Source organism: Hydractinia symbiolongicarpus, chromosome 7, assembly GCF_029227915.1.
Source record: "Hydractinia symbiolongicarpus strain clone_291-10 chromosome 7, HSymV2.1, whole genome shotgun sequence".
Classification (NCBI taxonomy): Eukaryota; Metazoa; Cnidaria; class Hydrozoa; order Anthoathecata; family Hydractiniidae; genus Hydractinia; species Hydractinia symbiolongicarpus.
In genome coordinates, this window is record NC_079881.1 from 3558022 (window position 1) to 4096799 (window position 538778).

General features: G+C 33.5%; 31 protein-coding genes across 47 annotated transcripts; 11 read left to right on the plus strand and 20 right to left on the minus strand.

Moving 5' to 3' along the window:
- Positions 1–274: 274 nt before the first annotated feature.
- LOC130649283 (zinc metalloproteinase nas-14-like) lies at positions 275–10187 on the minus strand. Its single transcript, XM_057455538.1, has 14 exons — positions 10063–10187; positions 9837–9955; positions 6683–6754; positions 6430–6483; positions 5934–6089; positions 5442–5577; positions 5043–5125; positions 4800–4904; positions 4174–4220; positions 2730–3300; positions 2588–2662; positions 1408–1802; positions 984–1092; positions 275–605 (listed from the first exon to the last, which is right to left on the minus strand). Exons 2-14 carry the CDS (start codon positions 9931–9933, stop codon positions 517–519), a joined length of 1989 nt encoding a protein of 662 aa, XP_057311521.1. The 5' UTR covers positions 9934–9955; positions 10063–10187; the 3' UTR covers positions 275–516.
- Positions 10188–15064: 4877 nt separating this feature from the next.
- LOC130649210 (uncharacterized) lies at positions 15065–28213 on the minus strand. 2 transcript variants are annotated; one of them, XM_057455457.1, is made up of 13 exons: positions 28052–28213; positions 27464–27706; positions 25873–26162; positions 23903–24072; positions 23174–23354; positions 21796–21991; positions 20985–21341; positions 19451–19529; positions 18419–18465; positions 17659–17910; positions 16358–16410; positions 16264–16291; positions 15065–15691 (listed from the first exon to the last, which is right to left on the minus strand). In XM_057455457.1, exons 1-13 carry the CDS (start codon positions 28113–28115, stop codon positions 15567–15569), a joined length of 2085 nt encoding a protein of 694 aa, XP_057311440.1. In that variant the 5' UTR covers positions 28116–28213; the 3' UTR covers positions 15065–15566. The 2 variants fall into 2 exon arrangements, with proteins under 2 accessions (XP_057311440.1, XP_057311441.1); XM_057455458.1 differs by lacking the exon at positions 16264–16291 and having other exon boundaries at positions 15572–15691.
- Positions 28214–52228: 24015 nt separating this feature from the next.
- On the plus strand, positions 52229–57591 carry LOC130649041 (alpha-(1,3)-fucosyltransferase C-like). The gene is made up of 2 exons (XM_057455236.1): positions 52229–52369; positions 55888–57591. The coding sequence occupies exon 2, from the start codon at positions 55907–55909 to the stop codon at positions 57062–57064; it is 1158 nt and encodes a 385-aa protein (XP_057311219.1). The 5' UTR covers positions 52229–52369; positions 55888–55906; the 3' UTR covers positions 57065–57591.
- A 109-nt stretch (positions 57592–57700) lies between these two features.
- Positions 57701–59167, plus strand: LOC130649043 (4-galactosyl-N-acetylglucosaminide 3-alpha-L-fucosyltransferase FUT6-like). Its single transcript, XM_057455237.1, has one exon. It carries the CDS (start codon positions 57840–57842, stop codon positions 58995–58997), a length of 1158 nt encoding a protein of 385 aa, XP_057311220.1. The 5' UTR covers positions 57701–57839; the 3' UTR covers positions 58998–59167.
- Positions 59168–85684: 26517 nt separating this feature from the next.
- On the minus strand, positions 85685–100847 carry LOC130648799 (splicing factor U2AF 65 kDa subunit-like). Its single transcript, XM_057454899.1, has 13 exons — positions 100695–100847; positions 98009–98165; positions 97383–97453; positions 91704–91837; positions 90603–90719; positions 89943–89999; positions 89430–89487; positions 88844–88947; positions 87747–87869; positions 87412–87501; positions 86814–86922; positions 86115–86218; positions 85685–85948 (listed from the first exon to the last, which is right to left on the minus strand). The coding sequence occupies exons 1-13, from the start codon at positions 100756–100758 to the stop codon at positions 85814–85816; spliced, it is 1323 nt and encodes a 440-aa protein (XP_057310882.1). The 5' UTR covers positions 100759–100847; the 3' UTR covers positions 85685–85813.
- Positions 100848–107195: 6348 nt separating this feature from the next.
- Positions 107196–109317, minus strand: LOC130649282 (uncharacterized). The gene is made up of 2 exons (XM_057455536.1): positions 109049–109317; positions 107196–108976 (listed from the first exon to the last, which is right to left on the minus strand). Exons 1-2 carry the CDS (start codon positions 109097–109099, stop codon positions 107771–107773), a joined length of 1257 nt encoding a protein of 418 aa, XP_057311519.1. The 5' UTR covers positions 109100–109317; the 3' UTR covers positions 107196–107770.
- Positions 109318–113163: 3846 nt separating this feature from the next.
- On the minus strand, positions 113164–114681 carry LOC130649249 (alpha-2C adrenergic receptor-like). Its single transcript, XM_057455506.1, has one exon. It carries the CDS (start codon positions 114594–114596, stop codon positions 113589–113591), a length of 1008 nt encoding a protein of 335 aa, XP_057311489.1. The 5' UTR covers positions 114597–114681; the 3' UTR covers positions 113164–113588.
- A 2523-nt stretch (positions 114682–117204) lies between these two features.
- Positions 117205–118026, minus strand: LOC130649296 (proteinase-activated receptor 1-like). The gene has a single exon (XM_057455554.1). It carries the CDS (start codon positions 118024–118026, stop codon positions 117205–117207), a length of 822 nt encoding a protein of 273 aa, XP_057311537.1.
- A 3057-nt stretch (positions 118027–121083) lies between these two features.
- On the minus strand, positions 121084–121761 carry LOC130649297 (proteinase-activated receptor 1-like). The gene has a single exon (XM_057455555.1). It carries the CDS (start codon positions 121759–121761, stop codon positions 121084–121086), a length of 678 nt encoding a protein of 225 aa, XP_057311538.1.
- A 3150-nt stretch (positions 121762–124911) lies between these two features.
- Positions 124912–125595, minus strand: LOC130649298 (proteinase-activated receptor 1-like). Its single transcript, XM_057455556.1, has one exon. The coding sequence runs from the start codon at positions 125593–125595 to the stop codon at positions 124912–124914; it is 684 nt and encodes a 227-aa protein (XP_057311539.1).
- A 2593-nt stretch (positions 125596–128188) lies between these two features.
- On the minus strand, positions 128189–128875 carry LOC130649301 (alpha-2C adrenergic receptor-like). The gene has a single exon (XM_057455561.1). It carries the CDS (start codon positions 128873–128875, stop codon positions 128189–128191), a length of 687 nt encoding a protein of 228 aa, XP_057311544.1.
- A 6830-nt stretch (positions 128876–135705) lies between these two features.
- Positions 135706–146247, minus strand: LOC130649055 (arf-GAP with dual PH domain-containing protein 1-like). Its single transcript, XM_057455248.1, has 11 exons — positions 146156–146247; positions 142509–142611; positions 142128–142267; positions 141608–141699; positions 140996–141084; positions 139780–139892; positions 139498–139659; positions 138890–138973; positions 138558–138620; positions 138158–138229; positions 135706–137398 (listed from the first exon to the last, which is right to left on the minus strand). The coding sequence occupies exons 2-11, from the start codon at positions 142591–142593 to the stop codon at positions 137090–137092; spliced, it is 1209 nt and encodes a 402-aa protein (XP_057311231.1). The 5' UTR covers positions 142594–142611; positions 146156–146247; the 3' UTR covers positions 135706–137089.
- Positions 146248–156836: 10589 nt separating this feature from the next.
- On the minus strand, positions 156837–160300 carry LOC130649201 (aminoacyl tRNA synthase complex-interacting multifunctional protein 2-like). Its single transcript, XM_057455447.1, has 5 exons — positions 160094–160300; positions 158599–158745; positions 157877–158168; positions 157509–157675; positions 156837–157120 (listed from the first exon to the last, which is right to left on the minus strand). Exons 1-5 carry the CDS (start codon positions 160205–160207, stop codon positions 156875–156877), a joined length of 966 nt encoding a protein of 321 aa, XP_057311430.1. The 5' UTR covers positions 160208–160300; the 3' UTR covers positions 156837–156874.
- Positions 160301–161032: 732 nt separating this feature from the next.
- LOC130648416 (dynein axonemal heavy chain 3-like) lies at positions 161033–217838 on the minus strand. 2 transcript variants are annotated; one of them, XM_057454467.1, is made up of 85 exons: positions 217763–217838; positions 217163–217258; positions 215860–216128; positions 215403–215517; positions 215019–215250; positions 214426–214501; positions 213574–213693; positions 213308–213433; positions 208904–209099; positions 207809–207862; positions 207284–207412; positions 206496–206632; positions 206088–206193; positions 205678–205856; positions 204948–205132; positions 204490–204613; positions 203337–203403; positions 202294–202380; positions 201336–201480; positions 200767–200978; positions 199757–199848; positions 199551–199665; positions 199298–199468; positions 198702–198827; positions 198175–198311; positions 197511–197712; positions 196633–196764; positions 196234–196423; positions 195712–195910; positions 195461–195569; positions 195081–195200; positions 194306–194476; positions 193820–193911; positions 192981–193182; positions 192324–192476; positions 192085–192162; positions 191602–191658; positions 191066–191284; positions 190411–190542; positions 188941–189055; positions 188004–188149; positions 187706–187867; positions 187030–187155; positions 186279–186436; positions 185764–185844; positions 185574–185694; positions 185358–185420; positions 184055–184240; positions 183447–183883; positions 182816–182943; positions 182365–182489; positions 181750–181935; positions 181345–181512; positions 180421–180554; positions 179461–179746; positions 178580–178747; positions 177931–178148; positions 177539–177650; positions 177225–177320; positions 176673–176851; positions 176282–176363; positions 175470–175671; positions 174548–174651; positions 174365–174463; positions 173897–174001; positions 172615–172752; positions 171950–171997; positions 171694–171774; positions 171108–171269; positions 170448–170608; positions 170124–170281; positions 169115–169214; positions 168909–168960; positions 168048–168254; positions 166663–166870; positions 166238–166344; positions 165951–166094; positions 165657–165820; positions 165074–165227; positions 164572–164829; positions 164024–164160; positions 163587–163675; positions 162739–162860; positions 162006–162095; positions 161033–161356 (listed from the first exon to the last, which is right to left on the minus strand). In XM_057454467.1, exons 1-85 carry the CDS (start codon positions 217781–217783, stop codon positions 161150–161152), a joined length of 12147 nt encoding a protein of 4048 aa, XP_057310450.1. In that variant the 5' UTR covers positions 217784–217838; the 3' UTR covers positions 161033–161149. The 2 variants fall into 2 exon arrangements, with proteins under 2 accessions (XP_057310450.1, XP_057310449.1); XM_057454466.1 differs by having other exon boundaries at positions 213574–213729.
- An 8070-nt stretch (positions 217839–225908) lies between these two features.
- Positions 225909–228188, plus strand: LOC130649187 (ATP-dependent DNA helicase RecQ-like). Its single transcript, XM_057455429.1, has 2 exons — positions 225909–226617; positions 226928–228188. Exons 1-2 carry the CDS (start codon positions 226088–226090, stop codon positions 227964–227966), a joined length of 1569 nt encoding a protein of 522 aa, XP_057311412.1. The 5' UTR covers positions 225909–226087; the 3' UTR covers positions 227967–228188.
- A 1624-nt stretch (positions 228189–229812) lies between these two features.
- On the minus strand, positions 229813–235821 carry LOC130649574 (DNA polymerase delta subunit 2-like). Its single transcript, XM_057455875.1, has 10 exons — positions 235055–235821; positions 234837–234960; positions 233967–234096; positions 233734–233839; positions 232898–232987; positions 231918–231998; positions 231301–231458; positions 231103–231230; positions 230742–230843; positions 229813–230009 (listed from the first exon to the last, which is right to left on the minus strand). The coding sequence occupies exons 1-10, from the start codon at positions 235340–235342 to the stop codon at positions 229885–229887; spliced, it is 1332 nt and encodes a 443-aa protein (XP_057311858.1). The 5' UTR covers positions 235343–235821; the 3' UTR covers positions 229813–229884.
- Positions 235822–236805: 984 nt separating this feature from the next.
- On the minus strand, positions 236806–241563 carry LOC130649576 (nuclear pore glycoprotein p62-like). The gene is made up of 4 exons (XM_057455877.1): positions 240830–241563; positions 238355–238495; positions 237394–237606; positions 236806–237099 (listed from the first exon to the last, which is right to left on the minus strand). The coding sequence occupies exons 1-4, from the start codon at positions 241520–241522 to the stop codon at positions 236881–236883; spliced, it is 1266 nt and encodes a 421-aa protein (XP_057311860.1). The 5' UTR covers positions 241523–241563; the 3' UTR covers positions 236806–236880.
- A 5011-nt stretch (positions 241564–246574) lies between these two features.
- LOC130649575 (integrator complex subunit 15-like) lies at positions 246575–253025 on the minus strand. The gene is made up of 7 exons (XM_057455876.1): positions 252798–253025; positions 251802–252187; positions 249300–249561; positions 248200–248649; positions 247864–247950; positions 247493–247532; positions 246575–247061 (listed from the first exon to the last, which is right to left on the minus strand). Exons 1-7 carry the CDS (start codon positions 252823–252825, stop codon positions 247031–247033), a joined length of 1284 nt encoding a protein of 427 aa, XP_057311859.1. The 5' UTR covers positions 252826–253025; the 3' UTR covers positions 246575–247030.
- A 302-nt stretch (positions 253026–253327) lies between these two features.
- On the minus strand, positions 253328–269333 carry LOC130649573 (uncharacterized). 8 transcript variants are annotated; one of them, XM_057455870.1, is made up of 14 exons: positions 269246–269333; positions 266016–266123; positions 262655–262729; positions 261862–261924; positions 260595–260740; positions 260078–260141; positions 259758–259907; positions 259525–259657; positions 257622–257768; positions 257373–257491; positions 255898–256041; positions 255220–255279; positions 254643–254800; positions 254129–254342 (listed from the first exon to the last, which is right to left on the minus strand). In XM_057455870.1, the coding sequence occupies exons 2-14, from the start codon at positions 266049–266051 to the stop codon at positions 254213–254215; spliced, it is 1425 nt and encodes a 474-aa protein (XP_057311853.1). In that variant the 5' UTR covers positions 266052–266123; positions 269246–269333; the 3' UTR covers positions 254129–254212. The 8 variants fall into 8 exon arrangements, 5 of the variants coding, with proteins under 5 accessions (XP_057311856.1, XP_057311854.1, XP_057311853.1 ...); XR_008983069.1 differs by lacking the exons at positions 254129–254342; positions 269246–269333 and adding an exon at positions 253328–254108 and having other exon boundaries at positions 254713–254800; positions 255201–255279; positions 266016–266193; XR_008983067.1 differs by lacking the exons at positions 254129–254342; positions 269246–269333 and adding an exon at positions 253334–254108 and having other exon boundaries at positions 255201–255279; positions 266016–266192.
- A 142-nt stretch (positions 269334–269475) lies between these two features.
- Positions 269476–275554, plus strand: LOC130649577 (GPN-loop GTPase 1-like). Its single transcript, XM_057455878.1, has 7 exons — positions 269476–269618; positions 269758–269897; positions 272335–272573; positions 272895–273114; positions 273614–273767; positions 274319–274408; positions 275152–275554. The coding sequence occupies exons 2-7, from the start codon at positions 269766–269768 to the stop codon at positions 275358–275360; spliced, it is 1044 nt and encodes a 347-aa protein (XP_057311861.1). The 5' UTR covers positions 269476–269618; positions 269758–269765; the 3' UTR covers positions 275361–275554.
- Positions 275555–281318: 5764 nt separating this feature from the next.
- Positions 281319–300742, minus strand: LOC130648832 (formin-J-like). Its single transcript, XM_057454935.1, has 26 exons — positions 300241–300742; positions 298933–299174; positions 298162–298316; positions 297460–297540; positions 297277–297368; positions 296740–296809; positions 296303–296465; positions 296105–296175; positions 295799–295950; positions 295637–295720; positions 294418–294489; positions 294202–294345; positions 293630–294132; positions 293282–293357; positions 293016–293078; positions 292485–292612; positions 291189–291254; positions 290838–290924; positions 290421–290489; positions 290254–290340; positions 289744–289873; positions 288821–288873; positions 288434–288508; positions 287281–287445; positions 286667–286723; positions 281319–285419 (listed from the first exon to the last, which is right to left on the minus strand). Exons 1-26 carry the CDS (start codon positions 300575–300577, stop codon positions 282138–282140), a joined length of 6504 nt encoding a protein of 2167 aa, XP_057310918.1. The 5' UTR covers positions 300578–300742; the 3' UTR covers positions 281319–282137.
- A 286-nt stretch (positions 300743–301028) lies between these two features.
- On the plus strand, positions 301029–304541 carry LOC130648833 (NHP2-like protein 1). The gene is made up of 3 exons (XM_057454936.1): positions 301029–301188; positions 303763–303984; positions 304307–304541. The coding sequence occupies exons 1-3, from the start codon at positions 301186–301188 to the stop codon at positions 304463–304465; spliced, it is 384 nt and encodes a 127-aa protein (XP_057310919.1). The 5' UTR covers positions 301029–301185; the 3' UTR covers positions 304466–304541.
- A 4150-nt stretch (positions 304542–308691) lies between these two features.
- LOC130648837 (SUMO-conjugating enzyme UBC9-B-like) lies at positions 308692–316929 on the plus strand. The gene is made up of 6 exons (XM_057454939.1): positions 308692–308854; positions 310488–310551; positions 313817–313836; positions 315212–315284; positions 315860–316049; positions 316521–316929. The coding sequence occupies exons 1-6, from the start codon at positions 308789–308791 to the stop codon at positions 316582–316584; spliced, it is 477 nt and encodes a 158-aa protein (XP_057310922.1). The 5' UTR covers positions 308692–308788; the 3' UTR covers positions 316585–316929.
- A 1888-nt stretch (positions 316930–318817) lies between these two features.
- Positions 318818–334251, plus strand: LOC130648836 (nucleosome-remodeling factor subunit BPTF-like). Its single transcript, XM_057454938.1, has 17 exons — positions 318818–320020; positions 321325–321497; positions 321662–321775; positions 322907–323281; positions 324692–325336; positions 326188–328506; positions 328996–329166; positions 329295–329428; positions 329702–329899; positions 330124–330337; positions 330662–330746; positions 330917–331181; positions 331552–331766; positions 332014–332190; positions 332446–332641; positions 333672–333756; positions 333984–334251. The coding sequence occupies exons 1-17, from the start codon at positions 318948–318950 to the stop codon at positions 334184–334186; spliced, it is 6642 nt and encodes a 2213-aa protein (XP_057310921.1). The 5' UTR covers positions 318818–318947; the 3' UTR covers positions 334187–334251.
- A 1432-nt stretch (positions 334252–335683) lies between these two features.
- On the minus strand, positions 335684–369978 carry LOC130648834 (serine/threonine-protein kinase SMG1-like). The gene is made up of 71 exons (XM_057454937.1): positions 369513–369978; positions 369083–369222; positions 368715–368773; positions 368295–368372; positions 367163–367244; positions 366228–366275; positions 366086–366134; positions 365916–365992; positions 365731–365803; positions 365281–365378; positions 364525–364613; positions 364246–364330; positions 363673–363745; positions 362884–363035; positions 362329–362507; positions 361810–361927; positions 361028–361383; positions 360418–360533; positions 360030–360225; positions 359320–359505; positions 358451–358592; positions 358240–358360; positions 358040–358147; positions 357703–357824; positions 357455–357619; positions 356896–357050; positions 356542–356710; positions 355815–355945; positions 355058–355375; positions 354550–354712; positions 353256–354124; positions 352997–353168; positions 352474–352665; positions 352021–352171; positions 351578–351754; positions 351149–351470; positions 350898–351009; positions 350469–350639; positions 350203–350337; positions 350029–350123; positions 349534–349632; positions 349145–349304; positions 348816–348905; positions 348361–348461; positions 348110–348263; positions 347591–347710; positions 346944–347212; positions 346482–346655; positions 346007–346106; positions 345623–345868; positions 344832–345056; positions 344363–344555; positions 343673–344167; positions 343221–343393; positions 342963–343071; positions 342341–342612; positions 341890–341999; positions 341435–341507; positions 341133–341225; positions 340608–340784; positions 340334–340458; positions 340113–340191; positions 339743–339871; positions 339069–339167; positions 338652–338751; positions 338171–338279; positions 337899–337978; positions 337474–337653; positions 336838–336894; positions 336517–336623; positions 335684–336157 (listed from the first exon to the last, which is right to left on the minus strand). The coding sequence occupies exons 1-71, from the start codon at positions 369853–369855 to the stop codon at positions 336080–336082; spliced, it is 11163 nt and encodes a 3720-aa protein (XP_057310920.1). The 5' UTR covers positions 369856–369978; the 3' UTR covers positions 335684–336079.
- An 8581-nt stretch (positions 369979–378559) lies between these two features.
- LOC130648987 (sorting nexin-8-like) lies at positions 378560–383470 on the minus strand. The gene is made up of 10 exons (XM_057455158.1): positions 383323–383470; positions 383123–383237; positions 382918–383039; positions 382751–382831; positions 381826–381946; positions 381705–381744; positions 381368–381500; positions 380826–380894; positions 379671–379964; positions 378560–379498 (listed from the first exon to the last, which is right to left on the minus strand). The coding sequence occupies exons 1-10, from the start codon at positions 383419–383421 to the stop codon at positions 379361–379363; spliced, it is 1212 nt and encodes a 403-aa protein (XP_057311141.1). The 5' UTR covers positions 383422–383470; the 3' UTR covers positions 378560–379360.
- Positions 383471–391115: 7645 nt separating this feature from the next.
- On the minus strand, positions 391116–449539 carry LOC130649471 (zinc finger ZZ-type and EF-hand domain-containing protein 1-like). Of its 3 annotated transcripts, none has more exons than XM_057455749.1 (79): positions 449428–449539; positions 448121–448151; positions 447380–447458; positions 443706–443787; positions 443007–443078; positions 442352–442411; positions 441388–441487; positions 440865–440929; positions 440311–440543; positions 440098–440163; positions 439423–439569; positions 439292–439344; positions 438982–439060; positions 438540–438671; positions 437840–437956; positions 437660–437766; positions 435706–435786; positions 434635–434733; positions 434239–434330; positions 430468–430529; positions 430253–430339; positions 429690–429755; positions 428770–428812; positions 428445–428564; positions 427993–428097; positions 427736–427783; positions 427593–427663; positions 427069–427225; positions 426674–426779; positions 426419–426597; positions 425942–426007; positions 425228–425381; positions 424640–424704; positions 424402–424458; positions 424042–424266; positions 423235–423302; positions 422076–422157; positions 421390–421470; positions 421182–421293; positions 420438–420571; positions 419892–419980; positions 419062–419183; positions 418706–418788; positions 418525–418609; positions 418041–418114; positions 417656–417742; positions 417176–417264; positions 416977–417085; positions 415873–416054; positions 414618–414748; positions 414104–414446; positions 413719–413832; positions 413555–413601; positions 413346–413471; positions 413143–413229; positions 412282–413063; positions 411657–411815; positions 411334–411449; positions 408744–408867; positions 408090–408384; positions 407658–407848; positions 407252–407425; positions 406710–406810; positions 406058–406123; positions 405009–405189; positions 402388–402483; positions 401823–401996; positions 400799–400930; positions 400383–400435; positions 399447–399559; positions 398633–398720; positions 398384–398443; positions 397364–397480; positions 393798–393913; positions 393645–393721; positions 393419–393490; positions 392492–392602; positions 392369–392394; positions 391116–391883 (listed from the first exon to the last, which is right to left on the minus strand). In XM_057455749.1, exons 1-79 carry the CDS (start codon positions 449482–449484, stop codon positions 391718–391720), a joined length of 9198 nt encoding a protein of 3065 aa, XP_057311732.1. In that variant the 5' UTR covers positions 449485–449539; the 3' UTR covers positions 391116–391717. The 3 variants fall into 3 exon arrangements, with proteins under 3 accessions (XP_057311732.1, XP_057311731.1, XP_057311733.1); XM_057455748.1 differs by having other exon boundaries at positions 412282–413066; XM_057455750.1 differs by lacking the exons at positions 447380–447458; positions 448121–448151; positions 449428–449539 and adding an exon at positions 446844–447350 and having other exon boundaries at positions 412282–413066.
- Positions 449540–461460: 11921 nt separating this feature from the next.
- On the plus strand, positions 461461–493871 carry LOC130648370 (hemicentin-1-like). 5 transcript variants are annotated; one of them, XM_057454400.1, is made up of 17 exons: positions 461461–461698; positions 471700–471775; positions 474391–474645; positions 474898–475161; positions 475407–475703; positions 478143–478403; positions 478834–479088; positions 479800–480069; positions 480879–481163; positions 481321–481596; positions 482194–482484; positions 482907–483010; positions 483508–483688; positions 488169–488277; positions 490065–490240; positions 490693–490836; positions 492303–493871. In XM_057454400.1, exons 1-17 carry the CDS (start codon positions 461663–461665, stop codon positions 492488–492490), a joined length of 3468 nt encoding a protein of 1155 aa, XP_057310383.1. In that variant the 5' UTR covers positions 461461–461662; the 3' UTR covers positions 492491–493871. The 5 variants fall into 5 exon arrangements, with proteins under 5 accessions (XP_057310383.1, XP_057310384.1, XP_057310382.1 ...); XM_057454401.1 differs by lacking the exons at positions 461461–461698; positions 471700–471775 and adding an exon at positions 471784–473270 and having other exon boundaries at positions 490693–490849; XM_057454399.1 differs by lacking the exons at positions 461461–461698; positions 471700–471775 and adding an exon at positions 471784–473270.
- A 965-nt stretch (positions 493872–494836) lies between these two features.
- On the plus strand, positions 494837–495340 carry LOC130649311 (uncharacterized). The gene has a single exon (XM_057455570.1). It carries the CDS (start codon positions 494837–494839, stop codon positions 495338–495340), a length of 504 nt encoding a protein of 167 aa, XP_057311553.1.
- A 20949-nt stretch (positions 495341–516289) lies between these two features.
- LOC130648953 (uncharacterized) lies at positions 516290–520612 on the plus strand. Its single transcript, XM_057455099.1, has 6 exons — positions 516290–516428; positions 517353–517388; positions 517885–518037; positions 518521–518745; positions 519689–519790; positions 519952–520612. Exons 1-6 carry the CDS (start codon positions 516341–516343, stop codon positions 520068–520070), a joined length of 723 nt encoding a protein of 240 aa, XP_057311082.1. The 5' UTR covers positions 516290–516340; the 3' UTR covers positions 520071–520612.
- Positions 520613–522170: 1558 nt separating this feature from the next.
- LOC130648954 (uncharacterized) lies at positions 522171–532775 on the plus strand. Of its 2 annotated transcripts, XR_008982984.1 has the most exons (5): positions 522198–522273; positions 522848–522894; positions 528442–528488; positions 531470–531555; positions 531632–532775. XR_008982984.1 is itself a non-coding variant. In XM_057455100.1 (4 exons), exons 3-4 carry the CDS (start codon positions 531513–531515, stop codon positions 531952–531954), a joined length of 366 nt encoding a protein of 121 aa, XP_057311083.1. In that variant the 5' UTR covers positions 522171–522273; positions 522848–522894; positions 531470–531512; the 3' UTR covers positions 531955–532775. The 2 variants fall into 2 exon arrangements, 1 of the variants encoding a protein (XP_057311083.1); XM_057455100.1 differs by lacking the exon at positions 528442–528488 and having other exon boundaries at positions 522171–522273.
- Positions 532776–538778: the final 6003 nt, after the last annotated feature.

Genomic DNA, 538778 nt, shown 5'->3' on the forward strand with positions numbered 1-538778 from the left:
TCTAATGACATCCTTTCAAAGCAATAGATGCATGAATACCAATAATTGTTAGTGAAAATATGTACACGTTTTTCCTTTATGAGAGTTTTATTTATACGAATACCAAGACTGGAATTTCAGAATAAAATCAATTTTCTATTGCAAGAACAATAGAAAAGTAAGAACCAGAATTGGAATTTTGATATTCTGATTAAAAAACCTCTGATAAATTGTGCTTGAAGCTTTTTTTATAGATACTACCCCTTTTGTTTCAACATTTCCGATCATTGATTGTGGTAAATCTTTAAAAATCACAATACCTTTATAACTCGTCCTAATCTTAAAAAATCAATCTGCAAATCAAATTTTACCACCACTCCCAAAATAAGACCCTAGTATAATAACAAAAAAACCATGAGGTTCTCAGTATCAGTGCTTTCTAAAGACCTTGTTTGAAATCCAAAAAGTCAGCTGTGTATAAAGAGGACTCAAGTATTATTTACCGCTGAAAAAAATGCAAGCCACGCCGTTTCCTCACTATCCAAGCTTTACAAGCTCATCGCGTACTGTGTGAAGTTTAGATTGAATATGTTGCAGTCTCTCTTTTAAAGCTTCTCTTTTTAGTCCTAAAACAATGCATCAAACGGCGTTTAAGTCAAAGCAGATGTACCTTCCATATTGTTACACAATTTTCCGATATGACAACTTACAATTGCATTGTTTTTAAAGGATAAATTCGAACTTGAACGTGAAAATAGAACTTATTATAATTTCTAAAAAAGCTTATAATAATTCCTTTTCTTTTAACTTCTTATAACTCGACTTCACCGAGGGGCAACCAAAGCCACGTATAGCTAACAACATAATTTCATAGCATAGGAACTAATTATTGAATAGATACGATTAACTTAATTTGGTTTGAAATTTCGGATAAAAATAAAAACGCAAATTTCTTACTGACGTGTAGGTAATGATATCAAATTGGTAAAATGAGAATTACATACCTTTACTATATGATATCTCGTCGTTACTTTGAGCAGAACAGGATCCTGTTGACAGTTTGAAGTTGTCCACATCAATAGTGTCACTGCCTTTTATTGTTTTAATGCCAGCCTGAAAGTAAAGTTATTTTCAAAGATTTGTACAGCTACGAGCGTATCTTTTAACGGGAAATTTAATGGAAAATAAAATAAATATGGTACAACAGAGTGGTTCAATATTAAGACTAACGAATAAAAAATATATAACTGAAGAAGTTAGTAAATATTTTCGCACTACCAATACACAATTGTTGATATATAATTTCTAGTAGCATAACGGTTGTAGGTGATGTCATTAAATCATTAAGAAACGGTAAGGTATTCTTTTTTATGTTTGAATACTTGAGTAAAATTTGGAGCCGCAAGAATATCTACTCTGTTTACTCACCGAGAAGAACCTTGCACAATTTGAATGGAACTCCACATGATGTGTCTTAAACTCTGCAGTTTGCTTCAAGTCCATGGTAACAAAAACACGTTGATAATCGACCATTCTGAAACACCGTGCGCTCAAGGCAACTTCCACTGATGTTATTGGTTGTTTTTGTACACCACGTCGTCGATACGAAAATGAAACGCAATACTTTTTATCACTGCATTCTTTCCACGTGCATGTGCACTTTAATGCTGCAAAATTTGACCTTCTAACGAACGCGTATAAAAGAACCCTTCCATTTCTAGGACTTCTTTTAACACATGTTCTTCCTTTTTTTCTTCTCCACCATCCACCCAAAGATCGGACATACTTTATACACCTTGAGGAGGGTGAGTAAGTTACGTAACCTACGAAGAAGTTACTGAAGCCGTTTAGGTTCTAGCTAACCTGTCAACTAATTGAAATAACCATGCAGAAGAAAACACGTTAATACTTTGAATCACCCAATTGCTACATTATACGATACTGCCAAGGCACCATATAAGGAATTATAAAGAAATAAAATTCTATAAAATTGACATTAAATTTCAAATTTTGCTATTTTTCAAGAAAAATATATTTTTATTTCAACCCTTTTCATAATAAGTTTTTTTTATATAAATAGAGTGAGGTGGGGTAGGGAGAAGGTGGATTAGAAAACCTAAAATAGCATTTGAATATCTTAAGGTATGTCGATAAAACTTGGCAAGGATATAGTATAGCAGAAAAGAAACCAATTATTGGTGTTATAAATTTGCTGATGAAAGCAATTTTGCTGCAAAGTTATCATTAAGTTTGGAAGACAATTTTCCGTCCCTGACCGTCGATTGAATGTGCATTTGTTTGATGTTTCCAAGAATACAACCCTTTATAATGTTATTCTTCGTGGAGATACAGAGTGAGAGTAAACGAATGTTCAAGGTATTCCAAGAATCTTTTATAGAAAGTTGCCAAATAGAAAAATTCAAATTCTCCAATTTCCATCCCTGTAAAAGTAAGTTCGTGTTGGAAGGTTCAAATATCTATCGACCGACCGTTGGGCTTGCAAGACACTGGACCACTTTAGATAACAGCCTAAGGAATCGCAGTATCCGTTGGGTTAACTTTTATTATTTAGATATTTTTTTAAAGAAGGACTTGAATGAACACTTACTGTTACTCTGTCCAACAATTTTCCGAAATTGGTATAATCTACATCTCCGCCAGCGTATATTTTCGTAATCGCAATCTAAATTTAATTTATTAATTATATTTTATCGTATCAGTCTTGTGAAACTTTATATGCGCTCACTTACTTTCCAATACAACTGCAGTTGAAGGGAAAATTGTTTTTGCTGTTGTTGTTGTTGTTGTTGTTTTTGTTGTTGTTGATGTTGTTGTTGTTGATGATGGTTTTGGAGTCGGAGTAGTTTCAGCAGATGTTGTCTTTGGTGTTGTGGAGGTGGCAGCAGATGTTGTCTTTGGTGCTGTAGAGGTGGCAGCAGATGTTGTCTTTGGTGTTGTGGAGGTGGAAGCAGATGTTGTCTTTGGTGCTGTAGAGGTGAAAGCAGATGTTGTCTTTGGTGTTGTGGAGGTGGAAGCAGATGTTGTCTTTGGCGTTGTGGAGGTGGAAGCAGATGTTGTCTTTGGTGTTGTGGAGGTGGAAGCAGATGTTTTCTTTGGCGTTGTGATGGTTATAGTACTTGTAGAAGGTGTTGTTTTGGAAGCCAAACAATTGTAAAACGTATTGATTTGCAGTATATCGATTGCCGATAGTGCGTCGCGTTGCCCAATGTGTACTCCATTTTTTAATGGTGTTATTGTGTCCTTACCGTTCCGTGAGAAATATGTTCGACCATAATGCATTACTGATCCATAATCATATGGCTGAGGGAGAAAAAAAAGTTACTACAATCAAAAATAACAGAAATATAACACGATGTACTCCACATAATAATAGTCCGTCGTTCGCATGTGCTCGCTTAGTTCTAATTTTAGGATTTATTTCTATTCTAGTCATGATGTTCTATTCTAGTCATAATGTTCCGTTCTCATTTTTAAATAATCTCAGTCGCTTGTTGCAAGAAAAAGATCACTAGTTTTTCCTTATACAAAATACATTTTTCAGCACTTACATCCCAAATTACCGATGGCATTATATTTAAATTGAGGAGTACAATAACTGCCCTTATTATAGCGGGACAGCAAAACATGTTATTTAAATTATAAGCTTCATTTTTTCAACGGAAACTCAATGGATGTTTGCTCCTTTACGCATTTCAAAATGTTCTGTCAAGAATATATCAGTTGTGTAAGGTGCTCGACTACAGCGGAAGTTGCGTGAAACTTCATAATCTTGAATTCCAAGATTCTAAGGCCTAAAAAACCTTGACAAACGAGCGATCAATGTTACATTGTCTCTTTGACGTAAGGTCTAACATGTCTACATCACTCTATATTCATAATCAAAAATGTTAGCTTTAAATTACTTATATTATAAATATTTTATAATTTTGGGTATAATCCTCGCTTCTCAAAAAGTAAATGGTGAAAAAAGCGATGGTATAAAACATATATTGTGAGGCGGTAGGGATAATTTCTGTACCAAATGTTTTAAATTTATAAAATAAAAAAGAAGAATACAACAAGTGATTAATAAGAAAATAATATTTAAAAAAATGATAAATAGTGGCAAAACAGAGGTTCAATGTATTTCTTTATTCTTATTGCAATTGCTGAAAAAATAAAAATGCGACTAACTGCGTTGAATGATTGTGTCTCTACTTTGTCAAAATTACCAACAGCACCTATGATAGATAAAAAGCACGATATGTAATCACTTTGATACAGCCTTCTTTACTTATACTAACAATACAACGCCGCTGCCGAGTCAATTTCGTGCTAAAGGATGCACACATCTTCTGCTGCGCTGTATTATTACCGCATTTGAAGAAATATGATGCAACATAAATTTGATGTTTTGTTTTAACTCTATATATGGAATTAAGGCACCAGTTATATTTGCATATTTGTCAAATTTTTAATTCGTGTGGTATATTTCAAGTGTATTTATTTCTAAAACTAACATATCCTCAATTACTCGAAATACTCAGTTAGTCAGTATCTATTGCGTTCAAAGTCGTAGGAAACTAATTTCAACTGATCTCACACAAAAGGGACTTTAAATGGACCAACAATGCAACAGTTAGTGTGCCAAAGTGCTTCTCTATTAGTTATCATTTCCGAATGTAAATAGATTTCTCTCTCCTAGATTTCTCTTTACTTAGACATGACATATTTGTGTCAGACAAATTACTTGTAAACAGGGTTAGCATATACACGTATCAACATTACAGCATAATCTTTATAAATTATAATTTGCTTACCTTTTTGTATATTTTCCTTGTTAATTATGATGTAACTATCTCGATCACTTCTCTGATGTTCATGATAGAAACCCATGGCATGCATCATTTCATGCAATACAGTACCTTAAAAAAGATAATCATGAAATGCCAAGTTTTTAGTAACTTTTAAAATAAAGACAATTCCAATTTAACATCGCAGAATCTTTCGTCGTTAACTTATTAAATTACAAATATTAAAAAGCACCAAAATGCGATAAATACCATCGTTATTCAGCACACACCCATCAGCTAAATGTATCGGCTGCGGTTGTGGAGCAACGGCTTTTCCCACATAGCTTGAACAGCTGAAAAAAATTATTTCATTGGTAAACTTTAGAATTCCGATTGGAAATTGAAATAAAAAAGTACTTTTGACTTTCTGACTAACTAGTGGTATAGTCTTAAAAAATACACAGAAACTCCCCCTGTAAAATGTAACGCAATGCCAAACGGGGATCGAACTGTAGTGCATCCATTTGCTTAAAAACGCTTTTGGCCTTAAATACGACAAAGTTAATTCAGTGCATCTCTGAGCTTCATTACGACGTTAAGGACTACATATAAAGCAAGTTAGGTGGATGACACACAAACAAATAAAATTGTAAGTTCAAATAGTTTTACCCAGTGGAGTTAGTAAACAAAACATATTCAGCCTCTGTTGTTCGTGGTCTCCATTCGTTATCATTACATGTCATCAGATTATTCATTTGAGCAATGAAATTTAAAATTCTTTTGAACTTTAGTGTTCCAGGTACAACTTAATAAAAAACAAAAGAAAAAACATGAGAAGAAAAAATCTTAATCTACCTTTAAGAATATGCTTTCTGTAAAGTAATTCAAAGAATTATCTGGCGCTCTTCAAAGATTTGAATCAGCTTCTTTATGGCAGTTTTAAGTTAATTTTTATCACACTTATTTCAACACCAATTACTTTATATTGATTAAAGTAAATTCCAATTGGTTATATTTTCTCCTGACTACGAATCTTAAATATCACTGTCCTTCTATAGACTATTTCTGGCATGCCAACAAAAATACTGAAATTTACTTGACGTGCGTGAATATTCTCAAAAAATTGAATTTGACTTAAAAATAGTTAAGACAACATCTTACTTGAACTATCAATCACGTACGGTATGATTAGTTCACCATTGGCTGTTTTTGGCCATGGTATGATATTTACACCAACGTCTCTTGTCACTTCGTCGTCACTATCGTCATTGTCGTCATCTTTGTCTCCATTAAATTTCTCTTCTTTGTGTGTGTAACCTTCAAGCGGAGGTTTTGTTTATTAAGGTAGAGTTCGTTCAACGGGTTATTTTAGCTGCCAAAAATAGTGCTGATTTAATTTCAGCTAGGAAGTTATTTTTTCATGTAGAATGCCTTGAATATATTTAGTCATTTATAATATAAGTTTTGCATCAAAAATCCAGAGCAGAACATATTTTGTCAAGGGTGTAATATTGACCCACTTAAATAAGAAATTTAACCATGAAAGCACACAAAGATTGATACAACGCTAATATTTTCTATATTTCGAAATACCCCCTGATAATTTAAGTCAACTGTTAGAATTCAAAAAGGCCTTTCATGTTTTTTGAATACTTGCCATTTTGCTTGTTTATCCAGTACTCATTGTTTGTATCAGGAGTATTTTCATTGTCTAAATAAAATAAAACATAAGGAAAACGTAGTTTTTTTCTTAAACAAAATCAATAAATAAAAAGGTTTAATCGCGAAAAAAATATTAGGTGTGGCAGTTTTATTGGCGCCAAAAATAAGATTTTGCTGATGCAAATCTTACTTTAATTACTAAAATAAATATATGGATAATGAGCAGTTCTTTGAATCAAAAGACTAACCATTTGATGTTAGATCAAGCTTGATATCCTTCACATCATCTTGGATGCTGTACAACAAACTACTTAAGTCATCTAAGAGGGAAACGAAAAATGTCATAGACAATAAATTAAGGAATTACCTTATTTAATCTTATAATTTACCATTAGCTCTATTTCACCAACAACTGGCTTTATGTATTTTCAGTACCAAAATCTCGGTCCAAAAACACTAAAAAAACTGAAGTTTGCAACTTCACCTTCATCTTGTATTGTTTATAAATATAAATTTTTTTAATAATGAATATTAATTATTTACATATTAGTTCTGTCGAAATGGCCCAGTTGCTTAGCTCGTTGCACTCAGAAACAATGATGTAATATAATGCTGGTGTGGAAATGCCATTTTTTTAAAATAAAAATTTGCGTACGAAACCTCCTTGATGACGTTGCAATTTCCAATTTAGTTAGTCAGTTACGAGTTCGAAACCAAAACTATCCTCACAGGCAAGATTGTAGGTCTGTTTTTTTTTCAAGGTTAGCTTATATCATAGCCCTGGTGTGATATCTTAATTCGGTTCTTATTAAAATGAGTATTTTACTTTGTCATTTATGTTGTAGTATATTGGTAACGCAAACGTGTTTGTTTCAGCGGTGGAAGTTCTCGAAATAACTCATGGGTCTAAACTTTACCATAATTTTCTTTCATTTTATATTTCATTTCATTTTATATCAATTTTTATCCTTAAGAAATATTCAAGACTTTTAGCCTGTATCAATAGATTAAACTGGCCAGGATCGCTTCACTGGCTCAATTGCCGAAACTATTTTTTACGCTACTTTATTATATGCATATTGTATATTGCAAATATGTGCATGCACACTGTTTAAATTGGACGGTTCTAAATTGGTGGAAACCGGCAAACAGGCTCAAGTTGCTTCCATGTGGGCAGCTCATTACGCATGTATTTATGTAGCATTGTTATATGTTGCGAGGACTGTAGCAAATCAAATAGAACAGCAAAACTTAATCGAGATAATTCAGGATTATAAAAGACGGTGATATATGGGATAAAAAACAAAACAAAATTGATATAAGGCTACTATCTAGCAAAATCCCTTGACAGAAGGCAATATCAGTAATATTTGTATCTGTGTAATTAAAATTTGAACAATTTATATTGGCTCAGTAGGGAGTACATACAGTTTCAGCAGAAAATTTGTAAATCAAAAATAAACAAAAGAATAAATATTAAGGATAAACACTTGACACCCCACTTTAATACGGCACTAATTAAAAATATCGTTTAGAATGCAACATTATTTCCTTTTAGTGACTTAAACTTCTCAACTCACACGCTTTCACCTGCAAAGTAGGAATTTGAGAGGTGTTTATATCAGGCGAGATGGCCCGGTTGACGGAGATCTCCCAATTTCCTAAAACTTGAAGACATTATTCATAGAAATAACTGGTTCTTATTTAAAAAAACGTGTACTTTGACCCTTTGTAGTTCTAAAAAAGTTAATGTGTGGTAATTTGTTGCTATTTTCTTATGCTGAGGAAAGTTGTTTATATTGTTGCGTGTCGCTGAGTAGTGTGATAAACGATCTCAGACATAGCATTTGTCTATAAACCCAAAAAAGTTTTCAGAATTTTGGTTTGAATTTTGCCTGAATCAAAGTTAAGTTTGATAAAAAAAATTCTACCGTACACACTTGCTTTCAATATTCAAAAAACAAAAATCAAAGAGCATCAAAAGAATTTTTTATTATAATAAAAGTCATTTACTAAATGTGCACCACATACTTGAATATTGTGTTACTTTGGACTATAGTATCCTTTCTGGTAAGCGTTTGTAACTTAATGCGGTATTGACCAAAGTACTTTTGTTAGACACGCCCCCATTCTCTCACCCAAAATAAGCCCCTCTGGTTTCTAATTTTATTTTCACCCTAATAGAAACTCTCATTCCCCACAAAAAAATGTATAAAAGCCCTTGGACTTATTCTCAAGAAGTCGAAATAACCGTTGAAAATGATAGTCACAAGTCGGTGATTTGTATGATAAGTACGATGTATTCTTTTCTAGATAGTTTTGACGAGTACCTGAATAAAAGCCTTTAGGGACTGCCGCAAGCTAGTGATGATAAAAACAATTGATTACTGACGAACTCCTGTGCTCTGTTAGCAATAATTGCCGCTGAAACTTTTTCATGATCGGCAGAACTGAGTCATGTGGATATAATAAAACTGTGATTTAATTAGTTTTATTATCAATTTCTAATTGCCGAGATTTTATGTTTTCGTACCTAAGGCGCCGTAAATCGCCTTGTGGGATGCGGCTCTCAGCGAACAATATAGCTAATTTCAATTGTCATCCTACACAGATCTCCATGTTTGCAGCTAAGATTTCACAAATAACAGTGCAAATTAATGACGCAAATTTGTGGGCGTGAAAAACTTTTGTTTATTTATTTTTTCACAGTTAAAACCTTCGGCTCCGAAACAATCAAAAAAACGAAAAACCTATGTTTGTAAATCGACCACATTTGGTTAGTGAGGGGTATTTCTGACCACCTGTTGTCGCTCCGACAAAAAAAGTTGGGAAAGAAAGTACTCGTGTGCGTCTATTTTGACATCTCAATCTTGAGTGATCGAAAGTTATAGCTAATACATGACATGTTGTGACGACAATAAGCATACTTCGGAGTCTAAGGGTTAAAGTTCTTTGCATTCAATAAGGCTTTGATTATAAACAAAATGAATGTTTTTAATTTTCTGAAAAAATTAATAATTTCACGACATAGAAAAAGTCTACTGAAACTGTGACTCTCTCAATCATACATTTTTTACAGAACATTTTCGAATCGCCGTGAATTTAACATGTACTGGAGCTTCATATAATTGCACTACAAGACCTGAGAGGTTTATATATGATGTTGAAACAACAGTAAAAGCATCCCCAAAAAAGTGGCATATCTCTCAAAAGAGCTTCTACATTCTAGCACTTTTCTAGCTTTTAGCTTTAGCTATCGAGGTTCAAAGTCCAATTGCTCCACCGCGACAAAAAATTAAAGATGGTATCTTAATTTCAAAATCGCGTATTTCAGTTCAAATTATTGTTAGACAGCACGGTGTTAATGTTCGCAAACTAAAGTATCGAATAATACAACCATACCTTCTCCTATGTCTTTTTCAAGCTCGTCGTAAACCGTTTTCGCCCTGATTTGCCACCCAACCAAACACGTTACCAAAAACACCGCAACTATTTTCATACCGGCAGTGAATTACAATTTTCTAAAAGGAAAACATTGTCATTAGATAATCCATTACATAAACAGTGATCCATCAAGGAATGTATATATGTATGTCTGAGTGACATTAAAACGCTTAAAACCGCTTACTGAAATACACACATATCCACAATACCACTATAAAGCAAAAAGCTTTATCAAAGTTCAAACTGAAATGTAGATTTCAATGTAAATTATTTTTACGATCATTTCAATTTAGTTTTCATTACAATGACAAATCTCTGTTATTGAAACGAACCTCCTTTGTGCTTACTACCTTATTAAAAATATTGCATCTTTGAAAAGAAGTTTCTTGAACTTTGTACAGTTTTACTCTAGAGGAAAAAAAATTGTAAGTTATTTCTTTTTACTATTGTGCCGCAAGATATCTAATTATTAGCAACATCGGGCTTAGGAAATATTCAAGCTAATTCTGTGATAAAAATTTTTTTTTTTGAAGGATATTATTGCAAGGATTGAATAGTGACTGAGATGCGTAGGCAGAAATATACTTTATATGTGGTGTTGTCAGCACATTCAGAGCCGTCTACTAACGGCCAATTGGCTCCTGTAGCGGGCAAGGAATTTAGAGCAATGCTATACGCATCTCTGGCGGGTAATGTAACATAATTACAGTCGGAGGAGAAGAATAGCCAGCCATTAGAATGGAATTTCAAAAGACGTGTTAAAACTTCCTGTTACTTACTTACTATGCTACTAGTGACTGAAGTACAAAAAAAAATCTTTTGTCCAGTTAAATTTCGTGTCGATGTAAATTAACTAGCTTTTTAACTCTTTGTCGCGGATCCTTTTTACTATATATGCACAGAGTATAAGTAAAATGGCAAAGAAGTTGAAAGGCATTATAGTGGCTATAAAGCTGACCTTATAGCAGTGATCTTGGTCAAAATATGTTCAGACAAGATAACTACTTTCGTAGTTCATCACCACAAGAAATTGCGTATACTATTTTTTATCAGATTAGAAGTCTAAACATTTATAATGTGCTAATTATTGCTGACTTGACCATGGCCATCTTCAACAAATTTTGGGGCCTTCGAATGGGACTAGCAACTTTTCAACTCTGTCTTCCTGGCCTATCTTCACGAGGCTCCATTTTTACTAATGACCAATTCAAGTGCTTCGCGGCCTCAACAGGTCAATTTGGTTTGGAAGTGATGGTGTGAAGTTTGTAGATCTGCTTTCAATCATTTTTTCGTACTTTCTATCCTCTAGGATTATTTAGTTTCTGTATGTTTTCACATCTAAAGGTGAATATTTTATCACGTTTTTTAGCCATGTATACACCTTAAACAAACCAATTTCAAGTTTTTAGCTAGCTAGAAACGTAGATTTTGAGGCAAAATTTTTAAGGCAGCTAGCTATAGCTAGCTTTATTTATTCCTATTCTTTTAAAGTTTTTATTCAGTTTAGTATATTGTTATTTATTTTTATGTTAAAGTTGTTACCTACCTAGCTACCTCCTTTTTAGCTACATACCTCTAGCTAATAAGTGAAAGTACAGCCAAAAATGCAGTTTGGCTGCAACACAATTCTTATGTTAAGCAGTTAGGCAGCTAGCTACTATTTTGCAGCACAAATTTTCATAGCAGTGCTATAAAAAATTGTGCGGCAAAATAAAATTCCCGATAATTTTTGATTTCCGCCAGTGAAGGCAGAATCTTTAAAATCTCCCGAGGCGATAGAGAGATAGAGAGATGAGACAGCGCAGCCAGGCTGGACGCCCGAAACTTGTCCAGGCTAAAGATTTTTTTTCTGAGAACGAGGCTAAAATGAGTTTTAAGCCAATAAGAATCCTAACAGTGCAACAGATTGTTTTATTATCCAATAAAGAATACTTTATAATAAAGTTTACATGCTATCCAAAGTTAAAGCTTGTGCAGTGTAGCATAATGGAGATCGTCTTTTAATGCGCCATCTTTGATGTTACGTCATTTCTTTCTGTAAAATTTTTCATGCACGTAGACTAAAGCTATATTCAGTAGAACTAATTAATTATTCATGAATTTTATTTTTTATTTATTGAGTTGTATTTTAACATTGCAGGTTAGTTAAGGCCAGGATACACTTGTATAATATCATTAAAAGTATTCTATAATACAGTTATAATTTTTCTACACTATACTTATAATTTGTTAAAATATCGTTATAAATTTCATTTAATTTTATAACATCGTTGCCACAACAACGCTAGCAGATAATAGATCAATTGTCACACAAACAAAAGGCATTCGAAACCAGATCACCAACAATATTATTAAAATCAAACTCGTTGGATTTTATTCAAATATTATAGCCATGCAGCAAATTATGAGGTTATGACGCACATGTCAGGTGTTGAAATTATACATATTATAGCTATATTATAAGAAGTTATAAGAAATTATAACTCTATTTTAAACATATTTTAAGAAATTGCATTGATATTATAAGTTATATTTCAGTGATATTGTACAAGTGTATCAGGCTCTTTACAATAATAATTGAGAATACTCATTGATTTGTTTACCCCATAATTCTTCGTTTTCAGGATCAACTTCAAATTTTAAAATCTTTTAGGCTAATGGCGGAAATCTTCAAGACCCTGGGCTTCTTGTTTTAACTGAACATGATAACGACAGGCAGGTTCCTGAATTTTCTAAACCGAAGTTTTGTTTTTTTTTAAAAAATTGTGTTAGCTAGCTACCAATACTCATGTGCAGTAGGATTTACCTGTAGTAAGCGCTAAGTCCAGTGTCACGATTAATTTTTTAATGTTAACTGAAACTTATTCCGCAAAATATAATAATATCGACTAATAGTTTTTGCTATCACGTAAACTGTGCTTTTATTTTGGCTACAGCAGTTTGATATATTGTCATCTATTTTTATGTTGAAGTTGTTGGTTGGTCCACCCCGGATTTGCAACACGATTTACCTGCACTAATCGGCCAACCTGGTCTCATTCACGATTAATTCAAAAATATCCACAACAATTTATTCTGCAAAGTAAACAATGCTGAACAACCCTATTTGCTTTGACAAAGTAACATTGTTTCATCACAAGGTTTAGGAATGAGGTTTAGAATTTCAAAATGAAAACAAAGTGAATGAGAAAGAAAAGTCTAACTTTTTGTGCTCAATATTTAATGTAAACATTAAATATCTTATTATTCAGTATAATATTGAATACAATAAATAAAATAAAATGCTGAAATATACTGAAACAGAGTGAAACAGAGTGAAGAAACTAACGAGTGGCACCAAACTCTAAAAAAATTCTTAATTGTTATGTGCAATTTCATTTACGCGAGTGTGAACTGCATTCTTTCATGCGCAACGAATAGATTTTTTGTATTCTCGATATTCGAACAAAAGACTGTGAACTCACCTTAAAGCTAACGAAAAATTGGTTGCCAAAAATTAGTTCCCAAATTACAACCCCTAAAACGGTATTGCTTTAAAGTTACAACAACGTCGGCAAAAAAAACCTGGCCTGTGTGTTATTACAGGGATTGCAATTGCGAATATATAAACAGAAATTTGGATCTGATTCGGGTTTTCTTTTGGATCTTGTTTGGAATTTTCGGTCAAGAGAGAAAATCAACTTACCCGTATGCAAGCATCAACGTTTTGAACATTACAAAAATTAAAAATTTATTCGGTTGCTACTTCTATCCTTAATTAATTCTTAAACAAGAAGCCCTGGGGGCTCTAAGAATTTCCGCTCGCTACCAAAATATTTGATGACAACCCGCTAATTCGTTGTGTTATCGTGCGAAACATTCGAAGAGGTTTGGTGCTTGAAGCTCTGAAGATAAAACACACAAGTGACATTACATCTTACAACAAACGCAAACAAAACGAAACGTGTCATAATAAACTCACACTTTAAAAAAAATTGCGAACAAAAATTATAGCCTATCATACATGGTTGAAAGTCTTCCGATTGAAACGTTTATGCTCTTAAACGGAATTTAGTTGACAAAAAACAAAATCTTGATGCCACCATCATGTTCAGCATACTTTTTTTATTAACTGTGCGAAATTTTGTCGAAAATAAAGTAGTTTTAATTTTTGGACCAATTTTGGCCTAAAATGACGTTTAAAGTGGCCAAAAATAGAAATTTTGATGTCACCATCATGTTCAGCATATTTTTTTTGTGATCTGTGCGAAATTTTGTCGAAAATAAAGTAGTTTTAATTTTTGGACCAATTTTGGCCTAAAATGACATTTAAAGTGGCCAAAAATAGAAATTTTGATGTCACCATCATGTTCAGCATACTTTTTTGTTAACTGTGCCAAATTTTGTGAAAAATAAAGTAGTTTTAATTTTTGAACCAATTTTGGCCTAAAATGACATTTAGGTAACAAAAAATCTGAGGAACGTGAAATCCCAGGGTCGATTTTTTCTCAAAAAATGCTCCAAAAGAAAAAACGACGGTTTTAAAGAATTTCCTACGCCTTCGGGCGCGGAAATTCAATAAGTGACTTTAAAGTAATTGTTCAAAAAAAATGCAATGATCCGTTATAAAATACGATACCGTTTTAAATATGGTAGATCAATTGCGGAGAAGGCTAATAAAAAAATGAACACAGCAACAAAGTGTATATTTTAAATTATTTGTGGTTCGTATAAAACGAATTTAACGTTATTTGCGTCTTTTCATTGGGTTTATTTAAGGACCACTTCTTTTGCACCACAAAAGAAGATTTTCATGAATCTTACTATGGCTACCTAGAAAATAGGCGCGTTTATTATCGTTATTTTACCAACTTATAATTTCTTCGCACGCTCGCTATATATTTTTCACAAGTTACAAGATAACTTTTTTAACTTCGAGCAATACACGTAAACGTAGAGAAGAAATTGAACGAAGAAGAAACATTCTCGGAAAACGAAATTGTTAGTAAATTTGTCAAAATAAATGATCTACTAAAGAGAGGGAAGAGGAAAAAGAAATGTCAATTAAATAAAACAGAAAAAAAAGAAGTGAAGAAATGGAACTAACTTAAAATCAATATTGTCAATTGAAGAATTTCTTTCATCAATGGCTCCAGTTCCTCTTTTAGTACGCACTTATAAGTGGGTTCTGAAAATGACTACATCGATTCTTCCCCGCCCTAAACTTGTAGTGCCAGTGGCTTTTTAATATAAGTAACATTTAAAATATTTACGATATTTATAAAATGGCTAAGTAAAATGGTTCACCTGTTAAAAATCCTGTCGAAGATCAAAAGGATTATTGAAAAAATAGTTCAGTAAACTGCAGAAAATACAAATTGAAACTTTATAGGAATGTTAGTACGTAGGACTAAGAAAAGGTCAGTCACTTTTTTACAACAACTTATTGGCTCGTTTTTTGACCCCTTTTCTTTGGAAACAAGTATAACCGTCATAGAAAAAAACATCACATTCCAATATTCATATCACAATAATTTAAAAAGCAACCACATTGGAACAATGTAAATCATTGTTGGAGTTGATGTAACCATAAAATCCGTTCCCACAATTCAATTCATTGTTCTTTCTCCAACACAATGTAGCCTCAACCTCTTGATGAGAATTGGAGAATAACGAAGCAATTTTCGTGTTCTGAGATCTTAAATGTTTTTATTCGTCCGGCATGGTGCAAAGTTGCTGTTGCAAACCAATCCAATAAGTTCCAGTTACAGCAGCAGGGCAATATTTTTTAAGTTCTGCACAAGATGAAAATGCTAGCACTTCTGATGATCCAACTAAAATAGATTAATTACTAAAACGATATTAAAGGACCAATAAAATTAACGATTAACAATTATGCGTAATATCATAACACGCTTCATGTTAATCCAACTTGTTGGTTTCAAAATATTGGGTTAGGGGTGGTAAGGGTGATTTAAGATGACATTTTGTAAGAGCAGAGTACGCCATAAAAGAAAGCCATTGGTAGAAATGAAAACTAGCATCAAAAAGTTTTCCATCACGTCAATCTGAGAACATTTCAGCGACCAATATAAATCAGTAGGATTGGTTTGTTGAAAATTTATCCACAGCAGTTACCTTTACCATTTAAAACAATTCAGAAAACGAGAAATAAGAATCACCAAAAATCAGTATACTTTGATCACACAATATTTTGCAACAACGTTTATATGAAAACTCCTAAAGTGGAGTTTCAAATAATTTTTCATGAAACGTTACCGAGTTAATGTTATGACGCTGAACGTTCCATCGGTAAGCCAGATATCAAAATAACAGTAGGATGGATTTCTGCTGATTATTCAACGGGTTTTTAATCATCTAATATAGTTTATTCTCAAATACCTACCTACAGATTTGCAGTCGCCGTTTGGGTACTAAATAAAAGGTATATTATTTAGATATGTGCATTGCTGAATTTAAAAAAAAAAAAAAATTCATACCCAAACAATTATGTGTTGTTGTTCAGCATCGTGGTACAATCCAAGTGGTGTAACTAAAATGATGGTCACAATTAGTAGTATCAACCCTATTATACCTAATATTCTTTGGCTCTTGTAACTCTGGGAAGGGGGGAGGGAGAAGGGCGTAAAGTATCCGCAGGCTGATACTTGCATCAAAAACCTGAAACAGTTGTAGAATGTCTTATCCCAGGGAAAAAATAAAGGCGTCATATCGATCAATAATCACGACACATTAAAGTTACGATGTTTTTTCTTGGTTGATCTGTGAGTCAAAGACTAGAAATAGTAACTGGCTTCCCTATTCAAGCCGTCCAGTTTATTGGGATGATGCCTATTACTTTTTTACTATTAGATACCGCTCACGGACCTTTCGATATGATATACTGTTACTTTGCATACTTATGTTTTGCAAAGGCAGTGAGAACAGGGCCTTAATGATGAAACTCTGAAACAGTATCGCCAGTTATTTTACAATTAAAACTAACACAGTCGAAAGATGCCGTACTTTTCTAGTCGATCAACAAGTTGTTCTGACTGAAAAGAAAATGTTTGAAAGGGTTTTTTTGCAATGCATATATTTTCACAATTTGAGGGTGCATATGCAATATTTGAATATACACAACAAAAAATCCATTTTGAACTATTCTAGTTCGATTTATTTAGCCAAGAAGATGTCATTCTGCAATTCTATCTTTCTTGTAAAACATAATCCGAAGAAGCAATAACAAAATTTATCGAAACATTCGAAAGTTGCCAATCTCAGGTTCAAATGACATTCAAAAAGTGTTTGAGAAAATATTAAATAACATACAGAATATATCAAAATAGCAGCAAATATGAAAATTAAGCAGATGATTAAGCGCTGCGTAAATGATTGATTTGTGGTGTCTAAATATAGAAGTGAATATGTTTCCTGTTGTTAAATAATGAAAGATGATTAAATATGATATAATGACAAGCTGGGGTTTAGATAATTAATCTCCGTAGTTGAGCAATTGGTTTCCGCCCACTTCTTTCTTTTTTCGGTACTAATGTAGGTCACAGTAAATTTTTTGTACACCGCTGTTAAATCTCAAAAATCAAGTGACAAAAAATTGACACCAAATTTTTGTCACCTTATTGTTGCACAAATGCCATAAAAGGAATTGCATAAAGTTAATCATTTCACGATTACTTGGAGTAGTTCCATCTAAAAAGTGCTAAATCAACAAAAAATAATCCTTGTGTTAAATGGAAATGAACTAAAAAGACGTTATGATTTTTAAATAAAAAATTCATACCTGTGTACACGTCACTTCCAACTTCAAATTTTTCTTCAGTCTTGCTTACATTTAAAAGACTTCTGTTGTATGATTTAGCTAGCACAAGGTTTCCAGCGCCTTCCAATTTTGACCAATAATTTGGCGACAAGTAGAATGACTTATATTTGTCCTTTGAACGGAACCCAACGTAACGGCGTTCCTTGCTGAAACCAATGGTTATCCTTCTTTTCTTGTCATAACCTAGTACGCTTGCAAACAATGGTGGCAAGGCTAAATACAAATAAAAGTGGTGTTTAATGCACAAATTTTGCAGCCTAGTAGGTTTAGTAAAAAAGTTCTTGAAGTGGCTTGGATAATCTAAAGTAGCGGTTAATTAAAATCCTGGTAATATTGCCATTCACTTTGGAAGTTTTTGATCGACCAAAGTTTAGGTTGATGAATAACATGGACACATTAACACAGTTAATAAAAGCTTGTGGAAAATAAGAGAAGATATTTTTGGAAAAAAGAAATAAACTATTGGCCTTCTTCGAATGAGTAAAATATTGAATTGTATATATAACCACTTTATTGACGATATGGATTGTGAAAAAAGTATTTAAAACGGAATTGTCACATGTTTTCCAAACATTAAAAAAACAGTGATGCAGGTTTTTTGAAATGTAATATTTCTGTGATGTCAAGTCTAAAATATCTTTAGCAGAACTAATTTTCTTGCAAATATGTCAGAAATTGCTTTCTTATTGGATGCCCATGTTATTCCCTGTACTTTACTTACGCGTGACTCGATAGATTTCCTTCTTGTATATGATGCATCGATAAAACCTAAAAAGGTATATACACATAAAATACGTTCATGTAACATCAATCATACAGGTTGTATAGTTAACCACATTCTATATCCATAGTGTTATTAGTTAAGTCAAATATATCAAAATTGAAAAGCAAGATATATGCCATAACTGTAATATTATAGCTATATTATAAGAAACTAAAGAAATCATAAAGGGCCTGATACACTTGTACAATATCACTGAAATAAATTAATATAATTTCTTAAAATATGTTTAAAATTTGGTTATAATTTGAATAAAATCAAACGAGTTTGATTTTAATAATACTTATAGGTGAATATTTATCATAGCACATCTCTATTTCATTCTAAACAGAGAATGTTGAGAATGAAATAGAGATGTGCTATGATAAATATACACCTATGTATAAACACCATCCGGACGAAGTATCTGAGTTCATCACTAACATATTCCCGCACGTAGTGCAGTGGGTTCATCTGCGGCTCCCAGTACTGGGTACCGTGGATCTAATCCCGCTCACTGCCAGGCAGTATGTTAGTGATGAACAACGTGGTTCTTCTACGATATTTAATAATATTGTTGGTGATCTGGTTTCGAATGCCTTTTGTTTGTGTGACAATAGATCTATTATCTGCCTTCGTTGTTGTGGCAACGATGTTATGAAATTAAATGAAATTTTACCGAGATTATAATAAATTATAAGTATATTGTAGAAAAATTATAACTGTATTATAGAATATATTTAATGATATTATACAAGTGTATCCTGGCCTGCATGAAATTCTAAACGCAGAATTGTTTACATTTTAGAAAGCGTTAAAGGTTATTTTAAAAAACAGAAAATGTTTCATTTTTGGTAAACCTATTTCAACAGACCTTTTTAAATGAAACATATGTGTTGGATTTTTATTTCTTTTTAACTTTTTACCGGACAACCAATAGTTCTCTCTCTCTCTCTCTATCAACACATAATGAATTGCAGTAAAAAATAATACCTATTATTGACGTAATTACACACGAAGAATTCGTGGCCATTCCACAATAGAGATACATCGTCAATTTGCGTTTTCTTATCTAAAAAAACAGGGGAAATTTGGCGTTACATATTCTAATTTAAATGTTAGTAAAGCTAACCTTATTGAACTGTTAGCAGTCAAAAGGACGATGCGCCCTCCATCAAGGTAATTAACCTTTAACTGCGAATAACCGGAAGCATAATGAATGTAAAAAATTATTTTTTCCAACACCATTAAAGCTCGATTTCCACTGTGGTTTAAGTGTGTTTTAAGTATGTTTTTAATAACAACTTAAAGTTAAAGCATAATGGCAACGTGCTCCTGTTTTTGCTTTTAAAACACAGTAGGAATGCTCAGGTTTTATTTTAATTTTTAAAACACATTTAAACCCTTCAGGTTTTATATTTAAACCCAAGTTAAACCACAGTGGGAACCAAGCCTAAGAAATCATATGATGCAATACTATTATTTGCTGATTTGGCAATCTGTACAACTAAGTCAATCCCTCTACTGAATAAGACGCATGCGTTATTGATTGACAGGCAGCACTTTGAGGGCATTATTAACTGATAGCTATTTTCATCGGTTTATACGGGAAATTTGCAGCGCTGATTAGCTAAAAAGCCTCAACGATGGACTTTATACAGCACGGTTTAACTTTTACTAACATAGCAACCATAATGTTAGCTATAACTGCAAACAAATAACATTGCCGGAGAACTGCTAAAACATACCTAGCTACACATATACAAACTCAAAAATCAAAATTGCAGTAAATCTAAAAATTTCAACTCCATGTTCAATGGTGCATTAATAGAAAAATGTGCTTTTGATGGAAACATTCACAAGCACAATGAGCAATAAGCACACAGCAATGGTTTTTCGAATATTTTGTTTTCTTTTGATACATGTATTTAAAAACCTGGTATCTCTACAACCTTGCCACAAATAAATCTTTAGAAAATAAACTTGGATTCTACAACTCCAAACAAAATGACTGTCTGTTAATAAATACAATAAACTGTTTGATCTATCTCTATCCGAGGAAGATTAGCGTATCTCACAAGTTCGGTCTATAATATTGACCTTGGTTAATATTTCTCGGTATAGACAAGCAAAACAGTTTATATTGTATTGAACCCGAAATGAAAAAGCGTATGTGGAAGTGATTCAAGCACTTTCTTCAGTAATATTTCTGCGTACCAAAAGAATTTCCAAAATAACGATCTTTTTACAGCGCTAAACAATAACCCCTTTTAATCTTTAAAAAAATTTGTGTAAATGAAGATAATAGTCGAGGTAAGATATGAGAAAAGAAAAGAACACATCTTATTTTTGTTCATGGCGTGGACAATATTAGCTTTATCACATGTTACTTAAAAAGGATTTTGCCAAACCATTCTAATTAATTCTAAATGTGAATTAAAGCACATTGAAAACCTAAGTACTAAGTACAAAGGAAATAAACCAGCCAATCACATATCGGTAACATATATGTAAATTTTCATCATACCTATAACTTTTTTTACGTTGTGTTTCAGCCCGAAACTTTTTGTGTACTGTCTCGCGAATGGAACTTGGACATAAGTAGATTTAACTTTGTCTCCTTTGCTACCTGCTATTTTAACGTATGTTCCGCCGTCTAGCCAACGCAGAGCTGTCGTCTCCCCAGACAGACGTTTCTGATGATTACATTCTTGCTTTCCTAATAAGCCTGAGCGGATTTTGTAGGAGCAAGATCCAGAAGAAGCCATCAGATTGTAGGGTATATGCTTAAAGATGGTACAACGGTCGTTTCTCATGCTCATCATTCCATGTCCATTGTTATAACTAGCACATAACGCATAATTTGCTTTGAAAAGAAGAAAGCCTAGATGCAAAAAGAATAACGTAATTATCAGTAATTTCCTTCAACCATCAGGGTTAGAGTCCGGGTTAGGGTATAAAAAGGGCGGAAGGAAGAGGAGGAGGGAGAGGAGGAGGGAGAGGGGAGAGGGGGGGAGATTAGGATAACAACAAGTACATAAGATAACACCGAAAAATTTAAATGTGTTATGTAAAAATGTGGTAAGAACTGTCAGTTAATAACAGCTTTAATGAAATGCTTGAAATGGGTCATGGATTTAAATTGAATAGTAAAATGCAGCAAAAACGACAAGACTGTTTAAAATCACCTTGATTTTCACAACACCTTGGAAATATCCTCGAAACGCAAACTTATTTTTGGCTGCTTACTAAAAAGTGCCACATCATTTTTAGGTGGCACTCGAGGTGATTCACCCTCATAGCTGTCGAATATATACGTCAAACGGGATCAGTCTTACCTTTGACATTTTTTGAAATGGATGTTTTGTATTCTTGATGAATGGAATAAGTCATGCTCAAGTTATTTCTGAAACCAGTATAAAAAATATCAGCCAATACAGTAGTTCTCTTTGAACCTTCTCCACCCATGTTTACACCACTGTGACGATACCGCACCCGAATGCATATCTGGCTATACATAAACAGCCTCCAATACTAAAAATATAATTTATACCAAATTATGTAAAGACAATGAATTCATTTCACATCATTGGATAAGACTTTTCATTGTGGATAAACATATATCCGTTATATATTAACTGAGAGATGTAACTTCATAAAACCATACCAATGGATTATAAACTGTTTTTCGGTCACTGCGGGATAAGTTAGTGACCGTGATGGCACAAGTTAGTGACCTAACTTGTGGCATCACGGACCAAACACAGAGAGGTCGATGAAAACTACCAAAATTGCTGTTTACTAAGATTATTAGTACCTAGTAGATTGATGAAAAAGCTAAATGAAATTAAATGAAATAATATGCAGCCAAAGTTGAAGGTTCCTTCAAATCACAACATGTCTGCTTTAAAACCATCTCTTTTGACATCAGTAAAGTTTCGATCAAGTGAGGAAAAATAATTACCAATTTGTTTTTCGGTGTGAAATTTAACGATAAAATTGATGAAATTATCACTAGCTTTAAAACATTAGTACAACTTTTTTAGCTTGCCCCTATAGAAAAATATAAAGAAAAGCCAAATACCTTGTTATACGTGTTTGTACGTGTTTACATCAGGCAAATTATTTTACCATTAAATTTGCCGAAATAAATTCACGTACACTACAAATAGCTTTTCGTTTATAAACTAATGTATTCGTATGCTTTTTTTTTCGTAAAAATATTTGACAATAAAATGTTTTTTTTAGCTAGACATTGTTTTATTGTTGCAAATAACGTTATTATGATTTATTTGAAAACTTTCTCATTTGTGCACAGTAAATCCACCATGAAATGTTCTCGATTTATACACATATAATATTCATGTATTAATAGTCGTATCTTTAAAGCTGAATTTCCAGTCAAGAGCAAAACGGAACGTGATGGAACAAGAAAAATACCTAAATTTGATTGGCTATCTGCTAATTTTTCTTTTTTTTTTATAATTTTTTATGTTCCTGTGTGCAAGAAAAGTTGAAAAGATTTAAACTGTCAGTCTGAAATGGAACGAATTGGAATGGAAATGTTCTTCAACAAATCTTATTCCAAAATGAACATTGTTCGTCCAGGTCCCTGCTATTTCGTTTTTGAGCGAGAATTCACATTCAATTTTCACCAGAGCTGTCAAACCTGTGAACTTTTCCTATTAGAGCAAAGAACAGTGAAAATAAGAATACCTTAACATGGATGTGAGTTGATTGTATATCCAAACTTGTTTCTGGTATGCATGTATTTGTATGCTGAGTGTCTACTTCGTATGGCTCTAAATAAACTTCATTGTAAAGCGAAATCGACACATCTTCCACATTTTTGTTGCATCCCCGTGTGGTAGTAAGTTCTATGTCAACCACGAAATCTCTGTGTAAGCAAATATATAAACACATCAAAAGCTGTGTGCACTTAAGTACACCAAGTTATGATTATTTGAAAAATAACGAAAGATAACAACCTGCACTATTTATGGGCCTGAATCCTATGTTTTATATAGCAAGAGAGTTGTCAAATTTATTGAGAAAAAGTGATGCAAAAATAAGTTCATTTGGTTTTACAAAAAATCAGTGAACACGAATGGAGTCCTAAAATCTTTAAACAAAAACCTGTAGAACTGCATTCACCCATTCAACTTTTTACTATATTTATGATTCTTTGTAATTTTGTTTCGGTATTTTCAGGAAAACTGTTGATAACAACCAATTTTCAATGCTATCCAAAAGTCTAGCAAATATATGTAAAAAATAAGCCATGTTGTTTCAAGGAGTAAAAGATTTTGGCGATTAATGATTTTGCCTAGCAATTTTGTATATTTGCTTTCATTGGATCCCACCATAACGTAAAGGATAACTCAATTTTACTACTATTATATATGTCTAACTTTGTAAAAGATTCATGCAAAGAAAAAAACATACTCTGAATCCACATCAAATTCTCCATTGCTGGCCTCAGCACTAACAAGACAAGAATATGATGGACGAGATATATTATACTGAACACTTGTATCAACGATGACCATAGCGTTGTTTTCTCTTATTGTAGCTATCCAGAATGAGTTGCTGTTATGATTATCATTATCAACGATCTGAAAAACAAAATAGAACTCAAAATGAAAGGGAAGAAACGGCTTTATCAATATTGGAATCTGTTTGCCTAGGTGGTCAGAAAAACTAAGTTGCGCCCTCAACTACTGCCTTCGTTTTTCAAAACAAATGCTTAAAATGAATATCGTTGATTTATTATAAGCGCATTTTAAGGCATCACTAAAGTATTTTTTAAATATGAGACAAAATAATAAGCGAACAAGCCCGATTAACCATGTTAGTACTCATGTTAAATCTTTTAAAGTCAATAAGGCTTCTTGCTTTTAAAGTATGAACCTTGTCAGCAATCTCGTCTTATATCGAATATAGTGGATGGATATACAACATCTTTTGAAAGATATTTCGACCAACGAAACCCCTAGAATGTCACGAAACGGACTAAGTAAACTATGCAACTTGAGTTCCAAAGTTTTCACGAATAACTTTTTTAACATGTTGTGACAACCTATGTCGTAACAAACCCAAGAATGAAACCTCTGCAATAGACTTCAGCTACACATGGCTCTATTTTGTAAGACTTCAGACATCGTTAAAAAATTTTGAAAATCTTTGCAAAATATAAGTTGAACAAACAAGATTTATCTTAATGAATAGTAAATCATGTAAGAGCAACATGAAAATGTAATAAATATGTTACGTAGCTTTACAAGTAGTTTATTGCCAATAAATTCTGCTGCCATTTTACTGTGAATTAAATTTTTATATCTACTTTTTTTAATTACTACCGTAATTTTTCCAATTTAGTGTGGCCGAAAAAATAATTATTTTAGACATGCGCAGTAATAATAAGTGGAGATAAATTACTGTCATATCATCAACTCAAGCCCGCACAAATAATAGAGGGAAATTACTGCACAAAATTAGAGTAAAATATAATAAAATTTTTGGGTAGAGGAAGCTTACAACACCATTTCACTTGACACCGAGATGTTAAAAAGATTTTTTGATGTCTGCGGCAATAATTCTACAGGCAAAGGTAAAGTTCAAAATGGACCCTTTTATAAAAGACGCATGGGAAATACTTAGGACGGTCCTTTTTATTGTAAATTTATGTGGTAGCCGCACTAAATAAGAGGAAACTTGAAAATTTTCAACACTTTACCCGTAATATTATTTAGAGGACAAAAAATTATTTAAAATTCAAAATAGCTATCCGTGTGTTCAATTCCTTTGTAGGCAAACCTAACGAAGCAACTTTCAATAGATTCTTTCGTTACCTTTCTTCGCTTTGCTCCCAACATGCTTTCCACAAAGCAATATATTTTAAATATATATTTTGAATAACCATACCAGCGCTCGAAAGAAAGAAGTTTTCAAGTATTTATACTTATGACAAATCCCCTCAGCAATAATTTCTGAATTATCAAAACAATGAGATTCAAAACTGACAAAAATAGTGGAATAATATAATCACCCAAAGTTGATAAGTTCCAGGTCTTAAATCGTTTTTCAATTTGATACTCAATGCAGTTACAAGGTCAGAAACAATAACTCGCATCTCAAATCACTATTGTCACAAAAAATCCGAATGTCATAGTGTAACCACCTCATTGGGAGATTCGAGGTTAGTCTCCTACAGTTAAGAGTACTTCGACAAAGTAGAACTTTGGAGACAAAAAAAGGAAATACCAAGGACAATATCGCAAAGTAATGAAACTTACTAGGAAGGCTGTTATTAAAGATTATACCAGCGTTTTTGATTACAAAATCGCCAGTTTTAAATTCCCCTTCCATATGCAGAATACAGGAGAGGATTTCTCCAGCTTTATAAGTAATCTTACCTGAACGTCACTGTAGTAATGCGGATTCAACATTTCAACATTTGTTTCTCCAATTTCTTCTGAGATTTTGTATGTTTGCTTGGTTGCTGGATGCTTAATTTCAGTACTTGTTGCGTATTTAAATCTTACCGATCGTGACGCATTATAAGGTACATTCATGTCTTCAAACGCAAAATAAATAATTTTGTCGTTTCCTCTCTTTTGTAGAAAGGTAGACACGAAAATTCTGAGATTACCTCCAGGTCTTGCATTACTCTTTATCGTCGATAAAGAAGTATAAACGGGTATAACTGAAAGAGAAGTATAATTTTTTTTTGCTTAAAAACCTACCCAATAAAAAACTGTTCCTTTTCTCCAGCGACAGGTGTTACATATCAATTATACGAACACGAGAGTTTTGAAAAACACTTCTGTTAGATTGTTTATTTTTTTGATGTTCTTTAGTGTTATATTTCCATTGTTTAAGTTGACGCACTCGAGAACTTTAATAATAGACTTCTTGCTACTAATGCTACATCCATTTAGATTTCGCTTTCATTTGAGATTTTTAATCCTACCCTGTTTAATTTATAAAACTTCCTTTTAAGAATTAAGAATTAATTTATCTTGCAACAACCTCAATAGTTTCGATAGTTCATATTTCGGTTCGGGAATATTCTCAATCGGCCTTTGATAAAGGGGAGAGCGATCTGAAAAACAGGGTGAAGGAAGAAGGTTGGTAAAACGCTCCCACCCTTAAAAATTGACGAAGGACACATTCTATTAGCAAATAACTTGAAGTCAAATATATGTTTCCGTCAGTTAAATACAACATCACGTTATACCAATTTTTTTACACTATCCATAGTCCAACTAAAATGATATAAAGGCACGAAATTTAACCCTTACAAAGGGCGACCCGATTAAGGTTAGGTTAGACTAACAGATAATGATGAAGGTTTTACATAGTTGGTATTTATAGAAAATGTTTTTGTGCAAGATTTAAAAAGTATGGACTCCTCTTTTACTGCTTTATTTTGAAAGTAACAGACATGCTTGCCCTTCGTCTTTTTCCAAAAATTATTTGAGGCTTTAAAGAAAACTAAAGATAAGTAACTCTTTACAATGAGTACAGTAGATGCTCTTAGGAGAACTCGCGCAAATTTTTAAAGATATATATCTCGAGGGGAAACCAAGAAACAAAAACATCCATATAGGCGTTGTTCTGTATGAGCAATAGCACGCTGCACGTTGAGTATGAAATCACAATCTCTATTCTTCTATAGCTTTACTTTTTCCCAAAACAATTTTTGGTATAGAGACTGAAATTGACCTTTTAATTTCCCGTTTAATTTGAACGAAAAATATGGAAAGAAAAATATAATAAACTGCCATTGTTTTTGTGTGACAAAAGCAAGAAGTATTCTTGTTGCATTGATAGGTATTACCAAATAAAAATTGTAATTTTAATTACCCGTCACCTTAAAAGCATGGAATTCCATCATTTCGAATACAAAACAAAACAACGTGCACAACTCCTATTTTCTAAAGTCGATTTTTTTTTAATTTTGTGTAGCTTCTCAAACACAAATTAATATTTTTTTATACTTACAATTATAAACATTAGTTTGGTACTGTAGATCAGGACTAAAACTTCTTAACCTTGTGGACCCACACCAACAATAACCATCCTCACGAAACGTGCAACTGTTTATCTGGAACGATTTTTTAATCTTTTCATCATAACACATAAGAGCACATTGCAGTCTGCTTGTATAGCCAGAGCTCTTAATCCCTTTATTATCTGAATAACTAGAATAACCATTCGGATAATTGAAATCAATTTGTACATCACCTGTCAAATACAAAACACATTTCTTAATAAATCGATTTCTACAAGACCGTAATGTACTGCTTACTGCTTAGACAAAAATAGTTTGACGAAAGAAAAAAGGTGTTTAGAGCTCACTGAAGAAACAAATCTTATAGTAGCCAACTAGTGCAAAAGTGTAAATGTTTTCGTTATTTTTAATTAGATGTATTTTACGGTGAAGATAGTGCGTTTTGTTATTACACAAACAGTAAACCATTGTAAATTTGCTCTTTAAACTTCGCAGAATCATACAGAGTGTATAAAGTAGGTCAAAATTTTAGGATTCTTTTAAGAAAAAAAACATTGTAAGAAGAACTTAAAACTTACCAAGTATTCCCACCGGTCTTCCAATTAGCACACAGACCAAAAACTTGACTCCAATTGTCATCATTTTTATTTTTAACCTGACAAAAAATACTTAACTTTTAAAAAATAAATTATTTCCTTCCTTAACCTTTTTAGACATCAATAAACGACGATCTTTTACGAAAATATTTAGACAATAATTGATTTTTTTTTACTCTATTAATATTTTATAGTAGCAATTGAATTTTTTGAACCATTAAAATATGATTGGGCTGAACCATTTTAATGCTGTTAATATTTCAATAGGTGTTGACCTTACTTAGCTAACTAAGTCTTTTACAAACTAATTTTTACTATTTTCATCTGTATTTATTCAACAGAACAGTCATTGATAGCAGTTCCTTGTATATATGCGCATATAAACTGACGATCTTAACCTGTGTAAATATTCAGAAAATGAAATAAAAATAAAACAAACCTGTTGTAGGGGAGAAACTAAAAAAAAATTGTGTTTCATTTAACAGCCATCTCTCTTCAACCCTTCTCTATATACAACTCTTCAAAACAAACGTGTTTTTTTCAAGAAATACTGAACGGAATATGAATCCTTCATGTACGAAGCTAAGTGTTTATTCTTCACTTTAGTAATAACCTTTTAATGAAGGAGGATAGCTAGACAAACGTTTAGCCAAAATTCAACTGTATATTTTCGGTATTGATAAAGTGTCCCTTTAAATATACTCGGTCTATTATACCGCGTTTTGTAAGTAAAAACGGCGGTCTTGAAAAACTCGTTCCTTTAAAAACTTAAAAGTTTTTGTAAAAAAGCCAGTTATGGCTATGGTTATCGTATGTAACAGTTATATCAAAACAGCTTTAGCAATCTACCATCTTATTTCTATTTAGGTTTCAGGAGCTGCTCTAAACATGCCATGGAGGGTATAGCTATAGCTAGCTATACCCTCGAGGAGGCTAACCACATAGAATTTAAATCACTATTGCTTGCCAATGAAGAAATCTCTCTGGGAACAATCAGTTCTGGCTTGCTAGTATTTAGACCACATTCAAGTGATGTAAGCTCTAAACTGAACTTCTGTCATATTAGACAATAAAAATATGCACTGAGAAATTAATTACCAAAAATTTCACACACTTTTCATCTCAAACACACGTTTTACAAACTCAGTATAGAGGTAGAAAACCTTGATCAGCTATACAGCTTTAGAAAACCAGAACAGCATTACCAGGACCGTTGTATGGAAGTGTCGAATAACCATGTTTTTAACACAAACATGTATGTGTATCCCAGCTACTGATTTTTTTTACGGTACAGTTTTTACGATTAACGGTGAAGTTACTTATCGATATACACCAGACATATTGGGTTTTATTATGTTTTGGATAAAAGTGTTGTCTTGAAAGATCCATTTTTAATCAGTGCTAGCTAGATCGACCTATACAAAAATTTTTAAGATACCTATGCACAAAATACCAACACATGAACAGTTTTAAATTGACATGGAATTGGATTGATAATGTTTTTTCTTGAAAGTTGATTCCCATGTTTTTTGAGTGTGCGTGTGTTTTTCAAGAGTCTTGTCTCAGTAAAAAACTCTCTCTATGTTCTTATTGTGTTCTTATTTTTCAGCTATTCTCAGCGTAATTGTTTTTAAGTTTAAGTATTATTTGACATAGGAAAAACAGGGGATTATAATGTCAGTTTAATATCAAAATTGACTGGACACTTTTTCTACAAAATCTATTTGTTTATATGTTATGTTATGGCTTAGTAACATTTGTTGGTCCACAACAACAGGTTACTAAAAAGCTATCTAACTCTGCTTGGCTAAGAGAAAGCTTACTGATATATTTATCAAAATCTTCCAGCTTATTTAGTACTGCTAATAAACTTACATTATATGTGATAAAAATCCTTTCCTACCTATGGCTCAAAATAAAATACTTTTTATCATTGACATTTGTTTACATTTTTCTGACAGGGCCTCGCTTAAATATATTTTCACGACGATTTCGGTGTAATTTTCCGAGCAAATTGCAAAATCGTTTTAAAGAGTCAAAATTATGCTAACACGTGCAGTTAATTATTACAAAATATATACTTTTGCGAACATTTATCAACCCTGATTGGGCGAAATAACAGTCGAAACATTTTCTTTGACATGATTGGATCAGAGGAAACAATCCAGCTTCGGGAACTTTAAACGTTCATGAATGCACCACCTGCTTCAGGGACGCGTCTACTACAATAGCTTGAATAGCCTTTGTTGTTTTTCTCTTTTAATAATATCTCTATGAACGCATAGACTTTGTTTCTTATGCCGCTATCAGCTTGGATGGTAACACTGATCCGTCGTTATTATGGTCCTGATCAGGAGAAATAGGTTATACAGGTTTGTATATAATTCATTATAGATTTTTTGTTGGTTAATTTTAACAGAACATATTGAAGTTAATCAGGAGAGGGGAAGATGGCTAAATTACTTAATTGAAGGCAAATTATAATTGGTTGGTGAATTGCACCTGATTGGTTACGAGAACACTAATCTAGATTGACAACAAAGTGCGTGTGGAAAACAAAATCATGTAACAGAATACATATATAGAAATAGGACTCGACTATGAAATGGTAACAAGTTAAGTAAAGACGCACAAGGTACCTGCTGCCGTCTTGTCTAGACGAAAAAAAAATAAGATACGAGCCTACTAAGGACGTAAGTAGGAAAAATTAAAAGAAAAACAAACAAGCAAACAAACAAGCAAACAAAGGAAAAGAACGCGAAGGAAGAGCGCAACGTAAAACTGTTACCATTCCGTTATATTATTATTCCACCTCTGGAAAGCGAAGAAATGTTGTTATATCATTCAGGGGCGGATAAAGGATTTTTTTCTCCTTAGGCAGATTTGCGAAACGAAGCCAAAATTTTTACTACGCAAAAATTACGCGTGTTAAAATCAGATGGGGGTCTTGGGGGGGGGGGGGTGTTGTAAGACCCCTAAGTGGGGTCTGGGGCGAGGTCTCGGAAGCTTTAGCTTATTTACCTATTTCAGCACTTCAAAATGCAACAGACAGGACCTTTACAAGTCTATTTCTTACATTTTATTTGGAAAAAACAATCATAAAATCCTTAAATCAAAGCCAAATAAATGTTTTCAGAAGAATTAAGGCTAAAATTAGCTAACCAGCAAAACTTCTTCTTTCTTCCACATCCAGAAATTTTTTTTGCAAGTTATGGGTGAATATAATAGCTCTTAGAGGCTATAAATTTTTGGAAACTAAATTAAGTAAAAAAGACATATAATTCTTATAGTTCGGTAATGCAAAACAGTATATATTACTAATAACATATTTTCACATTTAATCTATTCAAAACATTTAATAACATGAAAGAGGAGGCCTGAAAGAAAAATAAGCAAAAAACAACATCACAAAATACATATTTGTAATTTTAGATCATAGTAACAACAACATAAACAACAACAGATAAATACAATAAAATAAAAATGGCAAGATTATATAGCTACTTAAAAACAATCTTACAACACAACAACCTACAAAAACGAAAGAATAAACACTGATTTAGCACAACATTCAGTCAAAAAATATTTAGCCTTTTAGCCTAAAAACAAGAAAAAAACTCTGTTTTTATTTTTTGGTAACAATTTCTGGCTCTTAAAATGTTAAATCAAACTTGAAAATACCTTTTAGCTGTTATGCGAAAATTACTATAAATACTTGAAATTTTTAACAAAACAAAATTATTCAAGAACAGAAATCGTTAACTACATTATTACACGTTTTTGTGTCCATCTGGATAGGGTTGTAATAAGTATAATATGCTAAGTCATGTTCGCCATGTTGGTAGAACCACAAACATTTTTCAAGTCTATCAGCAAGACAACTTCTTTAGTGAAAATGTGAAAAACTTTTGTCATGTCATCCATTAAATAAAGCCATGCCTTTTTCTTATTCGAATTGTATATAATTAGCACTATTTCCAGGAATTTTTTGATACGAGGTTCGAGATTTTACACCAAAACATTTTTAAGTCTTGTCAAAGTCTTCCTCCCAAAACTAGTGTTCTTTTCTTGGCCTCGTGGCATGTTAAAAAATCATTTGGAAAGTGTCTACTGCCAGAAGCTACAAAAGTAAACATAAAAAGTTGTTACGAAGTCAACAAATTGTTATATACATTACACCTTTACCAGCTACAAAGAATAACTAGCTGGCTAGCTATTCGATTTATTGTGATGTTATGAAATGTCTTGTTACTCAAGTAAAAAAAAACCCAAGAAAACATAAAGCTCTTTTAAATTTGACACAAAGCTTTTTTAAATTTGTTGAAAGTGAAGCTATAAACAGTTTCATGCCCACACTTGCTAGCATGGCAATAGAAAACAATTGTGTATCTTACTCTAAGATCAATGGAATAAAAAATAAACAGATGTACCTGAAAGCGTAGTCATCAAGTTAATGCTAATCCTTAGGCGAGTGCCGAATTCGCCAATGTGTGAATCCGCCCCTGTCATTTGCCATCTAAAAAGTAGCATTTAAGCAGAAGAAAAATTCAGATTATTAACTCTAAACTCCCAAGTTTTACTCAGGAAAGTGACAAACTGGTGTTAAACAATTCGTCTATACGTGGTCATCCTCACTTAAAAAGTCTTATAATATGATATCAAAAATAACTTCTAAGGCTGGCTGTTTTATTGTATATTAAATAAATTATTAGGTTAAATCATGGAGGTTCCGTGGTTAAATTGTCGACAGCGATTTTTATTTGCAAATATATAATGCTATTAAAAATATGCAAAACCATTAATGCCCAGCTGTTTTTGATATAGATTCTGATATGTCAAATTAAGCATGATTTATTTAAAAGCCATAAAATATATTTCGACTAACCATCATATATGAACCATGTTTCAATAATTTAAAAAGCTTTCTTCGAAGATATCAATATTGAGTTTCGCTTATACGAAAGCTTAGACGCAAACGAATGTGTCAGAGCATATTCCTTAAATTCTAATCCACTTTAGAGCACACTCCAAATTAAAACAAATAAAGCTGACTTGGCCACATTTTATTCTCTTAAAAAATTCAAGAATTAATTAAATTTAGTAGGGTGAGTGAGGCCGTTCGCGTTCGAAACAAAGCATTTTCTTATAATTTTGGAAGGAGATCTGATGAGGTAGTTAAATTCATTAAAACAATTGTTATTACATATCTACATATCGCCTCATTTGTATTCAGGATAGTGATTTTTTCTTGTTAGTAAATAAAACAATTAATTTTACCCGCTTTTTTCTCACTTACTAAAAGAAAAAGCGAAAGTTCCGAATGTAAAAAAAGCCAAAATGTTTCTGTGAAGAAAGTTGCAAAGTGGATTTTATAAACAAAAAAAGAATTTCACTCCCGTTAGAATAACAGAACTGTAAAACTTTATTCATTACGTCATTGCAAAAAGAAAGTTTACAGGGGAAGGCTCTTCCTATTTCCGTACACCCTAACATGTGGCGCTACATGTGATAATGTATATCCGTTTGCCGTCCTTAGTTGTGGCGATGGCTATCGGCGCTCTTGCAACTTAAGGTTAAGTTGGTAAATTACCAACTTAACCATCTTCCAGACGACCTGTTTGCAATCACCATGACAACAGACAACACCAATTTTGAGTATACTGAAGCTGACGAAAAGTTAGTCACTAAATTAGTCTCCAAATTTCAACCACTAAAACGGTAAACTTCAAAAAGTTATTACAAACAATGGCGAGTGTTATTTTGTGTGTTATTTCAACAATTACAAATGCAAGTACATTAACTGAAATTTGGATCTGGTTTGTTATTTTTCGTCACAAACAGAATTGTGTGAAAGAAGTCAACATAGCTGACTTATCCTGTCCTTATGCAAACGAAATTTTTGGGGAGTAGCCTGTTAAAAATTAGGTTGTTATTTCTATGGAATCTTAAATAGTTCTTATATAAGTGACTTTTTAATAATTGTTCAAAAAATGCAGCAATACAGTGATCAAATGTACATTTACAACATGGTTTAGCAAAGGCTGATAATATATGATGAACGAATACACCTGAAAGTGAATATTTCAGATTATTTTTGTGGTTTCTATGGAACGAGCCTTTTATATCGTGTTTGTGTATTCTTTGCGTATTCTTCGTAGAATGCGCGTCTTTTTATTAAAATTCTTTGACTATGGCTACCTAGGAAAAAAGGCGCGTTTATTATTATCATTTTATCAATTTATAATTTCTTCGCACGTTCGCCATATATTTTTCACAAGTTACAAGATAACATTTTTAACTTCAAGCTTTATGCGTAAACGCAGAGAAGAAAATGAAAGAAGAAGAAACATTCTCTAAAAAAGGAAGTTGTTAGTAATTTTGTGTTCAAAATAAATGATGTACTAAAGACACGGAAAAGGAAAAATATTATAATTAAATTTAACAGAAATAAAAGAACTGATGAAAATGAAACTAAATTAGAATCAATGTGGTCATTTGATTAATATTTTTTATCAATGGCTCCAGCTGCTCTTTAGCATCCACTGTATTTTTTCTTTCTTGTTAGAACCAGTTGTGTAAAATTAAAAGCTGAACAAGACAAGGAAGAAGCTGAACAGAGGCAGCGAATTAAGTCTTGCAACTAAATTAGGTTTAATTTTACGATTTTCTATACAATGGTTCATAAACAAAAGGTCTATCATTAAAAATTGTAGGTTATCAATTTTGTCGATAATATTTCTTATATCTTGAAAAACTTTTAAAATCCTATGCATTCTCATTCACCACTCCAAAAGGTGCACTGTGCCGAACTGAACCATAAAATATTTACTGCGTTCGACTTGACACAACTTTTAAAACTAACGCCTCGTCACGGTCTGACTCAACTGTTTAAACCAATTGCCTAGCGGGACCGAAGCATCGTTATACGGTTGTAAAATGACTTATTTAGCCATAGATTGTTTTTTAAAACAGCTGCCATCTTGGAAATTTCAAAAAGATTCAGTTTGATCCGACTTCGCTCGACTCTTGTACAACGGCGTGCCAAGCCGAGCCGAGCCGAGCCAACATGTGATTAATATATATGAGCACAGCTTATACAATCGGCCTTATCAACATAGCTGTTATTTCCTTAGGTCATTTATTTAGAAAGGTAACATGTAGTATTCGTCATTTCTCTTTTCTCTTTGTTCATTGGTTGGGAATTATGGTTTAATAATTTATATGTAAGAAAAGGCTGGACAAAATTTCTCATCAAGTTAATTTGAGGCGCCTTTTGTGAAATAATATACTATCATTTTTAAATTTGTTATTCTCGAATCTATGCCCTAATTATTATTAATAGCGAATTATTTATTCCTGGCAACAGCCACAAAATACATATGAAAATTAACGGCAAAAAACAAAAAAAACGAGGTTCATTTTAAACTATTTATTTTGCATATTGTATTTTTGCTAAGGCTTTGAATTCGTAGTCAGGTTGATTGTTAATTTTGCTGTCATTATGGATAAATCTGATATCAAAGAGATTAAGTAGTACGAGGGTGATAAAAACTTAAATATTCCCATGGTATGTAGTGTACAAGTGTAGGACGTAGGGATACATACCTGCAAGAAAGATAAAGTAGAATCTCATTTCATGTTTTCAAATTTCCAATGAGAAATCCAGGGGGAATAATCATGCGCAAAGATGGTAAAGATAGGCTTTTTCATTCCATATTAAATAAATTTATTGTCATAGCTACAAGCATTTAAACATTTATAAACATTCGTTACAACTATCGACATTTTATCTTTTCTTAACTATTTTTTAAGACAGAAAAAGGATTTGCTCTTCAGCAGAAGAACAATCATTTATTTTAAAAAAACGTGTCAAACTTAAAAAGATTCTCTGTGTGGAAGTACATAAAAGCAATTTATTTTCAATTTAATTTAATTTTCGCAGATAGTGAAAAACCAATGAGCTTATCCGTTTACATATAATAAACCAATCAGAACACATAATTGTAACGAAAGAACAATAAAACTTTAAGGAAACAATCTTTTCAGCCACGCGTGAAAAAAGATTCTGTGTAAGGAGGTAGCCGCGTTAAAATTCAGACTAGTTCTAATATGACTTACAACATTATGAGACAAGACTGATCTTGCAAAAGTACGCTGGTACGTACAGTAATTAGAAGCCTAAGTCGACAAGATATGGCTGGAGTTCAATTTTGGGTATTGATGGTGGTATTAACAGCTGCAGTAACAGGTTAATATTCTTAAATTTTATAAATTTGTTCGAAATAATAAAAAATAAAAAGTAGTAATCTTATTAGCCGAGAGCCGACGTTGCACGTCGGTTGTAACACTAATGAATAAATCTCCATCTTCCCTTCTCCATTAAATAATTTCTGTCACAAATGAGTTCAGCTGTTGACCTGGACAAAAACACGATCAAAAATATACCACTTCCCATTTACTTGAGTAGAAAGAAGAAATAATTTTCGGACAAAATGGCCCAGCACATTTTCGTATTCCACAACACGCTTTTAATTTATTGTGACTATTACCGTTCAAAGGATATCAAATCTCGTCCCTAAATACTTCAACATATAGCTTTATCACACATATGGCACATGCAACAATCTGTTATAAAGAAACTATGGTGATATCAGTTCTCAACCTTGTGCCCAGGGCAACTTGTATCTTTTCTGACCCTGGGACGGTGATACAAACTTAACCTGGAGGAGGCCTCGTCACGTGACCCTCCAATACACAGTTTTTCTGTGTGTAATATTTAATGAGATTTGTCTCAATTAACCAACGTTTCATATATAACCCTGCGGAGCTAAGCGAGCTCGGCGTTTTACATCACAGATACGTGTGGCGAGTTTGTTGCTCGCATATAGCACTTCCTTAGTTCTCTAAGGTGCAAATATGGTTACATGATTTTCAAATGGTCGTGTCAGTCTAGGTGCCTGACTGAAAGTAGCTAGGCAGAAATTCAACTTCATAACTTCACTTTTTTTATTCATTTTGGATGAACTTTAGAATTCCCATTTACTGTAAGTTCATATCTGTGTCTACATTAATGCTTTTATATGATGACCAAGGTTTTGCCGTACGAATCCCAAAGTTGCTTTTTTATTATTTTTTTGCACAAAGTTTATTTAAACAATAGTTAACTGAAACTGAATTCATATATGGTGGACTCACTGATGGCAGTTATATTGGGTGAAAAAGGCTGTAAAAAAGTTTTTACTTTAGAAGTCTTTTTTTCTTTTACATTTTGTCGCCATAACATTTCCAAAAAGCCACCCATTACTGATAAATTCTGCTTTTTCTTTTCTTAATGACATGTTCTTAAAGTGCCTTACAGCTTTTTTATTTTTAACTCAACAAGCTCGCATTTTATTGCACACACAGATATACAAAAACAACGTTTTTTTGGTCCAAAACATAAATAATTCAAACATTTTATCAAAACCATTATGCTGGTTTGAAAATTGAAAACGACAAGTCCACGTGTGATCTGTTTTGTCGATTCAATGTATCACTGCCTTAATAGTTTAGAACGTATTGGTATATGACTTTTCCAACAGCAAAGTATTGCTACCTTAAAAGAAAATATGTTTGGGGAATAATGATATATTTGAGGAAATTATTTTGGGGAATAATTTTGGGCCAAAATTAATTCCATAAAGTCACACTTTTTAGAGCTTATCAAAATTCTGCTTCTGTTTAAAAATCGATTTTTTATTGATATATACATCTATTTATTGTTATCATTCTGCTTGGAAAATATTTAAAATGCCAAATTAGCTGAACGTGGAGATTAATTCCTTATTCTCATAAGGGCATCCTATCATAAAAATATATCAGCAAAAAGATATTCTTTGCAACTGAATTTTTCGTTTACTGGCATAATTTTAGGTTGAATCTTATCTGACCTATTTCTGAGGTTAGACTAGCTTTTAAAATCTTATGACTGTATCTTAGTCAAAATTGATATGCTATCAAAAACGGCTTATCGGAGTCTCTGAAAAGGGCTAAATTCTGAAACTCAGAAAGTATGATGATAATAGAACTATTTTTGGCTCAATTTCATCAAACCAATCTAAAACCATATAATAAAAAATTTCAAGTCAATATTTTAATAATCACTGCAGTTATGGGATTTATATACTATATACTCGGTTTAGACTTTTTTTTGTTATTTTCTTATGTTCATTGCTTTGTATTAAAACTGTTGAGACAATATATCACAGTGTTCAATATTTACCACTATCTTCAGTACATCCTGGATTTAACCATATGCTAGATTGAGCGCTCAATCAAAGTGTGACTTAAAATTTGATTGAGTTCGATTTTCCGAAATATCTTCATAGCGTGTTAAAAAAGGCCTAGCAAGAATCAGTTTAAGAAAATCTTCCTAGGCTCATTTTATAACAGAAGCTGATGAAAAATAACGAGATTGTAAAACGTTGGAGCTCGTAAAAGCCGATTTTTTTCGTTTTTCGATACATTTTTAAAGAGAAATATCTGCTGACTCAGCAGTTTTGTGTTAAGTTAAAATCATTTTATTATGTATAGGTCTATATTTCTAGGAAATAGTAAAAAAAATGGCATAAATAAAACACTGAGTAAATAATTCAGCTATTTGGACAGCTAAAAAAGGGTTACTGCCACCTTAAATTGCTATTGTGTCAACGTTCCTTTGATATCCAATCGCATTTCACTGGATTTTAACATAAAAACATTACGTTATTCTTCAGCACACCGTTTGTTTATATGCAAAAGCGTGATTTTTAGACAAAACACGAGTAGTCTGAATATGTTGTGTTGTTTTCTCTTTCAGGGGAAAAGCGAGTTTTCATCACAACATTTAAATAACTTGTTTTCTAACTTCTGTATGAGGCAGACAGGGGCAGAATTAGAATTTTTATTGACTGGTGTAAAAAAGCCTCCAAAAGCCTTCCCCGGCTGTCGGGAGGTAATTTTACAACTGGGGGTTTAAACGGCTAAAATAGCTTAACATCATCTCTCAGTAGTAGGTGAAAAGTGGTTATTTTAGTTTTTCAGCTGACAAATATTATATTTTTGAACGTTTTTTGTACAACTTGAGTAATTAAAATGTTGTTTTTAACAATTTTGTTGTCATGCCTCATAACTTTTAGGGAATTTATATACGGGGACATTTAAACAACAGATAATAATATACAAGATTTATTTCTTATTTTTTCAAGACTGATACACTTTTAATCGTCGTTCAGGATATCTAACATTTTAAGTCTTTTTGGATATTTTATTGCCAGCATATCGATTATGTCATCTAAATATATTTTCATCTCGTTGTGGATATTTAGCAACACCAAGCCATTAAATTGACCCTGAAGAAAAGTTTCAAAATTATAATTAAATGCACCTAATGTGGTGATTTACAATCCAAACAGAAACTCAATAAATTAATTGGCAAGATACACGACAAGATTAAAAATGTCACATTCTCCTTAATACGCAACGTTATATTGTAGAAACATACCTGGGCCATCGAGTTTTTGAATATGTCTTTACTCGTTGTAGCCTTGATATAGATCTCTCACAGGAACATGTCGTTACTGGCACTATGTCAAGAATATGTAAAATCTTGAAGATATTTGGGTACAACATAAAAATCTGTGCAGCTAATGCATTATTAATTATTTCTAACAAAAAAAGCTGAATGTTTACTTGCAATGTATAGAACTTTCTCTTTTAAAAACACAAGGAATAAATTACTTCTTACCTCTTAAACCTTTGCCATTTAATTTCATTGTTGCTGACGTTTTGTCTTTTTACATAGTGGTTGGACTTGTTTGCAAGTATCGTTTTCAATAAAAACAGGTATATACAAAGTGTTTTGGCTCAAATTACCCAGATGGCATTTTTCTCATTTTTGACCACATAATGGTTACACATTTGCTCGTAGATTCTGTACTTTCTCTTCGGGTAATCAATCGATTATTAAAACTTCCATGGATGTTATCTATATCATGAGGGTATATGGTTTTAACCCTATTCGGTCCGGGGGGGGCGGATTCAGCCCCCCCCCCCCTGACGGTTTTTTTTAATAATTCCTTATTTCCTTATTGCTATGTTATATGGCTATGAAACTTTTTGAGTTTCAATATTTATCAATTAGACACCTGCATGCCAAATTTTTAGGTCCCATACCTTTCAGAGGCTTTGATATTGGCCATTACTCGATACTACCCCTAAAAATCTCTATGAAATCCTTATAATATGGAAAATTTAATAACTTGTGTTAGGATTATCCTTAGAACTTAAAACTTGCAACACGACTTTGTTTAATTAAGAAGAATCATTTTGCATAATTTGGACACATGATTAATTCGATTTCCCGATTTTGTCGGATTTTACCCGAAAATTTGGAAAAACCGGATTTTCGGACAATTTTTGGCAATTTTTTATGCGATCCACGTAAAAACCGGAAAATATGTTATAAATACCTTTCATTTAGCTTTCAGAAACTTCAAACAGAATGCAAAAATTTGCTCTGGAACAAAAGTAATTAAATTTTAAGCAGATAGTGGCATTTTCAACAAATTTGAAGCTTCTGATGACGTCACAGAAAATGTGCTGACGCAAGCAAAAATTCATTGCTGCCATTTTGTTCCTTTTATGATGTACTATAACGTGCAAAGTTTTATTCAATTTGAACAACCCTATAAAAAGTTATTGAGGGGGGGGGCGGATACCCCCCCCCCCCCCCCCCCCGGTCATAGTATGTTTGTAAAACCCCGGACCGAATAGGGTTAATATTTTTCCCAATAACTGTTGCAAGAGGGAGCATTTTCATTAAAGAGCAGAATCTTGTGTTTTTAAGATTATAAATGGCTTCCTTGATGACACATGACTTCCTATCTCGGTTTTTATTTCTTGTAAATTCATCAGCAACATTATGAGGAAATATTGATGCAAAAAGTCCTCTTTCATTACGAGAGAAGTTCTCCATAATCTTTTTGTCAACATGTCTATGTGAAGCATAAAAGTTTGAATGTAAACGCAGCTCAATCGCAGGTCAATACGCACAAAGTAATGAATCAAAAAATGTTTAAGATCAAAATAGCAAAATATGTTGAAGTAGTATAAGGTAACAAAAATGTTTTTATTATTTTTTATGCTACAGAACGTACTAAACAAATTGAAATTTTACGTTGTGAGTACAGATAAAGAAAGTAAAGGTTTATGGAAAAAATGTTGAAGCTACCAAACTGCGCGTTCGATTTGTTGTTGTATGTTTCCGGTTTGTATATTTATTCAATTTGGTGCCACATCATCATTACAAACTTCATCGTTCGAAGCTGGTAGTGTTTTGTGATTTTGTGGAAAGAGGACTCAAAACATAAAAAATATTGTTGTTGGTCATGATAGATATTTCTTAGGTTCAGAGAAGTTGAACGAAGTTTATAAAATGCTGTTATTATTACAGTACGTAAAGTATTCTTGGTTATCTTACGTGAAAGATCTGATTTTTGATGTTTACTGTTAAGTACATCCAAAACCAACTTTTTTTATCCTGTACAGCTATGAAGATTTTCTAAAAATGTTGTTAAGAAATTATACAGATACTTAGTTATGAAATATAGTTATTTATTTGTTAATATAGTAGTTACCTTAGTAGATTTTAGGATTTAGAAATCTATAATATTTTTTCCTTCGCTTAAAATTTATTTTCTGGCTGCCACAAAATAGTTTTTGTTCGCCTCTCCTTTAACATACCGATTGTTTTCTCGACTAATAAAATTTACTAAGGTGTTTTCACATGAGGCGATCTCGCCCATTAACCGGACTGGCTCGGTTAGGCGAGCTGATATTTTGTTACTTTCATATGAGGCGAGCTGGCCCGGTTAGGGGGACTGAAGAAAATTACGAAAGTTTGTTTATACATTTTATATCACGTTCTAAAGCAAATTTGAATTTGAAAGCAATTCTTTAAAAAATATAATCCATTAGAATGGATCAAGAAACACATACAAAAATAAAAATGTGTTCATATGACAACCGAGCAAGCTCGCCTTGCCGAGACATCGCTTGTTTTTACCTAGTTTTTCTTATTAGTCGGTGGCCGTGGAAAACACTGCTTATACAGTACTACATGCGGCTCGTTACTGGCAGTGGTTATTAAAACGGTAAACGATTAAACGTTTATGTAACGTTTCTTTTCTAACGTTATTAAGACAAACACAGATTTAACGTTTAAAAAACGTTGTGAAAAAAACGTTTTTTGCACGTCACTAAATAACGTATTTTTAACGTTATGAGTGTGACGTTAAAAAAGCGGTATAAGATTGAACGTTTATGTAACATCTGTTGTGTAACGTCATTTACACTAACTCAAATTAAACGTTGTGGAAACGTTCTTAAAAAAACGTTTTCTAAATGTCACTGTTATGTATTTCTAAGGTTATTAGTGTGACGTTATAAAAACGGTATACGTTTAGACGTTTTTTTTGTAACGTTATTTTAAAGTTTATTGTAAAGAAACCAAATTTTACGTTTTTAAGTAACGCTAATACAAAAGCGTCGTTTGCATAGTAGTGTTGAAGAAGTGCTAATTTTAGCCCCCAGGGAGTAACATATTTAACAAAACACGCGTGGTGCGGTAGCCCATTGTTTTACTGCGAGCAACTTGTCTGTTGTCCCATTCACAACATCGCTTCCAGAACTCTGTCTCTTTTACTTGTGCCTGGGTAGTCAAAAGAGAAAAAGAATCCGGGGACGAGGTTGATGACAATCAGCCATTGCGAGCTATGAGCGCGAATGGTTTAATTTTGTGAGCACATGGTCTAGTGGGCTATAATCATGGCGGAAAGAGGTAGAGGTGGAAAGATGTATATATTTTATGTTATGTAAATGTACGTCAGGGTACGGTAATTTTATAAATAGTTTAGGATAGGAAAATTTCGTTGCAGGAACGATCACAACAAAAAAAAGAAACAATTTCTTATTATATATAAGATGTGTAGCTAGCTAGCTATGTAGCTAGCTAAGGTTTGAATATATATAAAACTGCTTCTTAATTTTTTAAAAATAGCTTGGGTAAGTGTTGTAATGACCGACCATCAAAAAAGGTTTCTTTCTTGAATTTATGATGACTTGGCTTTCATGTCAGTGTTGTAATGATCTGCATGCTTAGCCTGTCGTACAAAGTCAGTGTTTTTCTTGAAATATTGATGACTTGGCTTTCATGTCAGTGTTGCAATGGTCTGCATGCTTAGCCTGAGGTACAAATTGTTTCCTTAATTTATTCTAGTTTTCGTCCTTTCCAGACCGATGTGGAGAAGGTGAATAAAAAAGCAACACTATTAAAAACCTCAAAAAAAATTATTATTTATTATAATTTATTAATATTTAAGTAATATTGATATTTTTTATGTGTTCGACAATGATTAACGTCGTTTGTATTTCGCTGATTTTAATTTTAATAAATGTATATATTTATATTCTGTTGTTTTTTTAACTTGCTTTCCCGCGAAATTCACTTAATGACGTTGTTTAAACGTTTCTTAAATCACCATATAAGGTAACGTAATCGTTACAAATGGAACGTTATTTGAACGCCCTGAAAAAAGTAATTATTGAATGTGCAAGCGGGACGTTATTTATCGGTAATTGAACCAACAGAATAATGTTATTTAAACGTTTATTTCGAACGTCATTTGAACGTTACATGCGGAACGTTATTTAAACGTCCTAAAAAAAGTGGTTATTGAATGTGCAAACAGTACGTTATTTGACCGTTAATTAAACGATCAAAATGACGTCTTTTGAACGTTAAAAAACGTTCTTGTGCCCACTGGGGTACCATTTTGCGTGACAGACAGACAGAAGTATACGGGTATTAAAATATAGATATTATAATATACTAGTCGTTGCCCGTGGAAAAATCCACGGGTTCGCCCGTCCTTTATATTTACCCAACGCAACAAAGCGGATAAAAATACATCGCATTTGATATTCGTGTTTCCGTGACATCATTTTATAACTCAGCGGGGAGTCCGTGCAGAGACAGACAGACGACGGCTATTATTATAGAGATAGTCGTTGCCCGTGGAAAAATCCACGGGTTCGCCCGTCCTTTATATTTACCCGTCGCAACAAAGCGGATAAAAATATATCGCATTTGATATTCGTGTTTCCGTAACATCGTTTTCTAACTCAGCGGGGGGTCCGCGCAGAGACAGACAGACGACGGCTATTATTATAGAGATTATAATATATGCGTGAGAACAATAAAAGCATAAAAATACTTCAAAAGAATAACATTATTATCAAATTTTATTGTTGTGTGTTTATCGTTGTTTTGACAAAATAAGCGTTATTTGTAGCACTCTCATGGGTTATACTGTTTTGAATAATTCCTTGCAATTTAAATTTTCTTTAGAACATCATTCATCATCATCATTCTCGGCTTAACGTCCGTGATATAAAATGTATAAACAAACTTTTGTGACTTTCTTCAGCCGCCTAACCGGGCCAGCTCGCCTCATATGAAAGTAACAAAATATCAGCCCGCCTAACCGAGCCAGCCCGGTTAACCCGTCCATCTCGCCTCATATGAACAGCCCCTAAAACCGACACGCGCCACATTTTAAAAGGTCTCACGGATGATTTCAATAGAAGCAAAAAAGTGCAACCTCCTGAGCCCGTCTGTTCCTATTTTTCGCTCCTTTCTCAGCTTGATTTGTTATTATTTTGTTCTTGATACAGCAAGAACACAACATAAAATGGGTTTTGTTCAAATTTCTCAGGAATTTTTATTTATATTAAAAAATTTGGTGTTGTCAATTCAACTTTATAACTGTGTTTACTAACAATAACGCAAATATCGATGTTATTTAGCAGTTTAAATAAAAAATCACACGCAAAAACATCTACGAATAAGTAAGAATTCATATCCTGCGATTGTTTTGATTCTGTGGCAAAATTTAGAGTCGGGTTGTTCTTTGGGACCGTTTACGCACGAGCCTCATCCCAGGAGAGAATCAGCATATTTTCATCCCGGAGTGAGTGATCACATCCCAGGATGAAACATTAATTTCGCTAACTTTACGTATGATAATTTGAAGTGATTTTTTTTAATTTGTGAGTACAAAAAGCAAACGAGAAACGCACGTTCTCGTATGAAATTTACTTTAACTTTTCATTGAAATAAAATAAGAAACTTTGAAGATATATACAAACCGGTCAAACAATTTTTGCGGCCCTTTTACTTTTAAAATTATGTTCAAAGAATGTAAAAAAGTGTACATTCAGCATTCTTATCCCGGGATAAAAAAATTATTGTATTTATCGTGTTTTTTTTTCTGATTTCATCCTAGGAAGAAATAAATCAGAGTGTTTATATGCATCATCCCGGGATGATATTTCGCGTGTAAACTGCCCCTTAGTTTTGAAAGTAATCATTTGAGAGCTTAATGCTGCTGTTATTTTGTTCCCTTTTTGCGATCGATGCTAATGCTCTTATAAAATTTTTCTTGTAAACAAAATGAATCTTGAAGCGAGAACGCACAAATATTCACTGTTTATGGTGATGAGATAAAAAGAATTAATTCTCATGAATGTACACAACAGATGTTTGCGAAAGAAAAATTTTTAAACGAACACACAAAACGTTTGTAACGGCATTAACTTTTTTTCAGATTCCATTGATGTCTTCTTGTCAAAGAGCAACGGGATTGATCAAGAGAATTGCGGTTCTGACCCCTTACCTGCCTGCAAAACGCTGGAGTATGTCCTCCAAAACGAGAACGCAATATTAGAACTAACGATTAAATTAGATGGAGGAGAGAATATGTTAAATCCTTATACATACTTCGTGAACAAATCATTTCACCTGGACAAAAATATCACTATAAGAAAAGCCGGAAATGCTCGTCCAGCTATTGTCATGCAATCGGAGAATCCCTACTCTGAATATTTATTTACCAGTAGTTGTGAAAAAGCGCGCACGTTGGAAGTGGATGGCATTCGATTTAACCAAACTTCATTAATTAGTATCATGCGTAATGCAATCGTAAAGATAACGAACTGTCTTTTTCACAACGCGTCTTTCTTTGTGCAAACCAATCCCTCAGCTCTAGAAGAAAAATACGTTGTAGTCCAAATTTCTAATTGCAAATTTAATAACTCGTTTTTACGACTTTATAATACGGAACTGAAAATAGAGATAATTAATAGCAGCATGCATGGGGGAGACGGAAGAATGGATTTCCTAATTGCAAGTTTCAAAGAAATTGATTTTAAAATGTCAAATTGTATATTCAGAAATGGCGGTGGTTTGGGCTTTAATCGTGATTTACTATCACCTTTTTACTCCAGCCAAAATATAATTATAATGAATTCGCGATTTATTAGCGAAGTGCATAACAATCGTGTAAATGCAATATGGATCTCCACTTGCCCTTCTTTATTCGTTGTTATACGTTATTGTGAATTTAAAGGCTACAATGATGCCGCCATCAAGATAAGTACAGCCAATTCAGTTACTATAACACATTCAAATTTTACAAATAACCATGGTTTCTCAAGAGGACCTGTGAGTATAACGAACAGCAATCTCACTATCATGAATAGTATTTTCTTGAATAATACGGGGAGGGATGGAGGAGCAATTTATTGGGCTGCTGCCCTTAAATCACTTTTAATAAAGAATTCCATGTTTATCTCGAATACAGCGTTTTCTGGAGGAAGTATATATGCGAAGGGTGATGCTCTTATTCCCGATTACGGTGTTGAATTACGAAATGTTTTCTTAACAGGGAGATCCGAATTGTCCCATCATTCTAGTATTCTCATATTTGCGTCAACTGGTATATTCTTGCGTAATGTCAGTATGGTAGTTCAGACAACCTCCCCGAATTGGCCAGTAACTGGGTTTTCGTGCAACGAAATATGTGTCAACAAAATGAAACGATCAAATGCAAGTTATGACTTTACATACACGTGTCCAGAGAACTACCACATTGAACCAATTTTTGTGGATAATCCCGGAGAGAAGGTGTTATCCAAAATTAGTTGCATCAGATGCAAAAGGAAAACCTACACAGAACAAAAAGGAAGTATGAGAATTGTTCGCACAGAAAATTTTTCAATAGCTACAAAATTTGACCTCAAATGTCAAAAATGTCCCTTGGGCGCAAATTGCGATGAACAAATAATTAGTCGGGGAAACTTTTGGGGCTATAAGTCAACCGCAAATCATGGCCTAATATTTTTGCCTTGTCCCTCGCTGTATTGTTGTTCAGCTCATGGCACAAAATGCATCTCGTATAATACATGTAACGGTAATAGAAATGGATTTTTATGTGGATCATGCATGGATGGGTACAGAGTAAATTATTTTGACGGTAAATGTGTTACAAAGTCGAGTTGTTGGAAGAACAGATTCTGGCTGCTTTATATTCTCTATGTAAGCCTTTGCATAATTTTATTGTTATATTACAAAGATATCTTTCTGTTTGCGTTAAAATACTATAAAAACTACAAAGATAAAAGAAATAAAAAAGATACGTTAACGGATCCCTTGATTTGCAAATTTGAAAACAGAGTATCGCAATACGAAGATGAATGCGACGATCTCGATTCAGTCATTGACTCAAGTGATGTTACGAATGTCACTTGTAGGCATAGCGAAAATATAATGGAATCGTGCGACCATCCTGTCGGTAAATCTGCTAACTGTTCTGATTCAGATGGTAAATATCTCGCAAATCCGAACATAACCAGAAATATTACCGGCATGATAACAATTATATTTTTCTTTTACCAAATCGAGACTTTGTTACGAATCAAGCAATGCGATAAGAAAAATCCGAACTTTTTGGACGACATTAGAAAGGCAGTTTCCTCGGTCTTCAATTTGCAATTTATGGTAACAAAGTTTTCAAAAATATGCCCGCGTGAAGATCTTACAAGTATTGGCAAAGAAATCGTTCAAAGTTCTACTGTTCCAGCAGCCATGACATTACTTTTGCTCTTTCTAAGTGCTAAAACACTTTATTTAGCACTGACAAAGAAAAAGAAAGAATCCTTTCAATCCATAGAAAATGCTAAACCAGTTCAAGTAAAGATCAAATTGTGTATAATGAAGCTTGCGTTGCTAGGTTTTACTGGTATTTCAGCATTCTGCTTGAAGATGATGAATTGTGTCAATATAAATGAAACACATCATTTGTACATACAAGGTGATGTTGTTTGTTATTCATAGTGGCAATATCTTATCATGGTGTTCTTTTCCGTCTGGATTGACTCATTTCCGTTATCAACATTTTTGTCAGTGAGAATGTTGACGAAAAAAACTGTATTCGTTACTCAATTTTATAGTTGCTTCTTCTGTCCTCCATACGCCACTTATCAGTACATATTGAAAAGAAACACCAGTTTTAACTTTGCCTTCACCGAACTTCCTGTCGAGAACAAGGAAAAGGATAGCATCTTGGAGCTGTTTACTAAACCATATCGAAAAAGTACGTCTGAAGAGAGTGTCATAAACTGGGAAGCTGTTGTATTGATTCGACGTCTAATCTTGTCTGCCTTGTGTATATGCATCATCAACCCAGTATTCAGAATGCTCGCTACCTTCCCCACACTTCTGGTTTCCTTATTGCATCACTGGTACTAAATTCCATTTTATAACAGCATGTTAAATAGAATGGAAGCAGCGTCACTATCACTTTTAATGCTTTTCAATATTTTTGATTTAATATGGGCGCTGGATTATCTGTACGACCTGTCAAACTTGCCAGGTTTTGAGTTGATTAATTCAGTTTTTACTTGGATTCGAAATATCATTCTATTACTACCACCATTTGTAATCCTTGGTATTTTACTACTTGGTGTCGTTAAAAAGCTTGTCGCGCCAATAAGGAATTACAGAAATACAACTGACGATGAAAATCAATAAAAGATGGATAATTAAAATAATCAGAGTGATATGGTTTTGAACATGACATAAAAGGGAAGAATTTTTCAAGGGAAGAAAATTATTTTTCGCAAATTACTCTGAAAAAATTCACACTCATATTTTATCAGGAATTTATTGTAATTTATATAAATGTCTTTCAACACTGTCCTCACAATTTTGGTATACTATGTGTCGAAACTCAGTTAGCATGTAGATATTTATTTAATCATGTTATGTCCAAACTGCGTTGAAATGTTTCGCATGAAGTATTAACTAAAGGGTTAATTCCACGCATAATATTTTGGTCAAGTAATTTGAATTGGTTATTACACAAAAACGCACCAACTTTTTTATGCTCAAGTAAGCAGACTTTTCTTCCTTTTCCTAATCTACCACCGTCGTTGAAAATAAATGTTACAAAGAATTCAGAAGTATTATAGCTAAATACACGTGTCAACTGCCTATTGTTGTCTTTTTTATTCCCGATGTTTAAATAAAATGGCCAAATTGATGTCATTACTTAACGCTTTAATGAAACAAACAATACATTTTGTATTGTATAGTTGATTTTGTTTAATTTTTTTGCTCTTTTTTATTTAAGTTACTGTACTTTCCGAAGCTTTCCGACATCCAGTCCAATTCAAGTTCAGTTTTTACATTATTGCATTATTAGCTAGCGATTTTTACGCATTCTGATTGGAAAAAAATATTTTCTTTTCTGGATTTTAAATAAGTTCAAATATTTTTACTCATTCTTGAACAAGATGAAAAAGGAAATTTTTCGAGACAAAAATTAAAAATTCCAATGTACATGCTTAAAAGTTTTCTGCTCAAACACTTCCGAATAGAACTTCGCGTGGAGTCAGCCCTTAACGCGTATATTCAGAATGTGTTTCTCTCGAAATCTTTTAGTAACAGACTCCAAAAATGCGTTAGAATCACTAAGTATATTTTCCAAGTGATAACGTTAAGCATTGAAATCCAACATAGTTGGCAGGGTTTTAATACTGGGTGAAACTTCAATATGTTTTTTAATTAACGAATTTATTTTTTGATGTTAACATTGTTTATGAATTTTTATTGTAAAGCTTTTCGGTTTTAATTTCAAGTATCGTAGTTATTTTATTAAGCGCAAGCAGGGTTTTTTATTGTAACACTTTTTAATTTGACTTAAACGTCCTCAGGACACGCAATAATAGCAGTAATTTATTACGGAAGTGTACATCCTGTGTATATATTCATAATAAATAAATAAATAAACCATGTTTTTTTCATGAAATTTCGAACCAAACTAAAATTCACTTATTTATTTTGATAACGCCTTACCCTGTATAAGCGAGACAAAAATTATCAATTTCCACCTAAAAATAAATTCCTGTAAAAATACTTTCCATGCTCTCAAATAATCCTCTTGTCCCGAGTGAGTTTAAATGTTATTTGGAATTTTGAGGGGATTACGGTAGCGAACAATATATAACATTATGTAAGAAAAACAGCATGTAACTTCGTAACAGTAATAATTCACTCACAACATTTTCTTATGTGTATTCAAATAAAAGCAGAATAAAAATTAACAAAAAAAATTGTTTAAAAAAACAATTTATAGACACTCATTTTAAAGTGATCACATTTTTGAGCACGGGTCAACTCTGCATTGTTTTTCCAAAAACCGAAATTCCAATTGTTTCGCGCAAAGAATCTTTCCTCTAAGCATATCGGATAGGAAATTTAACAACCTTGTCCCAAGGCCTCTTCTACGCCTATGATATTCTGAATGGTTCCCGTCAGAGAATATCATGGCCGTAGTAAAGTCCTGGGGACGAGGTTGGGAAATTTAATTCTCTTTCATATCGACTTGTATTTTGGTACCTTAAAGTTAAATGATAACTATGGCTATTTCCCTTTGCTGCGACGCCATTCCGCGTTCTTTGAAGTCAATAGGTTAAATTAAATGCAGTTTTTCAGACAGTGAAGTTTTTCTCGTTTACCTTTACTGGTTTTGTCATCTCTTGCAACTAGGAAGTGAACACTTACGTATAATGCCCGCTCATGTGACTTGCATTGCATGTTCTGTATTTCTTAGGTGTAACGAGAAAGGAAATGGAGTGAGACTCCTATTAAGCGGCCTCAACGTTTCTTCCCAAATTGGATTTGTATCTTCTACAACCTGCTTTGAAGAATTAGGGTAAAACGAGATAGATCGAAATGTATGTTACGAGGCTGGTTTTTAGAGAATATTTTTTAAATATGCTATTTCTTTGCTTAAAAAGTTAAACAAACTTAAAAGTTTGTAAAACTTATACTTTTACATTGCCTTAGAAAAGCAAAAAGCTTTAAGGCCAGAAACATCCTATCTTTATTTTAAAAATTTTAAAAAAAAAAACTTCTGAGGTCAATTTTTTTGCCTATATACCAGCAACTGTCTTCTGTATCATCAAGCGTTGTGTAAATCAAAGACAACACCCCTCACATCGCTTTTTTGGGTTGTCGGAACACATAATCAACGTATCGGTTCTTAGTAGCCTTTCTCGTTATTTTGTAGCATTTAAGAGTATGAATAGATGTAGGAATGCGGTAAAATATTACCTACATGTGGACTAGCCCGTAATACAAAATCTCCTTCAATATTCAACCGTTATGTTTAAATATAAGCTTGAATTTTTTTAAGCGCAGAAAGACTGATAAAACAAGAGTTTTAAGAAAATATAAAAGTTGGGAATACTCTACTAAACTGCGAAAAGTGCTGCTTTTATAACATTTGCATGGTGTACTAAATGTGCTAAGAATTTGAAAGTTTCTCGTAGTACACTATATTAGTCCCTTTGGCACTTTGGCAAGCAGTGTAAACCGACGCTAACAATTTTGTTTTGTCATTTAAATTTTAATGTTATTACTTTTTTATTATTATTATTATTATATATATTTTTTAGCGGCTTTTTAGCGGGAGAACGCGGGTTTTCATCGTTGGAAACCCGCGTTTCCATATTGAAAACCCTGGATATGCATTAAAAACCAAGGTTTTTATTTGATTCCCAGGTTTTAATGAAAAAATGTGACAGATGGCTGCCATATAAATTATTATTTAAGGCGTCTTTTCGCGCGTCTTTGTTAACAATATGTCTTGCTTAGCCATACTGTGCATCATAAAAAACATTTGTGTCGCATAAATATAAATTTCAAAACAATGCTTCTATTGTTATAGTGCTGTATTTCTTTTTCTTAGGACTATGTAAACTATAGTCAAAATTCAACAATCCTGGACGCACTACCAATATAGAAGAACTCAATATCTAACTTGACCTGCGGCGATAGGAAAATTCAATATGGTATCCATGCTGCGTTGTTAATTCTTCGTAAGTTCTAAAATTTATTTTTCCTAGCGAATTAAAAAATTACTGTTGCTGTGTATTTTTATTGTTGAACATGTCTTCTGTTGTGGTGTGAAAAGAAGAGAACACGTCAGACGTATCACCTGACTATAGCTAGCTTAGTTATAGTTAGCTAGGTATCACTTATCCATGATCAATCAATCATTAGACAATTCTACAGCTTATTATGTAAAACTAGCCGTACCTTAGCTGCACGTAACTACACTTTTCTTTTTATATAATAAGATACAGACATCAATGACTAAAAAATTTGTTTCCATAGATTACTTTGGTCTAAAAAGTGATCTAAAGAAGTATTTTATTGCCTCTTATTAATTTGTAACAAATTTCCCTTTGTTCTCACACGGTTCATTTATCTGGTGATTATATATGTTCGTGCCGTCTTGTGTGTCCTGTGCCGTCTATTGTACTCGTCCAAGGGTGGCCTTATCGTCGACTTAGCTTCTGCTATTAGGTAAGGTCTCCCTTCAAAAATAGTTTGCTTGTTTTTTCTCTTCATATTAAAATTTATTTAATTATTTGAACTGTACAGCTATTTTTGATTAATAAAATTATCTTATCTTATTTTATCTTATCTTAAGAATACAAGGTGGTTAGTAGGGCAATGAACTTCAGTGTGACTATAAAATAAGGTAAAATAAAAAGGACGGGTAAGGAAAAGAGAGGGAAATAATGAAAATTATAAGACAACATAGCTATATTTACGAGGGTGCCGATGAGCTGATACGCCGTAAAAAGTGCGTTTTCGGGCGAGTTCGGCGTTTTTAAAAAAATTCAAGTATTCGCCTGAAAAAACCCGCATAGACCCGAACAATGCCCGAAAGAAAAAAAAACAGACACTAATATATGATTCAAAAAAACTATAAAAATTAAAATAAACTTACTATGTCGTAGCGAAGTTCTTGGAAGAACTGTTTTTGATGTTTTTTGAAGAAGTTTACTTATAAATAACTTTTATATAAACTTTATTAACTCCTTTCTCATCAAGCGCCTTCTTCCCAACCATCGTCCGCATGGTTTGTTACAAGGAACTGCATTTCAGGAATGTTCCGGGCGAGTTCGGGAAAGTGCGGGCGGTTTTGGGGGACAACCGCCAATTTTATTTGAAAAGTCGCAAGAGCTCGTCCGTATATGTGCGGGCGTTTGCGGCTTATCGGCACCCTCTTCTATATTTCATGAGAGTGCCAACTCGCCTGAAACGCCGCAAAAACCACAGGTGCTGTCAGACTACTTCCGAAATTTTTAAAAAAACTTAAAATTTCGCCGCCTGGAAGAAACCTGTTTTAACCCAAAACAACATTTTGTAAACATTTATTTCCACATATATAGCTATAACTTATTCTTTTAATGTCGAGCAGTGGTAGTGGAAGACTGTTTTTTATATCATTTATTATATAGCTGTAATAAAATCCCACAAATAATAATAAGACAATAATAATAAAACAAAATAGCACCTTCCTTCTTCTTTACAAAATTTAATTCGGGCACTTTTGGGCAGGTCCAGACCAGGTTTTTCCGGGCGGTTACAGACAAAATCCCTGAATAAAAACCCGAAAAAATACTAGCAGCACCCACGTTTTCGGTGAATCGTCACCCTCGTTATATTCCACTCAAAAAACAGTTATATATCTAGTTGTATGAAATAAGACATTATGAATAAAAACAAAATTGAGGTAGGTATGGCTAGCTAAATTAAGGTATATAGAGCTATACTAGGTTGGGTCCAATTGATTTCCGCACAGGAAAATAAAAAGTTGCCAATTTGAAAGTGATGCGTAATTCGACATACGAAATTTTAAATTGTAAGTATATACTATAATGTGAAACATATCAAAAACAGGGAAACTATAACAAACGACAGGGAGACTACAGGGAAACCGTACAGATACAGGGAAGCAGTATGAAACTGGAAAACATGAGAAACAAGCACTATAGGAAACGACCAGAAAGCATGGTGTGTAAAATCAATCATGTTGGTCACATTCGAACAGTTGTTGTTGTCATTGCAACTTAAAGTCATTGCTTCGCTCTTGTTCATTCCTGGTCCCTCGTTGGCCCCGTACTTACATGAAAATCTAAGAAGTTTTGTGAAAATTCAGGACCACAAGTTCAAACGATAAAAATTAAAAAGCTGTTCATTAAAACTTTATTAATTATATTTATTATTATATCTTACATTTTTATTTTGTGCGCTAATAGTGAAAACATATATTGTGAACTATACAGCGACACGACACATAGAATGATGGTAACCGTGCTGTGATAATAATGTAAACAAATTAGCGAAAAGTGTTGTTTATCAAAATTTGAATAAAGTTCCTCAAATGAATGCGACGTATTAGCATCAATGTGAAATAAGTTTACTGACGTAGTGATTTTCAAGTTTTACGACTTCATAATAACAATTGCATAAATATTACGGTACCCGAATTTTTCCTGTTTCCTAGTCGTTTCCTCGTTTCCCTATCATTTCCACTCGACTTCCCAGTCTCGTGATTGTTTACCCTCGTTTCCAGCCCGTTTTACTCCGTTTCCAAGCTATTTTCCCCAGTTTCTTCATAGTTTCCTCTTCAAGTATTTGTTGTTTCTTGATATAATTTGCGAGAATATCTCCCATGAAAATTTCTTAATTAAATTTAAAATTCTTTTAATGTGAATATCTTAAGAACAAAAAGAGCTTATAAAAAAAATTAAAATAAACAATATAAGTCCATCATCAATTTATACCCTGGGTTCCCTTTAAGTTACAGAAACAGAGAATTTACACCATTACTTCTTTTAACTGCTTGAGCTAGATATATAGGTGTCTTTCCCACTTTTGAATATGTAAATAACATTAACATAACGTTTAGCGACAGAAGGAGAGACGACACAGGAAAAGTGCTGACATGATCCAAATTTTGCATGTTGATTTTGTTTCTTTCATAATGTAGTGTAAGTGTCCCAAGTTTGATTTACATAATTTGGAAAAGTCTATCAAAAAATTTTTGGTGCCAAGATTTTGATTTAAGATTCACTATACTCGCTATAACCAGCCATAAACGAAAAAAGTATATATAGCAGAACATAATATATACTTTGTATGTATTTTTCATAAGAACAGTTCGGTTCTTAAAACAATTTCGTTTGTTTAAGTTGAATCAAATCAGGAAATACCATTATATGTACCCTATAGGATTAAATCTTACAGGGTTATTTTTCTGCCAGACTTCTGCATTTTTGCATATTTGACCAATATTTGCAAAAATACAGTTGCACAAAAATTTCCTACATATGAATGTGTCCCAGAAAAAAAATTTCCGTTCTTAATTTCTTGCAAATAATCTTGAAAAATCCTTGAAAACCGTGTTTTTATTTTGGTTTATAGTTACTGAGCAAAGTTTCATACACATCTGTCTTTTCATTAATTTCGTTGGATTGGTAATTACTATTGTTTTCATACTGTGTACACCTTAGATCACAATTTTGCTTTTCTATTTTAGGAATTTACAGAAAAAAGCCATGAATAGGAGAAAATCAATGTGTCTATTGTTCGGGTTGATCATATTTGTCTCAGTATACAATCACCTTGACCATTTAGTTGATACATTTTACTATTTAAAAAATGAGTTTTGTTTTGAAGGCGATGAAATTTTTCCTACGGAATTTCCTCCCAAATCAACTCAGAAGACAAACACAACTCGTGTTTTACTTTACACAAACTTTTTCAACGATAAATATTGGCCGTATTTCCAAAATAGTTATCACTTTAACCCCAAGTGTGGATGTAACTTTACAAAATTCGAACTTGTGCACGATAGAACAACATTTTTAGAATGTGACATTATTATATTTCATGGAAGAAACATGCCTTGTGTAAAGACTCTCACAAAACTACACAAACAAAGAAGGCCGCAACAACTTTGGGCATATTTCATTCTGGAGAATCCAACGTACGATGATTATGTAAAGCCGGTAGAAAAATTCTTTAACATGTCAATAAGTTACCGTTTGGATTCAGATGTGTATTATCCATACAGGAGACACTTCCCTCGCAAACAGCCTGTTATTAGCACTGAAATGATAAATTATGCTAAAGGGAAAACCAAGCAAGTAGCCTGGCTTGTGAGTAGTTGTGGAAGAATGCGGGACCAGTTGGCACATAAACTGATCAATTACGGTATAAAAGTCGAAGTACATGGAAAGTGTGCCAAGCAATTTAAATACCAGTTCAACTGTGCATCTAAACAGTGTGATAGAGAACTTGGAGATTTTAAATTTTATCTTGCTGCTGAGAACACCTTATGTAATGATTACATCACGGAGAAATATTGGGAAAGGGGAATTAATAATAACGCAATACCTATAGTTTTTGGAGGTTCCAATTACTCGAATCCAAATCTAGTAATACCTGGTTCATTTATTGATGCAATGAGTTTAAATAGTGTCAAGGATTTAGCAGAGTACATTAAGGAAGTTGACAATGATGATGATAAGTTTAATTCCTACTTTGAGTGGAAGAAATATTGGGGTTTTGAACATCCCAATGGTTGTGATCATTTTTATCAGCAACTGTGTGAAAGAATGCACACAAGACGAGACAGAACACTTTCTTCTTATATCAATCATGATGAGTGTAAAGCAAAGACAATTTTTTTCAAATCCTGGATCAACAGATAAATCACTTTTAGTTTTTCTGTTTATTGTTTTAAATTTTACCAATTATATTTTTATGTTCCTATGATCTTTTTAAATTTATTTTTCGTATTTTAATATTTTTATTTATCTATAAATTTTTGAAGTTCTACATTGATATACGATTACAATTTTTTATAGAATTTGGACGTCGTTTAGTTTAGCACAGGGATCTATATAATATGGTGATTAATAAATTTTATAACATTTGGCGAGGATTTAAAAAATGTTTTTTTAAAAAAAATGAGAATAAACGTATATAAATATATATAAACACAAGATTAAAACATTTTTCTTTTCTTAATTAAAAAAAACCTATTTTTTAAAAAATTTTTGCGAACGGTAAATTGTATTAAATTTGGCGGATATTTAATTTAGCGAATTTCGCCGAATTTAATCCTCGCCAAAATTTATCCACTTAAGGTAGTCCCTTGAGATAATGTAATGTGTATGTGTTGTGAAGGATGGTAAATAAAAATACAATTTTTCTGACTCCATTGTTAGCATGTGAACATATTCCGTTTTTATGCTTTTTGGCGTTCGTTGATTTAATTGTACTAAAGTAGTAATGAAGTTATTATACTGTAATTTTTTTTCTCCCTTCCATGTTTTGTCTACAGATAGGTCACTTTACATTTGGTACACAGATAGCTTTTTACACCAACATCCTTCTTGTATTTAAAATAGAAGTAAGGTGAATAAAAATTTAGGGATACATATTAAATCACTTTGTTTCTTCATTTTCAGCACACCCAAAATAATGAACAGAAGAAAGGTCAACTTCTTGTTAGTGGTTTTTGTTGTGTCGGTAACTTTACACATATATTTTGACCGTGTTACTGACGTCTTCAACTATCTGAAAGATGAGATTTGTTTTGAATGGAAAGAAAAATTTCCTACGGAATTCACTCAAGTTGCTTCAACTTCATCCAAGGAATCAACTCTCGTTTTATTTTACACAAAATGTTTTTCCGACAAGTGTGTACCACACTATCACACTAGCTATGAATATAACCCTAAATGTAATTGCAATTTTAAAAGGTTTGAATTAATATATAATCCAGATAGATTTTTAGAAAGTGACATTGTTATATTTCATGGACGAAACATGCCGTGTTTGCGTACACTCAGGAAACTTCATAAACAGCGCAAGCCGAATCAACTGTGGGCGTATTTCATCATGGAGAATCCTACCTATCACACCAAATTGAAATCATTCGAAAAATATTTTAACATGTGGATTAGCTACCGGTTAACTTCAGACGTATACGTTCCATATCGCAGACATTTCCGACTAAACTCAGCGTCGGCAATACCCAAACTAAATTACGCCCTCAACAAAACAAGGCAAGTAGCTTGGCTAGTAAGTTCCTGTGGGAAATTACGCGAGGAGCTTGCGCACAAACTGATAAAATATGGTATAAAAATTGAAGTGGTTGGAAAGTGTGCAAAACATTTTAAGTTTCAGTTACAATGTAACAAACATGATTGCAAAGAAGAATTGAAATCGTTTAAATTTTATTTCGCTGCCGAGAACACATTGTGCGATGATTACGTGACTGAAAAATACTGGCGCAAAGGCTTTGATTACAACGCAATACCTATAGTTTTTGGAGGTGCAAATTACTCAAATCCAAAATTAGTAATACCTGGCTCATTTATTGATGCAATGAGTTTTAATAGTGTCAAGGATTTAGCAGAGTACATCAAAGAAGTTGACAATGATGATGATAAGTTTAATTCCTACTTTGAGTGGAAGAAATATTGGGGTTTTGAACATCCCAATGGTTGTGATCCTTTTTATCAGCAACTGTGTGAAAGAATGCACACAAGACGAGACAGAACACTTTCTTCTTACATAAATCATGATGAGTGTAAAGCAAAGACAATTTTTTTCAAATCCTGGATCAACAGATAACATGCACCGTTTGTACTGTTTTGGCCAAATCTAGACGCACTCTTTTTTGTTTTCAATTTCTTAAACTTGTAGTTGCATCATATTGAGTAGAAACTTGTCTTTAATATAAATATTGTTATTTAGAAGACTTTTTTATTTTAATATAATTTGGAGAAGATTTTTTATGTTTTTTTGTGTGTTTTTTTCTTTGTTTTGTCTTTTTTTACACGTTTTATGTTTTGTTACTTATGCAATAGCAGCGAGTATATGATATATTTTTAATTTACGTTTTCTGCACAGATTAAAAGTGAACCAGAACTAAATATCGCCTATTTTATGTGTGGAATTGAACCGCTGCGAAATTTTACAATAGAAATAGGATTAAGCGCGATGTGTTTTACCGAACGGACAGGCTTATTACATTAAGAACTAAAAGTCTCTTTAAACAAATTTTAAAAAAATTCCAAAACTAATTTTACAAAATTTCCTAAAATTGTTCATGACGACATCCATATTTTTTTGACGTATGGCTACCCTGATGTTTCACAATTCTGCTTGAGTAAGAACGTTCGACGGGGTGCAATCCTTTAGCCGAATTTAGCGAACGTCGTTATTCGTAATTTCAGCTGAAACAAAAACATTTCAGACGGATCTCTTGGATAATATTCCTGTAATCTTTCCGCAAATAACCAGGGCTGTTATTGAATCTAAAATGCCATTATAACCATAGTAACAACCCCGTCCAAGTAGATTTCTTACTTCGTGCTAACAGACTAGCTAGAATGTACGAAATAACGAAGCACGAAATATATACGACATATATACGAATAAATATATACGACTCCTATTTCTATTTTGCATTTAAGTATAAGAAGTATAAAAAAGAACTTCATGTTCTAAATTTTTGTCAAATTTAGAACATGAATTTAAATTAATGTGTTTAACAGAGATAGTGTCGTGAAGATAATTAGTCAAATTCTCTTTACAGTTTGCCAAATTACTCCTTAAAACATCAAATTAGAGATAAAAGTGTTGGAGCCATGTTGAAATAATCTCTTTAATAATAGCCGTATTCTGTCTGTTCAAAAGGGTTACTGCGTCCCGTAACGGAAACACGAATTGTGATATATAAAGGACGGGCGACCCCGTGGATTTTTCCACGGGTTAACGACTAGTCTCTTTTCTAATAGCCGCATTTTGTCTGTTTCTGTGCGGACCCCCCGCTCAGTTAGAAAATCGTGCTACGGAAACACGAATATCAAAATCGATATATTTTTATCCACTTTGTTGCGACGGGTAAGTATAAAGGACGGGCGAACCCGTGGATTTTTCCACGGACTAGTCAATAAAAGTTACCAAAAACATTATTATTAATGCTGTATACAGGAAACCTGCTGGCGATTATAAACCATTTCATAACTACTTAAAAGATTTACTCAGACCTGCTGTTCTGAATACTAAACCAACCTATAGTATAGGTGACTAGAACCTAAACTTCTTATATCACGAAACAAATGCAAAAGTTAAAAAATTTATTTATTTTATTTTCGAAAGAAGTTTTTTACCTGGTTAACAAGTCAACTACAGTAACATAAAACAAGTGCAGGTATCATAAAGACTGATACCTCGGACCATTTTCCAATTTTTGTGATGACGCGATCTCAGAAAGTGAACTGTAAATCAGACTCGCAAATAAGATATAAAAGAAATATAAATGACAAAACATTTGCAATTTTCAAAGAAAAAATTAAGTAGCGTAGATTGGTCATATATCAAAAACATAAGTGATGCAAACATAGCCTACAACAAATTTATTAAATTTTTTCTCTCATTATATGATCTTATTCTATACAAAATCTAAATCTTTACTAAATCCGTGGATGACAAGAGGGCTCATAAAGTCGTCAAAGCGGAAACAAAAATTTTACGATAAATTCCTTAAAAAGAGAACTATGTTGAACGAGGATAATTATAAAGCATATAAAACCTTATTCGAATCTATTAAACTAAAATCAAAGAAACAACACTATGCAGATCGTCTAAAACAGTATCAATTTCACATTAAACAACATGGCAAATTTTAAAAGAAGTTATTGGGAATAAAAAGACAGTAAGTTCATTCCAAAGAGACTGATTTCAAATGGTGAAGAAATAACAGACGCTAAAACAATAGATGAAAATTTCAATAAATTCTTCGTTAATGTCGGACCTAAACTTGCATCAGCAATTCCAAACACACAGCGAAAATTTGATGCGTATATAAACAGAAATCAAGAAAACATGAAGCAAGAAACTTTGACTGATAAACTGTTGCTTTCCTCTATCTTAAAACTAAGAAAAGTCCAGGATATGACAATATCAGTTCAAATGTAGTTAAGAACTGTCAAGATCAATTTTTTCGTTTATCTCTAAAAGAAGGTATTTTTCCTGAGCAGCTAAAAATAGCACGAGTATCTCCAATTTTTAAAACTGGAGACGACTCGTTACTCACAAATTTTCGACCAATATCTGTACTGCCCTGTTTCTTAAAATTACTTGAACGAATTATGTACAATAGATTTTATAAATTTCTTTTAGGGCATAACATTTTATATGAAAAACAGTTTGGATTTCAACATGCATATGCTACTGAACATTGTCCAATCATATAATGAAAATAAATATACCATAGGTGTATTCATAGATTTATCAAAAGCCTTTGAAACCGTAGATCACGAAATTCTAATAAAAAAACTAGAATCTTATGGTATCAGAAACATATCACTCCATTGTTGGTATTCTTTGTAGAGTTGAATCTATTTTGAACCAGATGTGTTTAAAAAACATATACTTCTCACTAATTCACTCGTACATAAACTATGCAAACATTGCATGGGCAAGTACACACAGGACCAAATTAAAATCAATTTTGAGCAAACAAAAACAAGCAACTAGGATAATTTACCACCAGGATCATGGCACTCACTCAAGGCATTTATTGAAAGATTTAAAGGCGCTTAACGTTTATCAAATAAATGTCTATCAACACTTAATCTACATGTTTAAATATAAAAATATGTTAGCACTACAAACATTCCACAACAGTTTTGAGCAATTTTCCGACTAGATTGCGTGAAAATAATCTAAGGCAACTAAAAATTGTTACGCAGCGAACTAGTTTTGCTAAATCTGAAAGAGGACCACGTCTATGGAATAACTTTTTAGACAGAGATTTGAAAAAGTTAACATCATTATGTGTTTTTAAGCATTGTGTGAAAAAGTTTATTGCGAAATTTGAAAGCGAAGTTACTTTCTTTTAAACAATAACAAGGAATAATAACTTTCTACTCTAATGAAACTTATGGTGGGGCTTAGTGATAAAGCAAAATTGCTTTCTGGCAAGCTTCAGTCAGTCTTTTAAATTTTTTCGTATGATTTATGATCTTTATTTTACTAACTGATGTAAGTATATATCTTCTATTTACTTTTAAATATACATGATTGGTTATTTTTTCGAAATAGTGAAACGGCATCACCTGGCCAGTAATTTGCAGTTGTGAAGTTGTACAGTGGAAGACGTGTAGACAAACAATCCGCAACACTACCCGGAAAAGTCAAAAAATCGTTAAATTTGGGCGTGCTGACCTCAGCAAAAATTAGCGCACTTTGGATCTGGCCAAATAAACTAACATACTAAGCCCGTTGTGAACAAACATTGACCAGTGAACTGTGACTAGTTCAAAGTGTATGTTACTTAGATAGAAACGATGTTTTCAATTGCTTGTGGTCACAAGCTTTGAAAATTCCACACCCTTTGCAGTAATTTATAGTGCGTGTAACTTTTCTCTACATTCTGTGCATCTTAAAATGTACCTTTAGATGTATTAATGGAGTTATAACACATTTAACAAAACCAATAATCGCTAAAGTGATTTTATATACATTCCAATATATGTTTCATATCACACTAAACGGGATGATTAAACAAGAAATGAATAGTGTCCGCGAGTCATAAATCTCAAACTACTTTCGCTTCAGTGATGAAATTTAGTATAGTTGCCCTGTGTCCTGCATTAATTAGCATAATTTTCAAAACTTTGTACCCATCAAGATTTTTCAAAGAAATACATAAACAACTTTTTCAGCTCTTTCATATAAAGCAACTTGTTTTTTCGCAGGGAATGAGATTTAACCCTTAGACACGTGGATTAAAAAATCAGTGACATTGAAATAAATTCATTGATCAAAAATGACGTCATATCTGCAAGAACTTTTGCTATTTTAACGATATAGATAAACAGACCCGTTTTTCCAGAAATATTAACGCTTGTGTTGTTAGACGTGGTACCTATGTACGACATTTTTTAGGCAAGAAAAACAATATATTGACGCCATTGTGATAAAAATGACGTCATTACGCTGGATTATTATTTTCTTTGAATCTGTCCTGTGTTTTATCCCTAGTACCCTTGGACTTCCCTAGTAACCACCTGGTGACCAACATATATGTAATTTGATAAATAACATCAGTGTGCAATACGCCTGATGTAAATCAGATTATATGAATAAAATCACAGAAAATTTAGTACTGGATTCTTACAACCTTATCGCCGAGGCAGATTATTTTCTTACTATAGTAGTCGCTTGCAACTACCATGAACAGAATTATATGATCACTATCTGAAGAGGTTGGGTGGGCACTATTAATATTTCTTCAATTTTATTTATAATATATAAATGATTATAATACCAAGCATAGATGGTAAAAAATCAAAAGATTAAAATATGAGAGAAGCTTTTCGTAAAAACTATTTACATTATCAGTCTCTATGTACAACTAAATTCTTACAATAAAATCAACCAACTTTTAAACTTTGAACCATCCATGATTATTCGGCTTGGGAGTATTTCACGATTAATTACTTAAATTTAAGTAATCCCGTTGCCAAAAAATGACAATGACTAGTGATCTAACTGATCAGTTTGCATAGAGTAATAAAAGTGTTATTCTTTTATGTAAATGATTATTAACCAATTTTAATTCACAAGAAACTAAGTTGATTAATACTGGACAAAATCACCAACCTCGAATTTACCTGCAAGTCAAGGAAGAATATCTCGTGAGTGACAGGACAAACTTTTTCCTGTTTATCATAAAACCTAAAATGTTGAAGCGAGAAAATCCCTTGACTGAATCACTTTCTCGCAAGAGTTACCAAAGATCAGCATATTGTCTAAGAATAGCTATACTTATTATGATATTCTCCTGATTACAGCTAGATTTTTAGCAGTTTTGTAAAAACCTTTAGTGCTGGACTCAGCACAAAACATTCCTTCCATAACAAACGAACGTATATGTGAGGTTGGGTTCAAAGGTATACTGAAACATGCACCTTCAAGTCGATTTCTCACATATAATCACTGGCTGTAAAATATCTCTGATATAATATATGGCTTTCTTTTTAAAGTGCTTGTATGGGAAAAAGTAATTCATACCTTTCAAATCTATAACAAGTCCAAAATTCCAATTTTTTTCTGGAAAAAAACACATTGCTTAAATTCTCCTTGCACGCTTTGAAATTTTTTGATTGCATTCTTTTGCAACATTTCCTGTATCTCAACATAACAGGTGATCTTTTTTCAGATCACCTCCTTGCGCCAGATCCTTAGGCTTGTCTTTTAATCACGATGGAACTGAACTTGGGTTCATTACACAATTGAGTGCGTTTGTCCAAGCAAAAGTACAGTTTTATTCAATTAACTGCTGTGCACCATGTATTTACAGCTGGGAATGGTCACTCTTTCCCACTTTGTGGTTATTGACGTTTTCCACTGCAAGCCACAACTTTTACAGTGGGCCTATTACGTCCAAGGTATTATTCATAACACACACACCAAAAGTTATGGTGACAACATACGTTTTACCTTATATCGTACCTATTTTAGCTAAGTAAAATCCTTTTGATTAATATACATCTTTGATAAATAAGGACGTTTAACTTATGGTAATAAAACCATTATCTGGAGAAGTTGCAGAAGAATATACACATTGAAATGTGTGAAGAAGCAAGTTTTCTACATAAATTGTTGTTCGGACCATCTTGGACCTACTTTATTATCATTTAAGAAAAAATCGATCCTGGAAAAAATATTTGGGAAAATATGATAAGAAGGACATTTTAGGCCTTTTCCACTAACCCTAATACCTTTTTATAGTTTTTTGAGCATATAACAACTTTAACATGAAGCTTAGGAGAAAGCAAAGTCAAAAACGAAAAAAATGGCAAGACATACATTGTGTATTAATTCGTTGTTATAATTCTTGATGGGACTAATTTAGACAGTTGTGTTGATGGAGAAATGACATCTCACATTGACATGGCCTAGCGTCAAGGACGTTGCCAGCTTACAAAGGTCAAGAAAGGTGATAGTTTTGCAAAATGTAACCTGTGCTTACAACTTTTAATTAGGGTATAATTAGTTTATAATAAAAATTTGTCTGTACAGGAGGTAATGAGACAAGTTTTAGTTCTAATTGCAGTGCACCGAAATGTATCAATTGCGTTACACCAGCGAAAATGTGGTTTGGTAAAGGTATGGAAAATGTTACAACTTTGTGCGCTCTTAACTTTCTTCACGTCTGGTAATGTTGTACTATATGGTTTGTAATTGTCACTATATAAAAGTTGCAAAAAATTTAAAGAAGTTTGACAGTGACGATGCATTATTAATGTGGATATATACAAATACTGAATTTTATTAAACGTCCGGTAATTCGGACAGCAGGACTCAAAAGGATTTCCTGTGTAGAGACAAACGTCCCAACTAGATAAATAATGGGCTTAGTTAGTTTTTAAATTATTTCTTTCTTTTGTTATATGGTTAAAACAAAGAATAGTTAACCGTCTGACTTTGGGAAGCAGGCAATACGGGTTTGCACGCATTCTGATTGGCTTACATAAGACAGAAAATGGTAGCCTTAAAATAAAAACAAGGACGAAAACCAAGTTTTCAAGAAGCATTGGAAATAACGTTATGTCTTATTCCTGCATTCCTGTAAAAAAATATTTTATACGAAAGAAAAAACAACAATTTCCAAGGATTATCAATTAATATTTTGTGAAAAAGTTTTTTCAACAATTTTAACTACATTAACTACCTTGCGATAATCAATAAACGCGTGATCGCAAATATCATCATTATACCGACCTAACAGGCGCGGTCGGCATTTAGACTTCGGGCAATATATTGCGGAACATCCCGGGGTAACTTGTATTAGCATCAGATGAAAAGCTGCAGTCAATGGTGTTTATAATATTTTGTAAAATTCAATCTTATCACTATTTTTATAATATATTATTTTCCTGAACATTACGGCAAGTTGCTAGCAAATGAAATTATAATTACGAGTGCTCACCCAAATAGCTACTACAGGTTCTATTGATAGTGTTATCAGTGAGAGCTCGCTGTGAAGGGGATCCTGGTGCATTCACAACTTTCATTTGAGCTACTTAAGCCGTATTGCGGCATCAATCATATTACCATACTCAATGTTAAGTAGAATGGATTGATTTAAGCAAGTTTCAAAAGACTTGATCAAATTTAGCCTTAAAACAGAAATCAGGTCAAAGAAAAACAGCTAAACGTAGTTTAATAAGAAATGAATCCAAAGAAACTACAACCGCCCTAAAGCTGTTTTTATTGCTGTTGTAATAACATCAACTTTTCCGATGTTAAAGTTCAAAGTTAGCGATATTTTCGGGTAATGTTATCAAAAGTGATAGAAATAGCGTTTATTGTATTGGAAAACAATAGGGAATTTAATAGATTAGTGGAGATTCCTTTCCTATTTCTATCCTCCTAGATGTTATTTTAATTTATTATTTTTAATTATTTATAAGTCTTTCTATCTACCTTAATTTGACCAGGATACATGCATAGTTTCAGCATTGCAATGCTTTGTTCGCATTATGAAAGGCTACTTTCGTTTCAATACATATGTAGGTGTATATTTATAATTAGATTATTTTACAAAGGGAAGTGGTGCAGGCGAAACTCATATGTTTCTATTGTTAACACACCTCTATTTTCGTTTCCTCAAAAACGTTTTCTTGACAAATTAAACTATGTAAAATAACATATATAAAAATTAGTTTCACACTTTATCAAAAATATGAAATGCAATACCTTAAACCGTTTTCTCTGTATGTTTTAATAGTTGATAGAAGTTGGTACAAGTCCAGTGTCCTAATAAAAAATGTAGACTCTAGTATGGCAATACATTTGTGCCTTAGTAGTAAAAGAAATGTTTTGTGGGTTTTCATTGTAAAATTTTTGTGCATAGCAATTTTTCTATGTAAAGACAATTCAACTTTGTCTTGGAGTTCACACTTACAACATCCTATTTTCACAATCTCCTTATGAAGGAAAATGTTAAGGAAGAAGTTTGACTTGCAGTTCGATGTTTTATCTTTGTTTTTTGTCTTTGTATTACTTGTGCAAACTAGTCTATTATAAGAATATACATTATAAGAAAATTCTAGACAAGACTATCTTAAGGTTATGCTCATCTTGAAATTTTGCTTGCATGTTTATCAACTTTCGTCTTTTTATTTTTTTTAACTCATATAAACTTGTATTCTATCATGGATTTCAAATATTTTTTCTTAGGTTTCTTTTAAAAGCTGTTTGTCTGTCAGTTGAATTATGCTGCAGGTTAGACAACGCTTTTTACACGAGTTTGCCAAAAGTTAAGAGCATTCATGTAAAAAAACACTACTCATATATAAAAAAGCATGTACCTACTCCTCGTAATTCTGACAGTATGTAGTCGAAGTTGCTGAGCAAAGCATAAATCGCTTTTTTCATAATATAACAATTTTGAGAGAAAAAGCTTTCGCCTTTCCATCTAAGAAGGAAGTAATTACTCGAAATAAGTTAGTTAAGCACATTAGCACAGTGTTTATAAACTTTTACGAAACGTGATGTTTTTGTGTGAGTTAACTGGCGAATCGCCTTTTTTACTTTCCTTGTGTTAATCAGAACCCGGAAACTACGACAAGAAGTTGGGAAACTAAGACAAGAAGTTGGGAAACTAAGACAGCAGGTTGGTATTTAAGACTATTTGTGAAAAATGACATCCATAATGGTAATCGTTCTCTCCACTGTGCTTGACAGAGATCCCTGCAAGGAAAGTATAGAATAAGAACTTGATAGATAGATGACAAGTGGCTTGGGAATATTGCTAGATTCACAGTATTAGCCCTGTTGGAGTTCGAGTAACCCGGTCAGTGGTTGTGGGCGATCTGTCCTACCCCCTGTAACTTCTGAACTACTGCCTTATTTTTAACTGTTTTTTTTTTTTGCTTCCACAACCTTAGACATGTAAATATAAACCTTGCAGTTAAATAATATTGCAAAGCCAAAACAAGGTGTAATATCAAGAAAAAACAGTATGGGCATATTTTACGCCTATGTGCGTAATATAGCGTGCTAGGGCGCAAAGGGGCAAAAGAAGGGTGTGACTTACAGAAATCGAGATACAAAAATTATTGGTAACATAAATTAATGGTAACATAGCGAAAACTGTATCCATAGTAACAAAGAAAATTATAAACATATGGCTCCCACATTTGCCGCGTAGTTGCCAACCTGAGTGTTAGCGATGTAATTTTAATTTTAGCACTTAACGCAATTGAGATTAAAACTCAGCAACTGATAGTTTAAAATGAATCTTCTGAGGCAATCGAAAATCACAGACCAAAAACCCGAAGGGTAAATATAGAGGAAGGGTAGAATCGCGGGTAAGCAATAAACAGATAATTACAGGATTTTAACATCCTCGTCCCCAGAGTTTGTTGTATATGTCAAAGCCGCGAGCGCGTACGTCTAGATGTCAAAAAGGCAAAAGCCCCTGGGGACGAGGTTGGCATTTTGAAACGCGTAAATAAATTAGCAATGCATTTTAGACAATTAATAATTGTGCTGACAAAGAAATGACATTTGATATTGATGTGACCTCGTGCCACGGTTACTGCCAGCTAAAAAAAAGTTGCTGAAGACTAGACTGCAGGAATAAAAACTGTGCCAAACATTTATAATTACAGTAATTGACTTGTAATGAGTTTTTAAACATATGTCTTTACGGGAGGTTATCAGACAAGTTCTAATTGCAGTGCATTAAATGTATTAACTGTGTAACAACAGCGAAAAAATGGTTTGGTAGCGGCTTATAGCTAATGCTACAACTTTGGGCTCTTATCTTTTTTTTGACATAGCTAATGTGATATATATTTTTTTAGTTTTGTTTAAACCGTCTGGTAATGTTAGAACTATTGAGAATGACAACATTTTTGTGCTCCATCTTTTGTCTTTTATTGTGTTGCATCTTTGTGACAAATGTAGAACTACATTATTATCTCGACAACAATAAGTCGAACTTCCAGCGACTCGAACTGGTTTTAATTCCCTCTGAACCTTCGCTAATACTATCTAATAAAAAGCACTCAATAATCCGAGCACCTGATAAGTGGAACATTCGATAAGTCGAGTTATTCTTTTAGGTCACTTGGTAGTTTGAGTTATCAAGAGTACATCTTCATCCCCAGGGTTCTTTGAGCCCTGAATGCCCTGGGAACGAATTTGATCAGGGGTATACTGCATTGTAAATGAAGTGCTCACCATGTCACGCATAAGGGTTTGCCATTTTCAGTACGAGATCTTTCCCCGATCGGGTGACTGTCCCCCGATCGGGGTAAATCACCCGATTGAGTGAGTGCGCAACCACCCGATCGGGAGAGACTTACCTGAATCGGGTAAGTATTTTTCTTGCTTAAAATTGCTTTTTAAAAGGGCAAGCCGCTGGCCAAAAGTGCAATATAATTTTTGTTTACATTAAGTCCTAAACTTATTTTGCGCCGTTTCACCATTTAAAAAAGAATTCACCGTGCTGTTCTAATGCTATTGATGATTTCTTGAGTTGAATTAACTACGGGAGGGGGGACATATTACATTAGTTTTAAGAAATATTTTTTTACTTTGCATAATTTTACTCTCGATTCCTAGATAATTCTAATCTGGTGTTTGTATAACACCCGTATTCTGTCTGCCACACTGAGTGATGTTGAAATAGCGATGCTTCGACGGGCGAAAATCTTAGGACCGTCAGACCTGCGGACTCTTATACGTCTTTCTGTGAGCCAAAAAGGTAGGGCGGATATTTTCACGGCCTAAGAACTGTAGTAAGAAAACAACAGAAAGCTCCTAAAATAACAAACGCTTAAAGAACGCAGAAAAAATTGGCAAACCGGAGAGTTAGTTATGTTGTAGGGTTCTATGATTTTCAAAAGGAAAATGATTTGTAATATCTTAATATTTTGTAATATCTGTAAAAGTTTACTGTATGTGAAAGCATATAGAACCCTACTATAGATAGAGAAAATATGCAAACAATGTAAACATAATTCCCTGAATTACTTTCGTCGTTGTTTAGTGTTTCAATCTATCGATCAAACTCTTCCTTTTTAGTAGAAATATTTTGCACCTTCCTTGTATAAAGTATCAATTTCTTTACGTAAAAATCGTAATACGTTGCCTTGGAGACAACCACCTCGAAATAGTGGTTATGTTACGTCTTATAAACAATTCACTTATACAGGAAAACACGAAGGAAAGAAATTAGGCTTGCGTTTCGATGTGTCGTACTTCCCTCTACAATTACATGCGCAGACAATATCTATTTTTATAGCTTAAGAATCTCATTCTGTCAGTATGCAGATAAAATTTCTTAACAAAGCAAAAATTCCTTTTTTATGTAACAATTTGTTAGAAATATTGTCTCCGGCGTCTAAGAAGGAACTTACAAATTGAAAAATCCACTAACGTCGTCCATTATTGTACCCTCACATCTCTAGTGTGCTTGGTGGAATTCCCGACATGAATTTTCTTGATAGGCGAAGCAAGTTTTAAGTGAGCCTTTAGGCATGAGACATTTTGACAGTGAATAAAAATAATATTGTGATGAGATAATTCCCCGCTTGTTGAATCATCAACTTCCTTATATGTTAGCTTTCTTGGCTTATCACATAACATCTTGTTTTATTTAGGCACTTTGTGAAATTCTTGATCAGCAAATTTAATTTCCATTAGAAATGTTTGATCCTTTTGCTAAATTACTTAAAACTGTTAAATTAAAGAACTGTTTTTGCTTAAAGGAGAGACGAACAGAAAACTTCTTTTGTGGCAGCCACAAAATAATTTTTAAGCGAGGAAGCAAAAATTAAGAAACTTTTAAATCCCAAAATCTTATAAAATAACTACTTTAACTACACACACATAACTATGTTTCATGACTGAATATCCATATTCCCTCCAAGCAACAATTTTACAAAGTTTTCATGGCTGTTTGTATCAAGATATATATATATAAAATTGTGCAACTTCACACACCACAAACAAAGACCATGTGAAACCAAATTCTTCTTGAAGTTGAAAAAGAAGATCTGACGTTTGGGTTATTATAGCAACCTCTGCTCTTGGCATAGGAGTTTATGCACCATTATCAAACAAATGTACCATATAATATACAGCTAGCTATACTTTATTCCCTAATTTATTTATTAGTATTTTGTCCCAAATGTTTGTTAAAAGATATCTCTTGACACATGTGGCATTTTCAGAAAAGTTGGTTGTCACTGTTGTGTTTGTGCATCTTTAAGCCAAACGCATCTAGCCAGTTAGTCAGCTTACACACTACAGAGTTTCATCTGTACGAAGTTTTTCTTAACTTTTTAGCATATGAAAACAAAAATAAAATTTTCCGTTTTTTTAAAATTAAGCATTGTGTCCCAACAAAAGGTCGCAGGACAGGATGTACGTCGCACTATTCCATTTGAGTTGTCGTCTTTTTCACCATCAGTTAGGAAACAAAAGTAATGTTTAAAAATTTTGAACAGCTTTGATAAATTTGTAAACGATGCAAGGAAGTCAAAAATAACGAAACGCCACGTGATGAGAATCTATTGGTTAATTTTCATAAATTATGCTGAGACGGCATAACGTTTTCCGCCTACTGAGAAAACTTTCTTCATATTGCAAGCTAAATTACCAACTTTCTGAGCTCCTGAATAAGCGCACTCGAAATCTCGATGGGCAGGAAAATAATTATTAACCTTTAAATGAAATAGATTTATTACAATATAGTGTTTCGACAAGCCAACATCTAGCCCTAAAGGCCTTAGGGCTAGATCTTGAAAATCATGAAAAAAAGCTTAAATTATTGTGAAAACAATTATCTGTTGATAACAGAGCCTAGCATTCATCACAATTCCACGTCTGTATTCCCGGAAAAGAAAGTAGTAGGCGTACGAGTAACAAGTTTCGTTGCCAAAAATATCGCAAAGGTAAACAAACAATGCGTTGGCACCATTCACATTGCGTATAATTACTACACACGACTTAATTAATGCGTCTACCAATTCGACAAGAAACAGGTGGGTTTCAACTTCCCTTTGAAACTCTGCAGAAACAAATACGCAAGGAAACCAAAATTTTCCTCTCACCAGAAAATTGGTCAGCATTTATTAAAGGCTGCGAGTTTTTGAAATGTCATATTAACAGAACTTCACTGCCGCATCAAGACGTTTGCCAAATTTGAAGAAGCTCAGTCATGGGAGAAATTGCAAGAAGAGACAGTCTAACGTTAAATAAAACGAAATATTTAAAGCAAGTTGAACATTATGAAGACACACTTTACAATCCAATGTAAGTGATATCCTTTACAACAAAATTGATGGCAGACAACATTCTTTTTACTTCTTTCATATATACAGACATGTACTTTTTATAATAGAGTAAAAGGTAAAGGAAGTTCAATACCGTATTTTGTGGCCAGCCATAATCGTGGAAATGCTTTTTACAAAATTTCCAGAAGGAACATTTCGTTAGACAATTCAGTGAGTTAGCCTTAAGAACATAAGTAACTTTAGATATAGACACATACATCTATATTATGATACCCGTATACATATGTCTGTCTGTCTTTCACGAAAAATAGTAACCGCAGTAGCAACACACACAAAATGCGATAAATCATGTGTGGACCTGTGGATTTATCCACGGGCCACCGACTAGTAAATCAAAATGTTGGATTTATTTAAAAATGGCTGCTTTTTAAACTACTTGAGAGACAACTGTTTGTGAAAACGTGTTTAATCATTATTCTGCTACCTGACTTCTTTTGCACATCCAAATATGTAAAACATTCTGTCGAAAAAACCTATAAGAACATGCCACACGTCTGCCCCACTTTGACTACAATCAATCCAATATACAACAATCAAAGTCTCTTCTTCTATGAAAATGTATCAACTGTCGTATTAATAAACCCTTAGACCCCGCGTAACAGAAATGTCCGGGCAAAGCCTCCCTAAAGTAGGACCGCAATGAACCATCTAGACACCAATCATGTCTCAATTTCCGAAGGCTAATTATTTTTTGACTAGAAAAAGCGTCTTTTATAAAACAGTTTCGTTCTCTGAGGGTTAAGAAATAAATCTCCTAACTTTTAACAGCAGAAGAACATGTTACCTTTTCTTTGTCACGAAAACTGGTAGACGAGTTTTTTGTACTTTCAGTTTAAGTGAAAACGTCTTATAAGAGGAATCTAAAATACTCTCACATTCTCTCTTAACTTAACTTTCTTTGCGTCAGCATCCCTTCAGAAATGAAAAATTAATTGCTCACTTAATAAACAAACGCTGATGACGAACAATACCAATTAAACAATTTTAATTAATCTTTGCATACCTCTGACTAATTGAAAGTCTTAATTTGTATAAGTCCCATCTTTTCCATGTTGTTTTGTGTCAAATCTTTGTTACTAAACCAATGTTTTGCAGGCGTCGGAATACGTTGGTTTGATTGAGTTTTTTTCTGTGCCATGGTTTTCAATTGTAGCGTTCAAACGTAACATTGCAGACATTAGATTACCTCATCTTTTTGGAGATGTGTTGTCAATCAACCCTTTAAACGCCTAGAATATAACGTGTTGTGTATGTAATTGAGAACAAGTATATCGCAGGCTTTCATTTAGCGTTTTGTGAATTAAAGTAATATTCCTGACCAGTATGTTAACATACACTGAAGCAAAAAAAAGATTAAATAAGTGTCTAAAAGTATTTATCTTTTAGGCCCATCTCAGACTGCTACAAACAACCGTGGAAGGCGTTGGGAGCATGGTTTCTTGGTCCACGTGCAGAAAACAAAGAGGTGTTTAACCGCCTCATAACCCAAATCATTGGCTGGTATTCGGAATGCAGAGAGGGGCAGAATCTTAACGAAACTTCTTATATTGACGAGACGGTAAAAGCCTCAAGAGAATACAAGAGTGAAATCCAAGATACTGAAAATCAACTGAAGATTATGTTTAACGAGTTGAAAGGATCCGTCCCATTTTTTAGCTCAAAGTATCAGGTACTGTGTCCACTTTTTTATTTTTCTGTAACATGATAAAACAAGGGAAAAAACAACATGTTGGTGCCCTAACTTGTAAAGAAATACAGCAGAGCTATCTATAGCGAATATATCTCTAAAAAAGTTGCTCCTTTTCCTGAATGTGAAAATTCTCTTTCTGAAAGTTCAAAAAAACGAACATTGTTCTTTGCTTATTGGTCCCCAAATATTTTAATAAGTAATATTGATCTGCATAATATGGTATAAAATCATATCCAATTAAAATGTGGTCCCAATGTTTTCAAATTTGTAGGAATGTGCCGTGCAAGAAAATGCACAAAAATGTTATGAATTTATCTCTTGAATGTCCTTTTTACTTGATATTGCAGAAACATATGATTTTGGAACAATGGTTTGTAAATAATTGTGTCGTGTAACAAATACACAAAATGCTTATGTATAACTTTTAAAGAAATTTCTACTTGATATTGCAGGGACATATGAATTGGGAAAATACAATGCCCTCAATACTTGGATACTTCTCTGGGATGCTCTGGAATCCAAACAACGTCGATTCTACAGTCTCTCCAGTCACAACAAAATATGAGATTGATGTTGGGCAACATTTATGTCAGCTTATGAACTTTGAAAATACGAGTAAAATCAGCCCATGGGCTCATATTACCTCCTGTGGCTCTATAGCTAATACGGAAGCTATGTGGGCTGCAAGAAATTTAAAATTTCATCCATTAGCTGTTCATGCAGTTGTTACTGGCAACAATGCAGGAGAATTAGCAAGTAAGTGGCGCACAATCTTTAAAAGATTTTAATTACTTGAAGAGACAGAAATAAAGTAGTTGTACAACGTAACTTCATAAATTCAATCTCTTTGTTTATTTTAAAAGCTTTATACACTTTGTAAAAATATAGGTAAAATTTAAACAGCGATATAACACTGGCCAAGTTTTAAAATGTTTTCTCAAAACGAACAAACTTAAATATATACTCACGCTTTCTGACCAAGAAGGAAGACTTTTTTTAAATCCTTTAACATCAATTTTATGTTTCTAGAGGGTGCGAACACTCCTGTATATCTTCCAGAGTTAGACGCACGCATTCCATTAAATCAATGTACAAAATGGCAACTGCTTAATCTTGACGTGGATACTGCATGTAGTATATCTGATGACGTCTGCAGATATTGCGGATTAACAGATAACATGTTGTTGAATGAAAAACTTGAGGTAGTTTATCAACGACATTTTGACTTGATTATTTTATACTAGTTTGTCAGGCCTGTGGGAACCAACTCGTGGGTAATCAAGACCACTATCTTCGAAAATAATATTGTCTAAGCCAGTCAGGAAGACATTTAAAGTAGATTTTTATAGTTTTCTTTATTTTCCTTTTTGTGGTTACATTATTATAATTATTTTCACAGAATGAATCTGTTATCAACATTGGATTGGTAGAATTTATATTAAACCATGGCATATCAAAGCTACCTGTTATATGTGCACCTTCAACAAGTCATTACTCATGGCCAAAAAGTGCAACAGCTCTTGGGATGGGCGTTCAGAGCGTTTTATCTGTTAAAATTGACAGAAATGCAAGACAGAGTGTCAAAGGTATCAGCCTGAAATTTTTGAATAATATTAGATTAATTTATTAGGATTGAAAGTGTTATTAAGATGTAACTCCGTCTCAAAAAGTTGCGTTTTCATAACTTCATAACGTCCCAATATAAAAAGAAAACTAACAAGCCCTGGAGACGAGGTTGATCTAGATAGTACTTAGACGATGGATTTCGACAAACCGCCGCACGCAATAACTCCTGTGGACTAAGTTGTGATAATAACTGCTCCTCCAAAATTTTTAAAGCAACCGAAAAAGTTCTGATAGATTTACCATACACACTTGATATCAGTTTCATAAAATTTGTTTGTTTGTCATAGGACTTAATGAATCTGCGTTTTTAATAATTGTATTTTTTCTGAAGATTTGGACGATAAACTGAACTCGTGCTTGGGAGAAAAAAGAGCAGTGCTCATGGTCGTAGTTGTCATTGGTACGACGAACGAAGGAGCCATAGATCCTCTTCAAGATATCGTCAATTTGAGAGATCGATACCGAGGAAAGGTGGGCACTAGTTGTTATTTTATGTGTCCATTTTGTTCCCGTGGCTTTCTAGCTATGAAAAAGGAAATTGTGTTTATAAGACGGCGGTGTTTTTAGCATAAAAGTGGTGGTGCTTATATGAGAATAAGGAGGCTTGTATGAGGGCGATGTCGTTTATTAGAAGGCAGATTTTATAACAGACTGGTGTTTGTTATAGACCGGAATTCATTATGGACCGATGTGTATTATAGACCGGTGTTTATTAGCGAAAATACAATAACTTCTTTCTTTAGGGCTTGAATTTTTCCATCCATGTTGACGCTGCATGGGGCGGATATTTCCAAACAATGCTTCGTCCATCAGCATGCGGAAAAAGGTCTGTCTATGTGGCAAGCGATGAGGGTTATGTGGCGGCACTCCCTCTCTCACGATACTCAATTACACAACTTCAAGCTATGAAGTATGCAGACACTGGTAGGTGAAATTTAGTTGTTACTTCCTCTAACCAAGCTATTATATAGCTGTATGAATATGTCCACGATTTAAAAAATTTCCCTTTTTCCTTTATTTGTTTAAAATAACAGACAGATGAAATTCCATGTAAAATGTATTTGCTCAAACATTAAGATATGTACTTAAACATTAGTACAATTATATTATTGTAACCGCTTACATTTTGTACTTATTGTGTATTTGTGGATTTGAGTAAATGCTAGGGCGCTTTATCTCAAGGAGGTTGTCATGTAAACTCCTCGAGACCTCTTTAACTAAATATCGCTTGAAGTTGCATACAATGGTATTTGACAGAATAGCATTTCTTCATTTACTTTGATTTAGTTTAAGAATTATATCCTTATTTTTTAGTCACCATTGATCCACACAAATCAGGACTTTGTTTATATCCAGCTGGCGCTCTCTGTTACAGAAATGGAACAATGAAAGGTTTTATCACTCTAAAAGCACCTGAGGTATTTCATGGAGACGCCGATATTTCAGTTGGCGTGTTTGGATTGGAAGGGTCGAAACCTGGGGCAGCTGCAGCAGGTGTTATGCTATCTCACAGGGTAAGAAGACGTTTAGAGCGTACTTAGCTATCTGAAGTAGCGTAACAAAGAATAGGATGTAACGTCATTGCATCATCAATGATACCAAAACTGATAGATCTAACGTGCATGAAATTGTCTGGTACCTGTCAAAAATACTTTGCGTCTGGGCCATCCAAAAGAGAAGTTAGAGGATAAGAAGGAGGATCAGTCCAAATTGACAAATGCGGACTCGGGGAAGCGCATGTGTTTAGGCATATATAAACACTCTTTCCATAACATTTTCTAGGATATGCAATAATGAAAATGCAATAAGAAAAATGCCAGGACTAAAGGATGCAGTATTTAAAAAATTTTTTTTGGCTCTTCCGACCCCTTTGGAGAAGGTTAAAAGATTGAATAAATAAACATAGTTGAAAATCAACTCTTTGTTTTTTGTGATTTCTAAGACTTATATTCACAGGTAATTGGACTTGATCAAATGGGATATGGCAGAATTCTTGGACAATGTCAACTTGGAGCTAAATTATTCTACTGCATGTGGATGACAGTTGCTCAGGATTATGATGATTTTGTGTGTGTCAATTTCGTCGATCTTCCACAGCTACCAAAAGACTTACCACAAACAGAGAAAGAACATAAGGAGTTCATTAGAACAAGAATCTTAGAAAGAGATAATCGCGAATTAGCTACTGTAAGTGTTTTTGCATGATTAAAAAAAAAGGATTTCGTTTATTTTAAGGTTAAAAAGTTTCTCGGCAGAAAATTTCGTGATTTTTTTCCAATCAATGCAAAAATAATAGTCGAGAAAAAGGGAGAGAAACTTTTCAGGTAGAAATATTTCGCGAGAAAGAAATGCAAATTTCTGGTATGAGACCATACTATTTTGCAAATTTTGTGATTTTTTTTTTATTCTTGAGTTAAAAAAAAAACTCTCGCGATCAGTAAATATGGAATACGTCTCAATAAGGAGTGATAAGCGTAAACTGTAAATTTTTTAGCAATTTGATAATATATTGCACGATCTTTTTATCGCCTCTTTCATCGTGAACTTCTGCCTTATTTTTCATTTGGGACGGTCCCAAACACAAATTTCGCAAGAAGAGTCAAAAATCGCGAAATTTTCTGTCCACGAAACTTTCTTACCTTGAAATGTTTCATGGTCGTTTAGCTTTGACTATGTACCATAATCACGTTAAAATATAGTACATGCAGTGACAAAATGCGACCTTTCATATAAGTTTATATACTTGTTTGTTCTACCAACAACAGGACTACCATGCTATGAAGTATCTATCCATTATTGGTCCAGATTGTTTAGTAAATTCATTCGTGGTCAACATTGCTGGAAATTCTGTTAATTTAGAAGCTCTCAACCAATTACAGAAAGATATTTTCAACGAAACGAACGGTAAGTGTGTAAAACTGAAATCTTAAGATGGCTCATAACTTCGTTTCAGGTCCCTTTTCTTTTCTTAATGTTGAGCAACTAAGAAAAATAGAAACTCCACCCCTCTACTGTGAATGGTTATATAATCCAAAATTTCCAGCTTCATTCCGTCCTTTTTCAGCAAGATTTTTCCACACCTCTGGTTTGCTGACAAGACGGTTCCATAAAAAACGATGCAGGAAAGGTTGAGCTTGGATTTCATGGCATCTCAACCCGCTATTTTTCGCGTCTGATATCCAAAAAAAAAAGTTCATACATCTTCAACAACCTAAGCAAACTGAGAAACCTGGACATATTAATTGAAAATATACTTAAAGTTTTTGCTTCTCTAGGACTTTCTGTTGCTATCACACTTAAGTTACTGACCGATAGCCTTGTGGTAGAGTGTTCGCTTTCAGTGCGGGAGGTCTTGGGTTCAAACCCCGGCCGAGTCATGCCAGAGACTATAAAAGTGTGAATCTATCCTTTCTGCTTAGCGCTCAGCATGAGAATAGGATTGATACCTTAGACGGTTGTCTAGTTGAACGATTGCTGTGCTTTCACGACTTTCGTAGCTCAAATGGGAGCTTTAAATGCGCTAGGACCCCCTTCGCAGGACCCTCGTTGATAGCAGTACCAATAGGAACTGAAGAGGCTATCCTGGGTAAATAATAGTAATAATAATAATAATAACTTCCGCAAAAATTGAATAAACTTATTAGCAAAATGGATTGGCTTAAAAACTTAAACACAAGCTTCGTGAATATTTTCTTTTAAAGAAAATTAAACAATATCAAGGAAAATTATGTAGGAGTTACTTTTAAATATAATTTTTTTTCAAAACACTTTTTACAGTAACAGTTGGGCAACCAGCAAAACGAGTTCCACTTTTTCTGACAACATCAGTGATCAATCCTGACACGTACGGAGAAGCAGCTGAACAACTGAAAAATCGATTAAACATTACAGTAAATGGTGACGTAAATTTCTTACGAAATACTTGTATGAATCCATTCCAGTGCAGTGACAAGGTGACCGAGACTGGCAAACACTTTAGAAATATCGTCATGAATTGCATTGGCGGTGTAAGTAGCTAGTACATTATCAACTTTTATCAACTTGAATATTTTTATTAACAACGTCTATCTATGCCTGTTTGGTTTTTCATGTGTCCGCGACACACAAAAAACCAAACAGGCTAACCTTTGTGAAATAACATAGAAGGAAGAGTGTGCGGATTGATGATGATAAACGGGGTATTTTTAGCAACCGTTACAAGAATCACTGCAGCGCTGTTTGTAAAGTACAACTGCGAAAAAAACAATTCTAGTCAGTTCGAGTACTATCAGAATTCCACTCTATGCATGGAAAGCCTCACCAGTTATTTAAATTGGACATGTTTCTTTCTTCAACATCTACAATGTGTATATATTCATAGTTTTCATCACCTTACAAAGACATATACTTCCAAATTTTACAATTCGCGCAAATTTTTCTTAACATTACAGACACTTTTAATTTAGCTGGAGGTCGGTGGTTTTGGTGATCCAGCAGTGTATCACACATTCGTTGTGTGTGGACGAATGAACAAATATGGAAAAATCTTTCTGGATTACATCCCTTCATTTACTAGTGCAGGCAAACAATATCATGTAATTTTAACGATGACATGTGTCACAGACACGGATCGTGACTTTTTTAGGTACGGACGAAAATATCCTTTTATATTATTTGTGTTACTTCATTGCTGGTTGTTGCAAATCCTATAAGAAATTGTAGAATTAAAAAAACGCTTGGGAAAATCCTGGAATTTAATTCTATTGAAGATTTGTTTTATTCTTTTATCATATTGGCAATACTAAATACTAGTCGTGTGCCTCGCTACTGCTGTTACCTTTTACCGTGACAGACGTATACGGGTATTATAATATAGGCTAGTCGGTAGTCGGTGGATAAAACCATGAGTTCGCCCGAATTTCATATATAGCATTTCGTGTTTCCGTAACATGATTTTTTCTCGCCCGTGAAACAATCCACGAAATTCGCCGTCCCAATTATTTCGCGCACTGTTATTTCGCAAAACATGCAATGATCGTCCCAGGAAAAATACCGCAGAAAATCAGTAAATACTACACATTTTCCTTTTTTTATACCACAGTTTATCGGAAGTGGTGTTACGCCGATTTCTCGTAAAATTTATATATTTGCGCATTTTTGCGGCGTGTTTAGTGTTAAGAAAGAAGCTTGTAAATAGCGTTTAAATAAGCTAAATTTGATATTTTCTTACACTTTTTATTCAGTTAAAAACATATTAAGAACTATTTCAGGATAAAATAAGCAAATCCAGTTTCAGACAGGAAATAAAATATATAAAGTAAATTCCTAATTCATGTTAAGAAAAAATTCACTTACAAAATCTTTCTAAAATTTATTGCTCTCTTCTTCTTATCAAAAACTTGCTTTTGTTAATTTTATTAAAAAGGCGCGAATAATTAAGCCTTTTTTAAGGAAATAGGCAACGCAAAGTTAATTGTCCGTAACTTTGACCGTGCACGTATTCATAATAAAAAAACTTCATCGAGGGAACAAAAACTAACTACTAATGACTTTTGTATAAGAATTTTTAAATTGAACAAAAGCTTTTGTTAAAACCACAAAAAAGAAAAAATAATTATATTTCGCATATCGTGTTCCGTAGCACAACTTTTTCTCGTTGGTTGTGGATTTTCCAGAACCAACTCCAGATCTTTTTCCTATTGCGCCGTAACCCATTGAAAAAAGGGTAATATACACAAGTTTTTGTTGTTTTTGCAGACCTACATTTTCTTGTTGAATTCAGATCTTTAATATATGATTTTAGGACTGCACAAAAGTTTAGTCAATCTACATTTTTCGTCAAAACAAAAACCCCATTAAGGATGAAAAGTTTCTTACGAAGTTCGAAAAGTTGCATCATGGAAGTGTTTCAAGGTAGTTGCAACTTTTTTTTACATCTTCTTCTTCTTCTTCTTCTTCTTCTTTTTCTTCTTTTTCTTCTTCTTCTTATTTGTTTAATATTGTTGTTATTGTTTTTTATAATTGAAATGCACTATATTTTATTGCTAACTTTTTATCGTCATAGAAAAACCTTGCGGAAACAAACTATTCGACATTGACATGACGGTTGATGAAGTGTTTAGATACAATCACTTGGAAAGTTTACAAGCTAGTAAATACATTGAGTATCCTGACCAGCAGGCCTACTTCTTGTATGGTGACACAAAACAAGCATTTATTTCACATGTACCAAGCAAATCACCTGACTTTCACCAGGTTTGTGTTGATTTTTTACTGTCTTAAGAATTTGTAACCTTTCAAGAAATGGACATTCTACTAAGTTTTGAGATTTTTCATGAACGGAATTAATCAAATTAGCCATATAACTTTAGCAAGATTAAACAAGCCAGATAACTGTCATTACAGCTAGACGCTCCAACCTAACCTATTTGAACGATCAAATAAATTTATTACTCCATGGACTGAGTATCTTTTCTCTGTTTTGTTTGCTCTCGTAAAACTCACAAGACTTTCTATTCTCGTAAAATTAGCGGCATCACATATTGGATATTAGCAATCCTATTTCAGTTATATTTTTAGCTGGTGATATATTTTTACAGTTCGTCAAATATTGGCAAAATTGTGACTAAGTTATCATGAATATCTTTAGTGTTTTGTTTAATAATGTCCGAAAACTCTTAAAAGGATTGTTACGTTTTTGTAGTTGTTTCTCTTGTCGCTGTTGTGCTGTTTTTTTGTTTTTTGTTGTCGTCGTCATCATTGTTGGCGTTGCCGACCTTTTCGACGTTGTTGTATTTTTTTGTCGCTGTTGTCGTTTTGTCGCTATTGTCGTTTTTGTTGTTGTTGTTGTCGTCGTCATCATTGTTGGTGTTGCCGACCTTTTCGACGTTCTTGTATTTTTTTGTCGCTATTGTCGTTTTTGTCGCTATTGTTGTTGTTGTTGTTGTTGTTGTTGTTGTTGTCGTCACCGTTATTATCGTTATTTTTGTTCTTATTGTTGTGCTTTCAGTTTAGCACAATTCTTTACATTCTCTTACCGGCATTGATTGTTTCACTAATAGGTAATTGAACTTGATGAGGTACCACACAGCGTTACAACAGAAATGTTAGACCTTGGCGTAATCATCAACATCCGAAAAGTATCTGGACGTCCATTGAAAATAAGAGGTTCTATTTCTGACCCATTACATCATAATAGTTACACTGTTTCATACATGGGCATGCAAAAGACACCTTGTCAAACAAGTATATCGTTTGCACGAAAAAATGCAAAACTTTGGTTTGATGGCAATATTTAAATTTAAACACCTGATTGTTTCGAGCAGAGAATTTCCGCAACAGCTTATCCATCAAGTGCGTACTTTACAAAGGAAATCCTCTTCATCCCAAGCCTATTTGCTTTTCAATTGAGTAATGCTTTATTGAAACGAAAAAAGGTTGATAGGATCAAGTTTTAAATTATCAAGGATATAGCTAATATACTCTATATTTATGTTTATTTACATTTATCATAATAATTATTTGTATACATTACTATTAATTTACAATTGTTATAAGATTTTGTCAATATTTTTCTAAGGGCTGGCCTACATTAGGAAAAAATAGACATTAGCGTATGCCGTAAATATAAACCGTAATTATTACAGCGCAGTGTAAATCCTTATAAGAACGTGTGATATAAACGAGGTAAGTATTATGTTGTCTTGCTTAACTCTTATTCTTAAATAGAGGTTTGCGCAAGAGGTTTTAAAGATTATAAATGATGAGATAAACTGTGTGTATACTGCAGAACCGCTAAGCCAAACATGCAGACAACTAAAACATTTCTCTAAAATGCTCAGAAAGTATTTTGTTTTTGTTTTTGAAAAAGCGAATGTTCGTAATAATTAGCGGTTGTATAATAGGTATCATTACTTAGTGATCGAGGGTATGTAGTTTATTTTATTTTTAATTTATTTTTTAATGCTGAAAATAGAAATAAAAAGGGTAGATATATATCAAGAATGTTTTATTTTATATGTGAATAAAAAATAAGAGAAAAAATGTGATTCATGGTTTTCCAAATGACCTGCATTCGTTGTTTGTCTCAATACAATTTTTAAAACATAATTTTTTTAAAATAAATTTTAAATAAATCTTAAATGCAACCAAATTAGTTGGAATAATTATTTTCATTTTGTATGAATCTCAACTTACACTATATTTTCGAATATACTATTTGGGGTACTAATGGCAGCCTTTTCCAAATAAAAGTCAAACCAGCTATCATGAAATGAATGAAAGGAAATAGTCACATAAATTTTTGCTGATGTCGGCATTTTTTAACGTCATCACAACATTTAAATTTGTCTACAATTGTTAAGCCTGCTTAAAATCCATTTGTCTTAAGATTATAAAGTTTCTGATAGAGAAATAGTTAATTAACATCCGTAACTTCCGTTTTTTTGTTGTTTTTTCAACCGGAAGTTGTTATAAGTATAAAGAGCTAATCACAATCCAAAAGAAAGTTGTTATACTTTACCGATAAAAAGTCTCACAGAAATATAAGGGGTAGTTTTGAACATTGGCTCATAACTGGTGGTATTGGAATGTTTGACATCTGATATCTGATCAATAAGTTAAAAAACTCATTTGTGCAGTTATGAACCATAGCGCAAAAATGTTAAAGAAAATAGCAGGGAGAAAATATAAATACATTAATTTTTGCGCGGGTTGGTATAGCACGCATTTAATTTCTTGTGTCCTCCACACGTGTTCCACACCTCTCAATGTATCGCACATTTTTCGAAATCAAGTGTTTTAACTTGTTACAATACAAGATTGTATGGCTAGGTACACCATCATTAAACTGAGTCGTAGTTGAGATCTGATTAATGTTGTAACTTTTTATCTTTCTTTTCATGTATATCCTGCCTTGTTTTCTTATCACAAATCTTGCTGACACTTTAACTATGATACCTGACTAACGAGAACAGCTTGAAGATATACCTTCTTTACACGAAATCAGTATAAGAAAAGTCAGACTTAGAAAACTAAATTTTTAAGAACTTTTATGAAACTTTAGCTGGCTGAGAGAATCTCTGGCATAAAGAAACTTATACATAGAAAGTGCCGAGATGTACATTTTTTTCTTTTCAAACCTCTATGGTTTTACAAAAGGCCACTTTGAACACGTAAAAATACGGGTGATAATACTAGAGGTATTGAGCTTTGCATATAAATGTACACTTAATAATAACACTCGCCAAATTTAGTTAGAAATTACAAAATTTTGGCGACATGTTTTTTTAAAAGAATACCGAAATGCTAACCCGGCTGGTCAATATTATTATTTTAATTGTTTTAAACAATACCTCTATTGCTTTTGACCTAAGATCTCTGTCAGACATTCTTATAAAATCAGACATAAGCGCGTAATTCTTTTACTGATTAAACATTTTAACTGACTTCTTTTGTTGTTTGTGCTATGAATTTACATAGCCTCAGAAGAACTGGTCTGTTACGGTTCCGTGCCAAGCCTGTCCCCTTTTGTTATACTAAAACTTTCCAGCGGTCGTTCGTGCGCAGCCACGTTGATAAGAAAGACCCAAAAAAGTAGATTTTTCACATATAGGCAGTAAATACCACAAAGCTAAACGTTTGTTACGTCTTTAGATAAAATGACAGGCTGTACAAAACATTTCTGAATGAGCAAAAATACACGGTGAAAATAATAAAGCACTCGGAAGCACATACACATATTTCGCACTTTTGTATATAAGTTACGACAGTTCGCTACGAAAGTACATATCAGGGTCGTAATATGACGTTACCACAACTCGATTAGCGAACTTGCGACCGGCAAGCGCCTCGCTAGCTGTTTTAGCTTCGGATGAAGACGTATATTCTATGAAGATCTGAAAAAAGAAAGAATTTAACCATCAAGAAAATATATGATGGCGACTAAGACGAAAAGAAACAACGACAACGAAAAGCGACGGTGACAACAAAAACGAACAAAACGGCCAAAAACATGGAAACAACTTTTTTCTGTGCGTAATACGAGATAAAAACAAGAAATACCTTTCCAACTCCACTGACATTAAACTCTTGGCTAGGTCGTGGTATTTGGAGACTGCGAATTCGACCATATTTCGAACACTCCTCACGAATGTCGTCGTATATTTCTTTAAAAAAAAGATGTTTAATTGCGACGTAAACATTGCTGTAGAATGATATTAAATATTAAAATACAGTACTATCTCAATAAAGACATAACACACCTAAAAACACGGCCCTAGTAAAAGTAACATATTTGCAAGTATTAAAGGGAGTTTCCCTGGCAAGTAATATAACCACATAGGACAAAATATATACAATAACTTTTTAGGTTTTAAACAAAAAAAAATTCTTCTTCCAGCCAATCGAAGGGAAAAGAAAACGAGAAACCAAAAGGGAAATTCAAAATTTCTGATTTCGCGGAAGCAGTTGGATCAAAACTTATACTCATACGACAAAAAGTGCCAAAAAAACAATTTTAGTATACTAGTCGTTAGCCCGTGGAAAATCCACGGGTTCGCCTATCCTTTTTATACCGCATTGCGTGCTTCTCGCTACTTGCACAGCTAAGCTACCATTTTGCGTGACAGACAGACAGACGGACGGACAGACGTATACGGGTATTATAATATAGATATTTCTTCCTTGTAAAGGATAAGTATAAGGCTTTGAAAGGACTAAATTTTCTTCGGTTTGTGAACGAATATAATAAAGAATAAATACCGTCATAATCTTCGTCATCAATCAGTTCTTCTGCTGTTACCATATTCATCAAACATAAAATATTGGTCGCTGTCACTTCTTTGTTCATATCAAAACCAGGTATTGTTAACTAGCACGTGAAAGAAAGACATGAAATTATAGGTTGGTCGTTACAATACCAACAATCTGATAAAAAACAGACATATTTTTCCATTTTCGCCTGACCACGACATAACAAAACGTAGACAGACGTGACAATGTTCGATCGACACGTTTGAGTTTAATTAGAAATACTAAACACCACAATACCAACCCCCCCCCCCAAAAAAAAAAAATAAGGTTTCTCCAAAATTCACGACTCTCTTTTCTCTGATACAAATTATTTTCTGGTCTATTACATCAAATTTAAACGCAGACATCGAGTTTAAACGGATACATCGAATTCAAACATATACACCGAGTTTAACCAGATACATCAAGTTTAAACGGTTAGATAAGTTTAAAAAGGTATATCAAGTTGAAACTTGCAGATTGTCGAGTTTTTATATAAAAAACAAGAAGTTTTATTCTCTATAATACAATTTTTAAGATCAGTTAGCAAACTTAGAAGACAAAATACCTGAGCAGGCATTGTTTTGGATCCAACACTTGCTCGCTGGACTACTAGTTTTTTGTCACCAAGTTGCATACCGTTCATTCCTGCAATTGCCTATAAGAACAAAAAGGTTAAAAAAGGACTGCGATGATCGTGAAGAAAACACAGACAACTTTACCTTGCGTTACTTATTTAATAAAAACATTTCAAGATTTTTGTTTAATCGGTCAGAAACAACCAGGACAAAAAAAAACATTCTCAAACGGTGACAACAGGATGAAAATGCTGTAATGGGACAGCAACATAAAATCTACATCAGTCGAGAGAGAAAAACTTGAAATTATAGATGACTAGCTTACCACATCAGTAATACCAATATCGACGTATTCGCAAAATGCATAACCTTTAGATAAACCGGTTGCAGAGTCTTTGACAAGATTAAAAGCACGCAATTCTCCAAATGTGGATAACAATTCTTTCACCTATGCATAAAGATGTTGTCGTGTAGCGATACACAAAATAACATCTTTGTTATTGCTGTTTTTAGTTTTACCAAAGGTTAACCCTATTCGGTCCGGGGGGGGCGGATTCCGCACCCCCTGACGGTTTTTTTTTAATAACTCCTTATTGCTTTCTTATATGGCTATGATACTTACTGAGTTTCAACATTTATCTATTAGACACCTGCATGCTAAATTTTTAGGTCCCATACTTTTTAGAGGCTTTGATATTGGCCATTACTCGAAACTACCCCTAAAATCTCTATGAAATCCTTATAATGGGGAAAATATAATAACTCCTGTTAGGATTATCCTTAGAACTTGAAACTTGCAACACAACTTTGTTTTATCAAGAAGAATTATTTTGAATAATTTTGACACGTGACTATTTCGATTTCCCGATTTTGTCGGATTTTACCCGAAAGTCGGAAAAAAACGGATTTTCGGACAATTTTTGGCAATTTTTTATTCGATCCATGTGAAAACCGGAAGATATGATAAAAAAAATTTTTTTAGCTTTGAGAAACTTCAAACAGAATGTAAAAATTCGTTCTAGAACAAAAGTAATTATATTTTAAGCAGATAGTGGCATTTTTAACAATTTTCAAGCTTCTGATGACGTCACAGAAAATGTGCTGACGCAAGCAAAAATTTATTGCCGTCATTTTGTTCCTTTTATGACGTACTATAAGTGTGCCAAGTTTGATTCAATTTGAACAATCCTATGAAAAGTTATTGAGGGGGGGCGGAATCCGCCCCCCCCCCCCCCCCCCCGGTCATAGTATGTTCGAAAAACCCCGGACCGAATAGGGTTAAGAAACGCATAAATATATATGACCAAAAACAAAGATGGGTAAAAACGTTGACATTCAGGTCCATTATAAACAAGAAGAGCCTATTCAAAATGTGCAAAACGTTACACAGAAAAGAGAGAACTTAGAAAAAACACGCCATACCTGATCTTCATTTAAGTAATTTGGTAAGCCACCAATAAATACTTTGTTTATCGTGTCCGGAACAACTGTTGATACCACGCCTGGGATGTGCGTTGCCTGGGTTTCTATAGAAAAACAAAACCTAATAAAATCACTTAAAAGGGAGGGCCATATATACACCCCTATTTACTGATCTTGATGTTGCTGAAACCCTCCTTATGTTGGCAAAGATATTTTATTTTTATGCGAAACAAATGCTACAATGAGATAAATGGATGTGTACAGGTTCGCCAAATAACAAAAAGATAAAGACTATTTTCCATCCCTTTCAAAGTGACTATAAAGTAAATTGTCGAGCCTGATGACTACCCTGACGTACCAACAAAACTTATTGCTGGGGCTGACTTGGAGCTTGTAAAAACACATTTTTTAAAAAACTTATTATTATTTATTATTATTTTATTTCTTCCTTATAAACAGTAACAAAATTATCCAGAGTGCTTAAAAAATCATGCTATGAGATTTTTTCATTCCACAAACGTTAGAACAAAATATCCTGCCACTACACTATCCACCCTTGTAAACAGCTCTAAAGAAGTGAGTTTACCTGAAATTCCTGGTATTGGTTGATAGTCCTTTGGACGTCTTATTTTTAAAGCTTGACCCTAAAAATAAAAAAATAAAAATTCTTAACTGTACGTTTTCCCGTCTTAGTAAGAAGTGAAAAAAGAGGAGCACAGTAATCCTTTTAGTCTCTCATCACATACTTTTGGCTGTTACATCAAACTTGCTCTATACTACGCATTAGTTTGTAACATTGCTGTGTCATGACTAAGAAATATTATACATATATCTAGTATATATCATCAGTGTTTTTACATTAAATTTTGGTGAACATTTGTGAGTTACATACATGCAGAAAACTCGAAGCATTTGTTTTATATATATTTATTTATACTATTATACATTATTTCATCCAAAGGCAAATTGTCACCCAACTTTTCAAAATTGTGGTAATTTTGGGGGACTATTGTTTAAATTTTGTATTCTTTTATAAGCTACAGAAGAGTATAAATATATCCAAATATTAGCATAGTAATTAAAAAGTTAAGACACTTGCCTGCAACATTATTCCATCAAACGCCATCGCTAAAGTAGTCTCCTCAACTGATCGAAACTAAATTAAAAGAGAGAAGCAGTCAATAGTATTGTTTTCTGTAGTTCAATTTCCAAGCTACAAACAAAATTTGGAGCATATGCAAGCCTGTATAGACAGCCAGAGTTTCATGCTCGTCAAAGAGCCTAAAAGAATGATCACTTTTTTTGATTTAACCTTATCAACTTAAATAATCAAAAGCTTAACCAGTAATGAAGAATTTCATAAGAAATAAAAATTTAAAAAAGAATGGCATTTGCCACAAAGTTAATTTGAGTTCCTCCTTTGTTATGATTTTGGCAGCAGCATTCCGTTTTTTACTTGATGTGGGTGAAATTTCTCTCTATTTCATGCATTTTTTGACATGTCCCCAATTTTTATCATGGGTGCAAATTTAACTCCATTTTTTTATTAAACCTACCTGTCAGTTGCTGACAAACTTTGATAGCGCAAACTTGATTATATAGAACTTATCATGTCAGCATTTGTCCTCACACTTAAAATTTTTTCGCTAACAGATTACATTTATGATCAGCAGTAAAAAATATATATATCCGGATACTAAATAACTGAATATTTTAAAAATCCAATATATGGTTAAACAAAAGAAGCTCGTTTACTCACCTCCAGAAAGGCAAAATTCTTCTCTAAATTTATCTGACAAGCCAACACAGGGTTACCAGGTTGTTTCGCTATATCCGATTCCCTCATTTTGGCATTAAAGAAATCTATCATAAGATCCTAGATGTATAAAAAAGAACAGAGAATAAACTCTAGACAAGGCAAAAAAAAAATTAATAATATATTTAAAGTTTTTTTCATAGGAGGGGCTTCTAATTATTTCTACATTTTATTTAACCAAATTTAGGTTTGCTTGAAAGATTTTTTTACTCAGAGTAAAAAAACTTTCAAGCAAAGTTTTTCATAAAAAAATGTTCGTTTCTTTTCCGGTTACAAGTACACTTCTTTAAATTTGTGTGGCCTAGTAACTAAGTTAACTATGCACTGGTTTTCTATATATGTTTGCGCATCTCACAAAACATCATCCAAGAAAATCACTAGAAATTATATCATTAAATACATAGGAACAGTCAGAAGATAAATGAAAATAAATTGTAAAACATTGTTGATAAGCAGTTCAAGTTATGGCTTTAAATGGAAGAAGATGTTGTACAATAAAGCAAGAGATGCTGCATGACAAATGTTGTATGTGTAGAACTTATGATATCTTTACAACAGCCGGCTAACAACAATTGGACAACAATTACAAACTTTAATGGAAACCAAGATTAGACTTCCATAATTTAGCGAAATACAAGTATACATATAACTTTGTTTTAACGTTTCTATGTGAAGTTCAGCAAAATTTTTTAAATCAAAAGCTTCATAGTAAAGGTATGACCAAGGTAGGGCAAATTAAGAAAGTTAGTTTTTAGTAATTCACAAACTGGCTAATTAGCTGTAATAACAAAACAGTCACCATTACAGTCATCATTATTTATTGGAAAAACATGTTGTACAACAAAGCAGGACAAAAGATGTTGTGTAATAAAGTTTTTCAATATACAGATATACACATTTAAGATATACATCAAAGGAAAACTAAAACAATCACCAATTGGCAGTAGATGTTGGAATTATTATTAATTTAATTCTACCAGGTTTTATCCATAAAAAGATGAAGAATACTACTGTAGTGGTGTCAACATTAGTAAAATAGATTACCTCTGTTATACCAAAAGGCAGATTACCACAATAAAGTCTTCTGGCCTGCATAGTCATTTGGGCACCTTGCGGTAATGCTGTAGCAGGAATGACACCACCAGACAAGGGAGTTGGCATTTCTACCTGACCAGATGCTAAAAATAACAAGCAAATTTTCATCAATCACTTGGCTGGAACAACACAGTCCAAAGCATTGCTTTTAGAATTCAGGACGTACTTAATCGGTAGTTTATTTGAGTGTCACATAATTATCTGGCAGTGTGTTGTGTCATGAATTGTAACAACAGGAGAGTCAAGATGTCTCTGGTTAATTAAAGCGACCTTTTTTATTAATGGAGGATGCAAAACAAATGAAACATTTGTGACAGTTTTTGAAAATTGTGATCTTCACTAAATGAGATTATTTTATGCTCCTACCATAAAATACTTAGAGGGTTTTAGAGCAAAGTGCTGCAAGAGTAGGCAAAAGATGATCACTCTTGCGATAAAAAATTTTCATGAAAAAACATTCCATTTCATAAAATTAGTTTCATATTTTTTATAATATCTTCCAATCAACAAAATATGTTTCACATAAAAAATATATATATGCCAAAATGTTTCTATTCTCATTATTTTAATTCTTCGTCCCTTTTTACCGGCACAATTTTCAAACATTCTAGCATTTCTGTAAATTACATTTAAAATGTGAATGAACAGGTTCTGAATTAGAATATTGGAAAGTTGATCTTCTGGTTAGAGCATCACTCCTATGCTAGTACACAAGTAATTTTTAACCCAATTCTAGCTCTTTCCTTTTTTGTCTGTGTTCGTTGATATCAGATTAAAAAAAAAAATGACTATCCACAATTATAAATCGCTGCTGGCAGATGCTGGAAATTTATGAAATATATTTTGTGCTAAGTCTTCTTCAAGACAAAAATAGCAGGTCATTTTTAGGTGTAAAGCTGCAAAAAATAAAAGATTACCGATTTATAAGATATTAAAAAAGAGCTTTCAAAAGTAACTACATTAATATATATATATATATATATATATATATATATATATATATATATATATATATATATATATATATATATATATATATATATATATATATATATATATATATATATATATATATATATATATATATATATATATATATATATATATATATATATATATATATATATATATATATATATATATATATATATATAATATATATATATATATATATGTAAGGTAAGGGGACATAAAGGACATTTTCATGAAAATGTTTCTTGTGACACCACTTGTCATTTGCTACAGAATTGTCTTATGAAAAACTATAATTTATATGTTCTTAAATGCTTAAAGTTAAAGTACGATTTAGTTATGACAGCAGGGATAAGCAGAAAAATGGTATTGGCTTTAATTTTGCTAGACGTTTAATTTACTAACCAAATCTTGCTTTATGGCTTTTTTTTTGTTTTTATTTTTGTAGTATACATCACTATTACCCCATAACACTGGATTTGTTTTATAAAAGTCGATTAAAATTGTCTTGTCCTCATCAGATAGCTTTTTCTTTTCATCTGACATTTTTGCTTTTTCTCCTATTTTCACTTGATGTTTGACTTCTCAAGAAAATCAATTTTTACAGTTTCTTGAATTTTCATTTGTCAATTACACTATGCCTCTAATAGTTTTACATATTTGTTGCTTAATATGAGGACACGAGGCACAAATGAGCTGCAATAATTTTGCCCTGGGGCATGTTGCAGAGGATGGACACACGAGCAATATTCACTATGGAACAAAATGTTGATCAAATTTTGTCCCAGAGCACTATTCTGACCCAACTTAGAGCATGGCCTGTCTTAAGACGAGATGGACCATCTTTAGACACGGTGGCCCATCTTTCGACATCCTGCCCTGTCAATTGACGGGCCAGGACCAACTTGCGACATGGCGTTAAAAGATGTTTGCATTATGAAGACCTTGTATTTAACGTAAACTTACTCCAATAAAGTAAAAAACTGAACTGCTGCAACTTTTTTCTGGCGTATTGTTGTATATGGCTACCTGAGATTAAATCGAGTTATGCATTTCGAGATTGTTGTGAGTAGCAAAAACAACACTACAGTACTTAGCAATTCTTTGTGCAAGACCATATCAGCGAATGCGCTTTTCAAAGCAGTTAGAGACTTCCTTGTAGTATTATTAAAGATGTTTTTACCTGGATTTTTGTGTGCATAATGACTAGCTAAATAATTATGTCTCAAATAATAAAAAAATATATACATGTATAGCTATGCTAAGCTACTGTTTAAGCTGTTTATGTTTACTTTTCAAGATAATCTTCAATGGAATTATTGCAACTTGACCTATTATATACATAACTTGAGAGGCAGAATCTATATTTTGTTACATATTCAAGAAACAGAGACAATAGTTATGATTTAAAAATTTAATATTTTGTGTGTTCATTCTCACCAGTTTTGACCAAAGTCTTAAAAGCTCCCATTTTAGCTACGGAAACCTTTTTTGAAATTCTTGCTTAACTGGACAAAAGTCTTATGTAGGGATCAAACCCACAACCACTTGGACATGAGTCGAACGCTCTACTGACTGTGCTACTTTTTTTTAAGTTGGAAACAGTGTGTTGCCTATGTTGCAAGGTTTAACTTTAGTCTACGAGTCTTCAGACTGACCCACGTTGTGGCAGTTTCTAAAAAGTGTCAATAGTTGGGCCTGTCCCTTTTCTTGGTACAATTTTTGAAAGCACAAGTGTCCTTTGTCAATAGTTGGCCCGTCCCATGTTATGACAGTCTTTTAAGAGCATGGGAATCGCTTGTTAATAGTTACAGTACCGATCGAGAGTAACTATACACAAGTGTTAAACTATGGGTACGAGTAACTTCTTCTGTGGATATTCCATGAGTGCGCGATGAGTATACTGCGCGTACGAGTACGTCAAAAATACTCGCACATTTTTGCTACTGTGCTCACACAGTACTCGCTAGTGTGTTCGAAACAGAAATGGTAAAATTAAGCGATAAACTTTTGCAATATTTTCTAAAAATGTTTGTCGGTGTTTACGCTATTATTTGTTTCAATGCTTTTTTTTAATTAATTAGGACGATGTTGGGTTTCACACAATCTCGTTGTCATATTTTTAAAACAAAGAACAATGTTTTCTTAAGTTTAGGGAAACTATGTTTTGACAATTTTTAAGTAACATACATCATGGCAAAGTTTTTGAATGAAATCCAACAATGTTTAAACAGTTTTCTAATGTATAGTAATATTATAGGTCATTTTGTTTTGTTTTTTAAAAGAACTACTTATGACCTTACTGCATTTACGTGCTTTACTTTTTTCTCTAAATAACCATTTCCTCACTCTCTCTAAAACAAGATTCTGGAGATTAATATTTTTTTGCGTTGAATGTTATTCTAATCTACAATACAGTCTGAATGTAATCTACCACGGACGCGAAACTCGCATGAATAGTTACACAGAACAATAACATCGTGATAGCTTTTGTTCTTTTAAGAAAATAATTGCCTCACTGATAAACAATGACCCCACGCGATCGATTGTTTAATCACAATAGGTTGCAAGATCAATTTTAGCAATCTATTTTGCGCGAACTCTTTTGCAAATTTTAATTGCAGTAATTAAGCGTTTTTTTTAGATCGCATTTTAAAAGTTTAAAAACGAAAAGCGGCGATAGCAATTTTTTTTTAGATCGCTTTTTAAAAGTTTAAAAACGAAAAGCGGCAATAGAAATGTTTTTTTAAATCCCTTTTTAAAAGTTAAACGAATAGCGGCGATAGAGATGTTTTTTAGATCGCATTTTAAAAGTTTAAAAACAAAAAGCGGCATTTAATAGTTGTGAACATTTACACAATGCATCTCGCTAATAGAAGAAATATAATTTCTCAAATATTTCTTGGCGAGCGCATTGTTTTTTAACACGCAAATATAAACTCGCAAAACACTCAAGGGATTTAATTATAACAAAAGACAAACGACTGCCGTCCTCCACGCAAAGGTGTGATATTAGCGTGTACGCGGTAGACTACATTCAGATTGTACTGTATTTATATCTTTGCAATCACATTGAACATATCGAAATGATTTGCTTCTGGTAATAGATCAGTATGGCAGGTATCATTTTTAGGTGTTATTGACATGTACTTTTAACAAGCTGGTGCCCAGGACTAAATTGATTGATAAATGCTGTTAAAAAACAGTAAAAAAATGTAACAATTTAGTTTAATGATATTCATTCTTTTTTTTCTTTTTTATATTCGCAAGTTTCAAACACCAAGTGGTCACAAAAAATGTGAAAAAAATTAAAATACACTTAATAAGACACATGCAACTTTCTCCTCCCCATTACTGCCACCCATTTTATTATAACACTGTGATTGGTAAGATAAAAAATGGATAATAAAATTATAAAAACATGAGAAAAAATCTTTCGTACATCGTTGTTACAGACGATCTGTAATAATTCAATTTTTTGTTTCTTTTTACACATCTTAAAGACGCAGATGCTTGATTCACATTATTTTTAAATATATTTTTTTTATATAAGAAGATACATCATTCTCACTGGATTTAAAGACTTTATTGTCTGGCACTTGTTTTCTTTTGGTTACTTACAAAACAATGAAATTAAATGCGATTGGTTTAATTTATTCTCCAGAGTCCATTGTTTAATTGCTGCAAGCGAAGAGAATAATGTTTAAAGTAGCAAGAACACATTTAGTTAGGACAAAAAAGCATTTAGATAGCAGATGTAAATAGTAAAGGGTTTCCTCGTTAATGAGAAATAAAGTATTTAAATGTAAAGTTATAAAAAGCCATTACAAAAAAGTATACATTTTTATGTAAATTAAAGAGAATTTGCTAAAACATAAAAAAAAATTAATTTTCACAATGTCTAAGGTAGCAGAAAAATGTGAGCTATCAATAAAAATTATGCTTACAACGAATTCGTGTTTTTTATCTTATACTCGAACACGTACTCACAAATCATTCACTCATTGTACTCACATGCGCAAGACGCTGTACTCGAGGGTACGGAGTAGTATACTCACCGATTACTCGTACTCGTCTTGCACAGTACTCATCATTTAATGTACTCGTACTCGTATACTCGAGAGAGAATCCTTTGTGTACAGTTGAGTTTGTCCCATTCGATGACACGGTTTTAAGAGAGGGAGATTCCTTCGCCAATAGTTGGGCCTGTACCAACTTAAGACAAATTTGCATACATTTGTCCAAAGTTGGGCCGGGCCTTTCAAAAGATAAGCCATCCCAACTGTGACGCACCGACCCGTCTTTTGATGGGCCCTCCTGTCCAAAGTTGGGCTGGTGTCCGTAGTTGGGTCAGAACAGCACCAATACAAAATAGATTTAGACCTATTTTGTCCCTAAGGTTGTGGAGCAAAATTTTCGCTCCATGGAACTTTTTTTGCTCCATTGCAGTAAAAAGAAGATATGGGACACAAACAATTTTTGTCATGCGCATGCAATGGAGCAATGTTGCATACCACGTGCATGAAAATATGCTTGTACCCCCTTAGTTTTAGGCTTGCTTTTGGGTTTTGAAATTTCAATTCGAACAGCTTTGACCACAGTATAAAACAAGCCATTATTAACAGAATTTAGTAATAACAGAGTAAACATGTATACCCCTTAAGGCTTTAAATTGAACAGGAGTGATGTCTTCATATCCTTTTGGCGGAACATCCCACAAAGTAATTCTATAATACAAGCAAAACATGATTTTTGGAAATATAATGATATTATAATTGCTTGCTAACACAATGTTGTTTTCGCAAGACAAGCAAAAGTGACTAACAATGCTAGAGGAAATTTTTCTCTGCAATTCTAAATTGCTAGGATTTAAATAAAGAACAAAAGCACGTTTTGAATGACCAATAAGAAGCAAAGTTGCCATTTAGAACATAGGTGAAGTAACATAATGGTTTGCAAAGAAAAAAAAACATTCAGCTCAAATTGCAACAGCCCAAACTTTAAGTTGCATCGTCACTCTGCAATTGCCAAAATAAATTATAGTGAGTTTCACCTACATGTTTTTAACTGCAATTTATATGTAAACTGAACGTAGAAATGTTGCTTATTTTCTTGCATACAAACAAAAGAGAAGCAAGCATGTCACATTCCATCAGCAACTTTCTCCAAGGTAAAAATATATTGAATTAGAAAGGCTGAGACTAGAGTAATAAACTTCAGTGATAAAATATAAAAAAAATTGTTGATCTGAAAGTAATATATACTACTAAATAATAACAGACCTCTTTGGTTTTGCAGGCCTGCTGTTTCTCCGATCAGCTCTGTTGCGACTTGTACTACGTCTTCTACGTCTATCCCTGTCACGGCTGTGGGAACGACTTCTTCGTCTTCGATCTCTGTCCTTGCCAGGAGATCGACTACGTGATCTACGCTTTGGATCTAAAAAAATATACCTTAAATAAAGAAGCAAAACATACATTAAATAATTCAGCATATGCAACAAAAAATATGCAATAAATAAAGCATTTAAAAATAACTAGAAACATAAAATGTAAAATAATAAATAATATGGCCAACCTGATTAGCTTTAGGGGCCATTGAAGAAATATGTTTATCTATATTTTTCCAGAAAAAGGTTGTTAGAAGTTATTTTAAATAAAAAGCAGTTTATCCTAAGTTACACTTGACTTGAAAATAGTTAATTGAATAAAACCACAGCAACCGTGGCGCCGTAGATTAGTGGTTATAGCTCTCGTACTCTGTGCGGGAGACCGGGGTTCGATTCCTCTTGACAGCGATTCAACATGGGCGAGTGAATGTTACCATAGCCCCGGGTTAACCCAAGCCATGTGAGGGAAATTGGGAAGATGGCACACTGTGTGGGCCGTTGGATATTGCCGGGAGTTGTCTAGTAGAGCGCGGGCTCTAATTGGGTCTGCATAACTCAAAATAAGCATTAAATACTCTAGGACTCTCCATCTACGCCATGGCCCTTCCTGGAAATAATAGACAGGGTATATCCCTCGATATTTGTGAGGCTAGCCATGTAAAATATGCACATCTATCTATCTATCTAACCATCAGTTATGACCACATCCCCTAACCTAACACATTTACAATATGAATAGCCTGGCTTGAAAAGTCAAAGAAAAAAAATCAATCCATAAAATTCAATCCAAAGCTACGAAAGTCAATTTTAGTGCCATTTATCTGTCGTTTTAGAAGCAGCTCTTTGCACCTGGCCTATCACAGCTTTCAGATTACTTCTTTTTGTTGTCTTAGCCACTCAATTTTTAGGGGCTACCTAAACTCCCCTGGACTCTGGGGATTAAGTGATGCTAAATTGTGTTAAAAGGACATGGAAACGAATTTCTCTTCACGAATTGTAAAATCCTGGCAAAAAATCTAGATAGCCAATAAACCAATTTTTGTGAGGATTTCAGGAAGCAAACATGTCATGTTTTCAGTAGGTAGCCAATCAAAAAGGTGCCTTTATGAATGAACCAATCTGCATTTTTTTTTATTATTATTTTGAGTTTAAGATTTTTTATACTTATCTTTGACACGAGTTCAAACAACAAGCATGAGGGTGCCGATAAGCCGCATACGCCGTAAAAAGTGCGGGCGTTTTTGGGCGAGTTCAACGTTTTGCCCGGAAAAAAAAGACAGACACTAATATGATTCAAAAAACTATTAAAATTAAAATAAACTTACTATGTCAGTCTTGGTAAACACTTAATTAGGCGATGGTAGGCTAATTAAGGCATACCACCTATTTAGGCGACTCATTGTAGCCTAGTTAGGCCATATGTAACCTAGTTAAGACATTACAATATTTAATGGCTTTTCACACATTCCTAAGAAAAAATCGCAAAAAAATCTTTGTTCAGAATGGATAGTCTACGCGACCATGATTCCAAAATGTTAAAATGAAATATATAACCTAAATCTCCGTCCAAACCATGCTAGCATGGAAAACGGACGTTAAGCCGAGAATGATGATGATGATGATGATGAATTAGGTTAAGTGTCGCCTATTTAGGTGACGTTTTCGTCCGCCATATTTATTTTTTCCCTGCAGCGTGAATGGCTGAAATCGATTATTTAAAACAACGAATAGTGCCACACAAGATTTGGGCCATAAGTTACCAAAGCGCGATGCAAATAAGACGATAATTGGTCAAAATTATCTGCAAAGTTGACAGATTTGATTCACATAAAAATTGTAGTGTGAAACGCAATGATTTCGACGTATTTACAACAGAAAGTTTTCGTTCGCCTAGTTAGACTACGGGTAGCCTAATTAAACTACATCACATCGCCTAACTAAACGACTCCCTAATTAGGTCATGCCGCCTAATTAGGTGTTTACCCTGACTGTATGTGGTAGCAAAGTCCTTAAAAGAACTGTTTTGTTGGTTTTTGATAAAGTTTACTTTATAAATAACTTATATATAAACCTTAGTAACTCCTTTCTCTTTAAGCGCCTTCTTCCCAACTATCGTTCGCATGGTTTGTTACAAGGAATTGCATTTTGGGAATGTTCCGGGCTAGTTCGGGAAAGTGCGGTCGGTTTCAGGGGTCAACCGCCAATTTTATTTGAAAAGTCGCACGAACTCGCCCGTATATATGCAGGCTTTTGCGGCTTATCAACACCCTCTTCAACAAACAGATGGAGGCAATAAAATAAAGCAAGCAAAAAATCCACAACACTCTTTTCAGTTTTATGAAAGATTTTGACACTGTTAAGAATTGAACAGGGGTAAAATGATCCTAACCATAGCTTCTTGATTATTCTTACGGCAAATTGGCAATTCACTTTTAAAGAAGCAATAGTACAGCACAACAGAAACTTGGAAAACAACAATTTGTAAACATTTTCTAACTGGCTACAAGAAAGATTTTCTAGGTAGCTATAGCTAGCTATACGTAGTTAGATGTTGTTAGGCAATTTTAACGTATAATTACCATCATCTTTTCTTCTTAATTCGTTGATATTTTCATTGATTTTTTGTGGATCAAAGTCGCCCATAACCAAAGGATTTTACAACGCGGTTTTCGGCCTTTCTTTTCTTGTCGTCGAATAACCAGCGCCAATATTCAATTTCGTGATAAATCTACACGATGTTATAGTTGCAAGAAAGAGCAGACCAAGCGAAGAGACGGACCCCTACCTAGGCGCTTCAAAATATGGGTTTAAATAGGACGGCATTTTCAAAAATCTTGTTTGAATACAAAGAACTAAAATTTTCGGCGGAAAAACTTTCGGACACAAATTTTTATTTCAGCGGAAAATTTTCGGACAAGATTTATAAAGTCGAAAAATGTGTGTATAAGTCTTTTGAACGAATTTTAACCAAATTTCAAAAGTAATGATTACGGAAATTGACACAAAAAAAGGCTAAAAGCATTCAAAGTGTACATTTATTCAATCAAGATCTAAAAAAGGATCTTCAGTATCCAACTTTATAGATAGAGCCTCAGCCAAATGTGAAAATAACGAAAATAATAAGTTCAAAAACTGCAGTTTTTATTGATTTTCCGATTACCCCGTATATAATATCTATGCCCTACTCCTCTTTTAAAACAATTAGAAAAACCAAAAATTTTCGGACAAAAAAACTTTCTGCAGACCCAAAAAAATCCGAAAGTTTTTCCGTCCGAACATTTTCGTTATTAATGTAAGCACGTTGAATACACCTTTCCCGAATTAGTTTTTTTTAATGTACCGCTGCTATTTCTCAACTTTGTCAAACAAAATGAATATGATTTTTGAAATCCTCACCTGAGACTTGATAAAATGTGAAATCTTTGGATTCATACAGCAAACAAGCAACATGGTAAAACAGTTTTTTATTTTATACTAATTCATCTCTGCTTGAAGCAGAAGCTTATCAGTACAAGTCGAAAGTTAAGAAGACCTTAACCATAACATTAACACAACCAAAACAGCATTTTCAAATGTCAGATTAAGTTGAAAGTTTCTACACACACCAATTCAATGATTCTGAATATTATCTTAAAGTCAAAACATCAAAATTCTAAAATTTTAAAAAACATGCAATTCGGGAAATGTGTAGTTTATGCTATTTTATTAGAAAAAAAGCGATTTACCACTTTTAAAAATTCTTTATGTAGGTGAAAAAGACAAGGAACATGAGGTTACAATCCTTCAAAAAATGTAAACAAATGGGAATATATGAAAAAAAAGAAGAACCAAAAAGAGTTATATAGTTGTTAAAAGTATAATTTTTATACATTTAAAAACCATATGTTTATAAGATTTTATATGGACTGGGAGAGAGAGATGTGCTTAATTTTGCATAGCTAGCCAGAAGTGGCAATCGCCCTCAATAATTTTGCTAATTTTTTTTTTCCGCCTTAACGATCACAACTAACAATGAGATTTTATAATACATAATCATAATTTGCATTCTTTTTACGTCATCTAAACTCTTGAATTTGCAAAGAATCTTAACCTTGGGCCTAACTAACGCCATGCGGGGAGACACTAACAATTGCACGACCCTTCACTGCCGAAAGATTTTAGCTTGCTATGGGACTGGGCAAAAGATGGTAGACAGAGACACAGTTCATTTACAATCAAGTACGGTAGCATCAGATATATAAGATGGTATATAAGATGATAACATATAGATACACAGGCAAATACATGCAGATTTGTAACTGTGTTTTTTCTTGCCACAACTATTTCTTATGCTAAACTCTCCTCTTTTTTAAATCTAACGACAAACATGAAGAAAAGTTTCTTTTTGGGGGGGTTGGGCAGCTCAACTGAGCAACTAAACACGTGAATTTATTCACCCCGAGTAAATGACAAGCAACAAGTAATTAACAGTCGAGCCAGAAAAATCCAAAAACTAAATGAACATCATGGAGGTATAACATCGAACCTCAGCCAGAGTTTTGTAGCTATTGGTCATAGAAAAGGCGTGTATACAAACCACAAATATTTACTACAGTCAAACAATCTGCTTGGCGCAATCCACTGTTTTCTTTATTAACTTAACTGTGCATATTGAAAAAATAAATTTTTGTTTAATTTCCGCGTAATTTTTATGTCGCAACGTCCATCAATGTTAACGATGTTTAACGACCGCCTTTAGTTTGTCCGACCCACTTAAAATAAACTCTCTTGGTGTTGATTGGTTGATCAAAAAATTTATGAAAACAAATAAAGGGTCTATCAACTAAGCAATTAAAAATTGTTAAGGGGGTACGTCCAGAAAAAACCTATTTTCCGGGAAAAGAGATCTTTTTGCCTATAAAATATATTTAATTGATACAGCTAAAAAATTTAAAAAACAAAATTTCTGCCAAAATTTGCCTCGATAGCCCGGGTTTACAGCATAACTTTGCTCAAAAATAAGGAAACTTTGAAACATGATATCTTTAAATTTACTATAGGTATCTACATGACTTTTTCAAAGCATGCTGGTTATATATCATTCTATCATTTAAAAAAAATAAATTATAAATTCATAATAAATTTTAAATTATGCATAATTTATTCATCATTAATAAAAGAACTCATGTTTGAAAAAGTAAAAAGTTAGATTTTCAAAATGTATAATGTTTATACATGGTGATTCTTTGTTAAATGATCTCTTATATAAATGTTAAAGATACTATGAAAATTTCAGAACAATTGCATAATTCCGTCAAAAAATATCATGTCACAAAGTAAAAAATTCCGCTAAAATGTGAAGTCCCTAAAAACGCAAAAGAAAGCTACTGTAGATATAAAAAACAACAAAACAAATTATGAATTAGCTTAGTCAAACCCTTCTGGTATATATGAAGGCTTTTCATTTTCAGTTTCTTTATCAGCATGACCTTTTTTATATTTCTAAGGGTTTTTCATCTTCTTTTGAATTTTTCGCCTGATTTAACCTCCTGGCGCTGAATGCGTTCAATGTTGTGCTCATTAGATTTTGAGTCTGTCACCATTCCTGATATCCCAAAAGATTTCAACACATTTTTAACACCTTCAGTGCTATCATTATAATGTAACACTGTAGAGTTTATTGCCATTTCTAAATTTTGTTTTCCCATAAAAATGCTTTTGGGACAGCGAGTCCGTACAACAGCATTGAAACTCTCATTCGTGTTCTGGGTTTGACCATGCAAACACTTGGCCAAAAGAGAGTCATCAGAAAGTGCAGTGAATATAGGCCTCAGTAGATCAGATGTCCAAATATCTAAATTGATATGATCCTTATATTTAGAAGTACCATGTTGTTTGTCATACCAATATTTGCACCAGGTACTATCATTACAAGGACAAAATCGATGACAAAACTCAGAAATTGTGTAGGCAGTACAATGGAATAAAAATTGCCCAAATTGCTTTTTTCATGGCATAAATTTTGTTAGTATTATTCCTTATTGCTAGACCATACCAATTCTGCATACTGTTGATAACACTTTCCGTCAATTCTTTTCTTCCACTAAGAGAGGTTGCGGTTCCTTTATGGCCTTTTACCAAGTTTCGTAGGCGGGTACCCATTTGCTTTTTTGTGTGACCAACACATTCCAACTTTTCAGGTACGACCCCATATTCTCTATAAGGATCAGACTTTACCACTTGATTAAAATAGGAAGTGTCACCATCTCCAAGGTAGTAAGAATATATAATGTTGTTCTTTTTAATCGAACGCCTAAATATTTACACCGCACCTGCTGCTTCTATTGCTCCAGAGGACTGTGTGTGGTTGATATTGCACACATGCGACGCTTTCCAAGCATTATATCTTGGAGAATTTTTCTTATTTTCTCACATTCTGCAACCCATACAAAATTTTGTCAATGCTTCATAGTCTAAGCATTTATCGTCTACAACACCAACGACAAATGCATTCGGGAAGCATGGCCACGCTCCATCAATTTTGACGCACTTGCGTGGTGGGTCACTTTCCTCTCAAACTTAAACCATCTCATTTGCAGCACGTTTCATACTTTTTTTAGCAGCCTTGTCAAATGCCATTGATACATCAGCTTGCAATTTTTTAAATGGAGTGCGACTAAATTTGCAGAGGATGCGGTCGTAATCGACATCAAAATGGACGACAACAATGCCCTGCACAAGGGGGACAATGCAACAAATGTGGAAAAATGAACTATTTCAGCAATGTATGTGAAAGTTCATCCGCAAACGCTGTTCGTGATGATTCACCTGACCTTCAAAGAGATGAAGATTTTTCGCTTTTGACATCCATCACAACACCAATGGCCCCGTTATGACTAGATGGAATACCGCATGGGCAGTGGCTCAACAACGAATTGTTACCCAAAAAAGCCCGAACCACCCCCAACAATAGAAGTGGCAATCTCTTTGAACGTAAAAGCGCATCAGAAATTGGGACATCGTGTGCCAATTAGGCATTCGTGTGAGTCCTATAGGGTTCGTGCTCAAACATGTATCGCAGGACCTGAATTGCTAAAGCAAAGGAACTGTACAAACAGAGCATTGATACATACGCGCCATCGTTTACAAGCTGTTAACAACGATGGATTAGTCATACGAGGCGCAGTTATCGCAAATATTTCAATTGCCGGAAAAACTTCTTCTCAGCTTATATATATATGTGACCAGGTTAAGGGATTGTACCTTTCACAAACTGCGCTTAAACAACTTTAAATCATCGATGAAAACTTTCCCAACTATACGATCGGTGAAGTGTCAGCATCCACCATGGAGCACCAACCATCCATTGACAATGATGCCCCCTCCGCACCTCCTTATCATCGCTGCCACAACGAATACAACTACCTGCTACCTTCGAAAATCGCGAGGAAAATCGCGAATACTTTGCTACTAGTGCTTTTAACACATGTACCCATCAGAAACCCCAAACCATGACTGGCGAAGCACTTAATGTCACTTTCCTCAACGACCACCATCCGATCGCCGCTCACAAACCGATTCCGATACCGCACCATTGGAAGGACGCCGTCAAAGCTCAGCTCGATGCAGACGTGGCACTGGATATCATTGAACCGGTTCCAGCTGGTACACCAACAACATGGTGTTCTAGGATGATTAGCGTGCCCAAAAAAGATGGCACGCCTCAACGTACAATTGACCTACAGAATCTGAATGCCGCCACGAGACGCAAAACGCAGCATACTCCTTTACCTTTCAACGTTATCAGTTTCGTTCCGATCAATCAAAAGAAAACTGTCCTTGATGTGTGGAATGGGTACCACAGTGTGCCATTGTCCCCAAACGCTAAAGACGCCACCACATTCATCACGGAATACGGGAGGTACCGATATTGCCGTGCCCCCAGGGTTTTCACGCCTCAAACGACGGATATACAAAACGTTTTGACGATATCACATCAGACTTCCCACGAGTAACGAGGATCGTTAACGATTCTTTATTATGGGACAACGACATTTCCACGTCATTCTGGCACACCATGCAATATATCAAGTTGTGCGCAGACAATGAAATTGTTGTCAATCCTGATAAATTTCATTTTGCCAAAGACACCGTTGAATTTGCCGGCTTCGACGTTACCACAACAAGATACAAGCCATCGCATAAACTATTAAAAACAATTGCAGAATTTCCCACCCCCACTAATATCACTGGCGTACGATCATGGTTTGGTTTAGTAAATCAAGTATCATACGCTTTCGCTCAGGCCCAGTGATGAATCCATTCAGAGAGTTGCTACAGCACGGCAGCAGATTTTATTGGGACGAGACACTCGACGCTATCACAAAAACATTGCTCATGCCCATACGCTTTCAAATGTCCCCTTCCTTGATATGTTACGGGTATTTCAAGTCCTAAACCAGCCCCACGATTTTTTTTCTTTCCAGTAGCAGTACATAATATGGTAGATCAGGTAGTAAAAGAAAGTTTGAAAAAGCCTTTCTCAAACCCAGAGGAGCATGCCCTATAACAAATGAATTACGCATGATGGAACCATCGTGAGTATCATGAGGATTATCAGTTTCTCGCGTACAAAATAATATTTCTCCATCAAATGGATTACAGATGTTCATATATGCGTGGTAACCCCTCACATACGAATTAAAGGAAAAATAATTTTCTTCGCCAATGACACTCGGCGTCGATATTGTCAGTCACTTGCTTAAGAATCATTTCTTCTTTGCTCAAAACAGTAGCAGCAGTGATATGAAGTAAGCAAGTTCTTCAATATGTTTGTATCAAGAAAGTTGCAATATGTTTTTTCGAACGTTCGAATCAGAATAGAAACACCACGAGAAGTCGAGGATGATTTTGATATTAAACGACCAGAGTTAAAAATAAAGTCAATTCAAGCAGCCTTATCTATTGTCGATGATTTCAACAACTTTTGTGAAACATTAGGTGATGCTGACTTAGTAAGTGCTTTGAATCTAAAAAATGTTTCACAAACAAAAGTAACAGACCATTTTAGTAAAAAGTTGTAATAGTGAGGGTTGCTATGTTCTGATATAAAGCTTCGTGTGCACATGTGTGTTAAAAGTGATTTTTTGATTTAAAGTTGTTCCTTAGGTCCCAAATTACCAAAAAAATATGGGTGGCAAAATTTTTTGTCCCATCGGACCAAATTAGATGACGTCATCACTTTTACAGTCAGCAAAAAAATAATTTCACATTTATATGTCATATTATATATCGTTGGAAAGAGGAGATCAAGTGGATCAAAAAAAATGTAAGAACCATGTCTTCAAAACGTAACGTTCGAAAGATATTACTATTCAAACTTTGTACAAATTACAGACCGGTAATTTACTGACCCAGCCCAAAAATGACTATAACCTGCTCAATAGCGAAGTTTTTTTGTTGAATTTTAGTATGGTATTGGGTCACCCTAATGTCTTTCTGTTTGATCAAAATTTATTGTTCAAATCACTTCAAGAGATAATTTACAGACCAGTAATTTACAGACCAAAGCACGTGTTTAGTTGTTTACTTTCTTTCTGGCAATTTCACAAAGTTAAAAAAATTGCTGAAAATAATGACAAAAAACAACTTTAGCAATGCTTGTACAATGTTTCATTCACTCATCATCACTAGAACTATATTCATCTGACTCGGATTCATCGCTTGCGCCACCACTGTTTTGACACATCGTACATTTACACATGTCAGTGCACAAAAAACCATTTTTACGGCATTTACATCGGTTGGATATGCAACTTGTTTTGCAATTACAAGAACTTAACTCGATGAGTGCCAACGGTGCAGGAAGTTCATCAGTCATTATGGGGAATAAGTTACCGACTTCATCTGTATCCCAACCATAATTGACTGCATTCGGAAGTTGTTGAATGAGGATATGCGAGCTTCGTAAAACCATTGAAATGAAGTGACACCTGAATATTTTGTACTTTAATGCAGCTAATGTTGGTGGCAACATATCAGCATCACACTGGAATTTGGAGAATAAATTCCAACGCAATTGAGATAGTGATACCACGTCTGCAGGACATTTATTCCCCTTATACATTGAAACCACGAAACGTTCTAAGCTTTCCAGTGTTTCCAGATTAGGAAGTTCGACAGTACTTCCAAGTGTCGATAATGCCAGAACCACCTCATTATCTGCCTGTAAAAAAATCTTCAGCCAAGCAGACTTCGATTTCTTGTTGAAACGCCCAGTTTGGTCACACCCTGTGAACGTATGAAAACCAAGAATAGCTTTCGCGTGTACTGCACCAAGGGCTTCAAAGCAATTACGAATATCAATATCACGTAGAGTAGAACCTCGCCCTGTTCTAAAAATGGTATTTATTGGTAACATCTCATAGTAGTAAATTAGCAGTAGAAACACGTCAGTATCCGGAGAGTAAACAATACAACTGGTGAAAGGAGATTGTTGTGCAACATCCATAGCATTATATATAAGTGCTGTGTCAGCTTCTTCGTGGTCGTGTATTCTGCAATCAACAAAATTTGATTCCATTTTAGTATCATAAGTCACTATATACCGAATATGCAATGATGAAAGAGCCTCCATCACTTTCTTTGCCAGGTAGATGGTTAAAGCTTGCTTTGTATCAATGTGGGAAAGAAATTGCTTGAGACTAATGGATGAAATATTGGTGTTGTCTGATACTTTGTATCGAACTTCATTACCAGATGTACGATGCTTTCTTGTCCGTGCTTTCAAGGAGTTTTCTATATAGCGATCAAATACCAATCGTATTTCATCACATCCTCTTGAAATTTGTAGTACACGTTCTGTGAAAGCTGATGCGAAATCCTAAAAAATTAACAGAGTATTTCACAAGTGCGTCAGAAAATTACGTAAGATAGTGATAAATTGAATACATACCTTGCATGTTTTAACTGCCGGTGTTTTTGGAGTTTGATTCACAACAGCCATTCCATCTATAATGATTACTTTGTTTGTTTCGACTTCTCCAGATAAACCATTGGTCGTTTGTCCTTTGCTGGCTAATTCCTCTATACCGTGAATCAATTTTGATTTGTCTAAACAAGCCAATGGAATTCCATCAGCACTGAACAAGGCCTTTGGTACAACAGAAAACTCAAAGTTGCCAATACAGTGCTCCAAATCCAACTCGGGACGTTTCCGTGCAGTGATTAAAAATCTTGATAGTAGCGTTTTTTCCTCTTTGAGTTGTATAACTTTATCCCCTACTCTCTTTTTGATAGATTTTCCAAGATCTTTGAAAGTTACTATTTTCACTTTTTTTTAACGGTACCCATATCGATTTTGTTCCTTTTATCCTCTCCGTGACAAATTCTTCATAACATTTTGAGCCAATATCAGCATGTTGAAGTATTTGTGAATTGTGAAGAACAGCTTTTGAAACAACATTAAATACACAATCGGATTGTCGGAAGTTGACATCGAAGTCATCCATGATACAAAGCAATTTATTGACGTTAGAAGCTATCCTGCTACATGTTGAGCCACTCAATTGGTAGTGTTGCTTTCTTTGATCAACATTGACATTTTGTATATCACAAAACTCTTTCGATAATGATGCAAGTATAGAAGAAACAAGGCAAAATCTGTTCAATGTAGATGATTGTTGTAACAGTCCTTTTATGCCTCCAGTGACCTTCATTACCTTATTCTCCTGCTCCATTGCGTGATCGGACCCAATGGCAGTGAATGGTATATTGGTTTTGGCAATTGCGAAATTCTCTTTCAAGTAGGACCAGGTCTTCATGTCTGTTTCTTTCGGATTCTGTTCTTGATGGAGGTCTTGAAAACACTATGTCCTCAATATTTTCTGTTAACAAGTGCTTTAAATATCGCTTGTAATTGATTTGGTTGCTTTCGGAGTTTCCCATTAAGTTGTTGTATGTATAGTTAACATCGTTCATACTTATTACGTTGTCGTGTGATTCCCCCAATAAATGTTTGATTATGTTAATTATTTCAACATCTGCAAGTGCGCGGTCTGTATCTTCCATATTTTGTAGCTGTGATATGTCTTGATGTAATGCTAAAGCCTCTCTCTGAACCTTCACCCAACATGCTAAATGATATTGGGCATCATTTGCTATAGCATCAGCGTTAGGAATATTGTTCATACGGATGAAAAATGATTTATTTGCTATAAGCTTCGAGACCTCCAGCATCTTTGTTGCTACTGTCTTAGACATAACTTTATGTATCTTTCCTCCCCTTTTTGACAAATAATGCAAAGGTGTTTTTGAAACATAATTCCACTTGAGCGCAATGTTTTTTTTTCATTTTGTTTCACAGATACAACAAATGATGGGCTAAAACTGTCCGAAGACTCTTTTGATACTGGCCGTTTCTTTAACCTGTCTATCTCTGTTTTATTTGTGGCCATTTTGTAACAATCAGAATGGTATGAAGACTTTCCTTCAACAAGCTGTACAATATCATATGACTTCAGTTTTTCCCAACAACCTAGATACTTCGAATCACCACAACTCTTTCCTCCAGACATGATAATAACTTTTTCAAATACTGCTCTTTTGGGTTGCCAACATTCTAAACAAAATATGACATCTTGGTCAAAGTATCAAACAAAAATCTTTCTCTCAAAAATCTCAGAACTCAGAACAGGAATGGGAAAAAATGTTTAAGTAAGGCGGTACCTTTTTTGATGTATCTTTCTGACACACTATACATTTCCCAAAATCCAGCACATTTATTGTTTTTACACAGTTAACATCCATTTTAATTCGGTCTATTCATTTTATTATTATGCATGTATGTCTATACTATAAACTTCACATTACACTTCACTAACACTTCGAAATTAAACAGTCTAGCTATGAAATTGAACAATAGAATGTTTTCTAGAAATAGAACATTCGAATTCTATGTCTATGTCTATGAAATCGAACAATTATAAAACAAAACTTGTTATTATACTGATACTAATACATACAAAATGTCTAAGTGAAATTCGCTACTTGCTTTTCAAAACTAAAGTAAACAACTAAACACGTGCTTTGGTCTGTAAATTACTGGTCTGTAAATTATCCCTTGAAGTGATTTGAACAATAAATTTTGATCAAACAGAAAGACATTAGGGTGACCCAATACCATACTAAAATTCAACAAAAAAACTTCGCTATTGAGCAGGTTATAGTCATTTTTGTGCTGGGTCAGTAAATTACCGGTCTGTAATTTGTACAAAGTTTGAATAGTAATATCTTTCGAACGTTACGTTTTGAAGACATGGTTCTTACATTTTTTTTGATCCACTCGATCTCCTCTTTCCAACGATATATAATATGACATATAAATGTGAAATTATTTTTTTGCTGACTGTAAAAGTGATGACGTCATCTAATTTGGTCCGATGGGACAAAAAATTTTGCCACCTATATTTTTTTGGTAATTTGGGACCTAAGGAACAACTTTAAATCAAAAAATCACTTTTAACACACATGTGCACACGAAATTACATAGTGGCCCTCACTATAACATGACCGCTATTAGAGGTTCCACTGTATTGTCGTTAAAGTAGTGTTATTTTTATAGAATTTATTTCGCGCAGAACATGTCGTGAATCCGCATTAAATTTAATTTGTCCGAAAAAGTCGTATTAAAAGACAAAACAAAATTTACCATTTCATTTGTTATTTTTTTTTTAAATTAGCTTTGTCCTCTATAAAAATTTTCGCGTGAAACTTTCTGCTTAGTTGTTGTCTCAAAATAAAGTTTATTTCGCATCAAAGAACCTTGAATTTGTATATTTTTTTGATAAATCTTTATTGGTCCTTCAGCTTCCGGATTTCCACAAATTACACATAAATTTACACAAATTATGCATGACAACATGAACAAGCTCTGATTGGTTTGTTGTATTTAGCAGGTCATATAGGGTTAAAAATGTTTTTGGCCATCCAGTTTGGCATTTTAAATACTTTACATAAATTTTAATATTAAGTTACCTTAACTTTGCTCGATAACAAAGCTGGTTTAGAGCTGGTTAAGGACGCCCAACTTTTGCATAAGTAGCGAAATTTATTAACATATATATCTCGAAAAGCACTAATGATTTTTCAAACAAAACAGGACGTACAATGTACGTAAACAACCTCGCGAATAAAGTTTATAAAAAGCCGTCAATCAGATTGTGATGTGTTACGACGTTAGACACGACATATTTTTCTATTCAGATACGCAATAATATTTGTTACGCACTATGCAGTTAATCTTCAAAATTGATTTGTGAGATCTTCTTGAACGGGAAATTCTTCGAACGTGAAGCCCAGGAGAGGAATGCAAAAAGTTGATGGTCGATAGAAGTCTTCGTTTGTCTCTTACGTAATGCTGTGGAAATTTTTGCAGACAACTTTCCAGGCATTTGGGAGACCTTAAGTCTGCCTACATTCACTTTTGTAAACTTTGGTGGAAACACCTTTACTTTACCAGTTAGTTAAAAAATAATTTTGAACACTTATCTTTTATAACAGCAAAAAAAAAAAAAAGTAAAAATAATTACCAAGATGAGATTCGAACACACGACTACTCCCGTTTCGGTGGTCAGAGAGGCAAAAAATTTCCATTCTTGTGGGACACATTTGCGTTTTAATACAAGCTCACGAGCTTGTATTAAAATGATTTCTAGACGACCTTTAAAGATTCCTTATCTTAGTTAGAATTTTCGCGGAAGGTAAGCTATACCGTGAAGATCTATTTCCAGAGTATTTTTTGCTAAAAAAAGTTATTCTTACGATAATGGATTTGAAAAATAGCGTTTTTTCTCTTTTCATTTATTTACCAATAGCGAATTTGAAACAGCGCAAATAGGTCTACTTGTTATGCGTGAAATCAAGCATAAGCGAATTATTAACCCTGTTAAGTTTTAGATAGCTGAAACACAATTCTGATAAAACGTAAGCACTGATAGATAACGAAACTGCTCCGCGAGATTTTTGTAAGAGTGAAAGAATGCGTGGAAATGAAAATAGCTAATTAATTTTTTTTCAAATTAATAAAGCACAAATCCTAAGCAAATTACAGACATAATTTGCATTGTGTATAATGTTGTGTTCTCTTCCATTATCATTTTACCTTTAAATGGACTTTTCGAGCATATTCACTACTAAATGCCTGAGGACCAAGACCCACAATGCAAATTTCCATTGACAAAAATGCTTGATCTTTCGGTTGGCGACATTTGTGCGGCTTCATACAAGACTAGTCTCAAAATTTGATCCTTGCCGTATCACACAAATCCATAAAATCCTTGAAAAATATTCCAACGATTTTCAAAACCGTGACAAACCTGCTAAGTAGTTGGTGTTTAAAAAAATTTCTTGAGACAACCTTTCTTAGTTATATTTGTATAACTAAATTATTTAACTTCGTTAAGGTTTTCTTGTAATGGATTTCTGATGAATTAGAGTTATACTTTTTCTACAGCCGTCACTAATTTTCCACTATTGCTACCGGTAATATCACAAATTAATTCAGTGGATTGTCCTTCGCAACATTTCCTGACCAGACAAGATTTTTTTCTTAGACTAAGTGGCACTCTCTTCGACTCCATATAACTTCGCTCGGATCGAAATGATGTTATTTTTGTAAAAAATGACGTTGCTGGAAATGCATTTCTTCTCCTATTATTGGAGAATATGTTTTGCACTATAGCTCTGGTTTCAGCATTCAGAAAGATATATATTAAAGGATCAGCAATGTAGCCGATAATGTAAAAACAGAACACAGCTTCGTATGTTGTAGAATCGAATGGTCGATTATAATGCACTACCAAGACTTCCACTGTGTCTGGAATAACATTGAACAGAACAAATGTTGTAATGATTCCAAAGGGAACGATGTATAACTTTCTGAACACACCAATTGGCTTTGATCGTTTACGTTTGGTCCTTGAGCGAATCGAAAACGCGATTTTTGCGTAAGCAATCACAGAGAAGACAACAAACAATGCATCGAAAGTAGCGTAGTATATATACTTGATGTGCGATCTTTCTTTTGCAAATAAAAATGGAATTGAAGTACTGACGCCAATAATCCAAATCAATACAAGAGAGAATTTCACATTTCTTTTTGTAACAATTGCTTTATATTTTATTCCCAATGTAATGCAAAGAAATCGATCAACGGAGATTAATATCATTGATAGAAAAATAATAGATAGCGTTCCAATTTCCATCAGTTCGAAGTAAACCATATAGTTCTCATAAATCATGCCGAAGTATTGGTAAATAATCACTACACAGATATCTTGGGTCATTTTCACGATTTCAATTCTGCTTAAATTGATTAAAATTAATTTCTGTATGTTACTTCTACGTTTTCGTTGTTTATTTAAAACAAATATCCCGAGAGAATTTAACAGAATAGACGATATCATTAGCATCAATGAAAGAACTATAGTTGTCGTGGACAGCATTTTCAATCTTTGTTCTCTTGGCAAATTGCTCAGACGTTGTTTGTATGATCCAACGATTTTTTTCTTGCAAATAAACTGATAATGTTTCCACTAAGTTCAAAAAATTAAACCAGCTGCTTCATACTTAAAAGATGTTTATTTCGATTTACAAATTCTTTTTCGCAGTTTTACACTTCATTATATAACATATTGGTAACGTAAATAATTTACATTTTAATTACACCTCTTTGTTCTTTCTCTTTTCTCCGAAGTCCTGGATGTGTGGCATGTAACCTTAAAAACCAACCTCCCTTTCACAGTTGTTTCATGCAGTATTGAACCTCGTAACATTTTCTTGTTTTAAAGAAGGCGAGATATACAGTAGATGAATTAAAAACAAGAACAATCCTTCTTTGCCTTTTTTTAGAGGCGTGTTTATAAGCATAAGTAAATTTGTAGTTGAATCTGTCAAGTTTACCGATTCATTTCAGTTTATTTTTAAAAGTGTTAACATGAATACATGTATGCATTGCTTATTTTCTACAGTCCGAAAATTCGATCAACGAAAAAGCACGTGAAATGCACTTCTAGTAGTAAGCACACAATATGGTTCTTAAATGATATATATACTTCTCTTTTTTTCTAAAGCTCACTCGGTAAAAAAGACGAATTATAAGCAAATTTCTAAACACGTCATACATAATCAATTTTCTAAAAATATTTTTAACAATAATTTGGTCAAAAATATAATTCCATTCAAGTTTATTATTTTTGCTGTATCCTTTCCCAGATTTATACAATGTTGTTGTTAAAGTTAAGATCAGTGTCAAATTTTAAAGGGACTCTTTTGGTTCTTTCTTCTTATAAGTTTACATTGCATTTCTTATTCTCTTTCTGTCAGTACACTCTCGTATTATCTCTTTGTATTAGCGTTGAAGGTTTGGTGATATGTCATATGATTTTCAATTTATAGACACTGTGTGTCTCTGTTACAAAGTTGTCGTTCATTCGTTCGTTCGTTCGTTTTTTGGTTCAGTTCACATTCGTGGAACAATCAGGGCAGAATCTATTTTCATTGTTTCGTGAATGTTCATATCAATTTCAAGTTCTTCTTGGTTGAGCATCGTGTTGTCTACTACCGAGGACATTGTTTCAGTCTGTATGTCTTCACAAGATCATCCGTCTTAGGTGTTGTTGGGAGTGGTTCAGCTCTGATCAAAGTGTAAGTGTAACACCCTTCTTTCAGAGTCTTTTGGCGAAATGAAGGACAATTACATTTATATAGTATCTTTTAGAGAAATTAGATGTTATATTAGTCATATTTGTATAAGTTTTGTTCTATAATATATATCGTTTAAATGGAAATCAATTGGAGATATGAATGTGAACTTTAATATGCTCAAAAATTAATTGTGCAAAACACTAATAAGATTAACTTATCAGACCTATTTCTGAGGCGCTTCAACACACCTAGAAGCAATGGCTTAGTTAATGGCTTTCTTTCTTAAGATGTAAAATAAGTTAACGTTGATTTTTATAATTGTTTATTTGACGTTTTCATTGTCATGTTTATGGTATCTTCTCAAAAAAAATATAAAAGAAAAATGTCACTTCATTAATCCCATCCCTATTTGTAGTGAAGAGGATTGGCACCACCCTCTCACATTTTTTCGACTGCCAGTCTTATTGTAGTTGTTGGTTTACGAGCAGGTTTACTACGAAATTATCACAAGCTTCCATAAATAAAGAAAATATAATTTTTCCCGTACGGCTATATTGTTTAGTGTTTTGTGTAGTAACTAACTCTAACCAACTCTTTGATGGGATACAAAATCACTGTTGTTTTTCAGTATTGTCTACATTTTCTGCTACCTTCACACTCTATTTCAAGGCCTCTTTAAAAAAATAAAACCAACATTAACGAGTACTGCTAAATTTATTTCTCGCGAAAATTCTGCTAATTGCCGTGTGTGCTCTTCTACTTCTTCAATGACTTTTGTTAGTAATCTCACAATCTGGTCTTATTTCAGAAAGGATAATTTTAACTGTGTTGCTGATAACCAAACCAATTCCACCCACAGCTATGCCAAATTGTTGCTTTGGTAAATATGCAGTGTTCATCTCATTGATAATACATATTGGTTCAAGCATAATCAGTACACGTATGTTATCTCAAAATTAGCTCTGCATTAGCAACAAAACTGCTTTTTTTAAGTTTAGGCTTTCAAACCTTACAGTTAGACTCAACGCTGATTAAGCAACAGGAATCTCATATAAAAGATACGCAAAGAGCACACTAAAGTTTTCTATGTTTCTATTACGATGACATGAAAATGATAAAAATAATACGTACTCATGTAAAATTCACAGCGACAAATAGACTCGTTATAAAAGCAATCTTAGATAATTTTTCTTATAACTAAGTAAAACATACAAAACTTGTACATTTGATGTAAAAATAGAGAAGCCCGTTAATGGCAACGCTTAGTATGCAGGACTAAGCTACTTGTCCATCGCTATATTCAAAAAACATTTAAGTAGATCGCCCTTCACAAAATGTTGCACTTATACTAGACTATTCTGTTAGACTAAATAGCTACAACTTTAATCAACTCGGGACATTACTTTGTCAAATTATCGTTGGTGGTGATACATCTCTTTCCTCAAATCTAAAAAGTGTATAGATAAAACTTCGGGCTGTAGCTCTTGTTTCGGCATTCAGAAAGATATATATTAAAGGATCAGCGATGTAGCCGATAATGTAAAAACAGAACACAGCTTCGTACGTTGTAGAATCGAGTGGTCGATTATAATGCACTACCAAGACTTCAGCTGCGTCTGGAATAACATTGAACAGAACAAATGTTGTGATAATGCCAAATGGGACAATGTACGACTTTCTAAATCCTTTTCCTGACTGAATTGCAAGCGCATTTCTTGTCCTTGAGCGCATGTAATAGGCGATTGTAGCGTAAGTTATCACAGACACGATAACAAACAACGTTCCAAACGCAGCGTAGTAAATATATTTAAAGTGCGATCTCTTCTTTGCAAATAAAAATGGAATTGTTGAAATGACGCCAATAATCCAAATCATTACCACAGTGAATTTCACTTTTCTTCTCGTAACAATTGCTTTATATTTTACTCCCAACGTAATGCAAAGAAATCGATCGGCGGAGATCAATATCATTGATAGAAAAATAATAGATAGCAATCCAATTTCTATCAGCTCGAAGTAAATCATACAGCTTTCATAAACCATGCCGAAGTATTGGAAAATAATCAATACACAGATGTCCTGGATCATTTTTACTATTTCAATTGTGCTCAAGTTGATCAAAATCAATTTTTGGGTACTGCTCTTTCTTTTGTGTTGCATATTTAAAACAAAAATTCCAAAAGAGTTTAGCATTAGAGAAAGAAACATTAAGATCAACGAGACAGCCATAGTTTCAGTGGTTATCATGATTTTTTATTTCTATCTTTTCGAAAAAACACTGCCTCTTGTGTTCCAATAGCAATTTCTACTCATCGACCCGGCTGCTATCGGTCTTAACAGGACGCATCTCTTTATCTTTTGAACTTTTTACTAATGATTTATTATTCTCTATGGAAACATTATTTAAGCGTTATTTTTTACATTTTAATTATTTAGTTCTTTTTCTAACCTTAAAAATTCGAACCATGGTCATTGTAATGGAACATTTACTAGAACATCCTTGTCAAATTAAGAAAGAGGAGTTAAGGTACACGAAAAATTCAAAGAGCTTGGCGAATGTAACACAAAATAGAAAAAAATAGTAGTGCTTAAAGGTTTTGCGGTTTAATAATAGGCATTAGAATATTGTAAGAACACACTCTGTTTTTTAAAAATGAACAGTGCTATCATCGCATTAGTGTGATCATTGCATTGGTCTTTTTTGTAAGAATAACTTTGAGATAATACACGCCTTTTTTGTTAACGACGTTAAATCTTTCAAAAACATGAAAAATGAATGCAACAGCAAGTCTTGAACGAGTTAATTTGAAAGAAATGGCAAACAACAGCCATAAACCAAAAAGAGTAGTTATCAAGACTTTCCTTGTTCTAATAATCATACGACATCTTAAATAATGATAAATATCATAAAGATAGAAATTTGATTCTAACTTTGGGATCCCAAAATAGATAATCGATAAGCAGCAGAAAAGTAAAAGGTAAGGCTGCTGAATTAAGCGGGTTCTTTCAGCTCCTATATAAAAAAGACAGTGTACACATTCAACTTTAATACAGGGAAATTCCTGTGCATACCACTGGAAACTTTAAAACTCTCTATTCTGGATTGAGAAGATCCAAATTAAGAAGCATTTGCTTTTAAGGGAAGTTTAAAAAACTTCGTTAGATCTAGGGTTTTTCTATAAAAGTGCAGCAAGTTCTCATAGATCTAAAGTTTATTTTTAATATTTGATCAAACATAACGTTAACAATGAGTGACCATATACTTTGTGCATGGCCCTATCGCTACCAAAAAGGTCTCTCTTTGTGAGAATAGAAGCATTTTAGAGTTTTGTCATTTTAAACTTAGTCCGAAACTAAAATATAGAAGTCATTTAAATTTTTGAAACTTGTTGAAAGTAACGTAGCTACAATTTATAAAATTATATTTTTTGAGCTTTCGCATCATAAACTAAGTACATCATTAGAAATAAAATACGAAATTAAAAACAGAATTAATCACACAGCGTGAGACTGTATATAGTTAAATACTCTATATAATTAATTACTTTATAATTATTAATGTTGTTAGTATAGTTCCAAGTTGATATCAAACGTGTTATTGATAGATAGCTATTCGTTTTTTCTTTTATGTGTAGCGATTTTTTATAGTGAATAGCTCGCCGTTAGCAGCGGTGTCAAAAATTTTAAAATTAGACCAGTTGATATTGCGATTGCTGATATTAGCGTGGATAATTATAATTAAATATTTACTGTTAGTTAGACTTGTAAAGTTGCCATGTCTTAATGGAAATGATTGTGAACCACTAAGTATGGAAATACTAAAAATTGAGCAACAAAAAATGGGTATATTTCTCTTATTAATAAACCAACTCGAGTAACTAAATATCATAACAAACTTATGTTACTACAAATTACTGATTACTTTTCCATCTTATTCACTTATTATTATTATAAACGTTCAACAGTTGTAAAATAAAAAAGCCAAAAATAGATAAAACTAAAACAAAAAAATATCCAGTTTGAACACACATTCGGATCATTACAAGATGGCGGAGATTTGAAAACTAGTTGTCCGTATACCAACTTAAAATATCTCCGAAAGTTTGGGATGGGGAAATGCTGACCTTGCTGTTTTCCTGACTATAAACGTATGTTTCTAGAGGTCGAAGAAATCAGTTTGGAAGGCAAGAAATTTTCAGAGTCTTCAAAAACATTTGCCCGCCGGTTTGGTGTATATAATTCCGTGGAATAAATTTTATAATATTATGCAAAATTTGAGATTGTCACAACAAATTTTTCTAGGTAGCTGGCATTATAGCTCATCTTATTGCTTTGCTTGAATTTTAATAGCAGTAAATTATTATGCCTTTTGCAAAGTTTAACAGAAAAGGGTCACGGATCGTTTGCACAACTCTCAGGTTATATACGAAGTGTTTTCAAGTCATTTCAGCCAATCACAAGCAATTCCTTTGCAAGCATATCCACCATAGAAGAAACTGATGTAACAACATATAATACAAGTGCTAATGAGGACTCTTTAGTGCAAACCGAACCATTTAATATTGAAGAAAATTATAGTTTACAGTTTTTATGGAGAGGGGATATAGTTAAAAAAAGATGTGGCTGTTATAAAATAAAACAAAGAGAACGAATTACACTCCTAGATTTATGTCACTTGTAACATTTGTGATTGGTGTGTGATTCGTCCTCTAATAAGGGGCTTGTTCGGTGCAAAGACTGTGGTCCACTTGCAACATATTGCCAGGGTTGTGCAGACGTTTCCCATAAGAACATTGCATTTCATAATGCAATTAATTTATAGGTGTGCGTATATACAAGTTTGTTGGATAGTTAGCTATACAGAGTTTGCAAGTGAAGCAAACTGCGCCGTTTAACTAGTAACTAGTCCTTACTAAACTTGCCATGCTTATCGGCTATGTACATGATGTATGTGTGTAATGTTAAACTCCTGGATGGTAAGACGTGACAGTTTTACATATAAACAGAACTTCAAACGTTTTAAAAGTATAATACGACACTCCGCATTTACTTTCTTTCGTAAGACATTGCCGGTAAGAAAATACATATTCATGTCTAAAACCCTAAAGGTGTATAGCAGATAAGGGTGGCAAGTTTGGCAAGGACGCATCCCCTAGATATATATGACGGAGGTGTACCGCCAATGGTGCGACCTAGCCACACAAAAGTTTATCGTTCTTCGTTTTACAGAGCTTTTTTTATTGCATCTATATAACTTTAATAAACTCGGGACGCTGCTTTGTCAAATTATCGTTGGCGGTGATATATTTCTCTCCGCAATTCTAAAAAGTGTGTACATAATGTAGCTCTTGTTTCAGCATTTAGAAAAATATATATTAACGGATCAGTAATGTATCCAGTAGCATAGAAATAGAGCACAGCTTCGTACGTCGTAGAATCAAATGATCGATTATAACACACTACATCTGGAATGACATTGAACAGGACAAATGTTGTAATAATGGCACATGGGACAATGTACGACTTTTTAAATACACTGACGGGTTTTGATTGTATATTTCCTTTTCCTGGCTGAATTGAAAGCGCATTTCTTGTCCTTGAGCACATGTAATAGGCGATTGTAGCGTAAGTTATCACAGACTTAACTACAAATAACGCTCCAAACGTAGCGTAATAAATATATTTGATGTGCGATCTCTTTTTTTCAAACAAGAATGGAATTGTAGAAATGACGCCAATAATCCAAATCATTACCACAGTAAATTTCACTTTTTTTCTCGTAACAATTGCTTTATATTTTACTCCCAACGTAATGCAAAGAAATCGATCTGCGGAGATCAATATCATTGATAGAAAAATAATAGATAGCATTACAATTTCTATCAGCTCGAAGTAAATCGTGCAGCTTTCATAAACCTTGCCGAAGTATTGGTAAATAATCAATACACATATATCTTGGATCATTTTCACGATTTTAATTCTGTTTGATCAAAATCAATTTTTTGGGTACTGCTCTTTCTTCTATGTTGCTTATTCAAAACAAAAATCCCAAATGAATTCAGCATTAGAGAAAGAAACATTAAAATCAACAAGACAATTGTAACAGCAGTTCACATGATTTCTTTATCTTTTTGAAGAAACACGGCCTCTTGTGTTTCATATGCAATTTCTACGTATCGACCCGGCTGCTACTGGTCCTTAAAGGACGTATCTCTTCATCTTTTTAACTTTTTCTATTAATTATTATTTTCTATGGAAACATAAGATAATCAAGATAATCAATTTTAAAATATGGTCAAAAGTACACGAAGAATTCAAAGAGCTTTGCGAATGTAAAACAAAATATGAAAAATAAGTACTAAAACAAAAAAAAATCCAGTTTGAACACGCATTCGGATCATTACAAGATGCGGAAATTTGAACCTAGTTGTCGGTTATCAGCAGGCCAACTTAAAGTATCTCAAAAATTTCGGGGTGGGGAAATGACGTTGCTGTTTCCCGGACTTTAAACGTAGATCTAGTGGTCGATGAAGTAGGCTGAAACGTGATATGCAAGTTTCGGAGGATCAACTAAAATACTAAACAGCGAGACGGGATTTGGACGCAGCATCGAGCATACAGTAGGCACCAGGAAAGCGCCCTTATCAGGATCCCCTGCTTTAGGATTCCGTGCACTCGCTCACTAAAGTTAACATGATAAAAACGGACAGGGGAAACTGATTTGAAGCATTTTTTAATAATTCTGGTGTCAGTTGTGATTTTGATGAGATAGAAGTTTTAGTAATCTAATGTGTCAATGTTAGATTGTCATGGAAAAGGGACTTTCCTGGGTGCTTATTTTGCTTTTATATTCATCCCATGTAGAGTCTGGATATCTTTTAAAGGTTAAATGGAAGGCGAATGTTTCGGAGTTCGTAACTTCAATAAATATCTTCCAAAAGTTTTGTCCTTAAAATCTGTAGGTAATGTCTTGTTTAGTAGATCGTATTTATGAGACGTGGAAATGGGCCATTTTTATCAATTTTTCTGTGAAAACAAATCAAAATTTTTGAATACTTACTGCATGCTAAAAAAGTTCTCCAAAAAGTAGATCCTTGAAGCTGGAAAATTTTTTTAAATAAAGAAACGTTTGAGTATTTTTTGAATCAATTTTGATAGAAGTTCCAATGATAATTGTGTGATTGTCCGATTTTGAAATATTGAATATTTAGAAGAAAAAAACACTTTTAAATGTTCCAAATTTAGCAATTTGGTGGATGAGTTATTTTTACATTTTTTAATTTTCTTTTCTTTCTTTTATTCTGTTGGCGTTACTATTTCATGACAATTAATAATTTTTTCTCTATTTTATATATATGAAAGAGCAGATAAGTGGCTTAGCAGCTACACTAAGATATGGTGGCCGTCCAAAGAGAGTAATACTGCTGCTTAAAATTGCCATTTTAAAATTTTGAATTCACCGCTAGACGAAAAAAAATTTTTTAACCGACCGCCACCACCACGACGAACGCAGGCATAACTAAACACACACTTATTATCTAAGGTAAAATGGAATACATGATCAATCAAAAAAAGATAATGGCAATGAAAGTAAAGAAATAGACAAAAACTAATTATTAGTGCAAACTTGGCATTATGAGATGACAATAATTTATCTCCTCTCATTATTAGTGTGGCATGCTCAAAATAACTATTTTTTTACCGCATTACATTAGAAAAATTACAGTAATGCAACAAGGAAAATCATTGGTAAAACGAAACTTAGAAGCGATGGATTCCATTTTGTACATTTCATCATTAAATATTTTAAATCTAAATATTTTTAAATTTAACTATTTTTATAATAATTTTATCACCAAATCTTCCATAGCCGGATAAAGAGGCAGCATTTCATGCTGGTTTTAATCAGACCGGCAGTAGTGTCATAAAAAGGCTGTATCAATAAACAAAAATGACCAATGCTGCATATAATAAATTTATCATCCCTAAAAATAACCTTGATTCCAAGTAGGTCATTCCACAAATCATGTAATCATTGAGTCAAGAAATATTACATGACCTTAGGGTAAATTAACATTTCGGGTGTTTATTGATCTCGACAAGGCATCTTGATACAGTTAACCATGAGATTTTATCAGAGTAACTAAAATATTATGACATATGAAATACATGTCTTGCATGGTTTTAGAACTATATATGAAGACTAGTCGTTAGCCCGTGGGAAAATCCACGGGTTCGCCTGTCCTTTTTATACCGCAATGCGTGCGTCTCGCTACCTGCGCAGCTAAGCTACCATTTTGCATGACAGACGGACTGACGGACGGACGTATACAAGTATTATAATATAGACTAGTCGTTAGCGCGTGGGAAAATCAACAAAAAAATTCTTTAAGTAATGATTAAAGTTTTTGGCTTTATCTTTTGGATTTGATGTTTTTTTCCAAGATTTGTGTATCCGAATTGAGCTGTGTGATCTGATATATTGCATCTGATATTGTATGATATCACGTGATTCTCAGTTACATGAGTAAAAATGTTATCTATTAGAGTTGTGTGATGTTGTAGTTGTTAATGGTTTTGTAATAAGTTGTAAAAGTAAGTGAGAAAAAATATCCTCAGCGTGTAAACTGAGACAATTGTTATATCAAAAACAATTATAAAACATTTTTGTAGAGAAAAATACAAACCACGAAATTTGGGAGTCTGACAAAAAAATTGTCAGTCTAAAGTTGCAAACTTTTTGGGGGTTGATGAAAATTTGTGTAACGAATTATGGTTTGGAGTGCTCACTTCTCAAAACTATAAGTTACAGTTGGTTTGATATTTTTTTTAATCTCTACATAGAAAAGTGACTAAAAAGGAAACGTAAACAAGAACTTTCAAAAATAGAGAAAAGTGACCAATGTCACTATTATGGTGAATGTATTGTCCGATACTTTTTATGTTCCGTAAAAATCAAAGTAACCGATTGTGACAATCTGCGATTAGTATGTATGGATATGCTGCTCGAATAACCATAATTAACCAATCATACAAGATTCTTTTCTTAGGTTAAGTAACATTTTATATCAATATGTATTGGTTTGCGCGGTTTTCTTAATTATCGTCCTTTTTTTACACTTCTGTTCTTCTTTCAAAAAAAAATGTGTACATAAACTTTCGGGCTGTAGCTTTGGTTTCGGCATTCAGAAAGATATATATTAAAGGATCAGCAATGTAGCCGATAATGTAAAAACAGAACACAGCTTCGTACGTTGTAGAATCGAATGGTCGATTATAATGCAAGACTTCCAATGTGTCTGGAATAACATTGAACAGAACAAATGTTGTAATGATTCCAAAGGGAACGACGTATAACTTTCTGAACACACCAATTGGCTTTGAACGTATGCTTCCTCTTCCTGACTGAATCGAAAGCATACGTTTCGTCCGCAAGTGAATCGATAACGCCACCCTTGCATAAATTATCACAGACACGATAACAAACAACGTTCCAAACGCAGCGTAGTAAATATATTTAAAGTACGATCTCTTCTTTGAAAATAAAAATGGAATTGTAGAAATGACGTTAATAATCCAAATCATTACCACAGTGAATTGCAATTTTTTTCTTGTAACAATTGCTTTATATTTTACTCCCAACGTAATGCAAAGAAATCGATCTGCGGAGATCAATATCATTGATAGAAAAATAATAGACAGCAATCCAATTTCTATCAGCTCGAAGTAAATTATACAGCTTTCATAAACCTTGCCGAAGTATTGGTAAATAATTAATACACAGATGTCCTGGATCATTTTTACGATTTCAATTGTGCTCAAGTTGATCAAAATCAATTTTTGAGCATTGTTTTTTCCTTTGTGCTGCTTATTCAAAACAAACGAATTCAGCATTAGAGAAAGAAACATTAAGATCAATGAAAGAACTATGGTCGTTGTAGAAAACATTTTTAGCAAGCTTTTATCGCAAGTAATTTAAATTTTCAAAAAAACTAATATTTGTTATTTTAAAATCTTCTTTTCCCACGTTTCTGTTTTTCCTGTTTTGTTTTGTTATATATTTATTTCTATGTTTGTTCTAATCGTTTTTCCTCTTACACTTGTCCGTTTATGGGAGGTTGTATAAGTTAAGTCGTTTCCACTTTTTTTTCCGTTTGAAAAAAAAAAACACTTCGTTCGCCGGTGCATTCAATGTGGTGTTCTACAGTGGCTTTCGTCTCTGCCAAAATATTGCGTCTATTCATCAATAATAACTTACGCGAAAACAACAACGAATGTTATTTCCAAAGAAGAATGTCGGAAAGAAGAAACTGCTTATTCATAATTTGAATAGAAATAGTACAAGTCACACCCTTCATATTTTTTCAGTAGTTAAAGATGTTGTGTGTTACACAAATAGAAACTTACAATATATCCTAGGCTCTTAGTTGTGTTCGTTTGTTTACCGTGAAAAGAAAGATAAATATAGAGGCGAAAGCGTAGGTATAAAGTTGTTTTATGTTATTGTAAAAAAGTTTTCTTCATGAACTATAACTTATAGGAATTAACAGGGTAGGATAGCTCGGTCAAACGTTAAATAGTTATCTCTGAACATCTGTACACGTACGAATTTTATAAAAAAAAACGGGCGTTATAGGACGCTAAAAATCTTGGACGTGCTCCTGCAACTTTAACTCTTTCTCGTTGTTCATGGTTACAGAAAGAAAATAGAATAAGGCGTTTAACATAATTCTCCATGAAAATTTATTACAAAAAGTTAAAATTGGAGATACCAATTTGGCCAACTCGGTGTTTGCTCTAAAACTTTTAAAGTATTCATACCGATATCAAATTTAGTATACTTTTCTCGCTTATTTTATGAATTTTCAGTAAAATGCAATATTTTTGTTATTAATAATCAATCCATAACAAAAACATATTTGATGCCAAAAGATGTTCGCTCTTAGATTATGTTGACTATGCTTTTAATATTCATTGTGTAGGTCTTTTGCGAAAGCTAAGACATTTCACGCAAGCTAAGACATTATTTATACAGATAAACTGTATACCGTATAATGTTGACCCTTATTTTAAACTTTTTTTGAAATTATAATACAGAAAACCTTGAGCATACGACTTAAAATAAGAAATTGAGCTATTCAGGAAAATATTTTTTGTAACTACCTTGTTGGCCCTTATTACGCCGACCATGGCATTATTTCACACCCTTTGGCGTAATAAGAGAAATTTACTCTGCTGGTGCGTTATTTTGAAAATTTCTTACGCGTTATTTTTTATAACGTTTATCAGGATCCTTTTTATGACTTTAAGAAAAGAAGATATGAAAGAATCTAATACAGAATTCCCTTCTAAGGATAAAAATGTAAAAAAATTAACAAATATGGTAATAAAAAAAATTTAAACAAAAAAATAATATGATCAAATTGCTGGTGTAGTTTATATTTCAATTGAACTTAAAAGACTGGCTTTGAATTTGAAATGAAAGCGAGTTGACCTCTAGTGATGATGATGGTGGTAATTATGAAAATGCAAGCGAAAACATTCCGTAAGATATCGTAGCCGAAATACAAGATGGTGAAGACGATGAAGACCGTGAAAAAGATAACGTCGGACAAAATAAAGCGCGTATTTTTTTATTCTTCCCTTTTTCATTTTTGTGGCAATAATGCGGCCCTTAATGGCGGTAAGGCAAAATTTTGCCTTGGCGAAATAAAGACAAAAATGATAGGGCGGGCGTTAAAGGGACCGGCGTTAAAGGGACCGGCGTTAAAGGGACCGGCGTTAAAGGGACCGGCGTTAAAGGGATTTTTCACGGGCTTAAAACTAGTCTTAAATACTTATACGCTGTGTGTGCTTATCTATCTGTGACAGGCAAAGACGATTATATTTGCTTAATCTTCTACAACAACGTATATAAAACATCGTATATAAAATATCATGTAATAAAATAAAGAAATTTCAGTAGCTAAGATCTGTATTGTAAGCTAATTTAATTTACCGTAACAAGTTTTAAAACCACAGAGATAATTTATTTGTTATAAATTGATCTAAGGGTAAAGTTACATGTAATTGATATAAATATTGTTATTTTGTCTACTTCTTTAATATTTTTAATAAAATTACCGCAAATCCGTTTTGTCAATGTTATTATTAGTCGGATTCTTCCACAAATTAAATCAGCAAGTGTAGCACAAAATACTTCTTAATCATAAAAAATAATTGATGTAACACATTACTTAAATCTAACCAATCGACGTCACCAATTTTCCACAGTGACAATCGTTAATCATTTTTAGTACATTGTCCGTCACAAATTACGTTAGCTGATTAGATTTCACGCCAAGTGCTAGATTCTTCGCATCCGAATCTCTTCCCTACATTCGGAATGATGCTACGTATGTGAAAATATTGTTGCTGGTGATACACCTCTTTCCTTTTTTCTTAAAAATCTGTCGATAGTGCTTCTTGCTGCAGCTCTGGTTTCAGCATTCAGAAAGATATATATTAAAGGATCAGCAATGTAGCCGATAATGTAAAAACAGAACACAGCTTCGTATGTTGTAGAATCGAATGGTCGATTATAGTGCACTACCAAGACTTCCACTGTATCTGGAATAACATTGAACAGAACAAATGTTGTAATGATTCCAAATGGGACGATGTAGGATTTTCTAAATACACTAATTGGCTTTGATCGTTTACTTCGTGTTCGTGATCGAATCGAAAACGCAACTGTCGCGTAAGCTATCACAGACAAGACAACAAAAAACGCTCCTGTAGCAGTATAGTAAATGTATTTAATGTTCGATCTATCGTTAGTAAAAAAAAATGGAACCGAAGTAATTACGCCAATAACCCAAATCAATACCACAGTTAATTTCACATTTCTTTTTGTAACAATTGCTTTATATTTTATTCCCAACGTAATGCAAAGGAATCGATCCACGGAGATCAATATCATTGACAAAAAAATAATAGATAGCGTTCCAATTTCCATCAGTTCGAAGTAAACCATATAGTTCTCATAAATCATGCCGAAGTATTGGTAAATAATCACTACACAGATATCTTGGATCATTTTCACGATTTCGATTGTGCTCAAGTTGATCAAAATGATTTTTTGAGCATTGTTTTTTCCCTTGTATTGTTTATTCAACACAAAAATTCCGAACGAATTCAGCATTAGAGAAAGAAACATTAAAATCAATGAGAGAACCGTTGTTACTGTGGAAAGCATTGTTGCTGCGTTTTCTCAAAAATACTTTCAGTCGTTTGTCCTAAATCATTTCTTTTTTCTTTTCATGCAGCTGACTTTGGTGTTTAAATACTACAGAATAAACAACGACCCAGCTGCTATGCAAAAATACGTTTTTCTTCATCTCTTAAATTCTCTTTCTATGATTTTATTAATTCCTGTGTAAACTATTTAAACTTTATTAATTTTTACATTTTAATTATTTAATTCTTTTTTCTATGCTTAATGAACCGCGAAGTTAAGATGGGCTTCAATTAATTAATCCCATCAGTAATTTTTGAATTATTTTCGAAATTTACAAAGTAATTTTCCAAATTATTATTCAGCGGAGAGAAAAAGGACCTACAAATTAAACTTTTCTTTTCAATAAATTTTAAATTTATTAATCCTTTCGTTCAAATTATCGATTTCTTTTGTCTTTGCTTCAGAAATCATTAAGTCGAAGTTTAATTAATTAAGACTATAATTCATTTTGACGGCTCCATGAAAATACTTTAATCTGAACAATTTTGAACAGTACCCATAGTCAGATGCTCCGGTTTTCAAAATATTTCCCATCAAATTTCCCCGGTCCTAAACTTTTAATATTTTTTTAGTAATATTTCTTCACTATTTTTTACTTCGCCATTTTTTTATATCTTAAAAATAGAAACATGTTGTCAAACGGATTTAGATGATGGAGAAAGATACCCTCCAACTCGATAGGCTCGGAGAGAAAGCTTTTCGCAGATTTTTTTAATGGTCCAACCGTTACTTATTCTTCAAAGACTTCTTTAAGAAACTTTTAACCCTTTCAACCGTTACCATGCATGCGAAGCCTACTTTTTGTTTATATAAGTAGAAAAAGGAAAATCCTATACTCAAGTACTCAAGCATTTCCAGTGAGAGATGGCTTTTTTTTGTCAAAATATTGTTTTCTTTTATTCAACTAAGGTTTAATCCAGCACTGAAAGTTGCTTAAGGCTCGCTTTTACTTAAATTCAGTTTCAGCTATAGCGCAAAAACTTCATGAGCTTTTTCTTAGCGCGTGCGGACTTGACTAAAAACTTTAATATTAAACTGCGCACGCCCAACCAAGAAACACCCGTGAGCAAACTTCGTGAGCTTTTTTCTTAGCGGGTGCGCACTTGACTAAATACTTTAATATTAAACTGCGCACGAGCAACCAAGAAACACCCGTGAGCTTTTCGCGTTATAACGGAAAATGCAGTCAAATGGAAATGACCCTCAACAGTTACTTAAGTTTTACTTTTTTAATAAAAAATAGAATAAAAAACAGAGCACCAAATGTTGTTTAATAATTTACTGTTCCAGTACCAGTTGCTTAGAACGAAGCTAAGTAAAGATATATAAAGTATTTCCCTTTTCCACAATTACTACATACGTATGCTCGGTCATGGACGATGAAAACCACAATTTACTACCACATAAGCGTGAATTGGATGTGACTGGTGCTTTTCATATGAAGACAAAAACACAAAACGATGTTAGCTCGGGTACAAGTGTAAAATATCTGCTCAAATTCATACAACTGTTTTACGAAGTAATTAATTTCTAATTCGTTGTGCTTAAACGAAAGTAACCTTATTTATTTTCCCGTGGACAGACCTGACAAAATAAAAACAATGAATCAATTTTAGATGACCCTAAAATGATTTAAGCAGTCGAAATTTGTAAAATTTCTTACACACTACAACATTGGCACCACCCAACATTTTCGTGCATATCTTATTATTTCAGAAAAACACAAAAAATATTAATGAAAAATATTAATAAAAGCTTCAAATTAAATAACTTAAAGTATAAACAATATGAACAATCAGCCCGATTAGCCTGGCTTGAGCGATCACATGTGAATATTCCACTTCACCTAACCTAGGCCTCGGTTATACAATCCAAGATCTCGACAAATCAGGCTCGTTTCTCATGCAATCGTATTTCACTTTGTACTAGAAATTGTTGATAGAAGCAAGATGTCGACAAAGTCTTATGTGGTCAGCCTAGAGTTTGATTGTGAAGGCTTTTTTTATATTTGTCGCATACAAGCGAGTATTCAGTGGAAATTGAGCAATATGGCTGACTGCAGAAACTTATGCTACATCCTTCTAAAGCGAAGAACAACTTCTCCTTGGGTTTCTCTCAATTTTGCTGACTATAACGCATGCTCGGGTAGGTTTCTTTTTCTGAGTTTTAGGATCCTTATCTTCCCTGTTTGGTTGTCTGGCAGCAAAATTGACCGCAATTGGTCGGATTTAGCTTTTTCTTCAGAATAAGCCCCTGGGGGCTTTTTTGAAACGTTTTCTGTTTTTTGTTTCAATAACCGGACACAAAGTAAAAAAAACGTCCCTGCAAAATACGAATAAAATATGGACGGCTTACTCTCATATTACCAAGAGATAAATTCAAACATCTTTTTTCACAGGATCTGTTGCTTGAAGTCAAAGCCGTTGGCGGTTACTTCACAGCTAAAGTTGCTGGTCTGAATGTCAGAGAGCCCCTGGGGACGAAGTTGAACGTCTTATAGCTTGGCATTAGAACCTACTTAGTGATAATAAAAATAGGGGCAAAAATCTAACGGATGTAATAGCATAACAATTTACCAAAGAAAGTTAAGCTCTCAAAATGTTTTAATATACTTGTCAACAATTGATTTTTTTTATTCCGCCGCAAACATTTTTTAGCAACTTAGAAAACAAACCCTCAAAATAGCTTATTTTAACCTGGTTAGATTTCATTATTAGTTAAATATTTTTTTATTTTTACTATTTATGTTATTATATGGGATTTATTCACCATTCAAAGTTGTTTACCAAAAAATGAAAGCAGTAAAATCAGACCTGAGACTGAATTATTTTCCAGTCTTTTTTAGCTTGATTCATTTTTATTTTGTTCTGATTTTAAACCAAGAACACAACTCTAAAATTAATGTGTTTAAATGCAAATTTGGGTGTTTTTGTTGCTCGTGGAGCTTTATAATTGTGTTCAAGGTCAATTAAGCCAAGGAGGTTCTCTTTTTGAGCCTCCTTGATTAGGCCAACATGAGCATCTAACGAACAGTAATTATAGGAGAGAAAAGAAGCGATCACAAAGCCCATTATATAAGCTGTGGCGTGTCCATCCTAACTTACAAAATTTTCACTGAGTTCGACTACAGTTGTCGCTTGACATGTGGAACCCTAGATAAGTGGAACATTCGCCGAGTACCTTGGATTCTCTTAATTTCTTTGGACAAGTTGATCCCTGCATAAGTGCAAAATTCGCTAAGTGGAACCACTTTTTTGGATGCTCTTTACATCCTCCTTACTATTGCTTGCTTTTGAAAACAAATTCCGTATTTCCAACGTATGAACGTGTTTTTTCTTTACATTTGAATCACGGATTTTTAAAACTAACACGTGCGCACTAATGTTAATTTTTGGGAAGGGAACATGGCCTTCGTATTTGTGTAAGAGGATGCGTTACGTCTATCGATCGTGAATGTGTCCAGGTTGATCAAAAAAGAATTCACAAGCGTCCATTCACGAGTTTTTTCACAGGTTAAAATACTGCCCGAACTAAGCCGTAGCGCACATAAATAAATTGTACATTGATACATAAATACATTGATAAAGGAAATGCTGTAGGGGGGCTATTGATGGATTTGAGTAAAGCATTTGATTGTGTGGATCATAATCTGTTAATAACGAAACTACATGCATATGGTTTCTCAAAAAGTGCTTTAGGTCTTTTAAGGAGTTATCTCACCAATCGGTTTCAAAGAGTCGGAATTGATGGCTATTTCAGCTTGTGAAAAGAGATTATTAGTGGTGTTCCACAAGGTTCGATTCTGGGTCCACTTTTATTCAATATTTATATAAATGATTTAATGTTTATTTCAAATGATAGAGCTGATGTTAAAATTTGTAAATACGCAGATGACAATACACTTTATACATATGGAAAACAATTTAAGGAGATAAAGTTATGTTTAGAAAGTGCTTTTTCAACTGTTAGCACATGGTTTTCCAATAATGGGCTTTAGTTAAATTTTGAGAAATGCAAACTGCTCATTCTGGGAAAATTAAAAAACAAAGATTCTGTTACTTTAAATTTGAAAAATAATATATTACAAGAATCTCCATATGCAAATTTGTTGGGTATAATTCTTGGCAATCAGCTTTCTTTCAGGCAACATGTTCTTCCATTATGTAAGAAGGCTAATGCCAAGATCAATGCCTTAAAATGTATATCACCATATATGTCTAATTATAAGCGAAATGTTATTGCTAATTCATTTATTTATAGCATATTTAATTACTGCATTCTTATATGGGGATTTTCAAGCAGAGATCTACTACATAAAGTAAATAGCATTCATAGTAGAGCAAATAGACTTTTATGCGACAGAGTTGAAAATGAATGCAGAATCAGCATTTATGAAAAGTTCTGCCAAAAATTGTTAAAGGAGGATTTTAAAACAAAAATGAAACAGAATCCCTCCTATATGAATGATGTTTTTATATTTAAAAAGACTGCATATAGTTTCCGTGCATCAAGTTCTCTTGAAAGACGCAGAATTCGTACCACAAAGCGGCTCTTATATTGCGTCTAAATTATTTACTTCGTAACTCTGTCTGAAATGCCTCTTCATTGTCCTTGTTCGAACACGGGCTAAACACTGTTCCGTTTATTCAGTGCAGTTGTCGTCTCTGTGCCACATATACTTGTAACGTAGGACATACGAACTAGCTTCTTAGTATTATAATATAAATCTCTTTTTTTTTAAAACTTTATTTTAGGACAGTCGATTTTAATTAGCCCAAGGCTAACAAATAAAAACTATATTTTTTATATATATTATTATATATATATATTATTATATATCGACTTTAAAGAAAGAATAAATAAAAAAAAATTACCTGACAGTACAGCACGCTTTGACACGGCTTGCCTTGACTGTGTAAAACCAAATACAGAGCCGAGCCGTGGTAAAGCAAGGGCATAACGTCGTCTAAATAACACAAACTTATAGAAATTTTGGTGGGGTTCAGTTCGGTTCTGCTCGATTCAACCCTTAAAGCAGACACCTCTCTAAAGCGAACAAAAATTTGTCCTCCAAGTGGCTGCTTTAGAGAGCTTTGATCCAAAACAGCATTTGATTTTGCGAAAAATGTTTTGAAAGTTTTTTTCTGTCCTTTTATCGCATCCACGTCGGCTTTTATTGCATCAAGCTGGAAATTTTAAAATTGGACGAAATGTGAGCAGACAAAATAAAGCAGACGCTTTTGCGATGTGACAAAAAATTCAGCAAAAACGAGTTATGCGCTTTTGAAATTCGATTATATTTGTCGAGTGATTATAATCTGTTGTTTTCTTGGATTTCCAGACGAAACCGGAAGAATAAAGGACACAACGAAAGAAAATTAAAAAAGCTATAAAAATTCAAAAAAGAAGACAATTTCAGATTGTACCTAAAGTTTAGCTGAAAGACCAGAGACTTCAATTTAAGCAGTCATGGATATGAGAATGCTGCTGTGAGTTCTTGGCTTGCTGTTTCTAAACACAGGTGAGATACGCTTTTGTTGATACAAAAAGCAAATTTGGGAAGCCTATCTCGTTACCAAAGCTTCTGTTTCGATTTTGCCATAAGAAAGTAAAAGAAGAAGGCCTGGGAACAAGATGCTATGGAAACAATAATTACCAAATTTTTTATAGGATATTGTTTGAGATGCTTTACTGGTACCATTACATCAATATCATACAATGTCGGTGAGTCAGAATGTGGATACGGAAACACTGTTTGCCTTGCAAGTACAGTGATCAAACCGACACTTAGTGTTGGAGATGTTACTACTAAGGTTTTTAGCTGTGAGAAAAACATGAAAAAATGTGAAGATTTTTGCAAGCGAGCCAGAGTCAGAACACCCCGTATCAGTTCCTGTCATGTAAGTAGGCTTTTTTCTTTCACCCCTTATGCAAATGCATCATTTTCTCTCAATTTCGAAGAAGTTAAATTTTTTTCTCGCGCTATAAAATAAGGCCATATTTGGAAAAAAGCGAAAAGCAGTAACATTTTAGCCTAGCATTGTTTTTATTTTGTTCTCATTTTTAATAAATCTCAGGCTCGTTGTTTTTATAAAAAAGTGAATAAGTAATAATATTAGGCCAAGGTAACTAATTCGTCAATTTTCATAACTTTTTTTCATTTAACAACTATTATTTTTTATAGACTCAATGTTGCCAAAGCGACCGCTGCAACAAATACGGAAAGTTTTCATAAACTCTTATTCGGTCCGAACAAAGACTCAACAGCAAGATTTTTTAGTACTTCTTTGTTTTTTACGTAATCAATTTTTTTTTCTTCTGTTTTATTATTGAGCAGCCCCGTTTTTTTTAACATAACGAAGACCAAAACTCATAAAATATACAATTATAGACCCGTTAGTTTGCTACCGGCCTTGTCATAGGTATTCGAGCAACTAATCGCAAAAACAACTGAACACCTTTATGAAGCCTCACCTTAATTTTCTCTGTGGATTTCAAAAGGACTACAGTTCTCAACATGCTTTGCTCAATAGGCTGCGAGGTGGGAAAGTTGCTTGGACAAGTGATGCTATTCTTATGGACCTGTCAAAATCCTTTCATTGTCTTTCTCAAGACCTTTTGGTGCAAAGCTGGAAGCGTATGGTCTAGGCATCCATAGTGTTAGACCTGTCTATTTTTATCTAAAAAATAGAAAGCAAAGGGAAATAATTCTTTTTAACAATTGACTTAAGGTACTTTCGGGAGTTCCTACAGGTTCCGTACTTAGATCCTATTTTGTTTAATATTTTTATCAACCACATGTTTTATTGTTCCTCACCCTTCAACTCTTCCGTGTAACTTTGCAGATGACAACACCCTATACGTCTTTGATAAAACTATAAATGTAATAAGAATGCTAAATGTTGATGTAAAGAGTATTGGCTAGTCCTAAATTATTTTAAAGATTTTACCTAACGCAGGTGGAAATCAGTAACTATCAAGTTTTACTTTAGATAACATCTGTTTAATATTACCTTTATATTATATTTTTTATGATAGAGAACAGTGTGCCACAGTGTCAAAGAAAAACCCCGAAACACGCCCCTTGGACCTTTTGCAGTGCTTTTAATCTAATTCTCTTTGCTTATCTCGAACTAATTTTCTTGTCGTAAGGACCTGAAAAACTAACAAAAAATTAAGTAGCAAAAAGAAAAACAAACCAAACTAAAAAAATATTCTAAATTAATATTTGAAACAATTACGTACAACTCTAGTAGAAAAATATTACAACTTCGTAAAAAATATATATATACATATATAGGGGACATCTAAAGATTGGTAGTATATGACAAGGCGTGCGGACGACAATGGAACAGTAAAAATAGGTTCTGAAAGCATACACATGCATATAAGAGCAAGTATATATTCAATAGCCACCTTCTTTATTGTTAATTCGTATTTAAGCAGTAAGTGATAGGAATGAAATTGGCATGCCTTTGCAAAAATGCAGACGTACATGTATGTACGCTTAGGACAGAACCACTAGCCTCGTATTCGATGCAAACGTACTTTGTGGATGCTGTCATAGGCATAAATTATTGTTATTTCGTGATAATAAAAACCAGGGAGGTGTCAACAAAAATATATAAGAAAATTACTTCCTTGCTATATATAAAAAAATACACTCTTTTTATGGAAATATGGATATATTACTGAAGTGCATGTACCTTGTTTTTCCAAGGTATGTATATTATAGGCTAAATGTGACAGTCATCCAACGAGATAGTCCAAAGAAATGCTAACTACAAAAATAAATTTAGCCCATATGTTAATATAAAAATAAATATAAAAATATTATAGAAAAAAAAACGGCGCAGACTTTTTCCACACTCTCTTCGTATCTGCTCCAATCACTTGACAGTTATGGTTGCCATCTTTCCTGGATAGTCCATCATGTAACCTAACAGGTACGCGGCTCCACCTTACACCGTTACATCTACTTCGTCTACAATTTTCGGAAAATCGGGTCCCGGTCTATGCATCTGATAAACAGCGAGAAGAGAAATTTGATAGTATTGAAATCCTTTGTGATTTATCACTGATAGGGTCAAGCCATTCCAGTTTCTTCATTGCTTTCCTAAAAGCTGCAAGCCAAGCCAACATTTCTTCTCGACTTTCTGCACAGAAATTGAAAACAGGGTTGCGCCCTTTCTGGACGATTTGCGAATGAACCATAAAACAATGTTTCGAGGGCGCATTGGGATGGTTCCCTTCAATACCTTCCATGGCAAAACAATTCATATTGTAGGACTCAATGTCAACTTCGCCTAGTGGCTCAGCATCCTACCAAAGAAAAAGAAAAAAACGAATCAGTAGTCTTATGGCGTTGAAACGGGTAGTGGGCGGGTTTCAGGGAGGGTGGTTGGGCGAGTTGGAGGGCGGTTGTTTAGCTACTGGATTTTTCAATTTTGACGTTGGTTATATTACTCAAAAAAAGCATAACATTGAGGTTTAATTCACTGGTAGCTGCAGTTTAGAATAAGTATGGAGTCTATGGCCTTGTATGGTCTTGTATAGAAATACTATAGCATAACCAAATTACAAGTTTGTGTACAGCCTTACACCAAGGCATATTGTCTACTTGAATAGCCTTGTAACTATGGAATGATTTCTAAAACTAAATAAACACAAGTGTGTATACAGCCTTAAAACTAGCACATAGTGTCTACGTGGAATAGCCTTGTAACTATGGCATAGTTTCCTTCTAAAATAAAATAAATTATCACAAGTGCGTATACAGCACTGTACACACACTAGAATTTTTTAAATTTTAACATCTTCAACTGCTGATGCATACAGATTCAAGTGACAATCCCTAGGCACAACAATAGCAAATGTAAAAAGGACCACCAAAATAGCATTCCCAAACGTTCGGGGAGGATAGCATTTACAAGATTGCAAACACAATGAGTCATACATGACGATGTAACATATATACATAGAAAAGTTTTTAAAAATATCAATATTTCAAGGTATTCAACCTTAACCCAGTGTCGCTTAGTAGAAATTGAAAAAAGATAAGCATAATAGAAAGATTCTTACCAAAGCTTTTTCGAAGTAACAAAACCGATGTGTGTCTATACAAACAAAACGCTTTTTCCATCCATCACCACTCTGAAAAAAAAAGGAAATGGCGCATAAGCTGTTGAACCATACCGTCTTCCGTGTGAGGCATGTAATTAAAAAAATGATAGCTCGTTCCGTAGATCTTAAATTTTTGACAAGAAGACTGGAGAAAAAGAAACCAAAATCAATTTTTTTTTTCTATATAATTAGTTTTCACAAAGATGAAAATCTTTAATTGCTGAGATACAGAAATGACCAATATATATAGAGACCCTATAAACACTCGAGTTTTCCGTTTATTAGTGCAATAATATCCTGGAACGGGCAATAAATTGATAGTGATCGAATCGATTGTATTAAATAAACGCTCTCTAACCTTTGATCCCGTTTTATGTAAATATCCCATTTTAAGGTAACGTCTCGTTAATAAATGTTCCACCTATAAAAAAGAGAAAAATACATCAAAAAGTGATTTTTGCGCGAGTAATTTTTGTTGTTGTTTTTTACCGCAACATTTAAAATAACGAAATATTTCTTTTACAATTTATTTGTATCTCTTTTACAAAAAAATAAAATCAAAATCTCTAAACTTGTTTTCCAAAGAAAGAATATCTTTGCATCTCTTTTCCCTTTCATTTCATGACCTAATGTCAAAATATACGAAAGGCCTTTTCATTAACAACTTCTTTAAAAATAAGTTACACTTACTACGGGTTTTTCCACGCCATACAAGAATGGTTGCAAAAAAATTAATCTAGCGGCTCTTATAGCTAAATACCAATCTATCGTTTCCTATAAGCAAAAAATGAAGAGAAGTTATAGGGGGAACTTTATTGCAAAAAATATTGGTAAAAAACACTGATTGAGAAACAAAATTTTCAAATGCGAACACTTTATATTAATTATATTAATGGTGAAAAGCAATGGATTATGGTACTTGCAATCAAAGAGCAATGCCTTATCTTGATTACCTTTACAAAAAGGGAATGACCATATTTTCGCACGACGGTGTGTTAATTAATGAGTTAAACTTTGAAATCCAATGAAAGGCTTATTCACAAAAGGTGTGGTGTCCAGTAACCCTGCCGTGCTGAAATCAATTTTTTTAAACAATCGCAAATCTGAACCTGAATGTTTACATTTAGTGTTACCTAGGAGGATTTTACTGACGATCCTGTAATAATGATCAATAATGATGATCAATAATGATCAATAATGATCAATCAAATCAAATCGAATCAATCAATGAATCAACCAATCGATAAATAAATAAAAAGCATAAACATGCAGCCATTGTTTATTTGAATGTTACTTACAAAGCTCGATTCTGTATATGTGTAAATATGTCGCTGTTTAGAGTATCCATTACGATGTATGGGAAAGGTGATGAGCATGCTGTGTTTTCTGTGTGTGATGTCATCGGCTAACAACATCACGTTAACCTGACTGATGTGAATCCTTTGCTTGGGTTCAGCTTCCTACAACATAACTTTCATATGTAACTAATGTAATGTCAAATATTTTCACGATATATTGCTTATTGTATCATGTCTGCAACCCAACAACAAAAGCGACGACAGCGAAAAAGAATAGCATACCTCTTGTCGTATGAAGTAGCATAAATAACCTTGCTGTGAAGATAACACAAAGAAACGCTTATTCCAATTTTTTGACTTTTTTTCTTTTTTTAACATCCAGCCATATTTTGATCCTGCCGAAAATCGAAAAAGTATTTTAATAGATTCACAGAAATTTCAAGGGTTTAGGTCTGACTCTCCTTAATGTTCAAAAAAAATTTACTAAAAGAACTTGAATTCCTAAACAGTTTATACGAACAAAATTAAATTTTGCGATAAATGGGATTTAAGTGTCTTTTCAGAAGATTTTCGCGAATGGGTGACTTTGGTATATTTCATAAGGATTTTGCAGATGAGATCAAAAAATTGCGAAATTATTTTTAGGAATATCGCATTAAAACTCTGGGCTCTTTGTTAACGATCTAATTAATATTGTCTAAATTTATCGTTTTTTATGATCTTTTTAGCCTTCTCCAATTCCTGCTACCTTTACTTTTAGGTACTAAATTAAGTTACAAGTCGAAAATTATATAACTAAAGATAACTGTACTTCTGATCTTGTGTCGTATTTCAAACAAAGTTTTTTTTGCTAAAATTTCACCCATAGTACATCTCGCCATGGAGGTAGAAATAAATAATTATACCTCCACGATCTGGCATAAAAGAAGAAAGAAATCATTTTAACATAAAAACGGGTTAACACAACTACAAAAGAAAAAGAAAACATAAAATTTTCATTGACCAGTATATTATCAGGTATAAGATATCCCTGACATTTGACCCCCTGGTTTAACTGTTTTATCAATACAACAAAAAAGTATCTTATGCACACACGGTTAAAACGCGTAGGATTGACATGTCTGAATAAGTTAGAAAACACCCAATCAAGGATACATTCAGCAATCTTATAGAAGAGATGGCATCGGTAGAGATTAGTTCAAGGCATGGTTGCTCTGTTTAATTTTTACCATAATAATTTACTCAAGATAGCCTCCTCAAACATTGTGAGTGCTGCTATCAATGAAAAACCTGCAATGGGAGTCTTAATACAACCAAAGCTTCCATTTAAGTAACATTGATCCTATATACTTAATTGTGATTCCAATAAAGAAATGAAAGCATTCTCATATATTTTCTATTCAAATTCCAGACTTTCAAGCATCATCCACCTATTTCAATAAACAATACCATTTACAGCCTTTGAAGATATTGCAAAAAATGTTTAAGAGAGCCTTACCATTAGCGTATGACTGTTTACACGCGCCTGCACCGTCGACAAATTCCTGTCTCTCATATTTTGCTTTAATCCACTGTTCTATTAGATCTCTAAAAAATAAATAGTTGCAAGACTTTAACTTAGTTTTGTTTAGGAGGAATTGTTTAAGGCGTGGTGTGGTCGAGGGTTGTAATTAGCATACTGAATGTGCCACACCGTGCTTCTAGCTCAGTCGTGCTGTATGGCTCTAGCCAGTTGACAAAAAAAATTATGCAAATCTCGCACAAATACTTTCATGGAGTTTAAGTTCTGCTTGAGGCAACTTATAAAATAAATCTAACGGTGTCTAGCTCCATAATCTCCGCTGCTATCCAAAACAGCAATATCTGTTTACAGGATCACCAGCTTAAATCATATCATTAGTCATCCTATCTTAAAAAAAATATGTACAACACAAGACAGTATGTATCGGATTCCTGGATGTAGCATGTGCTCGCGCGCCACCCCACGGCTGTCCCTGCTACAAGAAACCGTATATTTGTTACAGTGTTTGAAATTTTAAAAATTGATCGCTGGACAACATATTCGCAGAGAAAGACCAAAATTATTATACAATTACTTAAAAAAACTCACTCGTAATCAGATTTTGAAACTGGTGGCCAACAATCTGGTACAGAGTGTTCCCATTTCCTAGCACCTAAAGCATTTCCCATTCTTTCCATAGCCTACAACAAACAATTTTAAAACAAGCTAAATAAGTAACCCATAATAAATAATTATTATTTGTGTGACTTTTATTTTGAGGATGATGATTTGAGGTTCTTTATGTGGAATAGTGTTGACCGGATTAAAAATTCTCTCTAGGCATATTTAATTTTGCAGTGCCAGGTTCTTTTGGCTGATTTTTTGACATTAATTCTTAGGAATGATACATACACCAATTGCTTGTTTCGTTAGTTGTGCAAAAAAAAAGTGCAAATTTAGTTTTATGGACAACAAATTTTTTGAGATGTGAGCACATATAATTTAGCTGAAAAAGAAAAATGCTGCAAAGTCAGCAAAAATAAATCCTCACAAAAATAAATAAGCTTTATGTACTGACTAAAATAACATTCAATTGCAACGATAAAACTCAAGAAGTTAAAATGCTTACATTGCATTTCTCTGTATCAAACGTGTCTAAATGTATTGATTTAATGGATGAATATCTCGTACCCAGACTTCTATGAACACCGCTACATTTTATGCATACAAATAATCCAAGATTTAATGAGATGAAGTCTGGAGGAGGAACTGAAATAAAACCATTCTTAAAATCTACCACTATACCATTCTGCAAATAATTATATGTAAAATTATATGTAAAAATTATAGATTTATAATTGCTAGTTTCGAATCACCTTAGAAGTCTTCACCCTATTTCATTCCATTCATTTTGTTTGTTTTGTACCTAATTAACTGATCGTTAGTCCATGAAAGATTTAATGGGGAATACGCTCACCTAAAATTTTGTTGTGCATATGGCCTCACTCACCTGTTGCACTGCAATCTGCACATTTCTCATTTCCTGGAACCTTTAGTAACTCCAAAAGTCTTTGTTTACATTGTTCAGACGTCATGATATGGTTTCCAGAAAACTGAAAAGAAAAAACAACTTACGTTGACTGTCATCTCTGGAAAAATGGTAACAAAGAAAAACAAAAATCAAAGTTCTTTGAGTAGCTGGCTTAGTAAGTTTCCAATCAGTGTTGAACTTTATCATAAAGATACATTCTAATAAAACAATATATTAAAATTACAAAAAATATCAAAATTTGTCCTCCCTTTAAAAGTATATCGTGACGAATCATCACATTATCAATTTTCTAGGAACTATGTACGTTAATATCTCATGCTTTCACTTTTGATACAAACTTGAAGACATTTTAATTACTAATAATTATTAAAATTATGGTTTTTTTAAAAAAAAAATTCCCTCTGTCATTATATTATACAGAGCTTTGAAAATTTAATATTGTGACATATGAGAGTGATACACCATAAAGAAAAACGACAACATTGTTTTGAATAAATAAATATGTGGAAAGACGTCAATATGTGCATTGCACCTAAAATCAGTTCCACCTTCAGTTAAAAAACTTGTATTTTCACAGATAGTCTATAAAACACCTTTTATAAGCACGATTTTTTATACATTAACAACTTTAAAACATGTTAAAAACATTAAAGGCTTTGTCAATACTAAGAAGTATTTAAATGCTCCTTTAAACTTCCAAAATGACAAATTAAAAGAAAAATGAAAAACAATAAGATATACGCATGCAGTACTACATCAGTATAAAAATTATAAATTCATTGCTTTACTGATATAAACAACTGAAAAAAATTGTTTTTGTGTGAGAGAAGCAATGAAAACGTGGGCTTCTCTATAACGGTTTAATGAATGATAGAAGCACATAATTGTTCTTATCCTTGTTCCGTAAGGTCCGTCTAAAAATACGGCAGTAAATGTTGCACAATTGTAGTACGGAAAACTAAGTAAATGTTTGTTGATACTGGCAATATTTTTGTGATGTCAGAGAGAAAAGCAATAAAATCAGGGAAATTATTCTAAAATATTTTAAAACACATTTTAACATTCTTTAGATATTAATACTTTAACCTCTGCACAAATCCCACAAATCAACTATTGCCCCAAGGCTGCATTTCTCTCAGAAATTATGTTGAGTTGAGGACTTTTAAAAAGGGGGAATTAAGGAGGGGTTAATAAATTAGAAGCTGTAAGATTATCAAAGATTAATTATTTATACAATATCACAAAACAATAACTCAAAAATGTTAAACAAAACTATTAGATCCAAAAGCAAAACTATACTTTAAAACGTTTAAATGCTTTTAGTTAACTTTTGTCACTCAGTAGCAGATAGCTAGGTACATACATAAAAAATATGCAATATTGACTTGATAGTTTCTGGGGCAAAGGCCAGAGGCAGACCGAGAAAGACTTGACAGGAGGTTATAAGGACAGACTTGATACAGAGGAAGTTGAGTTTAGATCTAACACAGTCTAGATCAGATTGGAAGAGGGTCATTAATATACCCCGTCCAACCCATGCTAGCATGGAAAACGGACGTTAACCGAGAATGATGAATGATGATGATGAATATGTATTTTCAGAAATTTTTTTTCTCTAAACAAGTACTGTACTCAACTCTGATATACCCGGAAAGGCTTATTCAAAAGTAGGGACTTAGTCCAAGGTAGAGGCTTATTCCAAGGTAGGGACTTATTCCAAGGTAGAGGCTTATTCTAAGGTAGGAGCTTATTCCAAGGTAGGGGCGTATTCCCAGGTAGGGGCTTATTCCAAGGTAGGGGCTTATTCCAAGGTTCCATGGTAGGGGCTTATTTCAAGGTAGGGGCTTATTCCAAGGTAGGGGCTTATTTCAAGGTAGGGGCTTATTCCAAGGTAGAGGCTTTTTCCAAGGTAGGGGCTTATTCCAAGGTAGGGGCTTATTCCAAGGTAGGGGCTTATTCCAAGGTAGGGGCTTATTTCAAGGTAGGGGCTTATTCCAAGGTAGGGGCTTATTCTAAGGTAGAGGCTTATTCCAAGTTTCCAAGGTAGGGCTTATTTTAAGGTAGGGGCTTATTCCAAGGTAGAGGCTTATTCCAAGGTAGGGGCTTATTCCAAGGTAGGGGCTTATTCCAAGGTAGGGGCTTATTCCAAGGTAGGGGCTTATTCCAAGGTAGGGGCTTATTCCAAGGTAGGGGCTTATTCCAAGGTAGGGGCTTATTCCAAGGTAGGGGCTTATTCCAAGGTAGGGGCTTATTTCAAGGTAGGGGCTTATTCCAAGGTAGGGGCTTATTTCAAGGTAGAGGCTTATTCCAAGGTAGAGGCTTATTAGTAAGTAGTTTAAGGAGGAGAAGGGGGTTAATGGGATATATAATGGTACGGAAAAAAAAGGATTTCCATGTCAAAGTGGTATTATTTTGAGCTCATTTTAAAGGTGGTGATGGAAAAATTTTTTTGCTAATTAAATGCAGACCTGTTTCGCATTTTTAATATGCACCCACTGCTATGTCTGCACCCTATCCACACCAGTGTTACAATAATTTTCTTACAAAATTTGGGTGCATACATTTAGATTTGTAATGGTCATATTCAAAGTTATATGTAGTGTAATGAAAAAAGGAAAATATATTTAGACAAAAACAAGTGGAGTACCTTAAATTTCAATTCCTCCACAACCTCTGGAGAGTTTACTAACGACATAATTCTTTAAATTTTATTGTAATTAAGTTTTCAAAATAATTGCATTATGCAAACTGCATCTGAAAACTTTACTAATACAACTATAGCACAAGTCTTGTACAACTTCCTTAACCAAGCGTCCATGAAACTAAAGTGTCTTTGGAAATCCATAAAGAAAACCCATTCACAAAACCTGGTACAGTATGTGGCCATTGTATAAATAAATAAATATATAGATGAAACTTAAGATGTGGTAAATAACTCAGCATGCTTTCAGTTTCAGATACGTGTTTTTGAATCCACAAATATGTCAATAATATTAATAATTGTTATAACAGCTGAGTGTTTCAGACGCTGGAAAAAGCAGTTCGCTGAAGCTGACACTAGTGTGTCAGGTGATACATAGCTTGTGTGTTATTTTATTGTTGTCTTTTTGCTTTTAAGTATATGTCTAAAAATATAGTTCACCCTTTGAAAAAGCAAGTAAGATACATTATTTATATGGTATAGGACATTTAAAAAATGACACATGGCACATTCAAATGTCTGTTCGCAAGCAAAACAGTTGTTAATGACATCATTGTCTCCCCGTCTTTTCTTTTTAAGAAAATGACATTTGTGGGTTTTTTAGACTTAGTATTTTCAGTTCTAGAGTTGTAAAAATGCATACATAATTTATTACAAATATGCCTGTTTTGGTCGTAAAAAAAAAGTAATAAATTGTGTTTTTGTTTCTGTTACATTTAGTGCCAGCAAATTTTAATTGTATATATATGATGTGATAATGTTCTCGTAGATAATCTTTTTTGTTATGCGAGTAACATTACAACTTCATTTTCCTTGCTCATTAACATCAGGCTGCAAATAATTGTTCATAATTGACAGGACTGAACACAAACAAACATACATTTTATGCAAGTTCTAAACATACCTTTGTGTACTTTAAAATCAATCCTCACTTCTTTCTCTCGATGTTTTAATATATTATACTATTATCTCTAAAAAATAAACAAAAAAAACATTCAAAACCACAAATTAATGAACTCTGCATAGAGAAAAAATATAACTAAAAGCAACTAAGGTCAGAAATTGGCTTACAAATAATTAGCCTAGCAAACTTAGTTTTCTTCGGATACTGAAACTGAGTTTCCTTAATACGAAATCTTAGATGCAAAAAAATGTCTCAGAGCACAACCCGAATTCAAATCAGTCAGTAAATACATTTATTTCTTAGAGAAAGTCCCAAATTTAAAATTGAGTATTAAGCCAAGGCTGGTACAGCCATACCTTACCTTTTTATGCTTAGAGGTGAGTAAAACATTTGCTAAAACATTTATTTATATTTATGCATTTAAACTGGTGTTTTTTATTGTATATTATTTTATAGTTTTTTATTTATATTGAAGATATACAATACTTTTCTCCAGTAAAAAAAAAGCTAAAACATAAAAACTCGCATTTCAGGAACAAAATAAAACATTAGGCTAAAATTAAAAGCCTACATTGAGAACAAGACACAACAAAATTTGCAGACCTGACTGATAAAGCTAACGTAGTGTTCTAGTAAGTGCGGAAATTGTGACAACAATTGCTGACACTTAAAATGCTGAATTACGCGGGCTGTACTTATAAATTTGACAAAAATAGATAAAAACTGATTATCTTCTTCTGTATGGGTAACCATAGTGATTCTCCAATTCAGTAGGTGTTACCAATGGAAACAATTTGGCACAGTCAAAGTATGTCATGAAAGAAACAAAGCAAAGACAATAATCATTTGCTTATTTTAATATATATATATTTTATTAAAAATAAAATGTAAAAGCTTTTCGGCTTACTCCATCATCAGTACATAATTTTATGTACTGATGATGGCGTAAGCCGAAAAGCTTTTACATTTTATTTTTAATAAAATATATATATTAAAATACATTTAGATGGCGAATTTTATTACAAATATTTGCTTATTTCAACACTTTTCCTTTGACATCATCAAAAGCATGAAATTTGTTAAGCAAAAAAGAGTTATGTCCTTGCCTAGAAAGAATAAGGGTAGAAACCAACAGTAAGCATCACTAATTTAAACCAACCTCTATAAAAAACAGTATAAAATTCAATGTTTTGTACAGGCTAAAGTTTTACCATACAAAACATTAGATGACCTCCCCTCCAAACTGATGTTATGTGCCACTGGTTAAGAGAAGCAACCCTAAGCTAGATTCAAATTCCATATTAACCATTTGACTATTTAACAGTAATTCATTAAACATTACTTCAACTTTGCAAATGTACCAACAGAAAAAATTGTTTCTTTCCCATAATGACTTCTACTTTTTTTTCTATTGTTAAACTTGTTCTTACGTTTCAATAAAGAATGTCTATTTTCTCCTATTAAGAATAAATTCTTTTTTAGAAAATCACCTCTACATTAATCAACTTTAACTAAAAGACAAAATTCACATTGCTAAAGTGTGTGAATATGAAATATGCATCAAATAAGGGTAATTACTAACCCTATAATAACTGGGCAATACTGGAGAATATCGACCGACGTCAACTGGCAAGGACCTTTCCTACTAAGTCATAGCTAAACATGAATCTCACTTTAGAATGAAAAATGGTTGTGGAAACGTAAAGTCTAACCTGGCTCTTGTTGTTATAATGGAAATGCATAAAAAACATGGTATACGTGTTGTTTCTTATGACTTAACACACTTTTAAAAACCAATGTACTTTAACAAATGTCTAAATTTTTATTTTTTATTTTAATTAGGACATTACAAATTCCATCTCCATGCAGAGACATGAATAATTAACAATAATAAGGTTTGAGACAAACCTGTTTTTAACGTGAAACTATCCTTTACAAAATGTTTATTAAAGAACTGCTAAACTACATTATAAAGAAGAAACTATTGTGAGGTCATAAAATATTTTAATGTGACTTATCAGAGCAATTACTTTTTATCAAAATTGTTAATAATCATAGCTTCTCAAAATAAAAAGTAAACAAAAGTGAACCATAGCATTTCCAAACAGCTATTAAAGTTTGTGCGAAACCTACACGCACAGATCATCTTATGACGTGTAATGCTTATGCAATACAAGCAATCCAATTTACAAGTGAAAGTATTTATGCATAAAATCAGTAAAAACAAGCAAGCCAAAACAACTTATACACTTACAATTCCATTAACTAAAGGGATACAAATATAAAACAATCACATGCTCAAATAAAGTTTAAATACATTAGTTTAAAACCTTAATAAACCATGATATGAAATTCTAATTGCTATGGATACCTACAAATTGTTTTTAAAAGAAACCTAAGCAACAACTTAATTGAACAAAATCAAAATAAAATAAAAAGGATTTTATTACTCCTACTGACAAGCTATTTGAACTAATTAATTTAGATATTCATCAATATAGGTATTAGTCAATTTTTTGCTAATTTTTAGCACATATGTGGAAGTATTTACAGTTTTGCTAGGAAGTATCCTGAATCTATGAAAGGAATAATGGAAACTTTCATTGGCCAGACATTACTATGGCAGTATTGGAATGGCACAAAATCTGGTGGCACAAAAACATTTTGTTGGCAAAATTGGTTGAAATGTTATGTAGAAGGTCTATAAGAGGAGGATGCTCCATAAAGAAGAGACTTCATCAACAATATTTAAATCTGAAGATGGTAAGGAAATCAAAACATGTGACCATATACCTGCTTGGCTTAATATGTTTGCATAACAACAAAAGTTACCGACAAAGACTTTTTAGTAAATTATAGATTCTGAAATCAACAGTGTTTAAATTCTGGCACAAGAACATTTAATTAATTTAGTTCCACCAGACATTACTGCATTTAAATTATTGAAGAGGGGAGTGGGAATTAAAAAATATCCACTGACTGATGATGAATAATTTAGATTAATCAAGAGAAGGAAATTGCATAAACAGTTTGAGCATCCATCAAAAGACAAACTGGAGCAGCTTTGGAGAAATGCTGATGTACCTGACTGAAAATGACTGCTGGAGTGATATGTGCAATTTATACATTACCACATCAATTGAAAACAATGGTTGTATGGTAACAAAATTTGGTTCTTACATCTTCTTGATTATTTGACATCTGGTCATATTATAATAAATCCTGTGTTATTAAAGTAAAAGTAAAGAAATTATCATTAATTAAATTTTTGTGACCTGGATTTCCATATTTGGTTTAACTGAGCATTTTTCAGTAGAGAATGATGGAGATTTTTATAATAAATATTACCATAGCATGTGTGAGAATTTGAACATCAATATTGTTACAACAGCAGCTGAGAGTTAGTGGAGAAAGAGACCTGTTGATCGACATAAATTCACACTTAGCAATAAGATCTGTAAAATGATGGCAAGCCTAACTATTCATTAAAGACAGTCGTAGCTTGGGCTGTTGCTGCGACGAATTCTAGGAAAAATGTTCAAATCAACTGTTTGTTAGCAATCTAAATTTTTAAGTTGTTAAAATGAATGATCCACCAGCTCTAGAAGGAAGAACAAGTAGTCAAGTAGTTACTGACAATTTAAATACATTACATGAAGTAACAGAAGCCTTTAAAAAATCTAAATCCTGTGAAAAGATTGAAGAGCCTTGAACCTAAACAACCTCATGTGGTGTGAAGTATCTAACAGGAGATAAAGTATACTATAAAAACGAAGACCTGATGATATTTGTAAAGGTCCTGCCATTGTGTAGGACAGGAAAGTCAGCAAGTTCTCATGAAGTGTGGATCAACATACGTTACAATACAGACTATAATTGAAAGATCAAAAATTGAATGTAAATGTAAAATTGGAGATCCACAATAAAGAAAAACAGGAAACTGAAAGAGAAATGTTGAAAGAGGAGGATGAGGTAGGTACTAAAGCATCAACTATCAACAGTGATAATACTAGATGCACATAAATACAATTGTCAATAACAATATATTGAAACCAAATGTGAAAAATAAAGATAAAGATAAAATAAAATACAGAAGTTGTTTTAAAAAACAGGTGCTGTCAAGAGCTGGTAAAGCAAGCGAAAGTTTAGTAACTGGCTGAATGTTGTTAATAAAGTTTGAATTGTTAAGAATTTAGATGGTGAAAGGTTGAATAATGGGATTTTACTGAAAAGGATAAGGCTTTGATAGTCTTGAATAAAGCTGGTGAAAAAGAGACCAACATTGGCAAGGAGAAGGAATTGATTAACTAAATTAAAAAAGGGTTTTAATGAAGTCAATGATAAAAATTAAAGTTGTGTTAGCACTATTGATTTTGACAGAGAAGAATGTCGATGGGCAAGGTTGTGAAAGTTAGATTGGTGGCAAGAGGTTTTGAAGAGTTTTAAAAAACAGTCCACAGTCTCCAACACTCACAAAGAAATAGTTACATTTGATGGTGTCAATCTTAGCTTGCAAAGAATGGGATAGTTACTCTCTAGACAATAAAGCTGCCTCTTTGCAAGGTAAACTCCTTGTAATTTGACCATTGCATCAGACCTTTAAAATGGTACTTTAAACAACACAGCCTTTTGGTTTGATTTGATGAAAAGAAAATACAACATCATTATTGTGTCACAAGATTCATTCAAAAGATTAAATTACTCAACATAAACACAAAGATAAAGATGAATTATTGAATAAAAAACAAAAATATGATTTGAGAGTATTTATTGGACGATTAAATTGATTAGCTACACAGACATGTCCTCGAATGTTTATCACTGTTGCAGATAGGCGAAGAGCCAACAAATGTTACAAAGGGCGAAGTGTGAACCTGTGGAATTGAAATCCAGGAAAAGTTGGAAACAAGGAAAAAGCTAAGCTCCTTGTATTTCATGATGCATCATTTGCAAATCTAAAGGGGAAGGGTCCCAAGGTGGATTTTTGATTTCCTTAACAAATTAAATATTTCTTATGGTTTGGCACTTATTGACCACCACAGACAATAGCCTACAAGCCTTTACAAAATATTCTGAGGCAAGATAACAAATTTTATGACAATTCCATCTCCACAAGTAGTTAATATAGGCAAATTCTTTACTACATTCATGCAATTTTTAGTAATATAGAAAGTTGGATTGAGATTAGAGAAAAATTACTGAAGAATATTAGAAAATCTTACCAAAGATAATAGGTTAACAACTTCAGTAATTATTATTAATTACACCCTAATTAAGCTATTATTATATTGTAATTTATTATCTTCCCTTACTGACTGTTCATCATTACATAATAAACCAATTATTTTGTTTAATAGCTAATTAGGTATAAGGGTGTGTTCACTATGCATGTGTGATCTTAAAATAATTTTTCACAATGGCAAAATTAGTAACAAAAATTGCTTATGCCTGTAGGCTGCACAGAAAATGCTGTTTTCAGCAAATCTGCAAAGCTAAGAGTTTCAACAAGTCGTAGTGGATTAAACTTTGTAACTACTTGTAGAACAAACAATATAAATGAAAATTAAATTTCACAAAGTTGAATGGTCACTAATAATGATATTCAATATTAAATCTGTTTTTAAGTCATTTATATACATAAAATAATATTCTGTTAAATAAGGAATATCACTTAGGTAACATATCCATTGATCTAGAAAAATATAATTAATATAAAGGGATTCCTGCCTCAAAAGATTTTGAGGCAGGAATTGCCCCTTACGCCCAACAGAGGCTATTGTTTTAGCGTAAGGGACTTGCGAAAAGCAAGTTCCAACTAATATTTTTGTGCAAATAATAAAGTTAAAAAACAATACTGGCTGGAAACTGTGTACATCCAGATCAATTAAACCATCTTGCATGATCTATAATAAATCAGATAAAATTTCTGTTGCACATAAGAACTTTTTTTTGCACGTTTTTTAGGAAAATTGTTCCTAAATATTTAACGTGAACAGCTTTGAAAAATCTTTAACAAAGGAACTTTTTGTGTTCTCTATTCTAATGCTTTACCTGCTTAATCTCAAAATGAGTTTGAGAAGAATTAAAATTCATACAAAAAATTAAAAACACTTTTTCAGATATATATTTTTAAAGTGAGTTTGTAATCCCATTTTAAAATATCTTGAACCAGGATGGAACCAGGATGAAGCCTCCTGAAACAGAACAAGCTTTTAAAATCAGGATGTCTTGTTTACACACCTTTGATCAGGCTAGAACAGCTTCGGAAAGGTTATGTAGCAAGTTTAGATAATCACATAACAATGACAATATATATTATGTGAAGTCTTTATGGTAGCTATGCTAGCTTGGTAGCTGAATTTTTCTGTGACAAATAATTTTATAAAACATCATATTATATAGATAAGTAAATACATATTAAGCATGAATAAATTTTGAAATCCTTATCTTTTGGTGTTTAAAGGTTTTCTGATGACTTCATCAACTCAGCAGTTCCTAAATCGGTGGGATGATAACCTTCAGAGAATTAATCCAATTTCGGTCCGAGGTTGCCCCCAGTTACCCATGCAGGAAATAAGATCAGTTTTCACCCTATTTTGCCTTAAAGTAAAAAGTTCAATGGAATGGCTTCACACCCTTAATTCTCCTGGTCGGCAAATGTCACGTGATACATAAACCAATTACAGGTTTATATTCTCCCGGACAGCAAATTTCACAAGACACTTTTAAACCAATACACCTTTACGATAATTCAGGGAAACTAACACTTCATCGCAGCATATATATTTAGCGATCAGAGGAGGTAAACATCACACTTTTATAAGAGTTTATTAATGAGAAAACACGTTTTTTCGTGATAACTTTTTTTGCCGTGCTTTGATTTTTAATAAAAAGTACACATAAGTTGTATCTTATTATTATTAAGGTTTCCTGAAAATTTGAAAGAAATTGATATGACAGAAGTTAAAAAACTGGAGAAAACATGCTTTTGTCACTAACAAACTCTCATAAAAACACGATTTTTACCTCCTTTTTTTTCTTTTTTCCGATATTGTGAAACGATGGAGAGCCGTAGGTACGCATGTACAATTGAATTATCGTAAAGGTGTATTACAGGTCTGTATTTTTAAGGGTAGCCATCATGATTTGAGGAAAAACACATTTTCACTCAGTCACCTCTTCATAAAATAGCGGCTGAATTTTATGTAGAATTTTTTTTTCTAACTTCAAATCTGTCACATGTCATAGTTTAGGTGTGTTTTTCCTAATTTAGCTTTATTTTAATTTAGAGACTTTTTTAGTTCTTGTTTAATCCCTCAACTGAAAGTGGTACCACGTGATATTCTGACCAGGAGGAGACACAGGAGAATAACACCCCATTGAGGGAGGGGGTTCTGGCTAAATTGATCTTCACGGAAATAATCTGCGGCGATTGTTACTAACACAAAACAACTTATAATTTAGAGCTCCCTTCTTTTAGTTCACTTGATATATCCCACTCATAACATCTCATAACTGAACAGCCTAAAACTTAGCTCATACCAAAAAAATTGTGGATTGGACCAGCACTGTGATCTTGACAAGTTTTGCCGGCACCGATATTTACAAGCTCGTGAGCTTGTATTAAAACGCAAATGTGTCCTACAAGAATAGAAATTTTTGCCTCTCTGAGCACCGACACGGGAGTCGTCGTGTGTTCGAATCTCATCGTGGTAACTATTTTTACTTTTTTTTTCTTTTTTAAAAAGATAAAATAACTGCGTAGTATGTAAAAAATATTATTGCGTATCTGAATAGTAGAATATGTCGTGTCTAACTTCGTAACAAAAATCACAATTTTATAGACAGCTTTTTGTAAACTTTATTCGCGAGGTTGTTTACGTATACCATACGTCTTGTTGTAAATAAAACAAGGAAGTCTACGCAAAATCTACGCAAATCTACGCAAAACTAACTGTGGACTGGTTTTTATCAAGCAGAAATTCTCGTGCGTAAAATTCTCTGTGCGAAACGATTCCTATCATGATATAAATCCCATAAAATCTGGTAGTTTTCGTCCATATGTTAAGTTAACTGCAAAACGTGTTCGGTAATCTGGTCAACTCCTCTATAAAAAAGTGTTTTTACGACGGTGGCGAGTCTCTTATGATTTTAGCGAAAGTTTACACGACGGGCGTAAGTAAGTGATCGAAAGCATGTTGTTATACCTAGATCAGATTACTCTAATTATTAGAAAGGTCACGACATCCTGTTACTTGCTTTATGCAATGCGCGGTATGGTGACACTGGTCATTATAACATATAATGACCAGTAGTGTATATCTAAGCAGCAAACTCGACTATGCTATTAGTTCCGCCGGAAAGACACTGAATTTATTTATAGCTAACAACGCCTTCTAGGTAAAGTTCTTTGTGCTAAAACCATTACCAATTACAGCATTGTCACAACGGAACGAAAAATTTCAATTGCTGTCCGTCTACAGAAAGACGCAGTATAGAAAGATATTTTCGGCTCGCAGCCGGGCGATTTAGTATATGTCCAAGATAGACCATTTATTTGAAAGTTCGAAACAACTTTTGTTTGGTGACAAAGACAGTTGTAGTTACGCAATTACCTTCAAGAAGCCAATATACTTACTGTTTTCTTTGAATTTGTTTCATACAAGATGATTAAAAAATACAAGTAGTGGAAAGATTGCAGGAGAGACACTAACATTTTTTTTACACAGGATAAGCAGGGCACATGGGTTCAAATATTAATAAAGAATGAAAGACCATCCATGAAGATGTTAATGGCGTATTTTGATTGAGCAGTGGTATATGGTGCATGTAATGTGTAGCATTGTTACGATGATAGCGCCTCATGAAAACATGTAAATAGCACAAAACGAAGCACTGCACTAAATTTTCTATAAAATTCTGTGTCTTTTAATCTTAACATATCTTAACAACGTACATGCTCCGTTGTAGATACCTATTCGCATAATATCTGCAGAATTAACGCGCGCAAACTGATTTTTTCCAAAAATCAGTGCACTATAGATCCGCGCATATGGCAGAATATTCTAGCAGGATGGCTTGGACCATTTTAACTAACTAAAAAACAATTGATAACTAAAATTCAATTGATTTTAACCTTGAAGGTTCGTTCCACGCGCTTGCAAGTTATTCTGTCTAGTAAAGAACAGCCTTATCCTTGCTAAAAGCGTAAAAACTGAAAGAAATTACATCTGGCGCCTTTTATGCTTAAATGAGGATTAGTCAGACAACTTGTTTTTAAAAAAAGTATTCGCAAAAGACGTTTGAAAAGAATTTATCGGGTATCAGTTTTCGCAATGTTGACAAAGTCTCGCCAATCTCGTTTTTATGGCATTGTTTGCAGTTTTCTGATATACTGCTGGCGCGAAATTTAGCGTAAATAAGTGAATACAATATAACTTTGCTTCAACCCCAAGGTCGACCCCAATTTGCTAGAACTATCAAAGAGTGTAGCGTCGTTGAGAAGAAAATTGTCCTGGTGACGAGGTTGCTTCATTTCTGGAATTAGTATTTAGCAAAATAGCTTTTTCGCCGTTGCTCGCAATCTTCTAAGAGAATCGCATGACTACCTCTTTGCAGTAGCTGGGCTCTGTGCTTTGAAAGATGGGACAGGAAAGCAGAACACTGAAAATACACTGGTCGCAGTTTCTGCAATGTCTGCATTATAAAAATTCACGTCATAGCGGGTCACGTCGAAAAAAAAGTATCGTTTTTTTTTAAGTCCGCATCTGTAGTGACGCTTGGTGGCAACGTTGAGGTAGCCCCAGATTAAAAACTTTATTATGTAAGGAGATTTTAGGATGAAATTTTAGGACGACCACTGAAAAATGTGTAAAAAAACATTTTTTTTGGGGGGGAGGGGGGATTTTGACTCCTTTTAGAAGGTTAGAGGGGTTTTTCAGTTTGTCTTGAAGTAATTATGAAAATAAATATAAATCAATAGTTAAATATATTAATTTAATATATTAATTCATGACTTCACAACAAAAATAAATATGAGAAGTTTTTTTTATGACAAATTATTTCAACGGATATTTCGTCTTGTTACTTAAAAGACTTTATCAACGTATGAATTTTTATAGAATATCCCGTCGTTACGTAAATACATGCTCAATTTTATTTCACAGCAATGAACTTACTATTTACGTAGGCTAGTAACGGCCTATACCAAAAGGAATTTACAAAGAATTAACTGTAACATTTGGTTAACGTATTTAGTCTGATTCTTGGCAAGAGATCAGTAGACCGTCAAGGTATATAGTGACATCCCTGCGAGTTGCTATTTTTAAGACCTGAAAAGGAAATTTAGAAAAAAACAACAACAAAAACGATAGAGTAATAGATTGTCTTGGATAAAATATCGGGAAACTTCTACAAACGTTGTTTTATATAACCATCTTTGAGCGTATCCGCTATCTAGGTTTTTGCAAAGGGGTAATGTAAATAAAACTTTTATACGACGTCTACTACTAAGGCGTCTTTGAAAAATTATCCGCCACAAAAAGGTTTGTAAGTTTACTGTTATTTCATCTGTTATTTGCCTTAGTTGTAGAAAGGAGCAGCTGTAAAAATGTGCGCTGTGAGGAGCTTACCACTTTCTCCCTTAAAACAATTAAAAAAGTCTCCTGAGAAAAACAGTCAGTTTACATTTATAATTTATTTGTAGATATCAACACTAATTTATTTCCACGATGACGGAACTTCTAACTTTTCGATAATGCTACCGAACTCGTGCGCGTGACGAATAAACCAACTTTTTACATTTTTCGGTAGAGTTGAAAACGACTTTTTGTTGACAATAATGGCGGACAGCATCACAATGTCTGCTAGCGTTGTACGATTATTACACAGATGATCGTTTTTCCCCAGATGAGAATTCAAAGATTTGAGAACAGCATCTTTTTCTTTAGCACTGGCATGTAACACCTACGATAATCAAAACGAATCAAAAAACAATAATTTTTTTCAAAAAAAGTTTTGAGTCTTAACAAGGAAAAGACAGAAATGCAAAAGCACTCTTAATTATTCACTGCATGGAGGCCCCATGTTCACTGTTAAGCTATACTCTTTCATCTCACTTTTTCTCCATAGTTGCAGAGATTTTTCTCAATTTTTTCTCAAGCAACGTCGTTTAGAACTTACACTCTATGCAGGAATTATTAAAACTTGTTTTTAAATTTAGGTAATAAATTTAGTCTTTCCCCTTTTTTTATTTACTCATTCTTCAAGCTGGACTGTTGTTATTTTTTTAAAAGATTTAAGTGACACAAAAAAGCGTGCACCACAGACAGGATAATAAAAAACAGAAGCATACCTTTACAGATTGTTCAAGCCAGTTATCGATGAGCATACACGTCGTTAGGTCGTCGTCGTTGTAAAGATGAGGCGACAACGTCCGGCACAAAAATCTAGCAATGTTTGCATCACCAGTGATTCGTGTCTGTAGAGTAGGAGAATACATCACAGAGGGACAAAAAGGATCTAGAACAAATAAATAAACAAAATAATACATGATTCACACTGAGAGCACGTCTTTTTGTAATTTCGGGGATAAAATAACGTTCTCTGGCATGATATACGACCTTTATTTTTGAAGAAAATTAATTCAATATTTTGTTATGTGACATAAAAAGAGATCGTGACATAAAAAGTGATTTATTTTATATTAAAAAAAATTATTACCATTTTTCCAAACGAAGGTTATGACAATTTTTTCCACAGTGACATTAGTTCGACCAGACAGTCCTCCTGTCACATCTAAGAGATATTGTGGAATAGTTTTATTTAGACTTGAATGCAAATGAGTCGGAGTAGCTACGACAGATCCATTCTTCCGCAGTAGTTCCACTATGAAAACTGGTGATAACGACGGCTGTTCTAATGACTGCGAGATGACAAAGTCAATCACGCCAGGCGGCAGTTTAACAGGTTTTACAATTCTTTCTGCAGCAATAACTTCGTTTTTGGTATTTACCTATGACAGGAGATTAAAACACATGTAGACAAGATTGGCAAGAAAACGCTGCAATTTAATGACTCAAGCACTTCCTTGACTGTGAATTGTGAAGATTTTCTATATTTTAGTAATTGGCACCCATAATGACAACACATACACATTTTAGCTTGTGAGAGAAATTAAATGCTTTGTTGATTTTTCGATTGTAGACAAGTATATTTATATACACACAGCACTTATGACCAAGGTTAGATCTTCTTTTGAAAACATGGCAGAAGAAGATCTACTCAGAAAAAAGAAAACAATTAGGAGATTTGTGGTGGAAGAATCAATAATTTTGGCTTCAATTTTAAGTTATTTAGAAGATTTTGGGTGTGGGCACCCTGATGACTCTGGTGAATGTCTAAAACAATATCCTGATGCATAGATTAAACAATATACGACTTACCTTAGTAGTGTTGCATGATGTATCTCCATACTTATGACCTAATGAATCACTTAGTAATTTCACTTCTTTAGTTAGTCCTTCAAGATCTTGGAGCATTTTAAGTTGCCTTTCATTTAATGCCTTTATCTCAGGAGTCATGTCACAGCTCTAAAATAAAAAAAATGAGAATATAAATAAGAATGGCATTGCAATGGCATTTTACAAAAATATATCCAAAAAGTTTAATCAAAATCACCAACTGTTTAGGTTTATAAACTTATGCAACAACAAAACGCCAACAACTTAAAAAATATTTATCATATCATATAAAATATTTATCATCAAATTCCCATGACTATTTAAGTAGAAATAACGATCACCATAACAATAACTTGTATGGAAACCAAGAAACCAAAATGATCACAAAAAAGTTTTAAATTAAATTTTTGCAACCCAGATTTAGGGTTACTGTAAAGGAAAAAACTCACTTGATGAGTAGTCTTAGAAAAACCCTTATAATTTATCAATACTTTTACATATTTTTTTATTTTTTTGTTTCTGAATGCTTGATGAAAGACTTTTTTGATGGTGTTATTTTCATGAGATGTTAATTTTCCAAAAAGAAAATATAATGAAATAAACACACACCATTTTTTTCACCGTACGTTTTAAAATGGCTTCTTTTTCCGAACGCGTAGTCGCAGACATCTCGTTTTTGCACCATTATATTTACCATAAATTAAAATCAAAATGGTTCCCGGTTTTTTTCTTCTGATAACGTTGTTATGAAATTATTTGTAAAAATGCATATTTTTTTCTTTCTGTTGTCAAATTTGCTAATCAGTAATTCATACAAAAAAATACGAGAACCTTTCGTGCATAATTTATTCAGCTTTCCATTATTGAAAATTTCAATGAGCCAATGGAAGTTTTTGGAAAAAGAGAACACAAATCAAAGGCATGTATGCGAAAATTTACTAACGAGATATTTGTTTTTAAAGATTTTCGTAAGGTATTATGAAAATGTGTGAACTTAGTATGCAGAAAGATGATAGAAGTGCAAGTCACCTCCAAAGAAATTGTTATGACGTCAAACCGAATCGCCGAATTTGTGACACCCACCCCAAAACACTTAGTCTCACAACAATTAAACAGAAAGAAAGCAGGAAACCAACAAGACATGACCTGGTTTTCATTCTTTTCTTTCATTCTTCTTTCATTCATTCTTAGCTAGTAGTGTGTAGAGGTACGCTAGCTATACAGCTAGCTACCTATAGCCCTTTGCCTTTGCACACACAGTTGTTGTCAGTCACCTCAGGTTGTTGATGTACTTCTTAGCTTTATTTTGCGGCTCAAGTAGTAACTTTAAATGCACGAGAACTCTCTTCTCCATTGAGAATAGTACCCAACAGGAATGGAGAAGCTAGCTGGTTAGCGCTAGATATTCTTTAAGTATATAATTGATAATAAGTTACACAGGAAAAAAAAAGATTAGTACGTAGACTGTTTTACTGACCTTATCTTCAAATTCATGCAAGTCTTTCATTTTGTACATAGACTGAGGTAAATCAACAACCACATAGTCATCATATATGGGCTTTATTTTGTACATCGTCGTCTCAGCTGCCATTTTGTCAATACTCGTGTTTCATTTTTTTCGCTGCAAGAGATATCGTCGTTGATACGCCCACCTTTCCTTTCACCGCCCCTTTTTTACAATTAGACAAAAGGTGATCAGGAGCTAATAAAATGCCAATGCAAACTCTTATAACGAAACCTCTATGTTGTGGACACTGTAATTTAAATGTCCCAATTCACATTACCGTGGAACACGGCCAACATGGGTCATAAACAATCCCGGTAAAAAATTTAAAATGAACAAAGAAGAAACAAAATTTGACAGTTTGTGTAAAGTTTTGACTTTTTTACTATTTAAGATCGCGTATTTGCAATATCATCCCCTAAAACTAGCCTCTTGACACGCTTTGATGTCGATTTCACTTAACCCTGAAACTTCAGAGCAGATTTGTGACGCAATAAAATTCAATGTGGAGAGAACTTCCAAGTAGCGGACAACTCTTTTGAGGTCCCATTGGTGTGTGACATAACAAGGTCTCTTGGTATATTCAAACTATTCCTTTTTCTATGATGGGAGGAGGATCTCCCGAAACGTCGCCTACTAGACTTTCATGATAAACTAATATGAATACTAAACAGACAAATCGATATCATCGATATCAAAGATATTATATCTTTTTTTAATTCATTTGTCCATACGGTTGACGTAAAAATAATGGAGAATTGTACCGTAGGCGTCACTGCTTCAAATTTTTGGCGCGAAAACAAAACGCACTGGAAATGCTGAAAAAAACGTGGCTGCAGGTTTTCAGTTGGAGGGGTGAAATTGTTTACGATTGTCTTTTATTGCAGTAAAATGAGAAAAAAACACAGTACGCACGTTATATTACCAATTCTTATGATAAGTTAAAAATGTCCATATTCACAAAAATACAAATTTTAAACAGTTCGAACATGTACATATATACAATGGAAAGTTTGTTTTACAAAAACATTAATCATCCAGTTGGCAAAGTAACGCCACGCCTCGATTAGTCCAATGACTTTCATCTTTGTCGCTTGGTATTTGCATATACATCACAAAGTTTGTAGAGTGACCGGTCGTACTAAGAGTACCTCTCCGGGCGCTGGTTTTGTACACCGGACAATTATAACAGGGTGGAGGTTTGAATGTTTTCTTCTCTCCGGGAACAAGCCACATCTAGCACAGTATATAGTAAAGGAAAATTCAGTAAACTTTAAATATACCTTTTACAGTTTTCTTTCGATCATTTTGAGTGCGTAAAATCCGTAAAATTGTTTTTGCATAACACGAAAAAAAAGTGAATATGGACAAGAATTAAATAATATAGATATTATCATGTCATAAACAAACCGAGTTTATTCTAGGTTGTCATCGAAGGCAATGATCGTTACAATTTTTGGTTATCTATTAGTTAAGATTATTAGAGAAATCAACCAATCAGATCATAGCAATTACAGTAATTAAATTGCTGTGATCTGATTGGTTGATTTAATAACATAAGTTATGGACTATAGGATTACTTTTTTTATTTTTTCTATTTTTATTATCAGGTTCTTCCGTGAATTATTATATATTTTTATTTAACAAAAACAATACCACGCTGCACAAGAATGTTTAGTTTGACGCAGCTTCAAAATAGACAAAAATAGAAGAGAAAAAAATAAAAATAAAAGAAAAATGAGTAAAAACGCCAGTAAAAGAATCTCTGAAAACAAAATAACAAAAAGCTCTTGTAAGAAACAAACTAATAGTCTAGGTTCTCTTGAGGTCTGTGATTAAATATCGACAAAAAATATAAACATTTAATTTCGATGTGAAAGGATACAGTCGGCATTTCTTCAAAAAGAACTTTAGGATGCGATTCACTAAGTGCTTTTGCTTCGTAATCCCATCTTGCAGCTTCGAGAAACAAACCCTATATAAAGAATACATAATATGCTTGTGTATAATAGAATAAACCAGTTTTCATTTGGCGCTTTTTTGAAGACAACGTCCAAGGCTGATGAAAGAAACTGGGGTTAAGGTGAGTTGGGAACAACCTTAGTCAACAATGCATTGGACTCATCACTTTTCTTGAATAAAGTTATGTCGTAGATAAACAAAAATCTATTGACTTCCTTTGTATAGTTCCCTTCTCTGTAAACATCAAAGATCATATGAAAATAAGTCGGTTGAGTTAAGTAGAAACAAAATTTGAACATTTAAATAAAAAAGCGGTAAAGTTTTCTGAAGATTTACAGTCTGGTAAAAGTTAAAAATACTAATTAAATGAGTCGGGATAACTTTTAGCCGGTGGAAAGTTTAGTCACCGACCCTTAAAATTGGTCTCTTTTCCCCGTCTTTTCCCCAATAAGGTAAAGTATTGCTAAAAGGCCTGGCTAACATAAAAATAGTATGCAATAATAGCTAATTAAGGTAAAATGTGAAAACAAAATAAAGACGGAACCATTTTCCGTAGGGAAGATCAAGTACGTAAAGGCGCGCAAATATCATCAAATCGAACAGGTTAAAACACAAGATAAAGTTCTCTCCAAAGGAGAGGTTTAAAAGTTCCTTACTTTGATGTACACTCCATCTTCAGGTCGCATACTGACGTTAGCATCTTTATCCAAAACGTAAAACTGAAAACCGACATGGTCGATTGGCATGACATATTTACGAGCATAATTTTGTGCAGCACCTATAAATAGATCAAACTTTAATATTATATTCAGTCTCTTAGTGACGTGCCCACCCCTGTCAATTAAACCTGGATAATGCCCACTTGGAAAATTCTCAGAAAGGACAATCCCCATTGCATAGATCCTACCGAGTTAATTCTGTACACACTTTCATTTTTGTTTGTAGAAAAAACGACTTTTTAGAGCTGAAATGTTCTCCTGTTATTTTCCTTCCCTAACCTTTTTTACCACATAATACAGGATTTTTTGATTGGTTGGAGTTTTAAAAATAGTAAAAGATGATGGACATACTGTAGTGAACCACCTACGTACATGAAAATATACCCCCATGATTGTACATGATTGTGTGGTTGTACTAATACCTACTACAGGTTTTGCATTAAATTTCATTACAAATCCTTATAGAGGTGGTGGAATAGTGTAAATAACTGGTTCAGAGGAACTTAAAGGTCGGGAAATTCCAGGATGCGATTATTCAGGAGGGAGTGATAGAAGGATTGTCCTATCACCACATATAATAATAACAACATTCTCATCACACAAACAACCTCTGGAAAGTTAATTTAATCACACCATCAAACAAACAAATTTTAATCGAAGCGTTAAGAGGTATTCAACTATTTACAAATCTATTGGACTTTTAATGAAATCCTTACAAGGAAACTGTAATCATTAGTGAACAAAAACGATGTTATTTGCGTAAACTTTACAATCGCACGGTTTACCTGTTAAAAATGACTGCGTAAAGTAAAAACCCGATACCCAAAACACACTCGGTATGCCATGATCAATCCAATCTTGAAAGAATTTCAATCTAAAGGAAGAATGCGAAGAAAAAAACTTAATTAAAAGTTTAACATAAATTATTTTGTGCATTGACTTTTAATAGCCATTACTTCAGCGACCTGCCGCCATCTTTAACTACTATTTTTAAGTAGAACATGGATCCTACTTGTTACAAATTGTCTTTAAATGAAAAAAAATATCCACAAAATTGAACATATATGACCGAAGACAGTTGAGCCAAAAGTAAAGTAGGCTTAATGATTGATTTTTATCTATATGTTTTTCAAACGTACTTAAACCCTTTGATTCTTAAAGACTTCATTCGCTGCATATTTTCTTTCAAGCACAGTGTAAGGAAGGTCTAATAAACATGTACCTGTCCAACAGATCCACAATGTAACTTCCAAGTGGTTTTAGTGAAGGGTAGGACTTGGCCGCCCACACAGCTGGTACTTTTCCCAACAACATGTTGTCAAACACATCTTCTAATTCTGATGACATCACAACTAAACCCTACAAGTATATTTGTACGAAATCCATAATCATGAAAAATATCATGTCCTTAAAAGTTCCGACATCCTCATGTTAATAATTATACGGCAAAACCTTTCAGGTTAACAAAGACGTTTATTTAAGTTTACGTTTTTGAAAGAAGAGATTATTTCTTAGCAGTTTCTTTGCATTCTCGATGTCTTTTTAATTTAATACAAAAGGGAAAGACCTAAAATTTTTTTTTTTTCTCTTTTTGGTAGGTTAACGCCCATTTAAGCGAACGTTTATTTAAAGGGCGCGTTTTCAAAGGTTTTCACCTGGCGGTTTATTCAATAGGGGCGTTTATTCAATGGGGTGTTTATTCAATGAGGCATTTTTTTGGAGGCGCTTATTGAAACTGTTACAGAGGGATGATGCCTAAAAATGTATTACCTTAATCGCTTTTTGTATGTTAGCGAGCGACGCTCTCACGACAACGATCAAACGATTGAAACGAATCAACTCCTGTCTCAACACAGTATTCATCGATTCTTCGTACAACACAGGATACTTTTCCATCACCATCTCGATATCGAAAGGAGGGGGAAACTTCAAGAGAATGTCTGCCGCCAATTCACCCACGGTTGCTGCTGGAGATTTGCCGTCACCACTTGATTGTCGTGGGAGTGTCAGTAAAATACTTTCGAAAAGCTGAAAAAATGACGGGGAAATCTATTAGCTATAAATTGAACCAATGGCAAGCTAGATTTGCAGGTCATTCATCACTTATCGCTCGGCTTCCGTTATCGCGGTTCCGAACCTTTACCGCGGTATAAAAAAGTAATAGAATAAAAGTGATTTTCATTGTGCAGCAACAGAAAAAATGATTGTAATTTTTTGTCATCCAGAACCGCGCTACAGAAGACTATATCGTGTAAACAAAGTTTTCACTTACGTTTTGTGTCTCCTTTTGTTCCTTCGTAATATCAGCATTTTCATGCAATCCAAACACCTCAGGATGTGGAATTAACGGTAAGTCGCGTATGTACTCCACGTATGTCTCATATGGACTTGTTTTGGGAGCGTAGTAAACTCCGCTTGGCGAAAATCTAAAATGGCAACGTTAATTGCATATGTCAACATAAACATCGGGTAATGCCCGGCTTTCCTCTATTATTTTATATCGGCCCTACGCGTCGAAATTTTAAGCAGGCGAAGAAAATACGAAACGATAAAAAATTTTAGTGAACGAAAATCACTTTCTGGGTGAGCACACAACTTTGGAATGATTCCATCTTTTTTGGTGTCATTAGCTGCTACCTGAGTGCCCTTCGGCATTGTTTAACACAATAACAAAAAATTGACAATGGTCCAAATTATTCGCCCGCCGAAACTTTATGCTATTAAAAAAAGTAACAAAAGAAACTTTGGTCATCAGATATTTGTGACACGTTTGTGGTTGGTATAGCGATTTATAAGGACCAACCCACTTGAAAGATGTGTATTAAAAAGCAATAGGTAGCAGAATTGACACTCACATATACTCATCACTTATAATAATCTCCTCGCAGACAAACTTGTGTAGCAATGACATCAACAAGCGCCTGTCTTTATCATCTGTCACCCGACCACCGTAGTTACACTCGCCAAATAAATAAGTCAACGCTTCCAATGGGACGACATCGTATTCATTCAAAAACATCTATAAATTATGAGCAAGTGTAGATAGAGCTTTGTTGGCAGTAAGAGAAATGTATGATTACAGAAAGCATTTTTTTCAACCACAGGCAAAAAAATGATCGAGTGAATTATCACAAGGCTTGTTTATATACCTGTAACTGTCGCATGCTGATGCGAAGGTCTGATTCGTTAAACTCGTAAGGAATATTCCAACCCAGCGGACCAAAATTTCTTCTTTCTTGTACCAAAGCATGAAAAAAGCAGAGTCCAAACAGCATCTTTCTCCATTCGTTTGTCTAAAATGAAACGTTCTAGTAAAATGCCTGCCTGCCTTTCTGTCTGTCTGCCATAAAATTAGTGGCAGAAAGTGCTTTAGAACACACTTGCTAAAAAAAAATTTGAGGCTAAATCTAATGCAAAAAATATTAGCCTCGCTTACCTTCGTACAATTTGTAAAGAATTCAGAATCGGATATAGGATCATTGGTGTATGATCTGAGAACATTTGCACGCAATCCTTTCGGCGGTTCGTTAGTCATCTTCACACCTAAAAAACAATATGGTTGGATGCATTTTTTGCCCTGCCTGTTTTTCTCTTTATAACCATTAAGAATTTTCAGCAGAGGTTTTGATACATAGTTTTTAATAAATTTCAGGTTGAAATGATGCATAAGTCATACTGCAATGTCGTTTTTTCTTCTTACTTATAATTCAACATAGTGATCTCTACCAAGGACTAAAAGTGTGCACCTTCTTGACAAGAGGAATATCAGAAAATATTAATTCGTTTCTCTGATGTTTCTTTTTTTTGTTACTTCCATCTTTATGAATCATTATCTATTTCGTTAGTAAAAATAACTTTTACCGTTCTGCAAAATAGACACTGGGAAATCTGGAGAAGGATAACTAGTCAGCCAGATTCTAAAATCTTGGTGCGCATTCTCGGGTGTGATTTCCTGCTCGCAGATCTTTTCCAATGTGGGCATCCAACTCGTAGCCACGTGGCAATTTTGTAACACGACCCATGTACCATTTTCGAGAGCATCTTTGATCATTTTATGTGCGATGGGACCCTTTGAGAGAATTCATAAAAATAGAATTCATAAAATATTAACTTTCCAACTCATAACAATTAGTTTGTTTTTTTTACTGATTTATATTTGTTTGTTCATCTTTAATAAATTGAAAACACTAGCCGCTACCTAACGCGAAAAAATCTGCGAGGTAAACTTTCATCACTAGCAATTTATTCCGTCATTTTCTACGTCATTTTCTCCGTCATTTTCTCCGTCATTTTCTCAAAAGTTTTCCCAGCAAAATTACAATTTCTTCAATTTATTACTTTTTGTATTCTTCTGGGTTCAGTCTTTATCATTTCAATTAGTATTACTTTGTCAATTAAAAATTAGATTTTATCAGGAAGAAACAAATATAAAAATAAAAAACTCTTTTTTCGTTAGGTTTTAGAAGCTTATTTGCCGTAGTAATCGTTTATCAGGGGATAAATTATTCGTGTCATAAGACGAATTTATCTCCAGTAAGCCATACAATAAAGGACAAGCCAATTAAAGTCAATTATTCTATCATTTCTCCTGCAAATTTTTATTTCTATATGAACTGACACTAATCAAATTAATATTTTGTACAGTGTTCATTATATGTTTTTTATAAGCATTTAAAATTCCAAAACGAGGTTTAGGATGCTTATAGAAACTTTTTAGGCTCAAAACATGCTTAGGTTATGCCTAATGACAAAAAGATTTATTGGAATATGCTTATACACAGGTACTCTTGGCAACTCTTGCAACAACTTGAGTCACTATTTCTGCAACAACACGTCAAATATAAAAATCATCTTTTTGGTCCTTCAATTTCGATTGTTTTTCAGCTTGATTTGCAACTTGATGCATACATTTTAATGTTTTATTGATTCATAAGTCTTTATATTTTGAATAGGAAGCTTTTGTGAGTAATACTTTGTATGAAAAAATTTAAACTGTATTGTGGCTAAGAAACACTGCTCACGAAATAAAAATCATAAAAACTTGACAGCATTTTCTTAGGCCTAAAAATTTAAGCTAAGGGATGCGGATGTTATGCTTATATAAAAAAAATGTATCTAGCATTAGCCCGGGAAAATTTGCCTTAATCACTTTTAAATTATCCAATTTTCTTCAAATCTGCGTTTGAATAATCGAGGAGACACTTCTAATTACTACTAACAATACGAAACATCAAACCATTACATACCTGACCTTGACCTAAAGATATCGTTTGAATTCTGTCCCCACCGAATCCTTTTTCTTCTGCAAATTTTCGTAGAGCAGCCATGGGATCAGCACCGGGCGACAACACAAATATGAGCGGTGTGACACAACTGGCATCGCTAAAACTTAGCGGTAGATTGAACGTAGGTGGTTCTACGTATGTCCTGCCCATGTTTTCTACGATATAATCCTATAAAAGAAAACACGTGGTTTGGTTGAGTGTAAGTAAAATTCTGAGAAAACACGTGGTGGTTGAGTGTAAGTAAAATTCTGAGAAAACACGTGGTTTGGTTGAGTGTAAAATTCTGAGAAAACACGTGATGTGGTTGAGTGTAAGTAAAATTCTGAAAAAACACGGAGTTTTGGTTGAGTGTAAGTAAAATTCTGAAAAAACACGTGGTTGGGTTAAGCGTAAGGAAAATTGTAAGAAAACACGTGGTTTGGTTAAGTGTTGGTTAGATGGTAAATAATAATAAAGATTGAAAGTAACTTAAGCAAAAAATACTTTGAAAAAAAAATGTTGCGTTTAAGAAGTTTTTTCATTAGTTCAATTATGTCTACATAAGTGTAATGTTGGGGATTCCACGAGAGGAAAATATTTAAGCGAAAAAAATAGTATAAAACAAGGACCATATTTAAGAGCAAATTATCTCTGTTTGCATTCGTTCTCTTGTTTTTCTACTGTAAGGTCATTTCAGGCAAATACAACAAATCTGAGGTTATATTCTGTCGTCAGACGAAATCATACTGAATCTATCAAATTGTCACTTTCGTATGAGAAACTTAGTCTTAGCCCTTCGATCATATTGTCATTTTTTTATCTGATAAGTTAGTCTGCATTTACCTGAACCATCGGCACAACTTTGTCTGGTCGAATGCAGCGAAGAACTACAAGTCTGAAATATAAAAATTGATGAAAATTAAATGTTGCATAAAATGTTAAACTATCACAGTAAATCGCTAGGAATGGCTTGGTCCAAAAAAATGTCGAACTAATTTTTATTTGCACTAAAAAAATAGATTCAAACATTAAAAGAATAAAAAGCAGACCTGTCTAAGTCCTTTAATTTGTCGTCCCAACCAGCCGGAAATTTTTCTTTATGTGGTGCAGCAGAATCATAAAATATTTTCCAGCCAGGATCAGTAATACCTACGTAGAAAAACTATCTAAATATATCTCGGAGCGTGAAACTTACTGGCGATGTTTTCCTGCGCAGTTTACTGTTGATGCGCCCACTTTTGCAAAGGCCTAGTTTACATTTACAACGTAAGCATACGGACACAAAACGATATATTTCTTTTATGATTCTTCTCCGCGTGTGCTTAATCCAAAACATTTGCAGAATGAAGTAAGGGATACAAATAAGAGGTTTTAAACGGACATGCACAAAAACATGCATCATTAACCAAGCATGATGGAAAGAAAATCCTGTCACGTGCTTAAGGGACTGATTTATTTTTGTGGCATCGCCCTGCTTGTGATGAGAAAGAAATATCTTTATTTTCTCTATTCATAGTCTGTCTTCTTTCGTTTGAAAAAAAGACATAAAAAAAAACTTTTAGAAAACGGACGCAATGTGCATGTGTGTGAAAGCAGTATGGAATCGCCCATTACAAGTGAATCCAGTAGCAGGGATATTTGGATCAAACTGTTTATTTTGGGATAACAAAACCAGGGCGTCCTTTATAAACAGACGATGCGAATAAGTATATGAAACTGCTTAAATTTTATTCTAATAGTAATTTTGTTCCTTAAACTAGACCCCTGAGTAAAAAGAGGTGACTTATGTTTTGTAATTTTATACTTAAGATGACGTTTGTGTCGACAATTTTGTGTCGAGTTGTAGGTTAACTTTCCTAATCAGCTAAAAAATTACCATTACAAATCTTAATCAAAAGAAAGGGAATTGTACCAGTTAACATTATAGTGTACAACATGTTTTTAGTAGGTCTATAAAGTTAATGCGGTGAATAATTCTACATTTAGCCTCATTTTTAAACATTCATCCAGAAAGTGCTTTTTAAAAAATATTTTTGAAAAAGTAGGTTTAAAACGTACTATCTTTAATTCCTATTAGGTTCGGCAATTCGGATGCTCGCACAAGCTCTGACCACGAACGTTCATTCAACCAAGAAGAGCAAGGGTTTGGGTATGGGTTATCAAGACCAACGCCTCCCGTTAAAAGAAACCGCCACACTTGATCATCAACTTTATTCCTACGTGGGAAAAATAAATAAATAAACTATATAGATATATGAGATTTCATAAGAGTGATTTAACAATGAGTTAAATATGAAAGAGTTAAATTCTTCTGTTGACGTAGAAAATAGTTTTATGGAAATTCCGCGAAAGGAGTACACCATTTTTAAAAATCAGACATACATTCCCTTCAAGATATTAATAGTCAGGATAAGCGAGAACAATAGCTTGTCTTTCTCGAACAGTGAGCGACAAACATTATTGTAGATACTCTGCGTGAAATGATCGTTCAAGTTTTCGATGCGTTCGTCTAGATCGTCTGACTTGCAACTCTTTTCGATGGACTAAAAAAAGACAAGTCATTAGCAAGATGACCAAGGACATTTTTGAATATGAATATCGGGAGGTGTTATAAGGTTTCTATTTTTCATTAACCCAAATTTGAGGGGATTTACAAATTTTTGATAAAAATGAAAATTAATTGAGATTTTAGAGGTGATTCCATGAATGAAGAAGAAAATTATTGCTCTACCCACGTAGCATTGATATTCATTTTGAAAATAAAAACATACGGCCGGTTGTAACTAAAATTGAAAAGATTTTGAGAAGAAAGTGGATAAGAAATCTACTTTAAGGAGATTCGAAGAGTTTTGAGCATACTTTTCAAAATTCAGAAGAATTAAAGAGTTTTGAGGTTGGAAGATTTGCAAGGGGTACATGGAAACGGTCCATTCTTTTAACTTTTTGATATACGAATACAGTGAAAACAAACACTTTTATACACTTTAAAATTGTTATTGTGAAATGTGATGAGTTTAAATAACAAAGGATTCAGTTACTCACCATGATGTAGAGATTTATAAACCACGTTAAAGAGTACTGATACATTGGTTCAATGTTAGCCAAGTCTGAGATACAAAAGAATAACACCGAAGAATGCGTGGCTACAGGTTGATAACCGTTTCTTGTATCGTCAATCTCTTTCTCTGTCTTTGTAGCAAGCTCCTACAAAACACGAATGTGTAACAAGGGTACAAGCAAGACATAAACAAAATGGTTTTGAAGGACAAAATGGCAACATCAACGTTTGGATGATATGTCGTTGTTGCAAGAGGTTTTTATTTCAGTGAGACTCGAGTTACGTGTTGAACATTGACAAGGTCGAATCTCTAAAGAGGTACAATATAATTAAATGACCCTTCGCATGTCGCATTTTGTTTACAATTTCAGAATTTTTTTGATAACCAAAATCACCGTTTTCAACGATTTATCGCTAATATCGGCAAATTAGCGAGAAGATCATGATGTTTTCTGTTGCTAGGGTAACAATCGAAACCTGATTAAATTTTAAACCTCTTCACATTATTTTTAGATAAAAGTTTAGTTATGTGTAGAAGATTAAAAGCTTTTATTGCTTCTCAAAGTATACCTGTTTCTCCGAGATTTCTTCAGACAGTACTTTTGAGGATGATAAAACTTTGATAGCTGTTTCATCTTCTAAAATGTTGCCCTGAAAATATCAAATAGATGAATTAAAGATCGAGACAGTACTTATGTAAGTGAACGAACAACTTTAATATATGGAATAATACACCACCATAGTTAGTACTCCGTCAATTAAGTAAATAATAGCCTATTTCAGCAATTAAAAACCTTTATGTAAAGAAGAAAAAAAAGAGACTTACTTCAGACGACGACAAAACGTACAAAATCTTGTCTTCGATCTCTTTTAACTATAACAACAACAAAAACACTGATTTGAAATGTTTATATAATTATTATTAGTATTGGTGCATATTGTTATGTTCTACGTTTAGTACTGTGGTTCATGAGTCTGCGTTTTGTACTAAATGTCACGTGTTAGCATATAAAACTATCTTTGTGTGTGGAATGAGTTTATGTTGAGCATATAAACGAAAAACATTACTTAGTATTCGCTGTATGAAACTTCATAATCCGAACACAGTGTGACCTCCATTCAAAACATTTTGCATGATTCCTGTTAGGAGTCACTTAATTCTTCTACTTACCCGCCTCTGTGTTTAATTGACATTTAGTGGATAAAAAACTAATGAGCTGAAAATTAAAAGTGGCTTCACCATAAGGAAGGTTTGCACTAGAAACATCAAACCAGCAATACGTATGCTGGCAAGGTCAAATTATGCGACACCGTTTTCACTTTTTTTAACAGTGTTATACATTAACTTGCGAAAAACAAGGAGATGTGTATCAAATTCTTTTATACACACTGTTTTGGTAATGTCCTTTCTTTTTTTTTACAAAAGCACCTTCCGTTTTCCACAAAAATCACATCCGCAACATATTATCAAAAAATATAACGTGTGCCTACCTGTCTCTTGTTAGCTGCACTTTCCAAAACCAATTTGTTTTTCTTCTCTTCCAAGTCTGGTTTCTCCTTCGCTGCAACAATACCAAGAAGTTGGTCTTCAAGTCCGAGTGGTGTAATCATAAAGTTTAATACAGTAACCTGTGGTGAAAAATGAAGAAAAAGTGCAAAAAGCTGTACAATAACGCAGATAATTCATGGTGTCTGCAGAGTATGAATTTCCTTTTGAATTTTCATATACTCTTTCGGTCCTAAGCTCCTTTTCCCAATTGTCCTTTTTGATATCAACGCTCAGATATTCAAGAAAAAAAGGAACTTTTACTTGCACCTAAACTACCTTAACGGAAGTCTAATATATCCAATCAGTATATCACTATTTAGTTACCTCCGTGAAATAAGGAGTTGGGATTGACAGTATAGTTTCGCACAAGCTTTTTCTCCGCCCTTTCTTTGATCTTCCAGAAATCTCAGCAAATTTCTCTAATGCTTACTTCAAATGTATGGTAATTTCCTGATTTTTCCAAGATTTCCCTGATCCCTCAGATTTAACCTTATAGGCCGTTATAATATAAAGTGAAACGAACGCTTAAATGTAAGGCGTGGTCACCCGCAATAAGGTAAATCACATAAAGTAAATGCTACCTCGTGGAAATACATGACCTGATGTCATTACACGAAGTCATGCTACCTTGTGGAAAAGCATGACCTGATGTCATTACACGAAGTCATGCTACCTCGTGGAAATACATGACCTGATGTCATTCACGAAGCCATGATACCTTGTGGAAATACATGACCTGATATCATTACACGAAGTCATGCTAGTGCATCAAATAGTAATAAAGTTAGAAGAAATTAATACGAAATATATAGAAATACAATATACTCTTGATAAGTAAAACCTCCACGGGACCGAAAAAAATGGTTCCACTTATCGAATGTTTTTAATGAATGAACCTCTATGAAACCGAAATGAAATCGAAATTGAAATGTGACTGCTGATATAGTTTTATTACTTGATAGCAATCGAATGTTCGCATTTAAGAAAAGAAATGTTTTAATTAAAATGATTCGAACGTACTGTAGATGATTTTTCTTTTAGAAAAGTTCCACTAATATGAATAAATATTGTTCAAAGAACCAAAAAAATGGTTTCAATCATGGAAAGTCCAAGTGACCAGGGACATTGGTTCCACTAAACAAAAGTTCAACTTATACAGGGTTCCACTTATCGAGAGTAGACTGTAATAATAAAGTGTGCAGAAGAAATCTATAAAGTGCAAACCTTGACCGACACTTCAGGTAGATAGTGAGGATTTCTCAATCTTGTTGTTATGTAGAATTTGAATTCTTTCGAATACTCGATAACGTTCTCACCAAGTTTCATGTACTATAATAACAAAGATGATGGTCACACATACTAACATATTTTCCATATAAGTTATGTTTTATGATTAGTCAGTACACAGAAGTTCTATTTAAAGACTAGCTCTTCCATACACGTTTCACTTTATAAGTAATGAAGGTTTACAATGCAGAAAAAATTATACACATGCTCAAAATATCCCAGTCACATGGTTGATATTTTACTTTCGCACAACGACGTGTAAACACGTAATTTTCAGGAAAACATACATACTGGACGGTTGCATGGCTGCTATAAGATTATAACCATTAGATCAGTCTGTGTTCAGAAAAAGAGGGGTATTAATTTTTTTCGTGTGTTTAATAACACTTGAAAGCAAATCATTACCTCAACACCACCTTGTTTAAAAGTTTGCTTTAGAAGAATGGGTTCTAGCATTGGGTCCAATTCTTCACCAACATTCTCCAATAGCACAGGTGTTCCAAACTGCAATGTTGACACAAGCATAAATTACAACAGAAAATATATCTACATCTAACAAGGCAGATGAAAATTTTTGGAAGGCCTTACCTGAATAGCATTTTCCAGCGTTCTTGCATAATTTGAATCAGACATTTTAACAACAGCAAGATTATTCTCCTTCTCTAAATTTTTGATCCATTTGTTGGCTTGACCTATCATATAAAAGCAAGTAAATTTTCTTAAGACTTACACTAAACAGCTCACGCCCTCTCCTCTTAAACTCGCTCATTACAACATCCACCTCTCAAACTCGCTCATTACAACATCCACCGAGACACCAGGAAGACGCATAACATTGTTCCTATTTTCTCACTTACTACAAACCAATTTACCAGTCGATAGCTGCAGAACGGCTGTCAACGCTAAGCTTAGAGACTAAATTACGATTGTAAACTGAGTCCTTTAAGTAATGTAACATGCTATTTTTTAAATAGAATAAAACGGCATGTGTATGTACTCACTATTTCCCTATGCTGTAAAAGAATTAAGAACACATGGGAGATAATGCAGCACCTATATAGTACATACGCGATAAAAAACAGATCTCATTCGCCCCTTGCAGGTAAAAATACGCTTTTACCAGGACCCCCTTATTGCATACATGCTTTCAAATATAATAACCTCCTTTCTTTGATAAAATTTTCTCATTTAGATTCAATTTTCATCACAATTCTTAAATCTATTTTCATTCTCATTCACCTGCAAGATCACCTTTCAGTAAGTAATCCAAAAAAAGATTTTTTGAAATGTCTACGCATCGAGAAATATACCGAAGTTTTAAATAATAGCAATGTAATAGCTTTTATCGCGCAAAATAAGTTTTAAGGTGGTACAAAAAACATATTTACGTATGTTACCTTAACAACTCGCCCCTCACACTTGTACCCAATAGTACGCTTTTGGCTTGACCCCTTCCTCCCTCCCTTTGTGCGTACGTACTGTGTGGATTGGATGTGCAACAAAAACATACCTTGCGGATCGATCATGAGTGGCCACCTTCTGGTACTGTTCACAATGATACCATTATCTATAGAGAATGCATCTACAGGAAGGCCAGCTATCTGCCAGTCTCGTATTTTCACTGGTTCGCCAAGGGTTGAATTCAATGAAAAATTTGCTGAGCATGGAATTTTGACCTCTTCGCACAGCTTTTTCCATTCACTGATACATTCCTAAATGTATAAACTGTACAATGGAAGAGAAGAGGGATAAAAAGCTTTACTCCATACACATACCCCTCTGCCAGAAAAATAAATAAACCAAGAATAAAATATCACTGTCATAATTTGATCCAGTCATCATAAGGGGAGGAGTTTAAAAATGTGCCGTGTAATAATCAACCCTTGCCTATGACAATATTGAACAATTTTGTGTTAACTATATTCTGTTGTTTAACTTGCGGAATAACTCGCGGGAAAACGTGCGGCATGCCTTATAAGCTCTCCGTAAACACTGGGTATAAACTTAATTCATTTGCACCCACAGATGCTTTAACCCACTTTAAATGGCACCTGTACGTATAAACGTCTATTCTATAGAATTCTATAGAACATGTCAATAGGCGTTAGGATTTTATCTCACTTTCTAATTTCTTGTTAATAAATGAAGAAAGCTAAAATAAACTTTTTAATTTTATCTGTGACTTGGTTCGACTATTATCTAAGTTATGTTTTCACAGAAAAAGGATAAAATACTAAAATGGCTAATAATTTGTTTATTTTTAACTACCAGATCACTACAAATTTTGTTAGTTGAAAAATCTTCCCACAAGAAGTAACCTACATTTCTGAAGTCAACTGTGAATGCACCAAGATAAGCAACTGCACCAGAAGAAAGCAAGACATCACCAGTTAACCGATTGTACCTGGAAACAAAAGTAAAGTTACGTAATGCTTCCCAAAAAACAATTCTCTTTTTTTTGGAAAAAATAGATCTTCTCACAGACACGATTTCTGAATTGTTGCAAATTACTTTTACATATTGGATATGAAAAAGCCCCGAACTTTACGAATATAAAAAAAAAGGAAAACATGTTTTAAAGCATCAAGACTCTGTAGACTTTTTACGGATTAAAAACATTGTATTGCAGATTTTTCGAGTGTAATTCTTTACTTGGGTTTGTCTATGATTAGTTTGTCTATGATTAGTTTTAACTGTGCAATAGCCTACTCACACTCCAGCTAAATTTGCAGCCGTCTCAGTCCATCTTGTTTTCTCACCACCAAGCCCTCCTATCAATTTTTCTGCACGATCGAGCTTCTGTTCGCAGAGAATTATATTAGCTTCTAAGTCCTGCTTCTTCTTTGTCATCAACTCAAGTTCATCGTTCAATGCTTGTAGCTTATCAGACACCTATAAATGATAATTAAAAGCACTCAAAGAAAAGTTTTTGAAATATTCTCGCATTTTAAATCATTGTAAAAGCTTATACGCAGTACGAGAACTTCAGGTTATTATTATAACAAACTATTCAGTTTCCCGCGGAAAAATCCACGGGTACGTCCGTCCTATTTATACCACATTGCGTGCTTTTCGCTACTTGCCATGTTGCACAGAGATAGACATATATGGTTATTATAATATAGGTACAAGAAATGGTCCGAAACTCTTAAATATTGATAGCCCTAAGACTATTAAATTCACGAAACAAGTTTTATTATTTAAAAAACCTTAGACAAAACTTGTCAATCTCTTCCGAATGAGTTTATCACGTTTAACAGAGTACCTCTTTTAACTCAGCTCTCTTTTCGTTCAACTTCGCCATTTGCACGCTAAGTTCTTCTTCTGCTTCAGCGAGTTTTAATTTCTTCGGAGCGACCACCTTTTATTGCAAAAATATACGAAGAAATTGTGTGAAATGATTGAGTATTCTTACACTATTGTCATATTACAAACTTTCTCAAACAAAACAAACTATTTTCGGTACCTTAAAAGCCTTAGAAGAAAATAGCGATAACACATAGAAAATACGGACATATATTTTTGTTCGACAGGATCACAGAATTCTTGGACACCTTGTTATGTAATTATTTTTCTTACCTTAGCAACTCGATCATAAACTTCCATCGCTCGAACCCATTTACACAAACCTTCACAAGCTGTCGAGGCTTGTCGTACAATCTCAGGAACGAATTGATCGTTTGTAGCATATCTAAAAGAAAGATATATTTTTCTTAACAAAAGGTTTATAAAGGGTTTTAGGGGCTGGATTAAGAATGCGTTATGGAGACAAGAAAAAAAGTTAAGTTAGTTGTAAGGTCTTCTCATCAACTCAGTTTGTATGGATTGTGGGCATTTTAATACTCTATAATTCCTGCTTTTTTAAATTTGACCCTTACAGAGACCTTTATGATCTAAATGCTTTGAATGACCAGACAGATGTGCATGAAACATTTTTTAACAGAAAACACATAGTATTTATTGCGGCTTACTTCGCTCTGATGACTTTCATGATAGCAGGAGGGATGTTGTCTTTATCGTATGCTTTCAAACTGTCTAGAAATCTCATGTCGCCTAAGATTTTCTGTGAGGGTCCCCAATAGTCTTCGATCATCTTGCCAGAACCAGACGGATCTGGCTTACGTTCTGGTTTTATACTTTTCATAATACACACAGCTTCCATAACTAGCTTGACAATTCCAGGAGGATTCTGAAGATAAAAAAGAATGAAACATCTAAGGCGGTCATAAAGACAACTATTGCTTTGGCAATTTTATAATGCTTGTAACATTAGTTGCCCAAAAAGTCCACTAACCCTTTGAACATGTTTTTTAAAAAACACCCTTTTCCTGGCCGAAAATAATTAACTGTCCAAAAATCTTAGTTCCAATAGATGACTAAGGAAAAGAACTAGACGGTTCATGTTTGGTACTAGACGGTTCATGTTTGGGACTGTTGGGTAGGCAGTACACTTTAAAAACATGCAGAGCACTCTGGGCGTAAATTTACGTGATCCCTAAATATCGCTATTTTTCAATGATCACTGTCTTTACGTTTTTTAATTACTATTGTATTTCAGTTCTAAAGAAATGAAAGAAATAACAAAAAGTAGAAAACTTAGAATCTGCTAAAGAAAATCACCTTCATTGCTTTCACTTGACTGATATCACTTGGTTTCAATGTATTCAATGCAGATACAGCAGCCTCCAAAGCAGGAATGGCTTCAGCTAGATCAGCTTCACACTCTGATTTAATTCCTTGTGCTACAGCTGCTGCTTCGTTTGCAACAGCCTCATCTGCAGATACAACCTGTCAAATAAATAAGAAAAGATTTAAGTTTACAATCGGCTAAGAAATAGAATGTAGTGAACAGCTATAGGTAGTGACCAAACAATGATTGGAATGTAAAGAGTTCTACTATTTAAGTTTTGAAAAGTATGGCTAATGATGTAATATAGGACATTGCAGGAACTGAGGAAATGGAGGAAATTGCAAGAACTGAGGAAATAGAGGACATTGCAGGAACTGAGAAAATGTAGGACATTGCAGGAACTGAGGAAATGGAGGACATTGCAGGAACTGAAGAAATGAAGGACATTGCAGGAAATGAGGAAATGGAGGAAATTGTAGTAACTGAGGAAATGGAGGACATTGCAGGAACTGAGGAAATAAAGGACATTGCAGGAACTGAGGAAATGGAGGACATTGCAGGAACTGAAGAAATGGAGGACATTGCAGGAACTGAGGAAATGGAGGACATTGCAGGAACTGAGGAAATGGAGGACATTGCAGGAACTGAAGAAATGGAGGACATTGCAGGAACTGAAGAAATGGAGGACATTGCAGGAACTGAAGAAATGGAGGATATTGTAGGAACTAAGAAATGGGATAAGTCATATAAACTGATGCGAATGCTGTTAGTGACAGTACTGCAACATTAAGTTCAAATACAAATGATAAGTGTGTTACTAGATAAGGAGACGTATACATGGTCAGGCACTAATAAACTAACGAACAAGCACCTCTTTCTTCGCCTCAACTTCAACTGTGTCCTGTGCAATCTTCACCATCAGTTTTTCTGTTTCAGCAGACGTTTCCACAAGTTTTGGTTGCAATGCAATCAATTCATCCTTCATAACGCTGACCTGCGACGCAGCAAACTCAAGCTTTTCCAATCCAATGATGTATCGATTCTTTAGCGACATCGTTTCTTCACGTTTGGTACGCAGCAGACTTTTGAAAGTTTGAATAAGTTCAAGATAAGATGTTGGAGTGACGTAATTGTGGCGACGTAGGACTTCGAAGTATCTAAATCATGCAGAAAAAGGACCATTTTACAGCTTATGAAGTCTATTTGGTTGCATAAACGAATCATGTTTTTTAGAGAGAGATCAATCTTTTAAGGAATTAAGTATCTTAATATCGAAAAAGGAAAGTAATTGTCACCATCTGTCAAACAAGGGGAATGAATAAAAGGTAGAAATGAAATCCTGCCTCCTGAAAAGCTAAGCTCATATGAAAGACCTTTGAAAGTGTCTAAGGTTTTTTTTAAAAAAAATATGACTTCATAAACTAGCTTCTAAACATGTAATTGTTGTTATCGAGCATAAACACAGTAGCTAAGTCCTAAAAATTTATGTAAAATGATTTACACTGAATAGCTAAATAATATTTGTAACCCTATATGCCTTAGCACAGATGTTAAATATAACACCTCACCTCACTTCAAAAGCTTTAGAATCAATAAATATTTTTCAAAAAATATACAGATTCCCAGACAACCTTTAAGCTCTGTCATATAAAATGAACTTGATTTTCACCAAAGGTAAACTTTAAGGCCGTGATATTTATAGAGCTAGTTAATAAATTACATCTCAAACCAAGTTATCGTTTATGCAGAAATGCAAAGTACAAAACACAATGTACTGCTTGCATATAGATAAATAAATTCTGTTTTTTTGACAAGATTTGTATAATTTTACCTTTCAGATAGCTTTCTTACACTCTCATGAAATGATTTACACATGACCACTGAAGCATTTCGAACATGCTCTTCCATTTCAACGTCTTGCAAAAATTTATTTGCAACCATTTCTAAAGCGTCATCTGGCCATGCCTGAAAAATATTAGGGTGAGAAAAAAAATCCATTATCTTAAAGTTAAGAGAGTTTATTTTCACAATTTTTTCTGTCATTTGATATGTATTATCAAATGCAGGTCTATTAAGGGAGCTTATCCAGGGGAGAGGGTGAGGGGCTTGGCAGAAAGGATGGGGCATTTGGGAGATGCCTTATTAATTGGTGTAACATTGCTTGTAAACAGGAAACTAATAACACAGATTTTGTCAACAAAAATATATACAAAGGATACTTTCCATTAAACCGTTCACAGACGGAGCTGCCAGCGTTTAAATGTCGATGCTCAACATGCTTAATTTTATCTCCTCATCAGTGCCGATTCAAAAATAGGGTCAGAAAATAGTTTAAGGGTGGGGGTTATTCGGGAATGGGGGCATACTTTCTCATTCGCGGCAAGTTGGCATTGAAACTGAGTGGTGTTTAAGACATTGTTACTGATACTAATTGATGAAAGGCACCTCAATTTCGAAGATTTTTTTGTTTGCTAACAATTTAAAAAGCATTTAAAATGGCATACGCAATAAAGGTTTTTGCATAAAAATTACCCTAAAGTTTCTAGAATGTTCCAGAATTTTCCAAACTTTATCACACGGAATTCTACTACTTTTCTCAGAATTGTCTAATAGATAATCAAACACTAAATTACATGTTGCAAAGACTAGAGTGGCCTAACTAACTAAGGAGAATTTTCTAATTCTTGATTATTTCCCAGCTTTCCTGCAACTTTACATCGCAATATGAAACTAATTACGACTTGTAAACACTCACCTGGAACCAATCAATCGTGCAGCAGTTAATAAGTGAAGGAAACATACGCAAGCGATTTCGAAACGCATCACCAATTGGGCTCATTGCAAGCACAATGTGTAAATTCGATTTGACGCGATCAATAAAGAAGTTGTACATCGCTAGTGGTGTAGCATCAATTTTTCTTCCCTAAAATTATATTTATTGAATAAAAACATGAAAACACAGGACCTACAAGTAGATAAACACATTTTTGCAAATTATTTGCATCTCAGGTTTTAAGATTTGTTTTTGTTGTACTTCTTTATATCAACTCTCCAACGTCAACGGTGGGGTATATATCTTAATGGGTCGATAGCCAAAATTTTATAAAATAAAACAGAAAATAGGAATATTGGTTGATTCTCAATCACATAGAACGTTCACCTCCAATCTAGCAACTCCCTGCATTTTTTCAATAACTTCAGCCTTTTCGTCACTTGCAAAAATATTCGGCACATCGCCAGTGTTCAAGATCATGTTGATATCCTCCACAAATGATTCTTCTTTGATTTGGTTATCGCTAAACAGGAATACTGTCGACTTCCCTTCCACGCCAGATTTTATAAGGAGCTGAATGCAAAACAATTTTTATACTGAATCAAAGACTTTGTGAAAACCAAGGATTCTTTTTTTAAAAAGAAGGTATTTTGTCCATGTTTTAAGTAACAATAGTAAGCCTTGTGCTAAGAGCTATAGTCCAGCATTGTATGAAAAGTAGCGATTCCAGGACATGTTTTGGACATAACTTCGCACGTTAAAAAAAAAAAGTTACAACTGTTGAAATAATTATCACACAATAAATAAAATGTAGGCGCCATCAGACGAATGAAAGAAACGTAGAACAAACCGCATTCGAGTTATTATATTGACTGTTCAACGATTAAATAAACACACGATAATCATAAACTAATATAATGCATGTGGGGGGCAGTTACTTTCAATGGTAATCGGTACAATGGTGTTAAGTGAATAAAGCTTTTTCCCTAGTAAACTGCCTACCTTCTTTAAGTCATCTCTCCAATCAGTTTTGGAATAACTTTTAGTGATTTCGATTTGAAATAGATCGTAGTCAGCCATATGTGCAGCCAATTTTGTGACACTTTGACGCCCACTTCCACCAATACCTGAAATGAGAAATAATTTGAACATATTAGTAGAGGGTATTTTGAACAAATTTTCTTGTATACATAATAAAGGATAGGAACTGGTTTTAGAATAAATTGTTGCAAAAAAAATCTCAAAATAACAAATGATATAGCGAGAACTTTAGTGACATAAATTAAAATGGAACAACTAAAGATAAAAAAAATTTTTCTAAATTTCTTTGTAAGCAAAGTTTAAAGAAGTCGTCAATTTTGTAACAAAAATTAATTCACCGTAGCATAAGAAAAATCAAAATGTAAAACTCAGGTCACACAAGCAGGTTAATAAACAGTAAACCACAGCATACCAACTAGCAAAGCATGCCCATTGGCTTGCTTAAGAACACGCGAAACTCTTGACACATGCTCAATGGCAAACTTAAACATCACCAATGACATGGGAGCTTTGCTCATCAAATTATATTCATCTAAATATCTAAAAATAAACACGAAACAGAAACAATGGCAAAATTTTGCATAAACACATAATTTCCGGCCACGTTTTGATTTAGGTTATTGAAATAGGTTAAAATCCACAGACAAACGCCAATTTGTAGATAATCAACTTAGAAAATAAAAAAATGTAAAATTTGCCAAAAAAAGGAAACCTATTCGCACTTCACTGCTGTCTACTCTGTAACCAACTACCATGGAAATTTTTCTTTTTCCTTCTTTTGTTGATGCAAAAAAATTAAAGGCAGAGTTTGCATTTTTAATGTCATGTTTTTTGTTGCTTTAAGACGGAAAATATAGTAGTTGTATGACAATTAAATGATGCAATGAGGATATTCAGACGCGTTGGACTGCTTTTCCAACATTATATAAAATCTAAAGGATTTTATAACTTTAGTTTTAAATAATTTGTCTTTCTCTACGAAAGTTTCCTGTATTTTTAAAAAGGACAACCTATTTCCATCAACAAAACACAACATTACTTACGATTCTATCCGAGATGTTAAAGTATCTATTTCAGTGACTTCGTTGTATATTTTATCTGGAGAATCTGGATTCATGTAATCGCCAAAGAAGAGAGAGCGCACATGATCATCAGTGAGTTTTCCACTAGGAACAAGATGTTTTAGTAATGCATTGATATCCTTATTAAACTGCTTCTTTGTCGTTTCTCCAATGAGGTTGAAAAAAAACAACCGGTCAGATTCATCAATGAGACGGTCGTAAAACACTCGGTAAACCTCATGGACCCACAGTCGAATAAGTTTGTCTCCGTCTTCCATATGTGAGCTAGGTACCAGCAGCACACCTCTCACAACTCTTGAAAAATCTCGCAAATTGAACACATAATGTGATTTTGTAGGGGTGGGCAGGAAGTTGCCAATAGCTGCTTTGTACACCTGCATGGTTGCCATAACAACAATCTAAATATTTCGAAACTGCGTAGTGAAGAGATTGTTCCAGTTACAGTATTAGAAGAGATAGTATGCTCAAACATGTGGAATGCAAAAAAATCCTTAAAATATTTCACACACTTTCACAGCCCTATAGTCCTTGTTGTTTGTTGCACCTGCAGGAAAATGTAAAAAGCTTACCTTCCCCAGTCTTACAAAGGATGTATCAAAACCATTACTGAAGTGCCAATCACATATCGATGAGAATATTTTCGTTAATGTATTGTCATCGAAATCTGCAATTGATATCACATTCATGTGACGTGTAAATCTATCTGTGATGTCGTTACGTCCTCCTCCAGGTGGACACATAGCTGTGACAAGCAGCTAAAAAAATTGTATAATACATCTTAAGAAGTCATAGTAGTCATTACGTCGTCTCTTGGTAGGGCACAAAGAAGATGAAAAACACTAAAAATTAAGATTCACTTTGTGTATAGTACACTTTCTGTGGTCTAAACAGGATTTTTATACTTGCCAAAAACTTTCCCACAACAAAGTAAAAATATACCTAAATATAGTTTTTAAAATAGTTTTTAAGAGAGGATAGCAACCTCAATTTTGAGATTATGACAGGATTTGTACATTCAATACCACAAAATAGTCAAAATATTTTATTTGTGTTTATTCTCAAAAAATGTGCAAGTACAAAATCGAATTATCCTGTATGCGAGCCTCAACTGAGAGACGTTGCTACACCATTTTAAATTGGCATGTCTATTTACAGTGGCATTTCGCAAGTACATTTACGTAAGTTCGACAAGTTCACTCTTTAAAATGTCTTTACAAAGCAAATCTTAAATAGATTCATAATTTATTTCAGATATTTGAGGAAAGCAAGCTAGCGCTTCCTTAAGACATCCATTGCTTTTCAATTTAACTACATTTAAAAAATATAAACTTTTGCAGATTCAAAATTATGACGACGGAAGATATCAATAATTTTGTACAGCTAATATTTTATCTTAAAATCTTGAAATGTAAACATCTTAATTGTCACCCAAATCTACCTTTAAACAAAACAGTCAACGACCTTAATTGCTATAATCTTTAGTTAACCAGCTACGGAGCAACAAAATGTTTCATGTTTTAGAAAAGCAAAAATGTTCTAAAAATGGTAGATAACCGTTATTCCTGAAGATACAACTATTAGTTGTTGGGGAGATGGTGTAGCGCTTGTACACATAGGGTTTCAGGTTCGAGTCCCCACTCTGGTGCACTTTAAATGTAGTGTTGTCACCCCATTTGGTGCCATCTACTCACCGCTAGCCAGCTTATGTGGCAGGAAAGCAAGTTAGAGCAATGCTATGCGTATCTAGATATCTCTGGTGGTAATGTAACATAGTTACAGACGGAGGGGAAGGAAGAGCCAGCCATTAGGATGGAATCCCCGAGAACGTTAAAACTTCCTGACTTACTTACTTACTAGCTTTAACAGACTTACCACATCATCAAGAATTATAGTTGAGGTGTCTTTCAAATCATACCAATTTTTATGATCTATCCACTGAAATAAACATGAAACAATTAATATAGATTTGCTCTGTTCTCAGAATCAATAAAATATTACACTACACTTATTCTAAGCATAAAGATTCACCTATAGAATTAGACTAGTTAGACGAAACATCATAGCATCAAAAAAAGAAACATTACAGACCTGTCTTAACAACTCGATCGGTGGTTGAGCACCATACTTTTCTTTGGCTGGCATATTTAAATCATCGACAAAAACAACACATCTTTTTCCCGGTGGTGGACCATACACACCCTTGCGACGCCTAATATAAAAAGTCAGTGATCATAATTTACAAAATATATATTTACAAAGAGATAAGAGACATACATACCTATCAAGTTTAGACATAATTATGTCTTGAGTTTGCTGTGCACTTGTCCGTGCTGAGAAATTAACATTGATTGGAATATACCTAAATAAACGATCATTTTTCACATTTATACACATAACTTTTTAATTTTTTGTCACCGAAACATCAATTTTTTCATCGTAGACCTCACGAGAATCTATGCAGTAAAATGTTGTGATAAAAAAACTCCTAATTATTGAATATTATATAGCTCAACAAACAGCTTTTGGTACAACAGAACCTGGTAATTAGAACCTATACTGATAGCAATATCAACTGGAATTGAGTATATTACCTTGAGGAAATAATCACGCCTCAAATATATTATTTCATTTCATCTGCAACAAAGATGTCACACATGGGTTTATTTGAAATTTATTTTTATAGTACGGAAGATCCATTCTGAAATTTTTTATCGCAGATGCAAATACAGTGACGCTGTTCCTGAAAATTCTTCTTTATAAACACAATTAAGATCATTACAAACTCAAACTAACTTGTCTCTAGGTAATTTTACAAGATGATCATTGGTGATGGCTGATTTACCAGTCCCAGTGTTGCCAACAAACATCATTGGGCAATCGTGAGATATAAACGTATTCAAGAAATATGTTTGTCGCACAGTTTCATCAGTATTAATGATTAACTCGTTCACCTATGATAAGTTTTGTAAGACATTTTCGGCTAACACGTCAACAATTGATACCTACAACAACAACTTCAAAACAACTCAAGGGTGATTAGTAAAATTTATTCCAGGACTAGAGGGTGTTTTGAGATGGTTGTGAAAGGATAACTAAAGGATTTGTTCGATATTTTTTACTGTAATTAACGAGTTTTGATAAGATTCTGCTGTGGTTCGAATTTTACTAAACTGTACAAAAAGGTTTGCAGAGGTGTTCAAAACTGGAAAAATGAAGGATTAAAAAGCTTTACTACCTAAATAGTGTTGGAAGGTTTATTGGATTTCAGCAATAATTACCTTTTGACACAAAAGTCTTTCCTCTCAAAAAAGACATCATACTTTTAACTTTTATACCTGCATTGTGTAGTTACTACATTCAATGCATAACAAAACAACAATTATCAATATCTGATGGATTAGATGTAGCATTTTAATTTCTATTTCTTATTAAGTGTCAAACGAGTGTCAACATTTTATACAGTGCTGTTGCATCAAATGAATTATGTTGTGCTAGTTTGACCAGTGTTTCATTTGGGTGAAGAAGAAAAATACATCCATCTGACCTTCGCATTCTTTGAAATAACCAAACTGCTCTTGTTGATGGTGTCAAGCCATCGGGACCAAGAACCATTTGCATGTTTTACAAACACATAGTCATAGATCATGCCAGCTTCAGGAAATAAGTTATGCTAGAAAAAAGGGTTGTATTAAACAGAACAACGGGTGGCAAATAAGAACATTTTGACGGCACGAAGATCTGTAGATCTACACTATACAAAATTTCAAGAACATCAATGTCTCTTTTTAAAATTTGTAAAATAAATGTACAATCCTGGGCAAAATATAATAACACAAAGCTGAAAATTTTGAAATCGTCCCACAATTAGTTACACAGGCTATTCTAATATTAGGTTCTAATGCCAGCATGACCCGAATCTCAAGGCCTTATGGGCCCTGACATGGATCATTCCAAAAAGCAGGTGTTTTAGAAAGTGTGACCAGTTGCAGAGAAGAGCGTAAATGACTCACTTTCTGCTTGTGGTTATATTAAAAATAAGTCTGTTGTGGCAATATTTTAAATCAAGATTGTAGTACTAGCATGAAACTTATCATGGATGCAGTCATTTTTTAAAATTTGTGTAAATATTAATTTAAAATCATAATTTTTAAGGGGATTTTAAACTACCTCTCTCTCTCTCTATATATAGATTTTTAAAGAAATACATAAATTACACATACCTTCCCAATCTTTAGATGTTTTGGTTTTGGATGAGATTGGTCATGTCCAGTGATTAACTGGCGATAGAATTCATCAAACTTCACACGGCCATTTCCATCTACTAGTGCGCCAAGAGACCATACCAATGCAAATATAAACAAACTGGCTAGCCATGACATGATCTAAAACGAAGCAGACTGAAATCAGGGATCACAATCATAAAATAATGATGTAAAATCCTTCACGAAGATTTTAATGTTTACATTTTTTTATCTATCTTTGATGGGAAAAAACAATTCCCAATTTTTGTTACCTTACCTGGCCTGATGACATTCTCTGTGAACCTTCAGCTGTTCCCTGGCCTCTGATTTCATCAAGAAGACATTTATACAATGTCATGAAACTTTTCGCAAGAAACATTGGAGACATTGAAATGATTAATTTGCATTCATGACGGATAAAATCTAAATAAATTAATTATTAGTATTGGTGTATATCAGGTGGAGCTACCATAATCCTTTTAAGTCCCATGCTTATTTTATTCAGTGTCTTCTATTTTTGTGCTTCAAATTTTCAAGCACCCATTCAAAATTAATATTTGGACAAAATTTAATGCAAATATATTTAGAAAAAAATCGATGACTGAAAAGCTTACAAAATAAAATCATGTAAATTTCTTTATTATATAATCCTTTGCAATTCTGATTAATAATGAATAAAAAAATTACTGTCACTCCAAAAGGATCCAAACTTGTCTACATACAAGTAGACATTTTTAATTAATCCAGGCTTAGACCTAATATGATTGTTGAAAAAATGAAAAACACTTTTAAAAAAAATGATGTTTTTAGTATTTTTCTGAGTACCCTCTAATCAATTTTCGCACACCCTTAATCTTGAAGGATTTTTTTTTGCAAAAACACTTAATGTCAAAATTAGGCTGAATAAGATATTGTTGTTTACGGTAGAGATATTAATTGGTTGACATAAAGTTTTGAAGTATCTTGAACATATAAGCGACTGAGTAAACAGTGTTTCAAAGGGTAACAGCAGATAAATTGATATGTATTTAAAAAAAAAACACTTTATATAAAAAATAAAAATGTACGAAGCTTTTCGTGACAGTGTTACATTATCAGATGAATTTGTTTTGCAACTAATGTTATAAGTATTTGGTAAATCACAAATTTAAAAGCAGCAGATTTTGTGGATTTCATCTTAAACTTCTCTAGGATTGACAAAACCAATAACAAACCTAGCGAAGGTTGCATTAACCACTCAAATAAATCTCTAACAAAGTGAACTTGGTCTTTATTTAAAAAGTCTGAAAGTTCATCCAAATAAGATTCCATGAAAGGTTTCCAGCCAAGCTAAAGAAAAATTAAAAGCAGTAAAAACTAATAATCAAAGTGTCAAACAGAAGATTTAATAATCTTAACAGGCCCACGTACTTATATTAAAAAACCATTTATGGCTATGTATAGCAGATTCAGTCAGAGTCTGTGCATTAAAACTTATAGGCTCCTACTGGACAAATTTAATACCTAGATTATTGAAAAAAAATAAAACTCGCAGGCCTCAGAAGTACTAAATTGATATGACTGATAGTAATTGGGTGTTTCATAAACATTAATTTTTGAAATTAAAAAGAATTATTTTCTCCTGTGTGTTAATTTTTGCAAACTGCAGAAAATGAATGTTTGACTTGGTAATTACTAATAATACTGCATTATGCAACTTGGGCTATTGGTCTGTGTGAGAACCCACGAAAAACCACCAATATAATATTTTCTATGTGCATCCTCTAACTGCAAGTAATGCTGGTAGTAACAGAAGAGATTGCAATCTTACGCACACCCAATTGCAATCTCACCACAAATTATAAATAAAACTGAAGTTTTAGATTTTATCCGGAGGAGGGGCTTTCTGCAAACTGAACTTGTTTTCTACTTCATAAGATTATGATTCTGATAAACTTCTTTAACAATAGTTAGTAGTATTTTAAAACATTTCAACAACAAATTTTCAACTTAGAATCCACGCATAATATTGAAAATAGCAACTTAAATGTGTAAGCAAAAATTTATTGGTTGTAATCTGGAATTTTTTTTTCAAATAATTCACCAAACAAAGATGTGCTATTTCTCATTATCATAAAGTGAAAAGTGAGTCATCTTCGAATAACACAGGTTTTTTTTATTTTGTAGGCATAATGTCGTTTTTTTTGCATGTTGAAACACAGCGCCTCTGCTCCCTACATGAAGAATGGGGCAGGGGCTGATCCAGAAATTTATTTTGGGTGTCGATAGCGCCGTAGATAAAAAACTTTTCGGGCAACAAAAATACATGGCTTTAGCATATCATATTTTTTTTAGTATAGAACATAGTTTCTTCATGAAAATATATCTTCTCTGTGATTGAAGATATATATAAATATATTATGAGATATAAAATATCCTGAAAGTAAGAAATAATGCAATTCTCAAGCATTTTAAATTATGTGTTTCTAAGTTGGACGCCCATATTAGATGTCCCCAAAATTGGTATACTGATGTCCAAATTGGCTTGGACATCAGTATACCAATTTTTCTCCAAGGTGGAGAACCCTAAAAATGGCAAGAACTAGATGATGATCAACTAAATAATTCTTTGATACTTCAAGTTGAATAAGGATCATGGATAAAATTTGTGGTCTGTTAATATTGTTATAAGAAAGAACACCTACCTGATGAGGTTCAAGGTATATCATTCCACAGCGACTAACAGTAGCAGGAGAAGCTTGCTCCAAGTCGGATGTTTCAAAAATTAAACTCTGTTTGTTATTCATTTGAATAATTTCACCACTCATTAAGCAAAGCTAAAACAAAAACAAAAGACAAAATCATATATATCTGAAATAAAACGTTGGCTGTATTTCAATAAATTACTTGTGGCTTAAGCAAAATTTAGCAACACAAAATGGAGTTAAACCATACATCCCCAAAGCCGGATTAAACCACCCCTCGTTTTGCTAACAATAATTGGTTAATGACGTCATCAAAGTTCTTTTAAATTCTGATATCTCCTTAACAATTTTTAAAAACACATGATCCTATACATTAATTTTATCAACAGAACAAGTTTTACGCAATGGAAAGAACAACCAATTTCCAAATTAAAAATTTGTATATGAACATGATCAGCATATATCAATAACTGTTTGCTCTCAGATCCGGTGAATTATTCAACAGATCATTTAACTAGTGATAACCTAATATCTTAAAATCTATTTCATACTAGGCTTTATTTCTAATAAAAATATAAGCATATTAATTCTTTAGAATTTCTCTCTGCAGCATAAATTGGTAACATATCATTGTTTACGAATTAAATGTTATCACCTTTTTGTTGTCGTCTAGAACAGTGTTCATATTTTCAATCCACACTGCATCAACAGGCCCATCAAACAATATCCATTTCCTATCGTCAGTTTGAGAAGCTGCTTGTTCACGAAATGAAACAGCAAGTACACCATCTGACCATTCGTGAGAGACTGGATCGAAGTTGCCATAAAGTTGGCCCATTTTAATAGATTTTGGATTGATAATTTTGTACTTCACCTACATAAAAAGTTATTAAACTTTTGATATTAAACGCTTTTCTCAATTTTTTTTTAAATTTTTGACCCCAGGAAATGTAAACAAAGTCTATTTCATTTTTCAACTTGATATTATTACTGAACCTTAAAGACGATTAAAAAATGTAGCAGTGTATCACAAAAACAATGTTTCGTAATGACAAACAAGTAAAACCTGTGAATATAACCTGCAAACACAGTATGTGCACTGTCCTGCAGTCAAGGTAAAATGGTTTTAGTAAAACTTTTCACTTTGCTTACTTATATACGAATTAATACAAAAGAATGAAAAAAAAACACCTTAAAAAAGTCTTGAACTTCCATTTTTTCTAAATCTTCCATAGCATCAGCAAGTACCTGTAAATAGGCAACCGTCAATATATCTGAAATTCCTAAAAAAGCTTTATATATTTATTTAGTAATAGCAGAACAATAACATTTGAACGAACAGAAAGTTACATTATTATAGATGAACATTTCTCGAATGACGATGGTATCAAATTTAATTTGCAATAATTAGAGTTGTACATGTCTTTGTCTTCAAATATAATGAAAGTGTCTTGAACATAGCAATATGAATGTGATAATTTTGCAACTCTTTGAATACCTAATACTGTATCCTATCCTTCACGTAAAAGGAAATATTTTGTTTCAAAAAATTGTGCTTGATCTTGTGGAACAAATTTATGATTGTTGTATGTCGTATCAAAAGTACAATTGTTTCTAAACGAGTAAAGAGAGCCATGTTTTTTCCTGTATAACATTTTAACAATTAAAACAAACCTTATAAGCTTTTGTTTTTCCACCGAGAGGTTCTCCAACAATCATAAAACCATGACGAACAATCATCATTTCATAGATCTGAAAGTGTATATTAAAAACATTTTTGTGTTGGAGTTAGCTAGAAAACTATTCACAAAGCTATGACAAACAAGAAGAATGTAATGCTGAAAACATTGTATTATTTTAATACTACGTGCATATTACCTTGATAGGTTTTCAAAAAGGTACAAAAAATGTACCTGGATGATTTTTTTCAAATACCAATCCGTTGCTTGTAAACCATACTTCTTACAGTTGCTCACCATTGCATCCATCAGTGCACCATAATCTGGGTTGGGCCATGAAGTTCCAGGAAAAAGATCAGATATGATGCCTTCAAACAAAGGCACATCCTATAAGTAAGGATGTATATGAACAAATACTAAATTTCATCAAACAGTCAACTTCCAATAGAGATAAAAAAAAGGAGGCCTGGGACGAGCAAACAAGTGTCATTTTGGCAAAACAAATTATGTTAATCAATTCACTTTTATAATATCGATGCATTGATAAAGTTTGAATGTACATCCCTTAACACAGGTCTAAAATAACTGATCACAGAAAATGTCAAAGTTTGCTATTACTTAAATATAACGTCATAATTATGCAGCATAATTAAATCTAAAATTCTTTAAGTTTGAATATTTTGAGAAAGAAAAAAGGTTTTTAAAAAGACTTGTCCAACATCATTTTATACCTTGGATTCCCTTTAAGCATTGATAGGTATATATTTCTTAAAACTGAAATATTGGACTTTTGAACACAATAGCAGACAAAAAATATTTTCCATAGAAAACAAAACGACAAACAACTTAACTAATAAAATCCTTTCTAAAAGAATGAGTTTAATAACTTACCTGTGACAAAAACTTTGCCAAATTGACTTCCAAAATAGCACGCAAAACTAATTCACTTTCATCATCATTAGGCAACCTCAGTTTCAAGTTTCCTGCTGCAGTTAACACAGACTTTACAGCACGCATACCATAATCATAATGAGACTGGGAAGAAAGTTGTTCTGAGCATAGTTTGTAAGTCTCAACAATTTTCACAGCAAGTCTTAAAAAAGAAAAACAGATATTACAATCCTGAAAAAACCTATTTGATACTGGTTAGAAAATTTTAACTAAAAGTCATAAAAGAAAGAAACTTTATTCATTACCCCCGGTTAAAAGTTTAGGTCAACTTGATAAATTAGTTGATGACACCATAAATATCATTTTATTTATTTACCTTAACTATATTATTATTGTGTCAACTTGCCTTAAAGAGTTTTTACATATAGAAAAAAGCCTTTATATATCCAATTGCTGATTAACTGCCAACGTGGTAACATTTTTTTTGCTAACGTTAACACATTTTAATTGAAAAGGCTGAAATTTCATCATGTAAGAAGCAAACAAAAGAATTTTCGATAACTACTCTTTTTTTCGCAGTTTTCATCTAATACGTAAAGGTCTGGTAACTAATGGAAATTCTGAATGGTTTGGTTGTAGTTATGTTTTAGTAGGACAGTTGGTTTGAAGACCCACACGTCTTAATTATTAAACAAAAAATTTTAAAAATTGAACCAAAGTTAATTCCTTCCATACGAAATACTGCAAGTTTTCAAATATTGCAGTTCAACCAGTACAATCTAAGTACCAATACTGTACACTGTTGAGAATAACCGTTGTTAAACATGATTCAAACTTACGCTCTTGCATTGACAAATCCCATCGAATAAAGTGAAATTTCTGAAATGAGAGAATAGTCTGGAACCATCATTGCAACAGTTCTGAACAAGACCTAAACAAATGAGATTAAAAAGCTCAACACATTTCAACATTGGCAAACATGCATTTGTTTTATGTCACTTGAACATAAGCATCCGTTTTTTAATTTTGTTAACTTTTAAAAATCTGCAAATAATCTTAAAAAATAAAGTCTTTTTACTACAGTATAAAACTTATTTATTTTAGTTTGAATGTCACTTTTATGATATATTTAATCATGTCCTATTAAGCCAAATCGCATAAACTACACTGAGACTTCATCTGTAATCTTGTATCTTTATTAATTTTTTGTAAATCCTGTTTCTTAGGTTTATATCTTCTTGATTTTAAAAGAATAGACCTAAGCCGCATCCTTATTTTGTCACTATATTCATTGCAGCAGCTGTCACAGACTTGAAAGGACATACTTTTAGATTATCAGGTAACTCCTGTCTACCAGCATACCCAGGATTCATTGTGATAAACATGGTACATGTTGGGTTGAGAACAAGCTCAGTCCCTTCAAAAAGAAAGGTTTTGCAATGTGAGGCTATTGCGCGTTGTATGGTTAAGATCTGCTGAGCAACCACTGATAATACCTAAAAAAAGATGTACCAAAAACCTAGAACTTGAGTATTAAGCTGGATTTGAATAGCCATTTAAAAGTGTAAAAAAAATAATATTAAAATTGGCGAAGTGGTTGAGCTGAGTTTTAGTTGGCAGATAGAAAAAAGCATGCTAACAGTTGCCACTTTTCAGCCAAAGAGTCTATGTGACAACATTTAAAAAAAATTCAAAATTAGTGTAAAAAATATTTAAAATCAAGAAGAAAATTATAAAGCAGAACAAGGTTGTATTGGTTACAGATACTTATATGACAACCTTTAAACTTTGGCGGTTCAGTTTCTTTGTTTTCATAAAAGAAATTGTATTACCCACAGCATTGGTAAAGGTTGCCACTAATTCCCATGAATTCCTCATTGATTCACTTGTACAGTGTTTAATATTAAAAATATTTTTGTGAAGACGGATTTTATGCAGAGTCTCAAAACTATAAAAACACCAGTAGATTGCTTTTGGTCGGGCAAGGGTAGCAGGAAAAGAAGTAAAGTCTAAATGTTTTTTTACATTTTTGTGTATAATCATCCCTGGGTTTATAAAACTAACAAAGTTTTTTTTGAGTTCGGATTTATAAGATCTAACCTCTAACTCAATTCTGTTGAACTCGTCAAAACAGGCCCAACAACCAGCTTGTGCAAGACCTTTAAAAAATTTTCCCATTGCTTTGTAATCCAATCCATCAGAGCAATTAAAGACAACACACTAAAGAAAAAAATATTTTATCCTTAGTAAAATTAACATGACTGAGGACACAGAAGCTAAGAGATTCGCTTTCTCCAATGCTAAACAAAACAGCGCCCCGAAAAAAGTGTAAAATAGTCAAATTAGATTTGCAGCAGTGAATTGTGGGCCTAGATATAACTTGCGTAGGCCAGGTTGGCAGCTATATGACTTGCCCATCACATGGAAAAAGAATGTTATATATAAAACAAAGGCGGTGATAAACTTATTATATTAGTTACCTGTTTTGCAACTGCTTTCGCTAAATCTTTTGATGTTTCTGTTTTGCCAGTACCGGCAGGCCCTTCAGGAGCTCCTCCAAGATTCAACTTTAAAGCACCCATCAAAGTTCTAGAATGAAGTGAAAACTTTACTAGTCAATGCTTATATCAAGTAGCCAAAATATCTCCTCAGACACTGTGATACACACATGACAGGTTAAGTACCTTTTCTTTACTTGTAAAAAATAGAAAGAGAACAAAAAGATCATCACCTGTAACAACGATCAGTAAGGGGAGTTATCACCAAACGTCCTGAATTACCAAGATACTCGTAGCCATACATTATTGTTGTTGTTATCATACGTACAGCTACCATACCTTCTTCAAAATAATAACGCAACTGTGCAATCCACATAAAATCGTTTGGATCACTCAAACCATCATTCGCCATTTTCTCCACAACATCTCGAGCTTTTAAAAAAAAACATAAATATTAACTTTACTTTGAAAACTGAAATAGCTTTTTTTATTTATTTGAGTTGTTAGAATATTTATGTCTGCTATCGTGACATGTGTATTTTAATGTATTCGATTGTGCTTAAAAAATAAAGGAGAAAGTGACTACTTAAGAATAATTTTAAACTGGTAAACTTGCACATTTATAGTGTTTTGACAATATTTGCTAGTTTCCAGATTAAAAAATTAAAAAGCTCTAATCCAGTCATAAAAGAAGCCTGCATATTAGCGCACTATTATTTACCTGTATTGCTAATAAAAATTTTGATACTACATACCATGTACGTCAATAACAACAAGTGCGCCAAGAGTTACACGAACACCTTTGTCGAGTTTACCACGCACAAGTTCAACAGTTTTATTAATCTGCTCATTGGAAACTTGCAAGTATTTCTTCAAACCATTTTCTTTCAAGATGGCATTATACACCTCTGTGGTCCAAAATATGCTGCTAACAGCAATGACAATCTAAAAAATTGATATATAAACAAAATAGATACAAAAAATTAGAGCAAGCAGCTATTAAAAACCACATACAATATTGTGCATATTTCTTTTTGTTTAATTCTTAAAAAAACCTTATTCTGTATATTTCTAGTTAATTCGTAGCAATCTGAAACAACTTCTAGATTGCATGCCCTCCCTGAAAAGGCCTAATGTAAAAAAACATATCTTACTTGACCCGGCCACTCTTGCACCCAATTCTCTCTTGGTACTTCTGTATAACCCTTTAGTGCTTCACTTGTCACTTGTCTTAAACTAAGCATCATCACCTCTTCAACTTGTATAAGCCACTTCTCAACCATACCCTAAAATGAGGAAGCAATATAAACATACTTATACTAAAAAATAAAAGTTTAATAAATGAGGATTTTGACACTTTTATGCCTGGGGCATACAAAATTTGTAGAAATTAGAGCCCTCTGTCATGTTTTAAGGGTTGCACGGTGTTAAGTACACTGAAGAAAAGGTTGAGGAATGGTTTACCAATGGTAGTTATTTAACTCTGTACAAGGCAGCCATAACAAGGAAAACGAAAACAAAGTTTGTGATTTGTCTAAAATTTTAATGGAAAAGGGATACATGAAATTTGCTACATGAAATGTTAAAATATTAATTCTTTTCTAAGTTCTGCCAAGGGTGAATTTTCAACATCCCAGATTTTATGTTAATTAAACTAAGAATCACTTGACAGTGAAACAAAAAGGGCTTTGTTGCACAAGTTCCTAATTGAAATAAGAAATGCCGTTGTGAAAAATAGTCGATTCATGAATTAATATACAGAAAAAAAACATAAAAGAAGTTGATGTAAGAAGGACATGTAAGAAGGTGATGCATTTAAATATTTCACTTTTATTCCTTTTGATAACATGCACTATAAATAGTCCAGACTATATCTACACCGTTCATTACAACACTACAGTTTATTAGCAAACGATTTGTTTGTTGTTTAAGTGGGACTTTAGAAAAAGAAAAAAAAACATCAACAAATTTCACAATAAAATTTCTATCTTTTTGTTCCTGCACTTCGCATGAAATATAAGTTTTTTTGTACCTTTGCATCAGCCGGAACAATCTTTTTACTGAAAGGAACATTTTCATTCTCTGCACTGATCATACCAACAATCTCTTGTTGTTCAGTAAATTCCAATTTTGCAATTCCTTCAAAACATTTCTTTAAATGTGGTTGCACCCGTAGTGGATCCTTTGTTTCAGATAGTATTTCGAGGAGTTCATCATTTGACAAAAAGAAGAATCTAAATGTTTCCACAAACAAGAAATAAATATGAATATTACCAAGCCATCCTGTTATTAATGTCCTTTAACCACTGCTCCTGATGATGGAAATATCTTAGTAGCATTATCCCCTAACCAGTACCCTTTTCTATATGTCTTGCATCGATGCATGTAGTGCTTATAAAAAAGGGGTAATGGACTATTTAAAGAGCAAAAAACTATATAAATTAAGTATTTTATTCATTTTTTACTCTTATTAACAAAGAGATCCTGATGTCTTGTGATGCTGTGATTTAAGCAAGGATAGGTTTAATTAAAATGTAAAAAATGTCATGTGTTTTTTTACTATACACAAACAATTTATTATCACCACCCTCAAAAATTTGTTAATACAAATTATAGTTGTGTAAACCTTTTTTTTGATACAGTAGATATGTATTACAATCTAAAATTCAAACTATCATGCTAAAGTGCAAACTTACCTTGGAAAAAACAATTGTTTTTGCTCTAAATAAGCATTTAAGCCTTTTTGAATCTCCTCCAGCAATTGATTTGCTTCAATTAATCTACCAAGCATGTTAGGTTGATCTGTGCACACAAGAACGTGGTCATCTTTGATCTAAAAAATAAATCATAGATTTAAATAATGCATAATATAATACCTGACATTCTGTCTACGTTTACCTTAATTCTGATATCCATTTATAACTAAGATTCATAATGTACTGTGCTGTAGTAGTTATTTTGCAAGGTGTTAATTTTAAAATATGTCGGGTAGATAACTAACATTTCCCCTAAAAAAAATGGCTAGCTCAGTTGCTCTGAATTACTATGTACAAAGCCTTTGAGCACATTACTTTAATAAAAAAATCGCACCTATTTTAAAATTTATTTATTTTTTCTTATCGGCATTTTTACACCAATTTTATTACATTGGTCTTAACGCACCCTATAAAAAAATTTAAATATATTTATTCATTTGATCTTAATCTATCTAAAACAATGTTACCGCTTCTATCATTATATCTTTCCAGTAGCCATCAACAATTCCAAACTTGCGTCCTTCTTCAGGCATTTGTGCCAAGATATCTTCTGAACTGAATATAGGTTCCAAGTACATCCATGTTGCTTGGCACTAGGATGTTAAATGCATTATGTAAAAACTCAGACATGTGGGTTCATGTTTCTATATATCAGCTTGTTTCAGGTATAGGAAATGAACTAACTTACAGATTTACATCAACATTATTTGAAAGAAAACGTTGCAACATTAAAATATTTTATTTTATTACCTTTATCATTATAGGCACTTTTTTAACCAATTAACATTAGAATAAAATTTTCATTATATTCTTGTACTTATATTAAATTTCACTTTTACTTTACAGAGGCAAAATGACACACCTCTGAGTCATTTTGCACTTTAAGCTATTCTATACGTAAAACTGTATAAGGAGGATAGCATATAGTAATATAGCAAACCATTTTGTTTTTTGCAAACAAGTTAGATATTTTTTTCTTTAGTTGAGGTATTAATTATACAGAGTTTAATTTAAATTTATGATGATGAATAAACATATTTAACTACTGAAACAAAAGCATTACTTTTAACCAGTTGTCAAGTATGTCTTGTATCATAATCAATCGTTCACACCATTCTTTGATTTCTTTCTCAAAAGGTTTTATGAAAGGTGAACCACTCATGGTTTGTGCCTTGATTATGTGATCGTCCAGCAACAACTGCACATCGTCAACAGCTGATAAAATAGATATACCCTAAAACAGACAACAAAAAATAAAAAGACCTTTACATTTTGTTTATAAAAAGAATATTTGAAAAGAAGATTTAAAGACATACAGAGTCTCGATATGCTGTGAATTCAAATAACATATCATTCCATTCGTTCTTCATTTTCTCCATGGCCTTTTCCAGAGAATACTCTTTGCTTGCAGAACTGCTAATTTCATTCATTCTACAATAATTTAATAAAATAAAATTTGTGCAATGTAGGCATTAAAAATAAAGATCGGTGTGGTAGTATAAATTTCTTTGAAGAAGCATACCTGTCAAGATATTTCTGAAGACCAAATTCAATCATGTGTGACAACGATGTCGTTGAATCTGGCCGTACATCCAATTCAACAGCTTCACTAATCTACATGTAAAATATACATAACCCTGCAGCATCTACCGGAAAAATTGTTCCTGCTGCAGTGGGAAAAAAATGAATGGACAACTGTAACAAACAATTTCCAGAATTTCTTCAAGATACTGTTCTTAGCAGAGTTTATTTTATTTATCTAAGAAATATTATTGTCAGTTTTGAGAATTTCAGTATTTTCACAGAAGTTTATGCTTTTGGAAATCTTAAAAGCTTAAAAGCTTTAATTTGGAAATTTTATTCTTGTGAAATATTTTACATTCTGTCATTACCAAATGTCTTGTTGCCTTAAAGAGATAGAAGGTGATTACTTTCTCTCGTCGCCTAGCAGTTTCCACTAAAATTGTTTCTCACTGCCTCTTTGTAAAAAAATCATTTTTAAGAACATGAGAATGTAGCAGTAGGTTATTTTAATACTTAACTCAATACAACTTATTATACTATACCTATATACCTATCAGTCAACGTATCGACATTGAAAGCTCGGTCTATAGTTTTAACCTCAGGTAATATTTCTCAGTGTATATAGAGAAAACAGTTAATATTGTATTTATAGTACAAATTGAAAACATAAAAATGCAATAAAGAAGTAACAAAAGATGTTAGAGAAAAGCACCAACCAATAAAATAGTTTAAAGGTCTTCACCATAATATGGTACATGAATTAAGATTATATGATAGAGAAAATCATTTCACTTAAAATTCAGATCTGCCATGATCTCCACTTTCAAAATCTTAATACTTTATTGGCATCCACATATGGTGATGTTAAATGCAGCAAAATGACTTGTTCCTGAAGTTTATGTAGCTTTAATTTTTAAACATGATTAACAGACTTCTATGTTTTTTCCCAAAAGAAGATTATATTAAAGTAATAAAGGGATAAAAGATGGTAGAAGGATATAATCTTACCTGCGTCCAATGTCGGTCTCGTAATCCTGGATTACATATACAACTCAACAAGGGCAAATTATTTTTAAATTTATCAATTTTTGTTTTTATGCTCTCAGAAACACGACGTGGACCAGCAGCATCAGCAAATGTTTTTCCAAGTTTAAACATTGTCCTCCACATTGTCGAGATACTGTCTTCAACATTTTCTGCATTAATGTTGATAAACGGACCTGAAATTATTAATTCCATGTTTCAGCATTGGTATTTACCCTTAACTGATGTGCTTATTTGCTTTTGTGGTATAATATAGTGAAAAAATTGACCTTTATATTTTTATTGTCTAATATAGCATGATGGCAATCGTGAAAAATAATTCGAGGAGATGATTAATTTTATGAAACAACATATTTTGTTTTGTTTTTACATATGACACATTCTCATTCATTGTAGCCATCTTCTGTCACTACCCCAGAAAAAAATAGTTATTTATTTAATACAAACAAAAATATGTAATTCAGAAATTCACCTTAAAGCCAGTTTAAACTTTTTAAATGATATATAAAAATTATCATGTATGTAGTTCCTACCATTCATCCATTCATCATAGCTGTTATTAAATTGTAATGCAGTCCTCCATAAACGATCATAAGGTTCTTTAATAGCCATAATTCCTGCTAATGTTGAAAATTGAGTAACTTCCCACTCCAAGAGTTCTTCATCTTTATTTAAAAGCTACATAGTTTAATAAGAAGTTTTATAATTAAAGTTTATAAACGCTTATTTTATTACAAAATCTTTTTTGATATATTTTGGTTATTTTTTACTGCAAATAATAAAGAAGATAACATTGATTTCCATGGGGGATGAATTGATATTGTTCAGCCAGACAAACGTTTTGTAGAATTAGTAAAGAAACTAATGGCTCAACTAGTTTCTCATTTCTCAGAATTGGGCGAGTCTTTGCGGGAGGAAGAGCAATCGCTCTCCCCCTTATTGATAGAACTGCTTTGAGTTTGTAAATAGTGGAAAAAAAAGTAAAACTCACACACTTCCTTATTTTACTGTATAAAAAATATGCTACACACTAAAACTGCTAGCTAGTAGGTAGTAATAATGTAAACAAAAGACTTTGTTAAAATTAGAATAGCAATGCATCAGCTAAACTAAAAACTACCTATGAAACCAATTCTATTCTCATCCTATATTCTAAATTCTACGCAGATACAATCAATACAGAATGCGAAAGTTTTAATCAAGGAATTAAATTGAACTAAAACAACTTTGCCGCAAGGTCATTGGTCACATGCAGAATTAACTTTACCCCACAGCTTACAAAAGATTGCAAGACGACACAAAACAAAGAAATATGATTCACTTCCACTTGACAAGTGATTCAAAAAACAAATATAGCCTAAAAGCCCAAAGAATTTCAATCCTATGACAGTATTTTTACAGTAATATTGTAGAAAGAGCTTGTACACTCACAATGAAAAAACAAAACAGAAATGACATTAATTACGTAAATGTACAATAAAAGCAGTGTACCTCAGCTTCTAATCTTGCTTCTTCAATAAATGCATCAAGTTCATCCAATTTTTGAACATTTTTCACAACTTCTTCAGAGCTCATCACCTACATTTTTTTATAGGCAAAGAAAAATCTAAAATCAGGCTGGAATATGCTTACGCCAAGATCTTAATAAGGCTCAATTAATGCTTAAAGATGCTTATCACAGCTCATCATCATTTTTTCTTCTGTTTGTTTTTGTACTAAGATAGAACATTCAAATGTCAAAAATCGCACGTAATTATATTCGAAATTCGAATGTTTGCTACAATATTTTAATGAATGAACAAGGTCAAGCTTATAAAGTACAGTGTACTGTGTTTCTCTTTTCTTCTTTTTTAGTCAAAAACATACAGGAAAAAGATATATTGTAAAGCACTTGTAAAGGCTCTGCATAATGCTTAGTATATGCTTAAAATTTCCCCTTATCCAAGCCTAGATATGCTTTAAGTGCAATGCTTAAAAATGTATATACACAATCACATAAGGAAATAACTAAGGGAAGCTAAAAGAATATTAGGTAAAAAAAAGCATAAAGAAATATTTTAATAGTAAAAGTTAACAGGAGATGAAATTCACTTTTTAGCAAGTTATCCCAAAAGAAATTACCATAGAATACAAAAAATCTTACACCTGGGATTTAATGTGAAGTTGCCAAAAAAATATATGAAAATTTACAGGTTAGTCCAACAATAAACAATTGTTTTCTGCAACCTGATTGTACCTACAAATATATTGTTGATGCTAAATTTTTACCTCAAAAATAAAAAATTATTAATACGATATATTAGCATTAATATTTTAATATTCATAAAATTAATATTAGTATAATATTAACATTAATGTTAGACATTTTAGAAGCCTTCTGATCGAAGCAGTGTCATAATTATACTAAATTTTATATTTGAAATATTTTGTTTTGTGTATGTTCGCATGGTCTTGCCTACAGCAATTTCCATGACTTTGAATGTAATCTTTGAAAGTAATCTCATGTGTAAAAAACAACATTAATAAATTCTAACCTCTTTCTTTCTAAATTGGTCAACATCTTTGTGACACAGTTCTAATTTCTCTTTAAAATCTTCCAACCTGCAAGGAAATGTGTATAACAGATTTGAAAACAACGCTTTATATTATACACTTCATTTTGTGTCTGTTTATATCATTAATTATGATTTTCTTTCCAGTCATGTTTGAAAATAAAGTTGTAAATCATACTTATCTGCTTAGCATTCAAGTAAGAAAATAGAATTGTCTATATGAAAACTTCTCTAAGACCATGTTCACACTATACCGGATAGCTTCCATGCTGTTATAAAAATCACATCGGATAGGCCTTCCATTCACACTATCGGGGCTGTTTTGCAGCATGATTTTTATACAGGATAGCTATCATGATGCAACAATTCGAAAAGTGATACCTTATGTATCAGATAGGTTTTTATAACGCAACATTACATAATGCGAACAGCTATACGGTATAATTTCTATGCTGAAATTTTTCCTTTTTAATTTTGAAACGGAGTATGTGTAGAAAACAAGGTATGGCAGTTTTATCAAACGTATTTAGATTTAAAGTCTTAGGCTGATTGCAACAACAGTTACAACTAGTCGTCTCTCCATGCAAATTCGTTTTTCTTTTTTTCTTTTTCTTGGGCCTTCTTAGGAGCCACCTTGGTATTATTTCTTCACATAAACCAGTTTTCTATTTACAATCAATGCTTTATATGATATTTATCACTTCTACAAAAGAGTACTTTGTAGAAGAGCAATTTATTTATTTGAGCCTAATATGTCCACAAAAATACAGTAAATATACTTCCCAGTTGATGTTATTTAAATAGATCTGAATCGAAATTGTGCTGCAAGGGATGACTTAGTCAATGTAATGTGAACACCAGTGAACGACACATGTCGACATGCAACGGTTCTGTTCACACTATACCTGATAGATTTTCATAATGGCATGAAAATCTATCCGTGTAATGTGAACATGGTCTAACACAAATATGAGCGATATACATATATATTTGACTAGTAGGATACAGATGAAAACTGAATAGATTACTGTATGTCACATCAGTGGTTAGAAATGACAAGGCAAAGATAACAGTAAGAATGCAGCTCTCCACATGCATTACCAAGGAAAGAAAGTTGAAGAAATTTGAGGCTTACTTCTTTTTCAAATCATTTGCAGCATTTTCTTTTCGAGTTCGTATCCTGTTATCACTAAGCTCAAAAATCTTTTGAATTCGTTTGGGCCATCCAAACACATTACTATTAAGTTTGGTGTCTTCCTCTAAAAATAACATTTACAGTGTGTAATTCATTTAGTGTTACTTTTTGTCTGGAAATTCAAACCTAAAAAAACAAGAGGGAGATTTTTCTGTATAAACCAGGTTTAAAAAAAGACTAGTTGGAACTTTTGGCAGGGCTTTTATCTCGAATTGTAGGTTCCTTGTTCCAAACCATTTCTTGACACTCCTGTGAAGAATGATGGATCTGTGTGTTTAAATATAACAAGCTAATGATAGATTATATAGGCTTGGCTCTAAAAAAAACACCAAATTTGTTGTTCCTTTTAACTAAGTCACTTATTTGTTATCATCAACAATATAAGCAGATCAACGTACCAGACAAATGGGCATAGGTTAGGAGAAATTGTAATCTCTCTGCAGCTTCATTGACTTGACTTTGCAGTGTGACAACTTTAACAGTACTCGCATCACTCAAGTAATGTACCAATTCAACTATTTCTTTTGTTGTGTCAGGCATTTCTTGACAACGATCAGAAACATCATCATACAAGTGACAAAGGCTGAAAAAATTAATGCAAGGAATATTCTGGAACTGTTACAAATAGAACCAATCAAAGACATGAAAAGTGTTACAACCACTTGTTTATATCATTATTTCGTACCCTTCCAAAAGATTTCGCAGGTGTTACTTAGGTAAAAAATCAAACATAAAAAAATTCAAGAAAATAGCCAAAAGCTAATATGAGCTTCCTGGAGTTCAAGTTGGTGAAATCAGAATGCAACAGCTTCAATAATATAGCTTATTTGCTCTTAGAAAACAAAATCAGTATGTATGTAAAAGTTTTAATGTGAATAATGATGTTCTTAGTAACCTGCTTTGTTTACAAGAGAAACAATGCAGTAAGAGTTTGATTTGTTTTTAAACCAAGATACTGTTTCAGCAAGATATTGTTTTTACATACTCTTTAAAACTTGAAGGGAGAATAAATAACCTGTAAAATAAAAAAAATTGGGGACGGGGTCAGCTATTATTATCATTTAATCTGCACTTGCACCTAAAAGTTGTGAACAAACATGACTCTCATACACAAAAAACAAAACTCACTTTTTGTTTAGTTCTCGATTTTGATCAACAATAAACGTGATCATCTTATTTGCTAAAGTATTACATCTAGTGACAAGCTCGTCATTCAACTGTTGACAGTTCAAACAAAACATGTTCAGTGGTACTGTTATGTGAAGACCAGAAATCTCATCTGACAACTTTTGATATGCATCTATTTTCTGTAAAAAAATGAATAAATAACTAAAACAAATAGCTGAATGAATGAATAATTAAATGAATGAATAATCTGAAATTTACTATGTGCACAAGCTTGAAATATTCATCTTATTTTCATCTAATTTTTTTTACCCTTAATTCTACACTGTCTGAAACTAAAAGTAGCTAAGAATATTATTCTTGACATTGTTTTGGGTGATTAACAATATAATTTTGAAATAAAAATATTGTACCTTTGAGAATGCCCCAAGATAATGATTTTCCACTAGAAATTTTGCAACAGCATTATCTCCTCTTCCATTAAGAAGGTCTTGGTAGATATTGTAAGTCTCTAAATATCTAGTAGGGGAAATGGATATAGTGACTATAAATCCAGAACTACTTATGTTTAGGTGATAAAACTTCCCAGGTGTCATTAGAATCAGAAATTATGTCACACTTAAAATTATTTTTCCCAATTTTGCAACAATTTTGAATTTCTTAAGCATTACTGAATACTGTGTCCTAATTCGTAATGGACGTATTAACTGAATAGAAAAAAATGTTTTTGTGCAGGCACTTGATGTCCCCTCACCCATGCCCCCGGAGTTATAAGGGTTAAGGCTATGACTATAAACATAATAAACCTTTATTGTACTAACTTTTGTGGTCCAACCATGTTCATTCTAAATACAGACAAGCCTTCTTCCAAAAGCTCTTTAACAACAATTTCGTCTGGACTAACTGTTCGGAGATACAGTTTTTTTGTACGAAGTTCATTGAAGATCAAAGTTTCTACCTACAACAATGACTCAAGTTTGACAAAAAAGTAAAAACTGGGAAAAAAACCTATAATGATAGTAGATACATTTATAATCTTTATGATTATAAAAGTATAGACAAAAGTATAGACAAAAACTTAGAAATCCTAAAAATCATGTCAGGGGAAAAAGGGTGACTCAGGGCTTGAAATCCGATGCGAGACTCGCGTAAGTCAGGGTCATGGGAGTCGAAAGGAACTCTCGCAAAAAACTTAGAATGAACCTTAGCTAATAGATTTTTTCAAGGATAATTTATTGTGCATTTTTAATTTACTTTATTTACGATATGTTCTAGTTATTCCTTAAACTAAACTTATTTAGGTTAAATGCTGTATTTCCATTTGTAAAAAGTATTGGGTTTATATAAAAAAGAACTTAGTATAGATTATATTATTTTAAATATGTTTAATTATGTCATTTTTTTAAGCATGAAGTAAAAAAATAACAATAAATAAAATTAAATCCTTGTATTTTTACGGGAGCCTAAAAAGACTCGGTGGACTCGCACAATGTATTTGACGCGAGTCTGAAAAGACTCGCCCGAAATTGATTGGATTTGAAGCCAAGTGACTGCATAATGTTGGGAACACATACTCTTCAAGTTCAGATTAAAAAAATCAAGTGCATACCCTTGGTATCCCTTTACCACTATCAACAATATTTTTAAAGATGGTGGCCAGTACATTGTGGATATCCATGAGAGGAGGATTAAAAATGATTTCTTTGCGATCTTTTGTTAAAACATCAATCATCAAAATCTAAATATATGTTATTAAGCAAAAAACAGTTGAGCTAAGTTATGACGTTGACGAAACAATTTTATTAGGTACCTAATATACAACTTCCGTCATCTTATTAAACTTTATTCACTAGAATGAACACCCTACTTTTGATTAAAATTATTAAATGAGTCCCTGCCCCTTGCATAAGAGCTCCCTTAATAAGTGCCCCTTTTTCAAGTGCTAAAATTAAATAAGTGCTCCAGGTGCTCATTTAAGTAAATATGGTACAACAAAACTCAAGTGAGCAGAAAAATATGTACTTAAATATATAGCATTGATAAGTACCGAAAATAATAAAGCATTAATAAATATCGGCTGTGCAAAATGATTAAAATAATTTTGCAATAGCACTGCTTAAAAATAAACACCAACCTGTGGGAAAACATATTGTAGCGGTTTATATGGCACATCAAAATCATTACCAGCCTAAAAGTAATTTATATTAAAGTAGTGATAAGTAGTGATAAGTATAATGTGTTGTGATTCTTGATTGATTGATTTACTTTTAATATAGTAGTCACTAGTCGATGATGCCTGTAGAAAAATCCACGTAGGCAGAAGAACAAAGGAAAAATAGGTTGTTTTAGATGTTTTAATGCATTAGCAGTGCAAATACAAAAAAAATTTTTGGAGATGTGTTTACCAGTTGCCTCTATTAAATTTTTTTTCTACAGAGCTTAAAACGCTTATTAAAATAATGTGTAGAATCATGTGCTTTTGACGAGCGCCTAAGGAGATATATATAAGGTTTTAAAATTTTTGCTGACGTCAGAAAGGAACAGACAAAAGGCGCAAAAAGATCAAGAAAATGTATAAGATCATGTTGGGGTTTAAAAGTTTTTTGATGGCGTCATTAACCTGTCCATACTGAAACGGATTCGGGACTCAGGTTTGGAAAAAACTTATGAAAATTGGTCCCAGGTGTTCCCTAGTTACCCACGTGGTGGAAAATAACTAATGTTACCCAAAAAAAATTAACTGGAAGAGGGGGTGCTGCCTAAGAATAGAGGGGGTGTTGGAAAAGAATAAAGGGGAGGTGATAGAAGTCGTTTCATACTCTGAAAAATCATCTGTGTTATATTGCTTTAAAACATAAGAAGTTGAAAATCTTATGCGATGAACTGGTTTGGCATTCTTGTAGTTACATGTAAAAAGATGACATCTCCTTTTCATTTAAACCTTGGATACCATTTTTTTTTTTTTTTTTTTTGAGAAAACTCTAAATATCCAGTTCTTTCTTCTTCACAATATTAAGTTTTCTGACCACCTGCCTATTTAAGTTCGACTGATTTAGGGACTGCTGGAAGAGAAATTCGATTCTCTTTTATATGATGTTATTTCAGATCACTTAAATGTTGTTATTTCAAACTTGTTCTTATGTGCAGTGTGTGGCATATGGTGTCTAAGGATTAAAAACATTGTTAATACATATTTATATAGATATAAAGAAAACCAAACGACACTTACAGAGTATATCTTTAAAAACTGAACAAAATCTTTTAAAGAATTGATGACCATGCTTCTTAGTTGTATTGACATTACTGTCGAGACACACGTAAAAAATTCTTGCACCAATTGTGTACTGTCTGAGTCATGTTTCGGTAATAGCATGTGCCACGCATTTTCCATTTCTTTGAATAACTTTGCGCATTCAGGAATCCATCTAAAAGAATAAGAGAATGTTCAGCATTGATTTTAACTTAGAAAATAATAAGGCTGGACTTGAAAATATTTAAAGTTTACTCTAACCGAACTGGACCCTGAAAATAATGCTGGGCAAAGTTTTTTATCCCATCCCTTCACATCGCATGTTCAACACACAACATTAAAAAAGTTACAATCTCAACTTATCTATGTTGCTTATTACTATCTATAACTACGATTTGACCACTGTATGTAACATTTTGCTTAGCCGTTAGTTTCCCTCAGTAGATCAAAAAATAATAGCAAAAACAAAATTCAACTAATGTCTCCTTTGTTTTGTTCGTGATTCTGGTACAACACAAAAGATTGTGTGCAAGTCATCAATTAATTAAATAATTACATAAAGGGTTTTAAGTCAAATTGGCTGATTTGATTTTGTGTTTTCTTTATATTAACACTTTAGAATATTGTTGAGTGTTGATAAAAAACCTACTTATTTAGTAATAACCTCATTGTGAGATCGTGATTTAGGGTATTTGCAGGCATTTTCATATTGCAAGTTTTCAGAGACTACTCTGAGAAGACATTTCTATACTGATAAGATATAATGCATAAAAGTAAATAAAGTCCCAAGATCCTGCAGTCTAACACAAGAAGTTGGCAACCTAATAAAAGGTTAAATCCCGTAACAGTATTGGTAAAAAGCTCTTATCACATTGTGGTTATAATGCTTACTATTATTTCTTTAATTAAAAAAACTAAAACAGACATAATGTCTAAAGGAGAAAATGCAATGCAAACAAAGGATTGAAGTAAATTGTGTTTGCTCCTTACATAACATTCAGCACACAAACCAAGCAATTCGTAAAATAACATTGCTCAGCTTTAATAGCATATAAAAAAGAACATTTTTCCACTTATTGGTGGTACATATATTGTTTCAACACTCCAACATAGGGGTTCTTCACATTTTGAGTACCGTAAACGATGTTGGCGAGGAAGGACGTATTTTTATACTTAAGTCTTGCGATAGCATGCCTTCTGATGATGCGAACTTTTAGTAATGATAACTCACCAGAAAGAAGAGATAATTCATTGAGAAAATGTGGAATATGTTTACTGGGAGAAAGGCAATTTCGACAACACTATCTTAGAATTCAAAAAAATCAAAATTCATTCTAACTCTATCGGAAACACACACAACCTCTACAACAAACTCAGAACTTTTTAAGATGCCAGGGTTTCAGTTTATTCGTAAAGATCGCCCTGACGGTATTGGGGGTGGTGTTGCTATCTATTTATCTGACGATATCAAATGGAAAAGACGACCAGATTTAGAAACTCGTGAAATTGAATGTATTTGGGTTGAAATTGAGATTTTCAAGGGGAAAAACGTTGTAGTTGGTTGCATATACAGACCCCCGGATTCGTCAAATTCCTTGAAAAAAGATTTCAACAGTTTTCTCAATGATATGCTGTCAAAGGTTAACAAAATCTTCATGGAAACTTTTCTCTTGGGAGATATTAATGTAAACTTTCTTACAAAATCGAATAATAAAGAAATTAAAAATATTTTTGTCACTCACAGACTTACACAAATCGTTAAATCACCAACTTGTGTAACAAAAGACACACAAACTTTAATTGACGTTATTCTAACAAACAATTACTCTCATTTTCATTGTACTAAAGTTATTCCCCTGAGTCTAAGTGATCATGATTGTGTTGCATGTGTACGAAAATTAAACCATCATAAAGAACAATTCAGAACAATTGAATGCAGAGATTATTCAAAATATAATCACACAGACTTTTCTTTCGATATTGCAAATTTCAATTGGAAACCATTTTACGAAACACAAAATGTTAATAGAGCTTGGAGTTACATGAAAGAAGGACTTACAAAGATTGCTGATAAACACGCACCTCTCATCACAAAACGTGTCAAGGGTAGGCCCTGTCCAAGGCTTACTTATGATTTGAAAGCGCTCATGAACACAAGAGACAAGTTGCTTCACAAAGCGAGAAAATCGAAAAATGAATGTGACTGGTCGACTTACAAAAGACTTAAAAATTCTTGTAACAACAAAGTGAAACAAGCAAAACAGAAATACCACAAGGATCTTCTACACGAGAATTGTAAAAACCCGGCTAAGTTTTGGAAATACATCAAAGAAATATTTCCAACAAAAGAACATCCTCCAGCTTCTGCAACTACGAGCATCGATCACGAAAAAAACCTGAATACTGCGAACGTATTGTGTAAGTTTTTTACAAACATTGCACAATCAATTAAATCCAAAGCTTTCAAGCTAAGAAATTTCGTTTGTGAGATACCACCAAAACTTGTTACGTCAGAAAAAGTGTTTACTTTCGGCTACGTTAGTCGATTATTTGTGGAAAAAGAACTGAGATCACTAAAACGGAGAAAAGCTGCTGGTTGTGACAACCTACCTCCAGGAATCCTGAAAGATGCTGCCCAACCCCTATCGGGTCAATTCCACTGGACTGGTTTCAACTGAGTGGAAAATTGCGAAAATTACCCCAATTCACAAAGGAGGTGCAACTGACAACAACAACAATTATCGACCGATTTCCGTACTTCCTTCCTTATCAAAAATCCTTGAGAAAGCTGTCCATAAACAACTATCTGATTACCTCGAAAATAACAACATCTTATCAGAAAATCAGTTCGGTTATCGGAAAACACGTTCAACTGAGCTAGCTACCATCCTGCTGGCAGACAATATTCGCAAAGCTGACGACAAAGGCAACTTGGTAGGTGCACTTTATACTGACTTATCAAAGGCTTTTGACACTTTAAACCATTCAATTCTCCTGGAAAAGGTGAAAAGTGTTGGAATCAGAGGATCTGCTTGAAATTTATGAAGATCATCTGTGGAGTGCCTTAAGGCTCGATCTTGGGACCACTTCTTTTCTTCATTTATTTCAATGACTTTGGGAAATGCTTAAAATACACGCATTCTTTAAACTTTGCTGATGACACTGTGGTTTATGTCAAGGGAAAGAACAAGGAATCAATCGAGTACCAGCTAAATGAGGACTTGAAGTTGATTTCAACATATTTCCAAATCAACCAGCTAGTTATCAACTTGAATAAAGACAAAACCGAAACTATGCTTTTTGGTACCTCGAAAAAACTATCATCCTGTGGTAAAAATATGTCCTTGTTGTTTGATGACACTGAGATACAGGTTACTGAAACATACAAATACTTGGGAACTACGTTGGATAGTTCACTTTCAATCTCTACTAATTTTGATAAAATCTACAAGTGTTCAGTATCCAAATTACGTATGTTGTCTTCTCTCCAAAGTTATCTCGACGATTCGTCAAAAAGAAAGATTTACAATGGAATGATTCTTCCTTGCATAACATACAACTGTACGGTAAACTTAAATTTAAGCCAAACACAAAGAAATAAGCTTAAATCCATTGATAATCTAACTAAAATGGTCACTGGAACAAGCCAACCACCTGTTGAAAACGTATTAAAGAAACAATCAATTCTACTTGTGCGAAAATGTTTAGAAAGGAAAACGTGTGCAAACTTTATTGATTACTTCAAAGTACAGTCCCATGGTAGGGGGTCAAGAAATGATGGTTATAAATTACAAATGCCATTCACAAAACTCAAATATGCAAAATCTGGTTTCTTTTCAATGGGTGTTACACTATACAACGAGTTACCATTAAATATTCGTAAAATTGAAAATTTTAATTTGTTTAGGAAAAATGTTTTGAAGATTTTTAACCTTGATTTGATTTGATTTGATTTATATCCGATAGTCCCATACTCCATTTGATAGAACAGAGTGTTCTGTTTGATTTAATGTGCTTATTTTTCCTGCGGAGACTTTACTTCAGTTGTGATATTTTATTTGTAGCCTGTTAGTTTCATAAACATTTGCTGTTTATTCTATCATCTCACACACTATCTGGCAGTTTTAGCTAATTTTTAAGCTAAGACTTTTTAAGTAATTTTATTTTTATTGCTTATATAATATATACTTTTACCTTACTATATTTCGATTTTTATTTTTAAAGACAGGACGTTTGTTAATAGCAATATTATATATATTGAAAATGTATATCATGTATAAAAATTGTTTATAATAATAATAATTTATAATTAAAATAATAATAATTTTAACTAAACAACTATTCTATTTATTCGTCATAGTTTAAAAAATAAGGAAAACATACTCAGTTTTTAAGTAATTCTTTCCCATTCTGCAAAATTCCTCCGTAAGGTCTTTAAAACTTTCTAACGTCAATGGAAGGTTTACGTTGGCTAGTTTTTTAATATCGATAAATCTGCTTGATGCGAACCTGTGGTAAAAATACAAAGAAATAAAAAATAAAGAAAAACAAAGTAAATGATCAGTTAATATCTCAAACTTAAACATTGACATTAAAATTAAGAAACATTTAAGTACAAATGAAACCAACAGAAATGCTTGTTTCTATACCTTTCATACCAGAGATTTTGTAGAGATGTTGTTAGCGGGTTTGTGATAAATAGATGTTTGTGAATGTATTCCTTTACAGTTTTGAATCTGTCATGCCAGGGGACAGGAGATCGGTAGCATCTAATAAACATAAAATCTGCTAATTTCTTTGTTAACCTTTATAAAAAAAGAAGCAATGGTAGTTATTAAACAATAAGGGGAAAATACAACTGGTAAAAGATGTCAAAAAAAAAACAAAATAAGAAGAAAGGTCATGACCAAATTCATCTCAACATTTTGAGCATTAACTAACTATACAAACAAACCATTGCAGTACAGTAGTGTTTATTAGCAAATTTTATACAGAAGTAGCAAAGTGGCAAATGTTATCTACTGAAAAAACTCAAGATAGACTCTGAATTTAGTTTTAAATAAAGTACAATGTTTTAAGTATAAATTCCCTAGTTTTTTAATAATATTTGACGATCACTGCCAATTTCATTATGCACTTTTTTCATTTTAAATATTAATAGGAATAACAGATCATAGGAATAACTGACCAAGGTAACTTGACTGACCAAAGCTGGTTTATCACCATATTCGCTATCCACAGTTTTCCTGATGTTTCTTAGTATTGTGAATAAATTTATAAAATTCTCAGAAATTTTATTACAAATTACTACAGTTCCTGACTTCCATGGTTCACTAACAGTCCTGTTCGGCAAAGTATTGTCGCAACACAATTGGTTAAAAAAGATAAGAGACAATCATTCCAGCTATCCTTTATAATTAAAAAATAAAATGTTTCAATACTTAGGTATAAAAAAAATACTTTTTATAGGGTAGGATAAAAAATAAATACTAACAACATACTTCACATAGTAAGGTTTAGGAATGGCTTTTATAAACAATCTCTTCCTTTCTTTCTCATCTCGCAAAATGTAATCCACTGAAAAACAACATGTTAAACGTAATGAAACAAACATGGAATTTGCTTGTGTCATCTTGTTAGCAAAAACAGGTGTCAAGGGGTGTCATTTATTAATTGAGAAAATCTTACTTGAACCATTTTTAAAGGAAAAAGACTATATCCATGCAAGCAACTCTTTTTCATTTCCTTTTCGAATTTCTTTCTACTTTTAGAAATTCCTACACATTTACATAATTTTGGGCATGACTGCAAAAAAAATTATGTTTAGCAGGTAATTTTGGAAATGTCTGAAAAATGTCTATTTTATATTTACTTTTACTTACTTTTAAAAAACCATTTACCTTCGAAAGTGAAACTAAACAATGTAAAAACCCAAGACATAATTTAATGCTTAGCATATTCAGGTGTCTTTCAAACATAATGTATTGCACACATGAGCAGTCTCTTGGCTGTCAGAAAATGCTATTTCGCCTATCAATCAAACAAGCCTTACGAAGTTTTCTACAAATCCAAATGCCCAAACTTTAACACTTACCAATAGCTTTACGAGAACTAAAGTTATAGTCTTCATAAACTTCTTTTTTTAATTCGTCAATAAGTTTTACATGGTTGTTATCATTATTGTAATTGTTGTTGTTGTTGTTGTTGTTGTTGTTAAAGTTAAACTGAGGCAGAATTCTGAATGTCAAAATGTGATCAACAAATATATCATCAGGGACAAGAATGTCATCTCTTGAAACTCCGTAATTAATGTAATAGTAATAGCGCTGAAATAAAAAGCAATGAACACGTTATTCATATTGTTTATATTTTAAGTAACAGGCAAATGATCTGTACTAAGTGTTGCTGTGTAGGTGATAAAAAAAGATACTTTAAGGCAATACAATGTGCAGTAAAACAATAGGGCCGAATTATATACCTCCAAATCTTGCTCAGATGGAACACACTTTTCGTTTTTGTTAACTGCATCTTCTCTCTCCATAATTACTCTTTGTTCATGTGGAGTCAAAGGTCGGCTTCTGCTTAAATGTAATCTTTGGTAAAAAAGAACTTTGTTAAATTTTATGGCAAACGTTTCAGATCCAAAAAACTATATAGTTACATTAATATGGTTTCGTTATGTGGCCTTAGAATGAACATTTGAGTTTTGGCACACTCTATACACACAGATTTGAAAAATGTTTGTACAATACAAAATACTGTTTAATCAATATGCCATTTAAACAAGTATATTATGTTTAGGGTCAAGTCAACTGAGTTAAAAAATTAAACAGAGAATGAATGTATATGTACGCTTAATCATTAAAGTGAAATAGAGGTTATCCATTAACACAAATAATCCCCATTAAAAGTTAATGCAGTACAAAAGAACAAACCTTTTTTGATCTTGTTGGTGGTCCAAGGGAGTTGCACTTCTTCTTTTCACCCCTTCATATTGTCTAACAATAGATGCAGAATTAGCATTTATTTTCTTTTGTCTCTGTCTTAATAATGTCTTTAGTTTAAGGTTTTGTGCCTTTGGAGAAAAGTTGTTTGCAATGGATTCACTTGGTGTACGATGAAATGGTGTCTCCTTGTAAGGCGCAGCTTTCGTCCAGGATGATGGTTTCATTATTGGTGGAAACTGACCATGTTTGTTCACGATCTATAGAGAATGGGTATAAAATATATGAGACATGGATAAACACCATAGGAGATAAGATTTTAAAAAAATATAGACACAAAATATTAAAGGAGAATAATAAGAAAGAAACACAACTTATAAGAAAAAAATTAAGCAGTGTAACTTTTGCATTTCTAACATATGGCCTGGTAGTGAGCAGTACTTACAATCAGGTACTAAATTATAACTATGGATCTGTAAAAGAAATATCAAAATTAAAATTTATGAAGTTATTAACAGGTTGTGTTTAAAAATAGACGCAAAATGATAAGAGCCTTTAATTTGAGAAAAGCTTGTATTTTTATAAGTTCGTTCTTACTTATAAAGATGACACTGAAAATTTTCTTAAACTTTCCAGGGAAAATGAAATTAAAAAAAATTGTTGGTTTTAATTTTATGAAGTCTACAAAAGTTGCAAACCATGGAATTGCTGTTTGAAAGTCTTGTGCCAAAACAGTTCAAAATGATGGGGTAATTGAAAACTGTATTTTCTTTTTTTAATAAATTAAGTGTTAATTAAAGTTTATAAAAACTGAGGCAATTATTTATGGGATCTTAACATATCCTTCATTGTGTGACCTATGTATTAAAAAAAAGGTTGGATGACAAAATAACTTTTTGGCCTACAATAATTAGTTTTAAAAGTGATAGTAGTTTAAACCCATAAAATTCCCTTAAAAAAACTTTTCAATATTTTTAGCACTTCTTATCATAAATTTGTTAATTTCATCAAAAAAGACCACAATTAAAAAAGTTTAAGTTTCTTGTGACTTTACCCATATATTAATTTATAACAAACAATACAACCCCTGTGGTTTAAAACCCATTACCATAAATTTAAATTAGCATTGCAAGCAATAGTTTGATAAAATATGGAATATAGTTTAGTATATAAAGAGAACTGTAGAAAATATAATCAACTTTGTTTGTTAGAGACAAAATACACAACTGTGCGTATTATTTTAAGATGGGATTACAATGTTCGTTGTGGGGCTGTTAAATAAAAATATTATTACCTTGTACAGATCAGACTGGCTTTTATTTGGTGGAAGTAGTGGTAGTGATGGTAGACCTCTTGACTGTGAGCTGGCAAAAATTGGCATATTGCCTTCCTTAATAAATAAAAAGAATATACAAAAATAAAAGTAAAAAATGCTTGCTTAGATTATCTTGGGAAGTATTGTATAAATTTTATTAAACTAACAGCCTTTCTAGTTCAAACGTTAGAAATTTTTTGTCAATGTAATATTTTTGACTGCATTGACATTTACGTTGGCAGTGCTGACATGAATTAAAAAACTGAACTAAGGAGTTTAGAGTGACTTTAACCATAAATAAGAAGTTATTTGTATACATTAAGCTGTAAGATCTGATAACGTAGGTTTCAACAAAATGGAATGAACAGCAAATTTATCAGCAAAACATTAACTTTGATTTTATATACTTTTAAAATTTTCTTCCTGCTATAGCAGTAAAATACTTTACTTTAACCTAACCTTCCCTGGCAGCAATGTGGTAAATGTTTTATGAAATGTTTTTCTTTGGCTTTACCATAAAGAGCACAAGAAACATAATAAAATTTGCATATCTTAGTTAAATGACATTACAAAACCTACCTTTACTCTCTCAAGAGCCATCAGGATTTAGTTGAAATCATACACTTGATTTTTCATTTTTGTTAGTATACTGAAAGAAAATGTAGATGTTTAAAAGTATGAATTTTCAGTTGCACTCTGTCTTTACACATGATGGAATGGGACCCAAATGAGACACGTTTTCATTAAGAAATGAACTATAATAATAAATAAATTTGGTAAAGCTTTTTAAAAATATATACTTGTGTCTTGTTTTTCATTCAGATTTAATAGACGCTATCGCTAGTGATTCAGAGACCGAAGGTTTTTAGTGGTTTCCAAGCAGTAATGATAGTAGCGATAAAGATTTAAAAAAAACAACCTTATACTTTATATTTTGTTCAACTTAACAGCTCTAAAAAAGTGTACTCACGCATTAAAACTGTTCCCATTTTAAAATAACAGTTGGAAAAAACAAAACCTGTGCAACATTCTGTTATAAATATTTATTTATTCAAAAATTTATTTGATGAAAGAAGCTTTTCTTTTCTTTAAATAGCTACAAGTTAAAAGAAAACAGCATTGTCTGATTCGGTACTATCAGCATTAGCTGAGGATCAACTAATTTAAATTAATTTCAATTAATTATTATTTCAATAATCTGAGATAAGGGAGTCGCATGCGCATTCATGACCAAGACTGACAGCAGTCTTGGTCATAAATGGCATGCGATCGCATGCGCATGCCCCCACACACGGCATGTGAAATTCGGGCGTGCTCTTTATCACACGCCTTGCTCTACATCGTACACACACCAAGCAGAACTGAGCTATTTTAAAGTAATCCCTTACCCAAACTTTACCCAATACATAATTGTTCTTCCATGTTAAAATGTATCTCAATGTATTTCTATTAAATACCCACCTTCATTAAATTTGCTGACGCGAGATACATTTCAAATGTTTTGCGTCAGCATTGCATTGACAATATTTTTTTTGCTTTTCAGCTGACAAAAAATTTTGTCATTACCTTGTATTGATCTCCTTAAGACGATGACAAATGGAAATGAAGTACAAGTCCTATTGACCTACCTTCCCGATGGTGTACTTCTTAAGTTAATAGTTCTGTCCCAACTAGCTCTCTATTTTTTTAGGAAGTAAGTTGTACACATGCTATTTATGAACTGAAGATCAGGGCGTCATAAATTTGAATATCGCAGAAGTCCCCGGTGACATGCTTCGAAAATGCTTGTCACAGACACAGTTCAATGCAAAGCAAAACTGTACAGGAGACTCAATTGTCAGAGTCTTCGCAGAACATCTCTTCTCACAAAACCGAGGGCAGGGTTGACTTACTGCTTGCTGTGTCGTGTAGGAGACAGAACTTCTGAACTTCTTTTTAATATGATATACAATTTTTTCGATTATTATTACTAAACATATTTGATTTCTCTTTTCCCTTTTAAAAAGACTTTTAAAACTTTATTGAACATGTTTTTTCTTTGTTATTATTACATCACGAGAACATTCGTCTGAAAGCTGTATTCAGGTACAGGACTCCCATGGTCACTCTTCTCACGGTATTCTCTGTGACGATGAAGGTCAGACTAACTTGTGACATGGTTATAAATAGTCTTTTGTCTTTCGTTCAAGTCTCAGTGTAATGCACCAGCCGAGCATAAGAGTGTCAGTATCAAGTAAAAGGGCCAACTTTAATGTTCTCTATACCTTACCCTCTTCATAATAACACCAATCATTTAAATTTCACAACAAAATTACGTCGGCAATTTTTATGCCAACTACTATGCTTCAAAAACTCTGCGCTGCCGCTCTCCTGAATGTAATAATTGCACGCCAAAATCATAAGCTAGGCGTGCGATACTTACCGCACGCCTGTATTAGTGTAGGTGTATGTACCACCGCACGTGGGTCCACATATTCATGACCAAGACTGTGACAGAGTCGCTAGTTCAGACACTTGGTATATACTCTTGTTTGAGGTTTACGATTTTAAATGTCCCCAACTTGTCTCTAGCATAAAAAAAATAATGACACAGAACTAAAAAACAACAAAAAGGCAACCACACGCATTTGTTTTTAAAATAATTAGGGTAAGTAAAAATATGCTGAATTTATTTCTTAATCATGCGGGATATAGGAAGATGCAGGTTATAGGAAGATGCAGGTTATAGGAAGATGCGGGCTATCTGATAGCATTTGGTTTGTAACCCCTGAAAAGCTAAACTGCGGGTTATATACCAGGAAAAGTTATTACTGTTCCTTGGGGCATTAGGAATGACTTTAGATTTCATACAAACAAATCTTGGTCATCGTATAAAAGGTGCAACAAAAATTTTCTGATATATGCACTTTTTAAGAAAGTGAATTAGGAAACATGATATAAAGCTGCAACGCAGATACAAACCCACTCACCGTACCTGCAGATATTTTATGCGTTATAAATTATTCGCTATAAACACTTATTAAAAATAATTATATTATAAAATTAACAAATAAATTACTGAATATGCACAATGCACAATTTTTTGGAATGTCTCTTTTATTATCAGTACTAAATTGCCCAGAAACATATTCTCCACTAAAAAACTTTATATCACCAGTGTAGTTCTTGTTGTTTTTTACTAAGTACTCTTAAGTTTATGCCTTTAAAATATATTCACATTCTTTGTACAGAGATATTTTGTTACACCAGATGTTGTGGTATAAGGCATGGTGCCTGTATCCTCACTGTTAATGGTTTATTAACTATAGCTATTAATGGTTCATTACCGTTCAGTAGCTAGCTAAGCTACATGGTATTCACGGTATTCTCTGTGACGATGAAGGTCAGACTAACTTGTGACATGGTTATAAATAGTCTTTTGTCTTTCGTTCAAGTCTCAGTGTAATGCACCAGCCGAGCATAAGAGTGTCAGTATCAAGTAAAAGGGCCAACTTTAATGTTCTCTATACCTTACCCTCTTCATAATAACACCAATCATTTAAATTTCACAACAAAATTACGTCGGCAATTTTTATGCCAACTACTATGCTTCAAAAACTCTGCGCTGCCGCTCTCCTGAATGTAATAATTGCACGCCAAAATCATAAGCTAGGCGTGCGATACTTACCGCACGCCTGTATTAGTGTAGGTGTATGTACCACCGCACGTGGGTCCACATATTCATGACCAAGACTGTGACAGAGTCGCTAGTTCAGACACTTGGTATATACTCTTGTTTGAGGTTTACGATTTTAAATGTCCCCAACTTGTCTCTAGCATAAAAAAAATAATGACACAGAACTAAAAAACAACAAAAAGGCAACCACACGCATTTGTTTTTAAAATAATTAGGGTAAGTAAAAATATGCTGAATTTATTTCTTAATCATGCGGGATATAGGAAGATGCAGGTTATAGGAAGATGCAGGTTATAGGAAGATGCGGGCTATCTGATAGCATTTGGTTTGTAACCCCTGAAAAGCTAAACTGCGGGTTATATACCAGGAAAAGTTATTACTGTTCCTTGGGGCATTAGGAATGACTTTAGATTTCATACAAACAAATCTTGGTCATCGTATAAAAGGTGCAACAAAAATTTTCTGATATATGCACTTTTTAAGAAAGTGAATTAGGAAACATGATATAAAGCTGCAACGCAGATACAAACCCACTCACCGTACCTGCAGATATTTTATGCGTTATAAATTATTCGCTATAAACACTTATTAAAAATAATTATATTATAAAATTAACAAATAAATTACTGAATATGCACAATGCACAATTTTTTGGAATGTCTCTTTTATTATCAGTACTAAATTGCCCAGAAACATATTCTCCACTAAAAAACTTTATATCACCAGTGTAGTTCTTGTTGTTTTTTACTAAGTACTCTTAAGTTTATGCCTTTAAAATATATTCACATTCTTTGTACAGAGATATTTTGTTACACCAGATGTTGTGGTATAAGGCATGGTGCCTGTATCCTCACTGTTAATGGTTTATTAACTATAGCTATTAATGGTTCATTAACTGCCAACTTAATAGCTGGCAACTTTTCTGTAGAGAGTTTTCCAACAAAGTAGAAAATGTGTACAGGTTAATGCTATAAGAATTTCTTTTATAAATGAAAGTTTAATTTTGGGTAGTTCGGAAATTAGCAGGAGTTATTATAGAAGCAAGAACATAATCAACATCCGTACCTTACAGATGTTGCTTTATCTTAAAGGTATTCAAACAATTGTTCAGATCTCACATTTTGTAATTGATATAATTAATAATTAATCGCCAATTTAACTTGCCCATGTTTGTATGTGCTGCAAGTAAATGATTGGTTTTGAAGAATATGTATTATGAAAATTATAAAATATGAGCAATAGATACTTCAGTATAGCTGCTTGTTACAAGAATGACTGTTGTAAGCAGCCATTATTTTAACTTTGAATACGATGTCTTGGCATAGCTACGCAGTGAAGCAAAATAAGGGTTTGTGCGAGCGTTATAGTGTTAAAGACATTGCAGCATAGACGTTCTGTTAATGGCTTCTTAAGCTTCTAACCTAACAAAAGTTGGTCGTTGGTTGGATTTTATTTGAACAAGGGTGGCGATAAGCCGAATACGCCATAAAAAGTGCAGGTATTTGCCCGAAAAAACCCGCTAGTCCCGAACAATGCCCCCCCAAAAAAAAAAAAAGATTCACCACAAATGACTCTCGAAGAATTATTTAAAAAAGTATAAAAATTATAATGAACTATGTGATAGCAAAGTTCTAAAAAGAACTGTTTTTGTGATTTTTGATAAGATTTATTTGATAAATAACCTATATTTTATTAACACCTTTCTCTTCAAACGCATTCTTTCAACTGTCGTACGCCATGTTTATGTTACAAGCTGTTGCATTTCAGGAATGTTACAGGCGAGTTCGGGCGTGTTTGAGTAAGTGCAGGCGGTTTCGGCAGACAACTGTCATTTTAATTCGAAAAGTCGCCTGAACTCGCCCGTAAACAAGCAGGCGTTTGCAGCTTATCGGCACCCTCTTATATTTGAAAGGGATATTCATAAGGTTTAGCTAGCCTTATAGCCAGTTTTTCCAAATATTTAAATTTTATCCATTGCCATACCTATATAGTCCTGCTTTTTCACCTACCCTAATGCGCAAGCATGTAGCTTAGCTAGCTACAAAAAAGTCTAGCTACAAACTTCAGGAGCTTTTGTATTAGCAAGCTATTAGATGAGAGTTGCGGCATGACGTAATGTTTTGATTTTGTATCGATAAATAATTAGCTATGTGGTCCATAAAAATTAAAAATTAGCTATGTGGTCCTTCTTTTCTTAACTGATAGATAGATAGATAAGATAAGATAATTTTATTAATAAAAAATAGCTGTCAGTTCAAATAATTAAATAAATTGGTAATATGAAGAGAAAAAAAACTATTTGAAGGGAGTCCTTACCTAATACCAGAAGTTAAGACGAGGATAAGGCCACCCTTGGACGACTACAATAGACGGAACAGGACACACAAAACGGCACAAACATATATAATCACCAGATAAATGAACCGTGTGAGAACAATGGGAAAATTTGTTACAAATTAATAAGAGGCAATAAAATACTTCTTTAGATCACTTTTAAGACCAAAGTAATCTATGGAAATACATGTTTTAGACTTTGATGTCAGTATCTTATTCCAGGATTTAATGATGTTAAATCTAATAGAATTTTTACCAAAACAAACAGTATTGACAGTAGGAAGATTGATCAAGCCAGCCTTATCTGCACGAGTGATCTGGGCATGGTTGAAGTCAACCGCAAAAGTATTCTGCATAGCAGCAGGCATTTTATCATCAAAGAGCCTAACCCTATTCGGTCCGGGGTTTGGGGGGGGGCGGATTCCGCCCCCCCTGACGGTTTTTTTTAATAACTCCTGATTGCTTTCTTATATGGCTATGATACTTACTGAGTTTCAACATTTATCTATTAAACACCTGCATGCTAAATTTTTAGGTCCCATACCTTTCAGAGGCTTTGATATTGGCCATTACTCGAAACTACCCCTAAAATCTCTATGAAATCCTTATAATGGGGAAAATATGATAACTCCTGTTAGGATTATCCTTAGATCTTGAAACTTGCAACACAACTTTGTTTCATCAAGAAGAATCATTTTGAATAATTTTGACATGTGACTAATCCGATTTTGTCGGATTTTACCCGAAAATTGGAAAAAAAACGGATTTTTGGGCAATTTTTGGCAATTTTCCGATCCGTGTAAAAACCGGAAGATATGTTAAAAAAATTTATTTAGCTTTCAGAAACTTCAACCCCCCCCCCCCCCCCCCCCCGGTCATAGTATGTTCGAAAAACCCCGGACCGAATAGGGTTAAACAGAATGTTCTGACACTGGACAATGTCATTGAATTTGAAGATTTTTAGATTGCCATACATGATACTAGATGATGCTCTTCGAGATTCAAAAGTCATTAGTCTGATAGCAAAATTTTGTAAAACAGCAATACGATTAACATCAAGACTGTTTTGGTTAACCCCAAATTTGATTCACGATAAAATTTGATTACAATATTGCAGACTGGAATAAGGACATTTTGAGGCACAAAATGACGAAGTTTAGCTAAAGCTCCATTAGCCCTCTTGAGTTTGGCAACAGTATTATTGATTGATCTGAGTCTTCGAGTTTAAATAAGAATCTAATAAAACACCAAGATATTTAATAGAATCAATAGACATAAGCCTTTTACCATTGATGAGAAGCCTAAAGTTTTAATTAAGAGGTTTATGTGCATGTTTAAATATACTCAGGATACGCGCGCGCATATACGGAACTCTGTAAACATTCTCAACTCATCTATATAGCTAGCTATAGGGCTTAGCTATAAATATTGGCAAGTCAAGTTAAAGTGACACAAAGTCAAGGCAAGTTTCTTGCAAACTGTCACAGTATACGTTGCCCCATAAAAAAGTTAAAGATATAAAAAATACGTTGCGCAACACACGGTAGCTAAATAAAAGGCATTCATTTCTCTGAAGGTTGATTTGTTTTGATTGCTCCTTTTTTCGTGCATTTATTCCGCCATGTTCTTTAAACACTTTTGCCGGGACCGAGAAGAATAAACAAACCCGTTGCCATAGAATTTCTAGCGACAGCTTTTCCCGGCCGGGACAAAAGTTCAGACGTTGGCGGATAGAAAAAACCAGTAAGATTTGACTTAAAAGATAGTCACGTAATACATACATCAAATGAAAACTTGAGTATTTATTTCTCGTTTAATTTCGCCATTTTGTTTCGATGCTTTTATTCACACAATACCATTTCATTATCAGTGCGAAATATTCTTTATCAGAAATGGAGTCATTCCGTTTTGCATATCAGATAGACTCAGTGTGTGGAGTTATCCCGTACAAAATCCGATCCTTATCCGCATCGTGTGAACATTGTCTCTTGCAACAAGCGCTCTTTTTTCCCTCTTCTCCGTCTACAGTATTACATATAGTTTGCGGTATTACTTATATTGTGAGAAAACCTCGTTAACTAACATTGCGTTGAATTGTTTTAACTTATAATTTGTAGTATTTTCATGCTATGTTAGGTGTTTGAGCAATCAGAATAGGATTATTCCGTTTTAATTACAAAAAGCGTATACTTCCAGGGCGTTAAAATAATGATCGCTTTCATTTCGTATAACGAGTAATAAAAGCTTGTACGTTCCCTGCAATATAATTATGTCCCCAACGCTCAACGCCCTTGTTTACTTGTTTCGCTTCACTCAGAACAAATTTTTTTTTAATACTACTCTTCCATAAAATAAGACTGAATATAATTCTCTGCGATGTAGGAAGATATTGATTTGATATTGGTTATATTCTTGATAAATTATCCAACTTTGTTTTGATCCTAGACGATTGTTAGTTTTAATTTTTATAGAAACAGCAGCTGGAACAACCTCGAACCCAGGGCCTGTAGCGTTTTTTGATATGAGGATGAAACGCGTACGAGGCCCTGGTACAACAGACTGAAATTCGCCCAAAATTAAGCATGCAGAGAAACGTAATGTATGCGTGACGTTTTCGATCGAAGATGGTGTTCTAGTGGCGGGAGGGTACTTTAGCCAGCGCTACCTATAGCTACACTGTAAAATTACAAAGTAAATACAACCCTTAATGGCTTTCTAGTCATTTTGTGGTGTATGATACATATAGTATTGTATAGTGGAAACAATCCACTAACTATAGGTTTTTGTGATTTTCTGGGATAGCCACTTTAAATGTTTATTATTATTCTTATTTTAAATATTATAGAATAGAATTTCTAAATTTTACATCTACGTCAAAAATAACAGATGATGCGATGGAACCCTTCGCAATTTTGGAGAAAATTCAAAGATCTCTGGAGTGTCGAAATTTTCCTGACCTTAACTTTAAACCCAAACAAGTCAAGTGCTTGGAGTCCATAGTAAGAGGACAGGATGTCATTGGGGTGTTTCCAACAGGATATGGGAAATCTTTAATTTTTCAACTGTTACCAGATGTCATGAGAAACAAAGACGAAAAATCTTCAATTGTCATTGTAATCACTTGTTTAAACGCAATTATGGAAGATCAAGTGAATTTTCTGAAAAAAGTAGGAATGACTTGCTACATCCTACGTGACTTAAATTTTGAGGAGAATGCTGTACAGACGTTGTTTGAGGATATCTGTCTGAGTGATAAAACAGAAGATGTCTTACCATCATTTGTATTGGATGGTCATTGTGACTTCCTATTTTGCCATCCAGAGGTTATATTGAGTGAGAGAGGAAGAACTTTGATGAAAACGAAAATTTATCAAAAAAATGTCAAAGCTTGTGTCATTGATGAGGCTCACTGCTTGGACACCTGGTAAGTACTACTTTATTTATATAGGTATATATATAGCTACAACTTTAAAAAAGTTAAATATTATATATATATGTATATATATATATATACAAGAGTAATTTCTCTAATAAGGAAATATGCAATAATGTAATGTTAATTGCAAAATGCTAATAAAATAACAAAGACAAGAATATCTGTACAACAACTGAATAACAAAAATGTATATATATAATATAAAACAGATATAAAATTATATATAACTAACAAAATTATTATATATAACTAACAAAATGTTAATCCTAAAATATATATATATTTCTTTATCTTTAAGGGGAAAAGAATTTCGCAAAGAATTTGAAAACTTGGGAGCAATGCGAGCTTTTTTTAGAGAGGTACCTTTTATCGCACTTACAGCTACCGCAACAGAAAAAACACTGGCTAAAATAAAACATATACTTGGAATGAAAACCCCAACAATAATATCTGTTAATCCAAACAGAAAAAATGTATACATGTGCAAAGAAAAGAGAAAAGTTGGTGAAGAAGGTATTGAAAATATCATCTTGCCACTTGCAAAGGAGCTAAAATCACTAAAGAAAAGTTTTCCTCAAACTATTATATATTGTGGATTGAGGTTTTGTGGGTATATATACAAGTTAATAAAAAATGTATTAAAGGAACACATGTATGTTGAAAACATAACAAACCCTAGCAATTGTTTAATTGTGCAATTTCACGCACCACAAACAAAGTCAATGAAAAACGAAATTCTCCTTGAAGTTGCAAAAGAAGTTTCAAACATACGCCTTATAATAGCAACTTCTGCGCTTGGTATGGGTGTTCATGCACCCTATATCGAACAAATTTTCCATATAAGTCCACCAAGTACCATCGAAGACTATATGCAGCAATTTGGACGGGCTGGTCGAAGAGGGCAAGAAGCATTGGCAAGATTGTACTATACCGGGCATGATATCAGCAGTAGGCGTTTAAAACAAAATAAAGTTGATGAACATATGGTGAATTTTTGTACTACGACACAATGCCTTCGTAAAGTATTGATGATTCACTTTGGATATCATTATCAACCCCAGGATCAATGCTGTAGCAATTGTGATTCTTCACTCTTGAAAGAACCTAAAAAAGAGGAACGTATTAAATATAGAGAAGTATCAGATGAGAGTTTAAAGAAACTATCAGATGAACTTGATAATATACTGGCAGATCACGACCAAGCCACACATGATGCAGCCATGGAGTTTTATAACATTGTGGATACGACATTTACGACAGATTATATCATTTATGTTATCAGTTTGCACAATTGTGATACCCACAGTGCCTTGTATTTTCTCTTGAAGTTGTTTTGATGTTCCAATATTTCCAAAAATTTGACTAAATCGTTTTAAGTCAGTCTCAGCACACAGTCTACACACTTTATCACATCCACTATAAACTTTATGTGGTGTGATATTTTCTTTCCCTTTGCCTAAAAACAAAGATTTATATTAGTTGTTATTTTTTGTATATATATATTTCCTTTTATTTATACAGCTAGCTATACTTTATTTCCTAAAATATTTTTTAATGCTCTAGCTAGTATTCTTATCCCAAAAAATTGTCAAATAATATCCCTTGAATTGTGACATAAAAAAGATTACTTGTCATTGTTGTGCATCTTCAAGCTAGCTAACAGTATCTAGCTAGTTAGCCAGCATACATACTAAAAAAGTTGCATCTATACCAAGTTTCTGTTTACTTTTTAGCATGTGAAAACAAAAATTAAATTGCAGTTTTTTTAAAACTATAAGTATTGTGTCCCAACAAAAGGTGAGAAGTACCTGCTACTTTCGTTAGCAGGACAGATGTTCATCGCACCATTCCATTTGACTTGTCAGCTGCCTTTTTCCCATCAGTGAAACAACAAAAATAATGTTTAAAAATTTTGAACAGCACCGATAAATTTGTAACGATGCAAGGAAAGTCAAAAATAACGTGAATTAATAAATATTTTCTTCATAAACAAGTTACCAAAAAATCTGCGTAATGCTCATCGCCATATTTGCTGTTACTATAAAATGCTGTGCTTGCAAAAAATACTTCTGCATTTATTATCTTTTTAGCATAATTTAAAAAAGCCGTATACGCATTCTCATTGGTTGAGTAAGTCTGTTGTACCAGGGCCTCGTACGCGTTTCATCCTCATATTAAAAAACGCTACAGGCCCTGGGTTCGAGGTTGCAGCTGGAATAGATTCTTTTCCAACCTCGATAATTTTATTCGGTATTTCCTCGATTGAACAATTAGTGTTAATTCTAGTTTTCTTGTGTGTACGCATGATGAATAAAGTTTTTTAGGGAAAGCAATTTTGCAAATTCTATTGTACACTAAAACACAATACACTATACTGAAATAGAAAAATACGAAGGGTAAAAAATAATAAGAGATAAAATATATTTCAACGTCATTTAACTTCTGAAATGTTGGCAAAGTTTACTTTATTAAAGAAAAAAATTGTGCGGAGGAATGTTCTCAGTTAAGGAAAAAAAAACCCTAACCGCACCCTCGCCCCTAACCGCTATTTTGATTACAATATTAGGAAATGTCACAAGGAAAACAATGTGCAGCGGATGTATGCCGAACCAATCAATTAATTTCACCTTTGTTTATTAATTCAACGCCCGATAAAAAATCGGTAAGCAGGCCATTTCTTTAAATAATTGTATGCGAAAATAAAATAAATAAATTGACCAGCGAAATTAAATCCCGGCAAAACAAAAACAGTTGCGGTAAAAGAAAAAACGGAAACTCTTTTTGTTTTTTTACAAAAGTCTTATTTTAGCAATTAAGTCATTTTTAGTAACTTTATTTATGCGGGAATTTTCGTGTGGACAAATTTTGACGAATCAAGATGAAATTCGTTAAATTTGATTAACCTAAGATACAAAGCATTTAGAGAAAAAACACACGCTTGAAATACATGTATTCCATGTGGTAGGTCAATGTTATAAGTCAAACCTTGAGCACAATTGTATATCGACCGACAAAGCAACTCTGGGCCCCCAGAGCCCTTTAATTAACCTCAAAACTTTATCACGAGAATCAATGATACTAGTATCTTCAGAATAAGCTAATGTGAGGCACTGTGAACGAGGTCGGACGATCAGATCAACTTCACAATAAAACGTAAAACCATGAAGGTAGAAAAAAAGACTATTTTAAACTTTTATTATAAACTCTACTTCTAAACAGAGTACAAATAATCATATAAAAACTTCATTTTATTTATCATCTGACAGTTGCATTAACATGTATAGGAATACACGAACGATCACGAAGATTCACAGCGACGCACACACCACTCTCCTCAAATGACGGGATACACAACAGCAAAACTGATTGTCCGTCTGCACCTAAAAACATTACAACTGACAAATTAACGAGTGTTCTACAACAATTTGTCATGTTATCTTTGTTTGGAATTTTAAGAAAGTGGTTGTTGAAATCTTGAAAAATGATAACAATGCTTCACCGGACGTAAACTTTCGGAAACATTCAAATCATAGCCGCTTAAAAAAATCAGGCTGTCGGCTGTTCTCTTGTTGGAATTTCCTGAATATCGTTGACTATTTTCAACTTTCGCTAAATACAACGTTGATGCTCAATTTTGTCTGAAGATGAAATTATTCGCAAAAAAAGCAAGTTTAGCTTTGGGTTATCCTTTCTTAATTTAAGCTTGACGAATATCCTTCTTCTTCTACTTACGCTAAAAATCGCGCTGAACGTGAATGCGCAAAATTGACACTGCGTGAAAAATAAAAATAAAAGAAAAATATTTTATCAACAGCTTTTAAAGTCTAAACTGGTAAACCTTATTCTATATATATAAGTAGATTAAATAGATTTTAATAATCTTGATCTGTTTGAATGTCTTTATGAAAATTGCGTAGTTGTTTTCGCTTTTCACGAGTAAATTTAAAACTGCGCGAATTTGTTAACTTTTAATAGGAAAAATTAAAATTTAGCACGTGTAAATTACTGACCGACGCGAGTTTTAGCATAGTAAGGTATTTCAAATTAGTTATTTAAAAAGTGATTTTTTAGCAAAAAAGATGAACAACAAAGTATAACAAAGGACTGTCTACCTTCCGTTTTTCTTGCTTGAAAATCAGGTTGGTTACCTGCGAAGTATATATCCGGCCACTCATCGATGATAAACGGGTCTTCGGAATAGAAGGGATAGCAACCTACATGGAAATTAAAATTACAAATATTTTCGCGAGTTTATAAAAAATTTACAACATTTGCCTTTTGCACAAGTTTGTACAAATATGAGACTTATTTACTCATAGAACGTCCGTCCACAACGATTCACAAACTGTCTATTAATTTTTACAAGTTACTAGCATCTTATAATTTAGTGATACAAAAATATGCGTTAAACTTTTCTTTAAATTTTTTTATATAAATTCTTCAACAAAGTTTTTAAAGGTAAAAGCAACATACTTAGCGTATCAGGTGATGTAGGGCAGACGTGAGCACACTTCAATGTTGCTTCTAGAATGTCAAGACGGTCATCCATGCCAGAAAATTGATAAATATTTGATACATTCTGACCAGATGTTCCATGTATCCTAAAAGATATCCAAACAAATTATTCACACGATGCATTCACGTATGTAAACACCATCCACCTTTGTTTACCTCACTCCACCAATGACAGCTTCGTATGGATTTGTAACACTTTGTACATATGGATATGACAACACGCTCGAGAACATGCACTTGTGTAGAGGTTGCTGCGGTAAGAACTGATTTGTTGGGTCGTGTGCACCAGGCATAACATCAATAGGGACCGAAGACTATGAAAGAAAATTATCATTTCAAAATAATGAAGTGGTTTTTTTTACCCGAGAAAGAAAACAGGGCGATACTTTACATAACTGACGTGAAAAGACAAAATCACTCAAAAATTAATGAAAATAAGGACATGAAATCTACGAAAAATAGCAACATCAGAACGAAAGAAAATTCATCAACTTTATCAGCAGATAATACTTTAATGGTAGACGCTTTTGCGGAAAGAAGTTTTCGCGGTTTTTAGCTGTTTCGCGAAATCAGGAAGTTAAATCGAAAAGTTAAATTGCCGCGAAATGTTTAATGAAATATTTTTGTCTTACCTAAAAATTCCGAAAAATTTAGCGGTTCTACTAGGCGCGAAATTTTCTTGTCGCTTAAGTTTCTATGAAAAGTATCTTAATCTTAATATAAGAATAATGTGGAGGTGCACAAGTAAGAAAAGAAAACGCAGTACGACTTACACCAATTTGAACAAGCATTTCATCAAACAATTTTATCGCTTCCACGCTCTTCGCTTGCGTGTTTCGACTGAGATATTTCGCCTACATGAGAATAACACAAACAGCAATACAAAAATGACCGTAAAATCATAATTCCGGCAAAAAACATGAATAATTTTACGGCAACTGTGGTGTTTTATTGCAACAAGAAGTACTTCCATTACCTGAAAGGAAATTCCTTTAGAGTAAGAATGGTACTTATAGAAAGGATTCTAGTTTTCAAGTTTTCAAATGGATTATAAGAGAATAAGAATGATACTTATAAAAAGGATTCTAGTTTTCAAGTTTTCAAATGGATTATAAGAGACAATTCATATGAGATCAAAGTGGCATTCAGACAAGGCGAAATTTCACATCATAGTGATAAGTTTACACATTTCACTTTGGGTTGAATTTAAATTTGGAGTGGTCATTAAAGAGCCGAGGGGTGTGTTTGTGACTTTTAATAATCGAAAACCGGATTTCTCTACGTGGTGAAGTGTCCACATGGAAATGACACACCATTTCACTTCGGTCAATTGACCAAAGTGAACTGCCACACGAAATGAGTTTTTTTCGTCCGAAGTAATAAGAACTTATGTAAACAGTCCTAAAAAATACATCGTAGAGTGAAGAAACAATTACTTATGTCTCATGTAAACTGCCTCTAAGGCATTTTTTTGCACACAGCTATAAGTCAAAGAGCTTAGACACAAAAATAAACTCCCGCTGAGCAACAGTTTTTCCTAACTTTGTGAAAGATACTGCAGGTGAGATTGATTATATAAATCACGATATCACAAAGTTATTAACAAGTAAACATTGTTTATTTAAAAAAATGAAAATTTCACCATTATTTTTGGGGGGTTCATGTTTTCTCAAACTTACTCGGATTATTTCTACTTTGGCACCACTATGGAAACAACAGAATGAAAATCACTATAGATGTAGTTGAAACTTACAATTTTTTCGGAATCTTTGTCTTGGGTGTCACGACTCAAACAATTACCAGCAAGTATAACACGACATATGTTAGCTTGATTCAACTGATCCTAAATTGTACAATACCAATAAAGAATGTTTACTATGAAGGTTGTTTTTACAGATCATAGTATCAAGCAAAAAATAGAGCTCTTAGAGTGGCAAAAGTATGCTTGCACAAGAAATAAGAAAATTTACTTTAGCAGGGTGACCACTAATAAAATGAGAACAAGTAAGGATATTAAGGAGAATAAAGGACACAAATTGACATTTTTTAAGGACATTTTGCTGCGAACGAGAATAAAAAAATAAGGATAATTAAGGAGATAAACAATTTTAGTTCTCTATCTTTAATGTTACATATTATGTTCTATGATAAGAAAATTATACATATCATACAAATATAGAAAATATAGGATTTCAGGTAACAGAGAAATATGTCTTATTTTACTGGTGATGAACAATCCATAAACACATTTCCGAAAAAGCTACGATCAGAAAAAATAAGAAATAAGGAGAAATTAAGGAGAATGGCTAAATTTTCAATTTTTTTAAATATATTTAACTACTGTTAAGGAGATTTTCTTTTTCTAAGGTTATTTAAGGAATTTAAGGAGGAGTGGTCACCCTGTTTAGTCCTTTTTTAAAACAACACACAGCACAATAAACAAAAATTTCAACTTAGTGTTTTCGTAGCACGGTATAAATTGCATATTGTATATATACTGTGCTGTTTTGATTATATCAAAAATAATTTCAAATAAATCGAACCAACAAATAAACAAATAGAAAATAAAATAAAAACAAGGTTATTTACTTCTCCTGATGAGAGTTTTCCAGTCAGCAAATCAATCAACATCTGCAGTTTTAGTATATTCTGCTGCTTACTGCCAATCCCTAACCCGGAAAGCAAAATTATGTATCTAAAAGATAATAACATCAGAAAATACTCAGTGGCTAATGACAATGCGAATAATCAAAACCAGTAGTACCTGAAAGTCAATCCAAAATAATACCCAACATTACATAAAAAAAATTCTAAAACTATACCTGTCCTCTCCATTTAATAAACTTTGGTCGATGTTAATGTTAGTGCTACTAGGTACTCCACAATAACAAGTATCTTCAATGAAGAATTTACCACCTGGTATTTGATATCCTGCAACAGCAACCACAACGCCTAAGAAAATAGAGGGATGGTAACTTGTGTTGACTTGTACGCTGAATAATAATCTTTGTTTTCCTGACAGACTAAAATCCTTGCTATTTTTCTTACCATTTTGACTTACTTAAAAATTCCTGACAATTCTTGACAGAGTTGACTGATTTAAACCCCTTTTTGAGTCCGAACTTCTCTCCCGCAAGAAGAATCTAATATCATTAAAACACTTTCCAATTTTCTTTGTTTTTAATTCATGTTCTACATCTGTTGCTTGGCTGATATTTCTTGGTGTTTAATGTGTTTTCCAATAAAAAAAACTTTACAACACAATTCAAGTCAATCTTCTAAACCTTAACAGGCTAACAAACAAAATTTGAAAAACAAAATTATAGGACTTTGCAGAATTTTTAAGACAAAATAACTAAAAATTCCAGTTCAATTTTGCAATTTTTAAATATAGTGTTTTAAAAAGTGTTACAAACTAGTTGAAGTAACAGCTAATTTGGGCTGTAATTAAATATAAACAATGGTTTAAAGAAAAAAGGGCAAAAGCAATCAATAATAATCACTAGAGTCAGCATTCATTTGTAAGATAAGAGATTTGTAAAGGTCTTTTTTTCAAGATCTTTTCTTAAATGACCCGTTTTTACAAATTTTCTAGGATCAAATCAATGTATTCTAAATTTTCCAGAATTTTCTAGGATCTTTTTAACAGGCAATTTTGTTATCAGAAAACATTTTTTTTTTGCTAAATATACCTGTTATTGAAATTATTGTGGATATGTTTCCAACTAGTAGAATTCTTTGTTGTTGTTCTTCTAAAATTAGTTCATCCTCCTCTGAAATATACTTTGTGGAGTGTGGAATGGGTAAAACGCCCTCCTATGAATGAAAACAGCTTAAATTTTAAACGTCATGAAATTTTTATGCAATTTCAAAAGTAGATAAGTTTCATAGCAATAATTGATTAGCTTACCTCTTGACATATTTCTTTTAATATACTTGGTTGTAATTCCATTTTACGAAATAAAGTTCCAATAATACAACATGCTTCGTTCTCGGTAATCTCGGACAGCTGTTTAATAGGGTACTTACTTCCCCATTTCTCAGTGCATGTGTTTAGAAGTCGTTTTCTCAATGCGATTAATCTCACAGCATATAACTGTGAGTATTGCAAATCAAATTTTCTCTTTTTTGTATATAAATACTTTTCGGATTTATTTTGGTATGTGCATAATTTTCTTGGGGCATGGCATTCAGTCATTATAATATTCTTTTTGTCAGTTTGGATGAAACCTAAAAGAAAATAAGCTAAAGCTTTAAAAATTGATGTAAAATGTTTTTATACACATACCATAAGGGCAAAATATGAAAGCAAAAGTTTTAAATACCTTAAGGAAACAATTTTTTGCATAAATTTTTGTGCATTTTATTTATAATGGATATTCAAAAATATTTGCTAAAAATTTTTTTTGGAATTTCAGCAAAATCCACAAAATAAGTTTAAAAAAAAAATGTTCTTCTGCATATAAATTCTTCCCTTAAGACACCTTATTCATTTCGTGTCTCAGGATCTAATCACCACCATGCAATTATAAACCACATCTCTCAAGATCTAATCTCCACTATGCAATTATAAACGACACATCTCAGGGTTTGATCCCTACCATGCAATTAAACTGTACCTTTCAAGAGCTGATTCCCACAATGCAATTATAAACCAAACTTCTAGTTTTAAAAAAGTAATAACAAAAAAGATTGTTTTAAAAATGACGAAATTACAAAAAATATAAGATTTCGATTTGTCTCTTTAAATAAACTGATAGTCCACAAGTTTTTAGTTGCAAATTACAAAAGTTAATGTTGACATGGATTATCAAACAGAACCAATAATCTTCCGGTTCTTTACCATAGTATTCATTGGGATGGACACATCAAAAACTTACTAAATTTTTCCAGGTGACCCTACATTCATTAAAATAACTGAAAATATCAATCCAATAATTTAAAACAATAAACATGCTTAGTCGATGAATATACATAACAAGCCTTTCCAATTCATGGTGGCAGTCAGTTAAGTATTTGCTGGGAAAAAAAAGGTTGTATGTCTTTATTATTAAAGTTTAGCAACATTAACCTTTTAAAGGTTACCTCCTGTGAAAAATCAAGTTAAGAAAATATGAAAGATCTTTGAAAATTCTCTAGAATCTTTTTATTTTTTGAAAAATCTTTATCCGTTCTCAAGATAAGTGTCTTAAAAGTTGCTCTAATTATGCGAAATTATGACGTCATGATTAACATTGGGCATAATTATGGTAACTAAATATTTAAATTTATGTAAAATGTTTAAAACGCGTCAAAGTGAACAACCAGAGAACAAAAAAACTTTATATGGCTTGTCAAAAATGTTAAATATAACAACCTCCAAGAGCATACTCATGACATTATCATAATTAGTGAATCTTCTTAGACCAAATTCTAAAAAACCAATCAAGAATTTTAAAATATTCAAATTCCCAGACAACCTTTCAAGCTCTTTCATATGCAATTAACTTTATTTTTTGCAAGAGGCAACCTTTAAAACGATTCTCCATTACTTTGGTTACAACCAATTTAGAAATTCCACACACGCTCAACAATAATTTGACGGAACACGTATAAACAACATAGGAGTATCCTTACAGCAAGCCAAAAGCCATTTTTGATACATTAATAAAGAAAGACAGATTGCAGCAAAAGTTTACTATTTTATCCAACAAAAACATGTAATGTAAAAAAAGTAATGTTATGAAAACGTCAGTTTTAAGTCAAGTGAAATGTTCTGTCATAATTTCGTTTTCTTGCAGAAACAAGCTGACTAACGTCCTTCATTCGTTGCTGCAGCTGATTTGCATTTTGATCGATCCACTGTAGCGAGTCCATATGCGCATTCAGTATTTTTGCAACTTGGCTCATAGTGTCATCAGTTTTTGAAGGTGAAACGTGAGATTTGTTTATGTAGTCAATTATTTCTTTCAAGTCCTAAAATATGTAAAAAAAGATAAAGTTTTCATGATGTAAAGCTACTTGATAACGAAAGTCTCCTTATACAATTATACAATTTCTAGTATTTCTTTTGCATCAATCATTTAATAGTCTTAAACAAGTGTTTACTATTACTCTGATGTAAATATTGTTGTCAACCTAAGGTGTAAAAAAATTTTTTTTCCTCATTACTTAGAAATGAGTCACTATATAACAAAAATTAACAAAGCAAAAGAAGACTGTTCTTATTGTAGGTCATTTGCTACAAAATTTATTTTATCACAAACTTGCCTGCATCATTGTTTTTAACTGTGAATCTATGTTTTCTGCCATTCTAAATGTACGTTCCCTTTCTATATCAGAGTGTTGTGAGTGCTTCAATGCTTGTTGTGATTTTACTTGCGTTTCAAGTGGTTGCAAAAGCTCTTCCAACTCTTCTTGTTGAGACAATATGAAGTCTAATTCTCGATCTAGCCTCTTTTGTTCAGATTTAACTCTTTCAACCTATATAACCAAAAATAGAAAGGAGTATTTTAAGGACGTTGCACATTTTTTTTGAATTAACAGTTAGTGACTTTTCACCAGGGTACATTGCCCGACATGTTTTTATGGTAAATATTGGGAAAACTTTGCTATTAAATTGTTATGTATTCAAATGTTTCATATAAACAAAATAGCTGTTTAAAATATTTCATGCTGTTACAATCAAAATTTAATTTGTAAAATAAATTTATGTAGAATTTCTTTTAAAAGCAGTTTCTCAGAAATTGAAACGTGCACACCATACTAATGCAAATGGAATAAAAATAGTCTGTCTTTATGAACCAGGGCTGAAAAGGTCCCTAGTTTACACAATCCAAGGAGAAAATAAAAAAATTAAAAATTGTGGCAATTAGTGTAGATTTTATTACCATTGAACAAAATCATTGTAGTTTAAATTAACACCAGTAAGAAATTGATGTCCACTTTTAGTTACTTCATTTATTAAAGTGAAATGTTAATTTCTTATGAGGTTTTGTACTTTTGGATTTTGACGTTTAGGCCAGACAGGAAGGGGAATTTGCAAGTTATTTCTAACTTTTAAATAAAGAAATTTATAAAAAACATTTTACAGAATAGAATTTTTGTATCCTTTTGCTATAGATTCATAATTAAAGGGGTTGGGCAAGTCCTTCAGATACAAATACTTCATAAATGTTTTAACATTCACATCCACCCCAAATTCTTAAGTGAGTTTACAAAAATTTTATACCTCATTATGCAACTCTGTCACTTTCTCTCCATTTTCAATCAGTTGTCTATCCCAAAGATTAACTTGAGAAGCTTGATTTAAAAATGTTTTCTCTTGCTCTCCAAGATCATGAAGCCATTTTTCAACTGTTTCCTCAAGTTCCTAAAAATTAACAACATGCATAAAGTTAGTTTTATGTTGTGTTTACTGAAAGTTTCTATATATTTTTCGAAAGACTGGTGAGCTTTTGGTTTCAACACACAACAAATTGATATATCTCGATAAAGTTAAAATACTGAAGTGAGAGTAGTGGAATTAAATTATACTGTAAAACATTCTTCTTTAACCACAATTAAAGCCTAAATGTTAAAGGAGTGGTCCTGTTATTTTTTTTTCTTATATATAATTTTGTTAATCAGAGAAAAGATGCTATATATATTTCTTTGATCAGTGTTTTAAGCTAACGGGTTAACAATTTGTAATTGACGGGTCATTGGTGGCCTCGTTTAAATTTAAATGATGGATTTTTTTCATTGTAAAGCATAAGCAGTAATAAAACCTTTAAAACAAAACTTTCTATTGAACTTTCTTACTTTGAATATGTTATTATGAATTAACACATTGTGAGTATAATGACATGTTGCATAGTCTTTAATGTTATGTTTCACTAATTCTCCCTTTATTTTCATTGGTTAGGAAACATATTTGACTTTCAGCCAACTCATATGAATAAATTTATGGGTTAGTTTGTGTCTGTCTGTTCTCATTGTTGCTGCAATCTACTTTGGCACCATGCCCAGCCATATATTCATACCATATTTTCTGGTATATAACCCGCGGGTTATAAGTTGACTTTTACAACTTCCGCCGTTGGTGCGGGTTATAATGTGGTGCGGGTTATGTGATAAGTTTTTTATTTTCTCTCATTTATTGTGAAAGTTAATACATTCAATGAAGAAAAAAGTACCAACGGGATAAAATGCATACATTAATATAACTGCATGCGCGATCTCATATCTACGTAACCTTACTTTAACTACGTGATTTAATTTTTTTCACACAGTGAAATTGCTTTAACTTTCTATAGCTTGCCAGTGCTAATATTATGAGCTCTCTCTGAAACACAATTCTGGAGATCATTTTTCTTTTTGTGTTAAATGTAATTCTAATCTATTTATATCTTTGCAATCACATTGAGCACATTGAAATGATTTGCTTTTGGTAATAGAGCAATATAGCAGGTATCATTTTTAGGTTTAATTGACATGTATTTCACAACCTAGTGCCCAGGACATAATTATTAATTCCTGTTAAAAATATTAAAAAATGTTAAAATTAAAGTATATATAGATAATAATTTTCTTTTTATCTTCACTACCTTCCAGCAACAGGTGGCCACTGAAAATATCAAAAATAAATATAAAATACAATTAATAAGACAGACACACGCAACTATCTCCTCCTTACTGCCGCCATTCATTTTATCATGCACACTGTGATTGCTGAGATATAAATAGATAACAAGATTCTATAAACATTAGAAAAGAACGTTCCGTACATCGCTGTTACAGACAATCCGTGATAATTATCATGTTGTTTATTTTTATGCCGAAAAACTTAAATATACATAAAAAACAGAGATTTTACTTTAGGTTTATAACTTGATAGAATGGTTTTTTTGTTTGTTTTTTTGTTTGTTTAATTGCAGGGAGCAAGAGTTATTATTGGCTAAAACTAATGTCTTCAAATAAAAAGAAAACAGTGTTGTCTGATTTAGTACTGTTGGCATTAGCAGAAGATCGACTTGTCAAATTAATTTTAATTTATTATTATTTCGGCAATCGAAGACAAGAAAGTTAAGACCAGGAGAGTCGCTAGTTCAAACACTCGGTTCTCGTGTTTGGGGTTCACAAGTTTAAACATCCCCCACTTGTCTCCAGCATGAAAAATAAACAGAACACACGCACTTGTTTATAAAATGATTAGGGTAAGTAAAAATATGCCAAAATTTTGTTCTTAACACGATGCGGGTTATATAAAGGTGCGGGTAAGTAAAACTCATTGATTTAAATTGTATGCGGGTTATACGAAGATACAGGCTATCTAATAGCATCCAGTTTATAACTCCCTAAAAAAGCTGAGCTGCGGGTTATACGATGTGCAGGTTATATACCGGAAAATATGGTACCAACTATTACTGTGTTTTAAGCATCTAACTTTTTGCAGGGAATCTAACAGATAACTGTAGTGACTTTCTAATGGCAGTGTCTTCAAATCACAATTATAAACACTAGATAACGCTACCTGAATCTTATGATACTCGGAGGAAGAAATTAATAAAAATTGGGCAAAATTTCTAAACTAATTTGATGTGGCTGAATCAAAAGTTTTAAATGAAAAATTTACTGGACCACTCCCTTTAAAATATGACCTTAAATGACAAATTATTTACAGATGAAATACAGAAATATAAAAATTAAAAGTCCTAGCGTTTACCTTGTATGACATTTGCTTGAGTTGAGTTGCCGCAGCTGATGCAAGGTTGGTCGTTGCACCAGTAGAAACAATGGTGCTTCCTGTCGAAGCTGTTGCTGTTGTTGAAGTGGAGAGGGTGAACTGTTTAGCAGTGCTAGTACCCAGTGACAAAGATGGTGTTGAAGTTGCACTTGAAGCTACTGCAAAAGGCGTAGTTGCTGCAGCAGATGTAGTCTGGCCTTTTAGTAGATTAGATGAAAACATTCCACCGGAAGTACTAGTTGTTGAGTTTGAGAATGAAAAACCGCTTTGCTGTGGAGCATTATTTGTTTTGCTTGTACTAAGTCCAGCAAATGGTGCAGTGGTGTTGGGCTTTGTAGCTGCTGCTTGTGTAGTCACGGCAGTAGCTGCACCAAAACTGAATGGTTTAGCCCCACCTAATGAACCAAAATTACTACCAATGGTTTGCGCAGTACTACCAGCAGTTGATGCAGCACTAAATGAAAATCCGGTTCCACCCAATGTGGAAGTAGTAGCAGATGGCGCTGTATTTCCACTAGCAAAGTTAAATGATGGTTGCGTTCCTGTTGTTGAGTTAGCAGGCAAGGTAGAATTCGCTCCACCAAATGAAAATGTTGACTGACCCCCAACAGGGGCTGCACTGGATGTTGTACCACCAAAATTAAAACCACCTGGCTTGAAATTGAACGTCATTCTAATTTGATTCCTTACTAAATAGACATCGAATATTTTTTAAACATTGTTGGAAGAATAAATTTAAAACAATAGCTAGTTACGTTAATCATAACAAACTAAATGTAACAAAGAGAGATTGTTATATATTACTTGTTATGTGAAAGGCCTACAGAATTTCAAAAAATTCAGAATAGGAACAGTGCTTTACAAATCATAAGCACTGCTGTTTTTTAGAATTTCCCAATAATCTAATACCAAAGGGTTGTTTGGTGCTCTTGTTGCACCTGTTTTTCATTTTTTTAAGAAGTTTCAGTGCAAAAAATGTTACTCATGTTGCACCGCTTTTAGAGCAGGGTGAATAGCGCACTAGTTAGAAAGATTTATAACTTACAGTTGACAGTCAACACTCTAATCCACCAATTGCACTCATTTCTCTATTTCTTTGGTTCAAAACAAGCAGCAAAAAAGACTACCATTAGGTAAAAAAATTTTAACTATGCAAAGTTTCGCAACAACAATTGCTGATTATTCGTTAAATGTAAAAAAACAGAATAGCCTGCGAAAGTAAACAAAAAAATGAAAGTAAAGTTTGTGTGTCTGTATGTTTAACATTGATTATATTATGTACTCTGATTTCAGCAATTCTGATACCGAGCAAGTCATACTGATACTGTTGTTTAGTAGGCGAGGGAAGTGGTAAGTAAATCAAAATTGTTCCGAGACAGGATGTGGTACCTTTTTGTTGTAAAAGTCAAATAGTCTTTTGCTGACAGAAATATACAGCAAACATTTAAACAAATTCAAGTGCGTATAAATCAAAATGAAAAGGCACTGATTAGGATGGACTACGAATCTTTTCCAAATTGGAAACAATGTGACAACTGTTGGAAAACTATGAATAAGGCATACCGCAATGCCAGCAGAGACCACAATAGGATTTCGGGAAATAATTGTAAGACTTGTCCTTTTTTTTAAAGAATTAAATAGATTAAATAACGATTGCTTTGGAGCCGGAGACATTAAAAATCACTTCTATGATCTATATATAATCGCAGCTAATGCTTTTGACAACACCATATTTGTTATTGTAATTAATTTTGCTGTGACAATATCGCTTACCATCTTACTCGTCACATAATACACCTTTCTCGAATTTCATAAATTAGAATAATTATGACATCACCAAAATTTCATAATAGTTCTATGCTCTTTAAATAAGAATATTCAGGATATCAAATTATCATGACATAACTGAAGCTTTTAGAACAATATAAAATTCTGGTTGAAACAATTTGAAACGATTTTTTTAGCAAAAAAATATTTTAAATTCGTTTCAAATTCATATAGAGATTAATAAGAAAAGTTTTAAAAACACATGTTAAAATTTTGTTTTTAATTTATAAAGTAGCACGAAGCTTTTCGTAACTGAGTTACATTTTCAAGTGATAAAATATCCTAAGCTAAAAACCTTTATACAAAATATCTACAATAAAATAATTAATTGATTTAATTAAAATGTTCTACCCAAGGGAATACAAGTAAAAATCATGGACAAGCGAAACAAAAGAAAGAAAATGTGCAAAATCACCATGTGTAAAAATTAAACTAAAAATGCTATCAGACAAGCAAAAAAACACAATCCTTTGAAAGATATGGGAGTGAAAATTAAGAAGGGGTAATATTTCCGAGTTTTTCACTTCCAACTCAAAATTAGTGATTTATTTATCTATTTAGTATGAAGAGTCAAAAAAATTGTACCAGTATATTGTCTGTAATTGGTTAACTAAACTCTGTGGAGTGAAATTATGTATTTTTAAGAGTGTTAAATATATATATGGTGTACACAGGGATTAAATTTTTGAAATGAATGTGGATTGTAAAGCAGAACTTTTCTGAAACTGATGATAAATAAATAAATAAATTCTTTATTCCCAAGATTTGCGAAAACATTTTTTTCATTGACACATATGGGATCCCCCTTATTTAATTTTATAAACACAATGTTTAAAATTGAAAATTTAATCTTTGATGGAGCTTAGAGCTCAATCTCCATGGAGATGCATGGAAAATTGATGAAAAACAGATAAAATTTTTGTTGTGAGAAAAAAATTTTAAGAAAACATTTTTTTCGTATGCTAGCTTTTCCTTTTAAAGTAAACCATTCTTTTAAGCTAAAGTGGTTGATTTAAAAAGATCAACTTATTTATCTGCTTGTAATTCGAAAATTGGCAGTGCCAGGCACACCACATTTTTTATCCAACTTAACCGGGCAAAGCTTTAATACAAAAACATCATCCGTATTCTTTCTCCAGCTGACAAAAAAACTTTCTACACACATCACACATACCAAGGCTACAAGGGTTAAGAAGTAAGGCATTATTTCTGATTTTAACGGATTTTAGCAGTATTTCACAGGACACTAACCCTTAATGAAATATTATCGACGTACTGTCAAAATTACCAGGGTTGTCTTTGCTTTTAACTGTCACATGTTACCTTTATTTATATTTTTTACCCCTTAATGCAACAGAAAGTGAAAGTGCGTCCAAGTACGTCAAGATTAAATTAAGGGGTATATGCTACTATTTTAATAACTGAATTTTGAGCTCCTTAATGAAACAACATGCAAGTAAGTTGCAGGATAATAAGCAGTTTCTTTCGTATTTCCCCATATAATTGATGAATATGCACTGAACTATATAATAGAGTGTGCATGTGTGTATTATGTGTAGAAATTCAACACAGCGCATTTTAAAAAAGCAACCTGGGAATATTTTTGTATATAAGCGAAATACTTTTTTGAAATTGTAACAACAAGGCTTTTGACAAAAAAATAAGTACGTCCACCTGACTAAATTGACATAAATCCACCATCTTGAAATGCTGAATTTGTCAATAACATTTGAGACAAATTTTTACATTAAAGGAAAATGAAAACATCCACTTTGCCTGTGTTTAGCTACACCACAGACACAGTGGGTGTGCATATGCACCTTCTTAACTTCCAGAGTGGGGACAATCTATTAAAAATTTCCCCTGCACCACTCTAATTTTTTGCATGATAGCTTAGCTAAGCTGTGATACATACAAATTATCACACCACTGATCATCCCACAATCCAATACCTGTTTGTTTTTACTGCAATTTGACCAACCAAACAACATATAAGTGCTAAAAATCAAGATTAAATAAAGAAAATGACTTTATTTTCCTTTCCTTTACCTGTCAATTAGTCAGGATTCCTGACGCTTATTCTTTCGATATCGAAATCCGAGTAATAAATTATAAATATCAGATTAAAAATACAAATTTCAGACCATGTGTAGCTGGATCATCCAGCTACAAAAGAGAAAAAAGTGTTATTGAGTTGAGTTTGGCCTGTCGAATTACCCGCCAATAAACTCTGGATATAATATCCTGGTTATACAACCTGGTTAAAGACCGACCCTCGTCCGGCCCAAGGGCGCAAAATGATTGTTTTTTACGAAGCTATACCGACACGGGGGTGTTGCCCTTTCATTTTCGACACTTAAAAAGCGGGCTGTCACTCACAAACAAAAATGAATTCAATCTATCGAGTAAATAGTAAAAATTAATCTACGTTTAAAACTGGCTCGATGTACATTACACCTTCGAAAACTTTCGAAAATTTTCCTTTATAATTCATTCGTTTTTTTTAATAACTAAGTAGTACACTTAAATTTTCTTCTGTTCTTCTGTTATCTTTATCCTGTAAACAGTTCAACTCTACCTCATCATTTCCTTTAGCTATTTACTGCGAAATATTATAATTTCCCACTATGAATTTGGCAAATTTTTTTAAATATTCTTTTTATCATGTATTTTTAAAAGTTACTTTCGAAACTCCACCAACCGCGTTCTTTTAGGATTGATGAAGGTCGGTACTTTTCGTTGTGCTTTAACATCCACTATCATTTTTATTTTTTTTTTTGCGTATAATGTGATATAGGTAGATTTATGATAAATATTGTGTGTATTGCGACTCCATCATAAAAATTAATTTTGTTAAAGCCCGAAATTGCTGAAATAGTCAAATGTCGTTTGTCGTGTTTTCTTTGTCGTGTTATTTTTTGCGTTTTTGGCTGACTTTCTGCCTCGGTAGTAAATATAATAAATTTTCGACGTGGTCAAATCTTGGGAGGAGCTAAAATTCGCGGAATTAAGGTGATAAATTTTTGCTAATATTAAAAAATTTTATCATAAAAACTTTATCGCATAAAGTGAATAATCATCTCCTAAATTAATAAACCCTTTTATCATAAGACATAGAAGGATATCGAGTATTATACTAGATGTTAAATAGATGTTAACCATATGTAATACATAAAAAAATTATTTATGTAAACATACAAATTTAGAAGAAGCTAACATTCTCTATTCCCTGCATGGTTTATATGTTTATTTTAGCATCCCATGTGCCACTTGTGTTTGCTTTGAGGAAAGAACCTTTTTCTGAACTTAATTTCGCGACTTGAAGTCTTAAATTAAAATTTTGCAGAACAAATTTTCGCGATTATGCAAAGTGCGGAACTTATACACGTTTTTCATTTCAGCCCAGAGTTGCAAAGTAGTGGCCAACTTTTATATGGAAGATGGCTCTTAAAGCTATGTTGTTAAAGCCGGAGATGAGGAGAATTAGGAAAAACTGAAGAATGATTAAGACCTATAAAACTTACAGAAAAATATTAGTGTTATTATTTGATTTTTTTAAATAACAAAATATTGAGTGCGTTATTTTGTTTTAATTTTCAGTCGTAATTCGAAAAATACAGTATACTATAACATATTGCTTTTATAAGGAATTAGATTTTTCTATAAGGAAACCAAATTTTAACCAGACTGGTCAGTATTCTTATTTCTTTGTTCTAAAAAAAAATCAGACCTATTGTCAAAAAACGCACTCGTACACAGGTTCAAAATTCTTTGAGTGTGTTGAGTAACAACATATTTATAAACAGGCTTATAACTCCTTGCCGCAACGTTTGTCCGTCCTCCTTGGTTGGTCATCTATCTACGTAGACGCCGTGGCGAGAAACTAAAGAGCTTACATCAATCTAGAAAACTCTTAATTCATTTCCGCCAGTAAAAGTACATTTCAAAGAATATAACACTTGTGTTTAAAAAAATTAATGTTTCGTAATACTCTCAGCTATACGAATTAACGTATCTCTGGTACTTCCATCAACACCAAGTAACACTTCTCCAACGCAGCTTCTTTTTTCTTTTTTTCTAGTCGGACAACAATTCATCAATAAAAATGTTTTTATCGTTTCTAGGCTAAATCTAGTAAATGTTATTTTCAGGTTAATTCCGGTGAATGTTTATTCTGATCATTCCAAACTATTCTTGCTAGTTCTAATATACAATACGAATATCTATTTCCGAGACTATTAATTTCGTGGTGATATTTAACAGCCATGCGATGGACGATCTTTGACTGTGTACAGATTATCCGTGCCGCCTTTTGATATCATAGAAATAAACCAGGGAAGCGCAACGGCGTGCTCACCAGCAAGATAGAACTTGTTTTAACAATCTAAATATAATATAAAACATCAAAAAAGAAGCAAGATTAATAGAAGCTTTGCCGGTTGAGATGTAGTTAATTAAAGTTGAATAAATAACACTACTGTTGGGCTGTACTGTTAAAATCAAGATGCTGTCTTAGATATATGCAGCGTTAAGCATATTAAGTTTTTGAAGTTAGTTTTGCTAGTAATTTATTGTAATTATTTAACCGGAAAAGTGCAAACTTATTCGTGAATTGTGATTATAGTTAAAATTAGAGGTCTCCAAGTATTTATTTTCGCAAACACAGTTGTCTCTCTCTATCTCGATCTTTCTATCTATCTGGTAATTTTGGAGATAAATTTTGGACATAATAAAAGAAAATAACACAGTTAGTACAGCATTGTATCAGATACAGTACTAATCAATTTGAAATTCAACTAGCTGATGAAGTCTTACCTGGTCTCTACCAACCCACCAAGAAGTGGTCGTAAATGCTCTAAATAAAAAAATAGCAATTAGCTGCTTAATGTGAGAGGGTCGTAGTCCGTGTAATTACCGCATTTTTATGACCTACTAAAATGTCAAACTCTTAACCCTGCGTAAAAAACGTTACTAAGTAGAAAAAGGTTACAATCAAAGCAAATTGCCACTCAAATTGCGTCATAAAACCGAAGGGATTAAAGAAACGTTCAACAAAAAAAAATAATCAAATCCAGTGTTAAAAAATACAGAGGTTTTACACAACAAGCATATCACTTTCTGTTTTATTGTTGTTGTTTTGTTTTTTTTCACAGAGTTACATAAGAAAAAAACAGCCAAATTCTTACTAAGAGAAGAACATCCTGCCCATTTAGATACTTGTATCATCTGCATAAAACGATTTACACTTTCTTCTTTTTTTGTCAAACTTGCATCTAAAGAACAGAAAGATCTCAAAAAAAACGCAATAATTAGAAAGGCTTAAGATATTACTTGAAAATTCCTACTGCTGTACATACGATTCTAGCATGGTCACACACACCCTGTGGGAGTTACTACTGCACTTAAAGCGTTTGCATGGCTACACACATACTTACAGACTAATTAATTCTTACTACTTTACATACGGCTTTGACATGGTCACATTACACCCTGGGGGTGTATGTAAAAAAAACATTCCGTACCTTTATACTCCTCGAGTGATTTTTTTAGTATTTCTAATAAGTGCATCAAGTCTCTCTTTGAGATTAGCTCAACACTATCACTCTCCTCCAGCAGCTCTCCTGGTTCCAGATCGTCTGAGCTCTCCACCGGCAACAAGTCGACTTTTTTCTGCAATGCAAGATAGTTTAAGAAACTGTAATGAAGTTTCCAATACATTGATGTATCTTCATCATCAGTCACGCTGTCCTTTCTCACCAGTGGTTCGAGAAGGCACCATTCAAATGTGACCAGCAGCGGGCACATAGCAAACACTGATTGATTGGATAGCGGTAAGTATTTATGAATCGAAGGCAATTGTAAGAATATAGGTGGTATTTTCACGGAGAAGAAATTTGGTTGGTCGATGATCCAACCGGCAACAATACTCACCACTTCATCGGGCGGTATTTTGCTGCCATCCTTAACGACATCTTTGAAAGTAAAGAAAGTTAACATTAGTATTCCATTTATTTACTGATTCATTTACTGAATTAGTAATAGGCAGAAAATCTTTTATTCTCTTATAGAAAAAATCCACACAAACTAAACAAACAAACTCTCACACACATTTTTAATCACTATCGATATTACCTTTTTCCTTATTTCCTACATTCTAAAAAAATCACATTGGTTTTCCTTTGGGCAAAATATGTTGCACAAAGTGAAAATTTTTAATACTAGCGAAAGAAGTAGAAAACACGTGTACCCTGGGGTTCAAAATAAACGGGGGTAGGGTGGAAAAAAAACATGAATATCTTAAAGAAAAGCATATTATGGTTGCTTTATACAGCTAAATGATTCTCTTCTTTAAACGTATTACATTCTGATATGCAGTTTGTAACTTGATTAGAAATAAAAGTGAAATTTTAGTTACACCAGCAATGAAGTTTCAATTCTGTCAAAAAGACTGGACGTGAATATAATATAATTATTTTCTCAATAGTGACCTGAAAGAATTCTTTTCACTACGAGTGCAGTAAAATTTATACGCCGGGGGGTGATAACGATTCGGCAAAAAAATTTAAAATCTAAAGAAATTAATGAAACTAATGAAAGATATAAGCTACTACTGACAACATACCTGAATCTTTGTAACATTCATAAACAGCTTTAAGAAACTGATTGGCAAACACCGGTGAAACATTTATCAGTCCTTTCACAGCATCTATTGCTTGACGGCAGATGAAACAGTAATCGTTGATAACATAATACGCAACCTTTGCAGCACGAGAGTGGTAAGATCCATACGTGTTCAACCAGACAGCTATACAATTCAATACATTGCCACAGCCAGTTCCAACAGCCATCGATGTTAGTTTGCATATCACATTCATTTTGTGGTCCTACAAAAAAAATTTAGTCTTGAAAAAAGATGATTTACCAGTTACCTACGTGGATCTTCATTGGTGGTAATTTTGCAATGAAGCATAAAACAGGCTAGTGGTGTGAATATTTGAGAAATCATCTCTGATTTAGGGTCGACACAAAGAAGGCTGGAGCAATAGATATGCTGTGAAAAAAAAAATTAAAGATCTATTAGCATTATTCAAACAATCCTGTTATAATATTTTCTAATAGTCGTTAGCCCGTGGAAAATCCACGGGCTCACCCGTCCTTTTTATACCGCATTGCGTGCTTCTCGCTATTGCGCAGCTAAGCTACCATTTTGCGTGACAGACAGACAGACAGACAGACAGACAGACAGACAGAAGGACAGACAGACAGACAGAAGGACAGACAGACAGACAGACAGACAGACAGACAGACAGACAGACAGACAGACAGACAGACAGACAGACAGACAGACAGACAGACAGACAGACAGACAGACAGACAGACAGACAGACAGACAGACAGACAGACAGACAGACAGACAGACAGACAGACAGACAGACAGACAGACAGACAGACAGACAGACAGACAGACAGACAGACAGACAGACAGACAGACAGACGGGCATTATAATATATAAGTTGAATCTTAACAAAAAATAAGGCTTATCGCATTTCGTATTATAATCAGACATATAAAAATTCATTTTACAGGTTGTGGGAATGTAAAAAGACAAGGCAAAAAACTATTTAGATGAGGTTTATCTTCGAACAACATATAGTTGTAAACAGAAAATTATGAAAATAAATAAGATAAAGATACACAAATAAAGATAACATAACGATTCTAACACCAGACTATTTAAAAAATGTATTGAACAGATTATTTCCATAAGGTCGCGTATTCCAGGACTTCAAGATGATGATCACACCTATAAAACTTACGACACACCTTTTTTCCACCGCGATGAAGGATTTTAATTTTTACTAGCTCTTACTAGTCTTATTTACCTTTAAAAAAACTAAGTATGGAAATTCAAGAACTCAATAGGAGAAATATGATTTGCTCAGTCCTTGGCGTCACCTTTTCTCATCTGGAAAATATTTATGAATAAAACCCTATTTTTCAACAAATATCTACCACTTATGAGATTTTGCTGTTACCTCTCCTAATAACAAGACGTTTTACCCAAACTATTTATCATTCAAAGTAAAGACAGTTTTGCCATGTTTTGATTTAAATGTTCAGCAAAAACATTTGATATGAACCATTGCCTCGAAAACAAAATTGTATTACGTGCCAATCGAAGTTAGTAAAGAAAAAATGAATAAATTACAACAACTAAATTTGGTAATTTTTTGGCTGATAAACTTTATAAAGAATGATGACATTAATACAAGATTCCTTGATATGCTTTAGAGGTTTAGGATCTACACAATGATGTGCAACTAGATAATATTTTGATTGACGTGTTGTCTTATTTTTTCACAACGTTAAATAGCCAGGACTACTGACATAACAGCATTAGAAATGCAAGGCGGCTCGGGTTAAATATAACTTGTTCGACATCACTGGCTAATATCGAAAATAATTGCTTTCACTTTCGAAGACAAAACAAAATTTTAAACAACAAGAAGTGTAATGACTTAAGAACAGACTTTGTAATATTAAATAGAAAAAATATTTTTGTTACTATAGACAACCATCATCGTCTCAGTTTAACGTAACTCCAACAGGGCTGCCCATCTTTCTTACGGTCATAAAGAGAAATTCTGGGAAGGCTGGAATATGATTAATACAAATTGACCAATTGAGTGACATGAGATTACATTCTTCGATTAACAACTTTAACAAGAAAGTAGCTTGAAAGAAGAAGTTTTGAGAAAAAGTTGTACAATTGAGGAGAATTCAGGTTCAGAATGAATCTTCTCTGTGAATGACAGAATAGATAAAAAGAATTAGTAAGAACTCTACAACGAGTAGCTCTATAAAAGGTTTTTTAAAAAAATATGAAAAAAGTTTCTAGGAGATTTCCAGCTCTTATTTTTCCCTAAGAGTTCCTTTCAAGTTTTCCAAGTTTTCTGTTAGACCTGTGAATTCACATAAGGAAATTTATACTCAATTAGTACGACGAAATAGGCTGACAACACTGTATACAAATTATTCTAAAGTGAATATTTGGCAACCTGCAACTTTGCAATTAGAAACCAATAACAGTCAGTAGAGTAAGATACAGTTAGCAAAACTCACCATGAGACCTTTCTGAAGGTCGGAAACTTCATTCGGAACGCCAAAAAAACAATCAAACACGAAATATCTCACTGGATCCAGTTTATTCTCTTGAAAGTACGAGCATAATATTTCCAATAATTGCAGCTCTTGTAACGGTGTCACTCCGTGGAAGTAATGTCCATACACGAACTCCTCTGTTAATAAAACGATGATGTCCAAATAAGGAAAGTCAAACTGAACACCCTCCTCCTCCTCTTCGTCTTCATATTCGGCGTAAACAGATTGAAAATAGGTTTGAGCAAGATCGATTATTTCTCTGATACAATCGACAAATGGTAAAGAGTCGAAATGTCTGTGTAGATGGAAGTCTTTAAAGTGTATATCAGACGTCCAGCTACTAATATCTACAACAGAAGAAGAAAATAAATACAGTTGACTCTAGATATCTCAAACCCTTGCTATGACTTTTGAGTGCTTGTTACGATATCGCATCGACGGTAAACTCTTTTTATCGCCAACTCTTTATTACCTCGAACAAATCTTTTGCATTTCTCTTAAGTAGCTACACTTTTTTTTTTACAATGCTAAATTTCAACAATCGCCCTCAAAAATTGTCAAAACTTTGAATAATTGTTAAACAATATGCATGCCGCAAAAAAGAAGGGTAGACATTTAAACAATAATTGGTCAAATGACAAACAATTTCCATGGTGCAAATTTAAATCCTGAGTATATAGTTTGTCAGATATAAAATCCTTGAAACTTTTAACATACAGTGGTACTATTTCATTAAACAGGCAAAGCAGATCGACGGAAATTTCAGAAGCTGTCTTTAAACTTGAAATAAAACAAAATATATACATATTTCCCTATGTGACATTGCAAAGCATCCCACAAGGTACAAATTTTAAATTTCGATAGAAATTTGTGGAGAACAATTTCAAGGCTATCAATAATTTCCCATCATCATAATCATCTTAAACACCAAGATAATGTTAAAAAATTATAACTTACCCCATATATTCTCTCCATAAATCTCCATCACTGAAGCAGACAAGAAATGTTATGTTACAGCTGCATATCATGAATTCTATTTTTCTAAACTCTAGAAAAGATATATAAAAATAATACCAAGAACAATAATACTGAGAATTTTAGGGACACCAATATTTAGTGGCAGCTCTTAGGATCATGTGTGGATCTGAGATCCTTCTTAAAAAAATCACAAAACAAAATGGAAAATAATAACAATAATAAACAAAAATAAAATAAAACCCATTTTTTCTTGCTTTGGACATATTTTAATAAATAAATAAAAAATTAAAATTATTTTTAAGAATGATAAATTACCATTGACAAATTGTTCAAAACAAAGAAAAAACCTACAAAATCACTAAAGTCCAGTTATGTTTCCTAGTAGATTAAATAAGGAACAATGATAAAAAAATTATTATAATGGTAAAAACCCTTAACAAGGCATAGTGCCAAAAAATGACTGAAAAAAACTTTTTATTAGGAAAAAATATTTCTTACAAAAAAACGTCCTAAATCTTTTTAATGGTACAAATAAATTGAAAACTTTGTTTTTTTATAAGTTTCTGCCTAAAAAAACAGCTTCAATGAAACAAAAGAAATATAAAATAATCTATTTTCAATTATCACCATATTAAATTACATTTAAAACAACATTAAAAACATCCTTATAAAACAACATAATAAAAACATCTTTATAAAACAACATTAAAAGACAAATTGTAAAAAGACAAATTCAATCCAATTTGTTTTTCTTTGCTAATGTAGCAAAACAGCAGGCAAAACCAAACCATATTATTCTATTTAAGGCTAAAAAAAGCGCATGAGAGTGACCAGTACGTAACAGTCTGGTGTTCCTTATAAACACCTGCTCTGTTTGGCAATCGGTAACCAGTGACAATTAACACAAGTATAACATTTCAGCATCCAGTCACGAATTGCACCACTATATGGCAGGTCAAAACATGTCACTTATTACTATATGGCAGACCATAGCATGGTATCACAACTTATCCGCCATTATGAAATTTTATAGCATTTTTACATCTTGTGATGCATTGTATGTTATTTGGTACACTAAATAACTGAATGAATCTTCCACCTTGTCACAGCATTATATCTTATGACGTCACGGCTCTTGTATCCCCTTACAACTATCCTCGTGTCACTTATATCATGTTATGTCAATCAACCAGCATTTCTTCCTCTGTATTTAAAATGTCCCTTGCAAGAACAGCTTGATGTCTCTCGGGTAGACGTTTCGGGAGGTTTTCATCCATATATGAAGTAATTCTGCAATAAAAATATAAAGCTTCAGTTGCTAAACTTTAAAACCTAGAAAAGTAATGAAAGTTTGACCCTTTTTAACTTAGAAGTTATAGAATTATATGACGTCATCATCTGGTCAAGTGATTTAAAAACCTATGCCTCTTTGGCAAGCAGTTACAAGGAAAAAAAAAATAATGGCTGGCTGGCTGGCTGGCTGGCTGGCTGGCTGGCTGGCTGGCTGGCTGGCTGGCTGGCTGACTGAAAGAGTTAAACAATAAAAGTACGTTGTATGGGACAGATCTGCATATTAATAAAGTTTCGAAAGCCCTTCATCAGTTTCAGACATGTAAATCTAGCAAAATATGTTGCATTAAAGCCCTAAATTTTAAAAACTTTTAAAAAAGGTTCATTGAAACAACCTGAATTTTAATAATAAAGGTAAAGACAAACAAACAAACAAAAAATGCAACAAATTTTGAGCAGTCCTACTTTGTAAAGTTGTTGAAAAGTCACCAAATTTTATGTAAAGATTACTTTAATAAGACATTTTAATTTTACCTATGTGTTAGAAACCTCTTTATTTCTGAAGCGTCATTTGGAACTGGTAATGGAACAATTGGTACATTACCACAACGCCTATACACTTCATAAAATCTTCCATTTTCTTTAAATTCTGATAACAATTTTCTAGCCGATGGTCGTGAAGAAGGGTTCATCTAGATTTTAGACATAATGGTGATAAATAAGCAGTATATCTCAGCAGGCATTTACTTCCACGTAAAAGCTTAAACCAAAAAAAAAATTTGGAAAAAATTTTCAGAAAACCATTTTTTATGTACAAAAATTGGATGTTTTTAGGCAAATATGCCATGGTAAATTTATGGTAAAACTAATAATCATTTCTATTTGCAAAAAGCAACTGAAGTCAAAAAAATTGATTTATATCCTCCTGTATTCCAAACTATTAATGTCCTGATCTGTTGACAACAAAATTCCAATTCGTATTGTCCATTTTCTTAAATAATCATAAAAAAATCCAATTCTACATAAAAAGAAGAAAAATTGGAAAAAATAGTACAGAAGATAAGAAAATAAATAAACACAAACGCATCTTACAGTTATATAAAGAGCTTACGTCTAAACACATTTGCACAAAACATGCAATCTGTTGATCTATCTTGTACAAACCAATGATCTAAAATATAAAAATGTAAAAAACACTTGCTTCTTGATGCAAAAAATAGCATCAAGGGAATTGATTTATGGATTCAACTAGACACTGAACAAAGTACACAAAACACTGAACAAAGTAATTTTAGGGATTTTTTAAAGAATTCTTTCATAAAATCCTAAACAATGTTGTATTTTAGTACAAAAGAGCAGCTTTTAACTTAAAAGAGAAATGCAGGATTTGGTCAATAAATAGATACATAATTGATTTTGTTGTTATCTTCACTGACAACAAAACTCAACCACTAAGCACAAAAATAAATAATTTTTCGTTAGTGAGGAAAAATTTATTCAAGAAAAATGTAAAAATATTTCAGGAAAAATTCTAAATGCATACCTAATTTTAAATTATGTTCAAACATGGTCCACAAAATAGCAAAGATTTGCAGAACTCATATAAGAGGAAACAACAAACAGAGCTGAAAGGACAACCTGAAATCTTGAAACATTATGTCATAATATTTGAGTCCTTGCATAATTGTAAATAAACATTGTAAAATAACTTTTTTTATGAAAGGTAAATCAGAGATTTGGTGGTACATAGCAGCATACATTATACAGAAACTTATGCCTTTGTACTTACGATTTTTTCACGCCTCCGTCCAATTTCTTCCAAATAATTAGAGCATCGTCTAATAGCCATATCACCAAGAAACATCTCTGCAATTGTCATACCAAGGGAAAATATATCTGCGACACAATTTACCGCAATGGGTTCTGCAACTACCTTAAAAAGATTAAAACAAAAAACAGCAATATAAAATAGTTTTGGAGAACAAGCAGTACTTCAAGAACAATTAAGAATTTTTTTTTATTTCTTAAATACATTAGAAATTTAAAGAACAATATTCATTTTTTACCTAAATAATCTATAAAACAAACAATAACAAAAAGTTTTTTAATAAAACCATTTACAGTGGGGTCTTACTACACAGCATTTATACTTGAAGGTGGGATTTTTAAACTGAACTTTAAAATAAAACGATTTAAGGTGATGGTATACCTTTTAAGCATGGTTTTTTAAATCGCAATTTTTTCAGCGATAGTTAATCAAAGTTTATACATCACCAAAAAGCACTTTTAAACACCTATCAAATGGTATAAAAATACTTTGAAACTTTTTAACTTGTGAAAAGTACAGAGACATTTTTGAAACACACCCTGCCTTCAAAAAAGTGACTTCAATTACAAAACTACTTTGGTCCAAATCTCATTCGGTGTTCTTTAGAATCGTAATAGATGTATGTAAAAGATTTTTTAATTATTTCACACAAAGTCCCCGTTTTTTTATTTATTTTACTTTTTCTAAAAATGCAATTTTTTAACTTAAACTTTCGTCTTTAAGATGTAATATCTAGAGAATTATCTAGAGATTATATAGAGAGAAGAATTTTTTAAAAATAAAATAAAAAATTGCTTTTAGATAAACAAGTTGCCTTCAGCACAATAGCACTCTCCCTTGTAGATCTTCTGTAGTTTTTTAAAAGAGAGTTCAAATGTAATATATGGTAATAGAAAAAAAAACATTACGAAAAAGTGTTTTAAAGATTTTTTAAAATATCACACCTTTCAAGCATACTCATAATGATGGTTATACTTCACACTTCCGAGGTGATGAATATTCAGAAAGTTGTCCTTTTAAATTTTATTATTCCTAAAGACATGACTGAGAATACCATAGAAATAGAACTTTCTATGTCGTTTAACATTTTTTCTCTGACTTGCAGAAACAGAACAGAATGGCATACATTTCTAGAACTGAAAGTGTTTTTTTCAGATAGTCATTCTTTTTGGAAAGGAAATAAAATTTATTTTTAAAAGTTATACCAAGAGGATGATAAAAACATTCACTCTTAACTCTTATTCAATTTAAGGTGTGAAAGACCGATCAGAAAAAAAAAAAGAAAAAAGTTTCACCATTCGAAAGATCGTCGTTTCTTTAGTATAAATGTCTAATGGAAAAAAATAACGATTTCTTGATACAATAAAGGTATACCGTCACCTTTAAAAACCATCGAAATACTATACCATAATTTCATTAATTAATTAATATAATACCTCTGGTGCAGCGTAACCATAAGTACAAGATATCGGATCAGTTGAATTAACAAATTTAAACCCATCAAAATCAATTAACTTCACTTGTTGCATGTTGTTAACAAGCACAATATTTTTAGCTGTGTTGTAAAAATGAAAAAAAATCAATTAGATTTGACAAGTTTAAAAATCACAGCAAAAAAATATTTACTACTTATATAAAAAACATAAAGCTAGGTAATTCGTAAAAAAATGATGCACTATATTTACCTTTTATGTCACCATGAATAATTTCATTTTTGTGCAATGTTTTCAAAGCTACTAATAGTTGTCTGATAAAAATAAAAGCAATTTCTATTGTCAAGTAGGAGCCATGTAAGTTGTTGTAAGCCATGATGTAGTCAAACAATGTACAATCTGAAAAAAAGAAGGTTGTGAATATGTATATGTATCATGGACCCAGCATCAAAATGTTGCGTTAAGATAGAAGTAACTTTTTGACTCTTCGTCTTGTACTAACATAAAGTACTGTGTTGATATATTATAGTGTTAAGTTGTAAGTGGTAAATAGACTGGTGGCTAATAATTAATATTGTTATTCCACAAGTATCTTTGTTTGGTGTAAATATACAGGATGTAAAGCTGAACATATTTATCACAAAATGCTTGTTTACCAATACCATTATATTGTTATGCCAAGTTCATAATACATTCAGAAGTCTTCCTAGGCATATTCTCAGAGAAAAAGCATTATAATAAAAATATCACCTAACTGTTAGCCAAAATATAAAAATAAAAACATAATATAAATATAAAATAAATATAAAAATGTTTGGGGGAACGAATTGTATTTGGCTACTTTCACTTTTTGATTGGTGAAGATAACAGACAAAGAAAATATTGCTGGCTAGGACGAAAGGTTCTTATACCGCACTGAATAATATGGCTAGCTAGCTGCCTTCTCAGGATCCTCCCTCAAATCCAGGTTTGTAGCCAAAACAATCAGCTATAACATGTTGTATCATAAACAGAACCAGCGAATAATATTAACAGGGTTACTATTTAAAATGGCGTATAAACATTATGCAGGTTTTAAATAAAAATTTCAAGTAAAATTTCTTTTTATTTATGCTTCAAAAGTGTATTATGTTTGGTGAATTTTTTAATTTCCAGTTTATTCCAGTGTTCTAATTGTTCAGGCATTAGCTTGGCAATGTTTTTTTTGACATTCACATGGGATGTAAGCAACCAAATGAATATAATTCACAACCATGTAGACTTTAATCCTGAAAACCATCATGACAAAATAGTGTTGTTGATATAAGACTTGGCAATTTTAAGTAGAATTTTTATCATCTCAACTATTACCACTTTGCAGACATTAAATTTTCAAATGGCATGACATTTTAGAAAAGAAATCATTTTCTCAACAACGATTCAAATATTATTTCTAAATTAAATACATAAATTTTTGTTTTACAGCAACACTTTAATCAAGTTTTTCTTTTTAAAATCAAAATATTCTTAAACTGTGCTATTTGATCTTTTAAAAGAAAATTGAATACTGTATTTTTTATAAAAAATCTGATTGAGAAAATGTTTGTTTTGTTTTTATTATTTGCTTCTCAAGTATCTCTGTTCACATCTGTGGTAGTTTCATAATAACAACATGAAAACCATTGTGATTTTGACACTCATCCTAAATAGAATCTGGATATCTTAAAATAAAAAATTTCAAAATATTGTGGTTCTGGAGATCTACATTTAACAGGTTATAGTAGGCAGGATCAACAAATTCCTGAACTGTTGAACAATAAAAATCTAATGAAAACAACATAGGAACAGATTTTATTTTCATTTCGGTTTATCATCAGAAAAGTTAACCTAATACCATTATGTTAACACACTGGTAGATCAAAAATCCACAAAAAGGACTAAACCAATACACTCCTCCTTAAATAAATGAAGGTGTAAATAATGTATCACACGTTAGTAATTTACGAAACTGCATCTGTCATGGGGCAGCCTTGTATCCCTGTGACCCTTTTAAGACCACAAAGATAAAAAAATTTACATTCATATTCACCGTATTATAAACAATTTAAATTAAATTTGTTATAAATCGTTAGTTTTAAGTTATAAAAGTTTTTATACTTAAAAAATTACAGCATACCTCCTTTCTCCATAAACAGCATGCTAAAATTATTATTACTTGAGTCTTCCAGTATTAACTGTGATGTGAGCAAGTGTGGGTGAGAGCCAAATATTGTTGCTATTTCTGTCTCTTTTTGACAGTTATACCTTGCCTAAATATTTAAATTCCAAATAAATAACAAATTCTTTTACCCACTTAAATAACTTAATAACTAAATAAATTAAACTGTGATGGAAAGAAAACATTTGTACCAATTTAACGGCAACAGCAGCTTCACCAAATTTCCCGAGCCACTGGTAATATACATCTCCATTAGTTCCCTTTCCAAGAGAACCTTGAAAGAAAATATGGTAGTCAGTACAAATGTTCACTTGCTCTTTCAAGTCAAACCAACACGAATCCTTTATTCAATGGAAAGAAAGAAACCACAAGATAATAACTCAATTGCACATTGTAGATATTGTATCAAACCTTTTATGGACATTAAATGGATTCATAGAAGAAAGGATTACTTTAATCTATACAATGCTCAATTCATCCTATTAAAATAATATTACTGGTGATGACATACTGAAAATCTGACAATGCCACAACACTCAGAACGTGTCCATTCAGAGTTTTCAGAATATATGTCTCTAGATAAAAAAAAAAACATTTTTAAAAATATAACACAGCCATCAGATTTAAGACAATAGTGCAAATGGCATTGTATGTGTTAACTATACCAAATGCATTGATATTAACAATAATATTGTTTTAAGCATGGCACATTGAACATATAAAAGTTGACAGTACAAAGGTAAAAATAATCTTATTACTCTATAACAGTGCGTGCTTTCATTTTTTTAAGGTTGTGCAATTTTGCCAAAGAGTGTAAGATCTTTCAAATAACACAATTTGCAACGAGCCCCATGGCCTGGTAACAAAGCTTATTGCAAAAAAATCATACCATTCAAATCTACTTAAGTACTGAAGTTCTGATTTTTAAGGTCTAGGTCCAAAATTATTTTAAAGAGTTGATTCCCGTGCTTCTTTAAATGAAAGGCCATATAATATAAAAAGATTGTATCCTTATCGCATGTAATTACCGAATTTCTTGGCAGTATAAGGTATTACAGTGTTCCTGCTCACACCCAAAGGCGTGTAATAGCAAAGCGCTCAGAACAACCTTTGTAGAAGGACTCCTCACATTTCTCCTAAAATTTTCCAAGTGCATTTCAATCAATTGGTTTAACTAAAAAAAAATATAAACCAAAAGTATTACTCATAATAACAAAACATGACACTCAAAACACTGCAAGGTATATCCAGTTGTCAAATTAATAGTAGGACATACTTTGTTAGACCACCACTAAAAAGTAATGGACATATTTGGCCTACCTCATTTTTCCCACACACAAAATAAAAATATTGCTTTTTAGAGTATGGAAAAATTCACAGATTTTACTGGTGAGAGAAATCATCATCATCATCATTTTCTGCTTAACGACCATTTTCCATGCTAGCATGGAGTGGACAGGGTATAATAATCCCATCTGATCTAGACTGTATTAGATCTAAACTCAACTTCCTACGTATCAAGCCTGTCCTTATAACCTCCTGCCAAGTCTTTCTCGGTCTGCCTCTGGGCTTTGCCCCAGGAACTATCAAGTCTCTACACTTTCTTTACTATTTTTAGCTCACAGACAGACAATGAGTATTATAATACAAACTAGTCGTAAGCCTGTGCAAATCCATGGGAATATGCCTGTTGCAGCAAAGTATATCTCATTTGTTATTTTTAGCTTTAAGATTTCATGCGTCGTTAGCAAAACCCGGTTTTGACGAACAGACAGACAATGGCTATTATAGAGATATGACATGTTTGGCTAGAATGTTTTTTTTGGAAATACACCTTCAATACAAACCAAATGCCGTGTTTTGTTACTTGTTTAAAGTGCTAATATTGATTATAGTGCTAAGTATCTGAAGTTAAATATTGCTGTATTTTGTTAAAACACCTTTGAAAAACTTTCACACAAGGCTCAAAAGTCAACTTATTTCATTAAAAAACCATCAAAAAGCTTTAGGTAAAAAAAACTACACTAATAAATTCTGCCAGCCATCATTGTGCAATAAAGGTTTTTCTATGAGGCTAGAAAAAATGTATAACGTATAATGTAGCACTTAAATACTACAGCTACAAGACTACAAATAAAAAAACACAATATTAGCTTTATCATAGATGTGTAATGGAACAATTAAATCGGTATAATATTATAGAATATGATAAAAAACAGAAGTGTCCTAAATAACAACACAAGCAATTTAAAATAATTATTTGCTTCACTTAAATCTGAAAAAACAAAACCTTACCTTTGGAGTGTCACAGGGAGGATTACACTGTAACAAACAGGTGGAAGCGTGATTCAAATGATTCTATAAAAGTGAAGATTTGTTTATTGCACTTGGAGGAGTTAAATAAAAGAAAATATAAAATAATAAAAGAATAATAATAGGTAATGATATTACGAAATTGACTAAATTTTGGTCTCAGGTGGTCCCTAGTTACCTATGCGGGAGATGATGTTATTTGGCTTTAAAGTTATAAGTGCATTATATTGGTTTGTTAATTTAAATTAAACTACTTTAATGTTATTGACATTGTAACGTTTAATTTGCTGATTAGTATTTGAGACATGCATTTTTTCTAAGAAAAATTTTTTTTGCCTCTAAACCTATCCTGGATGACGTTGTTAAACTACAGTATTATAAGGGAGTACAACAACATTGGTTGGTATATACAAGTAATTTTCTAGAACTATAGGCAAGAAAGATCAGGATGCTGCATTTTATGAAGCTGCCTTTTTCAATTTTTTCAATTTTATTAAAAAAGAAAAAAATGATTAAAATATCATGGCGTTTTGAACTGATTCTCATCAAAGGTAAATTACGTCATTCTTAATAAACAATTCGCTGTTTTTTAAATGGCAGTAATTGATTCAACATGAAATATTCACAGATCTGGCTTCATTTTAAATGCTAACTTTTGATAAAAAATATTTTAGGGTGCCTATATGGGTACTGTGTGCAGATGCCTTCACATACATTTTAAAAAAGGCGTGGTTATACAAATACACTAAAGAATAATGTCAAAAAAATTAAGTACCATAAAACCTGGTGGCACCAGTATATCTTTAGCAATCGCATTTTCTATCACTTTGTAAGTTTCTGTAATTCCTCTCTAAAAAAGAACAGTATAATACAGTACTGCTTGAATGCAACATGTAAGTAGGTTATAAAACTGTGCGTAACAACCTCATGTTTATACAAAGAACCTATGCATATCTTTTTTTTGCATATGAACCTATTTGCCTGTGAACCATTACAATAATACATAATGAAGCCTTTTGTTGTCTGTAACATGCAAGCTATAGTTTAAAAGCACTAACAATCGTGAAAGCTATTCACATTTATATATGTATATTTATAATTTTTTAAAGGAACAGACTTCATTTAACACCAACTACCTTTCATACTTCTTTATTACGATTAAAATAAGTAATTTTGACTGCTGTATTATTTAACAAAATACAGCAATTTTTAAGTTTGACAGAACGTTTCCTCATCATTTAACCTTCATAGGGTTGTTTTCTTGTTATTCTAGAGCTACATACAGTGATTTTAAAGCTACGATGGGGTCTTTTATCAATATTTTATACTGGAATAAGAAAATTTTTAATGGGTCATTTTCCCAATTTTTCAGAACAAAATGTAAAGATTTAAAAGCTTTGTTAGATGTGTTTCTTTTTATTTAAATACAACTATTCATGTGTGAAACAGGCAAAACTTAGCCTTGTTATACATTTTATATTATTTTTTTGTTAGACTAAGACGCTATAATTAATATAATAATAATAGGTTTTCGAAAGTTTACATAAGCTCAATAAAGTTTGTGTCTGAGACATAAACTCTATCGTTTTCACATACAAAAATAACTCAAGTACTTAACAATAGGTTAACAATGAAAACAAAAGATCTCACACCATCAACAGCTCGTGCAAAGTTATTAACTATCATGTAAGCGGTACTATAATTAAGATTTCGGATGGATCAGAAATCTTATTTAAACAAGCGGTCGTTTCCTTCTTCTTCTTCTTCTTCTCCTTCTCCTTCATTTTAACCAATTGCCGTAACGTCACGGTGTTAAGGTCCGACCTGACCCTGCGACCTGGCGCTACGCCTGCTGTGTGCGTATTTTGATATTCGTGATGGATAAAAAGTAAAGACTGAGTTATGAATTTAATCACAAATATTGTTACAGACTGTTACTTTAATATTAATTGATGAGCTATGCTAGATACTTCTTCAAATTTTCGTTTCCAGTTATGTTTTTAACGAGCTCTAGGGGTTAAGGTACGAGTTGTTTCTTTCGAGGGACCGAGTTCAAGGACGCCATATTTGTTATACTCGCCTTCTTTACCAAGCTGTGAATCAAAATTTATTTGAAGGAAGAGGAATATTTGGTTTGGTCAGTATAATTATTCAACTGCCTAAATTTCAGTTCTATCAACGTTTAAGATATTCTCTTCATTGTGTCTATGTTTTATGGCTATATGGATATGTGTCATTGTTCCTGTACTAATCCCTCAGCCCAGAGTATGTTTGAACTTTTAGCGGGAATGTTCTCTGAAAAATAAAAAAGGTTGGCCAAATGTTTTTGCTATAACAGGGGAGCAATGAGTTGTAAATTATGTTTTTATTTCAGCTAAAGTTGTGAAAAGTTATTTTTTTTAAAAAATATATTACACTGGAAATCACTACACCACAAGCAATGATATTTAATAAATGGATATGCTAAAATGTCTTCATTTCTTTCTTATGAGTGTTAAGTGTAGTGTACTGTACTGACATTTGTACTACATGAAACATTTTGCAAGTTCCAGACAATACCACAGGAGAACACCTATTTATTTCAAATAACGGAACAACATAGTAGAAGTTCTGTACAAAACAGCCTACTGGCAACCTTAGGTATAGGGAATAAAATTACACACGAACAAGAATCGGAAATCTTACTTTTTAAATTGTTTTTAAATTGTTTTTAAGGCGTGAGTATACGAAAAAAATGTTGTTTTTTTTTAAAAAAATTTTTTTCAGTGATTAGATAAAAAAAGATCTGCACTTTAAAATGGTGTAAAAATATTTTTAAAAAAATGTATTTAGGATAGATTATTATCCCCGAAAAAATTTTTTTTCATAAATCACTTTTTTGTTATGCGATAAAGATCAAATATTTGTTCACACGTAATCATCTTGGGTATTAATTTTTACTACTCAATTATGTTCAAGGTTAAAAATGATAGTCGACTCAAAGAGGAAAATGATTTTCGTATGTAGTTAAAAGATTCTTTTGAAGTTTTTCTCCTATTTCCCATAAGAATATTTTCTTTTTCTTTTTTGTCTTCCGAAGTTGAATATAATTTACTGTGAAAAACATGGCAAAACCAGTTTATAAGTTAACAGCGAATAAAAATGTCCTTTCGTCATAAAGCTTTTATATCATCAAAAAAAAGAAGAAAATCCAAAACAAAAATATTTGACTTGCCAGCTAAAAGAAGATTAAAGCAAAATGTTTCTACCACCGATCGCCAAGCTAGCACTAGTCGAAAAGATTTTTGTTTCTAAAGTTTGTTTTTGTTTTACCCATACTCAACTGTGTATAATTGCGAATGTGAGCGAACATGTGCAGCATAAACAGAAGATGTAAAAAAACCTGTTAACAAAATGGTCGTTACCATAGTGATCAATTATTATGCAGAAGTATAAGATTTCTCTGAGAAACTTAAAAGCTCTTTTTCACAGTGTTAAATTTTTAAGGGGTATCACTTACGTTTTAAATCTCTTTTACAAAACTATAAAGAATGTGGGGTGGAGAGCACACTTAGCGTGGAGAGGAATGTTTGATCTAAAAAAGCTTTTTTTTTTATTTCTTGAGAATGAGTAGAACACGTGTTATGATGAGTTTTCTGACAATTAGAGGTTAAAAATTGTGGAAAAAATTTTAATACTAAATAACTCCAAAAGTAAAAAACAATAAGAAAAAATTAAAAAAGCGTTTTTAGATCAATGTCTTGTGATCACAAAAAAGCAAATAGCAAACTTGAGAAATTAGTAGTTTTGTAAAAGAGATCGCATTTGTAGGAGAGGGGTCATTTTTTTTTTGTGTCTATTAAACCTTCAAATTTTATTTTTTCTTAATAATTTTTATAGCATTATATAGGTAATCATATAGGCTTTCTAAAAATATATACATTAATATATCAAAATAAAGTTTTGGTGAAATAAAAGCATTTTAAAATATCACACCTTTTTTGTATACTCATGCCTTAAATTGTCGAAACTTCTGCCCTAAACTATCAAAACTATCATGTTTTTGGTTTAACCAGTATAATAGGAATCAAAACATTTTGGAGTAGTTTCTTCCTTTAAAAAAAACAACAAAGAAAAATCAAAGTAAAAAAACTCACCCTTTCCTCCGAAAAATTTTCTACTGCATCAGCCATGTCCCCTGGAAATGGTGTCAATCATATCAAAATCATGCGATGCATGCGAATGAGATAAATATAGTGTTAGACCTAAAAAACAGAAAAGTATATAAATACAACAAAAAAACTTTTGGTATTGTATTAAAACAACTGTACCACTTTAAAATCTTGTTTTTACAAAAAATTGTTCTGTATCTATAAATTTAAACTACCATGCTTATTAAATATTTTTTTGTTTGTTGTGACCTACGCCCCAACAATCAACCCTAAACAAAAATGGTAGGAGTTGGTATGTTACTTTACTGAAACTAACTGATGGCAGCCCTTCGTGAAGAATGGTTGTCTTTTCAAAATTTTAGTTGAGAATTAAAAAAAGACCAGAGCACACACCTTGAATTATTGTCCTTAAAATACCCTTACTGCTTTTTCTGGTGTATAACCCGTGGATTATACTGTTGGTGCGGGTTATGTGGTATGGGTTATATGATAAGTTTTATTTTTTCTGTCATTTATGGTGAAATTTAAAGTTTTTACATTCAAGGAAGAAAATATTAACCCACAGGATAAAACGTTTTAAAATAAAATGTTTTTTTAGATCACCTTTTAAAAATTTAAGAACGAAAAGCAGCGATAGAAATGTTTTTTTAGATCGCATTTTATAAATTTAAGAACGAAAAGCGGCGATAGAAATTTTTTTTTAGATCGCATTTTAAAAGTTTAAAAACGAAAAGCGGCGATAAAAAGGTTTTTTAGATCACCTTTTAAAAATTTAAGAACGAAAAGCGGCGATAGAAATGTTTTTTTAGATCGCATTTTAAAAGTTTAAAAACGAAAAACGGTGATAGAAATGTTTTATTAGATCGCATTTTAAAAGTTTAAAAACGAAAAACCGCTAGAGAAAAGCTTTTTTCGATTGTGTTTTAAAAATTTTAGACTCTTTCTTCAGTATTAAAATTTAAAAAAAAAATGTTCTCACAATGAGTGCTTTGATCTTTCCAGAACGTCAAAAGTTATATTTTTAGATTTTTTCTTTCTTCGGTATTAAAATTTAATTTGTTTTCGAAATCTTATCGCAAAGGGAAAAGTCCCAAACGTAGGGTTTTTCCGTTTGCGTTGCTAAACGCTGCTTTTTATAAAAAGAACTTTTAAAAGTTTCACATGTTAAAAAATATGTTTTCGACGATAAAGAAATATATTACTAAAAGTTTTAAAAGTAGCATTGGTTTTTTTAAAAATATTTAGATCATTGGATTTGTTGTTTTTTAAAAGAGCTTGTGTTTTTTAAATATATCGAGATTAAAATCGTGTTACTATAATTAGTTTCGTTGTTAATGGCCTTCGCATTCAAACAATGTTTCTTGCTATGGTCTTGTTTTTAACACAAAGCAATTATTTTCGCGCAATTTGAAAGGAACACGCTATCCTATTGTATTTTTGAATGAAAGCAATTATTTTTGCGAGTTGAGCGTACACATACGCTTACATCTGGACCGTGCTGTAATTCAAATTCTTTTTTTTCGAACAAAAAAATATTTTAGATTCGCGCCAGTCTTAAAATTTTGGACTACACATTGCACTTGTTAGCTTATGTGGTGCTAATTTTCATTCATAACTATGGCTACATTCAGATGATGAATTTCTTAGCACGTACTAAGGAGAAAAACCTAGATCCAGATTTGTTTTCACAAGAAATTAATTGACTTTCTTAATAAACATAAAACAAACAAAGAAACGTGTTCTGCTGCTCGACAATTTAGGTTTAGGAATTTTTATGTGTAGGAATTTTTTTATGGATTTTGAGGATGCTGGGATGAATGATGTTTTGATGTTTTTATTATCAGGAAAAAAAGTAAGTGCAAATACCTTATGGTAATCCAGTAAACTAAATTCATCATTTTTCCCTTCTTGATATTTTTTATTTCTGGCAAAATGGCATTTTGATTCACAAATTGCGAATTGTGAACTGCTAATTCAAGCCTGTTTCATGTATATATCTTAAATTGCCTATGGCTGTAGCTGTCGAAACGTAGCCTAGAATAAACTTGCCTGTTCATGACATGACAATATTTATATTATTCAAAAAAGAATAGAGTTGGAGAACATTGGAAACATGGTGGAAATTGTTGTGGAATCATCTGATACCAAAAAAATAAAATTAAAATTGGATCATGTTTTTAAGAGTTCAAAACAATTCAAAAAGTTGAAAGGAAATTTTCCCATTTTTTACAAAGCCCATGGTATTTTTTTAAAATCATCACAACCCGTTGTGGCCATTTTAATGGCGTATATAGAAAGTATAGTGCAAACTTGGACCTTGTAAAGAAATGTGGATTGCGTAATGTAAAATTTTTGAACCTTGAGTGTAGAAAAGTAGACAAATATGTTGTTAAAATGTAAATATGTAATGAAAAGAAAGTTTGTATTATTACTGCAGTATTTTTGTTTAAATATCCTGTTTTATTTATTCTGAAAACTTGTATAAGAACAAGCGTTGGCAGTTAGGACAGGTGGCCCATCTTCAAAGGCCATACTTCTTTAAGAAAAGTTATTTAAAAAAAAGTGTTGATAGTTGAGACGGGTGGTTCATCCTGAAACGCCACATTTTTTTATTTTGGGACATGGGACCATCTTCAAATTCCATAAAAAATTTTTGAGAAAATTTTTTTAAAGAAAAAGTGTTGATAGTTGGGATGAGTGGCCTATCTTGATACGTCACATTTTTTTCAGTGTATCGGAAAAACGTTGACAGTTGGGATGGATAGCCCTTCTTCTATAACACCAGTTTTGTATGAAAATCTTATGTGTTGATAGTTAGGTTGTGTGTGTCCCAAATTTTAACGAGACATCCTATTTAAAAGTGGGACGGGTAAGCGTTGATAGTTTGCCGGAGTGGAAAAATGGGACAGAACAGTACCATGTGACATTTATATAAAAGGTGAATTATTAGGCTTTTCCAATAACAAATATTGGGATTTACGCAAACTCAAATACCTTTTTAATAATTTAACCTCTGGCATGGTGGCCACACAATTTGCTTCTTAAAATTACAGAATTTTTGAAGTTATTTTTATTTGGGTATTCGTAAAGAGGGCATAGTTGTCCTGATTTATTCATATAAAAAGGCTTGGGATAAAGCAGTTCTCGTTTTCTAAAGATTATATATGATATAGGGTTAAAAATAAGGAACAAAAAATTACAAACTATTTTCTAACCAGTACAGACCAGCCTTATGTTTTTCAACCTATAAACGTCCAACAACTTTGATCACGCGGACAAAAATGGAGCGAACGGAGTTTTGTGTTAAATACGAACGTTGTGCTAATTAATGCTATGTGTTTTTTACTCTGGCAAGTTGATGCAGTAGACTAAACAGGAAACTGTTTGACCTTTAATACAAGGACCCACGTTTTAGATGGTGTAACGTTTTTTATTTTCAATGTTTTACATAGAAAATGGTAAGCAATATTGCACACTTAATAAAAATTGCTGGGAGACTTAATAGCATACATGCACCAGAAGCGGAACTGTAGTAACAAAAGTTCCATCCACATGCGTTTCGTGTAAACAAACACGGGAAAAGAAAATGTAAGAGTGAAAAGCTTTTATACGTCTTTACTTTACTATTGTGTCGTTAAAAATATCATTTTCTCTCTTTTTAAAGAGCTTTTTTTGGACCTTACTAACACTGACACTAGCATTTGAAATATTTTTTTCTCTGTTGTAGGATATGATATGGCTGCAAAAAAAGATGATGAAAATGTTTGCGACCAGCTTCGAAACGTAACACTTTCAGCAGAGAAAAAAGAAACACCATGTATTTTGGTTTTAGGAATGGCGGGCTCAGGCAAAACTACATTTGTTCAGGTGACTATAGCTAGATAGCTTTATATACAGTATTATAGCTATATTGTTAACGCCTGATTAAACGATCCTGATATTAAACACTTCCAGAGATGCCAACCTTAATACAAATTTAAGACTTCTAGATTGGCGGAAAATACCTTCTCCAGGCTTATTTCTCAAAATCTTGCTGTCACAAATATGCATTTCATCCTTATATCAAAACACACTACAGGCACTGAGATCGAGTTGCTCTCTCTTCTTCAGCGTTCAAATGTGGTATTGTGAAAATAAGCCTCGCAATTTTTAATAAATTTGTGTTATTTTTCTCATAGTCTTATGTGACTATTGTTTTCTCAACGAAACAGCTACAACGTTCACAGAAGATTGAAATTTTCGAATTTTCTATATTTAACAGTTCTAATTCGAACACGTTTTGAAAAAAAACATTATTTTTATATGTATTTAATGATAATAGAAACCATGCTATCTCGGGTAGCGAAAAAGACGAAATATTAGTCGCAAAGCAACCAAGCAATAAAATATATTCCAGCATTTTGAATGACTTTGGACAAGTTTTTATTCTAAACTAATTTTCTAATCGTAACTGCGACCAAATATTATTCTGAATGCACATGAAACTGCTGGATGCAGGTGATTCTATCTATAACTTTTTAGTCGGGTGAGGATACTGTGATTGTGGATGTCACCCACTCGATGTGGGTGAGTTTACATATCTGCACTTCCCATTTGATAACATTGATAAAAACTCTGTCCAGTTTAAACATGGGGTAACTTGATTAAAAAAGCATAGTAAAATCCATTATCCATTTGTTCTTATATTTGTTTACTTCATCTCTTAACTTTTGATGTCTCTTTTTTTCCATGTACTCCTCTATCCATTGTTATACTTTTTCTTCATTACTCTCTATTGGCTTCACTCTTTTAATTGATCTTCATCTCTTCTATAGCATTCTCACACGTCCCTAATATGCTCCGAAACCTCTCTCCATATATATTCACACTTTCTTCCCTTCCCTTGGTTTTTTCTGATGTCATTTATTTCTAGTCTCATATTATTTTTGTAGCTGCACTTATCTTTATTTCTTTTAAATATTTTTGCTTTTTAATTAAACTTTATATCATTAAACTAAACTAAATTAAACTAAAACGTAACTTTATCTTGACTTTGTCGATCTTCATGCCTTCATTTAACTGCTTTGTGACCAATAACTGAATTTACTTCAAGGAGCTTTTTGGCATGGCTGTTAATGGTAAAATCTAATGTCATATTGTGTTTTTAACAGCTGTGCGAACATCCGTTGTAAATTGACCAGTGAAGATGTCAAAAATTAGCAAACCTCTGTTTCTAGATCATGCTTTTCTTTTTCCTTTATTTGGTCGATCAACTCTATTGCTTTGGAGAAATAGGTTGGATTTGTACTTAAACTGAATTCGTCAGGATTTCTAAAGCAAAACGTATACCAGTTATACTTTTTATATTCAGTGCCACCTTCTACAGTGACAAATTTTTAGCACTTTTCAACAAGTATGAAGTTGCCTGTAGGTACTACTTGAGAAGTGTCTGATCAATATTTAGGAGTATTGAGTGATGGGAAATTCCGATTTCCTTTTTCCACCATCAGATCCCACCACCAGAATTATACAATTTGATAATGATAATATAATACAATGTTTATAGACATTTACATTTCTCATGTCACAAGGTAAAGGATACGTTTTAAAAAGTCTTTTGAAAGTTGAAAAACTATTTTGTTTTTAAGCAATTTTATATAGACCTGCCAGCTGTTTTTAACTTCAATTTATCTAGAAACTTACTCACCAAGAAATATTCAGTAACCTGCACGCCCTCCACCCTGCAAATAAGACAAACTTTTTCTTATGTCCCTGTGTGATTTTTTACACAGTAGCATGTTTCACAGCAAAATCTCCGCAGCTCTATTTTTTTTTGGCAAGATTAAACTTTCGCGATATACGATAACAATTATTTCGTGAGTATAAACTTTTGCAACTTATAGAAATTGTGAAGTTAAATTTTGGCAATTTAGCCCAAAAATTGTAAATCAAGACGACATTATTTTAAAGTTTTAAAGTTAGTGTCACCAGCAAAATTGGAAATACTCTATAGACTCTCGCTTTACTAGGAAATATACTACATTTTGTTCTAAGAGACCATTTTCAAGAAGGTTATTGCTTCAGCTAATTTTTGTTGTAAATGAAGTCTTTGTTAATGTCACAGGAAATTACTCACACAACCAAAAGCTTCATTATCAATAAGTGATATGTATTTTATTTCCAGACAACAGAAAGAGCAATTTAGCTGATGGAGTACATTCTGAAGTAATTATGTCCCAAAATTTTAATAAATTGTGAAAATCGTGAGAATGAAAAAAAGATCAAAACCAGACAATATGTTCTATTAATTCCTTTTTCTACATAGAGGCTCACATCCTATCTTCATTCTAAGAAGCAACCACCATATGTAATTAACCTGGACCCTGCTGTTCATGAGGTACCTTACCCTGCTAACATTGACATACGTGACACAGTAAACTATAAAGAGGTGATGAAACAGTACAACTTGGGACCAAACGGAGGAATAATGACATCACTAAATCTGTTTGCAACCAAGTTCGATCAAGTGATAGATTTTGTAGAGAAAAAGAAAGAGGAATACGGGTCTGTCGATTTTTCTTTTTTTTCTGTAAACTCTTTTGAAAATAGTCTTTATAATTTGTCATAGAAGCAATGCATTTTTGGTAGTTATCCAGGATACCAATGCGAGTAAAACTTTTATTTTACATTAAATATTAACTTTTTATACAACGCTTTATTTTAAGTTTTTTTTTTTTGCAAAGTTGTGGTAATATAAATTGGCCAATTTTTTTTGTGTTAAAAGCTTTTTCCTTATAAGTTATATCATTTGCATTTATCCCTTAGTTTGACATCAGTGGTTTCTGTAGTTCCGAACCCAATGTAAGTAGTGTTATATTTTTTTAGCTGTATTTTGTTGGACACACCTGGACAAATTGAAGTGTTCACTTGGTCAGCGTCTGGTACAATAGTCACAGAATGTCTTGCCTCCACATTTCCTACAATTATCGTTTATGTGATTGATACAGCACGTTGTACGAATCCTGTGACATTCATGTCAAACATGCTGTACGCATGCAGCATAATGTACAAAACAAAATTGCCATTTATTGTTTTGTTAAATAAGGTACGTAGAGTTTTTAATTTATGTATGCTTTGTCTTCCTTACTTCATTGATAAAATTACTCGGTCCATTATTTAAACTTTGTTAACTAAAATCTAAAATACCTATGTTGGCTTTAAAAAAATTTTGAAGTGTGTATAACTGACGTTAGAAGATTCTTCTTAATATCAAGTAGAAGCTGACAGTTATTTAAACAGCTGCTTCTAAAGAAATTGTTTAAATAACTGTCGGCTGATAATTCTGAAAAAATGAAAGAGTAAATTTATTTAAAGCATAAAATAGGATTTTAGAGATACTGGTTAAGGTTGACAATCGTCCAGGGTAAGGCGTAAAGGGTTTGTGCTTTCGAAAAAACTGTATGATGTTGTTATATGTACACTTTGTTGTTTTGTTTGTTTGTTTGTTTGTTTGTTTGTTTGTTTGTTTGTTTGTTTGTTTGTTTGTTTGTTTGTTTGTTTGTTTGTTCCATTTGTTTTTATCCTTCTCATCTAATATACTTTAGGTGGACATTATAGATCATTCTTTTATCACTGACTGGATGACCGATTTCGAATCTTTTCAAGATGCGCTTGCTTCTGAAACATCTTTCATGTCTAACCTAACTCGTTCGATGAGTCTTGTACTGGACGAGTTTTATCAGCATTTAAAATGCGTCGGTGAGTATCTTATATGCTCGTTTAATCTCCCAGGGTGCTCGTTTGGTAACGAAAGTCTAAATATTTTGTTGATACTAACAAAGGAGAATGAGGTAAACAAATAGTCAACCAAACTTAAGAAAATGAAACTTTAAGAAGGATTTCAAAGCCATAGAAAGCCTATATGTTCTTAACTCGCTCTGAATTTTTGTCTGTGAAAGCCTTTCATTTTACTGTTCACAAAAAAACCCGTTGAAGTTATGTGTTACTCTCACCGTACAAACATTTGCTTGCGGTGTGTGAGTAAAAATTTGTTGAACAGGAAGAAAATTGAGTCAGGAATTCAAAAATTCAATAGACAGCGACATTTCTATCGACTAAGATTTCATTATTTGATCTTCTTTTCATAGAATATTTCTTTATATGCGGCTGATTTAAAGCACTGATTGTGTTTGTTTTTTCAATCCTCGATTCTCCCACAATTTCTGTTTGGAAAATTTAATAGTTGCAAACACCGTTTCTCTTGACGGGAAAGGTTACATCTTTTTTCAAGCTGAGTTTTTTTTTTCTAGGTGTGTCATCGATGACAGGGTTTGGAATGGACGATTTCATGAAGAGCATCGAGACCGCTGTACACGAATACAACACAGAGTTTAAACCAGGTAACAAGTGTTTTGAACACAGATAAACCTGTACGTAAAATATCTATGAAATCGTGCGCTATGTACAGGTGTATATAGTAGCTTTTTAAGAATTTGATTTTAATTCATTTAAAAGGGGTTTTCTCTTGGTGTATTTCACAGAATTTTTGCCGATGCATTTTTTGTAGTTAGCTACGCATTTTATTTTTGTTGCAAAAATGGAAAGCCTTTAAAAATGCTGACGTGCAATTTTTTCTTCAAAGTAGTTGGTAACTGTTCATTTTCTCTAAAATTTTGTCGACATACTTTCTTTAGTTCTTTTTTCTAAGTTCTAAACCATAAACACTTTAATTTTCCTAAGACGTCCTAGAATTGTAACAAGTTGTTGCTACCTGATATCATTATTTCTCGCCTTCTTTTTATCAGTTGAGCTCAGTTTCTTAAAAACTCGAACTCGAAAAAAAATTAAAAAAAGTGTTAACACTTTTAATGTTGCGAGAATTTCTTCAAAGGCTGCAAAATCTGCGAAATACAATCCCAGAAATTGATTCTCTTTATAAAATCAATTTACATTTCGTCGATATTGTCTAGTTTATCACCAAATTACACGCCATGCAGTTAAGTTGTTAAAATTACAGCCCGTCTAACTCCATGACAACGACGATTGTTCGCTAGGATAATAACCTAGTCACTGTAAAAGTTTATACGAACAATGATTTAAAAAAGAAGCTAGCAATAACATTTAGGGATATTAACTCTTTTAGAACTAGAGAGAAAGATAAAAGAAAAGAAAAAGAGTACGTCGAAGAAAACTAAAGGTGAAGACTCTTCGAAGTTATTCTCCAAGCCTGTGTTTAGCGTGCCTGTCGACCAGACTGACGCTTCTGGACGCGAAGACGAAAATTCGAACAACATCAACGAAGATATTGCGTTCGATAGGTTCGTAAATGAAGCCAAACCGCGGGAGGAATAAATAACGAATATGGTAGATTAGCTGCGAAAAATAATCCGAATAATCGTAACATCAGAGCATACCGGTTCGATTTGGAGACAACCAGTTGAGGCCATAGATCTCAAGAACGTTGAAGAAATGTAAAGTAACGAAAAAACATTATCTTTTGTAAAATGTTGATAAGCGGGTGAAGTAATAAACCGCAAAAACTCTCGCATTCGTACTTTTTATGCATTTGATAAGAATTCTATTAGTGATTCCTTTAATATGTACCACAACTCCGCGTAAATAAATCGCCTTGTCTGTCTACGAACGCATTTCTTACTAAAATTTCATGACATGCTGGAACAACTTTATTCCTTGATAACCCTCTACAATCTATTTCAAATGTGTATAAAAACAGTGTGAAAATAAAAGCGCGAGGAATAAAAAAGGCGGGGTTTTTTTTCGAATTTGGGTAAGAAGCAATGCTCTGTTTAATGAGGTGCCCTAAAAATGGCAAGTCGTACAAATTAGTTTCCCGATACGCAAAAAAAGTTACTCTGATTTAGTTTCCTAACAAAAATATGAAATGGATTTGTTACTGACGCTTAAAAACTGCTAAGTCCCAAACTTAAAAAGTAATAAAAACAAACATTAATCGATCTCAATATCATTGTCGCCTTCTTCATTCTCGTCTACGATTGTCTCTAAGTGAGCCGCATCAATCATTTTTTTCGGCATCTGGGATAAATGGATTATCTTCCGTCTCGTTTACCAGTTGCATTTGTTCATTGAGCATTGCAAGAGCAGTCTGACAGGGCTGATGCTCTTTAAAACAACATTAATCGATCATTTACGGTAATTTGTGATCACACGTGATAGAGAAATGTTGTTGACCCACCGTAGTTCCCAGGAATTTTGTTGTTTTTTGATACGATTTCCCCGCCTTCTCTCATTAAAAAGGCGAACAGGGTAATTGTAACCTTAAAAATGATACTGTAAAACACGATTTTATGAAACCAAAGAAGCACTATAGAAATATCGGCAAAAAACAAGTAACTCTCGAAACTCAACATGGGGGTAACACTTTAGGAACTCAAGCCTCTGACAATGTGGGCCTCTTATGAAAAAACACTTCCTCGAAAGTGATCATTTTGGAAGATAGAACTGTAAATACTGCTTCGGCTTTAGAATGCAAGAAAAGATTTTTTCTTTATTTCTTTTGATAGTTTGTTATTAGTACTGAGGATAAAATTTGTGTCTGCTGTCAATGACTTTTTTCGAATAAGTTCTGTTGTTGTTGTTTCGCCCAGTGATCTACGTAAGCTGTACAGACGCAGCAAAAGCTCGAGTTATTGACCTCCGAACTTGTTTCCTTATGAAGCAGATTTAAAATGTCTATGCTATTACGGTTCAGACAGTTTAAACTCACTAGCGTTCGCACTGTGAGCAACTTGCCCCTGCAAGCACTGCCAAAACTATACCATATATGTCCGTTATAGGCTGAATGAGTATTGTTTCTTCGAATCGCAAAAAAAAAAATATTAAAAAGCTTTCAAGCGTATTGTCATGCAGTTTTTATGTCTGTTAAAGAAAACATAGCATATCTTAGGTTACATCAGCGAACAACCTGAGATTTAGTTGTTTTTGGTTTCTAAAAAACGATTTACTCTAATTTTTTTTCTCACTTACCTGAAACTGCATATAATATATACGTGAATTTCAACTTCAGCAGTCTTTATTTTGTATCTTCTATATAAACCTTTTTTTCGCGAAATTTAATTCTCGCAAAATATTACGACGTGCCAATTTCGCGGAAATTAGTTCTCGCGAAAATTAAACTTTATTCTACTCCTATATTTTTTTAAAAATGCTATATTTGCAAAAAATTTATTGTCGCAAAAATTTGCGAATTTTACGCCACGCGAAACTCTTTCATTTAAAGTTTAATTTCCAGGGTTTTTTTCCCGGAGTTGTTTCCGAGGTCATAAATTCCAATGAAAAGTAAGTCAGACAAGGGTGGGTATATGAAACAATATAAAAGTCTATTTTATAAATACGTCTTTTTTTCTGGTTAAAGAAATAAGAAAATATATACCAAAAATAAAATTTTATAAAAATATATTTTTCTTTTTTGATGAATGAATTAAACGAAATACAAACTGAAAATTCAAAAAGGTCGATACAAAAATGATTCAATTTTAACTAATACTTTATTGTCGGGAATTGACACGGGAAGAAAATTTTGCGTTTTTATTAAAACAAAACGCGAAATTTATTTGTCATTTCTTGCTATTATTACTTACTTGTGATTTGTTTACTTGTGGTTTACTTAATTGTTTACTTGTGGTTTATTTAATTGTTTACTTGTGGTTTACTTAATTGTTTACTTGTGGTTTATTTAATTGTTTACTTATGGTTAATTTAATTGTTTACTTGTGGTTTTTAATTGTTTACTAGTGGTTTATTTAATTGTTTACTAGTGGTTTATATATTTGCTTGCTCGTGGTTTATTTAATTGTTTACTTATGGTTAATTTAATTGTTTACTTGTGGTTTTTAATTGTTTACTAGTGGTTTATTTAATTGTTTACTTGTGGTTTATATATTTGCTTGCTCGTGGTTTATTTAATTGTTTACTTATGGTTAATTTAATTGTTTACTTGTGGTTTTTAATTGTTTACTAGTGGTTTATTTAATTGTTTACTTATGGTTTATTTAATTGTTTACTTATGGTTAATTTAATTGTTTACTTGTGGTTTTTAATTGTTTACTTGTGGTTTACTTAATTGTTTACTTGTGGTTTATTTAATTGTTTACTTATGGTTAATTTAATTGTTTACTTGTGGTTTTTAATTGTTTACTAGTGGTTTATTTAATTGTTTACTTGTGGTTAATTTATTTGCTTGCTCGTGGTTGTGGAGCTACAACCACAAACAAGCAAGTAGTCACAATGACGTTATTATCCTAAAATATGACCAACCTAATCCAAACGTTTCATTTCCTAAAAAAACTGTATCCCCACCAAAATGACGTTATTACCCTATAAAACCGGTAACCTACTCTAAAAAATGTTTCGTATCTCTAAAAAATGGTCGGCCACTCAAAAATGCATTTTACCCTAAAAAATGCTCAAGCATACCAAAAAAGTTGTTTTATCTCCTCAAGCAATTGTAGTCCCACCCATAATTGTGTTATTTCCCTAAAAATGATTATCAACCTGAAAAACCGAACCTGAAAAATAAAACAAAACAAAAATAAAACTAGAAAACGAAATTCGAAAAATCGAAGTTAATAAAAAATGCAAAATCAAAAAACTTGAGCCAGAAACTACAAAAAAAGATTTTCAAAAAAAGCGTTGGATTTTCACAATCCACCTCGCATCTACAAAGCCGGACGAACTTAAAAACTTCATCATCCAACTCAATGAGATTTTTGCCCAACACTTGTCTCCAATTTTATTTTTTAGCAGGAATAATAGTTTTTAGCTCGAGTTCCTCAATGTGAGTAACAAGACGCTTTCTTTTGCGAGACGGTCTAACCCTTGCAGGCTGAGGTTCTGGCTTTTGCTTGTTCCTTTTAGGTTGAAAAAAGTGTTCATCCTTCGACGCGTCAACAAAATTAAAATTCTTACTCTCCTCAATCTTACCTCCTCTTCGCCCCTTTTGATAGCCGCATGTGAGGGGCCAATCCCTCTTCAACTTCACCACCCTAAAGGAAAAATACAAATGTTTAAGCACGAATTTACGATTTAAAACTTCCGCTATCAAAAAGCCCGCATTTCCAACTCCCACGACAACTCTGAAAGTAAAAAAATCAACAACTTACTTGATACTTTTCCTTTTGTTGCCAACCACACCTATGGGTGCCTTGCCGACTCCAACATCTTCTTCGACACTTCCCCTTCCATCAGTGGCTTCTTCAGCTCTTCACTGCGATACCGAAACCACGTAGGATTTGAAATACACATCACTACATCCGAACTAAAGCTACTAGCACTGTTATATAGCACAAAGTAACAACAAAGAGTCTGAAAAAGAATAGAAAAACAACCAAAAATGTTGTATAGCTAAGTTCGCTAGTTTTATCATCCGATCACATTTTTAAATGTGTTAAAACGAAAAAAACATTCCCGAAAAGCTATGAAAAAAACGCATGTCTTACCAGTTGAATACAACTAACAAAGAAACTTGCTTTAGCAACGGTTAATATTCTGGTGAGTTTCCATAGAGATGATTTGCGGCCAAGACCAGTAATAATGGCATGCTCTTTGACGTCATATATTTGGTAACGCTTTTTTGCACCAATGCAAAAATTGCAAAAACGCTTTAACATTGTGTCTACAAAAATACAACTGCACGATTGTAGATAGGCTTCTCGCGGTCAAGTATGTAAAAGTTCGAATGTAAAAATTAGAAACGCTAAACCATTCTATTTATCCCGCCTAGTGACAAGGAGTTTAACCTTTAACTTCTTCCCCAAGTGGGGCTTTTGCCTTTTTGACATCGAGGCCGTCACAGTCGTCAGGCAATAAGGCGCTAGCGGCTTTGCCATAGGCAACAAACCCTGGGGACGAGGATGTGTAACCCTTGGGATACGAATACCTGGTTAATGAGAGAAGCAAAGCTGTACTTTAGCCCTTTGCATTTGATCCTCAGAAGGTCTCGTTGTCGAAAGATGTAGAGCGTGTCCCCGCAGAAATATGAAGATTGAAATTAAAAACGGAAATGTTATTCTGTTGTTAGGAGAGAATCTCATAGATGCTTTAAACAATCGTTCGCGCTATTTCGAGATGGAAAAGCGAATAAGGCCCTGTGAACGAGGTTGTCGAGGTACTTCGTAGGTAAAAAATAAATAACAGATCTGTTAGTTTTAATTCAACTTATCCCTAGATTCTTTTTTTTGCTTTGTTATATTGAGAACGACCTCAATAAAAAACAAGAAAAGGGCCCTGGAGTCGAATTGAAGTGTACTTTTATATTATGGCGGGTACACGTATCGAGGCAACCTCGTTTCCAGGGTATTTTGCGTTTTTTAATAAATTTTATTTTTGGTCGTTCCGTAATAACGGCTCAGGGCTCACAAGACCCTGGTGATGAGGTTGGAATTGAGGCTGCATACAATGTTGTTCGCAATTAATTTCATGGTGAAGTTACTTCACTTTTTTTAAGGTGGTCCTATAAGGATGTATGGACATAATCGCCACTGTTGACCAAGTCACATGGGATTGCTTCACATTGCATGGATCGAGCCCTAGCTATAGCATCAGCACTATAAATGAGTAAAGAAACACAATAAAAAACACAATAATGGTGTTCACTACAGTTACCTAATTATTATAGGTCTGTGGTCATGGATAAACCTTGAAGATAGCTTACGATCAATGTTTGCAAAAAGAGTAAGGCAAAACCAACTTTTGCACCTGTATAAATAACTTGAAGCATATTTGCTTAACCAGAACGGAATCATAGAGGCAATTCTTTGAATAAACTCCCTGACGACGCTCCTACGAGCTTATTTATATGGAAAAGCTTCAGATTATCTAACTCTCATTTTAAAACACCTGAAATCATCAGTCCGTCTGAAATTTGTGTCTGCCGAATTTTTGAATTGTGTTTAAAAGTTTTTTTGTCCAAGTTTTTTCGCCAAAAATTTCGTTCCTAATGTAAGAGAATTTATGATGATTCCAGATGTTTTAGGAGATTTTTTCGATTAGCTGGGAAAATAAATTCAAAAATTCAGGTGATTTTATAGGAGAATTTGAATTAGTGAAAGTGTTACTTAGAATCAAGAATAGCAAATTGAACAAAAAGAAGACAAATGTACTTCACGAGATTTCATTCTCGCATTAGCTAGTGCATAATATAAATATGTTGGACCTATGTTCCACAAATGAAACCCATTATATATAAAAATTGAAGAACGAACAAAGATCAAGTTTTTCCTGCACGACCTACAACTTGTGATACCATTAGATTGAAAGACAAAAGAGCCGATATTTCATAAATATAAAAATTCATTCGTAGTCAGAAATACAAATCAATATATACATTTAAAAACATGAAACATAAATTAAAATCATACATTAATTTTTATCTTTTATAACCAATTTGGATTAACTTTGTCCCCAGGACTTCCTTAGTTATAGCTAGATTACTTTGGGATATAAAAAAAATTAAAATTTTCCGTATTTCAACTCGAACAAAATTCAAAAGGAATAAAAAAACTTGATTCATTTAAAGTTATGTTGTTTAACCCAAACTGATTTGATAATAAAACAAAACACTCCTCATAAATTAGGAACAAAAGAGAGTAAAGAAAACGGGCTACACCATCTATGAATGGTTAATTCCACGAGCAAAAAATTATTTCGCGGTTTTATAAAATTTATATGCACTAAAAACAAAGCGCATAAAACCGCATATAATCCTGACAGAACTTACAGCAGCTTCCAGTGGTAATTCAATCTTTCTATATATATAAACTTAGGTGAATGTGAAAAAAGGTTATTAGTAGTTGAATTGTCAAGCAAAAATGTGTTAATACAAGATATTTTTAATCCGAGGCAGAGAAGCTTTGCATGTATAACTCCACTGATATCTTTTATAGACCAGTTATGAAAAGTTTTAAATTAACTGGTAAATACGACAAAACAGAGATTTCCCGAAATTTCTCCCAGCTTTTAACATTTGAGACAATTTTTTTGAAAAGTAAGTAAAATAAAAAGATTTTTTAAAATGGTAGCAAAAACTTCTTTTGCGTGCACGACGAAAATGTACCTCAATAAATTAGGTACTCGAAAACAATAACAACTATTTTATTTCTTGTTTTGAGTTACAAGTACTGCTTGGAAACGAGCAATAATCGGTTTCCCGTTTCCTTCCAATGAATTTGGAGATCTTGGCAGAGGAGAAGGAGGGCCAGGGTCCGCAAAATTTGCTTGCTTTTTAGGCTTCTTTGATCTATCTGGCAAAGGTGGCGGACTTTCAGTGTTTTGTTGTGAACAAGCGTTACGATCTGGTTTATCAATGCTTGATAACGAGGTCGTGTTGTGATTGGGTGAACGTCGAGGAAGCGAGACAGGACTATTTTTTATTGATCTTTTTGGCTCGTCATTCAGTATCACATGCGGAACGGAGTACTCCTCAGTAAACACGTTGATCAAATTTTTCTCGACGGGTTGAACAAATGTTGGGCTATTCTGCGTCACCGCTTCAACTTGAATCACTTGCTTTACCGTTGGAGTGAGGCGAGCGGAAGACGAGTCGACGCTTGTATCAGTCGTAAGACTTTGACGATCACTCTGGTGAAAATTTCTCCGAGTCAATTCCGGTGACGGTTCAGGTGAATAATCCGGCGACGGTATTATAGTGCGAAGTAAAGTTTCGTTCCCATGGCGAATATCAACATCATCACTATTAGCAGGAGAAGGTCGTTTCATCCGGTCTTCAAACGCACCATGTAATTTCGGTTTCACTGAACGGTTTATTTCTGGAGGCGTTTCTGGGATGCTGTTTTTACTTGGTTCCATTATGATTTCAGGCGTATTTATACTGATCGGAATGTTACCCTGTGGAACGAGCTTCATGGCCATTCTACCTTCTGGATAGGTAGTGGTGACCAGATCGAACGCAATGTCAATATTCTTTTCTTTAACCATTCCTCCCAAACTTTTCATTTCTGCCGAAGACGCTCTACCGACTGCTTCATTATTAGTTTTAAATTCTTCGATTGGAACTGATTGGTCGTTTACTTCAACATCCACTTCTCTAACGTAGGGCGTATTTTTACGTCTTTGTTCGATTTGTGGAGAGCCTTTCAGCGGTGATTCAGTTCTCGTGTCTTTCATGACAACTTTATCTTCGTCCACTTCCACGATTTCATCGATGACTTCGACTTGTTTGACAAACGAAACATTGTTTGGTTTAGATACAGACTCCTTCTTACGTAAACTTGATCGACGAGGTTTCTTGACATGGTCTTTATTTGGCGAGGAAGGCGCAGATGAATCAGATGATGTCACTGAGGATTGACGCATTTCCTCGGTTTTTTCTGTTTTCCAAAATGGCCGATCAACATCATGGGGGTGAAAAGAAAACTTTATGTCATTCTCAGTGTTTACTTTGTTGTTGTTGTTACTTGCTGCACCGAAGCCATCAACATCACTTGCGTGTGGTGTATAATCGGGAGACGGTATGGTCGGCAGAGCTGGCTTTATCCCAGTTTGAAGGTACTTCAATTCAAAATCGGGTTTATCAAACAAGTGTTTATTACCAGCTGTTCTGAAGAATCTTTGGTTAATACGACTTACTTCTTCGCTTGCTAGAGATATGTCCGATGAAGAGCGGCTGTGATCTCCATCGTAGTTGTTATTGTTTTTGTTGTTGTTTAAACTACCCGAACTAGATGTAGATGATGTGGATATTGGTGAGAGTTGACTTTCAGGTGAGACGGCGTCTTCGACGATATTTACACTACGATTGTCGTTTTCGTTGACGTCGTTGCTATTATTTCTGCTGTTATTATATTCCGTGATAGCAGCTTTTATGACAAGTGCATATAAAGGCTCGTCATCGCACAAGGACTCGTTTATTTCGTCCTCGTTGTCTTTGTTAATCAGATTCTTTTCCAACAAATTCTCTTGTAACATGCTTAAGAAATTTGGTGTTCTGCGTCCCGCCTCCGTCTCGCTGATGTCCAAACCTGTACCAGCGCTAACACCGAGCTTTCTCACACGGTCGTGTTCTTTCTTTCGAACTTCATAGTCTTGTAACGTTTCACGAATAGCACTGGCGTATAATGGTTCAGTCACAGATTTTTTTCTCTTTGTTACATCCTCTAAATCATCTCCAACATTCGGAGCCTTTTCCTTCAACTTCTGTTGCATGATAGTTAGAAAATTGGGCGAATTTATACGACGCATCGTAGGACTGTTGTTGCCATTCGCGTTTCTTTCTTTGTCTTCCTGTCGCTGTTGCTCATAGTCATGTAACGTTTCTTTCATGACACGAGCGTAAAGTGGTTTTTCGTGCTTTGTGATTTTTCTTCGCAACTTCGGCCGTTCAGCCTTCTTTTTTTCCTCTTCTAGTTTGGCTTTTACAAGATTAAGATATTTTGGAGCCATTTGTGGAGATCTGGAGGCTTTTATCGCAGCATTATAGGCACTTTCCTTCACTGGTGATACTTCCGGTGAAGACATATCATTTTTAAAAAATTCCACCGAAGGGTGAGGCAAATCTGATTTTTTCTGGGCCTTGTGGTCCATGAAATCTCCTTCTTCGTTCAGTTTGTCGGACTTTTTGTGATTCAAACTGTTTATCTTTTCTGACATTGTATCTTTTTTATGGATGATTTCACCTTTATCAACTAACGTTGTTTTGGCTAGTGTAGGTTTCGGTGGTAATGGCGGAAGTGACTGACTCCGTGACTCACTTATCGACTCATATATTGGTATTTCGGGGCTGCACGGATTTTGTTGAGTGTTTACGAGAAATTCCCTTTCAGTTTCCGATTTAGAAAGTTCATTGGTTAGAAATTTTTTCCCATTTAAAATGTCCACAGGCGTGAAACGATGAGAGTCTACGGGAGAGCTATTCGAATTGTCGTTTGCATGAGTCGTTTCAATCAACTTATCTTTCCCTGATCTTAACTTTCGATTTGTTTGAGGAGAAGAATGAGGAGAAGAATGAGGGGAAGCCTTCCATGGTCTTGGCGATACATTCGCATCACGAGAGGGAACGTTTTCCACATCAGCGTCAATATTCACAGACACTTCCCATGCGTTGACTACTAGTGGCGGTGCTGTCTTACTGCTTCCGCCTGACAGAGTACCTTTCTTAGGTACCGAAGACAACTTAGCAGCTATTTCTTGTAAAGATAACTTAGGAGTTGGCTCCATTTCTTCCGCGACGCAGATAGTTTTCGACAAATTAGGCGTTCTACTGACAGATGATGTTCTTGACTTTTCTATGCTAGATAACAGAGGGTGTGGTCGCTCAACGGTTGCGTCGATTACGGCAGGTAAAGAAATTCTTCGCTTTGAATTTTCGTCTGTGTTCTTTTTGGCAGGATAAATAACTGATATTCTATCGCGTGATGCCTACATTGGATGAAATAACAAGAAATAAATAAACTATAAAAAAATAAAAAATTTAATCGATAGGTTTGTTAGTCCAAGTTAAACATACAGAACTAGTTAAAGGAGATTAAAAATTAACTATGTTTTAACTATTTATTACATTTTAACAATCGAATTTTAAGTAAAATAGTTTTAACAAAGTTTTGGTAAGTTATTTTTATTACGATTACGTTTGCAATGAATTGTACTGGCTTTGGGCTTGCAATTGACGCGTAGAATGTAAGTTTTGTCCACGATGGCTTGTGTATTCTTTAGCGTGCATTTAAAACTAATGGTCATTTTTTAGGCGAACGAGATACAATAGACTCACTGTATCTTTATCTGGAACAACTATTTTCATAGATGAAGATTTACCGCACATCCGTGTGTCCAGTCTCTACTGGGAATGGCCCACCCCGATCAAACATCATAGCGGTTTTTTAATCGAATTAAAGTGGAAATACTTTGTGCATCGTTAACACACTGCCTAGTAGCGAGTGGGATTCGATCCGCAATCTCCAAAGCTGAGAGCCGCAGACGAACCCACTAGACTGCGTGCAGTAATATGTTAGCGACGCTATCTGGATGGCCTCTATATGAAAATAAGGGTTTGTCATTGCAAATCCGTGTATGTTTATCCGTGTGTCTTCTTTACCAAGAAATATTCCCTTGCTGGTTTGGTAGAGACCACTGCAGTTGCAAATTTTTTGCAAATATGCGTCGCAACGTCAGGGATGTGTGTTTGTGTGTGTGTTATGTGAATTATTACATGGCGAGTTAACTGTGTAGCGAGTTAACTGTGTAGCGAGTTAACTGTGTAGCGAGTTAAATGTTTGTGTTATCTACTTACATGTATTTAACAAACTTTGTTAGGTTCAACAAAACTGTTGTTGCGTATAGAAAACTAATATAAAAAAAAGAATAAAACAGTTAAAATTAAAATTAAACAACAACAATGATTGTAGAAGAATAGAAACACAACTGGATTAAAGTTTTATACGACCACTGTACATTTCTTTATAACAAGTATATTTTTGGTGTTTCTTAACCTTGAAGGAGATTTTCTTCAATTAAAATCGCGTTTCTCATACCAAAAAAAGGTAAATAATAATCTTTATTTAATAGTATTATTTTTATTTATTTTTATTAATCATGTTATTTTTATTACTTTTATTATTATATTATATTTACTTCACTTTCATTTACTTCTATTTTTATTTTTTATTTACCTTTATGCTTCTTTCCTTGTTTTTATTCTGTGCTTTCACCAAATCGTCTTTAGTATTCTACAAAATATAAATATAAATTTCATTACAAGGCTAAGGTTTTTTTGACTTTCAGTTTCCACACGACATTTCATGTTTTATTAAAAATTTTTTCGAGTAACCAATTTGCCACCAATTAGCGTATCTACAGCCTCAGTAAAAATGGTCGTATTTTAGAGTATCTACATCCTCAGTGGAAATCGCTGTGTTTTAGATGTTTCTCGAACTGATAGGATGCGAAGGCTTAACTTTAGTAGGGGTGTAAGTATAAACGTTAAAAAATGCGCTAGCTGGATATTCAACAATGTCCTCTTCACAAAAAACGCCACTTCACAGGCCGGAAAACGCAAAGTCAGGAAATTTTTGCTTATGGCAACAAAAAACTATTTATAATTTTGGATTTGACTAAATGAATTCTGTGTATTATTAGAAAGAATTTTTGCAAGATTAGTGTTACTGAGATAGAAGATTTTTTATCTCTTGTGGTTATGTCTTCATCAACCTTTGCATTAATATATGTCTAGGGTTGCAGTTAAAAGTACTGTCTATTACATTTTTTCCTCCAAGTTATTACTCACCTCTATGTGTTGCAAAAAGACTGCAAATGAACCAAAAAAATCTTCCGTCGTCGTCTTTGTGTAGTCGTCACCAAAAAACTCGACCAATTGTTGAAAGTCGTATTGCATTTGTGTAAATTGTGTTAGTAGTTCATGAAACGAGTGGTGAGCTTCGTTTACAAATTGCTGGAACAGTTAGTCAAGGAAACATGGTAAAATAATATTAAATAATAAGTTTAGCTCAGAGTATAACGAATTTCGCTTCAGGCAACAAAGTAACTTGGTGTGTCTGAATGTGTCAAAATTTCTAAATGAACCACAATAAAACAACAATTTTTGAACATTTTTAAACTGTTTTGACTCATTTTGCCCACACATCTGCCGTTATTAAACCAGAAAAAAATTCTTAAAAAACGGTCTGTGTCACATTTGAGGGTCACATTTTCACTTTCTCTGTGTGCAAAAAATAAAAATAAACTAATGATCCAAATCCTGAAAAATTTCCTAAAAGCACATTTTATGACCATTTTTCTCATTTTGCGCATAAATCCGCCATTATAAAGCTGATAAGATTTTTTCTCAGAAAACTGACTTCGTCATATTCGAAGGTCTATTTTTCCCTGTCATTGCGCATAAAATCAGAAATAAATCAATGATCCAATCCTGAGAAATGTCGTGAAAACCGGATTGGATCATTTTGCGCATTAATTAAATAAAAAAACTAACTTCGACACATTTGAAGGTCTATTGTTCTCATCTTTGTGCAAAAATCAGAAAAACTGATAATCCGGTCATTTTATAGAACCTCACCTCTACCAGTGGGGTTTAACAACAAAAACGAAAACGACAACGAAAACGACAATCACGACTACAACGACAACGACAACAACGACGAAAACGAAAACGACAACCACGACTACAACGACAACAACGACGAAAACGAAAACGTCTACAACAACAACGACGACGACGATAAAAATAACGATTACAGCAACGACAATTAGATAACAAAACAAGCGAGTGTTTTTATTTTAACCAAATATTATGAAACGATAAGCCAAAACTGTGCTTTTGGAAAAATAATAATGATATAACAAGAAAATTCTGATTTTGTTTTGTCGACTTACAAGATTAATATAAATAACACACAAAACCGTAAACATTGAAATGATACGCCCATAACTCTCGCAAACTTATCGTTGCGGTGGTCATCGCGTAATTTCGCCAATCGTAATTCATCTTCAAGATCCTAAAAATAACGCCAATTGCAATGATAAGACTAACGAAAAAATTCACTGAATTTAACGTTATGTAGTAACTAACTTAGAATAATTAAAAATTAATTTATTAAAAATAATTAAAAAAAATTATTTTCCCAAACCCTGATAAATTTACTCACGCTAAAATATTTTCGAATATTAAAAACAATTTATCAAACTACCCAAAAAATAATAACGGCTAAAAAAGAAAAAAACATGTGGTCGCACTAATTACGAAAAACCACAAATCTAACTGGTACTCATAAAAAAACTTTCGCAACAAAATTTACACTCTAACTTACTCTCATGCCTTTTTTCAATTCTTCAATTTCTTGTTTAATCAATTGGCTTGATACTACAAGGAAAATAATTCTAACTCACATATTAATGAAAAAAAAGTATAGCTAACAATAAAAAAATCAATAAAGTGTCACAACATGTTCTTGTAAAACAAAAGAATTTGTTTACCAATTCACTTAGCAACGAAAACATGTAAACAAATAGGGTATTGAAGAAGATAAAAACAAGAATTTTAATGGATCAATATTATTTTCGCACAACATGGTCTTCAAAGGATGAAAAGAAAAAAAGAAATGCAAATATTGATGCTGTGAATGCATCGAGGTATCCCGTGTTGATTGAGTAACAGAGACAAAGTAGGGATAAGTAAGTTTATTTAAATTAGTTGCTTCAGAACTTAGAAATCACAAGATTTTCAAATTTATTGTCAAGTGTTGATTAAAGACAAAAATTTTAAAAATCTGAAATTTTGGAAACAGTTGGAAACACAATTTTATAACATCTCCATTAAAGATTCGGTTTATACTAAAAAAAATTATGTTTTTTTATCGCATTTTTGCTGACAATATATAACTTTCGCTATGAAAAGGCCTTATTCTACAAAAAGTCTGACAAAAACAGTATTTATATTTTATATACTTGTTACAGTAAATACCTAAAAATTTGGGTAAGGTGAGGAATTTTTGTCAAAATAAGCTAAATTTAAACATTTCACGGTAATGCGCGGTAAGTTTCACCCCGTTGCGATGAGAAAAAATAGAAAAAATTCAGTACAACAGTTTTTTGCCCAAGTTACCCTAAAATTTAAATTTCAACCCTGGGATTTCTCTGATATTTTTTAATGTAGCTCAGACTATTCCATATCACTGTTTTGTTTTATAAAAATATAATATGCAAACACTCTTTTATCTCTTGTGAAGCTTACTTTTAGCTGCACGTGGTACACTTTGCAATTCTTGCTGAATCAGCAAAACATCAGGTTTGTTCACCAATAACGTGTTGACAATAACAGACAGCAAGTTCGATTTGTTATCTGACGTTTTTGTAGTTGAAAGCTGGAATGAGAATTATTCAATCAAAAACCATAAAGAAATAATAATAAAGATTCCTTTTTAATTTAAGATCGGAACTCACAAAATTTAGGGAATAAACTTTTGAAAATACATAATTGAGAGGCTACCATAGTTGACCCGAGGAGAAAAATGTTTGCAAAATAGACTGTTTTCATCATTTAAAACGATGTATGTATTATAAAATCTTATTGCTGGTCGTGGTAACTAAAGAAAAGGAGAATTTTTTCTTCTTCTTTTTTTTAAAATAATTCTGGACAATTGCGTTTTTTAATCTCTCGGGTTTTAAGGGGTCTGAATTTTCGCCACACATTATATTTCGAGGAACAGCTCATTTATTCAGTTTTTTACGAAAAAAATGTTACCTTTGATAAAAAGCTTATTTTGAAAGCAGAAGCTCCAGATATCGACTTGTAAGATTTATTCAGAAAGTTTCCAGTGGCTAACACAATCTGAAAATAAACAACGTAAATACATCAAGACAGAATTGTGAATGTAAAAATGTGGTAGTGCTAAAATAAATAATCCATACCTCTAAGATATATCTCAAGTTTTTGCTATGTTGTAGCTGCCTGCAGGCTTCCAACACAGACGCAATGTCCTGTAAAGATATAAAGAAAAACATAGACAAGAAATGTAACAAAGATTTATTTTTTCACTTCGTAATAGTATAGCATTTATGCATTTCTATCATAGGCCACAACTTCCTCGCTATGAATTTATTATTAAGAATTGGGTGATTCAATTCCACCATTTTGTAAATGCAGAGAGAAAAATTGATTTAAAAAATACAATATATAAGATAGTGAAACAGAACCAATCAGAAAAAAAGAATTTATAAATATTAAATCAAAATATCTGGTACTACACAGGTAATATATACTTGAAAGTAAAAAAAAATGAATAAAAAAGAACATGACTTTTTTTTACTATTTTATACAATACTAACCGGTTCCAATTCTTTGATTTTTTCATAAAATTCGGATTTGAAAAGCATCGAGCGTAGCCTTTTCTCATAATTTGTCACTTTTAACATCTAAAACAAACGAGATGTTGTGTGATTTACAAACGAATTTCATGATAATTCTATAAGTATTTGCTAGTCGAACTGTGATATTATGCTGTTCACTATCGTGTAGCGCTTACTGAGATAAAACGCAACAAGAATATCCCGGTTCCAGTTTTCACTACCCTTGTCTACGGAGCCTTCATGACAAGCCTTAGGTTAAACTTTCTGTGCAAATGTTTCTACTACTTATTACTTTTACTAGTATCATGTGAATCAAATAATTCATATTACCTGTTTTGTGAACTTGTCTGCTAAAGTAACCAGGTGATTTTCATCTGCTTCTTCTAGTTCTGACGCCTAAAAATTACAAAAATTTCCAGCAGTTTAATTGGCTGCTTAATACAGAACTAATTTTAAAGGTGAAGGCTTTATGCTCCTAAAGCCTGTCAAATGTGCCATAAAACGTTCGCTTTAAAGTACAATCATAATAGTAAAGCATATAAAAACTTTTAAGCAAATAATTTGAAAAAAAATATAAATACATTTTAGGCAAAAAAAAGTGAACAGTAATACATTTAATTGCGAATAAATTCACTAAAGCCGAATTTCCACTAGGCATTCCAGAACGCGCGGAGCGTGGCAGCTATTGTTTTTTCAGTCTCAAACCCGCTAAAAGCGGTCCGCTCAGCGCGGTTTCAAAAGTCAACTCTACATCGACTTTTACGTGCGTTTTCAAAGCGCTATTCAATTAAGCTGCTTCAAGGCCACGTGATATAAACAACTTTTTTGCGAGAGCAATGAAAAGCATCACCAGTAACTAGATATCACATTGTGGTGACACAACGCCTTTTATTTGTGCTTATCGGCTCTCTCATCTTTGTTTTGCTTTTCGTAATTAAAGCAGCAACCCAAGATAAAAGAGTTTCAGTTTAGTTGTTGAAAAAAAAGTTGACTGTCATACAATGAATTCTCCTTTTAGTTTTCCTTCTTGATACAGCCGTCTTATCTAAAACCGTTTTGCATACTTCTTTGTTTGTTTTCTTTTTTTCTTCATCCAGAAACAACAATAGTTTCAGAAGATTTATTATCTTAAACAGCAATAATTTTCTACGTTGAACGTTCATGTTTACATATTTTTTGTCGTCTAAAGTTTACGCGGTCTTTTTGTTGCTTTTAACAAGTGGAAATCAAAACATAACATTCATAGCGGATTTACAAGCGGCTATTGTTTTAAAACAATAGCCGCCTACGCTCAGCGCGTTTTAGACCGCCTAGTGGAAACTCGCCTTAACCCAATCCAATTCTATTTTTTAAGCTTTTGTTTTTTCTGAACAGTACTTCCCTCTGATTACTTTTTCATGCAAACATATTTTTGTCATTTCTGAACTGCAAAAAGCTTTTCCACAAATCTTATAATTGTAAAATCTCGTAAAAGTTGCGGGTTTATGGTGGGTTAAAATTTTAGATGATAAGCAGCTTCCAGACTACATGCCCATGATTTCCACAAGAATCAAGATGTACCTTAGAACATCTGTTTTTGTATGAAGAAATTAAAACATTAAAAAATACAAAGGAACTCAAACATACCTCCTGTTGGTCAGGAGCACATGTTAGTAGTGTTCTCACATGTGCAGGAGATAAAACTGAAAAATCCATCTCCAAAACAGCATCATAAATCTTTTCTGTTGACAATTTTAGATGGCCCACAAGTATGCCTTAATAGTTAGTATAAGAAAAAAAACCGATGATTCTACACTCTGATAATAATTGACCACAAAATGTGGGATTTCTAGAAAGGATATATATTTTAATACAAATTCCAATAAATTCGAACGACGCCGCCATTCCAATTGGTCAATGTATTTGATAAGACCAAAATTCCTCTTACATTATTTACATGCGTACATTAAAAAACACTTCCAGATTAAAAAGTATTTTCTAAAGTCTAGACATTGAGATGTACCCTTTGCCTTTAACCTTACACCAAGCCCATTGATTATCAAGTTCAACATTAACTTAAGTGTATATATAGAACTTTTGAATCCTTACAATTTGCAGAAGTAATATTAAATAGATTGTATCGGAGTTTTAAATACTACAACATCCAAATCATCTTACCTAAACTATGAGATTTTTTGGAGCACATAATTTCCATCCGTTTTTCTGATTTCTTTTCGGTTGCTGAAGAAAAGAATGAACTTTTTAGAAATCTAATACATGCAAGAAGTCCAGAATATATAACTATTACAAATTCAAATAGTATAGATAATAAACTTATGAGTTGACAAGACATTCGGTAATATTTAGTCGAATTTCAATAAAGCAAGACTGAGTAATTCCAATGCGGATTTTATTGGAAAAAAATGTATATGCAACCCACTTACATTTGGCTGGCTTGTTCACAAATAATTCTTCTATTTCTGAGAAATTTATTATTTCGTTCACAGAAGCATCATTAATCTGAATAGGCATATAAGAATAGAAAAAAATAATACACAAGAATACAATATATAAAAATACAATTACCGCCAAAATATTTATTGATGAACCTGAGTTAGGAATTATAAAAAATAAAAATGGAATGAATAAAAAATATGAAGGACTAAAATTTTAAAAAAGAAACAATTAAGTAAGAAGACAATATGAATGTTGTAATTTTAAGATTCACAAAATTCTACTTTGTAAAATATTCCAGTCTAATGTGACAGATGCCAAACAAACAAATAACAGACCTCACTCCAAACTGTATTCTGGAGGCTTTTTCCTGATATCTTCTCCCAATTCAATCTTTTTAGTTGCATGGCATTTTTGTTTAGATTACTGTGAGAAGCAGATGGTGCCGTAGGTGGCGGTGGTGGTAGCGGTGGAGGAGGTAGTAGAGTTAGTGGAGAGTTACCAGTCTGTGTGTTTGGCATATTCTCAATGGTTTCTAAGTCTTTCACACTCCGATTTAGTGAACCTTTTCTTTTTGGTGGTATTGGGTACTTCACATTGTTTATTTTTGTTATGTCTTGAAAATGGTTGTTCTCCTTCTTAGAGGTTTCTGGAAAATGTACAGTTACTTTTTCAACTAATGACTCCTCTTCGTTTGATGCATGCACACTTTTACTGCCAACAGGATTAGATGAATTGTATGGTACTCTGTGCCTGGCATCAATGTTGTTGTTGCTGTTGTTGTTATTATTGTTGTTGTTGTTGTTGTTGTGGTTGTTATTGGTGTTGTTGCTGTTGTTGCCTAGTTATTGTATATAAAATTTCTTGACATGTTTTGGATATCTTGTTGAAATACAAGCACAAAGCTTACCTTTTAAATGAATCTGTGCAGTTGTTTCTACCAAGTTGTTCCCCAAATTAAGAACCTTGCTATCTGCAGTAAGCAAAGTTACATCTTGTTTTAATTTTCTTAACGTGTTATCGTCTAATGACAATAAGATATCTAGTGTTGAACCTAAATTAAAAAAACGCAAAGAAATAACAAATGCATATCTCAGAGAAGAATGATGTAATCCAGTGGACATACCTTTTTCAATATTCCCAACATCTTTTTCATTAACAAGTTCAGAAGTTATTTCTTCATCAATTGTGGCAAACTCTAGATAATTTAATTTAAATTAGAATGTTTCATGCAATTAGGCAAAAGATGGAAAAAAGAGAAAATCCTTATGCAGCTTTTGGATGTCGAAAAGACAATAACTAAAAAGACAAAAAAAAATTATCAATATAAAAATAATTTAAATTTGTTTATACAATTTAAGATTGGTGTACATTAGAAATAATTTTCAGATTCTTCAGAAGAATTTCTTAATAGACTCGTATTAAAAAAGTCATACATTTACATTCATAAAATTGCATTTTTTTATTACATATTTTTGCAGTATGTAACATATTTATGAATTAATCAAAAATGTTTTAGAAAGTTCAGTAAAATATTTTAAAAATGACAGATCCCTATGCTATTTTTTCCAGTACTAAAAACGTAATATTAATTACATATCCAATATTGTTTGGATACTGTAAATAATAAACCTACGATTACATTTTTGTTAGAATCAAATTTCGCAATTTAGCAAATTTAAATTTAATTTTTTTAAAATTTGAGAACTTTTCTTATCTGCTAATGGATAATTTCAATAAACTTGCGAGTATTTATTTTGTATAACCTAACTTGCATGGTAAATGTTTCTATTCTACACATTGTTTTTTGTAAGAATACCAAACTTCTATTTAGAGTGGTCGTTATTCTTAGCTCTGTAGTTCTAAACAATAGACCTATTGTTTCAAACCTGAAATTGCAAGCCTGATATTCTTAGATCGATATATTTTTATAAAAAATAGCACATAGCGCAATTTTATGGCAATTCATTAAATACTTGAAGGTATTCCATCCTTCATTAACATCAAAGCCTATGTGTCAATTAGATTCATCAAAGGAATAGTCATTCTAAGGAAGTCACTGACTAATGAACTTCTATAGCTGGCACAATGTCAGCAAACTGAATTTTTTCTCTGTTATCAAACACAATGACTTATATTTTACATACATCTATATATTTGTGACAAAATTGATCTCAAGTGTCATTCATTCATTTACATTATTTACATTATTCTACAAAATTGGAAATCCCAGTTTTTGAAAATTTGAAACTTTTCGTTCTTAATGTACACACTTTTCTTGTCACTCATCAGATTGACAGATGTAATAAGATGCTCAGAACAGGAAGTTGTAATACAAAATTTACCTGGGTTGTTTCTTCGTTTTTTCGTAAATGGTGAATGATACAATTTCAAATCATCAAATCCATGTTGATCATTATCGTGGCAAGCTATGCACAATATCAAACGTTTTATTTTTCACACTTCTTGAAACACAAACTCTATGTAACAAAAAAATAACCACCTACATTCTGTTTGTTTTGCCATAAGTGCAACAGCATATTGTTCGAATGTTGGAAGCATCTCTATTGGAAACAGTTGCCCAAGATAATGCAAAAGTTGGAGTTTGTAAGGTTCGTCCAATATCTCTTCAAGGGATGTAAATAACTGCTTCAAATCCCTATTACAAAAAAATTACCAAGTATTTAACAGTGTAAAATTGCTGGTTTTATTTGATCTCACAAGTTCCCAAGAAACAAAATATTCTTGATTCTCTTCATTATATCACATACAATCTAGCTTAAAAATATCTACTGACAATTTCATGTACTTACTTGTGCTGTAAGTAATGTACAAGTGTCTGTCGCAATACAAGCTGTTCTCCATGTGTCAACCTCATCATTATCTATAAAACAATAACAATGTTTTTCAATCATTATGCAAAAATTTAATTTACACACCAAAGTAAAATAAACAATCTTTTCAACTTTTAATTTAGTAACATTTACCAAATTACCAAAATACCAGCATACCTGTTCCTTGAATTCACCACCTAAGCTTTCCTTCACACAATCTCCACTAAGGGCTTGAATTTTGTCTTGAAATTTTCTTTTCTTAGATCCATTTCGAACAAGCAGTTGGAACTGTACACCACTATTCTTCAGTATATGTACAATTTCATCATTGTTATAACCTCTAAACGAGAATTATCATCTTGCCATGATACAATTCATTAACAGATCTCAGATATTAATATTTTTAGTCTACCAAGGTCGTTCTAAAAACCCATGAAATGCAAGAAATATATATATATTTCCTATTTGTTGGCACCCCTTTCCACAAGCCATCAATAATATCTGCTGATGATGCCTGAATTAGCAATAGCTGTAAAAATTACTGTAGATTTTTTCATGAGCTAACAATTTTTACTTAATGAATTGATTAGGTACACGTATATGTACTTAAATACCTGACATCTCTTCCATCCACTTCCAACAGTTTGTCACCTGCAGCCAAGCCAGAAAGATGGGCAGCACTCCCTGAACAATATGAATATAAATCAGAGTATTAGAGTACAGAATCTTTAAAAGCTTTAAAATTCCTATTTAAACTAAAAAAACGTTTTAGAAAAACAGCACACATCTGATTGTTTCAACTCTCATAAAATGTTTTCTTTAGTCACAGACATCTGATCAACATAATCAAACAAATCCAAAGTTTCAATGAGGTTTTCCAATCTCAACTGATGGAATGAATGCCAAAAAATCTTAATAGTTAGGCAATGTTATTTTCACATCAGTATATACACAACAATAGAAAAGTTTTAAATCAGCAGATACAGTGGTAAATTCAACATTTACTTCTATACTTTACTTAAAACTGATGTATTAACTCCTGCAACCTAGGTTAGCATTTTCATCTATCAACCTACTGACCGAGGGAAAATCAAATAGATTGTATAAGACTGATTCTAAAAAAAATGTTATAATTATAAACAAACACTAACCTTTGACCACATTATGAACCGTCACTGGCAACGTATTACGCAGAACTAAGCCAAGCGATTCAAACTGCGACCTTCTCTTCAACAATACCATCCTAGGATTTTTTTGTGAAAAAAGTTACCTTAGGTATAAAAATGCACAATAAAAAGCAAGGTAGTTTACAAACAAGTATTTGCATAACAAACCTTTTCCTGTAGCTTGGCACATGATGTTCATTTCGAATAATACGATCAAATACTGTGCAATGTGAAGATAATAGATATGGTCTAAATGAATCACATTGAATTTCAATTATCTTAAATTTTTTGCAAACACAAAATTATTTGATTTTTTCCACAACATCCTAAAATAATATGTTCATCACAAAAAGGATAAAACTGTTTGATAAAAAAAGTTGATAAAAACAGTCAAGAAGAAAACTGTAGTAGAATAAATAGTTTCCAAAAATTTGTTACCCTGATCATTTTAGCACTCATTTACAGTTAAAAAGAGCAATTTCAATAAAGATTTCAAAGGTACCCTAAGTATCCGTGGGTGCCTATGAATACGTTTTGATGTTAAAAGGGAAGTAAAAAGTTATTTGAGTTGGCTCTAGAGCTTTTGATTTTTAAAGAGTTACGTCTTGAGAATGGATGCTGTAGTTCTGGAGTCAAATTTTAGTATAAATCTATTTGTTTTTTAGTGAATTTAGAAATAATTTAAGGAAAAAAAATGAAATGTTACTAATAATCAAGCTCTCCTAACATCCTTTTCTTTCCATTTTTTAGATTATTTAGGGGAGTTTAGGAGATGTGGCTACTTTATGAAACAAACGGCACACCTCATATACAATAAACCACTTAATTTTGTCAACATAATATGGTAAAAAAATAAACTAAAAAGCAAACCTGATGAACTTCAATAGTCTTTTGTGCAATGGTGTTTTCAGTAATTCAATCAAGCCATATGAAAATGTTCCTATATTTCTATCTGTGATGTATTTCTGTAGCAGCAACATTAAATGCCTCTTCTTTTCATTTTCACCAGCAAGATAATAATTCACCTGAAGAAATATTAATAAATGCTTGAATAGGATAACAGATGGAAATTGTAAATCAATGTATATAGGTTTAAACATTCATAATCTTAAAAAAGCTGAATAAAACAAAATACACTTATTGTGGTTTATGATTAGTAGGTATGTGATTGATATTAATATGTTGTCTCCATAATACAGACTGTAAACAATAGTGAATGTTCTTAGTGGGGCATCAAGTGGTTGTGAAGTTGTGTTGATATCCAGTTGTGTTGTTGTGTGTTGTGTTACGGATCAAGTTGTATTGTGTTCCTGCTGGTTGTGTTTGTGATACCACTGAGTAATCAAGTGAGACAATCAAAGTAAGTCATTATTGTTACTTAACATGTGAGACCAATCATTTTTTATTTAAAAGATTACAGCTTAAATTTTCACCTAAAGCAGTTGTCTAGTTTGATAGAAATGTTAGATATATCTGTATTATATGTTATCTTTTGAAATTTAGTGAGGTCAAAACAACTATAAATACTATGTGCATGTTTACAACACTACTATCAGAAAATATATCCAGGACGCACAAAACGTTAGATATAAGATACTGAGGTTTTGACTAAAAGTCAGTATATACCAATTAGATTATTACCACTTTACTGAAGGAAAATGTTGGTTTAGATTTCCAGCGATTCCTCTCAACATTAACAGCACCAGCAATTAATACCAAGTGTAATTTTGGTGCATGCTTAGCAACTAACTTGTCAACTGAAGCTTTTGATGCCTTGCTAACACGGATTCCATTAATCTCAACTAACATATCTCCAGGATGAATTCCAAGGTGGTAAGCAGGGCTGTTTGGCTGCACGGCAGAGATATATACTGGACCGAGACCTATAACAAATCACAACACAACTTATTAATGCATTAGGGTCACTATTGTAAGCATGTTAATTAGCTTGACCAAGAAATCAGATTTAATATCAAGATTTATAACACGAATCTGTAATGCCTAGATTGTATGTGTTTATTTTTCATTGCTGACACATTTTTTCTATAAGCAACTTAGTATTTGGGTCAGCTATCAAGTTGCTAATGTTTTTATCAACATTGCTGAATAATCGTTGGTTAATTTCTAACTAATTTACGTGAGAAGGAAAAAGAAGAATTCATTTTTTTGGGAAATGAAAGTTCTTGAGCATGCAACATAGATTTGTAGTTTTCTTTTTTTGGAGTTTTATTTCTTTTGTTTTAAAAGTGTGTCTCTTTCTATTTTTACAAATAATTTTGCTTATATTTGCACAGAACTGAAGTTGCTTTCAAATTCAGTTCAGTTGCTTATAAAAAAGTTTTTTATATAAATGTGTATCTGAAAAAGTAATGTTTTAGTTTCTGACATAACAGAAAAACATCAAATCAAATCATGACTTCAGTGATATTAAAAGAAATCAATGGTGCCTTTACATTGTGCTTATAAGACCAAATAACTTGGAAACAGGATCATGACATCAGTTACTTTTCCGCAGGTGGGTTATCTTTTTGTGACTTTACAATTAAATTTATATAAATTAGAAAAATAAAACAAGAATATTTCTACTTTCACCTCAGGTCTTTAATATTTGGATAAATTTTTAAATAAATTTTTTTGCTATGTAATTCCAAAGAAAATATCCTTGAATATTATTACCTGTAAAGGTGAAACGATTTGATTTTCAAAGTTATGCCAAAAAGAAAAGAGAAAAAGGCACTATATATAATATACAAATTATTATTATTATAAATTTGAACAAAGTTTGGTCAATTTCTATTTCTGTTTAATAGAAAGAGATGGTGCATATTCAAAACCACACATTTTTGTAGCAAGTGGATATGCTAATATCAACTAATGGATATGCTAATATCAACACTATTGTCTATGACCTAGTAGTAAATAATACAAAACATGGACAAAGCTATTTACCTTTAAATTGCAAACCATAACCATTGGCACCCCGGTTTAAATCAACAATAATAATTCTGGATATTACAGATATTATAGGTGGTGTGTGTTGTTGAGTTTGAGCAAGCAATATTACTTGCTGCTCGGTAAATTCTTGGACATTTACATCTCCCACTTTTATAATCTGATCACCTGGTAACAAACCAGCCTGCTGTGCTTCAGAGCCTTCTTTAACAGCTACAACAACTACTGGTGAATTACCTTTAAGTGTAAAACCGTACAACTCTGGCCAAGACATACCAAATTTATTTAGCCAGAAGTGAAGTAAAAAGTTTACCAAATTGATTTCTGCTCCCATACATGTTTAAACCTTTCCTACTAATAGGAAAGACGCACAATTTACATATTGATAAGATTACACATCAATAATTTCTTACTATGGTATTTAAGGTGTTGAAATACGTGAATGTAAAAGACTTTTAATGTTTAAAGTTTAATTTTTTTTCTTGCGCGTGTTTTCAGATTTGTTTTTCTTGTGTTTTGATCATTTTGTATATTTTGCAGAAATGAAGAGTTAGGCAACGGCAGTGGTGCAAATTTTATTCTGCATAATACATTATCTTTTAAGTGCTACGTTCAGGGGGTACTTTAAATGAAATTATTTCTATACTTTATATAATAAAAAGGGTACAAAAATTATTATTTGATAAAGATTAATGTCAAATACAAAAAAATATCTATATTCTGTTTTTATTTTTTATATATTCATATCTTAGTAGTTTTTAGAGTTATGGTACCATTGCGACACCCAGTGAATAGTTAGCATTAGAAGGCATAATGGCTCCCCAGCATTCGTTCTTTTATTGTCTGCTAATGATCACAAAACACGTGAAGCAGCATAAACGAAGAAAATACATCAAATTTCTTTATTAATCACCTCATTAAGCACTTTAAAATATCGCAAAAATGGTAAGTTACCTAATAATTTATCTAGCAATTATAATAGCCTTAAAACATCATCAACATGTGAAGGCATGGTGAGGGAAAAGGGTTGGTGAGGGAAAAGACAGACATTTCGCTGTGAAACTTTCACAGAAGAAGCTTTGATGATACAAAAACTAATGTCTAAATTAAACTAAAGCTAAATTAGCAAAACTTTTCTAAAGCCACACCATATGTCATGTTTGAAGTTAAAAACAAATATACTATATATGAAAAATTTAGCTAGCTATCCCCTATTTATAAAAAGAGGGTGAAGATAAGTCGCAAACGCCCGCCCTGAACATTTGTGAAATGCAATTCCTTGTGTAACATACCATACAGACTATAGTAGGAAGAAGGAGCTATAAGATAAGGGAGTTAATAAAGATTATATTTAAGTTATTTATCAGGTAAATCTTTTTATAATTTATCAAAAACAGTTCTTTTAAGAACTTCGCTACCACATAGCGTATGATCCGCCAACTCCGTGAATCCGATAACTCTGTGAAACTGCTTTCGAAGCCTACAAAAATTTACCACAGCTCTGTCTACCATTTTTAATGAATGAATTCGATTCAGGGGTTTGATACTACAACTTAATCATTTTAAGGGTGTCGGAACTCGCGCATGACGAAAATTTGGCGGTAAGTTCAGCCAGCTATACCTTTTAGTGATTTTCAAGTCAAGCGCTACGGCGGCCATTTGTGATATATTTTGTTATCTCACTTAATTGATTATAATTATGGTCATGTTATACCTTTTCTGAGGGCCCAATGAGTCAAGAATGTTTTCTAATGAATAATTTAATTTTTAAATTATTTTTGCTAGTCATCAGAAAGCAAGAGAATGCGTTTTTCAAATTTCATGGGGTTGAAGGATCCATCACGTCTTTATCAGATGATAGTCCATGTCGGATCCGGCTTATTTGTCCACTATTAAATGGGTTTTTTTCTTGTCATACCCCCCGAACGGTTTGCGACAGATAGCGCTACGATAATAAAAGTTTGAAATAACCGATATATTGACGATATGGATATAAGGACGTTAAATGTGTTTTTTTTACAGAGTTGGCGGATTATAGGCTAGTAAGTTCATTTTAATTTTTGTAGTTTTTTGAATCATTAGCGTCTGTTTGTCTTTTCTTTTTCGGGCATTGTTCGGGTCTATGCAGGTATTCTTGTGGTCGGAATGTTCTCCTTTGTTGCTCTCCGATGGGGTTCAAAGTGGACTTTTCACAGTCAAACCTTCACAGTAGCAACCTAAATTAAACAGAATTTACAAGCAACACGGCATTAAAATGTCGCAAAATGGCAAAAATTAAGCAGTATCTAAAACATATTAAAGATTTGACTAAAAAAAAAAGAATTCCTTAAAAAAGAAGAGTATTATTGTAGTTATGAAGGTTTCATCACAAAAACATTATGATTACGGCATTGGTACACCATTTCATAATGGCTGCTTAACCTGAATACTGGCCTGTGATTGGCTCCACCAGTATTATGACGCAAATCTGACCGCAAGAATATTCAGGCAAATACTTGATTTTTTTTCAAAACGCCGAACTCACTCGAAAACGGCTGCACTTTTTACGGCGTATGCAGCTTATCGGCACCCTTGGCTTATAAGGAGTTACATGCATGGTGTTTTTTTCCTCAAATTGTAATGGCTATGTTTCTGCCCAATCTTGAAACGCTCCCGTCTTAAGACTTAAGGCAAAAAGGGTATTTAAATTATATACTGTTGGTAAGGGTAACGTCCACAGCACGCGGCACAAATGCATTCCTGGGTTTGCCGTTATGTGTTATATGTTTTGTTAAGTATTCTTTATACGTCCTCTGTGTATTATGTAGTTGTTGAAAATTATATTTAAAAAACTTGTAAGATAATTGTAACAATTTACGTTGATAATGTCTTGTAGTAACAAGACGAAATATCCATTAAAATAAAATAAAAAATGTCATCATCAATCAAAATTGAAGTCATGTGCCCAAATTAATATATTTAAATTTTAGAATTTGCAAATTTAATAACTTTTCACCAAACTTAATTCCTGCAAAACAAATAATTTACGTCCTGTGAAATTTAGTTACTTCAAAGTATATTATGTTGAAATTTTACTCACAAGAGGAGTTTATGCCAAGAACTACCTCAAGACTTTTTTCGCCATGCCTAGTTTTTAATGGTGTTCTATTTTGCAGAGAAAAATTATGTAGAGACTTTCTGTCGCTATGCTACCTAGTTTTTAATAGTGTTCTATCTTGCAGTGAATGTTTCATTCACAGAAGTTCGAAGGAAATGCCAATCACGGCCTTCCTGGCTAGCCATTTTATCAGCGTTAATAATCCGGCCGCCACAACATAATCAGGGCAAAAAAGCACAATCAGGCCATGTGTACATAATACGGCCTTCCTGTTTATAAACAAGCCGTTATCACAGTTTGGGCAGAACAAGTCGTTTCAATTTGATTTGCCGATTTGTTTAATACTTGTTTTATGAATTTATCAAAAGCATTGGTATTGTTTTAATAATGATATTTTAATAAAAGTTTTAATAAATTTTCAGGGAGATGAAGTCAATCCTAAGGCCTACCCACTTGCTGATCCACAGTTAACTGTAACTATTTTGGATTTGGTACAACAAGCCGCAAACTACAAACAGTTATTGAAAGGAGCTAATGAGGCCACAAAAGCTTTGAATCGTGGTATTGCGGAGTTTATTGTGATGGCTGCGGATGCTGATCCTTTGGAGATATTGCTTCACTTACCTCTTCTCTGTGAAGATAAGGTTTGTATGTAGTTTTGTGCCTTGTAGTGGGTTAATTTTTACACAGGTTTAATAAGCACCCAATATTAGAGTGTTTTAACTACAACTTAAGAGTTATTAATATTAATCAACACAAAAGAAAAATTTTTCTGTGGATTATTTGTAATTTAAAATGTTTTTCCGGCTCAGATTAACTTTCCGGAATGGGTAAAAACCCATATTTCTTGGCAAGTTAATTGCAACACGTGTAAGTCAGCCCGCAAGGAAATAAAATTACACAAGGTGTCGCTGTTTCATTAAAGTTTTCTTTTTGCATGTTAATTTGTTTTGTTTTGTCTCTTAGAATGTTCCATACGTTTTTGTGCTTTCCAAGCAAGCTTTGGGACGTGCTACAGGCGTGTCTCGGCCTGTCATTGCTTGTGCTGTGACGATAAACGAAGGATCGCAGCTAAAAAGTCAAATTCAATCTTTACAGCAAGCCATCGAGAAACTTTTGATTTGAGCATTTTGTATGTTGTTTTTTATGCTTGTAGATATCGGAAAAAAAAATATCTTCATAAAAAAACTTCTGTTTCAAAGGTATCTTTTCCTCGTGCTGGCATTACTTTACACCTTCTTAAAAGTATGAGATTTGTTATCCATTATAGTAGCTTTCTGAAAAATAGCGAGCTTCTTAATAATTTTTGCGGAAACTATGTTTTGCAAAATTGACGAAAATTCGCGAAATTAATTTCGGCAAAATATTAGGACTTGCCAACTTCGCGAAAATTAGTTTTTAAAAATGTAAATTCTATTTTTTTTTGAATTGGCTGTTTTTTCGCGAAATAGCCTAAAAACAATACTTAGTCAGTACTCGAAGTCGTAGAGTTGCGCAGAATTTTCACTTAAACGACGTCTATGCGCTAGCTGCGCTTTCTACAATGTACACATGAAACAACTGGATTCCCGACATAAAAGATAGCAAAAATAAGACTCTCTAGCCTCGTCAGAATTTAAATTAGTAAGATTTTGGATCTAACCCAAGATCCTAAGTCCGCTATAAATGTTGACAAGTTCGCAGTGTCCGCGTACTTCAATAAAGACATTGCTTTCAATTGCATACTAGGAATTACTCCCTCCAGTATAAGTGTACAAAGTCACCAACAAATAAAGTGCTTCAGGGACTATAGTAAAATTGATCACCATTCTTAAAGTTTTTTATAAGGAGACGGATTGAATTCTCAGATTACCCTTTGCAGTGCATTTTTCGTTCTACTTTTTTCCGAATCAGGAATAATATATCAGGTGGTGATGGAGCCCTGGTTTAAAATACCACCCTTATATGTAATAGATTCGGAGTTGGGACGAGTGTTAATTTTAATTCAATGAAAATAAACATCATGTTTTGTGTCATTCATTTTTTTCGGGCACCAGATCTGAAAAACTTCCCTATAGCTGATACTAAGGTACTACCCCATTTCCTCAGCAAATAGTTTCATTTGGGTCATCGTCGTTCCCCGGCATTTTGGCCAAGTATCGCTTTTTGCCTCTTGATTCTCTCATATCAAAATAGCAAAAAAACCTGGGGACGAGGGTGGTGGCCGTCCTCCCCGCAATAATGGCTTTAAGAATACCCTGGGTAGTAGAATGCCATTATTTTTTGTTACTATTAAAAGGTTTATGAACTCTGCCACTTACCTTACCCATACCTAGAACAGGGCTAGACTGTGTAACTTAAATATCCACTAGAACAGGGCTAGAATGTGTAGCATCCCCTAGAACAGGTCTAGACTATGTAACTTAAATATCCCCTAGAACAGGACTAGACTGTGTAACTTAAATATCCCCTAGAACAGGACTAGACTGTGTAACTTAAATATCCCCTAGAACAATACTAGACTGTTTAACTTAAATATACCCTAGAACAGGACTAGACTGTGTAACTTAAATATCCACTAGAACAGGGCTAGACTGTGCAACTTAAATATCCACTAGAACAGGGCTAGACTGTGTAACTTAAATATCCCCTAGAACAGGACTAGACTGTGTAACTTAAATATCCCTTAGAACATGGCTAGATTGTGTAACTTAAATATACCCTAGAACAGGACTAGACTGTGTAACTTAAATATCCCTTAGAACATGGCTAGACTGTGTAACTTAAATATACCCTAGAACAGGACTAGACTGTGTAACTTAAATATCCACTAGAACAGGGCTAGACTGTGTAACTTAAATATCCCCTAGAACAGGACTAGACTGTGTAACTTAAATATCCCCTAGAACAGGACCAGACTGTCTAACTTAAATATCCCCTAAATATGTGGAGTTTCTTTGTCAGCAACATTGTGTGAGAAAATCTTAATTACTGTCGAGAGTTAGGTGGAGTTGTTAAGTCACACTATGGTGCCCAATGATCACTTTAAAAGTGCACAAAGAATTGTTAAAGTGTCATATTATAGGTTTATATTTTATTAAGAAATATGCGTTGTTTTTTGCCTTCCACAACGTCAGTGAAGAACGCACTTCGCAGTTCGCTTACCATAAGTAATCAAATCAAAGCTGTTTCTGCTCAAGGAGCAACAAAGTTTTAAAGCCAGTTCCAAGAGTAGAGTGATTTGACACTATAATAAGATAAGAGACTAGGCACGATAACAAAATAGCATAGAAAGATGTTCATATAATGGACTTGTGACAGACCCACGCTCCTCGTTAGTCGTAACTCTACTCTGATATATCCACTAAATTAGAAAGTGCTTTAGGAAGCGCAAAAACGTCTGCTGTGAATGTTGAGGAAGTTTAAAGAGATGTGCTTGCAAGCCATGTTATATAAAAAATTGTGTTGTCATAGGCTGTCAATTTTCTCGTCGCCCAAATTCTTCTCAAATTTTTCTTTTTTTTTTCTTTGAATTTGAACGAATTTCTTTGTTTCTTTTAAAATTTGAAGGGCGTATGTTATTAACACGTGCGTTTTGCAAAAGTTGAATGTTCAGATATGACATTTATTACTAAAGGAAATGAAGCAATTAAATCGTAAGGAAAAGCAAAGAAATAAATTTAAATTAATTAAGCACAAGACATCAATTTATTTTTATCCTCTATGCAGTGGTCAAGTGGTTTCTTATGGAGTCACTTTCAAAAATTTTAAATTTTGGCTTGTTCATGGGGATTACGTGAAAGTTTCGAGACATAAGGTAAAGTAGGAATCCAAAAAAGTTCGTTGCACACTTATTTTGGACGGTCTAAGTTAAGGTCTAGGTATACATGTAAAATCCTTCCAAAATTAACATAGTTAAATCTTCCCCCTATAATTATTTCCTATTTGTGCGAATTTAGTGTTTTATGTTGCTTTGTTTGGTCTAAAAGAGAAAAAAATCCTGCATCTACCCTTGACACTCTTGTTTAGTCAAAAGCGATAGATTTTTAGCCTGTGGACCTTTAAGCATGAAGAGGTCCTTCAACGTCGCTACTCCAGCCAGGAGATCATGTTCGTTTTTTTCGAAATTGACCAGCCTAGTTCATCTTGCGTCTCTCTAGCATGCTCAGCAGATATATAAAGATTATCCAAACGTAAGCATCATGGTATTTTAAATTGCATCTGACTATTGTGATATTTGAGCTGTTTTTTAGTTTGTTTCGGCATCTTTAATTCCAGACGTAAGATATTGCAAAAAAAGTCCTACAAGGAATGTAAACACTGACCTATTAAAGACATACGTATAATAAACTTGTTGTGATAGGTGATTTTTTATTGTTCGCAAACTGACTTAGGACTTAGGATCTATGTTTTTTTGGTTAGATCATACTCCTTTTAAACCGTATTAATTCATGCACATTAGCAGACATCACAAAAACTGCTAGTAAAAACATCTCAGCGTGCTCTTTCTACCTGACTGAAGCATCTACAAAAGTTTTGTCAAGAAAATTTGTGGGACACCTCAAAAATTGCCCAAAAAAGCGGCCATTTTGCTATGTTTTGGAATTTTCTCTTTCTGATAATTGTAGGATATCATACGTTTCGAAAGTTTGGTCTTGCTTTTTTGGATATATTACAGAATTCAAGATCACCGGATCATCTAAAACTAGTCAAACTGTGACAATACTCTGTCACCAGAGGCAATCACCCTCGTCCCCACGGCTCTTCCAATGATACACAAGGCTCTTCCAATGATACACAAGGCTCTTCCAATGATACACAAGGTTGATGTATAAAATGCTAAATTGCCTTTTTTGGTCTTTATCTCAGTAAGGAAACAAATAAATTTGATACATATAATCAGCTTCATCCCCGGGACTCTTTTTTGCTTTTTTTGTATTGAGGACAGCGCGAAGAAGAAGGAAGAAGAAGAAGGTTGATATATAATACTATTATTTTCTACTCTTCAAGCTTTATCTAGTGGTATAAGGGTTCCATGTGCCATAAGGGGACCATGTGGACGAGATTTATGCTATGCTATGATAAACATTGTGAAAAAGGCCTCGCTTGTTAAGATTTCCTTATTGCAAATTGAGTAAGATCAAGAAGACCTTGTTTTACAACCAACCACGTGCCATTCCTTCTCCAAGAAACGTTGTTATGACATCTAAGATAAAGACAAGGTTGGACTTAATCATATGACTACTTAAAGCACATTTAGGATTTAAATAAGCACCAACTAATCCCCTCCGTTAGTGATACCCTCCACTTGCCCCTTCCCCCCCCCCGACGACAATTTTTCAAAACCCGTTTATCCGGTCGCAAAAAAACGGGAAATATATTACGGGACAAAGATGGTTGATTGGATGTGATAAAATAACAGAAGTAGCCACACAAAACACAGTATTGTTAAAAAATAGCTTTTACAGAATGACTAGCATTGCACTTGGACGCTTAGCAGAAGAAAGAAAAGCATGGAGAAAAGATCACCCTTTTGTAATATATATCATTTTACCCACTTTAATTACATAACATTAAGTTACCTCTAAACCCAACAACCACACAACCCCACATAAAAAAATGCTACATGACATTTATGGCTACATTTTCTGACGAAAAGTCTTAAAATTTTAAAAATATACAAAATGACCTCAAATAAAAAAATTGTTGTTTTGGATTTTATGCTACCCGAAAAATCTTTTATCTTCATTAATAGCCATTTTACTGTGTGTGAGTCCTGCTTTTTTACCTTCACAAAAGTATGGACATGGCCATTGTTCTCAAAATGAAATCAAAACAACTATGTCACATGGAAAGTGGTCTAAATGTTGTAAAATTTTCTTATGTTATGTCTGGCTCTGGTAGAAAGGTCCAAAATTCTTCCAAAAATTATGATTAAAAGCATCAGAAAATATTTTGTCTAAAAATACTTTGTTTGATTATAACTTTGTACAGGCGACTGAGGTTCAATTCCCCTGATGGTGATTCAATATAAGCAAATGAATGTTATCATAACCCTTGGTTAACCCTAGTCATGTCAGGGAAATGGGGGATATTACACATTTGGTGGGCTTTGGATGTTGCAGGGAGTTTTCTGGTAGAACGCTGACCTCTAATAGCCATTACCCCAACTGGAAGTAATAGACAAGGGTATATTCCTTGATAGCCCTGTATAATATGCACATCTATCAATGAAGTAAACAAAGTTTGTTTTATAAAATTTTGAAATGCAAACCACAGGTTTCATTTGGCTTTTAAGTTGTTAGCTTTTCTATTATTTGGGTAGCCTAGTTAACTAAGCTTTCTTTGAGGTTGATAAGAAGTTTCTCTTATACGAAGCGTAGACGCAAATGATGTGTCAGAGCAAATGCCTAAAATTCAAATCCACTTCAGAGCAAACCGTGAATTTAAATCAACCAGTAATCACAAACCGGACGTGGCCACAACTTATCTCTTAAGTGATACAAGAATTAACTATATTTGTTTGGGTAAGTAAGGCCATTTGTGCTCAAAGCAAAGAGTGTGGTTAGTATTCTGACTGCAAGGAGTCCGTTTTTCGACTCATCATAATTGTACCCACCTTTACTATTCCAGTTCCCCGTGGTAAGAAAAATTATGTTGGATCTTTTTTAGTGTTTTTTACACTTAAGTTCCATTGAAATGGTGTTAAAAACATTAGCTTCTATATATATTAATTCGTTTTGTGAAGAAACATGTCTTAAAGGAGCAAAAAAAAATTAAAAACAAAAATAATTTGCACAAAATATATTAGAAATGTAAACAAATATTCAATTTGTGTCCTGCTAAGATTAGTTAATTTTTTTTGTCAATGTTTTATTATGTGAGAGATAGAATGCATTTTGTAATATAAGCAAGTGTTGAAATGCCTCTGAACAGGACTTGATAAAACAAAATAACTGATTATAGGTGATAAAACCGAACAATTTGAAAGTTCTATGTGTTATATTTTTATTAATTTTCAATTCTCAAAATTTGCAAAATTCAAATTCTGATGTGAAGGTTCACCTTCTTGCTAATTTAATGCTAATTTGGTTGTCTCCTAATTGGAATCAGTATTCCAATTGAAATTTGTCTTCAAGTGACCTAATATTATGCTTTTTTGTTGTAGGGATTTGTTGCTAAGCCTGTAAAAAATGCTGATGGAACTTTAAATTTAACAAATTGGGAATGTTGTAAGTATTGTAAAGTTTTAATTAGCATAATACTTTCATCATCATTCTCGGCTTAACGTCCGTTTTCCATGCTAGCATGGGTTGAACGGGGTATACTAATGACCCTCTAGATCTAAACTCAACTTCTGTATCACGTCTGTCATTATACCTCCTGCCAAGTCTTTCTCGGTCTGGGTTATATTATGTTATCTGGATAACATCTTTAATTCTACGGATACTTAGCCTGCTTCTTAGCTCATCTGAACTCTTTCTGTCTCTCAGACTGGCGTTACACATCCACCTAACCATTCTCATATCATTCCTTTCTAAACGGTCAAGATCTTCCTGCTTTTCTGCCCATGTCTCACTACCGTACAACATAACACTTCTTACACAGGCATCATACAACTTACCTTTTACCTCAATTGACAGGACTCTGCTAGTCAACAAAGGAAGTAACTCTCTAAACTTTTTCCAAGCAGAACCTATCCTGCAAGTAACACTTCTTCCAACACCCCCTTCACTGCCCAACATATCACCTAAGTAACAAAAGTTCTTAACTACCTCTAACGAGCAACTGTTGTACATCATTAAAGCTGGAAATACTTCATTCTCTATAATCTCACCTTTGCAACGCTTGCATACAAACTGAATGTCAGCTCTTAACCTTCCACCAATACTACTGCACTTCTTATGTACCCAATGCTTGCAAGTCTGACGAGTTACTACCAACCCCTTCCCTGCAAACTCCACAAGGCCACTTTTTAACTACAAGGTCAAACTTGACTGCAATGCTACTAATCATGACTTTAGACTTTGCTGTGTTTACCCTTAGCCCTTTCTCTTTAGTCATTTCTTCCACTTCTCAAACTTTTCAACTAATTCTTCCATTGACTCTGATATGAGAACAAAATCATCTGCATACAATAACTCCCATGGACAACCTGTTCTGAACTCCATCGACAGCGCTTCTAAGACTAGAACGAACAACAAAGGACTAAGTACAGAACCCTGACGTACACCAACATTTACACTAAATTCATTACTAAGTGGCACGACTTCTAGCATTGCTGTACATAGACTGTACCATCGTAACTAGCCACTCATCCACACCTAATTTTCTCATAGCCCACCAAATAACTTTACGTGGCACTCTATCAAAAGCTTTCTCTAAATCTACAAAGGCAAAATAAAGATTCTTTCTTTTTCCTAAATACTTTTCCTGAAGCTGTCTGAGTAAAAATATTGCATCTGAAGTGCCACACCCTGGAACAAAACCAAATTGCATCTTATCTATATAAGTTCTTTCTCTAAGTAACTTATCAATCACTCTTTCAATAACTTTCATTACTTGATCAACCAACTTCAAACCTCTATGTTACCTTTTTCTAAGCATCACCCTTATTCTTGAAACAATTCACTATTACGCTCGACTGCCACTCACTCGGAATAGCACCATCCTTTATAATCTGATTAGCAAGACTTGTAAGAAGCTCAACTCCGATATATCCAGATGCTTTACCATCTCTGCAACAATACCTGATACTCCTGCAGCCTTGCCAATCTTCAATTTCCTAACCTGGCACTACCCATTCTGTCTTGATCTGCATAGCTGGCCCTTCTACAACATCATCATCAGACAAATTATCCTCATCCCAATCTAACTCAGTGTTAAGCAACCATAATAATTCTTCTAAGCTACCCTTTTCTCCTCCTCTGTGCTAGCCAAAACAACTTCATCATTACGTATACACTTCTCACCTACAACATCTTGATTAGTCTTCTTCATTTGCTTTGCTATCTTGAATACCTCATTGTGCTGGTCTTCCCTTCTCAACACATCTGCAAATCGTTTCTCTCTGCTTCTGACTTTGCCCTATACACTGCTGTACAAGCACAACGCTTAGCTTCTAAGTAAATATTTTTACTACCACCTGACTTAACACTCTTTCCAAAGTTTCCTCTTTTCCTTTATACACTCGTCAACCTTTGCTCTGCGTGCGAATAAATCAAATTGGTTCAAAATTTAATATGGCGCATGACGTAGTAACCAAGGGAATGTGTGAGTGCAAAAAAAACAATCTTTCTTTATTTTTTAAAAAAAATTTCTGTTCATTAAAGGTTAGTTTAGCCGGATTAGTTTTTAGTGCCCATTCTAATGGTTTTCTAACGGTATCGAAATACATCTGGGTATGGCGTTGTATCAGTAATCACTGTGCTACATATCAGCCTTCATAATTCAAATTTATTAATGTCAACAATTGCTGAGTACCGATGTGAATTAGAAAGGCTGTCAGTTTGCATGTACACCAGACAGTCACAAGTCTTATAATAAAGGTAAAACGGCAACAGAGTGCCATTTTGTGACTATTATACCTACATTGTATATACCTGCATCCATATGCCTTGATTTTTCGAATCTTCATGTTCAGATTTGCACAAAAATTTCTACCATCATCTTGCTCTTATAATTTTATGGTTTCACACGCAGAGGAAGAATTTTGCAGCCCTTACTTTATTTACACCTATTTTGCCAATAATTATAATGTAATATAATGTAGATACGTAATTAAAATTTTGCAAATAAAAATATTATAAGGTGTAAAATATGCAATTACAAGGGTTAAATTGCAATGATTTTATTAAAAAAAATTATTATTTCTCATTTTTTCATAGATTAAAGAAGTTTGCAGACATTTTCATTTGCGCTTTCTAAAGTTTAATTTTCTTTGTGAAATGTGGTATTTATGCTTTGGCTACAGTATCCCCCAGCTTTAAACAAAATCAAGAAAGTGGAATAGCTTTTTTACATTTGTTTGATAATATTTTATTTTTTTATCATTTATTTTTATTATTATTTATTTTTAGCTTTTTATCAGGAATTTGTATTTAATAAAAGTATATAACATTACTTTATTAAAAAACTTTTTTTTAAAAAAAAAACAAGGAATTTTTAATTTAACCACTGGCAAGAAAAATATTAATTAAATAAAGATGTTTTTAACAATTTAATTTGCCCACAAGTGATATAAAACTGTTTTTAATGATCCAGTTTATTTGCTTTGAGTCTTTGTGGTTATACCTTTATGCTTTGCTGATAGCTATGCTCTTGTTAAACAGTGTTATTTTTTTTGCATGGATTTTGAGAGCAACTTTTCGCTCGTGGAAGGCTTGATTAGTTGCACAAAGTCTGGAATAATATAGAAAATGAATAAAGACGGCCTTATTGTGTCTTGTGATAAAAAACTTTTTATGTTTATGTAATAATTTTTATGTTTTTTTCTAGCAATACCAGGCAAGAAAGGTGTAAGTAGTCTTCATTTGATGCACTATACATATTTTTTTAATACATATCTTTAAAGCAATGATTTTATATTTAATAAGTTCTTTGTTTCACTAACCTGTATGTTCATAGCAAAGTTATTGTCATGGCTTGTTACAACTTTCCAAAAAATGTATTAAAGAATTAGAAAAGCTTAATTTTTCTACTTTCATTCCTTCTTTACATTTTTTGTTCTTCTTTTTTATAACTTTGTGCAACGAAATGCCCAGTCTGCAAAATTAGATCAAGCTATTGCTTTTTTTGGTTTTTTATTTATGTTATTTAAGTTATAAAAATAATATCTTTCATCATCTTCTATTTTTTTTTTTGGTAAAATCCCTTTTTTTATTTTTTGGTTCCACAGTTTTCTTAAAATTTGGTTGGTCTAGTGTTTTGAATAAGTGTATAAAGAAAAAAATATGTGATTACAATGACAACATGATTTAGTTTATATTTTATTTTTCTTATTTAATGCATACCATAAGTGCTCGATTAAGCGTATTGAGCACATTTTGATTTTTAGGGTGGGTGTTTATTCAAGAGGGGTGGTAAATCGTTCAATTTTTGTTTTGTGTTAAAGCTTTCATTTTAGAAAACTATAATGATCTCAAAATATAAAAACAAGATATGTGTAACAGGTATAAATAACATGTACCTAAATGTTTATGGTTGACTTTCTTTAGCAAATTTCTCACCGAAAATGGTGTAGTGGTAGCGCATTCGACTTGTAATCATAAGGTTTTAGGTTCGAGTCCCTACTCTGGCGCACTTAAAATGCAATGATGTCAGCCCATTTGGTGCCATCTACTGACCACTAACCGGCTTGTGTGACAGGCAAGCAAGTTAGAGCAATGCTATACGTATCTCTGGTGGTAATGTAACATAGTTACAATCCGATGGAAGGAATAGCCAACCATTAGGATGGAATCCCCAAGGACGTTAAAACTTCCCGTTACTTACTTCTTACTAAACCGTTGAAACAAAAAGATTTTGATATAAAATTTCATGCTCCAGATTATTTTAAGAACATGTTTTCTAATTTCTAAATAATTCCAATAAGTGCCCTCTGGCTCTAGTACAATATTCAAATAACTTCCCCTTGATGCTTATTCGAGAGAGGTGGTTATAAAAATAATTATGAAAAAGGTTGGGCACTTATTTGAGAGAGGTGCTTATTCGAGAGCTTAATCAAGCATTTACGGTCTGCTTTTTTAAATTTTCTAGATTTTTAATTGTTTTTAACATTAAAATGTTTAAATATACACACTTTAGCCCTCTCATTTTGTTTCATATGCTGTTGTTATTGTAACGCTTGAATTGTGTGTGGAGATGCATTCCAGCTTTATATATGTGTTATAGACATTATGGGAAGGAGGGTCATATTTTGTACGCATGATATTCAAAGAAGATTATCCGTCCACGCCACCTAAATGTAAGTTTTTAACCATGGCAATTGTTTATTTACCTGAAATTAAGAATAGCGTGTAAAATAGTTCGTTGTTCAAGGAATATGCTCATTGGGCCATTTATTATAGGTGTCACAAAAACCTCCAACATTGAAAACTTATTCTGACACGTACCTTGACAAAAACTTGAAGATTTTGATTCTTTTCATTTCAAAAAACAAATATATCGATAAATATTAAATAAGGTGGATCATGTGTTGCAAAGTTCGACGAATCTAATAAACCTTTATAAGAACATAGATCTTCAAATTTTGAGCATATAATAAGCATATTTTGTGGATGGATAAAATGCATTGCGAAGGTGTCTGCTAATAGATGAACATATTTGACTCTTTGTGAGCATATTGAATATTACCACACACGAGCAAACATTTACATTATTGTGTATTATCACGTGTTTGACAACATGACTTGTACACATGCAAAAATGTTACCAAAAGTTTCAGAGATCTCTCTAGAGCATCATAAATTCCCCAGAAAATAATCTCAGTTTGTAGAACTCGTTGACCTGATACATAATACAGCTAATCGTACGTTTCAGGTAAATTCGAACCGCCTCTTTTCCATCCTAACGTGTATCCTTCCGGTACCGTGTGTTTGTCCTTATTGGACGAAGATAAAGACTGGAGACCTGCTATCACAATCAAACAAATACTCCTCGGTATACAAGATCTATTGACAACACCAAATATTCGCGACCCCGCCCAAGCTGAGGCGTACACTATATTTTGGTGAGGTTTATATTTATGCCGTCAGAAGCAAGTGACGTCTAAGAATTTTGATTGACCAGGAAAAAGTTAAACCTCAAAAAATATAAGAATTCTTAATGTTACTACGTAGAATTACGCAATTTTGAAAAACATCAGGCTAAGATTATATAGGCACTTTCAACTGCTATTTCGCGAAATATTTAAAAACTTGAAAATCTTAAATTAATGTAAAGCATTATAAAGAATCTATACATTTCTAGAAAGTCTTAGAGATAAGAAACATCGTGTAAAAAACGTGTAAAAGAGAAGAAATTTTAGCGGTATTTATTTTAACAATTGAGGTCCCCATAGTTCGCAAAATTTAAAAAAATCAATTTCACGTTTGCAAGTTCACGAACGGTTTTCTTGGTACGATAATGCAACCTGGTAAATACAGTCATGCAGTAATGTTAATTTCTGTATTCATTTATTTATTTATTTGTTATGTTTCAGTCAAGACAAAAACGATTACGAACGCCGTGTAAAAGCACAAGCCAAGAAATTTGCACCCAAGTAGACCATAATCGCGGTGAAAATATATCATCCGAACAATCCTAAATAACAGCCACCTTTTTACCAGCCCTTAAAAAAGAAACTCCTGTATGTATTTTATAATATGTATCAACCTCGTTCAAGGTATTTTGCTGTCAAAGTGCGTCAGAAAACCAAAGGGGAGAGATGAGAAGGGATTAAGAAAATTAAAAGGCCTTGAGAGGGGCCGTGAAAACAACAAAAGGCCTTGAGAACGAGGTTGTTATAACGTGTAAATTATACAGAATACATCTTTTATTTCGTTCCAATTCTGTGTGGTATTTGTATGTTGGTATTGTAAATGTGACTATTAAAATTTATTCCTCTCCAACTGCGTCTTATTAATGATATTGGTTTTTCTACCCAGTTTATAGCGACCACATTATGTCAAAATCTTTCAGTGGATTTAGTGTAAAAGCTAACTCACTGAAGGAAGGGTGGCTATAAGTTATGGACTTTCAAGAAGTCGTTGTAAAGTCATGAATTTAATCTGAAAAATTTCTCAGAAAACACATTTTGTGAAAAAAAAGGAAAAACGTTCATGGAATTTTTTAGTCTTGGTATTTATCTTCTCTCGGATTTAAATGTGTTGTTTTTAGTTATTTAAGTTTTGATATCTGTTGCCGTCGCCTCGTTGCAGTAACAAGATTTTTATTTTATTTAAACTTTTTTACTGCGTTCACAAAAAAAGTCATGGGAATTTTCTAAAACTGTGGTCACCCTGTATAGGCACCTGACTTGATCACCATCCCTACTCCTTTAATGTTGCTACCTACACCTGCGTTTTAATATTTGACAAAAGTTACCATGCCTTAATTTTTAATTTCGAAAAGTGTCCTCAAATCTCCTCTAAAAGTACATTTTTAACAACTTTTACCTTAAATTTTAATTTTACAACTTGTCACAGTTTTTTTTTTTAAAGGTATGACAACAAAATCGACCCTAGGCTCCGTAGCGCATTTTAATGCGCTACAGGTCCTTGGATTCGGGGTTAACCTCAAAATCTTTTGGAATGAGGTTAATAGGCATATCATTGATTGGCTTTCCTAAAAAATGATAAGTTTTAGGTAAAACTATATTGACGTTAGAATTAAGCCCTAAAAATATAAAACATATATCAACATGCCATCCCACCCAGAGTCATTTTTGCTTTCGAAGATTTGCAGCGTTCGGAAAAAAACTGGGGACTAGATGGCCAACAGTTTCAACGCACTTCCCAGTTTATTGTTTTGAAACACGCCCAAATAGCGGCTTTAGTTCCATAACAGAGAACGAAGGCTTGATGTGTGAAAAAGAACTTTACTAAAAATTAAACTAATGTATACGTTAAGAAGGAAATCAAAAATCAACAGTTTTTCGTTGGTAAAAAGAACAGACAGCGTGTGTTGCTACCAAACTATGTAATTCGGACCATTATAACTCTGTTACGCATTTAAAAACAATACAAAATTATATTTAATAGTAAAAAGAAAATTTAGGAAAACATATTGAAAAGTAATGACGCAATGACAACCCTCTGAAGTATGTATGCAAAGCGAATATAAAGCATATAAAGTGCTTTTATCGCTAAACCTTTTTTATCGCCTTGAACTATATCGAGAAAATATTTAGTTATTTTTTGTTCTTTTGCCTGCCAAAACCTATTTCTGTTACTTTCTGTTTTGGAAAGCACGTCCAGCGATCAGTGTGCACCCTTCGAGATATAGAGTACTCGCGCTGTCCTTGAAACATATTTCTTTACTATATTTGATATCTATTTTAATATTATTCCAACCCTCTCTTTTTTTTGCTTGAAAACGGGGCTTGGTGATAAGGCAACTTGTGCCTTCTTTTTGCTCCAGCCATTTTTGTAAGTATTTAAAGAAATTAAAACCTGTAACATTTATAAATCTATCTATTTCTAAAAAAGAAGCAACGACAAAATTTATGAAGTACTGTCTACCCGTCGGGTCGTCCGCCTCCCTGGCATCCGACCAAGGTTCTCACCATGCCTAGAATAACATTGCAAAGGGTTTCCCCTTTTATACTTATATGGTATTGTGCAGTAAACAAACTGGGAATCCTCGTCTGTACGGCCATCAGTTTGTAGTTTGGTTAACTTTGCTATAGCAAGTATGACCATTCCGTGATGAAATAAACTAAACATATCTGGCGTGGTCATATTAACTACAAAAAAGAATAAGCAAAGCGCTTTAGCTGATGCATTGTGGGGCGACAGGTCACGTGACTCAAGGTTCCTTTCCGAATAGAAAGACGATGGCGGCAAACTGAGACTGCAGGAAAAACATATCTGCAAAAATGAACAGGCGCCGCTTAAAATAGCCGTAAATAGCTGTAAGAACTGTAAGCATGGTTCGTGCAAGGGGTGGAAAGACCAATACCGGTTCTCGGAAACAGAACAAAAGCGTGGTGAAGCAAGATGGATCCAAGGAAACTCCTACCAAAAAAAGGACGCGTAAATCAAGAAAAAAGAAGCAATCTAAATTCGCAGAATATGCCAAAAATTTTGCGGATATTAGTGACAGCGACTCTGACCAATCTGTTCAATCAGAGGAGTCTATTAACTCGTCTATTAATAGTGACTTTTCTTATAAAAGACCATTTAATAATGTTTCTTATATTCGAAGATCGGTTACTCCAGAACCTATGCCTGTTGTAACCAGGCCACTATTACTTCCACAGTCTTCAAGAGATTTACTTATCGAAACAGAAGACGTTATGAAAGCTCTTCATGTTTATGAAATTGTTAGACATTTTTGGAGAGTATTAAGAATTTCTCCTAGCAGTTTTGAAGATTTCTGTGCTGCCCTAAACTCCCAGGAACAGTGTTCTATTATGACAGAAATACATGTATCTCTATTAAAGCTGCTTATAGCAAATGATGAGTCTAACCAAGTGTTATATGGTAATGCAGAAGAAAAAGACATGGTTAATATCCATTTGTATTTAATTGATGCATTTACTTGGCCTGAAATTTTAAGGACATACATAAATTCCAATCCAGATTACCATCATATGTCATGTATAGTTAATGATAATAATTTTCCTTTGGTATCAGCAAAATCTAAACTGGAGATTTTATGCATGTTGTCAGATAATGTGTTGAGCTTAAACACTATAAGAGAAGAAATTGCAAATGAAGGACTTTTTATATCAGATGACCATTGCAGAAAATGTGGAAGAATGGGAGATTTACTTTGCTGTGAACTGTGTCCATCCGTCTATCACTTAGAATGTCTGTCTCCACCTTTATTAAAAGTTCCTGAAGATGAATGGTTGTGTCCAGTTTGTAATGACCAAACTATCAAAGGAGTATCAGATGTGCTCTTTGAGTTGGATCGCATTCAGGTTTATCGAAATGAACCCCTTGGAACAGATCGTCATAATAGAACATATTGGTTTATGGTTCGCAGAATTATTGTGTAAGTGTCAAGGTGTTAGTTAGAGTTTTAACTATTTATATATTTATATTGAGTGAGTCTAGCTCGGCCTAATATTTGTTTGTGTTTAACAACTTAATTTTCTTTTCTAAAAAATGGCTGTATTTCATTCAAATACAACGATTACAAGTTGTATGAAGCTTAGAATTTGCCGTATTTTGTTTCAAAATAAAAAATGGCTTTACTAAACTTAAACATCACCTTATTTTGTTCTTACTGCTGAAAGAAGCTTAGAATGTTGGTGCATTTCGTTCTAAAATAACAAATTACATAACGATATAAAGCTCAGACTTTGTGGTGTGTCACTATAAATTTATGATAATGGGTCAATAGAAAATTTAAAAACCACTATTGTAAAAGGACGAACACATGGTTGTATGAAGCATAGGAATCATAAAAACCTAAAAAATGCTGCTGTAAATATTAAACATCGATTTACTGCGTTTTAAATCATCAAAGCTTGAAAATATCACCATATTTCGAGTAAATACATATATATCTTTTAAAAGTATTTTTAGTTACTATGTATATATACACAGTTAAATTTGTTTGGACTTCATTTAAAATCATAACCTGCAAGATACATTACCTGTTATGTACAATAATAACAGGAAGCCCAGGACCTTTGACAATTTTTGCAAGTGAGGAAACTTTGTACAAAATGACTCACCATAAAGTCTAAGACATTTTTGCTTAAAATATTATATGACGTTCCCTTCACAGCATTACAGGGGGTTTTGAATCAAATTTGGCGTTTGTAATGAAACTTTAGTAGTTTAAATAGCAAAATAAAAACCTACGATGCTATAGCTATTGCTTTAAAGCTAAAAAGTTAGTCTTGACAAAAAAAAATTATAAGATAGTCTGTCTACAAAGCTGTAAGATGGAATGTTTGCTGTATGACCTAGAATTTTTTTGAGTATGATGGAGTTCTCTTCCATACCAATACCATCATCTATGTTGGGGCACATTTCAAAACATTGAAAGTAGAACAAACAATATAAGATAAAGATTTGAAAGGATCAATTTCTTTTTATGTACAGCTGAATTATCCAAAATTATTTTGCAAAAATTTAACTCAATAAAATGATCTGATATTGTTTAAGTACAAAATAATTTATCACAAAAATAAGGTCTGTGGTTTATTGAGAGTAGTAAAAAGTGAAGGGTAGATAGATAGTGTGGAAAACAAAAAATTTCCTTGTAAAACAAGCCCACTTTAAAGGTCCTCCAAACTGTGTTTCAAAAGTTGGTCTTGTTTTTCTAGAGATAAACTTTCTTTTCAGGGAAGGGAACTTGGACCTATTCTATTACAGTTGCCAGAAACATTTTGATGAGCTGCTTTCAGCTTTAAGGGATGACGAGAAGGAAACAGAATTAGTTTCTGTTTTGGAAGATCGGTATGATGAAATTGTGAGACACATGAAGATCACAGAAGAGCTATATCAGGAAAAAAAAGGTTTGTGGGTGTCCTATTGTGAAACAATAATTAAGTGTATATTCATTGTAGTTTTTACACACTATGGGAAAATTATGTGGCAGATAAAAACTTTGCTTTACGAACAGAGCTAGTTTTTATGAGAAACATTCTGTCTTAACACTAACCTTGGTTATTCTCCATAGGTGATTTGGTTCCATATATAATGATGCCAAGAGATTCGAAGCTGGTAGAAAGTAAGGATTTTGAGCTATACAAGAAACAAAGACAAGAAGAGGAGGCTGAAGCTGAAAAACAAAGTAGGTTAAATTTTCTTTGAATCTTTTGCAGTATGTTTCATTTATACTTCTTGAATAAGATTCTGCAATAAATTTCATTTCAACATGCCCCCGCTTGGTTAATACATGGATGACATGTGTAATTTTATATCTTTATCCCGTAATAGCAGGTGTGAAAATATTCATAATGTTGTAGCGTCAACCTTTCTAATTTAAATATATCTCACATCAGGAAAAGAAATGTGGAATGCTATTTGGGTGCTTCACATTGGCAAACCTGTGTCTCGCATTAGCAATTATATGTTTTTTTGCCATTGCATGCTTCCATACACGAACTACAGTTAAATTTAAAAAAAATGAAAGCAAAACCTTTGTAAAGTTCAGAAAAGGGGAAAAAGTAGGCTGCAAAAGTTCTATTTTACTAGATGTGTAGGCCAGGTGTTGGAATCCTAGAGAATTTAATGCTCATTTTGAGCTATGCAGACCTATTGAGGGTTCGTACTCTACAAACAATTACCTGCAACATCCAACGGACCACACAGTCTGCCATCTCTCCCATTTTCCTCATTTCCCTCACATGGCTAGGATTAACCTAGGGCTATGGTACCATTCACTTATATTAATCGTCACTGAGGGTTAATGAAACCCTGTTATGCTGCACAAAATGTGAGAGTTATAACCACTAAGCTACGACAGCAAAGAATCACCAAGCTAGAGGGCCACTTACTTTTTGTACTATAAAACAATTTGCATGATATATTGGAAACATCTCAAAATGATTGGGGAAGTAGGGTGTGCTGACATCAGCCAAAAATTTGTGACTTTGGGGTCTAACTAACTAACCTAAGTTTTTTTGTGAACATTGACAATAGCAGTTGGTAGTGCATGAAGATAGACTTTTTTACAGAGGTTTAAAGACACTGGGTTCTCAAGGTTTTTTGATAACAAACTGGTTGCTAATGTTTTGTTCACTATGCAGTTCCTTTTGACAGTATTTTTTTTCTACTTTCTTCTGATAAGCCCATCTGTGTTAGTCTAATTATGTTCTGCCATTTGGCTATAATAACCCCAAAGATTTTGAGTTCCATTCTTGTTTGTTTTATTCATTTATGTGTTGTTTGTATGACCTTAATGTTAACATTTCCTTTGAAGGTTTAAAGGAAGAAGAAGAAGAAAGAATGTTAAGACTCATTTGTTGCCCTGATTTAAAGTTTGTTCACGATTCCGATGTAGCTAATACTATCCATCCGTTTGATGAGGAACACTATGAAGCGGTTAGAGCAGCTCAATTGAGTGGTTGTCAGGTGAATTTAATGAAAATTAATCAGTCTGATAAATTCTTGGATGATGAATCAATAGTTGCTGATGTCATTTCTCTTTGTGTGACCAAAGTGTGTAAACTTAGTGGTGAAGAAACCATTGATAAAGTCAAGCAAACAGAAACAAGGAGTGAACTTGATCAGGCTATTGATAAAGAATTTCAAACATTCAAAAAGGAAATTAAATCCAAAAACACGTTTGAAGCTGGTAGGTCAATTTATATGTCGTTTAATTATTATCGTTGTGAGTACTCTTGAATAAATGTTCTCAAAACAAATGAAATTCACAGTTTTTGGAATTTGCACAAAGCAAACGTGTATTTTTAAAATCTCTGCATTGTTTCTCACGTAGTATTCGCACCCAAAGGACTTGTATTTTTTGCTTCTGAAGTAATAGTAGGAAAATACATGACAATGTGGTAAAAGCATAAAAAACCTGTAAAATCCTGCAAGATTTTGGAAAATTGGTTATAGGTCCTGGAAAATCTAAAAAAGCAGCTATAAAATTCTAGAAAAGTGACTTTTTAATAAAAATTCCAGGAAATGTATTTTAGAAAATTTGTTAGTACTTTGTTCTTTCGATGCTAATGTTTAAATGAGAGTTTTTTAAGTACTGATAATTGATTACATTTACCCCTTTATTTTTATTTTTTTGAACCATTATATATTGTTATTGCTTTGAATTCACTTTTTTATTTGATTTGTCTGAACATTGAAAGTCCTGGAATTTTGTTTTTGAAGTTTGCTGGCCACCCTGCATGATTTCTTTTTCTGTTCAGGGCTTTGCAATCTTTGCAATCACATTTATGGTAAAACAATTTGCTTCTGACAGGTATCATTTCTAGGTGTTAAGGATTTGTAGTTCACAACTTAGTGTCCAGGTGTAATTATCAATTGCTGTTAAAAATACTAAAAAACTTTGATGATAGTTTTCTTTTTTTCTTCTGTCTGTGCTACTTTCAACCAACTAGTAGTCACTCAAATTATAAAAATCCGTAATAATTATTATTTTTATGCCAAGAAAACTTAAGTATGCATAATAAGATTACTTTAGGTTGAACATTAAAAAAAAGACGCTTAAAAGATATAAAATAAATTCAGATCAAATTATTATTAGAATTATTTATTTTTTTATTTTTACTTTGTTAGAATAACTATTGTGATATTTTTAAATAAAAGAATCACAAATTTATTTAAGTATGAATTTTTTAACTACACTATTTTTATGTATTTTATTTCTTATGTACACAAGAATAAGTTATGGACGTGTCCATAACTTACGCAAGTCTCAGTGCAAGTCGGACTTGCGTATGATTTCAAGCCCTGTTGTTTGAGATGTAATTGTTGTGTTGTAATTGTAAGTGTTGTGCAAAGATTTATCTTGTATTTGTTTACATTATGCAATTTGCATAATTCAAACAAAAACTTCAGTCTCCAAACATTAGGAAATGACCTCCAGTAAAAAAAATAACCCTAAAAAATGGTAATAGAAAAGACACCATTAAAAGGGATTTGCTATAGCTTTTCTCAGTTCAAATTGCTGTTCTTAACGTATTTATTAAGCAGAGGAACACTTCAGGCATTAATTCTTCATAGTAGGATTCCTTTTTTTATTTAGCTGTTGAATTGGATGCAGAAGCGAGAACTAAAGGTGTCGAAAAAGGAAAAGCTGATTCTTCTGTTGTTTCCGAGGTTGGCAAATACAACAGTGACGAGAAGTTGTTAAAACCTTTGAACGCTAAAGATTATTTCAAGCTTGGTATGGGAAACGGTTATACCTTATATAAGAACCAATTTTCAGTTCATTTCCTTGCTAAAGGTAAAAGTGAGCTGCAAGCAGAAAAGGACAAAAGAAGGTCTTTGGGGTACAAATTTTGTTTGAACGACTTCCGATGGAATGGACAGTGTCAGAATGGTTTACAGGAACTGAAAGCAACATTAAGAAGCAGTATGTTGTCATTTGAAAGTTCACTCCCTACAGCTTTCTTGCATCCAGTTTGGTATAAGCAGCTACCATGTTGGATCAGAGCTGTTCGGTTATGTAACACTGTTGAAGATTTTGCTTCTCTCCTGTTAATGTTGGAAGAGATGATAAAACCAGTTATTATGGTGACCACTTGGAAAGAAAGTTGTGGAACGTTAAAATTAAGGAGAGTGGTAGGCGAAGTTAAAAATAAGATAAAAACAAAAAAGCCAGACAAAGAGTCTGAACTAATTCATGTAGATGATTCGGGAAGTGAGGATGAAGTCATAGAACCTACAGGTAAAAACTTTTCCTTTTTCACATGATAATCTTAAATTTTTTTAATAAAGTTGAACTTTCATGCGACTAGACGATAGAGACTAGGAATATCTAGCAACCTTTAAAATTGAAAATAATCAAGAATTATTTTTACCTGGTTTGTTTAAAATAATCTTTTTGTTGCATTTTTTAAATATTATGTTATTTAGACAAAATGTACTCAAACCATACCAATATATACCAAATGAAATCTATGTCACATGAAGAAAAAGGTTGTCAATTCTTTCAAAAATCGAATAAAACTTTGGTTATCCTCTTGTTGTTAATTTTGGTCTAGCTATGTAAAAACTAATGGGACACCCATAATAAACCATAACTAATAAATTTAGCAAGGCCATTTCATATAGTTAATTTTAACTAATTTATTAAGTCATGGAGGTTTTAAAAATGCATAACTTTGATAAGCACTGTTGTCATGCCATTTTTTTGCATTTATTAAATGATAGCAAATTATTATGGGTATAAAATTAATGTATCCCCTGATTGGTAATCAATTCATGTAGGCACTCAGCAAAAGTTGAAATTTAAAAAATTGAGAAAAAAATTCTTGATTTACATTAGCAAATTATTGCCATTGTGGGTTTTTATTTAATTTTAATGAAACTTAACATATGATCTTTTGCTTTTTTTTCTTCACTAAATTTAATTGTAATGACAAAATTAAAAATAAAATGCTGACGCAAAGCATAAGTTTGCTGTGGAGCAGTTAAGTGCATAAAAATAAACATAAATTTTTACATTTTTAATTTCTTGTGACAGAGTGACTTGTGATAAAATTTCTTAAGGTGTGTGACCATTACCTGATGTTTTAGTTTTAGTGCCAGTGAAATTTAGCTGGGTGCCTCGTCATACCATATGGGAGCAAAAGGGTGAGGAGTATCGGATAACAGGTGTTGGAGCATGGTGTTGGCAAAGACCAAAAAAGGGCAAAAAGAAGTACCCAACGAGGGATAAAAAGAAAAATATTGAGAAAGTACTGCGTAAGGTTAAATTGAAAAAAGGTACGCAGTTTGTCAAAAAAGACTCCTTAAATGTTATTGAAAGTGCTCCTGAAGAATTTGATAGACGTGATGAAGAGGAACCAACTTCTCCAAGGATCTTTATTAAAAGATTGGATATGTCACAAATCTCTGCCGCTAAAAATATTAGAACTCCTGTACTTGAATTTAGCAATAGTATTTCTGGTGGCACGTCTAAAGGTGCCTGTTGGTCTGAGGATACTCTAATGGAAGTCATGTTTGTAAATGAGTCTAATATTGGGACTGTTACTGTTAGCAACGGGCATACAAATACTAACTCATCCGTTAATTCTTCTTTTTCTGGAGATAATGTGTGTGCTAATTTTGGAACCACTGAGAAAAGTTCTGTTGACAATAAAGACATTACTATAAAGAAAATAGAGAAGTCTGTATTGCCCAGTGCACCATATGATGTGAAAGTCTCTTCCAGTTCTCAACCTGTGAACCTTCTTAAAGAAACCGAACTAAAAGACCTTTTAAATTCTGCATGTGTTAGTAAATTATCAGTTGAAACAAATGAACTTCTTACTAAACAGAATGGTGTTGAAGTAAACAGTATAGAAAAGGATAATAAAAAATCTACCATTATTGTTTCTAGTTTGTGCAATTCAGAGAGCTCTATTACGTCTGTTGTCAGCACTGCTGTGTTAACCCAGCCATCATTTGTCAACACACAAAAATCCACTCCCAGTAAAAAAATATCTGAAATCAGTAGTTTGGAACAAGCTACAACAGTGTTAACTTCTACTTCCATTGGCATTACTCACACTTCTGCAATTACTGTTTCTTCCCTAACTACTACTGTTGCACCAATACAGACCACATCATCTGTGTGTTTGCCTTCATCAACAGTTCTCACAGTCACGCCTACACCTAGTATATTGACAAATGCATCAAAAGCTGAAGCATTAATACATGTTCCTAAAGAATCAGGCACATTGACTAATTTAGGTGCTGCAGGCTCCACCTTGAACAGCCCAGCAACATTAAAAGTAATTTCCAGTACTCGTGAAATTTTACCCAAAAAAGCAAGCACTGTTATTTCCCTGCCTTCTGTTGGTATGGGATTAACTCAAAATGTAATGATGACTCCAAACAGGTTAGTTACTATAAATAATTCCGAGAAACAACAGCCTGTTTTGGCGAGTAGCAGTATTATCAACACACCAGTTAAGTTACCTCTTTCAAGAGTGATTTCCAAGGGTGCAAGCCCCACTGTAGTCCAAAATGCTCAGCCTGTTGTAATTAATGGTGGTAATAATGCTGCTTTGATGCAAGCTTTAGCTGCTGCTGGAATTAGACCAAACGATAGTGGTATTGTTGCGTTTCGAACAAGCACTGGTCATTTTGTTATAAAGACAGGGAAGAAGGGAGAAATGGCTTCCCAAGGAAGTATAATATTACGCCAGTCCAATGCATCTGTTTCCAGAATGGCTACTCCAAATAGCATTATAACTGCCAGCCCCAAAATCATAACAGGCCTGTCTCAAGTACGCCCACAGACAATTACACCTGGTGTTGCCAGCGTAACAAAGGGAACAATTCAACCGAAACTTCCTGGAAATGGTTTTACAACGTTGGTGAACAGTGTCAACCAAATAAAAACTTCAAATAACCAAATCGTGTCTCCTGTGTCAGGTGGTAATACGAAAGTTGCAAAAGGTGGTGCTTTTTCGCCCAACAATTCGAAAAAAAGTTTCCATACTTATGACGAAGATTTTTACAACAGTGCTCACAATAAGATGAAATATCTATTGCCTGTATTTCAAAAGCCTGAAGCACTACTTAGTTACCAAGTCAAACGCCTAAAAGATCGAAGGCGAGGGATAAAATCCGTATTCATGCTCAAGGACTATCACGTTCAAAGGGTGGCACGTCAGGGTGGCTTCAGTGAGGTCGGCGGCTACTTATATAATTGCAAACCTTCGCTGACATGGCCAGAATCTCTCCCGCGACCGACTTTTCAAATGGCATGGAGATACAGACTAACAGAAGCAAGACATATTGCCACTGTAGGTCATTTACTAAGAATGCTTCATTGTTGTTTAAAGTGGGATGTGTTGAATAACAAACCACCTAAAGGCGTCAACAGAGCTGTGACTTCAAACAAAGGTAAAACCTTTTGCCATTTTCACCATTGTGTAAGTGGTTGTTACAGTAGAGTTTCACAGGTTTTAGTTTAAAAGATGATGGTCAGGTTTTGCTATAAATAATGTATTGTGGTTTGGGGAAGTGTAAAGAACAACTTTATGTTAAAATTTTCTTAGCTTTCAAAAAGTGGAAGACAGTATGTATCCCCAAAATTTTTTTTTCGAGCTCTACAACATTGTTCTCCACTTTAGATGTCGTCAGGATTCATAATTATTTGTGTTTTTTTCGCAGTGTAAAGTGGCGGAAAATGTTCTACCTAGTGTATATTTTCTACTATTGCGACCCTTTGCATGTTTATAAGCTTTTTACTTACAAAAACATTTGTTCTTAAAATGCCTTGCAAAATGTTTCTAAATTGAAAGTTATATTCTACTGCAAAAATTTTTTTATTAACTATTCCGTGAGTTGTCATACAAGAGAAATAGATTTTTGTGTGTCTTTGTTTTATAGGCATCATGACTGTTGAAATCTTACATGGTGAGCCGTTAACTTCTGACGGATTGATATATCGATACAAAGTCAGGAAAAATTACCAGCCCTTTAAAATAAACAAGAAACCGAAACTAGAAAAGCCAGTTACACCTGTTGATACAACTCCAAAGTTTCGCGGATCTGCCACAGGTAAAATAAACTAATTATTTACTGTTTATTATTTGTGTGTAAAAGTGCTTGTAATATATTTTAACTCCTGGAAAAAAATTTGTACCACAAATTACAAGACCTGCTCAAGTTTGTTGATGCATTTTCAGGAATAAAGCTTCGTGACCGCGTTACACCTATGAAATATACATTGGATGGCAATCTTTCTGAAAGTTCTAGTGAAGATGAAAGTGGGGAACCCTTTCCTAAAGAAAGGACAACTATTGAATCTTGGATCGATGAGGTGAGTTTTTTTTAAGTATTCGATAAAATAATTTTTTTGTTTGAAAAAAATGTTGAAGTCTGAGTTGTAAGAAGTCGTTAACTTCAATTGTTTACTCTGTTAAACTTCTTCTTGTGCAATTTTTATCAGCCTTTATTAAATGTGCAAAATATAGTACTTTTTAACCAATATGTAAAACTTCAAAATATTGGACTTTCTATGTCCTCCTAACTCTTAAGATCTAACAGTTTCTTGTTTTGAAATTGTATGTCCTGTACGAACAAAATTTTTTAGTCCTCCCTTGATCTCTGGGAAATTCGTCATTACTGGGAACGAGTTGAAAACGAGAGAAACCAGAAGCGCAACCAAGAGCTCTCACAAAAGCAAGTAATCCAAAAGCAGAAAGTGTCTTCCCTTGTTCAAGCAAGAAAAGACATCATTCAAAAATATACATCCCAGGATCTCGCAAAGAGAAACCAATCAAGTCCCAGGGTACGTTGTGCTGCACATGCGCGGTTTATTTTTTGATATCCATGAAAGAACATGGTGTAAATATGTAATGTAGAATCAGCCTTGCTTTTTCTGCGATGGTTGAGTTTTAAATCGTCTTTTAAAGTTACTAACACTTTCTCTTGATACAATGTTAACTTTTTCAAGTTTTCTTTCCACAATTTGTTTACCTAGCCAACCAGTTGCAATGTTATTCTTGTTTTCAGTATCAGATACTGCCGAAGCAAACCATTAATTCAAGTCCCTTGCACACTTCTCGTTTGACCATCAGTCCTGTAAACAAACAAGTGATCACGAAACCATCCATGTTCCCTGCTATGAAATCATACCAAGCGAATCTTTTGAACAAGTATGCACCCTCACTTTCGAACAGAGTGACTTCGAGAGGATCAAAACCAACAGTGTTGTTGTCACGAGCAGGTAAAGGTAGTGAGCAGTTTTATGTATGCGCTGCCGTTTGGAAGTTTTAAAAGGATTTTCGAGGTGGAAATTTTGTTGAGATTATATTCTGTGAACTGAGAACTCATCTCTAGTTGCATGACAATAAGCGAAACTTTAAGGGGCTTAAGAAAACTAGCAGTGATTGGAAAATTATTATTTATGTTTTCTCTTTTCTGTAAAACGCGTTGGTAGAAATATTTAAAAATATTTACAAGGCTAAAATTATGCGTAACAACTTTTAAATTCGTTTGCACATTTTTCTTGTGCACTGAATAAAATCATATTCGATGTTTCATTATGTAGGTTCCACTCCCCCGGTGCAGAATCGACTTGGAAAAGGAAATGTGCCATTGAGTCTCACAAACAAAAAGTTGTATACAGACCCGGCGTGAGTTTTTCTTGGATATTTTTATGCTCAATTTGGTTATTACATAACAATTAGTAAGCCTGTACATTAGGTTTCAAGTGTGGCAAAGATAATGGATCAAGTGGGACTCGGACTAAAAACTCATTAGCCACGCAATCGCTCTATCAATATAAACTTTTCAAATTTTATAGATATTTTATCTCAAAAAGTGTCGTGGACAGTATCATTAAAAAGATCGAATCATCAGAAAAAAAAGAGAAGCGAAAGGTCGAGAAGCTAGCTAACGTTCTTCAGAAACAACGCGAACAAGAGACAGCCAGACTAAATAACTTGCTAGTCGAACGCAAAGAGAGGCTGAAATTGCAAATCTTACGGAAACGAGAGTTGCTGGAAACGGTGACGCTGAGAAACGTTCAAGACGAAATCGAAAGAGAACTTGGCTTCTCTGAAAGCGCGGTTAGTTGTTTATTGAATGAGATTTTTACTGGAAAATTGAGCGAAATATTTTTAACAAATTTTAATTTTGCTCCTTATTTCAATGTTATGGGTTAAAGTAAGTCAATAATAATTAGAACCATATGAGCGTTTCCCTCAATGTCAATGCACCGTTTCACAGCATCTATCAAGTCATGTTTTTTTATATAATAAAAAAAAATTTAAATAAAAAACGTTAAGTAACGAAATAAATGTTACGTATTTTAATTTATACATTTTTAATATATATTCGTTGACGTAGACGGCAATTTAGTTGTGCCTTTCAGAAAATTAATAATTCGTGAATAAGCTAACTCTGTTTCATAATTTAATGAAGTATTTTTGTATTTAGCCTTCTGTCATTGACAGAACTGATGAAATTCTCGCGCTCGAACCCACCAAAACGAGCAAGAAGAAGACGGATTTGAAACGAAAAAAATCAGAAAGCCAGGACGAGACGGTTCCTGAGGTTAAGAAAAAGAAGAAGCAAAAGATGAAGAATGTAGAGCACATGAATGTTGACGAAAGGTTGTACTGTGTGTGCAAAACACCTTATGATAATACGAAGTAAGCAGCTTAAAGTTTTCTTTTGAAACAAATAATCAACATTATTGTGGAAAGCGGACAAAAACTATCGCAAATGAAGTACTTTAAGAATTTTTTTGCATTTGGATCGATGCTCTTGGAAAATTTGTAGCATAAAATTTGCGTTTTCTGCCCGCTAAAAATGCTCTTCAAATTAATTCTAGTTGTACGAATAAGATAATTGTTAAAGATGTTTAAGATCAAAGTTTTATTCCTTATTTTGTTTTAGGTTTTATGTTGGTTGCGATCTCTGCAATGACTGGTTTCACGGTTCATGTGTCGGCATAACTGAAGACATGGCGTTGACGATCGATGAGTTTATGTGTGAAGATTGCAGCCGACAAAAAGAAACTGTGGAGGAGCAAGAACTCTACTGTTTGTGTAAACAACCTTATGACGATAGCAAGTAAGATATTTTTAGTAGTCGCAAAGTACACTTTGGTTTACACGTTATTTTTTGTAAACAACAACAACGAATTACCTATCGGTGCTGTAAGGTTCTTTGCTTTTTCGTGGACACTCTTAGGCTTTGGACGGCCTGAAAGACAAAGCATATTTGTCCTAAAAATTTAATTATCCTGTCTGGATTTTTTTATTTAATAAATTTAATTTAATGTAAACCTTCATGCCTAACTTAAAAGATGTTGTTGTTTTGTTTAAGGTTTTACGTGGGTTGCGATTTCTGTCAGGATTGGTTCCATGGTACTTGCGTTGGAATAACTCAGTCAGAAGCCGATCTTATTGAAGAATACAAATGTCCAAATTGCTGCAAGAAGAACGACCAAGACCTCATCGAAATGAGGGACTTGACCGCGAAAGAATTAGATGGCTTAAGAAGACTGTATCGTTCACTGCTGGTGAGTGAGTCCACGTACCTTCTTTTTACTGCAATTCTCACTTACAAGAAAGAGTAGACAGTAATATTCTAATGTCGGGGGTCTCCTAATGTAGTGAATATTTAAAATATGGAGTATTTAAAGTAAGGCTTGGTTGAAATGAAAAGCGCTATTCAGAAGTAAAATTCTTTGTATGGAAAAATACATTTTGTTCACTTGTTTCAAGACTTCTTTTTAAGGGAGGTAGAACGCGACGATAGCCAGGACGGAACGAATAGCTGTTGTGTTCAAATGTTACCTTTCTAAAAATGTTTTATGATTTCTATATGGATACGTTTGCTGTTTAAGTTTACGAATAAAAAAATCGTTTTAAATTGAACAACAAGCTGTACTGAAGCAGTTAGGCGAAACTGGTAAGCAAGAATTGTTGTCAAACAACAGGGTGACCACTCCTTAAATTCCTTAAATAACACAAAAAAAAGAAAATCTCCTTAAAAGTACTTAAATATACTTAAAAAAATTGAAATTTTAGCTGTTCTCCTTAATTTTGCCTTATTTCTTAATTTTTCTGATCGTAACATTGTTCATCACCGGTGAAATAATACATATTTCTCTGTTACCTGAAATCTTTTAGGGCATAATTTATATGTATATTTGTATAATATGTATAATTTTCTTATTTAGAACATAGTATGTAACATTAAAGATAGAGAACTAAAATTGTTTTTCTCCTTAATTATCCTTATTTTTTTAATTTTTTTTATTCTCGTCCGCAGCAAAATATCCTTAAAAAATATCAATTTTTCTCCTTTATTCTCCTTAATATCCTTACTTTTGTTCTCATTTTACTAGTGGTCACCCTCAACAAGATGAGATGATTAGAAGGGTGTCGTCTTGTGCCAAAACTCCATTTAAAATTACCTACATTAAGAGGATTTACAATGTAATGTGTTCTGCCTTTTATTCTGCCTTCCCACCTGAGTGGACTCACCTAATAGCTTTTCTCGTTTTTATAAATTCAGTAACTTGCATGCATGCTTTTAATTTTTAGAATCACAAGATGGCATGGCCATTTTTAAAACCGGTTAATGCCAAAGAAGTGACTGATTATTACACAAAGATAAAAGAGCCAATGGGTAAGACCTGTGTTCTTTTTTTGTTTTATTTGGCGTGTATTGTGTATCACACAGATCATAACTACCAAAAAACAAACTTGAAAAACTATATTTTTGTCACGTATAAATAATATACAACACAAATAATGTAGTTTACAGAACAGATACGGCACTTAACGCATAAAACACACTAAACACATAACAGCGTGTTTAAGCATTTGTTAATTTAACGATTGTATTCGATTTAGATCTACAAACAATGAACGAGAAGCTACGAGCGAAAAAGTATAAAACATTGACAGATTTTGTCGCCGACGTGTCAAGGATATTTGACAACTGTCGATATTACAACCCAACTGATTCTTCATTTTACCGATGCGCCGAAGTGCTGGAAAACTTTTTCGTTCAAAAGTTGAAAGGATTTAAGAACACTTTGAAGACGAACAAATGAGTGAAACGCAATACTTTGTGATGTACATGTAAAATTTATAATGCTAAATATGGAATATTTATTTACATGTGACTGTTCTTGAATGTGCGAGCAAATATATGGAGGAAACATGGAGGCGGAATTAAAAAATAAGGCAAAAGGAAAACATAAGCCGAAACTTTAGGAGAACCACTTCAAACGCTATTTGCAAAAGATGTTGCAGCCTGCGCAAACAAAGTTTGTCAACATTAAGCAAGTAATTTTTGAGGTTCAATAAGCCTATATTTGCAAAAAAATTATCGTATCAAAAATGCTAGATTGGTTTTGGTCAACTTTCCTCCATTATATATTTTTTTCGTAGAATAAAAATGTGGCAAGGTCATTGTACTCCCCAGCAAGATATATACACTGAAACTTCTTATAGCTATCGCAGGTACCTGACTTGCAACCAGTGTAGAAAGTCACTGTCAAATGCACGCTCGAAGTCTCATAAGAAACTCCCCACAACGGTCATCATCAATCAACACCCGAAGGACCACTAGGTATTCTCACAATCAATTTTTACCGGTTTTTTAATAAGAAAACCTGTAAAAATTTCAAAAAAGCTCAGAATAACTAAATTTAGGAAACTAGAGCAGGCTAAGAAAATCTCCAACATTAAGAAACTGACACAAGGCAGGAACGGTACAGAATAAAAACAGTTACATGTTAAACAAATAAATATATTCCCGTCAAAGTCGCCCTTTTTTATGGTCATGATGTCGGCTTCCTGATCTTCTTCTAGATCCTAATTATCCTGTAATATCGTTTTCAGGTACTACTTGATTAGATTTAAATCAGGACCTCCAAGTGTAGCAGCTGGTACTTTTATGGCAAACCTTCGGGTTGAATTAATTTCTCCTCGCTGCAATCCACGGTAAATGAAAAGTTATTTTTCTGAAACAGTTGTATTTTGTAATCATCACGTACAGGTTTAGTATGTTAACAACCTTGAAAATATTTTTTAAGAAACATTTCAGGGCCAAATTATCAAAATATTACAACACTCCAGGGTCAACCAAGCCCTAGTTTCTGATAAAAAAAAGTTTAGCAGGCAACCTTTTGCAAACCAATGATAAGAAAAAAAATTATTTTTTAAATTCTAACAACCATTAATTTCGAAAAAATATCTTGTTGGTTTCTTAAGATCTTTCCTTTAATCTCCTGCGGCAACCTTGCAACCGCGAATAATTTCGGTTTTTCCAAAAGTGACCGAGGTTTTAGTGTAATAAAAAATTATTTTCATGTTTTCCATTCCAGCGATTATTTTCGCCGAAATTTAAGTTGATGTGAGCGCGCGAAAACAAAATGCATTTTTTTTGCATAACAAGGCTAGCAAAATTTTACCCCTTGAAATTGATATATTGAAGAATGTAGCTACTTCCCTGAAAAGGTTTAGAGAGCAACATACAGGCCTGTGCACACGTGAAATACCAGACACGTTTTAGGGAACCAATCGAGACAGAAAAAAAATCTGCATAACTAACACCCAAGATACATGTTTAATCAAATACATCACGTTATATACTGAAAAAGAAAAAATGTCCCCGTTTAGGTTTATTGTTCATTCTATCCATCTCCATGGATTTATCTTCCTGATCCATCAATTCTTCCGCGTCATTTTAAGCCAAGTAAATCATCAAAATTATAGCAAACATCTTGCGCGTCTAATTAAAACTACACCACCACAAGAAATACAGTTTTCCTCTCGCATGCTTCACCCGGTGAGCTCCAGTTGTTAAAATACGTAAGCCAGAAGTCATACAAATGAGGAAGAAGAACTCGTGTAGTTGAGTATCGGCTTGGGTCAGCAGATTTAACTGCTACCATTTCACTATGTTCATTCACTTCATTTATTCATTGCAATTTGACCAGTTACACCCACGGTGTCCATCCTTCATACAGTTGTGACAGGTTGTCTTGACTTGTTGCTTCCTGGATTATGTGAGCTACCTAATATGTTCATAACAAAAAAAATTTAAAGGATTTAAAAAGGTATAGCATAAAACACGCATTGATAAAATGGGTGCATAAAACCAATAAGAAAAAACAAGCTCCTGTCAAACTTTCCTGACAGGCGAAAATCATGTTTTTCAGAGAAAAAATCTCGGTTAGTCGTTGCTTAGGCAAAAAGTTATTTATAGTTCAATCGCTTACTCGAATACTTCATTCGCTCACTCGAACACCGAACCTTTATATAAGGAGATGTAATAGTTCACAAATCTTGAAGTAACATTGCAAGTTTTAGTACATCATTTGTTTTCCCGACCTTTGTTTTTCCAACTAAACAAAATTCTAGAACGATAACATACTTGTTCAGAAACAGCAGCTCTTCTGCTCGAGTCAAGATCTCGACCTTCTAACTTTGCTTTCACTCGCTTCCATACGTTTAGAGCATAAAGATTTTTTTCTTGCAAAGCTAAATCGTAAACAAGAACATAACAGCAACGTTGATAACAACCAACAACAACGACGACGATGGCGACAACGATAACCACGACGGCAAAAAACAACGACAATAATAACAAAAAACAACGACAATGAGGTCAACAAACAACAACCACAACGAAGACAACAACAATAAAAACAACATCGAAAACAATAAAACAAAACAACGACAAACATTCACAAACCTTTTCCAGTCTTAGGATCTCTGGCAAGGACGCCTGGGTTTTTCTTCGGTGTCAAAGCTAAAAATAAATAAAAATAAACATTAAATATATCTTAAGGTTTCTTTCAAGAAAAATGTTTTCTATACATTAACATTATATAATGAATGCAATAATAAATTGTGGATACATACACAGAAAACTAGAATCTACGTTACATTCCTAAAAAATATTCTCCGACTCCCTTACGGAACTTAGATCAAATATTTCTTTCATGGCACTTAATAGATTTCAGATTTAATTTCTTCCCACAGGAAAATTGGTGTTTTAAGAAACTTCTCCCTTGATCAAATAAAATTGTAGGTTATGTCAATTTTTTTTATTTGCTTTATAGAGACTTTTTTTAATTTTTTGATTTGCGATTTATGCGGGATCAACCGATGTTGGATTTTTTTGCATATATTTAATTTCGCGGATTGACCTATTTTTCGATTTTCCAAGTGACATGTTTCAAGTAGCATTAAATGTCCTTTACGTAACAGTATTTTTCGCAGGAATTTATTTTCACTGTCGTTGCGAAAATTTTTTTCAGGAATCTTTTTTCGCAGATTTTAATACTGCATAAAGTTCTCCAAATTTTCATACGAATAGTAAACATACCAGCTAATTTATTGGGCGGAACAACAGGAGGCGTCGTCAACATGGGAGTCTTCGCAACATTCTCCTTCCCGCTAGCTGTCAGGTTACTCAGCGACGGTTGTCCACCACCGTCACCTTGGGCTTCCTGCAAAACTGATTCATCAGCGCCCTCCAGGATTGCTACATCGCTCTTGCGCAGAGCTAATAAATTGGATAAAAATACCATTAAACTCGCGAATATCAATTTTCAAAGGATTATTTTGACAAAAAAAATACTAATACTAATAATACTAATAATAAAAAAATTTTCTTCGAAAATAATTTATATTACTTCCAGGTTTTCATTTTGAAAATTTTTTTAGTTTAAATTTGTCTATTAGAAAGACAACAACAAAAGAAAGAAAATACTGAAGTGTATTTAACCGGGAAGATGTAAAAAAGCGAACCTGATGCAAACGAGTCTTGGCCGTTTACTTCTGTCGAACGCAGCGAGCTCATGCCAAACAACAACAGTTGGTCGTGCAATCTAAAATCATAAAAACGACTCACTGATAAATACTAATTGCTTCAGTTTGAACGGCCTGACCTTAAATCCTTCGAAACAATTTGTGTTAAATCTGCTTATTTTCAAACAATTCTTGTCGGTGGCGATAAAATAACGATTAGGTTGCATGTTACAATTTTGGAACCATTAAAAACGCAGTACCAGTATACTTACGTGCTCACACTAACTGTCAGATCCGCCATCATTGCAATAACAGTGCTCGAGTCTTCCTCATTCAACCGTGCTATTTCATCTGTTACGTCAGCACGACTAACGCTAGCCACTATGAAGTAGCCAGAATACAAAACATAAATATTCAACTAGTCGACATTTGAGAAATATAAAAAAGCCTGTCATTTTTTTTCTTAAGCTCGAAATGCAACTTGTGGGACAATTATCACGATTTTACTTGCGACGATACTAATGTGACGTCCGACGAAAGTTCGAAATTCCATAAAACACATATTTTTAAAACTGTTTCGTCAGACAAAAAGCGCTAAAAACTGAGACGTTAAAAAACAACAACTAGCTCACACATAAAATTATACATTATACTGAAGGTTATCTGTTGACAGGGGTACCGAACAGTCAGGAAGAGGAAGAATGTGAAATCTCAAGTTGCAGAAGTGGAGAACAGGTACTGTAAGGTACTTACAACTAAGAATTTTCTTCAAAACAATCGAAGAATCTTCAGAGAATTTATTATGAGCTTGTATGAAGTGTCGCACGTTCAAACATTCCTCTGCTTCTTCGTCCTATGAAAAACATGACACCATTTGCATCCCCTGTATGACCACGACTGTATGCTTATCGCGGTTATAAGTTGAATATGTATATCGTGGAAACCTAAGCACTATACTAACCACTAGAGATACAGCCATAAGGTATATATAAGGTATATATAAGGCATATATATAAGGCATATGTAAGGTATATAAGGTATATATATATAAAAAACTAGCAAGAACAATGTCCTTTGAAGTTTTTCCAGTGGCGAATGACAAATCAAAATAAGTACGTAACACAACGCAAGTTTTTAGCAAAGTGGACAAAACGACTCTTCTCGACTTACCTTTGCCAATGTTTTCAACATGGTCTTCACTTCCCCTACCAATGCATGATGGGATGTGAAATTACCCTTCACAACCGACACTTGAGATTTCAGGCTCTCCTAAACAAAAAGCTTGTCTTCTCACAACAACAAAGTTTATATGTTCACCGAACCTATAGAAATTTTTCAATAAATTCGATAACTTTAAGGTTTTTTTATATACACAGCTATGATATAATCATCCGATGCAGAAAATATAATTTCCGAAGGCTATAAATTACTCTATTTTATCTGTCTCTACGGTACCACAGCAGCGATAGGTGTCTCTGCGCGATTTAAGGGCTGTGCGACGGATACGAGAAAGGCGATAACAAAGAACGAGTGAACCTGTGTATTTATCAACGGGCTATCGACTAGTTAAAATAGTATTCCTGTGATTGCAATGGTATGCAAGTCAAGAAAACAGATGATAAAACAACTGAAATAACCTATTAAAATCAACGTGAAGAGGCAGTCATGAAAATATAAAAGACGCATTGTAAATGCAAAAAAATCAATGAAAAGTGTTTTCCATGACTTTTTCCAAATTAGACCAAATTTTACGAATTCCATCACTTCTGAAATTTCCATGACGTGTGGTCAACCTGAAAGCGAGGTTAATAATGCTATCCGCCACGGCGAGATAAAATACATACCCTTTCAACTTGAATAGCGCTTTTCATCGTGGGTTCTTTCAATCGAACAGATTTCATCTGAGAATCGATGAGGTCCACCCTTGACTTCATCCAATTTATGGTGATTGGTTCTTTTGGAGGGACAGATATCTAAAAGAATTTAAGACGAATGTGTTGACCACTAGAACAAGGAACATTGGCACCGAAGAATCTTTCTAAGCTTTTATTTTATAGGAGCATATTTTTCGGGATAAAAGAGACACCAAATTATCCAATCATTTTTTTTAACTCTAAGTTAGGAATAACTTTACAAAAAACGTTTGTGGTTTAAAGATCTTTTTAATATGATACTATATATTATTAAGGTAAAGAAGGAAAAAAATTCAGCAACCTGCAAGCTGTTCATAAACTGTTCTACGTCACCAAGGTCACCCATGCAGTTTTCAAAGGCTTCGCAAGAGACTTGACACCTAGAAGCAAGATTAGACGCCAATAATAGTCAGATCAATAAAAATAGAGATAAGTCGAGATTAGTATAGAATTGTACAAAGAATAGTACAGAGATTAATTAGGTCATTTGGTAAAAGTAAAAAATGCCATCATAATGCTTACTCTTGCAAGATAGAAACTATCGCTTGATCGAAAATGTTGGAGTCATTCACATTTGATTTGAACATTTCCATCTTTACGATTGCATTAGCCAGACCATGCACTTGAGGTGTTAATTTGCTCTCACTCTATACAAAGAACAACAAAAAAAAAAATCAAAAAAAAATCAGCACGACCGCGCATGCTCAGAGACATTTCACTATTCGCATCGTGGAATTTACCACAGTGTCAATTAAGTATTAATTTATATATTTTATTAAAAAAACATAACACGTACCAGAAACACTGCTTTTCGCTCGCTCACTGCATCACCAAATTCTTGCAATACGATATTCAAAGCCGGGTTAGCGCCCGACGCCCATTTTAAGCGTTGCTCAATACTGGACTGCAGTTGGGCGTACCTGTCCATCAGGTTCGGCATACTTTGCTCAACTTGATTTATAGCCTGCAATTTCTGAAAACAGAAACAAAAATAAATGACGATCGATAGATGAATACGTAGAGAAAAGGAATTTCCAGAAAACAAACAAACAAATAAACAAACAAACAAACAAGTAAACAAAGAAAAAAGTAAACAAACAAACAAGTAAACAAAGAAAGAAGTAAACAAAGAAAGAAGTAAACAAATAAACAAGTAAACAAATAAACAAGTAAACCAAGAAAAAAGTAAACAAACAAACAAGTAAACAAACAAACAAACAAGTAAACAAAGAAAAAAGTAAACAAACAAACAAGTAAACAAACAAACAAACAAACAAACAAGTAAACAAACAAACAAGTAAACAAATAAACAAATCCATACTTTCCTAATCTCATTGATAATTGACAACTTTGTCGGGTTAGCAAGAGGGATTTTTTTTCTGTTTCCAGAAACCACAATCTCCTCGTGCAGCCACTAAAAACAAACAAGTTGAAATTTTAAAACCTTTGTAAGTGACATATCAGAATAACGCAAACTTATTCATGCGATTATCGAGCAACATTTGCTTGTTTGGTAACTAAAATAAAGTTTCAAGCAGAACATCACAAAATGCATGCGCGCCATAACCAACAACGAAACTTTAAGTTTAGTTTTTAGTATTGGCCGAAAGAAAGGATTTTCACCTGAAACCTAGCCAGTTGCAGTTGTGCTCGCTGGACCACTTCCTTTTGTGCAACAATAGATGCATCCAATCGCCTATAAAAATATAGGAATGAAACATTGTACAAATTACTACAAGTTATTCTTAATAACTCTGCACACACGATGTTGCATATTTGCACACAGGACAAAACAAAACATAAGCTAGCACAATCTAAGCACACTCAAAAACTTTTATAAACTAGTTATTAACTTGTCGACAAATCGACTACAATTTTCGGCCGACGAACATTTCTTCTGTATCGTTATGTATTTTGTCCATCCTCAGTACAAAGTAGTGGTTTGACAGCCATTTTGAAAAAATACAGGTAACGTTATAGTACTCTATGGATTATAAAACCTGATACTGGTTTCGCACGTATTTCAATGAAGAAGTGGTAAAAATAAAAAGACACGCCCATCTTGACGTTCCCCTCACCTGACAAGGTCGTACTTTCTCCATGCTGCGTCGTGTGCATTAATTAAACAGCTAGCTTGAGACAGGTGGTGGTGAGGGAAAGAATTTGATTTCAAATTGTACTCGACAATCTAAAGAGGAAAGACACAATAGATACAATACCTCGCAAGTGTATATAAGCGTTTGTTTACAAAAAGATCAATGGAAAGATTACGTTGATGTTTTGAATCGGTTACTAATACCCTCTAAAATATTATAAATTTATAAAAATACTGACGGGGGACCCTAGGGTGATACAACTGCAAGTTACACAAAAAATAACAAACGCAAACATAAAAGATAGAAAACTCTGAAAAAGCAACCTCAAGCTCTTTGTTCCAGTGTTATAATCTCACCAAATTATAGGAAAAAAGGACAAAAAACAAACAAACAAAGAAATATACAACCAAAAAAACAAGTAAAAAAAAATTACCTTCTTGCAAACGTCTTCAAATGTGAACGTCACCTTCCTATCTCTAATATCTTTCGCCACGACCGGAGCCAGCAAGCCGATATAGTTCACCGAGAGCGCCGTGAGAGCTTGAGAAGGTATACCAATGATGAAAAACTGCACGCATTCTGCAATGAACTGTTTCACCGGCAACGACAACAACTCTTCGTTAAAAACTCGCAAGAACTTCTCACCAGTCTCTTCCACTTGTTTGTTCAAGACTTTCGTCATTGCATCAATGTCACGGGTGGCGGCTAGAGAAAAAAAACATCTGAAAATAATGATACGTTGGAGGCTTTCGAGAAAACTCATTTTCCCACTCAAGTATATTACATCAAGTTTTGTCTTTATACAGCTGCATATTTGTTTTTCCAATTTTGTTTTCCCGCCAAAAAAATTGAAATGCAAAATAAACAACAATTTCCCGCTTCAACGTCAAAATTTATCTGTCGTGTAATGGACGTGTAATATTATAAAAACGTCAAAAAGTTAAAAATGTCAGTGATTAAAATTTTATTTTAAACTAATATCTCGTCCTTGGTTGTGAAAGGCAGAATGTTGCATAGTCAGTTTTATTCCACCGTTGTAGACGAAGCATACTTACTGGATTGTTGGAGACATGCATCAAAGAAACCATGAATCACAACCAACTTCTTCAAGAATAAGAAGCTCAACCATTTCGAGTTTACAGAGAAACACATTATCTTGCTGAGCTAAAAATATAAAATAAAAAATGCTTTTAGTGTGTAACTTCCCAGTCCAAGCAATATATATTTCAATGGAAGTGAGAAAGGGGTTTATTCAAGAGATGCACTTAACTATTCACATAAAAAGTAGGGCGTTTATTACGGTTGATCTATACCTTCAATTTCTTCTGCTCTTGCTGGAGATCAATATTATCATATCCTTCTGGCACTTTCAGTTTACGAAATATCTCGTACAAGGCTAATAACTCGCCATCGACTTTAGTGAAAAGCCCATTGAATCCAGCTAGCAACATCTGACCGGCCGTCATCACTGGTGTTCCATGATTTGCTGAAACAATATAAAAACATTACTTAAAATGCACAGAAATCAATGTTCACGTGACGCTCACGTGATTTACTACGTTAGCAGGCGTTTCTACAGTAATTTGGTGACGCTTAAAGAAAGTAATTTGAGAAGTTTAAATAGAGCTGATTAATAGAAGTCTTTTCTATAATACATTAAAATTATTAAAACAAGCGATGCGTCAGAAGAACTTCGGATAAAACAAGAAGTTTTTGAAGTGGTTAAAAAATTTAACTTGTTATGTGGACAACAAACAGTTCATACCACCCTCGTCTTGCTCAGTGTCTGCTTCAACCAACTGCTCCAAGCGATTCTTCAGAGAGTTGACTATATTCGTAACTTCCTCTGTAACATCTTGTCGCTCCTTGAACGCTTCCTGGTATTTATCGCACAGTTCGTGGAGTTTGATTTCGCTGGAATCGACCACCGCTTTGACAGCTTCAGTGATACGTAGAACAGACGGGTCGTTCTTCAGGAAAGCCTTCACAGCTTCGGGGACTATGATGGTACGGAAGTTAGACATGAGTTCTTGCAAACTGTTGTAGGTTTTCACAGAAGCAAACACGACTTGCATTCCCACAGATATGTTGTCCATCACGTCACCTTGGGCGTTGCCCTTATTTTTCTGTGGAGACACACGAAGCGGATTGTTTTTTAACACCGACAGCAGTTGTGACGTGTTGCCGCACATCGTTGAAAGTTCGTCGAGAAACCAATCGCCGTCACGTGACGTCAGATGCATTAAACGATCACCGGCCCCTAACAATTGACGAGGAATGTTAAGAGTATTAAAGGGATAATGTAGCAACCCAGAAATACATGATAAGTTAATACATGATACGTTTGTTTTTTTTGGTATTAAAAACACAACAAGACCACTCCCAACATTACGTGCCACTCCCAGTTCAGCTTGTCATGAAACATCGCATGATTAAAAAGAGAAAGCTATCTTACCAGCAGCCGCGTTTTCCATCACCAACTGTCGCTTGTTCAGCGTGGACAACGCAGTGACTGTAACGCATGCTAAACTTGTCGCACCAGCAGCGCCTGCGTCACCGTTAAATTTTCTCAACGCGTTCCATGTTTCCGTGACAGGACCGGATAGTGTTGATGTGCTCGCCTGTTCGTGGTTGCGACGATCACACAGCTAATAAAAGAATCAAAAAAATTATATCACAGATTAAATTAAAAATAAAAGATAAAATAAAAGATAAAATAAAAGCATTTTAAGGGAAGGGCAAGCGGTATAAATGTTCAGAAAATCCTAAAGTTCGGAATTTCCCGGGACCAAAAATGCATGTCTCTTACAGAAAACTAATTACAAAACCATCGTCTCACTAATCTCCTCTTTCAATCAAATTTTTGTTTGCTGAACTTCAGGACACTTTTTATATCACACAAAGGGTAAACTATTCATGCTTACTTTTATCAAACGACTATTCTGTTCGGTGAAATACTGATTCAGTTTTGCTTCTAAAGCACGCACCAATGGCTCCACGTCTTTTCTGATTTTATTTCTTTGCGTCACCATACTTTGATGCAACGTCAATGCTTCTAAACATTTTTCAGATGATGGTTCCACAAGAATGGACTTGAGCAGAGGTACCCAATGGGACAAACTCTGATGGATCATGTAATCGCTATTAAACTAAAATAATAATAATAATAACAAAAAAATAATTGCGCATCCGTGAGACAATCTAAAGAGCACGACCAAATTATCGTCAGTATATATTTTTTTCCTTTTATTTTAGCAACAGTCACATCCGTTTCCTGTTCAGAGTAACTTTTATCCTTTCATAGCTGGACATTCGGTTAGAATGTTTCAAATTTGATCAATTAGTTGATGAAAAAAAGAGGACAAGTTAGAACACAAAAAAGCAAATAGTGAGTAACTTTACTTAGACTGTTAAACCAATTTAACTAGTGCTATGAAAGCTACATGTATTTTTTTGGTGCTTTTTACACGATGTGATCAGAATAAATATGGTAAAATTGAAAAATTGTTGGATAAAAATACGCGCTTTTTCTTTGTAAGAGTATGCTCCATAAAAATATCAGGCTGGTGAGTTCAGATAATAAACAAAAGGTCTATTGCTTAAAACAATAGAGAAATTACAATAGTGATCAGTGTGGTTAGAATTTTGATACTCTGATAAAAAAGCGTGTATATCCGATGACAATAATCATTTTGTTATGAGACAATCCACTCACTTGACTAACAAGACTTGAATATGACAGTATGGTCTCAAGACATGCTCGCAACGCACTGCGTCTCTGGTTTAAGGCTGACGAGAGCTCCTCTTCGATTTGCTCGCACTGAGCTACCACGTTCGATTGACCAGCACTGTTCAGAAAGTTGACTGCAGGACCGTAACACGGGGAGCCTACGTCAGCTAGCTTGCAAACTTCCGTGAATAAATTCGTGAAATGATTTCCTTGAATAGCCATGAACGCGTGCTAGAAAGAAAATTCAAACATGAAAGGCAAATGGGCACAAAGCATATAGAAGGAGGGCAAGAACATTGAGATGGAGTACGTTTACACTTAACTTTAAGAATTAAACGCGAATGAGAGTTAGTTGTTTATTTGACTTACTTTGAATTCGTTTTGCATTTGGTCACATTCCAACAATTTTTCTTGTATCTTATCTTTTGAACTCTTTAAATCTGATAACAGCTTTTCTTGTTTATCATACCTAAGACAAAAATAGAAGAGTTATTTGTCACGATTTACTGCAATGAAGGTGAAAATCACTGGATTACAGCTTTATTGGGAAAACATTTGCTGCATAACAAGCGACACAAGAATTGTTGCGAAAATAGGAATTTGGTATGTTGCACGGCACTGCTGTTATTGAGTATAGGGAAGCTAAGCTTTCGCAGAACTACCACAGAATGGAAAACTTCCCTCTAAATCGCTTGTCTACCATGCCAATTCAATTGTACAAAACAGTCTGATAGCTAAACTTAAAATCCGCCAGAGAGAAGTTTGAACATCTATTCTAATTCAATTCTACTACACTGACCACTACACCAGGGCCACTAGATGTGGTTAGCTATAAGTATTTTACCTTGACTGCAAGCTATGTAATGGATGATCAGATTTCACCAGTGCTGCTTTCAACAAGCTAGCTTGATGTTGCAGTGTGGAAATTTCTTGTTGAGAGTACCACTGACTGTTCAACGTCTGCAAGTAATGTTCCAACAATGTTTTTAGTTTATTTACTGACGATATCAGCTCGTTCCTGCAATGACAAAACAAATAATTATGTCACATTTTTTTAGAATCACCAACGCGAATGACAAATCTTTTTTACCCTGAAGTACCTGGCAAATCTTCGATGCATATTTTAACTTTTTAAAAGATTAAAGTAATCGCCCAAGTCATTACGAACGGCTCTAATAACACTAGTAGAAATTCCCTCAAACTCAACTAAGTAAGGACCAATAATTCAACCAATCAAAGGCTGCTAACTTCGTCCTATTTAGTGAGCAACTGATATATCAAGAACACAAGAATTCTTCAAACATACTTATTAGCAGTCCAAAGCACGCTCATCTCTGCTACGCGAGTCGACAACAACGTCTGCGTGATTCCTCTCTCCATTTCTTTTCTACTGAATTTGTTACCTTCGTCGGCACCAGCTCCCCCTCCGTAAAAAGCACCAGCAAACGCTGCATCGTTGGCTGTCGTCCAATCAATCAAGGGATCGTATACAAACGCTTCAAGGAGTGTCAATAGAATTTCACGACCTTGACGCAGTGTGTGCATCACTTTCTCGCATGAGCTGCGGAAAATTCCCTAAAATGAAAAAAGAAGAAGAAAGTTTTAATCGCCTTCTACGGTGTAAAAAATACGTTACAGCACAGACAACTAGACAGGCAAGATATCATGTCGCAGCCAGACAGTGTTGTTAGTAAACAGAGCGGAATAGCAAGGAAAAAGAAAATCACGTAATTTTGACATTTGCATAATACGAAAGGTATGCACCAGCTAGTCATATCCTAGGGTAGTGTAATTAGGCCATATCGCCCAATTAGGCTTACACTAGGTCAATATCGTGTACGAGGGGAAAAAATGACTAATTAGAATGATTCAGAACACAAGATAGCACATATCTGAATGATTCACTAATAACAATAATTCACAATAATTTGTAAGAATTTTTTTAAGGGATACCTCTACGCCAGTCACACCAAGAGCAGCTTCCATATTTCGCGTCATTCGAAACGGTACCTTTTCCGGAACTCGCAGAGCTTTTCCTTTCTCGAAGCAAACGTTGTAGTCAATATGAACAACCTATGCAACAGAAAGATAATTCTCAGATACCTCATAAAAATAAGCAAGGAAGAGATTTTCCAACGCGTTAAAAAAGACATTATGAACTACATTAGACATCAAACAAAAAAGCACTCATCTACAAGGACTGGATTTGCTTTCTCGAACTAATAAGAAGCACCTTATGTAGAGAAAAAGGGAAGGAGAAAACCAAGTATCCTGCTGGTTTTGTATTGGAGACTAAACATACAGCTTTATCTATCAAAGTGAAGAAATAATCTTCCCACAAAGATTTTGCTTGAAATAGTACTCTGCTTGCCACACTTCCCATGGATTGATAAAATATCATTGCAAAAAATGACTGCTCCATAACGTAAGTGATATGTAATATAAAACCACGACACTGTTCATATACCATACCTCTCCTGTAGTTAAATCGACCAATATATTATCCAGGTGACGATCTCCCAATCCAATCACGTAACCGATCATCGACATTACAGCGACGGAGCGTGAGTAAGACTGCGTGACAGCCCACCAATCAGCAGCGTTGGTACTCGCACACCATAATTCACTAAAAAAAGACGAGTTTACAATCAAGTATATCTACATACATATTCTGTTGAATCATCACGACTTATGAATGAGCACAAAATGGAAGATTTACATACCGACTTAACAAGTCTACTGGCGTGTCGTTACTAAGCTCTTGCAAAGCTTTTTTTAAAACACTTAAAGGCCATTCCTTGCGTGAAGTGCTCATGTCGATACCCTAACAAAAAAAAATAATTTTTTTTTTAAAATAAATACAGATAATTTCCACATTTTGTGTACTCTATCAACGATACATACATACACCAAACCCCTTACTACTCTTTCTTGTGTCAGCTCTCTTATTAACAAAATAGGTATCGCAAACCAGGCGGTGACTATCCACGTGTGATGTACTTATATTTCAAACACAAAACAGTAATTACAATTTGTAGGTTCACACAGATCGCTTTAAAAGAAGAAAATACCCTTCTAAACATAACCTTATTTGATTATTGAACCGGTATATTAATTTTTCCTTAAAACATGATTAGTAGACTAGCAAATACTTTTAAGAAGTACCCGTACCACCTACCTTCTCTTTCAGTAAGGGGTTTATTTTGTTATGGAACAATTCAGTTGGTCTTAAAGGAGGTTGCACAGGGACTGGTGCGTTCTTGTCAGCCTAAAACATAGACAAGCACGTGCAAGTACACAAGAATTCGTATTCCCTAAACACTTGCATTATGAAGAATTGAAATTGATACAAAAGCTAATTACAGCACTAACTATACTCATAACCCACAACCACAACAAACAAATTAAGTTGAGGTATTTTTTACCTTGTGATTGGTATGAAAAGATCACTTCATTAAATGCCATCTCCTTTAGGAAGAGAAACAATTACAAAGATGATTTTTTTACCTGAGTTTTAAGTAAGGCTTGCGCAGCAGCTTCTCGCTGTTGCCATCGCCGATATAACGCAAATAACGGAGTAGCACCATCCACCCATTGTATCAATCCAGAACGTGGCCCAAGAGGAGTTACAGAATAATGTCGAGCAAAGTATTTTTTCTCACCAGACCTGAAAGAAAAAGTAATTAAATGTACTAGGAAGAGTTACCTCGACTAACTTTGCATAACAACCAGTTTTTTTAGGAACTAATCTGACCAAACGAGATCAACCCAAATACCTAAAAAACTTCAGGTCAAAAAACGCTGAGCTAAAAAGTCATTTTAAATGCTTTTCGGACCTACAGAGACATTAGTATCTGGCCACGAAGATAGAAAAAAAAGCACAAAACACAACTCACTTGTCCTCCTTCGAAAACATGTGATTACAAATCTCCAAGAACTGCATGATCCGTTCGTCCAAGTGAAGATCTTCCAATCCTTTGAACAAGTATGGATATCTAAGAGGACATAAGAAATAAATTAACAAGTTAGCCCGAACGGATTATTAGACAGCATCCATTTCCAACACATTTTCTAATTTGTCCTAGGGCTGATTCAAAAAGGCTTCTGATATGCCATATCGGTCCTAATCTTAAAGAAAACACCAACACGTGTACAAAAAACACAAAATTTAGTTACTAGACATGGTGAAAAATATCATCTATGGTCTCGATATTATATTCGGGATCTCTAACAAGCTGCATCAACAAAACCTTCAAGATTATAAAATAATAACAGAATAAATTTTCAAAGCCCTTCCAACCATCCCCAGAGGAAAAAAAGTCATACAGGCTCATAACAAAATGCACAAAACGCTGTGATGTCATTTCTATGCCAAAAGTTAATTCTATTACCTTTGTCCATCTGAACCAATCATGATAAGTTTCTTCGGTTTTGTTTTCGTTGGGAGAATTTGAATATCATTGCTGAAGGTCTTTAAGCTGATTGTCTACAACAAGAATAACAAACATTAAGAGAAACAGCTCACAGTCAATCGATGGTAACAAACGATTGGTGATTTTGCAAACCTGTTCCTCGATTCCTTCAATCCCGGGAAGTGGTAGTAACTGAAAGTTACCCTTCGACAAAGTTGGGCTGATTTCTTCCATTGCCAAATTGTTCATTGGTTTCTTCTGCGCACGCATTTGAAGAGTTTGGTACAACTGAAAATGTGTCAACAACATTTTAATATTAAAGCAAGCAAACATAATCAACATATCAAACAATCTTTTGTTACGAAACTAAGTAACACCAATCCTTTTCCTTAATAGAGATGATGTGATAAATATTTTACCTGCTTTGCTAGCTCCCAACTCTGCTCTGGTGCTGATGGATTAACAGGATTTTTTAATGCATCAATAGCTTTATTAATTTGTGCACCAAAGTTGTTTTGAAAGGCTTGCTCGTGTGGTGTTTCAGGCTGTTGACTGGTAATCTTGTGTAGTCGCTCGAGGGCATAAAATAACTAAAGGGAAAAGAGTCATTCATACCTTGTGTCACAAAGTAATTTAGATAGTAAAAGAAAGAGATAGTTGCAATAAAAAATGAGATATAAAGAATTCAACATACAACGTTAGAAGATTTATTAACCTCTAAGCTGAAATAGTTTATTGAATCATATTTACAGTCTTTTAACGTTAATATCAGCTTTTATGGTAGGCTACTTGATCTGTAAAGCCTACAAAGCAACCGACAATAAGTGAATAATCGTTACGTTACTTACAGGCTTCATAAGAGCAGAATGCTTCTCTTTTATCAATCCAGATTTTTGCAATTCAGACAAAGTATTATTTGCGTTCACTCTCTTGATCTCTGCATCCAATTGATGCATGCGTCTACAAGTTTAAACAAAGACAAAACATTATTGATTGTATAAATCAACATGATACAAAAGATACAAATCATGTCTTTTGATAAAACAATGAACACTGCAGTAACAATAAACAACTTGATAACATAATTATTTTGACTTACCGCTGAGCTTCTTGGTGGAGTTGCGTAAGCGAACCTAACCACAGCTCATCCCAGAGGAGAGTAATTCTACGCAATTCCTGTATTACGCATTTCACTTCTTGTACAAGTAATGGAGTATCTTCAGTTAAAGTGTCCAGGATGACATGGAGAGAGGATAGCATGGCTTTTTCTTCAACTGATATTATAGGCTGTTCCTCTTGCGAGGAGGCAGCTTCAGTATCTGCTTGTGAGACTACGCTGATATCGTCATCTTGACTAGAATCTTCAGCAACAGGTTGCTCACACTCGTCTTCATCTTGGTATTGGTAAGCTCGCAGTATTCCTTAAAAAAATATCAACCGCTATTTATATTTTATTCTTATATTTATTTTTTTAATTTACCAAAATTCCCTTATGAACCCCACCAGCAATGAAGAAGACCAGTAATACCTGCCGCAGAACTCTTGCTGAGTTGCTGTTGTGGCATCATATCTGTGCATCCAACAACAGTGGGGTAAACGATCAACTGTGGAGAGTCTTTTGCAATACGACAGAGCAAATTTGCAACCATGGTTTGAACATACTTCTCAGGATGATTTAATCTGGCAAATAACTGTGGTATAATGCCTGCAAAAAAAATGTTTGTATTACATTGGTAAAAATACTAAATATGCATATTTTTCTGCTTGCACATTTTAAAACATAGCTGAACATGTTAGCTACTTGTGGTATCAATTAGAAAAAAAATTACAATGTGTACTTCTATCTTTAATCCATTGATGATTAATAATAGTAGAGACAAGCTCCAAATTTCTATGTATTAGAGTTCATGGTAATTTTTTTCCTTAAAGCATATAATATGAGTGGTCCTATATGATATGTTATGGTCTTACTTCTCCATGGCTTTGTGGGTGTTTGACTGAATGGATCTTGCATGTGTTGCTTCAGCTCACCAGAATACTTGACCAGCAACCTCAGCAAACGTAGTGTGGCTGTAATGTTTCCATATTCGCTTCTCTTAAGAACATCTGGAGGCTCAAATGACTAAACAAAATGGAAAAAATACTCTTGTAACATGTATCTTTGTACAAAGAACTGGTTAACATGAAATATGTCAATCTTCCGATCGTTTTGTGTCTTTTTTAATTTTAATCCGAAATCTTGTTAATATTTTTTTACGCAAAAGCAAATATCTTCTCAAGCCAATATAAAATACTGGACACCACAATGTACAAATTTAGCTGAAATTTTTAACTATGACAAGGATATTAAAGTTTCTTTTCTTTATACAAGCTTTAAAATCTCTGGTTTATTCTAATTCAGTGACATCCCAGAACCATTCTCACCTCAGTGCCACTCAACTTCAAATAAGTGAAGTAAGCTGTGGCTGCTTGTTTATAATGTGAGAAAACTCTGTCGATTATACCAGTCCATACACCAATAAGGGAGTTTAAGACTTCTGCATTGCCAGCTATTGCATGATCAGTAGCAGCAAGCAATTGATTTTTGATTTTTTCTACGTCGACATCGTCACCTGCCTAGGGAATATAACATAATCAAAAGTTAGAATAATAATAATAGTTGTTTGTCTGTCTGTCTATTCAAAATAGCCATGCTACAGCTTTATTGAGAATTTTACAGTACAACATGTGATGTTTTTAATGTCATTGTTAACGTTATTTCTACTGATAAAAGTGAAACTGAAACATTTGTTACTATAAGAACCTTAAATGTTCAAACTTACTAGAATCGATGCTCAAACTGCCTTTGTCATCGTTTCATTGACTAATCATTTTAAAAATAGTTTTTGATACCTCTGCCGCAATTCTTAATACTCAGCGCCTGCAATTGGCACAAAAATAGTCTTACCTCATCTGAAACATTCGAAATGTCTTCGTCAATCATATTAAATTCTTTTGCACTGTATGCTTTGTTCAGCACATTGATAACTTTCTCTACAATAGTTTCTGATGTACCCTTTGGCAATGCCTTTTTCACTAAGTCCTTTTCTTCATCAAGAAGCTCAATGTTGGTAGAAGTGCTAAAAAAAAATCATCATGAAAAAAACATAATCCTTTAAGCATGTAAAATTTTTAAGTGATCAAATCAAAAAATCAAATAACATTACCTCTCTTGCTCAACTGTCTTTCTTCCCCATTTATAACACCAATCTGCATAGGCAAACCAGGTCTTTCCTAAAGTTGGGCATCTGTATGTACTGTTATGGAGTAAATGTCCACATATAACATCGCCTTCTGCCATCATTGTTAACTTCGAAGTTGCATTGAGCAGTACTTTTGAAAGACCTCCACCAGATTTCCCAGCAACTTTTATAACTTCTCTCACTTTTGGTCCTATGGACACTGTTTCTTCTGCTTCACCAATAGGACTTAAAACTCTATTTTCTGTAAGCATCCATTTAGCAAGTGTCACGTAAGAACGTGCCAAAACTTCTGATAATTTTGCATAACTATTACTTGATTTACTTATGCCAGCATGTAACTGTCTTTCAGAAAGTAAAATGCTGGAACACATGACATCAATGGCTTCTGAGGTATTGCCTAAAGTTCGTTTAAGCTTAGCAGACTCTTTTAAAATATCGACTGAGGCCAGAGGATCTACAATTTTTCCTGAACTCACTGATGCTGTAAGTTGCTTTAACTTTAATTGTGCACCGCCTGTCAGATACATTTTTCCATCCATTGCTCCTTTAGATTCCAACAGACTGAGCTGTTTGGCAAGTAAAGATTCAGCTAACTTTTTATTTCCTTGTTTCCGAGCTAACTTGGCAGTCATCACTTGCAACATCTGAACATCAGGCAATTTATCACCAGAATGGACAGCAGGACCAACCCAACCTTTCTTGTGCAGTGAGTGGTGATATTGTAAATAGGATGTAGTTCGTAATGCTTCATTTAAGATGGATATATCTGTTTTGCTTGCATCAATGTATTGGTTTTGTCCATACACGTTCATGAACATGGTTTCGTCATTGCCCTAAAGTGAAGGCAGAATCTTTATTCAAAACAATACAGCTTGTGAAAGATACTAGAGTTCTAGTTCATTTTTATTATAACATTATGCCACTATACATACACATACATATGCATATATATATTTTAGATCTAAGTTTACTTCTTGGTTGCTTATATAGAATATTGAGGTTTGTTAACTACAGACAGCAGTGGAGAGGTATAAAAAATATATATAAAATTTAATCAGGTTTTCCAACCTTTTTTAACAAATTGTATTTGCATTTTTTCTAGCAAGAGCTAAAACTGAAAATACTGTCAAACTATCAAAAATACTCCTAGTCAGTCCTTTTTCAGATATTACACACTGATAAATTTAAATCTTTTGTACTATCAATGAGTAAAATTATTTTGAAGCAAGCAACATTGGTAGAGCAGCACACAATTTACCAGGTTTATATCTGTAACCATCAGTGTTTCTCTGATAGCAGTAATGGATTTCAGTTGCATTAGAAAAGGTGCTGCATTTTTCATGGAGTAGTTTAATAGCATACAATGGAGTGGCGTTGAAGCTGCTTCGTTGGCTTGAGAAAGTAGATTATCAACAGTTTCCCTAAAATAAGTACAATTAAATACTGACAATAGCTGTATTCTATAGTGTAAATGATACCTAAACTTTAAGTGTATACATAACTTTAAAAGCAATAGGAAAAAAGTGTGATCTAAAAAAACAAAGCTATTTACTTTTATGTCATTAGCATTCAAACTATTTCTCTGCTTTTGATATTTGCAAAAACAAAATTGACCGGCCATCTCTTTCTGAGTATAAAGGAGTTTATTGCTATATTGATAGACCAAAAAATATGTAATGCAAGTGTTGCTGAAAATGTTATGACTTTGAATTGATATCCAAACTTTTTTATATAGAATAAGGAGAAAAAAAATGTTTTATCCATACCATGCAGAGCTATGAAGGCTACCCACTCTACTTCCTTTCAGAGTATTTAAACCAGATGTCCAATACAATGTTAAGGCTTGCATCAAATATATACGACTCTGACACAGCATTGCCTGAGGAGTTAAACTGTCGGCTAGTGATGAAGAAGGTGAGCTCGATTCCTGTGTGTACTTATTCAAACGTAAATCCTTTTCCTCTTTTACAGTACCAAGTACAGGAAACTGTTCTTGCAAGATGTTGGAAACAGTTGCTCCAGGGATCATCTCTAATTGTTCATGTACTGCAGCGAAGTCATGCTCCTCAAATTTCATCATTGCCCTGCAAAGATCATAAAGACCATTAAAAACATATGGTACTCCCAATTAAGACTTTTAAACTCTCAAAATTGTTAATGAAGACTGGCTTTTGTATCAACTTCAAAATTCAATTGTAAATGTTTATTTTCACGTCGAAGCAGCTTAAAGGAAATTTAATTTCCTTTAAATCTTTTTGTTTCAAACAAATTAAAATCAGCTTTTATTGCTTTCCCAATGTTGTGTTGGTGGCTGATGGTTGGTGGCAATGGGTCAAACCACAGCATGTGAGGGAAATTAGGTATGAAATGTTAATATTTAATTAACATAGACAGTTAGACACTATCCTTAATAAATATTTGAAAATAAATAAACCATATTTCAACCATCAGACAATTGATGAAGCATTGTGCCAGCTAACTTTGAAACTAATGATATATAAAATATTTCAATAAAGTTCTTACTTCACATAACTATGATCAATTGTTGAAAAGAGCCCCTCCACAGAGGGAAATTTCTGGTGTAGTTCATTGACTGTTTTGTTCCATTCTTGAACTTCATTCCAATCACAAAGTTGCAAATAGCAATCAGTAACCTGTTAAATTAAAGGAATAAAATACGAACAAAAAATAACACAAACAAACAACAAAAAACACCAACAAATTTTGGGAAAATGATTAACCAATAGAAACCACAGTAGCATCTGCTCACACTTCTTAACAACACTGTTTACATTTAATTAAGACAAATTGATCCTGGACAGACTTGATACAGAGGAAGTTGAGTTTAGATCTAACACAGTCTAGATCAGATTAGAAGAGGGTCATTAATATACCCCGTCCAACCCATGCTAGCATGGAAAATGGACGTTAAGTCGAGAATGATGATGATGATGATAATGATGATGATGATGATAAGGGCATATTTTAATGTTTGTATATACTTTGCTGTGTTACGTAATTTGGTCACCAGTTGCCTTAAAGTGCAAACGTTTTATTTTTCACCATTATAAACAAAATAAAGGGGGACATAAATGTCTTTTTAATTTAGATAAAGTTAATGACTTTGGTCAACACTTGACTTATAATCAAAATTTTGTGTTATTTTTAGTGTTAGTTATCTGGGTGGTGAATACCAAATAAATAACAGTTCTTTAAATTAATAAAGTATAAAAATGAGTTGTAAAATTACCTGGCCAACTAAAAATTGGGTGCTGATTGAGTCCGCATTTATCACAGGATCTTTAGTAAGTAAGGTTACGGTTGCTTTTTTGACTTCACCAACATTTTCAGATTTCAAACGATCAGGAGATAAGTAATTTTGCAAGGAGAATTTTAGCTGTTCTGCAGCATTCTCTAAACTAAGAATAAAAAAAACACAATCTAAAAACTGTACAAGGTACAATTTTTTTAAATAGGTTTGGCCTTGTTTTCTTTACAGAACTTAAAGTAGTTTTGTTTACAATACTACAAGTAAACATTTAATTTCGAATAGACAATGTTGGGACAATAATAAAGAAAAACATAAATATACGAATAGATGTACCTTCCTTTCGCTTTAGGTATTGCTCCATTCAGCCAAAAAAAGTTTCTTCCAACAACTTTTCGTGACCACTCAAGGACACCATGCACACATTCGTAGCAATGAAGTTGGGTAAGTGCGTCCACAACTGTTACAATAGCATGCTCAAATTCAGAGCCCTAAGAATAAAATAAAAAAACTAAAAACATTAGATTAGCATGGCTAGTGGAGTGACATTTTTTAATCAGTATTGCAATACAAAGAAACAGACAGTGAAAAGTAAGACTTAAGTTTTCAAAATTTATTACAAAAAAGAGGAAAATTCTGTAAAGCTTTTTAAGGGTTTAAAATTCCTGAAGAAATAAATGATTATACAAAAACAAAAAACTAATTTACTTGCTTTGATTTTCTGGGATTATATCTTTAAAAAATTAATCATTAAAACTTCATCCGTTAGAAAAGTCTATGTTGCCAAAATTAAAACATTTAAGTAAGTTCAAAAGCCTAGTAAAAAACTACTTGAAAATCTAATCAAATAAATTGGTCCATATTAGTCAAATTAATTTAAAACAAAAAACACCACCTGTGTGTTGCCATTGTTCTTTAAACGTTGCAACCACAAAAAACCAGTTCTTATTGCTTTCTCTGGACTGCCACATAAACTTGCAAGGATTGTGATACTACCTTGTATGCGATTCAACCACTCATAACATGTGCTACGGTTGGTTCGAAAAAACGTTCTCACAGCCTAAAAATTTAAACAGGTATGTCAAATTTTGTCATTTGTATTACTTCAGAAAAAGTTGAACAAATACTGGTGAAAACAGTTACCCTGATGGCGGGTGGTAAGGATGTTGCTGTTCCTTCGTATGCATTATACATTAACTTTTCCAAATTTTCAAGGAAGTGTAAAAGCAAGACTGCTTGCTGTACATACATGTGATTTGAAGTTTCTGTAAGAAAAAAACAACAACACATTTTTAAAAGAATTCCTAGAAGTTTTCTAGTAAAACCTGAAGCATGTAAACAGGCTAAAAAAATTATCAGTATAATGGTTTTCTCTTCGTGAAATACATCCTCGTAGTTGGTTTTGCTGGGTTTTTTTCAGCCAGTAAAACGATCAAAGCAAAAACGGGGTTTCAGTTATTCATTGTCTAAAATGGCCTACCAGTATTCTGCTGTTGATTGGATTCTTTCTGTTTACTCTTTACTTTTTTCTCTGTTTTGTCGCACTTTGTCTTTTCTCTAAACTTCGATTCAAGGTCCTTCAAGACTCCTATTACGAAAAGAGTAAAAACATGTCAGTCAAACATATTAGTCACTTCAAATTGTAATTTTTACTGAAAAAAGGACTTAATCAGTGGTTACCTTCTATGGTTTGGAATGTGTCTATTGCTTTTCCTAATGGGGTCTTTAGTCTGGACAGTACGCAAAAGTTTGCTGCCTCCCATGTTAACCAAAAACACAATACACTTTCAAAATGGCTACCCTGAAAACAAACCGAAATAAAATAAAACATAAAAGATATCATTATATATATATGTATGAGATTTAAACACATGTCATAAAACCAACTCACATTTATAGGAAATGTGGAATCGAGGGTGCTGATGAAACGCTGAAATGCATTTATGTCTCCAGAGACCGGTTCTGCAATCTTACCCAAGCGTTGTGAGGTAAAGAAAATATTTTCTGTCCACTGTTCATTGTTTTGGTTTTGCCTATAATAAAAAACAGAATTGTAAATGAATTTAATTTAAAGTAACATATTAGCCAACATAATAAATACAACCAAAACAGTAAATTGCCAAAACCAAAAAAACTTGTTCATTCGGCACAGCGTTTCTTGCAACAAAATTTTAAAAAATATGAAGATGGTGGCGTAACTTCTAAATATACTTGCATTATGTATAGCATGGCTTCTATTACAACAAATGACACAAAAATTAATTTTATTTTAATCTAAAACTTTTACCTTGAATGATTTTTGTTTCACTTTTTTTATTGTTTGCAACTTTTTTTTTTAATTTCCTGAGAAAAACCTTGTTTTAAAGATATTCAAATTTTTGAGCAAAAAAACAAACAAAAAGCCCTTAACCCAACAATCTTAAAACTCTATACGTTATCAGAACCTTTCTGTTTTTGTTTTAATAACATTATCTTCGTATTCTGCTCAAATTCATGGAAATCCACTAATCCTGCTTGATCAAAATGAACTGCCCTTTTTTGTGCTATATAGAAGAATAGTGCTAAAAGGAAACTAGCCTTTGGAGTAAACATTCGGTCTTTTGACCAAATTAATGGGTCTTTTTGGTCCAGATATAACAGCTTGTACCGTATAAAACTATCAGTAAAAAACTATCAGTTAAAAAGTTAACATCATTCAAGATGAGAACACCAATTTAGAACATATGATTTTCCCACCAAATTATGTTTCATCCCACTTACTTTGTTTTAGGCGTCAACAGATAATTCATAATCAATTTAAAGCCATAAGAATGCAAAGTTCCAGTTGGTAATCTGCACATGTGTTTCTTGCATTGCAGCCACAAGTCATCTTTGCAAGAGACAAACAATGTATGAGGCAAACCCAAAAAATGTGTCTTGTTAAAATGTGCTGCTATGGTTGGTAAACTAAAAAAAGATAAGTTTTATTATTAACAATCCATAAAAATTTATTTAATAAGCTTTTTACTACCATGAAACTGTTATTTGACGTGTTCTTAAGCAAGTCAGGTAGGCAGAAAATAACAATTAAAATAAATTAACCAAAAACTCATTGTGGACAAAATGTATAAAGTTTATCAGAATCTTGTAGCACATCTTTAGGCTAGATGTTCCTGCATTAATTGATCAATCAATCAATAAACTCTTTTATTTTTTATGATACTAAACTTCAAATATAAGCAGTTAGTTTATTTGCATTTTTTATTTTAAATTCAACAATGAGAGATCATTTTTTAACATCATTTTTTTACGGGATTTTAAAACGAAGCTCTTTTATTTTTTATGATACTAAACTTCAAATATAAGCAGTTAGTTTATTTGCGCCTAAAAATAAAATAGTACGTTAATAAAGCACCCTAAGCACACACCACAAAAAGATCAGAAAGGTGGCCATAATTAACATAACCAGTATCAATCTCTACAACAGATACCTTGCTAATAAATCAGCAGGAAAGGAAGTCACCATTTTCCTGAAACCGTCACGCACACTTTGATTCGTATCAGTCAAATGAGGTAAACATTCACCCAACAACCTTCCTAACACCATTGGATGCACCAAGTTAGTTTTTGTAAGTTTGAGGATTGAATTTGCAGCTTCCTTTCGTATGGATGGCTCAAAATCATAACCTGGAAATTAAACATGAAAATAAATTCAACAATGAGAGATCATTTTTTAACATCATTTTTTTACGGGATTTTAAAACGGAGCTCAGCAACAATTAGGTAAAAAAGCCCAACATGAGATTATTTCATAAAAAGGTCATTTACACGAACACTGTTGCCATTTAAAACTCTTTAAATAAAAGTTAATCTACTTACACAAAAGTATGAGGGCATCAACTACTTGCATCAAATCCCATTGTCGCTTTTGAACATCCATAGGCAGGGCAGCTATTGAATTAGCAATATCACTTAGCCAAACAGCACAAAGACATCTAGAAAAACAAAACAATTACACACCATTAAACTTTTTACATACCTCAAGATGAAAACTTTTAACAAATTGCTTCCTGAAGGGCAACCCTTTTGTTTCCCTGAGCTTAGAGAAAACTAAGGGAAACAAAATTCTTATACTATTTAAAATAATCATGAAAGTTTGACATGGAGATAGGGTAAAGTTTGATCTTATTTGCATTTATATGGAAATGAACCACTTGGTACAGACAAAAAATAATTTTTTTTGGAAGACTGAAGCAGCAAGTAAGTTTAGGGAGAAAGATCATAGGAAGACATTTCTATTCAATCATGTTTTGATATGTTTTGGAAGTTCCACCACACTTCCCATTGTTTCATAACATCAAATTAAAATGTGTTAAAAAAAGTACTTAAAATTATTGGTGACAAATTCCAATAGTACACAACACAATAGGAAGATGCTAAATGCTGTCTTAAACTCTTAAAAACATAAGCATGTTGTAAAATCTCTTACTTCACATCACTGCTAACATCTGGATTAAATTGAATCTTGCACAACATCTGTATAAGGTGAACTGACTCTTCAGAATGAAAAGTACTTTTTGTCTTGCTACTGGGAATGAAATTGTTGCATCGCTGAGAATGACAAAACAGCGTTGATAATATGGCAAATTGAACCCCAGGAAAATTCTTTGCCAGTGCAGCATTAGAGGGGTCCATCATAGATGTCAGCAAAGAATATGTAGATGGTTCAACTTTCCACGCACCAGTAATCGAAGATTTATAAATTGCTATTTCTGCCAATGCAGCTAAATCGAATACAACTCTGGTGTATGCATTCCTGATTGCCAAGCTTCCTTTACTTGAGGGCTAAAAAACAAATTATTTTTAAAGCAACGAAATATTTTCAATCCTCAACCATTTTCATGGCCATAGCCACTGCACTATAAAATTACACTACAATGTGCTGGCGCATACAAGAAGAGGGGCTACTATTTTAACACACGTAGGTCATAGCAAAATCTCCCAATGAGCCTTTTTCACCTAAAACACATCTAAAAACGTAATTAGGTGAATCTAGCTGGTCGCAGTAGCACAAGGAGACGTGAATTTTGCAATTACCATGAGTGGGGTTTAAAGCAGGGACCCTGGATTTCAAGCATCATTCATCATCATTCTTGGCTTAACGTCCGTTTTCCATGCTAGCATGGGTTGGACGGGAAGCAAAATGTTCTAATACTAAGTCACTACTGCTTGATGTAATTTCATTCCCAAAGTTGCAGATAAAATCACTACCTGTATCACAACGCCGTTCTTAACTACTGTTTCATTGCTTGCATCATTTAGTACAGTTGTATCTTCTGTCGATGTCATCAATGTGTTGTACGACAACATAATATCAGCTACAAACAACCTATTAGAAAAATATATAAGTTCAGTGCATAAAACAACAATCAAACTGCAAAAGAAATAGTAGTTGATGATTCTGCTTGGGATCTTATATTCTACTGATTATTAATCAAATATTGGCCTAAATTTATGTACTGTACATTAGTTTGGCAAATGGCGAACAAATTCAGTCAACAAAAGAAACAGCTTTTTAAAAGCTTAAATGCAACTGCAATGAAATATATGCACAATTAACAAGTATGCAATGCATGTTATTAAAAAATATAAAGAACTAAAAAGTTGTGACAACAGTAGTCAAAACTGCAAAATTGATAATCTGATCAAAATGAAGAAGTAAACAAATCATGGATTGGATGCTGAAAAAGTCAATGTAAACAAAGAAATGTAAGAAATGACATATTATACCTGTAAACCATTTCCAATATGGGAATATTTTTAATGCTAAGTAGAGTTTGAAAGATCTTTAGAAGTACAGCAAGTAGCTCTTGATCAGCAAAGAGTTTCAGTTTAACTAGTGGTTTGTCATTTCCAATTAATTCTGGAATCACGTTAGCAGGTAGTGATTGACCAACAACCGAAACAACCTGTTAAAGAGATGATCAATCGCTTATTTTGTGAAAAAAGAAGACAATAAAATATTTTCCTCATATCTTGCAAAATTACAATGGCCCAAAATAAATAATCATATTTCTGAAAAAAAAACTAATTAAAGAAAGACAAACTCTATTTGGTATTTTAACCTGTCTACAGTAATTACAGTTTCCTATAAGACGAATCAAGTATTGAACTCTTGTTATTTATTCATTGTTTTGGTTTCTATTTAGCTAAAACATTTCTCGAAAAAACAAATAAGCACCAGTTTAGTTCAAGAAGTTCATTGGCTGGTACGGCATCATACTTAGTAAGACGTAATAAAGTTAATTAACTGAGGACTATATAAATTTCAGAAAATAAAGATACCTTTTCAACAAGAAGCAGGGCAGATTTCAGTAACCTGTATGTGCTTTTATCTATGTTTGCCAGTTGACCATTGACGAAACAAACAAGACCTAAGCAACTGACACTAATGCTGGTCCCCAGGGACGCCACAAGTACCGTAAGACAGTCGTTGGCTAAAATATAGAAGGTACATGGTGAAGACAAAATAAATAAAAAAATGTTGACATACAATGAGTTATTAATAATTATTATCATACATTATCATACCACAAGAAATATGTACGACTGAAGACCCATTCGAAATTACTAAAGTATGTTACTTTCTTATATTTACGTTCTCAGCTTTATTTTTTTCATAAAACAACTTGCAACAATCAACAAAAACTAGTTAAATGCCTTGTAGGTGCTGAAGTAATTAAAAAATGGAAGGTTAATATCGTATAGAAAAAATTATAACAAAATAAATTGTAAAGTTCATTTTTTGTACAAGTCTGTTGTAAATTTCAATCAGAGGTTTGAACTTAAAATGAGATAGATAACAAAAGAATTCTCCTGTGGTAGAAAACCGTGAAGAAAATTTAAACAGTGAATAACATATAAAATACAACTAAATAAAAAAATATACTTTAGTTAGATCGTTTTATTTTGAAAACGGACAGAAAGACAGGCAGGCAGACAAACAGGGAAAAGCTATAATGAAGCATTTCTAAGGATTCCTTACCCTATTAAGACTGTTAATACAACTGTATTTTACAGCAATTTTCAAGGTAAGAAAGTGGCAATAAAGTATATATATAAACAAAGTATTACCAGCTATGAGAAGTTTTTCAAATTTTAAATCATATCCACAAATGTCCACACATTTGATAATCCTTTTAACAGTCTAAAAATGAAGATAATCAACATGGAGTAAAATGTTAAGATTTTTTGCATAGTTTGCGAGTTTAAACTTTCTATTTGTAAAAAAATTAGATGGCGGTATTGCAATGCTCTTCCCTTTTTGAGGTAAATGACTTTGACTATAACTTTTTATCCAGTAAAAAAATAAAAAAATAAATTAATTTTTGTTTCTTTTATCCCAATTTAAAGAAAGAAAATTCACAATATTGTTAATCCGACTAAATTTAAGATCATCCATGATTGAAGATTTGTCTCTCTAAATATCCCACTTTCGATCATGACATATGGCAAAACAAAAGTAAAAGATAACCCCTCTAAGAAAATTACCTTTTTGTAAAGTCTTATCAATGAGCAGTATGAAAACTATTTTTAGCTGTTTAGAAAATTTAGTTTGTGTCTACAAATGAAAATTTAGTACCTTTACTAAGGAAAAATACAGTTGCAAAAAATTATTCCGTTTCCGAATACATGTAAATAACTTACATCTGTAATATAGTTGGCTGTTATTTTGGCTTCTCTGCCTGGACTAAAAAACTCCCCAAGACCAGCCACGACAGTTGTAAAAACTCTAAAAAAAACAGGTTATAACATGTTAAACAAAAATAAAACATTTTTAAACATTTTTTCAAAAACTATAAAATAATCGCATGCCTTTACTATAAACATAAAATTATTGTTTGAGTGCTGACGCCATAGTTCTCACAATAAATTATTTTTAACAATCAGACAACATAAAGTATTGGCAACAATGAATCAGCATACTTTGTAAGGGCAGTTAATTTTGGTAACGAAACAAATGGAGAGGGTGTGTCTTCTTTGCTGAAGCTGCCATGTGTGATACTGCTCAGTTCCTGTAAAAAAAATGTAGATTTACAATAAGATTCAAAGACAAGCTAAAGTTTCAGTTTTTTATCTTTCGTTATCGTTTTTCGTTATCTTTTGTATTTTACAAAACATAATAAAATATTACCTGTGATAATAAAACAAAAGTCCTCTCCATATATAAAAAAACAAGTATAATAATGACCTTTCCTTTCCCTAATTTTAAATACCAACCAATCTTACATATTTCGCTCACAATTTTCCTATGTTTTAAAAGCCAGTTCGCTAAAAATATTCTTCACTAGAGTTGCTATCTATTTTTAGATGCATTAACTCACTAGTGCAAACATTAACTTCTTAGCGCAACAGGTGTTAAAAGGATTTAGTTCACTAAGCCAGTTAAGCGGAATACAGAGATCCTTATAATATGAAATAAGTTTTTCATGATCACATTTTTATGAGGCTATGAAGAGTTACATTTAGACCTTGTAAATCCACATGAATTAGTTTTTAACAATATACTGAAATGCCCAGAAAAATTTAGTAATTTTTAGTTACTAAAAAATATTAAGACCATTCTGATTTGCAAAATAAAGAATGTTACTTGAGTTTAAGTTTCCTACATTTACAAAGCATGTCATTTAGCAATTTTGTAATGTTACCAAAATGTTTGCCCTCTAACAAAAGCAACCTTACCTCAGCGTATGCTTCCATGTCTTCCAGAAATTGCCCAAGTAAAGTCAAAGAGAATCTCATATCTGACACCCAATATGGGTGAAAGCTTATCAAGCAATCTAAACAGTAAGTTTAGGCTTAAACGTTGCTGTTGAAAACTAGAACACCTGATATGTTGACAAACTACAACTGTGGACATAATATAGTAAAAAGAAGGGTGTGGAATTTTTGAATACCATCTCTATTTAGGTAAACAATGTTTGCAGTGAACGCTGGATTTGGAAACTTAAGTTTTTGGTGTAGATTCAAGATTTTAAACGGCACTATTTTTTAGTTATGATCAGCATGTCTTCATTTTTTAAACCTACCAATGTAAATTCAGTGCAGCCTATAAAGCACTGGCATATATGATGTTTAGAAATTCCAAAAAAATTATGCTATGGTTTTAGTCTTTATTTATGTCGCACTTACCAGCAGTCTTTTTTGTCAGTTGCTCATTCTGTGCAGTATCGATATGCCATCCAACCAATATATCAACAGTGTCCTACAAAAAAATACTAAGTTTATAGGATCACCAATACAAATACATGATTGTTCTAAAACGCACAAATATATTACTAATCCTCCAAAAAAATAAAAATTGCAAAATATTTTACCCGAAAATATTCTGCAAAGATGTGTGGGTAATCTCTGGCAACAATTATTAAAACATCCAATATAATAAGCAGTAGTTCTAAAGATTAACAAAAAATAGCATGTATTATACTAATCCCCACAAATTATGCAACAATATTTATGTCTCCAGTGATTAGTTTTTACATTTTACCTGAAGCATCTGCATTTTCGAGTACATCTTGTAGGCTGGCCATGATCATCTAAATGTAACAAAAAAACAACAATAATTACATCTGACAGTATCCTTCATTAAAAGAGTAGAAAAAACATGATAATGATAATAAAATACTCACTGGCATTGTATCACAGAACACTAATTTACCAACATCTAACAGAATAGCCTAAACAAAAGGAATTTTTTTCAAATATATTTTGATACTTTTTCTTTAACAATAAGCCAGAACAGAAAATGTTTGATTATTTAGAAATACTGACACTTTTAGTTCTTGGGTTTATTTACTTCCCCTATTGACAGATTTTTACTTTCAACCATTTTAACAATATTTCATTTTACAACAAAAATATTTCATTTCATGTATTAAAGATGTTTCAATTCAAATGCTTAAAATAAAGCAACATTTTTTCATTACAAGCCCTTGTTTATGGGATCACATTGTAAATGAAACCTTTCTATTACAATAATATTTCAATATTTTAATACACGAGATAAACAGATATTTATGTAAGTATAACTTCACAAAGGATCAAGAAACATTTATATACATAATAAAATAATTCTTGTTATTGCTAATTCTTGCAATATAACCTATCAAACAAGGGCAATCCAGGGCCTTCTATAATGCAACAATGTGACTTTTTTATGAAAATGTCTTAATTTTGGAGAAAAATGTGCCAATTTTGATGATCCCCTATCCCGCTTTGACCTGTTGATTATATTATAGATCTGTGGAAACAATTTATCAAAATTTTTAATAATTTTGGTATATACTAAATTTTTTTTGGCTTTTCTTTTTGCTTTCTAAAAAACTGTTTTCCCTCTAAAAATTAGGGTCAGTTTGGCCTGTGAAGCAGATAATTAAATTTATTTGCAGTCCTTTTTAGCAATGTTAATGTGTTAAAAATGTTATCCGCCCTTAGATTTAGGTAATTCATAAAATTTCAGCTACAGTCTCTTGTAGATCTATGTGGGTAAAACTTTCAAGTAAAAGATACTTTATTAAATTAAGTGTCATTACTCTTAATATATACTTTACAAATCTATACTTACTTCAGCTATGGTACGCAAATAAAGAACGCGTAGGTTATCGTTTGCAGCTGAAGGGATTTTTGAGAACACCCATTGAAAGAACCTAAATGACATTAATAAAAAAATAATCCAAGACAGTGTTTACTGCAACCAAATAAATAAAGCACTGCAACAATTTGGTCATTAGTAAGAAACCAAGGCAGAGTAAATCAAGTCAAAATTGTGTACTCGGGGTTTATAAGAAGCTTTGGGACAGGTGGATCTGTAAGGACTGGTGTATGCTGCATGCAAGAGGTGAGATAAGAGGAGAATTTAAGAGGACAATATGTGGTAAAAGCAGTCAGCAGAAAAGGTGATAAGAAAATAATGCTTGAACAGGTTGTGTAAAAAAATTTTATTGGAAAAATATATCACTCAAAAAAGCCCTGATTAAAATTCCTAGATAGAATTTTTTTTTTCAGATGCACCTGTACATTTACATCCACAAAAAAAACTGGCGATAATCTTTATTGCAAGAACATGCTATGGAGTTAGGAAAAGTTAAATAAAAAAAGAATGGGACCTAAAGTGAGCTGGTGGTTAAACAATAACGAGAGCGTGAGTTGTGTAAACGAAGGCACAGCTAGGAAGATTAGTGTATGCTGCATGCAAGAGGTGAGATAAGAGGAGAATTTAAGAGGACAATATGTGGTAAAAGCAGTCAGCAGAAAAGGTGATAAGAAAATAATGCTTGAACAGGTTGTGTAAAAAAATTTTATTGGAAAAATATATCACTCAAAAAAGCCCTGATTAAAATTCCTAGATAGAATTTTTTTTTTCAGATGCACCTGTACATTTACATCCACAAAAAAAACTGGCGATAATCTTTATTGCAAGAACATGCTATGGAGTTAGGAAAAGTTAAATAAAAAAAGAATGGGACCTAAAGTGAGCTGGTGGTTAAACAATAACGAGAGCGTGAGTTGTGTAAACGAAGGCACAGCTAGGAAGATTATCTTAATCACAAGAAAGCAGCAATTCTTAGTGTCTGAAGCTAAACGGGTTTACAGAAAATAAAGGTTTTAAAGATGTTTTTAGCAAGAACTATATACATTTGTTAAAATCTGGCACAGACAACAGTCAATTTAAAACTCAAAAACAATGTTGGTCCTACTTGTCGCAGTCTATACCAAGAACGTGTCCAACAGAAGCATAACACTGTATAACTTTATCTTTCAATTCATTGTGTCCTCTAAAATAATATAACTTTAAAAGTTGATTTTATACTTCGTACCATTAAGTGGACTGAAGATTGGGGAATTTAAGAACTTGTGGTTGAGCAATAACTATGTATTGGACTCATTTTTCAGCGAAAATATTTAGTTAGGTCAGGTTTTTAAATTACTTTTCTCTTTTTTTTTAAGTTGGCAATGCTAATGGATAATGCTAATTGTCTGCTTTTTGGTAATGGTCTGTGTTTGTGCTACCTATATCTTTGTGTGTAAATGTGAATTGGGAAGGCAGATATAGCAATTGAGCAAGCATTGAATATGTAAATCTAGCCAAAGTGATCAAAATACTATTAAAATATTACCTTTCCAAAAAGACTTCCTCCAATGCAGAGAAGATGTTTGAACAATTTCTCTTGATGGGCTAAAAAAGAGAGAACTTATCTTACTTTTTTGCAGCCTTATCTTGAATCTGCTATGTTGTTGTTTGCATGGGTATAGACGTCAATGTCTCTTGTTTTAGTTTTCCCAGTTGTCACTTGTTATCAATCATCGAATATATTTATCTGGTTCTAATAATGACCTGCTTAAAATTCAGTAAACAACTAGCATATGGCCTGCCTGCACCAGATGCATATTATATTTCACACTCTTATGGGTACACATATCTTGTACATGCATACTCTGTCAGTCTGAAGAATAAAATTATCTTTTAATTTTAATAAAAATATACCTCCAAATGAGCTGCATCGTACACATACTCCAGAAGGCTTTGAGCAGCTGATTGACGTCTGGAACTTTCTTCATTGGTGCTAGTTATTTGGGCTATTAATTGTGCCAATCTGGAGTTATCTTGAAATAACGGATGTCTCTCTAATCATGAAAAAATGCAAAAAATAACAAATTTAAATAATAATACATTTTCTTGAATGTTTACTGTGTATAAAATGTGGGCAATTTATTAGGATCACAACAGTAACTTCACACATAAACGTAAATTTTCTTTCTCTGAAAGTAATTTGAAAGTAATTATATATAATGTTTCAATAAGAGCATGCAAATGGTACAAGATTTAATTGTAAGATTTAAACTTAAATAGTACCAGCAAACCTGACTAAAACAATTAGCTTGAAATCTAAATCATTATAAAAAATAACACTGACCTATTACTTCAACAGTTTTCTTTTCTCGAGGCTTATCTTTAGTTTCAGATTTAATTTTTACTTCTTTTCGCTGATTTGCCAACTTTCTGTCTGATGATGAAGAGTCTTTTATTCTTCGTGGACTTCTTGGTCTTTTTGTCTTTGTATTCTCCTTCTTTTTTCTATCTCTATCTTTTTCCGCCTCATCTTGGCGCGAAAGATCATGGTCACTTCTGTATTTCTCATGTTCTGATCGATTTCGACGTACTTCATGGGACTTTTCTCTCCGATTTACAGGACTATGATCTCTTCTTGGTTTGCGAGTTGAGCGGTTAGAGTTTTGGGAACTCCTGCCACTACTCATCAGAGAAGTTTCTTTTTAGAACCAAACAACAAAATAAAATAAGCTACCAGCATAAGTAACTATATTATAGGTTATATGTACATCTAAATATAAAAGCTTTCATTAAAATTGTTATGTTCTTTTTGTGAAGTTACTAACCTGTCACACTGAAGTCACTTCCACTAGGTTTTAGGAATTAATACAACGTAAATAAATATTTCGAAATAAAGTTCACTTTTAATGTGGAAGGTCATTGTTTCAATCACTGGATGAGTAAAGCGAGAGATTATAAAAGGTTGAATCTATCCTTTCTGCTTAGCGTTCAGCATGAGAGTAAGATTGATATCTTAAAATAACATTTGTTTTAATTAACCGGTTTAAAATTGTATGTATATTTGTTTTAAATAGTTTCATTAAAAATTTAATTTGTTTTAAAAAACGTTTCTTACATCTATGTATGATCATTTCACACAGTATAATTCGTTTCAGCATTGGTTCAAAATCATTTAGGGAGTAAAATAATAACAAAAAAACTATGCATTAAGTAATTGAACGGACATGCACACATAATAAGGAAATGCTTATGGAAAAAATATGTCACAGCAACTGCGTTCAAAACTTTTAAGTAGCATAGTTTCGATTGCTCCATATTTTTTATAACAGAATACGGCAATTTACATGTTTGTAGAAGTATGGTGACTAAGGTTAGTAGGAGCGTTTCTTTTCATTCTAGAACGAAATAAACATGTTTGTGAGTGGCACTAATGCTTTTCCTAGAAATATCTTTGGTTTGCCTCCTTTCTCAGTCTTAAAATGAGTTGGTCAGATGAATAGGCAAATTTCGAGTCGTGGATTTGGGTTGTTAGGCAGTCGCAGAGGGGAGAGTTGTAGAATAGCTAAATTTCACAGTAGCAAAGTTGAAAGTTGTCCTTTTTTATATTATTAATACGCATGCATAAAATTGCATACTACAACACTAGATCATTATTCACTTTTAATGAAAAACTTAACTTAAATCAAGGGTACAGAATTTCAGCAAAACTAGCAGAATATATAATTCCAATCTGTTTCAGGAATCCACTTATGACACAGCAGAAAAAAATCACCTTAGGGATGTTGGAAGCATTGTGATTGGTTTCTTCAAACAGTGCTAGATGTTATTAAGGAGAATCTACGGCCCAGGTATTGACAAAACCGAGATTGAAAAGACCTTATCCTAAAGAATTTTTTTGCACGAGATTGCGTCAGAAAAGGCTAAGAAACTATAATAATAACAGGCTTAATGATGGCACTTTAAACTCTTGTTTTTCTTGAAAATAAAGTTTAAGAATATGTAGCGTTGGTAAAAATCTCGCAGATTGTACAATCTGCATGCTCTGATTTGTTGGGAACGTTAATAATTACTTAAAAAGACAATGATTGTTAAACTAAGAGGTAAAATTCTTCCTATTTGAACTTTGTTCTGCTCTGCCATATTATGCTATTTTGATTTATTTATCTGATTCGCTGTTTTAACTGTTTTTGACCGCCGCTGAGGGCTTACCAAATTCTTCTCTTCTTCAAATGTTGTTTATAAATATCAATATAAAAATCTGAGTCTATAAAAAGGAAATATAGGGCTTGCTGAACTATGGCACATTTGGCAAGTAATTTGAACCCAAAGCTAGCTAAACAAAAATGATACCACTTTCACTTTGTTGGGCTATGACCAACTGAAGAAGATAAACAGCAATCTTGCCAGCAGATAAAAGTATAAAGCTAAAAGGTAGAAAGTAAAACTGACACTTTTTAAATGTGCTCTGTTAAAATATGCTCTCCATCTGTACACCTGGAAATAATAGCAACTCGCTAACTCACTGACTACCAACTCTCCAACTTCCTGACTATAAAAGTTCTCATACTCATTGTCCAGACAGTCTGCCCCTGAAAAAAGTGGGGTTTTTAAAAGTAAAAACTGTTTTCCACATAGCTACGGTTGTATTTTTTTATAAAAAATGGTTCGGCAGGAAGTTTCAAGGAAAAATTATCATGTTCATATATATAATACATGGAGAAACCAAACCTTAGAAAAAGCTGTCCAAAGTTCGTATCAAGGTTTGGGATCCAGTTAGGTCTCAATTTGCAAGAACAAAAATGATTAATAATTTTTTTTTGGATTTCCCAACTTCCCGACCAGAATATTTAAGGATTTATTCAAAATTTTAGCAGTTAGTCGTGAAACATGTTGCTTACACTGCCAGCTCTTTATAAATTGGAGGCAAATTTTTCATAAAAACTTTATTTTCTATCAACTTGAAACTGGACATAAATAGCTAGCTAGCTAGTAAGTTGTGTAGTTTTAGGTGAGCTTGTGATAATTAAGCTTTACTTTAATTCAGATATATACTTGTAGTTCTTGTTTAATTAAAACTTCTTTTGTGATGTTTTTCTTCAACCTGTGTAGGGCTGTAGTTTAGTGGTTATCACTCTCGTGCTTTGTGCAGGAGAACAGGGTTCGATTTTCCTTGGTGGCGATTCAATATGGGGAATTGAATATTACCATAGCTCCAGGGGTAACCCAGGGAGATTGGGGTGATGGTGCACTGTGTGGGCCGTTGAATGTTGCAGGGAGTTGTCTGGCAGAGTGCTGACCCTAATTGAGTGTGGGTAGCTCTGTTCTGTACGATGTCATTCACTGTACGAAGTTGGGCTTTTTTGCCGTAGCGCTGAGAGTGACCATCCTCGTACAAAACTGACCATCTTTATACAGCAGCGAATATCTTCAAAAAATAAAACTTTCATAATAAAATAATAACTTTTTTAAAATATCTTCTTTTATTTCATTTTCAAAAAGAATACATTCGTTTTACGATCTAGATGCCTATTTGAAAAAATACTAATGAGGCAAGCAGGTTAGACTCCTGTCTGGATCTCATCAACCTCGTCCTCAGGACCTATTAGGCTTTTTATATTTGGACGGCCTGCACAAGTTGGGATCTCATTACATTTTATGCAAATAGTTTGATGAATATGCTCTTTCAATAGATATATATTTTTTATACTTTGTTTTATATTAACAGAGAATAAACAATGATATTTTTGAAAAATGTTAAAAGTGCTCGTAAATATAAGTTTGATCTCTTTGATTTAAATAAGGTGTTATATCAGGTATTATATTGTTATTGATTTTTTTATTAACCTTTCCATGGTTTTTATGGTAGTGACCTTTGAATTTTATGCTATATTGAATTTTCGTGCAAAAAACCTGTAAATCACCCTTATCTCCAGTGCATTTGCGTGGCTCGTACAAAACTGTTTTTGTAAGCATGGTTTTGTTAATAATTGAGTGAGAACGGGGAAGAACGCAAAAACTTTCAATATATTATTTTTTCTAACCTTTTAAGTTATTTCGATAGGAAAAGGTAGGTAAATTTTCGAATCCTCTTCGAGTACTTTTTCGAACACACATTTTTAAATTTACATTGAAACTTTGAACGCGTGTTTTTATGTTCAGCACAATGGAGACTGAGAAGAGGTATATGGAAGAAAAATTTTAGGAATGGCTGGATGTTGAAAGGACTAAACGGAATTCCGTAATAATACCCGAACAGACTTATAAAACAATGATGGATTTTTTATGTGGAAGAACAGACAACGTTCCACATGCTATGAAACAAAAACTTCGAAGAAAAAAATTCCAAGCTGTACAAAGTTAGTATTGTTCAAAAAAATTCAACTTAAGTAGAAGAAGTGAAATAGGCCCAACCTTGTACACAGTTATTTAAGTTGTACGAAGTTGGTATTGTTAAAAAAATTCAACCTAAGTAGAAGAAGTGAAGTAGGCCCAACGTCGTACAAAGTTATCTCAGTTGTATGAAGTTGGTTCGAATCAGAAAAATTCAAATAAATAAGAAGAAGTTAAGTAGGCCCAACCTCGTATATAGTATTTGAAGTCGTACGAAGTTGGTATGGATAAAAAGAATCAAGTTTTAAGTGGGAGCAATGACGTTGCCCAACCTCGTACACAGTTATTTAGGTTGTACGAAGTTGGTACAATCATTAGATAATAATGGTCAAAAATTAATGTTCAGAGAATACTTAAGATATTATGTTTACTGAATGTATTTAGGAATGCTTAGATATTCATTTCTAAACCAAATTATTCGTTGCATAATTTTTGTAGAGCAATTGTAATGCCAATCTTCGTACAAAATTGCCCATCTTCGTACAAGCGCGAAAAATGACCAACCTCGTACAACGGGTCAATTTCGTACGGAACAGCTCAAAGAGAGCACTAAATACTCCAGGACTCCCAATCAAAACCATGATCCCTCCTTGAAATAATAGATAGGGTATATCCCTTGATATTTGTGAGGCTAGCCATGTAAAATATGCACATATATTTAGCTATCTATCTACCGAAAGGTAGTGACATTCCAACCGGGATTATTGTCCATAGCTAAAGTTCAACTTTAACAGGAACTCTGTATAAATCGAAAGTTCTTCATTTCAAACAATTTCTTTAGTCCCTTGGATGTCAGAGTTACTGTGAATTAGCTACGAGTATAACAAACAAGAACTGGTTTGAGTTTGAGCACACATGATGGACCGCAGGACAAAAAAAACAGCTTTTATCTGACATGCTAGTTATCAGGAAATTTGACAAACAGGGATCACTACAAGTGCCAGTAAGCTTTAAAAAAAAGAAGTTAATTAGAAAATGCCATTTTCTTGATGCCAGACATTTAATAAAGCAATATATCAAGAAAAGAAAGTGAAATCGGCGTCGTTATAGTCAAACCGCCGCCGCCATTTTCAGCACGAACCGGAAAAAGCCGGATTGGTATTTCATGTCACTTGACGCCCAGATGTCCAAATTTTTGAAACACTTTTTACCCAACGGAATTCAACTCGGTTTGTACACATTGAAATTTACGTGTTTATGTTAGATCAGCATCATAATCTCTTTCATACCAGGTGCACATAACCTACAAGACGTCAGTAGGAAAGCGGTATCGTGGTCTTGATTTTACACCGAACTTGTTATAAAGAACAAAGGCCATTTTTCCCTCCGGTAGACCATAGTACGACTATGGTTACCTTAAGTGGATAAATTTTCGCGTGGATTAATTTTCGCGGTTTTCGCGAATTTTGGCCATTTTCGCGAAAATTAGTCCACGCGAAAATTTTGAAGGCCCTTGATTCGCGAAAATTAATCCACGCGAAATTATTTGAAATTTTACAATCGCGAAAATAAACGTTCGCGAAATCAAAGAAAAAAATCAAATTTTTGTACTTGATAATATTTTTACGTTTATCTTTCTCAGCAGAACATCGAAAATACTAACAAGTAGTCTACATCTTTCAAGTAGATTATAAATAAATCAAACTCAATCTATAATAATTGTATTATTCTTGTTCTTATTTTGGCTGGACCTCCGTTCCTGTTAAAGAAGGACCGAATATCCTTTGATTTCGGTACGTTTGTTTGGTCAGTCGCTTTTCTCTTCTTCTTCTTATTTCTCTGTTGATTGATATGTTGATTTGGATCGGCAATAACAACTGGTATTTGTTCAATAAATGATCCCATAATAATTTCTTCCTTCGGCTCACAATAAAGTTTGAGTACGAGTTCCTCATATCTTTTCAAAAGAAGATGTCCCAGGACACTAGCTGGCATTGTTACTTTGATGATGCATGGAATTTCCAAACCCCCCTGGCATAACGGGGATCGTCGATAGTGTGTAGCTGCCAGTTCTGCTTCCACATTGGCACCTCTGTCCAACAGAAACTTTGTTGGCCGAGATATCTCCCTCGGCAAATGGCCAACGGTTGTTTGGACACCACCATCAGCTTGTAATGTTTTGATTGCGAACATGTCAAAGACATTATTTTCTTCGAATAAACACGTTAACTTTTCTTCCTCAGATGGTCCCCAAACATCACGATACACGTGAAAACCACGAATAGCAGCTGAAAAAACGAAACTCTTGTTTGCACGAGCCATTTTGTCTTTGTTTTTGCAAGTGAAGTTTTTGCAAGTTATTATATTATTCTTGGATAAAAAGTAAACATTCGAAACTTGAAAGCGAACGTTCTATGGCTAGATGTGAACAGCGCCTAATAGAAAGAAACACTTGTCTATTTTTATAAAAGGAGCTTAAAGATTCGAATTCGAAATAAGGTGTTCCGTTTCCAGATATGGATAGGACTTTAGGAAGAAGTACTTAAGTGTGTATGTACCCCTAAAATTCGAATTTGAAATAAAACGTTCTATTTGTAGATGTGAGGGGTGTGAGCAGCGCTCTAAAGAGAAAAAGACACAGGGTAGATAAAGCTTTACAAAGTAAAAACATTCAAATTTTCTACACATTAAACATTGATTGTGTTTCGCTGTGAAAAGTGGAAATAAGGTGTCTCGTTTTGGTTCCAGCTTGAATCATGTATATCCTTTAAAGCCTTGGTAAGATTAAAGAAATGAGAAACAGTGCTGTGGCTAAAGAAAAGCAAGCTAACTCGGATTTTACTGTTGGAAAATCAAATGAATCTTCAAAGAGGTTGCCATTAACAACCCAACAACAGCCATGTCACTCAGAGACAGGTCTTGGTGTTTTGGATTTCAATGCAGTTTCAACGACGGTAAGTGAAAACAACGTAAACACTAAAAGAGAACGATATTACAAGTACACAGACGAAGAGAGATTCAATATAGGAAAACATACAGCAGAATTCGGTGCAAAGAGCGCATTAAGAAAGTTCAAGGGACGATTCCCAAATTTAAAAGAGAGTACCACACGTTCAATGAGGGAGAAGTATGAGAAAGAGATAAGATTGGCAAATCTTCAAGGACGTGATCCAGAGACACTTTTTTTATAAGAATAACTTCTTTCTATATTATTATCAGGGCAAGATTTCGGAGTTAAAACAAAATAAAATTGACTAATAAACCTGATATTTTGTTCTATCTATTACTTTTCTATTGAAGCAAAGTTTAACTATTTTACAGGCTGTTCGAGCACGTGGTGGTGTGGTTTCGTTTACTATTGCAGAATCAGTTGCGATCGCTTTGAGCAGAAAGCACCCGGAATATAACTTGGATCACATCAAAGTAAACGGCTTATCTTTTGCACAAAGCATCCTACGTAGAATGAAGTTCGTGAGGCGGTTTGGAACCACTGGCAAAGTACAAATCTCAGAAGATCTTCGTCAGGAGCTCTCAAAGAGTTTTTTGTATGGTATCGTAAGCAAAATCGAAAAGCATAAAATACCACACTCAATGGTGCTGAACCTAGATCAAACTCCTTCAAAGTATGTTCCAACCTTGAATAAGACCATGGCTAAACAGGGATCGAAAACCGTACCAATTAAAGGGTCAACAGATAAACGATCTATAACGGCAACATTTACAATCACACTGGAAGGACATTTCCTTCCTAATCAGCTGATTTACGCTGGCAAAACAAAGAAAAGCCTGCCTAGAGTTGATTTCCCAAAAAGCTTTAGTTTGAGTGCGAACCCCAAGCATTACAGCAATGAAACAGAATCAATTAAGATCTTGGACGATATCATAATACCTTACGTCAAAAAAGAAAGGAAGATATTAGGTTTAAAGGAAGATCATTTCGCCCTCCTTATCATGGATGTATTCAAAGGCCAAATGACACCCAAAGTGTTGAATGTTTTAAAAAACAATCACATCTTACTTCAAAGTGTGCCTGCGAATTTCACTTACCTCTTTCAACCCCTTGACGTCCAAGGTGGTCCTAACGGGTACGTCAAAAGAATGGTACACTGCCAAGATCATGCAAGCTTTAGATGCGGGTAAGCCTCTTGCCGAAATAGAGGTGGATTTGAAGTTGTCGATCGTAAAGCCCCTACATGCTAAATGGATTATAGAGGTCTACAATCAAATGACCTCGGAAGAAGGAAAAAAGGTCTGTTTGAAAGGGTGTCAGGTGTCAGGTATTAAAGATGCAGTCGACCAAGGGTTATCTGAATTACCATCCCTGGATCCATTCGCAGATATAGATCCCATGCTCGAGACTGGAATTGACGAAAGTGAAGCTCAAATCCAGTCAAATTCTCTCTTGGAAGGCTCAAAGTACATAAGTGAATCTGGAAGAGATGGAGAGGAGGAAAGCGATTGTGAGTATGTTGATGGAGATGAAGTTGATGATGACGAAGGAGACGATCCTTTCGATGACTAGTCGGAGTCGGATGATGATGATGAAAATGAGGAATGAAGATCGTAAGATTTTTTTTCATTTACTGTATTTAGGTAGACTTTCTAGAAAACATGTTACAATCAAAAAATATTACGAGTTCAACTCTTCATTTCAATTTTAAACTCTAGTAACCTCCTAAAAGTACTTTCTTTGAAGTTTTTTGAAAGCTTTTGAGTGACTTTGTCTCCCTTTTTTCGATTAAAAAACACACATCTCTTTTCTAGTTACAATTTATATAGCCGCGAAATTAAAAAAAGAAGGCCTAATTCGCGAAATTTAATCCACGCGAAAATTTTAAAGACCCTTAATTCGCGAAATTTAATCCACGCTAAATCTTTAAATTCTCGTCTCGCGAAAATTAGTACACGCGAAAATTTATCCACTTTAGACATAGCCGTGGAACCTCGCAACCCCCATCCTTCATGTGTTCGTAACACATAACAAAGCGCAGAGCCGATTGGAAAATAGCCAGTACAGGGAAAAGATTGCTTTCTAGCCTGCAAGCGAAAATTGTTTAAATATATAAGTTGACAGCATGGATTTCTTTTGAAAGTTCTTTTAGTTCCATACAAAAAATAATAAAATTTTATAATAAATTTAGAATTATATTCATCTTTCCTAGAAAATACAAGGTATTTGAGTAAAAATAAAATTACCTATTTTATCTTTACATAAAATTACCCTACATAGAAAATAATTAGCACAAACTGCATTAACACGTGTGGAAATTATCAATATGCTGGCTACAAGAAAAAGTTGCAGACAAAAAGGCTAAATTATCCCAATGACTTCCCGTTAAATTCATTATTTGGTCATTAAAATTCTGATCAAATATAGTGTATGTTTATACCCCCGTCATAAAAGAATACTCAACTAGACTGGACAAGTACACCCCGTGTTTTGTCACTTATCACGCTGAATCAAGGCTACTTTATTAAAAACTTTCGCGCGAAATGGTAAATAATCTTCATTGGATGAGTAAGTATCCTCTATCGCCAAAATTTGTATTTAATGATACTTTTGATTGGCCGAAATTTCCCCAAGGAATATTTCGCCCTGCGAAGATTTGGCTTTACAGAGCGGCATATCAATATGGATGTTTAACTCAAAAAAGTCGGTTGTTAAGGTAATTATAATTAATTAAACAAAAACAAACAAAACAATAATTCGGATCATATGTACAAAATGAGAAAACAAATAAAATTGAAAATTCACTTGTTGCTTTCATAACGCAAAAAATATAATTTTCGGCGAGTTAAACGTAAAATCATTTGTAAATTTTGTCTCTGCATCTGAATCTCTATAACCCAAGTAGAACGATGCTAATCGAAGAAAGATGGTGCTGAAGCTTGCGTAGGCGATATCTGTGGTGTATTTGATGTAGGACTAGACGCCCCTCCTTTAACACTTTCTGCAAGTTGATCCACTGGCCCTTTCATGTCTTCCCATTGAGAACAAAGCTAAACAAAAAAAGCAGATTTATAAATAAAGACTGGATGGACCTATCAAAGATTCTGCAGAGAAAAGCGGGCATTGTTATCAATAATTAGAATAAATGCTTAAAGTAATAACCAATTAAATTGGAGTATTATTGTTCCGTTTTGCCAGACTTGAAGAAACTGGTCCTTTTACCTCGTTATGCTTGCGTATTTGTATTTTAACAAGATTGCGTAACATTTCCACCAGTACGTCCAGGTTAGCATGTATCAACTGCGTTTCCATTTGTAAACAATATAACGAGAAGTAATTTCGATTCTCCATCGTATGTATGGCTCCCTCCTGTTGAACAATTTTGTGTTCCAGCTGGTCCACACTGTCGTTTCCTTTCACTGTGGCAGACATGTGTCTCTGCTTATACTGTTGCATCTTATGGAGTGCAATTTGATGGTCGCGAAGAACGCCCTTTTCATGGCGTTCAATCAAATCCTAAGAACATAACAGAAAAACACGTAGGAGGGCGCAAACACGTAGGACGGTGCTAAAATACGTAAAAAGGGCGCAAACATACGTCGGCTATTATAGATAACTTTCCAATGTTTACAAAAGTTTACAAATTTTTGTAGGTAAGAAAGCCTGAAAATATGGGGTCCAGGTTAGCATGTATGGCTATTATTAAAATTCATACAGATTATTTTGGAATCACGAGATTTGAAAGGCATTGGAATTTATTTTAACTATATTCTCTTTTTTAATTGTTTTAAACGTTCCATCAATTGAAAGTCTCGTTAACCGTTACTTCTAATAGTTTTTATGAATTAATTCTTCTTTCTTCAATAAATATGGAGATTTTTGTTACAGTATTTACTATGTAAGCTAAAAATGATATTTCAAGTTTTAACATTAAACGAGGAGTTATTCTTTTACGGAAAAATGTCCACAAAAACATGCTAGCTTCTTTATCAAAATTGCGCGAAACCTTTATATGACATCAATTGGCCGCGAATAATTTTTTTATTAAAATTTAATATCAATTTAAAATTGAATCAGTTTGACACTTAATGGTGCGCTAAAAGTATGCATTAATTTTAAGCAGGCATACAACATCTTGATACTTGTGATCCATTTAAAAAAAATCGAGTACAAATTCAACTCCACTCCTCCACAACAATTACATTAAAGGGTGAAATACACAGATCATTTTCAATGCGTTATTTTAATGACATTGAAAATGATAGCCTGTTTTAGCCTTAAGACTCCGGGGCCTTTTTTTTACTGATTTGTAGTAGGTAAATACCAGTGACACCTAAAGATCATCAGTGAACGTGCTTATTTTTACGTTTTACATACCTTATAACCCGTGGTCAGGTCTAGAAATACTTCCAAATAGTCACTAACTTCTTCAGTCTCTTTGGAACTCTATGAAAAAAGGTAAAATAGTGTCATTAATGACAACGCCAAACAAGACTAAGAACATTTATATATTTATTGTAAATATCTACAGTCATAGAAACGAGAAGCAACACGGAGGATAGATACAGCAACAACAAGTAACAATAAAGGATAAAAAACCGGCAAACGACAATGTGAATATAGCAACGACAAACGACAATAAAGGATAAAAAACCGGCAAACGACAATGTGGATTAAACAACAACAAATAAAATGTGAATATAGCAACGGCAAACGACAATAAAGCATAAAAACCGGCAAACGACAATGTGGATGAAACAACGACAAACAACAATAAGGATATAGCAACGACAAACGACAATAAAGGATAAAAAAACCGACAAATGACAATAAGAATATATTAACGGCAAGGATAATAACGACAGTAGAAAGGATAAGGAAGACAACAGAAAATCAACAGTAAGAATTAAAACACCTACATGCACTGCACACTTCTCAGCAATGGAAGCAAATGGAACAACTAGTGATTTGAAACCTTTTTGAAGATGAAGCCATGTTTTTGTACCGCCTGTTGCCCAGCTAGTGACAGGACTTGAATCTTCTGCCAAGACACTAAAAAGAGTATGCTCATTATTCAAAGCAGATACTATAGATATTCTCTGTAAAACCATTAATAAGAAATAAATTACATCAAACCACTAATGTATGCCTTCAGGAAAGCAACCTCAAAAAAGGCAAAAAATGCTGTCCTTTCTAATTCTACAAATAAAAGTCAATGCAGGGTTAAAAAGCCTCTTCACATTTCTAAAGGCTTACCTTAAGTTCTTACTAAAGTTTAACATATCCACAGCATTTCCTGAAAAATCAAAGCATATATTTGCTGTAGAAGAAGTCTAAATAAATAACAAACAATTAATAACTATTTAATGATATATACCAGTTGAACGGCCTGCCAATCTTTCGATAACTTCTCGCATTTGCTCAACACATCTATGGATTGTATAAATTTGTTGTTTGCTATTCGATAAGTTACCCTGCGTGTCTTGCGGTACCATTTCCTGTTAAATAAAAAAGAGATTCAGTTTAAAAACAGTTTTTTTTTTAGGTAAGCGTTTTTTCTACAGGTTTTTGCTACTTCTAACTTAAAATTTACTTAAAACTCTTGTAAAGAATATTTCGCTTATAAACTTTTGCTGCTGTGTCCTTCTAGGTCTAGATACAAGCTTAGCTTTGATATAAGGAGCACCGCATCTCAGCACTAACAATTTTGCTTTCTCTTGACTAAATTACCTTAACCTATTACAGTGACTTGAATATCTTTATCATAAGTATTTTAGGTTTAGCTTTTTACCTAAGTCCAAAAATGTTTTTGTAATCAAGAGTTCTGTAACAAATTCAACAAATTATTCAACTTCTTTTTTGAAAAAAAAAGTACTCTCCTCCCTGGTGCTTGTATGAAATTGCCTGGTCAGGTTTTTCTTTTCTTTAATCAACGTTTTTCAAGGTCATAAGCACATACTTGCAATATTTGTAGACCAAGAAGAATCGTGCAAAAGCTTTTTCTTTCTTTAAATGCCATGTAAGTGTGCAAAAATTAACGTGAAGAGGAAATTCAAGAACCGACATTGTGCAAGTGAGTAAATTTGCTGTTTCTATACTTCAGGTTATAATATATATAAGATTTTATCTTTGCATGTGCCTTTCTAATTTAAATACTTTTAAAAATGTCTGTCTGCTTTGTTAACACATCAGCATTGTGAATTAGAAGGGTTGGTTCGAAATTGAGAAACTTTTTTCTGTTAATTGCAACCCCTTTTTTGAGTATTTTTTTACAACAAGCACAAATGGATATAAAAATATACCTTTGCATTAGCTGCCATAGTATTTGTCATAAACTCATCAGGCACACCTTTGTACTGTTCTTTCAATTTATGACCAACATCCTGCAAAAAAATAAAGCGGAATTGTCCTCAGAGAAAAAATTCTAGAAGTAACTACCTTAAATATTTTTTTAAAATGTTCTCCATACCGATCCCTTAAATGTCAAAAAGTAGGTGATAATTGGATCGTAGGACATAGCAGGATGTTTTGAAACTATGTTTAAGAAGCGTCTTAATGCTCTCCTTCTTCCTTCGATAAATTCATTATTAGCTAAATATAATAATTAAAATATAAAATAACAACAAAAAATATTTCTCTTGCAATGGCTGCAGAATAAAAAAAAAATAACATACCAACAATTTTTTTTGGAGGAAGCTTTGGAACAAGTCTATAAGGATATCGCATTAACAACACTTCATGGAATGACACAAAGTCATTGTATCGTCTTTGTACACTAACTTTATGTTGCTGAAATAAATGGTAAAAAATCTACAATAACTAAAAAAAGTTATTTAACCCAATATCTGTTTGTTTCATATATTTATTTACATACCCTGCTTGTGACCGTGTATTCTCTGTGTTTGAGTACCAAACCTTTCTTTTCTGGCTCCAATTCCACCTCAATTAAATCTTTTTCTATTGCTAATTTCATCTAATGTATAAATAAATAAATCTGCTTGTTATGTACTATTGACATATATATACAATAAAATTTCAGTTTTTAATTTGTATATACTTAGCAAAACAAAAAAGTTACCGTTCTCTGACTTAAGTTTAACAACAGTCAGTTTGTAAATTTAAAATAAAATTTGTTTAATTTTTTGGAGGCATGTGGAAGATAGCATGCCTTAATAACAACTGAAGATTTTACCAATATTTTTCTTTACTGTTCCTGATAAGCCCTCCCTACCAGATTAAGAACAAAGAGAGTTGCACATACAAGCAGCCTAGTTGACATTATACAACACGTTTCTTCTGCTTTTGCGCCATACCTTATTGCACTTAGGCAGAAGGTGCTAGGATAGAAGAATGAAAAACTAACAAAGGTACCAATAACTATGTGTGCAGAGTGCTCATGCAATTACAGGAGTAAAAATAGTAATACAATTTCTTTACTACTGTACACTAATAGGGGTTGCTGTTTTAGTGAAGTCGTTAAACTTTGTAACTAATTGTGGGACAAACAATATTTAAATGTAAATGTATTTTTTTTTGTACTCTACCTGCATCTAACATGTTTCACCTCTACTACGTGCTCAACCTGGTATTACCACATTTTCACACAAACTTACTTAGCAAAATAAAAATGCTGGTCAACTGTTTCTCGTGATATCTTGGGAAGGTTATCCTTTAAAAAAGACATTACACCTGAATTGCTAAAGGTTGTAAGCGCATTACTGGACTTACAACACCCCATGTAAGTGACTTAACCGGATGTGTGACACGGCTTACCTACACTAAGTGCTCAGCCTGGTCTTTCAATTAGCATAATTTTATAGGCCAAGTGCATGCCCATCTTGAGCGAGTAATTTATGAGGTTAGCCTGACTAATTTTGATAGGGATATACCCTGTCAATTGTTTTCAGGAGGGTCTAAAGCTCCCGGTTGAGCTATAGAAATTTTTTCAATTTCTTCCGAACTAGACAAGAGTCTAATGGAGACTGAACCTTCAACCTCTAAGCGTGAGGATTAGAATTGGGGCATTTTTCCATCGAGTAATATTTAGCAGATTTATCATTTTCTTTCAACCTTGTCTAGTCCTAATATATACTTTGAGTCTAGTTGCTTGTTAAGTCATCTTTGTTATAAGCAAAATTTGGTGTATTGTGACTTGCAGAAAGTCAAAAAACTGTGGGTTGGCTATCTAGGCTAGGAATAGACAATTTAGTCTGTGTACCCATGTTGAAAATATTCTGCAGGAAATTTAGTCCTTTTCCAGGCATAACTGCGGCTGTAAAACAAAGGAGCTATAACATGGCACATGCGTATGAATAACCGAAAAGAACTGTTTAGGGAAATGATGTTTTTTCTTCTATGCAGGAGTCACTTTGTTGGCAAGTTGACACAAAAAATAGGGTTGCCACTCATTTTATAGAGTCCAATTTGAGATATATAGATGTGCATATTTTACATGGCTAGCCTCACAAATATGGAGAGATATACCCTGTCTATTACTTTCAGGAGGGGCCATGGCTTAGATGGGGAGTCCTAAAGTATTTAATGCTTATTTTGAGCTATGCAGACCTAATTAGGGTCCGCGCTTTACTAGACAACTCCCTGCAACATCCAACGGCCCACACAATGTGACATCTCCCCAATTTCCCTCACACGAATTGAGTTAACCTGGGGCTATGGTAACATTCACTTGCCCATTTTTGAATCGCCGCCAACAGAATTGAACCACAGTCTCCCGCACAGAGTGCGAGAGTTATAACCATTAAACTACGGCATAACAGAACTTTTGATGACAATTTTCAAGCTTTTTTGAAAAGATGATAGTATATATATTTTCATAAAAAAATAAGGAGATTTTAAAGGTGTATTACCAAGAACAAAGAACAAATTATTTCTGTACCAATGTAGCATTTCTATGAATTTTGAAAATAAAAACAAGACCAACCTTACTGTTTTGAAAAAGAAAAAATAAGGATATTTTGTGGAGAAGGTTGTTAAAATCTAATTTTGGATGAGATTTGAGGAGTTTTAAGGCTTTTTAAATTGAGGTGAATTAAGGTGTATTTTTGGAGAAAACACTAAAACATGCATAAAACCATTCAATATTTTGCTAAAACTTAAGGAGAAAAGTCAAGGAAAATTATATCACAGTTCTTTGTCCTAGATTTATTCAAAAAAACATGCAGGAAAATTTCAATATTCAAACATTATATTGCCTATCAAACTTTGCATAACAAATAGGGTTAGCTAGATGATCAAATCAGCACAAAAAACAAAGTTTTAGTAATTCCATGTGACTAAAAGTATATAAACAAATACAAGAACATAATTACTGATTACCTTCATCCACATGACCTATATTCATTAATCAAATACATGCTCATTTTGCAAAGTCAGACAGTTCTGCAGACTGTTTCAGACACTTTTAACACATTTGAAATAATTAACTTTTTTAGGAGGGGTCTTAAACATTGTAGGCAGTGGACAAGAAACTGTGAAGAGGACTGGGTGCACCTAGGAGGAATACAGGCTGTTGCATTAAAGAAAATTTAAAAATTCCAAATGGAACACCGTATTTGGGGATCTTAAAGGAGACAGGAATATGACTAACAAAAATGCAAATTTGGTACCAACATCTGATGCTTTATGAAAATCTAAGAACTTTAGATGAAAATATAGACTTGGTAAAAAATTTGTACTAGATCAAAAAATGATATGAACAAAAAATACTTGGTATTCAGAAACAGAAATAATTGGAAAAGACTTGGGAATAGAACTAAACGATATGGATGGTATGCAGTCTTTTTCAGGAGAGGCGTGCGATCGCACGCACACGCCTTGGCAGATGCCTAAATCGTTTCAGGCGTGTGATTAATCGCATGCCTGAAAAATAAATATTTAGTTTTCAAAACCAACCTTTAAAATCTATTTTTAAAATCTATTTTCTGTCATGGTCGGACACTTTTAGATCTCAGAAATTATTGAATAGTCCTGGTCCTTTTAATCCACGAGCAAGCCAATTCATAGCCAACCTGACCATCTCAGCTAATTCACCGACTCCTGACTTAGTTAAAAGAACTACGTAGACATAAATCTCTTTTGCCTGGCCCCTTCGTCGTTGGTAACCAGTTCTTACACAAGAAATCCAACCATGCGGTTCTTAACTAATGCGGAGGTGAACGCCGACGGAGCACGGATGAAGCAAGTCTGCAAAACTGCACTTACAGGCGGAATAGACATTTTATAATGGATTTAATTGTAGATAATTTCTTCAGGTCCGAATTTAATGGATTTTTTCTTTATGCCTGTAAAAACGAAACCCACGTGCGGTGTAAATGTTTTTGTCCACAACGTGGATAAAGATTTTTTTAACTTGAAAACAAAGCATATTTTTGCCTATTTGCTTGTGATAACCTGAAAAGTGAACAATAAATATAAAAATGACAGTATAGTCATGCTTACTATTTCGGAGATGTAGAAAAGGAAGTTAAGATTGAGAGAGTCGCTATACCAGTAGACGCTCGATCATCGTGTTTGGGGTTCACGATTTAAAGCGTCCCCCACTTTTTTACCACAAAATGAATGCGCAACAAAAAATAACCTCGGAGCCCGTGTCGTATGCGTAACATTCTTTGCACGTGCGCTTTACATCGCACACGCTACTTGATTTACACGTGCGAATCATCGCACACCTACTCAAATATTCCTGAAAAAGACTGGGTATGATAAAATAGGAATGAAAAAAACTAGTAAAAACAGTATGTAAGAAGATACAAAGAATAAGTGAAGAAAAAGAAAACACAATGAAAAAACTAAGACACCGAAAAAATCAGAAATTTGAAAGACAAAAATATTTGAAAAAAAGATAAGTGCAGCTACAAAAATAACGAGGAAGAGGCTAGAGAGGAAACAACCAAGAAAAGAGAAGGAAGTGTGAATGTGGAGATGAAGAGGTTATGGAACATATAGTTACGTGTGAGAAGGTGGTAGAAAAGATGAAGAGCAGGATAAGAATGGATAGAGAAGTACTTGCTGAAAAGAGATACCAACAGTAAAAGAATAAAGTAGACAATTGAGAAAAAAAGAAAAAAAATGGATAGAAAAGAAAAGGATAAAAAAAAGGGAAGAAAAAAAGGAAAAAGGGACAAAAATAAAAAAGGAAACAAGTCTTGCACCAAATAAATTCCCTGAAATAAAAGAAACCTGGTGCTTGTTGGCAACAACAAAGAGGACGAGAAAAAGATTAAAAATTAAGGCGTCGTTGATTAGTGGTTATAGCTCTCGCACTCTGTGCGGGAGACCGGGGTTCGATTCCTCTCGACGGCGATTCAACATGGGCGAGTGAATGTTACCATAGCCTCGGGTTAACCCAAGCCATGTGAGGGAAATTGGGGAGATGGCACATTGTGTGGGTGTTGGATGTTGCCGGGAGTTGTCTAGTAGAGCGCGGGCCCTAATTGGGTCTGCGTAGCTCAAAAAGAACATTAAATCTAAGCCATGGCCCCTCCTGGAAATAATAGACAGGGTATATCCCTCGATATTTGTGAGGCTAGCCATGTAAAAAATGCTATCTATCTATCTATTAAACTGTTCATTTTTAAATTGTGGTATCATGTAAATATAATTCATCAGTCCTGTTGCAAGATAAACAAATACTCAGTTCTTCTGTCACATAAAACGTAACAATACAAAGTTACTATTTGAAAAAGAAGAAAAAGGAAGGGAGAGGAATCTAGCTAGCTATATTTTTCAAGTATGCTTCTCGCGAAAAATGAAAAAAAATTATACAGACCATGGGTGTAAAATTGCGGACCAGATTTTTAAAATTACTTGTGAAGAGAAAGTTTGGGGCCACATGCAGAGAAGTGTCAAGTGCAGAAGAGAAGTGTCAAAATGCAGAAGAGAAGTGTGGGAATACAGAAGAGAACTGTTTGGATCATAGAAGAGAAGTGCTTTTAAATTGGAAGAAACGTGAGCCATAGAGGCCATCGTAGATTTTAGATTAGATGGGGCTCTATTCTTTTAGGTTATACAGGAATTTAGGAGAACGGAGTAAAGAAAATTTAGCTATCTCACTGTGTAGCTGGCTTAGCTAGCTAGCTAAGCTATGTCAAATTCACCATATTAACTAGTAGTTATATATAGTTCCGTTCTGGACTCCGTAGAGTGCAGAGGTGCTCTGAAAACTGGAGTAACTACATCTGTGACAGAGCGATTTCTAAATGCATTGTCCTATTTATTTGCAAATAGATTGGCAAGCACGAAAAAACAAGTAGTGAAAGTACACCTCCAGCATTCCTGATTGAGCAACGGGACCAAATCTTGCTTTAGTACTGCCTACCTTTTGTTTCCGGGTGAACTGTCTGGCTAATCGAGCTCTGGAATAATAAAGGAAACCCGCGGTCTTTACGGGCTTTTTTCAAGCCGCTTTTGTTAGATAGATATGTGCATAATTAACATGGCTAACCTCCCAAATATCAAGGGATATACCCTGTCTATTATGGCGTAGGTGGGTAGTTCTAAAGTATTTAATGCTCATTTTGAGCTACACAGACCTAATTAGGGTCCGCGCTGAATCAGACTCCCTGCAACACCCGATCAACAAAGTTATACCGCCAAGCTGCGACGTTGCTCTGTGCAACTTGTTTTCTGAGAAGAACAGGAAATAGGTGAAACTAAGCAACTGTGTATAGTTTTGTTAGTTTCATATATGTTGTAGTGCAGATGGGATATGCAGTAATATATTTGGCAACTTATTGTACTGTAGAAGGTTGCACCGAGAGACAAAGCCGAAAACACTGTAACGGTGGTAATCATATTATAAACTCGAAATTTAGTTAGCGTTACTTAAATAAAGGAGCATTGGAGAACCTAGTAAATGTCAAAAAAATGTAAGCGAGAGTCTAGCTTCATATAGACCGTCTCTATTTTCTATCCTCATAGCTAGGATACAGCAGGATTTTCGGTAACTATGGTAAAGGTTTATAGACAAAATAGAACACCGTTAGCTCACAGTTTACAGAGTTCAAAATTTACATGCTTTGTTCACAGTTTTTATTTGCTACTTAGAAACTTATTGCTTTGGTTACACAGCGGATAAAGTGTCAAAATTTAAAGAGCTGGTCTAAAGTACAAACCTTTTGTTAACGCTATATCATACAATAAGAATGCAAAGTGCATGTCGAATTATAATCTTTATTGGTTTCTGATATATAAGCCGTTGTATAAAACAATAATCAGGTATATCATACTGAATAGGTAAAGATATACATGACTATTTAAACCCTTAGCACGGCATCTCATTAATTTTAAATACACGACGTCAATTAATTATAAAACTTTTAAGTCAAAAATACTGAGAAACATTTGAAATAATTTCAGTCAGTGAAACCAACTTCTTAAATGGTTCAATCATAACATAATGTTCTTAAAGCAATAGCAAGTTAATGCAACCTCGTCTTGTATCTTTTGTAAGACAAACGGACGCTAGGAACGAGGTTGAATAAGTGTTATAATACAAGTAAAAAGTTTGCTTTACTTTGCTAGTTTTTTATGTCAGAAAACAAAATTAATGATAGGTAATCGACTTTTAAAAAACTAAGATTTTCCTAGGTGGCAAAAAGTTCAAGAGCTAATAGTAAGGCGGTCATCCTCGTTCCCAGAGTATGTTAAAACGTTTCAAATTTCATCTCGCCGCCCAGTGTCAAAGAGACAAAAAGCCCTTGCGAGGTTGTAAGGTTGTGTGCAATAAATGTTCTGGCTGGAAAAAATTCTAAAAATTATTACTATATTAGATTCAATTTTAAGAAGGCTGTATCATCAAATTGCAATAACAAAGAAGGGGATTTTTTTGACTAAAGACTGTAAGAGCTTACACGGCTTTTTTGACAATCTTGGACAGCAAGAAAAATAGAGCCTCGGGAAGGAGGTTGACACGGCCTGTAAAACAGTTATCTCCGAACTAGGTATAATCGATTTTTTCAAACCATAAGCCATGATTAGCACAGTTCAGTTTAACTATTTCCGCAAATTATGGATGTTCGGGAAAGTGTGGGTTACTGGGGTCATCCTCAGATCAAAATGAGACCATTTGTTTAAAGTTGAATGAATCCTCGTTACGGAACAGGTTTGTCAAAATTCAACAGTTTCGAACTCCGCACAATAAAGGCAACCGGTAAATAAATTTCTGAAAATTAAAAATTATCGGCGGGTTATTGTTAACGTCATCAAAATTTAAAGACATACTTTTGTTGTTCTTTTGCCTAAATGAGTTTTTCAACAGGCTTACCGGTTGTGATCGGTCTCATCTCAAATGCTGTGTCAATGTCATTTTTGGCCGCTCTGTAATAACGACTCAGGAAATCGTACTTCTTCTGCCCCTTTGAATTTCCTTTTTTCGTAAATTAGCAAATAAAATTCGTATTCGTAAACATTTAATTTCGCGATTTTCACAAAAATCTGCAAAACTTGCAAAAATATTCACTTAGGTAACTCTTGTACACACAGACCGGCTGTCGGTTGAAAGTAGAAACAGTAATTCGACCAACCGATCCTCACTAAAGCACTTAAAAAAGCTCTATATCTATAGATTCACACAAAAAATCTACAGTAAGGAGAAAGACAAAAATAAACAACGACAGATTTCGTTTGAATATAAATATGAAAGACATGTTGCTATAACGATGGAGTATAAAAATTTCTTCACAAAAACACATTTAACAACTAAAATTTCTTCACTTTAAGACTAACAAAAAATACTGAAAAAACAAACAAACTTTTAGGTTACGCCTTTAGGGTGTCTTTAAATAAAGAAAGTCCGAATCAGAATTTACCCTATGGGTGTTATTTTAATTTTTTTACCGTCCCAAGGTCATAAAAAATCAGAATTTATTTTGGTGAACGCCGAAGTTTTTTTTTCTTTCTGAGGAAAGGAAAGTTGTAAAGATTTACTTGTTGTTCTGCTAATTTTATTTTCCACTGCGAAATTTGAAGAATTTATTTTTCTAAAATTATTGCTTAAAATTTGATTCATACCTTTAGGTTACAATTTTTTCTTTTGCATCAGCAGAACGTTTTAACGAAGGTCACATCATGGACCTTATTTAATAAAAGCGCTAAGAAATGGCTTGTAATTTTCAAAATCAGTGAGTTGCACAGAGCATCAAAGGGATACATAGCTCATTCTAAACTTTAGAACGCTCCAAGGCATCCCTAGTTTCTGCGGGAGACGCTCACAAGGAAAGATTTAATAATATTTATAACATAACAACAAACTATGGGGGACCCTCAGGATGGGAGAGATCAGAGCTAGAATCTGAATCGCCGTCGTCATCATCGTCTTCATCTTGTGTCGTATCGTCGTCTAAAAGCATATCCTCGTCAGAATCGTCCTCACTTCCTTCGTCGCCAGTGATACGCAGTTGAATAGTTGACATATGTCTAAATAATAAGCACGAGCTCTTAAGTTTCACATAGTGGTTACATATTTAAAACGTCATAATTTTAGGCGGTTTTAGGAGAATTTAGGAAGTTTCAGGGTAAAATTTAAAAAAAAAACACATTGAAAATCCTATAAAAACTATTCCATATTTGATGAGATTTTGCCAAAATTTTAAAAGGAAATAAAGAGTTACTAATAACCAAGGCTTTTCTTTTTTGAATGTCAAAAAAACTGTTCATTTTAAATTGCAGTGACTATGTATACATAATTCATCAGTCTTGCTACAAGATACACTCCTGCTTAATTTATTGTCGTATGTAATGTTATAAGAAACAGTTTGGAGTTTTTGTACAGAAAAACTTACTTTATTCGCGAAAAACTCTTTATTCGCGAAAATAATTACAATGAAATTTACAGACAGACAGACAGACAGACAGACAGACAGACAGACAGATAGACAATAAAAAAAAACTTCTGTCCTTACCTCTTATTTTGTTTTGATGCAGTGACCTGTTGGAATACGAAAGACAGAAATTAGAAATAGTCAACCAAAAGCAGCAAAGAGAATTTTAATCACTGAACTTTAGTTTTAAGTTACACTGCATACCTTCTTAGCACTGGGAGGTGGAGGGGGCATATCTTTAGCGTTTTGTAACATCTCCAGCGCTTTGTTGGGCAAATTGATAGCAACTCCAATCGCTGCAATTGATCTGACAACCTTAAAAATAAAAATTAAATAACAGTTTCATTGTAAGAGGCACTAGATAGAAGAAATGCATAGAAAAGTCGTTCCTAGAATAATCATCGAGTTTTCCTTGGCGTTCGTATTTTTTTAGCACTAACGTGGGTGCATTACACAGGATCCAAGTATCAGCTGTTGGATTAATGGTAATAATTTTATCAGCCAAAAAAACTACCACTTTGCAGATGTCCGTTTGCAGAAAATTCACGAATGACGTAAAATAATGACGTGATGACGTAAAATAATGACGTGAATCACGTAAAATAATTCAATTTACTGGTGTTTCCTCAATGATCCTTGATAGCGTTCCATTTTATCTTCACGTGAATAAAATTGATTCTCATTTTCATTTTGAGGTAAAAAATTCACAAATTGTGCATTTGCGTGATTTCTTTTATTTTCAAATAGGATCTCTAAAAAATATTTTGCGAAGACAAAATTTTGCGAATTTTTTCAGCAACTGGCTAAAAGCGCAAAAATTACACCCGCGAAAATTAGTACCATTAATTCCCTCTTCAAGCTGAATTTTCACTCAACAGCAAAACGGAACGGAACGGAAGAAGAAAAATAGGTAAATTAGATTGGCTATCTGCTAATTATTCTTTTGTTTTGATAATATTTTAAAGTTCGCAAGAAATGTTGCAATGGTTTTAATTTTTAGTTTGCAACGAAACGGATCGAAACAAAAAAGTTCTTTAACCAACCAGATTCCATAAATCTGATCTGATCTGATTCGATCCGTTCCATTCTGTTTTTAAATGCGAATACATTTTCACACGACATACAACATACCTTGGAAAAGCATTTTCTCAGTTTAATGTCTGCAGCCAAACCTGCAACCAAATCGTCTGCTTCTCCCCAATCCTAAAAAAGAATAAAAAAAAGTATCATTTTTGATCAGACGCCGAATGAAAGCAGTTTAATTGCCGGAAACCGAAAATGCGCGGCTTCCCGTAAATCCCTAAAAGTCACTGAAGTCGAAAATAACCAATCCATTTCGTAGTTCTTTTAAACTCACCTGTGCAACATTCTCGACAACCAAGAACAATTCAGATAGCCCTCGAATGACTGGAGATATTAGAGCTAAGCTTGTGCCTACGAATAAAAGAAGAAAGAAAGTAATGCGAAGTTTATTAGTCATTAGTCGCCTGAAACTTTGGGGAAGGCTTACCAGTGTCAGAGTCAACTGAATTTGTGTACAGCGTCCATAAAGGTCGAAGTAGACTAAGGCTAGGCCTGTTCTTCTCTGGACTCGGTTCTGCATCGTCTCCTGATAAGAGTGGGTCTCTAAAATACGTAGTTTAGGTTAAATATGTGGACGAATAAAATTCACCTAATTTAACTCTGTTCTGAGGACTTCGACGTTTTTACCCTGCAATGACAACTTGGTGTCGCGAGTGTAGTTTTTTGCTGATTGGGGGGGGGAGGGGGGGGGGGGGTACAGACAAGCATACAGACAAGCTCCTTTTATTTTATTATATCTATAGACTCGCTATAAAAGGTCATTTTCAAAGGAAGCCGCTATGGTGAGGTGTCCACTACATAGAGGTTTTGTAATCAGAGCTTGACAAATATTCGTTGGTAAGATGTCTGCTATAAAGAATGTCTGCTATAAAGAATGTCTGCTATAAAGAATGTCTGCTATAAAGAATGTATGTTATAAAGAATGTCTGCTATAAAGAATGTCTGTTATAAAGAATGTCTGTTATAAAGAATGTCTGCTATAAAGAATGTCTGTTATAAAGAATGTCTGTTATAAAGAATGTCTGTTATAAAGAATGTCTGTTATAAAGAATGTCTGTTATAAAGAATGTCTGTTATAAAGAATGTCTGCTATAAAGAATGTCTGCTATAAAGAATGTCTGTTATAAAGAATGTCTGTTATAAAGAATGTATGTTATAAAGAATGTATGTTATAAAGAATGTCTGCTATAAAGAATGTCTGTTATAAAGAATGTCTGTTATAAAGAATGTCTGCTATAAAGAATGTCTGTTATAAAGAATGTATGTTATAAAGAATGTCTGCTATAAAGAATGTCTGTTATAAAGAATGTATGGTATAAAGAATGTCTGCTATAAAGAATGTCTGTTATAAAGAATATCTGTTATAAAGAATGTCTGTTATAAAGAATGTCTGCTATAAAGAATGTCTGCTATAAAGAATGTCTGCTATAAAGAATGTCTGTTATAAAGAATGTCTGTTATAAAGAATGTCTGTTATAAAGAATGTCTGTTATAAAGAATGTCTGTTATAAAGAATGTCTGTTATAAAGAATGTCTGCTATAAAGAATGTCTGTTATAAAGAATGTCTGTTATAAAGAATGTCTGTTATAAAGAATGTCTGTTATAAAGAATGTCTGCTATAAAGAATGTCTGTTATAAAGAATGTCTGTTATAAAGAATGTCTGTTATAAAGAATGTCTGTTATAAAGAATGTATGTTATAAAGAATGTCTGCTATAAAGAATGTCTGTTATAAAGAATGTCTGTTATAAAGAATGTCTGTTATAAAGAATGTCTGTTATAAAGAATGTCTGCTATAAAGAATGTCTGTTATAAAGAATGTCTGTTATAAAGAATGTCTGTTATAAAGAATGTCTGTTATAAAGAATGTCTGTTATAAAGAATGTCTGTTATAAAGAATGTCTGTTATAAAGAATGTCTGCTATAAAGAATGTCTGTTATAAAGAATGTCTGTTATAAAGAATGTCTGTTATAAAGAATGTCTGTTATAAAGAATGTATGTTATAAAGAATGTCTGCTATAAAGAATGTCTGTTATAAAGAATGTCTGCTATAAAGAATGTCTGTTATAAAGAATGTCTGTTATAAAGAATGTCTGTTATAAAGAATGTCTGTTATAAAGAATGTCTGCTATAAAGAATGTCTGTTATAAAGAATGTCTGCTATAAAGAATGTCTGCTATAAAGAATGTCTGTTATAAAGAATGTATGTTATAAAGAATGTATGTTATAAAGAATGTCTGCTATAAAGAATGTCTGTTATAAAGAATGTCTGTTATAAAGAATGTCTGTTATAAAGAATGTCTGTTATAAAGAATGTCTGTTATAAAGAATGTCTGTTATAAAGAATGTCTGTTATAAAGAATGTATGTTATAAAGAATGTCTGTTATAAAGAATGTCTGTTATAAAGAATGTCTGCTATAAAGAATGTCTGTTATAAAGAATGTCTGTTATAAAGAATGTCTGTTATAAAGAATGTCTGTTATAAAGAATGTATGTTATAAAGAATGTCTGTTATAAAGAATGTCTGTTATAAAGAATGTCTGTTATAAAGAATGTCTGTTATAAAGAATGTCTGCTATAAAGAATGTATGTTATAAAGAATGTCTGCTATAAAGAATGTCTGTTATAAAGAATGTCTGTTATAAAGAATGTCTGTTATAAAGAATGTCTGTTATAAAGAATGTATGTTATAAAGAATGTCTGCTATAAAGAATGTCTGTTATAAAGAATGTCTGCTATAAAGAATGTATGTTATAAAGAATGTCTGCTATAAAGAATGTCTGCTATAAAGAATGTCTGTTATAAAGAATGTCTGTTATAAAGAATGTCTGTTATAAAGAATGTCTGCTATAAAGAATGTATGTTATAAAGAATGTCTGCTATAAAGAATGTCTGTTATAAAGAATGTCTGTTATAAAGAATGTCTGTTATAAAGAATGTCCGCTATAAAGAATGTATGTTATAAAGAATGTCTGCTATAAAGAATGTCTGTTATAAAGAATGTCTGTTATAAAGAATGTCTGTTATAAAGAATGTCTGTTATAAAGAATGTCTGTTATAAAGAATGTCTGCTATAAAGAATGTCTGTTATAAAGAATGTCTGTTATAAAGAATGTCTGTTATAAAGAATGTCTGTTATAAAGAATGTCTGCTATAAAGAATGTCTGTCATAAAGAATGTCTGTTATAAAGAATGTCTGTTATAAAGAATGTCTGTTATAAAGAATGTCTGCTATAAAGAATGTCTGTTATAAAGAATGTATGTTATAAAGAATGTATGTTATAAAGAATGTCTGTTATAAAGAATGTCTGTTATAAAGAATGTCTGCTATAAAGAATGTCTGTTATAAAGAATGTCTGTTATAAAGAATGTCTGCTATAAAGAATGTCTGTTATAAAGAATGTCTGTTATAAAGAATGTCTGTTATAAAGAATGTCTGTTATAAAGAATGTCTGCTATAAAGAATGTCTGTTATAAAGAATGTCTGTTATAAAGAATGTCTGTTATAAAGAATGTCTGTTATAAAGAATGTCTGCTATAAAGAATGTATGTTATAAAGAATGTCTGCTATAAAGAATGTATGTTATAAAGAATGTCTGTTATAAAGAATGTCTGCTATAAAGAATGTCTGCTATAAGGCTCAACTGTATAACGTAAACGCTAAAATAAGCCGCTGTGGCTTATTCAACAAAACCGTTTTAAGGGACAGATAATTGTAACAGAGAGAGAGAGAGAGAGCTTTTTGAAAACGATTTATTTTAGGGCACCTAAAAATCGAATTATAACCCTTTGTGCTCTTATTTAAAAAGGGGCTTAATTTACTAAATTGATACTAACCATTGCGCTTATTCGATCATTTACGGATCAGCATAATAAAATTTTTAATTTCGACAAAAGCCTAAAAAAGTCTCCAATGGCCAGGTATTTCGTTAATATCAGGTTCATCTTCTAAACCGTGTGTTCGTCCTGGATTAAACAAATCATAACATACCCCGAAGAAATTTGTAATATCCTTAGCAACAAACCAGTAGCCATTAAACGCTGCTGACCAACTTGATTGCATGCTACAACGATCAACCATGACCACAGTTGTTTCAAGGGTAAGCGCCTAGACATAGAAAGTAGGGCCGTAAAGTTTCAATAAAAACATTTGGTGCACCCGTCCCACCGAAACAGATGAATCTCATTGGCTTAAATTAGCTTTCTTTTGATTGTGATTCGTGGAAAACACATACCTGGATTCTGACACGACAAAAGTCGCCCAGTGAAGGTCGATTACACACCTTTTAGGGCAACATCTTTTTAGGCAAAACGTTTATACGCACCCAGTTGAAGAAGTTTAAATGCTTGATTTTCAAACAACTCCCTTGGTCTCTTTGAATCTTTTTTAGTTCGAAACATATGAGCTACAACTTTTTTTTTACATGCAACGTATTAACAAGTTCAAGTGTCTGTTTTCAGCAAAATCTTCTGCCTTAGATTTTAAAATTTATCAGTTCAGGAAACAGATACTTTACAGATTTTTTAAATGGTTTTATTTTTTCCTTTCAATACATTTGCATAAATAAAAGAACTTTTCCAAAAATACTACTCTCGTCGCCATTTTATGCTACTATTTATACTGGGCTACTGTATAAGTTAAACATCAAAGTAACAGCAGAACCGAAAATTAGCAACAACGAAGCCGAGCTAAAAGAAATCGTTTTAATTTTACACCTATAAATTTATTTTTCTTCTTTAGAAAGAAGCACGATGAAAGATTAAGCCAATAAAAATAAAATGACATTTGGTTGAGAACAATAAGCAAGTTTCGTGTATGGGGAAAGTTTATCGGAATATCGGAACTAAGTATTTACAAGCTTGTGTATGGGAAAAGTTTATCGCAATATCGGAACTGAGTATTAACTGGCTTTGTGTGTGGGAAAGCTTATCGGGATATTGGAACTAAGTATTAACAAGCTTGTGTATGGAAAAAGTTTATCGGAATATCGGAATTAATTAGTTAACTTACCTAGCAAATTGAAGGTCTTGAGCAAGTAACGCGCTGAGTATGCTACAACCAGTTTCAAACCTGTAAAAACCATTACAATTTTTTCTTCTTTAAAGAATGATAAGCATTTATCGTGTGTAAATCTCATTTACATAAATGGCCCATATAATAACTTGTGGGTACGAACATTATGTGACTTACCAGGTTTATACCGCAAACTAAAATTAAAAAGTTACCAAGAAAAAGAAACAATGTAACTATATAGTATACCTGCCCAACTGGCCACCGGTCACAGTAAATTTCCATCCCCAGTCATTGTTGCTACTGTCTGACGTAAATCGATAGAATACTGTATCTCCTAAAACAGTGCGAACAACAAATTAACGTACTGTTTCCTTATTTTATTGAAAGTGTTTCCAATCAAATTTAACTTTTCTGTAGTTAATCATCAAAGCTAATGCGGTGTTTATTTGTAACCCGAGATAAGAATATCGTTTTTGGATCAAGAAAACTAAAACAGGTTTTTACAAGATTTAACTCATTCGATTTTCATGAAGTGATTCTGGACTTAACATCGGTTACATACATAATGTTTACATGTTTTCTTCCGCAAATTTATTCACATTGGCAATGTGCAACATTTACCTGTGACTGCCTTGATCAGACCAAAGCATGCGCGTACGTAGGACTAGCCCACAAGCTTACTGCGCATGTGCACGAAAAATCGCGCATGGGTATTGACCACAATTGCTTATCTTCAGTGGTATTGACCACAATTGCTTATCTTCAGTCCAGATATACAGTTTTATGCCAATTACAACGCTATTTCAAAGCAATTTAAAATCAAATGTCGCTTAAATTTTATATCTAGCCCAATGTCTTTCAAATTTTTACATTAGATTCGTCTCCTGTGCTATAAGTTGATATTGTTTATATTAGTTGAGCTTGATTTTTGCTTTTCCCCCATTTTTTTAAAGTATGCTAATCCCCAGACTCTTTTCAGATGTCTTTATGTAGTACGTCACGGTGCGTTTTTGATATTTTCGCTAAAACTTCGAATAGCTTTTCAACCAATATTTTTTACCTGGCATTTCAAAATCTTGCCAGTCTGTTGCTCCACTGAAAACACGTCTATTTTGTAGATAGTTTGGTGACGACGACAAGACAAGCTCATCGCAACTATATTCTGTAGAACACCTATGAGAAAAACAAGGTCAGTTATTTATCTCCTCCCGAATAATTGTTCTTATCTCTCCGGAATAATAGTGATTATCTCTCCCGAATAATAGTGATTTATCTCTCCCGAATAATAGTTATTTATCTCTCAGGAATAATAGTGATTATCTCTCTCGAATAATAGTGATTATCTCTCCGGAATAATAGTGATTTATCTCTCCGGAATAATAGTGATTTATCTCTCCGGAACAATAGTGATTTATCTCTCCGGAATAATAGTGATTTATCTCTCCCGAATAATAGTGATTTATCTCTCCCGAATAATAGTGATTTATCTCTCCGGAACAATAGTGATTTATCTCTCCGGAATAATAGTTATTTATCTCTCCGGAATAATAGTGATTATCTCTTCGGAATAATAGTGATTTATCTCTCCCGAATAATAGTGATTTATCTCTCCCGAATAATAGTGATTTATCTCTCCCGAATAATAGTGATTTATCTCTCCGGAATAATAGTGATTTATCTCTCCGGAATAATAGTGATTTATCTCTCCGGAATAATAGTGATTTATCTCTCTCGAATAATAGTGATTATCTCTCCCGAATAATAGTGATTTATCTCTCCCGAATAATAGTGATTTATGGTTTCAGGGCCTCACAAGAATTTATGGACAGACCATTTAATTAGACGCGATTCTGATTTTTGTGGAAAAACCTAAATCGAAGAATATAAACTGCTGAGGCACGGCTGTGAAGTTATTGCCTCCATTATTTCTCTAAAAACAGATCGTAGCCACATAGCAACAATAATGTGTATTTTGCAGAACAAAAATCAAGCGTACCTATCATCAAAGCGAATAAATAAGCTTGTCGCACCAGGGATATGGACCTTGTCCTACAACAATAAACGTATACAAATGACCCTTCAAATCGAATTGGTTAGTGTAAAACAATGAACGTATACAAATGACCCTTCAAATCGAATTGGTTAGGGTAAAACAATGAACGTATACAAAGGACCCTTTAATTCGAATTGGTTAGGGTAAAACAATAAACGTATACAAATGACCCTTCAAATCGAATTGGTTATGGTTAAACAATAAACGTATACAAATGAACCTTTAAATCGAATTGGTTAGGGTAAAACAATAAACGTATACAAATGATCCTTTAAATCGAATTGGTTAGGTCTGTACATATGAAAAAAAGGTTTCATTTTCGGTATAAAATACTTTTTTAGTATGCATGATTGACGAACCTCTATTTTAGCATTGTTTTTGTACTTGTGGTCTGATTCTCTAGTTTCAGTCGCGAGACGAACTTCGCTCATACATTGAACAGCAGATAGAGCAAGTGGGATATTGCAAGAACGGATGAAGTTGAACACCACCTTGAATAAATAAAAAGAATAATAAATAAATTAAAAAACCATATAATTTAAACAGAACTAATAAAACAAGACAAACAAACAAACAAACAAACAAACAAACAAGCAAGCAAGCAAGCAAGCAAGCAAACAAACAAACAAACAAACAAACAAGCAAGCAAGCAAGCAAGCAAGCAAGCAAGCAAGCAAGCAAGCAAGCAAACAAACAAACAAACAAACAAACAAACAAACAACTAAATAACGCTTTTTTCAGAAAGCGTTCGTTATTTTTTCAATACACAGAGAACGTTATTTGGCGACTTTCAATAAAGAATAAGATGTTTTAAGGTCGAAAATTTTGTGAGGACAACAACGCGAATTCAGGACATGAACTTTCGCGCGAGAGCATGCTTTTTTGCAGATTCGGCGATAAGAACTTTCGGAGGTAATTTTTCATTATTGGAATTTTAGAATTAAACAACTCAATCGTTTTTCAGTAACTTGTGGATAGTCGTGATTCAGATATTTGGGAGAGGGGGAAGGACAGTTTATAAAATTTATTACATTTAGAGTGCAAGAGACTAATGATAGGGGTGCCTATTCAAAAGGAAAAAAAAAGTAAAAAAAAAAATTGTGAGTCGAGAATTATCTATTACTGCGAGGAAACGATTGCTTGATGTGGAATGTTCAAAAACAAAACTTCTGATCGAGAAACGTTTTGCCATTAAAGTAATTTAGATTATTTTGTTCTGGATATTAAAGAATTTTTCTTCATACTTTCACCCAAAAATATAGGACACCTCTGATACAGCGCTTTCTAGGACTTCCTAGGTGACTGTAAACACTGATTTTTACACTCCAGTCGCCACAATTTCCGGCGTCTACTAAGACTACTTCGAATATAACAACTACAGACCTTTTGGAAGTGTTCTTTACTTTCCACACTCTGTATAAGATCCAACAATCCAACGATGTTTTGAGGTTCCATATCTTTCAACATGGCACTCATTATATCGTCCGATTCTCTCCATCGTGCAAATAGCCACCCGATCAAGTGACGGCTGTAACCAACAGCAACGGCATAACTAACCTATAACATTGACGTATTTTTAACAGGGGTAGCCGACGGAATTTTGTAAAAAACTCCAGAACAATGAAAGGAACTTTTTCAGAAAAAAATTATTTTTTAAGAATATGGGTTACAGCAGAAGCAAATAATCGAAGACTGGCGTATCTGAAATTTCAATTTGAAGGTCAGTTGTTTGTGCGAAGGAAACAGAGTAACCTAAAGTCGTTTGTCGATAGCATCAAAAAGTGGCTTTTTCCAAGCACATTTTCAGTCTTAAAAAATTCTGGGAAAATTTAACGTTAGCCTCCCTGCTTCAAGGTTAATATAGACAGGGGTATTAAGTCAGTCTACGAAACGTCTGCTGCCTAAAATCTTCTCCGCTAAACAGTTTTCTTTAAGAAAATGTATTCACCTTCTCCGCAAACTGTCGTGGATTCTCTCTCTGTGTAAGTTCCATTTCTTTCTTTAAAAGTTCGCTCGACTTCATTCTCTTTTGTCGGGACATGGTCTGAAAATATGAACACATAAGGGGCGTTATAAGGTGACTATTGCAGGAACAGATAAATGCGCCCTATTTAAAAACCGTGAGTAAAAACATATTTCGTCAAAAAATAAGAAGTACTTGCAGGTTTAAGTTTAAAAGGATAGATGGCAGTCAGAAAGGATAGATGGCAGTCAGAAATGATAGATGGCAGTCAGAAATGATAGATGGCAGTCAGAAAGGATAGATGGTAGTCAGAAAGGATAGATGGCAGTCAGAAATGATAGATGGCAGTCAGAAAGGATAGATGGTAGTCAGAAATGATAGATGGCAGTCAGAAAGGATAGATGGTAGTCAGAAATGATAGATGGCAGTCAGAAATGATAGATGGCAGTCAGAAAGGATAGATGGTAGTCAGAAATGATAGATGGCAGTCAGAAAGGATAGATGGTAGTCAGAAATGATAGATGGCAGTCAGAAAGGATAGATGGCAGTCAGAAAGGATAGATGGCAGTCAGAAAGGATAGATGGCAGTCAGAAAGGATAGATGGTAGTCAGAAATGATAGATGGCAGTCAGAAAGGATAGATGGTAGTCAGAAATGATAGATGGCAGTCAGAAAGGATAGATGGCAGTCAGAAATGATAGATGGCAGTCAGAAATGATAGATGGCAGTCAGAAATGATAGATGGCAGTCAGAAATGATAGATGGCAGTCAGAAATGATAGATGGTAGTCAGAAATGATAGATGGCAGTCAGAAATGATAGATGGCAGTCAGAAAGGATAGATGGCAGTCAGAAAGGATAGATGGCAGTCAGAAAGGATAGATGGTAGTCAGAAATGATAGATGGCAGTCAGAAATGATAGATGGCAGTCAGAAATGATAGATGGCAGTCAGAAATGATAGATGGCAGTCAGAAATGATAGATGGCAGTCAGAAAGGATAGATGGCAGTCAGAAATGATAGATGGCAGTCAGAAAGGATAGATGGTAGTCAGAAATGATAGATGGCAGTCAGAAATGATAGATGGCAGTCAGAAATGATAGATGGCAGTCAGAAATGATAGATGGCAGTCAGAAATGATAGATGGTAGTCAGAAAGGATAGATGGTAGTCAGAAATGATAGATGGTAGTCAGAAATGATAGATGGTAGTCAGAAAGGATAGATGGCAGTCAGAAAGGATAGATGGCAGTCAGAAAGGATAGATGGCAGTCAGAAAGGATAGATGGTAGTCAGAAATGATAGATGGCAGTCAGAAAGGATAGATGGTAGTCAGAAATGATAGATGGCAGTCAGAAATGATAGATGGCAGTCAGAAATGATAGATGGCAGTCAGAAATGATAGATGGCAGTCAGAAATGATAGATGGTAGTCAGAAATGATAGATGGCAGTCAGAAATGATAGATGGCAGTCAGAAAGGATAGATGGCAGTCAGAAAGGATAGATGGCAGTCAGAAAGGATAGATGGTAGTCAGAAATGATAGATGGCAGTCAGAAAGGATAGATGGTAGTCAGAAATGATAGATGGCAGTCAGAAATGATAGATGGCAGTCAGAAATGATAGATGGCAGTCAGAAATGATAGATGGTAGTCAGAAATGATAGATGGCAGTCAGAAATGATAGATGGCAGTCAGAAAGGATAGATGGCAGTCAGAAATGATAGATGGTAGTCAGAAAGGATAGATGGCAGTCAGAAAGGATAGATGGCAGTCAGAAAGGATAGATGGCAGTCAGAAAGGATAGATGGCAGTCAGGAAGGATAGATGGCAGTCAGAAAGGATAGATGGCAGTCAGAAAGGATAGATGGCAGTCAGAAAGGATAGATGGTAGTCAGAAATGATAGATGGCAGTCAGAAATGATAGATGGCAGTCAGAAAGGATAGATGGCAGTCAGGAAGGATAGATGGCAGTCAGAAAGGATAGATGGCAGTCAGAAAGGATAGATGGCAGTCAGAAAGGATAGATGGTAGTCAGAAAGGATAGATGGCAGTCAGGAAGGATAGATGGCAGTCAGAAATGATAGATGGCAGTCTGAAACAATATATTCTAATTCCTAACCGAATGGTATAATGCAAATTAATATTGAAAATAAAGTATTTTTGGAGCAATTTTGACCAAAAAAGTATTTTCTGCGTCAATTTTTTTCTACACCATACAAAATTTGAAAAAATCATTTTACGGCAGTTTGAAAAAGATTTTGATGAACACCACCTACAAAGGCCGGATTTAGTAAATTTTTATAGACTAAAATACACGTTTTTTTTACAAACAATTGTTAAGACCATTTTTGAAGAAATTTTTTTTTGAAGAAGAACAGTAAAACAGTACATTATCATTTCGTTTACAAAGTCTCACAGTGCAAACTAGATACTTAACTTTCACAACTTCATTTGAAGACATTTATAAACAACTAAATAAGAAACATTTCGAACTAAAATTATAATATTTCAAACTAATAATCAAAAACTTCTCGAACTACGCCCTTTGCTAGGTTTCAGTAACATATATGAAAGGCATAGTCAAGTAAAGTTGACAATTAAAGACAAACCTCATTGATTTCCTCCTCAGTCAGTGATGAAATTAACTTGTTAGGGTTATCTCCACCTTCTGGTTTGGCTTGCAGTTCTTTAAATTCGATTTTTTGTGGCTGAAACTTTAGAATACCCACATCGATGGATGAATCGACCGCTGGGAAAGCTTCGGATTCTGCATCATCTTCTTTCTTTTCCCTGCAATTATAAATAGTATATCAGAGTTTGCCAACAATGATGTCTTTCTCTGTCGAGTCGTGAGAGACGGTAAAACAAACTAGGGCTGAATCTCTATCTCGTATTTACGCTTTTTCAAATATTTTAAAGATTTCTTACCTTAATGACGGATTAGGCGCCCAGGGCGCTTATTAAAAAATTTCGTCTACACAGGGGCCGCTTATGTAATTTTTTTTTCAGAAAAGCAAATTTTTTAAACTTCATTCTCATAATTTTTATAAATAAAAAAAAATATAAACAAAAAAAGAAAGATGTACAATGTATCTTTTATGTGTGTGTTGTTTTTTGTGCCAATTTGAATAAGCATCCTCTTTTCTCGGGGGAGAAGGGGTCGCTTACTACAGCAGGGGCGCTTATTTACAAATTTTTCCCTAACCCTAGCGTGCTTATTCTACAGGGCGCTTATTGGTGTCCAATAAGCGCCCTGTCGGGGCGCTTAATCCGTCATTCACGGTAATTGCGCAGAGAACGGACGTAGTACATTCATTCCATTATATGACGAATATTCAACATATTAAGGTGTCTTCAGCATTTACGGTCTACTGTCCTATGTATCACTATATTTAATCCTATTTTCTTGAATGATATGCGATCAACTTTAAATTTTAATGGAACTAAGTTACGGATGTACATACGACCGATTAGTCGAGATGGTGTAACAAGTTCTGGTGAAAAATATAAATCAAAAGAATAAGACTTAATTCGAGAATAAACTATGTAATATCAACAAAACAAGCAATGCTTATATACACCAACAGTAACCTATTTTTGAACACATAGGGTCACACTACTACGGGTTAGAAACCTATTACAGGTAGAAAATACTCACCATTTCTTTGCCAGCTCTCTTATCTCATTGGATGCTCGAATAATACAACCAGCCGTTCCATCAAAACTAAAAGAGAATTTAACAATAAAGAAGTTTGGATTCGAACACTTAATTCTCAAGAAGGGGAATTAACAAATTTAATATTTTTAGGCGATAGTAAAAAATTCAATTTTTACAACTGACTATAAAATTTATCGTGTCGCTACACATTTGTGGAACATGTAATATTCCATCATAACAAGGAAAAAATTCGGTATAATTACTGCATTCTGATTGGCTAAATAGAGAAATGTTGATTCAGAAATGTTGCGGAAAATGGCGACAAGAATTTTTTAAGTAACAAGTATTTTAGTTACACAGAAAATTATTATCGATTTGATTTTGTAATCTTGTTACTGTTAGCAAAAATAATTACTGGTAACAAAAATAATTTTTAGGAGATAGTAATTACCGCAACATTGTTACTGTCACCTAAATTTTTTGACTTATGTACCCGTGGCTTAAGTATCGGGTTACATATCGTGCATTGGGGTGTCATTGTATGGATTTTGGATATTCGTATTGGGTATATGGTTGCTCTTTCCTACCCTCGTAAAAGACGTTAGATATGTTGGAGTGATAAAAAAGCGGAAAAATGAAGTCATGTAATTACCTTCTTTGGACTTCTTCTAAGAGTTTCTCTCTGTCCTGACCATTGTGTTCGTATATCGCCCGTAGTATAGGGTAGGGACACTTTAAAGCGTCATGAATTGTCTAAATGAGAAGAGAGATGAAACGATAGATTTTTCTAGCCACGTAAAAAAGACTTATTTGGAATAAATCAGTTATTTATTAAATTTCAATCGAGTTAGCAATAAGCGAAAATAACTTGCTTGCAGACATTACGATTTGGAAGAGCTTTCGTACGCCAATAAAAGATGGTAATGTGGGTGACTCTAGTAGACCATTATGCATCTACCACGAACCGTGATGCCTAAATTGAGCTATTAAATAGCTTTTAATATTAACCCCTCCACTAATCGTCCTATTTTTTCATGCTAAAGTACATTCAGTGTGTAAAACAAAGATGAAAAGCATGCCTATTAATTTTTGTTTCGGGTGCAACACTTGACATAACATCCCGCAAGATGCTGTGTAAGCTTAACAATGCACATCGATTTACAACTGGGCTTTACACTAAGTTTAATGTCTTACTTCCATGCAGAGTTTAGTTTCTTCGTCCAGTCCATCCAGTGGTGACTTCGGCACAACATCAGCCGGTTTCTGCTGCGCAATAGACACATCTTTGTTTTCATTGGGCGCATCTTTCACTTCTTCTCCGACGTCATGGGGAGTACCTTCTGCTTTATACAGCTTCCAACTCAAAATCTAAAAGCAAATAAAAGCCTTATATAAGTACGTAAGGAATATGGATGTAGTAGGGTCACTTTCTCTACATAGAAACAATAACTCTGACCTATAATAACTCTAACCTCTAACTCAAATTTTAATTTTATGTTTTTAAAGTTAATATAATGGGTTCTTGGTTAACACTTGATTGGTTTTACCAAAAGAATGACTGGATGATAGGTATACACATTTTACGAAACGACAGAAGTACCTCTAAATCACGTAACAGCCAGTGTTTACTAAACCCAGTCCCCTGACAACCTAGATTAGCCACTGATGGTAGTACGCCACTCTTTACAATCTTCTCCATACCTTCTTGATCCACGCCAGCCTTTAAAATGTTGAGGAGAGCCTTGCAAGCCAAACCAAGCACCCACAAACGCTCTAGCGATATATTGGTTTCTAAAAGAAAGCTATCGTATTTTAAGAAATGATTTTGAGGGTAGGGGCCTATAAGAAGGGGCTATAAATTGGCAACTTGTAGGCCTTTATTCAAAAATATTTTAAATATCACTGACAGTTTGATTTATTGCAGGGAGAATCCAACTCACATGTTGTTCCTAACGACGCTAAGAAGGAGAGAAAATCGATCTCCATTGTACAGGTTGTGCGTAAAGAAGAATTTATTATCTTCACCACCTACCTTTGTTAGCACACATGTTGTTCCTAACAATGTCCAGGAGGAGGGATAATCGATCTCCATCGTAGAGGTTATGACAACTAACATTTGCTTCGATAAAAGATTCTTTCACTGTAAACATCTTTCGATTCTTAAAGTTCACCACAGAAATTTTCGTATCATCGACAGCAGAATTAAGGACGACAACGTTCTTCGTTTCGTGTCCAATCTCCTTAACAACAGTCGTTAAACCAACACGAAAAATGTCGGGAAATCCAGCAAGAAACATCAACGAAAACAACGATGATAAAGATGGATCCTTTAGAAGAAAGGACAAGAATAACATTATCTCGTTGTGAAAAGGCAAAGGCTGTAGGAAGATGCCACGATCATAGTAGGTAACTTCAGCTACCGTAACAAACCTTGCAACCCTCCAACAAAGTTCAGACAAATTAATTAATTAAAATCAAATTTTTCCAGGTCATAAAGAAACTTTTCATAATCCTCTATTGACCATGGTACCTAACTTTTTTCATGGTAACTAACTAGTTTCCATGGTAACTAACTAGTTTCCACTGGCAACTAACTTGTTTTCATGGTAACTAAGAAGTTTTACATGGTAACTCACGTGTTTCAACGGCAAATATTTCGTTTAAAGTCACAAACAGATCATTTTACCTGGCTGTCTTTGGCAAACTGTAGCATTTTTGTTGCGTGTTCAGCTACGCTTTTTCTCCATGTCTCATCTCCCCAAAAACATTTCAAAACACTTTCCACACCAGAAGCAGTGTCCAAATCAGCACTAATGAAAGATAACCATAATAAATAGTAAAATAGTAAAACATCATAAGAAGTATATAACATACCTTATTCCATGAAATTAACAAATCACGAAATTAACGCGGTTTTTCAAAATTCGCCTTAATTTAATGACCGTTAATTAAATGCAGTGTTAATTTAGATAGATAGATAGATGTGCATATTTTACATGGCTAGCCTCACAAATATCGAGGGATATACCCTGTCTATTATTTCCAGGAGGGGCCATGGCTTAGATGGAGAGTCCTAGAGTATTTAATGCTCATTTTGAGCGACGCAGACCCAATTAGGGCCCGCGCTCTACTAGACAACTCCCGGCAACATCCAACGGCCCACACAGTGTGCCATCTTCCCAATTTCCCTCACATGGCTTGGGTTAACCCGGGGCTATGGTAACATTCACTCGCCCATGTTGAATCGCCGTCAAGAGGAATCGAACCCCGGTCTCCCGCACAGAGTACGAGAGCTATAACCACTAATCTACGGCGCCACAAATTAAATTTAAAGACTGTTAATTTCATGACTTGTTAATTAAAATACAGTTAATTTTTTCTCATAATATATAAAAGCTTAAAAACATCAATTTGTTTTACAAATTTTCTATTATTTCCTCCTCATCGGAAGATAGCTCAACGGTGTTCTCTTTTTCAGGGATCTTTTTTAAAATAGCTTTTGTATCATCCACTACTAACTGAAAGCACTTTTTCTTTCAATTTTTTTGAATTTTTAACATTGTCTTTCCAAACAACAAAACTTTTATTTCGATTTCCAAACCACCTTGTAATAGAGGAGACCGCTTCATTACCGTGAATTCGACTGTTGCCGTAATTTTTGCCTCATGTGATTTCGCATTTGCTCATTTGTGATTTCGCATTTGCGTTAATTTCTTGACTCATGGTATAAGGTAAGCAGTCGTATATAACATAATAAGTAGTATATAACATAATAAGTAGACTATAACATAAGTAGTATATAACATAATAAGTAGTATATAACATAATAAGTAGTATATAACATAATAAGTAGACTATAACATAACAAGTAGACTATAACATAACAAGTAGACTATAACATAATAAGTAGTATATAACATCATAAGTAGTATATAACATAATAAGTAGTATATAACATAATAAATCGTATATAAAACATATCATATAGCACTTCTTGTAAGCCTGTGGGAAAATTTTAATGGGAATTCCCTGTAGCTACTCACAGCCGCCACTTTTGGTTGACGAAAAAGGAGAAATTATAATATAGATTCAGCATATACTATATAAGCAGCATGTACTACATAAAAACATATACTATACAAAGCAGCATGTACTACATAAATACATATACTATATAAGCAGCATGTACTACATATACTATATAAGCAGCATGTACTACATAAATACATATACTATATAAGCAGCATGTACTACATAAATACATATACTATATAAGCAGCATGTACTACATAAATACATATACTATATAAACAGCATGTACTACATAAATACATATACTATATAAGCAGCATGTACTACATAAATACATATACTATATAAGCAGCATGTACTACATAAATACATATACTATATAAACAGCGTGTACTACATAAATACATATACTATATAAGCAGCATGTACTACATAAATACATATACTATATAAATAGCATGTACTACATAAAAACATATACTATACACAGCAGCATGTACTACATAAATACATATACTATATAAGTAGCATGTACTACATATACTATATAAGTAGCATGTACTACATAAATACATATACTATATAAGCAGCATGTACTACATAAATACATATACTATATAAACAGCATGTACTACATAAATACATATACTATATAAGCAGCATGTACTACATATACTATATAAGCAGCATGTACTACATATACTATATAAGTAGCATGTACTACATATACTATATAAGTAGCATGTACTACATAAATACATATACTATATAAGCAGCATGTACTACATAAATACATATACTATATAAACAGCATGTACTACATAAATACATATACTATATAAGTAGCATGTACTACATAAATACATATACTATATAAGCAGCATGTACTACATAAATACATATACTATATAAGCAGCGTGTACTACATAAATACATATACTATATAAGCAGCATGTACTACATAAATACATATACTATATAAATAGCAACAATTCAGCAACAATTATTTTGATTATTTTTAGAATATTTTGAGAGTTGGGATCTAACTAAAAAAACTACGTCTGCTGTGAACATTGACAGGTCAACATTGACATGTTCAAATTATGTGAACTTAGTATAGATATAGCCTATATAACATATATATATAGCATATTAAAGGACAAGCCTGTGAAGTCTTTTGTTTTGTTCTGACGTTTGACATATTCTCCGTAATAACAGTAACAACAGGCCTACATAATACGTACTTTCTTAAGCATTCTGCTCCAAGGTCGAACAGGAATTTCGCACTAACAGACCCTAAACGCGTGTCTTCCTTAGCTTCTTTATGTTCAGTTAGCAACAGGATGGCTTCATCTGCTATCTAGAAGAATAAATAACATTTTTTAATACAAAGAATTCGCTGATTTAAAAACAAATTTTGTTCTTTTAAAATTTCTATTTATATCCTGGCTTATTACATGACTTAATATATTTCAAAACAGACGGTTGTCATGCTTTCCAGTTTTCCTATTCTACACGCAAAAGTTGTTTACAATTCACATCCCAAGTTAACCTTCCCAACACTTACCTTTGGACCAAAACAATGCAACACCTTTGACAATACACCTAAAGTGATCATTCGTAGTTTTTGCGGTGCTTCCTTGTCTCGAATGATAGTAAACAACACAGGCAAGAGTCTCTGTGACACAAAAGAATTGAAGTCCACACTACTTGGGAAAACAGTTGACTAAAACAAAAAGATGTTACGTTATCACGAAGTACTTAGACATAAACACACATATAAACGAGGTATCAGACCTTTCAAATTTTTCTTTTTCTCTCTGTATCCCTAGGTAATTAGGTATAAACGCTTGGTGGGTCACACACCTCACTATGCATGTGTGATCTTAAACATAAATCTTTACAATGGTCAGTAACAAAAATTGCTTACTCCTGTACACTGCATGTAAAATCTGTTTTCAAGCAATGTGCACGGCTGGGAGTTTCAACAAGTCGTAGTGAATAAAAATTGTAGGACAACTACTTGTAGGACAAAGAATATTCAAATGTAAATTAAATTTCACAAAGTTTAATGCCCACTAATTAAGTACTGTACAACTCACCCACAGTCGAATATTTCGCATAAATCCCCAATCACACAATAAAACATTCCGCATAAACCCCTATTCACACAATCATTCTATTATACATACATATTTATTGACAGGAATGATTGCACCTATTAGCGATAATATCTTCTCCTGCAATGATGATATTTTTTCTTCCTTAGCAGCTTCAGCCGTCTCCTCCTTTTCTTTCGTTTCATTGTCTTCTTCCATGTCATCTTTATTATCATCTGCAGGTTTAGTTATCACAGCCTCAGGATGTTCTACATATCCTGGCGCAAGTGTGACAGAGTCGGCCCATATTAAGGATGAGATAGGCAACAACACACCAGTGCCGGGAGGGGTAGTTGTAACATCAACAGTTTCCTCGACTTTTTCGGCATCGTCATTGCTACTTCCTGTTTTAGTTGGATCAGGATTGGCTGAATCTAGGATATCATTACCAGATTGCTCTTCATTGCTTTTAGTAGCTTCATTCAGCAATTTATCATCCAAGTTTTTGGTGTCTTCAGCACCACTAGCAATGGTGTCCTTAACTGAATCAGTTCTGTCACTTTCTGTTTTCGCAACTTCGTCAGCATTGTCTTCTTCCAGATCCGGCAACGAGGTTATATTGTTTGCATCTTCATCCTTTTGTGCACCTTCAGAGTTTAAATCAAAATACGAATCGTCTTTAGCAAGAGTAGGTTCTGATATTTGCGTCTCGGGAGGAGCAAGTGTTTCATCAACAGATGGAAAGTTTAACACTGTTTCTTTGTTTTCTTCACAATTAGTATCAAGCTCAGAAACACGAATCACTTGTTCTATGTCCTCAAATTTAACCTTGGAGTTTACCACCTTTGTGGTGTTTGTGTCTGAAGCAAGCTGATCTGCTGTAAGGGAAAAAAAAACAAAAAACATAATGTATAAAGAATACAAGTATATTATAAGTGAAAACACAATACTGACTCAGAGGTTGCAAAAGACACGACACCAGCTTTTCCATGCAGTCCAAAAGCAATTGTCCTGCTTCTTTGATATATTCTTGCTCGCCATCTAAGAATAGATCGTAAGCTAACAATCCTGCCCTTCAATCCTTTTAAAAACTTACTCTTATCATAACCCTGTATGCAATATAAAATGTGTAACTTCACACGAAATGTTGTAAATACCTTTGGATTTTCTATTTTGTATGGTTTCAGAAAGAGATAATGCCAAAGCACAAAACTGCATCCAGCTGTGATAGTGAATGTATGTTTGGAAGGCTGTACCACGGGATGGTTTTAGTGGAAATGAACCTAAGAGAAAGAACATGACCAATAATGTGATTCACATCTTTGTGTAAGAAGTATGGGTGTAAGAAATTATAAATATGGTATACCTCGCGGTATAAGACGTGATCTTGTAACTGTATGGCTAGCATTGTGACTAAAATTTAATAAACAAAAAAGTGCTGACATTTCTAGTTTTGATTATGGATTATGGTCAGATGGATTTCCCTTGAAACATCTAATTTCTCTAAAGAACAGAATGCAAACAACTTACCATGCAGGAAATGTGTTGCTGCGGTAGCATCCAAGACAGAGGTCAAAGTCGTGGCATTCATTACAATGTATATGTGTTTCGATAATAAAAGCTCGACATCCATCACAGTTATACCTAAAATAGATGGCTTATTGAACCTTAGTCTTAGCATATATTTCTCACATCACTTTTTTCGCACATCGAAAATCCTAGAGAGAATAAACCTCAGGCTTCACTGATTTACTAAGTTCAGGAGAAACAAAACTTTGAAGTGCAAAATATAAACATTCAACAAATGTTTATGTCTCGCATACTGCATTACTTTTCTTTATTTTTGATGCGAAAGTTTGTGGTCGTGAAAGTTTGTTTCACTTAACTTAAACATTAAACTTTTCACAATTTCTACCTGAGATCGATTACTTGGTGTTGTTCTGTGTGATTATCTGGTTTAGCATTTGAATTATAGCATTTAGAACACAAGTCCATATCTATACAGTTCAGACAACGATGGCGCCGTCCTTGTATTTGCTCCTGACACCCATCACACGTTATAACAACATCCAGGTCTGCAGAGTATCTAGCAATAAATAAGTTGATGTCGCGTTGAATATCAACAGGTGCTCCTTCCCTGTTTTTGTTGCACCATGCGTCGATGCTTTGATTTTTGGCTTCATTAAAGAACTTCTTATGTCTTTCATACATCTTTAGCTCAGCTTCCTCGTCATCCTCGTTGTGAGTTAAATAAGCACCTTGAGGAAAAGGATAGAGAATGTTGATTGAATTAAGATTCTCCAGTTGCAATCATATCATTTCGAAAGCACTCCTGCATTTTGAAGTGATGTTTAACAATAATTAATTAATAATATTGTGATTTATACCACTTTAAAACACATATAGTAATGATATTTTGTTTGACTCACCTTTTACACTGTGAATAAGTAGGTATGGGAGGTTGAGCTCAGAAACAAAATGGTAATCATATGTTTTCCATTCCACATCCAAAAAGTGAAGTAAATAGGCTTGTGTGCATAGATACATTGGTGATGTCACACTAACAAATAATATATAAAAGATATTTGCGTTCTCATATATATTACAACAAAATTTTTAAATATTTGTGTTTTAAACGGACTATAATGCCTCTCATTCTCCACTAATAAAGTTCTAAGGTATTAGATTAAAATGTACACTTGTTTAAGTGTGTATTTAAGCAGGTGGTTTATTCCTAAGATGAAGAAAAATGTGTAATATAGAAAACGATGTTCGAGATTTTCTACTTCCCATAAAAAATTGGTTTAATTTCTTTGGTAAAAATTATAGAAAATGTTATTAATAAAATGAAAAGAAGCTTAGTTAAGAGGATTTCAATTTTTTTGGCTGCGTTTCCAGGTTTTCTGTTATATTTTTGCAAAATTTTTAGGTTCACACGAATATTTCAGAGTTTTTCTGTAGAGAATAATAGATATTCCAGATCTTCATGGACACCTAGATCAAGGTCTGTCAGTATTTCAACCTGTACATAACTTTACAAGTTTTTAATACACTATAAAACTGTTTTTATATAAACTTGTGACTTTAAGTCAAACAATTGGAACAATATTATATACACCCTTGCTAAGTAAAGCGAACAGAGTCATTACGAGTAAGAAATAACACAAGGTTAAAAATAATTCACATATAGTAATTTATGGTTACAACTATAAGAATTTTTAGTGAAAAAATTCTCCAATTTCTGCCATAAACATCCGGAAACTTAGACACAAGTCACCTAGATGAGAATTCCTGTATTACAAGTAGTGACACTACACTGAAATAATACTTAGCAAAAATTAGTCAAGGAAAGAGGCTATTCGAAGATTTGAAACTACTATAAAATATTTTCTTATCGAATAATTTTTTAAGCTTGTTCGGTCTAATTTCAATGTCCTCAAGCTTTTCAAGGCCTAGCAAACTCTGTGTTTTGGCTTTTCCTGACTTTCTTGTTCCTTAATGTTTTTTTACTGTTACTTTATCTAAATTTTTAGAAATATGGCGGCCACCTTATTCCTAATATCTAATTAATTTCAAAAATAAAAACTTTTCTTTTCCTTAGACTTTCTTCTTTTATAGAAATCAAATTTACTGACTTCCTTGGTCCATACCATAAAAAAATATAAACAAAAGCAACCATCTTACCAGCTTTTTTGACTGCTCATATTTGCACTAAGTAATTCGCACAACTTTCTAATGAAGGCATAGAATGCTCTTCTTACACGATTCTCTAACTCCAAACCACAACCGTTGAGATAGTCACCGTAATGTGGTGGAAATTGATCTTGTGATACCAGCATGCTTTGCAAGAACAGGATACATGGTATCTAGATATTGCAACAAAACCTTCCAGTCATAGAGTAAAAAAACCTCAACATATATTGGAAGAATGAAATCATTCGTGTTCTTTGTTATGTTGTGATCATTAACCTAGAATAACCTCCAATTAGTTCCTATCAGTACTGCTGTAAGTAAGTCCTGCAAAGGAGATCTTTTTTATTTAGAGCTCTTGATCTATGGAAGTTGTGCCAACACCATCATCTAAGAGGTCATTTACAAGTACCTGAAGTAAAACTCACTATAACTTTTTTTGTTCACACGTAAGATCAAAACTGGCATGAGGTCATGAACCAGCAATCGCCACCTTTAACATTTTTTTAAAATTTTTTTTACATATCATACAACTAATAATTTATGTTCGTTGTATTTTCTATATATTCAAGGTGGATTTCGTGCCAGAGTGAAATATATTTTGCAATTACATGGTAAGATGTGTAAACCTTTACCACAAAATAAGTACTAAGCATACTGACACATAAGGTTAAGTATTTTCCTTCATGAAAATTTTACCAGTCTACGTGCGAATGGTTATTATTGTCATTTTAAATATTAACGCAGGATAGCTGCTTCAATGGGAAATGATGCAATAACGATATTATAATATCATTATTGCATCCTTTCCCATTGATATTGTGTAAATACATGTGAATAGACTGGATATGCATTGGCATTGATTCCCTAATTCCCTTGCATGGCACAGTTCGACCTGTAGCAATGGTACACAACTTGCTAAACACGCTAGTGTTGTGTTTGATGCACTGACCTCATAATGTCCAAGTCAATTTCCTAAGTGGTTTAAACACACCACCTTCCATATTAAAAGTGAATGTCTACCACGAAATCACCATTCGCCTAAAATTAGACAACATTGGCCACAACACCACTCCTATAACACGAAAGCCATCTCACCTGCAATAGCTCATTCTCGGTCATGTATGTGATATATTCAGATGCGTAGGTGTAAACATTTTCCACAGCTTTTGCATATTTCCGTCGATGCTGCAATAGTTCATGTATTCTAAAACATAAATGAGTAAAACCTCAATAAAATTGTTCTCTCTTCCAAATAATTAATACTGCAAGAAAGCTGTTAACAATCATATCTTACTTTTTATGTGATAATGAATCATTGAGGATAAAATCTAGTATAAGTTGAAATGATGGATATTTCTCTGTTTGCTCGTCATAGTTGTGACTCTAAAGATATAAGGTGTATTATTTAAAATTTAAAAAAAGAAATGGACAGCCACCACTGGTGTTTAAATTGCAATAGACAAAAACTTTTGAAACTAATGCTAAGGAGCAGAACCCAGAAGTCAAAAATCTAAAGAAGTAATAACAAAGGATGCTAATATACAACTCTTATTACTGCTATGACACTTGGACCCAAAACTGTTTATATGTTTTAAACTTTTAGCTATTATTTCCATACACAGACAGTCTCTATAATAAAAACCGTTGTCTTTCTGTTTGTCTGTTTGTTACAGAAACACGAAATGCGATATATAAAGGACGGGCAATCCCATGGATTTTCCTACGGGTTGACAGCTAGTACAATATAAATAATTCAGGAATTACAGATGCTTACACTTCGCTTCTCATTGTAACTATCTTGTCGAGTTATACGCGAGGCTCTGTTTAATGTTGATACGCGCCTTTCAAGATTATGACAAGACTGAAACACAATTGTTAAGTTGATCAATGTAATAAAGAATATAAGTTTAAGGATAATGGTAGCAACAAGTAGACATGAATATTTAAATGCTTCCACTAAATATTATTAGAACAATTTTGGGGAAAAAGCCTTTGCCTTTTAACACGTGGCAGTAAGAGAGATAAAGATAAATGCAGAAAAAATCTGAAATGACTATTCTAATCCTTGCTATTGGTGGAATCTTGTATCACCCAAACATGTTGACACACAGAAATAAAAATAAGAAAACAAAGAGACTGAATGTTATAAAGTGTAGAACCTGTTTCCTTGACATAAACTTGGACAAGCCAGCAAATTTCAACAAAAAGAGAGCTTTCTCACGACAAGAAGTCACTAAAAAATAACGCATTTAAAAATTGGAGTAAGCACTGTGAAACAATCAAGTATCAATGCATATTAAACACCTTAAGGTACTTTTAAAACAACCTCCTCTACCCAAGTGTGATAGATTTTTTATCTATACTACTTTTTCGTAAGGTACTTTCAAAACAACCAAGTGTGATAATTGATTTTTTAACTATGTGGTATAGTTTTGCATTTTGCATTAGTTTTGCATAAGGAAGTGAATATGATACTGTTACTTGCACTTTTTCACATGATATCACACTAAACTTTACTAAAAGACCTTTTTGTGTCTTATTAATAAGCATTACATTCCTTTATTTTTTTTCTAAAATAAGACACCAGTTTTGATGTGATCATTTAGAATATCTTGATAAAAAAAAAATTGAGTATCTTTTTACCTGGACTATCGGGATCACAAGGTTTGTTTGCGTTCTCAGATGTACCATCTTCTTTTTGCACAAGAAGTTTTTGACGGCATTCAAGCTATATAAAAAAATCATGATGTATATATGCATAACTTATAATATTTATTAAAAATTATGTAAACAAACAAAAAACAACAACAGATTTTATCCTTACTAATGGTCTTCTAATACTTTCTGCTGCATTGTAAGCATTGATGATACTGAGTGGGATGTCTTTTGAAGAAGCACTTTCATCAACTGTAAAGAGTAAGAGATCCTAAACTATGTAGTAGTATTGTGTATAAAACACATTCTGTATCTAAAATAATATTTTGGTATTGTTTAAGTTGTTATCCCAAGAATTTCAGTTTAACTTTAGTTTGATTATAAATTTGTTAGAATAACATAAGAAATACATAGTACAAATTTTAACTATAAGCAGCTTTTGGCAGTTTAAATACATACACCTAGACAATACTGTTCAAATTCTTATTAAGTGCTGTGCATTTAAAGTGTTGTAAGAAGACTTACAAAAGTTTGGAATTTGGTCTCGCAACTCTTGAGTATGCCACAACAGGGAAGCAAACACGGCCTTAACTGCCGCATCAAATAATTCTCCACCCATTTTGTGACCAACGTGTAATACCTGACACCTAGGAACAATAAATAATGGAAATTTTTGCACATACTCTCATTTTGGAATTCACAGTTTTAAAAAGAATTAAAAACGTAGCAGCAATATGTGATTTCTGAAGGTAGGACTTTTGACTACCACTCATGGTATATCCAGAAGGGTTCGGCTACTCATAAAAAATGATACAAAATTTGTACGCCTCGGCTCTTCAAGCCTATGTATGGGATACATGCACTTAAAGAAGAATTGTAAAGCATGGTCACTGCACAGTACAAGTACAACTCCTGGTAATTGAAACCTCGATTTAATGAATGTTCAAGTCAAACGAAGCTTATGTTAAGTTGTATTTAGTCTAAAATAAGATTTTAATTCAAGTTAAAGCAATTTTTTCAAGAGATGGGCAACAGTCACTGGGAAATGGTGCCATCTTGGCGATTGAAAAAGTCATGCAAGTCTCTTAAAAATAAAATTTTCCTTGACAGACAACATTATTGATCTATATTACACCAGGAGTTAATAAAAGCCAAAAATAAAATAAAATCTAGAACTTATTTAGTCTTTGATTTCGTTTTCTCTAGTAAAAAGTTTAAGGGGGTTGAAAAATGGGTTGAGTTAAGAAATGTTCAAGTTATCCGAGGTTCGACTTAACCGGAGATTTTTACAAGAAAGTATTAACTAATGCATTTAATTAGAGAATTTAGAAATGATAATGAAATAGAGTGGGTACCTGGCCAGAAACTCTTTGCTAGGACCTTCCTCACTAGCTGCCATGCTGCACAGGAATGAGTTAACACTGGAATCAGATGGATTACATCCCTGAAAGATAATGTCGTGATCATATTATTACTATTATTCTTGCAATTTTAGTGAGAAACTAAGGCTAACTGTCTGGATGCATCAATCGTTTGTTTTCTTCGACTAAGAGCCAGTGTTGTTTTAACACCTTTCAATTCATTCTGTGAATGTATGTGAAGAAGTTTACCAGTTCGAAATAATCAGAGTGACAACTCATTTTCACAAATTAAGATTATCCCAGGACTTTTCTGAAAAATTTGCAGGAGAAATTTTGTTTGACAAAAACAAATTTTAATTAGAAAAAAATGGAAAATATTTAAATGCAAAAAATAATGCTAAAATTGAATCCATGCCAAAATTTTGAAGAATGAAAGTGATTCTGACTTAACATATAGAAAAAATTGCTAATATTTCTGGCTTTTTCCTGGCATTCTGATAATTTTTGACTTTCTGAAAAAGTGTACACTGATCTACTTACATGAAATCCAGAGAGTGATCGTTCCAATTTTCCAACCATATAACCACCTCTAAAGAGGGAGCCCCACAACTCGCTATGAAGTAAAGCACGTTCGTCTTCATTCTCTTCAAATTTTGTTAGGTTCATACCAAAAGCTAAACATTTATATAAAAACAACCCCACATTAAAATGAAATTGTGCTGCAAGAGAATTTCATTCATAATGACATAATGTTTAAAGCGTTTGACTAACTAACTAAGCTACATAAACTTCCCTTGACTAATGTAATATGGTCTCAATACCAAGATGCAGGTCTGCTAAATAAACGCACCCAACTGCATCTTGAGTTTATTTTAAAATGCTCTTTTAACAACAAAACACACTAGAATTCTTTTAACTAAACATGATTTATCCTTTCCTAAGCATTGATGTTAAGTTTATAAACAAAGAAGTCAAACCCAAAAGGAGAATACCTGTACATCATTTGCATGTAAAAAGTATGAAAGATGATTGTATTAAAATATTAAAGATATATTCTGCCATTCAAATATTTTTTTAACGTTTTAGTGTATTAAAAATATTTGATAAGATCCCTGCTGAATATGTGCCTTGGCGGATAAGTACCCTGGGGTCTGGAGACTTCAAATAAGAGCCATGGAGACTTATTTTGTCACTCAGGGTAAATTGTAAGTAAATGTAAATTTAATACAGTTTATGATAATCTTAGTGAAATAGGACCTTTTCTTCAAATTTAGGATCACCTACCCTTTTTAAAGTTCAAAGCATTCCCGCAAAAAATTCCAAAACATCTGGCAATATTTAACTGAAGGTCAAATATCCAACTGACTGCCACATCTGGGCTTCCTAGTGCGGAAACCTATGATACAAAATCAAAATCAAAAAGACATTTTAAAACGAAACAGAGAAATGGCTACCTAAAGAAAGTCAATGGCTACCTAATAGAAGTCAATACCTTGAATTTATATCCCCATTCAGTATTGCTTCCATCTGAATGAAAAAGGAAGTGGAGTCTCTGACCTTCAAAACTAACAACCTAAAAGATATAATGAACATAATTCTCAGAAAATGTGTTTGAAATAAAAAAGCTAATGTATTAGTTATCACACAATGTCAGGAAAAATATCAGAAAATTATTTGCAGCCATTATTATATGTTCTCGTTTACATATTTCATAAGCCTTTAGGAAACTAAACAAGAACTAAAAAACAAGAAAGATATGACAAAAGTTTTCGGAAACAAGTGTGATAACTGTAATCTTTATTAGAAGTGGCAAAACAGCATCGCCTGTCAAATTCTCAGCAGCCAGAGTTCTGCTTTTGCAGATGTAAGGGGCAGGTGAGGAGCAGTAAAATTGCGTTAGTTGCAAATTTTACAATGTCTGTATTGTGTAAAATTAGCATGACAGCTGGCGAATTCCAGCAAAAAATAAACTATATAGACGTCAGTTAGAATTATTACAAAAAATAAAAAGGTGGATTTATTAGAGATTGGGAATATTAAAGATATAAAAATACAGAGTAAACACAGTATCCTTTCATACAAATAAAATAAAATGGAATTGAATTGCAACCTTAGTATAACTATATTTTTTCATGTCAAATAGAAATGTGACACAGGTAGAAAGGTTTGTGTACTTACAGCTGGCCAACTATCTGTCCCAACATTTCGATCGAACTTTCGTTTACGACCACAGGAATCAGTGAACTCCAAATAGTCATAGCTAAATAATACGAATGTACCTTGACACACAAAAATTGCAGTTAAAAATAGAATATCTACATAATATTTTTTCTTTTATTTAAATCTCCTGAGGATGTTCATAAATTTTATGAATATCTTAATTCTAAACATGCAAATATAACTTTTATTTTTGAAAAAGAAAATGATAGTAAATTAGCATTTTTAGATGTCCTTATTGATCATGGGCAAGGCACGTTTGTGACTAATTTAAATCGCAAACTCATTTTTAGTGGAGTATATACAAATTTTATAGGTTTATTCCATTTAAATTCAAACAAGGTTTAATTTATTCGCTACTCTTTCGCTGTTTTCATACTACTTTTGTCTCAGAATCTTTCTCATCAAATATGGTCAACCTAAAGATCTGGTACTCCTTGCTCCCAAGAAAGAGCTGCTTCTTGTTTTACTGTTTTTAGGTAAGATTTCATTACAACTGAGAACGCGTTTGAATCGTCTATTTAAACAGAAGTTACCTCATTGTAACCTCAGGTTGATTTTCTCTTCCAAAAGACAGTTAAATAGTTGCTTTTACTTTAAGGACAGATTCCCAAATTATTAGGTGTAGTGGCTGCAACGTCACTTATTATGGCAAAACCAAGCACCATTTTAAAGTTTGTATGTCTAAGCACTTAGGTATTTCTGCTCTTACTGGAAAACGCATCAAAGTTGGTCCCCAGACCACTTCTGTGTTCGATCATTTTCTGACGGCTGATCACTCTCCTGCTATGTTTCAAAACTTTTCCATCTGAACTCCTGAGTCAAATGACTTTAAACTCACTCTGATGGAGAGGATTCTTATACGTGACCGAACTATTCTTTATAATTTAGTTAAATCAATGCCTTTGGAATTATTTCAAAAATTCTATTGCTACCATTGTTATTTTTTGTACATTTTAAAGTATCTAAGTGATCATGCCAACCTAAGAGTTAGCGAAAGCTCACTTTTTTAAAAAAAAATTGGAATGTCAGCTTGAATTAGTTATTTTTTTTCAACATCAATATTTTAACTGAACTGCTCCTTCACAACAATCTACTCAAATATTTAAAAACAACTAACCGTCTCTCCGTTTGACATTTTGGATCAAACTCAACACAAAAGCTGGTACATCCAGGACAGTTAAAAACCTGTAACAAACATTATCATAATTACATATTTTAATAAAAGTTTCAGGAGGTCAAATAAGTAAAACAGATACAACATATTTTTTGAAGATATGTTTTAGGACATAATGAACATCTGTAAATGGACAGAATTAAAAAGATGGTTTAATACTAAATTTATAAAGAGGAAATATGTTTGTATCAACGACTATGTACAAAAATTCATCACAGAATTTTCTGCATATGCCATTGTTTTACAGTGATAATTAAGCTTCACTAGTCGTTAGCCTGTGGAAAAATCCACGGGTTCACCCGTCCTTTTTATACCGCACTGCGTGCGTCTTGCTACTTGCGCAGCTAAGCTACCATTTTGCGTGACAGATGGGCAGACGTATACAGGTATTATAATATAGATAATAGCATCATAACTTTGATTTAGGAACACGCAGTCAGATAAAATTAACATATTTTATAAGCTAACAGAGCATTAAAGTATAATGGTCATTGGCTTTAAATGGGTCTTGTCATGACCCTGTTCATGCAGCTTTCCAACGTCACAGTATCTAAGAGGTTTGGGACATTTAAGATGATGTCGTAAATCTAGGAGTTTTGAGGGATTCTAGTAGAACTGGTCACCCATCAAAGGTTTTATTTTCCCTGTTAATCTGTGTAAAGAGTTTAAAAAAAAACGAATAAAAAACTAAAACAAACAAATAAAAAAATCTAAGAACACAGCAAAAATAACAAAAATAAAAAATCATACCTTGGTAATATTCATGTTGTTTTCATACTCATGTTCAGATTCCACTTCCCATTCTCTTAGTATTGTGTTCTCTTGATTCGATGAAGGAGAATAAGTATGACCTTGCAAGAACTTATCCGGTAGTGCGGCAGATATTTTACCAAGTTTAAACGCCAAGGGCTGTAAATGCCGCAGTAATGGAATACAGTCAGTATCAATGGTGGAGAATAAGTTCAGGAATAAAACCTAAAAATTTATAAGATGGTTCAAACTACTTAGGCAAATTATTTCTGTCAGTAACGAGGGTATTTAAAAAACCCTATATTAGGGAAAAAATTTGCAGAAGTCCATCTGTGATAACAAAAAACAAGAATTAATTACCAACTGTCTTATTGCAATTGATATGAAGGAACATTCTAACAAAACAATAAGCTTTACCTAAAAAATAAGTGTCATGCAATTATGAATATTCAAACTCGCTAGATAAGCTTCCTAGAAAACATTGTAACAAATTATTTTTTGAGCCATTCCCAATATATTATGTTAGAAAAATTACACTTCTTGTGTACGATAATATTAAATAATAGGTAAAATGGAGAAATTTGAAAATCTCACATACTTTTTCTTCTGAATTCTCAAGCAACCCCAATGCCTCATTGGATTTATCACAAATCATGTCGATATCTGAACACCAGAAATAGGAAAATTAATAAAAGGGCTGAAAAAAGTTCAACAGCTTTAATTATTTACTTAAGCTAAGGGTGATTGAAATAATAGATATTTAATATTCTATTTAAAATTTTATAGATTTGTTAATATCCTTTAAATTCTTATAAAAATAATGTTAAATTATATCACAAACTTATCAGTGTATAAAAGACGGGTTGGAAATTAACCCTCTCCTGTACAATTCTTTATTTATAGAATTTCATTGCTCTGTCATAGCATTCATAGAAAATATTTAGACAGCAGACTGTTTTTAAACATGGTAACAACGTTAGAGAAGTAAAACTTTTAAAAGAATGCTTACATATTTTACAAAAAAGCAAGGACAGATGTATCTACTAAAACAGTACTAATAGTAATTGTCTTGTGCAGACAAAGAAATAGACTTGTAGTTTAGAAGCTAAATCAAAATAATTAGGCCCAAATCGAAAACTATTTCTTGGTAGAGATAGAGTTAAGCACAAACAAGGAATAAAATTACATTGAACAAGTATATGTACTGCCACATCTTTCACTTCGGTGTTCAAACATTGGAACTGACACCATGCTAGCAAACTTTTTTGCATTGCACACAATAACAACACCAAATTTGAAGGCATATCACAGTTAACTTCTTCTTTGATTTGTGAAGTGCACTAAAAAATCAAACAAAACAGAAATCAAGATATTACATATTACTTTTTACTAAGGCAATTCTAAAAGCCCTTTTAGATCCTGAACTGTTCGGTAAATTATACACCAAGTTTACAAATAAAATACTGAACCAAATAGCTAATGGTGTATTATTGTACTGAAATTAATTGAAAAATTGTTACAAGAAGCAAGAAAATAGTTTGGTTTAGCTATGAATAAAATCAAAAGATTTTGATTTTATTAAGCAATATTTTGACAAAAATCAAAGAATACCGACATCTGATAATACATGTGGCTCCAAATTTAGCTACTTGTACAGAATTATCATGGTGTAATGTTTCACATTTTTGTGTATTTGAACGTAAATTATTACAATATTGTCCTGTTACCACATTTAGTAACTTTACAGGAATAATCTATTGTCTAAAAAGCCATTAAAGGTGGATTAAAAGTGGCTCCGGAAAATCTATATCCCTGGGACACGTTTTATCTCAATTACCAACACTCAGCAATAAATTTTGAAGCAGTATTCAATAAAAGCGCAATAAAAATTAAAACTAACTTCTCTGTAAGCTACAGACACTAAAGTTTTCATTACATGGACCACTGACTCAGGTTGAAAGCTTTCCTAAATAAACACAAATATTATGGTATAACAATCCTTTATACATAAGGGAAGTAAATTTCGTAGCAAGAAGTTATCATAACTTTCATTCCGAATCTTTAAAAAAAAATCTAACATGGCCCGATCCGCCAAATAAAAAAACATTGCCTGGATAACCTGGCTAGGAATATGAAATCCCAATAAATTTGATAATACTATCCTGTTTAATTACCATCGCACTATTTACACTGCTACAATTGGTTTTCCTACTACGATTAGTATCAATAGTCGTTTTTCTTTTTCTGCAAAAATTCTTTCTGCATAAATTACTTCTTTAAGGTAGGAAAGACTATTTTGATAATACCATTACAAGAGTTGCATTAAACAGATGGGAGCAGAGAGTGTTATGACCAAACAAGAAGAGACTTTACTAACCTGTGGTATGCTGTCCGGTAGGCCCAGCAGTCCACTGGCATCTTTATTACTAAAAAACCTACACAGGGATTCAAATGTATATGACAAGGAAACAGCCTTTCCATCTTCCATAACTTTATCAACTAGAGACAATAAATGGGCTCTTCTTGACTGTGCGTCTGGGAAAAAAACTTCAGCTCCTAGAAGTAAATAAATAAAATTTATAAACAAAATGAAGACAGAATGGAATATGTAAAAACTATAACAATTAATTACCATCCAGGATAATGGCTTTAGCTAAACTATGCATTCCTTTTGGCGTAGTGACTTGATCGACCATGTTACAAAGTGATTTAAAAACCTCTGAAGAAAAGTCATTTCCCTACAAAATAAAAGCCAGGAAAGGCTTAAGGAGTGATTTTCAGGGGAATTTTCAGGCTTCTTCTAATCAATGTAAGCTTGCTTTTTCCAAACTGAAATTTGAAAAACAAAACACATTAAGCACTACAAGTAAAGCTGCCATGTGTTATAGCAGGTGTACCTTTACAGCATTAAAAAACAAATTGTTTAATTTTAAGTTTCCGCTGTTTAAGACCTGAACTGACATTGAAAACTAACAAAAAGTTTTAGGTGTAGAGTGCATAATTAAAGTTACCGCCTTTCCTACAAACCTCTTTTTCCACCTTAACTTTCAATCTCTTTCCCTTTAGCAACATTTTGCGACTTTCGCGCTGTTTTTGAGATGTAGGTCGTAGACACGGAAGTGCTATGTGGAATAAACTCAAAAGCAACTCCAAAGCAATGCCACACTGTTCAGCAGGCATTTCACTAAGGTTAAACAATAAAACCTATTTATAGTACAAAAAACCTGGTAAACCGACAACAGAAAAAACGCATAAAAACATTGTCCAGTTGTCAAATACTGTGAATGATATAAAATAACATTGGAACTTGTTTGCTTTGTGGGTTAAATCTTTTAACGAGATAAGTGCAAAATTTAGCTTTATTCTATACATATAATATTTTCGATGCTCGAATATCGAAATCCCTAAAAGTAGTTGTATGGCTAAGTTATATTTCTTTCTTTTTTCATTTTTTAAATTATATGCATGTATATTTAATGCAAAACAACTTCATGTAATTGGAACAAGAGTTGCTTAGATGCTAATGTGCAGAAGCAGCAAAAGTTGTATACCTTGCAGAAATTAATCCATGCATGTTCCAAATTTGTTCCATGCTTACATCCGAAACATCAACTGTCGTATCCTAACAAAACAGATCTAAGGATTACACATTTTCATGCAATACATCTATGTCTCTTAGTCAAACAAAACGTACCTTTTCCTGGACACTGCTATCTTTTGAAGATGAACCTTTCAATTGAGCCTTACAAAAAACAATGGAAATGTATAACCAATCAAAACGTGAAGAACGAATTAAGTTAAACCTTAACACTACTAGCAAAAGATGGTAAGTCACATTAAAAGGTCAATTGAAAGATGCTTTAAGATAATATGAGAGTAATAATACATCCCTATGATTGTAAAAAAACCACATGCTGGCAAATCACTGATGTAGAAAATCATAATGCTTACCGCATCTCTGCACATGACCTGAAGAAACTGCAATGTTTGCAAAAACAGTGTTGTACCAGAAACTATGGCATCTTTATCGTCTTGCAAACCTCTAGGGCAAAATTCCTGTAAAAAATAATGGCTATCAAAACTATGATAAAAATAATTAGAAATAAAAAATATTAGCACCGGCTTCCTATTTCAGGACATTTAGGAGGTCACTAATGCAAGGGAAGTGCTGATCAAAAAAAGATAAAGCAATATATTAGGTAATATTTAATACATATATAAGATTAAAGTCCCTATCACATATTTCAATATTATCCATCACAAAAGGATTCAGTCTTTAATAAAATAGTTGCCAGTAAAAAATTCCAAATAAGCACCTGGATAGGAATTTTAAAGATAAGGTGTTTTGGGGGAAATTCACTTACGTACTGAGATCAAAAGGGGAGATAATCTCTAATACTAACCAAATGTTTTTGCAGAGAAACACTGTCTTCATTTTGTTCATAACCATACAAAGTGATACCAATGATCCCCAGTCTTTCTGCTGAAGGCTGTCTTGGACCCAAAAACTTGATGGCCACACACTGAAAATGCAATAAAAAAAGAATCTTATAGTCTAAAAATCAGTTTAACAAATTTTATCCATTTACAATGAGTTTTTTTAGAAAAAAATCAACACAAGAAGATATTTTCTGCAGGCATGCTTGCTGGGAAAAGTCACATTGTTAAATTTTGATATTTAGAACAGTACTGAAGAATAACACCAAAGAAAGTGAAAACGTAACTTACGCTGCCTGTCTTAAGGTAGTCTACACAAACATCCACGTCAGCCCTAAGATTAAAAAGAATATAAACACTAACTCTGTCATACAGAACATCAATTATCAAAATATTTCACAGTCCAGACACTACTTTACTTGGTGTAACTTAAAACCGACTTTTAGTCTTAAAAATAATATAACTGGAAAAAATGTATCCCTTATTTTTTTAAGTGTTGTTTGATTTTCAGTCAGTTCTAATTAGTTCTGCTATACTATGTACAACAAGTTTAAATAAATAATCAAGCTTTGACTGTTTCAGTTCTTAAGGAAAGGACCAGTGAAGCAAAATAAAATAATAATGATTCACAAATAAGTTTTTCAGCTAGGAAGTCTAAATGTATAAGGATAAGTATTAAGTAAAAAATTGTTAGAATGTTCAGTGATTAGTTCAGTTTTAGTAGAGTATTAACATTTATGTCACTTGACTATTGCATCTTATAAATATTTAACAATTATGACATCAAAGTGTCATACATCTTGTGTTACTTAACTTTATATATCACAAATTACACAACCTTTTTGACAGTATTATTAACACATTATTGCTGTTTTAAAATGTCATTACTTTACTAATTAAAAATACAGCTTGAAACCAATAGTATTTTGTTCTTAACTCTCTTGTTGTTACGTTCTCTGTTACAACGCTGTGCATTTTTTGAGAGCTTTTTTCTACAGCATGCCAACTTATTACTGCACGCTGCAACTTTTGTTTTTATCATTCACAATACTTTTGCATATGCATATTAATTATTTTATGCATAAACAATTAATTCACATATACACAATCAAAAGAACAATCCTGATAGAACAATTATACAGCAGTCAAAAACTTTAACAAAACAATAAAATTATGCTTGCCAAATAAAATGATTAAAAACACGCTCTCACCAATCTTTATCCACAGAAAAGAACGCAACTGGGTCAGTAGGTTTCAAATCACCTTTGTGTGGTGTCCTACATGAAAAACATATTAATTACAGATCAGATAATTAAGATGAATATGCAAGTATAACAAATTATCAACAAATAAACATAACTTTCATAGTTAGTAAATATTTAAAAAATTCACATGTGAAATGTCGTAAAGTAGAAGAAATAGAAAAAAAGTTGTATTTAAAGTCAACAGCAACTAGGAAAGCTAAAGATTAAGTCAATATAACAAGGCTAGTTGCATCTCTTTATACAACAGGAAAAGAATAGGAGATTTTAATTTCGTCAGTCCCTAGTATTTTCATTGTAGAAGTTGCTAGCCTGGTCTTTTGTCGAAAATTGCAATAAAAGAATTAAACAAATTCTTAGCACAGATTATTTCTTTACATTATGCAGATTCTTTTGTAAGAAATGACAAAAAATGTATGACAAAACATTTCAAAAACATGCAAAAACATACAGCCATACATAATTTGGGCCTTTGTAAAAAAAAAAAAAAACAAAAAGAAAAAAGAACAAACCTTGCTTTAAGTTGTCTAAAGTCATTTTCAGTCCAATCATCGTACTCCGCTAAAGGTTGAAATAATGTTTCACCACTCTCATCCTTTCTAGAAATTTTAGGTGCACAAATTTAACTATTTAGTTAACAACTACACTTTCGAGATACTTGGGGAAAAAATGACTTCACGCAAAAGTTAAGTTTAAACAGCATTTCGTGCAATGTGCTAATACTTACATATTATCGGAATCAAAGACGAATATCAAGCCAGACTTTGGTCCAATTGCCCCTTTAGATAACTAAGATATAAAAATATCATACACTGAACAATCCTGTAAATGACATAAACATTTGAAGCAAAATAATGTTATGAAAAATTCTCTTTATATTATTTTCAAAATATAAGCTTCATAAATTTTTGCCACTTCAAACACCAACACATTAATGAAAAGAGATTTAAATTATTTCTGATTGGTTTAGCCCCCCTAACGACAGACACAATGTCTGTATTGCTCCTTGTTAATAAAAATGGTAGCTTAAAATCTAAAACAAAAAACATAAAAAAATTCATGAAGTAATAAAGAAAAAATTTTATCTAGCGATAACACATTAATTCCAACAATACATTAATTTTTTTATGCAAACGAACAAAACAGCAACAATATTAATGCCACTGTCAAAATAACGAAATTAAATTTAAAAATTAACAAAAATAATAACATAAAAACAATAAATTGATAACTGAAATACATTTTCTCTATATGTTTTTTTGTTAATTTTCGACATTATTGCAATGCTGATTCATCAGAATGACGTCAATAGGATTTTTGAAACAATGGGAAGCCATTTCATCGCACTTACAGCTTTGAGGCCAAATAACTTGAAAACAAATCACCAAAACAAAATAAATTTTCAGCCATATAGAATGTTTACAAACCAAAATTTATTACGAGCTTCCTCACTAAAAATTAAAGAGGTCTGAAACAAGCAGATGAGCATAGTAAACAAATAAATTCCTCCTGAAGAGCATTGATATATTCTGGTTATATCAAAATACGTCATGATAACAGAAAATTAATTTTTCCATAAATAACAGTGGTTGTTAACAACTTACTATAATAAATAAAGAAATACAGCTCTTTACTCTTTCTCTTTAAACAGAAAATTGAAAAAATAAGGTTGGCTACTTTATTCCAGTTTCGCAGCTGATTTTGGCAAAATCAGGTGATGAAATGTATAAACAGTATTTTAAAATAATAATAAAGGGCCAGATATTATTTTGGATAGCTACAGTGAATAAAAAAGAGAAAAAGGTTAAAGGTCCACCTGTTTGTCTTGTCATGTTTCAATAACAATATTGTTACTGTTAATGACCGCTTTATTGTTTTGTTTGTTTAATTGGCATGTTGCTTAGTTACCACTTTTTGCTAGCAAATAGGATATGTTAAGAAGAAGGGTATAATCTTTATTCCTGGTAACTAACATTTTTAGTTTTTTTAAATAATATTAAATAATATTTTAAATAATTTAGAATTTAATATACTTTTAATGCATAATTTAGTTTAAGATATTTGACTTTATTTACACCTAGCTACATAAAATTTTACTTTCATAAATTTCAAAATCTGCAGAAAAGTTAAAAATGGTGTTGCTGTCAATGAAGAGTCTATTTTGACAGTTTCACCTCAAAAACTAGTATTTAATTTGCACAGATGTTTAAAGAATCAAAATACCAAAGCACTATCTGATTTCACATGGTGTCAGAAAAAGATAATCAGAATAAAAAATGTTTGAAAAATGAATCCTCTGAATTTTATAAGTTACTCAGACAAAAATGCTTATAAAAGATGAATTGAAATATAATAACAATGTTGTATGTATAAGAGGTCAAACTTGTGAAAAGAAGTAAAAAAACACACATCAACATCATGGAACTGCACATCCTGTTTCTGCTGATGAAAATTAGTTTCGTTATTTGTTATGGCAAAGGGCTTGACCAACAAATATTTAACAACACTGTCCTGGCTACATGCCATAGCATGAGTGTGTGTACTGATTGCATCCAAAAAAGTCATTGTTTTTGGTGCAAGAACGAGGAAATATGCAAGGATGGAAATCTTTTGGATATATTTCAAAATAGGTGTCATTATGCAGGTGTTCACTATCACAGCTGCACCATCGCAGAGGTTTTCTTTTTATTGGTAATTGTTTTCTTCTTGACATTGGTATTAATAACAAGCATAATATGTTATTGTTGGAACAAAAACAAAAACAAACATGTTACATCATACGACAATGATTTGGAACATTTTGTTCGTGGAAGTACAAAAATTGCATGCTACGAATGTACACCAATTTAACTGTGTTTAAATATACAAACTTTTTTTGCTACTAACACGATAATCATATTCAAATTAAGTCACTTTGTCAAGGCCATATTGGCAAATAACTATTGTATTTATGCTAATGTTAATGAGTAGCCTTGAAATTTTTTCCAGATGTTTTATATATACATATGTATACATTTATTAACTGCTTTGTGGCCACCTGTTAAGAATAATTTTATTTAGTGCTAGGTATTTAAAGAGAAGCGAAGCAAAACATTTTAAAAATATTTGAGTATTGTTTTGGGTTTAGCTTAGTGTAGCATGATAAAATTAGTGTTTTTGTCAGCTAACACAGCCTGTAGAAAGTGACAGCTCAGCTACGTTCAAAATGAATTTTTAATAAACTAGGCTCAGCACAGCGTATAAAATAAACACTTTAGTGACAGTCCTTAATGGAGTAATGTCTGAAATTTTTTACATGTTTGATTATAAGGAGTATTTAGTCAAATATTCTTTACAAAAACATAGATTGAAATTATTTTCTTTGTTTTAAATTTTAATGTTGAAAATTATTATTTTTGATTGCATACTTGAAAAACGCTGCTTTGATTTTACTAACATGTTGACAGCATCTCATAGTAAAAGTATACCTTATTCTAAAAAAAATAATATATTCTCAAAAACACATAATCTTATGCTGTGTAGAAGAATCTGGACCCGAATCTTTCTGTACAGAAATTGTGGATTTTGTGTTTGCGCATACAACAGCCCTCTTTAATTATACTGCAAGAGGTGGCATGACTGCAATTTCTGCAAGGCCCTCCAATCAATTCTAATTAAGCACAGCTTTCAGATACACTAATATATCAAAAACTACTTACAAATCCTTTAAGTAGTACTATAAACAATGTTCCATTTATGTTTAGCTACTATTTTTAGAACAAGCGTTCTAAATCATAGTAGCTGCATATGTTTCACTTTGTCGATAACAATCTTGTTAAAAACCTGTTTGAATCGTAAGATAAAAACAGGATCGTAGAAAGCTAAAAGATCGGCGTAAATTGTTTGAAAATCATGAAAACAGGATTGTAGAAAGCAAAAAGATCTGTGGATCGTATAATGTGAAATGATGGAGAAGAGGGTTCTTATAACGCATTATAACGGTTAGAATAAGCTTTTAAGTGTATGGCGTTATAATGCCTGTATAACACTTCAATGATCAACTGTGGCTGTAAAGAAGCGTTTTAAGAAGCGTTATAACGGTCAGAAGTCACAGTTTTGGAACGTCTGTCTCAGCAATGTTCGAACATAGAAATGTAGAACGTAGAAAAAAGTCGTTCAAAATTTTGTGAAATCTGTAACATCGTTATCAACGCCGTTATAACGCTTCTAAATGATGAGCCTAATCAGTTCGAAGTAAGCAAGATGAACTTTAACACTGGTATACTTTTACAGTCAGCGTTATAATGTGTTATTGACGCCATTAAAATATCAAATAAAATTAAAAAGCAAACGGTTGATAATCGCAAACCATGTCACATATTTAATATGTTTATTAAATCATATGAAACTGTATGAAAAAAAAATCTGGTGCGTTGAAATAATACGCAACATTATGTAATTGTACATAATACAGAATAAATATTTACCAAAAAAAAAATATTTAGGAAATACAACAAACCTTCATAAAAACTCGCGTTAACTGGATAAGATTTCCTGTCTTCAGTCCAAAAGCCATGTTACATTTTGTTTTGCCAGTGGCTGTTAGATAAGCTAAAAGAAGATATACAAAAATTAAATAATATTCTTGGAATACTGGTTAGGAATAGGAGAAAAAGGTCAAATTACTGAAAATGGCACTTTCTTGAAGTCATATAGAATGAACTTACATGAGAACCAACTTGAAACTATGCAGCTAAGTTAGTAAAACAATCAATCAATGTTAAATTATTTACTAGAATCTTGCTACGTTTGGGGAGTAATTACTGTTCTAAGTATAGTGTAAACTTCTTTTAATAAAAAACAATTTTAGTGTCCACAAATTCATTTTCACGTTTCCCTTAAATACTGTACTCACTATCCGTTTTCCAGTTCTCTGACAGGACATTCGAAGGGTTAGTCATGGCATCCTTGGATCCACCATCACAACTCAGAATAACAACTGAAAGCTTCTGACCTAAACACAATATAAATTGAATGAGGTCAATTGTTGCAAATACCAAACAAAACAATTACTTATGAAAGAAGACCGATTTCATTCTCAACTTAATTTTGATAGGATACATAATACATAATACATAATATATAATTGTCATCTGTAAGTTGTGTTAACAATGTATTATTGTGTTGTTTGGTTGTGAATATGAGCTTATATAAGACATATCACTGCTCTTGTAGAAGTGTATAAAATAAAGAAAATATTTAATGAGTATTTTGTCAAATGACAACAGAACCTTTTATGATGATTCAAAAACTCTTTTTTTTTTTTTTAAGATATTGCTTAATAAAATTTATATTTTGTAATGACTATTTCTTCTTGAATTAAACTTAGTGTGACATTGACGAAATACAACCAGCTTCGAAATATTTTGATGCAACTGGCTAAAAAAACGGACAGAACTTCACATTTTTAATTTCCACAAACTACAATCCTGTTTAACAATAAATCACACCACACAATGCAAATGAGAAAACAGACTCTTTCATTGTCCAAATTAAACCCCAAAAAGTAATAAATGTGCTTTAGTTTATTATATGATATCTCCATGGTGTTGCTGTTTCTGACTGGTGGCTTTGTGGTGGAACATTTGCTTCCAGTGTGGGAGTTTTAAATGCACTAGAATCCCTTTGCAAAACTCTCATTAATAATAGTACCGAAAGAAACAGAATACTCTGGGCAAATAGTGGTGATAAACGTTATGTACATTTGGTTGTGACAACAAAATAAGACACCAGGAACCATCCTCATCACAATGGATTCATCTATACTGCAATATCACATGAGAATTGGTGGCCCCTATTTTCAAAAAATACAAATTTTTGATTTTTTTTCAGGAGTTCAAAAAAACAGAAATTTCAATTAACATATCAAATAAAACAAAACCTGAAAAATTATTTTTTAGCTATTTTTTAATAGAAGATTTCTTACCATGTTTACGTGTGGCTTTTTCTTCTGTTTCCAGCAGATTATTTATTAAAGGAACACATTTGAAGTTAGTGTTTATTTGTTCTGTGAAGAAGAAAAAAAAAACATGTTAAACTCACTTTTGCAAATACATGAAACAACTATTATGCCTTTACTTGATATTTAGTGAACATGAGGTTAAAATACTCCACTATTTCAGGCTTTTTCGCATACTTGCAGCAAACAGCACATATCAAGTGTTTTAGGTGTGCTTTCAGGTGTGCTACAATGGTCAACATTCAGTATTCAGAATTTTGCACGTGCTATCAATAGCACGCCTTAATCAAATACCATGTGTGTGGGTGTTATAACATGCCTAAAAATCCTGCTGTATTTAGAAGATTAAATTATTCTCTCAAACAAGAATATACTCATTCTTGTTTAAAGATAAAGCAGCTTATAGTGGTTATGTTAAGTTCTTGTAAATAATTTTACATATTCACCTTATGCAATAACATTATCTTAAAATTATTGTGTACTAGTAGATGCTTCAACAATTTCCAAATCGGAATTTATCTTGAACTTTCCAAATCATTTTAAGATTTGAAAAAGAATAAGATTTCACTTAGGTCATGATTTTCTGAAACTTGAACTAAGTTTATGCAAGTCCAATGGGAATCAATTGAAGTAGTTGATATGAATTCTCACTAAGTAAACCAACAGAGTTAAGACACATGCTGAGATTTTATTTCTATTTGCTGACATTGTAAAAGGTTTACTTCCTTTACTGTACTTATTTTATTTTTTAAAGAAAATGTTTTGTTTCCATTTTTGTAAAAAATAATAATTTAATACATCACTTTTATGTGAAAACAAAATAGAACTCAAAATTTTGTAGCAGTTTTCTGAGCAAGTAGAGAAATCTGAAAAAAAGTATGGCATCAAAAATATATAATAGTGGATTTCTTTAAACTTTTTCACTTTCCAAAAAAAAGTCAATTATCTAATGATAATTTAAAATTAATTAAAAATAATTGTGAATGGGTTCATTAACAACCAGTTTCTCTAGTTTTCTTTAAAACATTTACAATTTCAGCTGCCATCTACCCTGCTTTAAACCACATTGCGTGAGGATACTAATTTTTTTTCAATCAAACAGAAGGAGAAGGAAGTATGTGTGTGTTGAGCTTTGCATTGCGATTGCTAGAAAAATAAATTTTTAGACTTTAATTACGGGTTTTATATTAACTAGTAACTTTTTAACGACCTGAATATTTACGTTACACTTTAAGAATGGGGATCTAATTAAACTAATTTTCTGCCTCATGGAATAAAGTAGATTTAAACTTTAGCAACATAAAAGGGTTACAGGAACAAAAAGAAGAACATTAAAAAAATTCTTTAAAATGGTGCTTGTTTACTTGTACCAGTTCCCTTAAATTTTTGTTTGATAACTCTATAACTTTGGATCTGTTTGACAGTTTTTAAAAAAAATTGTTGCAATCACAAAATTCTACTACACATCCAAAGTTTCTAGCTTCAGTAATGCCTTTATATTGGTAAAGTTTGAATCCATATCCTTTCACAGGTCAAAAATTATGACAATAGAAAATATCGACAATTTCTATGGGGCCAACATGCCATCATAATTTATGGAGAATAATTAAATGTCAAAATCTTTAAACGTGAATATCTTGACAACAAAGCGCTACAGTAGACGTCTGTTAATTCAAATGCCGCTGAATTCGAACTTTCCGTTATTTCGAACAAATTCGTAAGTCCCTTGAGTATTTCAAAATTTCAAAGATTTGTTAAAGTGCTTTATGAGCTATACAACATAAGTTGAAGTTCAATATCATTTATTACCTCAGCCTACTTCCAATACCATTAAAATGTTTTTCTACTGAAAAATATGTCTGCTTTGTACTGAGAAGTTAGCAACGTTAAAACTACAAGAAAAAGCAGAACCAAAACCTACCTAACACAAGTGTTAGAACATCCAATATACTTCCAAGACCACCACGAGTTAAAGCGAATTCCAACAGAACTATCAGTTCATCTGCATGTGGTTGTACACCCTCCATGCTTCACAACAACAAAAAAAAATTACTATAACAAAACTACAAGATGGTACAACCATTGTTTTGAAACTACATACCAAATAATAGAGTGCAAAAAGTTCTCCATCTGTTCCATGACATTATTGCTTAAGAAACCAGGTCGTTCAGTTGATGACGAGGACAGTGAAAGCGGTGCCATATGGGACAGTGACAGCCTAAATAGGAGTTTACAATAACATTGGTTTCTTTAACTATCATTCATCTTTTTTTTGTTTTTTCTTTTTTTTTGGGAGGGGGGGGGGGGGGGAGGGGAATAATTTTGAAACACATTTTAACAGTGATGTACACATTATCATTGCATTTGATATGACAACAATTGGCTTGCATTGAAAAAAAGAAAAAAAGCATCAATGATTATCAACTGTTCTGAAATGAAATAGCTAGAGGAAATACATAACTCTTTCACTGTAACTAAATTTCTATTCAAAATAACAGGGACAAATTTTTACGATTTTTCCCACAATTAATCAATTATGCTCTTTGTGTACTTAACACACACAAATTGTCATAAATACGATATGGTATCTTAAGTTATTTAGATCTTAATCTTAAACGATGACATCAGCACAGTAATTCTTTTTAAATGTGCTGTTATACAGGAAAGTAAACACAACAAGAAAATGCTAAAGGCTATTTACTTCCCCACAAATTGTTTTAAGATGAGCCAAAGAAAATATAAAAAAAAATTATGTTTGTAGATAAAAAAGAAACACTGAAATAAAAGTAACAAAAACATACCTGGTGTGTTCAATAATGGTTTCACGTAGGTGTGGTGCAAATGGTAACGTGGCTTGAGCAGTTGAAGCCAATACAGAGAGGTACCACATTGCTGTTGAGTCCATCACACTAACACCTTTTGATTTTACAACCCTGAAAGATTCATAAAGGAGTAAGGTAGGAAATTAGAAAGTACAGAAAAGAACATCTACAACATATTATGGTGGGCACAACTAGTGAAAATGTATGCTAAAAGCTTGTATAGGAAATGTATACATCAATAAGTGCTGTGTCAAAAAAGATATAATTAAACAAACAAAAATAATTTGTGTAGTTAAATTTACACTTTATAATATTTTCCTTAAGAATTTTTATTTTTAAAATGTATCTTTTGACTGTAACAACCACTGCCTATGACATTTAAAAAAATCCACTTATGTAAACGAGAAATCCTAATTTTCACCTGTATCCTACGGCTTTTATCTGTCGTATTCGTGTGTCACATCCATCACTATGACATCGCTTTATCGATATCTGTATGACTAAACATAAAATGTCCAAATTAAAACTGTTTTAGGTGTGTAGTGTAACAATATGCTGGATTCCTACCTTGAGGGAATTCGTTTTTGCAAATTTTGTATAATAATTAAAAAATTAGCTAAAAACGGCCTGAAATAAGTTCTCGAAAAGATTTATTTCCTTTAGGTACAAAATGGCCTAGCACTCGGTTTTTAGGCAATCTAAGGTGTAGCAAGTAACAAATGCAATACTACCTGCGAAAGGCACTTTCAAGTTTTCTATTAAAGTAAAATCCCCAGTGATGTGACTAAAATTCAACAAGAGAGCAATGTAAAACCACCAACTTGTTAGAATTTCATTAAACAGGTTAAAAACAATTCCTTACTTGGGGATATGAACATCATTGAGTTCTCGTAAGTTTGATTCGTTTCGGCCACCATACACAACAACGTGATGAGGCATGTAGCTTTGATCCGACGAAACAACATACATGGACAGTTGCTTAATGACTACGTTGGACGGGATTGTAAGCCTAAATATAAGTTCTTATTCTACCAATGTTTAGGTTTGGTGAGATTGTATGTTTAAAATATGTTTTTAGCTTTGGTGGGATTGTCTAAAAATGTGTTGTTATTTTACAGGTAAATATTTTCCAAAAAGCAGACCAAAAGTTATTTTAGTGTTGTATGTACCATGTGAAACTGATTAAACTGTACCTTTTAAGGAAAGTAAGTGATAAATACAATAAATTTGGGATAATAAGATTTACGCAAAAAAATTTTTTAGGTCTGATTTCGTACGATTAGGTAATGAGAAATTTATTATTTATTATTTTGCAGTTTACATTTTGCATAACTAATAAAATAAAAATATTTAAAGAAAAATACATAGAAATATCAAAATGTTATTACAGACCTTAAAGTTATTACAGACCTTACAGACCAATTTCAGAATTTAATTTCGTAATTGGAATTCGTTATTAAAGTTATTAAAGAGTTAGCTGTTTCTACTTTGAGATTACCATGTACTTAAATTACCATATCACCAAATCAAAACATACCTAACCCAATGTGATCGAGCTGCACCGTCAGATTGCCAATATGTCCCACTCTCATTATCAATTAACCTGTTAATATAAAGTATAGAGCTAACACAACGCTACAATCATGAGTAAGAACATAGCATAAGACCCTGCAGTAGACATGTGTAAAATGGCGGTGTTTGAAAAATAGTGCTTTTCGAGAATTAATAATCTCTTAAATCGTTTCCTTACTTTGAAGCATCATTTCTATTGCTAGACACTTCTACTGATGTAAAACAACGATTAATTGGTTTCAAAATTTCATCTGCTTGAAGAGGTGGCTCTCTTTTTTTACTGTCTGCTCGCTCTTTTAATGCAGATAGATGAGTGTTGAGAACTTTCAGACGCATATCTGTTGACGTGATAAATCCTTGTAATGATGGTAGAGGCATTGATGTGCTCAATGCTCTATTTTGTGATAAAAACTAAAAGAAAAACAACCAAATTTTTTTAATAATTATTTTCATATCCTATGCTTAAAAAAACATGATACGAATTGAAACTGTGCCTGGGTAAAGCTTTATCCATTATACCTAACCAGCTTAAGCCACAATTTCAGTTCTCCCTATAAAACATTGTTAGCACTATAAGTTTCAATTAAGTTATAAAAAATCAAAGTATAAGCAACAAAATTAGAATTTTCCTAGCACAAAATTCATCATTTTGCTGTTTTTACGAATTTTTAAAATCTTACAGTTTTTGATTGTATCCATATTTTACCTATATGTAAATACAATGCTATCTACCTTAAAGATTTTCTGACCATGGTTGTTCTGAATTGTTTTACCAGTTGTAAAGGCATCAATAAAGCCTGTAAAGAAATTGCTTTATTAGGAAATAATAACATTTTTAATATTTCTTTTCACACCACACCAATAGTAGCGTAAATTCAATACAGGAGAAATACAACAATAACAGAAACAGCACAATAACAACAACAACTGCAAAACAAGCTGTAAAAGCTAAGAACAACACAAATAAATAACATCTGAAGAATGCCAAACTTTATGAGAAGTTTACCAATGCAACACACACACACCATTTTTTTCTGAAAAGAGTCTACTTGAGGAATACAGGTTAAAAAATGAACCAATTGTTTACAATAAATAAAATATATTCCGTTTACAGTACGTGCAAAATGTTGATATTGCAATTTATGTTAATTCTGTTGTTATCTTTCAGTAATCAATACAATACTATTAAGATTGGTGAAGCCTTCAAGCTACCTCATCAAGGTAAGAATCATTTAACACAAAATACCATCATTACCTGGAGCAATCACACAATCTTGTAATAACTTGTTAACTGCTTGCAGATCAGATCGAACCCCTGAGAAACCAGAAATAGATCTATTTGAAAGATCCAGCATCTAAACAAATTAAAGTTAGAAAATTGTTTTCGTTTTGCTAATTGAATTCAGCGCAAAATAACGAAATATTATACATTTTTTAATATCACAAATTTTAATTAGAAATATAACATATATGTAAAATTAGTTCATGGAGAAAGTTGAAGGGGTTGTCAGGACATAATATGGTAGGTCATAAAGCAGACATCAGGAAAATTTCAGGTTATAGTCAAATTTTCTTCTGTTGAGATTTTGTAATAGAGAGTTGTAATAACTACAATGATTCGTCTCTGTTGCTATTATGCTTTGCTTTAAAATGCCAGTTGTTGTTTGAACATAAAATACTGATGATTAACGAAAAGGACACTGATTATAAACTATGTCAATTAAAAAGAAACCATACAAGTTATCCTAAAAACTGGTGTTATTGAAGTGCATGAATAGTGGGATGGTTAAACACAAGTTTTGCCTTTGCATTTGCTACTCAACCCTATTTTTAGTCCTAAACACAATATATTTATGTAGTCCACCTAACACATCTATCCTTGCTAATTATTTCCTTTTTCCAAAATCATTTATCATAAATGTTTTTAAGTCTGGCACAAGCAATCATACAAAAACACTTGCAAAAGACCACATTAAATTGCATGAAGGTTTTAGAGAAATTTACTAAAACTTATAGGTCACTTTTTCATAATTTTTAAAAAAAAGTATACACAAGGATTTCTGGTGCTCATGTGAACAGGAAGTTGGCAGAGGTTGATATTGTGGAATTGCACAGAATAATAAAACTTAACATAACCTCATCAGATTATCAATGTAACAATGGAAGTAACAAAGAATTTGCATTACTGTTATCAAAGAATAAGTAATTTTCATTCATACCTCATGCAAGTAATCCAAATCGATAACACCATCATCAGTTGCATCAAACTGTTGAAATATCTAAAAAATAAAGAAAAAATCTAAATTATTTTTTATTTATAAAATGTTTTGCAGACGCAAACTCTTCATGTATTTATGGTTTTATTGTTTTTACTAGTTAATTGGCCTGTGAGAAGATGTACTTCGATGATGTCCAAGACGACTCGTCAATATACCAAAAAATTACTTTTTGACAATTTGTTAATCTACTCCCTTTATTGCATAGATCTTTGAAACACGGATCAAAATGTGTTGTTTGACAAACAGTTTTAAAGATTAAGTATGATGCCATGAATTCTAAAATAAGTTAGTTGGCTCAGCCTAAGGAAATTGGCCCAATGCGAACAATATGTTTAAACTAACATTTAAACTTGAATATTACTTTTTTCAAGTTTAATCATTTGTTAGAAAAAAAAACATCCACTTTGGAAACATAAATTTTGTGCAGATCTGCAAATTTAGTATGTAATTATTATAAAATATACAGGATACAGGAGAGTATTCATTAAATATGCAGCTAAATACCAGCAAAAGTTGCAGTTGAAGCAGCACTTGTAGCAGATATATACATATAATTTGCATTTTTAATAACAACAAATGTCCATGCAATAACTACCTCTTTTGCATCATCTTTAGAGATACCCTTGTTTGTGATTGCCTCAATAAATTGAGCCAAAGAAACAGTTTCCTAACAGATATAAATAAATAAACTAAAGAATAAATGAATGTTAACTGAAAAACTGTATTGCATACAAAATGTAGCACTACAGTTTAACCATAGCATTGTTTTCAAAAAGTTTTAAATTCGCCTCATTGCATAACTCATCATAAAAATAGTTGGATCAAGTTCCATGCTCTCTTTAAACAATAGAATTTTGCATCACGTATTGCAAAAAATACAAATATCGTATTTTTACAAAAAAAACATTGCTATTTCAAACATAAAATTAAATACTGTTGCCATCAGAAAAATTATGGTTGTGGCAGGGTGTTTGATTAAAAAAACCCTGTCCTGTGGCATTGCTAGGACACATATAACTTATTTATTTGGTAAACAAATCATGTCGACCACTATAAAATTATAATCCTTCTAGTTTAATTAAACTTTAAACAATTAAAGAATTAATGTTTCGAAAAAAAACGTAACTACGTTTTCAGCTGCTAAACAGGAAGGTACTACTTTCTCAAATATTTAAATTGGACTTAGGTCTCTTTCAGCCTTAAACAAGGTAAACTTACACCCATTAAAAAAAATAGTGTTAATTAGGTATAAAGGAATAAAAAAGGATTAAGAAACTGGTAAAAAATATCTTACAGCTCCTCTTGCTCTTCTTTCTTCAAGCCACCTTGTTAAAATACTATGATGCTGCTGCACAGGGTTAGCCACAACATCTTCCCTGAAAAGTCACACATCAAGTTGCTTAAACATCTAACACATGTTGAAAATTAATATCCAGTTGATAACAATCCATCCTAATTACATATCCTGATAAAATCAGATTGGGATTTGATGGTTTTATTTGAGCCAAAACTGCTAAAAAAACGGCTTTAAACTTTTTGCAATTGCATCAAAACAGAGGATAATATTGATAATGAATGTAAATATGCAACATACACAAGTTGCTAAAGCAGTTTGCTAATTTGTCTATACTAAATTTCTTTTCAGGAATATTTTAACCTGTTCCTTATAGCTTGAAATCAAAATAATCGAAATAAAGGATGCTTTCAACAAACGGTTAAAGGGATCCCAAGGTACTTTTACAAGCTCGACTCTTCTGAAAGATTTGTATGAGAAATGATAAATGATATATTTACTTTTTGTTAAAACTTCATTAACTCCAGATATAACTTTTAAAATATTTTTTTTGGCTCAACCACCACCTTGGTTATCTTCGACCTTCTTCTTCGTTAAAAATTTTCATTTTAGCTCCAGTCTTTTTAGTGGCACGTGACCCTGTTACGTATTATTTCAGTAGCGCTTTAATTATTACTGACTACATAGCCAGAACATATACCTTTGCGCGGCAAAGTGAAACGAAAGCTCTCTACGAACAATTATTCTTTTTAACAAAAATTAAAATAATTCGGCATAAAGTTCTTTACAAGCGATTATTTTTGGTTAAAAAATAGAAATAATTCTACATATGTTCTCACATAGCTGAGCAATCAAATAAAAAATAAAATGTGCATGATTTTTATTTCAAAGGACTTTTTATTTGAGACACAGGTTGTGAAAGTTACTGATTAAGGGCAGTTACAACCTTTGTAATTTGAGACGACACTCAGCATTTTGCCAAGGTAATTACCAACATATTTTCAAAACATGTACTTTCGCGTCTGCAATTATTTGACGTGGTAAAATCAGAAAATACTGAAATATATTTAATAAAATGTCGTTTTTTCTGCGTTAAACTCTAGGAGGTAGCTAAATCATTTTTTGTGTATTGTTAAGTTCAAAAATTTAGAAGCTGCCACAGTATTCTAATAATTGCGAATATAGCGACGCTAAAAATGATAGGATGAATTAAAGTAGTAATCTTTTCTATTGATTTTGAATATCTCTTTAATAATAGCCATATTCCGTCTGTCTGTCTCTGCACGGACCCCCCGCTGAGTTAGAAAATAACGTTACGGAAACACGAATATCAAATGCAAGATATATTTATCCACTTTGTTGCGACGAGTAAACATAAAGGATGGGCGAACCCGTGGATTTTTCAAAAGGCAACGAATTCTATATTATAATACCCGTATACATCTGTCCATCTGTCACACAAAATGGTAGCTTAGCTGCGCAAGTAGCGAGACGCATAAAAAAGACGGGCAAACCCGTGGATTTTTCCATGGGCTAAGGACAAGTTTTTTAATAAAAAATATAGCCATATGCTGAGTAACTTAGGGAACCTTGTCCCCAAGGATTGTTAAGAACAAGGTTGGCAATACTCACTTGAGCATCATACCCTGCCTGGGTCAACAGGTTATAGATCAGTAATTTTTACAACCTGTGATTGATAAGTTACATAGAGAAAGGATTGATATAGATAAGTAGATATTTGGTTTTGTTCCAGGGCATGGCACTACAGATGCAATATTTCCACTCAGACAGCTTCAGGAAAAGTATTTAGGAAAGAGAAAGAATCTCTATTTTGCCTTTGTAGATTTAGAGAAAGCTTTTGATAGAGTGCCACGTAAGGTTATTTGGTGGGCTATGAGAAAATTAGGTGTGGATGAGTGGCTAGTTACGATGGTACAGTCTATGTACAGCAATGCTAAAAGTCGTGTCAGGATTACAATTCACTTGGTGATGAATTTAGTGTAAATGTTGGTGTACATCAGGGTTCTGTACTTAGTCCTTTGTTGTTTGTTCTAGTCTTAGAAAGCGCTGTCGATGGAGTTCAGAACAGGTTGTCCATGGGAGTTATTGTATGCAGATGATTTGGTTCTCATAGTCGAAGTGAAAGAAAGGACTAGAAGAGAAAGGGCTAAAGGTAAACACAGCAAAGTCTAAAGTCATGATTAGTAGCATTGCGGCCAAGTGTGATCTTGTAGTTGGAAAGTGGCCTTGTGGAGTTTGCAGGAAAGGGGTTCGTAGTAACTCAATTTTTTGTCAGACTTGCAAGCATTGGGTACATAAGAAGTGCAGTAGTATTAGTGAAGGTTAAGAGCTGACATTCAGTTTGTATGCAAGCGTTGCAAAGGTGAGATTATAGAGAATGAAGTATTTCCAGCTTTAATGATGTACAACAGTGGCTCGTTAGAGATAGTTGAGAACTTCTGTTACTTAGGTGATATGTTGGGCAGTGAAGGGGGTGTTGGAAGAAGTGTTACTTGCAGGATAGGTTCTGCTTGAAAAAGGTTCAGAGAGTTACTTCCTTTGTTGACTAGCAGAGTCCTGTCAATTGAGGTAAAAGGTAGGTTGTATAAGGCCTGTGTAAGAAGTGTTATGTTGTACGGTAGTGAGACATGGGCAGTGAAGCAGGAAGATCTTGACCGTATAGATAGGAATGATATGAGAATGGTTAGGTGGATGTGTAACGCCAGTCTGAGAGACAGAAAGAGTTCAGATGAGCTAAGAAGCAGGCTAAGTCTCCGTAGAATTAAAGATGTTATCCAGATAAGAAGATTGAATTGGCTGGGGCACTTGGAAAGAATGGAGGAGGATAATTGGGTAAGTAAGTGTAGAGACTTGATAGTTCCTGGGGCAAAGCCCAGAGGCAGACCAAGAAAGACTTGGCAGGAGGTTATAAGGACAGACTTGATAAAAAAACGATATTTGGGATTACACGAGCTTTTAACAAAAAGTGAATATGTCATTGGAAATTTCTTATGAAAATCTTTAAGGTAAGTCCAACTTGTACAAGTACCTCGGGATCCCTTTAAGGATATGTTTGTGTTTGAAGAATTTTTGATTGCATCATCAGCCTTTTAATATGCACAAAACAAATTCTTTAACCTGTTGGCTCTATTGTGTAGATCTTAAAATACTGATCAAGTCTTTTTGAACAACCACAGAGATATCTAGGTTTAAGATTTTTTGGATAAAATGACAAACCTGTCTATTTCAAAATGGGTGGGTTGACCCAGCCCTAGTTATCCATGGAGGAGATAGTGTCAGTTATTTCCATCCATTTCCAAGTTATTCAGCTTTGAACTTGAACATGCATTGCAATGGCTTCGCTAATCATGATTATCATATTAATGTTAAATCAATGTGTTAGCACCAATAACCAGCTAATTTATTGACAAACAAATTTTTTGCAAAAGTCACAAACATGCAGGCAGACAGACATAGTTAGCTATCATTATAATTAAATTAAAGATTATTAAACATTTTGTTCCTTTTATAATAAATCATTATTTAATAAATCATTATTTAATAAATCAACCTAATCCCTATTTTATGGTTAGTGTTGAGTTCATACCATTCATGCCGATATTACACAAAGCAGTTAATGTATTATTGATGAAAGTTAAAGGTGATTCACTTACTTTATTTTGTCAGCAACTATTCGCAACTGTTTTGGATCAAATAAAACCATCAAATCCAGAATGCTTCCATCACCGTCAGCTGAAAACCAATGTACAATAAAAGTTCCTCTAGCATGTTCATGATGCTAAATACTTTGTAAAAAGCAGACAGTATTTGTGGTTATCATTGCAGACAATGTAAACAAAAAAATCTTTTGCTAATTTTTTAAGTTGCTGTTTTTCTTTTAGATCTTAACCTTGTGTGCAAAGTATTATTGAAGAAAGAGACAAATTTAGAAGATCATGCCCACATTCAAAATTTATGTCCTTGCCATAATATTTGTATGGTGAATTTGAGGTGAAAAATAAATTCAATCCATGCCAGCTCAGTCATAAGAATAGTATTTTTAGAATTTCTAGGCTGTTTGGGACTTCGGCATGAATAATGCCATAATGTAGTCACATTTTAAGGGTGATAAAGCAAATTTATAAGGTTCTTTACTTGCTTTATGAAAAACGAAAAATATCGACAACCTACTGCGAAACTTTGTTTAGTGAATACTAATTATCAATTTTTATTTCCAAAAAGTCATGCCAAAGATTGCAGCAGAATTATCCACATAACAAGTCTCACATTGCTCTTTAGACTATCTGCTATAGACCTTATAAAACGAGTCGAGTCTTTACTTATATAAAAATGTTCAGCTTGATCTAACAATGTTAACGTTTAAGCCTGTCTTAACTAAATAAAATTTTCTCTACCATTCTCTTTATCAATGTTTTCCACAGGATCCTGAAAAAGAAATTAATACACATATTGGTTTAGGTTATAATTCAAAAACGGAAAGTTGAGTAAAATCAAAAATGTAAAAATTGGAATTAAAATGTCGTTACATATCAACCCTAAAGAGCTGACCAGATGCATTTGATTCCAACATTTTAAGCATCCATGCAGCATTTTTAGCAAAACTCAATAAACCAAAGACCTATCATCAATTGTTATGGTTTTTTTTATTATCTATGCTTTTATTCTTTTAGATTAATTCGTTTTACCTCTTGGTCCTGAAAGTCTCAGTTCTTTTTTTACAAGGAATTAAGTTTGTTTAACATTTAAGGTGGGAGTTTGATAAAAAGCAAAGAATAATTTTCTGTGGCATTGTATTCTTTAGCTATTTTGAGAATGAAGTTTTTTATTGACATTTTTTAAGAAAAATCTATGAATTATTATAGATGCTGTCAAAAACAAAAAATTAAAGTTTGTTTATATATATTGTGGTGATGCATTTTTTAAGGACAAAAACATATTCAAACAATGTAATCTGCAACATGTGAATTTATTTGTGCAATTCAAAGTTGTTTTTCATCACTGCTTTAAATGCCTTCATCTTTTTAAAACTTTAAGACAGGTTTCAAGGCTAACAAATTTGCTTTTATTTACAGTGTGGACACAGACTTAACTTAATAATTTTTGGAGATTTTAGAGAATTTAGGTTTTCTAGTCAACTTTTAGGAGAAAGCACTAAAAAACATATAAAAAAAATAAACCATAGCTTAAGAGATTTTGCTAAAACTTTGAATGAAGATCTACTAATAATTAAGCCATCGTGTAATTATAATTCAAAAGTCATGTTGCAAGGTAATATGCTTAATGTTTTGTTGCACAACAAAAAGTAGCTATTTGAAGAAAAAATGGAAATCACCATAAAGAATTTTAGGTCTTTTGGGAGGTTTCAATATTGGGTTCAAATTTTAAGTTACTTAGAAAATTTTAGGAGGTGTAGCCACCCTGTAAGTCATTTATGACTTTGACTTCTTGTAATTAAAGGGAAGATTCCAATACTTGTTTCACATCTTTAGCATGGCTTTCTTTGTCAATATCCAAATAGAATGTGGTGTTTTTACAACATTGAGCATTTACTTGTTTACTTTACATGTACCATGTTTTGAAATGTGCATAGGTGATAAACATAGGTGATGCATGGCTATAAAATATACTTTGCTCCTAAAAAAATTTTTTTTTTGGGAGGGTTGATTAGGCTAGAAAAAATATATCAAAGTATATAATGTACCTTTACTTGATCATCATCCCCAACTTCACTGTTTGCTGCAGAACCGGTATTGCCCATACTTTGTGAATCAAGTCATGTTACAAATATATATTTCCTATAAAAATAAAGACACTGTACCTAATATAATCTGGTTACTATTTTTTTTAAATTTTTTTCAACTTACAATGTAGAATTTTGAACATATATATAATAAGAGGGGTCAGAAATTGTGGCTGAAGCATAAAAAACTCACATTTTATCAAGAAATCTAAACATTACATACCCTAAACAAAGATTTCTGAACATTATTGTTGTGAAATTTCTATGATACAAAGTGCTAATCTATTATCATGATTCTATTGTTTTTCACTTTTAGTGTTGCACGCCTAGCCTCTTCATTGACCAGACTGCATTCATATATCATATTTTTAAATTGTGGTAACACAAGATGGAAGAGCATCTGAGTAAATGGAAATTGTACTAGTTAAAAATACTTTCATGCACAAAGACTTGTTTTTTAAAGTTTTGCTGCAAAAATTAGTTCTAAAAGTTTGTTAGGAAAAAAAGATCGCAATAAAATGTTCAAAAGGATATTTTTTTAAAAAGGATATTTTTTTGTAAAAGTCTTTAAACAAAAACATGCACATGAAACAATAGTTTCTAAGCAATTTATTTTGATCTTTTACGTAGTTAACAAATCATTAAATTTCATTACTTCATGCAAATACTCAAGGAGATTTTAACAATGAAACATGCAACTATGAGAAAATAATCACAGTTTTGTTTCATCACTTGCAACATCACAAGTGACTTAACAAAAAGATCATTAAATTATGATATTCAAAGATTAAAAGGGCCCCCGACTTGCAGGAAAAGTTGTTATTCGCATACATGGAAGCTTACATTCAGACTGCAGGCCTCGTCAGGACGAAAAATGCTGGCGTGCGAGCTTCGCACGTCTTGATACTTTTTAATCATTTTGAGGTGTGGGATGTTTGCACAGCATAATTTCCAATGGCGTGTGATGGCGTGTGCTCATTTTTGTTCCATTTTTTTTCTTGAGTAATCATAGAACTCGCATACAGCAACACTAATTTTGCCATGTTTTAAAAAGCAGGTAATTTGGGGCGACGAAACTAAAATGTTTTATGCGTTCATTATTCATTATTTATAAACGTAGCAACAAAACGAAGAAAAATTATAAAATGTGCATGTTACAGTCATAAAACTCTTTAGTTAATAACTTTTTTTGTAAATATTTTTTTAGATGTAAATATTATTTTATTTTTAGATTTTTCAAAAAAAAGATATCATTAAACATTAAACTGTTTTTTTTTATAAAAAAACTTCCTCACGTTATTATTGTTGCTTCGATCTTAAAACATCCCCCTAAAAACAAAAAGAAAACAAGCTTGGTGACGTCCTGTTCTATGGCAATATTATAAAATTATACAGATTGTTGTCTGAGTTATACAGCAATGTTTGTTGAAAAAAATATTCAGAAAGCAAAGTCTGCATGTGGCAATTGATTACAATAACTATAATTAGATATCCTGCTGACTCTGTGCTTGCGAAAGAATATGCTGGGAGTGATTTCATGTAACGAAAGTAAGGAAAACATTGAAAGAAGTAAGAGAGAAAAGTTGAACTTTAAATTTTTTTTATTATTTTTTTTTAATTTAAAAAGAGCAACTAAATTAAAAAAAAAATTAATGGTGAATTAAAATTATTGTCTTACGTTTTTCTTTAATATAACTCACGAGTAACATAATATATTTAATTGGGAGTAGTTTATTTATTGTGTACTCGCGTTAATAAAAAGATTACTCTTATTTATTTTACTTGCACTCGCATTGTACTCTCACTCTGAATTATTTTAATCGCTTTTATTTGTACCCGTACTCTCAAAGATGTGTCGCTTTACTCGCAATCTGCACTGTATATTATTCCCCTATGCCTTTATTGCAGATAATATTATTTATTTTGGTGTGCGATTAGCGCACACCTGAGGTATTTAGTGTTTTTTATTTATTATTTAAAATATGCGTTTATAAACTTATTCTATTTATTAAGATTGCTTGCCCAGTCTAAATTGTTAACCTACTGTTCATGTTTAGACAGTATAACTAATTACAATAGTGTTGGATGGTGTTTTTGTTCTGTTTGGTGCAGATCTGATACATTGTTACAAGGTTGCGTTGCTGTTGAGTTGCTGTTATGTTTAATGATTGTTGTGTTAAACCCAAGTCATAGCTACAACGATTATCAAGTTAGTCACATATTTCACCTTTTAACAGTGGTAGCAGAGGGTGTACTAACCTGTTAAAGATGGCACACTACAAAGCCCCACCGACACTTGGTGATAACACTAATATGTGTTATGAGAACTAGAAAAAAGAAGTACAGATTTGGCAATTATTTACTTCGCTGGAGAAGAAGAAGCAGGCACCTGCTATTTTTTTGACTTTGACTGGTCAAGCACGAGAAGCCATTTTAGAGATGGAACTTGAAGTGTTAAGTTCTGATGATGGTGTTAAGGAACTTGTGAAGAAGTTAGACTCCTTGTATCTTAAGGACTCGCACCATTCAGCTTATGAAGCATATGAAAAGTTTGAAAATTTTTGTAGACCTTCATCAATGACAATGAATGATTATATTACTGAGTTTGAAAGACTATACAACAAGCTCAAGAATTACCTGAAGGAGTTTTAGCTTATCGTTTCATTAACAGTTCAAATATTTCAGAAAGTCATAAGCAGCTTATTAGAGCGACTTTAACAGAACTAAAATACACCAAAGCCAAAGAGCAGCTAAAAAAGATTTTTAGTGATCCTTCAAATTTTATGACTGGTCAAGGTAGTGATGATATCAAAATCGACAAGACTGAAGACATTTACTATGGAGCTACCTACAGACAAAATAAAACTCAAAGTCGATTTAGAGACAATAGAAGAACATATACCCCGAAAATTTGCAGATGGGAATAGAAGATTGAACCCATTAGATAGAAATGGTGAGCCTAGTAGATGTGCTATCTGTGGATCAGTTTTTCACTGGGCAAAGTCATGCTCAGATACATGTCAGGGACAGGAAAACAAAACAAAACAAGCACCAGATGAAGTTCAGGTAACCCTTATTGAAGAATGCATGACAAATCTTGTTGGAGAAACTTTAAGCATGGCGATACTTGACTCTGGGTGTACCAAAACAGTTTGTGGCAAAGATTGGTTGTAATGTTATCTATACACATTGAATGATGGAGAGTTAAAGTCTGTGATTGAAAGAAAAAGTGCAACAATATTCAACTTTGGAAGTGGTAAACATGTGACATCTGTTAAAAATTTCACCTTACCTACAATAATTGCTGGACGAAGCGTGATGTTATCCACAGATGTGGTACAAATACCATTACCCTTATTGTTAAGCAAGGAAGCTATGAAAAAGGCAAACACTAGAATAGACTTTGCCAACGATAAAATAATTATCTTCAACACAGATATACCAGTTTCTTTCAGTTCCTGTGGTCATTACTGTATTCCAATAGGAAGAGTTGGAAAGTTCAAAGAAGGAGACATTAAAGAAGAAGCACTTGCGATATGTAATGTTTTACAAGAGAAAACACCACTGCAAAAGAAGGCTGCTGCAGTTAAACTTCATCGACAGTTCAGTCATCCCAATAGTTCAAGACTAAAACAGTTGCTGATAGATGCAAATATTAATGATGTTGAGATCTTTAATCATCTTGATGAGCTGGAGCATTCCTGCTAATTTGTTTGAAATTATTAAAAAAAAAATCATATTTGGTTCTGCTGAAAAATTTATTATTGATAACGGTGGAGAATTTGCAAATGAGGATTTTGTATCGATGTGTGAAAATGCCAACATCAGAATATCCACAATGGTTTGGTGGAAAGACATAATGCTATTCTTGGTTACAATGTTAGCAAGATGATGGAGGATAAAGTCACAGTCGATTTGGACATGGCAGTAGCCTGGTCAGTGAGCGCCAAAAATTCCCTGAAAGATGTCAATGGCTACAGTCAGAACCAACTTGTTTTTGGATTCAACCCAAATGCGAAATTGCGAACTGCGATAATGCAAAGTTACCAGCTTTAGAAGGAAAGACTTCCAGTGAGATTGTTGCAACAAATCTAAATGCTATGAACGCTGCACGAAAGGCATTCATACAAAGTGAATCAGCGGAAAAGGTTAGAAGAGCATTAAGGCATCAAACAAGAACGTCAGGTGATGATAGATTTGAAACTGGGGACAAGGTATTTTATAAAAGAAACACAAGCAATGCTTGAAAAGGCCCAGGTAGTGTTATAGGACAGGATGGCAAACAGGTTTTAATAAAACATGGCAGTTCGTATGTCCGTGCGCACCCTTGTCGTATCCAAAGAGACACAGGTTTTTCTCTGATTGATGCTACTCCCATAGAAAGTTGCAAAAATAAACCAATAATATCTTTAACCGACACCAATAATCCTGTGAATGAAGAAGTAGTAGGTGATGGAGATAGTGATGACAGTGCTGAAAATTCTGATATTGATTTGCAGAACTTCCAAAGTGATGAACCAGAAAGAAGGGATGCCATTAGAAAGGAGAGACAAGTTGCATCAGATGAAATTAATGATATAAATAATCTAACCAGTAACATAAGTCGACTTTCCTTAGATGTAAAAAACAGTGACACCAAGACCAAAAGTGGTTTGATGGTTCCGTTAAAGGACTGTGATACAGTTAAAGATGTGGAAATTATATCAAGAGGTGGTAAAGCAACTGGAAAATATAAATCCTATTTGAGTATGCGAGATGTAGATAGTAATTCATTGTCATGTGTTGATTGGGAGGAAATTGAAAGTTGGCAGCCAATAAACACAGAAGAGGTACTTCTTTCGCAAGTAAAATTTGCAGATTCAGACGTCTTGAATGCTAAAATTGACGAATTGGAAAAATGGAAAAAGAACAAGGTTTATGAAATTGTTAAAAACCATGGACAAAAGGATTTGTCTGTGAGATGAGTCGTGACTGAGAAAATACTGAATGGGAAAAAAAAGATGAAAGCCAGATTAGGCTTCGAGGAGATAGAAAATGACATTTTAAAAGACTCCCCAACTTGCTCGAAGGAAAGTTTGCGTTTGATACTCACCCTCATTGCTTACAATAATTGGAGATGCAATTCTATTAATATCAAATCTGCATTTTTACAAAGAAAGGAAATTGAAAGAAATTGAAACCTCCAAAAGAAGCTGATAATGGAAATTCTTTGTGGAAGCTTAAGAAATGCATTTATGGTTTGGTGGATGCTTCTCGCTGTTGGTATTTGCGTGTAAAAGAAGAGCTCATAAATCTTAATGTCTCGGTGAGCAAGAGTGATCCTGCAATATTTTACTGGCATCATGGTCAACAATTATCAGGAGTAATGGCCACACATGTTGATGATCTTTGTTGGGGCGGAAATGAGGATTTCATAATGAGGATTTCATCAAAAATGTTATAGAACCTTTACGGAGAGTGTTTCTTGTTGGATCTGAATGTTCAATTCAGATTAAACAAGAAAAAGAAAGAAAGGGGAAGAAGAAGTATCCACTGAATGAAAATGAGATCAGGGAATTTAGAGCTTTAATAGGACGGCTGTCTGGTTAAGTGGACAGACCAGACCCGATATCATGTTTGAAGTCTGTGAATTATGAGCATCAGTAAAGGAAGTCACAATAGATGATTTATTGAAAGGCAACAAAGTTCTGCTAAAAGCCAAAAAACGAAATTGTTATTTTACAGTTTAAAGGTACTATGAAAAATTTGACTCTTGAAGTCTACAATGACGCATCCTTTGCAAACCTTAGAAACGGAGGATCTCAAGGCGGATATATATTTCTGAAAGACGACTGTGGAAAACATTCACCCATTATGAGGCAGTCAAAGCGCCTGCAAAGAGTAGTAAAGAGTACCATGGCTGCAGAAACTCTGATTCAAGTTGAAGCTGGTTATCAAATTTACTGACTGAATTATGTGGTCGTAATGTTTTAAATTCCATTATATATTACACAGACAGTCGACAACTATTTGAAGCAGTTCATTCAATCAAATCTGTTGTGGATAAGCGACTACGGATAGATTTGTCTATACTTAAAGAAATGATTGACAGAGGAGAAATAACAGATGTAAAGTGGATTGATAGCAAGAAACAAATTGAAAATTGTCTGACAAAAAGAGGAGCACCTGCTGAGGGACTATTGAGAACCCTTCATGCGTGGTGGGCTCCATTAATCTCAAGTTGGTGATGTGTAAATAGTGTACATAAATATTGAAGAAAATTGGGGAAGATTGTTAACCTACTGTTCGTGTTTAGACAGTATAACTAATTACAATAGTGTTGGATGGGGTTTTTGTTCTGTTTGGTGCAGATCTGATACATTGGTACAACGTTGCGTTGCTGTTGTGTTGCTGTTGTGTTTAATGATTGTTGCGTTAAACCCAAGTCAGAGCTACAACGATTATCAGGGTTAGTCACATATTTCACCTTTTAACATAAATTATTGTAACCTTGGGGAGGGATTTAATGCTCAGGTGTTATTTTCTTATTAATAAGCTTGCTGTGGATGTTTCTACAGGCTACCGACTATTATGCATATAATATGAAGACTGTGTCTATCTGTAACAGTCAAAGTGGATGTGTTCAATTTCCTTTGAAGTTGCCGAAAATGTAATGCCTTGTTAATTTTTCAAAAGTTAGAGCACAACATCTAATTATCTTCTCAGTTGGGGAGATAATTACAGGTTCGATATCAACTAATCAGATCACAGGTATAAAAGTAATTAATGGAAGCAATAGACTGATTACTAATAAATAGGTAAAGATGATTACGATCATTACCCGTCGATGACAGCTGTAGCTGTCGAAACGTAGCCTAGAAAAAACTTGCTTGTTCATGACATGATAATATCTATATTAGTCTCTAACCGTTCGTCAAGAGTGCATAATCCTATACATTTTCTTTGCCTGCGACATTTTCAAAGTCTAATAACTTTTTAAATACTGGACGAAATTGCCTGAAATTATGTGACTTTTCCACTTCCTGTGATGACATGTCAACCTAAATATTTTGTCACTAATTAAGTCACATGCTTCTTTGTGCCAAGTTTTGTCACTTAAAACATAACTGAACAAAAGTTACAGCCCATGGGTACTTTATGCCTCCCCATGGGTCAAAAAAGCCCATACTAAATAGGGTTTTTCTACAAGCTATTAACTTATTAACGGTGGATAGGCTATGGGAGACAACAAGCATTAAAGTAAAGTAAGTAAGCATATCTTTCTCATGTCACATTTACATTCTGTTCACATAAATGTATAAAACTAGTCATTAGCCCGTGGGAAATCCACGGGTTTGCCCGTCCTTTTTATACCGCATTGCGTGCGTCTTGCTACTCATGCAGCTAAGTTACCATTTTGCGTAACAGACAGACAGACAGACAAATACGCGTATTATAATATAGATATGTTATATATAATACACTTTTTTCGTTTTTCAAATTAAAATATTTTTGTAGTTCTTAAAAAAAATTTTTTATTTATTTTCTTTTTTATTTATCATGTGTGTTTACTTTATACTTTACATGTATATTTTTAGTAAACGATTCAAGAAGGACGATCCATGGAAGATAGTGTTTGCTAGTTATGTACCATGTACACCTTAAAGTACTACTTATACTTATCTGACACAAAAAAGACACTCCATTGAACAGTAGAGTGATTTGCATGGTAAGGAAAAGTTCGCTGTTTTTAAAAAACTAATAAAATCGGAAAGAGAAGAAAAGGAAGAGCATAAACTTAGGTGACGAGAAAAAAAGTGAAAGCGAAAGTGTAACAACTTTTTTGTTTTTAACCAGTTTAATGTAGCACAAACCTAAAAAGGAGGAAAATAATGTATTATTTTTATTATGAAAATATAATCAGACATATTTAGCAACAAAGTGATCCCTGATGATTTTTTCCAGTACCCATTTGCTCTTATTAAATGGATTGTTCACAATTTTGGGTATAGTTCCATTCCAACATATGGCCACTTGAGATTGTATAGAGTATGTTCCATATAGGACAGTGTTGGTTCTTGGAACAAAAAAATTGAGACTGCAGTGTTTTGTATTATAAGTATGTGTGACATTAATAAGTTGACAAAAACTATCAAAAACTGAAGGCTGCATTTTGTTTTGTTGACTGGTGAAAAAAAAGTCAATTTCTCAACTTAATGTGGTCAATGAATTTGAGAATTTTTATTTTGTAGTAGATGGGATTTAGCAGTGCACACAGTTTTGTCCTCAGTTCTGTACTTGACTAGCCCCATACCAGAGATGCGTAAGCTAGATGAGAGTAAAATAATGCAAAGTAAACATTAAAGGTAGTGTTTCTTGATGTGCAATGTCCTGATCTTGCCAGTATACCATTTGCTCTACAAAGTTTGGGAATTAATGAAAGGATGTGATTTTTTTTTTGTAGTTTATTTATCGTAGCTAGCTAGTCGTCTGACTAAAAACTGCGATCAAAATATAGGGTCTAACACAAAACCAAATATTTTGAAGTTCGCATTATTATTTTTATTGGATCGTTTTGACATATGGGGGAGGGGTTTAGACCTAAAACAGACAAAAATTTTCTATTGACAGTGCTGCTATGCACCCAGCCTAGCTAGTTGGTTATGCATTTTTGTGTTGAGCATGTAATGATATTTTTAACCTGGTTTTTTAGGTCATAAAGGATGGTGATAGAGGATATTAGCTAGCTGCTTTGCAATTGCAAAACCTGCAGGCAAATGGCTGGGCTTTAGGCACACCGTTAGCTAGCTAGCTAACGGTGTTTGGTAGATGGTGCTAAATTTATAACAAGTCGGAAATTAGGTGTAAAGAGGGAGAGGAAGCATATGGGGGTTGTTTCTCTCATATTACAAATGATAATTAACTATCTATAACATGGAATATACATTTTGGAAACAAAAAACAACAGAATCAAGAGTAGAAAGTTCTGCCATGTTGTGCCCAAAGAGAAAATACTAGATTCCATGCGCCTAAACCCTTTGTTGGGAATTTCCAGATCTATCCGCGTAGATTTATTATTGGTCCCCGGGGGTTTCTTGTTCTTTTTTGGCTGGCTTTTCCTCCATTTCCCGTGGCTGGCATCTAAGATACCCAATCCAGTCATTTTCGAGAATCACTTAGAAAAAGTGTGGGCCATTTATTTTCATAACCACTATAATCATTCTCGGAAGAAAGAAAAACTTCCCAGAATTAATACACAAGCCATATTTAAACATTATTATGTTTTGCGAAAACACTACAAAGGCTGATATAACCGTGTAAAAATTGGATGTCATACCGTACCGTTATTCCTCTAATTTAATTTCTTTTCGAAATTTCCTTAATTTATTTCCTCTAATTCTTAGTGCAACACTCTTTTCACCAATTTTTGTTTTTCCTCTAATTTAATGCGACTAAGGTGGGATTTTTCTCAAATCAGAGTGCGAACCAGAATCCAACACAAACAAAAACATGACTGAGCTAATTAAAAAAATTATTTCTTGTCAACAAATTGGAAGAAATTACTAAAATTGTAAAAAGAGAATTTCATATCCAACGTTGTATCAGAGGTTTTCATTTTATAAATGGACACAATGGAATTTAAAACTTGGTTCAATTCAAACGACTATACCTGTAACAAGGCTTGGTTCACTTTTCAATACAGCATGACGATTCAAAAAATTTTTATCGAAATATATTTTCTTTCTTTTGAAAAATGGAAGAACACTGACAGTAGTAATATTCGCATGGCTTAGAGCAATGAGAATTGGAACTTCCCGTCGAATATCGTTTTTTTATGAAAGAAAGAAAGAAAGAAAGAAAGAAAGAAAGAAAGAAAGAAAGAAAGAAAGAAAGAAAGAAAGAAAGAAAGAAAGAAAGAAAGAAAGAAAGAAAGAAAGAAAGAAAGAAAGAAAGAAAGAAAGAAAGAAAGAAAGAAAGAAAGAAAGAAAGAAAAAAAAGAGATTAATTACAGGAATGACAGTATTCAATTACTGAAATTCTCAAATGTTTGCATCCGTAGTTTCTTGTAACATTCTACTCACTACTACTATGCTTTTGGGAAATACATTGGAGAATTACATATGGTACGAAGTCAGTAGAAATAAGTAGCAATATTACAAGACTGTGGTCGGAATAACACATTCCTTCATCACACCGGTTAAATATCCGCTTCAGAGTTCCTGCTCTATTAGGTCATCGATAATAAGTAGAGTCTCTTCACCAGAGAGGTGTGACGACAATTTCTCTATCCACTCGAAGGTTTGGTCCTTTAGATCTATCTAAAGAGCATTTCAAACTTCCAAAGCGAGGTTCGCTCGAGGTACGTAGAATTCCAGCGTATCACAGGACAAAGAATAACGATGTTCCCGAAGTGTCTTTTATGCTCACTTTCGAGGAGATCTAGTACACGTTGTGTCTAGTCTGCTCCCGTGGGTCCACTAACGATGACTATATGCGGTTACTTAACCACATCAATCATTTATTCTGTGAGGCATCAACCTTACGAAACGCATTGCTTCTGTGTTGAGACTTCTAATATTCTACTGAATTCCATCTTCGCTCAAACAGTTGAGCTTGGCACCTCTCAGCAAATACACATAGCGCCGGATATTTACTGCGTCAGTTGCTTTTTTGATGATGTGTAAGGTGATGCCAAGCCTTGCAACGGTTGAAAGTCCAACCTCGATCCTAGGGCCTGTAGCGTTTTTTGATGTGAGGATGAAACGTATACGAAGTATCAAAAAAGGCTACAGTCCCTAGGATCGAGGTTGTCGAAAGTCTACAAACAAGGCATAATTTTCATTCATGAAGTTTGCGATGATGATTTCAGAGTCAGGGTTGCCCAAAACGCTTTACAATCTGCTCGAAATGATCGTTCGGGAGCATTGCAAACGAGTAAAGTTGTTGGATTTATCTTCCATGGTTATGACATCTTTTCGATCTTAGGATTATAAAACACTTCTTTAACACCAGCGTATAGTTTAACCTTACCAGGGTCTATGAATAGTAAAGGGACACTCCTTCTTCATGATGATCACTTTGCTTCTAAGCACTCTCTAGAAAGGTAGGGTCATCAACCTCGTCTCGGGGTCTTGTGGCCCCTGAGCCGTTATTATCCGCTATCAACTTCATCAACTATGCAAAATACACCAGGAACGAGGTTGCCAAAGGAGTTAAAAGTTGAGCTACAAACTTGCACAGAAACCTAGAACTGCTGCAAGCTGGATGATCTTCTGATAGCAAGATTACGAGGGTTGAAGGAAAGGTGAAGAGATTAGAGACAGACAACCACCCGTATTGTCTAAAAGGCTCTTTAATACCTGATTCATTCAATCTCGTTCCCATGGCATTTACTCCGTAATAACGGCTCAGGGACCACAAGACCCTGGGGACGAGGTTGTGATTCAATTTCTTTGTAACACCTCGTTTTTCGAATGGGACAGCACGGTAATCTTAGGCCATTAAGACTTGTGATAGGATATTGCCTATATAGCACAATGTTTATCTACGTGCGTTTTTTGAGAGTTTTAGGAGTTTCCATAGATAAAATAGTAAGCAGAAATATATAATGGGGCAATGTGTTACAATTCTAGAAAAATTCTAGAAAAAATCATGACCTTTCCTTTGCCAGGATATCAATTTAAGTCCTAAATCCTCTCGAAAATTAGTAATTGATAGTTTTCATCAAATGACGTTTAGCCGCAAACTTTTTTTTTAACAGCCTTGTTTTATTAGTATTTTTGATGACGTCATTGCAAAAAATCAAGGTTTTATTTGTACGCCAATCTTATGCCATATTCGCCTAATATCATCTAATTGTGTAGCTGCAATCCTTTTTGTGTTGTGCTATTTATAAACTTACTCACTGGTTGATAAGTTCTGATTCAATTTAGAATTTAATCAATTGCTAATTGAATACAAGTTTCCCGAATTGCAAGTTTTTTTTAAATTTTAGAATTTTGATGTTTTGACTTTAAAGAGAATATTCAGCATCATTGAATTGGTGTGTGTAGAAATTTTCAACTTAATCTGACATGTATAAATGCTGTTTTGGTTGTGTTAATGTTATGGTGAGGGTCTTCTTAAATTTCGACTTGTACCGATAAGCTGCTATTTCAAGCAGAGCTCAATTAGTATAAAATAAAAGAACTCCTTTAAAAAATTGTTTGCTTGCTGTATGAATCTAAAGATTTCACATTTTATCAAGTCTCAGGTGAGGATTTCAAAAATCATATTTATTTTATTTGACAAAGTTGAGGAATAGCAGCAGTACATCAAAGAAAACTAATTCGGGAAAGATGTATTAAATCATTAGTTCAAAAGAGAATGTAAAAGAACACAAATTTTTCGTACAGCGCCCTTATCAATCAAATGTTTCTCCTAAATTGCCAGGTGTCCCTCCCTTCGAGATGCTATTTTAAGCGCGTTGACGGTCGCAACGTTTTAACTTCAAAAACAAAAGGTTTCGTCCCATCGCCGTTCCCTTTATTAGCCGGGCGAAAAGAACAAAATGTCCGACGACAAGGCCTAGTTTGCTTTGGCTCAGTTTGTATTTGTTTGGAAAGCTGTATTTCTCAATTTCGTTTTTAACAATGACTGCAATAAGCCTTTAACGACGTTATTCAATAAATTTTACGTTTAGTTTTAAGCTTTTTTGAAGGCCATAGAGTTTTACCCCAATACCATAAAAATTAAGAGTCGGTATAAAAAACGCTTGCAGGGTAAATAATCTAAAGCAAAATCTGGTACTTCTTCAGTGTTTTTCAAAGAGAAATTAAGATTCCATTAACAGTATAGGCATCCTCGCTCTGAAAGTGTCTTGACTCCCGAGCCAAAAAACACCACGCCTTGGGAACGAAGTTGCGACTTACAGCAGTTTGACTTCGTTTGTTGATATGTGAAGGCAAACAGATGACATAAGCAACAGACAGATTTGTTATTTTCTTGTGTTATCTCTTGCCAGAAAAACTCTCCATCCTTGTGTATTGAAAAACAATCCGTTGTACCTTGGAGGAAATAAAAAAGGAACTAATGTTGCTTTGGACGGATAAGAAAGTTTTGTTTACTTGATTGCGATCAGAATTCGTGTGTCTGATCATGTCTTATGCTTAATACAAATTAATCTAGAATAAAAAGTCGAAAATCAGGGACTTAATAAGGCCTTTTTAATTCGGACTAATACCTTCTGATTCGTATGTATTCACTTAGCTCTACCGATGCCTTTAAGTAAAGAAATGGACTGAAAAAGACCTCGCTTCACCCAGCGTTCTTTTCTCCGTCAGGTAAATGTGGGAGCCAAAAAATCTTACTGCTAAGTAAACAAAGAAATCCGCCTATAAAAAACTCAGCTTTTATTTGCTTTTTCAAACGTGTAAGAACGTGCTACAGCACTAGATAACAATAGTTTTAAAAGTTTAGAGTGTAAATACAGCCTTTATATGTTCGTCATTTTTAATATTCTTGGATCTAAAAAAAAAGTTTAGGAGTGAATTTCGTGAAATCTTTTTTACATAGATAAGCTTGCTAATCTCGCGTTGTAAAATGTTAAACAAAATAACAGTCTGGAAAAAGCAATTATGGAAAACTTTAGAGCTTCGTTTGTGGTTTGCTTTTGATGAATTTTAATCTAGTGGTCGAAATTAAAAATTTAATTAAAAATGACTTTGTAATTGAAATATAGCTTAAAATATTTGTAATATACAAGCAATAGTAAGAGACAGCCGTCTATACAACGTACGGAAATTGTTTTTGTAAATAAATGTTTTGCAAATAGAGAAACCTTGTATGTGTTATTGATTAAAAGTATTTAATTTTATCGTGAAGTTTATGTTAAATCAGCAGTAGAATTGTTTTACTGTATCGTATAAAGTAAGATTATTTTTAGTTTTTCTTTGCTCATAATAATCTCCCTCCAGCATAAAAAAATTGTAAAATTTTGGAAAATTTATTATAATGTGTACTTCGTTGCCAGGGTTTTTCTAGTTTTGTTATAATTGCCGAACTTTAAGCGGGAGATATAGAAATATTATAAGGGGTTGCCGTGATTGATAATAAAACATTTACGTGTCTCGGGTGTCAATTTTCCCGGTTGGCAAATATCACGTGATACTTTTCATTCAATTACAGGTCCGCATTTTGTAGGTTAGCCATTATGATTTGAGGGAAAACACGCCGTTCGCCGTTCATGCGGGGTGAAGCTCTTCATAAATCGGGGGTGAATTTCTCATAAAATCTTGGTTTTCTGAATTCAAACCACACATATTAAGTAATTTTCTGATCTAATTTAATCTAATTTAGCTAAACTTCACTTCAGATACTTCAGTTTTTGTTTAATCAAAACTTCTTTTGTGAGAGTTTGACGGTTAAAGTGGTACCACGTGACACTCCGACCGGGAGGCTAAGTTTCGTGAAAAGGTTACACGACACAAAAACACGGCGCACCACGCGGACTCACCACGTGAATAATTTTATCAACAGAACGATGATGTTTCCACATGATACTAAAAACAGAAATTATAAACACAACGTTTAGTCAGCTTGGTACGCTTGGACGGGACCCCCGACTTCTTAGAGAAATGCCTCTCTCAATCGAGATACACACCTTCACCCAATCAATATTGCTAGGATTGGTTTTCATCGATAAATGATAGATAGATGTGCATATTTTACATGATACTGTTATTAACCCCCATCTCAAGCAGGGATTTGTCCTTGATGGTGTAATCTATCTAGCTACCTAGATCATTTTTTAGTTATTTTGTTAACACGGTTGAATACAAACTTGCTTTTTAAACACTACTTGTGGCATTTGGTTTAGAACTACCCTTAAAAAGATTCCTGCATTGAAAATGATATTTCTGTATGTTATAGAGGATAAAAAGTTGCTTATCAAGTTTTTTAGAATTTTTTAAAAATCTTTTTTCGTTCTTAACTTATTTGAATAAATAAGACACTGTAAGTGGTTTGTGTACCTATGCTAAGTTGCTGCAAGCCGTTGTGAGCAGCTTTTACTGTTAGTCAAGAAAGACATAGTTTCTAGGCCAGATTAAGGGCTATATGTTGCAAATGACTTTCTACAGGCAATTAGTGGAAACAATGCGAGCGTTGTTGCACCAGATTACCTATACTTCTTGGTTTATCATCTAAAAATGTAAAAAAAATTTCAGGGAGAATGGCATCGAGTACAGAGGCAGAAAAAAAGAAGTACCTAGTATGAAGGGGAACTGAAACAGAAGAAGCTATTCTAAACATTGTTAGATCGGTTGAAAATGATGATAATGGTTCGTATTATAGTTTGAGTTTGATTCAGATGAAGAAGACTCTGGCAATAAAGTTTTTGATGTGATATCTTCAGGAAGCAGCAGCACTGCTGCTGATATGAAAAATGCTGTTCAATCTATAATGTCAGTGATAAGACACACATGATTAAGATAATAATATTGCTTTGCAAGGAACAAGCAAAAAGAAGAAAAGGGGTCGCCCTTCTTGAGATAAAACAGGCATGTCAAAACCGAATAGTATGCCTACCAACAAAAAAAATAAAATTGACTCTTGGTATGAAGTTGTTGGTGTTGGTGATTTAAGAAAGCACAGATTTTTCGATTTATACCAAGGAGAAACCCTGGTGTTCATGCAAACTTAGATGGTCATTTAGCAGTATTTGATTATTTTGTTGAATTATTTGACGATTATATTCAAGAAAAGTTTATTTCATTTATAAATGAATATGCCGCCAAAAGATTACAAGCAAACTTTCTATCGACAAAAGGTTCAAGTTTTGGTAAATGTTACCCTTTTTTAAAATAAAAAGTTCTGAAATTTCTAGTTGTAATTATAGCAATTGGAATTGATAAATCCTACAGGATTACTGGTGAACTCAATCTACATTGTACTTGGTCCATGGTACAACAACAGTTTTCTCGTAACCGTTTTGAAATACTTTATTTGTTAATGCTTTACGCAATTAAGTCTGATAGTGGGGCTGGAAAGAATGATAAGATTGAACTGTTTTTGAATTTGTTACTTCAAAATTATCAAGCAGGTTCATATCCTGACTGAAACCTTTTTCTTGATGAAATGGTCGTTAAATGAAAAGGCAGATCATAGAATTGAATGTACAATTCAAATAAGCCGGAAAAATACCATATTATACATATTATAAAATACCATAAAGGTTAAGCCTGTGATTCTATCACTGGCTTAACCTTTTGATTTAAGCAGGTTAAATCTGTCACCAAACCGGGGATATCATAGTTATTCAAATAAATGCCTCTATAAGAAATGAATATAAAACATCAACAATATCCCAAAAAAATATAAAAATGATCTGCTGAAAGCACTGTTTTCTGAAGCAGAAAGAGTTATTCCAGAGAACCACAAACACCATGTTGTCCAAAAACCCAAGCGACATAAGAGAGCCTGGCCAAAGCCATATCGTTAGATGGATGGAACACGATCGTAATTGCTTAGTTTGCAGTGCACCAAAAAAAAGGAAAAGAACTAACTTTACTTGTAGCTCTTGTAAATCAGAATCAGCTAATCAGAAAGACGAAATAAAATTTAAACTGCAAAAAAAATTTACTCCTGAAATCAGAAATTATTGAACTAAAATCTGATCTTAGAAATAAGTCCAAATGCGTCGAGGAAGTTGAGAAAGATATGATCAACCTGCAGCAATATGAAAGAAGAAACAGCCTTGAATGTCACAAAATACCGGAGGATGTTAAAGATCAGGATCTCGTGGACAAGGTAATTGCGATCGCGGGCTGCATTGGTGTAAATATCAAAAAGGATGATATTGAAGCTTGTCACCAGCTCCCCAATAAAAGAAAAAGTAGTTCCACAACAAAAAGAACAATTGTTAGATCTGTAAATCGCAAAAATTGTGACAATCTTCACAAAAAAAGCACTACTGAAAACCAATGTGAATAACGTAACGACATCGGTATTTCGAATAAAATTTTTATCAACCCAAACCTTTGCCCTATAACAGCTTATTGTGGGGTAAATGTAAAAACCTTTTGTTGGATATATAATGGGTTTATATTTAATTAAAATTGATTATATGAACACTTTAAAAAATATTTTTCGTGGATTCGATTTTGATTACAAATATTAGATTTAGTAGTTTCTCAAATGAATATTTTCGTAGTTATCTGCCAAGATTTTCGCTTGTTTTCTTGTATTTATTGCAAACTTGGTACATTATTTGGTACATTATTTTTAGCTAAAATAATGTACTTGGTACATTATTTAGCTTTTGTAAATGGTAGATAAATGGTACGTACGAACATTTTGAGACGGTCCCTTAATATTATATACTTACAGTTCGATTTAGGTTAGTGTGCAAAAAAGCAAAAAGTCGAAGGTTTGTTTTCCTTGCTCAATTTGTGATAAAGAGGTAAGAAATGATGCCATTTTTGTAAATTTTTGGGTTCACCCTAAATGTAATAAGCTTAGAATCCCTGACTTTCAAAAACTTATTGATTCTGATGATAGTGAGATCTGGTCATGTTATAGATGTAATTGCACGCTCTTTCCTATGAATAATAAACCTTTTGAACAAAGTTTTAATATTCCTAACACCCATTCCTATGGTGACAATTTTCATGATAATAGTGAGTTTTTAATGGTATCTTAGATTGCAAGTATTATGACTCTAACTCCTTTAACGAACTTTCCTATCTTTAAACAGTAATATGTCTTTTTTCCATCTTAACATAAGTTCTTTTAACTTACATTTTGATAGTCTTGAACTTTTCTTGAAAAGTCTTAAACTTAATTTTGGTATTATAGCCCTCTCTGAAACATGAATTCTTTCTACTGCTTCCTTTAATCCTTTCTATCAAGGCTATAACTGTTTTCATACCCCAACATGCTAGTAAAATTCCAAATATGTATTGACAATTTCGTTGACACTTCAAGTAATTATGTTTAATTCCTTATATTACGCTGCCAACACGAGTATGTCGAACATCAAAAACTCAGATTGATAACATTTTTACTTTCCCCAATAACATATGAAATCTTTATCTGGTAATTTCACTATTGGCATAGCAGACCATCTTGCTCAATTTACTATTTTGCAAAATGAACATTTTCGTGAAGAAAACATTACGAGTGAAAAGTTATACAAGGATTTGAAAAAGTTTGACAGTATCAATTTTAAACAAATATTAAATTCAACTGGCTGGGGAAAGGTGCTAAATCTTAACAATAAAAATCCCAGCCTTGATTCTTTCTTTAATCAGCTGAATGAACTGATAAATCTGTGCACACCCACAAGAAAGTTATCCAAAAAACAAGCTAAAAAGAATATGAAACCATGGATAACCAAGGGAATTAAAAAATCCATATTCAGAAGGGATTCCGTAAAAAAATTTATAAATACTGAAAATGAAGTAATTAAGGACATTTCACACAGTCAATATAAATTATATAGAAATAAATCTGTTACTCTTATTAAACTTAGTAGGAATAACTTCTATAAAAAGTTCTTTTAAAGAAAACATTAAAAACTCTAAAGCCACTTGGAATGGTATGAATGAAATTATTAATAAATCAAATAAAAATCAACCTAAGATCTTTCTAAATAAATATATTAATATAATTTCAGACCCAATTGAAATTGCAAATTCATTTAATGAGTTTTTCAGTTTTATTGGCACCGAACTTCAAGAAAAAATACCCAATTTTGGCAATTACGAGGACTTCATCTCAAGGAATCCCTCAACTAAATTATTTTTTTAAAGCTGTAACTCCAGATGAAATGCTCAAAACAATCCAATCTTTAAACCATAATAAAAGCAGTGTTGTATTCAGTATTCCAAAGCTATTTTTGTTTCTGTATGACATGAATTATCTCCTATCTCAATGAAAATTATCAATTTCTCTTTTGAAACAGGGATTTTTCCATCTTCCCTTAAAAGTATTCCCAATTTTTAAAAACAAAGGATCAAACCAAGATGTGAACAATTATCGTTCTATCACTCTACTTTCCAATATAGATAAAATTTTTGAAAAACTTGTTTATAAAAAGCTTACATCCTTTTTAATTAAGTATAATATATTTTTTAAAAGGCAATTTGGTTTTCGAAGTATGCATTCTACCAATCATGCTCTGATTACTTTAACTGAAGATATACGTAGGGCACTTGATGATGGGCAGTTTTCTTGTGGTGTGTTCATAGACCTCCAAAAACATTTGATACTGTTATTTATAATATACTACTTCGAAAGCTGGAACTATATGGTATAAGGGGATTGCTTATAATTGGTTCAGATCTTACCTTACTGAAAGATCTCAATTCGTAAGTTATGGAGGGAATAATTCTATTTTATAGAAGGTTCTATGTGGTGTACCTCAAGGTTCTTTGTGAGGACCCTTACTTTTTATCATCTATATTATTGATCTTTCTAATGCCATAATTTGTAGTAGAACTACATTATTTGCGGATGATACATGTCTACTTTTTCAAGTCCCTCTCTAAACAGGATCAACAAATGTGTCATTATTCATCTCAAGAGGTTCTTGAAATGGTTATGTGCAAATAAAATATTCTTAAATGTTTCAAAAACTGAAGTTATCCTTTTTTGTAGTCCGAGTAAAAAATCAATCTAAATTTAATCTAAAGCTTAATGGCAAACCCTTAAATTTAAGTGAGTTAGTAAGATACCTTGGAATTTTATTAGACTGTTTGTTATCCTGGAGTCCTCCTATACAAAATTTATCTATTAAACCTCGAAATGAGAATGGTTTCATCTCCAAACTACGTTATTTTGTTCCGAAATCTACCCTGCTTTGTATCTGTTATGTTCTTTTTTATTCTTATTTAAGATATGCTTGCCAGGTTTGGGCCAAAAACCCTAAGCCCATTACCAACACAACTTTTCTTCTTCAAAAACAATGTGTAAGCCTTTTGACATTTTTTAATTTTAATGCACATACTTATCCTTTATTTAATGAACTTCGCATTCTAAAGCTTACTGACCTTATTAAGTCCTTCAATGTTTTGACGATTTATCAAATTTTAAACAGGCAAAATTTTCCTCTTAGTAATACTTTTGATCTCAGATACTACTCTAATACTCACATCACTAGGTGGAAATCAAGGGGTTTATTAGCTAAAAGTCACTGTAAAACCTCTAAATATGGTATTAATTCTATTGTTTATCAGTCAGTTGTTCACTGGAGCTGCAGTCTTTGTGTCCTGAACTAGATCTTGCTACTCTATCAAAATCTAATCTAACTAAATTGCAAAATAGCATCTTGATAAGTAATTACATTGCCTAATTTATTACAAATGTTTTTCATTGGTAGTTATATAGTACATTAATTATGTAGTAAACACTAGTGGCCTCCTCCCGAATAGTCTTCGACTAATAGGTGTGTCTCCTATCAATTAGTCATTTTTATAACAAAAGATTATTTATTTAGTTTTACATTGATAAGTAAATATTACTACTACTACTACTACTACTACTACTACTACTACTACTATACTACTGCAATGCATATTTGCATCCAAAGAACTGTTTCGAGTCTTTACATAATAAAAAATAGTTCATTTTTATTTTCTGTTATAGAAGTCAAAGTTTTATTGAAAACTGTATCAGCTCTTCAGGCTCATCAATTATTAATTTTAACATGACCTTCATCATGTTATACCTTTTTTGAAAGCTAACATATCTTAGTTTTCTGAGGTTTTCTATTTTTCAAGAATTAAGTCTTTTTGGGGGTTTAATTTTTTCCCCCTCATTTTTGGTTTAATGCTACTCAAATTGAGAATTGTGTTAAAATATTCCTTTATATATCACCTTTTCAAAAAATTAGAGTTTGCTAGGAATATCTTCAAGGGCTTAGGATATTCTGACAAATATGAAGCTTCAAAAATTTCCAGCTGACTTTATGACATTATTATTGGTGATGTAATAAGGTGGTAAGCATAAATAATACTTGAAATATTCTGAAAACTTACATAATAAAATTTAATTTTTACAAAATAAAAAGGTTTCAAAGGACTTGATAAACAACATTTTATTCTCCACAACACATAAAATTATCAACTTCAATGCAGGAATCCATTTTACTGTTAAAAAGTATATTTTAATTGCTGTTTTCTCATGCCCTCACATAATTTTTTATTTCCTCAGCTATTTGCTAAGCTTCGGTTTGCAGGCATAAGATTATTCATACCTATTTTGATAATAACTGCTGCTGTAAGAATGTTAAATTATGGCACTGCTTCACAAAAAGGTTTTTTTTCGCCTAGTGATGGCATTTGTATGATTGCGATGTGTCTCACCTGCATGAGTAAGAACACTTTTAAGCATTTTTTTTTTCTTGTCAACAAGATCTTTTCTAATTGTATGTCCTCTAATTATTAGCTGATTTTTAGGTATAATGTGTGAAATAGTACTTATATATAAATTTGCTGATTTAGAATGGATTTTTCTTTATATCGACTGTTGAATTTAAAAGGCTGTATTCCATCTTCCTTTTTTATTTATGTCCCTGAAAAAAAAAGAAAAAAATTTAAAATATCACCAACATCTAAGTGCTGACAAGGCTAGGGATACAGCATGGGGTATTCAGTTATTACTGCATCTGTTAAATGTTTAAGTTGGATAAAAAACAGAACAGAAACATTCTATGCACACTTCTAAATTCATGTAAACAAGACATTGTGATGATCAGAATGTTTGAACAGGAGATACATTGAATAGATTTTTTTGACTAGCAAAAGTCACAAATAACATGGGCTTTGACTATTTTCATGTTAACTTGATAACCGAAAAGCTAAAGGATTGACACTGGAAATGAAGGAGAAAGTGTTTTTATAATAATTTGTTTGTCGAGTTGACTCTGGGTCACTTCAACAGTGAAACTTGACATTGTTGTTGTTTCTTGTGTATGAATATGCTTTCATAAAATAATGTATTGTAGGAATTAGATGTAAAATGCTTCCTGAAATTAGTTTTCCCAACTTGTTTATAATTTAGACTACCATTTATTTTGATCATAACCAATATTGATCCATTATTGTCTTATCGTTAAGTTGATCAGAATGCCTGAAAAACCTCATTTGTCTTTTATTCAGATTGGGCAAAATTATGTACCATGGTTTGTATATTTCTCCTAATGTGTTCTTTTACTCAATCAGAAAAGTCATGCACTGTTTGATAAGGGCTTGCTTTATTAATAATTTTTTTTAGTTTAAAAAAAAGAATAAGATGACTTCTATAAAAATAATACTGGTCAACCTAGTCTTTGGAGTGAACATCATCGCAGGTATTTTTTCATTGATTTGTTCACAAGTTTGTTGTATACAAATGACTTCAGAAGAGATTATAAATACCTATCAGCTGGTAGTAATAAAAGTTGATTGATTAAAAAGGGATAATATCTTTTAAAATACAAATACAAATCATGAGTTTCATTTAATCCATTTCTAGCTCACACGGTTTGCAGAACAAGATTTATTGTGATAAACCTCAGAAGAGTTACAAAAATACATGCTCTGAGACCCTAAAATAGCCTCTATTTTAATATTTACACTTTATTAAAAATATGCATTATGTATCAAAAAATCACCCCTCTCCTTTTTTCTTCTCTCCCAGCGCTGCGATTTTTGTCATCTTCCTTTCCTCATGTTATTTGATCTCAGAACAAAAGAAAGCTTGTTACCTGTAGATTGTTGATTGTGTTCTTCCCCTATGCAAACCAGTTCACTATGATGACACCTCCAGGAGGGTACTATAAGAACAAAAGAAAGAAAACATTAAGATTAACAAGTCTGACTAATAGCCATTCTTTAATTCTAATTGGCTGAATAGGACTGTATATTCAATGTTGTTGCCATAATTTTTTTCAAACACTCATCAAAAAATGACAGGTAAAAATTACCTGGATTGCTTAAAAAATGAAAGAAGAAATTTACCATATGAAAAAAACGTTAAAAAAGCCTAGTGCATCTGCAATTATTCATCAAGAAAACACATGGTACATCTACCCTATATATGTGATACACTAACCGAAATATTAAATTTCCTTGGCCTTATTTTGAACGGGATAAGACCTGAAACATTGAGGATTATGTTAAACAGTATCAAGACGTTTAAAAGTTCTGAATTTTACTGATTAATTTAAGTTGGAGTTACGACTGAGTTGGGGGAAATTTAACTTTATGCAAAACTGCATGAGGTAGTTTTGTGGATTATATCAATGATGTAAAATTAAATTTGATTTAATAAAAACAGTATGAATTATTAAATGGAATAAAAGCTGAAAGAAGCAAATTGATTTTTATGAAACTTTAAAGAAAAAAAAATTAAATTACAATTGCTATCAAGAAATCGTGAAGATTGCAAAAAAAGCCTGTGAACACACAATACTTTGTGGAGATACTGATATTATAGAATTTTTGGTAATCTTGAAACCATGATGTTGTCCTATTTTTTATTTTTTGACCAAACAAACCTTTTTATAACACTGTACTGTTGAATTTACAGATATTTTTTTTATTTGGGTCAATTTAATCCGCCCATATTGTCAATACCCGTAGTAGAAATTAAAAGTGGAGAATACATTTTTTTAAAATGCGAAGTTGTTGGACATTTTAACGCAAGTGTCATGTATCAGTTCTTCAAAGATAATGTTAATATAACATCGTGTCAGTCAACACAAACATATTACTTTGTATCGCAAACAAAGGATAAGGGAGGATATCACTGTGCAGCTAAAATTAATAGTACGACGATAGATTCAAATGTAACCCAAGTAAATGGTGAGTTTTTTAATTGATATAGTAATAACTTTATGTATAGTGAAGGTGAATTCACTTCTAGAGTGCTCAACGGGTAGAGCTATATATTATTATATATAACTTTATATACAATTCTTTAACTCTCTTTTTTCACAGTAACTTTTCCATGGGAAATTAATTTGTTAATTATCCATATGCTAAAATTTAACCTGTCAAATGTAATTGTACTTGATTTTTTAACAGAGAAGTATGTATTATTGGTTGATTGTTGTGGAAGAAAACATTTATCAATGAATAAATTGCAGTGAAATGTGATCAATTTGATAGTCAAACTGTGATGTTTTTTTGTGTAATGCAAACAGTGGTGCAGATTACTATCATATGTTGAATATGACTGCCTTAAACTAATATGAACTAATTTTGTGGAAGGCGTTTCACAAATTTCATGTTCTTTCATCCATATTAAAGATTTAATGCCCACAAACTATTTCAGAGCACTTAATTTGTGAAAATAAATTCCCAGGAATTTTATTTTATGAACAAAATTCATGAAAATTTGTTATTTAAGTTTTTGAATTATATAACTAATAATTTGTGTGTAAACTAGCTGGGGGACCCAAAGTCGAAACGCAAATAAAAGTTGTTTTATCAGAGAAAATATCATTTAAAAAGCCATGATAATGATTTAACAAACCGACCTGGTTATGGAAACAAACCAATGTCCTAAGATTTTTGTGCTTGCCTTGAATGTCATTTACAGAAAACAGGTAATAATGTAGAGTATAGTATAGGGATATGTGCAAAGCAATGAAAAGATTAGTGAACTATGAAAGAAAGTCAGCAAAAAGAATGTAGGAAATCTTTTATAACTATGTAAGTGAAAAAAAATCTGTGAGGGGCAAAGTTATATTCTTTTAGTTTAATTTTAACAGAAAGCCTAGAGGCCTTTTACAATTTCCACAATAGAGGAAATATAATACAACAATTGGAGAAACCTTAACTTAAATGGGTTAGCATGAATTATGAGAGATTTTTGCTAAGGTACCATAAGACCTATTCCATGAAAGCATTTTGAAGTAAATTTTGAATTTTGGAGTAAAGCTTTAGCGTCCCTGCAACTTTAATTACTTTTATATTATAGTAAAACTGAAAGTGACTGTGGGAGGTACTTATCAAATCGAGGGAGGAGACACAAACATTACCTGTCATGTAGGTGGTGGTGAAGCAGTAAAATCTTTCTCTTGGAAGGTGGATGGTGAGGCTATTGAAGAAACATCAAATCGGATTCAGGTGAAGAATGTGACTCGTCAAATGGAAGGAAGGGTGTATGGTTGTTCAGCAACATCTTTTTCTAACGAGACTACAGATTTTGATTTTGCTAATATGGTAGTATATTGTGAGTGATTTGGTTAATTTTATATTAAAAACAAAATGATTGTAATTGTTTTGTGGAAAGCGCATGTACAACTTATGTGGGATTTAATTTAATGAGAATTAGTATACCTAGTAGTAAAAATAACATAAAATTATATTTCAAAGAAACATCAATATCACTACTTCTGCATATAGTAACTCTTTTTTACAATCCTGAAAATATCCCAAACTTATTTATTTTTCACATTTATTCTTTTACTTTTAATTTTTACAGTCACAGCTGTTCCAAACTTTATATTATATGACCCATTTCCTGAAGAAGAAAGTGGAAGTCTGTTAGTTGGAGACTGTTTTGCAGATTCAAATCCAGTAGTGGCAGCCATCATCTGGTATAAAGATGGACAAGTGATAAAGGATCAAACAACAAATACCCTTAGAGTGAAATCCTCCAGAACAAATAGTGGTTATTATTCTTGTGGAAAAAGAAGCGCTTATGCTGGTTTAAAAAATTCCACATCCAAGAAAGTAACATTTGTATGTAAGTTTATAATAGGCATACAGTGTAAGATTGGTTTTATGTGTACAATTTTTTTATGGCACTTCCATCTTTTATTTTTCTCTGAGCTACTGACTTTTGGAATCAGTTTTTTTGCACTTTAGTACACCTTTAGAACTTAAAAGCCTTCCCCGAAAAAATGTAATTTCTTCACTACACACAAGTAATTGTAAATATACCAATTTCATTTAATTAATTTTAACTTTTCAACACAAATATATATTTAGATATGGACAGTCCAACCATAACCTTTGCAGCTGGAAAATTGTCTCCCGCTAGGGAGGGCGATGATATTCAAATGAATTGTTCTGTTAAAGAATATTACCCAGGCATGAACTTGACATATCAATGGCTTAAATTCAATCCGGATTACGGCACTAATACTGTTCTTAAAAATAATGGTACTATATTTTTAATTAGAAGTAGTACTGTGAAAAACAGTGGTAAATATTCCTGTAAAGTTGTTGGTCAAGCAAAAGGAAAAGTAATTGTGAAGAAAACACATCAAGAAGTTTTAGTTTATGGTAAACAATGTTTTCCAATTGGACATTACTGTGGTGATGGTGTAATTTAATTTTAATTTTAAACCCCTTTACAAGAAAGTTTTATAGCCAAAATTTGCTCAAAGTTTCCAATTATTTTGTAAATTTTCCAAATTTCGTACAGTAGCAAAACTCAGATGTACAACTCAGAGATTTTTATTAGAAATTCTGTTAGCATCATTCATGATGGTTAAATTCCTTATTTTAATAGACCATGGAAAATTCACTTGATGAGGGAGGCAAACAGTTATAGGGACAGGATTTTAATGACGTCATCAATGGCCCATAAACATACAAACAAATTTTTTTGGAAATTCACTAACATGTTGCCACCGTTATGTAAAGTTTAAAACATTGATCAAAATGGTTATAGGAGAATGTACCTTCAACGGTTAAGAAGATATTAAAATTTAGGTGTTTTTTGATGGCCCAATCAGACTGTTGGATTAAATGCAGTTGGAAATTGGCCTTCCCAGTTGATCCTTAGTTACACATGCAGAAAATCACGTCAGTTATTTCCAACCATTTCCATGTTATTAGGCTTTAAACTTGTGTGTTAATCTCTAAGCTTATTCTGGTGTAGAATTGTAGAATCTTGTTCCCTCCATGGACCTTGGCATTTTCCAATATATCCAGCCATACACAGTAGTAGTGTTAATTACAACACACAGTTATGACATAAGCCATACCCTGGCAGTCTATATGAATTGCATATAGTATTTAACTACTACCTATTGAAAGCACTATGTACGATTGAAAATACTTTTCGTTGCAATTTAATCAATTTTTTTCTTTTAACACAGATTTCCACCTGTTGCTTTTGCTAAAAAGATTCACTCAGCCAATAATATTTAAAAGTTATGTTACAACTTCCTGAAGCCTGCTTATAGTTCAGAGCCCTTCATAACTTTCTTTCAACTTTCAGTTAAACTAGAAACAACAACAACCTAGTAAATTTGGACGTACATAGAAGTGAGGAAAAACCTTGAAGGTTATTGCAAGAAGGCAGAAACAGGGAATATATAACTTTTTTACTTTTTTTTCAACACAACTAATAAATTAACACCAAGAATTTGACATAAAAAGCTAGATCGAATTTACGTGCCAAGCCAAAAATTCCCATTTTCTTGCATTCAAGATGTGTAATGAGAAAAAAACTATACCTGTAAAAACAAACGATCTAGTATTACATATAAACAACCATACAGGATCGACGAGTTCAGCCAGAATATTTACAATGGCACCAAAGAAAGATTAATTTCTTAATTTTCTTTGCACAGATTAAACCAAAAATCCATTAGGGATAACATTTTATATTTTTATATTGGCTCAATTTTCTGTCAGACGTGCAAGCATTGGGTACATAAGAAGTGCAGTAGTATTGGTGGAAGGTTAAGAGCTGACATTCAGTTTGTATGCAAGCGTTGCAAAGGTGAGATTATAGAGAATGAAGTATTTCCAGCTTCAATGATGTACAACAGTGGCTCGTTAGAAATAGTTGAGAACTTGTGTTACTGAGGTGATATGTTGGGCAGTAAAGGGGGTGTTGGAAGAAGTGTTACTTGCAGGATAGGTTCTGCTTAGAGTCTTGTCAATTGAGTTAAAAGGTAGGTTGTACGAGGCCTGTGTAAGAAGTGTGATGTTGTACGGTAGTGAGACATGGGCAGTGAAGCAGGAAGATCTTGACCGTTTACAAAGGAATGATATGAGAATGGTTAGGTGGATGTGTAACGCCAGTCTGAGAGACAGAAAGAGTTCAGATGAGCTAAGAAGCAGGCTAAGTATCCATAGAATTAAAGATGTTATCCAGATAAGAAGATTGAATTGGCTGTGGCACTTGGAAAGAATGGAGGGGGGTACCCAGAGGCAAACCAAGAAAGACTTGCAGGAGGTTATAAGGACAGACTTAATACAGAGGAAGTTGAGTTTAGATCTAACACAGTCTAGATCAGATTGGAAGAGGGTCATTAATTTACCTCGTAGAAACCCATGCTAGCATGGAAGACGGACGTTAAGCCAAGAATGATGATGAGCCATATGTTTGGCAAAGGCAAAATACGTTCCTTAGAAACAAGAGGTGCCTTTATTGCCTAAGCACACCCTGCCCTTTCTTACCTTAATCGACTATAATTATTTTAATGACACCTTAATGCTTTTTTCCATTATTTAATTGGTAAAAGTACTTTAAAAAGGAAACTACTTAGAAAATCTCTGGAAAAATAAAAATTAAGTTTTAATGGCCACCCTAACTATTAATTCTAGCTTGCGGTCCTTGTAAATTCATGGAACAGGCTTCCTAAAAAATCTGAAATTTTTTTATCATTATTTTCTTTAGTACCACTAGAATTTAAAATATAAAATGGTGACATTGCATTGAAGAAGTAATAATGTAATAATTTTTTTCGTACAATTATGTTTTAGCAAAATCTGATGCTCCACTGCTGTCAACAACAAAATCAAACCTCAACAGTGGAGAGACTTTTACGTTAACTTGTGTGAAAAGCTCAAACGCTAATGGAACTGTACTTTATCAGTTCTTTAAAGATGGAAGAAATATCACAACACTACAAACAGATCATAAGCTTACGGCTGTGAATATAAAAACAAAGGAAAGTGGTGCCTATAGATGCTCAGAAAACATGAAGAATAGTTTAAAGTTTTCTAACACAATTGAAATTAATGGTATGTTTTAAGCTAAATATTAATTAATTGTCGTAGCCTTTTTTACTTGTTCAATTGTCACTGTTATAATTTCAAATGCATACCAAGAAAATATTACATTTTTATAAGAGTTACGAACCTGGCAATTGTACCTGTCTGTTACCAGAAACCAACAAGAAGAACATGAATAAAATGCAGCAATTAACTTGAGTTTTTGGTGTGGCATTGAGATGCCATGCGTATGGTGCTCAATAGAATAAACAATATTGTGTATGCAAAACGTATTGCATAGAACAATAGGCAATCAACTTTTCATCATTATAACTTTTATTACTGTGGTGTTCAGCAAAGAAAAAACCTCTAATAATTGAGGTGTGATAATTGTTTATTTAAGTATAATCATTCCACACAACTTCTTCTGATTAACTGTATTAAATTGTTCTTTTTTTAGTTCAGTTGCATGTACGTGTGTTGCTTTATAGTACAAAGGAATGGTCAAATGTAAATATATCGTGTTTCATATATGGTGGTGAAAATGTTAGTTCAGTAACTTGGAAAAGAGATGGTCAAGTTCTACCAGAATCAAAGACGTATGTAACTTTAAAGAACATTTCACGAGCTATGCAGGGGCAGAATTACAGCTGTAGTGCTACGACTTTGTCTGGCAAGAACAGCAAAGAAAGCTCATCTTTGTTGACGATGTACTGTGAGTGAAATATTGTTTAAATTGCTCACATAACCCCCTCCCCAACATATAAACCCTAACTTCTTTATAAGAAAAACTATTTTAACTGCAATTTACTAAACCAGTAAAATAAAGATCAGCCACTGCTAAATGACTACATATATTATAAATACAATTCTGGATGTTATCTTGGCTAATCTGTGTAGACATTTCACACAAAATGTCTTGATAAGCTTTTATGTCTAATGCGCACCTTCTGAATACATATAACCACACATGGATCAAATCCTTCTTTCTGCCAGGCAGTATATACAAAGTAACTCTGTGTCGATTTTACTGTATACTATGTAGCTACAAGTTTGGAAGTTTTGACGTAGTTAATTTCTTTCATATATGGGCCATGTACCCTAACTTAACTTTAAAAACAAAATATTTTTAATTCAAGATAGAAAGAACTGTGCAAACGACTCAAAAAATTAGGTGCAGTAACTAACAAAAATTGAAAAGGTTTGTCTTTCAGATATTTAATCACATGGTCTCAAAATTATACCACCTTGGTTTTTTTGAATAACTTGTGGGATGGAAAAAATCCATTTAGATGTTATTAAATGTTTATAGAATATTTGGTGAGCACATTGTATTTATAAATTAGGGAGTTAATTAATTACATCATTTACTTGGAAGGGAGAGAATATTTTAAGTAATAATGTTTGACCATTTTTTCATTTAAAGGGTTTGATCAACCAAAAGCTGTACTTAAAAGTGATTTGTATCTTAAAGAAGGAGCGACACTGCATTTGCGATGTGAGTCAGATATGTATCCAAATGATTTTGTCACGTATACGTGGTACAAGGATGGAATGGTGATTCGGAATGCATCCAAGGTGTATCTTCGCCAGAAAAACGTTATGAAGAAAGATGGTGGGAACTATTCGTGTGGTATATTGCATCCTTTCACCAATGGTGATAAGAATTCCACATTGCAGGAAGTAAACATCATTTGTAAGTTTTGTTTTCTTTAAAAGTCATTTTTTTAATGATGATAAAAAATATCACTTGCCAGGTTTTGCAATACATGTTTTTATATATAGGTACATGAAATTGTGATTTGATTTTGCAATTGGCTGAAGGTTGAAAACTGCTATTATTGTTTTAAAAGTCGAGGCGAGTCATTAAAGCAGTCTTTACATAAAGTTTTATGTTTCGAGTGAAATAATTCATATTGGTGTCTTGTCTGTATAATGGTTTACATAATTTTGGGCAGAATGAAACTTATCTCGGAAATGAAATTTCATTTTGCCCTCAGAATATTCATACAAACCCAATTTACCCGAAATAAAACTTTTGTTCATGTATACAGAGCACATGTTCAAAAAGTTATTGCACGTGTGTACAAAGTTGTGGTGCATCTGCATTTCACATTACCTTCATATATAAAACTCTCATGCAAACACAGCGAAGTTTCATTGCAACTAGAAATCCCAAAAAAAAAAAAAAAAAAAAAAAAAAAAAAAAACATGTTAAGGCTAGGCGTGAAGGAAATACTGCAATATGTATTGTGTTCATTCGTCATCGATGATTATGATGAAAGCATTGATCTCCAAATTATTGTTTGTAATCTATGAGGCAATTCATATATTTTATTCTTAAGTTTGCCAATGGAGAAATTTGGCATATTTCACTATTTTTGCCTAAATTTCTTTCACCTCTAAAATCCCTGCTTAAGCTACCCTTTTATTTTTTCTGGAAAATCTTTCTTAGAAAAAGAAAAGTGGTAAAGATATCAAATTTAATATTATTTGGTTTCATAGATATGTATTCACCATCAATAAACATCACACAGAAACCACCTTTCAAAGCAGGAAGCAATATCGAACTTAATTGCGGTGTAATGGATTATTTTCCTGACTTAAACATCACATACCGCTGGCTGGTCCCAAATAAATTTAATAGCCAAACCCTAATTGGTGAGGAAAAGAAGCTCGTTTTAAAAGATATTTCAAAAGACAACACTGCTAGATACATATGTCAAGCAACTGGACGATTTAATGGGTCTGTTATTCCAAAAGAAAGTTCACTACATATTGAAGTTTCTTGTAAGTTTTTGTAGTAAAGAATTTCTCTTAATAGCTTGCAAGAACGCTTCATGTGACCGGATAAACCCATTTCTCTATTTTCTATGTTTGTTTGCTTTTTTGTGACTTTTTATTTGTTTATTGTATTATTTATTTTATTAAAAGTTGTTGTTTTTAGACAAAGCAGAAGGTGTGATGTTTTCACCACGAAATTCGACACAAAAATACAAAATTGGAGTATCACTTAGCGTAAAATGTTCTCTTTCTGACTATGGCATCCCACCCTCAACATTATATTGGTATCGAAATAAAAGACCCATTACTGTTAATACTGAGGGAAATTCCCTTTATCTGAATATCTCATCGGTAAAAGCCAAGGACACAGGAAATTATACTTGTGAGGCAACCAATAATGTTGGAAATATATCAAAGGTTTTGACGATATTTGTTATGGGTTAGTATTGATGTTTAGTTTTTTGTGCTTGTACTAGATCATTTAAGTAAAAAAGTGCTTTAATTTTGCAACAACAAATGTTAGAAAGTTTGAAAAATTCAAATAATTCTCTGTCTATATAAAAAATAGATATGTCGTAGATATTGTCGTTTTTCTTTTTATATTTCTTAAAAACTGTTGTACCAGCTATAATGTTTTATCTATCAAAACTGAGAAAATAAAAGATAGTAACAATAAATGAACCTAAATTAAATGAATTTCACCATTAACTTCATTCTAACCAAAACATTATGAATACATATATATACATAATAATTTTACATTGTCTAAGACATTCCTTATAAATGATTTTAATATGATTTTTTGCCTGTGTTCCTGTAGAACTATGTTCCTTTTCTTTAAAATGTGAAGCTGCAAAACATTTTGACTAGCATTTGAACTTCATTGCATTCTTGGTTAATACAAATAAGACCTCAAATCGCCATTTTGTAATTCCACTTTAGTAGTTTTGTAAGTTACCATCGACTCCACAATCTAAATATTGTCTTATCTTATACAAACACACAATTAAAATTTTCAATGCATGTACGTTTATAGAAACACCAGGAAGGCCACAAATGTTGCAACTTGTCTCTAAAACATCACATTCCATCCAAGTAAGGTGGAAAGCACCAGTAACAGATGGTTACAGCCCAATAACAAGCTACAAAGTTTATCACAAAGAGAATTCAACAACGAGTTTCATTAAAAACACTGTGAATGATAGTTTAAAGTTTAACATTACTAATCTGAAACCAGGAATGTTTTATGATGTAAAAGTTCAAGCTGGAAACAGCATTGGTTTTGGTCAAGAAACAGCTGTCGTTACTCTTACGACGAATGAAACAGGTAGATGATTGGTGTATCTGCTGTGTTTGTATTTTACAGTTTTGGTAAACAATGATTGGTTTTAAAAGGTTAATTTTTCATTGCCTTCCAGAAATTTTTTGATAGATTGTTGATAAACCGTGTTGATGGTCTGAGTTATGCTTGTGTTATCTGTAACTACCCCTTTCACTCTGTTTGCAAATTTAGCTAAGATTTCAAAAGTAGCACACATCAATAGATAAATTTATATTGACTTATTGCAAGCTGACCTTTTCATCTTAACCAAAACTATAACTAAAAGAGATTTTAATACGACGCTACAAGGTTTTAATGTATTTGCCTTTACAATAGTACAAAGTTTACAAGATAGATATATAGTAACATTGGTTTGACTCGATATTAAAACCCTCAATGTATCACTGCATTCTTCGTTGTGTTTTTAGCACCAGAACCAGTGAACAACATATCCATTATTACTTCACAACAACATATTATAGTGAGGTTTTCTTCATCTCAGAGTATCAATGGCATACTCAAAGGATATACTGTATGTGTTAAGCATTTTCTGATAAATAAATGATCTTTGTTGGAATATCATTTAGATTTTCACGCAATTTGTCAAAAAATAAATAAATGAATGTACGAATGAAAATAAAAACATTTAGTTGCAACCCAATGCAATTTAGTTGATTATACACAACCTGAAACTTTTATACTTCTGAGATATCGCTAGCCTGGAATTTACATAACCCTTATCATCAACCTCAAATGCCAATGTCTGCTAAGGTTTTTTTAATCATTACACAAATACGTCCTTTTCGCGTAACGTTTCCCAATTGAGTTGTTAAAAATATAAAAAATGATTTATTCAGTACATCAAAGAAAGAATATGTGTATGTACGACATATATAAATCTTTCCAACGTTGCATGAAATTAGTGATGGTAGTTATAAGTAAATAATTTTCAATCCATCCAGGCTAAAATTATGAAGCTACAGACTTGAGCTAAAGTTCATTAAAGCTCTTTTTTGTGTTGTTTTATAGGTATTTTATCGACGTTTATCCTCAAACAAATTACTGCAAGCAGCATTCATTTCTCAGCCGCCGATTTCAGATGTAAACATAACTGGACTCGAGCTGTATACAGAATACGAAGTCTTAGTTATGGTCTCGAATACTTTGTTTAATACGACATCGAACAAAACGGTTAGAACTCTGGGAACAGGTTTTTTTTTTTCATGTTTTATTTTATATTAGGGAAAAAACATGCAGGTTTACTAATTTGAGGACAAATTAACATAATACATATTGTCTCAATAAAAACTATAATTAGGAACAGTTTGCGATCATTCTGCTCATATTACAGCTTGCGCATAAATCTACATAATTTTTTTCATTTCCCTTCTTCTTTTTTAGTCCCTTAATTGGCTTATCTCTTACCCTTAAAGGTACTGTCCGATTAAAAAACAATATCTTTTCTTTTGTTTTATTAAGTATCAAAAATAACGAAGATTGCACTCTTAAACAACAAAGATTTATCCAATACTTAGCACCATCGTTTGTTTGTTTTGATCTTGCTGCACTAGCCTACCATCTTCACGAACTTTCGAACGCGGCAAAAGGACTGGGTCAATTCATTATTCAGCACATTTTTGCTTGTGACGTAGTTACCTGGCTTCTTATTAGGCGAACCCCCCCGACTTGCGCATCGAACGACTAAATGTTTATTTATAATTTTTTTCCTTTGTTTAAAAAAGTTCTTCATGAAGATAGAAATGAATGAAAATAATTCGCAGGTTCTAGGATTTCAATTCGAGCCGGAAAGAACAGTGAATGATGAGCTAGTTCCGACTTTTCAAGACGTAGACGAACATAACATTGGAAACCTTGTTGCTCCTACTCCTAAATGTGAGAGGATGCCCTCTGAAGTGTAGAATGTTTTTGCTGTCACGAGACAGACTCTCAGTCTTTTTCAGGATTATTTGAGTAGGTGTGCGATGATTCGCACGTGTAAATCAAGTAACCCGTGCGATGTAAAACGCACGTGCAAAGAATGTTACGCCTCTCAATCTTAACTTCCTTTTCTACATGTCCGAAATAGTATGCATGACTATACTGTCATTTTTATATTTATTGTTAATTTTTCACAAGCAAATAGGCAAAAATATGCTTTGTTTTCAAATTAAAAAAAAATCTTTATCCACGTGGCTTAAATAAAACTTCAAAATTCATTCAAAAAGTTCAGCTACACTTTAACAAAATTTTTACAGAAAAAAATTTATACCGCCCGTGGGTTTCGGTTTTACAGGCATAAAGAAAAAATTTATTAAATTCGGACCTGCTATGGTTTCCAATTATTTTGTCAAATGAAGAAATTATCTACAATTAAATCCATGATAAAATGTCTATTCCGCCTGTAAGTGCAGTTTTGCAGACTTGCTTCATCCGTGCTCCGTCGGCGTTCACCTCCGCATTAGTTAAGAGCCGCATGGCTGGATTTCTTGTGTAAGAACTGGTTACCAACGACGAAGGGGCCAGGCAAAAGAGATTTATGTCTACGTAGTTCTTTTAACTAACTCAGGAGTCGGTGAATTAGCTAGGATGGTCAGGTTGGCTATGATAAGGCTTGCTCGTGGATTAAAAGGACCAGGACTATTCAATAATTTCTGAGATCTAAAGGTGTCCGACCAATACGGAAATCTATCGGACGTTTTGTCTGACGACTGTCCAAAAATTATTTCGAGGGCTGCTATCGCACGCTACAAAATGGATTTTATAGGTTGATTTTGAAAACTCAATATTTATTTTTCAGGCGTGCGATTAATCACACGCCTGAAACGATTTAGGCGTGTGCCAAGGCGTGCGCGTGCGATCGCACGCCTCTCCTGAAAAAGACTGGACTCTATTAAATATTTTCAATTACATGGTATAAAAGTTTCTACTCCTTCATGAGTAATTCTTAGATGCGAGTGTGATTGAGTAATATTGTAATATTTTTCAGATAAAAAATGTATTACGGAACACGAAGAATTCCGAGCGGTGGTTTTATTGAAGAGTACGCTGTGAACATCTTTGGTGGCACTCCATGACAGAGAGTTTCAAACGACCACCTAGTTACCAGCCCCCACTCCCCTCCTTAACATCCTTTTCTTTCCTCCGTTCAGATATTTTTCTGACTTTTGGTTTTTCCTTATACGGAAGATTTTTTTTTGGATCCTTAAGCAGCGAAAAAAAAATTTTATCCTGTTTTTTTCGACTGTTGTTAGTGCAATTCACAACAGCGCACCACGACATTATTCTGCCTCTCAACCTTACTGAATGTGCGATCTGAGTCTAATCTCTCTGTGGCGGGACATCTAGTGAAGAGGAAACTAATTTTTAATTATTGATTGGTTGTCTTTAGAGTAGCTGAAACAACTATGCAACCCTAAGGCTAAAGTCATATTGAACTTCAAGTGTTATTAGCGAAAGCTTCTTACTTAGGTTCGTACAGAATTAGCACAGTGTGTGTTTACCTTAAGGTCTAGACACATCTCTCGCCTTCGATTTTTTAATTCCATATGAATAATTCATAAAAAGCGGTCTTTCACAATTCAGGGGGTAAAATTACCAAAATTTTTAAACATATAATAAAATATCAGCCCTGGCCCACGTTTTATCTATTTTGGTCAGTTCGGCGCGCGACATATTATTTCAGCCTCGCTTTAGTGCCTATCATCCGCCATCCATATAAACAATCGAAGCGAGAGACCGCATGCTTTTTTTGTAAACAAGAATGAGATATTGTTCAGTTGGTGTTAGAAAAGAAAACAAATAATTATTTAATTATTTTATAGAAATTAGTTCCAAATAAGAATTTTTTGTCAAAATTTTAGTTGATTTTTAATCGGACAGTACCTTTAAACTCCCCCTCCCCCCCAAAAAATTTTTTTTTAAACATTGGGCTAATTACTTCATACTGATTTCTTTAAGTCGACTTAATTTTGCATCTTATCACTGAGAACAAAATTATTGTAAGAAGGAAGTACGGCGCCTTGCAAACAAAAAAACAGTACGAATTTCTCCTCCCTGCCATCTTAAACTTGTAATTCTATCTTCCTCGTTTGACTCTAACATGTCGAGCAGTTTTTTATTATTATTATTAACAATTTCTTTTACATTGACGTGTAAAAAAAAATAAAAAATTCTAGCTTCTCGGGAAAAGTCGCTAATTAAAGTCAATGAAGAAGGCAATTAATTTAGTTAATTTGACTTCTTTGCTTTGCATACCATCATCCTGAAATAAAGGATGGTTAGACTATAGCTTTTATTTTTGAGATCCTATATATTGCAAGGGAGTGGTATGCCAGAAAATTCGGGAAAAAAACAACAACAACAAAAACAAACCGCAAAATGCTATAAATACTAAATAAAAGTCTGCCTGTCAAATAAAACCTAATCCATTAATATACGGTTTGCACAACCTACAAGGGCAACTTTCTGGATTCCATTTCCTAATTTTTGACTTAAACTCTTGTAACGTTTCAGATGTTTTTATATTTGATGGTATCATCTGCCACAATTTTGGCGCGAAATTTGAGATAGTTTCAGTGCCTTAAGTAGACGTTTTTGCTGTGCGATAGCAAAGTTCTCTTTCATTTCTCAAATTATAAGTGCTACTACGGAACAGAAAAATATCACTTATTATATCAGGTGAGAGTTTGTTTTTAGCTTTATATATTTCTATAGCTAGTGTTTCAAGATTTTTTTCGTGTATCGTTTTTGATTTATCTCTATGTAACAGTTCCTTAAATGTTGATGTATGGTCACAATAGATTATTCGAAGTGCTCTTACATGCAGATTATTAATTCTGTTATTCAGTGTTCTATTGTGGAACATCCATATCAAAGGACAGTAACTGAATTGAGAGGTAACAAAAGCCTTCATAATAACTCTTCTTTTTTGAGTATCCATGTAAGGTGCAACACGCGCTAACGCATGTAGTTTTTGGCTGGTTTTTTGACATAAGTCCGTTACATGCAAATCAAATTTTAATTTCCGATCAATTTTTATCCCTAACAGTTTCTGTTGGTCACTGTTTTCAATGTACGTGTCTCCAACGACAGCTTTTGTATCAAGTGGTAAGCTAGAAAGAAGATGGCTCTTTGCTTCATTGGCTTTCATACCGTTTTCAGCAAACCATATAAACATTCTTTTTGCTGTTTTTTTCAAGGTCTTCTACAACTTGATTTTTATCAGACCCATACGTATATGGGGTGTTGTCATCTGCGTAGCTAGCTATATCAGTTTCAATCGTTATCAGAAATAAATCTATCAGGAAAACGTTGAAGAGTAGTGGGCCTAAAATAGACCCTTGTGGCACACCAAATAAGATGTCCAGTAACGTACTAAATGAGTTGTTTATTTTAACTCTTTGTTTCCGGCCAGTTAAATAGCTATGTATTAATCTCAAAGCATCCTTGTCAAACCCATAAGCGTGCAATTTTCCATTACAAAAAAAGATTACAAAATTTTGAGTTGTTTATTTTAACTCTTTGTTTCCGGCCAGTTAAATAGCTATGTATTAATCTCAAAGCATCCTTGTCAAACCCATAAGCGTGCAATTTTCCATTACAAAAAAAGATTACAAAATTTTAGCAGTCTTATAATGTATTAATGTATTCATGGTTTACTTCCAATATGCTAATGACGATGTATTTTTTAGCTCCCAAACCCCTTGACAAAGAACTTCCAAAACCTTCTGAAGATGAAAGAAAGGAAACGTCGTTTGCTATCAATATCGTCCTGTTTGAAAAAACGGTTGGTGAAATTGCGTAAGTAACGTGTATTTGTTGTGCGCTGGATAATTTGAGAATAAAAATTTGTGGAACTAATTAGTGTTGTTTTGTTGTCAACTTAAAATGACTTTCTATGTCTGATATGTGACATTCTTAAAGGTACAAAAAAGGAGGGATATGCATTTCGCAAAACAGCTGTTAGAATTTTATTCAAATTACTGATTAAGTTTGTCTGCAACAAATTTGGCAACACTCCCAAATTAATACCTGGGAGAATGTTTTTTTTATATAGGCAAGTGAAAATTCAAAATCAGGCTGGCTTGTGCGAAAAACACAATCAGGCTTAGAGTATGCTTAGGTTAGGTTTATCAAAAAAAATAATAAAAACTTAAAACCTTATTGGATGGGATAAAATTGTCCTGACTTTACCTTAAAAAAAACAGCGAAGACACTAAAGTATAGTAGGCAAGTTCAGACAGTACTGGTGTGTTACTTTAATGTCATTGTGTACTTTAGGGGAAGAAACTTTTGCGGAAAGAAACTTTAGTGAATCGAAAAATTCACAAAATTTTTGCATTTTGGGAACTGAAACTTTCACGAATGAGCCTTATTATATATTTCGCGAACATAAACTTTCACGAATCAATAATTTTCAAGATTTTCGAACTTTTCTAAATTACGAGAAATTTCCTTAGATACTATCATATTAACAAAAAAATTAAAACTGGTCAATCGTGCCTAGTTAAAACATCTTAGTAAAGTCATAAATGCAACGTATTACCTTATGAGTTATAAGAATATGAAAAAAATGTAATCTAAAATCCAATCCTCATCGTCAAACATGTCAAATGCATTTCTCGTCTAATTAAGAATGTTAAGCCACCTATTCGTATTCCTCTTCTTCTTCCTCATCGTTTTTGTCACTTTCTTCCTTTGACCCAAACATATGAAGCTCCTCTATCGATAAAAAAGCAGTACTACTCAAAACACTATCGGCGCTCACCCTTGGTTCAAGGTGGAATAGAGATCGCTTGCAGCGTTTTTTTAAAACTCGAGCTACTTAGAAAAATACGTAGCTAGCAGAAAAGTACTTGGACCTTGAAAAAGAAGAATGTACTGAGCGAAATACTGAGCTGCTTTGTAACATATAGACTCAGACTTATCTATCTCCAGAAGGGAGGTAATCGAGAGCAAGAGGCAAAGAAAAGAAAGTTAGCAGGCCAAAAAACTTAATGACATAAAAATGATGCTAGGTGTTACTGGTCAAATAAGCTCAAGTAAAAATCAAGGACAGAATGGAGAAATTATCGAATTAGATCAAAACGGACTTCCATCCTTTCATGTAACTTTTTAAGGTTATTCAGTATTTATGTAAAAGATTTTGAGAAAAAAAAAGATTCCTACACATGCTTAAAAATTCACCTATCTGAGCCTGAATACGGTAATAAGTGTTATGGTTTTTTAAAAAAACATGCAGAAGTTAAATAACTCGCCTACCATTTAAAAAAAAATTGTCAACAGTTTATTGGTTCCTGACTATTTTTTGTAGAAGAATAATACTGTTCATTTTTGTCCTTATAATTCCAAACTTAATGGATGTTTTTAAAAAAGATTTAGCATATCACATTTTGTATAAATGTCAAGTGGAAACTGCAAGCTACACTTTTCAACGTTACCGATTTTAGTTTCACTTGGTGCAAAAATTCGGTTTGTCATTTGAATTTGTACGAAGTTAAATCGTACTAGAAATGTAATTTCAGGTTTTTTTTTGTTTGTGTATCCAAATGCTATTCATGTTTTACAAAAACCTGGCCTGTTTTTAGCCATTATGACGTCATAGTCTTTAAAAAGACTGCCACCATGAAGAAATCTCCGAATGAGTATAGGAACGACGAAATAACATTTAATGTGGTGGGACGCTTGTACAATCCGAAAGATAATGAGTTATTTGTTGTTGGTGACAGTAACACTGGAAATAGAATAAAAAGACAGCTTGGTGGTAAGCTTTTTTGTGCCCAGAATTACCCTAATGTTGGTTGACTAAAATAACGTGTTTGGCATGGCTTTCTTTTCATGTGAAACTTTGTACTTCTTATCTTCATCTATTGAATCAATATACTTCTTATGTTCATGTATTAACTCGATGACAAACTAAAGCATTTGTTTGTTTAGCCTAAGTAAATGATTTCAGGTAAAGTTTTTTCACGTGATTTAGATATTAAAAGCTAATTAACTAAATACATTCACTCGGTCAGTAAAATCATTTAATTTATTTAAAGTTATTTGGAAAAATTAGAAAAAGCAATTTTATCTAAAAGAAATTCTGCTTGCTTTTCTGCTCAGTATTTTTAAATGCTTTGAAGTGTGTCGTTGAGATCAGTTATGTCCACAATCTGCGATGAAAGTGCTTTAATCGTAGTTGTGAACAGTGAGTTAAAAATTTATTTGCAGCACCAAAGAATCCTCCACTTGAAAAAAATACGGAATATGTGGTATTCGTGAGAGCCTATGTGTCTGAAGCTGTTTACCAGAGCTCACCCTGGTATCCGTCTGTTACAACAAAAGGTGGTGATGATGACGATGATGACAGTAAAAGTAAGATTTTTGTGTACGTAAACTTTGTTTGAGTAAGTTTTATTTGTTATTATGTACAGTTATCGTTGTGTTTGCCGTTGTAGTGGTTGTCGTTGTGGTCGTTTTGAAGGATTTCCCAACCGTTTTTTTTACTTGCCGTAGTCTTTTTGTTGTTGTTGTTGCTGTTGTTGTATTTGTCGTCGGGTTGTTGCTGTTGTTGCTTTTGTCGTTATCATTGTTATAGTTGTCGTTGTCATTTCTTTGCTTGTGTTTGTGTTTGTCTTCGTTTCGTATTATTTTCGTCGTGTCGTAGCTGTGTTTTTAGTTATTATTGTTTTGTATGGCGTTACCATTGCTGTGGTTGGTGTAGTTATTTTTGTGTTCGCTGCCGTCGTCGTCGCCTTTTGGTATTGTTTTAGTCTTCGTGTCGTACCTGTGTTTGGCGTTACCATTGCTGTGGTTGATTTAGTTATTTTTGTATTCTCTGCCGTCGTCGTCGTCTTTTGGTATTGTTTTAGTCTCCGTGTTGTACCTGTGTTTGTCGTTACCATTGCTGTGGTTGATGTAGTTATTTTTTTTTAAATCGACATTTACATATATTTGCCACAAATAAACATAAATGTAGTTATTTTTGTGTTCGCTGCCGTCGTCGTCGTCTTTTGGTATTGTTTTAGTCTCCGTGTCGTACCTGTGTTTGTCGTTATCATTGCTGTGGTTGGTGTAGTTATTTTTGTGTTTGCTGCCGTCGTCGTCGTCTTTTGGTATTGTTTTAGTCTCCGTGTTGTACCTGTGTTTGTCGTTACCATTGCTGTGGTTGGTGTAGCTATTTTTGTGTTCGCTGCCGTCGTCGTCGTCTTTTGGCATTGTTTTAGTCTCCGTGTTGTACCTGTGTTTGTCGTTATCATTGCTGTGGTTGGTGTAGTTATTTTTGTGTTCGCTGCCGTCGTCGTCGTCTTTTGGTATTGTTTTAGTCTCCGTGTTGTACCTGTGTTTGTCGTTATCATTGCTGTGGTTGGTGTAGTTATTTTTGTGTTCGCTGCCGTCGTCGTCGTCTTTTGGTATTGTTTTAGTCTCCGTGTTGTACCTGTGTTTGTCGTTACCATTGCTGTGGTTGGTGTAGTTATTTTTGTGTTCGCTGCCGTCGTCGTCGTCTTTTTGTATTGTTTTAGTCTCCGTGTTGTACCTGTGTTTGTCGTTATCATTATTGTCGTTACCATTATTGCTGTCTTCTGTCTGTTTTTTGTTATCGCGTTCGTTGTTGTCCTAACTGTTATTGTCTTTCTCGTTGTCGTTTTCGCTGTTGTTTGTTGTCGCTCTCGTTGATGTATTTGTCGTTGTTGTAGTCGTCATTGTGTTCGTCTTTATCATTGTTGTGTCGTTCTCATCGGAACGTATTTAATTTCGGTATTCGTTTGCGCCATTAATTTTGTTCTCTTACTTCGTCGTCGCCGTTGTTACCTCAAAAATTGTTTTTCTTTCTTTTCTAGAGACGAAGATTGTCGTTGTGATAGTGGTGTGTATACTGCTGGCGATCGTCATTCTTGGAGTTGTTCTGTTTTATTTCTACCGAGATCGGATTAAGCGTAACAATAATATTAACATTTCAAGGGGATCAAAGAAAAAATACAAATCTGAGCAGGGTGAAGAAATAAAAATGAATCCAGCTACATCATAATTTGGGACTTGTTTTTAAATGTTTTTAGAACTGCTACTATCGTTCGTTTATATACGAAGTACATCACGAAACCACAATATATTACGGTCAGTACGTCCGGCGTGCGACGCTCTGTAACCGGCTAGTACGTGATCACCAGGTTTCCAGCTAGTACGTGATAATCAGGTTTCGTTTTTTTCGAATAACCTATCAACAGTTTGGTATCGCTTGGTTTATTTAAGAAAGCGTCTAAAATTCTAGGTTTTAACTAGTTTCACGGCTGTGCGAGTATCAATTATTGACTGGTGGGTTTTGTTGCTTCGATTTTCTTTTTTGTGTTTAGTTCAGTTATTATAGAGTATAAAAGTTATAATTTATTCGGCGAAAACTCACATAAGAAAAATATGGGGCCAGCTTTTTTAAATCAATCAATCGGGGGGATATGAAGATACATGGAGAGGTGGAAGTGTAGATAGCACAGTGATGCGTCATGGGTCAATCCCATTTGACTGCAATTTCCGCTATACGCAAAAAGCTCCCAAGCTTTTGTGTGAGCGCTTGCATACTTAGAAAACATATCTATTTTTTTCAAAGTGCGCACGCGCTAACAGCGCGTCAGGTTTTTGCGCTTTAGCAAGAATTGCAGTCAAATGGAAACAAACCCTTATATACCCTCCTCTACCAGTGTACCAGGATGAGGGAGATTTTTTTAGGGTTCCCACTCCGAAATTTTAAAAAAAATCCTAAAAAATAAAATTCTAAATGATCCTAAAAAATCCTAAAATTTCCTGATTTTTAGTGAACAATCTTCTTAAAATGGATTTTTATTTCTGGAATATAAATCCAACATATTTATATTCTGCCTCAGCTAATGCGGAAATAAAATCTGATCAATTAAATTTGTCTCCCTTATTCAGTTTGACGTCCTTGATTCTTGTAATTCTAAGTTCAGTTTTACGAATTAAACTTATCCTAAAATCTCCCAAATTTTTGTATATGCTTTCACCGCTGATCGCAAACACCTCCCAAAACAACAGCCTCCTAATCCAAACCTCCCAAATCGTCCTAAATAGTGGCCTGATCTCGGTTTAATTTTTGTGGTATTATGGTCTGCCTTTCCCCTTACTAAAAACTGATATCTAATCTACGCTTTGCTTTTCAAGTGTGAAAAAGGCAATAGGTGCTAATTATATTAAGTACTACGCATGCTTGATCTTATATTTTTTTAGAGTGATGTATGTTTAACGTTTCTTCGGGATAACATTTTATAATTATTGATTTAGTATTAGAATCACATATTACTTTTCTCATATTTTGCACAAAATTTGTATTTATTAACGAATAAATTTGCTATTGGGTATTAAATGTACATAAAGGGTATATTAGAACTCACTGTTGAAGACTTAGTTTGTGATCTGTAAATGCAAAAAATTCGTGGCGGCGAAAATTCATCCTACACAAATTAGATCTTAAATGGCCAAGGCGGAAATTGTTAAAAAGCTCTCCCAGGACTTTTTTTCGCATGCTTATATGTGACCCTGGGAACGAGATTGATATCTTTTCGGCAGTCAGCCTCGTCACGAGGCCTCTTTTTGGATTTTACAAGGTAACAGTATCCATGTTGTATTTAATTTCGTTTATTGCATCCTAGATTACATGTATGAAAGCCTCTAAGAATAAATAATTTATACCAAATCACTTCGTTACCAGGACTATTCCTCAGTATCAATGAAAAGCTAAGAATCAAAGTTGTCAAATACATTTGATTTCAATGACTTTATGAATGACCTATTTCGATAAAAAAGAGAATACAGAAGAAATAAGAAAGAGAAGAATTACGAAGAATTACAACATCGCCATACTCCTGTGAAACGGTTCGTTTTTTTCTTTCTTTTATAAATTTTGCACCGTTTTTTCGTCTAGTTTTTAAGAACATCTTTAGAATTTGTCCGTCCTCGGTAAATAACCAACAGGGCTGTACAAAAAAGAACCAAACTAGAATATTTTGTTATAAGTTATAGTAAGTGTGTTAACTTAAACAGGTTAATAACATTTTGCGATCAAAAACTTTAGTCAATTTTTCGGATTCGCGAAAGTTTATTCGCGCTAAAATTTTCTTTTAAGTCAGTTCGCAAACTTATATCCATGCAAAGTTTTTCAATCAATTCGTCAAAAGTTTATGCAAAAAATTATCATTAGCAAAAGTTGTTGTTGTTGTTGTTGCTTTTGTTGTCGTTGTTGTTTTTGTTTTTGTTGTTGATATTGTTGTTTTTGTCGTCGTTTTTGTTGTTATTGTCGTTCTACATAAAGAATACCTAGTTTATTTTCTTTTGTTAGTTTTCGTCACCAAGCAACCAACACATCGACATGTCCAAAGTTGCTGCCGTACATATGATGAAATACATTATCCTGACTCTCACATTTTCTGCGTTAGTTATTCTGTGCGTTTCAACCGCTGCAAGTAATTGGGTACAATCTAAAGCCGATTCTTTCATAACACAAGGTCTCTGGAAGTTTTGCACCACGAATATCAAATGCGAAAGAATTGATGATCTCGTCAAAATCGATGGCTGGTATAAATGCATTCGAACATTGTGTATTTTTGCTGTACTTTTAACCTTATTTGGTCATGTATTGACCATTTTTAGTATTAAAAACGACTTCAAAGCGTCCTATTCGTCAGTTCCACTCCTGCTGGCTGCTTTTCTTCAGTTTACTGCAGTGATGATTTTCACAGATATGATACATATGGAAGGGATTGAGTTCGGATGGTGTTACAAGCTAGGTTGGGCTGGCCTCACTGTTGCAACACTTGCAGGATCGTTCGGAATACTTACCGACAAATGTTGCATGCCAATTATAGAGGAATAACGAATGTTACCATATTGATCGAAACTTCTTACCAAGAAGGTATTGAGTTTTCATTTTTGACTCTGTACCTTAACCACCCAAATTATTTCCTTAAAAACAAGAACGGATTGGTACATATAAATTTTCATTGCTAAAGTGATGCTTGTTACAATGGTCGTGCTGATAAGAGACAAGCAACCGTGAGTTTGTCCGTCAATGAATTATTTACTCTGCGAAAGTCCAATTTTAAATGAACAGACGGAATACAGGTATCACATAAGAGCATCAAACAAGACACCCTTGCCCTTCACTAAAAGATTTTAGATACGTACGCTATATGCGTAGTCCATAAATTTATGGAGCATAAATATACATAATAATATTAAATAAAATCTGAAAAAAATATGACTGTGTGTATTATATTTTTATCCAACGAATTTTTCCAGGTAACAATAAATCTACATTTTTGTTTTTCACTAAAACATCCGAAACTCTCCCCACCCTCTGTTATATTTTTTTTATTGCGTAATATTTCTCCATCAGTTACAACCTCGTACTTAGGGCTCTTTTTCTCTTCTAGCAGAAAAAGAGACCTAGGGACAAGGTTGAATTAGGTCAGTGTTATCATAGCAACAGTCCTTCGCCACATTCTATATAGATTTTGATTATTTAATAAATGAGCCGGGTTAACGCACAAAAGAGCAAGCAAAAATGTTTTTTAAAAAAACGAACGATGCACTTTTTTGAAAAAAAAAATATCAATTATCAAGTAAAGGTATTTACCAGCGACCTAAGATATACAGAATGGCAAAGGCACCAACTATTCCAATCGTTACTTGACTAACACATAAACACATCTAGAGATAGGAAAAGGCGGATGTTAGGACAGATCCCCTTAGCACTTTACCATTCCACGTCAAATTATGGATCATCCACGTCAAATCAACGATAGAAGAGTCTATAAAATCCGTTAGCACCTACGAATGTCCGGATCCGCCCCAACCCCCCAACCCCCGCCGTGTCCCCCGGGCCCCCTCCCCTCCCCATGGGTCCCTACCCACCCTCATCTGTCGTGCCTTATAATTTATAGTGTTATGTGTGTCTATAATGTCCTCTTGCTATCGGAAAGCATACCATATGCTAAATGCCGCGGTAAAAGATAAAATCAGAGCAATCTTCTCATCCTCGTGTGTACTACTCCTGGTAGCATCGGTAGCTACAACATCGGTAGCACCAACATCGCCGCCACCGGTAGCTCCGGTAATGTGTTTATCCGCGGTATCCACGGTATCCACATGTTTCACGATAGTGTGTTTATCAGGATGATCAGGATGGATATCGGTATGGACCGGCGTCACGGATTTATGTGATTCGGTAACATTGACCTTTCGATTGATACCAATGGTAAGATCTTCACCCGATATCAAAATCTTGTTGTTGTAACCTACCACCCCTGTCTTAATTCTGAGATTCATGTCACTAGGTAACATATAAATACCTTGTCCAACCGAATAATCAACCTTACTTGAAGCGTAGTTTAACGTATCCTGATAACGTTTAATGTCCTCCTGAATATCGACCCTACGGTTAACAATGTCCTCAAGGTTATTCATAAAAACTTTTTGGGCGGTCAGAGCACTTGAATCATTACCGAGGATGGAGGATCGCGCTGAGGCTTGAGAACTAAGAACAAGATATGCATAGGCCCTGACACTGCTCGAGATCTTCACAAGGCCCGTTTTTGTAAATCCATCGGATTTTTCCACAATCCACCGCGTCATGGAGTCGTTTGTGAAATAACTTAACCCCGGAGTCGGATATTCTTTACGTCTTTTTTGATATGAGCTGAAAAAGTTCTGACCCCTGTATTTCATGGGGTTGGGATCAACTCCATAATCGCCGCAGATTTTTAAAAACTCCTCATTTGAATAGGGATTGTCGTATCGATTGAAGCTATCCTCGAAGGGTAGAGGTGTCTGTAGGCGCTTAATGATTCGCCTAATGTGATAATACACATGAAAACGATATATTGACCTGACCATAGATCTACCATCCTTCAGGTGTTCGGAACTTACCCCACAGGCACTTGAAGCGCACCAAGTGGCGAAATTTAGCTGGGTTTGCCATAGTCTAAAAGGTTGATCATTCCAAATTCTCATACGTTGCGCGTTATGACTAAGTTCATAATTGGTAAAAATATTAGGAAAGGAAGCGGGGAAAGAGCCACTTTCAGACACAATAATGGCCTGTTTGTACAGATCCCTAGCGCCCAATATTTGAAGATCCCGCCCTCCATTTGGCTTATATGCCGCATTCGGATTATATCTGAAAATATCATCCATTCTTTGATTTAAATATATTCACAATCTCTAATATAATAATGTATATCACAATAAAGGACGTAAATAGCGAGAAGAAAATCTATTTGTATCAACCGATAGACAACTCACATGGTGCAAAGGAGGTTGCGATCGTGGAGACGTTTTCGGATAATGTCACATATGTAGCTACAGCTCCAATAGATATACCCTTGGCTGACGGAGTTACCACGGTTAGGTTACAACAGGGTCAGCACTACACGGGGAGGGAGTTGAATTCAATCGTGAGAGGTGATGTAAAATCAACACAACTAGCTAGAAACTCTAAGTTGAGTAAAATATTCAATATGGAGGGTATAACGGAACTACATTTTAATCTTAATGAATTGGATAACTCGTTAAATCTTAAAGATGGTGAATATAGCAACAACCTGATGACATATCATATATCCGAGTATGGTGGTGATTTTACATATATCGAACCGAAAAATCCGCAATATAAGAAACTAAAGAAAGGTTTACTTCAATCACTTACCATGAGAGTCACAGGTCGGGATGGTAAGGTGCTATGGGGTGGTATGAAGACAACAGTTACACTACACATAAGAGATACGGCGTACAGATGATACCGTAGCATTAACCGAATTAAAGTAAAATAAAATAAAAGTAATATGGAATAGCATGGAATACGGGAAAAAGTTAAACCCAGAGCGTTCACTTAGGATCGCACATGGCGTAAAAGGAACGCATCAAAAAGTAATTGTCACTCACAACCCAAGTGAGATCGATCAGAACCAGTTACTCCTGATTAGGTTCCCTAATTTAGGTAACGATGATGTCATTGTTCCCGGTAGTTCGAAAATAAGTTTCGACGTTGAACTCGAGTCAAAAGTCGACACGAAGAGAACATTGGTCTCTAACATAGGGAGGGCAATTGTTAAAAAGTTGGCCATCAAGTTCGAGGGTACCGAGATTCTGAGCATTGATGACTTTGATCTTTTCGGGTGCTACAGAGATTTATGGCTGACCAAGTCCGAAAAAAGAAATGCAATAAGACAAGGTATCATCTTTGATGAAGGGTGTACAGAAAACTGTATGAAACTGAGAGTTGGAGCCGCGGATAAAGACGCATCAGAGGTAGCGGACAAAGCAATCTATGATGCATACAAAAACAAGTTCACCATACCACTAGATTTTGAAATGTTGGATAGCACGATTCCTTATTATCAGGCCGGATTAGGTAATAGGCTGTGTTATGAGATAACATTCAACAATTATGACAGGGTAGTATTATCAACACCTACCAAACCTTCCGGTGCCACATCGGCACCCGCGCCGGATGCTAAATACAAAATATCCAACATATCTCTCGAATATGAGATTGTGACACAACCGACACTCGCCAGATTCATTTCAAATGAATACCAAAACATGGCCGTACTTTACGACAGATTTCTGAGACATAGACAAATTAGGGTGGATAAGTCAGACACAACGTGGAATTGGTCATTCAATACACCGTGCAAGTCCCTGAAGGGTATATTGGTTCTGTTTGAGGAAGAGAAAGCTTACAAACGAGATACCGGTAGGTTCTACAATCCTAAGATCAAAAAGGTATCCGCCATAGTTGAGGGTAAGCCTAACCAACTTTTCGCTCAGGGGATGCAACCGTTTGAGCATTATGGTGAAATATGCAAGTATTTCGCAGAGGGCAAGCAAAAGGACAGCAACGCCGGTGAAATACAGAAACATCTGCAACTACATGATGTGAAGGTCGCGGACTACCTAACCACGAAATATGCTCTATGGCTGGATTTCAGAACCATAGATGAAAACTCACTGCACGGGACCGGCCGACGGATTGAAAATGCGAGCGAGGGGATCACACTGCAAGTTGAAAAGACGGCCGAAACCGCGGGATCCTTAAACGCCTACATATATCTAATCATGGATGCTCAATTAAATATTCAAAACGGTGAAATTATGGATGTACTATATTAAGATGGACTACATGAAAGATCCTCACACGGCATTATTCGTCGGTCCCACGGGCTGCGGAAAATCCAGACGCGTTGTAACATTACTAGAGAGTGAATACTTTGATCACTTTGATTTCATTGTGATTATATGTCCAACATTAAGATGGAACAAGACATATATGGGGAGTAACTGGTTCTGGAGGGATAGATATGTGATTCTAATTGAGCCCATGGGCATGTTGTATGAATGGATCCAAAAGATGACGGATTTCTGTGCCGGATACAAAACATTATTCCTGTTCGACGACATCATCGCGGATGAGAAACTGGACAAAAAGAGGCAACCGCTTCTGGAGCTGGCCATCAGCGGTCGACATCGAAACCACTCCATGTGGCTACTCACACAATCATACACCGCGATACCGAAGAACTTACGAAGGCAGGCAAAAATGTTATATGTGTGGTATCCGAAGGACAGGGATGATCTCGCAACCATCCACAAAGAGAATGATGTCATTGAATCGTCGGAGATCCAGAAGGTCAAGGAAAGGCTGAAAGATGGCAAATATACACATTTAGTCATGAGGATGGAATCTCCACGAACTCACGTGATTTGCTAGAATGGGCATTTTTTGTTACGAGAGTCTTGTAACAAATCTATAGGAAAAACTACAGTACTATCCTACAATACCATGATAGAATATATAAATTTCATATTACTGGTGATAGCTGTAGTGCTATTGCTGGTATTGGTTAGTTTTTGCCTTTTTTGTATTAAAAAATACCTATCGCTATTGAAAATGGCTGAGACCGCAATTGACAACCTAATTTTTATCGATGAACGGGATGACCGGGATGATGGGAAGAGACAGAAATTGCTCGAGTGCGTGCTGACCGGAAATAGCAAGCTATATCTGGGGAAGATGTATACGGAGGCGGAGATCCAGAAGCTCAAGAATGATGAGGTGGATAAACTGTTCACCATATACGAGGCTAAACTATCCGGTCAAATGGTAAAGTCTTTAGGACAGTCAATAATCCACATGTACTCTCTGGGCGCCTGTACAGCCCTGGGTATAAAAAATCAAAAGGCTCTGAGTGATGACCTGGAGAATGATCCGTTCCTAAACTCGGCACTCCAAAGGTTCACATGTGATCTATATTATAAGTTCGGATCACTACTATCACCAATCAGTGTAGGTTTAATAACAGGTAGGCATTATATCGCGGGAAAAAATTTAAACAATATCGATACGGATACTAAAGATGTCGGATACTCCAGTTCAGGTGACAACGAAGAACCCTAAAAAGGTTGAGGCCGGTAAGAGGCTGGCTGAATTCAATCGTAAAAATAGGGAAGAATATAAAAGATTGCTCATGGCGCAGGCAGAGACTCAAGCACAGCCTACGCCTCAGACACAAACGGAGGTACAGTCGGCACCTCAGACACAAACCCGGCCGGCACCTCAGACACACTCGGCACCTCAGACACAGTTGGAGGATCCTAAGGATATTGTCATCGAGGATTCCGTGACAGATGGCCCCAAACACGGTGGAGTGAACTACACAATAATGGGTGGTGGTGGGGTGATAGTACTTGTATTAATTGGTGTTTATTTCGTCTATAAAAATAAGGACAAAAATATTAAGGTGAAGGGTACCCACCAAGTAACTCAGGTAATAAAAAAACTATGAGAATAAGTAAGCTTGAAATGGAATAAAGGGATAATATCGCGATACTATAATCTTGAAGTATATATAAGACATGGATAAGAAAAGTATAGTCAACGATATTTATAAAGCATCGGTCGTATGCGTTTTCGCTGTAGGCTATTCAATGCTCGGGAAAAAGGTATTAAAAATGACACCACCCTCAATTCAGAAGTTTGACCTGGAAGATACAGGAAAGCTTGTAGCCATAGTCGCCGCAAGTGAAATGACAAGAGAATATCTAGTTAAGCAAAAAATTATACCTGAAACTATAAATATATAATGTTGCGAATACTGGAATGGTTGGTCTGGGTTTTATGCCAGCGCAAGAAAGTTGAGAGTATTTTACCCAAGGTGGAATACACGGATATCGAGGTCATAGACGACTCTGATGTCATAGCCTCCGAGGGTATCGCATTAAAATAACACCACCATATTATATCGGATTATATAAACATGGCTTCAATTGCAATGATGTTGGGAGGTGCCTTGGCGAACGCTTTGGCCTTCACCGGATCAAGCTACCTCTTTTCAAGTCTATCCAAGGATAGGATAGATAAGGAACGGAAGCGGCATGATCTGGCCATAGAACAGCTGCAAAAGGCTCAGGTTATATGGCAACGTAAAAGACAAGAGAGGGTTGACTTTATCAACAAGCAGCTTAGACTTGAGAAGAAGGCCGAGGGTAAATTCACGGAGCTGGATGACGCGATGCGGGAATATAAAAAAGTATTTGGAGGGTCACCTCTCACAGATATTCCGCGCAAGCCCGTATTGAGCGACTTTTATACACCCAGCAACGGCCAACATGAACGGGAATTGGCATTTATCGCGCTAAGCATGATTGGTGTCGGAGGCGCCGTGTGGTATTTCGAAAAATAGTACCATGCCGCGGGTATTATGTTACATGACACATGTAACATATATTCCAGATCCGCTAACGCTTTGTCACCATGTAGGTGTATATCAGACCTCCGATTCCGACTATCAAAGCCCACAGGTTTTGACTCAACCAACCGACGACCTCCTTTGCTCTATTTAGGATCCACGATACGATGGATCCAATTATACCAGGTAGTGACGCGGCCGCAGCCCCGGCTAATCTACCTAGGAGAGATCCCAGCGCGCTCAGCTTGTTCTTTATCCATTCCCCCACACCGCCTTCGGTTTTTTCATGATTTTTTGTATTACCGGTGGATGACCCCCCACCCCCTGGTGTCAAAGTTTCAACTAGAAGGCCTATAACCATACCAAATGCCGTTAGTACACTGACGATGGTGATACCCTGCTCACGGAATAGCGTTCGTATCTTTTCACCCAATGTAGTTTCTTTGTCAAGTACTTTGGTAATCGTCTCCCTGATGCTTTTTATTTGACTGTTAAGTTTACCTTTGAGAATATCGATAATCTCTTGCCGGCCTTTCAACTCATTTTGCAAACCTTTCAACCTTTCTTTCGCTTCATTTTGTTGTTCCTCGGTCATATTTGGTGTGTTTTCCATCTCTTCCAACTTGTTTTTTTCTCTGTCAATATGCTGTTCGAGCTGAACCTTTTTTGCAACTTCATCCTGAAGACTTCCTCTTATGTTTCTCAATGATCTATCCAATCCTAGCAATTCACGCATAGGATATTCAAATAGATCACCGGTCTGGGTTGCTTCATGGTCTACAGATTGTTGTTTGACCAATGAAATTAAATCTTCCGCACTGTTCACAACATCCCCAGACATGGTTTCTAATTCTATATCGGTCGCATTCTCTATTTTATCCGGTGACGGTAGTCTCTCTTCTATTTTGTTTAGCCTAGCGGCCTGTCGGGGGGTTATACTACCTTTCGGTATATCGAACCCCAAATTGCGCAGCCTTTTCTTGCCCAATAGATCCGCAATGGTGCCGACGGTCCTTAGGGATCCGCCATGTGTCAGCGGTCTGTTATCATCCTTGTAGTATAATTCGCCATCGCGAGTCTCAAACAGATCGGTATGTATCACGCTCGGGTTCTCGTTTGGATATATAGTTAATAGCTTCTCATAGAGCGATTTAACCCGCTCACTAGTAACTCTGGAGCGCAGAGAGGTTCCTCCGCCGAATGATGTCTCCTCATCAGGTGTGTGTATCTGCACACGCGTGCGCTCCCTCGGTACCAGAGGTGTGGAGTCATCGGTACCCTCGTCGGGTTGGTCGTGGTCACCAAACGGATCAATATCAATGTCCGCCATTATTTTATTTAAAGGATAGTTTTTTTCTATTATAATAGAAATGGCAGAGAGTTCTAGTACCAGAGAAGAAACTTTTAAAACTGATATATCCAATTCCCAACTTGACGAGCTGGTGAAATTGCGGGGCAAGTTCCAAGACCTCGAGAAGGAACGCTGGAGGTCTCTGATCATATGGTCGGTTATGGAGGGATTATCCGGAACCGCGGCCATTGCCGGCTCGATAGCGACCGCGGCGACCATTATTAGAAATTTAGGCGGTCCCCGTGGGAATTACATGCAGAATTCTGGCATGTGTCTGTTGGGCTCGGCTTCCTATGCGGCTTCCTATGCGGTTACCAGCCAATATGTCGGAACATATCGGGAGAAACTTGACAAATTAAGAGCCGCGTATCGCGTTGTACAAAATGCCATCGATGTGTTCGATCAAACGCTACCCTGGAACACTCGGGACATCTGTAGAGCAGATTTTGAGAGTTTGTGTGATACTTATCATGAAACTCTCAAGGATCTGGATAAACTGGATATAGGTTATTTAGAGTAAAGTTTTTTTCTTTGTAGTAACCAAATGGCAGAGATTTATCCGAAGCTACCCACGGCTCCCGAGTATTCGAGCGAGCAGGACAAGTTTAATACTAATACCGTGAACTCTCAACTTGGGGAGCTTAGAAAATTACGTGATAAGTTCAATACAAAATATGAGAAATATAACAAGACGCTGCACAGACTGGTACTTTTAAATGCCAGCGCCACGGCCCTAACCGTCGCTTCGGGCATAGGTTCGGTGGTAACCGGTGCCACGCTCATCGGAATCCCCGCTTCCGTCGGATTGGGAGCCGTAGCACTGTCCGGAACCATTTTCACAGGCTCCGTCATGGCTCTGATTAAAAGATATCGGAGCAAACTTGACAAGGTCATGAAATTATATGATGTTGCGACATCCGCCATCGCCGTGTTTGAAAACTCCGTCTCGCGGGCTCTGAATAATGACGACATTAGTCACATTGAATTTCAAACCCTGAGCGGTATATACTACGAAGCTCTGGACAAGATGACGAAAACCGACAGAAAGATGGAGAGCGAAACTCGCAGCCAGTTTGAAAAAAGTCTAATGGACGAGGTTCAAAGCCTCAGAAGGACCGTAAATCAAGGTTAGTGATGTGCGCATGTACGCCGCTCGCATATTTCGTGTGGTACGATAAAAATTAATATTAAGGCGGTTTGTGACATTATGCGGCGCGATCGTCCCCCAAAGACTGAGCCATAGCGGCCCTATCTGCCGACCGACCCGCGCGATCCCCGGCATCATCTTTACCTGTTTCTGGTAAAGATATCGCCCCCTTTTCACCAACCTTGCACATAATCAGGAGGTAATTCTGTATCTTCGGGTATTAACATCAATTCCTCTTTTACAAAAGCCCGTCCAGGTCCGTCTTGAACATAGTACATTACACGGTTACCAGGTTGCGCTATTACCTCACGCAATCTATATGTGTTTTTCGACCATATTCTATCGGTTGCCCGTCTCCGCCCATCATCATGCTCTTCACCAGGTTGTAGTAGATATCTATACAGGCCATCCTTAGGTAATTCTACTTCAGGTGGATAGCTCTCTTGATTAACCAGAGGCACCTCTTTCATTATAATAGCATCTTTTGGCTTCATATCAATCATCTGCGTCTTTGTATCGTTTATCCTATCAATCAGTTTATACAGATGCTTAACCCATGTAGATGATACCTTTTCCGAATCATTCAGTTCTTGGGCATCTTGTATTTTGAATAAATTTTCGGCAAGTATCTTGTTCAACGCCTCAACAAAAGCTGTGTGTGTATGCTTATATTTTGTAGTCGCTCTTTTAATTTCAACCTTATGCTTCTCCAACAGCTTTGTCACATCTGCCTTGAATTCTGAACCGTTATCACATTGGAAAGTTTTCGGATAAGTTAATGGCCCCGCCTTGTAGATGTCCTCAATCATAGCGGCAACCTCTTTGGCTTTCTTAGTCCTCAAAGGTCGGGCTACCTTGTATCTGGAAGCAGCATCGATTCCCGACAAAATGTACTTATATTTATTACCATACAGTATGTCACCGGGCATGTACAATAAATCGAATTGATGTAAATCATTAGGGGTGGTAACTTCATAATGTGGTCTTTCAACATGTTTTGGGGCGGGTAAATGTACTTGCCAAAATGCTTGTTTTGATAGCCACTTCTTAATCTCCTTTGGCCCGAAGCCGAATACTCTTAAGCTCCGAACGGCTCTTTGTCCTTTCCATAAATTTTGAGGTTGATAGTAAGTCTCTTGAAGTTTTGACATGTTTTATTTATGCACACCTTTATTTATCTCCTTTTTGTGTTATGATGTGGTACGATAAAAGTGCTTAAAGTTTTTCATATATTATATTAATATGTCAGACATGGATACCACACCGGACTACAAATTGATGAAACTGAGAGAGTTGCGAGAGGTTGCCAAATCCCGCGGAATTAAGTATATCGTGGGTATGAGAAAGGCTAAACTGGTTGAGGTGATTGAGAAGAATGATCTCGACCCATCCTACACCATCGATCTGGATACCAAGAAGGAATGGTATGGATACTGTTCAAGGTGGAGGTCGAAAAACAGGGAGGCATATCTAAAAGCTCAAAAACGTTATAACGACAAAAGATCCAAGTGATTGGGTATTTTTTTTGTTACTCAGACGAGTAACAAATGTTGGTGGGTGGGTACCCATGGTGGAGCGGTCACGACCCCCGAGGTGCCGGTGGGTGGGTACCCATGGTGGAGCGGTCACGACCCCCGAGGTGCCGGTGGGTGGGTACCCATGGTGGAGCGGTCAGTATAATAAACCGCGTTTTACCGCCATGGGGTCGGGTGGTTGTCTTGCGAACGAAGCCCCTCACGATCCTCGCGAACGAAGCCCCTCACGATCCTCGCGAACGAAGCCCCTCACGATCCTCGCGAACGAAGCCCCTCACGATCCTCCACCCCGGTTTACGATTTATAAAAACGGCTTAAAGATCCACAGATCGTATATCACAACCGGGCATGACTTCGAGAAATACAGTTTCCGAATTAATACATCTCGCTAGAGAAAAATCCTCTAGAGAACGCGGCCTACATCATGGCTACTTAAGGCTCAGAAAGGCCAATCTGATCGAATTTTTGAGACCAACTACCGTTTCAGCACCGGTTAGACCGGTACCCGTGCCGAGACCCACCAGACCCGTACCAGCGCCGAGACCCGTACCGGCACCGAGACCCTCGAGATCCGGTAGTGAACAACCGGGAGGCATATCTAAGACCTAAGTGATTGGGCATTTTTGTTACTCGGACGGGTAACAAATGTGATTCACGACCCTCGAGGTGCCAATGGGTGGGTACCCATGGTGTATCGATGTATGTATCACAAAGCGTGTTTTACTACAATTTAGCATGGTGGTTGCCCCACAAACTAGGACACTCACGACCCTCCAACACGGTTTACGATTTTTAGAAAAAGTGGATTAAAGATTTCATAAATCGTATATAATACACAAGCATGACTTCGAGAAATACAGTTTCCGAATTAAGAGCTCTCGCTAGAGAACGCGGCCTACGTGGCTACTCAAGGCTCAGAAAGGCCGATCTGATCGAATTATTGACACCCACTACTGTGTCAGCACCGGTTAGACCGGTACCCGTGCCGAGACCCTCGAGATCCGGTAGTGAACAACCGGGCATGACTTCGAGAAATACAGTTTCCGAATTAAGAGCTCTCGCTAGAGAACGCGGCCTACGTGGCTACTCAAGGCTCAGAAAGGCCGATCTGATCGAATTATTGACACCCACTACTGTGTCAGCACCGGTTAGACCGGTACCAGCGCCGAGACCCGTACCAGCGCCGAGACCCACCAGACCCGTACCAGCGCCGAGACCCGTACCGGCACCGAGACCCACCAGACCCGTACCGGCACCGAGACCGGGCACTAGCCAACAAGACATGGATTTGAAAAGCAAGTTGATCGAATGGAGAGACTGGTTAATAAATCATGTACCTGGGGCTATTAAGGAGAGGGCGAGCAAAGCTTTCAAAACCATGAAGGATAAGATCACGGGTTTGTATGAAAAGGGCAGTGGAGAGGAAGAGGAAGAGGTGGAGGAGGAGGAGGAGGAGGAGGAGGAGAAAAACCCCTATACCCCCATTGAAGAAGCTTTTGTAGGTTCATACAAACGTTTCAAAATAAACTCGGATGGTGGGAAGAATGTCAAGGTCTTTCTCGAAAAGGTCGAGCATGTCGTCAAGAGGTTGATGAGTGACGTGCTAGGGCAGAAGAAGTCGCTGAAGACTCAGGCGACCTTGTGGGTGAAATGGGTAAGGGAGGACACCAGCTCGACTGATGCCCCATGTGTACATGTCGATAAAGCTTTCAATAGCTATATGGAGATACTGCACGCCCACGATGACATTTCCGATGTTTTCGATCGGATGCGTAATAAGATAATCGAGCAGATTGAAAACCCCGCGCTGCCAGCTAGCGGATTCACAATTGATAAAATCTTGCATATGCATGTGGATTTTCATAAACTGAAATTAACCAGAGGTAGTTCTTACTTGCCGCTGCCCGAGAACTTCAGTGGTAAGCGATCCGTGATTAACCCACATAACGAGGATGAAGAATGCTTCAAATGGGCCGTTATAGCTGCTCTCAATCATGATAAGATCGATAATCACCCTGAACGGATCTCAATCCTTAAGAAGCATGATAAGTATAATTGGGATGGTCTAACTTTCCCAATGGCGCTAAACAAGATAGATCTCTTCGAGAGGAGGAACCCCGATGTCGCTGTGCATGTTTTGACAAAGGATGAGAGAGAAGGTATCTACATGTGTCGCAAGTCGAAGCATCTTGATCGTAAGGAGACGGTTGTTTTGTTTTTACTATGTGAGGGGGATAAGAGACATTATATCGCTGTTAAGAACTTAAGCGGTGTACTTAGCAAGGCTAACTCAAAGCATAAAAATAAGGAGTATTATTGCTTGAATTGTCTCTATGGTTTTCAAAGCGAACAGAAAAGGGATGAGCACTTTGAGTATTGCAAGAATAACGATGCTGCTAAGATTCAACTCCCTAAGGAGGGTAGCACCTTAACCTTCACTGATGGTAAGTTTCAACTCAAAGCCCCATTCATCATGTATGCCGATTTCGAAGCTTTTACAAAAGAGTTGCCAGAAGATGAGAGAAAATGCGGATCATCCACCGAGAAAGTTGGTAAACATGTTCCCACCGGATTCTGTTGTTATAGTAAATATGCTCATGGTGACGTTCCCAACCCTCTTAATCTTTATCGCGGTGAGGACTGTGTTACGCGTTTTGTGGATCATGTGGTTTCCGAGGCGGAAAGGTTATATAACATGTTTCCTCAGAAAGAAATGGATCCACTGACGGATGAGGAGCGTGACGGTTTCAATAGAGCCGAGGTGTGCCACATTTGCATGAAGGAATTTGATGACAAGGATGACATCAAGGTTAGGGATCACTGTCATTTCACCGGTAAGTTTCGTGGAGCCGCTCATCAGGGGTGTAATCTGCGTTATAAGGTACCTAATTATATCCCGGTTGTCTTCCACAATCTGAGTGGCTACGATGCGCATTTATTCATTAAGGAGCTTGCTAGGAAGTACGGAGAAGATGGTATGGGTGTAATCGCGGAGAATAAGGAGAAATATATCTCTTTCTCTACGGATGTTAAGGTTGGTGAATACATTGACAAAAATGGTGAGACCAAAGACAAAAAGATACAACTGAGATTCATCGATTCATTTAGATTTATGTCAAGCGGCCTAAGCTCCCTGGCTGACAACCTATCAGATGATCAATGCAAAAACCTTAGAAAATTCTTCAATGGTGACGAATTCAACATAATGAGAAGGAAGGGTGTATACCCATATGAGTATGTTAACTCATTCGATAGGTTTAATGAAACTGAGCTCCCGTCAAAGGATGATTTCTACAGCAAGCTGAACATGAATGGTATCAGCGATGCCGATTATGCGCATGCCCAGAAGGTGTGGAAGGACATGAAAGTTGAAAATATGGGCGTTTATCATGATATCTATCTCAAGACGGATGTTCTGCTTCTGAGTGATGTGTTTGAGACATTCAGAGAAACATGCTTGAGAAACTACGATCTAGACCCGGCTCACTTTTACACTGCTCCGGGATTAGCCTGGAGGGCGTGTTTGAAAAAGACCAAGGTTAGTCTAGATTTATTGTCGGATATGGAGATGGTCATGTTCATTGAGAGTGGTATTAGGGGTGGATTGTGTCAGGCTGTCCACCGCTACGCCAAGGCCAACAATAAGTATATGGTGGACGAGTACAACACATCGGATGGGAATTGCATGGATTTATTTGAGCAGCAGGAAATTGCTAAAACCGTGCCTTTTGTAAAAAGAAAATTGATTGAATTGAGGTACTGGTTGATGAAACATGTACCTAGGGTCATCAAGGTGAAAACTAGTAAAGCTTACAGAGCCGTGAAGGATAAGATCATGGGTTTGTATGAAAAGGTATGTGGGGGACCGTCTGTACCGAAAGAGGAAAAACAATATACCACCAAAGCCAACACATCTGAGAGTAAGGAGATGAATAGCTATCTCCAATACCTAGATGCAAATAATTTGTACGGCTGGGCCATGATTCAGAAGATGCCGACCGGAGGGTTTGAGTGGGTTGATGACGTGGTTTCTGATTTTACACCCGAACTGATTTCACAATTAGCTGTGGAAAACGGTGAAAAGGGGTACATCCTTGAGGTTGATGTTAGCTATCCACGGGAGCTTCATGATTCTCATAACGACCTTCCTTTCATGCCCGAGAGGAAGATCATTAATGGCGTCGAGAAGCTGACACCGTGTCTTTCAGACAATAAGAAATATATCACTCATATCCGTGCGCTTGATCAAGCGTTGAAGCATGGTCTTGTTCTTGAGAAGGTTCATAGGGTCTTGAGATTTGATCAGAGTGCGTGGTTGAAGTCGTACATAGATTTCAACACTGATTTGCGTACCAAATCAACTAATGACTTCGAAAAGGACTTTTTCAAGCTGATGAATAATTCGGTCTTTGGGAAGACAATGGAGAATCAGCGAAGGCAGAAGGATATACGTTTGGCTACCAAGAAAGAACAATATGAGAAGCTGGTGATGAAGCCCAACTTCAAGGGTAGCACGTGGTTCTCGGAAACACTGATGGGCATAGAGATGTCCAAGATCAAGATCAAAATGAATAAGCCAATCTACCTGGGGCTGGCAATTCTCGACTTGTCCAAGATGGTTATGTATGAGTTCCACTATGATTACATGAGACCAAAATATGGTGTGGATGTAAAGCTTTGCTACATGGATACAGATTCATTCGTCTACCACATAAAAACCGACGACTTTTACAAAGATATCGCCGACGATGTAGCTTTGAGATTTGACACGTCAGGGTACGATAAGAAAGATGGTAGACCCCTACCATTAGGTTTGAATAAAAAGATCATTGGGCTGATGAAGGATGAGTTGGGTGGTAAGGTAATGACCGAATTTATCGCTCTTAGGGCTAAGAATTATGCTTACAAACAGCTATGTGGTAGGGAGGATAAGAGGTGCAAGGGGGTCAAGAAATGTGTGGTGAGGAAGACAATAGGTTTCGATGACTATAAGAGATGTCTGTTCGAGGGTGAAAATGTTTACAGGGAACAGATGACCTTTCGATCGATTAAGCATGATGTTCATACCATAAAAACAAACAAACTAGCGCTCAATGCAGATGATGATAAGCGCATAATTTTGGATGATGGCATTACCACACTGGCAAGAGGACATTATAGACACACATTATAGACACACATAACACTATAAATTATAAGGCACGACAGATGAGGGTGGGTAGGGACCCATGGGGAGGGGAGGGGGCCCGGGGGACACGGCGGGGGTTGGGGGGTTGGGGCGGATCCGGACATTCGTAGGTGCTAACGGATTTTATAGACTCTTCTATCGTTGATTTGACGTGGATGATCCATAATTTGACGTGGAATGGTAAAGTGCTAAGGGGATCTGTCCTAACATCCGCCTTTTCCTATCTCTCATCTAACGGCCCCGGTCGTCCGTTCTTGTTGCAAAATAAAGAAGGAAGGCTGCAAGGGAAACATCCAAATGATTGTGTTGTGTGTGCCTCAACCTCGTTCCCAGCGCCTGTTGTCTCTTTTGTATAACCATGACGGCAGGACGAATATGACTCTGGAGGAGGCCTCGTCACGTGACTCTCAAATGCACAGTTTTCTGGGTGTAATATTTGATGAGATTTGCCTCTATAAACCACAGTTTTTTATATATTGCAAAACTAAACGTCTTAGGTTACAGATATGTGCGGCGAGTTTGTGTTTATTTCTTTAATACGCAGCGCAGACAAACTGCTCGCATATTGATCTTGATTGTTTTACAAATGTACAATCATGTTATTAAGACTGCTGTTTGCTTGAAATTTAAGCAGTACACCAGAATTTCATAAATTATAATAATTATGACGTCATCCAAAATTTTATAATGGTTTTGTGCTTTTCAAATAAGAATATTCAGATAGAATATTAAATTATCATGACAAAAATGAAGTTTTTTGGAGCAATATAATATTCTGGTTGGATTTTATTTAGATTTAAAGAAAATGATTATTTTGAAAACGAGGCTACTTTTAGGAAGCTCGACAATATGAAGGGTTTGACCGTAACTTTCAACTTGGAATTGAGGCACTTAACGAATAAAAATATTTACGAAATTAAGTAATTTTACCGTTTAGGGATAAGAATCATTTTTAGTATCGACCTCTTTAATTGAGTTTGGCGTAATTAGGAAATTCAGGAAAGGTCTATTTGGTTCTGTGAATTGGTTAGCCGTCCGCCGCCGTGAAAGTTCACCAATCTCGTCCCCAAAGCATCTTGGGGACGAGATTGGTGAACTTTCATGAGTGCGACTGGGGACGAGGTTGTGATGCCACTAATTTTAGGTAGGTATTTTATTTTGTTACGTACCCTAGTGCTTTTTATGTGAATTGATATTTCATAAATGTATAATAAAAATATGCATAGATATAAGACAAGAATTTTTGACATTTTCAGACAATTCTAGAACTCCTTATGCCACAATTCCTTTTTAATTGTATCATGTTGGTTTGCCAACATCAAGTCGACCCCATTCTCGACCCCATAGCTATTTGAGATAAACTCGAAATGTAGGTTTTAATCTCAAATAGCTCTGCTGGGGACGAGAATGGGTCGAACCAATTTTGTTTGTAATCGAACATCTAGTGCCTTTGCAGCGATAGCTTATCAATGAAATTAAAAAAAAGGAATGTTATGGATAAAAGTAAATTCAATCTCCACCCAGGGAATCTTGCATCTTTTTGACACAGGACGATATGAAAAAGAAAAAAAAATGCCCTGGGATCGGAATCGAGATGTGGCACAGGGGCAAAGGTCTGTACATCGTGACATGTGTTGTTCCGTGTTTGACTTTGTAAATGGTAGAGATGACGTGTGCGTTGAACCGAATGCTCACGAGGTAGTGTGTTCCGGTTGTATATTTTCTTACTTGTTCTTTGTCTGTGTATTTTAGCTAGCTAGCTAGCTGTTTTAGTTCCGGGAGTAACTCTAGAGCTACTCACGCAAGCGGTTAAAATAAGAATTAGTATAAGTATTGGATAATTGCCTCCAGTTATACGCGAGGTGTTGAAGCAGATCTGTTTTGTAGGAAAAAGATCTCTCGCCAAGATGGAATTTAAGAACCACCCGAACTTTCCCGAACTCGCCCGTCCCATTCCTGAAATGCAATTCCTTGTAACCTACCATGCGGATGATATTTCGGAAGGAGGCGCTTGAAGAGAAAGGAGTTAATAAAGTTAATATATAAGTTATAAAGTAAACTTTATCAATAACCATCAAAAACAGTTCTTTTAAGAACTTCACTACCACATAGTAAGTTTATGTTAATTACTTTTTTGAACCATTATTGTCTGTTTTCTTTCTTTTTTTTTGGGCATTGTTCGGGCCTATGCGGGTGTTTTTGGGCGATTACATGAATTTTTTTCAAAACGCCTAACTCGCCCGAAAATGTCTGCATTTTTTACGGCGTATGCGGCTTATTGGCACCCTCGTAGAAAAATATATCAATTAATTTTATTAAATATGCTAAGTGTGACTGCGTAGGTAAAGACCTTTTTGAATGTTAACTTTCCGTGGTAAGCCCTTTCGGCTTTAACAATTGCGTGGCAGGCAAAAAGATGGGGCAGCTAGGTCCTTTTTAGTCTGTTTCTTCGCACAGGTGTTATTACGACTTTATATGAATATATGTCACTCAGAAGTTAGCGTATGATCCGGCAACTCTGTGAATCCGATAACTCCATGAAACTGCTTTCGAAACCTACAACAACTTACCACAGCCAGCTACACATTTTTGTGATTTTCAAGTCAAGCGCGGCGGTGGTCATTTTTGATATATATATTGTTATGTCAGTTATTTGATTATGGTCATGTTATACCTTTTCTGAGGGCCCAATGATTCGAGAATGTTTTCTAATGAATATTTTAATTTTCAAAATATTTTTGTTAGTCATCAGAAAGCAAAAAAAAGTGTGTTTCAAATTTCGCGGAGTTAAAGGATCCATCACAGTTTTATCGGATAATAGTACATGTCAAATACAGCTTATTTATCCACTAATGAATGTACCACCCAAACGGATAGCACTACGATAATGAAAGTTTGAAATAACTGATATGTTGACGATATGGATATAAGGACGTTAAATGGGTTTTTTTCAAGGAATTGACGGATTATACACACCCATCTATACTTGATAAGCCTCCAAAATATCTCTGTAGAAAGAAGGCAGAAAAGGACCTTTCTTCAGAAAGCTTCCTCATCTTTTTGCCAGCCACGCAGTTGTTAGAGCCAGAAGGGCTTACTACGGAAAATGTAAACATTCAAAAAGGTCTATAAAAAGATTATAATGCATTTATAAAGCAAAATCAAAAATCAGAATAAGACATGATGATTATATATAATGTGATTTCAAAGATATGTTTAATCCTTGGCTGAAGTTGCACAATATATATACTATTTTAGAATTAGGATACCATCCTGAATCTTCTATCAGGGTGCAGGCAAGTTGGAATTTGAACCATTTGTAATCACTCGGCACTTGTAACTTTTCCGCAATTATAAAATCGCATTTTTCTCTCACTAACGGGCAGAAGATTTACCATGCGTTTGTGTGCAAGGCATTAAAAACCCATGATGTTGCCTTTAGTGTTGAATCAAGTATATACCTAAAACACTGTTGTTTTCTTCTGTCTCGGTGGTTTTCCCAGTTGTTGTGTTCATTTAAACTATGCGGACATTGAAAATGTGTATTTTCTATCTAAAACATTAAATGCACTGTGGGTCTGTTTAAATAGATATGCGAATGATTAAAATAAATGTGCGGAATTGATGCAAATTTTAATTTCAAATATTTTGCGCAACATAAATGCCTATATGACGGGCTGGCACAATAGTATTGAAATAAATTGATGATGCTGTTACAAGAATTCAATAAGGAATTCATACAATACAATGAATCGTAAGTAGAAAAACGCTGCGAAAGAAATTAAAAAATTTCAAAAAAGTGCAGAAAGTTTACCTCATCTGACTATATATTGGCACATTTTTCAGTTAGTTTACGAGGGTGCCGATGAGCTGCATAGGCCGTAAAAAGTGCGGGCGTTTTCGGTGGCAAGTTTGGGGTTTTGAAAAGTATTCGCTGGAAAAAACCTGCATATACCCAAACAAAAACACTCTAAGATTCACCACAAATGATTCAAAAAACTGTAAAAATTAAAATAAACTTGCTATGTGGTAGCTAATTTTGGTGGTTTTTGATAAGATACTTTATAAATAACTTGTATATAAACTTTATTAATTCTTTTTTCTTCAAACGCCTTCTTCGAACTGTCTTCCGCATGGTATGTTACAGGGAATTGCTTTCCGAGAATGCTTCGGGCAAGTTCGGGATGCGAGCAGTTGCGTGTTTATCGAATTTCCAAATAGCCTTGGGTTTGGCATGTCTTGGAAATTCGTAAAATTTTATTACAAAACAAGATCTGAGAGCCTTACGGATGCATTTCCATGTGATGGGTAAGCCATTCATAGGCCATTACACAGAATATTTGCTATTACAACCACTATTATGAACTGGGTAAACATGCCATTTATATGGATCATTGAAGGATCTCTTTCTTTTCCGGCTTTAAATTTAATATTTTAGAGACAGGTTAATATTCGGCAATTGGTTTCATTTTAAAGTGCATTTGTCTGTAAATTTCTTTTTACTGTTAAGATTTGAACATGAGAAGTCCATGTTTTACTTCATCCGAATGTGAGCACAGAACAATATCACGTGACAATGTGTCCACAAAATGTTGACACATACGCATAAGAAAAAACACCCCAAAAACAGCTGCAAAATTCTTGCACTCCTTCGTTTTAGCACTGTTTTAGGCTTTGCTGCAGAGAATTAAGGGTTCAAAGTTCACCATGATAGAAAATTGAAGATCATATTCTAATTCTAAAATCGTGTATATATAATTTATAGATGTTGATCTGCAAAATTTTTGTAACCATGTTATTACAATTTCTTTTCTATTTGCTAAGGTGTCATAGTAACAAATTTTTTTATTTTATATTATATTATATATAATTCATATTTTTAAATATTTAACCAGAATTAACAACATGCATTGGACAGCTATTTCATTATTTTTGTTGGCCAGTGTGACTGCTGCATTTGGGAAAACGAAGCTGCCAACTGGAATGTCACAGCGTTAGTATATTTTACTTTGTAATTTTCATCAAGTAGTACAATTGTTTGTTTCAGTTACAGTAATGCCTTTCTAATAAATAAATATATTTCAACACTGTTTGTGTGGCCTGTTTGCTTCGGACACACTTTGCATGAGCTGATGTGAGGATTATAGCATGTGGCAGCAAAAAAAAGGGCCAATATTTTACTACCAACTGCGAGAATCAATGACATCAGCCAGCAATGATGGCTTTTTCATCCAAGTAAAATGGCAGTTAAATTTTGGTTTGAGTTTTAGTTAGATAGCATATAAATGGCCAGATAAAAATTTTGCATTAATAAAAAGAATCAAGGTATGAGCATGGTTTATTCTTTTGTCTTTCTGCTCTATATATCAGGCAGAAAAAACTGAAACGCAGGATCCTGACATAGCCTGTCTATTACCCTGCGATGGAACAAATAACCTTTTTAAATAGGCAAAAAAAGAAAAGAAACAATTGTGAAAGGCTCTTTACAACAGATTTAGCAGCGAAGGAGGTTACAAAAATGTCTTAATAGCGCTGTAGATTAGTGGTTATAGCTCTTGTACTCTGTGCGGGAGACCAGGGTTTGATTCCTCTTGACGGCGATTCAACATGGGCGAGTGAATGTTACCATAGCCCCGGGTTAACCCAAGCCATGTGAGGGAAATTGGGGAGATGGCACACTGTGTGGGCCTTTGGATGTTGCCGGAAGTTGTCTTGTAGAGCAGGGGCCCTAATTGGATCTGCGTAGCTCAAAATGAGCATTAAATACTCTAGGACTCTCCATCTATAAGCCATGGCCCCTCCTGGAAATATAGACAGGGTATATCCCTGATATTTGTGAGGCTAGGCTAGCCATGTAAAATATGCACATCTATTTTTCTATCTTAATCATGATTGTGGTACTATATGCTCTTTTTAGATCAATATTGCCATGGCTGCATTGCTGTAGTCAAAGGTTAGTTTTATATGGTATACATGTAGTTGTCGTGAACTGCAGAGAGTTGTTAAGCTGTCTGTGTACTTTATTACTTTAAGTTGTATATTAGCAGAATTCTAATGAGCAGGTGGACCCTAAATTATGAATTGCAAAACAGGAGATTAGCTTTTTTTAAGATGTATAGTTTTATTGTCAGACAAACTTCCACATGTAAAACAATGAGCAGTGCAAGATTTTCGTGGCAGGGTAATTGGTTCTTTGCACCCTGTATTTTTGGAACTCTATATAATTTTGCTAAACCCTGGTAGTCTTGAATATATAATAAATAGAAACATACCAAGAAAGGAGTATTATTTCTCCTTTAAACTGAAATTGTGTATTGTCTTTTATTGAATTATATTCCTATTTAAAAGCTTTTTTGAATGTTTTGAACTGTATTTTTTAATCAGAGATATTCTGTCCTTGTTACGATAGAAAGTGCATATTTTTCTATGCTTAAATGCATAAATTTTAGAGTTACAAAAGATGGTCTCTAAACGCCACCTAACTGCAGGAAATCGTGAATCAAAAATAATGGAGATGATCGAAAAAATCTGTATGCCACAGAACTTTGTTGAGTATGATTATTCACCACCGAAATCTCAAAGAGCTTGCGAATTACTGTTAGGTATGTTTTTATTCTAAAATATTTTGTTGCGATACTGGTTTTAATATGCTATGGTTACCTAGTAAAATACCTATGGTACTAAAATTATTAGTGCTAAAAATTTACAGGCATGAACCAAAAGTTGGCATTAGAACGTCAGAGATGTGTTTTGTAAAATTTGCTGTGATTTTTACGCTTTTCTTATTTTGAGAAAAGTTTCTTCATAACAAACATAGGGCTGTGGATTAGGTATTTCAACTGCTAACTTTCCAAATACAAAAAAAGTCAAAAAAGTTAAATTAATAAAATAAAATAAAAAACCTTTAATGCCATGTCTCCTAATATTTCATAAGAATTGCTTGAAGGTAAAAAGATCTAGGCTACAATATGTTTCTTCTATAAAAACCGTATGAATGGGCCATACATATTTCATTAGTAACCTAATAACATAACCTAACATACAATGTCAGTAATGGGCGATAACTTCGTATAGTTTCATTGTAGAACATCATGAAGAAGAGCTCGAGAATGCTTTTGTAAAGGATAAACCAGATATTGAAAAACTGATGTGCCACCAAATCAGTAAAGCATGTGAAGGTGTTGATCTTACCAGCAAAGGCAAGAAAGGCAAGTTTGCAGACATTGATCTCAGTTCGCAAGATGGAAAAGACACTGTGTCCAAAACTGTGAACATTGACCCAAGTTCTGGCAGTAGAGTGACTGTTGAAGGTTTGTGTTTTATTCTGGAAGAAGTATGTTAGCAATATGCAGTAAAATATTGTGCAGGATATAGGTGTCAGTCAGCAAGTGTGAATGACAGTAGTAGAAGCAAATAACCACCTTATTTAGTCAAAGACTTTTAACCTTTTTACTATCTCGTCGGGAAGGATAGTATTGGTTTCCAACTCGTAACTAACCAACCAACCAACCAACTATCAATGTCCCAAATTACAGTTGCAACGTCACGGATTTAAACTTCGTACCTAAACTTTCTAAGTACTTGGAAGTCATCTAAATGACGTTTTAAGACAAAATTGGTATTTGTTATGGATAAAATTTGGCACAGTTAACAAAAAAAGTATGCTAAACATGATGGTGACATCAAAATGTTAATTTTTTGTCAAATAAATGTTTTAGACCATAAACGTTTCAATCGCGCGACTTTTAACCATGAATGATAGGCTGTATTTTTTGTTAGCAGAAATTGTAGAATTTGGGTCGCATTGTCGATGTTTCATATAGTTGTGCATTTTTAATAGCGAGATAGTTCATGCAGCGCCTGCATCTTGTTTAAAATTAGAAATTACTGAGGAAATTGAATTGAACTTTTTTTCAAAAGTATTACTAAGTTACCGTCTTACGCGCAAACTGTTTCCTAAATTCAAGTAGGCTAAGACATTTTTTTGTTTTCTGGAAAATAAATATGGCAAGGTTTTTTCACATTTTTATATTTTGAGTATATGATAAGAAAAATTATTTATGAGAGGATGATTTTTTATCAAGAACATCTTTTTGAATTTACTGGTGACCGCCAAAGAAACGGATTGCTGGTCTGGCCAAGTCTAAGAAAAATGTTTTTTAAGTTAATGTTTCTTTTTGTTCTTTGCTTATATTATATTTCTGCTACAATTTTTTATATATTTTAAGAAAATCCAAAGTTGTCGTTATTTAGATGAAACTACAAAGAATGAAGGTAAAACTATATCGAAAAAACAGAAAACGAAAAAAAGCAGTAAAAAGAGTGAAAAGAAGAAACCGAACGAGAAGAAAAGTGGTAAGGCTTCTTTTTCTGTAATTCGTTAAACACGTATTTATAACGCAGCCAGCTCTCTGATCAAGATGCTTTCAGGGCGGCCACCAAACCTAGCACATTATCTAAGACGTTTTATGTTATTAGAAACAATTTTGATGATTCGATGTTTGTTTTGTTTATAGGTGGTAAAGCAAAGGGTGGTATTCACCACATGAACGTCGATATAAACGATCCATCCTCTATGGAGAAGATCATGGACCAGATTAAAGACATCACAGATAAGAAAAAAGAAGAGCTTTAAAACACTGCGATGGAGAGAAAAAACGAAATTTTTATATAAATTTGAAATTTTTAGCATGTTAACATGATTACTTACGCATTGACTAAAGTAAAGTTTAGCTACTTTTAATTTTAATTTGACACCAGACAGAGGAAACTTATCCACTTATTTTCTATAAGAAACCTTACAAGAGGGATTTCACTGCCATTTTTTGTTTCTGCTCCCAAATCCAGTTTCATACGCTTATGGTGTGAATGTATTTCTTTGCGATGCCTTTTAAAAGCAAAAATGTAAAATGTTTTTTTCAGTATGTGAGGACAAAAAATCATATTGTCGATACCTTTAGCCAAACTTGATCTATTTAACCTTTTTACCTAGATCTAAATATTTTTAGGGTTTTTTTTTTAGATTTTTGGTTTTTATGATATAAGTAATATGGATTTAAAATATATTAAAAATAATTGTAGTAATATAATAGATGAAATAAAAATTTAAGCAATCTGAAAGAAATAAAATTATATGTATTTGATTTTGTTGGAATAGTTATACATACTCTTTTAAAAGTTTTCTGTATTTCCCTTCATTCTAAGTAAAGTTTCGTTGCGTATTTTTCACGTAATAACGAGGGAAGAGAAGACATTCAAAAGATATATTATATAAATACATGCTCAACATCATTTTACTTTGCCCGATGATGGGGGAAGGATCTCCAGAAACGTCGCCTACTAAACTATCATGTTCAAGAAATGATAAACTTTCCACAGTAATATGAATACTGAACAGACAAACCGAAATAATATCTTGAATAAAATTTAAACGATTTGAGAAAATTCTTTGTTTTATATTTTATAAAAGTTTTACAAGAATGATGTTTATATATTATCTTTTCTTATTTAATTTTTGTCGTGTCGACAACTAACGGCCGACGTGAACCTCTTTATAGCGTCGGCAACCAGCGACGTGAATTAGAAAGCTGACGTTGAAAAACACATTTGCGTATTGACATTCTCCGGAAAGTCCTATGGTGTAGACTGTTGTTGGTTTTTAATTTTAGTGATTCGCAAGAAATTCGAGCTAATGATAGTAACGATATTCTTATGAGCACTGAAGACAAAAACAAACGAACTTGGATGTTTTTTATAAGCAACTAAACTGGATTTAAAAATTATTAAGCAACTTGAGTTCTGACATCACAAAAAATTTATTTGTTGCATAAAAAAAACTACAATAACTTCTTTGTTATGCTCTTTTACCGAAAATATGACTTCTTTTCTTCTTTTCCCTGCTTACATATAATACGATCAGTTAAATAAAATTAAGCAAGCCATGAGCAACGTCATGTACAGATATGGACTAAAAGAATAAACAACTTGAGATCTGATCAAAACTCCTAAGTTGCTTTTAAAGGAGAACTAACGATTGATAACAAGTTGTGCTTTAAATGCTCATTATAATATAAATATAAACAGTGTTAATTCTTTTATATTTGTGAACTTTGGTTTCGAGATATTAAAGGTCAAAGTAGTCCTACGGTCGACGCCATGACAGTGTCGGTTTGAACTTTCTGTTCGGTAAAACACTAAATTGTGTGACGTAGGTTCACGGGATGTAAACAAACGCATTCTGAATAAACGAAGCGAGGGAATTTTAAATTGTGCCTCCTGTTATTTTCTAAGAGTAATTTTATTTATCATACTTTGAAATAAATATCTTTACCAAAATAAAATGATGTTTCACTGTTATAAACATAGCTTTAGAGTTATAGACATGAGTTCACTTAGAAAAAAAAAGGGTTACGTGTATTTAAGTCATTATAAAATTGTTCTTGTGTTATTTTTTTAAAACACAACCAGTGCTTCATTTAATTTGCCAGACTTAAAAAACTTCAAATAATTTTGCGCAATAAAGTGAAATGGAGGTGATTTTGTGATAGCAAAACAAAATGAAAATAGTTTCAAAGTTTTTTCAAAGTTTTATTTACCTACTTCGCATGTTATTAAATTGTGGAAAATTACTTTCCTACGTGAAAGCATTAGTATCTTAGCAACTCAATAACTACTAGTAAAAAGTTCCTCATAATTTTCCCTTTTAACAGCTTTCAATTTCCCCTTATGAGGGAAATCCCCTTGTATATCAGACGCCCTAGCTAGCTCAAACTTATCTCTTTTCTTCACTGGTAATCAAAGAGCGAGCATCAGAGGAATACTGTGAAAATATTTTGAAGGTATGGGAATTGTATCTTATCATGGCTATTTATTTTCAAACATAAAAAGTATTTCCAAAGTGACATGACCCTTAAGAAAAATCTAGAAGGGACAGTTTTGGCGATTGCTAGCAATAGTTACCTGCACTATGATATTTGCTCAGTTACATCTCCAAATGAAGTTTCTTCAGTTTATATTTACAAATTTTGATTAAACTTACGGTAAACAAAAATATTCTTTGCGTTAGTTTGATAGGTAGTTTACTTGTAAGCACAGCTTCGTTTCATCCGTGTTCTGTCGGTGTTTATCTCCACACTAGTAATAAGTGGCATGGCTGGATATCTTTTATAAGACTTGGTCAACAACGACGAAGAGGCTATGTGATAGATATCCACGGCAACGTAGCCCATTTTACTAGGTGTGGACTTGGTGAATTAGCTAGGATAACTTTAGGGTTATAAATAGACTTTATTGGAGGCAGAGACTGTCAGAACTAATTGCTTCAAAAATATGATAAGTAGGCAATTTCAATTTCCTCTTTACATCAGACGCCCTTAGAAAAGGCTAGCTCGAATTTATTCTTTTCTTCACTAGATATCAAAGAGTGAGCATCAAAGGAATCTTGTGAAAACATTTCGCAGGTATGGGATTTGTTTTTTATCACCGCTATTTATTTTCAACCACGAGAAGTATTCCGTTTTGTCATTTATGCACAAAGTCATATGACCCTTAAGAAAAATCTTGAAGCGACATTTTTAGTGATTGCTAGCAATAGTTACATGCACTATGATATTTGCTCAGTTACATCTCCAAATGCGTTGAAGGTTCTTCAGTTTATATTTACAAATTTTGATTAAACTTACGGTAAACAAAAATATTCTTTACGTTAGTTTGATAGATAGTTTACTTATAAATGCAGCTTCGTTTCATCCGTGTTCTGTCGGTGTTTATCTCCACACTAGTAATGAGTGGCATGGCTGGATGTCTTTTGTAAGACTTGGTCACCAACGACGAAGGGGCCATGCGATAGAGATCCATGTCAACGCAGCTCATTTTACTAGGTCTGGACTTGGTTAAACTTAGGGCCATAGACGTGTTGAATTGTTTAATCTTCTGAATGAAGGATTTTTTAATAGCATCTGACCCTGAGGCGTGCATTTGTATAAAAAAGCGCCAAAGGAATTTATTATAATTTTTTTTTAAAAAACAACAACAATTGTGGTATGTTTAAGCTACTCTCCCTCATTGTGACTGCAGCATAATTACCTTTAATTTTCAGTAAGTAAGACCATTATCACTAACTAAATCAATCAGACTACAGAAACACCGTGGTGCCATTCGATTCACATTAAAAGTCGAAATAAATCTATGTGGTATTAAAAGAAGTCCAGAAGTTCTTTCCTACACACGACACAGCAGGAAATAAGTCAGCCCTGATCATTAGATCATTACTAGTACAGGCGTAACAAATAGTCTCCCTTAAGACAAAAATCCACTTTGATCGCGAAGCACGACGACCTGAGCACTGCGCAGTCGTGTATCCGAGCGGCATAATGTGCACTGGAAACATAAATGCGCGTACAAACTTAAAATAGGGGCGATTCAATCACATTCATTGGTTGAAATCACATATTTGCATCATTATACACTGCAGCGCTCTAAAATGTTTAAATGATGTTAACCTTAGAAGGACGGAAGTGGTCTCTCCCTTTTATCTACCTTAGACAATGAGATTTGGAGGAATATAGAAAATTAGAGGAAGAAAAATTAGATCGTTGGGTAATCTTCTTACGAACAATTTGGTATTTACAAGAGCGTTTGGAGGGACTATACCTCCAGCACAGTCTGACTAAAGTAATACATAGTTACACATACATTTTAAGAAAATATAAAAAGTTTTAGTTTTGATATAATAAAATTTCATACATCGACACATACAAAATGGTCTATATATGAGACTTTAACTGTTAAAAATGAACGTTAATGATTTGGATGGAGATTTATGAGAACCTGAAACCGGGATAAAAACAGCCGAAAATCTGGGGTTAGTTTCAGCTATGCTTTATCGACACATCCTCTTTCGTGGATCACCTCCACAAAGAAGAATTCTGACATAGCTTAGAAGGTTAGTACCTAGAATCAATAACTAAGAAGATTTTCGAGCTGGAGTAGGATGAGTTGGGTGAGAAAACACAGTTATACTCATAAGATGTTGCAACAAAAAGCAACGTTGTTTAAAATGCGTGGAGAAGAACTGAAAGAGATTTCTGAGCGAGGGAAAAAACATGTACAAGAGTTAGTATCACATATTGAAAGCATCAGTACCAAACAGCTGAGTAGGCGCGCGTGAAATCTAGCTAGCAATGGGCGTCTCATGCCAATCTCATCTTCAGGGTCTTGTAGCCCCTGAGCTGTTATTAGGGAGTAACAAGGCAAAATGCATAGGAAATCAGGTTGCGTCAATAAATAAATATGATGTGGCGAATTTAGGCTTCTTTTGTAGTGGGAATTTGAGAAATTTCTAGCATCAATACTAGTGTAAGCTAACAAATCTTAAGCCAAAAGACAAGGCTGCATAAGCCAAAAAAATGCAATTTCTAGGCTGATTTATTGAAGACTGTTTGTCGAATTAAAAAAATTTGTTCTGAAGAAAATTTAGATGTTGGGCCCTATACTTACATAATTAATTCTCCGGCCCTGCAGTTGTCTAATACAAGCTGCTATCGTGAAATTGGGTAGATGTAGGAACCTTGCCCTCAGGGCTTTCATGTCTCCCATGCGGTGCTGCACTCATTGACAAGACCCGTTACCAGATATGCGAAAAAAATAACAAGTCGCGGGATCTAGGTTGTGGACGTAGTAAAAACGTCGATGAAGGAAAGCTTAATTTTAGTGTCCCTTTACATATGGTTTATTTGACATTGATTTTATGTCCTGTATTAATGCAAGTTAATACAATTCGTTTAAAATTCTTTCCAAATTCCTACTTTGTGCTACGGAAGCACGAAATAGCGGTGTCATACAGGCTACAATAATCCTTATACGAATTTGAAAGCATCGTTAGGATTATCCTTAGAACTTGCTTTCAACTCATGATGTCATGAGCATTTCAAAGCATCAAAAGTTTTCTCTCTTTCAAAAATTGCTGATAATTGAACAAAATGTACTAGTTCAACTATTATAGAGCGACCGTAAGTTTAACCTGTGTCATTTTCAAGGTGAAGCATAAGGAGAGGCGAACAGCCCTGAGGATTCTTTAACAATGTTGCTGGAAAAATTGAATATAGCCACATATTTATATATTTAACGCAGTCATCTATTTTTGCGGATTGTAGAAATCAGTAACATAATATTTCCATCTGTTGCTTAAAATTACTTTTTCTGGATGCCACTGAAGAGATTGTTCACACATCTCCCAACTTGTTCACATGCTTTTGTTCACATGCATTTTTCTACTTAGTCACATTTAATTTTCTACTTGTTCACATGCATTTTTCTACTTGTTCACATTTATTTTTCTACTTGTTCACATGCATTTTTCTACTTGTTTACATTTATTTTTCTACTTGTTCACATGCATTTTTCTACTTGTTCACAAGCATTTTTCTACTTGTTCACATGCATTTTTCTACTTAGTCACATGCATTTTTCTACTTGTTCACATTTATTTTTCTACTTGTTCACATGCATTTTTCTACTTGTTCACATGCACTTTTCTACTTAGTCACATTTAATTTTCTTACTTGTTCACATGCATTTTTCTACTTGTTCACATTTATTTTTCTCACTTGTTCACATTTATTTTTCTACTTGTTCACATGCATTTTTCTACTTAGTCACATGCATTTTTCTACTTGTTCACATGCACTTTTCTACTTAGTCACATGCATCTTTCTACTTGTTCACATGCATTTTTCTACTTGTTCACATGCATTTTTCTACTTAGTCACATGCATTTTTCTACTTGTTCACATTTATTTTTCTACTTGTTCACATGCATTTTTCTCACTTGTTCACATGCATTTTTCTACTTGTTCACATGCATTTTTTTACTTAGTCACATGCATTTTTCTACTTAATCACATGCATGTTTCTACTTGTTCACATGCATTTCCCTACTTGTTCACATGCATCTTTCTACTTGTTCACATGCATTTTTCTACTTAGCCACATGCATTATTTGTTCACATGCATTTTTCTACTTAGTCACATTTAATTTTCTGTTTACATGCATTTTTCTACTTAGTCACATGCATTATTTGTTCACATGCATTTTTCTACTTAGTCACATTTAATTTTCTGTTTACATGCATCTTTCTACTTGTTCACATGCATTTTTCTACTTGTTCACATGCATTTTTCTACTTAGTCACATGCATTTTTCTACTTGTTCACATTTATTTTTCTACTTGTTCACATGCATTTTTCTACTTGTTCACATGCATTTTTCTACTTAGTCACATGCATTTTTCTACTTAGTCACATTTAATTTTCTCACTTGTTCACATGCATTTTTCTACTTGTTCACATGCATATTTCGTACTTCTTCACATGCATATTTCTACTTAGTCACATGCATTTTTCTACTTGTTCACATGCATTTTTCTACTTGTTTACATGCATTTTTTTATTTGTTCACATGCATTTTTCTACTTAGTCACATTTAATTTTCTCACTTGTTCACATGCATTTTTCTACTTGTTCACATGCATATTTCTACTTGTTCACATGCATTTTTCTACTTAGTCACATGCATTTTTCTACTTGTTCACATGCATTTTTCTACTTGTTTACATGCATTTTTTTATTTGTTCACATGCATTTTTCTACTTAGTCACATTTAATTTTCTGTTTACATGCATTTTTCTACTTGTTCACATTTATTTTTCTACTTGTTCACATGCATTTTTTTACTTAATCACATGCATTTCCCTACTTGTTCACATGCATCTTTCTACTTGTTCACATGCATTTTTCTACTTGTTCACATGCATTTTTCTACTTAGTCACATGCATTTTTCTACTTGTTCACATTTATTTTTCTACTTGTTCACATGCATTTATCTACTTGTTCACATGCATTTTTCTACTTAGTCACATGCATTTTTCTACTTAGTCACATTTAATTTTCTCACTTGTTCACATGCATTTTTCTACTTGTTCACATGCATATTTCGTACTTCTTCACATGCATATTTCTACTTAGTCACATGCATTTTTCTACTTGTTCACATGCATTTTTCTACTTGTTTACATGCATTTTTTTATTTGTTCACATGCATTTTTCTACTTAGTCACATTTAATTTTCTCACTTGTTCACATGCATTTTTCTACTTAATCACATGCATGTTTCTACTTGTTCACATGCATTTCCCTACTTGTTCACATGCATCTTTCTACTTGTTCACATGCATTTTTCTACTTAGCCACATGCATATTTCTACTTGTTCACATGCATTTTTCTACTTGTTCACATGCATATTTCTACTTGTTCACATGCATTTTTCTACTTGTTCACATGCATTTTTCTACTTGTTCACATGCATTTTTCTACTTGTTCACATGCATTTTTCTACTTGTTCACATTTATTTTTCTACTTGTTTACATGCATCTTTCTACTTGTTCACATGCATATTTCTACTTGTTCACATGCATATTTCTACTTGTTCACATGCGTTTTTCTACTTGTTCACATGCATATTTCTACTTGTTCACATGCATTTTTCTACTTGTTCACATGCATTTTTCTACTTGTTCACATGCATTTTTCTACTTGTTCACATGCATTTTTCTACTTAGTCACATGCATATTTCTACTTGTTCACATGCACTTTTCCACTTGTTTACATGCATTTTTCTACTTGTACACATAAGTATACTTATTTCAAGAATAGTTTTGCTTTATCCCAAGTAGTTTGCATCTTTTAATCCATTTACGGACGTAATTGCCGGTAAAAAACATTCCCCACATAGAAATCTTGAAATATAATCTAGTGAAAGCTAAGGTTAGAATCTTAGCAACTCATTAACTAGCTACTAGTAAAAAGGACCTCATAATTTTCCCTTTTCACAGTTTTCAATTTTCCTCTTATGAAGTGATTACTAAATGTATTTTTTGAAATGCCCTTTTATATTAGACGCCCTTAAATAAAAAGGTAGCTCAAATTTATTTATTTTATTCACTAGCAATTGAAGAGTGAGCATCAGAGGAATCTTGTAAAAACATTTCGCAGGTATGGGAATTGTGTCTTATCACGGCTATTTATTTTCAACCATGAAAAGTATTTCCAAAGTGACATGACCCTTAAGAAATATCTTGAAGCGATATTTTTAGTGATTGCTAGCAATAGTTACCTGCACTATGATATCTGCTCAGTACATCTCCAAAATGCGTTGAAGGTACTTCAGTTTATGTTTACAAATTTTGATTAAACTTACGGTAAACAAAAATACTCTTTACGTTAGTTTGATAGGTAGTATACTTATAATTGCAGCTTTGACTCATCCGTATTCTTTCGGTGTTCATTTCCACACTAGTAATGAGTGGCATGGCTGGATATCTTTTGTAAGACTTGGTCACCAACGACGAAGGGGCCATGCAATGGAGATCCATGTCAACGCAGCTCATTTTACTAGGTCTGAACTTGGTTAACCTTAGGGCCATAGACATGTTGAATTGTTAAATCTTCCTTGATTGCAGACGGATTTAATAGCATCTGACCCAGAGGCATGTATTTGTAAAAAAAATTGCCGACTTAATTTATTGTAACATATTAAAAACAACAATTGTGGTATTGTTTAAGCTACTCTCCCTCATTGCGACTGCAGCATAGTTACCTCTAATTTTAAGTAAGACCATTAAAATCAATCAAGGTACACAAATACCGTGGTGCCATTCGATTCGCATTTATAATCGAAAAAATTGTATATCATGTAAGATTAAAGTCAAGAAGTTCTTTCTCTCACACGACACAGCAGGCAATAAGTCAGTCCTGCCCTCGGTTTTGTGAGGAGAGATGCTCTAAGAAGACTCTAACATTTGAGTCTCCCTCACAGTTTTGCTTCATGTTGAACTGTGCCCGTGAGAAGCATTTTCGCAGCATGTCACCGACGACTTCTGCGATATACAACGTAATGTTGCACAATCAATTTCAACCACTAAGAAATTTGCAAAACAGTTGGAAAAAGAGCATAGATATATGCTTTAGATTAATACTAATATTGGCGTGACAAATAGTAAGACAAAATTCCACTTTGATCGCGAAGCACGAAGCAAGATGACTTTAGCGCTGTGCGGTCGTACGTCCGATGTCCACTGGAAGCTTAAATGCGCGCACATACTCAAAATGGGGGCGATTTAAGCAAGTTCATTGGTCTAAATCATAAAATTATGTCATTATATATTGCAGCGCTTACAGCGCTCTAAGAATGTCCAAATAATGCTTGTGTCCATCTTAGACAATGACATTTGCAGGAATATAAAACGTTAGAGGAAGAAAAATAAGACCACTGGGTGATCTTCTTACGAACATTTGGTATTTACAAAGGCGCTCAGGGTGATTATACCCACCAGTAAAGTGCCTGACTCTAGTTTTAGTTACACATACATTTACATAGTTACACATACATTTCAAGAAAATATAAAATGTTTTTGTTTTGGTACAATAAAATTCCATATATTAACACATAAAAAATGGTCTATATATGAGGCTTTAACTGTTAAAAATGCACCTAACGTATTAAAAACATCGATGAAGGAATGCTTACCTTTTGTGTTTTACAATTCCTTTAAATAAGATTTATTCAGCATTGGTTTTATTTCTTGTATTAATGCCAGGTAATACAATCTGCTCAAAACGGTTTCCAAATACCTACTTTGTGCTAAGAAAGCACAAAATAGCAATGTCATACAGGCTATAATCCAGATGGTGTTTTTTTACGAACAAACAACTATACAATACTATTAAAATAAAATCTATCTACAATTGAAGTTGATTATTTTGTGGAAAACATTTTCTCCCTCACGTTAAACAAAATTTAAAACACCTTATTTTTTAAATTTTTTGTCCACAAGGTTATTTGTTACCCTTATCTGTAAAGACGAGAAAATAAACAAAATTAGAGGTCTCTTCTTGCAGAAAGCCGTTTTTCCGGAGAAAATGCACTGGAAACGAGGATCACAAAATAGTGAAAAAACAATACTGGATCAAGAATTTACTTGTTTTCAACCTATGATGTCATGAGCATTTCTAAGCATGTTTTCTTTCTTTCAAAAATTGCTGATATTTAAAGAAAATGTAATAGTTCAACCATTATGGAGCGACCGTAATAGGGTTATCCTGGGCCAGAAAGTCTCTTAAAATTCTAAAGGTATACCCTTTTCAGTGTTTGTATGGACACAGTTACCAATAAAATCAAATGAAAACATTTTCCTAGTGTAATAGACATTAAAATTTTTGTTTTGTGTAATATCCCTGAGATATTTCCCTATTGTTGTTAGGAAGTCCATCATTGTTCTAAAAAGGGTTTTTTCGTTGGTATTTCCCTAATGTTTCATGGGCTATAAATAACTTGCCGTAAAACGATTTTTTTTCGTTAGTATTTTTCTAGTGTATCATAGGTACTACCCCTGGATAAATTTTTTCGTGAGCAATTCTCTAGTGTTTCGTAGGGAACTATCCCTAAATAAATTGCCCTAAAACGGGATTCTCGTTGCTATTTCCCAGTGTTTCATAGGGAATTTCCCCTAACTACTCGTTGGTGTTTCCCCAGTGTTTCATAGGGAATTTCCCCTAACTACTCGTTGGTGTTTCCCCAGTGTTTCATAGGGAATTTCCCCTAACTACTCGTTGGTGTTTCCCCAGTGTTTCATAGGGAACTTCCCCTAACTACTTGTTGCTATTTCCCAGTGTTTCATAGGGAATTTCCCCTAACTACTCGTTATTTCGCCAGTGTTTCCTAAGGAACTTCCCCTAACTACTCGTTGGTATTTCGCAAGTGTTTCCTAAGGAACTTCCCCTAAATAAAAAGTCTCTTTTGTAAAAGATTTGTGATTTCCCTTTAAAATGAGTCAGAAATTACTAAATATATACTGCAGTCTGTAATTTCCCTTGCAATAAGTCACAAACTATGTATACTACGTGTACATTCGGAAATTCCCTTTTACATTACTTTAAATAGGAAGGTAACTCGAATTTATTTCTTTTCTTTATAGGCAAGCGAAGAACGAGTATCACAAAAAAAATCGTTTCATAAAGATGAACACCAGTCAATGCACTTATCAGTCGAGAAACAAACTAGGTAAATATACACTGTACTCGTTTGACTTGCAAAATCTTTGTTAATTTGTTTATCTTTCTCCCTTTTTTTTGTTTAGAAAACACATACATTACCTACAAAGATGGATCTTACAAATATTATAATATCGATGGAACGGCATTTTATCATGACGGACGTAGCAGATCTAACTTCTTTATGGGTGAATGTGGAATGTATTTCTTTTTTCAAGACGTTGATGGTTGGCGATTAGATTGTTGGGGTGCAGAGAAATTTCGGGATTTACTCGACTCTAAATCCTTAAGGTTGGGGCAAATTTTTGAAGAAATGTTGCACATTCAAGCGAAAAAGAAAAAACAAAGGGTTGATAAGTTACATTCTGTCATGTCTTCCACGAACACACATTTAGCATTGTGTCATTAATTTGACGGCGGCCAATGTCAGGAGAATTGTCTGAGATAACTTCAAACTCCTTATTTTGTATCATACATTTAATTTATATTCGTATTGATAAACCTCGTCCCCAGGTTTTTTGCCTTTCTTTCTTCACAGCGCTTGTTAGATATACCGAAAAAAGGTAAATGATCCTGGGATCGAGACTGCACACTCATAATGCAATACATGACAAAATTATATATTTATTTTTTCGACATCAAGATCAATAAAAATGTTTTAGACTTTAGAAAAGAATGTTTGCTTTCTCAAACACGTTGAATGAAATTTAATAGCCTTTATATGGTGCTCCTTAAAAATCGTTGTAGATCGCTTAATATGGATTTTTCACTGCAATATTTTTTTAATAGATAGCTTACCCATGCTTCGAAAAAAGAATTATCAATTAGACAACCATCCTATCCATAGATACTACAGTTGTCTTCTGTATAGTGTATACTTAATGTAACATTTTGAACAGGACCCACATTGATAACAGTGTTTCCCACACTGATCCTCTATAAATATTCGGAATAATAATAATAATAATAATAATAATAATAATAATAATAATAATAATAATAATAATAATAATAATAATAATAATAATAATAATAATAATAATAATAATAATAATAATAATAATAATAATAATAATAATAATAATAATAATAATGATGATGATGATGATGATGTATTATCATTCAGTTAGGAATAGGATTGTTGTAATAATTATATATAATAAAATTTTTCTTAGAAATAGACTTATCAGTGGAATATTATTTTTAAACAATTTGCATATTTTTTCAGAAGTTGTGTTTACTTGTGATTTTATCCCTTCTCTAATCTTTTCTCTGAACATTGGAGATAATGTCGCTCTGGTTGAAATAACCTTGGAAGAACATACACGAGACAAACATTGGTAAGGGAATAGGGAAGTTATGGTAATATCGGCAATTGTAGGCAAAATATCAAATTCTCAGGGTGAAACACAACATTTTGTACACAGTTGTGGCATTGAGTTTTTGTAATAAAAAAATTTAATCAATTAATATTCTGTAGCTGCCTGGACTAACGACAAATAGCACAACCTCGTCTCTAGGTTGTTTTTCTCCTGGCAACCACGATTGTAAGAGAAAGTCCTGGGAACGAGGTTGAAAGGTAAAGCTGTCGAATATTAAAATCTAAAAAAAATTAAGAACAGTTAACGTTGTTCTATTTTTACATTTCCAGACTTTTTTTTTTACAGTATATTACATAATTTTGTGACCAAGGACATATTTTGCAAATTTGGAAAAATTACTTTTTGTGAAAATTTCAGTCTTGAGGGATATCTTTGGCTAATTTCTCTGGCTCATTTTTTGAAAACCACCATAAAATCACTAGAATTTCAACTTTACCATTGTTCATAATTTGTTCAGTCATTTGGAGTCCTATTTTTTCTTACGAAATTGTTTTTATAACAAAAGAAATAAAAATGATATTAATAGTTAATAAAAATTATAAGTGTACAGTAAAACCCAATCTCTTACCCAGGCGGCGAAAAAATTTGTTTAGCTGTCAAGTTAGCGCTAACGGCTTTGACATAGGCAACAAACCCTGGGGACGAGGATGCAGAAAACATCATTGAGGTGAAAAAGTGTCTGCTATATAGAGAGATGTTTTATATCAAGGGATTTTTTATACACCTCATCTGTACCACTTCCATGTAATAATATGCTAAGTAGGGCTATCACAGACAAAGTGGATATACTTTTAGCAAATAACACATTTTACAACTCTTTAATTTGCTTATTTAAAACATCTCTATAATAATAGCCATCGTCTGTCTGTCTCTGCGCAAACTCCCCGCTGAGTTAGAGAATGATGTTACGGAAACACGAATATCAAATGCGATATATTTTTTATCCACTTTGTTGCGACGGGTAAATATAAAGGACGGGCGAACCCGTGGATTTTTCCACGGGCAACGAGTAGTAACAAATATTGTTTTATAATGTGTTACTATTTTTAATCTTTCAATTAATTGCCTCGGATGAACCTTCCCCTTAGTAGCTGAAATGTGATCTCTAAATATCAAAAATGAAGAAATAACAAGGTTTAATTTTTTTGATTTTCTTCACTATCTAAGACATACAAATTTTTTTAACTTCTATTCCGGACATATAATTACTGTCCGATTTAAAAAGGTGTCCGCTCAAAACAGTCCACTATAAAGAGGTGTTAGTATGAGAGTTTCACCACAGTTTAAGCACGAAAAATCCATATGATGTCCGCTATATCGGGCACGATCGGTACTTAAAAAAATGGTTCAGCTTTGGAGAGGTATTCATTACATGGAAACATTTCTCAAATTGACTTTAGGGGTTTTAGAAGATTGTCATATGAACCTGAAAGTATGTCAATATTTACAAAACACTTGGATACCTTTCTTTTGTCTTAAAGATTAAACAAACACTTAATAAAATGTAAAACATTTTTTGAATAACTGTAATGATTCATTTTTGAGCGTACCCTCTACAGCATGTCAATTCTAAGTGCCTATTTAAAATGGGAACTTGTAGTAATGTCTTTTATAAAGTAATCACTACTCAATTTTGCTTTAAGTGACTGTCATTTCATCCGTTCCTGATTATTGTGTCCGCTGAAGAGATAGTAAAGGATGCCTTTTTAAGCTAACGCGCAGTTAAAAATATTTATTTATTTAATTATGCGGAAATCGTGGTAGCGCTTTCAGTTGTAGTCATAAGGTTTCAGATTCGAGTCCCCCCGGCTCACTTTAAATGTAGTGTTGTCAATCCATTTGGTGCCATCTAATAACTGTTAACCGGCTTGTATGGCAGGCAAGCAAGTAAGAGCAATTGTATAGCTTCGTATTTCTGGTGGTAATGTAACATAGTTACAGTCGAAGGGAAGGAAGACTGTTCCCGTTACTTACGTACTTATATTTTAAAATCTCGTCCCCAGGAAAACAACTATTCTTCGGGTAAGTAAATTGCCTTTTTAGTTTTTTGTTTACCCATGAACTTTGCTAGAAACTGGGAACGAAGTTCTAGGTAACGTGAAACGTTCTAACTAATGACGTATTTTTTAAAGAACTTGTATATTTTCTTTTCTCTATCTTATTGTTTTACTGGTTCTACAATACCTCGTTCCCAGACCTTTTGTGTTAATACGACTATTTAAAGACATATCGTTGTTACTAACCCTATTTAAAGGATTGTAATCTCAGCAATGAAGAAGGTTACCATTTTATACATATTTCCCAGGGTCGGAAAGGTCCTTGAAGTGTTGTTTTTATATCCCATAGTGCTTTGTATTATTAGTTGAACTTCGTGTTTACCCTGTTTTAATACTTTGATTTTGTTACCTTAAGAATAAAAACTTTGGTGGGTACAAGCTTCGCAGATGGAGGAACATAAAAATTCATAAACTTCTGCTAAATGTAGAGTCAAAGGTGATGTTTGCTTTGGGGAAAATTTTATGCAAATATAAAAGTGTAAATATTGTACAAAATGTACTTTCGCAAACGATTTTTTTTTTTTTTTGATTTCCAAGGGGTTAAAATTTCGCGATAATATATATCTTTAATAATATATGTAAACACAATTTAATAAGGGAATAACCAACAAATCAATAAGAATGACAAAAGTTATTAATACGTAATATTTCGTTGGTATATCAACCAACTTTTTCAAACGAATACTTTACAATATGATAAAATCGAGAATATATACTATTAAGAACGTTGCCTTGGTAACATAAAAAGGCAAGTAATTAAAAACAATAGAATATATTATCACCAACTAGATGGTTTCTATAGCGTTCACTTATTAAGAGGATGGTTTCTCTCTGTCCGTACGTTTTTTCCGGTTCCAATCGTGCTTTCCGTTAAAACCGCATTGCTTTGTCACCAACATTCCTATCCAAAACTTTTCCTTTTCCAACAATAATGAATCAATTTCACCCTTCGTAAGATTTTTAACATTATTAAACACGCCAATAATAATAAAACGAATGTTCCGCAACGCGTCGTTGGTACACTCTTCCGTGAAATGTCGCACTATTCTACAGGATGGCACCTTCTTTTTTATATGTGACTTGTAATTTGCCAGTCTTGATTTCCAAGATACAGTTGAACTACTTGCTTACCGCAATTTTTACAGAATACAACATACACAACGTTATTTGTGGTGCAAGTGCTGCTCCGTCTAATTCTAAATGTACTCCTTGCTGAAAATTTTTGCAAGAATCGCAATTTTGTTACACTTTATATAACCAGATGGCGTATTTGCGGTAAGATCTGGTTTCATATTGTATGGATCGCTACGTAGTAAAAGATCTCTCAGGTTTCGTTTCCTTTTTCTCGCCACTAGTATTGACCCTTTGGGAAAACGTTTGTTAAGCTCAGGTTTTTGTTGTAGAAGTGGTCGGTCCCTTGAATTGAGGCGGTGAAAATTGCGGTTGATTATTATACTTATCGTGAAATGTTATACTGTGGCCGGTATCGTGATGACTGTTTGTCACTCTGGTGTGGCTCAACAGAAAGATTAAATGAATTTTTTACGTTTTTAAATTCATTGAATGAAGATTTAAAATTTGCTATGAAAATAGGGCGTAATGACTTGTGTTTCTTGGATGAAAAAAAGATGACGTAACGTTCTGAAAAAATCCAGTCATTTTCCCAGCCTGTTTCAATCCAAGGGGACCAGACGTTTGTTCAATAATCAACCGCAATTTTCACCGCCTGTTTCAATTAAAGGGGACCAACCGCTTCTACAACAACAACCTGAGCTTAACAAACTTTTTCCCAAAGGCTCAATACTAGTGACGAATAAAAGGAAACGAAACCTGTGACATCTTTTACTATGTAGCTATCTATACAATATGAAACTTGATCTTACCGCAAATACGTCATCTAGTACATTCAGAATTAGACGGAACGGCACTTGCACCACAAGTAACGTTGTGTATGTTGCATTCTGTAAAAATTGCGGTAAGCAAGGATTTGGTTCAACAAATCGCATATAAAAAAAAGGTGCCATCCTGTAGAATAGTGCGACATTTCACGGAAGAGTGTACAAACGACGCGTTGCAGAACATTCGTTTCATTATTATTGGCGTGTTTAATAATGTTGAAAATCTTACGAAGGGCGAAATTGATTCGTTATTGTTGGAAAAGGAAAAGTTTTGGATAGGAACGTTGGTGACGCAGCATTGCGGTCTAAACGGAACCCACGATTGGAACTGGAAAAAACGTACGGACAGAGAGAAACCATCCTCTTAATAAGTAAATGCTGTAGAAACCATCTAGTTGGTGATAATATATTTTATTGCTTTTAATTACTTGCCTTTTTATGTTACCAAGGCAACGTTTTTAATAATATATATTCTAGATTTTACCAAATTGTAAAGTATTCGTTTGAAAATTTTGGTTGATATACCAACGAAATATTACGTATTAATAACTTTTGTCATTCTTATTGATTTGTTGGTTATTCCCTTATTAAATTGTGTTTACATATATGTTTCTGGAATAACTGGATAAAACGTATTTGTGTTCGTTTATCTATAATAATGTATTTAATAATATCCAAAATTAGCGAAAGAGTGTACTCTTACAGTAACTGGAGGTATAAATATGAGAATTATGCAAGTAAAAAATGATAATGTCAATCAAATATCATTACACTGGCTACTGATTGTTTTTTTTCTGTTGCAGTGTGTTTAAAACATCCTCAGTTTCTGAAAAGAATTCCTGTCAATTTTACAAAAACCTGATATCCTGAGATATCCCTATTTCAAAAATTTTGTGGAAACTCTGAGGTCAAAAAACGTTAAGAATCTTGGCCAACAACTGTACTAAAAAAATGTTTTAATACATATTTACAAAATTTTAAATGTTCGTGGTTTTGTCGGCTACTGTAAACACTTATGATGGAGTTGATGATGGCAGGTACATTCCGTTTATTAATCGCTGGCTAATTAGTGCGGTAGAAATTAACAGTCTGTTAATTAAAGAAAAAAAACAATGTTAAAACAAACAAACAAACAAACAAACAAACAAACAAACAAACAAACAAACAAGGAAATAAACATGTAAACAATAAAGTTTTATTATTGTTTTATTATAGTGGTAATCAATTTTGTAAAGATAGAATTTATTTACATTGTATACACAGATTCATGGAATCTTTGAAAACATTAGAAACAGAGTGGTTACTCTTGCTCTGTTGTTTTTTGCCGTTGCTGTTAACGCTAACGTTATCATTGTCGTATCGTTGTCGTTACTTTTATCACTATCGACGTCGTCTTTTTCGTTTTTGTTGATGAGTCAGCATAATTATTACGACGTCGTGCATATGTACATATATCAACATTTATAAATATATCCATATTCACAGGGTGAGGAATCAACCCTTCTTCCTTTCAAGTGGACACTAATCGAGATAAGCTACCATTTGATAATTTTTTAAGTTTGCTCGACGTCTAACGGGAGTTTAGTCTGCTTTATAAAAATTCCAGTCAAACCAGCTGCAGATGTTAATAAAACACCGACTACAGCCAAGCAGTAGCTCCAGCCAAATATGAAGGAACCATCATGTGTCACTTGGATTTTATAAAGAATTAAAGCTGCCCCCATGCAGAGAGAGGCAAAAAACAAAAATATGGAACCAAATATGCTCCTAATTTTGTCAAAAGAGGACAAAATAGCAACACAAGCACCATACGCCGCTGATAAACATGCTACTACAGCCAGCACACGTACAAGTTTAAGCCAAGTAGTTCTTTCAGTTCCAAATGATTCACATTTT

Bases quoted from the DNA above. Each gene is read 5' to 3' on its own strand.
- LOC130649283 (XM_057455538.1), bottom strand. From the start codon at position 9,933: ATGAAAATAGTTGCGGTGTTTTTGGTAACGTGTTTGGTTGGGTGGCAA. The intron at 6,484-6,682 runs GTTAGTCTTTTG...TATTTTATTTAG, and splicing joins GCTTGATCTAACATCAAATG to ACAATGAAAATACTCCTGAT. The intron at 3,301-4,173 runs GTTAGTCGCATT...TTTCTCCCTCAG, and splicing joins AGACACAATCATTCAACGCA to CCATATGATTATGGATCAGT.
- LOC130649210 (XM_057455457.1), bottom strand. From the start codon at position 28,115: ATGATGACAATTGGAGTCAAGTTTTTGGTCTGTGTGCTAATTGGAAGA. The intron at 21,992-23,173 runs GTATTCTTATTT...TTATATTTTTAG, and splicing joins CAACTCACATCCATGTTAAG to TATTGGAGGCTGTTTATGTA. The intron at 17,911-18,418 runs GTAAGTAAAGTA...ATTTGTATTTAG, and splicing joins GGAAATCTATCGAGTCACGC to CCTTGCCACCATTGTTTGCA.
- LOC130649041 (XM_057455236.1), top strand. From the start codon at position 55,907: ATGAATAGGAGAAAATCAATGTGTCTATTGTTCGGGTTGATCATATTT.
- LOC130649043 (XM_057455237.1), top strand. From the start codon at position 57,840: ATGAACAGAAGAAAGGTCAACTTCTTGTTAGTGGTTTTTGTTGTGTCG.
- LOC130648799 (XM_057454899.1), bottom strand. From the start codon at position 100,758: ATGGGCGACTTTGATCCACAAAAAATCAATGAAAATATCAACGAATTA. The intron at 90,000-90,602 runs GTGAGTAAACGA...CTTTTAATTTAG, and splicing joins AGAATTTTGCCTTTCTGGAG to TTTCGATCAGTTGAGGAGAC. The intron at 88,948-89,429 runs GTAAACTCACTT...GTTTTTCTATAG, and splicing joins ACCAATACCAGGAATTTCAG to AAACCCAGGCAACGCACATC.
- LOC130649282 (XM_057455536.1), bottom strand. From the start codon at position 109,099: ATGGCTGTTGTGAATCAAACTCCAAAAACACCGGCAGTTAAAACATGC. The intron at 108,977-109,048 runs GTATGTATTCAA...TTAATTTTTTAG, and splicing joins CGGCAGTTAAAACATGCAAG to GATTTCGCATCAGCTTTCAC.
- LOC130649249 (XM_057455506.1), bottom strand. From the start codon at position 114,596: ATGCTGTCCACGACAACTATAGTTCTTTCATTGATGCTAATGATATCG.
- LOC130649296 (XM_057455554.1), bottom strand. From the start codon at position 118,026: ATGGCTGTCTCGTTGATCTTAATGTTTCTTTCTCTAATGCTAAACTCT.
- LOC130649297 (XM_057455555.1), bottom strand. From the start codon at position 121,761: ATGATCCAAGATATATGTGTATTGATTATTTACCAATACTTCGGCAAG.
- LOC130649298 (XM_057455556.1), bottom strand. From the start codon at position 125,595: ATGATCCAGGACATCTGTGTATTAATTATTTACCAATACTTCGGCAAG.
- LOC130649301 (XM_057455561.1), bottom strand. From the start codon at position 128,875: ATGATCCAAGATATCTGTGTAGTGATTATTTACCAATACTTCGGCATG.
- LOC130649055 (XM_057455248.1), bottom strand. From the start codon at position 142,593: ATGACGTCTGAACAATGTAAACAAAGACTTTTGGAGTTACTAAAGGTT. The intron at 138,230-138,557 runs GTTAGAGAGCGT...TTTTTTTTTCAG, and splicing joins TACATAAAACGGGATCAAAG to AGTGGTGATGGATGGAAAAA. The intron at 137,399-138,157 runs GTAAGAATCTTT...TTTCTTTGGTAG, and splicing joins GTTACTTCGAAAAAGCTTTG to GATGCTGAGCCACTAGGCGA.
- LOC130649201 (XM_057455447.1), bottom strand. From the start codon at position 160,207: ATGGCAGCTGAGACGACGATGTACAAAATAAAGCCCATATATGATGAC. The intron at 158,169-158,598 runs GTAAGTCGTATA...CTCCTGTCATAG, and splicing joins CATCATGCAACACTACTAAG to GTAAATACCAAAAACGAAGT. The intron at 157,676-157,876 runs GTAATAATTTTT...TATTTGTTCTAG, and splicing joins AACCTTCGTTTGGAAAAATG to ATCCTTTTTGTCCCTCTGTG.
- LOC130648416 (XM_057454466.1), bottom strand. From the start codon at position 217,783: ATGGCTCTTGAGAGAGTAAAG. The intron at 217,259-217,762 runs GTAGGTTTTGTA...TTATTTATTAAG, and splicing joins TGGCTCTTGAGAGAGTAAAG to GAAGGCAATATGCCAATTTT. The intron at 168,255-168,908 runs GTAAATGCAGAC...TTTCTTTTATAG, and splicing joins AAGTTGTGCCGATGGTTCAG to GATTATATCGTAGAAAACAT.
- LOC130649187 (XM_057455429.1), top strand. From the start codon at position 226,088: ATGGAACCCTTCGCAATTTTGGAGAAAATTCAAAGATCTCTGGAGTGT. The intron at 226,618-226,927 runs GTAAGTACTACT...TTTATCTTTAAG, and splicing joins GCTCACTGCTTGGACACCTG to GGGAAAAGAATTTCGCAAAG.
- LOC130649574 (XM_057455875.1), bottom strand. From the start codon at position 235,342: ATGACTGAATGCCATGCCCCAAGAAAATTATGCACATACCAAAATAAA. The intron at 234,961-235,054 runs GTAAGCTAATCA...TTTCATTCATAG, and splicing joins TAAAAGAAATATGTCAAGAG to GAGGGCGTTTTACCCATTCC. The intron at 231,999-232,897 runs GTAAGTTTCAAC...ATTCTCATGTAG, and splicing joins ACAAAGATTCCGAAAAAATT to GCGAAATATCTCAGTCGAAA.
- LOC130649576 (XM_057455877.1), bottom strand. From the start codon at position 241,522: ATGACGTTCAATTTCAAGCCAGGTGGTTTTAATTTTGGTGGTACAACA. The intron at 238,496-240,829 runs GTAAACGCTAGG...GTTAATTTTTAG, and splicing joins TCAAGCAAATGTCATACAAG to GAACTTGAGGAAACAGTTGA. The intron at 237,607-238,354 runs GTATAAAATTTT...TTGGTTATATAG, and splicing joins TGACAGAGTTGCATAATGAG to GTTGAAAGAGTTAAATCTGA.
- LOC130649575 (XM_057455876.1), bottom strand. From the start codon at position 252,825: ATGGAGATTTATGGAGAGAATATATGGG. The intron at 252,188-252,797 runs GTAAGTTATAAT...CTTCTGTTGTAG, and splicing joins TTATGGAGAGAATATATGGG to ATATTAGTAGCTGGACGTCT. The intron at 247,951-248,199 runs GTACGGAATGTT...TCTGTTCTTTAG, and splicing joins ATCACTCGAGGAGTATAAAG to ATGCAAGTTTGACAAAAAAA.
- LOC130649573 (XM_057455870.1), bottom strand. From the start codon at position 266,051: ATGGCTGATGCAGTAGAAAATTTTTCGGAGGAAAGG. The intron at 262,730-266,015 runs GTGAGTTTTTTT...GTTCTTTTTTAG, and splicing joins AAAATTTTTCGGAGGAAAGG to AGAGGAATTACAGAAACTTA. The intron at 254,343-254,642 runs GTAAAATTAAAA...TAACTCTTTCAG, and splicing joins AAGAGGTTTCTAACACATAG to TCAGCCAGCCAGCCAGCCAG.
- LOC130649577 (XM_057455878.1), top strand. From the start codon at position 269,766: ATGGCTGCAAAAAAAGATGATGAAAATGTTTGCGACCAGCTTCGAAAC. The intron at 272,574-272,894 runs GTCTGTCGATTT...ATATTTTTTTAG, and splicing joins AAAAAGAAAGAGGAATACGG to CTGTATTTTGTTGGACACAC. The intron at 274,409-275,151 runs GTAACAAGTGTT...TAACTCTTTTAG, and splicing joins CAACACAGAGTTTAAACCAG to AACTAGAGAGAAAGATAAAA.
- LOC130648832 (XM_057454935.1), bottom strand. From the start codon at position 300,577: ATGGGAGCAGAAATCAATTTGGTAAACTTTTTACTTCACTTCTGGCTA. The intron at 297,541-298,161 runs GTTTGCTTTTTA...TGATTCATTTAG, and splicing joins AGACTATTGAAGTTCATCAG to ACCATATCTATTATCTTCAC. The intron at 293,079-293,281 runs GTAAGTGGGTTG...TCTTTTCTTCAG, and splicing joins TGTGAACAAGCCAGCCAAAT to CAACCGAAAAGAAATCAGAA.
- LOC130648833 (XM_057454936.1), top strand. The intron at 303,985-304,306 runs GTTTGTATGTAG...TTTGTCTCTTAG, and splicing joins CTCTTCTCTGTGAAGATAAG to AATGTTCCATACGTTTTTGT.
- LOC130648837 (XM_057454939.1), top strand. From the start codon at position 308,789: ATGACTAGCATTGCACTTGGACGCTTAGCAGAAGAAAGAAAAGCATGG. The intron at 308,855-310,487 runs GTAATATATATC...TTTTTGTTGTAG, and splicing joins GGAGAAAAGATCACCCTTTT to GGATTTGTTGCTAAGCCTGT. The intron at 315,285-315,859 runs GTAAGTTTTTAA...CGTACGTTTCAG, and splicing joins TCCGTCCACGCCACCTAAAT to GTAAATTCGAACCGCCTCTT.
- LOC130648836 (XM_057454938.1), top strand. From the start codon at position 318,948: ATGGTTCGTGCAAGGGGTGGAAAGACCAATACCGGTTCTCGGAAACAG. The intron at 321,776-322,906 runs GTAGGTTAAATT...TTTCCTTTGAAG, and splicing joins GGCTGAAGCTGAAAAACAAA to GTTTAAAGGAAGAAGAAGAA. The intron at 332,191-332,445 runs GTAAGATATTTT...GTTTTGTTTAAG, and splicing joins CAACCTTATGACGATAGCAA to GTTTTACGTGGGTTGCGATT.
- LOC130648834 (XM_057454937.1), bottom strand. From the start codon at position 369,855: ATGAGTAGTGGCAGGAGTTCCCAAAACTCTAACCGCTCAACTCGCAAA. The intron at 363,746-364,245 runs GTAAGTTATTTA...CTTCATTTTTAG, and splicing joins CAGCCAACTATATTACAGAT to ACTGTTAAAAGGATTATCAA. The intron at 337,654-337,898 runs GTTCGCTTTTTT...CCAATTTATTAG, and splicing joins CCAAGACTCGTTTGCATCAG to CTCTGCGCAAGAGCGATGTA.
- LOC130648987 (XM_057455158.1), bottom strand. From the start codon at position 383,421: ATGAAATTAGCAATAGAAAAAGATTTAATTGAGGTGGAATTGGAGCCA. The intron at 382,832-382,917 runs GTATGGAGAACA...ATTTTTTTGCAG, and splicing joins TTTTGACATTTAAGGGATCG to GATGTTGGTCATAAATTGAA. The intron at 381,947-382,750 runs GTATATTTTTAT...TTTATTTAACAG, and splicing joins CTATGGCAGCTAATGCAAAG to GAAATGGTACCGCAAGACAC.
- LOC130649471 (XM_057455748.1), bottom strand. From the start codon at position 449,484: ATGGGCAATACCGGTTCTGCAGCAAACAGTGAAGTTGGGGATGATGAT. The intron at 418,789-419,061 runs GTAAGTCTTCTT...TACTCTTTACAG, and splicing joins AGACCAAATTCCAAACTTTT to TTGATGAAAGTGCTTCTTCA. The intron at 398,444-398,632 runs GTATACTATATA...TGGTTTTTACAG, and splicing joins ACCGGTGGCCAGTTGGGCAG to GTTTGAAACTGGTTGTAGCA.
- LOC130648370 (XM_057454399.1), top strand. From the start codon at position 473,117: ATGTATCAGTTCTTCAAAGATAATGTTAATATAACATCGTGTCAGTCA. The intron at 478,404-478,833 runs GTATGTTTTAAG...TTCTTTTTTTAG, and splicing joins TAACACAATTGAAATTAATG to TTCAGTTGCATGTACGTGTG. The intron at 482,485-482,906 runs GTAGATGATTGG...TTGTGTTTTTAG, and splicing joins TCTTACGACGAATGAAACAG to CACCAGAACCAGTGAACAAC.
- LOC130649311 (XM_057455570.1), top strand. From the start codon at position 494,837: ATGTCCAAAGTTGCTGCCGTACATATGATGAAATACATTATCCTGACT.
- LOC130648953 (XM_057455099.1), top strand. From the start codon at position 516,341: ATGCATTGGACAGCTATTTCATTATTTTTGTTGGCCAGTGTGACTGCT. The intron at 516,429-517,352 runs GTTAGTATATTT...TGCTCTTTTTAG, and splicing joins GCCAACTGGAATGTCACAGC to ATCAATATTGCCATGGCTGC. The intron at 517,389-517,884 runs GTTAGTTTTATA...CATAAATTTTAG, and splicing joins CTGCATTGCTGTAGTCAAAG to AGTTACAAAAGATGGTCTCT.
- LOC130648954 (XM_057455100.1), top strand. From the start codon at position 531,513: ATGAACACCAGTCAATGCACTTATCAGTCGAGAAACAAACTAG. The intron at 531,556-531,631 runs GTAAATATACAC...TTTTTTGTTTAG, and splicing joins TCAGTCGAGAAACAAACTAG to AAAACACATACATTACCTAC.